Below are 552,331 nucleotides of genomic sequence, written 5' to 3' on the forward strand. Positions count from 1 at the left end.
CATAATTAAATGTTTCAATATTTAGTTACGGGCTCTCTCAGTTGATTTAACCTTCAATCAAATGAGTTTCTTGCATCCAGTAATTTAATGGAATTGTTCATGCATATTCTGGACATTTGTACATTTTGTTACCTATACATTTTAGAGAGAGAGAGAGTTTACTTGAAATCATATCGAATAGTTGTAACGTAGGGTACACATTAGTTTTAGACTGCATATTGATATGCGTTTATTATACATGCATACATACATAAATACATGTGTATATGTGTGTATTTGTTTGTTGTGTAATTATCGAAAAAATACAAAACTCGAGCAACAACTCTTGGACTTTGGGGTTATTGAGCTCCCTCTCCAATCTTTTACACACACTCTCTCTCTCTCTCTCCTTCTTACTCCTACTCCAAAAAAACTGGCGCACTGCACTGCTTCTCTCTACTGCTTCTGGTGCAGTTGATATGCGGACAACGCATTTGACCTCAATTACATGCACAGGCGAGACAGGGATGCCCTTACTCCATACCCCTTCCATAACCATGAAAGATTACTGTAAATACACATGTATGTACATGGTTGTATATGGATGTGTGGCTCCCCGGGTTGTCCTTGTTTTTCTTATTGGTCTTTTGCTTTGGTGGCCAAGAAGCAATTAATTAATTAAAATGTAATTTATGAATTTGTGTTGTTTCAACGCGACATTTATTTGTTTTCGAAAATTAAAAACAATTACGAGAGCATAAAGAAAAAAATAAAATACCAAGACCGAAATCTATGGCAATGGGAAAACCAGTTGCTGATAATTAAGAAGGAAAAATAAATGATTGAGAACATTAAGAAGAAGAAAAACGAGGGCAAACAAAACCAGCTAATGAGGAGAGGGGGCTAAAGTGACTGTAAGGAAAAGACACCCAGACTTTGTTCATTAATAATGACTGAAATCGTTCCTGTCGCCGTCTTCTAAACACAAAAAAAAAGGAAAAAACTAAATCATGAAAGAAAAAACTGAAGTGCAACAACTTTTTACACACTGACACGTCTTAAAAGGGGTACTTTAGGTAGCCGAAGTTTGAACACCTTTGCAGTTACAGAACCCTCAAGCAATTGACATTACAAGATATCGAACGAGATGTTCTCGGACTCATCTAGACAGTCCAATCAACAATAAAATAGAGAGATAAAGAGATATGTTATAATACCCGCTAAAAATGCAGAGAATCAACATGGAGGGAAGAGCAGCTCAAACAAAAAACCAGACTTGAGACTTGACCTGAGCAACTTGTTAGTGCGCTTCGCTTTTCTCTAAGTTTGTCTCAATCCATGGTTCTACTTCTACACAGCTACTACTTGTTCATCCTCTCTTCTCCGCCAGAGCAATGCCTGGGACAGAGACAAAGATGAGAAATTAACGCAAATAGTTGAGCTCAGCTCTGTTGGAGAGCCGTAGAACAAGAGCAGATGCTGGCGGAGAGAGTGGAGGAGATTGAGGAGTGAAGTGTGTTGTGGGGTGAAAGGAAAGAAAGAAACTCGAGCTGGTTGAAAATAGTTTGAATGAGCACTTGTCCCTTTTCATTTTGCTGCTCTTTGGCTCGTTGCACTTGAAATTTTCCAGTGTGGAAATGTGAGAAAATCGGTAAAACGTCTGTGTGTGTCGAGTCCTGCGTAAACGCACAGTTTAAGTTTTAACCCGGTAGGTGTCTGATTTTGAAATTCTGATAGCGTCCCAAACAAAGTTATTATTTTTATTAATCAAGATCTCCCACAAAAGTTGTCTAAATTGTCAAAATGGACTTGCCAAGAAATAAATTATAAAGATTATTGTAGGAAATTTGAGCAGATATCAGTGCCTGGCCTGTGTATGTGTATTATATGTGTTTATTAATTTAATGATATTTCTTTTGTTGTTGATGAGTAATGCACATTGTAATGATACATAAAAGTTGTGTAATCCCTCCCCCAAAAAGACATAATCATGTTGTAATGTAATACAGAACAGACTACAGACTGCATTATTCATTAATCCAAAGTCCACTGGAAGTCGACACTGCCTGAGGCTGAGGCGGAGGCTGTCACCATTAGCTCTTCCTCTTCGCTTGGTCCATCATTCAAACTAAAGTGCAAAAAGGATTTTCTGTGCGAATTCCTTTTCCGTTTTCTGTCAAACGTACATATTGAATAATACGTGATGAGTCACTGTGGATGGGTTTTAAAGGTAGCTGCTGTGATGGTGAGCGGGAGGAGCTAGATGGTGTCCAAGCTTTGTGTCAGCTGTTTGATAACTAAATCCCCATCGATTTGTTTGACAGGCTTTTTACTTGAACACGCACGCTCCCTCTCCATCCCTCTCATTTACCACCGTGTTCCTTTTCGCCTGTTCAAGCATGACTGGCATCTAATTTAATTAGATGAAAATTTCACACTTGTGGTATTCCTGTTTTCTGCCTACGTTCGCTGTACCAATGCACACACGACAATGTGCATTTCATTTTGCACTTTTGTTTGAAGAGCTGCCAGGCCTCCGTGCCCCCCCGTACCAACCAATAGTGATAGAGGTTCATTGAAAAGTGCACGAAAAGCATTTTTCAGACAAACCTACTATTGTCATGAAGCCCAATTCCACCCCCCATCCACATTTCTTAATGTAGCCCACTTATCAGCGATTAACTCTCGTTTTTGTTCAAAGTATATTTAATTTGTTTGGTAATGCCTGCCCCACCTGCAGGTGAGGTTCGATTTAATGTGTCTTCAGCAAGGTGACTTGTTCAAAAACGGATGCAGATGTATTCAATTATCTATATTTTATTTATTCCCATGCTGCGAAACATGCCTTTGCATGGCTGCTCCAGCACTTATGCTGCTAGTCGTCAGAAAACTTGGCCTTTTCTATATTGTTTCTGCGTGCACCCACACAAATACAACGAAGGAAAACACTCTCTCTTCTCTGTTTCTCTGAATAGAGAAAGAAGCCGTGGAGAAGCAAGCAACAGAACCACCGACCGATTGACAGTCGACAACAGCCTAATGACGTCATCAGCAGTCTGGCAGTGAGTGGTGTGCCAGTGGTGTTTGTGGATGTTTGGGTCGTTGGGGTCTGACGGTCGGTCGGTTAGTCTGATGGTCCCGTTAGTCGGTCTGGAAGTCATGTGCTTTGCTTTTTATTTCCTTTGTGTGTACGCTTTTACATTCACATTCTTTTTGCTTAATCCGCAATTTGTCCTTGTTTTTTTTCTTGTGCCACAGCTGCTTGCCCCTGTTACCCCTCTCCCCCCGCCACCCACCTTGCTCTTCACGTTATCCCTCCTCTCGCTTTCGTTCACTTTTCATCAGTATTTTCTTTTATTATTATTATTGAAGCCACTTTTCGCCACACGCAACTTTGGCTTTGCTTTTTGCGGTTCTTCTGGTTATGCTCCACCATTCTCCTCTCTTTTTCAATTCCTTCTCGATTGGGGGCAGGTGGCAACCCTGGCCCGTCACAGCCCGGCCCACGTTACAGTTATACATGCATACGTACATACATAAATATGTACATATGTTTCTGGTTGTTCTCGTTGCCAACTCAACTCAAAATTTAGGTTATTTCAACCGGAGAAACACCCTACAACCCCGCAACAAGAGCTGCCCCATGGAGCTGCTTCTTCTATTAAATAATAAAAAGTAATACAAAAAGTTTGTTTTACGTTACATGTGGCTGTCTCTTTCCCCTCCATATGTGTGTGTGTGTGTGTGTGTGTGTGTGTGTGTGTGTGTGCGTTGGTTGGTTGGCAACAAAGTTACGTTGGTTTAGTTTTGGTTTTGTTTTCTTTTATTATGTAGCGCAAGTGGCGTGTAAAAAAATTATTTTCAACATCATTGTTTTCCTTCGTTTTTGTTGTATAAACATGTGCAGGAGAAAATGCAATCAACCTTACAGTTACAGCTATGGCTTTCCTGCAATTTAATTTCGCTAAAAATTCTATTCTGTGGATTAACTGTTAAAACAATGTCCAGTGCGGTAAAAAAAATATGAACATACATAGGTCATTTTTTCTCCTAAAATGTTTTCGAATTGGTTTAACAGTTTCACTTTCCCCAATGCCCCAAGAGATAATCCTCCCACAAAAACAAACAGAACTGGACTGCACCCTCATTCATTCAAATGACACTGTTAAAGCAGTGCCGTTGTTAAAGCATAACGAGCCCCAACATCCAGCTGTCTTGCACTGCTTATTTACAGCATGCATGAGTCATCCACCCCGTTACTCCGTCCAACAGAAGCTGCGACTGCGCTGCAAACGAATGGTGAAGATCTTCTTGCTGGCTCAGTGCAGAGTCTCATGCATGTGTGTGTTTGACAGGTGCGTTTTGTTTGTGAAGCGAGTTTTCTATAAGTCTGACGCATGTACTCACACGCATGTACACACACTCTCGGTTACTTATATGTACATCATTATCAATTTGTCGCTCGCTCTCACACACTATTCCTTTTGAAGTATCTCCCTCTCCCACCACATTCTCTGTTGTAGTATCTCTCTCCCCAACATTTGCAGTATCTCTCTTCTATATTTGCTGTTTTAGAATCTCTCTCTCTCTCCCTTATGTAGCGGCAACAGCAGAACAGCGGCATGAACAATAATTACATACTAATACAAAATGCTCGTTTGCCGCATTTTTATTTTCACACGCTCACAAGTGTGTTTGCTTCGCTCCGCTCTCTCGCATTCGCTCTCTCCTTCTCTGTCTCTCTCTCTTTGTTGTGGCCGCATCAGACGCGACTGAACACGATGCGACTTGGCCAAGTGCTCTCTCTCTCTCCTTCACAGTTTATTTTCGATCGCTTTCCGTAGCAGTTGTCATTCCTCCTCCTTTTGAGTTTTTTTTGCAATCACTCAGAGGTCGCGCGGTGCGCTGCGGGTGTGCACTAAACATACACATATAGTTACACAAAATATACCCATATATAAGTGGAAAATTCTTGTTGTTGTACGTGTTAATCATTATATCGCTATGACGTTTTGTTAAATTTGTGTTTGCTCCAGTTCTTTTTTTTTTTGTGAATGCAGCAGCCAGCATTCGGTTTATTCGTCAGCCTGTGTGTATCTGAGCTCTTCTTGAGTTTTGTTTGCATGTGTGTAATAATAGAGTTGGAAACGCCAATTCTTCCTGCATAGAAGTTTTTGAACAGTTCCATTATCTCTCTTGGAACTGTATCTTTTTATCTCTTTTGCTCCGTCTCGAACACTCAGCTGTGTGTATGTATCTTTTGGTTTTTTCGAGTCAGCTGTCTTCTGTGCTTTATTTTTCCAACATCTTCTGTAGAGCTTTAACGAGTTTCTGTTGTTTCTTCGCGTTAAGTTCTATTCTTGGCTCGCTCGCACTTCCTCGGCTTGCACATTCTTAGTGTTATTGTTGTTTTCTGTTTGTACACCGGCAACATAAACTGGTTTTTCGAGTTATTTATGAGGTTTTTTCTACAATATATTTTGCTTGCTGCCTGCCTACCTTTTCGGTATCTGTATGCTGCTGTGCGAGACTCTCCTCGTTCTCTTTCTCTTTCGAGCTCTCTTTCTCCTACTTCCAAAGCCACTTCCAGTGCTTTGTCTTGCAGACTTTTGACCTGTAAAGACAAGAAACTGTTAAACAAAATTAAAAGAAGCATGAAAAGGGGGATGTGAGCGAAGGCTTTCGTAATGTGGCGAAAGTTTCGAGCAGTGAGAGAAAGAGAGCCTCGAATTGCAACATCATGCCCAGGGGCGCAGAACCTTAACCCTCGCTGAAACCCCTTCTCATGTACATAAAAATGCATGCATGTATGTATGTATGCAACTCCATGTCTTACTCACGCAAAAACCAACACACGAACGCACTTACAGAGACAAAGCGTAGCGGATATGACAAATTAAAATATTTTACCTTCAATAAAAAGCAGAAAAAACTGTAGCAAACACAAAAAGAAAAGAAAATTGTAATAATACATAAATACTAAAAAAAATGGTTTAATTGTGTTGTTCCACAAAATAAATAAAAGTGCTGTGAAAAGTGTTCAAACCCCCAAAAATAAATATATTTTAGAGGGACGAAAAACCAAGTGATACTAAGCAACACCCTGTATAATCGTATGCGAACGTCGTGAATACTTGAGATTGTGCAGAGGTTTTCTTGAAAGTTTCCCTTGAGAAATTCAACCGATTGTCGGAAGTCCATTATTAATACAGATCTCCAGTTCCATTTCAAACAAAATATATATAACCTAGAAAGTTTTAAAAGATTGTTTCCATGAAATCGAAGAAGATTATAAAAATTGTGTAAAATAGTGTCAAAATAAATAAATGTTTTATATCACTTCTAGCAGTTTTCCCCACTCTAAATTGCAACAAATGTACTCAAAAGTGTGCAAACAAAATTTAAAAAAAAAACCGGAATAAAGTGCAGGCCATAAAAATCAATTAAACAATTATAAAAAAAAAAGGAGAACAAAACAAGTTCTCAAGTACAACACAAATCAGTATCAAAAACAACAACGAAAGAAGCAGAAACAACAGCAGAGAGTGTAACGGCCGCCGCAGCAGACGTCAATCCAACAACAGCTGCTTACAGTTGGATCAAGCAGTGCGCTGCTGTTGGCTGCTGATCCCCCCCGCATCGCATACAGAAATCCATGCATGAGGCCAAGCAGCAGTGCTCTCTTTGAAACTCTCGCAGTGGTCTGACTAACTCCGTCGTTTGACGGAGTTTTGCCGGGTTAGTGTTTTGTTGTTCTTGTACACCATCCATTCCGTTCTCTTATGCTTAACACATGTTGTCGGTTGAAGGCTGATGGCAGAGAGGGGAATGAAGGGATGTATAATAGTGTGGGAACGAACTAAAGTATGACCAGATCAATTAGTGTGTGTGTAGCCTTCAATTTGGCAAATGCTGATTTGAGATAAATAAAGAACGGTAAAAAATGCTCACATTACATTGCATTCGCGACTTTGACCTCCACAGAGCATCAAGCTTAACAGAATGCAAAAAAAAAGTACGATATTTTTCAGTTGGCAACGCGAAACGCACGTGAGGTTTTTCAATGCCAACAGCACATGCCGCCCGCCCCTACGCTGCATATGCACATACCTCTACTCATTTACACGCCTACACGGTACAGAAGTCGGAAGGAAGGAAGGAAACGAACGTAAATTATCGTAAAAACAGGGTTGGGACCCCAGACACGGTTTGAGGAGATTTTCGATTGGGTTTTGTGTGGTGATTTTCGGGGTCGTCTGGTACTAAATGAGCCCAGTGGCAGGCAGGAAGAAAACACTAGAAAGCAAATTACAGGCAATATTTCAACACACATGCATGCATAATTATTTATGTATGTATGTATGTGCACATGTATGGGTGGGGTTTTATGCTGCATAGATAAATGATAGCATTTGACCTCTATCATACTCATTTACATAGCTTTTAGCTTTTGCACGTGGTGGTCTCCCAGCTGAGGCTAAACTAATTAAATCTCTAACCACAAATACACACAAGGGGGGTTTGGTGTGGGGGTGCTGCATATTCAATGTTAATCTAACATGCAAAGGTCAATCGGCCATTGAGGCGCCCCGGCATACACACACATATACCCATACAGACAACGCACACATACAGTTCGCCAGTTTGAGGCTGTGGTGTTGATAGACTACATCGTCAATGGAATTGTTGTTCTTTTTGGTGCTGGTGCTGGTGCTGGTGCTGTTACTGTGACGTGCAAACCAAACCCAACCCCCAAAAGCAGCATCAATCAGTCTGGTACAATGGTAATAGGCAGGGGTATTACCGCAAAAAAAAAAACACGAATATTGGAAGCAGGATTTGCATTCAATGTTATTCTTTCAATTCAATTATTCTCTTTCAAAGGACCACTTGTGCATGGTGTGCAGCCCACTGTACTCTGGTTGCACTGGCGCTTGCACCTCACTCTATCCTGCTTTCACTGCCATGCCAGACCTTTGTGCTATCTCTCTCTTCTATCTGCTGCTTCTACTACAAGTTGCTGCTGCTGTTGCTCTCTTCTCCATGCCCACTCATCACACTCACTCACTCGTTCATTTCGCCTCTCTATTGTCTGACGTCGCAGCTAATCAACGCGCGCTTATCTAGCCAACTTGTTCACACTGCTTGCGCCTTGGCCTACGAGAGAGGGAGAGCGAGAGCGAGTATATGCGATAGTGTGCGCTCTCAAGTGCTTTTTGCATGTGTGATGTTCTCTTTTGCTTATCAATGCGCTGGTTGATAGGTCATTTGGAGTGACAAGAGGGTGGTGGCGTGGTAGCGTGGAGGAGTGCGGCCGTTGAAGCGCAGTGTGTGTGTGTGTGATGCCTATTTATGTGCTATGCGAATCAAAATGATTGTAGTATTGTTTTTGTTGTCGGCAGTTCCTTTTAAAACGTCAAAATGCCATTGAAATTGGATATTGGATATTGGCACGTTATGTTTTATTTAGCAGTCCCTGTGGCAACAATTCGATTACAGAAGTAGTGAAATCGTCGCTGCGAACCGCAATAACAAAATTATTAATATGTAATAGCCCAAGCGCATTGTCAATTGAATTTGATTATAAAACCAATTCAATACCCTTTCTGATTAGAAATTAACACAAAATAATGTTGTCTAACTGGCCGAAAAATTTAACATTCCGAATAATAGCAGTTTTCATTTGTAACAGTAGTTTTCGATTGGATATAAAGCTAAAAACTATTTTAAGTAAGACCAAATTTAAAAACATTCAACAAAACAAGGGACTAGTAAACCATAAACTAGGCAGAGAGCGTATTCAAGATTCGATTCAGTTAAGTTTACTTTCCCCATATAATTTTTCCAATTGATTTGCATAATTGAAATTCAATTGCCTGTGCGCTGGCAATTATATTGAAATTGTTTGTTTCTATAAATAGTGTCGATTACAACAACAAATCAATTGTGTAATCCCCAAAGAGAAACAGTGAACAAAAGAGGGTGTAAATCGAGAGGGAAACCACAAGCAAACACAAATCTCTGCCTGATAAGAAATACCCTCTGAAGCACACACATTAACCAATACTAATGCTCGTACTTATCACACATTAATTTACTTTATCAAAAGTTTGCTGTTATTTTCTGTTTTTGTTGTTTATTTTCAAGCGCCATGTTCTTTAATGCTTATGTAATTTCCCTAAAAATACCAGCATTACCAAAGTTTTAGGCTATTTTCTAGGGCTTCTCCCACGAGCCAAGTTTATTTGCTGTGTGTTTCTAATTTAATTTTCGAATGACTAAGAGTTTTAAAAGCACTGGCAAATCAATAATTTGTCAAATTATGGTTCCATTCTCTAGGCGGTCCCTCACCTACAGAGGGAAGAAATTCTAATTGGGGTTTTCCGCTGTTTTGCGGTTGCGGTTTCCTCTCTTCTCTTCTCTCGCTCTCTCTCTCTCTCAGGCTTTGGCCTTACCTTCTTTGATTTACAGTTGATTTATTCATGAACCACATGAGAGTTCCTATATGAGAGCGGAGTGTGTGTGTGTGTGTGTGTTTGTGGAACCCACCTTGTGCATAATTTTATTTTTAGATCCTGGCTTATTTTTAATTATTGATTTTCTCTCTTCCTCTCTCCATATCTCTATCTTTGTGGCTAACAAAATACCTTAAAAACAAAATGTTGTTTTTTTCTTTCTTTTCACTTTCTTTGAAACGGGTTTCTTTGTGTGATTTGCATCGACATTGCTGCCCTGGGGTCCGAAACTTAATTTTGTTTACCTCCGAAAACAAGTGTTAATATAGAAATTCCTAAATGTTATGCAATGAAATATTATGGAAACAAGTTAGAATATAAAAAATAAGTATCCTGTATGCCAGAGAAGGGTATTCGGCGGTTTTCTATGAAACATACATGTACTCCTCCAATCCAAAACTTTATAAGGTTGGACTATGCATGAGTCTTCAGAGAATGTATGATTTATTGTATGTATATTTTTCAAAACAAAGGAAATTCACTTTCCTTAAGTTTAGTGTCCAGTCCAATCGAGTAACTAAATTTTATGGTGTTCAGTGTTGTGTTCAGAGAGTGGTGCTGTCTGTTTCTTTGCCAGGAAACCGGTCAATGCTGATCGTTTTACAACAGGACCCCAGCTGTGCTCAATTCCCCAGTCGATAGCCTTTTCTCACATGTTGATTCATACAGATATAAGGCAAAAAAAATACACTGTATTTTTGCAATTTAAGAAGTGGGAACCCGTTTAGCCAGAAGAAGAAGCAAAAGCAAAGCGAACGACCCCAAAATATAAAGAGACAGACAAACTCAATAAAAAACTGTTAAAAGTGGGGAGCCATAAGATATACACAAGAAGTAGAGCCAATCGAGCCGGCGATCGATACACCACAAATGGATACACATACATACATACATACACATCCCAACTGTGTATCCATTTGTGGTGTACACATACATACACCCATATGCATCTGTAGGCACATATACACAACCATCCATCGACAAATACTCGTACAGTACTTTTGAACCAGTTTTACCTGCAGGATATTAAGCCATTAAAACAGTCATAGCAAAAACAAGAAAATGTAGACATAAATATGAAGGCAATACCCTGCAGAAGGTAAAATAAATGAGAGGAAAATGCGGGCTTAATTGTCACGGGGTGTGATTTGAGTTTTTAATTACTTACCCAAAGCGCTTTGCAAATTCTTCGAGGTTTATTTGTAGGTTTCCTAATGGACTCATATGTCCTTTAGATTTGTGGTGTAGGGTATTCCAATTGAAATTGTCTTGCTTCTGTAAAGCAGAAAACGGAGAAGGAGAACTTGTAATCGAAGTCGAACTCGAACTTGTTTCTGCCTCATTCGTCGCCTGCTCTCTGTGATCACTCCTTCTCGCTCTGTCACACTCTTCTGTATAATTTTTTCTCTCTGTCGCTGTTAAACTCTTCTCAGAGCAATTTAGCTTTTAATTGTTATCGGCGGGTCTTACTCTGTTTTATTTTTTACAACAGTGCTTAACGGTACAATTATCGGTTGTGTGTGTGTATGTGTGTGTATTTATATCTCTATTTCGCCCTCTCACGATCTCGTTCACTCCTTCTGTGATTGAGTGCTTGTGAGTGGTGGTGTGTGTGTGGGCAGATAAGATTTTCTATCCGGACTACCGCTTGGAGCTGGCAAAATAGTAATTGACAAGCAACAAATACTGATATTAGATGAAAAGTGGAAATAGTGAGAGAGAGAGACCGAGGGAGAGAGTAAGAGATAGAGACAACGAAAAGTGAGGAGGTTGTGGAGTATAACGACTAACTAATAATTTCCTGTTAATAGTTTGGGCGGAGTCTTTTCTTACAGAGATTCAGAGAAGAGATTGGCCATATTCTCTACCAAATACAAATTGCCATACACATAATGTCCATTAAGATCGATCTATCTTGTATGTAATAATGGGGATATTTGGTTTGGATCTATGATCAAAAAAACCTTCTTAAAACCGAAATAGTTTTCTTTATAAAGGTGAAGATAGATGCAGAAGATAAAGACACACAGATGAAGGGTGTGAGCATTTCTTAGAAAGGATGGACAAATAACAGCATTTAGATTTTGATACACTAATCTGTTGTTAATGTTTGTCTTTACATTGGGGGGTTTTTTTTTACCATCGAGATTAAATTCATCTTAAATTTAATTTAACTTTGATTATATGACTCATGCTCTGACGATCAGAAAAGATAAACTAAAGCCTGAAGACTGATTTAGGTCATCCGCCACCTGACATTGAACTCAATTCTGGCACTATGAAAAAGATCTTGCATTGGGCCACACCCTAACAGCCAACAGCCACAAGCCAGCACGAAATGCAATAAAGTAAAACCTTTTGTCTTAATCAAACGTATCGAGTATTTCCCTTGTCTGGCCCTGAGTCATGACTCACTCCGTCGCACTCCGATCCGAATGGTTATGCCTGGGCGAACTCTGTCGCCTCGACATGTGGTCCGCTCTCTGGGGCCCCAGACCCCCTAGTCCATGCTATAGGCAAACAGAGAACCTACCTGGCCTAGACACAACTTCACTTAACTTCACTCGAGAGTCGACTCTCCCTCTCCACTCCTCTGCACTTCACTCACTCCACACCATTCCATACCATTCCACACTCGACTTGAATCGATTCTTTGTGCTTGGTACTTTATAATGCAAAAAGTTTCTGTGTCATTGTCCTGTCGTTTCTTATAAGCTGCACGGGGCTAACGCCCACTTGCGGCATGACAATTTTATTTTAGAAGGGTTAAGACTAAGCGACTTAAGCGAACAGGTTTCTAGGTGACTTTTTTATTTGTATAAAAAAGTAGTGAAGAACAAAGGACACACATTTGGGTATTGTACTCATGAAGCTGGGAGTGAAAGAAGGCAGCTCTTCAGACTATAAAATAAAGGCTCTCGGATCTCGATGGTTAAGATCTTGAAAATCAATGCATTTCAGCTTGATGTGTAAAGTTACAAGGCAGATAACTAATTTATCTTTCGATACGTTTGTTTTCTACATTTGTTTTTATGAAGCTAATTTCAATAGATCGAAAAAAAATCACTACAACCGAAAAGCATAGAAGTTCCCATGTTTTCATTAATCACAAATCAAACCTTTTTTCCTTTCATTAATTTTCAATTGTTAAAGTGCGCTGTGTGTTTGTGGCTGCTATTTTCTACACGATACAAAAGCAAAAATATAAAAATAGTTCGAGTAGCAATAGATTTTATGGTCGGTAATATCGACACAGAATTTATAACATTTGTATTATTTTATTTGCATTTTTTGTTTTAAATTGTGTCGATCCAGTCCGCAGAATTCAAAATTAAATGTTGCGTAAATATTTGTCGATCCACAAAGCAAAAGAGGAGGAGTACGTATGAGAAGGATGGGATATAGTTAATCTATGAAGATTAATAGTAAATACCAAGTTTCCATCAAATACTAATCGATTTATCTTCTTTTTTTTGCAGTGGCGGCGTCCCACAGACGACAACTGCCGGCCCATCTGCTGGTAATGTGGCCAATGCCACGACAGCTTTAGCCGGTGGTAAGAGCTCAAGCAATAATATGTATTCCACCCGCCAATCTGTAAGCACCACAACCGGTGTACTTATGGTCGGACCAAATTTTCGTGTCGGTAAAAAAATTGGCTGTGGTAATTTTGGCGAATTGCGTTTAGGTAAGTACCCATAGACAATTAACTATTAAAGCTAAAAACACTTAAAATTCCAAATGTTGTGTCATAATGTGTTCAACATCCAACCAGTGAAATCTTTACATCATTCTCTATAAGTAAAAGAGTAGATATGTTTGAGCCATAATATTCGTTTATCGTCTGAGTATCGATTGGGTTTAGTAGTATCGATCATAATTTCCCAAAGATTGAGTTTAAAGCTTTCAAAAGCAATCAATCTAATGCTCCCTTTGAAAGCATCCATTCGCACATTCTCTCCCTCATTCTCTCTATCTCTCCCTGTCCTTCTGTTATGTTGGTGTGCCGTACCGGCAACAATAGCTGTAAATAAATTGCAAATTAAGTTTATGATGACTCAAAATCAAGCTTCTGTCTACCTGTCACCCACGCACACACCAACACTCACTCTCTCTTAATTTGCTGCCGTCTTCCTGCTGTCCGTTCTTCACATTCTGCTGTCTTTTCCTTTCCTCATCCTGCTGTCCGCCACTCCCCTCCTGCTTTCCTATTTACCTTTTTGGAATGCAAGTAATGTCACCGTGACGTTTTTGATACCCTAACAGAGGGTATAATTCTTAGGAGCTAATGTAAAAGAGAGAAACGTTTACATACATATGTATTAACAAGAATGATCTTCAAGGGTATCAAAAGCTTCAGCTTTCCCTTCTTGTTGCTTCTCTTTATTTTTAGGCAGCCATTCTTGTTGGCTACTTCCTTTCAGGCAGTACCCAGCCCTGCCGGCATTCCTTTCCTCAGTCTGCGGCTGTTGCTGCCAAACAGTATTAACCACAATGAGAACAGTACTTTTTTCTCGCCACTTTTCTGTTGTTCCCTTTCCCGTTTTTTACGTACGAGAGTGCCCACAACACAAGCAGCAAACAAACAAGTAAAAACTGTCATTCCATTCCGCCATCTGTTTTCTTGGCGTCGTCGTCGTTGTCGTCACTTTTGCTTTGTTTGCTAAATGCGCTTTTATAAAGTTGTTGCCTTACCCCTCAGTCCTCATCTGTTGTGCCCCTCTTTTATTTTTTGGGGCCTGCCACTTCCTTTTGTGCATTTGTTGTCACAATGCCAACAGGTAGCGCCCGCCCACCCCGACCAGCAAAGCAGTTCTGAAAAAACTGTGAGCATTCCCGCCCTCAAAGTTCATAAAAAAAAGGGTAACGAATTCTTCGAGATTCGTGTATTTTGTAGAGAAAAGAGAGCGAAAGCTTTAAGCCAGCTCTACCCTCTACAAATATACCTTGATTCCACCTTACCATAAAGCAGTAGAAACACGCTTTGAGGTAGACCCATTTATTCCATCAGTGATGCCTCACCCCATAAATGCTCTCTCTCTTTCACTCATTCCCTTTTTGAATTGTGAAACACCCCCCCCCCCCCCCCCCTTTAAAGCTTAAGCCGGGCTTTTTCTTTGTTCTACCTCTCAGCCTCACATTTTATTATTTGTTTTGTTTGGCCTCTTTCTCTCTTCATATTTTTCTCTTATTTGCATTTTGCGCGGGCATCACACACACACACACATGCTCTTACAAATGTGTCGTTTTTGGATGAATCATTGCGCTGGAGAAGAGTAGACAATAAAGAATGAAAGAGATTGGAGAATGAAGATAGCATGAAAGATACACAGAATAAAAAAGCTGTTTTTAATTGGATACATTTATAGTGTTGCTAAACGATAGGGCTTTATTTCGCAATTTCGCAACTAGGAAAATCCCACACAGTTTAAATGTCACTGAACCGTTGAATGAACGTTCGCCGCTTTTTGATTGCTTTCAACTGCTTTATGTAGTTGGTGCTAGACCCAGAACCTTTAGACAGCTTGTTTTAGCTAATAAGAATTTTATTCTACTAAATTTTTTATATATAGGCCAAATAGAGACTATCCTAAAGACGAACTTGGTGTCGCATTAACCAACAAATTTCATCGCATACTATGCCAACTGTAATCGCACCTTACGTTGTGACGTTATTCAACGTCCGATTAAATTATAGACGTTTTCTGTGACGTCACAGAGAGCTTGTGATTTTTCATTTCATTTTTATTGCTTTTGATATCTTTTTTATGAATTGTGCTCTATAAATACTTCCTTCTTTAGGTTTCTTTGTTTGTTTAATTTTTTCCGTAAAAAATGAAGATACAATTAGCTATAATTTTTGGTGGGTTTTTTATTAAAAGTGACAATTTTGTTCATTCCTCCACACGCCCATTTAGTCATTTCTCTTTGGATTTCCCAATTTTGAATAAAAGAAATAATAAAAGGTAAAAACGTTTGGTTTTTGCCTCTCTTTTTTTGTGGGTCATTTTTATGGGCGCTTTGCGTGGGCGTTTCTCGTTTAATTTGGGAAAATTCCTCGGTTTATTTCTGTTCTTTAGCACGCCCTTAAAAAGAAAATTGTTGTTTTGGCTGTTGTTGTTTAGGGCCGGGTATTAGTGTGGACTATTTATGGAAAACTTTTGTTCTTGTTAGGCATCTACTTACTATTGAGGTCCGCTGTTCCTCAGGTTCATTAATAATGACTAATGTTAAATATTGAGTCAGGTTATGACATTTAAGAGTCAGTTGTGTACGAAATGTGGATTTAGGGAGAAATATTTCCTTTTCTCGAAAGGTTTAGAGAAACTTCATTGAAATAAATGGGGCATTGCAATGCTTTTATAGTTACTCGTATGAACGGCTTTCTACGGTTTTATACCAGCTGTGCACCCCTGGCTTGGATGTTTTTCATCTTATTATAAATAAAACTTGTTAGTTTCCGCGGAACATAAATTAAATACATAAAATCTTTTTAAATGACAGTCACCTAGCGCAACGTCTTGGATCAACCCCGCTTTGTCTTCCACTTACTCTTTATAATATTTTAAATGCGTTTTTTTGTTCCGTTTAAGAAATTATCGAATGAAATTCTTTGTTTTTAAATGCGTGTGGCTTGGTGGGTGGACTGAATAGGAGGGTGTGCCAGAGGACGTTGCGGGGCTGTGCTGTCTTCGTCGTCGTCTATATGTATGTATTTATGAATGTAATCAAAGTCATGCGGCCTTCTGTAAAATTGTGTGTGTGCTGAGCATGTAGTGTATGTGTGTGATGACTCTATCAACGGTTATAATGTTCTGTCTGTTGATAAGCACAGTGCCTCTGTCAAACGCCCACCCACTGCCACACCCACACCTATGAACACCTACACAGACGCACACACTCAGGCACACATTTCAGTCGCTCTCCCCACACTCTTCTACTTTACGCTCAGACTCATTCAGAGTCTCTCACTTCCATTACCTCTCTGGTCTCGCCCCCTCTCACCCACTCTCTTATGACATAATTTCGCACATGAGCGAACATGTGATACCCTTGCAGGGAGTATGATGATTATTGACAGATGTTTGCAAAGCTAAAACTGAGGTCCATCGAAATGTTATTGTTTTCATACAAATTTATAAAATTGCCTCTTTTATCAAACTCAAACATGTGATAGCTAGATACCATAGGAACCTTAAAGCCGCAAGGGTATCAAAAGCTTCGGCAGCCGTTTTCCTACTGTTCATCATTGACATCGTCTGTCTCTGTCAGTGTGTCTTCATCGTTTACCGTTGCTTGTGTTGAGTGTGTTTCGTCACATCAACGAAAACAAAAACAAAAATGCAATTCTCATATTGTATATATTTCTTTTCGTATTTCTCCCCCTTCCTTCGCCCAACATAGGTCGTCGAATGTGTTGCTTTGGTGGGCGTGGCACTTCCGAGAACAGTGGGGCAGGTAAAGAAAGTTTGTGCGAAGAATGCATGAAGAAAAATGATGTGACTCCTGTCTTTAGCATGATAATCTTGTGCGTGGGAGAGGGTATCTTATTCCTTCTCTTGGCTTTTGCTTGAATTCTTTAGGGTTTTTCAATTGATATTTTACAATTCCATCTCAAATTTGAACTAACATTTCATTCTCTTTTTATTTTCAGGAAAAAATCTTTACAACAATGAACATGTAGCAATAAAAATGGAGCCTATGAAGTCAAAGGCTCCGCAACTACACTTAGAGTATAGGTTTTATAAACTATTAGGATCACATGGTATGTAAACTATTTATTACCTTAACTTTAACGACCTAAAAAAACAAGAAGTACCCCAAACCCCGTCCCAAATGCTGTCGTCTTCTTTCGTAATACTAATTAAACAACAATTAACAATTACTAACCCCCCAGGAGAAATCCCCCTTTCCCTAGAAAGAGCAAAGCTAAAAGTGGTACAGGTTTTGCCAAAATGAATATGCAAGATAACTTCAAGTTCGCCCGCTCTATTACTTATCTCTCCTTCTATGTCTCCCTGTCTACCTCTTACTAACCTTAAACTCCAAAATAAAACAAAGTTTTGCACCGTTACCACCACTATTTGATTAGTTACATATATACTTGTATAACAACGTACTTATCATTTTCTGTGTAACACTCTTTGGTAGTATCCAGCAAGTGTTATACCGTTGAGAAGAAAGAAAATTACGACGAACAGAAAAAAACATGAATAGATTTTCTCAAGCATATTTTCGGAGGTCGGTCGCGGTGCGTGAAGTGACATTTGACAAAACAACTTATACCAATATATTTTTTAAATATTGTAGCTGTAGCTACATTTATACTGTTATACCCTCAAATGTAAAAATAGCTCGAAATTACTTTACCGCTAAATCTCTCTCTGTCTATATACATATATAACTCTATGCTATATAAACCGAATTATAAACTCTTGTTTTTTGGCCTTCTACTTTTGAATAATACTTTTTTTGCCCTTCTACTTTTGGTTAATTTTTTTTCTTTTTCTTACATTCCGTATTTGTTTGTTGTTTCTATTTACCCATATATTGCTCTCTGTTCCTCTTAAAACCATCAACAATCAACTATACTCTGCAAAAACCACCCTACTCCAAAAAAAACGAAAATATATATTCATTCACAATGAATAATTGAACAAAAACCGTTAATAAAATTGAAATTCAAAACCGAAATTGATCATCATGCGCTGCTCTCTGTCTCTATCTCTCTCTCTATATATATACATAAATATCGATCTCCCTGTGTCTGCTGCAATCAACCTCAACCACAACCCAAAACCGAAACCGAACTGATCTGAATCCAACCAACAACTGTTGCATAATACATTGTGATGGCATGTTATATACAAAACCCCCTCACACATCAACCCATTATCGGAATGGTAATCGGAACTGAAATCGGATTGGATCGTAATTTGGAAATGGATTCGAATACTATATATATATCGAAACGAAATGAAATTAAACAAAACGAATGTCCAGCCGAAACCGCCCCAGATGGCATACCACGCATTTATCACTTGGGCACTTGCGGTGGCCGTTACAATGCCATGGTTTTAGAGTTATTGGGATTGTCATTAGAAGATCTCTTCAATATTTGCGCCCGTAAATTTTCACTTAAGACTGTATTGATGATAGCAAAACAACTTGTAAGTGTGGCATTTTTCAAACCAATGAAAAACCATCAACACAACAAAAGTTAATTAACTTTTTTGTTTAATATTTGTTGATGAGAAATTGGACGGATTTTATTCGTATAAGAGTAAATATTTACGAATAACTTTGTAAGCTTGACAAGTAATATATCTAAGGAACTGGGTAGAACATTTGGAAAATATACGAAATGTTCGACAGTGTAGTATCCTGTGGTGAAATCCGTTCAAAACTCATAGAAAAAACTATTATAAATATTTTGTTTGTAATTGTAAATAAAATTTTAAACCAAAAGTGTCTCAACAGCTAAAGCAAGCTTTCTCAATTCTTTTTGTATTATTTTTATGATTTACAAAATCGGGTAAAACCCCCCTAGAACACACGCAATGAACGTTAGTCGAGTTTTTAGTTTATTGTAGATACATAGAATGAGAAGTGTACCGTAGAAGTAATTGAATTTAAAAATTGCATAGAACTCCACCCTATTTTTTTACTTTTGGTTGTAGCTACCAGTTGTAACGATCTACAAAGAAACTTATTCTAACCTCAACAACAAAAAGCATGTAAATTAAGCGTCGTATATAAAAAAAGTAAATATTTAAGGCATACCAGCAACCGAAATATTTCCTTGTTAATAAAAGAAAACAACAGCAAACCTTTCCTTCTATTGTATATTCCAAAATTAAACTATTACACTGTGCCCAAAGCATATTTAACAAAAATTTTTGGTTGTTATTCTACCCAAAACTTTTTAGTTAACGTTCGCTCTATCTCTTTCACTTTTGTTTTTGTTTTCCAAAACATATTTTTGTATGCGCCGCTCTCTCTTTCACTTTGATTATATCTATAAACAACAGTGTATATAATTTAACCAAAAACTACTAACACAGTTGCTAAAGATTGTCTATCGAAATAGTAGATTTGAATATCGATAATCGAATTCGAGAGACGGAACACGACCAAATCTGTTTTAAACACACACACACCACAAACCCACAGCAACAACCCAGGAAAGCCAGCTACCATAATATTTAAGTGTATCCTTAAGCACACTAAAATACAATTGTTGAAACAGTTGATCAAATCTCCATTTTAGTAAGGTTAGAAGTTGTGTTTATTGAGATGTTAGGTGAGTTCTTGTGCTTCAGTTGGGTCGTCGAGCAGCAGAAGGCTTCCTCGTGTATATGCTTCGAGAATCTCTATTTTTGTTGTTCTTGTTGTGTTTAGCACAGTTACTTGATTGTATATTTATTCTCTCTCTTTCTCTATCGATCAAAGGAAAGGTGGTAATATCGTAAGACGCGCTAACTAACCTCCAAACCATGAGCCGTATCTCCATCGCTCTCTCTCTATCTCTCATTCTCTCGCTTTACACACCTCTCCCTGTCTCTCTCAATCATGTTCTCTCCTTCTGGTTGTGTCCGACCACCCGCCAAATCAAAGAAGTGCAGTTCCCTTAAAAACAAAAAAAATTATATTAAAACAAACCAAAAAGAAAAGAAATAAAATGTGAAATTTTGTATCTCTCATCTTTCTTTCTTCTCTCTCCCATCTCTCTCTCTCTTTTTATCTCTCGCTCACGATTTTTTGCATAAATACAACAAAAACAACAACAACCGAACAACCAAAACTTTTGTGCGCTGTCCAACACTCAAATCACTCGAACAAAAACCAACCAACCAATCAATTATTTAATCAATCAACGATTGTTGGGCAATAGCCGAGGGTGTACCAGAAGTATATTACTTCGGCCCATGCGGCAAATATAATGCTCTTGTTATGGAATTACTTGGTCCATCACTCGAAGATTTGTTCGATATTTGCGGCAGACGTTTCACTTTGAAGAGCGTACTACTGATAGCTATACAATTAGTAAGTACAACCACAAACAAAACCAACAATCACAACAGAAAAAAAAACAACAACAATCAGCAAAGTTTTCTTTAAGCACGCGCATAAATCAGCACATAACCACATTCACAACACTGGTAGTCAGGCCAAAAATTAACCAATACTACTGCTAAGCTCAAGACCAACACTATTTTATATTTGTTTGCGTGTGTGTGCTGGGTATGGGAGTGTAAAAATACATATGTGTTATTTTTCATTAGGGCTATACTTCTTTTAAATTTGATTATTTACACTTTTTAGTTTTTAATTTGATATTTTACATCACTAACAAATTAGGTCGTTGCCTCTATTTCGCTCTCGCCCGCTCTCCCTCTCTCTCTGCGACTCGCACTCTCTTTCTCTCATTTTGGTAGACGCCTGGTTGAGGTTTAATTTTAATTATAATTTGTTTTTAAGTTGATTATTCGCCTACATTATTTAGAGGTTGACATACACTTAAAATTTTTTGTTTTTGTTTTTAGAGCCACCATAGTTTATACAATTTACCACGAAACTCAGCCAAAAAAACAAAAAAGCAAACGTTCATTGTAATACTATATCAAATTTGCATGAGTACATACGATTTTGTAGTTTAAAAAATATACTTCTTAAGTTGGTAATTTATGATTTATCAGAGAAATCAATTCATCGATTCGTAATCGAAGCGCAAACGTAATCGTTATTAAATTTAAAAATTAATCAAAACCGTTGCCATCAAACAACAAACAGAACCATTTACAAACAAAGCTAGTTGAGACACTAAAGAAAATCGAATTAAAATTTAAAATTAAATTTCATTCTGTTTAAAATAAAAGGACAATCCATAATGGTTTTAAGATATCTTTTGGATTGCTCTATGTAGAATTATCAACAACAAATACTATCTTTACTAATTGAATTTCTTTCTATTCTTTTGAAACCTTTGACCACCCACCACGAAAATCTATAGCTCCACCGGATCGAATATGTTCATAGTCGGCACTTAATATATAGGGATGTGAAACCAGAGAACTTTCTCATTGGCAGAACGTCAACAAAACGTGAAAAAATTATACACATAATTGGTGAGTATCCGCTAATCGAATCGCATATTAATTGAAATTTATAATATTAATCGAACCTTTTATTTCATTTAGATTTCGGTTTGGCCAAAGAATACATTGATTTAGATACAAATAGGCATATACCATATCGGGAGCATAAGTCCCTAACCGGCACCGCACGCTATATGTCAATCAATACGCATATGGGGCGCGAGCAGTCGCGACGCGACGATCTGGAAGCATTGGGTCATATGTTTATGTATTTCTTAAGAGGTTCACTGCCGTGGCAAGGCCTTAAGGCTGATACACTCAAGGAGAGATATCAAAAAATCGGTGATACGAAACGAGCAACGCCCATTGAGGTTAACTATTCATCTCTAAATATCTTTCTACAAGTTAATGATATACTAATGCCTGTTGTCTTGTCTAATAGGTGCTCTGCGACGGACATCCGGAAGAGTTTGCAACATATTTGCGTTACGTACGGCGGTTAGATTTCTTCGAAACGCCCGACTATGATTTTCTGCGAAGACTGTTTCAAGACTTATTCGAACGTAAGGGCTACACTGACGAGGGCGAGTTCGATTGGACAGGGAAGACAATGGTAGGTGGTCCCCAATCAACCCAATCATTACAAAAACAACATTCTAATCAAAAACTAAGATTACGTTTTCATTGAGTGCATTCACAATAGAAACCACACATACACTCACAAGAAGAAAACTCTGCCGAATTCTAAAGCATCGAAATCATAATTTAATTTATAGGAGACATAGTGAGAATGCAAACCTTTAGATCAAATCAAGATCATATCAAAACCAAAACCATCTAAATTCACCCAATTAGATCTTAAATTATTTTTTGGAATTATGGGAAAGATCGAGCATGAAGGGTCGATGTCACTAACCAACCACCACCAGAAAAACTAATTACTATTGAAACGCTATAAGCCACTCAATCTGCAGGGCTGGATGATCATAAATATATACGAATACATTAGAAAAAACCAATCACAGCTCTCTTTTTGATGCTGCAGAGTGAGAAGAAGAGGACCGATGATCAGTTTGTTTAAAAGTTCGATTCCTGTGTTTATACCTTTGAGCAAAAAACATATATTTAATATTTGAGGCCTCCCTCTCTCCCAAGTTAACTCCACAGTAAAGATGAGCAGAACAAAAAGAACTAATAGAAAAATGTGTTTTAATTGTCCTTGTACCCTTATATACCCTGAACCTGTATACCATTTTACGTTTGCCATAGAAATTCAGATATTTCTGTATTGTTTTTAAGACGAAGGAGCAGCTGGATCAAATGAAGGTCATTAAGAATGCGCCACCGTCGCATTTGGCAAAGAACAAGTCAGATAAGGTATCAGAAGAAAATAAAGAGTTATCGAAATATTAAAATCAGTGTTACATAGCCATGTATGATGCTCGACCGCTCGCTCGCTCACTCAGTGTTGGTAAATGCTTGTAATGTTTGCTATAGAATTTGGTTAGAACTTAAAAAAGAAAACTAATGATGAAACTAACTTAAGCAACAAATGTATACCATTATTTAACAGCACTTAACTTCTCTCTTGAACTCTTTTTCTCTCTTTTTTCGGTTGTCAACACCGTTTCATGTCCGTGTGCGTGTAACTCTCTGTGTGTGTTTAAACCAAAAACTCCAAACTGCATCACCTATATATAAATATATATATATATATATATATAAACATATATAATATAAATATAAAACTCAACTGCATCCCAAAAAATCATTGACACAAAAAATCAATAATAAACAGTCAACGCCCGTCGGATCTCTGCAAACTGGCCATGAAGTCATCATTTCACCAAATAAAGATCGGCATAATGTTACGGCTAAGGTAAAGTATATTTATATGCATATATAATCCATATTACTAAACATAAAACAGTTTTGTACCACTCTATAATATACATATGTGTATTTATCTAAATCTCTGATGGAAATGTAACTTAATTTTGTTTACATAATGGTTATAAGACAAACAACAGTTACATTTGTTTAAGAAAAGCTTTAGCTGACATTTTCTCTCTTTGGTTATCTTTTTTTCGATTCTAACATTTGATCTTTAACTATTCTTCTTTTTCCCGCCCACTCTCTCAAACGCTTTTGTTTTGATCCTAATCCTATTTTCTCTCCACACACAATGTCGCCATTTCCGTTTTATCTATGTATTTAATTGAAATGCCTATGTCCGTCCATAGGATGTTTCATATTTTGATTTTGATGACGATAATGAGAATGAGAATGAAGAATATATCATACTTCAGGTTAGACGTTGTAGACTTGAAAAATATCTCTGTACTGGTTAGTGTGAAATGCGAATCTAACCAATCATATTAGAATACCTGTAACCGATTGTAGAGAGTAATGAATGCTAGGATCAGAAACGTCTTATGTGCATTTTTTTGTTATTAATTTCTTCTGCCAAGGATATTGCTTAGATCTCTGTTACCTTTCAGGGGACCGCCAGCTTGAATTCTAAGAGTAAAACTAACCTTAATTTTGTGTACTAGAACTGCTTGAATCGATTGATCGGTGAACGGGTCTTGTAGTAGCGTTGCTCTCTCACACAACTAATTCCGCTCTCTTTGCCTCTCTTTGTTTGATGAACTTTGAATTTTTTGTTGGCTTTGTCTATCATATGAAATAAGTTTATGTTTTCGGTTTTTGTTTCGGTGATAACCAGCACACTCTTGACTTGCTTTAGTTTTATTTAGACTCACACACACAAAACATACACACCCTTAAAAATACTTCATATCAATTAGAGATGTCTCTTTGTTGTACAGTAAAAAAAAATGAAATGTATACAAATCGAAAATTAATTATTGACAAATTTGCATAAATCCGTTTCCAACAATTGCTCGCTCGCTCGCTCGAAAACCGATCCGAAAACTGTACCCAAACAAAAAACCAAACCACACAACTTACCTCCAATCCTCCACAATCAACCATCGAACCGAACCATACCGAATTGAATTGAATGGTATTGAATCGACAACCAGACAAATGCCAAAGGAGGTGTTGCTGCGTGGCCTGATGTGCCAAAGCCGGGGGCAACACTGGGCAATCTAACGCCGGCCGATCGGCATGGCTCAGTGCAGGTAAGTTCGCTGCGACAACCGGCCAGTGTTGTACAACCGTTTTTCTTTCTTTGTTTTTCTGTTTATTCTGTTCTGTTTTGATTTATGTTTTGTCGCTCGCTCGCTCTTCGCTCTCAGTCTTCAGTCTGTAATTGTATATAAATAATACGTACGAAAATATACCGAAATTCTGTAGCAAGGCCCAAACAAGTTCCCACATCTATAAACATAAATACATACATATTTGCATTATCGCCTCATATTATTGAAGTCTTTGAACGATTGTAATTTTGTACATATACCCGTATTGTATATCCTATAAGTATATCTATCCTAATGCTATGGTTATTACAACAAAAAATTATCTATTCATTGAATTACTCGCAGACTGTTATATTTTTGGCCTTTTCAATTCTAATGTTTTCACTTGATTTACTCTACATTAGCTCAACAAGGTACTGAACAACAATCTCTCTCTCTCTCTCTCAATCTCCTCCCAACGTGTGTTATTCCTAATCCTATCCACTCTAGTTTACTCCACTTTTGTTCGGTTCGTTTTGGTTTAACCCCACGTTTTGTTCGATCTCTTCTTGGGTACAACTTTTTCTCGGATCTTCCTCTACTTTATTTTTGAATTTAGAGTTTTTTGTCCTTGACTAGTGTAATTGATTGAGGAACCCACAATGAAAACTGCATGAGAGATTTTAAAGAAGATGAAAAGTGTTCGCACCTGCATGCCGTGTGTATTAACCAACACAGGCCTAGCCGTACCGTACTTGTCTGCATGTCTCACACCAACAAAAAAAATATACACTACTCTACTTAGAAGCTGCATGACTCACCATTCACATACTAGACACAAAAAAGACACATACACCACATACAGTCATAGACTTAAGAATTCGGCGCTAGAGGATTACCATTTGTCATAATTCAAGAACCAATATTGAATCTATCATTGGCATGCCCTAGTCTTACTGTTGGAGAGAGTCTATTTTTGATGCATCAAAACACATTCGAAACAAACCACGAAAAACTTATTACAGAGATTGCCCGAAGATTCGAGCTCCGATGATGATAGCCCATTTGATGCTTATTATGAGAAAACGAGCGACGACGAACCGACCAAGAAATAAAGACACCAATCAAAGTACCACCTCCAACACTACTAGCACTACTCTACTTCTACTACTATAACTCAAATATAAACGAATTTACCCTCCGAAATATGCCCAAAGGGTTTCCTATTGTTCCTCAGCGAGAGGTATTTGCTAAACTATGTTCATCCAGTCTGTCTACTTGTGTTCTGTCATACATCATCTATGTGTAGCAGGATCTGTGTGTGTGTTTGTTGATTTGTGCCAGTAATTGTAATCTGCAAACGAGTCGCGACGCTCAATGGCAATCTCTGTAGTAGGTCCAGCAAGGGAAATTCATGACAGATATTGATGGTTAATCGCTCGTTTGCAAAAAATAGAACCCCTCAAAAATTTACCCACACGTAGTCCAGTTTGGTTTTGTAGATCTGTATAACAGTTTTGTTCTATGTGGTGTGTGTACCACCTTTCCAAGTCTGGTTTTTTTTTGTTTAAATTGTATTTCGATTAAGGATTTCATTTTGACTAGTGCTAACAAGAAATCAAAATAAAGTGTAAATCGTCTAATTATGTATTATCACCAGTTAATGTATTTATATATATTTCTAATTAAATATAAATGAATATATATATAAATATACCATGTGTATGAACTATATGTTTAGTGCAATAGTTGATGACAAGTGGAGACTAATAATTAATATTTTGTGCATCATCTTTTTCTGTCCTTGTTTCCAGGTTGTGAGTTCGACGAATGGCGAACTAAATCCGGACGATCCCACGGCCGGACACTCAAACACGCCCATCACACAGCAGCCTGAAGTCGAAGTTGTCGATGAAACAAAGTATGTTTTATTTAAGTGATCAATTAATCGATATGTCGATAGATAGATAGTTTTCTAGATAGATGCATCGAAAAATGGGCTGAGAAACGGATTTAATTTTATATGAATTCAATTTTGATTCTCAATTCAACAATTTTGAAATATGATGGATAAACAGATACCAAATGGACCAATATTTTTCATGTATTCACATACAGATTCATCGCTTATCGACCGATATGTCACTTTCTGTCGATACATTTAGTTTAGATTCCTACGATAAATCGATTAATGGATCAACTTAATGAGTGAAATTTTTGTTGCTTTTGTCGTTTTTAATGCGCATCTTCCGTTTTTCCGTTTTCTCTTTCTCTCTCTCCCTAATTCCTATCCGTATCCAACACCAACTTCAACTCAACTCCACTCCACTCCCCCTCCGTATCCAATCTCGTTTCTCTCCCTTGGTTAACTGTCTCCAGTGGTTCCTTATATTCCAGATGTTGTTGTTTCTTTAAACGAAAGAAGAAGAAATCGACGCGCCAAAAATGACTAGACGGTGTACAATGTAGTCCGGAACGCGAGGCAGTCACCCTGCTGCGCGCCACTTCACATTCAAACTCACGGGATAGCGTATTGAATAATCCGAGTCAGGATTACATCCAGCAGGCAACGTCGCAGCACACGTTGCGTTATCCTCCATCCGCGTCGATGCTGACGCCCACACCAACTACAAACACACCGACACTTCCGTTGTAATTTATATAAATATAAAAAAAAAAACAAAAAACAAACACACTACAAACCCCTACAAACAAAACATTAAACAAGAACAGAGAATGCGCAAGCATTAAACAATACAAAAATAAAAAACCACAACAAAACCAACCATATAAACATAAAAATATACACTAAAACAAACAAACAAACAAAATGAAACAAGTTTTGATTAATTAATGTAATGATTGTATTTTATTATTATTTTTATTATTTACCAATTTTGCGTTTATTATATAAATTATTATAATTATTAATTATATTATTATTAATTAATGCTATTACAAATAAAAAAGAAAGCAAAATTCAAACGTAAAACCGAAATAGAAACAGAAACCTGTCCAAGAATCATTCACACAAGCAGCCAGGCAGCTCCCTACCCATCCTCAAGCATCGACGGAACTAGAAAGGAAACCCCAATCCTAAACCTAACCCACAAACCCTCATTACTCCTGACCGAAGGAACCTTATAACAAATATATACACAGACACACACATACATGCAACAAAAAGGAAAACCACTTAAAATATTTATATACAAAAATATATATATTTAAACGAAGAAGGAGAAACTAGTGCAGAATCATTAAATGAGAAAAAAGAGAAAGAAAGGAAAAAGGAAGGAAGGAACAGAAAGTAATTGATAAAAAAAAGAACATATTTATACGCAACCAACAACAAATTGTAAATTATAATGAAAGAAACGAAAGCGAAAATAAAATTCATTTTTGAAAAACTATTCAAAACTAATGCATATGTACGCGGATATATAGGAAACCGAAACCAACTTATATACATAATACGTATATATCAAATATATAGTATAATTGTATGCCTCTCTCTCGCTCTGACACACGCAGCAGATACACTATTCCCGAGAACCCAAGATCCCATTCGAATAGATCCAATCCTCATCTTCCCCATTAGCGTAGGCAGCTCTGGTTTAGCTCTGTTTTTGGATGCACTTTTCGAATGCTTATCTATGGACATACATATACACACGCGAGCAGATCTTTTGATATATATACACAAATCTATGTAGCGCATCTATTGGATAAATCAAAATGTAGGAGTCCCAGTCCCTCGGATATTCCTCTTGGTAGCTGAATTCGTTTTGTGCATTTATTTTTGCGAATTTTTTCTTAGGTCAATGTTTCATTTAGCGGATAATAAGTGGGCACCGAGTTTTCACAGAGAGATCAATCACTCCTCTATAGTTAAAAAAAAAAACAAAACAGACTGTAATGATCCACTTATTTTTATATTACGTGATACGAGTACTAAACTAACTGAGAAAGTTGCCTGCACTACACCCAAGCTCCCAAAGAAATGAAATTAAATTTTACCCCACAACCCTCACACATCTCCGACTCTAAACGAATTTGTTTCTCCTCTACACTTCTCCATGAAACATGAAAAAGTACAGCTAAAATCAATAGATCATACAAGTGTGGAATATAAAAATATATATATATATATATATATTTTAAACAAATTTTTTATACTTATAACAAATATACATACACCATAAATAAAAAAAAATAGTGTTAACTTTACAACAAAGCAAACTTAAAGTGTTTTTTGCAATCTTTCTAGCAATAAAAAACGAAAACCAAAAAAAAAAAAAAAAAAGAAAACTAACAGAATCAAATTTCAAATTTTACATGAATAACAAATTGCAAATAGTATATGAAATTAATCCAAATTTCTTGTATAGGTAAATGAAAATCATTTGTATTATATATGAAATATTAAAGATAAACAAATTATGCTAAAGTGAATATTTCTAAAACGTAAAATATGAAAAAGAAAGCAGTCAAGCAGAACAAGAAAATTCGCACTAGTTTATACATATACATATATACATAACTAAAGTAAATCATAACAGATTATACATAAATAATGTACTTTAAATGTTGATAAAAGAAAGGAAAGAAACATAAAACATTCATTGATTTATATATATTCAAGAAAAGAAGAAATTTACATATTTGCGACCACACATACACCAAGCCGTGAAGGCCAGAACGAAGCAGTGCTGGCGGAGCGAAGAGAACAACACACACAAAGAAACAAAAAAGCGTTTAACGGTTGGCTAGCAAGCATTGCACGCAAGCCTTTGATAATTGCAGGTAAAGCAGTTAACATTGTTAACTGCGGCTAAGCAGTTTTAAAACAAGAGTATTGAAAAGAAAATGCAGAATGCAAACGGAAATAAACAAAATGTAAAGCAAATTTTCCAAACCGAATTGTTATCTCAGCATCAACATTTCGTAAGAAAGCGAAAGAACAAAAGAAAATATTGTATAAAAAATGATTTATTACTAATTTATAAGTATGACATGAACAGCAAAAACAAAAGAAAATAACATAAAAAACTTAAGCAAATAACATGGAGAAACAAACAACAAAAAAGAAAGTAAAAAATTAAACAAAAAACAAGCGAAAAAATGAGAACAAAATAAATGAGAAATTATTGAAGAACTGCGTGTGTTTTGACTGATTTTTTTCATAAAGATACTTAAGCTAATTAATGGAAATACAACTGTATTGTATAAGATTGAACTTATAATTGATTAGCTGGGCATTTCGCACTAGAAAACAAAAGAATTAGACCAATCACGTGGATCGTTGATTATCCTAATTTATGGATCATGCGATCTCTAACAAACAGCTCACGATTTGTCCACGCTTTAATCTGATCCGTGTACTTGTCCACTTTGTTTTAGTGAGGTAGGAAAGATGCTCATATTTGTTTATTCTACACAGGTACATATGTACGAATGGGTATGAGGTTATGGGATTCCCAATGAATATATCCTAATGGATGCACCAAACACCGAAGGAACGACCCAAAATCCTAATATGACAGCTACATGGACTTCAGCTTTTGTTTCCATAAGATAAGGTTTCACCAGTCAAAAAAACCGTTGCGCAGTTAAATAGCTTAGGTACATTTTTGTTTTTACAATTTTCTACCTGACCAATAATTACAAATACAGTTACTTCCCACAACTAGTTGACACATTAATTACAAACAGCGAGACGACTACCGTCAGTTGAGCATACATAATTACCGTTAGAGTTACACGAGCGAGCGCATAGCCGGGACAGCAACCGCAGAGCTTTAATTTCCGCAGCAAAGCTGTAAACTGTAGCAGTTGTTGTTATTTCTTGACGTTGGCTTTAAGTAAAAGTCGCGTTCAGCTCAATTGATCCTAAATCTTGGCTAAGGTCAGGCGCCTTTTAATGCTATTGCTAGAAAAAGTGAACGGATGCAATTACTCAATCGGGCGCGGGCGCGAACTCAAGCTCCATCTGGCCTTTGTGCATTGTGCCAAACGGCAATGAGTCAGTGTGTGTGTGTGTGTGAGTGTGTGTATGCTGTGTATGTGTGTTTTATGCTGAGCCCAAGACAATTATTATTATTACGGAGAAACAACGGCAACATTCAACAGGTGAACGTTCGAGATGGAGCGGGTAGAGATCGGCAAAAAGAGCGCCAGCAATGAGCAGTGAGAGCTTTAAGAGTGTTATATTAACTGTTTAACCTGCATCTCACGTCTGCTGGAGAGAGAGAGGTAGAGAAAGAGAGAGAGAGAGAGGCGGCGCGCAAGAAAGCTTCAAATGAACTACCAAAACTTGACTCCCTCCCCATCCAACGACAGTCCAACAAAACAGTCGGCGAGACTGCTTAAAGCGTTAAACAACACACCTCTGCGCCTCAAAGAAAAGCAGTTCAACCAGCCAATAAACCGCCTTTCAAAGTAGTTTATTCAAATGCTGTAAAGGAAAAGTTTCCCACTAGCACGAAAAGTGAAAGAAAATTCAAGTCAGTACAGGTCGAAGCGGCATGCAACTGCAACTGCAACTGGAGAAGTTTCAATTAGAGTCGAAGTGTAAACAACTAAATGGTAAACCACAACCCAGCCCAACATTGACATTCCGAGCACAGAACCGCTACCACCGCTGCTGCTGGGCGAATTGAAGCCAAGAGAATTGAACGTCTAGAAGAGACCAGACCGGAGGAGAGCACAGAGACGAGCGCAGAGCGTAGAGTTGTGTGTTCCGGAGAGCTGAAAAGTCAAACAATACGAAATCAATACAAAAGAAGCCGCGAAAATGAATCAAACGCAAGTGAATAATTTTCTGAAATGCTTCCTGCAAATTGATGGAAGCAACAGCCCCTGGACGGCTCGTCACGACGAGGATGATCACGAGCACGACCACAACCACGACCACGACCACGATCACGATCACGACCATGACGATGACACGAGCGGAGTGCTGATAGCCAAGGTAACCTCGATGGTGGTGCTCTGCTTTGCCAGCACCATCTGCGGATCCATACCCTTCCTGCTCAATCGATGCTACCACTGGACGGAGAACCAGACAAATGCCCGATCGGCGACAGTGGTCAAGTGCCTCCTGTACTTTGGCGGAGGAGTCCTGCTGGCCACCACCTTTCTGCATTTGTTGCCAGAAGTCCAGGAGGTTGTGGAGCAGCTTCAGGAGTGCGGCGTCATTGGAGAGCTCACCTTCCCGCTGGCGGAGCTTCTCATGTGCTGCGGCTTCTTTCTGATGTACTTCATCGAGGAGGCCATGCACACGTATGTGGACAGGCACCAGCAGGATCCGGCGGGAGCGGCCTTTGAGCGTGGCCACAGCATCCGCAACAGCCATCTGCTCAAGACGAATGAGCCTAGTGCACCAACAGAAAATGGAGGTAGCACTGCGCCATCCGAGATGGGAACCCTCTCCGTGCAGAATCTCCTGCAAAACGATCTCGAGCAACAGAAGTTTGGGGCCAAGCAGCAGCAGGCTCTGCCCCACGACACCCACATGCACCATCATGGCCACAGCCACGGAAACGGACACGGACACAGCCATTTACCAGTCGTGATGGACGATGCCTCCTCGGCGGACATGCTGACCTCCTCCCTGCGCGGACTCTTCATTGTCTCGGCACTGTCCCTCCACGAACTGTTCGAGGGCATGGCCATTGGCCTGGAGAGCTCCGCCAGCTCCGTGTGGTTCATGTTCGGTGCCGTGTCCGCCCACAAGCTTGTGCTGGCCTTCTGTGTGGGCGTGGAGCTGATTGTGGCCCGCACTCGCCTCACGTTGGCCATCCTGTACGTGCTGACATTCGCCGTTGTGAGTCCCCTGGGCATCGGCATCGGTATCCTGATCAGCAATGGCCAGGACACGGGTCCCAATCTGGCGTCGGCCATTCTGCAGGGCTTTGCCTGCGGCACACTCATCTATGTGGTTTTCTTCGAGATTCTGTCCAAGAACCGATCCGGACTGCGTGCCTACCTGGCCCTCTTTGTGGGCTTCATCGTCATGTTCGGCCTCCAGCAGCTCAGTGAGTATCGTGTCCGTAGTATAACCGTATCTCCCATATAATCCCATCCGTCAGATGAGATGTCAAGTGTTATTCTTCAACCGGAATCGATTCGGGCGCTTCGGGAACAGGTTCTAGACAACTCTTGCCATACACTTTATCGGCCGCTGCGTGGTTGGCCTTGTAACAGACCTTGCTGCGGTTTATTTTGCATAACGAACACACGTCTCTCTGCTTGTCTGGCAAGCAGGGGGATCAAAAAATTCCCGCAACAGCTGTGAAGTCATCATCTGTCATCCAATCGAAGCTAGGGGGTTGCCCATGAAAAAAAGTACCCGAGGAGAGATCAAAACCACACCATCAACGACAGCACAACACAACCCTTCAACCAACCCAACAGATATATTTACACGTATAATTTTATGCCAGCAGGTTGTGAGATTAGTTCGAAGTGGAATATGTGCCCAAGTTCATTATAAGTTGGATACGTAAATATTAATACAGTAGATAAGGGCGGGGGCCATCGAAGCGCCCATAAATCATATTGCGAAAGGTAATTGTTATGGAATGGGCATGCAGTTTGCTTTTGCTTTTTACTCCTCGTCATACAGCTACTACTTCCGAAAGTGATCGCTAATCGGTTTTCTATCAGGGCAGAAATTGGGTTCCTCAGATAACAATCGACACACTTTTCAGCTTTTCCTCAAGTTTGAGATTGGTCAGTTAACCACAACACCTTCCCTTTCCTTTTCCAGGTGCCAGTGGCGGACACGGACACAGCCATAGCCACAGCAGCTGCTCGGGCAGCAAAGATGATCACCATGAGACTGAGACAGGGTCGGGTTCGGGCGGTCACTCACACGACCACGGACACGATCATGATCACGCCCACCTGCCACCACATCACAATCATGCCGAGGAGCTGGCCGCTGTCCACAATTACGAGCAGCAGCTGCAGGTCCTGCGGCAGGTGACCCAAAAACTGCTTGAAGCCAAGAAGGACACTTAGGACATAAGCTGCCTAGCAGCATGTTTGATATATTTATAATTTTTATATATATTTATCTAGAAAATAAAGAGCATGTACATTTTTTTTAATATTTACGACTATAACTTGGAATCTTCATATTACAATGGATATGGTAGAGCCACCCAAAGGATGATCTTTTGAAGGAAAACTTTCAGTGGAATTTAATTTCAATCGAAAAATTAGATTTGTTTGACTGAATTTTCGTGAACAAACAACAAAGTTTGTCACACAAAGACGACGTGTCTTTCGACCGATCTTATTATTCCTATTCAATCCACACATTTCGAATTATTAGTCCCAATTTGACAACAATTAGCACAATGGTGTAAACTTTATGACGTTCTTTGGCGGGTGACTTTTTCCTGCCTTAGGAGGATCCATTAGTGTCGAAGTAATTTATTGAAAATTAAATAGTTCAACTGATTTATGGGTGCCTAAAAAATCGCAATTAATCAATCAATTCTACATGTGTTATTTCTCTGCGAAAACGACTGAAATTTGGTTGAAAATGTAGCAAATTTCAGGTTGGCATCTTCAACGCCAACGTAGATCTGAACTGTTGGACATGATAATATTTTATCTGTGAGAAAGTCTCCAGTCCGTAATGATTTCTCCTGAGCTCGGGAATCTTTTTTAAATTCTAATTCTAATACCCCCATAAAATGTGTTATAAACTTGGTGGCTGTTTTTTCTCTGCGAGTTTGAATAGAATGCCTGGAACATAACAAAGTACGTGCTCAGACAAGGCACAAAGTTCCCCCTCATCGAGATTGAACCGAGCGAAGCCAGGCCCCGTTCGGAGCCAAACAGAATTCTAAGCATTGTGAAATTTCAGCACGATATCTCTCGATTGAAGTGTGCAAATCGTAAAGTGGCTTGGGCGGGGCGGGGCTATTGAACGAGGCCTTGTTGTCAGGTCTCTGGGTCTGCATGTGATCATGTGATCGCTTGGCAGTTTGTCGCATAGCCCACCATAAATCCGAGTACAATTTCAAGCTGATAACTTTGTTGCTTGCGTACAATTTTAACACGATATCTCCACAAAAAATTGTGGACGGGTTTCGACTTCGCTCTGTTGTTTCTCTCTCGCTGGCACTATCTCTCTTTGTGTTGGGTTTCAGCGGAGATAAGTGTGCACACTCGCCTGTTCTCTGTATATGCCCCAAAACTGGCTGTCAGCACTCAGCCTCAGTGGCAGCACCTGGCCCGTCCTATGCCCCCCGGCGCTGCCCCGATTGCAGCGGAAATTAGCGCGTCAAGTGTCAAGTGTGAATTGTCAGGCAGGCGGTAACAATATTTGACAGCGATTGAAAACATCTCCGCAACTTAATTAGCGATACGGCCCGATCTTATTTACATTTGATGATGCTCGCTCCGGTCCCCGTTCCCGTCCCCGTCCCCCACATGCGTGGCTGTTTCTAACGGCATTGGGGCTGGATACCTTAGCCTTATCAGAACAGAGGGTCTTTCCCAATTTCTCTCTCTTTCCAGCTGTTGTTATCATTAACATGATGGCTATCTTTCCGAATTGCACACACCTTACAATGTTGCAAAACCATATACTAAGAGGCCTAAAAGCTCAGCGGAACGCCTAATCTCTAATACTTACGAGTGCTTCTAGCTGATTACACCCGTGATGATCCACTTGAACCTCTCCCCCGCAGGCTCTCGAACTTAGTCTACTGGGAGCGTGTGTTCTTGGAAAAAACATATGAACAAAGAGAAAGCCGCCCACAACACAAAATCGGATCAAAGATATACGTAAACTATAATGGAAAGGTGTCTACAATCTTGATCTGTATCAATAGCTGATCAACAGCCAGGGTATGCCCATTTCTCTCCCTCTGTTTGTCTCGTTTGCGGTGAGATAATGTATGAATGCTAACGGAAAGTTTAAGGTTTAAATTAATACCAATTTTAATTTCATCCAACAGCTATAAAAGCGATCAATCATCATCCGAATCGCTTCTCTTTAGTCGGGCGATTGCAACCCGTCATTGTCCAATGCAAGTCCTGTTGCCGGTGATGCAAATCCTGATCACTGGATACTGGCTTCTTTCTGAAAACGCTAGTGGTCAAGGAGGAGGCCTCAACAACATCGAAATCCTCATCAAACACAGTTGATCATTGTGCCGGCTTTTACATTTGCCCCCGAAAGTATGCTACACAAGCGAATCGGTTGTCAGTGATCTCTGACACAGGCTGGTTGCTATGGTGGAATAAATTGATGCATCGATGAGCCAGTCTACAGTCTGAGTTAAAGGATCATAGAGCAGGAAAATAGATTAATTAATCAACAAATGTGCGAGAAGTGTTTATTATTTGCAACTCTTTATTTTGTTTTTGCTTTGTTTTGTTATCTAGTTGAATTGAAATATGTATTTATGTGTGTTTAAACTTCAAAGTTAATTTTATGACATTATTAACGTGGCAGATACAACATGCTGTATGTTTGTTCGTTGGCGAAGCGCGGCGGCTGCTACAGAAAGGCCTTTAGTGGCTCTCTGTGGGTTTGGGGGCGACTGGATTAGGGGAGGCGACTTAACACTTAGAACGTAACTAGTTGGGCATAAATGTGTATGTATATGGATTTAGTTCTCTAATACACAGTGACAACAAATTGTTAGCGCTTTTGATTGTTCATTCAGCAATGATGGATGGCCAATAAATGCAAAATTGATTTGGATTCGCTACAGTTCATCGATTTCTTTGCTAGGTTTTACTCAACTAATTTAACTTGTAACCAATTTCGCTAAATAATTTATTTAGTGTATAGTTCATAGTCGTATTCGATAGCTGTTGGTGGCTCCACGTTTAAATTTATATACAAATTAAGGGGCTCTCAGGCTTAGGGCTAATTAAAAGTCGTAAACAGTAAATATTGCAAGCCGTAGGACCGAAATGAGACTAAACATAAGTAGATGGATTATATTAAAAAAAAACACAGTCTTATTTATGTATGAAGAATTCCAATGTGAGGGCTAACCAAAGAGGGAGGAGCAGGGTGGCAGGTGGCAAGCAAGGTACGCATAGGATATGTGTGTATTCACTGGGACTGAGACTCCAATTCCAGCTGTCCATTTATCCGTCTAGGCTGCTGCCTGCGTGGGCATAGGCCGGCTGGACTGTTGCTGCTGCTGCTGCTGCTGCTGCTTCCAGGGGCGCCTCTTCAGGTGCGTCTGCTGCGAGCCAGTCCATCTGCAGAAAGAAAGTTTCGTTCCAGGCCTCCCTACACTTGATGGACACTCCAACTCACTCACTCACCTGTGGTATTTGGATAGCTTGCGACGCTTGAACGGTGGCAGCCCATCCATGTCCAGTCGACTGCCCACAAAGCCAAAGTTGCCCACACTGGCCGACAAAGGAGCTGCAGAGAACAGGAAATGGTTAAACAAAAACTTAAATCAAGAAATTGCTACTTACAGTGCTTGCGTTTGTTGTTGCGTTGCACTTGATTGATGACTGCAGGCAAGTGTGGAGCAGAGCCAGTCTCCAGGAGGTGTGCCTGATGTCTGCGTACGCTGCAGCTGCGGCCGCGACAGCCCTTCAGCTGCTCGAGGGCATCGTGCATGTGGGCCCTGTCACCTGGCGTCAGACTGGCAGCACGATTCGTGGTCTCAAAGCGATCTAGAATGAGTCAGGGAAGAGATTAGCTGCAGTAAATCTCAGTGGCTTCCCAAACGTACCTATGGTCAGGTTGTAAAAGGTAATCAAGCCCGTGGTGAACTCGCAGTAGAGATAGTTGTGGGTGGCATTGATGGTCCTCAGGCAGGAGTACGTATTGTTGTTGGCATTCATGCAAAAGCAGAAGGGACTGTCGTTCCACAGGGGAGCCGTGCGCCAGTGCTGGTTGTCGTGCGAGAAGCAGTTCATCTTCTCCGACAGACACTCCTTCTCCAGGCGGGCCTTCTTGATCCGCTTGCGCTCCTTTTTCCGCTGACGCTCCTCCTTGAGCTTGCGCCGCGCCTCCCGAGCCATTTCCTTGGAGTCTGCATAGCTGTGGGATTACGGGAAATGAATTATGTGATATCTTCTGGCCACTGCTGATCACTGCTTACTTCTCTCCCGCATCTGGTTCGCAGTAGCATTCGGCGCGTGAGGCATAGCGCGGCGTCTGCGGCTGCTGCTGCTCCGTGGAGTCAAAGACGGCGGCACTGCCAAAGCCGCGGAAGATCTCCTTTTGTCCCACACTGGTCCGTGGCGTGCTGGTAGCACCCGTAAAGTAGCTCATGTTGAACTCTGGTCCAGCTCCAGTCTCGCCCAAAAGATTTGCCTCGTTGCGCCTGCGGCTCTCGTTGCGTCTGCCTGCGGCCAATGCCTGCTTGTTGCTCTCCCGCAGCAGTTTCTTCATCTCCTTCAGCCTGCCGATCTTGTCCTTCAGCAGCTTGATCAGCATGTCGATCTGGTTGCGTGAGGTGCGCCACGTCTTCTCATCGTCGTAGATCACATCCGAGCAGTTCACTTTGCTCGTGTTCGCATCCACAAAGCAGCGATGGCCCACCCGCCCGCCAGTCTTGGGAAACTTTCCGCCACGCACAAAGGAATTGGAGCTGGAGTTTCCGCTGGGACTGTGCAGCTCGTGCTCGTTGAACTTGTGCTCCAGGGTTTCCAGTGTGGTCTGTATCTGCTGGATGACCTGAGCAATCGTTTCGTTGGAGTTGCCATTGCCATTGGCGGACACCTCTCGCTTGCTGCGATGGCTGTGCTCTGCCAGCAGATCGATTGTTTGATGCAGATCCAGCAGCTCCTCCATTTCGTAGGGCATCTCCCTGTGATAGACGACCACCTCCCGCTTGTTCCTGCGCTTCGTCGGTGGGCCATGGTGCGTGCGCTTGTTCAGGCGATGGGCACTGGCAGAGGGTGCTCGGATCTTGGTGTACACCAGGCCATCCGAGGTGAAGCAGGCACAATTCCTTTGGTATTGCTTGCGGGGCATGGCCGCCAACTGGTGCTCGAGCTGCAGCTGAAAGGGAATATAAGTTGAGCTTCATCCTTGCACATTTTCTGGCTGCTTTACTTACGTGGAACTTGCACTTGTGCTTCCGCCAACGTCCATTCTCGCTGACGCACTTCCACTTCTGGCCGGGCAGGCAGTTCTTCAGCAGCGCCGGATCGGAGCACTCCGAGTTGAGGCGCATCATTTTGGTTATGTACGGAGCCACTGGCAGATTGTTGTCCTGCTGTTGCAGCAGCTCCTGCTCCTCCAGTTCGTCGTCGTCTTCCTCGGCAGCGGCATCCTCCATATCCTCGTCGTCCAAAGCAGCCGCTGAACTGTCCATGGCACCATCCCCATCCAGTTCATCCTCTTCGAAGTCAGTGTCCGTGTCTTCATCGAATTCATCCTGCTGCTGCGTGGTGCTGGAGCTCATTAGCGTTGCAGCAGTGCTGCCGAGGGTAGTGCCTCCGCCTAGGAAGTCCTCGAGCAGCGAGCTGTTGGCCAGCTTCATGCTGCGGCGCTCGGCCTGGAGCCTTGCACGCGACTCCGCAATCTGATCGGCCGTCTCCCGGCGCCCAGAGCTCTCGATTAGGAAGCTGTCGGGCCAGTTATCCCGCACAGCGCGATTCCTGCTGAGCAGCAGGGGCAGAATGCTGCGCCCATCCATGTGCTGGGGCGTGGGTACGCCACCCATGTCCAGGAAAGTGGGAGCCAGATCCACATTCAACACGATTTCATTGACACTGCCAGGGAGTTAAAAATGACTATAATTAGGGGAAAGGCTGCCTCCATGGGCTGCAAACACTTACACCTTGGAGGCCTGTATGCCAGGGCCACGGATGAGGAACGGCACTCGCACATCGAACTCGAAGGGAAAACTCTTGCCCTTGATCAAGCCAAACTGCCCGAGATGGTAGCCATGGTCCGAGGTGTACACAATGTACGTGTTGTCCAGCTCCCCGAGATCCCGCAGCTCGTTGTACACCCGCTCCACGGCCACATCCACACTCTGGAGTGTCTGCAGGCGCTTGGTCATCAGCAGATTGGTGAAGCGCTTGTGCACGGGCTGCATGGGATCGGTGACTCTGAGGATCCATTGCTTGTCCGGATTCGGAGCGTGATCGTACGAGGGCGTGCTGTGAGCACAACAGAGTTAGGAAAGAAAGGGAAAAGGATCTGTTTACTCACTGATGTGTGGTCACATTGAAGAAGAGATGACTGTACTGCGGTGCTGAATCCTCTGGGCCGTGCGGCGCTGGAAAGCTCATTGTGAGCAGCACGGGCTTGCGTTGGTTCTGCTGCTTCGAGGAGCGCAGGAATGCAATCGAATCGTTGGCTATCAGATCCGGATAGTAGTCCTTGGCATAGTCGAAGCCATGCTTGATCTTCTGCCCGTTCAGATTGATGCTGTAGTTGTAGTACTTGGAGTTCATGATCAGCCCGCCCCACTCGCGCCACCCGGGCGGTATGTACGATCCGTTGTACTTGTTCAGATACTTGCCGAAGTAACCGGTGCGGTAGCCGGCATTCGACAGATACGTGGCATAGGAGCGTGTCTCGTGCGTGGCCTGCCACTGGGGGCTCGAGCAGTTGTCGTTGTTGGTGAACACCATGTGGTTGTGCACATACATGCCCGTCAGCAGCGACGATCGGGCCGGACAGCACATGGGCGTGGTGGTGTACGCGTGCCGGAACTCGGCCCCACCATCCCTCAGCAGTCGCAGCGTGCGCGGCATAAAGTTCAGCGATCCCAGCTCCACATCCTGGTCATCGGTGAGTATCAGTATGATGTTGGGTCGCCGCTCGCGTGGTCCATTCGAGTCGCGGGAGAAACGCTTGCCCGAACGGCTGCGATGATGCTGCTGTCGGTGTTGGCCGCTGGGCGATGGCTCGCCGGATGCTGACTGCTCCTTGCTGAGCACTTGCAGCACAAAAAGGAAGAGTATCAGGCAGCCAATTGCCAGGTGCTTGCTGCAGGGACCCATTGTTCAGTATTTGTGAGGAAGGAACGTTTCTAGGCGCTCATTCTGAGCGTCGGAAGATGCGTTCAAACCGCACAGCAGTCGCCTGCAGAGTATCTCATGGTTGTCTACTGAAAAAATTAAGATAGAGAATAAATTTAGTCACCGAGTGAAGGCATTTCTGAGATGTTTTAATTGAGATTTTGGCCAACTCAAGTGTGCGCCTCTCGACAATCGACAATCTCAGGGCATCCCGTGGCTCCCCAGGCTCCAGTTGCAGCTGCTTTGGGATTTTCTCTTTTTGCAGCTGCTGCGAAATTTCATGCACCAGTTGACCTCGACGATGCCTCGACTCGAGTGCCCTTGCCACCAAATATTTGCCAAGATTGTTTGCCCCAAAGCATGGCAGAGGCAGCGGCAGCGGCAAAGTCAACCAAAAATCAGAGCAGAGCGATGCACATTTTGTCCACTTATCAGAAAATGTCGGCAACGCGACTGTCAACGGTTGTGCACCCTGCAACCGGCACCCACTCCTCTTCTCTGTTCCCGCTCGAGTGTATTTTCGTCCTTGCTGAAATTTATGTGCCACTTGCCGTTAAGTGAAAACTGCAGCCACAGCCACAGTCATTCCCTTTTCCCTTATCCTGTGGCCAAATCCACGTACGTTTTCTTGTGCACTTTTATGCTCACTTGGCATTGAGCCGGAACCCGAACCACCTCCCACCTCCTACCTACTCGAGTAACCTGCATTTCATTGAGTGCAAGTCGGAGGCTATAAAAAGTGCTCTTTAAGTGTGATTTATGGCCCGTTTCGTTGGATTGTAATTGCCAGAAATGGTAACGTAAACCGCTGTCCTCCGCGACTTTAAGTACAAGCAAAACCCATAAAGATTCGACCTTCTACTGTAAGGGCACTCAACCATTGACATGACCTTGGTGTGGTCAATGGAGAATCATTTGAAACAACTTCTAGTGAAGTGCCAGGTGGAATATCTCTTTAAAAGACAAACAGAGCTTCCCAAAAAACATTGAGTAGGAGCGGATGCTCTCTCTTTTCGGCATGCTCTCTGACTCTTTGCCGCTCTCTCTTCTCTTTTCTTAAACCTTAGCTCATTAATTGACTCTTCAAAGTGCTCTCTGCAGTCTTCATCTAAGCGAATATCTCTTCAAATCTGAATGTGAACGAAACCCAACCCAGTTCAAACTCCGTTTCAAGTGCAGTCACAGCCTGACTGTTGCATAATCGCACCCAAAAAATACTTCCTCCAAAAGCTTTTTGGGTGTGGAGTCCAAAAGACAAACAAAATGTCGGTTTAAAAGGGGAAAAAGAAACGAGACAGGTTGCATGTTGCAAACAGAAATAGCTGATAGCTGGAGATGCCCCGAACATCCGGCGGCAATGGATGCAAAATGAATGGCAGCCACTTGAACGTGGCACAATGGATGAGGAGTTCCAGTCTCTGTTGCAAATGCAATATTTCGCCAGGCCTTTTTGTATTTCTGCTCAATTATGCTGCATTTTCCAACCATCAAAATATAAATCGAACGGAAGAGAAAGAAAGCTGAAGCTGAAGCTGAAGCTGCAGCTGAAGTGGCAGAAAGCAGCTGGAAGCACCCCACAGCCACTTGACAGACGAAACTTCCTTATTTCGCCAAGGCTGTTCTCGTTGTTCACTCGCTTATAAATGCAGTTCGGCAAATCATGGGGACTGGGAACAAGTTTGAGCCCAGCATGACCCAACCGCAGCGTCCATGGATGGCATGGCCCTAAAAAGGGAAACAAACATGTTTCTTGGCAAACAAACCAAATAAACCAAACCAGCGAAAACCGCAGCCAAAAGAGGCTCTCAAACTGGCTCTTTTCTTTATGTTTTCTGTTTTTTTTTGTTTTGGTATGTTGAGGCATCTTCCTGCCGCCTGCTGACAGACGTCACGCATGCGCAGACTGGTCACAAAGAGCAGGACAGGAGGGTGTCCCGACCTGGACCTGGACCACAGGGAACTTGTTCTCGGCCTGGCAACAAACAGAACACAAAACTTGTCCCACAGCTGAAGAAGCCGTCGAATGAGGGATCGAGCGGGAGAGAGGATCGGTTGGAGGAGTACGAACGCCAACACGATTTCCTGATTCATTCATGAATTTCATGACTTTTGTTTTGTGTCCTTCTGCTGCGATCCCCCATGCCCCCATGCCGCCATTCCTCATTCCTTATTCCTTATTCCCGCGATCTACAGACTCAAAAAAGTCGTGCCTGTTGCTAGGCGATCGTAAAATTTTATTACAGCAAAATTTACTTGAAGGATGATTCTTGCTGTCTCTCCTTTTCCCCTTTTGTAAGGGCACCAAAGCTTACATTTTTGTTTGTTTCTTTCCCTTTCGGTATTCCAGGAACACTGAGCGTCTCATCTCTGAGTCACATTTCTTTTATGCCCGAAATCAGAGATGTGTCGAGTGTGCAATTCGCTTTGCAATAAACTAAGCAAGCCACGAGTCGCTGCAATGTGAGAGAGTGACAAACAAATTGCATGTAAAATAAGGCGATTTCTCTTATCCAGCAGACAAAATGATTACACAGCAAAAGAGGGAAACCAGCAGACCAAGAGGCAGGCAGATAGATCAGATAGGGCTGGAGCATTCAGGCATTCAATTAAAAGTAAATACAGATTTCAATTAGCTTAGAGTCGAAGTCCACTTGAGGTCCAGACAGCAGCAGGCCAGGAGCATGGTCTACACTCTCCACTCTCCACTCTCCAGTTTGCAGTCTGCAGATTTATGAATATGCAAATAGACTGAAGTTGACTAATCTGACAGAGGCAGAGATGATAAATTCCACGTTATCGCATCGGATTGCCAGGAACTCGCGACTCATTAGCGTGGATGTCAACGTCTCAAGTGGGCAAATAGGAGGAACAGCAGTTGGAGCAGGCAATCTTTCAGACGTCACTTGGTCTGCAAATGTGGAGCAGTTTCTGCGTAGGCAGCAATCCCAAGCCGGGTCCAAGTCCAACTTTGCGCTTAATTATGCAATTAACAAGGCAGGCGACTGGGGATTGGGTCTGACATGTGACCAGTTGATGGCTTCGCCAAGTCAATTTAACGCTTAACTAACTATTTAAAAGCTAACTCATGCGCGGACCGCAGCAACTTGCAACTGGCAATGCAACACACACTCCCACACACGAGAAGTCTATGCAACATCTTCGTTACTTGCGGCTGGCGGCTTTTTCGGTTCGATTTATGCATTTTTAATGGTACTACGTACCCCCCCACAAGCCCAAAAACATACATACAGAAAACGCCTACAACAGCGTGGCCAGAACCCAACTCGGTCTCCGAAACATGTGGCAAATGTCACTTAAGTGGGTTGGACAGGCGATGGATCGGGAGGGCGGACAGCGGAGGAGAGTGGCAGAGCCAATTTGCGTTTTGCACACTCAACTCGCCTCAACCGAGTGAAACCTGAACATGTTGTGACAGTTCTGTAATGGACTTGAAATATTTAAGTTCCCTTTTGGGCCAACACTCGAGAAAGTTCAGTTCTCAGAGCATTTGCGAGGGCCACTGTGGCTGTGTGCATGATAGATTGTGTGGTGGAATATCGTTAAAAAAATGTTTCTACTTTTCCGGCAGTCATAAAACGTTGCCCTTCACTCCCCTTAAAAGCAACTGTCAAACCAATTAAATTCACTCAGACAAGAGACAGAAAATGATGAAAAGTTGTACAAAACAATTAAAGATTAATATGTTTTTCCTTTTTTTAAATAAAACAACTTGTGGGGTAGAGATCCAGGGAAGGCAAGAGAAATGTTGTACCCTTCGTGGATCAATTGTAGCGAACATGGAATATGTTTCACATTGTTATCCACAAACTGGAGACCAATTTGTAAATAGAAATAAAACACCAAAATGTCGGGACATAGCGGAACAGAACTCATTCAAATCGTGTTCCGCCGTCGGAGCTGACAACTCAACAATAAATTTCAATGCCAACAAATTGTTTGCGGGAATGGTTTTCAATAAATCTTGTGGTTTGTGTTTTTGTTGCTGTTGTCAGAATTATAACAAGGAGAGTGACCTGAGAGAGTGGCTGTGATTTCAGTTTAGCTGTTATTTCCCCCTAATTTATGGCCAATTCCCAGGCAGAGGCCAATGACCAGAGCTTCCATTCAGTCTGAGTTTTACGAGTATTCAACAGACTTCAATTGCATTGCCAACTGGAAATTTATTCATTCTTAATCAACCAAAAAAAAGAACCACAAACAAACTTCTTTTAATATTTGGACATGTCTTTTGGTAATTTGTTTTACAGATTTTTAGTAAATTTATTTTGCAGCTGCTGGCGGAGTTTCGCAAAGGCAACTCATAAAAAAAAACAAGAAGAATTTGTGCAATTAACTCAATTACAAGTTATGGCCAAGAAGGCCTTCTCCCATCCGCTTCAAACAAGTCGCTTTGCTGGTAAAAGGTTAAAAGTGAGGTGGCAATAGAGTGTCCCTCCCTCCTCAACGTATTCTGCCTATAATTGCCCTAATAAGGCAATTACCCCGGGGAATGAGTCTAGTTTAATCATAAACAGAGCCTCAGTCCCATTCAATTCTTTGGTTCTCGTGTTGCTGTTGTTGTGCCATAAACAAATCAAATCAAATTGTGACCCACTTAGCAATGGAAATGGTAAAAATGCAACTGCCATTGGGCAAGGCACTGCTGGCAAAAAGTGTACTTGCGGCCACAAAAAGCGCCCTCAACTGGAATGGTGTACTCCATTCTGGAAAGGACTTTCTGCTTGCCTGACATTTACATATCATTCCTAGCCATGCCAAATGTCGTACGATTGTGTGGAGAGGGTTTTATGTATTGCTTTTCTTCATGAAAATCGATTTCTGCCACAATTTGTACTTTCTTATCGTAGAAAGGCCACTTAAGCCTTTAACTTGAGAACTATTTCATTGAAAAGTGCTTCCCCCCAGAGACTCTGTTCAAGCTGAAAGTTCAACATTTCTCCCTAGTAGTCGAACCATTTCCCCACCATTTCAGTGTTTTCAAGTTCTCAAGGTCTGGCCGCTTAGCAGACAGCAGACAGGCGAGAATCCAATTGAAAGTTGTGACCTACCGAAAATAGAAATTCTAGCGAAAATGTTAAACATTCTGTTGACATATCAGAGGAATGCTGTTGTCGTCATTGTTTGGTCGCAATTCAATTTGGTTGCCGCTGAACATGCAACACAATTAATTGCTGCCTCCAGACGGTCTGAAATTTATGAAATTTGCTCGGTGATGACACACAAACAAGCATCATAATTAAATTAATATTAACAAATGCAACAAAAGAGAAAAAGAGAAGCAGAATAAAACCTGCTTGCCTTGGACTAAATGGTGGACAGTGGTCAAAAAACACTCGCAAGAAATATGAAATCTGATGTGTGGCTGCTGCTGCTGCTGCTGCTGCTGTGGGCAGGCGGCTGGCTATAAATCATAAACCGACAACTGGGCGTGGACGTGGGGGCATGGCTTGGTTTTCAAAGGAATTTCGGTCTGCCACACGATCGGTTTTCAAGAATGTGAATCATTAACAGAGCCCCAAAAAGGCAGCAGAGACCTGGGGCTGCAGACAATGACGATCCCAGCCCTAAGCTTCTCGGAGGTTTTTGGAGGCTCAGTTTTCAGCGCCGGGCGTCAAACGGAAGCCGCATTAGTTGCACAAACACACGAGCATAGCACACACGCTGCCACAGATACACTCGGCACAAAAGGTGCTCTTCCCAGAGACCTGTGAGGGATCAGGTTATAGCCAGGCAAGCACACAAGGCTACAGCTTTTGAGGTACAGGGACACGATCACGAGCACGAGCACGAGCACGAGCCCTGCTCTGACAGCTGAAAAAAAAGGCATTGGGCAAGGCACTTGGATTTCGAATGAATTTATCAGGTTACTGCGGCACTTTCCATAACAGAGGAATGCAGCAAGAGGTTTGATCTTGGCAGGGCAGCGGAACATTAATTGTATGCCCGATTATATTGTTTGTTTCCTTGTTTCCTAATGATTCACTCGATTACTCATGGAATTGTTTGTGTTGGTGCGGGCAAGGGCTTGAAATTTCTATATATTAGAAGGCAGGAGGTGTCAATCAATATACAAAATTACCGGGCACTGAGTAAGGGATTTTGATTATACAAAAAATGAATCCAATTACTGATTTTCCATGAATTTTCGATATATTTAAATACAATATTTTTATTTGCCATTTGCCAAGTTCAAAGAACGAACATTTACATTCTGACAGTTTGCCAACAAAAATCAACGAAAATTAATTGCAACCTTGCCGCCCGGCCTGCCCCTGCCCCTGCCCATCCTCAGACACGCCTCGTTGAGAATACAATTTTATTATTACATGTTCTGTGTGCCCATAAAATGTAACAAATGTTACAATTAACGTAATTATTACACTTTATCCCACAGTCGGAGGAAATCAACACTGAAATTTCCGCTATAAAGAAAACAGAGCTGCAGCTGCATTGAGATTTTCCACCCAGATTGCTGTTTTTGGGGCTATTAAGACGTCGCAAGTGTCAACGTAAATCATTCCGAATGTCAGAAATTGTGACAGCCCAAACAAAATTGGCAAAGCTCGCAGAAATGGGGATTTATAAATAGAAAACTGAAATGAAATGAACTTTACTGTGAACCTGGGTACGAGTATTTATACGCGCAGTCCAAGATTGATGCAAGATTGCGTTTCCTTCATAAGAGGCGTAGATATTTGTTGTGGGGATACCTTAGCACTCGATGCGTTGGATGTTGAAGGTGATACAACAGCCGAAATAGCTCAGTTGGGAGAGCGTTAGACTGAAGATCTAAAGGTCCCCGGTTCAATCCCGGGTTTCGGCAAGACTTTCTTTTTTTTAACTCACTTTTTATTATGTACTTATAATTGTTATATTCTTTCCTTGTATTTTTAAATAATAAATATTTGTATTTCCTCTTTTTTTTATATTTAGAAAAATGATTCACACCCAAAAGCTAATAAATCATATTTGACACACGTTTTGTTTGTATTTACTTTTGGTGGAGTTGATTGAAATGATTTTCGTGTCAGTTCTCAGTTTCGATTTTCTGTGAACTAAATTTCTGTTGAACTGCCGGAATGCCCAGACCAACCGGCAGGCCTTTGCGTCTCACGTACCTCCACCACTGGAGGAGAGTGCTGTGGGTATCCATGAAATGTGTATATTTCTTCCTGCTGGTCAAGTGCTGGGAGAAGGCTTTGCAGATGAGTGTACAGAGGCGTCTGCTGCAGGATGGATGAGGCAAAGGCTTAGGCAGCAGCAGGCAGCAGCAGCATATGGTTTATTTGACAAAGAATAAATGACAGTCCGGGAATGTGTGTTGTGTCTAATACATTTTTATTGGCCCAGAGATTCGCGTTGCGCTTGACGGCTGCTGTCTGTCGGCCAGAGTAATTAGGCTCCATTAGTTGGCACAGCAGACAGCAAACACATCGCCAGGCACAGCGTTTCTCCTGCAGGCAAAGGCAAAGTGCTCTCATGTGCCATTTGCCATGTGCCCATTGCCCCATCTCCATCTCCATCTCCATTTATATATCCATTTCTATCTTCATCTACAGCCGTATCTGGGTATCCCATATGTTGGTGGTGGCGTTCATAATTTGTGCGCCATTAGACAACTTTATGCATAAACTCATTAAAATGTACTTGAATCTCTCAGAAATGGAAATGGAAATGAAGACTGGAGGCTGCAACTGGAATTGGCGTCGCGTCGCGCTAATTTGTCGAGGAGCAGCGACAAATGACAAGAAACAGGCAACAGTCACAGTCTGCCCCATCGGCCCTGCCCTGCTGTCTGTCTGTCATTCGGCCTGTCGTCTCTTATTATCCAGCACCCAGTGCGCACTCGGCACTCTTCAGTCCCCCATAGACAGAGCGACATGTGTGCGATTTGACAGTTTGGGGCGCAACAAGATAGATTGGTCCATGAAGATGGTCTGCCTGGCTGGCTGGCTGGCTGGCTGATGATGGGTTGGAGCTGTGGATGGAAATGGCAATGTCAGTTCAGACATTACGCAATTTGAGACAACTCAAGCAAACACTTGAGTGCTGCCCCGCCTCTGTGGAATAATTACGAAGATGATTTTGCTCTTGACTGTTGCTGCAACACGCATAAAGAAGAGGCTAGAAGGCGCCATGTTGCAAAGCAGAGCTTTGGGTCAGGTCAAGAATAGTTAAAACTACGAGTAACTAAATAAATTGACAACTCACAAACTTGGCAATCAATTATTCATAATTTTCCTTCCGTACCTGGGGACTTCCTAGAAGCAAAAGATAACAAAAAAAAAGAACCCTGTAGCTGATTGACCACGAATCAGTGCCGAGGTACTTAATCGAATCGGTACCTGGAATCAAATGAAATCAGTGGAAGACACCTGTACGATATCTACAAACTGATTACAATGGTAATTATCTATCAAACTTTGTATCAATAAGGGAAGCTAGATACCAGCTAGATACATGGCAGTTCGCCATTAAATGTGAAGAAAGTGCTGAAAGCGAGTTCCAGTTTCGAACGAGCCACCGAGAAAGAAGTTTCAACTGCTCCGCTTTTTGGTTACCCTTCGAAAAGTGAGCGGTATGACGGTCACTTATGCAACAACAGCTCCCGCCGACGGCAAAACGGAAACCAACTTTGCACCACCTCCCCCATGCGGCAGCCCAGGATGTGCGCCACAGCCACAGCCACAGCCACAGCCAGCCCAGACGGTGACGGTGACGGTTACAAATACGCGTTTTATGCGGAATACAAGTCGTAGATCGCTGACGCCCTCAGTACGTGAGTTTATCCACAAACTAGCAGGGAAAGGAAAATGATTTTGGGTTACAAATCCTTTTGTTGCTTTCCAGTTTTCTGGTTTCTGGTCTACGGAGGCATGGACTTGGCCCAAAGTGTGGGCTGGAATCAGACCGTTGGCGTTTTTCTGATAACGCCGGAGTTTCAATACAGCTGGTTTATCGGTGTCATCATTGGAGCCTGTGTGGCTGCACTCACAATGACATTCCTGCCAAAGGTCGCGTATTATGTGAGTAATCGACAATCCACTGGGATCGCTCCTCTGACATGCGCATTCTCTCCAGCTCCTGGGTGGCATTATGCAGCTGACGGGTGCCATTGTCTTCACGTCTGCCCCAAACGAGTACACAGCACTGCTGGCCGCCCGCTATGTGGGCGGAGTGGGCATTGGCCTAATCACAGTGCCATTCCTCATACACATCGGCGAGATATCCACACTGCAACGCGGCTTTGAGTCAGGAATGGAACAGCTTGCCTTGGCCATGGGTCTCTTCATCCAAGTGACCTACGACACGGAATGGTCACTGGACGATTCCACGAACCTGGCCCACGGCATTCTGGGTATTGTCTTTTCGGTGATTGGCTTGCTGGTTACCCTGGTGTCCGTGGAGTCGCCCATCTTTTATATACGCCGCAACCAGGAGGAGAAGGCGCTACAGTGCCAGAAAATGCTCGTTGCAGAAAATCTGCCGGCAACCGTGAACGCGCTGTTCGAGGAGGCCAGGCTGTATGTGGTGGAGAGCGAGAGCCGGAGCCTCGGCGAGGAGCTGTCCGCTTCCGTGATGCCCTTCTGCAAGCTCTTTTTCTTCCGCTGCTTCGTGGCGTTCACCCTCTCCCTGCCCCTGACTTGGTCCATCGTGGAAAGCACGGCCACCTCTGAGGGCACAGTCGACGCCTGGCCCCTCTATTTGTATGGTGGATTGCGTGTCCTCAGCACCTTAATCGCCGCCTGCGCCGTGGACCATCTCGGGCGCAAGGGCGTCTCGCTGCTGGGTCTGCTCTGCATGGCCGGCCTAATGCTGGGCATGGGAGGGATATATGCCACTCCGGCCAACATGTATACGTACGTGTACTACATGGGGCAGGTGTGCAATCTGGGACTCGCCTTCCAGGCCTTTGCCGGACTCTTCATCTGCAGCTCCTGCCCCTATATGGGCGAGGCGTTTCCCATGAGAGTCAAACCCTTCTTGGTGGGCCTCATCGTTTCCTGCGAACAGGTGATCCACATCATTGTGATAGTCGCCTTCAAGCCCACAACGGAGTACCTGTACCAGTACTTCCTCATCGTGGGCATTATCATGCTGCTGGGCCTGATTTTCTTTGCCATTGCCATGCCGGAGACAAAGAAACTGACGTTGCGAAAGGCTGGCGAGCTCTTCCAGAGAGTGCATAATGTTAGACCCTACTAGAAACAATTGTCGTACGATCGTTTGCACGATTAATGTTAAATAAACTGTTACAAATTTAAAAGGAAAAGTGAAGTTTTGATTTGGTTTATCAGTGCCTAGGCTGGCTGTTGCAACTGTCCTTGAATATAGTATCCAGGAAGATGCATTTGCGTTTTGTCACTCAGAAAGTATTCATCAAGGGCCTATTTTTGTGTGCCGAAAACAGTGATTTATCCATATGCTTTTAATAGCTGGAAAAACAGCCATTGATTGGATATACAAAATTCTTAAAAACTCTGTTTGTGAGAGCTAAAATTGCAGGTTTTCCTTTAACATTTTTCACTATAAAGTTCTACATTTCAATTTCTTCCTAATTTTCCCATATAAACAAAAATAATAAAGAAAAAAGTATCTCTTGAAAGTTGTAATTTTATATGAGATTTAGGTCTGAGAATCTCTATTAAAAGTCGTTGATAAAGCTTGAAGTTCCACTTGAAAAGGATTAAACTGACTGAACACTGATCCTCTTTTAATGTCATACTTTCGAGCATATCAGTTACAATCTGCGGATTGCTGACCCATAGCTCATGAGGCAACTTTGTACTCATTGAAAAATTTGGCAGCCAGGCAGCCAGGCAGCCAGTCATCCTCCGGGGGCCTGTGCCTAGGCTTTCCCAGAGACACACTGCACTGGGGTACCCCCTACAGTATACGCGCTATGCATCACCTCAGTTGAAGGTGAGCTTTGACCCAACTGGAACGATCAATTTAAGCAGCCAGGCAGTGAGTGAGTCAGTCGTGTCTTGGCCCCTTTACAGCGACTTATCTAGGCTTATTTCGGCAGTGAATCACGGGCGAAGAGTAAAAAGTGGTAGCAGCAGGAGGAATGTACGATACGCGTGTATCTAGCAGCTGATAATATATTACGAACATATCAATTATCTGTTGGCCAGATATCTATTATGCTGATAGCACTGACTTACAGTTCGAGTACAAATAAAATTATAAATACTCGCAACAGTACGTCCAGAGCCACCAAATCAAACGAACCGAACGGCTCTTGAGGTTGATATTCAATTTGCGAACGCACTTTTCTTATATAACTGAGGAAAATGTCGACCACAACATATGTGACCTCGGCGCCGGTCACTGTACAGCAGACCAATTACCTCACTGGACAAGAAACGCAGACCACGTACATCACCACCGGCAGGGCTCCACCGCCACCGCCGCCCGACGTCAGTGTCAATGTGGTGATCGTTAACCCGGGTGGTCGCTGGAGCAAAACTGCAACGAAAACTGGAACAGCAGGTGAGCCAACAGCGAGAGAGCAGCTTAAGGAGGTGCCCAAAGTTGTTTAGGTATTCAGGGTTACGACCCAGAACCGAACAAATCCGGTGTCACAGTGTTTATCAGTGTAGTTTCTTATCATAATCAGTAGCTGGAATTTATAAAAGTATTTATGTATCTTCTTCGTTTGATAAAAGTTTCTTTGGAACACGAAGAGAGAGAGAGAGATAGAGAGAGAGAGAGAGAGCGTAAACAAGAATCATTTTCCCATTTAGAATGGCAATATTCAGGTGTTTCAGGTGATCAGTGGCGCCTTTCTAGTCGTTATTTGGATTCCATTTTGATCCCAATTGTAACCGAATTGCAGCACAATTGTTGATAGAGCTCTTTAGAAATGAAGTACGTTTGATGGATTCAAGAGAACATTTGGGATCTCAACCATTTTGACTGTCTCTAAAATACAAACTAACCCCCTTTTAGCCACCTTTGCATTCGTGTGTGCTGGACTGGACATGGCCCAGGGTCTGGGCTGGAATTTGAACGGAAATGTGGCGACCACCCTGGAGTTCCAGTACAGTTGGTTCATCGGATTCATCATTGGAGCTGTTGTTTCCGCTCTGGCGGTGTCTTTTCTCCCCAAAATGATCTTCTATGTGAGTAAACAAATAAGAGACGTTGTCGTGTCACTCTACTTAATAGTACCTCCCATTTTCCTACAGGGTTTGGGCAGTATTATGAACCTGATCGATGCCATTATATTTGTGAGTGCCCCGTACGAGTACGAGTCCATTTTGGCCGCCCGCTACTTGGGCGGCGTGGGCATCGGCCTGATCACGGTGCCCTTCATCATTCACAGTGCGGAAATCTCCGGCAGCAATAGTCGCGGCACCTGCGCCGCCTTGGAGCAGTACGGCCTCAGCCTGGGCATCGCCATTCAGGTGATCTACGACTCGCAGTGGGCAGGTGATCTGGGCATGGCCGTGAATCGGGTGCACGGCATCTTTGGCATTGTCTTCTCCGCCATTGCCTTGGGCAGCGTGACCATGGCCATCGAGTCTCCCATATTCTACATTCGACAGAACCAGGAGGATAAGGCGCGGGCCAGCATTCGGCGACTCTTGGACAGCTGGTGGACCGTCGAGAGGGGCAATCAGGCGTACGAGGAGGCCAAGCTGTATGTCGTGGAGGGCACCAGCCAGGGCGTGGGCGAGCAGGTGGCCGAATCCGTGATGCCCTTCATCAAGATGCTCTTCTTTCGGTGCTTTGTGGCCTTCGCCATGTCACTGCCACTCTCCTATTCCATAGAGTCGAGCAGCTATGTGTACGAGGGCACCGCCTACGCCTGGCCGAGCATTGTCTTTGGCGCACTCCGCCTGCTCGGATCCCTCCTCACGCTGGTCATTCTGGACACAGTGGGCCGCAAGTTCGTCTCGCTGCTCGGCCTCATGTGCATGGCTGGCCTGATGCTGGGCATGGCCGGAGTCTATGGGGATTACGTGAACATCCTGAGCCCCTACTACATGCGGCAGGTGAGCAATCTGGGCATTGCCCTCCAGTTCTTCGCGGGCATCTATGTCTGCAGCTCGTCGGCCTATCTGGGTGAGGCTTTCCCTCTGCGAGTGAAGCCCTTCCTGATAGGCCTGATCGTGTGCGTCGAACAGGTGATCCACATCGTTGTGATTGCCACATTCACCTCCGCCACGTCCGAGTACTTCTACAACTATTTTGTGATAGTGGGCATTATCCTCGTGGTGGGGTTGGTGGCCTTCGCCATTCTCATGCCGGAGACGCGCGGCACGACGCTGCGGAAGGCTGGCGAGCGCTTCCGACGAGTGCATGATGTCATGGCCTACTAGTTGTACCTACTAGTGCGTCTTCTATCATATGAATTCAATAAATTCGAGACACTTGACAATGTTCTTTATCTTTTTATGTGTGTGGGGGAGTGGGAAACATTACTCATACGCCCCATTGACTTCCGCATGGCCTACAAAAAATGCAAAGACCACGGCCCAGTCTCCCATTCGATCCTGCCCGCAGTAGCAGCTGCATTCAGACTTTGGACTGTTCTTTTTATGAATATTTATGCCTTCTCAAATGTTTAATGCGCTTAATTTTCCCACTCCCTGCCACTGGAGACTATTTTTATAGGCATGCCGCCGCCGGTCGCCACGCCGTAGTTTATTTTGAACTTTATTATGAGCTAATTTATGTGTGTACATATGTGTCTCCGCTGCGGCTGGATCCCACTTCCCCTCGATGCCTAAATCCCCTAAAGTTCATGGCATAGCGCACATATATCGTATAAGATATAAGCAACACATCCCTTGGCTTGGTATGCCCCATTTTTGACACTTTGATGGCGCTTTTGTGAGGCTCTGTTCACATGTTTGTTTAGCTTCTTGCCTACTAGTTATGGATCATATTGGGCCGCATGCCCAATTAAGCATAGTTTCCTGATGGCCAACAGCTGCAAGATTACTCGGTAAGTACTCGGTGTGAAGTTGCTGGCTTCTGGTGGTGCATTCAATGGTGGAGCTCAGGCAAGCGGAAACAGGGAGCTGTGTGCAAAGGAATACTTTACATAGAGATTATTTAATTTATGGGAATTCTCACAGTGAGCAACTGCTCTAAAATAATATCTGAGTTGGAACACAAATAGCGAATCTAAATCCCATCAGTATATAAAGTAAAATAGTCCTTAACCAATCAAACAGCATACATTGCGTGTGCATGATGAGAGACACATTGAAGTTTGACACGACATTCCTTGCGCTCTAATAGAGTTTCGCTGATGGGGGTTTCTTTTTGGGTTTGGTTCAAAAAGCCTGCCCTCCGCTTGCTTCAGAGACTTGCATATAGAACATTTATCCAACAACTGAAGTTTGGCAACCTTTTCCTACAATAGAAATGAAAGCCCAGCACTTTTATCTTTCGATTTCATTCGCCTACAAGTGCCCCAACCAAGGCCCATGGAGACAACAATAAAGCGAATTATATGAATTACAATTGAAATTACATCTTACATGCTCGCCAGAGTGACACATCAACATGGTCTGGCGGAGGAGGAAGCGGGGAAGGTGGGACAGAGCGCCATTACAGAGCACAAAAATGCGCATAAAAATTGCATTAAAATGCCATCCAAGATGTGGGGGCCTAATGAAGGAATGGCCATAAAGGACAATTGCCAGTGGCCACAGCAGCCCAAGCGCAACAATTCGATCCATTCGATGCGATGGCTGGGAAAAAGCTGACAAATGCCCTTAAATAGATGATGCTGGCCAAGATGGGGGCCGCGTTACAATCTGGCGGCCCAATCGCATCGACAGGCCGTCAAGTGCGTGCAAAAATGTTGCCACATTTCTCGAGTGGCTTTCCCCGACATCTCGGGAGTTCTCTGGGCGGCTCTGTCTCTGTCTCTGTGGCATGGCGCAGTTTCCCAGGCAACAAAGTGAATTAAATGCAGACGCGTGATTTTGCACATTAATTAAGAGGAGGCTCCAGCCACTGGCCTGCTCCGCTGCTGATTTCTCCGTCCATTTCTTCGAGAGGTGAGAGTTCAGTCCACAGGCATGCAGTGCATTCAATTGCCTCGGCACTGTGGATTCGGACTGTACTCAGGCAAGCGGAAGGAACTGAATGGATACAGGGAGCTGTGTGCAAAGGAAAATGCCTTTCATATACACTCGTATCCGCACTTTTCGTTAATTACTTTTGTGAAAGAAAATTCTGACATTGCTTTTAAGGGAACGCCGAAATGTATGCAGTGCATTTAAGTGCAGAAAAGAAAAGGGTTGCATTTGATTGGAATTTCTTTATAAATACAACTCTGTATCTGGGCTACATACTGAACCCTAATCCTCAGTGGGAATATTGCTAAGATACTTTGATTTTAAAGGGAAAACTCACCTTCGGTGACAAACTCTTTGACTTCCTTCTTAGCTGTAATTAATCTGCAAGTCAAGCAAAGGGAAATAACTTTTATGAACAACTTTAGATACAAATAATAGGTTCATCATAGAACAAAACAATCGTCCCCCATCAAAGTATTTCTCATTAATAATTCTCTTATTCCCAGCTCAAATCGTTGACATTTGTAAAATGCTAGAAGCTGTCTCTACTCCTTGTGAACTTTTGGCTTTCTGTTCGTTTAAAACTGACACATTTAGCACCTGCTTCAAAGCGAAATGAACACTGAATGATTGATAGTTCAACTGTTGAGCACGTGGAGTGGGAAGTCCATGACCCAAGTCCGTAGCTTTTCCCTAGCTTCCTTTGCGTTCCACACTAAATTTCCATCTGTCAGCTGTCAGTTTTCGAATGTTGGCAGCCGCTGAACTTGGCATTTTAATTGAGTGCACAGAACTCATGTAAATGACTGACTGACTGACTGACTGCAGTGTGAATGTGAATGTAAATTGTGCGATTTAATGGGATTCGTTTGTCATATAATCATAACTCGTTTCAGATCGCGGCTTAAGACTCTCTTTTCTGGTTTTGATGCAAGAAAGATTACTTGATTATTTATAAATCTGAAGTCCTAATCCTAAGAGAGCATTTACAGGTCGTTGTCTGTTCTCTACTTTAAGGCTAGCCTTGTTTGGCTTTTATTGAACAAACAGCTGCCGCCTTCCTGGATTTGTAGTTTGTATTTTGTTACGACTTTACTGCAACGCTGCGTATGCGCAATGCCCCCGTCCCATCCATTGGGGAGAGACCTTTTAACCCAGTTTTGCACCAGGCAGAGTTGTTGTTGATATTTTCTCTTATCATTAACACCTTTTGCTGAAAGTGTTCATTTGACATGCAAACGGCACGGCAGTGCAGAGAACTCCTCTGGTAGCACCGGGGTGTGGGAAAACCTTGAACGAATCCAACTCGAATCCAATCAAATGGCATCCACATGCACACTGAAAAGAAACTCACTGCACTCATTGCGTATACGCAGCGTTGGGAAGGCAAACAAAACGATTAAATTGAATGGCAGAAGTGAATGCTGGAAGGGGCAAGGTAGATTATGCAAAAGGTTATCTATTTGTCTATTGGATTACTTTGACTGCTTTACCTTGCCTAGAATTTCCCTTGGCTCTGTATACTCTTCCCTCAAGTGCTTGTTTGTATTTACATACAAGACTGACAAACAGAATAAAAAGGTAAAACATAAACTGCTTTGATTGCAGGTAAATACAACAGGCACCTGCCCTGACACTCGCACACAGACTGCCCGAATGACTGACTGACAAACTGAATGACAGAGGAAGCAGCACAGCGTGGCACAGCATAGCACTTCACTCTTTCAACTCTTCATTATTGATTGCTGTCCATTCTATTTATCGTGCCGCTCGTCACCTGCCATCGCTTCTTTATCAACAGACCAGAACTTGCTGATAAGCGCGAACTCTCCCTCCTTCCCCAGCCAACTCCCCACCAAAAGTCATTGATCTTCACGGGGGAGCTGGAACACGAAATGACTTTGGGGATGACTTGTGCCGTGGGCATACTGCGCATTTGCCTATAAATAGTAAAGCCACGGGACTGGGGGAATGGGGAATGGGGAATGGGGAACAGGTAGTTGCATGATGATTTCATGGAGAGAGAAATACCCACCCATTGAACAGTGTGCAAGCAGACAAACAATTCGTATGGCAATAATGCTTTCCGTAACGCTTCAATGGGTTTCAGAGAAGGAGGAAGTTACGCACCAATTGCTGTCGATTGAGTGGAGAGGATGGAGGGCTGCGGGAGTGAGTGCGAGAAATGTGTGAGAAATATTTCCACAGAACATTTCACAGTAGAAGATAACTCAAGCAGAGAGATCATCTCATGCATACCTCTCAATAGAGTGGAATGTTTTGCATACCCAATCCCTATAATCTGCCCATAACATAACCAATAATCACCGCAAATGGGTTTAGCCATAAATCTGTCACAAATCAAATGAAAAAATCATTTGAATGGCACAAAGAAATAGCTCAAATCACAAATACCAACATCAAGCCATCAAACAAAAAAGTCATAAACGCCTCCAGCGATATCTAAGCTTTGATGGAAGCTGCAAATTGAAAATGGTAATGCAAATGGCGCATTTAAATCACAATTAAGAATCGTTTTATTGTGCTTTATGGCTGTAATATTTTTTACATCTGTAATTCATTTGTAAAAAAAAATGTTATTAATTGATTGCTAGCCGCTGGAGAGACACGACCAACGTTGTAACCGAATTAATTATTCAACAATTGAACAATTGATTGGACATTCTGGGCAAACAAATTATTTATTTTACGCATGCAGTGAGATGTGAGTCCTTTGTCTTGTGCACACACACAATGACCAATATCAGAGCGAGAAAGAGGACGGAGGCAGCAGGGTCATTCGGCATTTGTGCGCCCCAAAAGACGTTTGCTTCGGTTTCGGTTCTTACCTTTTTCCACTCCCTCTCCATCTCTCTCTTTTTCTGCCTATGACTTTGACAGAACGAAGGCCATATTTATGTATCATTCCAGAGGAAACAAAGACTTAAAGTCCCAGAATGTGTATGAGATATTTATTTCAATTTGTCAATGCAAGAGAAATGTGTGGTTGAGGAACTTTTGGATTGACTTGAAACGGAAATGCCACAATGGGCAAGAAATGGAGTGGGAACTAGGAGTTGATTGAAAACAGCAACTAAAGCTAAAGCCATAGTTGATTTATTTATAATAATTTTGCCCGCTTCGCTTGAGTAATATTACGAATATACCTGATAAAGTGCACACAAATTTGCTGACCGCATCACAAATTGACTTTGAAAACCGCACAGAGCACTCACAGTTCTGGGAAATATTTTCAATTAGCACTTGGAGAGATTATTCAAAATTTTCGAGACGGCACGCGCTGCTCTGGGAGATGTTTAATATTTCAAAAAGTACACAAATGCAACATCATTAATCATCGTTTCGGTTTTCAGCAAGTTTCAAGATCATTCAGCCAGAGATACAAAATCTCTCAGTTTTGGCCTGTCAACATCCAGATTTGGGCGTGCAATTTGCATATATTTTAGATGATATTTTTTAGGGCACACATATGGATATATAATAATAAGGAATTACTGGCAGAGTTCGTAAAATTATACGATTTGAATGTTTGATTGGTGTGTGTGCGTGTATCGTTCGATTTTTCAGCTTGAGTTTCGTTTTTAGATTCCGCTGTGGGAAACACCACATGAGGTTTTCGTTTGTTAATTTGCTTTTGCCCCCACGATAAACATGCTTTGAATGTGATTCTGATTGCCGGTTGCTTGTTTGTTTATTTGCGATAGCGAGAAGAGACAGACAGAGAAATGTGCAGTGAAATGTGTGGGAAATTTAGCACCTATTTAGCCTTGGAAACAGGCACTAACTGCAGACTGTTATTAGACCATTAATGAGATTTAGCAAATGATGTGGTGTGGCATGCAATGTGTTATTTTAAAGACTTATCTGCATACATTCAAGCCTTCTTTTTGCAGGAAAATGAAACCTAATGAAATACTTTATAGCTTTTGCTCTCGTAATTACCCATTTGCCCGCATGCACTATAATTACTCATGGGAAACCCTTTATTACTCCCACAATCCTGCAGCCTCTCTCAGTGTCTATTTATCATTTTCATTTAGTTTTGTTTTCATTGTCATTTGTCTGGCTGTCTACATTGGTTTGCTGTATTCCTGCAAAGAGTTTAATGGACAAGACACAAATGTGGCAGTGGAGGAATATGTGTTCGAAATTTACTAATAATTAAATCAATCTTCGTTCTACAAGTTGTATTTATTTTTTAACGAGTTCTTGGTGTGCAAATATGTAAACTGAGAAGTACAGGGTATCTCCATCTGCGAATACAGCAACTATTTAGTTTCTTTTTCTAGCTTTGCATTGCCTGGCTTCATCCTGCTCTGGCTCTGTCATGGCAGGGTACTCGTAGTGTTACTCTCTTGCTGGGACTGGGACTGGGACTCCCTGGGTAGGTTTTGCTCTCATTTTGCCTTTTTCACGCTTATTATGGTGTTGTTTTTTTGTTGCTGTTGGTTTTTTCTACATATTTACTATGGGTTGCTGTATGTACTCATGCTTATGTCGGTATATATATCTTTTTTAGTTTAAATGTTGTCAGACAGGATTTTCCACTTTAATGCAGTCGCCGCAACGTTTGCCGTCGCTGCTTTTTGGCGCGTTTACTGCCACTGCCGCTCATCATGGCTGTGGCTGTGGCTGTGGCTGTGCTGCATGCCTCATGCCTCCTGCATTCTGTTTCTACTTTTTGCCTGCAATCCTGCGGCCCTGCAGCAGCTGCGACCACCATTCAGGTTAATGCCGCCTTTATTTATATTTCTAAGCGCATTATGCCCTCTGAGACTTGTGCTCAAAATATTAGCGAAAATTATGCTAATCCCTTTGGGGCGAGCACTCGTCAGGTAATCCTTTTTCCCTTTCCCTTTCCCTTTCCTTTTCCCGGTCAGGCCCTAGCTTTATGGCCGAACGGCGGCGGGTTTAAATTATTTTAATAGCCGCTTACAATTACCAGTACCAACCCCCTGTCAGACTCCGGTCCAGCCCATCATAGTCTTTTGAATGTTTCGCGCGATTTGCTCTAGCCCGGGGCTGGACATGCGTAGGGCGGTTCTGGTCCAAGATATAGCACGCTAGAGCCTTGAAGCAGGGGATAGAGAATTTGAATATCGTCTTGAGCAGTCAACGAAGTAGTAGGAAATATATTTCAAAACTGACTAAACATGCTCCGATCAGCTGTCGCTCTGTTTTGGGATCTATAACCCCCAGTTGGCGCCTCTATTTTGAATAGTTTCTAAAACATTTCAATTGCTATTCACACAATTAACCCCAGATAGCCTACATCTGCCCTCCAGGGCCCTCTCTTATCAATTGACTTCAGGAATGGGAGTGGGACTGGGGCGGCAGAAAATTGAAATTGATTTCTGAGTAATTAGCGAGTGTGGAAAGTGTCGTTGTGGCAAGCGTGTGCAATTTACACTTGTTTCCAGAACAACAAGCATAACCAGCCGCTGCAGCTGGACCACCATTAGACATGCAGTTTTCCTCATTCACAAAGTGGCAGGCAGGCCGGCAGCGTGGAGGAAAATGCAAATTGAGGCGCACAGATCGCGAGGCGCAATTAAACGGCGCTCCAAAGCGCGTGCTCCGCCTCTTGGGGCGATTTTATGACTGTATTTTATGCGTTCCATCACCATATGCATAGCTTGTGTGGCTAATGGCTCCGACTGCGAGTGGATCTGAGTAGAATGAGTGAGAGGGGCGGATGCAAATGGGAGGAGCACGGACAGCGACGGAGCCACTCATTAAGTGGTGGCGTTGGTCCACCAGTTTCGAGGACAGTTTGATGGATTGCCAAGCCCCAGCCAGCCGCCTGTCGCTCATTCAGGCATCGACTTACTCCATCCGCCACTCCATCAAGTCCATTCATTCATTCATTTTGGGTTGTTGTTGTTCGACTGTTGACGTACAAGAAAACCCGAAACCTGATTACGGTAAAAGGCCAAAACGGATCGTTCGCTTTGGTCAGTGCCTGAGGGGGGGCAACCCGCACAATCTCTTTCCCATTCTCTCGGATGGGAGGCACTGGCTGATGAGCCTTAACCCGCTGCTGACCGAATTATTCTTCTCGGATTGCGCACACAAACCAGTTTGTCCATCTCTATCCGTCCATGCCCCAAGCCGATGCTTCCCCGGCTGCAGTCGCGACTGAATCCAAAAAAGGCCAGGAGAAATTGCCACAGTCAAAACAATTAGACGGCGACAGCCTCCCGGCTCTGGCTTTGGCTGAAGCTTCAACTTGTTGCCGCCACTACACACCACACCACAGCACAGCACAGCACAGCACACACTTGGTAGATAGAAGTTTCCGTCTAGCGCTGGGAAAAGTAAAAAGTGTCTAATTAAATGCTTGGACGGGTACGTACTACGGACCCCAGGGAAAAGCGTCAAACGAAACGAAACGAAAGGAGAGGAAAGTGAACCGAAGTTGGGATGCTCTTTGTTGTCTCCATGGACCGTGCTGTATCCGATGTACCCTCAACCCTCAACGGTAAGGGTATATGCCAAGCAAACAATTAACATAAATTGCGTACTCGCTGCAGCTCATTGAGTGGGGTCAGAGTTGCCGGCTGCCACGTCAATCATTCGCACAAATGAACTCTAACACTGGCTCTGAGAGGGTTTCTCAGTTCTCTCAGAGCCAGGAAACTTAGTTTCCCAGCCAACTGCACCTGTCGTCATGACAAACAGTTTGGCCCATAGGTTCAGTAGGTGCGATAAGCATCTCATCTGAACAAAAGATTAACACGCCGGAACTCAAGAGAGAACAGATGGACAGGCCCACACACACTACTCGCAGTCAGAAACACAGAAGCCGCCTTCAAAAGAGAAAAAGAAAGAGAGAAAGAGAAAGACCTTGAATGGTAGGCCCCCAGGTAGGCCGTGTGCTTAGGTAGTATTTATTTGTTTGCCGCAAGGAAGCAACACCTTTTGGGTTGACATATTGAGTTACATTACCCAAAAGGCACCCTAGGAAGCAGCCAAGTGTCGGGCTAAAATTGTTGATCTTAAGTGGGTCACATTACCATTTCCTTACCACTGCAGTGCACCATGGCAAGCACTTTCACTTTCGAGTGGAACAGAAATACATTTCTCTCTCTAGAACGTAGATTCAGCAATACATACAAATAGTTCATGCTCAAGGGGAAGAGGTATCGTTTAGAACAGCTCATAAAAGCTGATTTCAAGTTATGATCAATAAGAAAAAACCTTTTAAATGCACTCGGACAGCAATGAATTGGTGATGGAGAGTCGTGGCAGAGTTCAAAAAGTGCAAAATTGCTGAGGCCATCGACAAATTTAACGATCTAAGCAATATAACCTATAGATATGCATGTATGCATGTTTTGTACATGTAATATGAAGCTTGTCTTACCTTTTGCTGTTCAAGTAAATTACACACAAAACACCCAACAGCACGAATGAAACACTTAAAAACTTGTATCACGAATGAGTCTAAATTGTAAGCTGTCTACGCCTTTTCAACACTTCACTTCTATTTATAGTTGCTGAAACTTTTCAAATTAAACGATAAACTTGGTAATTGACAATAAAAACGCGATCGATTAACAGCTGCTGCCGCTGCCGCTGCTGCCGGCGCGTGTGACTAACAAACAGAAACCCGAAGACCGAAATGAAATAAATCGCCCAATCAAACGGGGAGATTCAATAAAAACGAGAAAGAGAAACAGTCGCTGATAAGGCAGGGGGGAGGCCGCCTACAAAGGGAACACCAACGCAAGACCAAAGCGATCCCACGGAAATGCTTCCTCCGCGCTCTCACAGATTGGTCAATAGCAGCAGCTGTCAATGCACTTTAAGGCGGCACGAGTATATTATTTATGGACGCCGCTCAACGTGGGCCTTGCACTCACAAAATCACAATTTCTTTGTTGAATATTGTTTTTGTCTTGTTTGTTTTTGGCGCGCGAGCAGTTTAAACCGGCGAATCGATTTCCATATTCTACACTAAGTCCAACAGCTTGCAATTGTTTTTTTTAAATATATATTTACGGAAATAACAACGGTCGCTTTCAGAAGGCCCGATACGTGAAATACGAAATTATACAAGGTGGAAGTTGGTATTGTCGACTGTGAATTCAAATTGTAGCTGCGCGCGCGATTGAGGGTTCCCATTGTGAATTGTGTCAATATTGTGAATGGGCAATTTTTGTTCTTAGGGAAATTCTCTCCTGTCTAAACAGTAAGGGAAATTCTCTCCTGTGTCTAAACGGTAGGGGAAATTCTCTCCTGTCAGATGCTCTCCTGTGCTCATTTTTGAGCTTCAAATATGAGCACAAAAATACCCCAATCATAATTCCAAATATAGCAAGTATAATATTTCTGGATTTTGCTATTTAAAATCTATATATTTAATATTACCATTTTGCACCGCAAATGTAAATTAAACTTATTCATTTCCGTAAGTGGTTCCAAAAGCACAAAAAGTGGTTCAAAAAGAAACGCTCTCACCTGTTGTAGTTCGGCCATGGTTCGAAATTCGAACTTTTTGCGAATTGAAAAAGCGCCTAAATTTAAATGTCATTTAACTCGCTTTATGTTCTGTTTGATATACGTTCCTGCCCTCTGGGAACTAAAAAATCTTGCACATTGAGTTCCAGTTTTTGTATATTTATTGCAAAATTTGATTAGATTTCAAAAATACTTTAAAACTATGGGCTTTTAGGTGAAGAATAAGCGCAGAGAACTTGGAATAAAAGTGTTCTCAGGTATATTTTGTGAATATTAATACGTTGTATTTGGCTGGAAAGGCTAAAAAGGTGCATGCAAATTATGTACGTTTACAGAGACTATATTTTGGGGTATTTTCGGGTTTGGTTTTCGCTTTTCTAGTCAAAACATGGAAAACTAAAACCCTTTGGCTTGCGGCCAAAGTTATGAACCATGTGTGGGGAGGCAACGGCACCAATGAGCACGGAGGATATTGGTAAAAGTATTTGATGTACAATTAAAAAATAAATAAACTCAAAATAAAAATTGTAAAATATAGATCTTGCAATCGAACATACCACTGAAAGACGAGAGAGAGACCAGAGACCAGGCAGAGATCAAACCAGACCAAGGACCACACGGCCGGCCAGCCACTATCCAGCAACGTTCAAGTGTGGCACAGCAACTCCTGATTCGACACGGAGGGCAGGGCGCAAAGGCCACGAAATGAGTGTGTCTGTGCGTGTGTACGAGTTCGAGTTCGTATGTGTCTCTGTGAGTAATGGAATCCCTGAATCCGACAAAGGGCGACAACAACTCGGGGGGCTGGGACTTGTCCAGTTCCAGGCGAAACTCGAACCAAATCCTAATCCCAATTGTGAGACGAGTGCTGAATCCGAAATTCCTTCACACGAGTCCTGTCCAAGTGCATCATCCTCCACACATCCATTGCCCTCAACTCAAGACTATTAGTTGTCCATTAATTATCGAAAAGACAGACACAATGTAAGGGGAATCCGCACTCCGCATGACGCGTCCCGAATTGCCAGAGCAATGTACGATATGAAACAATTGCAAAGTGTCTCTTCGTCTGCTGCAATGGTTATCAGGTTATCAGGTTACGGAGCGAGTTAGCCGTGGGAACCTGCATCCCACGATGTCCTAGCGAAGGTCTTAGAACAATCCTAATATCCAAATCCTGATAATCCAAATCGAATCCTGATACACTCATTTAGAGACAGAGAGAGAGATCAATGTCCCATTGTCCTGCCTTCACTAATTTCAATCCAAATTTATCCACAATCCACTCCAAAATCCAAAATCAACATCAAAATATCCTTCCTTCCTCATCCTCATCCTCCATTAATCCTCATCCTCCTCCTCCTCCTCCTCCTCCACATTATACTCCAAACATAAACGCGCAAAATGGGGAAGAGAAGAAAATAAAAATTAAATATTAATAATTTGTTGATCAAATGCTCGCGACATTTCGTTTGTGTTCTGGTTTTTCGATTTTCTGGGTTTGGTTTCATTTTTGTTATCTCATTACAGGCATATTTATTCGGAATCGATGTTTTTGTTTTAATCTTGTTTTGTTTTTGTTGCTTTTGTTGTAATAAATTATGCTTGGTTTTTGCAGCCAAAATAATAAAATATTGGCTAAGAGAAGCCGCCAGTTAAAGACAATTAAAATCGGTAAAACAAGGAATGATGAACAAGGGAGGCTTGCCAAAAATGATTCCTTGAGTTTCAATTTTAGTTTCGCGAAAAGTTTTGGACAAATCATCCGGTTTGGTTCGGTGTTAAGTGTAGTGTTTAAAGAGTTTCTCTGCCTGAAATCGTGTGGCACTGTGGGAAAAGCAAGTTTTTTGTGGTGTTGTCTTTCTGATGTTCCGAATCTCGTTTGACTGATGTGTGCTGTGGGTTTTGACTGGGTCGATTGATTGAATGATGGAACACGGTGGCTTGATAGTCAATTTACAATGTGAATCGATTGCTTGGGTTAAGATTGAAAGGTAGTACTTAGTTTATCTTGCTTTTCCGTCTCGTAAGAATTATTATAGCTTAATGGATGATGATTGGTAGTGTTTAGTAGTTAGAGCGTGATCGAGACCTGGAATAGGATTGACGGCGCACCGGCGAGTATGTCGGGGTGCCGCGGCGACGCGGTCTCGATGAGAACGAACGTGAACGAGACCTGTCAAAAGAGAATAGATAATAGTGATTAGCTCCAGGGAACATCCAGGGCACACTTCTGCATGCAATTACCTGTCACGCACGCTGTCACGGACGCTATCGCGGGCGCCTACGCCTCCTCCACTGCCACCACTGCGGTCGTTCTCACCGCTATCCTCGCGCACCCGAATGTAGGCAACCTCACCCTGGGGAAACAATTGATTGTTCAACTCCGTCCTCATCTTGCTTCCTCGATTCCACTTACCTCATGTGAACGGAAACGCGAGTCGTCCAATTTCTTTATGGCATACTTCATGTCCTCGTGACGCAGGAACTCCACCACGCCCGAGCCGTCTTTGTAGGTGTCGGCAAAGCAGACGTCGCCAGCCTCGCGCATGTGATCCTTCAGATCCTGCCAGGAGCCAGAAGGGGGCAGGCCGGTTACCATTACACGGTATTGAGACCGCTTGGCCGGAGGACCACGGCCGCCCATGCGACCACCATCACGCCCATTGTTGCGGTCGTTGCGATTGCCACGGTAGCTTCCAGGGCCGCCGCCCCGTGGAAACTCGACGCGCAGGCGATAGCCATCGTAGTCATAGCCGTCGCGTGCCTTAACCGCATCGTCAGCATCGCTGTTTTTTTTTTGCGCCAAACAGGGGATATTGTTTATTTGGTGTTCGCTCCTGGTTTTGTGTGTATTTGGATGTAGCCAGTTTCTCATTACTCACCGCGCATCTTCGAATTCGACAAAAGCAAATGGCGGACCACGCCGATTTTTCAGGTCCACAAATGTCACTTTGCCGAATTTGTGAAAAAGATCCTGGATGTCCTTGGTGCGGATATCTGGGGGCAGATTTCCAACGTAAATGCGGCACTCGTTGCGGGAACCCATATTTATTCAATTTGTTTTACGTTCAGAACTTAGAAATATTAATTAAAATTTGACTGACTTTTTTTCAGAATAATAAGATGGCCGACAGTGTGACCGCGTTATCGGGAAATATACCCACAGACCCTCGGAAATATACCGAAATATACCCGTACATTTTCAAAATATACTGTAAATATACAGTACATCTTAAATTATTTTCGTCGATTTTGATGTTCTATTTGAAATTACGAGCTAGTTAGGAGTCTCCGTGATAAAACTATATTTTTTTTTTCTTAATTTAAGTAAGATCGGTGTTTCAAAATATATTACTCTATAAAATGATAGAATTTTTCCAAAATTTAAAAGTCGAAATTTTCTTTGCTCATGAAAATGGCCAGTTCTTTAAGGTGTAATGGCTCTTTTCGCGGAAGTATATCTCTTAGATTATTATAGTATTTAAAAATACGAAGCTTCCCCCTGAACCGTTTGTGAACCGTTGGCATTTAAAATAAAAAATTTTAAAATTAACTTTGCATAGGTCACAACTATCCGAGTCTGCCGCTTTGATCTTGAACAAAAAGGGTTTGTCGTATGTGTGTCCAGTCATTAGTCTGTTTATCATTTGAATTCTTTTGGCCTTCCATTTGCAACTGTCGGTTTTTTTGGGTATTTCTGGGAAATACTCGACTAGATTCGTGCCCTTAGTTCTACTTATAGTTCTCATTCCAAATAATGAATATTTTGTTATTTGTTTCCTTAAGAGCTTCTTTAATACTAAACTTGGTGTAAATGGTTTATCCTTCTGCAGTAGCCCTTTTTGTCGGCTTTTTCGTTAATCATTTGTGTCCAGGTACCCAAATAATGTCTAATTGTTGTACCTAAGCTCAACTTATTGTATTACGTATATCAGAAAGTATGTAAGAGTCTGTTTGCTTTTTATTGATTAACCTAATTTCTCCCAACCCATCACAAAAAAGCACAGCTTCTTTATATTTGTTGTTAGAACATAACTCACTAGCCTTCTTAATTCCTATTAACTCCGCACCTACTGATGAGAGACTAGATTGTATATTTTACTTGTACATTGTGTTGTCAGGTAATTCTACAATGCCTATACCAACCGTGTCATGCACAACTGATGCATCCGTTGACAGAATTTTCCACCCTTCCTTGAGATACTTGTTCTGTATTACAGCATAATTTCCTCTTCCGAGTAATCTTCTTTTGTTTTACTCAATACCTTTTCTACTACATTTGTTTTTGAACACAATTTAAAATTGTAACTATTTCGTGTGTGTTTCAAACAAATATTTGAATGCTCTTAAAGTTTTTGTATAGCTGGTTACTGCTCTTGACATTTTTAGTTCCTCAAACATAGTCGGATTTATGTTTTGGATTTTAAAGAGCTCTTTGGATGTAAGCCATTTTGCCCTGAACCTTCTCAAAACCATAGCCTGAGCTCTTTCCATATCTATCCTTGCTCCAACTCCCACATCTGCAATGCTGGTGATAGCATATTTATACCCGGTACTCGAAGAGTAAAAAGTATTTGTGGGGAATAACGGTTGTATGTAACGCACAGAAGGAAACGTTTCCGACCCCATAAAGTATATATATTCTTGACCAGCATCAATATGCGAGTCGATAGAGCCATGTCTGTCTGTCCGTCTGTCCGTCCGTCTTGTTTGTCGGCTAGTTCTCAGAGACTATAAGTGCTAGAGCCACCAAATTTTGTTTCCGGACTGCTGTATGCTCACACTGAAACCAGTGTATTTCAAAAACGAGCCACGCCCCCTTCCGCCCCCGCAAAAAAAGGGCGAAAACCTCCCAAATCTACAGTTTTAAAGATTAATGGAAATGGCCATATCTATCAGATCACCAAATTGGGATCCGATTGGATGATTATTATAGCCAGAATGAAGAAATTAATTAGCAATGGCTAGACCCATTGAGACCAATGGCTAGTTGTGACTCGTAAGAAGCGTCTCACACGTCCCTTCTCGTTACTCTTCCATTACCGGGTAAAAAAAAAATGTTGCACTGCTGCATTTCTTGATGTTCAACAAGCGATCGATCGAGTCTGCCACAAAGGTTTGTTGTGCAAGATAAAGAAATGGCTACCTGCTCCGTACTATTTATTAATGAAATCATATCTGGCTAAATGATGCTTTTACGTGCAGCAGAAAACCGATACTTCATCACTACTTCTCATCAACGCAGGCGTCCCACAAGGAAGCGTATTGGGACCAACTCTACACCCTATATATGGCCGACATGCCAGTTACAAACAACTGCACTGTTGCAACATATGCTGATGATACAGCCGTTTTAGCCACAAGCACATCTATAAATGAAGCTTCTGAACTCCTGCAGAGTGAGCTAAGCCTAATTGAAGATTCCATCCTTCGATGGAAAATTCGAATCAACTCCCTGAAATCCGTCCAAATAACGTTTTCATTAAGACCAGGTAACTGCCCAAATGTTACACTTAACATGGAAAAATCACATTAAAGAAAAATGTCAACAACTTAGACTTAAAACACTAAAATCAATACTAAAGCCTGTTTGGACCTACGCTATACAGCTCTGGGGGACTGCTAGCAACTCAAATATTGAGATACTTCAGCGTTACCAATAAAAAACTTTGCGACACATTGTCAATGCTCCGTTTTACGTATATAATGCAAATATCCACAAAGATCGTAATATTCCAACCATTAAAGAAGAAATAAAGAAAACTAGCAAGAAATACATCGACAGACCCCACAACCACGAAAATAATTTAGCATTAAGTCTATTGGACAATAGCTTAACAGTAAGAAGACTGAAAAGATACCACATTCTCGATCTCCCCGATAGATAAATCCAACAAACTGAAAAGATGTTATATATATAATGGCAGGGCTCATTGGAAAACTGCTATTTCTGTTAATTACTTACAATTTACGTATTGTTTAAACAAACAGATTGTAAATATAAAGAGAGAGAGAAAAAAAAATTTTTTTTTGGGTATAGGTGTGATTTTTAGATTATTTAAAAACCTCCACGCTTCTCTGCTGTTTGAATTTATGTTAATTTCTGTTATTTTACGGGCGAAGCTGTTTTTTTTGCAATCTTTAGTGCCTTTCTCCATTTTGTCTTTGCCTCAACCGCCCTGTAGTACTTTTGAAAAGATGGTTCTGCATTTGCTTGTATTTGTGCGTCACGGAATTCTCTAAAAAGCTCAGCATGAGTCTCATCCCACCATAATTTTGGTTTTTGTTGCCCTATTTGATATGTTGCAGCTTTTATTTCTCTGGCCAAATTTTTTGCTAGACTTTCTATATTTCCATTTATTTTACCTATACCTATTTACCTAAAAAGTCAATACCTCCTGGTATTGACTGTGTCTCCAAAGCCAGTGTGTCTTTCATTGAAGTCTTCTGCTATAACGCATCTTTCAAATGAATCGAGCTTCTCTATGAGCCTGTCTATTGTCTGCTTAAAATAGGGGAGTGGTATCAGGGGTTCAAAGTATGATATTTTAGCTATTACAATATCTTGATTGGTTTCAAAAACGATTCTTTTTAGATTTAAATTATTTTTATGAGCGATGGCCATGAAGATCATGAGAGAACACTTCCGCCAGAATGGCAATGCTGACGTTCTCACTGTAAAGGAAAATTTCTAGATAATTTTTATTTGCTTTTGCGACTGAATGTAATGTTGCAGAAATTTCAAATTTGATTTTAATGTTTTACAGGGGTCTGTCTACTAAAATATCATCCGATTTATCAATCAATTCAATCACTCTGATGGCTGACGCAATAAGTGTGACCGCCGACTACAAGTATATCGAAATATACCTTCTCATTTTTTTAAATATACTGTAAATATACAGAGGAACCGAACAAAACTCAACCCACTTAGGCCCCCTATATTTAAGCAATTGAGCACCTAGAGACATGTTTAGGGGAAAAATAATGTTTGTAAATCCAATGCTCCTTGTAGCCTTACAATTAGTCATAATATTTGAAGTGGCAAATGGTGGACAATGGCTAATCATTCTTTGTCCATGAAGGGGAATAAAATATTCTCTGATTTTAATATTCGGTGTAATATTTCCAGCTAACTGAGACTCTGAGCACTGAGCATACAGACTAATCATATAAACGAATCAATTCTCTACAAGACTGGAGTATATTAAGAGCTTCCTCTTATTGGATTGCTTACAAAATAAGGTTTAAGCCAAAAGGTCAAAGCATAAAAGGTAAGTGTGCTCAAATTATCGACGCACACACAGAAATATCGATTCCTTGCCATCACTAGAAACAGAGCGTCGAGTCGCGACAAAAAAAAAACAACAAATATTTGCATGTGCAATAAAATAAACATTCTGTAGCTACCTTAAAGCAAGCGCAGCCTTGTCAGTCGGCGGGAAATATGGTCAACTCGAATAGCAACGTGCGATGCATCAACTACTACGACCTGTGTCGCATCTGCACGGACAGCGGCGAGCAGAACACCAACGTTTTCTCTGCCGAGGGACGCGCCAAGAATTTGAGCTCCAAGATATACGAATGCCTGTCCTTGCAGGTGAGTGGGCCGTCGCCTTGGCATTTGCGCAGCAGTTTGCAGCTATTCAAGTCGCTTTTTTTCAGATTGACGAAAAGGATCGGCTGCCGAAGGTGGTTTGCGGTCAGTGTGTGCAGCAAGTGGAGCAGATTCATGCCCTTCGTCTAACATGCAAGAAGACCCAGACGATGCTCAACGATTGCCTCAACATTCCCCCGATGCAGAGCCACAACGACAAGCTGTACATCAAAGATGCCATCGATGGCACAGGCAAGAGCCTCACCGTGGTGGGCAGCAGCACATTGCAGTCCACTCCCGCCAGCAGCAGCAGTCAATCCAGTAATCTGCTTAACAGTATTATCCAGGCTGTGGGCATGCAACCCCAGCAGCAATTTACCATCACGGTGGACAACAGTATCCCACAGAAACAGCAGCAACCTAAGCAGCCGCCTCCGTCTCCTATCCAGCAGAAGTCAGACAAGCAAACGTGAGTAAGAGGATCTTCTGCCTGCAATCAAACTTACAACAGTTCCATGTTCATTCTCCAAAACAGCGTCCTGGAGGAGTTCATACGTTTAAAGCCGGACATCAAAATAACTCCCTTGGGAAAGCGGGATCCAAGTAGTGCTCCCGTTTCTGCAGTCCCCAGTAAGCCGCAACTTCAGCCAGGGACGCCAACTGCACAGCCGCCGCCACTGCAGGCACAAACAATAAGAACTGTGTCCGCGCCACAGATGCAATTGCAACCAATGGTGGGCGAGCAGTCCATCTGGCAGCAAATACAACATCTCCAGCTTCAGCAACAACTCCAACAGCTCACCAGTCAATTGGCGGCCACCAGCCAGTTCTCTGCTTCAGAGGATGCTTCGAGTCCGAGTGAAAGCAAGAAACCAAAGCTCAATTTTGTGCTCTCCTCGCCAACTGGACCCCAGTTTAGCACATCGCTCCCTCAGTATGCTGGAGGCCAGCCCCAGCTGCAGTTGCAACTAATGCCCGTTGGCGGTGCACCTGCAGCAGCTGGGGGTCAGACACAGTTGAATGCCACAGCTCTGCTCTCCAGCCTGTCCGGACCACAGTCGGGTTCGAGTGGAGGAGCAGGCAATATTCTATCGCCCAACAAATGTTTTCTGCCCATAACCATTCGCGACGAGAATTCTGATCAACAGATTGTGGCGCACATTGACACCAAGAATCTTGTGCTGCCCACTACATACCAGGTGCAGATGAAACTACAGCCACAGCTGGCCACCGCTGATGGTCAGCCAATCATGGAGCTGACGCCCACCTCCATTCCAGCCACCCTGCAGCTGACGCCGCAGGCCTTGGGAAATGCAAACAATTTCCAGGGAGCCACTACAGCAGTGTCATCCATGGGACAATTTCAGAACATTTTCCTTGCGCCCCAGCCTGCACAACAACAACAACAGCAGCAGCAGCAGCAGCAACAACCGCAGCAGCAGCAACAACAACAGGAGAATACCTTACAGCAGCTTAAGAGTCCGCAGCTTTCCGCAAACACAGCCACAGTGACATCACAGCAGATCATCAGACATTCGAACTTCGCAAATCCACAGCTGCTGATCAGGAATGTCCCCGCCGTATCGAGCATGGCAAAAGCCACCAAAGAAGAGCCCACCTTTAAGATTCCCTCACTCAGACAGAGGCAAATGCAGCCGCAGCAGCTACAGCAACAACCAGTAAATAACAAAGTGATTACTTCGCCAACATCAACACTTGTGTCGTCCCAGCAAACATCGCCAGTTCGCAGCCCAGAGCTTAAGCGCGTTGTTGCACAGGCTAAACCAATGCAGTCTATGGATTCGCCGCCCACAGCCACATCTTCCAATCCGGCTGCCTTGCAGCGACTGTCCTCGAGCACAACCATCACCAAGGTCGTCAAACCGCAGCCAGTGCCGGCTAACACGAATATGCCACTGCTGAACAAACAGAACATAACCATCAGTCGAATTCCCACGCAGACTTTAACCCAAACGACCCTGTCCAAACCGTCTATTCCGCCTCCGGCACCGACTTCGGCTCCAGCTCCGTCTACGGCAGCTGCAGTAACAAAACCTGCTCTTGCTCCTCCTCCAGCGCAGCCTCCTTCGATAGCGGTGCAACACAAAAAAATGATAATGGAGAGTCCAGAGAAACAAGCGCCGAAATCAAAAATACCACGCTCGCCGCAGCCCATCTGCCCAGCGCCTGGTAAGTCTCCGGAAGCTCCTCCGCCCGGTTTGATCTGCCCAAAGTGCAATCGCGAGTTCAAGAAGAGGGAACATCTCGTCCAGCATATAAAGCTGCACGCAGGCCTGCGTCCCTACAAGTGCACCGAGGATGGCTGCGGCAAGGCGTTCAGCCGCAAGGAGCATTTGTCACGGCATCTGATCTCCCACTCTGGCAAGAAGTTGTTCACTTGCGAGTCGTGCAAAAAACCCTTCTCGCGCAAGGATAATCTTAGCAAACATATGCGGTAAGTACACATATAGTAGAGTTTATGCTTATATTTTTAAATTGCTTTTCTTTTCTCCAGGATCCACACAAATCCGCCGAATGAGACGCTGTACTGCTGCGATGTTTGCAATAAGAATTTTGCCACCAAATTACACTTCGAGAAGCATCGAGAAATGCACAGAAAGCCGCGTACAGCTCCTGCCTCTACAGTAACTTCATCCCCGCCAATGCGAACCAATGGCCAAGCTCCAGCAAAGGTGAGTTCTTCCGACTCCGCAGCAAGACGACAATTTTTCATAAATATCTTAACTTCTCTCAGGATGTTACATTTGAAATCAAACAGCACGCCACGCAGCAGCAAAAACAAACCCCAACTCAACCGCAGCAGGCTCAAATTATGCATGTGGTTACCACCCAGGATCACGCTGGGAATACCATTACTATTACCCAAGCACCCGACTCGAATATGCCCTCATCGCTAGCTAACTATGTTCAGCTGGGCTTCCCCAACTTTCCCAACTCGCCCGCCAACCAATTAGTTTGTAAAAAGTAGACTGTCAACCAACCCCACCCCCCAAACTAAGCTTAGATCATCCTAGTCCTTGATTTTCAGTTTGGTTTAATCTAACTGCTGGTCATCAGTTCCTTAATATATTATTTTAAGTTGTGTTTCATAAGACTTGGGGATGCCTCCGCCCCTACCTTTTGGTGCAATATTACTTTTAAACTTTTACAAAACTATTTTATTTTATTTTTTGTGCACTTCGTTCCAGCAAACGGTGCTCTCGATATTCCACCAAGTAATTTAGTAGCCACTTCCCCTTAACTGTATGTAAATCCTCGATTTTAAGATGTACGTGTAATGAGTATTGTAAGGCTTTGTAAATATTTATCGATCGATGTACTCGTAGAAGCTGTAAACAAATGATTGTAAGATACCTTTTTTGGGTGAAATGAAGATGTGAGAGAACGGATTCCACTCATAGAATAAATACATAAAGTATATAATTTATGGATAAAAACGATATTTGTATTGTGTATGTGTATTTCATTTGGTATTGCACACTGGAGCCATCGGTTTTTGTAGGTGCGCTATAAAGCAGATGGCAGGCTGGGGCTGGCCCCAATGTTTACGTGAATATTTTTGGTAAAATTCGTTCGACTGAAAATACGAAGTTTATAATGTTAATTCCACTGGCCAAGTATCTGCAAGATGGATGGAAACTATTTCGCAAAAGCTCGTAATTATAATTCTAGCATGCGAACGAATAGCAAACGAAACGAATAACATAAGCAAGCCAGATATCCAAATCCGAATCATTAATATTAAAGAAAACCATTTCCCATGAATCTGTTGTGTGTTTACGCATTTAATCAAAGAAGATGCATTTTGGGGATGGGGATGTTTAATACTTGGTATGGTATGGTATGTGTTTCTCTGAGGGAATTACATGGAACGGGCTTACAAAAATATAAATTATATAAACTAGATGGAAGACTACAGCAAGCATAATATACATTTAAACATACAAATCTTTGGTTTAACAATTAAATTAACAAAACTATGTCTACAAACTGCTGGTGAAGAACGAAAATAACATAACTGAGCAGAACAGAACAGTTACTTGCGATGTCGGTTGCAATGACGTCACTATGGGGAAAAACAAAACATACTTTCAGGCGCCAGACAATCTAGTGCTGGCGTGTTTCGTGAGTGTAAATGGTTTGACCTGTGACTGTAATCCGTAACAAGTGTGAAATAATTTATTATGAAAATCATAATGAGTTTGCTTAGAAATCAGAGTGAAGAGCAAATTGTGAGGAAGGTGCATGAAAGCAGCAAAGGTCGCGAATCCACTTCAACTGCAAACCAAATGTTGATGGAAAACAATATAATACTAAAAACTATAGCTACTGGTAACTGGTAAATAGGTAAAGGTCGTGCAGTGCAATGTTAGGACTAAGAAGTGCCCGAAACCGAGTCCAAACCGAAGCAATCGAATGCATTGAAATAGGGTGCAAGTGCAGTAAACTAATATAAATGGCTACCTTGCTGGTCTGATCTGTCTCTGTATCAATCATAGCTGAGGGCGAACTGATTGACCTTTTGCACATCTCCCCAGACCTGAATCGCCTGGATTTCGGAGAGCGAGAAGAGCGTCTCGTATTTGCTTATGAAATTGTGACCCGTTTCCCTGACCTGGTACACGATCATTGTGGAATTATCATAATCGAATGTAAACTCTAGGCGAAAGGTTGATTCTGTGGATGAAAGTTGGAACGCCTCATCAATCTCGTTCATAATACTGGCAAAGCTTTGGGTCAGATTCTTATCACTATCACCGCCTGTACCATCGAATATATTTAGGTAGTGCTCCTGCTGCAGGCTGCTCCACTCGCCGTTCCGCTTGTAGTTCTCGATGATCGTCTGTGTGGGGATCACCACCTTGAAGTGATATGTGATGTTGTCTGTACACACTGGACTGTTCACAAAGTTCACCGAGAATCTGTAGACAGAGAGAGAGAGAGAGGGAGAGCGAAAAATTGACTTGACAAATCATTTGTTTATATCTCTCATGTATATGCTAATGACGTCGCGATCCGATATGTTCCCCCATTTGACCCCCGTCTACGAAGCTGATTAGTCACTAAATTCAAACACCCGTATCATATCTTTGTTTGTTCCTATGGCACATGGCGGTTCGGCAAGTTTTTGGACACCAGACCCGTCGTCATTCCTCAGTGGGTGCGAAAAACGTGCCAAGCCTTCAAGGTACGGAATTGGGATGTTTGAGGGATTGTCATTTGGAATTTCATTGTTAAATTTTCTTAGTCATTTTGGGTGTTTAATGATCCTGGTTTACCCGATTTCTTATCTAAGTAAAACACCTTACAAGCAAATAGTACAATATCTTATTAATATGACACATTTCTGGTGCTAATCAGCGGCATGTTATCGATTTGGAGGCTAGAGATAAGAAACTCAAGGTCCGTTGGTTTTTCCATTATCTTGTAGCCCAGAAAACCCAACCCGGATTCCATGGTGTTGTAACAGATCAAATGGTATTCCGTTTTCTGATTTATTGACATCATTTGCTTAACCCACACCATGCCGATTATTGCTACAATGATTTGTTCGTTTCTTTTTTGTCGGCTCTGTTTTCAATTTTCAGATTGTTCTTTGCTGTTGTCTTCTTTGCCGGGCCGGCATCTTCAGCCACTCAGTTGCGCGTGTCTGCTTTAATTTTGTGCTGATGATGTCATTGATTGTGGAATTGATACAGCAATATCCAGACGAGTCCACTTTACCCGCAAGTATAACTGCATAAGGTACATACATACAAACATGCACATGTATGTACGTACGTGTGTATGGACGTGTCTAACTGATTTTCTACCATCTACTTATCGATTCTTCGATCGGAAACTCATAATTTGCCTTTGTTATTTATACGAATCTTTCAATTTTGTAGCCCATTTGTATGTTTCATGTGTGCGCCATAAATCGTCCGCCAGTTCGTGAGAATTTTCCCTCTAATCGAGTCAAATACACATTCCTTAGGCTATTAAAATTCGGCACGCAAAGAACAAGTTTCCGTAACTTGGGCCAGGAAATTTGCTAATCGATTTTCTTAAAGTTCCAGGAAAATCTCTAACCTTTAAGGCTGGGATGTTGATTTTGCTTGGGCTTTTGAACTTACTGCTGAGGTTGCTGGAGCAGGGTGCCGCTGATGGTTAACTTTGTTACGCAGTCCGAAGCGTTGGCATTGTTGGGCAGCACCGCTAAAAACTTTACATCAGGCATTTTGGGTGGTTCTGTGCTCGGAATTTCTGTCTCTTGTATGGGATGAAATGCGCTTTGGCTTTGGCCAGCTGACAGGCCTTGCAGTGTTTATTTTTAGCGGCTGTAGCGGTGTGTAATTGTAAATTATGTCCGGTGAAAAGTTGACAAGTCGTTTGCTTTGGGCTTGTAAATGCAGTTGCCAACGGTAACAATTGGATTATAACTCTAAGTACTGATTGACAGAGTACTTAGCACTCGGCGGGCTCGGGCAATACTGTTCGATGGTTAACAAGAAGGCGGCTATTTTAAGGGGAAAACGATATCAGGCTAAAGATCGCACACCGACGTCACGGGTAAAGTACTTTAGGCTGGGAACGCAAGCGAAGTACATATTTGTTTGTCCGGTTACGAGATTTCTTTAAACCGTGAGGCGGCGCGGTGCTGTTCCGTCTGGCCTGCTATCGCGCTCGCTCGCTGAGTCAATACTGTGTACTCTGCTGGGGCCCCATAATATTTTGGGGAGCAGCCGATGCAGGCGGTGAGCGGCAAAACAGCAGCTGAGTGATCCCTCACACCTGTTTGGCTAATTTATTTCTCTCGAAATTCCGCTGAGAAATGAAAGAACTTTGTTTACTTTTGCTCTCAACAGTGTTGCCATGAGGACTCTCTAAGTTCATTCAAATTTCAAACGTCTGGCGCTCTCGGTTCTGATTCCCGATTTGCAGTGCTGACAGCTTAGCCCATTAATAGCTAGAAATGGCTATTAGCCAAAATTTAATGAAACGGGGCTCTAATACTGCCAATAAGCATTCAGCATAATTTTATCGCTTATAAAATCAGGGAAAAGATCCGTCCAATACCTTAAGACGGTAGGAATCAATTTCATCCCGGCCATGCCAACATCCCTCAGAACACGTCAGCCAAAAAAGCACACAGACGGGGAAAATACACAGTCGTTAAATGGCATCTTAAAGATGCCATATGTGAGATACTAAAAGAAAAATAGGAGAGAGAGTTAAACGCAGAGGATACTGCTTACTTTTTCCCTCTACCTCAACAAAACCATGGTTCCTAAATAGAAATAAGCTAAAAGCCATTGACGCTAATAGGATCTACACACTGTGTTGCTGGTTCATTAATGATACGAAATCAAAATTTTAAATTTTCAACCGTCACCACACTCCCACCCCTAATATTGTCAGCCTGCTATCGATATTTCGTAACTTTCGTGTGATATGGTCGACTGTCGCCCATCTCGTTGTTGTCGTTTTTTTGCCACATAGAGTGACAACAGACTGCTTTGATATGCACACACTTGCCAAAATGTCGCAAACATGAAGTAATTATATAAGGAGTTGCCGTCGGATGGCGTTCTGGTGTGTTTTCGGCCTCTAAATGCTAAGTGCGTGCTCGCTTGTTCATGCGAAGGGTTGTGTGCACACGATAAATTCGTTTCACTCAAACTTACTGCGCGGAACCCATTCACTCGCATTTATTGACAGCATGCTAAGAGTCTCTTATTGTGCCGACGGGCCCTCCTTATATAATTGCTTCATGGTCGCAAATAACATTTGTGATACTTGCGATACTATCGATAACTCATCGCATATAATATTTATTGTACCAAGTACACATCACTACGGCCACCTAAACTAAATAACACGAAACAAAGTCAAAAGTTTTTCTATAAAAAGAATTTAGTAAATTAAAGGCATTGATTAAATCAAAGTAACAGCAAAATGAAGACATCCCATCTGGTGCTTGTGGTCTGTTTCCTGGCCGGCGTCGCACAGACAACGCTGGCCCTGAAAGAGGAGGACTGCGAAGGTATGTACATATCTTGGCCACGTAAGTGGTAAATGTTCTGGAGCAGATTTTCAACCAAAATCTTGTAGTTTGTATCAAGACTGTCCGGCGCTTTGCGGCTTCGCTCGACGATGCCATCAAGGGTGACTACAAGCAAATTGAGACTGAATTCAAGAAGTTTTGCAAGACACAAAAGAACAAGGAACACAGATTCGTGAGTAGCCGGCAAACATTGCGTTCTTCCGCCTATTGAACACGTATGCTAACACGTGTGCTTTTTCCATGCAGTGCTATTACCTCGGTGGTCTGGAGGAATCGGCCACTGGAATCTTGAACGAGATGAGCAAACCCCTGAGCTGGTCCATGCCAGCAGAGAAAGTGTGTGAGAAGCTGAAGAAGAAGGATGCGCAAATCTGCGACCTCCGATATGGTACGTACGCCTGCGAGAAGGAAGCGTGTGTGGCAGCAAACTAACTATATGTTATTTATGTGTAAATGCAGAGAAACAAATTGATTTGAACAGTGTGGATCTGAAAAAGTTAAAAGTACGCGACCTGAAAAAGATACTCAACGACTGGGATGAGAGCTGCGATGGCTGCCTGGAGAAGTCTGACTTCATCAAGCGCATCGAGGAGCTGAAGCCGAAGTACGCTCGCAGCGAACTGTAGATCGCATAGCTCAAAAGTCTAGAGTTAGTTGTGTAGTTACATGGAACACGCCCACTCAAATAGAAGAAACCCCCCACTACACATCCATATTTTTAGTTAATTTACAATTTTGATAGACTTTGAGAGAATTGAATATAATATATACATAAAGAAACGATATTTTCAAATAAAAAAGAAACCAAGAAACACACTACAATCAGGGCCAACTCTAGGGCACTGCCAGCGTGGAGGGTGCGGGCACCTCATCTCATGTATCTCATGTATAAAACAAAACTACATAGAAATTACAACAGAAATTCACAAAATATCTGGATTAAAGTTTTATTTAAATGTTAAATAACTCGGTTGATTGCACTTTATGACGCGGGCCACATAAATTCGATCTGAACGAAAGGCTGGCTCGCCTTAATTAAATTACAATTATTAGTTAGACATATCCACTAAATACGAACATAAGCAGTTGGGATACTTATTATAAACTAGTATGATTGAATGGGTATTTCTTGCTAGAATGGATGTGATGATGAGAGCAGGGGATCGGTCTACAGATCACCTTGTGGTTGTATCCTTAGCGGCGGTACGGCTGCTTGTTGTATCTGCCACGCTCGTTCTCCTCGGAGAGATTGGCATATTCGCTATAGACGACGCACCAGCAATAGGTAAGAACCGCTGCAAGAAAAGACATTCAAATGTTTAGTGTCAGGAATCCGAGTCTGCGCCCACTGTTCAATGTATTTGACACTCTTTCTACATGGTAGCTACACTAGAATCTAGCAGATGTAGAAACGAGTCTCGCCCATTTATTATCTGCTGCAACAAATTGCATTTGCCGGCCACTTCGCGCCTCATTTGTTGGGTGCAAGCCATTGGCTGGGGGCGCCGCCTTTTCTGCTTTCAGCGCACGGGGCAATCAACGCATGATAAATGCGTCAATAAAGTAAAAACGGCTCGCATAAAACGCCATCCGGTGCTAAAAACCGCACATGGAGAAGTAGCAGTTGCCCCCTCAATTTTGCCCACTCCACTGCCCCACTCCCTTGCACACTTACCGCAACAAATTAAACCAAATATTAGCCAGAGAACACCCGTCAACACGTAGCCATCAATGAAGAAGACGACGGCAGTGTAGATGACTGAGATGAGCAGGCCAATGGCAATCATGATGCCCAGCACCACCCAGGGCACCATCAGGTAGTGATTGCGCTGTAATAAACAAAGATTAATGATGCAATCTGTATTCAACGAGCACACATTGTGCGTGTGTGTGTGTGTGTGTGTGTGGGGGGGAGGACCGATCATATCGTACCTTGAGGACGCCTGCGATCATTAGCAGCGATATCAAAATGGTCATGCACAGGTTGACCACAAGTATTATCTTGACAATGTCATTGGGTATAAAGTCGAATACGATCGTCTTGAAATGCACTCTCGTTGTGAAGATCACCACGATGGTGATGATGGATAGGACTATGGCCAGGATGCCGGAGATAATGGAGCCATTCCGCGTCGACTGACACACGCAGCAGGAGTTTAAAAGGGGTTTTGCCATTTTGGCAAATCAAAATGCGGCTAACAGATGATTTCAACTGGAAAAATAAAAGGAAATTAATAATGTTTCTTTCAAATTTAGAACAGAGCGGCATACAGTCATAGTTTCAAGAAATTTAGACTTCGTCATATAATGGATGATGTTGCTTGGGCATTTGTGGAAGTATTACCCATCTACTTTTCCTCCCATTGTTTCTATCTTATCAACAATACGCTTCTGGCTAATATATGACGATTGTTTTGTAAGGAAACAAGCAAGTATTTACGGCATTCCTGTGCACCCACCTTGACCCCCTTTGGCAATTACAAGAGGTAAAGAAAAACAAAATCCAATAATTTGGCCAATTGTGACGTCAAGCGACGCTTCAACAAACCAACAAATGTTTATAAAACAAAATTTGGTTTTAAAAATAGAAGGAAACGAGATGAAAACAATAGCCAAGGAGCGTGGAACACTTGAGAGAACGTAAGACTTATATTTAGCCAAAGATTTTAGATAAATCGACTAATCGAATGACTAATCAATGAACCAAAGCTGCTCCGCAGAGAAGTTATTCGGAAGTGGTTGTAGCCAATCTCCCAAGTGGCAGCATTTCGAAAGTTGATATCATCCACATGAGCACACGAACCAGATAGGAGAATGCATCTATGAGTTATGGCTCATCAAATGTAGCCACCGGGCATTGTCATTAAATTAATCAAACGTTTAACGTGCTCCGAACGCCGGCTGCAGCTTCAGCCACGCCACGGATTGATGTGGCGCATGTTGGCACATGCAAATGCATGCCGCTGCAGCTGGCTGGCATTCGTATCTATCGGATGAATGCCGAGGCATCCACATCCACATCCACATCGCACTCGTACAAGTGGCCCGCGGCCGGCATTAACTCTGATGAGATAATCACACGCCAAACTGTCTTGTCTTACATGGAAACACTTTGGGACTTAAGCCGAAACTGGTTGCCTGGGAAATGGTCAGCCCGCACTCGAGCTCCCACTCCCACCCGCAGCTAAAGTTCAAGCAAAAGATACACAAAGATATGTACGGATACAGGTACCATTCGTATTTAAAGCACATTTCCGCTGACTTCAGTTCACACCTCACGCAGAAAAAGAAGAGAGAGAGAAATACGAAATAGCCAAACAAACAGCACAAAGATGTGAGGAAAGAATCTCGGCAAGAATACGAAACAAATTACGTAATTATCGCAAGGGGGAGAGGTGGGGCAGAGAGGAGCACGGGCAGAGGACAGGTTAATGCCCAAAGATCACACTCTACTTGAACGGAACAGACTGAACTTTTTATAGCTACATACGTTGATAAACCGGACACATGGCGCGTTCTCCACGCGTTTCGCACGCGTTTTTTCTAGCGCCTTAAATGGAGCAGAATTTGACCGCAGACACAGAGCCCACATTTGTCTGGCTTCTGGTGCAATTTCATCTTGAATTACATACGTTTTGGCCTGGTTATGCCAACAAAGCAATGCAATACGAAACAATGGAAAAACCCGATTCAGGTCAGAGGGTACAACGCAATAAAATCTCTAGGGAAATTCCATGCTCCATTCCAGATGTTTCATGATGTTCGCATTTTAATGGCGCTAATATCACCAATGAACTCATCGTTAATCTACTGGTGACGCTGACTTCCGCTGGACGCACCAATAAAGTATAATTATAATCGTAATCCCCTCCGGATCTGCCGCTGACGGAGTCAAGTTCAAAACGCGGCGTGGGCGAACTTTTTTTTTCAGAGGAATTTCTGCCTCAACACCACTCGATGCGATGTGGGTTTTATGAGTTGGAAAGTGTTTAAGACTTGACAAGTGCAACTGGACGCGGCTGTCATTGCACTTTTGTCGGTGCTTGTAGGTTGTAGATTGTCTGTCTGACTGTATCTGCATCTATGTGTGGGAGTAAAAGTTGTCAGATGCTGAGGCTGGTAAATGTGAAAGGCAAACTTAGCCAGAAGAAGATGTACGAGAATCGAGGGAAAGCCAAACAACGTTTTTCTGTGAACTGCAACTGAGAGCTAGTTCCCTCAACAGAAAAGCCACCCATCCAAAACCTAAACATTCAGTTAAGCTGAACATTAAACTATTACAAAATGTAAAATTTACATTTATCATCATTCATTAATCAAATCGTGACCCATTTGTCTAGTCTCGAGAGCAGGCGAGCTGAAAATATTGTCCATATAAATCATGTCAACTGCTTTGGTTATACGTGTACGTGTACGAGTGTTGTGTATGGACAGGGAAAATTGTTTAAATCAACAACAGCTCGATCGGCTTTTGTAATTTTCGTGTTCAGTGAGCGCGTGTCCAGGGATTATGGTCTGGCTTTTGTATCTGCCGGATACTTGATTGTTTTTGGCATTTATCTGGTATCTGGTATTGCCGCCAGCGAAGCCGACGCCAATTATTCCCAACTCTTTTGTTCGCTTTATCGCGGCGGCCAAACTTTTGTGACCCCTTCTACGCCTCCACACACCACCCAGCCCGCTATCCAATCCACCAATTAGTTTGCGCTTCAACGCGTAATTAAGTTTGACATTCTTCCGCGCTACTCTTTGCGCCCAGACACAAAAGACACTGGAGCTCGAGCATCTGGATCTGCAATTGAGCCACGATGTGGCTGCAAATTGCTCAATCTATGGCAGGCTGAAAGCATAAGTGGGAGCTGGCTGCTCCGATGAGTGGCCAAGTCGGGTTCCAAACCGGTCAAAAATCGTTCTACCAAATTTGACAAGTCCCAAGCACGCGGCGTTTATTTGGCGTTTTATTTATTTTGCTGGAGCGGGCTTTGTCTTAGCATTTTGTCATATCGAATTTGGCCGACGGTTTCTCGCTTTCAGCTTTCAGTATTCGATCACTCGACTTCGCCATATAAATCAATTACAGCCCATTGCAGCTGCAGAACTCAATTGCATTTGCAGCAGCCTTTGAAGTGGCCTTTGCCGGCGGGGCTTTCAGTTTCAATTCATGATTTTGCAATTACGCGGCGGCGCCTTTATGGTGCGGCACGCACTGCCAGTGCCCCTGCTCCTGCACCGACACTTTGCATGCAGCCACGAGATACTTGTCTCCATTCTGTCAATGTTCTTCATGGTCAGGGAGGCAGCGGCGACATTGAACGCGTTCAAAAAAGCAATTCTAGAGGATCATTCCAAACCCAAAGCGAAAGTTTTCGCTCCCACATCAAAATGATTCATTTATGAGAGGAGAACATAGAAAATAAATACACGAAAATGCTTATAAATAGCGCCACAAGGTCGCGAGCATTCAACTGGGAGATCTAGAAAAAACAACGGACCCATAAAATGCTTTTAGTCGCCCGACAGACAGCAGCTACCTCAGAACTTTTGTAATGGAAATTCTCGTATTGCGAATACCCGATCAATGAGCACAGATGTTGTGGTCAAGTAGTAGGCCTCCTCCAGCTCCTCCATCAATCTGGCATCTGGCATTAACTATTTGCCGCCACTGTGGCAGCGTAGGTGTGCGAACGCCTTCTGCCATTCTGCCATTCTGCCATTCCTATGTATTCAGCTAGAATGTGTTTTTGTGTGTCTGTTTTTTGTTGTTGTCATATATTTTCGTCGCTGTTTTATCTGTTGCCTTGTGTATTTTGTAACCTTCACATTGTTCTTTCCTCTATCTTGTTAATTTTTCATTTATTTTTTAATTCCTAATGGTGATGCGCGTCACTGAACTTTGCTGAGCGGTGGCTTGCGCGGGGTAGATCTCACAATTTGATCATTTCCTTTAATAATTGTGTATCAATGGGAGTGCCGACTTAATATTCACCGCCTCACCGTTCATTTTCAGCTTGAATGTGCGTTTTATGGATCGCAAATGTCTGGAATACATAGCCAAACGAGATTCAATTAACATTTAGAGAGCGTAAAAAACGTATGCGCCTCCGCCTACGAATGGAAGTGAACTTCTTATTGACCTACATATCCTTTATTTCAACCTGTTCTACTGCTGACTTGTTTACCTCTCTCTCTCTCTCTCTCTGTCTGAATATCCCACCAAAAAGGTGGGATATGTCAGTACGCAAACGATTTCAATGTCATCTTGCTTTTGCTGACATCATGCATTGCATTCACATCAGCAGCAGCAGCAGCAGCAGCAGCAGCAGCAGCTCCTTATATATGTACGTTTAGCTGTGCTGTGTCTATATAGATCGCAATTTGCAAAAACAATAATCAAAGCAAACAAACGGTTTCTGCCTCTGCTCATATGGCATTGGGGTCAGACGGGATCAGAGATTTGCGATCGACGATCAGAAGTCAAGACAAACAGTGGCATTTAATAATTTTTGTTTTTATCATTTCTGTTTGGTTTTTCTATATTTTTGGGATGTAGAGTGTGTGTTTTTAGCGCATTTGTCATAATTTGTGTTTGCAGGCGCTCAGAAAAAATCATTTAGCAGCGCGCCAGACGCCAGATCAGACTCTGTCTGAAGTTCAGTGGCGATCATTTGAATATTGAAATTGCTGGCAGCGCGGCAGCTAAATGAAATTGAATATGTTTTGTATAAAAAATAAAACAACAACAACAACAATAAAGAAAACACACACAGAGCCAAGGCAGACGAGCAATCAAGTCGCCAGCTGGGACTGGGACTGGCTCTGGCTCTGGCTCTCTAGGTCTGTGGCTACTGTGGCTGGGGGTTGGGTTCCGTTCCTACTGCACATATCCACCTCCGTTGGGGAGCTGCTCGCCTGTTATTTTAATTTCGAAACGATCGTTTATCACTTGATTTGCATTCGATTGAGATCGCTCCGCCAATTGGCTGCACTTTTTCCGCTGATAATGTCAGGAATTGGCATTTGGTTTGGCAAGTGGCCCGCCAGCGATCGATCGCCAAATATAAACCAAATTCACTTACACTTTCTACTTTTGCTGAATGGGAGGGTTACAATAGGTCTTTGGAACCAATCGACTCTTTATGGCCTTGCAATTGATTAGTGCTCGTATGATATGTGTATATAAAGTGGATGTCTTGATATATTCTACAGAAAGTTTTGACGCGATTTCAATTCGATTTGCGCGCGTTTCCGTTGTGTGTGCGGCGAGTTTCACGTAGCGACTGAAAACGCGCTGCTGAACGCGAGAGTCTTCGTCGCTAGAGAGCGCCAGCGTTGGCAGCGGCAGAAACAGCGCAGCCACAGCGATTCGATCGCGATTTTTGCTCTCATCTACTGTTAGCGTTTCTGCTGTTTCTTTCTCTTAGTGGCAGCAAAGTAAAGTTCTTAAACTAAGACGTTGTTCCAAGTTTACGTACGGCAGCGACAAGCTTTCGGGAGAAAGCTTTCCCTGAGGGAGAACCAGTTTTTCAGATTGTTCCGGCATAGAGTTATCAAACACCACATGGACAAACAATGGACACGGTTCGGCTACAGCGCTTTGCACTATCCTAAGCAAACAAATCATTAAAACTTGCTCCGCTCATTCTCCGATCTCATTACTTGGGCTGGACCCCGACACCGACCCCGACTACGGCCCAACATCCGCGTACTCCATGGAGCCCCCTGTTCAAGATGCGCGCCTTAGATATGATGTGCCAGCACGCCATGTCTCCTAGTGCCATTTTTGGTTAGTTGCTTAGCCACTGCCAGTTGTTGGCCGTTAGTCGCCAAGTTTTTGGACATTTTGCCTTAAAATGGTAAATGCTGGCATTCAACTTATTTTCTGTTGGGCTCGTTCAACGATCGACAGCCGTTTGGCGAGAGTTTTGTAGGCCATTCCGCTACTTTCATATTTATCAAATCCGTCCACAACTAAGCTGGTTTCGTTCCCTTTGTTTGCTTTCGGCTGGATCTTCTATCTGTATTCTATTGTATGCAAATTTCGCGTCAGCTTTGACGGGAGTGGAGGATGCTTGTTAAGGCTTCAAATAAAATTTAATTGGGTGAATCAACTGGTAGCTGGCAGGACCTCTTTCGCAGCTTCCGCTTAACCTATTAATAGTCATAGTTGTAGGGATTTGACATTCGATTTACATTTTCAAGTATACTCGTAGTAATTGCGTTATTCCTGCAGACAGTTTGCTGCGCCTAAGCCTTTCCAGTCCCACAGGGCGCTCATTCTTTATCTCTCTCTTCCTTGTCTGCGTGTCTTTAAGTCATAATTTATACATATACATAATATATAGCTAGACATGGACACTGTTTAGTTCTACGCTTTTTGGCTGCATATTATATTTTATTTTGAAAATTTATATATACATTAGAGTAAGTAATTTTTAATCAGGTATGTTGAGAAATAAACAGTTTTGCTTAATTATGTTTCAGCCGGACACTGCGAAAAGGAAAAAGGGAACGAAAACCATGGCGGTATTGAAATCGAAATCCATTGAGACCGTTTGTGTGGTGTGACCTGTGGGTTGTGGGCTGGGCTTAAATATTGCTCGGTACAGCTACAGCTCGGTAATATCTATGCATAGTTGTAGCGTTGAAATGTATAAAATTCTCATTATATTACTCTCATGTAGAATGGCGTTGACTGTTCCAGATCCCAGGTCCCTGGAACGCAACGACTGACTATCCACTAACAAATTTGTGTGTGACCCACGCCTGCATCTGTCTACCTGATGGAGTTGTCTGTTGGCTGGCCTCTATTTACTTGTCCCAGCTGCTGCAGCATCTTCCTTTTTCTTCTGCTTCTCCCGCATCACCTCAGCATCCCTGAAATATTAATGATCATCATTATGCTCGTAGTACTTACAACTTAAACTTTACTTGATACTGACCTAGCCTTGCGCTGCTCCACGGTGAGATTATCGGTGCGTTTTCCCTTGGTCTGTTCGGAGAGTTTCTTTTGCGCCTTCTGGCGCGCCAAGTCCCTTTGGTTTCCCCCTGTGAAAGTAGGCGATCGGTTAATATTTTAAGCCGTGCCATTTGCTTAGTTGCGCGTGCTAAATGATCTAATCACGCTGGCAAAGAGGTTAGAGGCGCACACGCTGTCGCATGTCCTAAAACCATCCATCGATTTTACACTCTCTAGGTGGAAGGAACGACCAAGACCCCTACTAGTTGCTTCTGGTGTATCCAAATGCTTACAGCTGGACCTGTGGCACACCTGGATCTACATTTCATGGGTTCCGCGTCCGCATCCAGGCCAGATTTATTTTAATACTCATGTGGAATGGACAAAAATCCACAAGATGGATGGCCAATGCTGCGCACTTACGTGTCATTTTTCTCGCTCTGGTATAACGAAATGCTCCGGATCTAGCTGCAAAATCTCGCTCCGCAAAAGGCGTACACGTATCAATATTTGATCGTGTGTAATCCGAGTATATTTTAATTTCTTTGATTTATTTCCAGCGGTTTGCTTTATTTTGCGATGTTGTTGTTTTTTATTTTGAGGGGTGATGTGAGCAATGCGATAACGAGATATCGATAAAGTATACCGGCTGAGACTCAAAAATATACCCAAATATACCTTCTCGTTTTAAAAATATACCGGAGGTATACTACCGTCTACCCAATAACATTTTCCTAATCTTTGATATTCTGCTTCTTGTTACGAGCTAGTTAGGATTTTCAGCGCTAAAACTAAAATTGTATCCAATTCATTAATCAATTTTGGATAAGATTGGCTAGTTTTCATGATTTCCTTTTATTAGATTGTGTCAAAAATCAGTCAAATCCAAACCAATACTCAGAATATTCTTGCCACAGAAAGTGCCATATATTTCGCGCTGTGCCCAGTGTGACTAAAGTATACCAAATTGCATGCTCTCTGGGTACACTGTTTTGTGTTTGTTTACAAAATGAAACCCGTTAAAAATTCAACATTTTTATGAAAGCAGGAGGAGTGTGTGGAGCTTGGATGACAATAATGGATGACATTATTGGATGACAACAAACCAATAATAATTGGTGCATGGAAACCAAATCTATCGTTTGCTTAGCGAAACGATACGTTAGTGGGAGGAATGTTATGTATTTGACAATACATAACCGCAGTTCTTGAATACCCTATTTCTATAAATTTTGTATTCTGTTTATTATTACTAAGCGGCTAGGATCCTCATCATTTAACAAATATTGTTATTCGATTCCTGAATTAATTCTATGCAATATGGGATTATTGATGGGACCCCGTTCCATTGAGTTGCTTAATAAATAAGGCATAGTCTCTCGTTTTGCCTTCATATTTTTCCATAGAAAAATATCTGTTATATGTATGTAGATAAGAGAGGTGGATCAGTCTAGTGTCATACACGCATATTGGATGCAGTGCTATCGGTAGCTTTAATAAGAAGAATTATCGGCGTTTTTTTTTTAAATTAAATGTTTGAATTTTGAGTTCAAAATAGTTCAATTACAATTATGTTTCAAAATACCAGGAGGAGTAGTCTGATCGAGAAAAGAGCTATTCCATAATTTAATTTAATTTCTTTTTTAGTTGGTTAAATTCATGTTGGAAAGTTTTGGTCGAGCAACACTAAAACGCTCCTCGAGGTCTTGAAAAATTTGCTTACAACTTAAATTCTCATATTCTCGTTTAAATATCCACATTTCAAGTGTGCTCAGCAAGATGAATTTAGTTTGCGGGCCCTGCAACAAGTAAAAATATTTATTGTAACGTTCCTACAAAGGGTGGAAAAATTATCAACTTTTTACCTCCTTTGGAAAATTTCCGGCCCACAGTCCCAAGGCTTCAAGATAAGATCTTATGAGTATGCGCCAAGTCCAATAGTTATCCTCGTCGCCAAGTTTAGCTATCGACGGACTCAATAGACCAAAGACTCCGTTTTTACTCGACCTATCACCCATGTCTGGAAGAACCCGAAAAACACGGCAATAAATTTTGAAAATCCATTTAGTCAGACAGCTCATTACATTTCTTTCTGATCCATAGCCTGCTTGACTGACTTGAGTTTTGAAATAAGTAAACACAGGACTCACAATATAATTTTCGTAACTTTAATTATTAAACAATAATTCATTGTCTTTACTGCTGATGTACAATAACTTTAACATTTAAATGCGTGGAAGATGCTTCTCTCTGGCTCGCTCTGGGGCAGCAAGGGCTAATACTAGGACCTAGGAGCAGATGCAGATGCAGATGTAGATGCGGATGCGGATAATGGAATGCGGTTAATGGATAGGTGGGAACCTATGTAGAGCTGGACTATCTCCTCAGACATGGCTCGCAGGTGCCCGGCAGGACGAACGATGGATGGCACTCCGGACACTTGGGATTCTCGCCGAACCACTTGATGGAACTGCTGCCCGATCCGCTGCGATGCTCGGGGATCTTTAACTGAAAGGAATTGTACACGTCTCCGGTGCTGGAGCTGGAACTGGCACCGACACCGACACCGAGACCGGCGCCAGGACCGTAGCCCGTCCGACCGATCGTCTCCAGGGGAAAGGCGTACTCCGGAATGAGCAGCTGCTTTCGTAGCGTTGTTATATCCGTGGAACTTCCCACCACATCCGAGCGACGCTGTGCCTGTTCGTACTTCTCCGTGGTCTTGATCGACCTTGAGGTGGGCAAGCGTCTGCTGGTGCTCGATTGCTGCACCGGCACCTGGACCTGAACTGGACCTGCTGGCTTCTGCGGATGGCTGGCAATGTCGTTTAGCCTGGTGTTGAATATGTCCGTCTTGCCCTTGACGACGCCATAGTCGCCAGTGGTCTCGGGATACTCACGTCCATCTACACCGATTGGAGGATCCAGCTTTGGGGGTTCCAAGCCATTCGAGGGCACCTTCCACTCGTAGTAGATGGGCGGTCCCTGCGTGGTGGCTATGTCATGGGCCACAAACTCCACAAATGGTGGCAACAGATCATTGAACGGGAGCTGTAGCTTCTGTTGTGCTGGCGGTGCTGTGGTGGGCACGGATTTGGCAGTTGCCAGGCGGAAACTCTGTGCTGGTGCCGGCGTTCGGTTCTCGTTCCTTGGAGGAGCTGCTGGCGTGCTCGTCGTCGTGGGTGGCGAGGCAAAGGAGAAGGGCGAACCCGCCAAGGTTGTGGGCCGACTCTGGGGACGCGCAGTGGTGGTGGTCTCGCTGATGTGTATCCGACTGACACTCGGACTGAATGGTGCTGCTGTGGAGGTGCGAAGGATGCGGTCCGGTCCACTGGCAGCTGGTTGCCTTGTCTCGTCGTCCTGGTTGTAAATGGGGTAAAGGAACGGCGGCTCGTAGATCTTCGATGGCGGCTTTACGAACTTCACCAGCTTCGTGCTGGTGTTCTTTGTGGTCCTCAGTGGGCCCTCCACCGAGTTAAAGTCCGCGGAGGTGTTGTACCGTGTGCTGTGACTGGTTCCCAGATCCTCCATGTCCTGCTCCACTGCCAGGACAGCCGGCCTGCGCGTGTGCAGTGCCTCTGTGCGTTTTGTGGCCACGCTCACAATGGCAGGTCTACGAGTTGTGGTTGTTGTCCTGGTGGTGGCTCGACTGGTGGTGATGGGACGACTGGTGGTGGGGGCTCGACTGGTGGTGGTGGTGATCCTTGGCTTCGCTGTGCTGCTTGGCAGCTCGATCTGTGGCTCGTAGGCCGGGGGCTGAATGGTACGACTGGGCGGAGGAATGCGCCAGCGCGTCTGTGTCGAAATTTGTGGATCATACTTTCCAGCTCCGCCATTGGCACCCTTGAGAGATTCATCGCGGATTTGGTTTCGATTGGGAGTTAGTTGCTGTCAAGGCAAAGGATACATAATATTAGGAGCTCCTTCTTGAAGACTAACTGAACTTACCTTGTATTGACTTCTAAAGGACTCGCCCGAATAGTCAGGTGCATAGGGACGGTCCAGCAGGTCGGGTCGTGGCGTTCTCAGACTATTCTCCTCATCGTTCACAAAGGGCTTGTCGCGCTGACCTGTGAAGAGTTTTCAATGGGATTATCGGTAGAGAGGGACAGATCGTTGGAGCACTAACCAATTAGCAGATTGGCGGCATAGTTGCTCTCCGCCTTGGAGCAGTTCACCATGTACCAGTGATCGCAGATGAGCATGCGCTGCTGGAAGAGCGTCGTGTTGGGGCACGTGTAGCTGAACTGGCGGCCCAGGCCATCGCACATGTGGTACACCTGGCAGCCCGACTCCACGTCCGCGTAGTAGCCAGCCGGACGACCCGTGCACGAGAAGAAAGTTTTCTCCGTGAGTTGTGCGGCAGGATTTGAGGTCTGGAATGCATTTTGGGCCTACAGAGAAAAGGATGGATCCCCATAAATATATCTGTAGAGCTAACTACACAGAGTGTCTGTCTCATTACATCACATTAAAAGAAAAATGGCACCACAAGGGTCCCACTTAAGATAAGGGCTGCCAAGCATAATTGGACGGCTGCCTTGAGGGGGGGATGGTCCTCTCTCTCAGGCCCCACACTATTAGACTGGCCAAAAACAAATGATGGCGAGAGATCGATATCATCTGCGCGTACTCGTGCCCCGTCATGTGTGACTGCAGGCTGCAGGCTGCTGTATGCTGCATGTACATTGTACATATGTACATGGAAATGTATGTATGTTGTGCTTGTAGGTTGCCATGGCCCGAGCCCAGAAGTGATGCATTGAAGTGATGTCATAACTTGGCACATGGTGCCACGGCTGCTTGCAACAGACGACCTGCTGCCGCTGTGTGAAATGTCAACTTTATTTTTAGGTTTTTGTTTTTTTACTTTTTTGCTGCTGCACTTGCCGTTGGTTTTGTGAATGTTTCTTTATGTTTTTGCCTAATTGTATAGACAAAAATTTTACGTCGGTAGTTGGTCGCAAATTATAGCCCAATGACTTATCGAAATCTGCCACTGGATCTGTCTGCGAGTACGTGCGAAAATGTGAGAAGAAGCTTCCGCAAGGGTCCGGTGTACGGGGTACGTCCGTGAAAAGTTCATACTCGTATACGTAATAATTTCCCAGCATTCCGTGCGATGCAATCTATGAAATCTCTGACATCGTTGACACCTTAAGGGAATGCTTATGCAAGTCTGGTCAAAATGTCGAAGAGTGAGAGGCAGCCTAGGGCTTTACCAATTATCAATGATTGGCGCCAATCACCCATTAAATTCTCTCACAAAGCTACGTAAGTATTTATTTGCAGACAGATTTGGATTCAATTAGACTCGTTTAACGCTGTTCCTCTCCCCATAAGGTCTTGTGATTGCATCCGACTAGAAGCTTGTAAAATTGAATTTGAGTGTGTGGCGGCCCAAGCTTCAATTTACCTTATAAGGTCGTCGCATTTACGACACGGTGATAATCAAATTACTGGAACTGCGGATAGGAACTCGGGCTGGCAATCAAACCAAATAAGATGAAAAAAGCACCTAAGGAGGAAGAGCATGATTCGCCTTTGTAGATTGTGTAAGTCCAAGGCCCAACTTAAGTTTTCAATTTCGCGAAATTTACTGTGTGGTTGGTGTTTGTGTTTCTTGTTTCTTGTTTGGGTAATTTGCCATAATTTGAAACGCTCTTCAATTTCATTTGCCAGCAAACATATTTATGGGCCACAGCAAAGACACACACACACACACACACACACACATTCTGCGCCCAGTTATCCACTCGTCCGTTGCAAAAGAGCCCCAAAAGACTTCTTCAGTTCGGCTTGGGTTCAGACTCAGGCCATACCCCATCCCCATGGCGAGTTTGGTTTTAATTTCTTGTATGCAAATAGCGAAAACAATCAACACACTTTTCTCGGTGTGCTGCGTTGTTGGTTGTTCCATTTCTGCAAAAGTGTCAGAGACTCAGGAAAGGCAGGGGGGAAAAAAGGTCACTTGGTCATTCGAGTCTTTTGTTTTGAATATATTTGTATGTAGTTTGAGGAGACCTTTGCCAGAGTGCCCATGTGGATGTGGGTGAGTGTTTCTTGTGTGAATTGTGGATGCACTCACGGAGACACACACACACACGAGAATAAATTAACCAAATGAAACAAAGCGTAAAGAGCGCAGAATTACAACACTTTCCGCCGTTGCTCAAAATGTGTCTTGGGAAGCAGTGCTAGACGCTGGCAAAGACGATCAAGATGGAGTTCGCTCAGGCCCAGGGGCAAACTCGCTAGATGCGGTTCAGCTTGTGTTTGTTTAAGCAAAGATTGTGGAAGAATCTTTTAGAAGATTTTATGGATGCTTTTCACTCAGAGAACTTTCGCTGTCTATAGCTATAGCTCTTCCATTGTCTTCCACAGAGGTGACCCTAGAAATATGTACAGATATCAACCCTCTTTTGAGCACGCCCCTGAACTGGGGTCACGTTTCGAATTATGATTAGTAAACCCGTTAAAGCAGTGGATTTATGGTTGTGGTGTGCAAGTGAAAATGATTGTATTCAATTTGAGTTGCCATTACTATTAGCAGCTCCCTAAATGCTCACTTACAACCGTGGATGCTTAGTCCGAGCTTCATTAGCATCGGGCATACCAGTGCTTCAGCAATTAATTACTGCAATCTCTGGCGAGGCGCTAATAAGCACCTATCCAGCCAGCAAATATAGTATTTAAATATTTATACAATTCCGTAATTTGCATTTCAATGCTCTCTCACGTGCACAGCCCGCAAAAGCTATCTCTGGCATATCTTTCACATTCCCTCTCGATCGAGCATTAGGCTTTCCTCTGTGTGCCCCCTGAGGCTAAGGGTGGATGACAAAACTTACCTCATTGCCCAAAAATAACGTTGCGCAGAACAAAGCCAGGGCCAAGAGTCGCGAATACTTTGGGATCGCTTGCGTGAACATTTCGATGATTGTTCTCTCCGGAGTTTCGTTGGTGTTGAATAATGGTGATACTCGTAGGTATTTTTGGAGAGCTTACAACTGAAAAGGTATTAATAAAGCAGTTATTGAATAGACATTGTGCCGCTGATGGGAAAGTGCAGGAGGGCCCTAAGCAACCGCTAATTGCCTTATACAATGCCCCGCATCATTCCCTTCCATCCATCCCATAATAATGCCGTAGATGACTCTTTTGTTGCCAATCTTTGCGTAACCGAAACTCTGCTTACTTTAGTCATAACTTTCCCAAACAAATGTCTTTCTCTCTCTCCAATTGAAACACTTAATGCTGCTAAGTTGTTGGCTGGTTTTTGTGCAGGGGGAAACCAAATTTCTTATTGTTGTATTTGAGGTTTTGTAATGAATTGTAATTTGAAAAACATTAACTTTAGCTGTTGTTATTTCTGTAGAATTTGCAGTGCCGAGTCTGCCATCTCCCTTGTCCCCGCCCCGTGTCTCGACCTCCACCTACAATTCAATTTTACAACCTTGCCACACCACACACACAGACACCCGTTGCTGATACTCTCCCGCGGCAGTGCAATGAAACTGTCAAGCACAGTGGCCAGCAAAGCATCCGAGTTGCAATTGCATTTTATGGCTATTTATTCTAGCCAAATAAGCCCAAATTGAGCTGTCCGTCGGATGCGCTGTAAACTATGTATGTTAGCACATCGCATCTCCAGATGGGGTCAAGCGCGTCCATCTGTGCTGGGTATTACGAATATGTGTCGCAGCTACAACCGAACTAATCCAATGCGGAGTGCATATCTTTCTCTTCAGTATATATTCCTGACAGTTTGCTGAACATCAAAATGTATGACTGCAAAGCTTGCTGAGAGATAATCTTAAAGATGATGGCAGCTGACTGTCAGTTTGAGTGGTTGAACTTGAATTATGAGTTCGTAAACATGTCAATTCGAATTAGAAAATCTACACAGCGGCTTGTAGAGGTGTCAAAGTAAAGGAAAAATAATCTAAGGAGTAAGCTATCTAGCCAGAAAGATCTCTTCTTTGGTCTTTAAGGTCTCTTAGTTCAAGATTTATGAATGGATTTGCTTTCAAAGATGTTCTGCAACACAAATTACACCAGTTTAAATTAATATCCCCAGAGTGAAGCTCTGGCCAAAAGTTCAACTACTATCTCAGCCATATTATTTGCTAACGAGATCATCTATCTCAATGCTAACCACAACATTTGGGGCATGTTGCGGCCAGACCAAGTGAAGCCGCCATTTCAGTCAAGTGCGTGTGGCAACAACAACAGCAGCAGCAGCAGACGCCGCAGGGGCGGCAGCGGCAGTGGCAGTGGCAGAGACAGCCCCTTGAACAGTATTGAACTGGCATCTAGTTTTGGTGGATTTTCCTTGTCTTGACCTTTTTGACAACGACAGCGGGAAATATTTACTGCTTTATCCTCCTCGGCCTCTGGAGCTCGTGATGCTGGTTTCAGTTTCAGTTTTTTGTTTTTTATTTTTTTTTTGCTGGGTTATTTTTGGTTGCCTTGTGGCCGGCCAGTGAGGCGAAGCCTATTTGACATTTTTGCCAGCAATTTCCACTGAAAGAGCATTGCGAATCTAACTCAAAGATGCTCAAGACTCCCAGCGAATAATAGCAGAAGAGGAACAACCTCTACTGCAACAATTATGCCAATTAGCTGGCATTACAGGTTGATTATAGCAGGGCCAGGCCAAACAGCATTGGCTCAGACATCGTTGGCATTTTTCTAATTGTTTTCCGAGTCATCTTCGGCGTTTGCCCCCTTAGAACCCCCATGGATTGCTGGATTGCTGGATTGCGGGATTGCGAGGGATCGCTGGATCGCAGAGGAAGTTATTAAGATGCATCAATGCTGTTCCACAGCTTATGGCTCACCTTCGCCCGAGTCGCCGTTGCAGTCTCAGTCTCAGTCTCAGTCTCAGTCTTAAACTGAACAAACTAATTGCCGCTGTAGGTGGTAGGTGGATAAAGTATATTCCATATGGTCACACATCCGATGCAATGCAATGCGAGTTTCGAGGCGTTGTGTGCGAGCTACGAAACGATGTGATCTTTGCAAAGACAGCAGCCGAGTGCGAGTGCGAGTGCAGTTGGCAGCTTGCAGCTTGGTGCCAGTGCTCCAAACAAAGTCAAGACCACTCACACACTGGAACCAAATTGGTTCGCATAAATTATTATACAATATATATTCCGCTTCTGGCACTGGCATGCCATCAACACACACAAATTCACACAGTCCTTCCTTCAGACACAACTTCAAAATATCGCGCGTCTGCAGAGATGCTCTTCGGCATGGGATATGGGACTTTTGGAACGGAACGACACAACCGAACTCAACGAAGTCGCGCTTTGAACTGATACCTCCGAGTGCACCCAACTTGGTTTAAAATTCACATTAGGCCGCCCGCAACAGTCAGAGTCGGAGACAGAGCTACAGTCGGAGGCAGCAGCTACAACACAAAAGAAGCGCCAAGCAGAGCTTCGTCATCCGAGCACAGTGGGCGACAGTGGCTGTGGCTGTGGCTGTGGCTAGGCCGCCTACACGCAAGAGTGAAAATTCTGTTAATTTGTGAAGAAATATATTCAGAATGCTTTCGAATGTGGCCAAAAATTCTAAATCGGGTTCAGTTGTGCTAACAATTTAAAGTTAATTTGGAGTTGGATTAGATGATGCAGAATTTAAAGATCCCAAAGCTGATTTTGCGAGTTGAACGTCAGTTGAAGATCGCCAATGAGCTAGTTGTTCCGATGAAAGTCAACGTATGATTTTTCTGATGTTTTACAGGTGCTTTGTGGATGCTAAGAAATATTCGATTAGTAGAATCTTCCCTAAGAGTGAGTTAGTTTAGGGCTTAATATTAATTAAATAACAAATATTTGAAGCTTCCTTTTGTTCCACTGTGCAGCATCTTCTCTGGCAGTTAACGAAGTTAGATCGTCATCGGCTTGGGGCCGAGTGGGCAAGCCTCCGTCTCAGTCAGCAAAGCGTCAACATTGCAGCTTAATTTTCATTTTCATTTTCATTCTCATTTTCAGTTTACAGTTAACAGCTTAGCGTCTCCGTTTCGGTATTCGGTATTCAGTATTAAGTTTTCATTTTCAGTTTTCTGTTTTCATTGCACGTTATTAGCCTTTGCAATGCCACCGTTTAGGGAAACCCTTCACCCACTGATGGGTGTTTATTTGTCTAATTTATTGGAACGTTTGCCGAGTCTGGAACTGAGTCTGATACTTGATGCTGATGCTGATGCTGATGATGATGCTGGGACTGAAGCAGAAGCAGGCTAAATAGAGCAATCGAGAGTGGCGGCAGTGGCGGAGATCCAAGCCAGATTGGGCGGCAAGTTGCGAAAGCATTTTCCCCCATCTAAGATTCGTTCATTCGCTGGCTCTTTTGGCGGCATCATTCAGTCAGATTTCTGGCGGTTGCTTGGGTTGCTTGGTTAGCTTTGGTTTTGCAAGCAAAGCGAAGATTTCCATTTTCCATTTTCAATTCATGCCGTTTATTTACTCTGGAGAGCCCTTTCGTCGTGAGGTGGGTCGAAAAAGCGGGGACGGGTATCGATTTGTTGCTGTTGCAGTTGGTGTTGGGGTCTGGTGTAGTTTTCTTTGACTTGCTCGAGGTCCATTCCATTCCGCTTGTCGTGTGTTGCCTCATTGAGTTTCTAGGTTTTCATATTCGTATGGCAAGGCGTTTTTCTTTGCCATTTTCATTTTCATTTTGATTTCAGTTTTCGTGACGGACTCTGGAGGAAGTAGAGTCATTCGATGGCTCGTTTTTGTGTGTGGTTGTTTTTTTGTCTGCTTCTGCTGTCAAAACGAAAGAAAGAAAATAACTCACACATACACACAAAAATTGGTTGTGCGTATGTAACATGGAATTTTGTTTTGGTTGTTCTCTTGGTTAGAAATGTGAGGAGGCGGATGCCTTCTGCTCTCCCTCAATGTCCTTCGGGCCCAAACCCATGCATTGGTTCTGGAATTCAGTCAAAATGCGACTGGGTGGAATCTTTGTCTCCACGAGACCACCCACCACGTCGATGGTGTTATCATCAGAGTCGCAAAAGATGTCAATGATAATGCGCACACCTGTAAATGGATATTCGGGTTTGGGCAGGCTTCAGCAGGGAGCATAACTAAGGAGTACGAACCCTGTTCTGTGCGGCGAATGGTGGTGCTGCTGGAGTAGGTCTTCTCCAGAGCACCCACGGGCTTTGACCCATCCTTGCCACTGTTGCTCATCAGGCACTGACGCAGCAAGGTGTGATCCTCGGTGGTGGTCACATAAAAGCTGCCCGTTGTTATGGCATCGTTGCTGTTGAAGTTCGCTTGTGATAGGGTACTGTTGTATAGGCTGAGGACTCACCATTCCTTGTCGGTGATATTCTCACTGGACTGTTCATCCGCTGCAAGACTGCCAGCAGCACTGTGACAGCTCTCGGCATCCTCTTGAATGCGAGCAATAGCACGATAGAACGACTTGGCTTGCTTCAGTTCCTGGTTCTTCTCTGTGGCAAAGTTGTAGAGTTTAATCATCTCCTGCACACGGAGCGGCTCCGCTTCATCGTCGTCCGAGCGGCGCGTTAAATCGTTTTCCGGATCCTCGACGGGATAAACCGACTGGGCAGTTTCCTCCCCAAAATTGTTCATTGTAAAATATATATTATTTAATATTGTTTGGAGAGGAATAGAATTTTTGGCTACACAACTTTTGATGAGCCTGTTCAGACTGAACCGAATCGAATGCCGACAATGTCAAACCAAAGTTGACCTTTCCAGCAAAGCCCACTTTCATGATCATGATGCGTACAAATATTGCTCGGGGAACCTCTCTACACAATTCGTTGGCAATTACAATAACGAAATGTTAATGTAATTCATCTTTGAGTTGCGCTGAAGACGAATCGATGGGGAGCTCCGCAACGACCTTCAGTGCGGCAGCAGCCGAAAATCAAAATCGATCGATCGATTGATCCGCAAGCGGGGGGCCGTGTGCCAGAGTGGGTGAGGGATGTGAAGGTTTGGTTATTAGTGAAATTTGAGCCACACACCGAATGCCAAGATGTGGAATTGTCTTAGAGCGGATTTACTTCACAATTTATCGGTGTACGGAGTACATGTGAGTGTGCGGGTTAATATATTTTGAAATTGGGTGAGCAATGACTTGCGATGCCACACAGCAGCATCACAATCACAATCATAATCATCATCATCATCATAATAATAACCAGCATCATTAATCGGTAGCTGTGGTAGCAGCAGCCAGCCAGCTGGAGACCCATTTGACACACCATCCATCCCAATGAAAAGCCGTTTTTAAGGTCAATTTAATGGCAAGCGACACTTGAAGATCGACTCGGACCAAAGACTGAAGATTCGCAATCAGAGAAGGTGAGTCAGGAGGGTTGGTGGAGTGGTGGGAGAGGGGAGTACAGATCTGATAAGAGAAGGACACAATGGACACAGTTAATTCAGTCGGATGATTTCAGAAAGTGTTGCATGATGTTACCCACAAGCTTGAAGTTACGATAAGAAAACTCATTAGCATCAAATTATATGATTAATTCTGGGTGTTGACTTTTGGTTCTTGCATATCACGAATTTGGAATTCTGTTCCTATTAATGTTTGGGATCTGCTCTGCTCGTTTCTGCAATTAGCAGCGATGTCAAAGGGGTTCACTAGTCATGGGCAAAAGAACACCGAGAAGAAGGTGTGGGAGCCACAAAAATTCAATCCAATCCAAGCACATAGAGGCAAACATATGTACAGTATGTACATACATAGGTGTGTCATCATCATCATCTGGGGCCTGGCTGTGATTCCATTGAAGGTCGCCTCAGCCGCAAATAAGCAGAAACATTTGTAGCCTGCCATTTATGCTCACTGTGGCACTAGTGGCACTCGCTCTCTTTCAGTCTCTCCCCACGCTGCTCGGTGGCTTACTGGCCACAGTCTGGCTCTTTCGCTCTCTCACGCTACACATGTTTAATTGCCAAATTGGTGCAATTCCACATAATTCATGCTGATCCACTGGCTGTTACTTTCAGCAAGGTCCCCCCACATTCAATTTCCATGAAGATCTTTACGGCTTAGCTGAGCAAATAAACGCAGAAGCACAGCAGAAACCATTCGAAGATTCACACGTTTATTAAGAGGTATTTTCAACCAACCGCTTGAGGGGAAGTCGTGCTGTGCATGAAAAATGAAAGTGGACCGGCTAAACACCCCACACAACACAGACATAATTGATAACAGCAAGCAATATGGAAATTATTGCGCATGCGGCAAAAGGTGCTAAGAGGAAGGGCATGGCACACACACACACACACCTTTTACTGGCAGAGAGATGTCTGCCAAGTTGGTGGCTCTCCATAATTTGCCATGATACTTCGAGGCGCATCCGGTCGCAGGTTTCTGGTCCGCTTCTGTGGCCTGCTACAAATTTGTCAAACAAACAATGCTGCAAGGTCAGAGCAGTTGAGCGCTTGCGATGATCACGTTCGCGTCCGGCATGCGGTCAGCTCGGCTCTGCTCGGCAATATCATTGACCTTAAGTGACGAACATGAAGAGCAATGAATAAGCCAAGATTATCACCTTTGGCAGCGTTTATTGCACTTACACACCGTCACCCCGAAAGCCCGAAAGATCGAAAGATTTGAAGTTCAATTGTGCAGTCATTTCTGAGATGCTCCAGCTTCACTTGTGATCCAACATCTCCAGATCCAACTGTGCGGCGCGGCACGAGTGGTGTGTAGACCTACCAAGACGCCCATGGCACAATGTACAACACGACTATTAAAGGTCAAGCAACAGTAACAATGCAATGAACAAAATGAAACTTAAAACAATAAAAAAAAAGGAAAACAAAAAACAAAAAACAAAAAGAAAAAAACGTTAAGTAAATCAAAGTAAACAAACGGCGCACTTTGTTAATTGTTGTATTTATTTCCATTTCAGCTTATGTTTCTGTTTCTGTTTCTGTTGGTGGTGTGTGGTGTGTTCGCCTTCTGTTATAGCGGCAATCTATTAGAGAATGATCTCAAAGATGCGTCAAACGAAAGACCCAAGACACGAACTGCCCCGTCTGGGCCATCTCGGCTGTTTGCTGTTATTGGTACATACCCTATCGATGGAAGGCTATAAATAGTTCAATAAACAGTTGAAGCTTTGAAGACCAATTAGAGCATCAACCATTCGCTCCTCGTGCAGCTGTCTGTCAAGCCATTCACTTGATGCCACAGTTCCTTTCGGGTGGTTGTTCTGAAATGCCAAAATGGTAGCATATTCACTCGTACACACACTCGTCTATTGTTCGGCAGATAACCTTCGCTTGGCAATGGAACAGGAGGAGCAGCAGCCACACTCGCCTGAGGTACCCCGGAGGGCATAGGCATGGGCATCCATACCAAGCCTCCAAAGTGGAGTCAAGTGCGCTGTGCGGCAGTCAGTGCCTCTTCAACAATAAAGCCATCACTATCGACAATGCGAGTATTTTTTCAATGTGAATTCAGCTGAAATTTGGTTCAATGCATGATTTGTATACAGGAATTTGTGTCTGTGATTAATTGGTTTGCTCTGGTGGCGCAAATCTGTGCTTGGTCTTGGGATAATCCATGCGAGTACCACCGTAGAATACATCATTTAATATTGAGCGTAAACAACGCAGCCCACATATGATTGCTTACCATTCAAGATGGGTCTTTGGCTTTGGTTTTGGCTTTGGTTTTGGTTTTGGGTGCGCTCCCGCACCGATGGATGATTATTCTTTTGTACGCTCTAATGTTAGTCTTCAAATCTGATGAATGCTTTTCCATTATCTATAAAGACGGGGGAAAATATGATTGTAAGGTGTCAATCAAAAGGTGCCTGTGTGTGTGTTATGTGGGGAGCCAGCGTTGTCGTTGTCGTTGTCGTTGTCAATTAAAGGCAGTAAAGTCTCCAATTAAGCTGGGAGATGGTAATGGCTTGCGGTTGAATTAACACTGCTCCATGGAAATGCTGATTTACTTGATTGTTACACCTTGAGCCACGAATTGCTTACACATTGAGGAGGAGTCTGCCAGGCCACACTTTTCGGGGTGGGCATTACTAGTCTAATTACCTTGGGGAATCTACACTCTATATTGGCTAAGAGAAAGAGCCAGCTTAAAATCTAAGTACGTTTCCGCAACTAAAAGTTTATACTCTGGTCCCATAAATATGAAGATTGGCTGCTCGGTTAGTCTACAAATTTCACAGCGGACAAGACCATATATAGGGATGAAAGACTTTTGAAAGATGGCGAATTCTAAAGAACCAACGATAATAAATAAACACATATTGCATACGGATTGTGACATTACATTTGAGAACTCCCACACCAATCAACGAGTAGATAAATGTATAAATCGGTTGAGCTTAAAACTGATTAATTTTCATTTATGGAGACTTAGTTAGGTTTTCGCACAATCCACAGTCCACATTTGGAGCCATATTTCCTCGAAGATCAAGGTGCCCTTCATCTGGAAGAGTCCTACTAAATCGAACATAAATAAAGATTGCGTGGCTGCCCGACCACCGACTTCCTTCCCGGCCCAGGCCACAATTTGTTCAATTTGCCTCAAAAGTTCAGAAAATCGCCGTAGTAAGTACTGGCGGCGCCACTTCTGTGGAATTTGGGTGCCTGAAAGTCGGCAATAGTAATACATAACTAAACGTGACGTCTACAGAAACTACATATTTAAGCTGGCTGATGTGAAACCTGAAACTCTAAAGAGAACTAATAAACAAAGTTGGCAATTTTATGTATATAACCTTATGATTCGGTTACCAGAAGATTCCACCCAAACAATAATTTCCCACTTTAATTAATTCGATTATTTTCTAGATTTATTTCGCTCTGATTGTTTTGGATAGGCGCTTTACATGCACTCGGGCAGCGTAATAAATTTGTAATTGAAATTGATATGATGTTTCCCATTGATTAGCAGAGAGAGAGAGAGTATCTACATATTTTGTATGTTTTTGTTTTGTTTTTGTTTCGTTTTGGATGCGAATACTCATCGAAAACATTACGCATTCATTTTGTTAGCTTATGCCAAAGGTCCATGTCATGTTGTCATCGTAGTACAGACTACAAAGGACAGAACAGAAATTGCTTGGACACAATCGAAGTGGAGTTATAGTATGGTAGTTTGTATAATTTATAAGTAAATGTTTGTTTTATGCGGGCGACTAGAAATTTCAAGAAAACTTTAAATGTACAAATGTACAGTACGTATATCCGCTGAGGGATTAGTCGAATTACATGCTAAACCATAGGAATCATGAATGAATTACATTAACTTGCATTGCGCACTATGTCTAGGGTTAAATTAAATTAAATATGGATACAAGCATCTGGTATTATCTTAGATTCTACTTAAGCACTCTTAAACGCAACTATTTGGGCATCCATCGCCCTCCCTCCACTTTGTTCTACTTTGTAACTAATGTTGGGCGCAATCTGAATCTGGATCGTAGGGCATTATGCTAAAACAATATGTTTAAGTTAGTTAGAGAATTATCTTTGGTTACAACTACAACTGAAATTGATTGTCGAAGGGATCTAACTATCTATCGATTCGGTTCCCCTCTTAACTTTGTGCTGGCTTTGTACCCAAATCCTATTGCCCTTTTCGTGTGTCTATGGAAGTGTGGATACGGATACGGATACGGATATTAAGGATATAGTTTCAATTATACAATAAATGTATCTATAAATTATCACAGTAAAATAAATAGAATTCGTTTTTTTTCTTGCTGTTTGCTCAGATTCAACCAAGGAGTAGCCAAATGAATCGATTGCTGGGTTGCTGGGTGTCTGGGTGTCTGGGTTGCTTGGTGCTGGGGTTCAGATTATGGAAGATACGATAGTCATAGTCCACATTTTGGCAAAACTGTTGAACATGGTTGTGCTCTTCTGCTCCTACAGCTCCCTCCCTCTTGCTCACTGGTTGAGCAGCGTGTTGGTCACCTCCGAGAAGGAGAGCAGCGGACTGCCATCGGCATAGGCGCCTCCAGCCGTCGGCGGGGCATAGGCCAAGGCTGTGTGCGCCGTAATATTGGCCGGATAGAGCAGATGATGCTGCGGATGTTGCTGTGGATGTGCATGATGATGCGTATGATGCTGCTGGTAGAGCGTTTGCTGTTGCTGCTGCACGGACTGCTGCTGCTGCTGCTGCTGCTGTTGCAAGGACTGTTGCTGCACCTGCTGCTTGGCCGACTTGCGTCCCATCCGCGTTGGCTCGCTGCTGTCGCTGAGCGGCTGCAGAGCCATGCCCACCTCCTCGGCGCAGATCACCAGCGGCGTGGAGACAATGGCCAGCTGCTGATAGGGGGAGACGGCATCGGTTGTGGCTGCTCCACCATTGAGGAGACTGCTGACTGCGGGCAGGGCTGTGGGCGAGCGGGGTGGGTGAGTGGGTGGCGGCGGCGATGCGGATGCTCCTCCCACCAGCTGCAGTGGATGATGCAGTGGATAGCCGCCAAGAGATTGCTGCTGCTGCTGCTGTTGCTGCTGCTGATGGGTCGTGAGTATGATCTAGGGAGGATCGTTACGGTTAGTAGTCAGGCGAGAGAGAGAGAGAGAGAGAGAGAGAGAGAGAGCACTCTTTGTGGGTGCACGGGTGTATCAGTGTGTGTGTGTTCTTGTGATTACAGTGGGAATTACAGTGAGTACAGTGATTTGTTGTGTGCTTCAATACTGGGTGCAATCTATTCCCCTCCCCCCCAAGGGTCTAGCGGTGACCGTGACCGTGGTGCAGGTGGTGCGATTGAGCCGCCGGAACGTGTCCGCCACTGCCCGCCGTCGCCGACGTGTGGTGCGGGTGCGAATGCGTATGCGGATGCGGATGCGGATGATACGTGAAGTACTGCGAGTACTGCGAGTAGGAGGCGGGCGTCCATACCTCGCTGCTTGCGGCTGCCGCTGCTGCTGCTGCTGCTGCATGCTGATGATGCGCCGCCGCCTCATGATGGTGATGATGATGGTGATGATGATGCGAGTGCGGATGCGGGTGGCCATGATGATGCTGTTGCTGCTGATGTTGCTGCTGCTGTTGCTGCTGTTGGTGGCAGCTGGACGGGTGCACGGCCTGATGATCTGTGCCCGTGCCGGTGCCGGTGCCCGTGACGGCCTGAACTGGGTGCGTGTGGGGAATACTGGGAGCGCTAACATTGGAACCAACTCCACGTTGTGGCTGCTGCTGCTGTTGCTGCTGCTGCTGGGGCGAGGTCGTGTGCGAGGAGGCAGAGTACAGTCCGGAGTCGTCGTGCTGCATTTGATAGCTCTCCGGTGTGCTGGCGCTGGCCGATTTGCCCGGCAGCTCCTTCACCCCGTTCCACTTGGCCGCCGTCGCCGGCTCATGCTCATTGTTGTTGTTGTTGTTGTTGTTCGTGGCGTATCCCAGACCATTTGTGAGGGGCGTGGCGAGGCGTTGGGGCGAGCCAGAGCGTCCGCCCTGGAGACTGTTCAAGGGAACGCCACTCGAGTGGGTGGTGCCCCACATCAGCACCGTTTGCCGCTCGTAGGGATCCCCGCCCGCAGCTGCCGCTGCCGCTGCCGCAGCTGCTGCTGCTGCCGTCGCTGCTGTTGCGGCAAGCTCCACTTTGGGCGTCACGGGTATCGCGCCATTGGGCGTGGCACCACTCACAGGCGATGGTCCATCGGAGGAGCAGGAGATGACCTCCATAACCTGCGGCGAAGACTTGGGCGTCTTGAGGGGAATTTGCTGCAGTGGAACAGATGCAAAGATTAGCTTAAGGATTGCCCATGGATGGGAGGCTGCCACTCACCTGTGGCGTAGACGTTGGACTGCCATAGCCGCTGCTGTAGCCACTGTAGTACTTGCCCGTCTCCTGCCACTTCTCGTCCGCCTTGGAGGCGATCGCGTAGCCATCGTAGGAGAGGAAGCCATTGGCCACATACGCCGATGCCGGTGCCCCGGAGTGCGGGTAGTCCGTGTAGTAGCCCCCGACGGCGCCCTGCAGCCGGTACTGATGGAAGAGATTCTCGCTGACCGGATAGAAGGCATTGGCCGGCATGGAGCTGCCCATGTAGAGATTGTCCGCGGCGCTGGCATACGGCGAGGCCGAGTACATGGGATTGAGGTTGGAATAAGCGGCAGCCACAGCCACCGCTGGGTCGGGCAGGTACTCCACAGCCACGGCAGGCGCCGGGGAGCCCACCTGGCCGCCGAGCGGCGAAGTCTGCTGGTTCTGCTGCTGCTGCTGCTGTTGCTGCTGCTGCTGCTGCTGGAGCTTGCGCTTGCTGCGGCACGTCGAGAGGAAGTCCCGCAGCTGCGTCTTGTAGCGCCGATTGGGCCGCGTCGGAGTCACGGGCGGCGGCAGGGCGTGGGCCGTGGGCGAGGCACTGGGCGGCACGACCAGCTGGTCCGCCTCCGAGAAGTAGGTGGACGCCAGGCCCGTGTCCAGGTAGCTGACCTTGAAGTCCATGGTCCGCTTGCCCAGCAGATCGTGGCCCTCCTCGTCCATCAGCTGGCGATGCGTGCAGATCACAAAGTCCGGCTTGGAGTTCTTGTACACCAGACGGGAGCTCGTCTGCAGCCACTGCCACTCGCCGTCCTTCTTCTGGTAGCGATAGGCGATCATTCCCGAGGCGCCTGTCTTGAGAACTGAAAGGGAGAGAGAGGCAGACTGTAGCGGCAGAAGACTGCAGCGCTGCTGGTGACTGCAACTTACGCTCCTGATGGGCACTGGCCACATAGGCCAGATCGTCGTAGTGCACCAGATCGTAGCCACCCATGTGGACCAGCTCGGCGTCCGCATAGCCCAGTATGTGCTTGCCGCGCTGATCCATGGAGACCAGGGAGAAGTCCAGCTTGTGCTTCGACTTGAACATGTTCTCCTTGTGGGGAATCTCCAGGAGGCTGGGCGGGCCGAAGGGTGTGCAGTAGGCGAACAGCGCCAGCGGCGGCTCCTCCGTCTTTCGGTTCTGGCCGTGCAGAATCTTGATGCGACCCCGTATGTCCAGCCGCAGGAATCCACTCGTGTTGTCCAGCAGGCAGCGGAAGCGAACGGTGAAGCTGCGCTCCAGGTAGAGCGCCTTGTCCGGGGCCAGCGTCTCCGAGAGCTGCATGCTGGACATGTCCGCGGGCAGGAAGCTGTTCCACAGCAGCTGGCGCTGCAGTTCCTCGCGATCCTCCGAGTGGACCAGCTCGTACACTGACTGGTGGACAATGTCCGACTGTGGAGCGAGAGACAAGGGTCAGTCAACTCTTCTTTTCGAACGGAATTTCTCGTATTGATTTTTACTTTGTCTTCCCCGTTCTGGATTCCCTTTTGCCTTTGGTTTTCGGGGCGTATAAATCAAAATTCGCGCAAATTGAAAATGCGCCCCATGTTCATGTTGGCCACAAATTGAGACATAAATTCTGCACGCGCCAGGAGCAGAGAAGGGCAGTGGGCGGAGGAGGCTACCTCGGGAGGGGGGGGAGCACAATCCAGATACGCAAAAGCCATGGGATTCCCCTTGCCGGTTTGGCACACAAAACTTTCTTTAGCGCAAAAAAAGCAAACAAACTCCACTGATTTGCCCCACCAATCCCAATCCCTGTTGGAATCCCAAGAGCTACGCTTTTAATTGAGCTGCCAAACGGGGCGTGGCATGTGCCGCTTTACACATTTACAACTAAATTAAAAACAAAAAAACAACACAAGCAGCCAAGAAAGGATGTAGACTGGACACTGAAGGGGGAGAAGCTAACTGCAATTTCAATTTCCATTTTGACCATAAAGTAGGCAAAAAACTACAATAAAGGAAGAGCCACAGCATCGCAAAGGGAATGGGAATCGGAATGGGAATCGGAATCAATCTGGTAACGCCCAGCTACTGAACCTCCACTGCCAGCCTTCCTCCTGCTGCTGGAAATTCCCAACGATTGCGCAATCTGATTTTAATTTATGATCTGTCTGAGACCCCAATCGATACAGCTTCCAATACACTGACTTAAGGAACGTTGCTTCCAAACACTTGCAGAGGGCACCCTGAACCATGGGAATCTCGGGACATTGGTTTAGGGTATTTAGAATTCATGTTCGTGAGGATTATTGGTTCACTTTAGCACTTGCTTCGCTGGCTGTGCGTTTCCTTCCCTTCTTCTGTCTGTCAGACAGCTTCCGCATGCCAGAGTTTGACCCAAAAAACCAAACAAAAAGAGAGCCCTCGGCAATTAAAATCAATCAAAATGATGCGAGGAGAAAGACACATGGAGATACATAGAGATTGTAGCAACTCGGCGGCACTTACCTGATGGAAACCCAAATAGCTCTCGATGCTGTGCGTGGCAAAGAAGACTTCGCCTTCGCATGTCAGTATCATTAGAAATCCATTTAGGGCCTGCAAAACAAAAAGAAAACCAAGAGAATGTGAATCTGAATGAATGGCATCAAAATTAAATCAAAACTATGAATTAAATCTATTCTTGGGGTCATCCATGTTGCTCCAGAGCCAAGTAGCAAGTGGCAAAGGTGCAGGAATCAATAGATGGACAGATGAATGAATGACTCGCCACAGAAAGGGGTAATTACAGTAGCTGCTGTGGGGCTCATCATGCTGTATTTGTGAATGAAATGTTATCCATCTTGAAAGCCGACGGCGTTTTGACTACACTTGGAGAAATGATTGATGATTGGAGGAGTCAGACTTGAACCATTAATCGGAGCCAACTCCAGGATACACTTAGCTGTGGCTCTATGATTTCTCTCAGTGCCTGTCCCATGACTGGTTGAATCTTTAGTATGAATGAACCTTGCCACAACAGAAACGAGAGATGATGGCGGCGCTTGCCGCAACCAAAGCGTAATCAGCGCTTAAGCGGCTCATTTCATCCAAGCCACAGGTCGCCCGATCCCTCTCTCTGTGTGTTTGTGTGTGGAGTTCCACATCAAACACAACCAGGAAATGGCTGGCAATTAAATCAATGCGTTTCAACCGAACACAGGCAGAGGGAGGCAAAGTTTTTTTGGCTGTAATTGCAGGTTTCCATTCCACACACAGAGAGTCCACACTCCTACCCCAGCAGAGATGATCCATTGTAATTATCTATTCGGATATGCGTTGACGTCGCCAAAGACGACTCGAGACTTGGCTAACAAGAAATAAATGTACGATAAATATGACCATGCAAAAGTTTGTAATCATTTTCATTGTTGTGTTCTGCTGCTGTTGTTGTGTTTTTCTTGTTGTATTATTGGGGGCCGCATTATTGTTTTAGATTGCATTTAAAGTCGGGTTTTATGGACTGCTAATGGACGCCACGCATGCGATTCTCCTCTGCAGATCTCAAGTGGAACACAACGGAACACAGTCGGCTAACGGTAAGCGGTAAGCGTCGTGTTGCTGCTGGCAACGCGCAACGTGCAGCGTGCAACGTGTGAAATGAAATGAAAATGAAAATTGAGACCCGGCCTCGCAGCGAAAGACAAATTTGCCAATGCTCCATTAGTGCCTCTGTTGCGGTGCGGCGGTAATTAATAAAAAACAAAAGCCAGCCCAGAAGGACGCAGCAACAGAAACAAAAAACAGAACTCGGCACACAAATACGGGACGTAATTAATACGGGCGTATTTAAATATCAATTTGCAGCCACCACATTGGTCACAGCCACAGCCACAGCCTCATCCCAAAGGAAGTTCTCCCTGCTCGTTGTGAGCCGGAGAAAAATGTGCGCGATTGCTGCTAATTACAGAGCAGGAGGTCCAGGGCAGAGCCAGAGACGGCCTGAAACTGAGACGACATCAGAGGAGAGCCTGATCTGGAGAGCCTCAAACAGCGGGAAACAATCCAATGGGGCTGGCTTGTGGCTCCTCAGCAGAGGGGCATTGGCATTAGCCGACATAAATGCTAAGTGGCGTCATCATTTAAAACGCATCAACAGCCCCCAAAGGATATGGCATATGGATTGTCATCAGTCCGAGCTGAGTTAAGATGCAAAGAGACGAGGAGTCAGGCATCAATAAACGTCATAAAGATCCTCCTCAACCAGTAGCCAACGGAGGCAGAGAGAGGATGTTTTAGATACTTCTCAGGAAGAGGTTCAATCGCTGAAGTTTAATAACTATTTCGAAGCTCTTTGATGGCTACTGGCATCAATACATTGACTAGATTCATACGTTTTTGTTGTTAAAAATCCTAAATGTATGTCCACACATTTTCGGATCTATTTTCTGTAGAGTATATTTTCCGCGCTGTGTTCCATTCCAAATCCTGCTTACATATTTTCTTTATTATCATTTTCTCATTCATTGGTTACTCTGTTGCTTCGCCTCTCTCCTTTCGTTTAATTTCTTGCGGCATTTTATGTTTTTATACGGACATGAAAGATTTCTCCCCACAGTCTAATTGTTTCTCTGGCCATCTCTCTCACACTCCATAGGATCTCTCTCTTTCCCTCCAGCAGCTACAATTTAGACAAGCTCTCGTCTGCGTCTGCGTCTGCGTCTGCTTCTGCGGCGTCTTCTAATGCGATTTTAATAATACACGCCCGTCTTTTGAGTGGGGTACGTGGACAGTGGAGAGTGGAGAGTGGAGAGGAAACTACATCCAAGAGATACTTTTACAAGGCGCCTTTGTGTGAGTTGAAAAGTATCCGTGTGTTTATGGGTTTAGCCGTGTGTGGTTTTATGGGTAAACATCTCTGTGTGGGTCTCGTTTGTGTCTCTGGGTAAATCTTGCATTTCACTTTGTAGATTTGATAAGTTGGCAGCGATTATTTTATCATTTCCTAGCCAAAGATGCAGGAAAGGCAGACAGACGGACAAACAGACGGACAAACAGACGGACATGAGGAGGAGGCGGCATAGTCGTCTGCCTAGTTTGGCCAATTTGTCCATATTCTCCTAGATAATTGCTCAATAAAGCCCACCCCAATCGCGAAAGAGAGAGAGAGAGGAGATCCAGCTCTCTAGTTAGTATATGCCCGCCTGCCTGCCAAAACTAAAAACAAAAACGTGTTGCATGCAGCCAACTCTAGTTCAGTTGAAAATGGGTGTTGAAAGTGTTTTACTTTCAGTGAAAACGGAAGACAATTAAACGGTGTATACTCCATATATGAATGGGGTGGGAACGGGCACGGGCACGGGCACGAGCTGCGTGACAAAATGCCATTTTCTAATGATAATATGTGAGCCATACAGCTGCTGCAAAAAGTAAAACTTCAGCAAGGGGCAACAGGTAACAAATACCTGAGGTATTAAAACTAAATATGCACACCCTACTCTCTACCTTAGCCCTTTTCCCCCACCAGAACATTTCCAAGCGCTTTCCTCCTCTGCGAGACAGACTCAAAATATGCACGGAAATGCACAATTGTGCAGTTTTTGAGCTCGACAATTAGCTGGAGTCAGGAAGAGGGCCTGAACTGCCCGTAGTGGGCTTTTTTAGGCTTGCATTCAAATTTGTTTCGGGGCGGCGGACACCCTGCGTATACGTAATGCAGCCAAACACGAAACTGCAATGTGCAACATTCTACAACTGGTGTGTGTATGGTGTGTGGAGTATCAGCTGTGGCTGGGGGTTTTGTGGCTTTAGTTGAAGAGACTTTGACATTGAATTGTGTGTGGAGTGCAGCGCCAAAAAAACACAAAGGGAAGGCGGCAGGCCAGGCCAGGCCGCGTTGTTGCAATGCGCGTTGTTGCACAATTGCGTGTGTGTCTGTCCCCAGGTCGTGGCTGTTGTGGCTGTTGCGGCAATGGCAGTGTCAGACGTGTGTGGCAGCACTTGCCTGGTGGCCCGACTGCTCGCTGCTCGCTGCTCCAATGCCCGGTGAGCTATGTGGGCATTAAATTAAACTGTCATGACTGTGACAAGTGCATATGTTGGCGCCTCGGACAGTGCAACACACACACACACACACATGCAGGAAGAGAGACACATGCACTTTTAATTCAACAAAAACATGCAACTGCCCCAAGGGGAGAGGCGGCACGGGGGCGCTGTTGAGGGAGTGCTTTGCGACAATTTAATTGAAGCTTTACTCTTTTTTTTTATTGCTGTTTATTTGGTGGCACATAAACTTGAAATGCATAACTTTTTATGTGTTGTTCCACTTTGGTGCAGCTGTTGCTGTTGCCTCGTTTTGTGGCTTGATGGCCGCTTATTAATTACACAGAAATCAGCAATCGTTTGTAAATCAAGTGATTGGGAAATTGTTTACCAACATTTGGACCTTCAAGTGTGTGAGAGACGGATCTGGCAAGCCTGAAGATGTCAGTTTTCCCCTCAATCTCCACCATCCCCTAGATATATAATCTTCAATTGGGATAATCAATTACAGGACTTATTAATTGCAGACCATTCGGCATGATGGAATCGAAGCTCTGCAGCGCCATTTGCCTGACCCTCACTCAACCTTCGATTGCGTGTCTCGCATTTATCAATGGAAGCTCTCTGTCTCTCTGTTTCCCTCTTGGATAACAAGACGCTGATTGATTATGGGTGGGTGGCATATCCTGTGTGCCCCAATGAAGCCATCAAACAAAAGCTGATGAAGACAAATGTGGGTGATTGGTGGGGAGACAGCTGTAGCTGTAGCTGGAGCTGTAACTGGAAACTGTTACTGCTACTGGATACTACTCACCTGAAGGAACATATCACCATCCAGCAGGCCGTGCTCGAAGGCGCCCAGCTCCCGTGTCCTGTAGCCATCGTGTGCGTGTATGTGGGGCAGGACGCCGTTCTCCTCCTTATCCTTATGCATAACAACTGCAAAGAGTGCCGGAGCAGGAGAGAGAAACTTTAATATTTATGAAGGAATTTTTTGGGATATTTTATTAACCATAAATATTTTATGTGCCCCTCAGAAGGAGGGGACCCCGAGCAAATTGCTTGCCCATAAATATTCCACACAATTGTTTTATAAACTGGCCGAGAGAGGGACGGGGACAAAGAGAGGTGGCATAACCATAGTAACTTCATAAAAATCCAATATATCATATGTATATATAAATGTATATCTGTGGTAGGTGCCCCGAAATTCCACCAAATATTCGTACAATAAATATTTACAGCTTTTGCAAAAGTACTAAAAATTGTTTATGGTGTCATTGTAATATTTTATGAGAACTTTCGCCCCGCCGAACCACTGCCACCCCTCTGATGGTACCCACCCTTGGGCAGCCATTTTCCCATTCGACTCTCACTCTCTGGAGTTTTTTGTTTATTTATTTCTTGGCTCTGGCCTCGCTGGCGGCAGAGTTTTTATAATAAATTTGTCACAAAAATTGATTTATGCGCGATAAACGATAAAAGAAATGGAACTTCATATATTTTCACAATATTAGTAAAAGGTTTTCGGGCCTACAAGAGGATAGGGTAGGCCCTGCCGAAGGGAGGTTTGTGGAGTGCCTGCCGTTCGTTGGCCAAAAATTATGCCCACTGCCGGCTGATGTCTGATGCCATAAATTATGATTTTTATCAACGCAAATGAGTGAAATAAAAAATGTATAAAAGTGAAATAAAACAGCAACTAAAATAAAAACAGAGAAAAATGCTTAATATTCGCATGGAAAACGCCTGTAGCCCTTCCCTTTCCCTAAGTGCAACCCCTAAGAACACATAAAACGTGAGAGAAGCGCCAGAATTTAGGGTCGTTTGTGTAGATACCCTTTGCGTGTCCTTCGTTCCTGGCTTAAATTCCTGGGAAATGGTAATGTATTCCACATAAAATCATTTAAAACGATTTAGACAGTATCCAAATATATTTTCTCTGATTTTAGTTCAACAGAAAATAGTCACCAAGAAAGACAAAAAGAAGTTCAGACAAAAGTATATAGAAAAGGTATAGATACCTCTTATAGGGGTATGTGGATATATACCTATCAATGAAGTGGTTTGTGGGCATTCGTGAATTTAGTTTCCTACAGAAACTGATTTTTTCCTAGGCTGTATCATGAATATAATAAATAAATACACTTTAAGGCATCTGTCTGAGCGCGTAATACCCTCTGAAAAGGGTATACAAACATAACTCTCAGCGTTTGGCTTCAATTTCAATTAGCGGTGCCCTGAAGCACTCCTTCAACCACACTGACCCTTCCACTGCCCAACCACAATGACCCTTTACCCTACCACGACACCCGCCCCCTCTGCCTCTCTGTGGCCCTACCTTTTGGGGTAACCGCGAAACTGGAGCTCCTTGTCGCCTCGGTTTAATCTCGGCCTTTTTGGTGGCCTTTTTATCAAATTAACAAAAGTGACTCCGCTCTGTTTCTCCCCTCCCACACTCTTTCTCTCGAGAAAGATTGTTCATTTTAGCGAAAGTGCGATAAAACAAATAGTTGCCACAGTCCCCACTCTCACTCCCACTCCCACTCCCGCACCAGGAGCAGCCTAATGTGGGCCCAAACAAATTGCATCATGTGCGTGTAATCCTGGCGTGATCCTTTTACAGCCACTTGGCCTAGGAGCTGGCCGTAATTATTCATAATTTAATTAGGCTCAGTTTACATTCATTTCGAGGTTCTTTTTTTTTATGAATATTTCTGGTTGGTTTACATATTTGAATTCTTTTGGTACGTGCATAAACTCATTTAATTAATTTTCTAGCTGGACTAGATTTTGGGGTTGGGTTTGGGGCTTAGCTTTAGTTTTGGGTTACAAAATCTGCGCAGGGGGAAAAGGTACGTCCGCTTTTATTGCACTTACTCTTACATTGTATTATTACATGGGGGAAAATAAAGCAAATTTACGACACATTTTCCGTAGCTGCTGCTGCTCTCTCTTACTCTCTCTCTCTCTCTGCCATCTTGGCGGGGATGACCAACCCTTGGAGAGCCGTTAAATGGGGCCCATCCACCCTGTACTGTGGTCATGCGGTGGATGAAAATCTTTGTCCGGGATAGACCGGAAAAGCGCAAAATCTCAGCTGCAAAACAAGGGGCGGGGCGACTCTAGATGATGTACATAAAAACGGCGATGGCGATGGCGATGCCGATGTTCGAGAGCGAGACCAAAACCCCACCCAAATGGTGAGCCCCGAGCGAACAGACACTGAGCATGGAGCAGGGGAAAAGGGAAAAGGGAAAAGCGAAAGAGCGGAAAAGCGTGCGCAGCAAACAGCAAAGAAGAAGACCCAAAAGATACTCGCCCTAATGACGTTGCACTCTGACGGCACCTCAACTCCAGTCGCTCTCCAACTCCACTCCACTCCACTATTTTTCCACCCATTTCCACATTTTCCATTTTCCTCTGTGTTGTTCCCCCTCTTACCCCACCCAAATGGCGTCAATTATGCTGGCTCTGGGCGTGGCCCGTAGTCGGTGGCACGGCTTGGCGCAAAATAATAAATAAAGTTTAAACTTTCTGACATTTTGGCAAATATTTTCCGTGCCGACAGAAGCAAATATGTCATGGAAATGTCAAACCCATCAGCGAATTTGATTGGAAAACTGACAGCGCCAGCGCCAGTGGCCTGCAAAAACAGAAGCAGAAGCCTCAGGCAGGAGGCATCAACCACCCATCCACCAGCCGCTCAGCCATTCACCCATTGGCAGCTGTCATAATTGACAGCGCTGTTCGGATGGATATCCCCAATCCCCAATCGCGAGGTGTGGGCATTACAAAAAAAAATGGTTAATGGTGGTAAATGGAAAGGAAGGCTGACTAAGGGCTGGGGATACTTCGAGGTGCTACGAAGGAAAAGGAATGAGACATTTGGCTTGGAAAAATAAAGGTTTTTACTGAGGAAGATGGAGAAAGAAAGGGCAATTATAGTTAGAGTTAATGCATGGATATACAAATATTCAGTGAGTCAATGGATTCAGAGGTTCGGCGATTAAATTAATGATAAATGCATGAGTAATTCTCCCATATTGCCAGTCACTATTCTGCTGTCTTCTACCCTTTAAACTGGAAAAAGGTTTTCCTAAACAAGAGTTAAGGACATTCCCCACTTATCTGAACACATTTGTGGATGGCAAACGTATACAAAATTCGATATTAGTTGCAGCTAACTTTGTGAGCGCCAAGCCTTGATTTTCGCTGTGTTTCAAGCAACAATAAACTCCACTTAAGTGGATTTCTTTGCCAGCAAAAACTTCCTTGAGACGGATTAAGCGGTTTCCCACCATGAAGTCAGACATTCCTTGAAGGACTTTTTGATGGTTATTGGGAGGCTCGTTAGAGGTTCCTTCCTTTTCGCTAAGCAACTGGCATTCCAAGGCATTCCGCAAAGAGATGGTGAGAGAGAGGGAGGGCTAAGGGTTTTCCACGCTTTAAAGTTGCCGAATCGTTTAATGGACTTTAAATTGAACTAGCCCTTAGACATGGAAGTATCTGTAGAACTCCAGCCTATGGCCCACACAGAGAGAGAAGAGGAGTGTCGACCTACGTAAAGTCACGCAATGTTGTCTGGGCTACACGTATGTACATGGTACACATAAACGAGTACTTATGTGCAAGGAACAGCTGTGAATTGGACGGCGTGACAATGCGACGCCTTGTGGCGCACCGAAACACCAGCAACAACACCAAGACTAGAGGCAAAAGCTGGTAGGCAAGTGCATCGGCATCGGCATCGCCATCGCTGTAGCCATCGCCATCGCCATCGCCTGCCTGGCTGACTGATTGCATGTCCGCCTGCGACCCATTCATTGTCTGGCTATAATACTACCGGGGGGGAGCAAGGGTGAGGGTGTCGAGGGGAATGCCTTAACTGGAGCAACGCACGAAAGTCATGTTACAATGTACGAAAAATTGGCCAAACGCCGGCAAACGGCAAAGGCAGAGGCACCAGCAGCGGTAGATTGGAGTTGGCTTTTAGTATGTTTTTAGGTTAAGAACTAAGCCTTGGCCTCCACACACCTTCTGCCCCACCCCCTCCCTAGCCAAGCCTATTGGGAGCACTTGCCTGTAGGCCAATTTTGATAATAACATAAATACCTGAACTCAACAACAGCAAAGGAAAGGGGGAAGGAGAAAGGGATACGATGCGAGAGGACAGACAGTGGCCAAGTGACCTTGTCGTGGTGCCCGATAATCGGTGGGTGACTTCCATCAGGTGCATCTGCATGCCCCCATCCACTGCCACAGATCCATTCATTCATAATATGCTTAGAGCTGGCTGCCACAACATTGCGACTTCCCACGAGCAGCAGCAGCAGCGAGAGAACCAGTTGCAAGGCACCAGTCAAAAGTAATGGCGACATGATTTGCCAGCAAATCTATTAACGAATATGAAATGCACAAAAGACAACATTACACTGAGGTAAAATGGGCATGGAAATGCAATAAAATTTGAAAGTTAAACAGGGAAATTCGTTAATTGAAATTGCAGATCTAAAGTTGAGGAAATGTTTGATTACTATTGTTTAAATTATGATTATATGGTGGTACTTCGATGCACTACATTTCCTGACTGAAATTATATAAGCTGCCAAGTCAAATAGTTAAACGAAGGCCACAAAGCACGAATGGCTCTTGGCAGGCATTATTTCAGGTTGTTGATCGTATAATTGGGATGTTTTAATTATTCAAATTTCAATCATTGGCAGAATGTAAACAGTAAACTATCATTGTGGTGCCTGAAAGGGTTTTCATGCGGTTTCTCTTAGGTAGAAACGAATTTCAACCATCTGGAGGCACACTTTAAACTGGTTTCGGTTCTCTGTGAAAATATATTATAAGAAGTGTGAACAGCTGGCATTTAGGCATCTACTCCAAATTGTATGCAATAAGAGTTCGCTTCTCTCAGTGTACCCTTTAATCATGTGTGGGAACTCTGGTTGGGGCTTTCAACCAACGCAATGCGACCAGGGGACAGAGCCGGCAATGAATATGCAAATTTGTTGCCATCTCACATTACCGAATCTTCGCAGTGGAAGCTTCTTGGGAACACAATTTGCCTATGAACTGGTTTTTATGGCACATTTTAATGGCATTAATTCTTCAGGCAGCTTTGCGTGTGCCCCAAAAGAACGGCCGCAGAATAATCGTAAAAGTGGAGGCAAGAACTATCAATATCTAAAGGGCCATAACAACTAATGTTTTTAGCAATTGTTTCTCGACTTTCCCTTGCCACTTAATTACGCAACTCATCAATTAGGCAGACGTCGAAGCACGGGGAGACAGTGGCAGCGAGACAGGAGCACCTTCTTCCACTCCACGGGCATTAAAAATGTATAAATTGCGCGTCTTAACAATTATGGCCCTTTCAGAATAGCCATAAGTTGGTGGTCCTTGGCACTTTGGCAATTATAGACAGTTAGCCCCATGCCAATCCCCCTACACTCCTGCCCCTCACCTCTCGCCGTCTTCTATTACATGGCCAAGACAATGGCCCATTAGCAGGCCGCTTTAATTATTTAGTTTGGCAGCACAAAACTCTCCGACTCGTACTCGTACACAAAAATACAAGAGAAAGCATTAGTAAATCATCAAGCGGTCCTAGACGAATGGAGAGGAGCATGGTGGGCGTTGGGCGTGGTCCTGAAACTGAAACTAACACAAAATGCAAAGCAAAACTTTCAGAGAACAATTCGGAGTTCGGTTTTCGGTTTTCGGTTTTTGCGCAAGTCAGGGTCAAGCAACTACAAAAAAGTAAATCAAATAGATACACAGATACACAGTAATGATTGGATACGAGTTTAAGGGTTTTTAGTCGCTTCACATGCACATCTAGTAGCTACATCCATGTGGCTTATAATGAGAAAGAAAAACATTTAATTTCTCAGTTCAATATCCTTCCCATTCCGTTGCTCGAATCAATTTTAATCGTCTGGAGTGCTTCCGCCTGGTAATCCCATGAACGGCACACGTTCCGAATTAAACCCATTGCCTGGCTGGTCCCTCGATCGCAGAGAGTCCCAAAATGTGTGTGTGCGGAAGGCAAAACAAACACTAATTGTAAATTAAATGATCCCGATAATATCCGAAAAACATCTCGTATCTGGGGGGGTCAAGCAATGGAAGCCAAAAGGAAAACAAACTTTGACCTCACAACCCAGGGACCCAGGGGGTGGACAGATACAGAGGCCACTCACCGGGGCACACGCCGCAACGGTTCTGGTCCATTAACCCGTCGTCGGTAGTAGTCCTTGTCATTCTCCTTTGAGGTTCCCACTGGGCCTGTGCATTGGGCATTGGGCACTGGGTATAGGGCTCGGCAGCAGGGATGCCATGAGGCAAGAGGAAACTAATGTTTATATTGACTTTTCACAATGCACAATGCGGCACGTGGCACGTGGCAAGCGGATGTCCAAATGCTGCTCCTTTTCTGTTGCCATTGCAATTAACGCTGAACTACGGCTTGACCGCTAATTGTCAAAATATTTACTCAAGTTTTGTTACCTTTGTTCTGGGTAGAGACTTTTTCTGGGCCTGGTGCTGTGGGAAGGGGCACCACCCAGGCTCCCGCTTTAATTCTGCACTTAAACTTAATTAAAGCTGTCACACTACACACTCTTTCGCGGGAGCCGCTTCTGGTCTTTCGCCAATTTTTGATGGCAAATGAAGCAATTAAATATTGCTCTCTCTCTCTCTTTGTTATTTTTTTGTTGTCATTAAAACAAAGCTTAATGTGAATAACCTCGAAAGAGAGAGTGAGTGAGGGAGGGAGCCATTCGAATCGTTAATCAAGCCATCAAGCCGGCCCGAGAGTCGAGCGTTTATTGCATTTGTTTTAATTAATTTAAATTATACGAAATATGTTCGAGATCCCCTTCCACAGAACTCTCCATCCATACATCCATTCATCTATCCCTAAAGCATGGTCTAAAGCACCCCTGAGAGAACTAGTAGATACATTTGTATGTTAGTGGAGGTCCTGTCCCTCTATGAACCGCTCCTGTTCCTTCCTTCCTTCCTTCCTTTCGTTCTGTCTGCCTTAATCCGTCAACAGCACGTGCGTGTGTCCTTCTATATGACTGTCCTGTTTGTATGTCCTGCCTGTATGTATGTATGTGCGTTTCTCTTTTGTTGTTTCAGGAGAGCAGACTAGAGGACCGCCTGGCGCGTCGTTGAAATTAGTTTTGAATCATTTATGAGTCATGTTCTAAGCCAAACCCAAACCCATATCCCCCCCCCCCAGCCACAACGGGAGAAGGTCTCTCCTCAGGAGAGACCAAGCATAATCGATTTAATAGGCCAAAAACTGTTACGCGCCGTATGGCAAATGGAATCGAAGCACAATCCGAAGTAGGACGGGGAGAAACGGGGAGAAACCCACCTTTTTGGGGGTGATATTTGCTGCTCCCACACTCACCTTGAAAATAACTTTTGGTTCTTAAATAACTAACGGACAGCCTTAGTATGCTCAGTCGATCCAGCTTGCTCAAGATGTTCTGCTCGAAGGGCAGCAGGGAGGCCAACAGATCCAGCTCCGCGTTGAGGCGCTCCCGATGCCGCTTTGATGGATTGCTCTTTGTGACGCCATCCTTGGGCGGCGGCTTCAGGCTGCAAGCAGAGGGAAACAAATACATCAGAGGACATACATAAATATAGAAATACATGCATGCATGGTAGGGTAAAAATAAAAGGGAAATTAAAAACAATTTTCATGCATAAATGGAAAGTTGGCTCCCCATAAAATGTAGAACGCGAGCCAAGGGCCGCTCGCGTCAGCTGTGGCCGCGTTGGCGGCGGCGCGAACTTGAAAAGGTCAAAATTATTAATTGCACTTATCAGTTACCCTAGAACTATATACAATAGACAGACAGAGAGACAGAGAGACAGAGAGACCCTCGGAATCCTCCCCTGATGATGGCCAGGATTGCCAAGCAGAAACGGACTCTCGGTCGAGGGTTGGTTTCCATCCAGAGGTTCGATTAGCTATGCCCACTTGATCTCTGGTTGATTGGGCGATCTAACACTAGAAGTGGGTGCGGGTTACACAATTCTGTGCCCTCTATTGTTGTCAAGATTGTGTGAGAAACTACTAGTCATTATTACACAATTTACGAATGTTAATCGTAAGAGCTAAACGTTGTTCAATCGATTAGATATTGTTGTTTTTAACAACACAACAAAAAAAACAACTACAAAATGAACTTTTAAATGATTTTAAGGACGCTGTTCAACATTCATTAAATTAACATTTATACCTACAAAAAGCTACCATAGAGAGAGCCTTTCATGTCTGACAGCCATAAGAACTAACACATAAGTCGATCATTAACCAAATAAAGTTCGAATCAGCTAATAATAGTAAGCGCAACAAAACTCTAAACTTGAATAAATTCATATTCAGACATTTAAATTATCAGGTTCCGCGATTCTCCATAGCCACAGAGAGACTACCTCTAATAATTTCCATGAATCAAATCATAAACAGGAATATTCACAAGTGTACACAGATACAAAACAAGAACAAAACTAAGAAGTCGGCCGCAATCAGAAAGCACTCCAATTAAATGTCATAAAAGTTCGAGGAACGAGCCCAACCCAGCACCAGACACACAGACGATACACCATTGTAAATCCAAATACTAAAAGTGATACGGATACAATCCGTCCGTCAAGGAGAAGCCAGCGGGGAACGAACGCTCATAAATGCAAAATCCGTTTATGATGGGACTCCAGGAATGGTAAATGGGGAATCAGCAATGGGTTGTTGCTGTTGCAGCAATCTGGATGAGTTTGGATTAGCTTGTGTGTGGACTGATGGACTGATGGACTGATGGACTGACGGATGGCTGGAGGGATGGTTCGTTCTGGTTTACAAAAGCTTTGCCGCTAATTCATCATTATCTCCGGTCATAAGCGGATAAACCGAGCAGCAGTTCTCGAGAGTTCTTTTACGAGTACATACATTTCCCTCTCTTTCTGTAGCTGTATCTTTGTAACTTTAACTAACTTTTTGTAGCTGAATCTGTGTATATTTAGCTCTCTTTTCCTCTCTATCCATTTGCGGCTTGTGAGTGTGTTTGTGTTATTTTTTAATCATATTTTGTCTCATCATTTTCATTGACATTATTACAAAGTTAATTGCGGTAATTAAATATAATTATATTTGTAATTTATGAGGCGACCCCTTCCATGGTCAACCCTCTCCATTCTCCCCATCCGTACAACATTTCTTGCGTTGCTTTTTTGTCACTGTTCTGAACATTTTTTAGCTGAACATTTTCCATTGTTTGCTGTTTTTTTGAAAACCTTTTTGCTTGGCTGCACACACACACACACACACAAACACAAACACACGAAACGGTACGTGGATGTGGACTCCGACTAGGACCTGGGCTCCAGGACTGTTGCAGGATATTGTCGCGTTAAGTTAATTGGTTCCTAAGGTTCCTCTGCCACTTCCAACACACCTTTCCTCCATCCTTCCATATGACGGGCGCTCAGTTGCTTTTTGCTCCGCTCTGAGTTCTCGGGTAATTGTCAGTGGCATGTCCGTTTGATGTCACAAAACTGGACGACATGTTGCCTCAAATTGTTTCTGTCGGCTAATCCCCGAGTTCCTCTATCGCTATCGCCAATACCTTGCCCCAATCGCAATCCCCAATCCCAATCCCAGTGCCATTATCATGCCACTAAGGTGTTGTCTCCCGGTTAAAGGAATGCCAATGTCTCGCCCATGCATGAAAAAAGAGTTCCAAGATTAGTATCTAGAATACGTATCTGAGGATAGGTAGAGGGCGTTCCCTCCTGGGGGATACATACTCGTAAGTATATAGTTTTTTGCACAAATTGATGGTAAATGTGGCAAAATCTTCTGCTCCTATCCTACAGAGACCTGAATGCAGCTTAGGATGAGCTAAAAATTAGCTCAAGATGAGCTAAAATCAATGATAAATAATGATTGATTGATTGATGCTCTTCTGCGATCATTTAATCCATTTGTTACTGTTATCCTTAAGTATTCCGTTAAAGGATGAACAGTTGTGCCCACAAATCGTTGCTAAACGTGGGATCCCTCTCTATCTCCCTCAATCTCTTTTGTCTTTTCTGCAACACTCAAATAAAGGCCGAAAATTCATTTAATTAAATGTCCAATTACGAAGAAATTTGTGAAAATGATCAGTGTCTGGTGCGCTCCGAAAAGGTCTTTAAACGACTCGCAAGTTCTCTCCAGTTATTGTGGCATATCTCTCCTTGGATCTGATGATTATATTGATGATGGAACGAAACCGTTAGACGCATTGGAATGCACTGCGAAATTAGGCAAAAGGAATCGACATAGAAATATAATATCCAGTTCAGCAAAATTGACGGCCACATAAAAAACACAAATTGGGGGCAATGCGGTGTATTATTTTTTGTATTTTTTGAATTTGTTGTTCTCAGCGGCTCAGGCGTTGTCTGTCTCGCTCTAAGTTTGCGGCATAAAATGTATAATTTTCGTATTATCTATAGGAAAAAGAAGGCAACAACTGGAATGGGAGTAGTCGGGGCGCAAGGAAAAGAAAGAAACTAAATGGCAAGGGCATACTCTACACAAGGAGCAGAAGCAGGAGCAGGAGTGAACAGCGAGCGACGGAGGAGGATTACGGAATGGGAATAAAATGAATTCCATAAACAACTTTCCAAAAAGTAAAGAACTTTTTGGGGCTGGGCAGGAGGAGGTGAAGGGTCGGTCGCAAGGAGGCGTGAGGCTTTGTGTGAGACTTCTGGGGGGGCAAAGAGAAAGGTGAAAGGTGGCTTCAACCTTTTGTCTGGGGGCCATAAAAACGTCAAGGCAGAGACAGAGAAAGAAAGAAGGAAGGAAAGATATATATAGAGAAAGGTATAGAGAGGAATCCCAGCGAACAAAGGATAACTGCAGTGTGTGTGTGTGTTTGTGTGTGTCTGTGTGTACGCTCCTTGCGAAAACTTAAGCCCCAAAAAGCCATTTTTATTCTCCTTCAGCGTCGAATCGTCCGTCGTCGTTCTGTCTGAACATTTTGCCTCATGTATTATTTTTCGCCATTTTCATAGCTCTCCCTGCACCAGCTCTCTCGCTCTCTCTCTATCTCTCTCTCTCTCCTGCTCTCCTCCATCCTGGCATTCTTCTTCACATTTCTTCTTTCCTTTTCCCATTATGAAATGAATTGCTTTTAAAGAAATTACAATGCGGACGACTTTTGGGATTGGGATTGTGGGTTTTTTCCATGGTCTGCCCCTAAGCGTTGAGCTTGGGGTGGTGCTAGACAGGTGTGTGTGTGTGTGTGTGTGTTGGGTTGACACAAATTGCAAGGTCCAAGGCTGCACACACGCCTCCGCTTACTACACAACAGAAATACGCGGCAAAGCAAAGTCCAAAGAGATCCAACACAGAAGATAGAATCTCGAAATCCCGCAGAACGCAGAACGCAGCCACGCCCCAGACATGACATTTGTATACACATAGGGATAGATTTAGCATACAGTGAAGTTTCGCTTGAACGTACTTTCAGTTGGTAAATTTGCGTTGAATTGTATGGAGTATTTTAGGTTCTTTTAAGTTCCTTCGTACTAACACAAAGCTGCACCAAAACTCTGATGCAGTGGGTATCTCGTTTGCCTTTCAATTTGGTGTAAGCATTTCCATAAAGCACAAACTTGTCCCTTTAAATATTTCACCATTTTAAAAGTGTCGATGGGCTACTAATCGCCTGCCCAACACCCCTAGACCTTCCTTCCACCTTCCATCAACTGCTTTGCATACGCCGCTGTTAAGCTCCGTTCCCTCTTCTCCGCTGAGTGTTCCACAGTTGATTTTTGTTATTGTTGTTTCTGGATGTGTTTATAAAGAAATGACACGCAATCCTTTGGGGGCACGTGAGTTCATGGCATCCATGTGACTCTTCCGTCTACGCCTTCGCTGGCATGCCTCTCTGTTCTGTGTTGCATGCCCGGCATTACGCATACGCAGCGTGTACCATGTTGATCGCATGGCATGCTCGATTTGGCGCCAAAATCCCAGCAATCACACACACACAAACACACTCAGGGACAGACACTCATTCAGACACACTCGTTTCATTCATTCATTCATTCATTCATTCATCAGCTTTCTCTCTTTCTATCTTTGTGGCTGTCTCTCTCCCTCTTCTGACTTTGGCCTATGCGTGCTGGTCGAGAGCTGCGTGCCGCCATTGCAGCTGATAGATGCCCCACTACCGCAGTGCCCCCCCTGCTCATACACTCAACCCTTTTGGCCCACAAACAAAACGCCATGTAGCGTGTCCAAAAACAAATACATTGGCCAAAACAACAACAAAGCATGGGTCATCAGCGTTCGCTGTTGTTGCAACTAAATTTTTGATTTTGCATACCCCAAAACCAATTGTTGATTCAAACCATCAGCAAATCATTGTAAAGAACGATCGAATATTCGCTTTTTTATGGACAATTTGAAACAGGGCCTATAATGCCATTAAGCTCTCAAAATAAACACGAAAAACGGGGATAAAAATCCCTTTTCATAGATCAAAACGATTGTGGCTTGGCGGCTACTCTCCTGTGAAGTAATCGGAATAACATTTATCACTTCATTAAGCGAAACGAAGAGGCCTCCAACCTCTGTTTACACAATTAATATGCAAATGAGTCAGGCACTGAGGAGACACATGTGGCATCTTAATGCGGCATCCACACACTGCATTCGGAAATATGCAAATAATGCGTTTAACAACTTAATTCGGTTCGGTTGGGTTGGGTTGGCCATTCAAGAATTGTTTTTTCTTCCTTTTGCTGACGATTAGCGCGGGCCGTGAACCTGCGAGCGAGTGAGTCTGTTTGGTGGAATCTGGATAATCCCATTCTCAGACAACAGTTGGTAGTACTCTTGTTGCTGCTCCTCCAGATGCACCTTCTGTGGATGCACCTCCTCCTCGTGTATATACTCCTCCATCCATGCTGTTCATTCCCTGGCTTTATCTTGACAAAGTTGCGCGATCGTTTTGTAGTCGCTTTTGGTTTCAGCTACTGCGATTCATTCTCCTCCTTTTTTTCGCTCCCTTTTCGGTTGACAAAATTAATGAGTTGACTCTGAAGCTGTGAAGAAGCTGTCTCCCCCTGTTTCTCTCTCTCTCTCTCTGTTCTCCTCGTTAATTTTAACAGCTTTTTTCGGGATGCTGCAGGCCTGAACTAAAATTTATGCGTGAATTTGGCGCAGATCCATTAAGTGGTCCATAGATTAGGAGGCCCCTTTCCTGTGTTTGTGTAAGGCACTGACTCTGAGTCGGACTCTCTTTCGGGATCTGTGCCTTAAGTGGTTCCCGCCGCATTGGGTGCATCGCTGCCACACGGTAGCATGTTGACAGCTTCTTTAAATGGCGCTTAACTTTGTTTGTCTTTGCCTTTGTTTTGACATTTTCGAATATGCCAAAATGTAAATTCAATTAATTGTGACATTTTCAAGGCATACCAAAGTGACAGATGAAGATGTTCTTTGTTTGTTATAAACGTGGAGAGGGCAGAGGGTATAATGGCTTAGCGCAGAGGTTGGTTACGCACAGATGCAAGGAACTTTCGATAAGAATATCCTAAAAAAATCCAATAGAAAGTTAGCTGAAGCTTGAAGGGATTCCATGGAATATTGATTCTCAATTTCTTTTGCAAATATTTTATAATCTTAGTGGCAAAAACAATTCTTATTCGTCACACACATTCCTTTGGTGACTCGTTTGTTGAGTGCATTAAATATTACAGTTATAGCCGGCTATAAATGTGTATGTTTGTGTCTGTGTGCTGGCAGTTTTATGAACTTTTGGGTTCAGCAGAGAGTTCTATACAAGAATAAACGTCAACCATGGGCGCCAGGCTTTACTAATAACAATATGTGTACTAAATAACTAAAACAACAACTAGATGAACTACAATAACAACAAAAGCTAAGGGCAACAACAACTAAACAAAAACAACAACCCAGGAAAACTGTGGCAAAAGGCAACTCATTTATTTTATCGATTAAACATTTTTGCGATTCGCGCAGCGGAATCTCTTTTGGAGCTACCCCCTCTTCCCCCACTTCCAGCTAAAAGCACTGTGTGTGGAAAAAATGTATCTACTACTGACACACACACACACACACACACACACACTCGAATACAGAGAGAGTGAGTTAGAGAGAGACAGTCGGGGGCGACATCAAAGCGCCGGGCAAAGGCAACTTTGAAAACCTTTTGACAGCTGCGAACGAACGCCAAAACCAAAAGGAGAATGATAGTGGAGGGGGGAGGGGGGGGGGAGGAATGCAAAAGAAGAAGAAGAAAGAGGAGAAGCAAATTCGGAAGAAGGAGAAGCAGAAGCAGAAGGCAAAAGGCAAAAGAAAAAGTTGAGGCAAAAAGGTAGCAAAAGCAGCCGCCAGCCCGGGGTTCCACCCTGCTTTCTATGGTGGGCGCGGCCTTTATATTTAGTGGGGCGCTGGATTGAAGGCAGAAGAAGGGTGTGAAGGGGAGAAGGGAGCAAAGCACGGGGTAGATAGAGGGGTACGGCCTACAGCTACTGTGCGCTAATGATGCGCATTTGGCATTTTGGCATTAATCATTTATCATTCCCCCACCGCTGTGTGCCCCGACAAGCGCATAATTATTAAAAATTATTTCTGATTTCGATTTGTACACACTGGCAAGGGTATCATGCTGGTAGGGGGAATGAGGGAGAAGCTTAAGAACAAAGAGTAGGAGTTATAACTATGTTATATGAATATTTTGGGAAAGCTTAGAAAGGATAAGACTTGAAAAGAACTCTGGAATATGCATAGATGTCTGGATATGTATTGTATCATTCCACTATTTAGTATCAAAGTAAGAACCGATTGTGATTGAGATAAACAGCAGTGCATCCAACATTTTTCGGCTCTTAAATGAAAGATTTTTCTGTACGCTTTCCCACAAACCATAGTTTTGGGTATCGTTTTACCTTGCACTCAAGTCATTTTGTAAGCTCACTGACAAAGTTAAACGATCCTTAATGGCCAGGAGGGTATCATGTACAACAAAGGGAATTGAAAGTATCACCTGCTCGGGGCGGACACCCACCTCCTCACTCGCCTTGGACTCGGGCAGTGGCTCTCCTTCTGCCCCCGACCCACTCGCGACCCCTGAGCGCTCCACTTCAGCGCACACTAAAAACAGAAAGGAAAAACACACACTGGAACAGGCGGCAACAGTGCGTCCTGGTTTTTGGTCCTGCCACACTCCAGCTCGTGGAACTGGGAACTGGAACTGTAGCTGTAGCTGTAGCTGTAGAGCTGCACCTTCGGTCGGTGGTGGATTTTAATGGAACGCTTTGGGTTAATTCAAAATTCTTTTGTTTTGCTTTCGCGCTGAGTAACCAGGGCTAGGCCTGGCTGGTCCTCAGGACTCTAGAGGTGCTCGGGGTTGGCCAAAAGCAGGTGGTCAAAGGCAGCATAGTTTTCGTTGGCTTATGGATTAGTGGCTGGCCTGGAGAACGAAAGAAGAGGGGGTCGGAGTTGCCCCTTTTTTATGGGCTCGTCTGGGCCTGGCGACGGTTCACTGACACCAAACCGTATCCCAGATCCCGACTCTGTGCCTGATCCGACTTCGGATCCTGATCCCCTGACCAGACGGACAGGATAGTCTGACAATCGATTGGACTAAACCGCTGTAAGCAGGCCGTAAGCTTCTCAACACCTCCACAACATGACTGATGCGCGAGGCCACAGACAGAGAGCCCCTTTAATGGCAACAAAGTTGCTGCCACATGAGATACAAACACAGATGGAGAGAAAGAAAGCGAGACAGAGCGAGAGAAAGGGATGGGTTGCTACATTTAATGGCTGATATCAGTGCCGCCCCTCATCCTAAATCTCAATCCCATTCCACATACGAGTATATATGTACGAACACCCCACTGGCATATGGAGCAGCACTATTTAGGCTTCGATACGCTGCATTACGCAATGGTGTTAATTACCAACACACAGATACACACACACACACACACACACATACTCATAGGGAGAGAAATACTTAGATACACACTCGAATAGATAACGGAGGGGGGATGGATAATCGCCAGCAACTGAAGCGGCGGACAGGCGGCAGTGGAAAAAACTATTAACCAAAGACGGTAGCAAAAACATTTAAAGCCCACGGCCGCAATGGAAAATCGTCCATTGTAAATCAAGAATTTAATGAAGAAAAAAAGTGGAAAGGGCAAAGCGAAACTTTGTGATTTGTCGGGCATTTATAGAGAAAAAAGTCTTATAAAATATGTACTGGTAATGCATGAGGAAAACTCAGTTTCAGCTACTTCTTTGCAGCATCTTCATCCACATGCATCTACATTCATACATATATTCTCTCAATTGTCTTTCCAGTTTTAAGATCCAAAATAAGATCTCTTCACTCTCTTCTAAATCCAAAGACATCCCCATAGATGGCAATATCTTCAGTTCAAATATGAAACATCTCGGATGGGAAATAAAGGGCAAGAATTTACATTACAAATTCAGTACAAACTTTACAAATTCTTTAGCCCTTAAAAATAGAATACCCCTTCGCCAAATGTCATTCAACTTTTTATATCTGCCGATCTGCGGCAGCGGCACTCCCCCCTAGAGACAAGCCGACTATAATTAACTAAATAGAATAACCCGCTAGTAGCTCTCAAGGCGAGAGATACTTTTAACCCCATGCGGAGGGCGCAGGCGCAACTAATGAGCAACCCACCACCGCAGAGCACCAGGACACCACCATGTGCCACCATGTGTTGTCTCCCCCACCCACCCAACGCCGTGTCCTGGCAGCCTGCCTGCTGGTCAGTTCTTTTGACCAACATTAAATTGAGCTCCGACTCGAAATTTACGATTAGGCAAAGGTCCTGGCTGCTGGCCATATGGTCATCGACGGCTCCTGCTTTCCTGCTCTCCAAACGCAGCTCCGACCCAATGCCGGCGGCATATGTCAGAGGCAGTGGGCTGTGGTTTTCCATTGAGAGGATCTCCCACTCCCTACTCTCCTCCCCTTGTGGGAATACCAAAAAATGTATAGACTCCGAAAGGTAATTCATCAAAAATTATAAAAATTCGTTTGTTGCCGAATGGTGATAGCAGGGAGAAGTGATATATATATGAATGTTTGGGGGGATGATCTTAGATACGAATTGGTTGAGAATAGATCTTTGGAAGTGAAATGCAAAGAATGCAAAGAACTCTGTGCACCTTTTTCTGGGGGAACACAAGTCCTTCTCAAAAAAGTGTTTAGCATTAAAAACAGATCAGGAAAAGGTTCCTATAACTTGAGTTCAATTTGAAAGGAGATGGAAGAGTTGGTTAATACCAGTGCGTGGACTAAAATGAGAATTAAGGAGGAGTCATTCCATCTGTAGACTTTATCTTAGAAGGATAAAGCTATAATCGTAATAGAATTTAATTAAAAGGAAGCAAAAGACATAAATAAATGTAAAAATGTAAAAAGTCGAAAAAGTAGCGAAAATACATTTCACATGAATGTATGATTAAGATTCATTCAAATCACTTGCCTCCCATAGTAATATAGCCCTCATATTCTGCATTAATTCGATCTCTAAAATGTCTCTACTTTGCCACGATATAAGTACACTTCAAGCCCCCTCCAGCACGCATTCATCCAACAAGTTTTGTAACTCAATCAAAGTGCATAAAATACGAGTGCTTGAACTTTAAACCCTATTTCAAAGGCTTCGACAGGAGCGGCAGCAACAACAACTGCAACAATAGATACAACTGCAACAGCAACCATTGCAAATGCAACCTGCAACATGGCTAATTACAATTTCACCCAGCAACAAACAGAACTTTGCAACAAGAACTGCAGCAAGAAGGAAGCATTGCTGCCGCAATCAATAATATGAACACACGTTGCTACATATATGTACATACATATACATATGTACATCTACATATATATGTGCAACATTAACAAGAGAGAAAGACAGAGTGAGACAGAGATAGGAGAGCATAAACAACAAGCTGATAATCAATAACGCAAAAGCAGGACCTCATATATCCATAACAACCAACAAGTGGAACCCTACAGCGCGAAAGTCCCCACCCTTCTAAATAGGGTTAGGGGAATGGGTGGTAGGGCTATTTGGCAAGAAGAACTTTGACTACTTGTGGCAAGGGCCAAAAACTGTCAGCAAATGGTTTGATGCATTGGCCTCCAATTAAAAGTGCACCTCAGATGACTGGCAAGACAGAAGAAAAACTCCTAGATTGCTCAGATGGGGTTTCAGATGGTATTTATAATATTATTATTATTAATATAATATAGAACATATCAGAAAGGAATTTTTAAAAGCTGAAAATATTCATGAAGCTCAAAGAAGTGATACAGAAAACATAAACCTCCACTTAATTCATTGCACCATCGACAGGCAGCCGCATAATTCGCAGTTTCTTGATAAAGAACAAACTCAAAAACAATTACACTTTACTGCAGTTACTGCAAAAAAAAAAGAAAATGAAAATGAAAAAAAAAACAGAAGGTCCCCACTCTGCGGACTGCTGCGGACTCTGACACCGCGACTCTGACTCGCTCGACTGACGCAAAATTGTCACCTTGCCTCTCCCTGCTGCAATGCACACCTGCAATTATACGTACGAGTGGCAGGTCCGAAAGGGACTCCGCGATCTCTCTCTATGGAGTTCTGGGTTCTGTGGTGGCACCCCTACATCATAGGAGTTTTTATTTTTGTATATATTTTTTAATGCTTTTAATGAACTGATCAGAGAATGTGAGTTCCTCTGAGCTTGTGCTTGTGCTCTCTGTTTTACAACATTTTAATTGAAGTCATAAGTGCCACAGCAGAGAACAGCTGCCCTCGGGTATTTGCTACCCCTAAACACACTTGCAACACATGCAAATATTACGCATACGATGCATTTGGCTGGCCAACAATTTCAATAAATAAAGGACACATTGGATGAAGTTTGCGGCTCACGTGCAAATATATTATGCGAAATTTATGTATTCAATTGAATTGTTTGAAAAGGTTTTTATTGGCTTTTGAAAGGTATGTCAAGTGATTTGTGTAGAAATTATATTCAACAGCAGAATAAGAGCCTCAATAAACCAGATATTTGGTGACTTTATGTACCAAAAATACAAAAGGTTTGCTGTTTATTTGATTGAATCTTAATGAAATGTGGATGGCCATTACATTGTATTAACGAAAGATAAATTCTTTAGGTCAAGTAAATCTTTTCGTATGCTAATTCATTCGTTCATTAATTCAATTTGGATGCTACAGCTACTCCTTTTTGTGGCTCCACTCCATTCCTGTACTCCATTCCAAGGCCAGGGCGGTGCCATATAGCTGATCAGTGGCGCATGATTATGGGTGTCGTACATCTAGTACTTCGTATCGAAGTGGCATGCAGAGATGGAGACCCGCAAAGCGTGTGGGCGTGTCTGCAGTGGCAATTCTCCTGCAACAATTTTTGCATAATGCGTGTGTTCTCGTATATTTATATATTATGGAAAACACCATTCTTTCAATCTTGGGTGCTGCTGCTGGGAGTTAAGTACACAAAATTATCAGAAATTAAATGTGCACCTTTTGGAGATTCCGATCTCATCCAGCGAACAGCCAGCCCTGAGAGCCTTGAGAGCCCTGAGAGCCCTGAGGGGGGTCTCGACATAATGATCATCATGATCATCATCATCATGCGCAACTGTTTGTGGCTACTGCAATTTCACGCTACCCTGCCCCCGACATGCATAATGCAAATCAATTTGAAGAAATACTGAAGGAATGCCTTGGCTGTGGTATGTGGATGGGAGATGATGGCCCAAGGGCCAAAGTCAACAGTAAAAAGTGATTTGTCAACGATTGCCCCAGAGATCATTAATAATCTCTGGATTGTAGCAAAAACCAGTAGCTGAAAGGTGGCCTGGGAATACAGGCGAGAGATTGATAGGGCCAGCCATTGAGCTCGTCAGCGGGTGGCGCCTCAAAAGGTGGCAAGTGGGTAAGTGGCAAGTGCAGCCACTCATTCGTATTGATTGAAATCTTTCACACACACACACACACACACTCAGTTGCACAGATACACAGCAATCCCATGAAATAACGCCTCCCGCTGGGCGCTGGTCTTCAATCTGTTGTACAAATATCTGTATCTCTGTACGAGTGTGTATCTTTCGGTTGGGGAATCGGTATCGGGTATCTCTCGTGGGGACTCACCTTTTGCCGTTCCGTCGCCTCCGCTTGGTGGCGTAGACGGTGCCCAGCTGGCTCATCGCTAGGGCGGAGTTCGTTATGGTCGCCGTTGTGAATGATTTTTACTCTTCTGATTATTATTTTTCTTATATCAATTCTTCGCTCGCTCGCTCGCTCGCTCGCTGTTCTTGTGGGTTTCGTTTGCTCTTTTCTTTTCCTTTTTGTTGTAATTGGTTTTTATTTATTGATGCGGCTTACTCTGGCCACACGGTTGATCCACCAGACAGCCACCAGAAGCTTCTTCTGGCAGCGTTTGGACCCGGGGAGATCCTGCTGCTGCTTCTGCTGTTGCTGCTGCTTCGATGTCGTTTTTGGTTTCGGTGCTGTAGCCACGCGTAAATTTTGTTTCTTTCTTGCTGGTATTTTATTTTTAATTATCATCACGCTTACATTTTGCTTGCTTTTTCATCGCGCTGTCTTCTTTCCTCTTATTGCACTGGAGTTTCAATACTGTACGAAGAGGGAGTGAATGTGAATCTCGGATTTAGCCATTGAGAAAACACTATTGGGCTGCGAGGCATTGTGTTGGGGAAAGCCTTGAGATTGGCACTACGCCTAGGCTTATGCTTTGTCTTGGGGATTAGCGTTGGAACAACTGCAATAAGATTTGTCCGTAAGCTCAATAATCTCAGTGAGTGAATGTTCTACAAATGTAATGAACGTATTGAATGTTAAACTACATTTAAGCTTTTTTATTCCGCTTAATATTGCCTCTATAAAAGTACACATCTAATTTAATTATACAACAAAAAGGTTTCATTTGGGTCTACAACTTTATTGAAACTATAATAAAATGCACTTTGTGAGGCTATAAACTTTAATTTCATAAAACTATAGCAGTTTGCGTCCGCTTACTTTTTGAAAACTTCACTTATGCATTTGTACTTTTAGTCTATTCAGTGAGAGTTGGAAAATTCTATAAATATAATTAATCTCTCAGTACTGATAAGTTAGGACATAAGATGTGTGTATTTGAGGATGGAGAGAAGGGAAATATAGCATTTTTCACAATTTCTAGTTTTAGTTTAATAAGGAAAATGTATAAAGAATGGACAAAGGCAGTTGCCACTCTGAAGTAACTCATGAAGGTTAAGTTCTTCAAGTTTAGGACACATTTTTATCGAACTTAGTTATTTTCTTCGGCATGAATCATTCAATCAAAGTATAAAAAAAAAGAGATTTCTATAATTTCCTGTAACAATGAGAAACCTAAAAGATTAGTAAGCTCAAAGCTTGCAACGTGTCCCCATTTATGGTCTTCTCTATGGAGAAGGACTCTCTCCCAGTACTTTCTCAATGGCTTTTTAAATTTAAAATTTCCCCTCTGATTTGTTTTGGTTATTGGTGTTGCTTTTCGTGTGTGTTTTTGGGGTTCTGTTTTGGTTATTTTTGAAGACACACTTTTGCTTTTTTCACTTGCACTTGCAACACTCTCATATGTTTACTGTTGTTGCTGTTGTAATTGTGGTTTGGGCTTTGGGTTTATCAATGACGATGACGACGACGCATGCAACAAACAGCAAAAAAATCAAAATCGACACGGAACCAAAACGCTAACGCAAGAACGGCACGCAAATCATTTGAGGCACGATCGACGATGCTTGCCGGTAGCCGAAGCTACAGCTGCTGTTTCTTTTGCCACTGGGGGGCGCCACGGGCAGAGGCTAGTTGTCAAAGTGACATTTGTCTGGCCTTGCCCCAACACGCACACACCCACCCACCCACACACACACACACACACACACACACGTGTATGGCGTGCGCGGAGTGGAATGACCGCCGGCAGTCTGCACTTGCACTTTGTCTCTGTTTTGAGTAACTTCTTGTTTATTATTCTTCTAGTTCTTGTTCTCAGTATCCTCTTGTTAATTTTCCTCTTCCTTTTCTATTCTTTCTGGAGGATTTGCTGCTTGTCTAGTTTTGGTGTAAGGTTCGGGGTTCTCCTCTCTTTCTGTGTTACAGGGTATCTATCGCGTGACAGGGTATTGTATGCTTCGATTTAGGTCTAGATTTCACTTTCACACTTGCACACACAGACACACACTCGGATCTCGGATGCACGCACCTTTTGCGACGGCGACACGGCTTTGAAGAACCGTTAGTTTTGAGAAGCAGCTGACTGCACGCGAGCGCCAGAAACGAATGAATGAGCCCGAAACGCGATGAGACAGAGACGAAACGCAGACGTTTGAAATGAAATTGACTGGCAGCAGCAAGGAGAGGGAAGCAGAGGAAGCAGCACCAGCAGCAGAAGCAGAAGCGCCGACGGCTTTGTTTGACCATCCGTTGTGGGGTGCGACCCCTCCACCGTCTGTTGTTTGCCGAAAAACTATTGAGCGCTCTCTCTCTCTCTCTCTCTTTCTTGCTGGCTCCCACTCACTGTATGTCTCTCTCTCGCGCTTTTCTTCTTGGGCGCGACTGACTGCGGCCACGTTAACGCTTTGAAGTTCTGGTTGGAACTGAAATACGAAATTGGAAACGTGTGGAAAAAACCAGGCGAGATTGGAACACATGTTGTGGAGGGCCGGTCGTCCTGGCAACGTGATCGTTAAATTGCGAAAGACAGACTGAGAGAGAGAGAGAGACCAGTGTTCCATTGTTCCAGCGTTCCTTGTGCAACGTCATGCTTGCGCGAGTGTTAGTGACTGGAAAGTCAGAGACAAAGAGGGAGAGAGAAAACAAGAAACCAACGAGCCAACCAGCGACAAATATGGAGTGGCTATCTATCTCGCTTCCACTGTGAACAGCTCTCGGTGAGAATTTGTAGTGCCTGCTCGCTCTTTCGTGCATACAGCAAGACAAGATTTCTGTGCTCTCATCGTGCATCTGTTAATTAATTAGGCGGTAATTAAGAGTTATCATTGAAAAGGCTATCATTCAATGGCATCACTTGTTCTCCCTTTCTGCTTCCGAGATATCACTCAATTTGGTTTGAAGACTTCTTTGTTTTTCCATTTGGAAAATGCAAATTTTATTTGGTGTGACCAAAGCCATTAAAGCCATAAACATGAGCACTCAGTTTGGGGCCTTATCGCGAATGATTTATTCATTTGTGCCACATGACAGGAGCACCAGCACCACCAACAGCAACAACAACAGCTACAGCATGAAGTATGAAATGTACACCACAAAATTCTGTGGCAGCAAAAGAAAAAAACATATATGAAAGATCTAGGCAGTCAAAATGTCGGCACTCAAGAACGTACTTAGTCTTAGCCATATGTTCTGGGCCCAACCACATGTCACAGATGGTCTGCCATTTTGCCGGGGGAAGCAGGAGGGCCTCGTCTAGTGCTCTCCTTCTGTTCTTTGTGACGTCAGAGGTGGAGGATGTCGGCTGGAGAGTGGAGAATGGAGAATGGAGTTGCACTGTCAATTACATTGCGTGCAGGAATTCAATGCAAAGTCAGAGAGAAACCAAATGTTTATCTAGCCACTGGATGGAGCAGCCTGATGCCTGTCCACCTCTCACAGAGCCCAATGAGCAAAAAGGAAGGACAGGAAAAACAAAAAGAACAGAAGCAGCAATAAGACAAGAACAATGACCAAAAAAAAAGAGACGAGGACGTAATATAAAATCTAGTTGCATGCGTCGAAGTTTTTGATACCAATTGTTTCAGCTTCAGCTACTTTTTCAAGTTATATTTTTTTGATAACAAAATAGAGCCTAGAAATGTAGACAATGAATGTGCTTAAATATTTAGAAAGGGTTTCAGTAAGTTCCAGCCTATTTTTCGCAAGCCATCACTTTCATTGTAAAACAATAAATATGAAATAAAATATTTTCATTTTTAAACTCGATGTTTTGCTCATCTAAAGGTTATATTTTACATATTTGATAGATTTAAAATGTTTTTGCATACATACTATGTACAAAAATATGTATTTTTGTATTATGTTATATTTGAATCATAGTGAATTCTCTGTAAGTTTACTAATTTTATTTAAGAATAACATTTTAAATCTAAACTCTATTTTTCTCTGAGCAAGTTAAGTATTTAGCCTACAACAAATAAGAGCAGGTAAAAACAGAAGGCAGCGTAGTATGTCAATCCCTGGCACTAATAAGTATGTGGAGTGCTCAACCAGTTCTCTCTTGAAGTCGATTCCCTCCCCCCTCTTTTAGATCATCGAGCAGCTTATCAATTTACGCTTCAACTTCGGAGACAGCAGCAACGAAGCAGAGGAGCCGCATGAACAAAGCAGCGCCGTAGCAGTGTACACAATGCAGGTGCTTTTCCGTCCTCTCTCCACTTATTTTTGCACTTGTTCTCCTCTCTTTGTCGTCGCTTGCTTGCAGCTACTCTTAAGTACTGGCGAAACGATGGACCAGCGGATGGTCTCTCTCACTCTCAGTTACTCTTCTTCAGTGGAGGGTGCTGCCTCGTTTAGCCAGTACGTGCTCGATTCGCGGCTGATACTCGCTCTTGTTGTTGCTGTTGGCGCTCGAACTCGCATATCAATTTCGCGATGAAGTCCGCCCCTCTCGCCCGATGAGGAATTATGTGTGTTGTGTAAGTTTTTGCCGCGATCCCTTAATGCGACTGCCCCCTCTTTCTCTTCATCTTTCATTTTATCCACCAGTGCCTAATTTCGTAACAAGTTTCTTATTAACTCGTTTTTTTTCCTTGTTGACTTTTGGCCAGCAGCTGCCTGGTCACATCAATGTCATTGCTGATCACATCTAGACAAGCACTCTATATGGGATCTATATAATTTGCCAATTAAGCAGGGTCCCTTTTGACCCTTCCCGATGGACAGTCAAAGACTGACAACATTAGCAGGGCTACAAAAACGCCACAAAAACACAGACAAATAAGGCTGAAATTCCACAAAAAAAGCATGAATATAGATAGCGAAACCTATAATGCATTTTCCCCCCATAATGTTTACTCCGATCCATTGACGGCGCCAATTAAATATAATTATTCTATGTACACTGAACAACAAAAACTGAGAGCTCGAACAAGGCACAACCATAAAGGATAAAAGTAAACAAAGTGCAATCTGAAAATATTCTGCTAATAGAATGGGTATTTGAGGCTGATGGAAAGGCTTGAGACATGCAGAGCTTAGTGGAAAAAACTTAATGAATGCAATGATCAAAGAATGTGCAATGAGACTCTATTAGATAAGGTTATGATTATAAGGTATCGATTTTTCCAAAGGTAAATTTCAACTTGCAAAATGTTGAATCATTTGAATAAATAGTATTTACAGATCCTAAACTTATAATGTAATTTTAATCAAACCTTTTGGTACGAAAACTCTGAAGCATTACAACCCTTACATTAATTAGGTATATTTCGTTGCAATTACAGGGCATTCATCGACTCCAGTTGCATACGCGCTCATCGCCAAAACAATCACCGCAGACTGGCTATAAAACGATGTTTACTTTTTAGAAAAATGCAATTCAAAGCTCTCAAACTGCTCTACCCAACCACCTCTCAGGCACCGCACTGCTTCGCCCGTTGCCCGTTAAGTAGCCGCAATTATAATTGCCATTTGTGGAAGGCCCAAAATGGCTGCCTTTGTCAAAGGCATAAAATAAAATGCACACTCTCAGATACACACACAGACACATATGAGTACTAGCACAGAACAATGGACATGACAAACACACACAAAAAAGAAACAACGACTCAAACTAAAATGTCATTTTAGACAGAACACAACACATGAAAAACACAACAAAAAAAAGTACTGGAAAAGGTTGAAAAAAATGCAAACAATGGCCGCCAGCAAAGGCTATAACAACCCGCGATCAATTGCGCGAGATAAGTGGACACTGCCACCACCACAACCAGTGCCCCAGACCACTCTACCAACACCAGAAAACAGCAGTAGGAACAACAGCAGCACCGCATTGGGAATGGGCGACCAACCCAAACGCCCCAGCTGGCCCCCTTCCCTATGCCACCTTAATACCCTTGCATTGCTGACATATTTCAGATTGAATTTTGTCCCCTCACTCTCCATAGAGAGAGAGAGAGAGAGAACAGGAGTTGGCTGACTATATACAGTTGTTTGTTTTAGGAGAGGAGAAATCAAGGAATTTGTTTGGATATCTAAAGTGGACTACAGTCTTAAACATATTCTGTGTTCCAATAATTAGAATCCAAAGATGTGAATAGTATCCAAGTTCCCTCGTGACTTGTAATTTACTTACAACTCTCATTGTGAAAGTGGAAATGATTGTGGGAAAGTTTTGAATTGAATCGCTTACATATTTTCAGTTTCCCAATTTCATAATTATATATTTATATATATTTTCTTATACATACTCCAATATAACTCACATTTTCTTAGGGTATCCCTGAACACCGGTGTGACCAATTCACACATTGGCTGATGTTTGTTCTGAGCTCTGTGTTTGGGGCCGTATCTGACAGATACACACGTGTAGCCCGTGTTTTAGTTAATGTTATGGCTGCATGTCGTGGCTTTATGGCTATTGTCATGTCATGTATTTGACACTGTCATTAGAGCTGATGCCAAAGCTCAACCCCCAGCGACTTACTCCTTTCGCATCCGAAGGTTCAGTCTCCTCATAACATTTTGCTGTCCTATCCCGGACTGTCTAATTATGCGAATGTCAATCTTTGTCGGCGTTTAAAAGCTTTCTTTATGCGATGGCCCGACTCCGATTTCAAAATATGATTTATGAAGCGATGCAGCTAACGGATATGATGCGACTGAGGACCCGGTTCAGTTCAGGAATGGTCAAGCGGTATCTGAAACAGTTAATCGGCAGCAAAATTAATAAATCCGTTGAGTTTAATAGAGTTCAAAAAGCAAACTCCCAGGTGGAGGATGGTGGAGGGGGGCAAGGGAACGGTAAGGAATGAACGAACGCACGGCACAAAGCGAAAGGCACACAGGCAGACAGCAGGGCAATGGCAAACTGGTCGGTCAGACGGTTGGTCGGTCAGTCACAGATATCGTACGCAGTCAAAGTCCCAGTCCCAGTCCCAGTCCCAGTCCAGTCGAAGTTGGAGCTGCAGTTTGCCTTTGGGGTCAACGCCGCCAAGATGTTCCCAGAAAGATCAGCAAATGAAGATCTCAATGGGCTGGCAAGCTGGCTGCCAGCCTCACTGGCTGCTCCTCGTCTAGGCCATGCGCTCAAATAAATTCAATCTAAATTGTAAGTTTGTTTAGCTGGAGGAGCAGGCTCTCGAACAACAACGGTACGCGCAGGGTGCACCGTGGAGGGGGCTATCCTATAACAATAATAATAATAATGCAGCGAGTGCTGGCTACAGCGAAAAAAAAGCCCCAAAAGAAAGAGAGATGTTCAAAGACCGAAACAAACCAAAGCAAATTAATCGAACAGACTTCGACTCCAGCTCGGAGTCCGGTATGGAGTTGGGGAGAGGAGGGGACTGGGCAAACGTAGCGCCTCTTCGAGCAACAAACTTTGGCTATTTTCGGGGCGCAAATAAGATTGATCTTTTGTAACTTCCATGCTTTTTTTTCGTTAGGGATCCAGGTATCCCAATGCCTTTCCTCTTTGGAGTCTGCATCCATCCAGCAGCGGTAATTTGTTATCGCGATGATTTATGAACCATTGGAGACTCTGAATCCGACATGACTCCGTTTAGTGGGTGTTTACTTAGAGGCACGGGAGAGGGCTGGGGTGCCGGTCCGAACAATTCTAATGCCCAAGACCGCCCCAAGGCTAGTCCAAACACTAGATGGCGCTGCTGCCCAGGCCTGCTCCTTGATGGATTTGTTGCACACCAAACAAAAATAAGAAACTGAGCAAAACAAAACCCCCTTTTCAATTCTTAGCAAACACCACCAGGCCCAGAGTCCAGGGGTCCCACTCCACACAGACGGTGTGATGTGAATCGCTTGGCACGTTTCCGCATTTTCCAGGCTCCAAACACCCATCTTGGTTCCCTTTGCTGCACTCCTCGATCGATTGCAGCAGCCGCAGGGCCACCAAATGATATTGTAGCTCTATATTATGGAAGTATTTAAGGCTCTAAACGATTCAATCTGCAAACAGTTGCCTCTTGCAACCGAACACACTGAGCAAACACACTGGAAGAAGAGTCCCACACATTCATAACTAAAATTTATCTGGGCGAAAGACCCATTTTTCTCAGTGAGGCTGAGGCTGAGGCTGAGGCTGTGATGTCCAAATAGCCAAGAAGTCTAAACATTTTTATTTATGCTCCAATAAAACCACAGAAAATTGCCCAAGTCCCGAGACCAAAGACAACTAGCTGGCACAGGCGTGGGCGATAATTGAGAATTTATACGATGCGTTTTGGGGCGACGTTTATTTGGTCTAAACGGTTTCTGTATTCTGCTTCCTGTTTGATGACATCAGGGCGTTGCTCCGCCCCAACCACCTGTCCCAGAGGCGCACAAACCATTAATCAGGCCTAAAATGTTATATTCAATAAACTGCTCTTAATGATAACCCCAGCACTGGGGATGGACCCATTCCGGCTGTAATCTGTTTTGGGGTCGTCCGAATTGTCAACATAATTGCCATCGAACCAAAACACCAGCAGCCAAAGCGTTGAGGCTAATGGCTCCAAATAACAATGATTAAGATGCCAAAGCCCAGTCTCAGGCCCAGTCCCAGCCCCAGTCCCAGCCCCAGTCCCAGTCCCAGGGCTCAGTACCCATTGACCAGTCATTCAGGCAGAGAGAAGGAGGCATGGAATGGAGGAGTGTGAGGGATCTGAGCTCCGCCGGCGGCAGATCGTCGCGGCTGAGTCGCGCGAAACTCGAGATCGTATCAGCAGAGAGATCCTCAGAAGAGTCGCTGCTGAGTAAGCCAGAAACCTGTTGACATTGATATTGGTATTGGTATTGGTAATGGTATTGATATTACTATGGCTATTGATTCTCCCCTCTACGACATATATCTTCTTTACTGTGCCTGTTTTCTGGTCCTGCTTTTGTTGTGCGCCAAGCAGGTGCGTAGTCCGATCGGGGGAGCTATCGATCAGATCAGAAGCTCAAGGGAAGTTGCTCTATCGAGACCCTTCCAGTAAGGTGATTATGTGAGTGATGATTAATCATGGATAAGTAGGGATAAATAGCGATAAGTGGAGGTAAGAATCGATAAGCTTTTGATGATGATAAGTCGAGTGAGGCGAATGAGTTATGGAATGGAATGAGTCAACTTTGAGTCAACACAAAATCCATACATTTCTTCCCTCTTAAACTATCCCCAATTCCAGCTACGCCACTGCTTTCTGGGTATCCCGATCTGACACCAATGGCACACGTCTATCATAAGTCAGAGCACTCGCCTCGGTTCGGCTCGTTCCCTTCTCGGCTGCTCCTTACCTGACAGAGGCCGAAGTTCTCACGTTGCGAGGGAGTATCACTCGCAGCGCCAGCGCCAGCGCCAGCGCCCCCGATCCATGTGTAACCCGATGACTTGTGCATTCTTTTACGGCTAATTTAACCGATTAGCAAGTGGTGTCCCCCCTTTTGGAGTGACTCGAATTGAATTTTGAGTTGGAGTTTTGCGGTTTTGCTTGTCAGCTACTGCCACTGCCGCTGCATGGTTTCGGTTCGTTTGGGTTTTGGCTTGGTGCGAAAGTAACCGATATACTTGACGCCCACACACGTTGTCAACCTGGGGCGGGAGACTTTGTCCGTACACCTAGAGATGGGGGAGAGTCTTATACGAGCCATGTATTCATGATTCCATTTGGTAGTGGGGTGGCTTTAATGCAAAATAGCTGACAAATGGCAAATAGTGCAAGCAAATCCAAAATGGTTGAAGGGTGGAAAATGGCATCAGCGAGTGGGTGGTTGGTTGGGCTTGATGAGGGCCATTAGCCGGCGATACGATTGCCGCTAATCATGGGGTATCCCACTGGAAAATAGCCAGGGCCTGTAACGCCTTTTTGGCGCCCACAAGAAGTGGGTAAAAACTCGAGCAAAAAACTTGAATACATATGCTAGGAAATGTGTGGTAGAAAATATGGCTAAATAAGGCACACACAAAAAATCGGCAAACAAGAGAGAAATATATACAAATGACTGCAATTTTTCAACGCTTAAAAATCACATTAATTAGCGTTCATGTTTTGTGCACTTCGAATCGCGAGCAAAGGCAAACAGAGGCAAAAAAAAAATATACGAATTATAAATTATAAATTTATTCTCACTCCAATTATCAACAAAGTTAAGCATACGCCTAGTTGCACTTTCAGCAATAAATAATTGTGCAAAGAAAACGGCGGAGAAAAATTATATTTAAACACAACTTAAAATGCAAATTTGCGCATGCAAGGTGGGACGTGGATCTAGCCAACATCCCCATCTACCTTTCGTTTCTTCCCTCCGCCGCCTCATCTCATTTCTGTTGAAAGCCAAAAGAAAAGAAGTATTTTCCTTAGTGGCTTAATTGCCACTTGTGCAGCTGAGGGGAGGATAGAGCAGTAGGGGTATAGGAGGACTGGTGTCGGCGGTCAGTCAGCTAAGGAAAATATTTTGCATTCGTAATTGCCAAAGCAGGAAAATTACAGAAAGATAAGCCGCCTAGCAAGAGCGGGTCTTTGAAGGCGATTTTTCTTGTAGATTTTACATAAATATATCGCAACATGTGGAGGATGCATGTTCCTTGAAACGAATATTAATAATTACTTTGACAGGATGTTGATGAGTTCACAATTGCCAAGGGTACGCATGCGACTATTAAGAAGAGGGTTTATGAGTATTCAAACACATATTCTAGTCTGCCCAAAGGGCACCCCCCACTGTCCACAATTAGCCAAGAACCTCTTGAAGACTGTTTAATTGTTGCAGCACCCTTCCAGCACTCCACACTATCTGTAGTCTCACTTGTCCTTACTTCCACCACTATTCAAATGATAGTGCAGTCGGCGCTAAGTTCACGGATCTTATCACAATGCAAATTTTAAAAGCATAATTCAGCTAATCATAAGAGGCCATGTCGAAAAGTAACAAGTACCCAGCCAAAGGCGGTCAAAAGGAGGCAAACCCTCGCTCTTGTACGACTCTTGCGGCCCTATCCGGAGGCAGACACCAGACGGCATGCGTGTCGGGCTATGCTAATATACAGGGTACCACTCTCCCCGCTCTCCCCACTCTTCGCACTCTCTATTCCACTCTTTTCAAAATAAAACTTGAGCCGAGCAACTCAAGCCGGAGCCAGAAAATGCAATTCACCGAAGAAATTAATTTAAAAAGCGTTGCATTAACAGCAAAACAACAAAAAGAAATTAAATAAAATGTGTAATAATCGCAAAGGGAACGACAGAGAGAAAGAGAGACCCCGCTGAGCGATCACCCCTCTCCACCTGTCTGGCTGGCGCTGGCTACCTCTTCTCCCATCCCTCTCCACAATTCATAAATCATTTCGAAAATTATGACTTTATTTTTAAGATGGTGCTGCATTTTTATACAAAAATTATTTGGATTATTTATGGCTGGTCTGACAGAGGAGCAGTTATGTTGGAGGGCAGAGTGGGGAATTTAAAGGTGTTCCCAAACTTCAGGTGGGTCTCCTCTCGGCAATTTTTCTTTATTTATAATATACTATAATATATTATCACATTTGAATTGTCTTATGGTTAGATGAATACAAAGTAGAAACGGAGTTACTGAGTCTTAGAAGCATAACAAGAAATACTGTTTGAGGGCAGGCAATGAAATTTATTCGTAAAGCAATATGAAAGATATTTTTCATTGCAACTTGGGAAGAGGGTGAAAAAAGTACCACAGTACCTCACCCCATCCCCCAGTTTGGAACACTCCCCAACTCCGCTCTCAGATCAATAAAGCCATTAACTAAAATATTACCAAAAATGTAACACGCAAATTTCCACTTCCAGAAGAAAATGAAACACTCTAATTTTTGTTTACCCATAATCGTAAACAAATTATATTAATTAAAATGAAATATTAATTGTCGCCACTCGACTGCCAAAAGAAGTTTTACGAGTGCAGTTTCAGGGGTTACATTTACCAGACAAATGTTTGCGATTACGAGCTCCAGGAAGTCTATTTGGACAATGCTAATGGCGCGTGTTCCTTGCTCCAAGCGCACTACTCGCTGTCTTAGGCTGTTCAATGTTTCAAAGCTCGATCTTCTGAATAAAATACATCGTTCGACCATTAGCCTTTGACGCTGTCTGGTGGCAAAAGAGTCTCTCTCTCTCTCTCTCTCTCTCTGTATGTAAATTGCAGGCGCAGATCGCATATCAAGATACAGTCTAAAGCTCCTCTTCATGCCCCTTTTACCGTAGTTAAATGTGTTTACACTCAAATTGCATTTGCTGGCCAAAGACCAAAGGGAGGGAGTGCAAGTGCAATTGTGTAAACTAGAATAATTAATAACCAGTGAGCAGCACTGGTTTCTGCTCGCACCCGACAGTATGAATCGTTGATGTGTAATTCCAATTGTTACCTTTGTTTTCAGTCTCGGAGGTTGTCTGCACTTTAGCGAGGCGTTGAAACTCAATCGTATTTCCATTTCTCTCTCTCTCTCTTTCGCTCTTTCCCTCTGTCGCTCTTGATTCACTCAAAGATTCACTCAAATTTCCAGTGCAACGAAATGGGAAATGGAACCACGCCATGTTGTTGCCAGTTGCCAGTTGCCAGTTGCCAGAGAGTCACTAACTCTCGCTCTCTCTTTCTCGCTCATAGGCACACAACGAACGATTCGATGGGCGTGGCCTAAAATATACTCCCCAAGTATTCCCCTTTTTATTCCCATGTAACCAAAAAAAGTTTGTAACCGAAAAAAACATAGAAAAAGTGAAAAGTCAAGCCAACAATTTGTTGGTTTTTGTAACAATTGTTGTTGTTGTTTAATTGCCCGACAATTAAGCGTCCGCCGCCGCCAGAGTTCTTCATAATTCAGTCACAATTAGTAAATAATTAAAGTTGACAATTGTCGCACACAATTGTTAATCTTCATTCAGGGCCCCGTTCAGTGCGCTCCTTGGAACGGGTAGACCTAAGTACACGTCACAACATTAAATAATATTTCATTTCAATTTACAAGAAAACTTTCAATCGAAAGCGAAATGCTTGGAGAAGTCTTAGTGGACTAGGAAAATAAACAGCTAGAAGAAAATTGATATTACGCGTGTGGTTGGGTCTACAGACACTTAAAGAAAGAGTTCCAATTGGGGCTCGTGGGAAAATATTATATTGATTTGTCAGGGTTCTATTTTGGGATGACGAATATTAAAGGAAGTATGTACAAGGACAGCTGCGCAGTAACTGCGAGAAGTAGCTAAAGGACTGCCCCGAAAACACAAAAATGAGAAAGTTCTGAAAGAGCCATCAAGCTCAAGCTTTTTTCCGATTACTTCAAACGTAAAATGTCGCTTACATTAATAATAAAATAAATGTATTTAATATATAAAAATAAATAAATAAATAATTTAACAATCGATTCAACGAATAAATGAGCAACAATTATCCAAAGTCCCGACTGAATAAAGTGTTTGAAACTTTCTACTCAGTTAGGATTCAAAGCCAAAGTAAAACTCTCCCCATTCTTTGCCCTGTTAGTCCCTCTCCCTTTGTGCCAAATTTCCCTTGGCACATTCCTTATCTTTACCTTTAACCAACCTTTTTATGATGCAATCCCTAATCCATTCTGACTTTGAGCGAATTTTTATGACGTTTCTTCGCTTGGCCACTCGTTTGGGCTGCACTAATTTGCATTTTGCATTATATGTAGTTAGCCGAACACAAAAAAGCATAAAGAAAATAATTTACAGAAAGAAAAGGAATTGCTTATACGACATTCGCGTGTTTTCCACATCAATTTCTGTTTGTACTTTTGCCCAAAAAGGAAGCCGCCGTCGCCATGGCAGATGACGATGCCCGAAGCCGGAGCCCAAAACTCACTGGCAGCCCAGGTCGGTCTCTGACTAGCTATGATGGATTACTGCAATAATTAATTGCAATTAGCCGACGCCCGAGAGACTTGGCAAATCTTTGGCAACATCAACCGCAGGGAAACATACTTTTAATTGGCTGATGTTGGTGCTCTAGATCTGGGCGTAGATTCAGGGAGGGCTGTGTGGCCGAAAAGGATGAAGCAAGCCTTTTCGAAATCGATTTTACCTTAAGAGAAAATTATTTTGTTATAATTTTTGGTAAAACTTTGCACGTTGGGAGTTTATTTAAACCAAAATAGACACGGAATAAAATTATTTTGAAATGTTATGTTTCATTTTACTTTTGAAATTACAAATTTGTATTTATGCCAGAGAACAAAACGAATGAAAGGAAGCTCTGAGGACTAGAAAATAAGAAGAAACCATGAAAAAAATACTAGGGAACACCTAAAATGTATCCTTAGCTAATAAAGAGTTTAGAAAGTGCAAAAATAAAACAATTAAAACGGAATACTAGTTATATAGAATACACAGCCCAATACTTTGCTTCCATTTCTTCATTCAATCACATTAAATTCCCAGACTTTTACAATCCCAGGGTACTCGCCAATTCGTCTCAGTCCCACAGATGGCAGCCGTGCATTCAAAATTGGCTTACATTATCCGGTTTTCTGGTTTAGTTACATCGTGGCTTAGTCAAAAAAAAAAATAGAGCTGGCTAATGAAATCTGTCTGGCGCCCCAGACAGGCCAACGGCAGGTGGTGGGGCGGAGAGCGAGATGGGAGGCAATAACACTAATGAAAACTGGGCATGAACATGTTGCCACCAACTCATTTAAATTAGTTATGTAAATAGCATAATTATTAATTAAACGGCAGCCAGCAGCGCCACGTTGCACCGTCCTGTACATTAATGTTTATTAATTAGTCTCTGATTAGGTTTACGTTTGAGATAGGCGCCGCCAGATAGGCCAGATTTAGCAAAGGGAGAGCCCCTATTTGATTGACAGGAGGCAGCTGGACTCTTGTGTTGCCGCCCGGAAACCGCAAAAATATGTGGTAGAACGCAGATCCAATCCCCCCAGAGGGACCTCAATTTTCGTCTAAATAATTACCGAACAAAATTTCACTCTAAACCAATCATAATTTTTGAAATTCCCTGTTTCCTTTTCTGTGGTTCTGTGGTTCTGTGGTGCACATAATCCCCTACCTAATGTTGCCCCCTCCTAATGCCAGGCAATCAACTTTGTGCCTCTCTGCGTCGCGTCTGTAATTTTCTTGTTGAGAGATTTTCTATGTGAAGGTTGCGGCTCTATCAAAGTCAACAGCAAAGGCAAGCCACACTCGTATGTACAATGGCAGCAAATAATTTGCAGTTATATGTTTATATATCTCTGACATTGAGGCAACGAATGCGAGGTGATATCGGGGTATTACTTGCACTTAACTTTTGACAGACGCTGACAGCGAAACTGACAGCCGAACAGGACTGGCAGGACAGGAGCTGCAGCAGGAGCCGCCGCACTGCTATCGAAAGGAACTTTCGAGTGGGATGTCTTTGGGGTTGGGTAGCGCTATTTTGCACACTAAAAGGTGCTAATTGAACTGAAATCGATTGATTATTCATTCAGTATGCGAGTACGAGTGTGATACCCATACATACATCCATCCATACTCGCACGTATCTATCTGTGTTGAGGGGGCACGCCTTCGCTGACCGACTCTGTGCCATTAAATCGCGACTGTCACTTTAGACCAACTTGATGACACGCACATGGAACCAGAGTCGAGCCAGTGCCGCCTCAGTCGCGCTCTTGGAGCTACGCGGAGCTACGCGGAGCTCGTACATGCAGAGAGACATATCGATAACTGACTGCCCGGCAGAGGTAAGGTGGAGTAAGGCAAAAGGTAAGCCAAAGGCAGCCCGCAGAGGCAGAGGCGCATAAATTGTCTGCTGCTGTCGCCGTCGTCGTTGCCGCCATCAAGTGACGTCAGGTCAGTCAGCCAGCAGTTGTTGCAGTAGGTGCAAGGATTGCGTGCAAAAATGCACTTCTGTCTCCCATCTCTCTCTCTCTCTCTCTCTCTCTCTTTTTCTCACTGCATGTTTGCTCTGTCACTCCTCCATGCATGGAGGATACCCCATACCCTATAGCTGTCCCTGCGGTTCCGAAAACTTTTCGTCGCATCAAAATGCAAATAAAGCATTTCAAATGCCAACAGATAGGCAGAGTGCCCACAGGGTTCCAATGGAGTACCCACAGGGAGCCCGGGAGGGAGCGCAGAGTGTCCACACGGAGAAATTCGAGGAAGGAAAGAGTGCGGCCTCAGCGATCCCATGGTGGAAAGCGGTGTACCCACAGACAGATCTTTATAACGGCCTCTGGATCCCATGAAATCATTTCACACACAAATTGTTTCTGCAAAAACATCAATTTGGTATCAATTTGTGTTGTTCTTGCAATTCTTGCTTTTACTTTTTACAGCAAGCAAGCGCTTCAGTCCCGACTGATCCTTCAGGGTTATTTCTGGGCAAATTATAGCGAACTGGGCCTGGGGTCCCTCCAGTCGTGGATCAAACCTGAAGAACAGCCACAACAAAAAACAAAACTAAAGTTTACCATTAAATTCTCATTTAGGCTGTCAATCATTTGCGCTAATTTTTCTTGGCGGCTTCAATCCAAGCGAAGTTCGTTCCTCTCCAGCATCAGGGTAAAGATCTCTCTTCCCCACCATCCTGTCGATTGCTTCCAATGAAGATTAATTTCGTTTTGAAAGGCATATAGGCCCCGGACTTAAGTGGAATTTCAGCGACGGGTCAGCTTGCTTTTGTTTTGTTTCCCTGTTTTGTGTGAAAACTAAACCAACGATTTCGATGCCCGATAGCAGTGCCCCTTCACACTGCGCCACTCGATGTTGTTCCGGCGATCTGCTCAATTTGCCTGCAAAACATTTTACACTTGTTTTCCTTAGATCTCCCCCAAAACACGGTCTTGAGGTCAGCTGGCGGACAGCGCACAGCGGACATCGGACAACGGACAGGAATGTCGATCGTAATCTGAGCTGGCGTCCTCGTGATGAGCATGCAAATTCCCCCTAAGGCGATCCTCGAATTTCTGTTCCGAGTTAATTTGTTAACAAGCATTGGCAGTGGAAGAGGTCAGCCGCATGGATGTTAGGGCTAGAAGCCAGGTCTTAAGTTTTAGAAGGAGATAATCTAGTGGTTGGCAAATTAATGCTAAAGGTCTACAAATTTTGTAATGTTTATGCTAAAGGATGAGAACGGTTCTTTAAATTTGAATGGGAATCAAAATAAGACAACACAGCGTGAGTTCAAATGAGTTCTCCGCCTTTATGAACATTCATCTCCAACTCCCATCTAAAATTTGCCTATACCCTTCCATATTTCTTACAAAAACAGATGAATGTCTTTCCAATCATCGATTAGCAGTATATCGGTCTGGAAGACCGCCATTTTCCTTGCTCTCTCTATCAAAGATCAAAATCAAGCCCCACGTAATTGCTCCCTAAACAAAAAGAAGGGAATCTGTGGGGACCAATCAACAATGGAAAGAGCCGCAACCACAGCAACAAAAGCAACAGCAACGGCAACAGAGGAAGTGGCAGGGCAGGGGCAGAGCAACAGCGTCAGCAGCCGTCGAAGCATCAATCAAATCAATTATTATCGACAATGGAGAGTTCGTGGAAATTATATGAAGCTACGGCTGTGGCTGTGGCTGTGGCTGAGACTTAAAGCTGTGTTTGGTAGGAGATGAATCTGGAAATGGGAATCGGAGTGGAGTTGGAGTTGGGAGAGTTTTGACGGTGCCGCGTTTCAACCGTTGGCCGCCATTAATAAGCAGCTTTGGCGGCGCATTTGTTATTTGATTGGTAAATTGAGATGCCAGCAACGATAATGTCTCGGGCGTCTCAGACGAATGTAAATGGCTCCAGTAGGTAGCCAAGATGGCGACCAAAAACTACCGACTGACTCCAGCACGAACAGAGGAACGGAACGGAACAGATCGAAGCAGACGGCTAACAATGCCAAATTACAGGGGAAACATCTGCCAGGCAACGAGTACGAAAGGCCCCCCCAGGCAGAAGATGCTATCAAAAGGGCAGGGCTGCAATGCTAAAATTATGATTCTACAAACGTTTCCCCAGAGAAATAGACAGTTGTTGTGTCTGAGAAACTGATGGTAAAAGCTGTTTGCACATAGGTTTTGATTTTGGGAGTTGTGCAACCCTGCGGCGAAGATAACCTCACTTTTTTCAATGACTTGTGCTTGTTGCAAGAAACTTCTGTAAGTTCTGTAATTCAGGAGAATTTCATTCAATATTTGAGGGCTATGTACCCTAGGGAAATATTGTCCATCTCAGGGAATACAAGTGCCAATCGGTCATCAATCGATTGTTTATCGTCGGCTTCCCTGCAATAAGCTTTGATTTCCACGGCCACCTGCAACCCTGGTGCAAACTTTAACCTCCCACCTCGCGATGACATGTACACACATAAAACATATGGTAAAGAAGGAGGTGTGGGGCCTTGGCGGAACCATAGAAATGTCGCGGCAAATCCAAACAAACAATTCATCAAAAGCGGCGACAATTAAGCAATGAAATGAAATGAAATTCAAATGAAAAATAAGTCTCATAAGCGCCAGTTCCATGGCTGGGGGCGACCATATAACACTCCCTCCCACCCTCTCTGACGAGTGATGGAGGAGGAGAAACGGAGGAGGAGAGCTGTGGCTGGGGATGGGGATGGGGATGGGGAGGTGAGCGATTATGGAAGAAAGAGGCCGCCGTCGCCTGATGAGTTCTGCTGCTGCTGCTGCAACTGCGGAAAGATAAATTGCCTCGCTGCTATGTAGGCAAATGCACACTCAGTGAGGAGTGAAGAGATATCTTTGCCCGATCTGTCAGATCTGCTCTCTCTCGCACACACACACACATACACACACACTAGGCGGCGACATAAATCATTGTGATTGACAGCCGCTGACCATGATAGTGGACGAGGAGGTGGAGTGCTGGTGTGCTTGTGTGCTGGTGGAAAGTGCCCGCAACTAAACTCATTTAAATTCCATTTCAATTGGCCGAAAAAAAGGCAATAATAAATAAAGCGAAAACATTTCACGCGCTAATTACAGGGTGCCATCGGAGTGAGAGAGAGAGAGAGAGAGAGAGACTGGAGCACTCTGGACACAGATCAATCATATGGGTAGACCATGGATCACGTCTTCCCAACTGCCCGATGGCTGTGTAATTGAAACAAATGCGCAGCTGTGTACAGAAATTATTTCATCAACTGAAAGTTTCGATTAAAGTAAGTGAGAAAGGGCTTGATGAACTAGACGATGGCCTAACTACAGGATTGGGTGAGACAATAAGACAATTAGAACCGAGTGAGGGGTACAGTAACTTTAACTTAATAATCCTGTCTACATCCCTTACCGCTCTGCATGACCAATATCCCCTGCAACAACAAAGGGCTGGGTATAATTATAAAGATCAGGAGCAGCCCAAAAGTAGCGGGAGGCAATCCCAGAGGGACACACGCTCACAAGTCGAGTGAGTAAATTGAGAATAATTTCGTGTTGTCTCATCAATATAAATAAAATATTTATTAACAATTTGTTAAGAGCTATAAATCGCACTCAGCAGCAGCTTTCGACTGATCCAAAACAAAATAAAAGGAAATGCAACCAAGAGCCAAAAACAAAGAAAGCTAAAAAAAAAAGATTGAAACCGTGGAACAACAGCGCTCCCCCAGAGTTCGAGTCGAAGCTGAAAAGTTTTCGAAAAGTCTCTCACCAGGATCGCGGGCACGGTGGACCTGTGTGTGTGTGTGGAGGGACCGCCTGTGGTGCGGGCGGCGACGGCGGCAGGCATGGGGCATATTAATTGTACGCTTGTTCAGCAAGCTGCGACTGCGTCCGGCTCGGGCCCCAGTGTCCAGTACAGTCCAGGGATCTCTCTCTCTCTCTCTCCCTCTCTCTATCTCCCTTGCCCGCTCGCTGAGGTTTGGGGCTGTTGGGTGTCTGGCCAAATTGCTGCTATTTATGTTGGTAACTACCGTATAAACTTTGCAACAACAACGTGCGGCTCGAGCCCAGGCCAGGCAGGCTCTGGGCGCACACATGGGACAACGTTGGAACACGGCAAACGCTGAAATCAATATGTTCACTAATAAATTGTCCCAGAATATTCATTAAATTAAAAAAGTTGCAGCAAATGTTGTGCAAGCCTTTGGCAGACAGGAGCGGCGTCGAAGGTTGGAAATGCAGCGAGCACGAAAGCCAGAGGAACAGGTGGGAAAAGAGTTCTTAAGGGTTTCTTAGGTATTAGATTTAAGCAAAGCAAAGAAAAAAGAAAGACAGTATGGATCAACGTATAAAGAACCCATTTAATCATTATTTACTTAAGAAATAAATTAGATATCAGGAAATATGACGTGTAAAGGTTGTTAGTTTGTCATTTTAGAGTCTAAAATATTCCAAATTCTTATCATAAGTCTTCAACCCAATTAATTAATCTAATTATCATTTCATTCCAAGCAATTGTTTCTCCCTTCAAAACTTCCTAAAACTCCACCTCGACTCCGCTCCTGTTCGCTTAGAGCGCGAAAATTTATTTTTAATTACGCAGCCCCAAACATGGCACAAACAGCGACCGCAACATTCTGATGCCAATACCGATGCCGATTCCCGATTCGAGACTCAAACCAAAGCCTGGCGGAGCTTCAGGCGCAGACGCGGCTGGAGATGAGACTGGGATTGAGGCTGGCGCTTGGAATGCTGCTGCTGCTGCTGCTGTCTCTGACTCCGATGCTGACTCTATAGCCAGAGAGCAATGCAAAATTATGACATGAACATGAACGAAGTCCACATAATGATGTTATACAATACGCCATCTTAGCGTAAACAAGGCGAAAAGCCGCGCCAGAGTCAGAGATGGAGGTGGACTCCACTGGTGACTGGCGCTTGTTGAGGTCTGCCTGTTGCTGCTGGTGTCTCCTGGCCCCCGGTATCCAGGTCTCATTCCAATCTCTACACTGAGGACACAGGACATGTGTTGAATATTTGTTGTTGCCATTGCCCTTACAGCACGCACGGGGGAGTATCAGTATTTGGATTGTATTTGATTGCTCAAAGAATGTAAATGGCAAGTACATATGTATTGGCTGATTAAAATAAGTTATTCAGTCCCCAAGATACACAGTTCCGACGGCTTAAGGTTTGAAGAACTCTCGATAGTGGTTACCGTAGATAAAATGGCAAAAGTCTCTTTGTAAACTTAGCACATCCTAAGTCCAGATAGCTCCCTTTTGTGTGTATATTTTGTAAGCCCCATACTCTGTAGTGTATTCATATTTCGATATGTTTACTATACATCTCAGTTCTGTTGTTCCTGCCCAGAAGCTGTTGGCACGGCCAATGCAAAACATCGAAGAGCTTTGACATGGGGCGACAAGTCCCGGTCCGTGCACCCAACGGATTCACATTTTTCGATGCTGTGAAAATTTGTATGCCATACAAAACCCGAAAACAGATTTATGTATTTTGTGCACAAATATTTGTCGATGATTTTGTGATTTATTAACCATAAGCCATAAGTTCAATGGCTCAAAAAGTTGGAGTTTACTTCTAGCTGAGGGCGGAGCTTCCTTTGCGTTGGAATGTAACCCAGTTTCAGTGGTTTCCGCTTCAATGACATAGAAATTGAAAGTCCCAAGTCGTAGGAGCCCTGTGTGTGGTGTGCCTCAGTGTGTATTGGTGTGTGTATGTGCGTAGGTGGGTGGTGGGTTGTAACGACTACATGCATCCGCATACGTTCTCCGTAATGCTTACATAATGCGAGGTTCTTGACTGCCATTACGCTAAATATAGCAATTACAAGCCAATTGCAATTCACAAATGCCATTGAAAATGCATTCAACAAAAGTAGGGGGACGAGCAGGGCAAAGGTGGGGGCAGGCCTTTGGGTATGTAAGGGGCACACACGCACATTTCTGGCACACACATCTGTACACGTGTGTCAGCGTGCAATTGGCAACAAACGATTACCAGCATTAAGGGTATTCCTGCTAAATATTTGTGTTTTCTTTAGATGTTTGCAACTTTTGATAGACATATTGTTAAGGCTTTAGAGTTTTGTGAAGAAAATATATTTCCATGAAATCTTTCATAAATAAAAGTCTCTAGCAGGCGTACCCTTAATATTCTGTCAGACGCACTGAACTAACGTTAAAAGTCTCTGTCAAGGCACGGGGGCAACTGACTTTTGTCCTCATTTCGCATTCCGCCACAATGACAATGGCAACCTTCACATAGAAAATCGTTCATTGAGAAAATTACGGAGATGCAATGTGAAAATAAAAGGGGGAACTCCTCGATCTCTGCCTATTTAATGTGTGTGCGTTGGGGCAAGGAACTGGCGACATTTAAAAAGCGATCAAAAGTAAATACAAGAAATACAAACAAAATGTGAGAAGTTTACAGAAATTCTTCAAGAATAGGGGTTGAGTGGCATTAAAAGCGTAACCTACTATGTAGAACAATTTGGTAGGAAGAGTAAATAGACGGATAGCTAATGATTTAACGAGCTAACACTTCGTTAAACTAAACTTATGTCCAAAAACGAATTCTAGTCCCCAAATTAACCACATTTTATGGCATTTTATAGTACAGCCAAACGGATGTGATAAGATTACTGGAATTAATAAAAAACGTAATTCCAGTCAATTGGCAGTCTTTAGAGAAAGCAAGTATTGAACGAAATTGTATGTGTTTATAGCTGCATAAATGTATATGTAACCACAATAGATTCCACATAATTTGCTGTGTCAAAAATCGTTTTAAAATCACAACCATTTTGCGTACGATCTGCTAAAAGCATTTATTACCATGATATCTGTGTAAAATCATACTGCCACAGCGAACACAAAACCTCAAGCTGCCGGCAGTCAAAGTCTCACTCAAAATGCCACTCAAAATCACGGAAAGAGTCTCTCGCAGTGGAAATGAGCCACTGGAATATGGGTGGAGACAGTGCGTCCATCCACACCAGTGCGCTCCCTCTCTCACTCTGAATGCATCTATCTCGCTCTGGCAACAACAACAAAGGCAATGGGAAAAAATCAACCACGAAAATTTATGAAACACAAAAGTGGAGGGAACCATAAAAAAAAAGAAAGAACGAACTTAAATGGCGACGGACGACGACGACGACTTGGCGGCAGTGATTTCAGGGGAGGAAGGTGGGGCTGCGGATGAAGAGGTTGGCTGTGCCCCTTCCCATGGAGGAAGAACCAGAGTGGCAATGGCTGCGGGCACACACAGGATAATAAATAATTGCAGGAGACTGTAGCAGCCCCGCCGCTCGGCTCATTGGCAACATAATTTCTGCGGCCCAGAGAACCTGTCAATGTATCGAAAAGATGCACATGTTAAGCCCCTCGAGGGTCCTATGGATTGCACTTGGCCATCCCATACCATGCCCGATGCCCGATCCGGTCAGTCATGTGTTGCAAAGTTAATCCCGGATAAGCAACGGATGATGAGGCAACGCCCTTCGACTTTGACACTGACAAGGAGAATAGGGCGAGGATACACATAGGGACGTCTGGTAAGAACAGCTGGCCAAATCCCTCATCCTTTTCGAGTTGAGTGGAGTGGAAAATGCGGTTGCAAGGTCAAAGCGAAAGTGCGCCACCCCGACTGGGCAGTGGCAGTGGCAGTGGCAGTGCAGTGTTAGGCCTAGGGAAACGTCTATACGAGTAGAGCATTGGCATACCCGTACCATTCCAGTTGCGTGTTTCGTGTAATTATACTCCCTGTCTCCGAGCACTCCGTCGCACGATCCATCGATTGCAGCCGATCGATTGATCTGCACAGTCAGATCGTGACATTTGATGGACATTTGCCGCCGCTGCCGTTTTTCTAGACTCCATTCCGCTGTGGGGACCACTAATCAAATAGCCTGGGAGACCGAGAGAGAGGAACTAATAGCAGAGTGAGTATCCATCCAGCCAGCCTTCAATCAACTCATTAGATTCTCAATTCCACAAACTGACAACACTACAAATTACCATTGACGTTGCAATTGTGAAATCAGAAGCGTTTCAATGTTTAAATGAGACAATTTGTATGCCATTTAAATGCTCACAAAAAATAACCATACTCGAACAAAATGAAAAATAATAACCAGCTCTCCATCTCCACCACACACATTTGATATGGAGGCGGGATAGGGATAGGCCCCGGCGAGATTCGAACTCACGATCTCCTGTTTACTAGACAGGCGCTTTAACCAACTAAGCCACGGCGCCCACATATCTCCACAAAGAGAGAGCTTCTTCAAGAGGTCTCCCGTCTCTGAAGAGCACGGCACTTTTCCAATCATTTTCAGTTCAAAAACTTAATTTAGCTAATGGAAAATCATAATCAATGATCGACAGATAATGATAAGAAAGAGTGCGGCGGCAGCGGCGGTTGGCTGATAACTCAATTAAAATCCATGCAATGCAGTGCAATCAACTTATGAAACTAGTTTTGCATTTTAGTATGATAATGATAATGGTAGCTACATTTATTAGTTATTTTTAGAATATAAACCATACAATTGTGTCTGATTTAGATATTGATGAGATAGCAGTTCCTGCGGCTGGGATATGCTTAAAATATGTTTATAAAAATGTTAAATAGGGAAGACTCTGGTCGTATTAGAAGCTAGCCTTCCCTTCTATTAAGTGTTGATATTCTCGGGAATTATCTTTTGTCCAGCATCAATTCTCTGCGTTTCATGTGGGAGAAATGGAAGTAGGTTACAAAGTTTCTGCTTCGAATTATCTGACTTTGTTGAAACCTTCTTCTGGATTAACATATTCTTTTCTATACGTGAGCTCTCGACATCCGTCATAGGGCGAGTTATAACTTTAGTTGGTTGTGTTGATTGCACCTGAATTATTTATTACTTTTGTTTCATTTTCTGCAAGGCTATTAAAATGTCATAAAGTGGAAGAAAATCAAAAAATGCACGTGAACAAATACAAATACAACTGTGAACTGCTAATGGTTATGGTTATATGGAGCAAGTACAGGGAAAACTGGCTAAGAAGGCAATTAACCAACAGCTGCAACTCTCCAAAACTCTTTAGCCAAAAATCGTTACGAATTTCCTAATAATTTCTTATCCAGGCTCCACTGCCATTGGGCACATGCTCGTGTTGATTTGTCCAAGGGTAATAATTTTGATATTTGGCTAAGGCTGCAATTTCTTGACGTGTTTTGCATATTATCGGCTAATTTCGCCTCCGAGATAAGCGCATTTCTACCTGCCCCAACCTCGTTGCCTTGCCATGAGTGTAATTTATGCCTTCGGCTCGACTCACCTTGCCACACACACACACACACACACACACACACACACACCACACACACCAATCCAAGCCAAAACCACTCTTCAGTGGCAACAATGAAATTGTTAGCTAGTTCGCTTTGTGCAACAGCAAATATTTATGCAAATTGAGCTGCGCTTTGTTGCCGCTTTGGCCATATTTTATTGCATTTTCAAATATAATTGCGACCCGAGTTGGGCATGAGCAGCGCCTGTTCTGTTCGCTTTTCTGTTCTGGTATTCCATTTTGAGCAGCTTTGCGCAGGCGATTTAATCTCTTTTAATTGCTGCGACTAAGTACGGCTTTGGGAGAGGAGTTGGTGGTGCCGCAGTGAGGGGTTGATTACAGTCAGCTGCCAGGCAAATGAAATTGCATCAATGTCAAGACTGTACAGCGCCTCTCAGGGCTCACACACAAAAAAGGAGCAAGCGAAGTGGCACCAATTGATGGCCCGGTGCACACCTTGCTTCTGCTGCTCAAGCTCCCTCCCCAAAGATTTTCCGCATTAATATTGCAATTTAATGAAAACAAGAACAACATCAGCGATCATCAGTGGAAGAATTGCACCTGCTGCAGCGACAAGTCATTATAAATATCCTGGGTAGCAGGACACTGCCAAGGGATATTCCTTACAGGACTAACTAAATAAGGTGACTTGCTTATACGCTTATACGCTTTAAACTTGGTAAGCCCCATGGGTTGTTAGGCATCGTAGAGTAAGAAAACTCCAGAAAGATGATGAAAAAATCCAAACTTTAATTATGAATATCGATGCTAAAGGAGAGATTTCACATAGTTTCGATTTCCTGAGTCTATTAATGCTGAACGACAGCTCAATGCAGATATCGATGTTAAATAGAGCTTTACCCACTTCTTACACTCTGAAAGATACAAACCTATTTGTAGCTTGTAGTTTTCATCCCCAAACTCTGCCTTTCAACTCGGTTAAGTGGCCTAGATCATATTGAATAGAGCGCTCTGTTTTCGCTGCTTGGCCCAAAATTAATGACGTTATTTTCGCATTAGGAAGCAGCCATGACACGAGCAGTCATGAGCATTTTGCGTAATTGCCGCAATTATTATATTAATGCAGGCTGTATTGTGTTTGTTTTTGTTTTTGCAGGCCCCCAGACTACAAATTTATATGAAAAGGTACATATATCGAGAACTGTAGGATCTTGACAACCCTCGAGTGTCCCGATGGCAGCGATGGCAGCGATGGCAGAGGGAGCGATTAAGAACGTCAAGATACGCGTCAGTTGCAGCGCCTCAAGGTACTTGACTTCAACGTTGGCTTGCAATTTCCAAAGCGATTATGCTAATTGACCTACTGAGGAGTCCACTCTCTCTCTCTCTCTCTCTCTCTCTGTGTGTGCTGGGGGGATATTCATACCCGTAATATCCAGCGACAGTCTACAATTTTATGCAATTAATACTGGAAATTTTGTGTACTTTTTTGCCAGCGAAAATGGATAGCCCTCTACATACATTTTGGACCCTAGCTAAATTAGCATGGCAACAAAATATAGAGTACAATAAATATTTAAATTTTATAAGGCCTCTCTCCCTTTAGCCATCCATCAAGAGCGAGAGCGAAAAAGAGAGCAAAAACTAAAAGAAATAAAACTGAAAAGCGTTAAATTTACGAGGTCTGGGCAAAGTGCTCGACATTTATGGCCCAAACATGGCCGGACCGGGTCCGGGTCCGGGACCGGGGCTGGTGCCTACGATTGGTCTTGGATGCCCTGAATAGAGATGGAGGCACTCAGTGGAGTGCCACAGTGGCTTAGCTCAGGGTAGCGATGAGGAGGAGCAGAGGCTTCCATTTCGCATGCGCGCGCATTTAAATTCCACTTCCGTTTTTCCCGCAAATTATTGTTTATGTATGTGAGCGCCGTGCAGTGGCAAAGGCAGTGCGGTGCATTGAGTGGTTTGTGTGCTCCTCATAAATTCATAACTTTGTGGAAAATCATAAAAACAGAATTTATGGCTTAATTATATATGTACAGACGCACACACACACACACACACAAACACAGTGAAGTACAAGTGTGTGGAGAGTGGAAGCCAAATGCACAATTGGCCTCGTCTCGGGCATTTCTTTCTCTTCATTTCACGCTGATGATTAAGTGTCCCACACAATCGCATTGGCTCCCACACACACACATACACACCGGCTCATACTAACGAGAGTCACTACGAAAGATGTGTTGCATATATCGACCAGAGGATACCTCCTAGTCCATGGGAGATTTAAGATCTGTCAAACAGCAAAGTCGAGCATCGATGTGCAAAGCTCTTTTGCAGCATTCGCTTGTGCGTCCGAGTCGAGCAGTTACGGTTACACATTTTATACAATGAATGCTACAGCAGCTCTAGGACATAGTAAATAGACAGTCTCGGATATCTATAATAAAGCCAGCGTGACGGACTGCTGTAGTGAAAAAGGTTTATTCCCTCTCATCGTCAACGAGTGCCAGGTATAAAAAAACCATTCACCGCGAGACGCGAACTTTTCGCCTGCATTTATGCTTAAATGCCCAGCAATTGTTCTTAAAACGCTGCACGCGATGATGGAAAACTTCAACGATTTTCATTTTATTCTGGCCACCAGACTACTGCTCATAACTTGCAATTACGTGCTGAATTTTCTTTTGTTTCTTTTTATTGATTTATTTGTTGTTGTTGTTGTTGTTGTTGTTGTTGTTGTGGCTTCTGTGATGTGATGAAGAAACAACCAAAAATTGGGTTAAGCTGTTTTGCATTTGCATCAGGCACACACCACAAGCAGCTAGCTGATGATGATTCCCACGTTCTGCTGTAGACGGAATGAGTTCGGACGACAGCAGCACAGGAGCAGTAGCAGGATTTTGGACTTAGACTTGGAGCTGGACATGAAGGTACACGGCAAACAGTTTGTCTATAAAAATCGAAGCCAGGCTAAGAAAGAGCGAGAGAAGAATTTCTTGCATAAAGCCAATTAAATTAAGAAATCTGATTCAGTGCCAACGACAACAGCAACAGCAACAGCAACAAGAAAATCCAGCGACTGCAACGGATGGAGGAGAAACGTGAATCCCCAAAAGAATCTTTCTCTCCCACTCGCACACCTCTCTATCTATCTCTTTTTATATATTTATTGTCGCTCTCCCTCTCTCTGTCTCTCTCGTCTCCGGCAATTGGTATTTTACAACAAACAGAGCTTGCGTTCCAGCTTATTTAACATAAATCGAATGGCTACTGAAATACACCCGACTCAATGCGGGGCCTTATCTCTGGCTTGGACTTTAGTTTTTTTGCTGGGATGTGCCATGCACGCAGAGAAAAAGTATGGTAACAAAGGAAGTTGTGATCTTTTCAGAGATAAATGTAAAGAATAGAATGAGATGGTGGCGATGCTCACAGATGTAGATCTACCATCTACAGAAAGATGGAAAATTATTTTGTGAAACTTGTTGAAATTTCTACCTAATAAAAGTTTATTCAACAACCTTTTCGCACCGTGTCCGTGTTGGTGGATCTGAGCCAATTTCATTGAGTAAAGGCAAATGTAAAGACAGAGCAAACGACCTTTGGAAAAATGGCTAAGGCCCCAAGAAGTTGTTTGTGTCTTGTGCAGACAAATCACGACCCGAAGACGAAAACAGCCCAAGAGTTTGCTGCGCTTGGACGTTCGGCCAGAGGACAGTCGAACGGAGAGTACAACAGATTTCACACCTCCTCCAACTTGGAGGAGGAAAAAAAGCGAAAAAATGAGGAGACAGACTGACCCAACTAATAAGAGTCAGCTAAAACGACAACATCAAGAGACAACAGCAGGAGAAACAACAGCAACAGTACTAGCAACAAAAACCACATGGCATAATAAATAAAAGCCAAGTAGCTGGTGCTGCCTAAGAGTCTGGGTCTGCATCTGGGTCTGGGTCTGAGTCTGGTAGTGTCTGGTCTTTGCTGGGACCTGGAACCTGGGCCGGAGCCGGAGTCTGTTGGCTGGCCCTGTGATTTTCACAAGTTGATATCGCAAACACAAAATGTTAATGAGCAATTTCGAGATGGTGCGAAGTGATTTCATTATTTAAACTTTTTTGCTTAGTTTTCGCCTTTTATTTCGTTGTCGTTGTCTCTGGGATTGGATGTGCTGCTGCTCCGACTGCTCCGACTGCTGCTGGGCTGTGGTCTGCCTCTCACTCTCTGGTTTTTTCGGTTAAGACTTTTATTAAGGCTGCTTCATTGGGTAGTAATGAAAGCGAAATAATTTTAATTGGCGACTGCTGCCTGGCAGCACTTTTATTTTTTGGCATTTTTTCGAACCCAAATTAATTATTTCCTGTCAAATTAGTTTTGAGTTTTGGAATAAATTATTGTACGACTGGCTCAATCCTATGAATATGCAACATACATTCATACGTACACATGTATGGGTATTCACCGATCTCTTCGAGTGCTGCTTTGCTCTGCTTCTGCTGGGAAATGTCACCTGTCGTGTGATGTCGAGTCGGGTTACTTCAAAACATTGTTCCGCCGCATAAATTAAGCCCAGCAACGTTGATTAATTGGGTCGCATTTGATGATTAAAACATAAATTGCAATGGATGCAGAAAACTTGGCCCATGTACGCAGCCAGCACCAGGACGAGGACCAAGCCATTACCAAGGCTCGTCTTAGGGGTTGCGCTGGCACTAAAATTACACTTAATTAAACATCAAGCAGCCACTGGGGATCCTCTGCAAAACCCTTTCGAACGGAGCAAACTGTTCGCTGAATGTGGTATGGGGTTGTAATATTCAAGGAATTCTTTTATAGGGCGGTAAATATTCTCTAGAACTTCATTATCGATTGGAATTAACAAGATACTAGCCACTGATCCAAGCAGAAAGTAAGGCTGAAGCCTCAAGTAAACTTTAGAAATTTATTTATTCATCAAATGTTAAACTATTTTGAAATTTGTTTAGTACGTTTATACCCTACTCACAATAGCCGAGCGTAATCAGTCACAACATGTGGAAATATCTTATGGTTCTTTTCATTCTACTCAACAGTCGTAGCATCTGTGGAAATTTATGCATTACCAAGATGATAGTGCGTGTGCCCCGAGAGAACGACATTGGTTTGATCTTTGGTAAGGCCTCCCTCGAATTCTTGACTCACTGAACAGCTCCAAATGCCCTGCAGACATGACGGTTACCAATCGCCACAACGGTGAGAGGAAGCTAGCATTGGAATTGATTGTGTCCTCGGATGGGCCATGTATGGTAAACACCACTAAAGGCGAAAGGGTCCAAGTGGGTCCCATCTATGGTGGTAACTTTGGAAGCGTGGAGCCGGGCAAAAGGGAAACCGTGTCCCTTGTGTGGCCCACTGTGGTAAGTACTTCAAATCACAAACATGAAATACGCCCTCAACCTCAACCCCACCCCACCAATAACAATAACAGTCGCTGTACAATCGTGTGGGCTACTGTCCTATCACGATCAGTGCTCTGAATCCCTCTATCGAGCCGGCCAGAACCAAGCAGCTGCTGCACTTTGACACACGCTTCGAAACCCTGGATCCCGAGAATCGTACACTGCGCAAGCGAAAGGACTTCACTCCTTGCAACAACTGGGACAAGGAATACTTTATGAACTGCCTGCCCGTCGTCTGTGAGGAGCGCTACTTTGGGCAGCGCAGCTTCTACAACTACACCACGGAGCAGTGCGAGCCGGTGCCAGCGTGCTCCAAACCCGGCGAGTACTATGACTACTATGGAAATGAATGTGTGGATCCCAACAATTTCATAACGGAGGAAGAGCTTGAGCAGATCAGGCAGGGACAATTTGATGACAATATTCTTGAATTGCGACCGCCTCCTGGGGTGAGTAAATAATAATTATTGCTGCCATCTGTTGGTAGATTTTCCAAAGCCAAATAACACCACCGCCACCTAGCGTGGCTCAGTGTAACTAACTAAAATTGTAGCGCTGTCTGCCGCCTACATACATGTTTCTATAAATCTGACACAGAAAACCATATTTTACTAACTGTCACTCGACAGAAGCTGAAATGTATAAAACTGCAGTTAAACCAGCATAGTTCCCTTACTCGACCTATAGGTGGCACTATTTAAAAGTTTGTTGGATGTTACGTTGTCTATAGAAATTGCATAATTCTCCCAACACGGCCACATGGCGCCGTGGCTTAGTTGGTTAAAGCGCCTGTCTAGTAAACAGGAGATCGTGAGTTCGAATCTCGCCGGGGCCTTTGAAGAGAGGGTTGAGTGTTACAGCCTTTTTTTGGTTGTACTTACTTATACTTTATTTATTTTTATCTTTTCTCCAGTGCAAGACCGACCAGCCGAAGGCCAAGTACAAAAAACCTACTCCTATGACATCCCCGCCACCCAGAACCTGCCCTACCAGACGATCTTTGGCTGATTTCAACAATTGTTTCCAGAGTCTGCACGAGAGAGTTTCTCCGGACAAGAAGATCGGGAAGAAGTCAACATCTCAGATTTCGCTGCTACAGCAGTTGTACTACGATTGGTACTTGCCTTTGCGAGCAGACACCTGGGGCGAAAATAAAGCCGTTGAATCCACCCCGCACCATGACGGCGTCATCTCATCCGGATCGCAGCCCCTTTCGGCATGGCTCGCCGAGGTGGACTCCAGCGGATTGCTGTTGGTGACTCTAAAAAGTATTGGTATTGTGAGTTTGCGCTTCCAAAATGTACTTTTTAATTTACAATTGTCTCAGATCTTATTGGCTGTTGCTTTTCAGGTAGCCATCACGATATTAGCGTATCTTCTTGTGTGCATTGTGTGCGCTTTCCTCGACATGGTGGCAAAGATCAAAAATTCCGAGAAGACAACCGACCAATTGGCAGAAAAGCTGCGGCCCAAAGAGGACGAGACTCGTGTTGAAGTCTTTACCTCTGAGAGTTTGATGTCGTACCGTTTATAGTAGAGCTTGTGTTTTTTTGTTTGCAGTTTATAGAAACGATTTTCTCACATTTTTTTTAATTATAGTTCAACCATTAACTGTTTAACTAGTCAGGTCATCAAAATATTATTGGAATTGATGTACTTACTGCCCAAAAATTATATACCTAGAAATTCTTTGAATTTAACTTTGAACTTACTCATTGAACTTACCTTCTCCAGTGTTCAAGAAGAAAACAGAGCGGGGCTAAGTGTGCGTCAGTTTTACGACAACCTTGTTTAGGCCTCACACCTTGTAAAATTTCAGTATTTTCAGTATTTTTAGAAAACAACGTAAAGAAATGTAATTAAGAGCCATGTCCCAGGCTAGATCGAATATTAATTCGTGATAAGCATTCAAGTCCTGATTGCTTGCCATCAAAATCTCTATTTTGGATAATGGATAATGGAGGCCATTTACATTGCCGCTTTCACTAGCGTTGTATGACAAAATTACGGCGAAACTTGTCAACAAGCGTCAGGTGTCTCTGTCGCTAATTACATAAATATGTAGTTAATATGTAGCAAATGCGTGGTTGCCGTGTCGTTACCTTGTACAACATAAATTATGAGTAAACCGATGTTGATTAGACCTTGTTTTTTTATTAATCAAATCAAAATGAGTACATAAAACTAGCAAATCTTTTAGGAAATCAATAAATTTATCGTAAAAAATTATATACTGAGAGCGGAGGGAGCTGGCTAGCTGGTAATCGTATGACGAATATCAAAAACGAAGAAAATTCAATCACTTCTTTGCAGATTCTCAGGCGCAGACCAGCCAGCTGGCTGGCTTTTTTTAGTTATTTCATTTAATTTACAAAAGTTTAGAAAAGCACCAACGGAAGCCATGTATTCCGAGGACGAATTACTCTTTCGCAATTTTCAGCAGTTGAAGAGCTACAAACTGGACGACGAAAAGTCCTCCACCACCACGTCCAGGGAGCAGGTGAGTAATCGCAATCGCGTCCAAGGCGGTTGGAAAGAAAAACCCAGATAAGAACTGACCTGTGCGTGTTTACAGCAAAAAACAGAGACTTCGGTAGAGAAATGCTTCGACCGGTTCGAGGAATTGCAGTCCTCTCATCCACGACTCACCCAATTTTTCCGGCTAGAGCATCAGTATTATCTGGACGCAATGCTGCGCCGGCTTCCCTCGAACTACGAGTGCCTAGACAGTAGTCGGCCCTGGTGCGTCTACTGGATACTGCAGGCAGCCCAGTTGCTTAGCTTCAACTTTGAGGACGAAACCCTCGACAGGGTCGTACAGTTTCTCAGCAAGTAGGCTGATTTAACTCAAGCCTGACCATATGAATAACTTATCGTCCCTCCTTACAGATGCCAAGCTCCAACGGGCGGTTTTGGCGGCGGACCAGGACAGTTCGCCCATCTGGCACCCACATATGCGGCGGTAAATAGCCTCTGCATTATTGGCACCAAGAACGCTTATCGCGCCATCAATCGTCCGACCCTTGTGCAGTTTCTGTTCAGTGTTCGCCAGCCGGACGGCTCTTTCCGGCTCCATGTGGATGGGGAGACGGATGTGCGCGGAGCGTACTGTGCCATCTCTTGCGCCAAGCTGCTGAATCTTCCGGGTCTGGTGATGAAGGAACTCTTCACCGGCACAGGTGATTGGATTGCCAAGTGCCAGACGTACGAGGGAGGTTTTGGCGGCGCCCCCGAACTGGAGGCCCATGGAGGCTACACATTCTGTGGCATCGCAGGCCTGGCGCTGCTGAACGAGGCGCATAAGTGCAACCTGAAGGCGCTGCTCCATTGGACACTGCTGCGTCAGATGAGCTACGAGGGAGGATTCCAGGGTCGAACCAATAAACTGGTTGATGGCTGCTACTCCTTTTGGGTAGGCGCCTCCATACCCATAACACAGGCGACGCTCTCTGGCGTCGATAAGGAGATGGAACACACACTTTTTGACGTTGAGGCCCTACAGGAATACATTCTAATCTGCTGCCAGAAGCAAAACGGAGGTCTGATCGATAAGCCCGGCAAGTAAGTCATCCCCCTGAGACATTGCAAGATTTGTCACCCAATTAAACGTTTTCTCGGTTGCAGACCACAAGATCTCTATCATACATGCTATACCCTAAGCGGCGTCTCCATTGCCCAGCACTCGGAGTCCGCCAGTTGTCCACAAGTCCTGGGCGACACCATCAACGAACTGCTACCCACCCATCCACTGTTCAACATCCCACCTAAGTCTGTGGCGGCGGCTATCAGCCACTTCAACAATTCCAATGACACAGATTTTGCCAGCACCTCCGATAGTACCCGTCGAGGAGAGTCAGAACAGGATAGTTAGAGTGTCGGAGTACATATATTACAACTTTCTACCGCCTATAGATGATTCAAAATTATACATTTTACAATAACTAAATTTTCTTTAATAAAATCTATTTCAGATAGTATCGGCTCGTGTGCTTCTTCTTCTCGATAACAGCTATCGAGGTGTGCAGGCGAATGGCAAGATGTCGTCACAGCTTGTGAATGGATAAATATCAAATTTTAAATTGAAAACAAAAAAGGATTGCTGCCTTTTCATGTTCTCCAGCCATCGCAATTTGAAAAGAAAGACCCCCGACCAGGGTATTGATCGTAGGCAGTATATTGGACACCTGGTTGATGAATACTACACGACCACAAACGTTGGTAGGGGAGTCAATATTCACATTTTGTTTCAACTCTTATCTGATCTCCTGCGTATTCTTTGCAGAAGCACTAGAGCAGGTCACTGCGAATTTGACCAATTTTGCCTACGATCCGATCAACTGGCCGCATCTGCATGAAGCAGAGGCCTTCGATGTGTTTATAGCATCGTTAAAAACACAAAATCAGAATCTCCAATTGCATGGCATTGCGGCAATCTGCAACATCTGCTTAGGTAGGGGCAACGAACATCAGCCCAAAACAGTTTCCATTACATAAGCTGCATTTTTTCTTTATATTGCAGATAAAACTGCAGGCGAATTGATTAGGGAAGAGTTGGGCATCATCAGCGGTTTGTTTGTGCGCACAGACCATCCGGAAATAGTGCTCCATAGTCTGGCACTGTTCTTCCAACTTCTGAACGCCAGTGTAGTCGACAAGGAGCTGCTTCTGACCCCATCAGTGCTCAAGGGCGTACAAGAGTGGCGGCAAAAGTGCCACGACCAACGCATTGTTAAGCTCTGCCAACTGTTGCTGGAAGATTTTGCTAGGCGCACTGAGATTATCGAGCTACAAAATGTTCCGCCAATTTTACCGGCACCTGAGCAGCCGTGCACCAGTAGCCAAGCTGCAGCAGGTCCAAGTGGTTAAACGCTTCACCCAGCAGGATCTGGAGCAGTTTGCCCAGTTTACGGGTGACCACAACTACATACACACCTTGGAGCTGCCCGTTGAGGAGCGAAGAGTGCACGGAGCTCTGCTCAACGCCGTTGTGGCGGGCATTCTCGGAACAACACTTCCTGGGCCTGGCACTGTGGTGTTGGAACAGAGCTTCAAATTCCTGAAACCCTGTCGCATAGAAACCGACACTGTGGTGACGGTGCGCCTTCTACAGTCACGTAAAATCTCCACAGCTGAATACGATTGCCGGCAAAACGATGAAATTGTCTTTGCGGGCAATGCCAAATTGTTGACCCGCAACCGCACAGATTAGGTTTTGATTTTGATTATTAAAAAGGTTTTTATGTGTACCTTATTTATATCTACTTCTTGGAGGCACGTTTGCCCTCACCCTTCTTGGGCGCCGCCTTGCCACGCAGCTTGCGTAAACGTTTCATTTCCTCCTTGAAGTCCTGATGCTCGTCCCGGAACAGTCCGTAGTCTCGCAGGTTTTTCATTAGCAGATGCGTCTCCACGTGCCGAGGATACCAGTTCACCACATAGTCCCTCTTATGGATGGGCTCCTCGGAGAACATGCGAACCACCTAGGAGCCACATTAAAAGGTTAGTAAAAGCGATGGTTCGCTACTTTAAAAGAAAAAGCGGCAAACCTTCATGGACTTGTCGTTGGTGGTGCGTGCCACTTCCCCGAAAATGCGATTTGAGAGGTAATTCATGCGTCGGGCATACTGCGTGCCGAGCTTAATGAGCTCCGTGTACTTGTGGGACATCTTTAAACAATATCCCCTTTGATTCAAACACAATTTTTATAAATAAATGTTTTCCTGTTTTTGTGGGCAACGAAAAACGAAATTGCGGTTATGTCACGAAATAAAAACAAGCCACAGCTGTTCGGTATGTGAAACCGTTGTGAATGGCAAGTGGGTTGTTTGTTGGGCGGGGGACGACGACAGCGTCTTGACTGGAAACGAGATGAAGGCGCTCAGCACCTCCCATATGCAGTTGTGGACTTCTTCATACTGGAGGAAAAGGAGCAACCAAAGCTGACTTTATAGCTCCGGCGGTAACTCCTGTGGGAGTCAATAAGCTGTTCAAAGCCCGAATTGGCTCCGAATTGCATGAAGTGTGTCCTCATCTTCGGCTGTCCACTAGCTTTTCTAATTTAATGGACTTAGAGGACTTTCAGAAGCCGACCTCTCTGCCATGATTACTAAATGAGCCCTTCAATTCAATGGCAATGCAAGACAATGGGCGAGAAGCCGTTTCTTTTGTAAGGTCACTTCGTACTGTTCAACAGAACTTCCAGACTTCCTCGAGCACAACAAATGAAATGGAATAATGAGAACACTTTTTTGTAACTTTAACTATTAAATTGTTTAACCATTGTTTAACGAAATCAAAAAATAATTATAGCATGTGCACCCTATCAATCAATTAGAATAATAAAATGTTAGCAACAATCTAAATGTTAATACTAAAATGTACAACTAATTTAAACCGTTTCTATGGCGCCCTTTCGCCTGCTGCTGTCCGAACCGCGGCCACCATCCGTCGCATCAGTGCCTATAAATGAGGTCTCCTCGGAGCTTTGGACTGGCAGGACTTCCCTGGCCAGTGACACACTGTTTAATTGGCTCAACAAGGCATTCGAAGCCACCAGGGACGGCTCACGGGGTGATCCACTGTGCACAGATATCTCATACTGGAGTACACGGCTGGGTGTATGCGAACGGGAGGCGGGCGAACCATTTCCACGCGAGTGCGGGCTGTTGTTTCGCGAGTGCTGGAAATCTTCCATGGGTATTTCTTCAGAACTGTAAGGGAAAACAAAAACCATTGTGAGTAATTTTTGATTGAATCATTGGGTATTTATTATGTACCGCGGCCTGGGCAACCTTGGGCTGCTCTCACGGGATCGGTTTCCAGAGCTGCGTGGTTGGGAGTTCTCGCGCGACTGCGACGAACTGTGGCTGCCTACACTCACACTGGGCGATCGGTCACGATCTAAGTGGTCCGATCGCAGAGTCGTCCCAGAGCTGGTGTTGGGACTGCGACGGCGTGAGCGCCCAGCGCTTTCATTTCGAATGCTGCGGAGGATACATCAAATAAGTTAAATTCCTGCTTCCTGCTTCCTGCTTCGCTGAAGACTTACCCCTCGATGGAGCGATTCTGGGCCATCTGGGTGCGACTGACACCAGCACTGTTGTTACTCCTCAAGACAGCAGCGAATCCTGGCACACGATTCGCCGTGGAGAAGATGGGACGATGGTGACCGCTACGTGAGCTGCTTCCGCTGCTGCTGCTGCCGCTGGGCACCGCCGTTGTACCACCCACAGCATACACGGGGGAGTCCATCTGCCCGGGAATCTCTATAAGCTGCGCGATCTGATACATCTTCTTCTGACGCGCCTTGCTACGGCCCTTGGTCAGGCGCTGCTTGGCCGCCATGCAGCGGATGTGATCGTCAAACAGGAACTTAGCGGAGAGCAGCGGAGTGCGGTTATGGGTCACCCCTCCGCGATGCACGGTGATGTGCAGGCAGCGCGAGTCATCCTTGTCGCCCTGAACTTCCACATCCTGCAGGAAACCCACAAACTTGGCCACTCCCCATCCCAAGAGCTTAGCATCGGGCTCCACGAGTATCAACTGCAGGGCATCGATGACGAGGAAGCGCCTCTGTTTACTATTATCCTTGGCCACCACAGTGCAAGCTATCAGATCGCTGTTGTCTGTGGAGAATGAAGAGTTTGTCAGTCAGTCAATCCAATAAAATGAATCCCTGGAATACTTACTCAGATCGAGGGTATTGTCCACCTGCACGAGCGTAACAACATTCGTCAGCGGCAGCAGGGATTCCCTCTCGTTGAGGAACTTTTGGCATGTGCGACGGAGCAGAAAGTAGACACGAATGGCTCGACGGGCCTTCTCCACCTCACCGCAGGGCAGGCGTCGGGTGAAATTGATACCCGTTAGGGGCGTGCCCGTGGGCGGCAGTAGAATAGTGGAGTCCATGCATAAAAACTCTACGTTCAGCTGGGCCTTCTTCATCTCATTGTACTCGTCCTCGAAAAGGTCCAGAAATATATCCTCAGACTTGTAGAAGTTGCGCAGGACTAGCATCGACTGGTTGCGGGCACTAAACAGCAGATCCTGCTGACCCGTGGTTATGCAACGCGCTTCATCCGAACTGGGCTTGGTGAACGTCACCAGCAGCTCCAGGGCAATCTCCACAGTGATCAAGCGTATGCGGCAGGCTAAACAAAAGGTTACAGCAGCAATCAAAATGGAGAAAAGATGGAGAAGGGGAGATATAAACTTACAAGGCTGACTGGACTGTGTGATTATATTTAACAAGTGCTCAATTATGGCTGTCTTATAGCTGAAAGAGCCGCGCGTGGACTTGGACAGAACCTGCTCGAACCACTCGTTCTTGATGCCTGAAAACAGAATCAAGCATTAGTGAATCCACAGAGCGGTGCGTTAGGTAATGGATTAGTAAAGCAAATGGACAAGTTACATACCATCTGAAGGATTAGGACATGGTACCACAATGTGAAAGTTCAAGACACACAAAGAAAATAATTAAAATGGAGCATGAATTGGATGATCAGAGCAATGAATTGTTAGTCCACAGATAACATTAAAAGACAGAGAGATACAGAGAGAGCTAAAGGAGGAGACCTTACCTCGATTGTGGGACATGGCGTAGATCAGGCAGAGGGACAGCAGAGCCAGATAATCGTTCTCGGTGCACTCCAAGGCATGCAGAACTGTGTCCAGAAACGGTTTAGCTAGCTCCCCAAAGTCGGCCTTGCCTGAGCCTGAGGTCTTTTGCAGCAGCTCCTTCTCCTCATCGGTGATGTTGCGCAGTTTTTTTGCAGCATCCACTTCCGCTTGCGTCTCCACTTCTGTCGTGGCTGGAGAAGACGACTCCACGCCACTGTCCTCGCTCAAGGCATAGCTGGAGGCGCTGCACTGTCCCGTGACCGTGTCCAGTGCTTGTTCGAGGCTCTCGTTGGGCTCGCCAAAGCCTGGCACCACCACCTCACGATGCTCCACATACGAGTTGAGAATCTCGGCAGCTCCGTCCTTGAACACACCGTGATCGCCATTGAGTATGACCCAGGCCAGGGCGTGCACCAGTGGGGCATGCGATACCACCAGGAAGACCAGCGACAGCAGATAGAGGGCAACAATGGAACTAACGCGCGGATTGTGCATCTCCTGGATATCAATGTCGACATTGCGGTTCAGCACAGCCGCCAGATTCTGGGTGACCAGCGCCAGGGATGGCGGCGGGGGCGTTGGCGTCAGTGAGAATATGTACAAAGGCACAAAGAGTTTGTGTAGCAGATGCTCGGTGAGCACGGCATTCAGATCCTTGATGTCCAGCAGCAAAATATCGCTCAGATAGTGTAAATGATCCAGATGCTCGGCCACGAGGTTAGACAGCTTCTGGTTGGACTGGTGGCTGAAAAGAAGGACATTAATGGAAAGGACATTAATGGCCGGATAATCCTTACTCTATATCTGTGCGCACGCAGGTGTCCAGTTCGAGGATGTGCTTGCCAATAAACCACACCAAATTACTAAAATAAGGAGCTGCCGTTCTAAAAGATAAATAATGCATTAGTCCTTAAATCTAAAAGAGCTCGGCGAAGCCTTACTTGTCTCGGATAAAACGCAACATGCTGGAGTTTTGCACCTTGTAGACGTTCAGGGAAATGGTGCGCACAGCAATCCTCACCATAGACTCGGGATGATTGAAGAACTTGATAGCCTCCGTATACAGGGGGAAGTCATTTGTGTGCTGCCAACAGAAATCACCATTGAAATGGAGTCTAACAAAGCAAAAAGAAAGCGTCGAACAAACCTCATTATAAAAGAAGTGAATGGTGTGGGTGTTTAGCTTCAGGCTGAGCGTCTTCAGGAAGAGGATATAGTAGCCCATAACATCCTCATCGGAGAAGTCAAACTTGTGCACCATTATGGAATTTACGTGATTATTGCTCAGCAAATAATCTAGGGATAAAAGAAACAACTTAGTCCTGGATCTGGCAAAGACCTTTGGGGTGCATGACTTACACAGGGACGTCTCGTTGCGTATGTTCTCGAAGAGAATGTTGAGCGTTTGCAGCAGCTGCACACAGACAAAGCTCGAGCCGCCACTCTTTTGGCGCATAATGTGCAGGAAATACGAAAGCATATTCTTCTCCAGAAAGAAGCTGCAAGTGATCAAGTATTAAAAAAGGTTACAACCGACAGTGTGGCGACATACTCAAACACCAGAGAGTCATGCTGATCCCCCCAGATCAGTATCTCGGCAATGCAGCGCAGCGACTCCACCAGCAGGCCACGATTGCTCTCCGACACGGTTGTGTTTTTCTCCAAAATGCTGTACAGGTACTTTAGATGATCCAGAGACAGACGATTCTTGGGTCGTCCGCCCCAGGGGCCGCCAAACCAGCTTCGACTGCGGAACATCACCTTTGGCTAGCTGGTGGGCGTGGGCGGGCGTTCTGTTCAATAATACTCAGCTAATAACAGTCGACGTTGCTGGTATCATATCAAATTCCCAGCATCGAAGTTGTCCGTTTAGCCTTTCGATTGGAATTTTTCATGCAGCAGTGGTAACAGTCGCTCCACAGAGTCTGTCCATACAATTGGGCTATCAAATGGTTTTGATTACACGATTCAAATTTTGTAATTTGCAAATTGCGATTTTTCCAACAAATTGCTCTTCTTCTTCCCCGAAAAAACACAAGTGTCAGAGAGACAGGTCAGCTGTTGCTTCATCGGCTATCGTTATCGTTATTGCAAGTGGTCCAAATATTATTGAATTTCATTAAAAAAATTCTAACAACTTGAGGTGTTTTGAAGTTTCTTGGAAACAGTTTTATTTCCTCAATAAGTTAAAAACACACACTTTTGAACTAGCTTGGATTTTGATTAAAATTAAAGGAATATGAACCCGTGTTGGGATCCTGGTTCATTTGGAAATTCTGTGTGGACAGGCCGAAAGGTTTTAGTATCATATTGCCCAGATCCTTTAGGTTGGCCATCATCTCGGTTTTGAGCTTCTCGTTCCGTTCATTGATTATGGGCGGCAAGCGTATCTGAGCCTCACGCGCTTCTGGCTGTCCAGGATCCAGCTCGCAGACTTTCTTATAGTCCTCCAGAGCCTCATCTGGCCTGTCATCCTGTTCGTACAGCTTGGCTCGTCTGTAAGGGCCATGTTCAGCATCTTCGAATAGAGTTTGGACTTTAGATCTGACAGACTCACCTCAATAGCACTCGAACGTACTCCGGCCACAGCTCAATGGCCTTTGTGCAGTCATCTATGGCCGATTTGTTGGCCTCCAGCTTAATTTTGGCAGCTGCTCTGTTGCCATACAGCACGGCCCGCTCCTTGCTGCTGTCCGAGGGACACACGTTCAGGCCCTCTGTGTAGATTTCGATGGCTCGCTGGGCATTGTCGTTCTTGAACAGCTCGTTTCCCTCCAATTTGAGTTTATCGGCCTTCTCTTTGTTTGCCGCCAGATCATCGACACTCAGAAGCTTTTCAAGGTCGCGTAGCTCCTCAAGGCTTAGTTCACCATCGGGTTGTTTCGCCTCCTGGTCGCCATCACCACCGGAAGCACCAGTGACTGCAGTGGCCGCACCCTCCTCGTCATCGTCCAGCTGGAGCGTGCTCTGCTTTTCGACAATCTCGTCAATGTCTTTCTCATTCATCTGGGATTTGGTGGCCTCCTTCTCGCAAGTTGTCTCTCCGGTGAGAGCATCGTGGAACTCGTCGTCGCTGTTGGCGTTGCCTGCCATGCTGTTGGGGGCGTGCTTAATAAAAATTACTTGAAATTTCGTTCCCAGCAATGAATTGTGTTTTGCATGCTTTCGATAGATCTAGTAGTCGATTCTCAAACACATTGTTATCGAGTGCTGCCAGTTCAGCCAACGGAGGTTTTTCACAGTGCCGCTTCCACTAGCGTTTTATGGAAAAATTACGGCGAAACTTGGAAACTTTGTGTTTCTATTTCTAATAACACAAGAATGTAGAATGTAGTTAGGATGTAACAAGTGGCTAAGTTGCCTTGTAAGTTTAATTTTGATTAAACCGATTTCGATTAAACCTTATTGTCAGAATAATCAAATCAAATGTCGCACCATGTGGAGGGCGTAGAAATCGCCGACATTGAGGCCTTTATTTTGAATGAATATATCCCAGCCAAGCCGCTGGACAGTAACCTGCAGGTTGACTTCACCATAAGAAAACAGGTAAGGGTGTCCAATGAGCACGAGTCGCTCAAACTCACGTGTCCTTTGCAGGCAAAGTCGGAGAAATGCGGACAGCGAAGATGCGGCGATATTCTAAAGTTTCCATTCGCACAGACAACGAGAACGCTAACAGCGGCTAGTATAAAACAGAGCAAAGTTCTGGTGGATGCCGATAAGGCGACAGAAACTAAACGCGTGGTGGAAATCACATTGGAGTCAGACGACTTTGACTACGAGCCAGGGGACACAATCGGCGTGCTGCCCAGCAATGCACCCGCAGTGGTGGAGCAATTGTTGGATCGCCTCGGACTGATCGATCAGGCAGACACCATTTGCCAAATAAAACTTTCCTTAAAGTGTGCAAAGAAGAACGCCAAGCTTCCTGCTCACATACCGGACTCGACATGCCCACGCGAGATTTTCACCAACTGCCTGGCTCTCAATGGTGTTCTGCAGAAGCAATTTCTCAGCGCCCTGGCGGGCTACACCAGCGTCGCCAAGGAGCGCAGTTTCCTGGCCTGCCTCTCTTCCAAACAGGCGACTGAACACTACAACTCGTTAATCCTAGAGCGTGGCCTACGCTTTATGGACATTCTCGAACTGTGTGGCAGCTGTCAGCCACCATTGGCGTTTCTGGTGGAGCACCTGCCACGACTACTGCCGCGTCCCTACTCAATAGCCAATAGTCCTCTGGAAACTGGCACACAGGAGCTTCGCATCATCTATTCCGTACAGAGTCCGAAGGCTGGGGTGACGACCAGTATGCTGGAGGCAAAGTGCCAGCAGCAAGAGCAACCGGCTAAAGTGTTTATCTATCCACGTCTAACCAATACATTCCGCTACACGGAGGAGGATCTATGCAAAAACCAAATACTCATTGCGGTGGGTACTGGACTGGCCCCCTTCCTCGGTTTTCTGGCCCACAAGGAGCATCATCAGAAGCAGCAGAAGCAGCCGGTCAAAGGAGAAACTTGGCTATATGTGGGTGCCAAGACCCCGCAAGCTGTTCTCAAGCGAAACAAACTGCTAGCCTGGGAACAGGCGTCAGTGCTACAGCGTCTGCGTATGTGCCACTCCCGTGTGGAATCTCCCACCTACGTGCAACAGCTGCTGCAGGATGACGCAGAGGAGCTGGTGAAGCTGCTACTCAAACCGGATACAGTTCTCTACGTGTGTGCCGATGGCGCCAAGATATCCACGTCCATAGCCAGCGGTGTCGGCCTCTGCCTGCAGAAAGTCCTCCATCTGGACGAGACGGAGGCCACACAGCAGCTGAAGGAGCTGCGCCAACAGGCCAAATACCGCGAGGATCTCTGGTTGTAGGACGATCACAAAAAGAATGCTATTGATTTGGTCGAATAAGTAAATAACGATATATTTAACAACACAAAATAAACATTACAGTGCAGCGGACTAAACTAAATACATACAATGGTGTGAGGGGGAGGGACACATCTCGGCATTATCATCCTCAATGATCAAAGTGGGGGAGTGGGACGACAAGAACTAAATGTTTTTCTGTGAGTGTGTGTGTAAATTACATTTAAATGCTAAATTGCAAAATAATTATAAATAAGAGTACAGAATATACGATTACGACTTAGGTTTTTTTTGTAAGCAAAATAAAATACATTTTGTGCATTTTGTAGAAAATCATAAAAAATTATTGTGGAATTTTCTTTTGTTTTTTTGTGCGTAACGTAACCGAACGATGAAGCTACCATTAAAGCGCTTTCGTTATCGCCCAAATATCGATATCTTCGTAGTTGTTATCATACTGTTTATTTACCGGCAAGCCATGTCTAGGCCTTGCTCTTTTTCTTTAATATGCTTTCTGTGTCTCGAACTACATTTAGTTTTAATTGAAATAGCGCCAATTCTTCTTGTATAATTACGAATCGATCAAAATTGATTTCAGCTTCTACATTCACTTCCCTTCGCTCTTCTTCCTCGTCGTCTCTTTACAATTGCAATAAAAGTTGCGTATAAAAAATTTATGCTACCATTTTTTTTGTTTCGGTTTGTGTAAGACTTAAGTTTCATTTGTTACGTTTACGTTATTAATTGCAATCTTTGCTTTCGTCTTAAATGCGTTTTTTGCGAATATGTAAGGTCGGGTATGTCTCGTGTTTTGTTTCCAATGAAGCCCATCCCTCTCCATCCTTCTACCAAATACTTCTACTTTCCGTTCGTTGCCTTGCCTAATCATAATACTCATATTTAAGCTAAACTAAGAAAATCAAGTAAATTTTCGTTAAATCTGTTAAGCTCTTTCAAAATCATGAATGGGATTTCGTTTCGTATATAAATTTTATCTATGAACCGATCTGCAGCAGCAGCAGCAGATTTTAGCCACTAATATCAGAATAGCAAGTAAAAGAAAAATCCCTACTAAGATTTCTACACACAACTAAGAAAAGCTAACCAAAGATCCTCAAATATACCCTTTTCATTCTTGCAGAGAGAGCATACGTTTTCGGATAAATCTAGTGGTTTGGAAAAGAGCTTCTACTTCAAGTAAATTTAACTAAGCAAAAAAACGGATGCCAAACAGAACTATATATGTATGCATTTCGGTGCTTAGGTGCTGATCGATTACTTTCTTTCGTTACTCTTTTGGCATTGCTCGTAATTTCCCGCTGGGACTAGGTTTTCGTGTATGGATACCACATCTACATATGGATGTATACTCTCTTTAAGGATATTCTTTTTAATATGTTTGTTTTTGTTTTATAGCTTTGACACACACATTACTGATATCAAAACAGCTCCTCCCATCATCTATATGGTTCAGTTTAGAATAGTATTACAATTCCTGCTCTATTAAGTATGGAACTACATTATCCTTTTTGTGCGTATGGCAAATTTTATCGAGAAGAGGAACAGGTGTTGTCTAATTTAAATTGTTTTGTCGTTAGTCTTATGTTTGTACTAATTTAAATGGAATATCGAACAAACTTTACACTCAATCGAACATTTTGCGAATATCAGCTAGTACAAATAGTACACACAGATTTGTGTTGGTATGCATGCTTTTAACTATAGCTATATCTGATATCTGTGTTTTCTATGGGAAAGACATGAATTGTATAGATAATTTTGTTGTTTGTTTGTTTTCTGGTGTTGGTGTGGTTGTCGCTTTGCTGCTGCGCTAGCTCTAGTCCTAATGGCACTTGTTACACTCACTTCTCCACTTGCTCTATCTCAAGCTTCTTTACTTGATATTTTTTATATATTTTTGCTTTCTAATTTACAACAAGTATTGCAATAGGGTTTTACTGTATGTGTATGGTTTTGGAGTTTTGTTTTCACTTAGAGACTACGACGAATTTTATGTAGAATTGCATAATGCAGATTTGATAAAATCGCTTAAATCACAATTATGTAAATATACGGGTATATCAATATTAATCCAACTTATGTCCAAAACATTTAATAATACAATATCTATATCATATGTGTGTGTGCTCCTTTGTGTGACTGTGTGTAGTCACATACATTTTTACAATGTACGAAATAAGCTAATTTTTTTGCCATATGACAATCTAATCTAAGCGATAACTGCTCCCCCGCATTCCGCCTTCCTGCATGCGAGAGAGTGAGCGACGACGAAGACTTCCCAGGGCGCGTTCACGGCGATGGTTTCCTCTTGCCTGTCACACGTGCTGCTGCTGCAAGAGAGACAACGAGAGAAGAGAGATAGTATCAATATTTGTGGGCTGCCAAATTGTTAAAGTAACAGCAGAGTACAGTTAAAGTCAACAATTGGGGCATAATTAACATTTCGACCTCTAATAATTGCGATCACCCTGAACATACCGTCGTGTAGGATGTATGCATATCGTGTACACATTCCTATGTATTGGTAACCAGCCACGTAAAATGTATTAATCATACAACTTGTTCTTGTTATCAGCGAAAGACCCTGCTTATCAGTTCTTAAGAGGGGAACAGTGATATTAACAGCTGATTAGGTGTACTGGGGCAAAAAGAATTTGTTAAATATAGACCGCTCTTCACTCATTGGGGGAGGCCATTTGTAAGTGGCGTTTGGTTGGAGGTCAGGTGCGACTGCATAATATTTAATAATAATTCATTATCTGTGAGGTTTTATGGCCCTCAAGCCCCCATGCCCCACCATTCTAGCTTGCGATATCTGCATCATTTTTTGGTACCGTTTCACCAGTTTTGTATGTCTGCTGTGTTTTATGTTCGTAGTGCGCCGCATATAAATCGGAAAGATAGTAGAAATAGACAGACAGAGAGAGAGAGAGAGAGAGAGAGAGAACTGTGTGGGGTATTGTTATGCCATGGGAGAGCAATGGGGAGTCAATTATCAGCGCAATAATTATTTATATTTATCAGCATGTGAAGCGCAACAGCGCACCCGCTCAAAAAGTCACGCTTAAATTTCAATGAAACAACGTCCGACATATGTTTGTATGTATCTGACTGGGGCCTGTGGCATTGTTCCGTCAGTTTTCCACACAATTTTCCATCGACAAATCACAAACAAAACAAAAAAGAAAGGCAACAAGAGGGGCGCCCGAAATTCTTGATACTCTTACAACTCGATCAATCCGATTTTGATTTGAATGGAATACAAATAAGGTAAATAACAACAAAGCCTGATATTTTCTAAGAAACTATGAATAATAATATGACATAAATGAGATCGTAATTAAAGGTAATTAGAAAAGTAAAAATAAAGAATTTTGTGATGATGCATCCATCTTGGATGCATTGTGTTCATCAATATCATAATAGACCCTCTCCACTCTCTCTCTTGCAAGGGTATTTAAAACAATAGTTAACTGATAGCTGGCTTTGAATTCAAATGAGAGCATGCTCCAGATTTGATTAAAGCTACCAAAAGAAGTTCCATCCTATCATCATCGCCAGTGTCATGTGGAGTGCATGTGTGAAGCCCATGTGGATCATACTACAAAACATAGCATCCAATGAATCCACAATAAAAATATGTACATACATATCTATGTATATGTATGAATGTGCATCGTAACTGTAATTGTGAATGCAACGAATGCATGCATGCGAGAGCTCTCTGAGAATGTGTGCGAGTGTGGATGAGTATGCCGTTGCCAGACATTGGAAATCCTGACAAAATACCAGTTTATAATGTCGCTGCAAATCATTACAATAAAACACAAGTTTTGCATTGTTTTCTTGCGTGATTAAGAGTGGAGTGGGGGTATGACAAGCACCCCTGCCAGTAATGAAAAAAGAGCCCTCTGAGTCCACACGCGTTGCGAAGCCCCGAAAAAATAATGAATGAATCATCTAAAATTCCGCATAGCTACACCAAAAACAACAAACAATGTGGTTCAATAAACGAAACACACACAAACACACTGGAGAAAACACAGAAACCTTTGCGCAAGGTGAAAAATTATCGTTTAGAAGCGCCATTCGAAATCGAACTAAATGTGAATGGGGTTTAGTCATTGCTGGCTGTCTGTTTGGGGCGTTTTGCTGGGAAAAATACATATGTACATACATATACAAGACGTTTTGGCAGTGAGGAAGGGGTTTCAGAGACAAATGTATTCATACTAGAGCGGCTCTGCCTTTCGCTTACTAATGCACACTACACACATTTGGCACGAGTGGAAGTGTACTTTAACCCCTTAAGCATCATGGAGCGGGGAGCGTGACCTGCGGCGCCACTAGCAGGAGCAGGAGCCACAGGCACCACTCCCAAAGAACTGCAATATTTGCAATATTCTTATTCAACTCGTTCTTTCTTTGCTTTTTTCTTGGCATTCAAAAAACGCAATATCCGCATCTAAAATGAGCAAAAAGTCGACAGATAATCGGCTACTGTGTGCATCTCCCTCCCACTCCACTGGGTAAGGCAGAACGGAAAGCAAAAGTAAACTAAACAAATAAAGAGCCTAGAGGAGATCCGGTAGAAAAAGAAGAGGAGGCATGAGCATGCAGACAACAGAGGAGCAGGAAAATAACTCTGGATAGGAGGGGGAAGAACTCTGTCTAAAGTGGGAGTGGGAGAGAGTATAAATAGCGCAGCAAAGTCGCGACGGTCGCCTTCTTTCCCCTCAGACAGCTACTGCTGCACAAGCAATTAAATTGAATAAGTGGGAGGGTGAGATCCGAAGACATGGGGAAAGACAGAAGACGGAGAAGGAGCAACGCAAACAGAATCACACTCTCATTCTTTGTGCTGCTCGCACACACACCCACACGATCACACGCACGGACTCTACTTCGACTCCACTTTTGCTTTCTTTAGTCTTGCTCGCTGTCTTCCTCTCTCATATTCTGCTCTATGATTTATTTATTCTTATCATATGAATGTACATACATATTGAAATGCCACGAAAAATTGTACTGAAAATTTGATAAATTCCGCACAAATTTGGAGCCAGGGGGACTTACAATAGCACTTATAGAGTGGTGTGATAAGAAAAAGAAAGAAACTTTCAGCTGAAACTGCGGAAGAGTGTGGGTGTTTTGTCTGTCTCTCTGCTGCATGTGTGTGTCAGTGTGTGAATTTAAGTTTTTTGTATTATTATTATGTATGAATATTATTTTGGCCAGACAAAGCGATATTCCAAACAGGAAATGCGAACGAGCGTGTTAAATTGCGTACTTTGCCTTGTTTTTTGTTGTTGCAGTTGCCTCTGCTATGCTGTCGCTGCTCTTCTTTGATTGTATTGTATTGTTTGTCATTTTTCAATGGGATTTCTTGCTCTTTCAGCAACAACCAAACTTCATACGTAATACGGTAGGCACACGAAAGAGATGACACTACACATGAGTGTACTCGTAAACTAACGGCTCATGCTTTCCTCTCCGGGATGAAGTAAATGCAAAAGCAATTTCGGAGAGTGTGCAACAGAGTGAGAGGGAGATGGCTGTTGGACTATGAAAAAAGAGAATACCTTTGGTGGTCGACCCTTTAAATACCCTTGATTCTTCGTTTCTATTTTCCAGAAGGTCTGTCGGCTAATCCGAACCGGCTTAATCAACTGTTACACATGATCTTTGGATGTGTTCATCATTTAATCCAGAAATCTGTCTTAAAAATAACTTTTCTGCCGTGAAAGCATGTCCGCTTCGTTTCTTTGTTACAGACGTCTGGTAAACGTTTAGTACCCTCTGCATTTAGACCTCGTGCAAACTGTTCAACCTTGATCGAAGTTACCTTCGGTAATCTCCAGCTACTGATTAAACTTATCAAGATAGTCAACAATCGCTCTTTTGGCCTGCCCGTGCTCTTTTGACAACTTTCGAACAACGCACTTAAAACTAACCCAACAACCAATAAACCGAAATGAAATGTTTCCTCATTTGTGGTATTGCGAAAAAGGTTTCCATTGAAATGGAGATGGGCTCGCGCATGAATAATCCGAAAAACTAGGGTAAACATGTGTGGGAACCCAAGCTACCTGGGACAGGGGATTGTGATTGGGATTTGGCACTGCGACTTACCTGTTTTCAACGGGGGAGTTCGCCAAGTCCTAGGTGCTGCTGCAGTTCCTGTTTTTCTATTTTACGGGGTTGCTTTACCACACTAAAAAGACTACGATCAGCATTCTGTTCCAGTTTCTTCCACACAAAATAAAATTTACATTGAAAACTCATTATACACAGGGGGGGGCTGGTCCGGTGGCGCTTGGTGTCGGGATCAAGATTTGGTAGTGGGGTTTCGATCACGCATAAAGCAGCCTGGCCGCCCGATGGTTGCACATTAACTATACGTTGCGTCGAAGCACCTTCTTGGCCGCCTTAATGTTGGGCACCAGGGCCTTAACCTCGCTGCAGTCGTTGAGGAAGGGATGGCTGAGCAGCTCGTCGGCGGTGGCCCGTCGATCGACCTCCACCTGAAGACAGCGATCGAGGAAGTCCTGCAGATTGGGGCTCAGCTTGTCCCAGCTCTTGACATCGGGCCGTCCGTTGGCAGCGATCAGGTAGAGGGCTCGCAGCGGTGTCTCGTATAGGTAGGGCGGCTGTCCCTCAATCATCTCGATGGCCATGATGCCAATTGACCAGATGTCCACCTTCTTGCCGTACTTCTTCCGCGTAACGACCTCGGGCGCCATCCAGTAGGGGGTGCCAACCATCGTCTGGCGCTTCTCATCTCCCTCGATATTGGCACAGAAGCCAAAGTCTGTCACTTTGACGCACCCGTCCATGCCAAGGAGCACGTTGTCCGACTTGATGTCGCGGTGGATGATGCCCTTCGCATGCAGGAAGCTAATGGCGTAGAGTACCTCGCGGCAGACGCAGGCGATCTGGCGCTCCTTCATCACAGTCTCGGTGACGACGTCGGTAAGTGGGCCGCCGTCCATGTACTCCATTACCACCCAGAGCTGGTCTTCCGGCTCCAGCAGATAGGCGTCGAGGAAGTTCACCAGGTTTTTGTGATTGAAGTCCTTGAGCACCCGGATTTCGGTGAGTATGAGATCCTTCGAGGACTGGTTCTTCATGTCGATCGTCTTGACGGCCACCTGAGCCTCGTTTGTCAGATCGCCGGCTATGAACACGATGCCGGAGGCACCCTTGCCCACCTCCAGGGTGGTCTTGTAGCGTTCCCGCGGATCCTCGGGATTGCAGATGGCTCTAAGTTCATCGTAGATCTCGGCATCGGTCTTCTGAGCCCGCTTCTCCTTGGACCGTCGCAGTATCGTCTCGTCGGGATTGTCGTCAGAGGCATCGACATGCTGGCCCTGCGCCGCCGGCTTGATGATGATGGTGTCTGTGTTGACCTTGTGGTGATCGTCATCCTCCCGCCGTAGGTCGGAGGAGCGCGAGAACTTCTGGGTGACTCGGGGCTTTGGCTTGATCTGTGGCTTGGGCGGCATCGTGTGCGTGGACTTTTTGGGCGGCACTGGCGGTGGCTCCTGTTGGCTGGTCATGGCTGGCGTTGCCCTCAGCGTTTCGCGGTGCTCCAGGTTGGATTTGAGCTCCTTAAACATCTCGTCGAGATGAGGGGCATGGGCATCCAGGGGACCATGGGACTGCTGGCTGCTGTCGTTGATACTGCTGCTGTTGCTGTTCCCCGTGGACGAGCCACAGCCGCTGCTGGTCTCCGTTTCGGTGGTCGTGGAGCTGCCATCGTCATCCGACTTCTCCGGATCCTGGGACTTGTGCTTGTTCTTGTAGTTGACATAGTTCTCGATCTCCTTGGACTCCTCGTGGATGACGTCCTCAGTGATGAAGGGTTTAAACACCTCGGTTTCCTTCTTTTTGATCGAGTAGTTGTAGTACTTGACGGCATGGTAGGCGGCATCCGGATTCTTGTCCTGCTCGTCCCGTGTGATCTGTGAATTCATCAGCCGCACCCAGGGCGCTGGCAGACCCTCCAGATCGCCCGTTTCCTGGTTTCGCGAGACATGAAAGTGCCGCTGGAAATTTGTGGGTGCACCGATCTCGGAGATTTGCTCCTTCTTCTTGAACCACTTGGCGAAACTCATGTTCGTGATGTTTTTCGGTTTGGGTTTTCTCTGTTCTGTCGGTTTTTCACTCTCTTTCGGATCTCGTTCTTCCTTTGTCTCTGGCGGAGACTTTGGAATTTTCTTCCAAACGCGATTAGTTGCGCTCAGCTCGGGAAATTACTGTATTTTGCTGCCGTATCGTAGGTAGTCAAGCAGCTCAGCTACTATCGCTCTCTTACTTGCTCCACCACTCACTGGCCCAGCCGTGAGTCATAAAAACAGGCACACGCACGCACACACTCGTTCTGTTCTGCTCGCGTGTAAATGAAAGCGTGTGTTTGTGTGGGTGAGTGAGAGCTCTTCTTATCTCTAACTGTAGTTGTAGTTGAGTTGCCTTCACCGTAGCTGTTTTTGTTGTTATTTCTTTTCTTGCAGACACACATAAAAAACGCAGCAAATTTTCACTTTTTATTGCCTGGCCACTTTCTTAATTATTACGATATTGCAGCCTTAATTCATACAGTAATCACAATTTTTCAATTACAATACACAAACACGGACGCGGACACGAACACGCACACACACATCACGGGGAGTCGAGTCGGACACAAAAGGAGTGGCCGCCGTCTTGTTCTTTCAGTTGTTGTTCTTATAAATTGGCAGTGCCGAGAAATCCTTTTGCTATATTCAACCATTCGTGTAGGCCATGGTTAAGCAGAACAAACCAATTTCGGAGGGCAATCAATTAAAATTTTTTGAGAGCCGATTTGAGCTCTGCTTTGTATGTAATTAAAAAAACTTTTTTGATTGAAAAAATCGGCGCTGCAACTCGGCTAGGGTTGTCAAATATATATCAAAATATCAATATATCGATAGTTTTTTAAAATAAAAATATATTTATATAGTGATTTTTTTTCCCAAAATATCAATATATTGATATGTTTTTGAGCTATTTAAAGTTCGGTAACTAACCACAGGATCTCAATAAATGTATAGAGTATGTTTCCGATATATATATTATTTTATTTTGATATTTTTTCCTAGCAATATATTTCACCGATATATTTAAGATATTTAAAGCGTGGAAGCAGTGAATCTTTAAATATTTTCCTCGATTTTTATGTTCTATTTGATATTACTAGCTAGTTAGGAGTCTCCGCGGTAAAACTATAGTTTCATCCGATTGATGAATTATTTCTGCACAAAATTAGTTAGTTTTCATGACTTATTTCTATTGGATTGTTTGCAAAATCAAGGAATGGAATGTTCCTTTATTTCACAACTAGTAGTATGGTATGTTATTAATAAATATCGATGTATCGGTAGTTTGCAAAAGACAGTGTTAAATTCCACTACACTTCAAGACTGCGAGACTAGTTTACAGCATGAAGTGTTAGCGAGAAAAATATATGCCTTAGTTTCTATTTTTAGCAGATCTGTTGGGAGCACAACAGTATCATACACGACAAGACGTCTACATAGAAATGAGCACTCCGAGCGGTCTTCGATTATAATGGATTCGATGTTTAAACATATTGTATTTCGTTTTTGTTTAGAGGCTTCAGCGTATTCATACGCATAATATTTTATTGTCTTATCTCATGCCATCTCCATGCTTTAGACTAGACTGTTCTTGCAGTGCAGTTGAGTATTACTTTAAGAATGCAATGAAAGTGTGCAGCCTATCCAATACATGAATATATTTATATTTGAAGAATCTTTTTCAGCCATAAAGTGTAGCTCAAAATAGGTGTGCAACCAAACAAGTATTTAGATCATCGCTTCGATGGACTTTTAGACCACTTGCCGCGATACCTATCGGTAACGCTTCTTAGGAGGAGGAACTTATCGGTAACGATCAAAAAGGCAATCAAAATGATGATAAATTCTATTTAAATTTTAAAAGTGCTCGAGGATTACTCGTCGTAAGTGTCCTCCGCGGTGGCCGGAGCAAAGCGTACGGGTCGTATCATCATGCGGGCCGTCTTCAAGGTATAATTACCGCTGCGCCAGTCTGCCCAGATGATACCAGAACCGCCCGATCCTGGATAGATCCCATTGAGGTTGCACTCCTGGCATCGATCGAACCACCAGCCGCTGCCAAAGCGCACGGCACAGGGCACATTCTCGCGCGGGCTCTGGTCGTTCCTGCGGTCGCAAGTGCTGAAATCCATCTTGTTGTGGTACTCCAGGGCATCGGGCATGGAACCCTGGTAGCCGTCGATAACCAACTGGTAGTTGTAGCTCTCACTGTCCAGCCGGAACACCGCGTACTCGCCCCAATCTCGCGCCCCATCCTGATCCTCCAGCTCGATGCGCAGCATGTGATCGTCGCGGTAGACAATCTTGTGTATAAATTCGTTGCCAAACCAGAAGTCCCGCTCCAAGCTACCGAACCCCGTACGGTACTCGTCCCAAGTGCGATTAAAGTTCTCCTGCTGCTGGTAGGGTCCGCGACTCTGTATCACTGTCCAGGCCGGACCATCCAAGGTGAAGGCGCAAAAGCGCTCATTGAAATCGCGGCCGACTTCGTTTAGTTCTGGCACTAGGAATTTATAGACGCCATCCCGTCGTGTGGCGTCCTCCAGCTCGTAGCAGTCCGCCTTGGCTGGTTGCATTGGATCTGCAGTGCATCGATTGTCAGGTGAGTGTCGGGGTATTCCTTTATATATCAAATTACCGCTTACCCAATTTCGGTAGTTCCTTTTCTTCGTGTTGCTCTGTTACATTTGCCAATGCCTTTGCTTTGTGGTCGACTAAAGTCTCATTTGAAGTAGTTTCCTCACATTCTGATGCATTAATTTTCGCTTCTATTCTACTGAGAATGTCTGCGGCCCTCTCCTCACTCTCCAGCCGCTGAAGCAGCTGATTCATGCGCTGTGATAGCTCCAACACGGGATCCGGTGGCAACCTTCTTGGGGCATGCACATCGGCATCAGTGAGAAACAAAACCTTGATTAGGACATGCCTCAGTGTAAACTCTAGATGAGTTAGCTTCAGCTGCTGTTTTTCCAGCAACTGCCTGATGCTTGGCTCCGATTTGGCAGTCAGCATTGTGGATCCACTATAGAAAGTACAGCTGAGGCCCAGCAGGAATACCAATGACATCTACCTCGAAAAAGTAAGCGCTTTAGAGGCTTTTTCGTCGAAGATCGATGATGTTCTTACCATCATCTCGTGGCGTTGTTCGATCGTCAACTGAGGGACCACATAGAGTGGCGTACCCTCTGACACAGACACATGGTGACAATAATTACCACATCTGTTACCCCCCATAAATAATAATAATTAATGGAATGAAGCATATGAGAACACAATCTCTGGCTCGTAATTTTTACGAATATAGAGTTCTGTATTTCTGCTATCCTTAGTAAATCTTTCACATATTTTTCTTTGCTTTCTTCAAGTATTTAACGAGAGGAAAAATAATTAGAATAAACATTTCAACGGCGCATTTAACCGTTCTTGTTTATGTTTTTTTTTGTGTTTTGTTGTTTTTGTTTAATAACTACTAACGTTTAAAGTAGAAATGAAAACGACTAAGCGACTAAATACATTACATATACATTTTCGTGCTGCACTCAACTGCACCCCCACACTTCTCTTCTCTATCTCTTCACTTTCGATTCTTCTCTTCCGAATATTTCTTTTTTACATAAGTTTGTTTCCTAACCAAATATGACGTAAAAGCAAGCTTGAGGGGGGTTGGATTGGGTTTGGTTGGTGTTGGTTGTTGTGCCGGTGCGCGCGATTACATTTCATATCTTCTACTAAATATAAACCGCACTAACGGCATCTATTATATATATATATGTATGTGTGTGTGTGTGGGTTCTTTGTATATTATATATATATTTATAAGTTTATTTGTTTAAATGTAGATTAGCTTAAATCTTTTCTTCTTGAACGCACTGTGGGGCTTTTAGCCCAAGTGCCTGCTGCCTTGCTGTCTTCTCGCCGATAAACCGAACGCACTCACCACCCACACAGTTACACAAGAAAGTGTTGCATTTCGATTGACAGAGTGGTGGGTGTGTTCGATCCTTAATCGCAAAGCTAGTCGAAATCGCCTCAGCATTATTATTGTTTATATTATAGTTTACACTTGGTTTTTTCTCTTTTAGTTTTTCTTTAGAATTATTCAGCTTATTCGCTATATTTTTTCTGCTTTTTATTTACAAGGTACACAACACCTTCTCTCTTAACTAGTTTTCTTTTCGCATTTCTTTCTTTCTCCTTTCTCCTCGCGGCGCATGTGTGTGTGTGTGTCGTAGAACTAAATAACTTAGAAGATTGTTAAAGAGTACGCCGTGCCATGCTGTCGGTCATCAGCCCAGCGGGTGCGACAACAAAACGACGGCAAAACAAACAAATAGAAATCTTTTAAAACAAGTTAAAATACTCGATCGCTCCATACCATCTCCTTTTTGTGTGTTTTTTGTGTGTAAAATTGATAAAACATCGTTTTCTATGTTGTTGTTAAAATTATGAATTGGTAACGAGAGAGAGAAAGAATGAAAAGTTGTTTGCTTTGGATATTGGGTTGGCTTTTTAGAGACGTTTGCGGGGTCCATCGCTGCGGGTCTTCCATTCAGGATCATTGGGATCATCGTCTCCAAACGGATCATCGGCCATGTCCTCCTCCAGGGCCTCTTGGTCACCCAAATAGGCATCGATCGCAGAGTTGTAAAGATCATCATCACCATGCATTTCGTCGTCATCGAGCGGTGCCAAATGATGCTTGGGGTAGTCCTCCTCCAGCTCCTCCATCAGCATATCGTCAGGATCTGGGTCAAAGTCCACGCCGTCGTCCATGTCATCTTCCACCTCCTCATCCATGCCACCATTGATCTTTGCTGGAGTCGCTGCGGCAGCATCAGCAGCATCAGCCGTTTGGTGACCATTTAGCTGACCATTGAATTGCCCATTGACTAGCTTGGTCTTCGTCTTGCTGCTGCGGCGTTTGCTCTTTCCGGCGCTCGCTGATCCCCCATCGCCATTGGAGGATGTGGACTTGCTCTTGGTGCGCTTCACCTCAGGCTTCAGTACCTCTTGCTTGGGCGGGGCATAGCGCTCGGACAGCATCTTCTGGTAGACGTCCTCGGCCAGGGGAAAGATCAGCGGCTCGAAGGGCGATGGCTCAATAAAAGTCTGTGTTTGGAAAATGTAAATGGTAAGAGCTTTCCGCTCTTCTCTCTGAACTCTCGTACTTACATCTTTTATGTCCGGCGTGGCACTGCGGCGTTCCATCTGATCCTTAAGCTTGCTGGACGTAGTCCTTCGGCGTGCCTGAGGTCGTACCGTTGTCGCCACCATCTCCCCGTTATCGTTGAAACCCTCCAGTGGATGGGCCAACGGCGAGGGTATGCTCTCGTTGTCCCCCAATCCACCGGCACCACCACCACCAGCCAGATGTGGCGCTGGTGAGGCCGAATCCGGTGTATTGGCGCCACTCGATTCGGCGCGACTGTCCACCCGGCGATTGGCACGCGGTCGCGTGCTCCACGGAAACTTCAGATAAGTCTCGAAGCGTTGCCGCTCTTCGATCTGGGCAAGGTGATGTCGCCCAGCGTACGCCTCATCGGAAGTGTCCTCATCTTCGTCGTCCTCCTCCGGGTCCAACTGTACGATTGGCGCAATCGATTGGCCGCCATTCGTCTTGGGTTTGTCGCCCTCTCCGCCCTTGGCCAGCTGTAATTTGGGCCGCTTGGCCATTGGTTCCACCGTGGCTATTCGGACACCTTCAATCAAATGAGGTTTGCTCTTTTCTTCGACTCTTGTTGCACCAGCAGCAGCGGCAGTTTCAGTCGCGGCTTCTTCTTTTGTTACTGTAGCCGTTGCCTTTGCAATTTTCCCATTGGGCCTGTGCTTCTTTTTCTTGAGACACTTTCTCTTAGCTCTGGCAGACTTTTTTCTGCTGGCTTTTGACTGAAGTAACTCCCTATGGTTGCTGGTGGAGGGCTGGTTGTCCTTTTCATCGCTGGTGGAAGACTGGATGTCCTTCTTGTCGCTGGAGGAGGACTGCATGTCTTTTTGGTCACTGAGTGTTGACGGAATGTCCTTTAGGTCGCTGGCTGTTGGCTGAATATCTTTTTTATCAGTCATCAATGATGACTGAATATCGTTCTCCAAGCCAACTGCTGACAGGATATCCTCATTCCTGACATTAGCCTTCGCCTGCCCAGCCAGCACCTGGAGGACAGCCTTTTCTTTCTCTTTATCCTGCAACTGGGGGGGAACATTCTTCTGCTCACAAGCCTCCGCCTTCTCCTTTCTTATATTACCATTTACCAGTCCATTGTTATTGTTATTATTATTGTTAATATTGTGCTTGGTGTTCTGCTGTAACTTCTTCAAGCCATTCACCTTCGAAGGCTGCCCAGGCACCGACTGTGCCTGTGGCTTCTGTTCATTTAACGTTATACCAGCTGCTGCTGCTACCGCTGGCACAATGCCATTCCCGCCGGACTTAATCTCTGTTTGTGTTGGTAGTGGTGGCGCTGGTGGTGCTGCTGGTGCTGGTGCTGCTGTTGAATCATCAGTTGATGATGCTGCTGGTTCTGCGGGTGTTGTGTTATCAGTCTCGCTATCGACAACGCGCCATCTACACAAAAACAAGAGTACAGATTTTATACAAATGATTGAGTACCGAAAGAGAGAGAGAACATACTTGGGTGTGGGTATCTCTTTGTAGGGCAGTATCTCCACCTTCGTTTGAGCAGCAATACTATAGGGTATAACAATGTTATCAATATCATAAACGGGACGATGACGACGCTCTGTTGTTCTGAAAGTAAAGGTTTTATCGAACCTTTGCTGTAGATTATATTGTTTATTCCTTACCTCTCCGTGCGTTGATTGTGCGTGGGTGAGGCGTGACGACTACGGCTACTACTTCTCAGATCTCCTCCTACTCCTACTCCGCTTTGATCGCTATACCCATTTAGATGACTGTTGTTTGGTGCGTTGGAATTGCTGTTGCTACTGCTGTTTTTTGTGGATGTGCGACGCCGCTTAGCGTCGCTGTTCGAGATCTGAGGTGCTGTTGCTGCTGAGGAGGGACTGAGGTGGCGCTGTCGTTGGCGTTGGCGAGAGTCTGGCCACGATATGCTCGAAGCGTTCATTCCAATCGGTGGCTGCGTCTGCTGCCTCCTGCTCGCTGCATCCCCATATGATACGAGAGAAACGAAGGGCAATAATAAACAATTTGATGATGTTGCATATGGTGATTGGTGGTTGGTTGGTTGGTGTTTTGGAGGAAGGATCGGTGGTTTCGGTTCAGTTCGGATCGGTTCAATTTGTTGTGGATTCGTGTTGATAGTTTTGTTGTTGGTTTGGATGGAAAGAAACAAAAGAAGAGATGCAAAAGATTGTTGTTGTTGTATGTTAATAACAAATATCGAATGTTTGTCATGTTTACAATAATTTACTGTTGGCCACAAGTGGCGTTGTAGAAGGCGTAGAAGAAGTAGAAGTTGCTGTACCATTTCCGCTGTCCCCAAGACCCGTCGCCGCTGCTGCCGTTGTAGTGGCATCTTTATTTGAGTTTGAATTATTATTATTATTGTTATTGTTGTTACGCTCTTTGCGTCTTATATAGCGACGCTTGATCAAATCGCCGGGACGACGAGCAGCACTATTGCTAGCAGCAATGGCCTCGCGTTCCGCCCTATGAACACCCTTGACAACGGTCTTGGCCTGACAACGTGATACGCGTTGCTGCCAGTCCCCTTGCCGGCTAACGGCCTCAAAATGCACAGATTGAGTTACATCTAAGGAAGGTAAAAGCAAAGGATTATTTATGATTTTGTAACTAATTGAAAATGTACTACTGCATACCCGTGTCAAAGCTGAGCACTGGATGATAGCCGGGATCGAGGAGCGCCACTCGATTTGCGGGCATCATCATTTCGGCCAACTCTCGCGGTGCTGTCGGATCTGGTCGTCCCGTGCACAGGGCACACGGTATCTGGGGCCACTGGCAGCCGCATTTGATGTTGCTGGGGCGTGCTGCCTTCTTGGAAATCGTGTGTATGCCCGTGGTCTGGAATAGGCTGCGTTTACGAAACTTGCTCAGCATCAGGGGACGGGCGCGGCTGCATTGCCATTCGCTGGATGGTTCCTCCTTGTAACCATTAGCCGGCTGCTGCACCTGCATCGGCTCCAGCTCCACGGCGCCCTTTGCTTGAGTCAAATCTATATACATCTCACGATACTGGCGCTTCCTGCCCTCCAAATCTGCCATTTGTGAGCAGAGCCAGGACCAGCGCAGTGCAATATTTGCTCGATCCTTAGAGTATGTCCACACGGCACGACGGGCGCTAAAACAAGCAAAATATGCAAATTAGTCGTGGAGGTTCAAAGTTCATTTTCTAGCTCTACCTAATCAAAGTAGTCTGTTTTTTTTGCCATTGCAAGATCGTTTTTTTGTTGTTGTACATATATTTAATATTTCTAAATTATTTTCTTAGCGCGCGCGTCTTTAATTCGTTCTGGCAGGACATTGATGAGTGGGTGAGCCGTACACCCATTTAAATTAATGCAAAATATGAGGAATACGTAAAGACATTAAAGTGGTAAGTTTTTTTATGCCATTGTTGATCTTTAAGAAGTCGTAATCGAAACTAAGCTTTCAAAGAGAATGAGAATAAGAATAGAGAATTCATAGATATTGAATGGAAATGATTCTCTTCAACGATAAGACCACATTAAAGGATGATAAATTCTTCCCATTTCATATTGGATCGAATACCTCCAAGTAGCCTCTAAGCCTACTGTATCCTAGAACTAATTTTCAACGTCTAATAGAACGTGTGACACGAACAAATTGAAACATTTACAATGGAGAAACTCGCACAGAAGCAATACCCAAAGGCAAGAGGATTACTTACATCGTCAGCGACTTCTGTTCGTTATTATTGTAGGTGACCATCTCGTCGGCAGACTCGCCGCCAGAGCTCGACTCTGTCGCATCCGAATCAATGGCATTCTGTATCTCCCGCATCTCATTGTGCAGCAGCCCAGAGACGTGGGTCAGCTCGTTGGTTACGTGTGTATCAAAGCAGGGTATAATCTCATGCAAACCGGGCGTTTTCTGTTCAATGACTGCTGCTGCTGCCATTGATGTGGATGCCGCTCCTGCTGATGTTTCCAGCTGATTCTTGCCACGACGTGCCTTTGCAGGCACGGCCGCTGCACAGCTGGCACTGTTGTACCATGTAGAAGATGGGGCCAAGGTAGCAGAACCACCGCTGGGCGTATGACAGATCTGCTGGTGCCGCGCAGCCGTTGCAATGCTGCGAAGGATGCTGGCCATTTGGTTGGCTGGCACTGGATGCTTCGTTTGATGTACCCAAAAGTCCGGCCTCGGTCGCCCGGATACGATCGACTGCACGGTGGTCTCCTGCTCACTGAGCGTGTCACTTCTCACGGGATTGGGTGTCTTGTGGGAGGTGCGAGCGGCCCATTCCATAATCCCGGCCACCTCATCGCTGGTGTGGCTGCACATTTGGCGCGCCTGGATCTTCCGCATGCGCCGGAACAGATGCTCCATCTTTCGCGTGAGCATTTGTTGCTGGTGCTCCATTGATTTCTGACACTCCGCCATCGAGTCTGCTGTTGGGACATGGGAAGTGATGATGCCGCTGTGACCGCCAATGGGATTCTGGGTATACTGTGGCGTGAAGGATCGTTGCGTGACCGCTGTCGCTTGTGGTGGCTCCTCCCACACCTCGCTAAAGAAGTTGAAATCACACATGTCCGGATTGATGACATGATTTCCCTCAAACGTTTTCAGTGCCTTGAGGACCTCTTCGATGTCGGGATCCTCCAGAACAACGCCGGCTGTGGCATCTTTGAGGAAATTTGTGGAACTGGAAGTACTCTGAGGCGTCAACTGTGACGCATTCAATGCTGACGCAGCTGTGGAGTGCCTCTGGCCCGGCAGCGGCGAAGCCAGAATACCAGGCAATTGCTCGGATCTTGGATCCTGTTGCACCTGTTGCCGGCTGGGCGTTGTGGGTGTGGCTGGAATAACAACCTCCACCTGCACCTGACCCTGCTCATGATCCAGCTGCACCGAAGGCAGCTCCACCAAAATTGTACTGGCATTGCCATCCAGCTGGCTGAGGCGCTCTGTAAAAACAGGAAAAAGAGAAGGAGTATTAGAGAGAAGGACTATGAAGGGAAAGGGCTCTCTAGATTATCTTTTGGTTGCTCTTCTGGCTTACCCTCTATATTATCTGTATCGATCTTTGGCAGCTCCTCTACTGACGCAGTCGTCGTCGCTGGTTGCTCCAATTCCATCGACTGAATCAAATCGATTTGTGTCTCTGGCTCTGGCACATCCGTTGTGGATTCTCCTGTGACTGCTTCTGTTTCAACTTCTACTTCAGCCACAGTTTCGGCTACTTCCACGGCTGTCTCTGCTCCTGTGAGTGCCACAGCGGATGGTGCTGGCTCCTTGCTGAGACTTACTTCGGGTAGGGTCTTGCGCAGACAGATCTCCGCCGAGATGGTCTCTACAAAATCGCTGTTCAGATGTGCCAGCAGCTGTGCCGTGGAGTTGTCCTTGCTGGCGCGGCTACCACTACTATTGTTGTTGTTGTGCTCGATGGTAGCCGTTGCAGGAGGCACGTCGGTGCTTGGAGGGGAATCGCTTTCTTGTGGAGCAGGTGATTCGCTTTCTTGTGGAGCAGGTGATTCGCTTTCTTGTGGAGCAGGCGATTCGCTTTCAAGGAGCACCGTAGCACTGGTTGATGCCACATCGGCGTCGCTAATGGGTGGCACGCTTGCTCCTGTGGCGGCTTCTGCTTCTGCCTCTGCTTCTGCAAAAACTGAACCTGTGCTCGTGGTGGTGGTGGTTGTTGTTGTTGTTGTGTGTGGGGTGGGAGCTGTGCTTAGGCCCATTGTATCATTATTTTGTTGCTTGTTGCTGCTATTGTTGCCGCCGCTTAGTTTACGCTTATTGTTACTGATTCTGCTCGATGGAACACGTTGCGGGACGACTGCAGCCGCAGCTTTGGTAGCTGCTGATGCTGCGGCGGCCGCCTCCTTGGAGGAACGCGTCACACGCGTTGTGGCCGTTGCCGGAGTGGGCGTCGCTGGTTTCTTCACCACCACCGATGGCGATGCGGCGCTGGTTAGCTTCTCCTTGGTACTTAATGGCTCGGCGGTGAGCGCTGGTGCCATAGTAGATTCGATGCCGTTGGCCAGTTCAGCTGCTTCTCCTGCTGATTATGCTCCTGTTGATGATGATGCATTCGCATCGGCTCCACACGTCCCGAACGTTGCTGTAGGAGCAGCCAATGGCCTCGCAAGCCGTTTCCTGATTCGCTTTTGCTTTGATTTTGTTACCGGATCTTGCGTTGCAGGTACGTTCCGATTCGACGAAAACTCGCTTTGGAAACAATTCAAATATTTTTTTATCAAAATGGTTTTCAAAATTAAATATTTGTAAGGAAAATGCAGAGCACACTTTTTGTTCTCTCCGTTTTGATACGCTTACAAATAAATTTAAAATCACACACACGCGCATACACTGGCAGAGCTTACTGCGTTAACTGTAAAATCATATTAAAACCTAATTAACTGTTAAACAAAAAGCCGCTTACATTTTTTAATATAACCCATACATTTTATTATCTCAATAGCCGCCTCTTCCTCCTCCAAAATGTGTCTTTTTCCGGCGTGTTATGTACAAAATACCCACACCACCCTAGGGACACTCACATACGCTAATAGTGAGAGAACAAATACTTGCAAGAGAGACAGAGAGAGATACTGGCGCGCGAGCGTGCGGACAGCAAGGCAGAATGCGCGCTATTGCTATTGCTCATTCACAATGATGCGCAATACAAAAAAACTGTATGGAAGAACTACAGACGCACACACATCTTTGCATACTGACGAAATCAGATTGCTTTCCAGATGAAAATCACAATTTTCCCTCAACTTTTCATCATGCTTGATAAACGAATTAACATATGTATTTAGTTCCTGCGCATGGTGCTGGCGATGCTGTTCTGGCTTCCACATTTTTATATAATTTCTTTTATTGAATTTTTTTGAGCCACAATTAGTGGACAAACAGCACAGCACCTCGCGCCTTTACAACACGCACACACACACACACGCAGACTCAAAAATATGCATGCACACGCAAACAAATACAAAGACGTGCTCGCGCTTATGAGTGTGTGTGTTTGAGAGTCTAGAAATGTTCCACTATTTTCAGTTATTTACACAATCCAATTTTTTTTTATACAACTCACAATCACAAATTGCCTTACAAATGCTTATTTGGTTGTAATCTGTTTCGTTTGTTGCTGTTTGAAACGATTAGAATCCAGCGGAAAAAAGGGAGTAGAAAAACGTTTTCAGCGCGAAAGTATTGTCCAAGTACTCACACACACACAGCCACACACACATTCACCGACGGAAGCAGAAGCACGCAAGAATTGGTAAATTGCTTAAAATTTAGGTAGTATTTTTTTGTTGTACGCACAATTAAACCGTTTTGCAAGATGTACACACAATTTTTGGATTTTTTTCTTACACAATGGCGTGGTTCGCGCTTGGGGTTTTCCAATGTTCTCGCTTCACACAATTTTTTCATTTATTTTTTTTTCATCGCTGCCTGCTACGCTTTTGGCACGACGTGTATCGAAGCTGTACTCGTTTGCGCCCTGGCAGAGCAAAGTACGCATGCCAAAACACCGGTCGTCCCGCTCTCACCTATACCGCTGCAATAGCAAATGCGTACGAGTAGTTTCGTGCGTGCGAGCGAGATGTCGTTTGAATCGAGTACCTATCGGCACTTTTTGGGATATGGCAACGCTAACTATTTAACTACTTTAAAGGCAACCCTGTGGCGGTGTCTCTCGTTTGTATTTGGTTTGTTTTTGTTACAACCAAATTGTTATTAATACATTGTTTGTGCATTTATTTTATGCGTCTTTTAGCTGTCTGACTGAAATTGCTGATTTGGGCTGAATCACTTATAGATGACCTTTATATGCTGTACGTTTTGAAATCGAGTCTACTGGAGGATAGGATATTTAGGTGCATGCACTCACATCACATTACATAGTTTAAGGAACTCTAAATAAACCGAAAATAAGTTATGTATTGAGCTTGCAACGTGTTTTGGGATCTAGCGCTTAATGGAAAAGCCACTGAAAGTATAGTCGGGAATTTCCTTGGCCGCCGAAAACGTTGCCTTTTCGATAATGGACGATGGACTCCCTTTGGTCTCTAGCCAATGTTTCCTGCAAACAATTGGTGTCAGGACACTAAAGTTAGCCTCAGATAGGTAATACAAATCCAAAAAACCTGCATTACATTTCGTTTAGCTGGGGAAGCGGTGCCTCCAATTGTCCCTTAACCGTGTCATCTCTGGTGTTCATGCACCAACCTCTAACGCCCAGGCTGTTTGCCTGGCTCTCCGTGTACTAGATTCGGTGACATTCATCACGCTGATCAGTCAAGTGGCCAGATTAACTATTCATCACTTACCTTGCGGAAGAAAACACCTGAAATGGTAAAATAAATTAATTAGATCATGCCAGGCGGATATCTGGTGAAACCAGGTCGCGAGAAATACCTTGTACACGTCCAAACACCTCGAAATCGCAGGCAAACAGAGGTTTGGCCACAGCAGATGCTGCCATTGTTGTTTCGTTTGAACTTATTTGGATATCGGATAAACAAATGCTGACTTGAAATGCCAGCAACGACAAAAATATAAAACTTACTACGGCAGAATTATAGTGCGGTGCCATAGTGACAGGCGTTGGCAGCTCTGTTCATTTTAACCCTTAGAGGGTCAGCAGTGCTCTACTTATTCACTGTGACCTTTTGATTCTCTTTGCTAGTAGAGATGATATACCAGAAATGTGAGTTAAATGAATTATAATATGCATGTTAATAATTTACATTAATTACGCAAAGAGAAGAGCTCTCGTTTAAATACAGCTTACTTGTTTGCAGGTCTAACAATAATACTTCTTAAAACCATCACATCGTATGGGTTAATAACAGAGTTACCACACCACGCTTAAATGACGAAATCGGTGTTTCAAATCCAACGACAATTATTTTTAGATTTTCTTTTATTCTCGTTTTAATATTTATTTAAGCATTCATTATGTGTGCTTTTTGAGTAGGGAAATATTCTGTCGGGAGAAACTCTATTTTTCCTACTATAACACATTTAATTCATAAAAGAAAACTCTTCCGAACTGGATTTTTCTTGGAGTGTGCCATCACAATAATCGCTGTAGATTCAACATTTGTGTAAATTTATAGTATTTTATGGAAAACAATTACGACTTACAGAGAGATTAACGAAACAATCATATAAATAATCGTATCAATTACAACAAATATAAAATTCATAGATCAGATTAATCAGAATCTCCCTCCCCTAGACCGCACCCATTTGCAAAATGGGCGTAAACAGCTTGTACGCCTGCTCGATGTATTGCACAGCGGCAAACATTTCGGCAAAGAATGTGTTGACCAGCTCCTTGGACGCCTCTGCAGTGTCGGGGGAAGAAACACCCTTGCTGCTCAGTAAAGCCGCAAAGCGATGACTCAGACCCTGCAGATGGCCATTGCATTGCTTGCAGAGATTGACAATGCCGTCGACCTCATTGGCGGTGCTGTGATGCTGCTTCACCAGCAGCAGTTCGGCAATCTTGTGCAGCTTACACATTTCCAAAGCACAGGCTTCGCTCAGGGCGTGTATGCTCTTGGCATACGCCTGTTCCAGATCGGATTCGGTGGCCTCTTCCGACTTGAGCCACGCAAGTGACTGCTTCCAGTGGCTAGAGAAAAGAAGAGTTCAGTGAACGTTTTCCCTTGTGCTTGGATTACTCACTTTGCCACCTCTTCGAACTGAATTCCCAGTTCGGCATCTGATATGGTGGCCAACAGACGCTCGCCGAGCTCCTCGGGCTCATAGTCGCCGTCGCTCTCGCACTCCAGATCCTCCAGCTCCAGCAGTTCCTTCACCTCGTTAATGGTCTCCTGCAGATCGGCCAGAGCATTGCCACTGACTGCATCCAGGAGCGTGTCCAGCTTCAGACGCGACTCTTTGGATAGAATTTCCAATGCTTCGTAGTGCACCAGACCGCAGTAGTTCTCGAAGAGTATCTCGAAGCGTAGTTGCGCCTTTTTCTTCTCCAACTGAAGCTGCATCAGCGATTCCTCCATTTGATCGGCATCCTTTTTGGCCTCCAGCAGTAATGCGCTCAAATTTGGTTTGTTGGCCTCCAGACCCAGGAGCTTCCTCTTGTTCATTAACTTGGGATCGTTGTCCTGCAGTATGGTCATGGTTTTCTTGCCAATGCCCTCGAGGGTATCCAGTCCCGTGTTAAGGACTTTGGAACCAAGATTCGTGACGAAACCCAGGCCAAATGCATTCTCCTGATTGGGATCAACTGGTGTCGCTTCTGGTGTTTCCTTGGGACTGACGACCGCCGTCTCCTCCTTGGCATTTTCTGCGGCATTGATGCGTGCCAGCTCCTCGGGATCGGGTACCCCTATAATCTGATTAAGGCCCTGATTCACTTGTGTCGTTATATTCCCCAATCCCTCGGTGGCTGTGCTGAGAACAGAGCTCAGTTTACCACCCCACAGGCCCCACGAGGAAGACGAGGAGGGCTCTGGAGCTGAAGATGTGATTCCGCCCGGCGGTGTTCGCAGCTCCAAGTCCAGTGGTTTCTCCTTCTTTGCTATTGCGTTGTTGTTGTTGTTTCTGCCATCAGTGTTTTCCTGCTCTTGCTCCTTCTCCACGTGCACAAACTTATCGTCGTCATCACCCCAATCATCCCAATTGTCGTCTTCATCACTCTGATCCCAATCGTTGCTTCCCTCTTCTTGCTTTTCTAGTTTATTTGCCATAATTTCAGATAAATTTTGCTTGGATCCACGTAGATTTTGCTATTCAATAGAGATGGCATGGCTCTTAAGAATATATTGAAATAACAATCTATCGATATATGTTATTTGTTGATACTTGCAGTCACAAATATCCCATACACACTGAGCCCATTCATTGGCGGATTTTTAACATATGGTAAACACCGATTCACACCATCTCCCATCCATGAAAAATAATCTAAAGACCATAAAATAACAAATTTTTAGTTTGAAAAGTGACTTTCCGATTTCATTGGTTTTAATAAAACTATACATGCATGTACAAAATAACTGCTTCTTTACAAAGCGCGCGTTTCCTATCGATATTAGATCGACGCAATTGGACCTGATCACCTGGACAGCTTGACCAGCGCATTAAACTGGAAGGCCGTTTTGGCTATATTAATACTTTAATTAATTGAATGAATAGGTAAAACATGTAAATTTTAGAAAATGTAAGTTCAACTATTTCTCACCAGATCGAATTTTATATTATATATATATTTTATAAATGAGAAGTAAATTTCGGGTTATCTTTGGGAGCTTTGCGGTATATTTGATCATTAAGTCCGTGGTCACACTGGAGCCCAATGAGGCTAGAGGTGGAGAACTATCGATAGTGGGCACCATCGAAAGTGGACGATAGTAGATTTTAAACCATCGATATTTCATCATTTTCGAAACATTTTCAGAGTCCGTGCTGCTGCAATCACAAACAGGCGTGGAACTCTGACGCTTACCTCTAATCAGACACAAATATTGCTATAATATTATAGTATTTGAAGAATACTATATTACCCTTTTGAAGGAAGCGATCCATTTTCTATTTTGATTGATTTTTTCACTGCTGTTTATTAATTTTCTGTTTGTTTGCCAATCGATTCGATTGAATTGACGCCACAACCTTAAAACGCTCATCACGCTACCATCATGATATTATCGACCACTATCGAGACTTTAAACCATCGATAGTGAGCTATGTCGATAGTGTCCAACTATAGATTGTACCGATAGTGCCATCGATAGTTCTCCATCTCTCCGGCTCCCAATTTTCCTCACCGCCTCCCGCGGCCAACAAGCTCACAAAAATCTCTTCGCTAAAAGAGCAGAACAAAACTTTAACAATTAACATTCAGAATAAGTGACTAATTTGTTGTATTTATCGTGCAGTGAACGAAACCATAAATAATTGTTGCATGGGCGAAGCCAACTGTGCCGCCGGCCGTGCTGGCGGCGTTATCTCGGTAAAAATGTAAGTAAAAATAGCGCGCTGCACTGCCGAATTGTATGAAATATGAACATGAGTTTTTATATTTAATATGGATATATTTAGTTTTGTGTGTGTGTGTGTGTGTGTGCCTGTGTAAAGTATGCTGTGTGACAAACAATTTCTTCGCGAAAGTTCCATTGAAGCCCTTTTCGGGTCTACGCCTTAGACTTTACGGATATAAATCTAAAGCAACAGAGCCAAAACATAGCGAAGCGCAAAACCAAAGCATAGTGGAAACAATAACAGAGAATGCCAGGCCGCCTGGCTTTATCATTTAATTTCAGAGGCTCCAGAGCAACGCAAATGAATTGCAAATTCAATTGTTAATGAATGTTACCAGTTATTAACCGCTGTTTTCCCCTCTCTCTTCCCCTCTCCCTTTCCCCTTTTATTTCGTCATTGCCGTTATTTTGCCTGCTATGGAACAGCTGATTCCATGGTATTAGAAATCATAGGGTAAGGTTGACGGCCAAATTTTCTAAAACTATGTATATAGTTTGTAGAAGTTAATCTTCAAAACGTAATTTGCTCGGTTATACGCAACAATTACAATCTTTCTGTTCCCTTTGATGAAAAAAGAAGAGAGAACTTACCTTTTACTTTGTTGCTGGCAACATTTTTAGGCCACCCAGCAACATTTAAGCACATCATGGTATGTTGCGAATTGGGGTGGATTAAACTTTACTGGTCCGTTTCTGAGCAACACGTTTCTTGCCGAGCAACATTTTTAGGCCCCTGCAACATTTGAAGGCGGGCGTATTTGAAATCGGCCTTGCCGCCCCCCAAAATTGAATGAACCGCGGCCAAGTAAACAACACAATCGTGTGAATTTTCTGAACTCAGAAAAGCGTACGGCGGTAAAGTTGATAATCCAAAGAAAATATCCGTTTTGTTTTTCCGCAAAGAAATCCACCACAAATATATACTATCTAGAAAAATGTATAAAAATAAATTCCAATAATGTGAACTTGTGTGTGAATTAGAATCCAACTATTCATTCATTTAACTGAGCGTGTATGTGTCTGTTTGTGTGTGCCCGTGAGTGTTCCTCTCTGATTGGGGAGCCACGCAAATGCCGCAGCCAAAAATAATTTCTGATCAAAGAAAATACAGAGAGAGAGAGAGAGAAGGAGCTACTTTTGGCCTCTTTTCTTTCTAGTTGTTTGGTTTTTTTAACGCGCTGCATGCCGGCGGCCCTGGCCATATAAAAAAGGCTAGAAAATACCTTTCGAGTGGGAGACGGAGGGATGTCTGTTTATAGTTGATATCCGCACAAGGGTATCATCGTTTTCCGTGGATTCCTCATTCATGTTTGGTATTCCGCGTCCGATTCTTGCTGGCCTACTAATTGAAACTGGCTCACACACACACACACACACACACACATGTACACACACGCACACATAGGCGAGCGAGGCGCGCGAAAGGTCTCTTACCAAATCTGCTCTCTTACATGTTTCTTTCTGGCCTGTTCTGGTTTTTTTTTTTAGGTCTCCGACTCGTGGTCAAAACGAAAGCGCCAAAAGCAAATAAAACAGATAAGAAATAGCCAGAAAAAGGCATTTTATAGTGTGTGAAGTGAAAAAAAAATATATTAAGATTCGGGCAAGTGTAAGAGCGCCGAGCCACCCCAAATCCACTGCAATTCTGCGGTCGATAAAAAGTTAATTAATTCTACAAAATAAAATACAAAACAAAACAAAACCCGAATTAGTGCCGGGATGAGTGCCAACAGCAGCAGAATGAGGAGACGCAGCAATAGCTGGTCGTCGGAAAAACAGCCGGCGGCGCAACTTTCTCTGCCTGCAGACGATGACGTTGCAGGGGGAAATGGTGGAAATTTGCTGGATATGCCCCGCATATGCCGCTGCTGTTGCAAACGGGATTTGGAGTTGCTTAGCCTCTTTGGGGCCGACAAACCAACCATATCCTCCACAGCAGCCTCCACAGACGTGGAGATGGAGACAGACACAGACACATCTACGATGCGACGCCGCAGCACCACCACATCCACGCCTCTGGGGGATCGCACCAACGGTAATCCCGTAGACTACGCCCTGAGCGGCGCCCACAGCAGCATGGACATTGTCCTCGAGGAGATGATCATCTGGATGCTCAATGTAAGTAGTTGCTACCGTTATCTCTCGCTCTTGAACTCCCCTCACGCACTCGAACGTTGTTGTTCTTTGCGTGTAATTTTTAATGTTATTTATTGCCCACACACAACCAAACACACACGTGTCGGACTCATTTAGTTTGAAGTACCGTTGACCGTCTCTCTCTCTCTCTCTCTTGCTGTGTCTCTCTCATCTTTTATTTGTCCTTAATGCAGGGAAATAAATTAAATTGTCTGGACATTTGCACAAAACAAAGCGAAGGAAAGAGCAATACATATAAATAATAAATAATACATACTATGTACATACACACGTTGCACCCCGATAAACCTTCTCAGAACTTGACTACACCGGCGGCTATCACGAAATGGTAAATGTCCGTCGGTGAAAAAAGTTTCGTGCAGCAGAAGCCTAAATCAAGAGTCAATGGAAAAGCTTTTGTTCCGTTGGTAGCAGTGCAGCCAAAAAAGTAATATAAAATATACATTGTATAAATAGAAACATCCGCATATCAGGACTTAGATAATCTCCTATCTTATCGTAATCAAGGTCCGGGAATATCATTTCATTTATTTGCTTTAGGATTTTGTGACTACCCTCCATTTAGATTAGACGAGCACTCCGCTCGTTGCTGGTTCGTATCTGATTCGGATGTGGTCTATATATTAAATAGGCTTATTTTTATGATCATTTGGCTGACCTTTTAAACCAACCAAAGCCATAAATTTTAATGATCGTAAATAAGGGTTCCCCCCAATTGAATACTAATTTGTTAATTTATCTCCAAGGAAAAAGAGGTGTGGAAGGCAATTAATAAATTTCATAAAAGAGAGAAAGTACTGCGCTGCATTCCCGAACATACGCAGTGGCACCCCACACCTACCTCGACTTTGCAGCACAATAATTGGCTCAAAAAATGAACACTCGACACTGCACTTTTAGGATTGAATTTCACTGCTCTCAGGTTCAAGCTGAATTTCTGATTGTGCATTTCTGAATATACAACTGACTGAAGGAATATATCCGATTAGCTGAGCGCTCTGTCTCTCTCTGTATGTAACTGTACAGGCCCCGATGATAACCTTGTTTTTTCTTTCCGTGATTGTGTTGTTTCTTGGTTTCTTATCAACGCACATCATCATGTTTTGTTTCCATTTGTTTTCATTTCAAAAAGACATGGACTTTTTTTCCCCTCATTTTCCTAGCAAATATTGCCGGTTTTCTTTATCAGAATGAACACCTGAAGAGGAAACTCTTATGTCTGCTTTCGCCCCATTTCCTGTAGCTAAATTTCCCGCAAAGTGTATCCAAAAATGGGCTTGCCACACAATTGCTTGAAGTGCTTTTCCTTTTCCTGATTTTTCCATTGTAAATATTGTTGTGTGTGCGAGCTATTTGCTATTCTTAACATTCTGGCACATTGCGTGCCACAAGAAAACATTATAGGTGCCTCCACGTGTGGTTCTTGGTAAGAGGTCGCCGAAGCACCCAGTCCCAGAACTGTTTTTTGGCTTGCGAATCGAGTTTATATCCAAGCCATAATTGCCAAGAGTCGCCAACGTCAACGTTACTTTCCGGCCAATTATACGGCACCCGCTACTGGCTATCGGGCTACTGCTTTGGCCCATTGCCGGCGGACCTCGAACGACCATCATCAGCAGCACTAGCACACCTCTCAGCCATTCATTCCACTAGCTACCATTACCCATTAACAATAAAAGCCACAGGCGTACGCCTTAAACTCAGAAACTGGTTTCTTCAGAGCCGCCGGCCCGTGGCTTTTGGGAGGGTGTTGTAGGTGCCCCTCGCTGATTCTCAAGGTGTTGCATGAAAAATTGTTTGACCTTAAGAAACTCTCTGCGGAGTCGTGGGGGTCGTTTTGTCCATTATTTAGCAGAGTAGAGTAGTCCGATCTGAAAGCGAAATGAAAAATGAGTTCAACTACAGCGTGGCTTTCCGCTGCTCGATTGAATAAATGCCATTAGCATTTTTGGAGCAAAAGCGCGCCCTTATCTAATGATGATTATGTGTTCAAAGAAGGCGTTTCTCTGTAGGCAAGGGGAAGCTTTGGATAATAATTAGGCTACAAAACGAAACCCCCAAAAATCACCCAGAAAATGGGAACAAATGTCGAAACTTTGAAGATATCGCCACAGAACCGAACAGAACTGAACAACAGAAATGTTTACATTTGTCCTTAACTTGATGAATGATAATTATAGTGATGATCTGGTCAGTTCTCACACTCAATTATTTGGGATTCCCTCTTGATTCGATTTTAATTGAGGCTTAAAGACTCTCCACAAAAGACTTCAAAGAAATTTGATTAAGGGTTTAACCTCAAGCACACTTTAACCCCTTGAACTTGTGTTGTTCATTGTCTTTCATTTGACAAAAGAGAAAAAATCGTAATTATGATTTATTTCCTTCTCACTTTCGATTTATCGAGGGGAACATTATTTGAAACTGTAGATTTTCCAAGAAGTTCTCTTATTATCTCTCGAATAACCCTTACCACTTTGTCCCCCTACCAAACATTTATTGTAATCATTGAGGGAACTACAAAATGTAATTACAATTTACTTTTCATTGGAATTCCCCTCTTCATTTCACGATCCCTCTTACATTATGTATAGTAGAGTGTTTGATAGAATTTTGCATTGGGTTTTTTGTATACTTTTCTGCTAGAAAACGGACTTTCACGGACTTTGTTTGTTGATTAAATAAAGCAGAATTATAAAAACCAAGACCTCCAAGAAATGTGCCCAGCAATCTTTTAAAGTGTTTTTTTGTTTTGTTTTTCGAAAAAGACAGATGGGCTGTTTCTACCAACGGACGGGTTGTGATTAAATCCAAAAGTACTTCCGTGACACCCCTTTGATATGATGATTATCTTCACCTATATTATAATCTACGACAGCTACGACTCTTTTCCATTGTCAAATGAATTGTCGAGCGAGAAACACAATTAGGCCGAATGGCAATTAGCCCACGTTTACGCTTACGACACCCCAAATTACACTCCACGCATAACAATTGGGGTTAATTCTAGCATTCTTAATAAAGTGAGCTGTAATCAAATCAGAGCAAGTGCTTGAGTAACTACAGATTGCAGATAGGTAGGCATTGGATATTTCAATTAAATGTACTAAACAGTTTCTTAGTTTATTTGTTACACTTTTCTTTCTTTTCTTACTACTGTATTAAACCACGTTTTATCGATGAGGAAATCCAAGAAATCCAAATAATCGAAATTTAGTTTAGGCTCTTATCAATACAAAATAAAAAGCACTTCATTTGGGTTATTTTTTCGCTCATTAAAATTAACTCTATTTGATTCTTTTCTTATCACATACTTGAGATGATTGCTTTTGGCATATTTTTGGATAAGTCCTTGCATTGCTCATATTCTCATATCCAGAGAGCTTGAAGAGCGTACTTTTCTTCATCCACTTGAAATTGACTCAAGCTGTATTACTATTCTTATCATATTACTTGGCACGTGTTCGTTGATTAGACAATAACAAAGCTCGTCAAAAGTGTTTATGCTAGAGCTACGAGTAGATGTATACAGTGAAGAAAATTCCACAAACCAAAGAGAGTGCACGTATACAAAAAACAGAGAGCAGAGAAAAAGAGAGCGTGTAGTCAGAAGGTGTGAATTTATTTGATGCTATAGTTAGCCTAAGCCAAACAGATCTCACAGATCTCAGTAAAGAAATGATTGAATTTCTATCTGCATATCTGTCTGAGCATCTACTTTTCTTTCGAACTTTTTAGCTCTCTGTTGGTTGATTTTTGTATGACCAAAAGCTAGGAATGTTGAGCAAATATTTACAAGAGGTTTTATTACTTATGTGAATATTAATGACACTTGTATGCTGTTTTCTCCTCGGATTTCTGGAAATATAACATTTGAGACTTTACTGACTCTTTAAAGGGAAACTTCTTCCTCAAATCGGTCTTTTATGAGGCTATCAATCCCTGCAGTAAATATGGTTTCCCATTATTCCCATTATTATTATTATTCCTATGCTTGATTGTTTTTGATTTGGGTTTATCACCCAGTATTTGGTTCACAATTCAGTTCAAGTTTAAATGGTAGCACGAGAACCCAATGATTAGCAGGGCTCCTTATCGGCTCCTCCAAAAAGATTGTTGACTTGGCAACGCCAAGGTGGGGGCCGCCACCACATATCGGCACTTTTTTTTTGTCTCTGACTGCAAAATAAAACAAACAATTGTTCAATGTTCAGCGAATATCGGGATGGCCTCACACAAATTATGAAAGTTATTTATGTTGGGGTTGGCGCTCTAGTTTAAAGTCGGCGGCATTTGGCAATTTTTGCTGGCATCTCTTGCATTTCTGCGCTGAGCAAAGGTTGTGTTTCTTTTTTATCTCAAGTCGCAAAAAACCCAATCAGCAGCAGACTTATTAATTACGAAAATAGATGCTGCCGTCCGTGTGATTTGGTGGGTCGTAACATGTCGCATAAATTAATAAGTCGTGAAAATAAATAATACAAACAGTCAGATGAATTCAAAACAGTATTTGCGTTGCGTCATTAATTGAATGTGTCGTTGCGGGTGACCTCCTTTGAGGAATTACGGGGAGATAATTTTCACGTTTTTGCCTGCCCTGTCGTTTGCCTTTTGGCGATAGAGGCTCCTGATAGCAGATGGGAGAGCGGAGCTCTAATACGATAATACAATGTCAAATTCATGCTAAGATCATGTGTCCAATAATGATTCGATTTTCGCATTCAGCTTTGCGACTGGCTTATCAAAACGCATAAGTATGAGTGTTTCTCCCGCTAATCAGCCAGCAACTAGAAATATTTTTGTCAATGAACCTATTTTCGTGAACCTCAAACAACAACGAAATGTTTTGTTTGTATTAATTAGGCAACAACAAATATACAGAGCGGATACTCCTATTTTGTAGATTCCATTATTATATTATACTCGTATGATATACATTCGTTTTTAATGGATTCAAGTGAAAATTGTTGTCATTTAGTACTTCGAAACTTAATCTAATTTATGGATATGCAAAACACAAACACGACTTTTACATTCTCAATAAAACATGCAATCAAATATGATACCATCTCATATGCATTGGTTTGCATTGGTTCCAAGTTCCATTGTAATGCCTAACTACCATGTTCGTGATCTGATCGGTCTGATCGATTCCTGGAATAAAAGGTCTAAATTGAATTACGAACCGTTGCGAATCATTCAAGCAATCTTGAGCCTGAATTGGAGCGTTCAAAGTGCGTTTTAATAATTTGCTGTTCAAATTGAACCAAAACGTTTAATTAAAATATTAGAATAATCATCCTAATTGTAGTGTGTGTGTTTTCCATTCCATAATAGTGAAGTTATGAAAGGAGAATTTATTATTTATTTTTACAGCAGAAAGAAATTTTGATAATAACGCCTTAGTCGTGGCATTCAAAACGAATTTATCCGTTCTCTTATGGAACATTTAATTCATTCGACATGTACCGACAGCCATGGCTGAATCGCATTTAATATTGATCACAAGAAATCTGGAAAATACATACACAGGGGATCAAAAACCCTTTTTTGTAGCTTTCGTTGTACTTTTTGTACTCGAATCTAGACTCTAGAGTACCAGGTAAAGTCACAAGTACCTTGGGAACAATAAAATGTTGCAAAATATAAAAGCAAACGCAATCGGTGAGAAGGGCAACACAAGAGGGGGAGGACTACTTTTCATAGGGTTGTTGTTGTTGTTGTTGTTTAACCTGATAGTGCAATTTGAACGGTTCAATTAGGCGGCAGAAAGGCAAACATAAGGCGGGACATGCAAACGAATTGGAATCCCGCACGCCCAATCCACAATTCCCACACACACTTACACACACAAACATTCAGACAGAGATATACGCACGGACACGCACAAAAGGAATTGTACTTTTTTCTCCATAAATATTGCAATCGAAATGGGAATTGGTCGAGTGAAAGAGAAGGGAGTGGGGGTGGGCAAATGACGGATGACGGTCGAGGGGTGGATGGATGAGGTGAGATGGTCTCGTGGCAGGGGAACTTCTGAATGCGGAGGGTTACGAAGTACGTGCTGTCGGCAGGGTTTGATTCGGGGATTTTTCAATGTCCTTGTCTTTCCATCTCGCTCTCTCCTGTCAAAACCACAAAACACTTAACAAACTGAAACGAAACGAAAGGGAACGGAACGGATAGCATGCAGCCGTGCATTTTATTTGTTTTTCCTATTTAACGGCACATCTTTTGTTATCCTCTTTCCGATCGGGATTCGATTTTCTGCATTATTATGTTTGCCGTTTGACCCACGCTTCTGTCTGCCAACAATGGCCAATGGCTGAGGCTTAACCCTAGGCTTAGGCAGCTGGGAAAACAGACCAAAGCTAATAATCCAAGTTTTTCGCACAATATTATTTTGCAATTTCGTATTCTCCGCTGTTGTTGTTGTTTGTGTTTTGTTTTTACCTTACGCGTAAAGAAGCGAATTATTTATTTTTAACCCAATTTCCACGCTATTATTATTGCCAACATCTCCATCCCAATACCCCACTTTAAGGCATTCTCGAAGAGTTTTGTCATTGGAGATGGTATTTTTGTTGTAAATACCCTTTCCTAGGGTACTTATATTTTACTTGGAATTTTTCTGAGTTATAAAAAATATTGTTCATAAATCAACAGAGATAATTCATTCAAACTTTACAACTTTTTGCATTATTATCTATATAATCGGATTACTTTCTCATGCATTTGTTATACAAATTTCCGACTCTACAAAAGTGTATATATTCAAAGCTTTGTTTCTGCAAATCTTTGTCTCACTTTTCGTTTTCTTCTTTTCCTCTCGTTTTTTGTCGTATTTGTTGCCAGGTCATAAAATGCAGTCCGTTTGTTGATTTGTTCGTTTTCTTTGCTGTTTGTTGCTGAATGAATTTGTTTCCCACGTGGTTGTTTTGTTTGCTGCTGCTGCTGCTGCTGCAGGCCGTTGTCCGTTCACTTACTTTCTGGCATTTTCCGTGGTCCACGTTTTGGCTTGGGTTTGCTTTTAGTTTTCGTTTTACTGAGATTTGTCGTTTCGTTTGTTATGTCCCTATTATTTTTATTGCTGAGCTGGTTTAGTCGCTTGGTTAGTCAGCCCGTGTACCGTTTTTCCGGTTCTTTAGAAAATGTTGGGCTTTTCAATTGAATTTTCCCATTGATTTAGAGGGGGTTAATGAAAAGAGAGGAAATTGAAAAGAGAAGGCGGTTGAACTCGTGTGTCGTGACTTCACACAGCATGAACGGCAGGGGAAGAAAAATCCACTAGAGGGATCAGTTTTGCCAATTTTACTGTAACCAGGGACTTTTGTGTGTGTTCCTACTGCCACTGCACTGCATTGCACTTGGGGATGCATTTATGGGACATTTCAATAATATGCAGAACACACACAAGCAAAACACAAACTAAAATTCTCGGATGCGGTGCATGTAAATTGCTCCAAGGCTACTGGGTAGGGGACATTAAGGAACATTTGCAAGCCCTGATATGTTCTCGTATGCGTGTATGTAAATTACCCCCTGCTGGGGCACTTCTACTGCTGTTCCCTTTTGCCACTCTCAAAAACAATGCATATGACACTTACTTAAGTTTCATCAAAGTAAGGTTCGGGAATGCTATGGACTTTCTTGATCAAAATGACTATAATTTATTCAAGATACCATATTATATATTTTAACGTACTCCCCCAGTCAGTCACTCCATAAAATGTCCAGTAAGTGTCATACGCAATAGTAATGAACTTTGGGAAATTTGTGTGACTTGATTTATTTCCCCTTCCCAAAAATAAAAAAATGGGAACATTAGTTCCACTCAACTGATTCTCTGCTCTAATTGAGTTTGTGTTGAAGGTTACTCCCCACAACATGCTTCAAAATTGATTGAAGATTTACCCGATTAGTTAACATGCCTACTCGTATGTTGTTTTTGTTTACATTTTATATATATTTCCCCTCAATTTCGGAGAGTTTTGTATGCCCCAAACATCTCAATCAATCTTTTGGTTGCTTCGACACACCCTGAAATTTTTGTTATGGCTGCTCTACAATTTTCAAGCGGCTGTCAGTTGAAGCGCAAAGATGCTTATGAATCTGTAAACAAATAAATAAAGAAATATTAACACAAAATTACCGAAACACCAAACTATGTTATAGATTTATGTGCTCGTTATTAAGCTATCGCTAAACACTTAATACGATTGTTATCGAAATTACCAATAGAGAAATGTGGAAACCAGGAGGAACCATGACCATCTGATCAGTAAAATAGAAATCATTTTGTGGATCTTCCATTCATTAATAATGCATAAGTAGCAGAGTACTTCCAGAGTATATTCTCCCGCCCCAATATCTCAATTAATCTATTGTTGCCAGGGCATTTGAGCTTCGGACACACCTTTCGATTCAATTCCTTCTCAAATGTTGTTTCCTCTACATGACGATGATGACGTTGGATGTTGTAGTCAGCCGAAAGCCGGTTTACAGAGAGCCCTGTCGCACGTTTACTTTATATCTGAAGTGTGTACGTAACTTTGAAATTGTTTTTGTTGTTGTTGTTGCTTTTGTCTATTGGTTGTCTGGCGGCTTTTTGCATTTGTTGCGCTCTATTTGACTTTTACTTTTCATTTGCCACTGGAGAAGCATTAAGTTTTTGTTGCTTTTGTTGTTGGAGTCTCTTTCTCTCTCCCGCTGTCTCTCTTTCCATAATATTGACGCTCACATTTCCGCCGCCATATCATGATGTTGTATGATTTTCTGTGTACATTTTTGTGTGATTCATGGCTTTTGACGGTGGAAAGTAAAAAGAAATGACAGTCAAAGTACGATGGATCGAACGAAAAGCATTCAAAACTTACAACAATTTTGAGCCTATGAACCTAATAGACTTTTTGAAGTTAAGAAGAAGCACGAGACTTGTCTTTAATAGTTGCAGGGAACCTTATTTTCGTTGACTAGCAGCGGCAAGAGATGGCCTATGTCAATGCATGCATACATTTACATCCATGTAAGCCACTCGACCGGATGGTCGGGAGGTGTTCTGCATTTCGCTCGTAACAAGCTCTGGCTTGGTGTCGCTTGGCCCACTTGATGGTGCAGCAACCGTGCGCCCTAGTGCAAAGGAAAGGGGAAACAATAATAAAGCACTGGCACTGGCACTACCCCACCATAACGGATTAAAAGTGTGTCAGGATAATGAAGTGTGCCTGGGGCAGTCATCTAGAAAGCTCGAGGTGCCGTTTTAAGAGGTACGTCTGTGTTTGCTTGAAGTCTCTTTGTAATTTTAATTATTTCTGGGACAGCACGTGTGTGGGCTGCTGCGAATATGGAAAGATTTTTCGTTTTCGTGTTTACTTTTTCCGGAATATGCTCTCAATACTCGTACAATTGGTGTGGGGATGAAATGAGGCTCTGAGCTCACCAAATATGGAAAGGGGGAGAAATTGGGGCTTACCCCGTAACAGATCTCACTCTCTCTCTCTGGCTGCCTGCAATCTATTGGACTAGATCTTCATGTGCCCGTAAATCGTAAAGTTCATTTTATCTTAATTAATTTGTTATGGCCACACATAAAAGCCAAAGCAGCTGGGGATTCTACTCGTACGAACAGAAGCCGAGAAGAACAAGAGGATGGGGGAAGTAGAAGAGAAGTAGAAATTACATAATCTTCCAACCCCTCCCTGATCTCTGATAGGCAACCAAAAATTTTAAGCTCCATTTATGATGCGGTGCGGTGGAGGGGCAGCAGGAACGAACGGAGGGAGCGGCAAACGATAAGGAAAGTGAGTGGAAATTGAATTCACTTTTTCGGTGGTGGCCTTTATATTGTATGTTAATCTGATTTAAGTTGCGTGTCTGTTAATGTAAGCCACATTATACGTTTGTCTCTCGCCTGGGTCTTGGGTCTTGGATCTCTGTAGGTCTCCGCTCTACAGTCTCGACAATCTCCTGTCTCGCGGTTCGGCCTCTCTTTTTTGTTGAATTTTTTGTTTGGACGCCCCCCACAAAGACACTCAATTGTGCGCTGTCCGGAAGCGTTGTCCCCCGCAGCCACCGCATCCACCCCATATTTTGTTGATCAAATGGGCGTATCGCGCGGCATCGTGTAAGTTTTAGAGAGGTTTTTTTTATGTTCCATCTATTCAATGTTTCCCCTTTCCAACACACACTTGGGATTTGGCCTCTTCAAATTGATTCTGAAGTACTTTCCGGGTACTTGAGGCTATAAATTATCTCTTTCATGTTGTTCACATGTCAATGGCTAATAAGACAAAAGCATAATATGATTTATGCCAAGAGGAAACAAATGGCAACAAATATGCCGTACTAATAGTAGATGTAAGCATTCTGAAGTGCGAACGAAGTTGAGTGGCATGGCAATCTGATGTAATGGAATAAGAATCGTAGTTTAGTTAGTTTAAGTGGCAGTCTATTTACACGACTGGACACACACATTACATCCACATCCACTTAGACAAAGCATTTAATGTCACAGCCAATAATGGGGGGTCTCTTAGTACAATTTAATGTCCATGGTGTAGTGTTTAAATCATGACAGTTGTACATTTTTGATGATCAATTTGTTGAACCACCCGACTCATACATTCAATAATTGTTAAATGAGTGGTTAGTGATTTACAGCCACAATTAACTAAGTGAGAAAGTCAGGGTCTTGGAGTGGAGACCATGCAAGTCCTTGCCTCATAAATAATGAAAGAGATACTAGATCAGATTAGTGTTGAGTGTAGAAATTTATATTTTTTATCGCTTATAGCGAATGATGTCTTTATATTTAATTCCAATCGAATGTGTTTTTTCCACATGTAACATTTGTACTGCAAATTAACGCCAATTCGTATGGCCAAAAAGAACCATAAGATGCATCCAATGGAACTCTGCAAAAAAATGCCATGACATTTACAAGCTAGTAAAAATAAGTGGATCACACGCTAAAGAAATCCACGACAGTTGGGTTTCTGACTGTGACAGCTGAAAGAGAATGTTTGCACCAATTCTTTTAATTTTCTTCTTTTAATGATATTTTCTACTGAAGTGATGGAACGATTATCAGGTTAGGCTTCGGTGCCTTTGAAGGCTACATATGTAGGTGGATCTTGGCTGGTTTCCCTCTGGCTTTGATTTAATAAACCAAAATAAAAAAGTTCCGCTTTGTTTAGCGCTTGAAGAAGACATTTTCTTCACGAAGAGCCAATCTATTTCTATGAATAATGTACAATTGTCAGAGCAGTTTTTTGGCCCAAAACAACAGCCTGATTAAAATCTTTGTTTCCGCCTCTTTGCATACGTCTTTCACACACAACAGCCACTTTATACGATTGAAGTCGAACTCACTGCGGACAAAGATGGGAAATAATACGCGAAAGAAAAAGGCTGCAAAGCTTAATGCCCGACTCAGTGCAAATATAACTACTGATCCCACGATTGTTCTAGTGGATCACTGAGTTATTCCTTTCCAAAAGTTGAGCAGAATATTTCAGGCATCATCATTACTAATTTTCATTTTTTTGTGGGTAAATCAATTAGCAATTGTCCCATAGGACACCTTGTTGCTGTAGAGCTCGAAAATGCATTCCTCTTGAGGTTGAGAGATTGCATGGATTGATCATTCTTTTGGTCCAAGAATTTGTTTAAGTTTTAATGCCGCGTCGTTGGTGGCAAACCTTTGACATTCGAAATGAATGTGTAACCGTTCGCTTATGGTTACTCCATAAAGGAGTGTTGAAAGCCTGTCGTCTCTGGAGAGAGAAAGTGTAGCCGTGAGGCAGAGAACTGCTGTTAATGATTTTACGAAAACAAAAGCCACAAGAAGGTTTCTTTCTTAACAGGCAACGGACTTCAGATATCTGGCTGGACAAATGCCCAACTAAACGCCATAGTTTATTGAACTCAGAAGCTGGTCAGACCACATGAAAGCCAACTCTGGGCACTGGCACATACCCTCACACGTGCAGATGTCTCTCTTTTTACCGGTCAAAAAACAAACTTGTGAATCAATGAAGACGATTCACGAATCATCGTGATGATCATCATCAAGCTCTGATCCATGCAGATGATGATGAAGAACCCACTTGGACAAGTTCCAAAAACAACAGCCAAACGTTTTTGTACTCATTTCCATTATGCTAATGACACTATCATCGCTGTCGTCGTCGTTGTTGCTGATTCCACTGCGTCATCGTTTCCATACCACCTCGGAGCCGTTGCTTTTTTTTTTTGGATCCCCAGACCCAGAGCCCGTGCTAAGGTCAATGGCGACAGCTTTCAGTCACCAAAAAAACGAAATAAAAAATTAAATAAATAAAAATGCAGAGTTCTGCTGTGTCTTCATGTACATATTTCTTGAGAAAACATTTCAGTGAAAAGAGATCTGTTATTGACTTGATGGGAAGTCCATTTTGGAATTTCGTACATCTCGTTCTGTTTTTTGCGGCTTGCCAGCTGATAAAAATATTAATCTTGGCATGTAGGACTTACACCCAACCCAACACAGACACTTTCACTCAGAGAATGCTCTCAGAGATATCTTTTTATGACAGACATTGTATAAACATTTTTGGAAATCTCAGAATACGATGGCCAATTCAGACACAATTAGAAATGTACTCAGAATGTAGAACTTGAAGAACCATTAAGCAATTGAAATCTATCCAAGAGTTTTCTGTGTGAAATTTGTGACCCCCAATCCAATCCCGTTCGTACTTCCTTCACAATCTCTTTTATTTTTGGATATTCTGTTTGTCCGTTTGGTTTAGGTACAAATATTGTCTACGCTGGTTGTTGTAGTGTATGTGGGCCAAGCCACAGTCTGTTTAATTACGTTACTTTTAGCACATTTTAGCAGCTTCTACAGCAGACTAAAACAAATGGTGCCTATGGTGAATAGTGGACTGTAGGTGTCAAACGCCTTTTGTCACATTTGGTTCATGTCAATGTTGATTTTTGTCACATTTCATCAGCTTTTAGCACCCGGCTTAATGAGGAGAATGTGAAAATTCTTTAAAACTGCGAAAAATCACAGTCTGTTCAGGCTTAAAGGAGAGATTTGTTAATGTATTTAAACGCTAAAATGTACTGTAATTTATTCCATGTAAATTATGGACAAAGATGTTATTCTAGACAACTAGACAGCTACATTTGTTGATCAATTTTTGAAATTTTTGAACATGCTGTGGTGTCTTTTTGTTGAGTCAAACACACCAGCTGGCTTACAATTTGTTTGAATAAATTACTGTCAAAGATTTCGCCAGAACGACTCCTTTGTTAACAGGTATTAAGAAATGCATAAATCATTAAGATTGATCACCAAATGAAAATTACTTTCCCGCCTGACAAATTCTGCTGTTAATTTCCCATGTTCTAGGCTATCCTCTGACTTTTAGTTCATATTCAGCCTAATGGAATCCGACTATTAACCATTTTTAGAGTAAAAGTCATGCTGTAAAAGTAAATATGCTTTTAATTATAATTGAATTATTTTAAGTAAAGAAATAAAATCTATTTAAATAACTTTGTTGATATGCCTAGCTAAGAGGATCTATCGTATGCCATTGCCCCAATATCCATTCGTATGCTAATTTGGCTGGTCAAAATGATCCCATTAGGCCATCTGCTGCTGCTGGACACAAAACTATTTTCGTAATCAAATCAAATGGCTAAAAAGCGTCCAAAGCAGAGAATTCCTTCATGGTGCTAGGATTGTGTTTAATTTGGTATATAAATTCCATAATATCTTTAGAGCAAAACTTGCTCCTACAGCCATGAAAATAAATCCAATTTTCGTTTTCCTGCAGCCTTTATCAAATTTCTCTCTGTGCGAACTTTGGATTAGAGACCCCGCAAATCCCCAAATGTCAGCTGGAGAGTCGAGTTTGTTTTGCAAAGTGTTAAGCCTCTAGAGAGAGAGAGAGAGAGAGAGAGAGAGAGAGACCGACACAAATTGCAGGTGGCAGCCACAAAATTGTGGGGGCCCCTGCACCATTTCACAGACCATTTTCACTGTATGATTTTGCTGAGAAAAGCCAGATAATATACGGAGTACAGACATCTACTCTCGTGCTCTGTCTGTTTTGTTTCTTTGTTTAATTAATTTGGGCGCCTGGCCAATTGCAAATTCAATTTAGAAGCATTTTCGCAAAAAAGAGACCACAAAATGTGATGTTGATCTTCCTTAAAAAAGCAACAACACAAATAAACAATCAAATTTAGCTCTACCCCGTTTTGTGGTCGTGGTCTCCTTCTGTGTAGATCTGGCCTTATAATTGAAATGTGATTAATGTCAACAATGTGGCGAACAGAAGCGGAACGAACCAAACAAATATTCAAAGAATGTAAAATGAGTCTTGGGAAAGGCGTCGGTCTTTTGCATGCTTTTTATTTGAGGAAGTTTAGAACGAATCATTCAATAGATACTCGTATTTCTCTGTTCGCCAGACGAATGTTTAATTAATGAACATTCTTTATTGTAAACAATTTGAATAAACATGCCTTAGTTGTATCCTAAATAAACCTTCCATCGGTCTTGGAATATTTTGGTATAGCTCTAGTGTATCTTTGGTGTGTTTGAGTACGATTCTAATTCTTTTCAGAATTGAATGAAGATTTCTTTGCGTTTTCGAGTATTTTTGATTGATTTTAGTATATTTCCTGTATGTTGCAGTCTATTTTTCGATTCGTTTCAGTATATTTATGGAATATTTCTGTATTTTACCACTTGAAGTACAGATTGTAAACTGGATTTCCTTTATTTTTCGAATGTTTCTTTCAGAATGTTTTTATGTCCGTTAGCACAATGTTCCTATTACTTTTCACTATGTTAGCTCTCTTCTGTACTGTTTTATTAATTTTCAACTACCATAAAATCATTACAGTTATTTTTATTTGATTGGGTTTTTATTGCCTCTTTTTAGAGTACTCACACTATGTACATAGTACCTTCATGTTTTATGCATTTTTAATACAATTATAGTACTTGTGGGAGTACCTTTTAAACCATCGTTTCAACCCCACCTCGTTCCGCTCAATCCACTTTCCGTTTCGGGTCACGCGTCTAAATTTTATTAACACATAAATCTGAATAGCAGAGTAGTGTCTGAAAGTTTGCCACATTTCTTGATTTTTTATTATCATTAATCGTTTCCCCTTAGCATTGCCATCTGTCATTCGGCATGCCCAAAAAGGGTGCGCGAAATGCCCTTAAATAGTGTGCACCTTTTACCCTCCGTTTATCATGTTACTTCAGAAGATTCCGCCTAACTCAATCAGAGACAAATGTAATCAAATAATTCTGCAATTTCTGCGAAGTGGAGTTACAAGTTGTACATGCCATTTGGAGCGGAGGGGGGCATCAGGCTCAGCCCGAATCCGGGTCAGTCAAGTGTATCATAAAATCTAATAAAATGCGGAAAAGTAAACTGCTTCACACCCCTCCTACTTCTACTCCCACTCCCACTCCCACTCCCCTACTCCAGCGAAGAGTGATGAGATGCCCAAGTGGTGGCTAGAAGTAGAAATGTCTGTCGTCTTGGCTGAGCCCTGGAGCATATAAAAATATAAACATAAACCGCTACGATGTGTGACAAGCCAAATGCTTTTTGCTGATGCTGCTCTCGCAGCTGTCTATTAAGGCAGTTGTTGAGTCGACTTGACTACCCATCAGTACTCTCTCTATCTCTCTCTCTCTCTCTCTCTCTGTCTCTCTTCATCCAGTTGTCCCCCGGCCGCCCCTCCTTAGTCGGGTTAATCAACTAAGCAAACAAGGCCATTACCAGCAGCTGGGTCACAATAACACAGCCACAGACACGACGCTACAACGGTAATCAACAGCAGCAACAACCAGAAAATCCCGAACCCAACCCAACCCAACCGAACCAAACCGAACCGAACAACCGAGAACAACCCCTCAGGAAAAGTCAGCAACACTTAACGCCTTTTGATTGTTTAATTTCTCAAATTGTTTTATGGATTTATCCCATGCCGTCTGTCGGTTTTTCGCCTGCCTGCCGTCTGCCTCCGTCCGGACACACGCCAATGAAAAATTAATGCAGAGGGTGCCAGCCACATTGTCTGATCAAGGGGGGGGAAAGAGAGCAGAGAGAGAGAGAGAGAGAGAGAGAGAGAGAAAAAGCCACACCACACACCAGGAGAACATCAAAAGCCGAGGTCTTCATTTTTCACCGCTTTTGACATTTTGCAGCCACCGAAGCAGGAAGAGAGAGTGGGCAAAAGGTAGAGGAAGTAAAAGAGAGCAAGAGAGCACGAGGACGGGAGCCAGAGAAGCAATCAGCCAACCAAAGCGCAGCACAAGCCAGACCTGACAGCAGCAGCAGAAGGACAGAACACCGTAGACCGAAGGGGTGGTGGGGGCCGAGTGGGAGTGTGCGGGAGAGCAGAGCAAATTGTGTGTGGATGCTGCGTGATAATCCCCCACTGACATCATGCCCACCGTCCGACAGGCGGCCCCGTCCCGGCTCTGCCCGGCCCTCCTGTGCGCATATTCCAATCAAATTAAGTAAAAAGGTTTGCTGTGGCGTCGGCAAAGCAGAGAGTTGAGTTCCGTTTCGGTTTCCGTTAACGTTCCAGTTCCAGCTCTAAGGCATTCAAATACCCTGCAAACAGAAATAATTACAACTGACCTTTGCCTAGGAAACACAAAGCAGAGCAGAGAATTGTAGTGCTGCTGCTCATATGAATTGCTGATCTCTCTTGCTGGTCTCTAGGAAGTGTCGCAACGCCGCATCAGGCAGCCTAGCATAGGCAGCCCCAGCAGCAACAGATTAGATAAGCAAGCAGTTCGAAAAGGGGGGGATAGAGAAATGCTTAGAGGGAGATGTAAAAGTGGCTTACGAAGGGGGAAAGGGTAAGGCGACCCGACTCATCTCAACGGTGGGAAAACGGTGTGGAGTTCATTGGGTTCACTGATAACAGTTTTAAATTTAAGTTGCTAATCTAAACAAATTTTTTGTTGTCTCTCGCAATGGAATTCTGAGATCGGTTTGTTTTTAGGAACGGACCAAAATTTACGTTTGGATTTTCTGAGCAGAAACTCAAGCACAATGATTCGATTGAACCTTGTCTTTATTTGTTGTTTTAAAGATCCCAAAATACTCTTGTTTACAGGTTCAAGCAATTGCCAGAGTACTCTTTGGATATCATTTGGTTCAGTTTGGTCTTTCGAAATGTAGTTCGTTCTAGTCGTTATGTTATTAAGATTAGGCATTCAGCAAGAATTTTGTGTTGAAAGAATTTCAACAATAAAATTCAGTTTTCAAATTCTGATTTTGCTCTGAATTGGTTCAGGGTCGATTTTATACATACAAACATTTTAGATTGATGAATGTTAACTATTTCACAGAGCTCTAATAAAAACAAAGCAGAATTGCATATATTTTGCAATATTTTCTGTATCAACTAGATCAGAGCATGATTACTTTAGTTCCCTATAAGATGTCTTCTAGAATAGTATCGTTTGAAAATGACTAGTGTAGTGTGTGCTTACTATTTTTAATATGTTAGGGTACTTTGGAACGTAACTCCTTTGGTTGCAAAGATAGTTCCATCTATGGAATAGTGCATCTAAAAACATTAGGGTTTATTTCTGGTTAAATGGTTGTACTTGAGGCCGCTGCATATCACTTGAGATTTTCCATTGAGTTACTACTTCCAGAGGCAAGGCACAGGCGTTCGTTCTTCAAATCAATATGCCCCAAGCCACTTTTACTTCATTTCATTATACAGCGCACACACAATTATCCCCCACCCAGATGCGTCCGTCCCTGGCCCGAATCCCGTTGGTGGCCTGGTTTGTGTCTTTCCGTCTGGCCGGCCGGCTTCCCTCCTTGTCCACTTGTCGTCCACTCTTCCGTTTCGTTGTGGCTTTTATTGCTCCGCCTATTAGCGCACACATACAGCTAAACACGAACACGCACAAAAATGGCAGTACACGCAGCAGAATCTGGGTGTGCGAAAGAGACAATTTCGCACTCGGCATCCTTTTTCTGTTTCCTTTTCTCTTTTGTTCCGGCGTCTGTCCGCTGCAATTAAGCCAAAATTGTCAAAGCCAACAAGTTCCACAAGTGGGTTGCTTTGTTGTTGGATTATGTGCGAAAAGGCAACATATCCCGCACCAGCAGCACCCCCCACAGACTCCCTCCAGCCCATGTCTGTGGGTTGGCTGACAAAAAGCTAACCATTTACCGCTCTCTCCTGCTCATCCACACTGTGCTCTCTGTCTCTTTCTCTCTCTGCGCTTTCCGGGGCCTGTCTAATTTGCAGTTGCGCCGGGGGTATGATTTATTAAGTGCCCGTTTTGGGTCTCGTCCTCCCACACTTACTCCTCACTGGTACCCTGGCTCTCTCCTTGGGGGGTACAATGTTCGGTACAATTTGATTACAAATTTTCGTTGTTCCTGCAGCTGTCCGTTGTGGTTTTTTTTATGGCTCCATTAGAGTCGAAAACTGTTCCAGATGAAGTCCTCTGGCTGTGCTCTCATCTCATCTCTTAATTAGTTAAACATTGCCATTGTCAAACACTCTTAAACCTTTTCCATTGAGTGGCTGCAGCTGGCTACTGCAAGCTGAATGGACCATGGAGTGGCCAACTCTCTCTCTCTCTCGCTCATCTGTTGACTTTTCTTTTGATTTTAATTTGCGAAGCTCTGGACGGGGAGGCGTTGTGGACTATCCCCTGACTCCACGGGTGGGAAGAATTATCATCAAAAATGTAAATTTATGTTTGCATACAAGCGATTTATTATCTCTCTCACTCTTGCTCCTTTTCCCGGCTCTGTGCTCTGTCTATGGTCATTCCACTCGCTCCGTCTTTATTTATGGCTTTGGCTCTCTTTGCAACAGCTTACAGTTATTATTAATTTTATTTCTTCTTCCCCCTGTACCGTCATCAATTTGAAGTGCAATCTAGCCGCTGCAAACACACAAAATACAAAAAAAAAAAGAAACATTTTTACAGCTTTTGAATTTGCTTTTGTTTCAATTTCCATTTCTTTTGCCATTCAGTTTTTATAACCCCTCTAGAGACGATATACGGCTATAGGCTAAACATACGCTTGTTGTAGCACAGACAAGGGAAAGTGTACATATTCGTGTCGGCACGCAGATGGAAAAGCTTTCGGAACATATCGGTAGAATGTAATACATTTTGTTGGCAGAAATCCATGGATTGTGAGAATTTCATTGCCTTTAATTGTAAAGTAATGTGACACAAACACAAAAAACAATCCAAAAAGGTAAATTTGCAAAAAAGGTCCAAAAAGTACCAAAATCATCTTAATAGTTTTATACCATAACATTGGAAAGAATTCTATAAGCGGTATCAAAAGTTTCGCTCCTTTCTGGCTGGCTTTCTTTCTAGTGTTGGTTTTAATTTCCTTTTCTGTTGAGTTGGTGTTGAGTTTTTCGAGTGCTGTAATTTGTTGCACATTGAGTGCAAATTAACACAATTTGTATGGCGTGTTTGAAGTTTTCCCTCCCATTTGCCGCCTCCGACTCCGACTCCGACTTTGACTTTTACTCCTTCCTCTTTTGCAGCTTGCTTTCTATCGTTTGTGAGAAACTAGGAAGCGAGCGAAAGGGCAAACAACTTGTTCAATTGTCTTCCCCAGAAAAGTGAGTGGAGAGGGAAACTAATGGAGACCCCAACACCATCGACAGCGCCAGCACAATCCAAATCCAATCCATTCCAAATCCAAGACAAATTGAGTCTGAGGGCATGCTGCCAATGGATCGGAATGATTATTGCTTGTGTGGTGCGGGATGCCCGGGCGAGAGGCAGGCATTCATTGCATTTATCTTGAACTAATCATTCAATTGTGGCTCTGTTTTTTCTAGGTTATTTATCCGCTTTAGATTTCTGCAATTTCGCAAGACAAAAACAGAATCGGCGATTGTGTCATTTACTTTGCGGCGCTCCGTATCCGTCTGAAAATAGATTATGACAGCAGAATGTATCCGTCTGTCTGTCTGCATTTATCTCAGCGTTTGAGACTCAGTGCCTTTGCCTTTGCCTTTGCCTTTGCCAACAATTTTCAAACAATTTAAGAACCATTTAGGAACAGCACAGCCCAATAGTCCCGACTAGGGCAAAAGTGTGCTTCAAAGAATGTACATTAAAAGCACATCTAAGCAAAGACCGAATAATAATAATGAATCTATAAATATATAGAACTATCTAGTATATTTTCATTAATAACAGTTATCTGGTATTGATTTTACGATAATATTATTAATGTTTAAAGATAAGAGAGCTTCGACGAACTAAATTTACTTCTCGTGTTGCATAAACTGGGAAAAACCGTTGTGCCATATTACGTTTAAGCACTTTGCAGCCCCAAAATATGCTTAGTAATGGCACTGATTGATTTCGTATATTTCTTTTTGTTAAGGGTAGAACAAATAAACGTTTCACATGTACATATGTACATATCCGGATCGTACGATTATTCAATTTTGTATTTTGATCAGTAACTCGAGTAAGGAATTATTCTCATTGATTGATGAATTACTTTTCTGCGCGATAAATCTGACATGGAAATTGCTTATTTCCTATTTGTCTCGTTTTATTATATATTAATTTGTATAAAATTCATATTTATCTGTATTTATTATAGTTTGCAATCGCAAAAACGTGTACAAATATCCGACGGCTATTGGGTATTTTGGCCATTTTTTTCCATCGAGGTATTTACAATAAATATTTGTGTATATTTTTCTGGGTATTTTTGTATGACTAATTGAGAAATGTATTACGTTTCGGGATGAGATCGCATCCACGTAAAAAGGCCGCTAATTAAGATGTTTTATTGGTGATAATCAATCAACTTGTGTGATTTGTGCACGGCGTACTCGTTCGTTGTTGACACTAAAAATCAGTTGTATCTTTCTATCGGGGATTCTAGTTCTCGGTCTTTCTTATTATTGGGTGCAGATTCTCGTTGGATCGATTGTGGGCTTTTCCGCCACCGCCCCGCTTTCCCTTGCTTTTCTTCCGTTACTTGGTGTGTGGCCGGCCTTTGGGTGCGTCTCTGGGTGCGCGCTAGGTGGCTCGCTCGCTCGCTCGATTGTTATTTTTATTAGATACGACAACTCGATGCAAGTTTATTTATTTATTTATTTATTTCAGTGTATTCAGCGCATTTGCGTCTATTTTTATTCGCCTGGTCCTCTCGAACACAGTTACACACATGCACCCCACACCCCACCAGACACCACACACCCCGCGAGTCTCACAACTCGCGGACAGATGAACGGACAAGACGAACGAGATGGACGCAACGCAACCGGACGGCATTTACTTCAATTGTCATTTACACTTGACAACGTCTCTGACGGCAGTCGGCTGTGGTCCGTTTCGCCGATCCGGTGGGTTCGGTGTTGGGTTGGGGGTAGCGGGATGGGGTCTCCACCTCTCCTCTCTCATTGCCAGACCGAGGCTCGAGGCTCCGATCTTTTTTTGATATTGGTTTTTTTTTTGTCATCAGTTATGCATTGTCGGCAGCTTGTGCATTCGAAATCGTTCAAATTTCCGTCCCGCTCCATGTCGATCTTTCGCCGAGCTATGCATAAATTTCTGGGGGTCTGGTCTCTTACGCTGGCAGAGGTGGGGGCGGTGCTGGTGGAAGACTTTATGTCATTTTCGGAACTGTTTTTGCATTACCATAGCCTAAGTATATCCACCCATGATCACCAACCACATCACGTTGCCAGTTTTGTCTTGCTCCTCTTTTATTTCTTTATTTTCATTTTGTGTTATTTGTTGCGTCTCGAAAATTGTATCAGCATTCTGCACCTTTTCTTTTTGGTTTGCTTTTCTTTTCTTATTGTCATTCGTTTTGTTTGCTTCCCTTTCACCTTACCTAAGCAATTTGTTTGTCTATTTACGAAATAGATCTTGAACTTGGTATTTGACTTATTTAATTTCCACTAAAAATAAATAAATACAATAAGTAGTTTTACTCTCACTTATGAGTATCAGGATTACTTGTCATGCTTCTACAGCTGATCGTTTATTGTAAACATTTTTTAAACTGCTTATTTGAATAGGCAGAGATACAGCTACTGCTTGCTAGTGCAATGAACTGCTTGGCCCTTGTACCAAAACTGTTTATTGCGTTGGATCGCGTGTGGATTGTGTGTGGATTCAGTGTTGACCAGCACATTCCAGAGGCATAGCCAGCACATCCGTTGCGGGCTTTACTGATCTCCCACAATCCAAAATTCAAATACAATCTGAAACAATTGATAGCTGTAGACTTGTTTATACCAACGCCCTCAAGACCAAACAAAACAAAAAGACACGAGAAGGCCATATAAATATTCAACAAAATATCAATCAGGATCCTCAGGCATTTGAAATTTTAATTGAAATCATTCGACCACGTCAGGTATTCAGTGTTTTTCTTCAAAAAATACAACACAACCCGTATGTACGAGTAGGTTAGGTTGCTGTTTCTGTATCTGTATCTTGTTCGTGTCTGGTTTATCTGTTTTTGTGGCATGCCTCCCTCTCTTTAATGAAGTCGCTCATTTGGAAAACAAAGCAAATTATTTGCTCCAAATCACAACACAACGGAAAACGAAGGTGCCGACGGCTCCGCCAGCACGGCCAAAGTTTGTTGCCATTCCAAGGGGGCAGCAGCCTACGCTGTGCCACCTGCCACTAGACACCAGCAGTCGTCCTTCATTGGGGGTTTTTGTTTTTTTTTTTGTTTTTGACTGACCAACTGACCATAACCCATTCGCATTCGCTCGTTAACTTGTTACTTACTACTGTTATTAATAGGAAAAATGTTCAACATTTTTAGTGCCAGTTAATTAATTTCAACGAAAGGGAAGCAAAAGCTATAGAAAGGAAATTGCTAACGGCAGAGGGCAGCCCTGATTGTGGGTTAAAGCCTAAGCATTTGATTGCCTCCATTCACCTTATTAGTCATTAACTACTTGTGTCTATCTTTATGTGCACTAAGTAGTGGGTTTAGCGCACATGAAAACTGATAAAACTGATACTCCACGTGTGCCAAGGGGTTACTGGAAGTTTTTTGGAGCTGTAAGAAATAAAAAACAAACAAAACGATCTCTATCTCAGTTTTGATTCGAGTATTAATGTTTATAGTCATGCACACGACATGTATTTATTTCTATGTTTGCTCTCAAGGGGATGATTCTCTTTTGAAAAATACTTGAAAATGAAGGGAGTCTCTTTTTTGCAGTCTTTGCGTAAAATAATTGAAACATCTAAAAGCTATAATATTTAATGAATTATTTACTCATTTCGCACACAGGTCAGCCGCGACGATGGGCTTCCGCAGGAGATTTGCCGCCAGTGCATGGCCCAGTTCCTGATGGTGGCCAAATTTCGAAGGAAATGCGTGCGGATGCAGCAGCGCTTGCAGGACTATGCCCAGGAAATATCCGACCGACAGGCAGCCAGACAGGCCAAGCGAAAACAGAAGCAGCAACAAAGACAGGAACTGCAGAGCAGACCACAAGCAGACAAGGACACGGATATCGTTAAGAATGCGAATGCATCGGACTACATGAATTTGCCAGAATCACAGATGGACCGAAAACGTCGCATTATCTCTGAATCTGAGGGCAAAGCTCCGTCCCCTTTGTCTTCCCTGCCAAAAATTGTGAAGACGGAGGAGTCCGTCACGGAGGAGGTTCTGCCACTGCCCGAGGGGCGTCGCCTGCAGATGAGATTGCGCAGAATGCGAACAAAGTCCGCGGGAACCACAGCATCGGCTGAGAATGCAGAGGAAGAACCGCCTGTCCCCGCTGATCGCAGCAGCATGCCCTGGAAGACAAAGGCGGCCAGGAAACAGCTGTCCGAGTCGTGGTCCAGCTACTCGCCGGCCCCCTCCTCGGAGGTGGAGGGCCAATGGAGTAACAGCAGTGAGGCGGCCACAGAAAATCTGAGCGACCTGTCGGTGGATCCACTCTGCGGATTCGAGAGCGACAGCAATCCCTCCTCCACCTCAGCGCCATCGGAGCTCAAGTTCCCTAGACGAGCGCCCAAAGCGAACCCAGCACAGCGACGTGGCCGTCGTCCGCGCAGTTCGCCTGTTTACATGGCAATCAAGCGGCAGCGGCGATCACTGAGCAAGAAACCCACCATAAAGGAGCTTCTGCAGCAGATTGGAGCCAGCGTGGAGGAGAATACAAAGTCTGAAGAGAAAATCTGCTGCCAAAATACAAAGGAAGAGCAGTACGAAAACGATTCGCTGTGTCCAGCGGCAAAGTCTGTCTCCAGTGATGAGGAAAGCAACATCAGTACTTCAGATGCAGGAGAATCAACCGTAGAGATCGAAGAAGTAAACGAAACAAATGGCAAGGAAGAAGCGGCCAAGGAGCTGCCATCAAGGACAGATAAAATATCAAGTGATTCTTCCGGTGAGAGCGGTGAGAGCATGGCGTCGCCGTTCAAGCTAAGCATGGAAGAAGAACAAAAATTGAATGGAGCAACCTCTTTTGATCTGTCTACGATGGAGCTACAGTCGAAGGAACTGACCTCGTCCACGGAGGCCACAGACACAACTACAACCAGCAAGGCGGAGCAGCTGTCGCTGGAAGGCGAAGCAGAGTCAGATCAGACAGAGATCATTGTGAGCATACCGCTCGAGGCACTCAATGACGATTTGCAGCGCAGATTGTGCGTGGACAATGCTGAGGAGCAGGAGCAGGAGCAGGAGGAGGAGGAGGATCAGCAGAAGAAGCAGCAGCTTCCGGGCAATCCCGACGATGTCAACAACAATGCAAACGATGAGCATTTTTGCCAGAGTGCTACAGCAGATAGCTTCAATTCTGCTGTGGCACTCCAAACAATCGAAATTGAAGCAAAAGCAACTGGGCCACCCGATGGGGGCACAGCTGCAGAGCCACTAATACGCGTGGCAGAGTCCCCACCGACACCACCAGATGGGGACGAAGAAGACAACGACACCTCGGCATCCACGGATGAGATTCAAGTGGTCAGGACTGGACCCACGCCCATGGACTTTCTGGCCGAATTCGAGAAACATTGCGAGAAGGGTCTCGAGCAGCTTGGGGCCACCACACCCGCCTCATCGCCGCCGGCCACACCCAGAGCCGAGCCACTGCCGCTGGCCCTCAACGATCTGGAGGCCAAGCAGCAGCTCGAGGTGGAGATGAACGATGTGGAGACGACACTGAATGGCATCCTCAACGAGATGCAGGACCAGCACATATACACACCGACCTGTCCGCACATCGATGAGTTCCTCACACCCGCCGACTATGCCTCCCTCAGCGAGCCCGAACAGGAGCAGGACCAGGAGCCATGCGGCGACATCAAGCCAGAACTCACAGAGTCACAGGAGAAACCCAACCCAAATCTCTTTGACAACAGCAACTTTAGCAACGAACTGATTGGCTTCCAGAATGATATTCCCTGCTTTGAGAACATCGAGACCACGCCAGAGCCCGAGCAGAGTTTGCACTTGGAGCTGACGCAGTTTCTCAACGAGCTGCAGCCGCAGCCGCAGCCTCAACAGGCAGTGCAGACAGTGCAGGGACCGCAGGTTGAGGTAATCCCAACTGAGATAAAGCCTGTTGTTGAGCTGCCCCAGCAGCAGTCTCCGGTGCAAATACAGGTTCAGTTGCAGCCACAACCTCTGGAGCATCTTCAGGTGCGTCAGCCAATAGTATCGAAAGCTTTAGAGCAGGTGCCGCAGGTGCATCACCAGGAGACGACCACCACCGTGTCCTACGAGCAAATCTATCATCATCATCAGCAGCATTCTGTCCAGCAGCAGCAGTCGGCCAGCAAGCTGCAACTTGCAGCTCCTATCGATCCGCAGCAGCAGCAGCAATGGCAGCAGTATCAGCCCCAGGAGCAACAGCAACAGCAGACGACACATTTGCAATGGTCAGCAGTGGGTGGACTGGAGGCCATCAAGAGCGGCATTGGACCATTGGATGGCACCACAACAACTTATTACATCAGTGCTGGGGATCTGTACCAGCACCAGCAGCAGGGCGCACCACTGGAGACCACCTACACGATGCTAGATCCCAATGAGAACTACATACTGGAGCAGGCCAACCATCACCAACAGCAGCAGCAGCAGCAGCAGCAACAACAGTTGCAGCAACAGCAGCAGCATCAGCAACCCATCATGATATTGATCCAACAGCCGGAGGTACAGCAGCCAGTGGCCTCGTCCAGTAATCCCCAGCAGGCGCCGATGCATTTTTACGGTGCGCCCATCAGCAACGAGCTGCACCATCTGCAGCAGCAACAGCAACATCAGCAGCAGCAGCATCAGCAGCATCAAGTACAAAATCATTCAGTATTAGGAATGCAGAGAGTGGCGGCAGCAGCAGCGGCTGCCTCTCCAATGCCCGCCACCACGCCAAAGGCTCGAGCGGTGTCGCTCAAGTGCCGTTTCTGCCAGAACGGACCGAGATTCTCCAACAGTCTCGAGTACAGTCGCCACATCATCGAGCTGCATCCGGCAGTTGCGCCATTCAACTGTCCGCACTGTCCGCTGGCCTTTGCGGCGCGCAGCAAGCGATCGCAGCACATCCTCAACCATCATGTGGTGCAGCAGTATCAGTGCGGGCAGTGCTCGCAGGTGTTTCCCGCCCAGCGAGCCCTCGACCTGCACATTCAGCGCTTCCACATGCAGGTGACCAGCAACACGGGAGGCAGCGAAAAGGGAGGAGGAGGTGTGCGAGTGGAGGAGGTACAATTGCAGATCAGCAACGAGCAGCAGCAGCAGCAGCAAACACATCCGTCAGGTGAGTTCCAAGCCATTCCCACGAAGACTCCCCGCTAATTATCCTTCATTTACCCACTAATAGCAAAGCAACCTGGACCACGCAGGCAACGCATTCTCTGCTGTCCGGACTGCGAGGACTGTAAGTGGAAAACGCAATTTGTAAAGGATCCAAAATTAAATTACCCTTTCTTTCAGGCACTTCTGGCCATAGTCATGGCAGTGGGCAGTACGAGGAGCTGCAGACTAATCTACAGGCACCACCAACGGTGCTAACGCCGCCCTCGACGATCATGTCGGTGCCGTCTCCGCAGCCCATGATGAGCACACATCAGCACATAACCCTGCCCTCGCCAGAGCAATCCGAGCCGGACTCCACTACGACGCTGCGGCAGTTCCGGAAGCGAGGCGTCATCGTGAGCCCGCAATCGGGGATCTTTAATCAGACGCTGCAGCTGGCCACGCCCGTGGCATCGCCCTCACCCTCGCCATCGTCGTCGCCGTCCTCTTCCACGATAGACTCGGTGCCAAACACACTCGGATCCGCCTCCGCGTCTGTGCAGGTCAGCGAATTGCGGGCCAGCCACCAGTGTCTGTACTGCGAGGAGCGATTCACCAACGACATTGCCCTGCGTAAGCACCACCAACTGGCCCATGGAGCCCAGACCTCGATGCCCTTCGTGTGCACCATTTGCAAGAGGGGCTATCGGATGCGCACGGCCCTGCATCGGCACATGGAATCGCACGATGTGGAGGGCAGGCCGTATGAGTGCAATCTGTGCCACGTGCGTTTCCCGCGACCCTCACAGCTAACGCTGCACAAGATCACCGTCCACCTGCTGTCCAAGCCACACACCTGCGACGAGTGTGGCAAGCAATTTGGTACGGAGAGCGCCCTAAAGACGCACGTTAAGTTTCACGGTGGTAAGTTTTTGGGTGCTCGCACGCATGCGGATGCGGTGGCCTACTAAGGGAGTGGGAATTCAATTTGGGAGCGGCAGCTAGTAGCTTGTAGTTGTAGTCCTAGTCCTAGTTTTAACTAATCTTATGTTCTGTGTGTAACCCGTAACGTAACCCTTACTAATAACAACCAAAACGTTATCGTTGCAACAGTTTTTCCACCGTGGTCCACGCATGCTCCAAAGGTAAAGCAAATCCCGACCCGAAATCTCTATTTTTATTGCTTGCCGTGAACTAACCCACAACCTAGCAGCAGCTTTCCAGCAATTTAATGCACCTAAACTGCGTACAAAATCCGATCTCTAGTGGGTTTCCAAGTGTTCTGAGTTTGTTATGAAACCAACACAAGCACAGCCCATATTGATATAAAAACCAAAATGTCAATAGATGTTTAAGTCTCTCAGTGTGAGTTTTTCGCACACCAAAACGCACTTTAAATAACAAATTTCACACCACAAATGTGTCCGTTGTTCGTGTTTCTCATCCTTTGCAGTGATGAAATGTAATCATCCATAGAGTGTTCCCACTTGATGTCCATAAACTAGATACACAAAGGCGACCAATAAATTGTCTATTCCAGAACTTGCTTACCAGTGCGACGAGTGCGATTTGTCATTTGAGTATATCAGAGATTTGCGCAAGCACCGACGCACCCACAAAGGCGAATTGTTTTACAAATGCGAGTTCTGTCCACGCTCCTTCTTGCATTTTATGGGTTTTCGCGGTAAAGTCTCAACACCCCACACTGCCTTATTGGTAGTTCTAGTTGTAGAAATTATTAGAAGTAGCACCCATAATGCTTTACTGCCTTCCTGCATGGCCTAGACCTAAGACGCAACTTTATTAATATAAGAGAATTTTCTACGAATTAGACAGAGAACTAATTGAGCTTTGCTATGCTTCCAATCACTAGCTCACATGAACTCTCATCTGCCGCTGGGCGTGTTTCTGAACGAGGAGACCCAACTGAAGTCATCGTCCAACTGCAGCACCACCAGCAACGGCAGCATCCACAATGACAAGTCCGGCGAGAATCCAGCCACACCCAGCATGGAGGAGACACCGCTTACCCCGAGCAATATCAATAGTAATCCAGATGAATGCTGTCAAATCTCCAATTCGGCGGAGAGCAGCGCTTTGGTTGGGCGTAGCCTGCCTAGCCTAGACTCGATTGCCGCAACGCCATAACCCACGTGGACGAATTATTATTTAGTTTACAACAATTGCGTTTATTACAATTACCAAGCACCATGCCAAGTTGCAGCGGCGCCTTCCTACTACTATTGCCACTTTTAGTGGCTCTAGCGAATATCTTCCACTTCACTTATCGGAAAGAACCAAAAGCAACCAAGCAGCAGACTGCATCGAATGCAATCGATAATTGCACCTAAACAAATTAGAGACTAGACCATGAATGCACTTCCACATACAAACAAAAACACAACACTCCCTAAAACAAATTCGACAGGTCACACATGCATATAGAGATAACTGATAAGATAAGTTAGTTAGTAATTAGACATCTTAGACGTTCATGCAATGAATATCAGTCCAGTCGAGGTGCGAGTTTATGTTTCCAAGAAGTAGAAACACGTATTCAATGATTTAGACGAGCCACTAATTAAACGAACAAATTACAATAAGGATCCTAGGCATAAATTAACATACAAGAAACAACCCCCGCCACCTACCCCACTTAAGCGTGGGTACCCTTAGCCTAAGAGTTCGAATACAGCTCAAATTTATGTTTATTTCCAATTTGTTTCTTTGAAGAAACCAAACAGTTGAAACACCCTCTCGTTTCTCATATTATTTATAAACTAAATTTAAAATAAACAAATGATAAACAAAATGATGTCGATTAGTACGTATTTTATTGCTTTGCTAGTCGTAGTACCAGTCCAGGAACAGCAAGGAGAACGACATGACAATCAAAAAGAACAAGAAATAGACACGAACGGAAGCATTTCGTTGGGTTGCCTGGCGGATCTGCTCGTTGGCATCTTTAACGTTCTCCGTACTGCCCACAACGGCACTGGCAATCCGTTCGATGTTGTGCTGCTGCATTGCGACCTGTAATGGAATCAAGCATAAGTCAAGTAACGAATAAACATGGTAAAGTGGATGGGATTGGCTTACTTTTTCGGTGAAAATATCCTGCAGCTGGGCAATGTCCACAACATTCTTGCCAATCTGCTCTACCTCCTCGGAGAGGCCTTGTAGGAAATTATACATATGAACATTCTCCGCCTCAAACAGCTGTACATCCTCTGCGCTCAGAGGATCCTCATCATCGACCAGCTCCTGTGCAGACTTGTTAATATCCTCATCAACTGCCACCTTGGCCGAGGAGTCATTTGGGGCAGCCGGCTTGCCTTTGCTGCGCTTACGTGTTCGCGCCTTGTGCCGCTCCGACTGAGGAGCACTGCTCTCCAGCTGTGCATCAGTCTCAGTCACATCCTCGTCTTCATCGTCATCCCATTCGGCCCAGCCATCGTTGCTCCAATCGTTGTCGGCGGAGTCCTGAAGAGCGCCATCGTCTGACGGTGACGCCTTCCCGCTTTGGGGGCTGCTGCCATTGCTCAGCAGGCGTTTTCCGATCTTAGCACTTTGACCACCACCCGGACGTACGGGTATTTTCTTTTTATCTGCCGCCAGCTTGAGCAGTCTGTATGTCTCTAGTTCATGTTGGACACGGTACTTCTTTTGATCCAAATAAATCTGCTCCACGCTGTGAAGATAGCTGACCAACAAGTCAAGCACCGCCTCGATATGCTGTCGCTCCTGTGGCTTCCGTTTGACACTCTTCCATTCGCTACGCATCTTCGCCAGCAGCTGCGTGTAGACGGCAACGAATTTTTCCGATTCGCGATCAATTAAGTTTCGTTGGGCATCTGTCATGTGCGCCGCACTCTTCAGGTGCTGCCCAATCTTCATATAGGCTGTGCGATTCTCTATGAGTAGATTGCGCAGATCTGTGATCTTGTTGCACACCTTCTTGGCCTCAATCGCAAAGTCATCTCGGGGTCCTGTAGCTTTCGATGGCCCTGCCACTGCAGCTCGTGCTGTGGCCTTGCCTCGTCCGGACGAAGCCAGCTCAGTCTTTCGCTGCAGGCGCACCGTCATGACACTCGCCTTAAAGTGCTGGGTTATGTCCATTTCATTTGCTTACATTTAAAATTTAAAATTATTTATTCCACATCATCTGGATTTTAGTAGTGTGACCGTTTTAGGGTTGTCAAATATATATCAAAATATCAATAAACCGATATTTTTAAAATAAAAAAATCAAATATATATCAAAATATTAATATATCGATATTTTTAAAATAAAAATATATTTATATCGTGATTTTTTTTCCCAAAATATCAATATGTTATGTTTTTGATATTTCAAATTTGGTAACTAACCACAGGATCTAAATAAATATACAGGGTATATTGTATTTTTTCACAAAAGTGGATGTATGTAACGCACAGAAGGAAATGTTTCCGACCCCATAAAGAATATATAATCTGTTGTTAGAAGTATTGATCAGCATCAATAGCCGAGTGGATATGTCCATGTCTGGCAGTCTGGCTCAGAGACTATAAGAGCTAGAGTCACCGAATTTGGCTCCAAGATTGCTGTGATATCACACTGAAACAAGAGTATATAAATCTCACACGTCCCTACTCGTTTAGCTCACGAAACTGGGGTTTTCTCGACTTTTCTCGATACGGACACCGCATGTGTGTGTTAGTGTGTTGACTGTATGACTGTATGTATTTTTTTCTCAGAGTTTTGTAGAAAAATAGGAAAGTGAAATTTATGCAGCAGTGGTGGTTTTTATGAGGTGTGGATGTGCGAAATATAAATATGATCTGGAGGGTTTTCGTCCATAAACACGGACTCAAAATAATTATGTATGTAAAGCGAAGAATAGTTGAATAAGTCATATTAAAAACACAGAAAAGTGGAATAAGGATTAAAGATGTTAAAAACATACGAGCGGGCTCCGTTTTCTTCATGTCAGCTATTTATTTCCGATTTTTATGGAATTGAATTGATATTTTTTCCAAGCAAAATATATCACTGATATGATATTTTTTAAAAGTTTGACAACCCTACCTTTAAAGCAGTGAATCTTAAAATATTTTCCTCGGTTGTTATGTGATATTTGATATTACCTTGGAATAAGCTTGGAATGGTTTGCGGTGCAGTTCTTTTATCTTCTACCACATAATTGGGGCTAAACTCCGATATATCCGCCCGATATTGGAGTATTGATCTTGGGGGTGAAGTCCTCCATACAAGGAGCAACACATTCTTGTTGAATCCGTTCAAAAACAATGTTTAATATTTGTCCTGAGACACCCGAACTGGGACTCTGACAGATTCTTCCCACCATTTCATCTTTCCTTCCTCTCCAGTATTGGTATTTAATTTATATTCAATACTCTTCCATACTCCATACAAAGAAGTTAATTCTTAATTAAAAAATAAATGAAAAAGTTAATACTAAAAAATATACATTTTCTATGGTCATAAATGAATATATTTTATTATATATATTTAGTTGTTCTCATTAGTTGTTAAAACTCCCTTCGCAAAGGAAAAGAGCTTTCAAATTCCCTTAACATAGCTTTCATGGTGCTAAATTTTTACCAAAAACTAAGGTTTTCATCCACCGTGATGGAAATTTTCCAGCGAAATCCTCTCCTGTGTCTAAACGGTCAGGGTAATTCTCTCCTGCCATGCACTATTAGGGATCTTTCAACAGGTGCGAAAAAGGTGGGAGCTTTGAAAAGTTCATCCTTTTTTACCTGCTTGCCATACCTTGCGGCCACATGCCAAAGAGAGGATTAGGTCAGCGGAGAGAGGATTAGGTCAGCAGAGAGAGTAAGATACTCTCTCCTCTCTCTTTGTCCAGAGAACTAGTGGCAACGCTGCTCGTTCAGAAAATTATCGAATTCGATAAATGTAGTTGCTGATACAGCGGGATTTTTAAAAAACTTCAACTCAATAGCTGGATTTAATGACTAGGTTTTTATTGAATATGTACAATAACACGATTTGGTCCGCAACTCATATGCATTTAAATTCAATTATTTATATTATATAGTATATATATTTTTGTTGGTTCGATTTTATATTTTTTCTTACACAGAAATGCACTTTGGTCGCACGGAAAATTGATTGTTTAGACACAAACAGCACTTAAATAATATGAAGAACTTAACGGTACATTTTCTACACACAGTTTGGAAAACAAAGCACAAGGAGTCAGACAAATGAGTTACATAATACATTACGTATAATAACAATATTAAACATTAGGCATACACTTATGTACATATACGTATATGTATGTAGTTCACAGTAATGTGCAGGATGGCTTGGGTGAAGATTTTGGCTTCTTGTCGACGGCGCGGACAGCCTCCTCGAACACCTGCTGCAAGTTCTGTTTCTTTTTGGCAGAGCACTCGACCAGATTGGATGCGTGAATCTCCTTGCGCAATCTCTTACCCTCCTGTGTGGTGACAAACTTCTCGGAGTTGGGTATGCGCAAGTCCAGCTTAGTGCCCACCAGCACCACTGGCACGTTGTTTGAGAAGTGACGAATCTCTGGCCACCACTTGCTCTTGATGTTCTCGAAAGAGGTGCGACTGCTGATCGAATAGCACAACAGGAAGCAGTTCGTCTGTGTAACGAAATTGATTAGTTCCCGCTTAATTGCATAACATCGATGAACACTCACATTTGGATAGCTCAATGGTCGAAGTCTTTCGTAGTCCTCCTGCCCAGCCGTGTCCCAGAGCGTTAGGTTGTACTCCCGATCATCCACAGCGATGTTGCAGGCATGATTGTCGAACACTGTCGGTATGTACTCTTCGGGAAATTCGTTTTGTGTGTAGGTTATCAGCATGCAGGTTTTACCAACCATGCCATCGCCCACGATTGTGATTTTCAGAGGGCGCGGACTCTTCGACATCGTCGACGTCATTCCGGATTAAGTCTCTGTTGAGAAACTGCAAGGAAAGCAAAAAAAAAGGCGTCAGACGGATTTCTGGTTGCTGGTTTGCTTGCTTGACAGTTCTGTCTGCGATATTGCACCATTTGGTGGCAGATGTTGATTCTGCTTGTTTATCTTGACACACCCACACCCGCGTGCTACTCTCATCCTGCGGCTGTGGCAACCGGAAATCTCCAGCCCCAGCCCTTCAACTCTTTTCATTACTAAAACCGATGGTAGCAGAGTTCTCGGTACGTTACGTCCCTCAGCCATTCATAGACACTTGAACTTCAAAAGTATTCTAATCTAATCGACAGCACAGCTAAAAAAAAGGCCACACAACGACAACACACACACAAAAACTGTGGCGAAGGCCAGGGCGGTGGGTACGGGACAGCAATTTGAGCTTTTACGACGCCAATCGGGGTCTGGTCTAGATTCCATCAGCAGCAATTGATTCTGCGAATGGTGATATACCATACTCATGGAAATAAATTCATTTGTATGGTGGTTCGGGCTTATATAACAATTAAATAAAAGCTCAGCTAATACTAATAGACTTTCACCATCTGTCCAGCCACACAAAAACCAGCAACAAGCAAACCCCTCCAACATTCGTTTCATACATTTTTCTTTTTAATTAAAACTGGTTTTTTCCGTTTCCAGTTGACCCAAAACATAAACTAGATTTCCCTACCAGCTTCCAAAACAAAACACAGACAGATATTCAGTGTCTAAAATAAAACCGAAATCAAAAGACTTTTGGCCCAGCCAATTTACAGGCTGCCAGGGGCTGGGCTTGGGGAATCTTGAACTCTTTGGTACGCAGAAAACTCATCGCAATTCCGGGAATTATTTATCTTGTGGGCATATGACTCATGTCTCAGTGACACTCGATGGCATCTCGGACAATGCAAACCGCGTTTAATTACACACATTCAATGTGGAGCTTCTAATAGAAGGCCTAGACCACACGGGCCGTTCCTCAGATTGCAGTGACTCATCATCCCACGAAAAGGTTGGATGCCCAGCCAGCCCACACATGAAAAAAGCAGCAGGTCTGCTGCAGCCCAGCTGATACATCGAAAGGAAAACAACAGAACCGGTTGAGTTGTGACATTCATCAACATATTACCGTTCGACCCGAATGATTTCATTTGAACTTTCGTCCATTCGAACCAATAACTTGGAGAAGAGGCAGCTAAAATACACAAACCTCATAATATAGGGTGAAAGTAAAAAGGGAGTGCACCTGATTAGTGCCAGGCAAAAGATAGGCCAACTAAGTTACACATTTTTTTATATGAACCCATTTTGTGAACCCATCACAAACTTGGGGTTAAATGGGATGTACACTCTAGCTCAGAAAAATAAAGTGCTTTATTGGCACGCGATCTACACAGTCTGAACTTTGACTGGGAGCACTTTGATGCTCGGGGTCCACACAATTGAGTCTAATCATTGATGGAGAGGAGGGTCTTCATTTGTTGCAAAGATCAGTCTTAGATATATTTTGGATTTGATGAAACATGCACATAGTTCTTAGCTTTGATTGAATGACGTTACCAAGCGTAAATCGGATGAGTTCGTGCCTGAAAAATGGCAACAGAGATCCACAAATAGAAGCAAATTCTAAACAAACTGCGACTGAACAATTGGCCATTAGGTAGCAGCAACACCGAAAATAACAAAAATAACAAAACCAAACTTGTGGCTGAGAGCAGGAGCGAAACTAAATAAACAGCAAACTGGCCATTGGTTTTGGTCTTTGTGTGTTTTGGACGCGTTTTAAATTATTATAAACAAACAGCACAGCATTGGGAAGCTGTTTTAGTGACTACAAGAGAGTGCAAATAATTAAGTCCACACACACTCGTAGATACTTTTTTTGTTTGCTATTTATACAACCAGCTGATTAAGCAATACACCTGGAAGAAAACTTCTGAATGAGTGGAACATTTCCAATGTTTTTTTGGAAACAGGTGCGAGTTAAACCAAGGGAAAGTGAAAATGATTCAATAATACAAAGTCGAGCACAATATTTCCCATACTTAGTATGGAGCCGAAAATAAACGGAAACTGTTTATCAAGCTGAGAGGCAGAGGCTCTGCTTTCGTCGTTTCACCAGAGCAACTTGCATTGTAATTAATACTCATAATAAATTATTTAAACATAATTGAGCTCTTTTTGTAATACACTTGTATACATTATGAAGTGGATGTCACTTGTATAGCACATACATACTCGTACATTATATTCTTCATCGCTTTGTTATCTGTTCTGTTCTGTTCTGTTCTGGCTTGTTGTTGCAGCCGGGGTTGGCCTCTTGTAAACTTTACATATCAAGTTACGTATTTGTTGTTCATGGAGTGTTCTGGGAACACTTGCCACATTTCACACTCCGGCTGCAGTCTTGCTCTGCCCACTGACATTGCACAAGATCTTGAAGCTTTTATTTGACTTAAACGACACTTAATGTCCACTATAGAACGGACTCATGTGCAAGTTCAGCTCGGTTCACTTCAGTCCTTTGTGGACTGCGACTTATCAGCGCCATATGAGTATGAAGTACATAAATGGGCGCAGTGCATCATTCAGCTGCTAGACTTTCGTTACACTTTCCCATATACTTATGTGTGTATAAAATCATCCATAAATAAACACATTTCCAGCTGCTGGTTTGTCGCTTAGTCAATATATTACACACAAGTCCACATTCCATTCCTCTTTGGATTATGAATTGTTGAGTTATTTTACTGCACTGAACCGGGATTACTCACTCAAGCTTTTCCTAATTTTAGCTTATCTATCTTGGTTGAATGAAGAACAAAAGCAGTCATCATTTTGAAGAGCTTTTCTGTTTAGAACCATTACCAGCCAGAAGCCAATGCAATCCAGGAGAAAGCCTGAAGTGCTCTTACTAAGCGAAACATAATCTTAATTTCCAAACTAGATTTTATTGGTGCTCTAAAAGCTATCCAGCCAATCTCTACCTCTACCTCTACCTCTACATGTGCATACAATTTGTGGCTCTTCCTCTGTGTTCGCAAAAATAAATGAAGAATTGTGTGTGTGTGTGCCTGCCTGTATGCGTGTGGGTGGGTTCTTTTATGGTTTCTCGCTTGGGTTTGCGTATTTAATAAACTGATTAGATAAGATACTAGATGTTCATATACTATATACAATCCATATGATGTGCACATGTATGTATGGGGAATGGGACTTGAAAGAGCAACGGCGATAACTAGCAATACGGCTATGGTTACCGTTAGCACCGTTGGCACCCGTTACCTGGTCAAAAGCGAGCACCATAGACGACGCGAACAGAATCAAATGGCAGATTGCGAGGGCACGCGCTCTCAATTAGCTAAATTAATTGAGGTTAATACGAAGTATTTATTGTGCCATAGGTCGGAATAAATTGATTACTGATTTGATGTGTCTGCGGGGCCTGTGGATGGGCGTTGGGTGGGTGTTGTGTTGAGCCTTTAGCTGTAGGGGGTGTGGAGGCACGTATTTTGTTTCCTGCGATGGCCTTTAAATGGCTGTGTAACCATATATTTGTTTGTTAACTAAAAATGGTAACGGACCCATAAAAGCCAAACAGAGCACACAGGCCGTGGAGAGCGGAGATGAGAGAGAGAGAGAGAGAGAGAGGCAGCAGCAGCAGAGAGCTACATGGCTCTGGAATGCTCCAGGCCAGACAGAGACGGGGATGTGGGGGGGCTGGCTGTGACGTGATCGCCATACAAAGTGACTCAGGTGATAAAGAAACGATCACGAAGCCCTCGCGGGCGCTGGCAGTGTATTTTGGAGGAGTTTGTCTTCCTAAGCTGCTTTCCACGTAAAAACATCCACTAATTAGATTCCACTGATCCATGCTAACAATGTTTACACAAAATCCAATTGTGGTTATTATAGCCACAAAAAAGTAGAGAGCACAGCACAGAACAGCACACACAAGCACGCAAGGTCGAAGGCTGTTAATTTCGAATATACATTATGCACAATATGTACATAATATCGTATGATGTAAACTTTGTTTTTTGGACAAGCTGCATCATGAAGTGAACTTGATTTCACATGCGTATAACTTTTCACAGACACGTACTTATAGATACAACGTACTCGAAGCTTTTCTTTTTGCAATAATCAATCGAGCGACACGTCTGGCGATGACGTCCGCACTGATCGCAGTCAACGGGCGGAGGAGGTGCAGATTAGGCGTAAAAACAGCGGCGCGAACGAGGGCGAAACAACAAATGTACAGCGAAAAACCAAAAACCACAACACAACCGATCACTAGTGCAGTCGTTAGGCATCTGAGCAGCAGTTTTTGTATCTGACGGATACGACGCCACGAGTAGAGAACCAGTTGCTACACTGGCACGGCTCTCTCTCGGGGCTTTTGAGTTTTTATCAGCTGGCCGGAGCGGGAGCGAGCAACAGAATGCGATAAGAGTCGTTCCTCCAAGAAGTGCTGAGAGAAAAGTGGTACTCGCAAAAAGAGTTTATCATCCGATTACACTTATCAATTAGTCATTGTTTACACCCAGAACGGAGTTGAGTTAATTTGCAATAATGCTGTTTAGCCTCAATAAGGATCGGCAGTAAGCAAAGGAGATTAAAACTGGAATTTGCAAAGCATAATACGGGGGTTCAACTGCTTTTTTCATACGAGTAATGCATATTTACATTCCAAATCCGCTTGCGTAATACTCTGTCCAGGCCCAAACTCAAATATCTGTCATAAGCCATTAATCAACGACATTTTTCGGCCAGTGCGTGTGTGCCGACGGGGTGGTGCGGGTGGTTGTAGCTGTAATTAAAGCAAAGAACCCCATACTTGGCTTGGCTTGTCCAAAATAGTGGCGTTTATTATGTGGAACAGCGGCAAATGAGTTCAATTAGGAAACACGGTGACGGGGAGCATTACATTAATTAAAACTACCAATGCACTGACCGTGCCACTCTTTAGAGGCGACACAGGGTTAAGTGACAAAGGCTGCGACCTCCAAGCCTGGCGGTCAGAGCAAAGAGAAGTTCTGGAAAATTATTAATAAACATGGAATGTGCAGCAGTGCCAATTAGGGACAGCCACTCGAACTTATGTACTTACGCCAGCATCTGAGCACCATGTGTGCACTCGCAATGAAGAAACACAGTGAGAGTGGGGATGGAGAGAGCAAGAGACCGGTGTTACTAGGGGAGACAGCAGGTGCAGGCAGCCACTGGCAGGCAGCCCTTGGAGAACAATTCAACATAATCGAGAAATCGAGAAATCGAGAAAACTGCACTGCTCTTCAAGGCCATGAGGCAGAGTCTGCAGCGCCAGACACAACGAATCCGATTCGCTGAAGGGACAGGGATTAAGAATAGCGGCAGAATCAGGCGACAAAAGATAATATTGCATTGCGTTTCCATTTCCCGTTTCCGGTCGGGGTATGCCATGGGTGGGGTGTAGGGTGCACGGGTGCTATTTCTGAACGGCGCTCGTATATTATATCTTATCTACGGGGTCCGTCTGCGTCCGCATCGGCGAATTCATGAGGGTGAGGGCGACCGAGGCTGAAGTGACAAAAACAAATATTATGAGATCCAATAACAATCCACAATCCAAACTTATACGAATGTTTTAAAATAAAGCCTTTCAGTTCTGGGTGGCTGATGCGAGCATCTAAGAACATTGTTGATACTTTTGTTTATTTATTATCAAACTGGTGTCTAAACTATGCAACTAGTACAGCTGGCTGCTATGGCACTATTTAAACTGACTGCTATGGCATACATGAAAAAATGCATACATGCATATCTGCATACAATCGCATGTTTATGTGTGCATGAAACTATTCGAAATGAATACTTATATCAATCTGAGAAAAGTCAACATAAATTAGTCTTCGAAGCATTATTTAAAACATCAAGCACGAAATGTAATAGGCTGTAAAGGGTCCATACCCAAAGCTGAAACCACTTAACCAAACAATTAGCCACACACTTACTGCTCGTATTCAGAGTTGGTCTTTTTTTATAAGCAATTCAATGAAAATAAGTTATTAAAAGTAACTAATCCTCTAGAAAATTGATTAATCAAAGGCATAAAAGTATATGTTTAGTGTTAAGGGTCTTAGCTAGTCAGTTTTATAAAACCGAACATCAAAATCGAGTAATATGCTTTGGTGAAAAAAGGTATTTGTTATTACGGTGTAACTACACGGGAACTACACATTTGCTACATATGAACTACATCCACTGGCGAGTGGAAGCGTCAGTCTAAAAAACCGACTTTATCTACTTCTTTACGACAAAGTTGAGATTTTGCAATCAAACGATCCGGAATTAGATGCTGGTCTCGAATTAGTAGTCGGAAAATTGTTGGCCCTAACAGCACGATTGGTTATGCAATTCTCTTATGTTGAAACCCTATGTTTTGAAACTCAGAAAATATATTTTGGTATTAGCCGTGCGGTATATTTTCTTGATACTTCACGGCCACACTGCTGTATACTATTTGTCAATAGCACATTCTTGTAAAAAATTAAAACAAAACAAAAAACCAGGAAAAAATGCCGGAAAGTGACGTTACCAAAATGAAGGTAAGTTAATCAACTCAAGAATGCAAAATTAAACTATTTACTTGCGTCCCAAAGGTGGCTGATTTAAAGCGCGAGCTAAAGCTGCGTGGGCTGGCAGTGAATGGAAACAAAAATGAATTGCAGGACCGCTTGCAGGCGGCCCTTCTGGAGGGTGATATATCGCTTGACGACAGCGCCATAGCAGACGCCATAGACGATGATGATGTTTCCCTGGCCGACGAAGATGAAGACAAATTGCTGGGCGAGCACGATGACGATGAACTACTCAAGAGCCCGGTGAGCACGCCCATAGCTGCAATAGTTCCCGATTTGCTGTTGGATGAGCACAGCGACATCAAAGACGGAACGAGTGCAGCTGCAGCCTTGCCTGCCAAGAAAATTGTGCTGAAAAGAAATAACTCTCAGCTGACCTCGACAACGGGAGGCAGTACAGCGACGTCCACCATTGCATCGAAAGAGAACGGGGCTCCGACAGCTAGTAAGGATACGCAAGAGGACACACCAGCCAAAACCAAACGCATACCTATTGTAATTGGAGGAAGCAAGGAAGGCGAAAAGTCCGCTGACAAGAAACTAACCGAACTAACTGCAGAAGAACGTTTGAACCTGAGGGCCAAGAAATTCGGCATCACCCCCACCCTTGCAACAGCGTCTATTGCTACTGCAATTAACAAGTCCTCGAGCGCATCCATTGTGGCTAATAAAGGGAACAAGGAGACGGATGAAAAGCAAAAGGAAGCCCTTAAGCGTCGTGCCGAACGCTTTGGCTGTGTGGTTCCCGAGAAGACCACAAAAACTCTGACCGATGAACGTCTGCTAAAGCGGAAGGAGCGCTTTGGCGTAGCAGCAGAAGCTTCTTCGACACCAGCTACCGCTCCAGCTACGCCAGAGTCGAAAGCCATTTACTCTGAGAAGGCCCGCGCACGCTTGGAACGGTTTAAGACTGCGCCGGCAGCCGCTGCCACGAAGTAGGGATATCCGATGTAAATGCACGAACGTCGTCCACCTTTCCCATTGCACAACCAAGCGCCGCAATCCTCATGGACATGGCCCCCATAGACAGTTCTATAGTTTCAACGTTTACTTCACCCATGCTTGTAGACATTAAGCAACCATTATAAATAAAAGAAAAACATTTCAACATTACTATTCCACAACATTGTACCTCTTTCGCATGCTTAAAATTCTTGTTGTTACCACATTTATTTGACCATCAGAGTTTAAGACGTATGCAGAGGCCATGATCAAGAATGCCATAGTCGTTGAGCAAATCACCTCCTGTTTCTGAGTATCTATAAACGGTAGGGTAGAAGGACTTTGTCGATTTCGGGGTTGGCAGTGGCATGTAAACGAGTAAACTTCCCTTAAAGGTTCATTGAGAGAGACCGAGCCATGTCTGGAAATGTATTCTTTGATTCACGAGCAGTTGGTAGACACGGGATCGTTAGTCCTAAACATATTCTCGAATTGCAGACGGAAGGTGTCACAAGAATCTTTGATTTAAATTCCTGTTCTATTGATTTTAGTCCTTAAAGACGGAGGGACATGCATACATACATATGTGCGCATGATTATTGTGATGTTGATTAAGGTGATGGTACTTGTGCATACAAATTATTTATCCTCGAGTTTAAATAAAACATTTCAACTAACATTTTGTACTCCACAAATAGCTAACGTAAATTGTGAGCAATGTTTAACAATGGGACTTTGCATTGTTTTATTGGCTGTAATTAAATCGCTTAGACATAACAATAGAATTGCGTCCTCGGATTTGTGGTTTGTGGTTTTGGAACGTCAGTTATTTTAATATTAGAGTACATAATAATGTGAATTTATATATATATAAAAGTTATACGAGTAAAAAAATGTATGGGATAAACTTTTCTGTCTGCTGTGTCTGTGCCTCAGATACATCTCAGATCTCCTCCCAGATCCAGTGGTCTATGCCGTTCCGTTTCGTTTCGTGGCTGTATGGCTGTATTGCTTGTGGAATAAAAGAAAATCCGTTCATTGGTCATCAAACAATGCGGTGGCCGTCGGATGGGTTCATTGTCGAGTTATTTTCGCTTAACCACTACAGAGTAAATACGATTTAAACTTAAAAGGCTAACTTAAAAGTATGTTACTTTAATGTTGCGACCATCCAGACGAGAGCCGTCCATGAGCGCTGCAAGAATCCACAATTAGTTCATTTGCCGATTTCGATCGATAATCCTTGTGAGTGAGAGGAGACTTACCTATGGCCAGCTCGGCATCGCGCTCTTTGAAGAATCGCACCACACCCACATCATTGCCGCGGATCTCGGCAAACTTGACATCTCCAATCTCACGGAACTTGTCGCGCAGCGTCTGCCAGGTACAGCTCATGGGCACATTCTTGATGATGATCGTGTCCGATTTGCGAGAGCCAGCACCGGCGTTGCCTGCGCCAGAATTGGCATTTCCCACATTGCTACCGCCCCCGAAAATGTCTAGATTGTTGCCAGTATTGTAGTCGTTGCCGTCCTGCTGGTTGCCCAGGCCGCCTCCTCCATTGCCACCCCCAACACCCACAGAGCTGCTGTAGGCATTATATCCAACGTTGCCGCCGGACACTCCGCCGCCACTGTAGTTATTGTTGCCGCCGGAGCTGTAGTTATTGCCTCCTCCACTGCCACCGCTGCTGTAGTTATTGGACAAACCCACATTGCCGGAAGAAATGGGATCATCATTGCCGCCCGAGTTGCCCAGGCTGAGCCCCAAATTGTTGAGAGATGAAGTGAGCAGAGGATTGGATAGGCTGCCTCCTTGGTTTCCCAGATTGCCGACCACAGCTGCCAGAAGGCTGGGGTTCAGATTGTTCAAGTTCAGTCCGCCAGAGCCCGAATTGTTGCCCAGATTGGGCTTTTGCACTGGAGCGACCGGAGATGGTTGGATGGATGAAGCATTGTTCCCGAACATCACGCCAGTCAGGCTACCCAGAAGATTGCTGGCATTGCTTACGCCGCCGCCTCCCTGGCCTGCAGCCACTGAACCCAGCTGTCCACCTTGCTGAACATTACCCAGCAGCTGGCCCTGACCTAGGTTTCCGCCATTTGGCAGGTTGTGGGCAACGTCCTTCAATGGCTCACCGTTGGGTCCTAGGCCAATACCGACACCGCCAAGTCCCTCGGGCAGTTTAACGCCCTCACCCTTGTCCGGAATACGATCAAGGCGCACGGTCATGCGCCTGTCGAAGAGCATCTGTCGATCCAGCATGGAAATGGCCTGCACTGCCTCCACGGGATGATCGTATTCAATCACAGCAAAGCCGCGACTGTTACCCTCCTTGTCCAGTGATAGATCCACGGCCTGCACTTTGCCGGCCAGCTTGAACACCTGCTTGAGCTTCTTGTTATCCACCTTGTAGTCCAGCTGAAGAGAGTGTGTTTAAAATTAATTAGTCAAGTGCAATCTCCATGTAAATGTACGTTCTGTGCGCCCCTGAAATTATATCAAAAGCAGACCTTGCAGACCAGAAGCCTTGCTGTGAAAAGATAACAATATCAGGAGCATGAGCAGGAGCAGGCCCACATGGAATCATTCCAGCCTTTGTTTCAGTTGACTAGAAACAACTTAGTTGATAGCCCAAGACGAAGAAGTCGACGTTTGCACTGCCCTACGAACCGCAACTGCTTCATATTTATAACCCATTTGAGGAACAACATGACGGAATAGGAAACGCGAGGGAAACACCTTTACCTCTCGGTGTATACAACATGGACAGAGGACAGAGGTTGTGCCAAAGAGCCCAGTAATTATAAAAAATATCTTTAAATGTGGATTTGGAAAGAAGGAAATTTTGAAGGGTAAAGAGAATCACAAATTACTCTCTTTTTTTTAAATACACCAAAATACGAATGAAGATCCTTATATTATTAGACATCGTTCACAGTTGTATCCAATAATCTATTCACAAACATGACCAAGAACGACGGCTGTTTGGCGGGTAAACCAATTCCAAATCTCCATCAGTGGATGCTCGTGATCAAGATTAAATGAATCTAATGGTTGCAGGTCTACAGCTTTTCTTGATTGTTTTTAAGCAGCAGTACGAGGAGCACGAAAAATAAACAAAGCCCCACAAAATTAGGCCTACAAATGGGTGGGTTATAAATACGAAACAGACGAGAAAGAAAGTTCCATATGCACAGCACAGCACAGCCAAGCACATTCCTCACATGTTTTGTGTTTCGGGTTCGGTTAGCGTACAGTCGATTACAGAATACATATTGGAATTATTGGAAATTAAAATTACTATATACTCACATTAGCAACAAAAACCTTATTATGCAAAGGTCCACTTATGCCCAGACTCTCCAAAAACGAAGCAGAAAGCCCATACAAATTGTAATTCGACGAATTATTATAATCATTTGACATCATGTTAAAATTATTACGCCCAGATCTAGAAAAAGAAGCCAAAGATCCAGAGAGAAAAATAACAAAAGGATAGCAAGAATAAGCTTCAGCTACGACAGAATGAGAGAGAGATGCCAAGAAAGCTGGCACGATTGCAGACGTCTAAAAATTGTTTGTTACCTTCCTTCCTTCCTTCCCATATTATTTAATCTAACATCGCACCGCATCACACACAATTCTTAAGCACCGTTGGAAACTATGACAAATAATTATGGACTGTTGTTGTAAGCAGAAGAATCCGACGACTCCGTAAATGTGTATTTATTTTTAAAGTCCTTTCTCCTTCATGCCACACTACCTAACAAAATATTTACATGTCGAACAGCCTACTGACAATACGAACAAACGAGACTTTTCATGTAAGTATGTAACTTTCTTTGTATCTTAAACACCGATCAAAAAGCTATACTACATCACAGCCCATACAATAAATAACAAATACAAAATCAACTAGAGATCTCAACTGATTATTTCGCTGGTCGTAAGAGCTCTTCTATTGGAAACTTAACTTCCCTTTGCGCAAGAACGCAAGACTATCTTTACTCTCTACTCAATCAAAGTCTCAAGTAACCGTCATCCGACTCCTAATTCGAATAGAAATTGAAAAATAAATCCTCTCTTCGAATAACAAATACGACTTGATCCACAATGCGGTTGAACTGCTGCAATCATGAAAGATAAAAGATCTACCAGCCTACTCTCGACAGATATGAAAGTCCTTTAAAGCAAAACTGTTAATGGAATCCTATGGCATACGTTTTCCAGTTTAGAATCCTTTCAATGGTATATAGCCTAAGCTGAACATGGGAAATGGAAATACTTGCAGTGAGTGTTTCAGTAAAATATCCTACAACCTACGCTCGACAAATAAATCCGCATAATCCTTTTAATGAACAGTTTTTCAATTCGTTGCAGATATTTTAAGAGTAATTGGTATTTTAAAGATCCTAGTGTACAGGTTATCAATTGTATGGCAGATAAATAAATGATAAGAGTTCTTCCTACGCTCGACAAGTATGGGAAGTATCCTTTAAGTACTCGTACTCGTACACGTAGGTGGATAGAAAAATCGCTTCTGCAGATTGGTACGATTCGATTCGATTGATTTGCCTTCATAGAAACGACTGCCGATTGAGAAGTGTGTAAGGATTCAATACTTTTTGCGTGCTACGAACCTTGCTTTCCTGCTTAGAACATCGAGAAAAACAATAGAGATAGACGAACACATAAAGTACTCACAATCTGTCATCGTCGCGTCTGGAGAAGCCGCCGCGGTCCCGGTCGTCCATGTGGTCACGACCACTGCCGCCTCCTCCACCGCCACCGCCGTTGTTGCCATTGCCTCCACCCCCGCCACCGACATTTCCGCCACCGCCGGCACCATCACGGACAATCCTTCCGTATTGATCACGCTGCTCGCCGTGATCCTCCTTGACGACTAACTCACGGCCGTTGACCTCATATCGATTCATCTTTTCCATGGCTTTTTGCACATTCTCGGGGTCTTTGAACTCGACAATTCCGCAGCCGCGTGCCTTGCCGCTCTCGTCGTGGAACAGCTGCACATACTCAATTGAGCCGACAATTCGTCGGAACAGATCTTTCAGGTCCTGCCACCGATAGTCGTAGGGAATGTTGGAGATGTATACTCGGCAATTGCGTCGTTCCCGGCTTCTGTCTCGGACACCGCCACCGCCGCCACCCCCTCCGCCAATATTACCGCCTCCACCGGCATTTCCATTTCCATCGGCATCAGAGAAGCGAGATCCTCGTGCGCCACGCCCGCGACGATCACGTTCCTTTTCCCGATTCTCCACTGCATTGCTCGCATCCATGTTCATGGCTGTGGGACTGGAAATTTAACAAACCATTTATATCTTCGTCATGTACAGAACCATTTTTCGGCAGCAGCGTCGGGAAAAACAAAATGGCGACCGACTCCAGGGGATTTTTTATGGAAAATATTGTTTATATAATTTACCTATCTGATTATTTTGTTGGAGGAACTCGGACGAAACGTTTCTCTTCGATTGCTCTAGTAATTAAAGCAAGTATTTGGCTATATCGAGGCCAAAAAATAATCAATAAAACGCACACTTCTATTTTTGCACGGCTTGTTTGTTCAGTGTGACCATGGGTTTTATCGATAGAATATACCGCGTGACCCTCCGGAACTGATTTAAATGTGCCTTATAATTTTCCAAATATACCGTAAATATACCAATGAACCTCCTATACTGCGGTTTTAACGTTCTGTTTGATATTACGAGCTAGCTGGGACTCTTAACACTTAAGATATATTTTTCTTCTCTCCACAATGCTAAGTCTTACTTTAATTGAATTGTTTATTAAATAAGGTATACCGTAAATATACCGAGAAAAAATATATACATACATCTGTATGTATATGTATGTTATTGTATTTGAGTACCCCAATTTGCTGATCGGGAACCATATTACCGCGATTTGGATTAATCAATTGTTTATTATAGCATCTATAGGATCCATTCGATGTACATGTGTATGTACTATTCATTTTCGATCTTTTCAATTTCCCATTTCTACACTATTTTCTCGATATATGCCGGATACCAGTATTTCATATAAATTTATTTCAATGTTTACGAGACACTAGCAAAAACGGGGTTTCAGTTTAAATAGTACACACAATCGTTTTATTTAGTTCCTTTTTGTATGGCAAAAATTAATACAAAAAAATTAAATATTAAATGTATGTATAAAAAGCTTAAAGCAAACTATATAATGTAAATTTAATTGGCTGCTTGTTTTTTTCTTCTATTGATCTGTCAATAAGGTAGGTAGAAAGAAAGGCTTTCCAAGAACAACTCATACCATACAAATAAAATGTTTGCGACATAGCACCACAACAATTGATTGTGTTTAATGAACATACATTTATTTAGTTTGGGCAAAGACAAGCAAACCTGCTCGTTTGTGCGAAAATCGCTGTACCGTTTGTTTTTCATGTTTTTTTCTTTACTAGTGAAAAATACTAATGGAATTCTGCTCGTGCGTATGTGTGAGAAAACTTGAATTAGAAGACGGGCTACGCTAAAATCATTAAAACAAAACCATTGACAACAGAGCTCAAGGAATTACGAGTAATTAGAACTAGTCTTGCATACATGCATTGTGGTACATATACCGGGATTTAGAACAGATCAGATTCTCCGTCTCTGGTAAAATTCAAACGACACTGAGGACTCCAGTTTAGTGGTTGATGGTGGTGGTGGTTTTGATTGAAAACAAATGGTTAAAGCAGCTGAACCAAGGCAGTTACAACAGTATTCATAGTTATATGTAGAGAGGTACATATTCATTTCATTTCGTTTTGCTTTCCTTCGTTTTCATTTTCGTTATTGTTAATACTCTTAAAAGGGCGCCACGCAACCTTTCAAACGACACAAAACACACACATTCACAAAATCATTTTGACGTACATAAAACTCTAGTTACTTAAATTAATTACAATTCTTCTCTTCATCTCTTCAATTGCACCGACTAACGCGCTCCCATACAGATGTGTGTGTTTTCGCTCTTCATGTGTGTGTGTGTTTGGATGTGTGTTCTTTCATTCAGGGTGCATTCACGGGGGATCCACAATCCTGCCATCCACTATCCGCCATCCATTGACACGATTGCCCCACAAAGACAACAATGAATACATACAGACAGACAGACAGACAGACAACAGGCGACATTGAACAAAATAAAAAGTTAATAAAACCACTGCGAGCTCGTTTAGAGCATTTTACATTTAAATCTACGATTCGGCTTATTAAGTTTACGTCCCCTTCTCCCCTTGTTGTCCTTGTCCTTTCGGATCTCGCGCACCAGTGTGTAAAATGCATCATCAACGCCCATGCGCGTCTTGGCCGATGTCTCAATGTATGGAATGCCGTATTGTTTGGCCACCTTCAAAGTCAAAAAGTAAAGAGGATTATTAAAAAATGAACTAATAAGTTAAAAACTACTCCGGCTGACTACGACTTACCTCTCTTGCCTGCTCGTTTTTAACGTTCCACGTGGTCAAGTCGCACTTATTGCCTACCAGCACCATTGGCACCTCCTCGGCATCCTTAACCCGTTTGATCTGCTCTCGGTATGTGCCAATGTCCTCAAAGGATTTTGCACTATTTACCGCAAAGACCAAAAGGAAACCCTCGCCCGTGCGCATATACTGATCCCGCATGGCCGAGTACTCCTCCTGTCCAGCGGTATCCAAGATGTCCAAAAGGCAGGTTTCTCCATCTGCAAGAACAGAGTTCTCAATCAGAGAGTTTATCACATGTGCAATGCCCCTGAAATACTCACCAATGACCACTTGCTTTCGGTACGAGTCCTCGATTGTGGGATCGTATTCGTCAACAAAATGATTCTGAATAAGTTGGATGGTCAACGCCGATTTCCCAACGCCTCCCGCACCAACAACAACCAATTTGTATTCCGTCATTGGTATTCCGCTTTTGATTAGCCGTTGTGTCTAGCGATCAACGTGGTGCACTGGTACAAGAACCCGCAGCTGCAGTCTTTGGGGGTGCGTGTCTTAGGATGCGTGTGGCTGTGTGGATGTCTCTCCTGGGCTGCAAGTAAAGTAAATTAATAATTAAAAATGATTAAAATAAATTAAACGCATAATTAGGCACAAATTAATGTAAGATGGAATCCGCCGCTTGGCTTCCATATTATTCTACCACAGATGCATACAGTGACGGACAAATGTTTGGCACGACCCCATTTTGGAAAAATTAGCTTCCAGATGCCGATTAAAATTGTTTCTCAGATAACATAAAAGCGAAAATAGGCTGTAATTGACTTTGGAAATTAAAAACGTTTCAATTAAAGTAAACGAGCAGCTTGCACCAACAAAAAAGCGGAGATTTTTAGTTTTGACCTATCACACCTATATTTATACATGCATATGTACATACATACATATGTATACACAAACACTGTCCAACATATAATTATAATTAAAATAATCCGTTCAAGCCCGCTCCAGGTGGAATACAATTAAACAGGAAATTTAAAACCGGGGGTCGCACGCAGACTGCTGTCCGCCACTGTAGGTAGTATGCACACACAGACACAATAAAAGAGATCAATGACTCAAGCGCGTTGCAGCCCTCAGGTTCTTTATGAATATTAATTTTCATGCGTCTGAGCATCGGAATCGTCACGATTTGGATATTGATGGGAATTGCACAATTTTATTAATTAAATAGCAGTTTATAAATGCAGAGCAGTGCTTTGATCGTTGCTGTTCTGATTTTTTCCTGCCGGGGCTGCACAAATGCAGACCTTCTTTGTTGCTGCCTTCTCTATTAGCTCCTCCTTGTTTTTCTTCTTTGCGTCTGTCGAGTTTGGGGTCGCGGGACCGTGCAACGCATTCACTTGGCACGTTTCGGGGTCACAATTTACGGTTTAACGCAACTTCGGGCGATTAAACGACTTTTAATAACTGGGTTTAGTTGCAATTACATTAAAAGAAAACAATAAATTCGTAACTTATTTCTGCAGCCCTTCTTCTTCTTCAGCACTATGCGACCGCGGATTTCTCGATAAAATATACCGCCTGACCGTCACAAATATACCGTAGTATACCTCTCCATGTTCCAAATACATGGTAAATATACCAATGAAAAACAATTTGTTATACCCGGTACCAACGATACGAAAAAAACTGAAAACGCAGGATCATTGAGGCTGGCTACAGCTGCCAGATTTCCAAATCTGGATCAAATCGGATACTCCTTAGAGCCGGAATGGCTTTTACTGTGGCATCTTTTCAACCGCTTAATGTGTACGCAGTACGCGCTGACAGCACTGCCTTTCGTGATATTCTTAGATTCAGCTGTTCGGCTTAGGATTACTATCTAGGGAAAGCATTAAGAACTGATTCTACAATTCTATCCGATAAATTAAGCAATTTTGTACAATCTATCTTTCTTTAAAGACTACTCTTGTTTGGGATTCCAATAAAATATGGGCTCATAGAAAAAAGGTAAATTTGTGTACATTGTTACTACACCATATTATCTACATTTTTTTTGTATTATCGACACCGTAAAATACTAAAAATGGATCTAGTACTCCATTAGGGTTGCCGCCTACGGTCTATTTTGAGGGTCAGTCACACTGAGCACCATGCTTGATAAACTGAAATTCAATAATTTGGTAAATACATGAAAAAATACGTATTGTTTTATAATTATTATTCCGTACGTATACGCAGGTAATTACCAACAAGAAAGTCATCCAGCAAGCACGTGCACAAACGGTTTCCAAGCTTGTGCAGAAGCTAAGGAAGGTAAAAGATGTCCTGGCAAAACATCCGGACAATGAGAAACACAAGGAACGCTTGCGCAAAAGCAGCGAATGCGTGGCCCAGCTGAAGGCTTTAAAGAGTCTGGACATTATGCGCCAGCTGCTCCTACAGGATGGCAAAAATCCCAACGCTGTACTCACAAATGGCCGGTCAACACCAGACGAGGTGGTTCTGGCCATGCTGGCGCTCAACAAACTGATGAAAGCGCTGGTTGACACCTTTCGCCAGACTTTGGCCCTGGACAGTGATAAGGATTCCAAGTGGCGTGAAGAGATTCTGGAAACGAGCAAGAGACGCGTGAAGCTGGAACGCACTGAGACGAAGAAGAAGCAACGCAAGGAAATCAAAGAGCAGAAGGCCCAGACGCGCAATCGACTAGAATGGCTGGAAAAGAACAAAGTGGGCACCGTAGGTGGAACTGATGAAACAGAAGCAGATGTATTGCCTGCGACAGAGTCAGCGATTGAGGAGGTAGAAACAGCCGAAGAGCAGAAACAGAAACCCAAACAAGAAAAACCTCTGCGTAATCCTAAAGTGGCCTCGGTGAAGAAAGAGGAGAAGTCAAAGCTTCGGGAAGAACGAAAACAGAAACCCAAACAAGAAAAACCTCTGCGTAATGCTAAAGTGGCGTCGGTGACGAAAGAGGAGAAGCCAAAGCTGCGGGAAAAGAAGCAACCGCAAAAGGAGAAGAAGCTCGAAATTAAACCCAAACCCATTGACATCAAAGAAAAGCCACGCAAGCGAGAACATGAGAAGGAGGCGAGCATTGAAAAGGAGATCAACGATGAGAAGGATCGTCCAACACATGTCATAGATCCATTTTTCATCACAGAATCCGGTCAACCGTATTTATCCAGCGCTGTAGTTCATTCAGAAGACAACGAGAGCGAAAATGAGGAGCCAATCCCTCATCCTGCCAAGCGAACGCGCAACGAAAACCGACCAAGTTACAGCCGAGAGAAGCGGAGGCCAGAGATTAATAACAAGAAACCCACTGAAGACCTTCATCCATCCTGGATAGCCAAGCAGCAACAGAAACCAGTCATAGGGCACTTTAAGGGCAAAAAGATCAAGTTTGGCGATGACGGACAAGCAGCAGAGATTAAACTTCCAGCTGTCGAGCATCATTCTGCTCCGGCTTTCGCTCATACTCCTACTGCCACCTCCATGGAAGGCATGCATCCCTCTTGGATTGCAAAACAAAAGTGGAAACCAAAAATTGCCGCCTTCCAGGGAACTAAAATTAAGTTTGACGAAGATTAAAGTAACTAATTGACGTATTTTTCCGATTTAATGACTAAATAACTGAAAATGCTGCAAAGTTAGACGCCAATCTTCGGCACATAGTGCCCTCGGGCCTTATCCGCACTGCGTAGTTTGTCGATATCCACATCTGGGAATTTGCGACGCAGCACTCCCAAATCAAAGTTGGGATTGCGGCGAAGAATCATCATTACCTCATTGCGAGAGCGGCTAAAACAGAGACAATTATTAAATAATTAAGTATAATTTTATGTTAGTTGTGCAGAACATACTTCTTGGCCTTGCGCTTGGCATTGTAAAGCTGCTCGCGGTACTTGAGCAAAAATCTATTCACAGCCCGGCCGCCGAAGCCAATGTTGCGGGATTTGATCCATTTGAGGTTCATGAAGGGTGGCAAGACATGCTCGCAGGATTTGTAGTTAAACTGCAAGCCAAAGGAGTTGTTTACCCTCTTCTGGGGTCGTTCTCCTGTTTCACCCGTTTCCAGCAAATGATAGGCCGTGTTGCGTTCCCTCACCACTTTCTCTAGATTGTCCATGGAAATTTTCACCTACAAATAAATGGCTCAGTATCTTGTGCATGTTTACCATTTAGATGTTACCTTATCCACTCGCTCTGGGCTGGGAAAGATCTCCATTTTGTCATTGCACTCGTGCTCCATGGTAAGAAGCATATTCCGTTCCTTCAGCAATACAAACCAGAGCTGATGCAGCTCCTTGTTGGATTTGATGCGCAGTTCCTCCGTCCTCCAGGCCCGTCCAACCTTTACATCGTTCTCGCTCCAATGCTTGGGGTCATCGAAGAACTCCATCAGACCATGCCGCATCGGACTGGTGTGCACCATTTGAGCATGCGGCGTTTGAAGAGCTGCAGCACTACGTATTATATAAAAACAAAGATGAGCGCATGCCAATAATGCTTTAATAAAACCACTTGTCCTGCTGAAACCCACCACAAGGACTGCCATTGCTGCTTTGGAGCAGTTAGAAGGCTTTTTATCGTCGATGTTCTCACAGTTTTAGCCAAATTTAAAACTTTTATTAAAGTTGCAGACATTTTTCGGTACTATGGCCAGTGTGACCGCGGAATCGAAGGTATATTGCAGAGTGACCATGCAGCTCCAGGTGGAAATCCATGGATATGTATATTTCGGTATAAACTGGGGGTCAGACTGTATAGCTTATCGATAAATCCGCGGTCGCACTGGTTCCGTGCGTGTTTTGGTCTTTTGCGAAAAGATAAATTGAAAATTGTCAAGTAGAGTTTAAATAAAAGTAAGGCCCGAGTGTTTTCCCATCATGCAATAAGTAAATGTAAGTTATTACTTTCAAAATTGTAAAAATTAGCTGGTCAAAAGTAGCTTGTAGTTCTATCCACTTGGAATGCAGGAACGCCAACTTTTCTATGTGGGTGTGTGCGTGTGTCAGTGAGTGTGATATGATGGTGTTTGTAATGTTCAGTACACAAATTTAAATTGATAAAAATGCAACAATGGCAGCGATTCTAAATTGCAGCGAGTGTGTTTCCTGGTGACCAAAGTGCTTATTATTTGTTCTTTAAAAAACCTAGTTGGCACCTTCTGAAGGCTGGGCAAAATCAAATTCATTGAAGAAAAAAAAAAACAAATCTAGAGCGATGTAGTAATCCGCCAGTGTTGCCGAGCAGTCGCACAGTGCTCAGAATAGTAGCAGAGCCCTCCTCCCTCACCGTACACAAATATTTATCTGGAGTCGGCGTTATCAGACGGTTTGGGTGAACTCCCCAGTAAAATTTAAAGTTCGATGCTCGTCGTGCGTGTTTTCCATTGTTTTCTACGGTCTATTGATTGCAGTGCTGGTGTTATATAAAGTGCAGGCTTTCATTGAATTAAAAGGTCAGGCATAAATAAAGCGCCCAGAAAGTGAATTGATTGATCAATTTGCCAGAGTGGAAAGAGGTGGTGAGGAGCGAGTCGCTTGTAGGGTTTTCTGTCGTCGCTTCTCATGTTTTTCCCCATTTCTCTTTCGCCGTGTTTCGTAAGACTTCTGTTCTGTGCTGGCTATGCGGTGAACGCCCAAAAACACAAACAAGCCCGCTCGCCCGGCCGTACATACCATTTGTATGTATTTATGTATGTTCGTGTTTTGCTTCGCTTCTGTGTGTACATATGGACGGGACGGCTGCTCTTTTGTCATGCAGGGTCAATTTCCCCGATGCCCCTTACTACTTTGGCCATACATATAATTGGAAGACACTTACTTGCCTTTCATATCCGTAGGCTCGGAATTTCTGTCTGGCGACACTTGTTGCTTCTGTTAATTTTCATGTTAGGGTTAACGTTAACAGAGCTGTTAAGATCCAGAGACCATGTTTCGCCTTCAATTTGATTATCACGTTCATCCTAAAAATAACAAAAAATATAGGAAACCAACTTATAACATGTCGCTGTACAGTGAACTCGCAAAAGAGTGAAATGTTTGGTCAAAGAGTGAAATTGTGATTGATTACAGTGAACAGTTGTTATTATTTTAGATTCAATTTACAAAAAAGACTAGCGTTGGGCACGTTCTCGTACAGTGATACTTGTGATCCGCTGGGTACTCTTTTGTTTTTGTGGCTCCAAATTAAAAGAATGTTCCGCTGCATTACTGTATAGAGCGTGCACTGTATGTACAAATAATCGCATCGAAAGGGGTGTATAATAATAAGCACTACTAGCATACATAATGTGACGCCCACATTCCCAATTTGTGGCGTAGTTTATTATTATAGTGTGCTATTATTGCCGAGGTTTATTACTTCATCCTATCGAAATATCATAATTACTTTGATAAATGTGTATGTACATACTATGGTATGCCTTTTGTTTAATTATTGTTTAAGTAAGGCTCTCCTCTGCGGCAGGTAATGTGGAGGCAGTGAGTAGTTGTGCTGTATTCTCTTGAAGCTCTCTGCTCGATTCATTCACGAAATATGTGCTTGTGCATCAAAGAAGAAAAGCCAACGAAAGTTGTCCGCCACATTACCGGAAATGCAGTTGCAGCCTGCAACCGCAGCAACCACAACGGCGACAAAGTGTTAAACAAATGAAAAATAACCAAGAAGAGATGGCAAGCAAAATAAAGATAAAGATCAAGAAAAGAAAAGAAGATCGGGAGCACGGAGCATGGAGGAGCACGCAGCATCAGCCACTTCACACGAGAAGCATTACCAGTGCAGAGGGGAAAAAGAAGGGCAATAAAGAAACCGAAAAGCTCAACCCCCCCTCTTTTTCTTCCTTCCTTTTCTTCCTTTTCGAAGGCCAGAGAGACACACAGAATGTCAGAGAACGAACTGGCAGCAGCTGCTCCTGCAGAACAAAACGCTGTCACTGCAACCCGTAAGCGAACGATATCCCCATCAAGTTCTCTGTCCCTACGATCGGATCCCAAATCGATTATTGAGATACACATTTCGAATGAGAACAACACAAAGAAAGCTTGCTTAGAAACTGAGAGCGAAAACGGAAATGGAAGCCCAGAGGCGAAGCAGAAGCAGGACAAAGAACAAGAACAAGAACTATCCAGCAGTAGTCAAGCAGCAGCACTGCTGACGGATGAGGAGGAGTTGCGTCATAAGGAGTTCCGAGATAGTTGCTCCATCTTCTTACAGGACCTGCCCTGTTTTAAGTTGCAGCAGGAGCAGCATCCACCCACTGAGGAAACAAAGAAAGTGGTATCGGAAGCGGAAGCGGAGATTCCCAAGTGTCGCGAATGCCGCAAACGACATGTGACGCCCTCCGCCAGTGAGAGTGATGCCATCAGCAACGATGTCTATTGCAGGTTCTACGAATTCCGACGCCTACAATACAACGACAAGGGAGAATTGAGTGTGGCCGGGTTCCCGAACCCCTACATCGAGCCCACAAAGGAGGACTACAGCATTTGGCAGCCGGACGGAACAACCGCTCCGACCAGTGGCTTCATGGACATACAAGTGTGCCGATACATACTCCTCCATGCGGGCGATCAGTTCTGCTATCTGTGGCGGCAGGAGGCGGAGGCTCTGAAGCTGCACGAGAATCCCGATGGAACCATCGCCTGGAAAAAGGCTGTGAAGGGCATACGAGAAATATGCGATGTGTGCGACACCACGCTGTTCAACTATCACTGGACCTGTCGCAAGTGCGGCTTTGGTGTGTGCCTGGACTGCTTTAAGGACAGAAAGGAGGGGCAACGATTGCGGCGCGTAGAGACGGCCCTGCAGAAGGGTTGTGACGAGTATCACTGGGGGCTCTGCACCGATCCCAATGGTCCGCAGCAGCATGCCATGACCGAACTGATGCTGACACAGATCATTGCCGGCGATGCCCTGAACGTTTTGGGCAGATTGCTGCACGAAGTACGCACTTTATGGCAGGTGCCTCAGGTATGCGGCTGCCTGCTGAGCAAGCAGGAGGTGAAAGATCCTCAGTTGAACGCCTTCATACAGGACATGATCAAAGAGTCGCAACTGAAGCAGCACACGAGCTTCTCCTCGCTGGCCTCCGAGCAGAAGCTGCACCAGCAGCAGAGGCTGGAGCAGCTGCACTCCAAGAAGCTGGAATTCGCACGGGAACGGGGCATAGACTATGTCCCAGGTCGGGTCTGGACAAAAGAGACCCTGGGAAAGGATCCAATAACGAGTGCATTCGATAACTTCAAGCACATCAACTTTCTGCGGAAGGGTTTGGCCGGTTTGAGGAGATTTCTGCCACCGAGAGCCATGACCCTGGCCCACTCCACGCAGCTGGCTCCGGGCGTGCCCCACGAATGGCTGTGCGATGGCAAGCTCTTGAGACTCACGGATGCCATGCATCCGGACAACCGTGTGCTCTACCAGGAGGTGTGGAAGTGTGGCCAGCCCGTCATGATCTCAGAGGTGGCTCGCTCTTTGAACCTTGATCTGTGGCATCCGGAGGCCTTCTGCCGGGACTTTGGCGACAAGCCAAACGATTTGATCAACTGCCTCAACGGCAATCTGGTGCCCAATCAGCCCATGCGGCACTTCTGGGAGGGATTCCAGTGCATGAACAAGCGTCTGCTTGACGCCAATGGCAAGCCCATGCTGCTCAAGCTGAAGGACTGGCCACCGGGCGATGATTTCGCCGAGATACTACCCACTCGGTTTGCAGACCTCATGCAGGGACTGCCGATGCCGGAGTATACGTTGCGGACGGGAAATCTGAACATTGCCAGCTGCTTGCCCAAGATGTTTGTGCCGCCCGATCTGGGACCCAAGATGTACAACGCTTATGGTTCGGCCCTGCACCCCGACAAGGGAACGACCAACCTCCATCTGGACATTTCGGATGCCGTTAACATAATGGTCTACGTGGGAATACCCCAGGACGAGGACAGCAAGCCCCAGCTGGCGGCCACTCAGCGAGCCATTGCTCTGGGCGGATGCGATTATATTACGCGCGCTCGCTGCCAGTCGCCCGATGTGCTGCCCGGAGCGCTGTGGCACATATTCCCGGCTCGCGATGCGGATAAAATTCGCGATCTGCTCAATCGCGTGACGCTGGAGAAGGGCTTCCGTCTGGAGCCCGATCACGATCCGATACACGATCAGAACTGGTATCTGGACGACAAGTTGCGGGCCCGTCTATTCAAGGAATACGGTGTGGAGGGTCATCCCATTGTGCAGTGCCTGGGCGATGCTGTTTTCATACCCGCCGGGGCACCGCATCAGGTTCAGAATCTGCACAACTGCATCAAGGTGGCCGAGGACTTTGTCTCGCCGGAGAACATCACGCACTGCTATCATCTAACGCATGAGTTCCGACGCCTCTCGCACTCGCACACCAACCACGAGGACAAGTTGCAGATCAAGAATATCATTTACCATGCCATCAAGGACTGCTGCACCATCTTGACGAGGGCGCTTGACGAACGCCTTGATGTGGAAATGGCCAAGCTAAAGGGAGATTAGATTGCACCATGATCATTTGTCTTCACTTGTTCTTAGACTTAAGATTAACATTTTAATACCGTCAAGTAATCCATTCAATCAAGAGAATTCAACTTTATTCAATCAAATACATTTTTCTCTAATATGAGCAGTAGTTGTAGTAAATATATCAAAACGATTGTGTACTAGTCTTTTAAGTTAAAATTTGCATTCAATAAATAATCAAATAAGCATAATCAAACCTTGTCATTTATTATCATTGATTTAGTGTTTATTTATGGAAGAAAATCAGAGACAAAGGAGCACTAAGATTACAAATTTTAAGTATACTTGAGTACACCATGGGCAATGTTTTTTTTAAATTTATTCTAAATTTAAAGCTAACATTAAAGTTAAATTTATTATTTATTTATTTATTATTTTATAAATGTATATATTTATGAATTTTAGTTTGGGATTGTTTTTTGAATTACCGTTTATTTTTATTTAGCTGATTTTTGTAGGGTTACATTTAAATTTTAATTGATTCAGACTTCTGAGTCTGTACAACAAATGATTAATTTGGTAATTTATTTTATTTTAGAGTGACTGCAGAAACCAAGAGTGGGAACGTCCGTGAAGAGAGCATTACCATCGCCTAACGACCAGTGCCCATGCATGTTGAATTCAAAAAGGAAACGAAAACAGAAACTGATGATGAGGTGTCCAGCGCATGCCCAGGACCAGACAAACACTACCGGCAACATCCGTTCATGGTGCTGCGCATGAGCCAGAGCTGCTAGAGAGCTGCTACTGAGAAGTCAGGTTCAGCGTCAATTAGGAAGCAATCAAGCAAAGCCTTTACGAAGACTGAGAGGGAGAAGGAAAATAATAATAATAAATTAAAGTTTAAGAACCACGAGGGACGGAACACATTCCGATAGACAAGATGACGGTGGATTTCAATGATTACTTTTGGGTAAGGCTCAGAAATTAGCACAATGAAGAATCCTTAATCACTTTATCAACGTTTTGCAGGGCGAGAAGAACAATGGGTTCGATGTGTTGTACCACAACATGAAATTTGGACTGGTGGCCAGCAAGGAGCTGTCCGAGTTCCTGCGCGAGAAGTCCAACATTGAGGAGCAGAACTCGAAGATGATGTCCAAGCTGGCGCACAAGGCCAGCACAGGGACATTGAACAGCACCTTCGCGCCGGTGTGGACCATACTGCGCACCTCGGCAGAGAAGCTCTCCACCCTGCACATGCAAATGGTGCAGAAGCTGACGGAGCTGGTCAAGGACGTGGCCAAGTATGCCGATGAGTTGCACAAGAAGCACAAAACCGTCAAGGAGGAGGAGTCACAGACCCTGGAGTGTGTTCAGGCCATCCAAACGTCGACGGTGGCGGTGCAGAAGTTGCGAGATCTGTATGCCAGCAAGGTGCTGGAGCTGGAGAAGCTGCGCAAGGACAATGGCTCGCACAAGGATGCGGAGAAGCTGGAGAGCAAGCTGAAGAAACTGCACGAGGACTACAAGGCGCTGTTGGATAAGCACAACCCTATTAAAAACGAATTTGAGCGGCGCATGACTCAGACCTGCAAGGTAAATGACCTTCCTTTTTGTCTCCCGGTTCCTGGCTAACAGTTGCTTTTATTTTTGCAGCGTTTTCAAGAGATCGAGGAAGTCCATCTGCGGCAAATGAAAGAGTTTTTGTCCACCTATTTGGAAATGCTGCAGAACAATCATGACATGGTGGGGCAGGTGCATTCCGACTTCAAGCGTCAGTTTGTGGACATGTCTGTGGATAAACTGTTGGAACAGTTTGTGCTCAACAAGTATACTGGCCTTGAGAAGCCGGGTAAGACATCCAATATCGCTTATAAGCAAATATCTAACGTCCTTTCCCCACGACAGAAATGCCCGAACTAGAATGTATTGCTCTGTCGAGTGGTTTGAGGCTCCAGCAGCCGCAGGCCTCTGCCACGGCATCCAACTCGAATTCAGCCACAAGTATTCAAGCAGCTCTTCGGTCTGGCAGTGCAGCAGCCGCTTCTGGCAGCATTGTGTCCATGGATCAGCGAGGTGATGCCGTGGCCGCAATTTCTTTGGGCAGTGGCAGTGCGGCTAGCGGCAGTATTCCATATGCCGAGGACGCCATACTTGGGGCTGGAGCCGGGTCACTGGCGTCACCGCGTCCCACATCGCCAGACATTTCTGTGGTTGGTCAGCCACAGCCAGCCACCTCTACGGTGAAGAGCTTGCGTTCGTGGTTCATGCCCACAGCCAAGCAGCAGCCTCAGCCACAGACAGGTGCTGGAAATTTCGGTATGAGTGGCAGCACCACCAACAACAACAATACCACCACCAACAACACCACCACCACCACAACTACAGCAACGAACAGTAGCAACACAGCAACAACTGGCACGAATAATCTCACCACCAATATCACCACCAAAAACTCTTCTATATATGAGGACAATAGCAATGAAGGTTCATTCTCTTTGATTTTGTTTTTATTTTTATTTTTTGTGTTGCTTTTCGACTCGTATGTTGTATCTTATGGTTATAGTATTTCCGACTAAATTCAATGTTGTCTGATCAGTTTGATCTATTTGTAATATAAATCAAATCTGTGCCTAGAACTATTTACGTGATATCGGGAGTAGCCCTGGACTAACCTTAATTTAATTTATTCACATTTTCCAATACTTTTTCATTTGCTATTGGTTTTATTTCTTGGTCTAAATGTTGTAAATTAATCATTGCATATTTTCCCCGTTCATCCACCACTGTCCTTTATGTCTAAAGTATATGGATTCCTTTACATTTAGTTACTTTCTTTCTACCAATCGGTCTATTCAAATGTACACTCAAGCACCAGCCAATTAAACTAAGGGATTACTTATACATACACATGCACACAAAAACACACTCAAGCACACACCACACATCACATGAATGCCCAAGAAGCCGCCTAACTAACTATCGCCATCTCTTCTCTGTGCTTTTCTTCTGTCTCTTTGCCTAATATACATACGTTCCATGCTTTGCCACCTCTAACATCATTGATCATCTCTCAATCATCGTTCATCCCAAATCAAAAACGCATTATCCATGACACGCACTGATCGACTAATCAAAATCAAACAAACTTTAGATCAGCAACAACAGCCGGCCGAGGCCTTAACACCAACTGCCAGTGCAGGTGGCGGCAAAAAGCAAATAATGAATGCAACGACAAGCGAGCAGCAATTATCGAAATCATTAAATGAGCAAGAACACCTCCAACAGACAGCGGCAGCAAATACCACCACAGTAGGAGTAGCAGCAGCCCCGACAGCAGCCGCCACAACGACAACGTCCAGACGTGCAACGTCACTTTTAAATATATTTACATCAAACTCTCAGGGTAAATGAATCTCAATGAAAGTGATTGAATCCACCCCGCTCCTGCCCTGTCCTGTACCCTGTACCCACCTGTACCTGTACGAACCATCCGAAACGCATGCTTTAAGTTTAGGTTAAATATGTGAATATTTAAAGGCTTTTCTGTGTGCACCAGCTAATTGCGTATTCTAACCTCATACCCTGATTAACATCCAAACCATTTGGAGCACTCTATGGCGGTGTTTGAGTCACGAGTTCGCAGCAAATAATTACATTTAAGTTTCCAATGTAAACTATAAACTATTCCATAGGAACTAACCATTTGCCCGAAAGTTTCGAGTGTCTCGAATGTGTTGTACAGTGTCTCGAAGGGTGGCATATCGTTTATCCACTATGCTCCCCTCAAATATGTATTGTATATGTGTTCTATTAGGCTATAGCTTGCATAATCTTAAGCCATCTCAAAGCTAACAAATTTTATAATCAATGTTTCGCTGGCAGTGTCGGGCATCTTAAGGAGTCGCCGTGACAAGACGAAAACTAAGAAATCCAAAAAGAAGAAAGACAATGAGGCCGCCGAGCACATACAGGAAGAGCGTCTGACCAGGTGGGTACTGGGGACAGTATAATCATCCGCAATCCTTTGCTAACACTCTCCCAACTCTCTCTCTTTCAGCACGGATAGGGCCAACAACACCCTGCTCGATTACGATGATCATGGACGCAGCATGAAGACACAGAACTCGAGTGGCAGCAGCGCTGGCGGCGGACTGGCAGCCTTGTCTGTGACCTCCGCTCAGGGCAGCGTGGACTCGGCTGGGGCCAGCAGCATGGGCGGCAGTGGGGGAGCTGCCGGGGCCAGTGGCGGCAGCCTACCTAATGCGGGAGGGGCTCTTACCACGTCGGCTTCGACCACGGCTCCTGCTGGTGGCTCCAGCGGTACTGGAACTGGGACTGGCTACGAGGTGGATGAGGAGGGCTTCAGCATACAGCCGGCCAAAGAGATCGCCTGGGAGGAGGGTCAAGATAAGTGTAAGATTTGCCTGCAATGTTCCCTTGCAACTGAAGAAATACTAACGATTGGGACCCTTTTAGCTGGCAGTTTCTATTCCGACTCGGATACGGACTCTGATAATGATAAGCAGGAGCGGCGCATTCATGTGAAGATCAAGCCGCTGAACAATGGCCAGGCGCCGATGTCGGCAAGCGTTGATGAGCTGCGTGCGACCGTCGAGAACATTTCCCTGTCTCCAACTGGAGTTTTTTCAGTATGTTATGCTGCGCTGTCTCCATTCCAGATGGCTCTCTAATCTATCTATCTTTATTATCACAGCATCACAGCCAACAGCTGCAGCAGGGAGCACGAGGGGCACCGGCCTCGAGGCAGCAATCGCCCGAGATTTCGAACGCCTCAACGCCCACGGCCAGCGTGCATCCGTACGCACCTCTGCAGAGTCCCACGTTGTCCAACAACAACGCAAACAATGTCAGCAACAATCGGTATGCGGATCTGGGAGATATCTTCTCGGAGCTGGGCGAGATGAGCATGTCAGCCCCGGCATCGGCCACACTGGGCAAGCCAGGGGGACGCCAGATACCGACACCAACGTCCGCGTCTGCAGGTGGAAGCATAGCCATACCACGGCCTCCATCGCGTCGCTCGGACATGATTGCAATTGGACCAGCCGCAACGAACACGGCCCCTGGGCGCGGGAGAATGTCTCCGGCTCCCGTGACGGGAGCTCCCATGAATCGAGCTGAGAGCATTGGCAGTCTGGAGTTCCGTACGGCTATTGGGGGAGTGGGCTCCTCGCGGGGACCATCCCCGCTGACAATTGGTATTTCGGACACAATACCGCTGGCGGTGGCCTTCCACGAGATAATACACGCCTACTTCAGGGGCAGCGATGAGTCGCGGTGCCAGGTGAAGGTTTCCGGTGATATGATGCTATCATTCCCCGCCGGCATTGCCGGCCTGTTAGCCAATAATCCCAATCCAGCCAAGCTGGGTTTTCGCATTAAGCATGTACAGAATCTTGAGAATCTTGTTCCCAATGGGAAACTGGTGCAAATGTGAGTATTGGTTGGATATATTTGTTGGTTTAATGCTAAAGGACTGTCTCCTCCACACAGAGATCGCCAGCAGTCGAGCGCATTGAGCACTATGCTAGAGTTCAATATGGGAGCATTGACGGCCCTTCTGCGAAGGCAGGCGGAGAACAACCCGACGGCCTCCTATTTCAATGTGGACATACTCAAGTACCAAGTGCGAACCAAACCAGGTGCCAGCTCGTGTCCCTTCCAGCTGGTTAGCTACTGGAAGTGCGAGTCCAGCTATACAGCCCTGAAGGTGGACTACAAGTACAATAACCATGCCATGGCCAGTGCTTCGCCGCTCCTCAACGTGACGCTGTCCGTGCCCGTCAATGGCTCTGTGCGTAATGTGCAGTCAAAGCCCCATTCTGCGTGGTAAGAGTGAGAGGAGAGCCTTCGCATTCAGATACCCAAAAACTCATTTTCTTCTTGATTGTTCTGTTAGGTTGGGTGAATCGAATCGTTTGGTATGGAACTTTACGGACATATCGCAGAATTCCCAGGATGGTGGTGTCGGCACCTTGAGGGCTCGCCTCGAGCTCAACGATGGTCCCTCAACACCAGCCCTGTTGGCCACTCAGTTCAACTGCGAGGGGACTACTCTATCGGGCATCGAGTTCGAGCTCCAGGGCAGTGGATATCGCCTGTCGTTGGTCAAGCGGCGCTTTGTGTCCGGTAAGTTTGAGCGGTGGGTGATACATTTTTGGGACCTTCTAATATTTGTTACTCTTGCAGGAAAATATGTGTGCGAGGGCGATGGTATACGTAGCGCGGCGACACCCACACCCCCATCGGTGGGCTCTACCAGTCCGTATTCGGCAAAATCAAATTAGTTTTTCGCTAAATTCAACATGACAACGTGCGGGAATGGAAAATGGCAATATGGCAATAGGCTCGTGAAAACCTAGAGAAATTTTGTAACTAAGCTAAAAAATCACATACACCCACACCACATACACAAACACACATGTATCACAGTAGTGTCGCGTCTCTTTGAATTTTCTTGTGAGCTTTTCTTTATGTATTTTTGTATACACGGAATTTTGTTTCACGCGTAATGTTGACTCTACCTGGAAATGGAAATGGCAATGGCAATGGCTCCGATCTGGATGGTATTATTTGTTATATATACACACACGTTCGAGTATATATTAAATTGAAATGTATGTATTTATTATGTTTAACTGAATACGATGTAAACGTAGATGTAATGTATGTAGATATCTAATCACACAGAACGTTGATTTTATGCTCACTTTTGTACACACACAACACAACCAAATCCAAATGTATTAAATATAAGATACAAAACCTGCATTTCTTCTCATTCGGAGAGTTCGCTCTGCGGACTTTGTTTTTGTCGAAGCGAACGATTGGATTGCTGGTTTTTTGTCGATCAATTATCAAATTTAGGCAATGAAAATTACGAAACAGGTTTTCGGCTTCTACAGCTCGTGACAAATGGTATATGCATATGTACATATGTGCTTATGTATATGAAATTAGCAATCAGTTTCGAACAGAATAAAATTCATAGAGAATGTTGAGAAAAGCGTCGAACAAATGGCTGCTTGGAAGGAATCCAATCAATTAATTGTGGGTGCAAACCAAACAAAAATCTGCGAGGCATTAGCCTCAAATTTAATGTGTAAACTTTTGTAAGAATTTCGGAAAGCATAAAAACAACAGCAGCTGCTGTCGCTCGTCGCGTCGCGTTGCTGTTCTGAAATACGATGGCGATGACGTCACTCTTTAACAAATTGATCTCAAGGTCGCGACGTCAGACGCCTTTTCATTTCACTTGGCACACTTGACTGCTGTATGGGTTGTTCTGTTGTTGTGGCTGCTTCTGTGGATGCCTGAATAAATTGCATTTAATCATAGAACGAGGCGCTTCGGGATGGCATGATGCTCTCTTTGTGGAAGGGAAGAGTGCTCCACAATTTGCTATTGTTGCTCCCAGCCAAATAACAATTGTCGTGTGTGTATATAAATGATTACTATACATTAACATCTCTTGTCACACGATAAGATTAAATTACAAAACAATTGTTGTGAGCAAAAGTTGCTGCAGACGGTATATATGTACACATGAATGTATATACCGCTGTATGAATATAAAACAAATAATTGTTTAACAAAAGCAGCAGACAACTCAGCAGTTCTCGCATTTGTTTGTTTGATGTATGACATTTACAGCCTTACGCGCTTAATAATGCAAACTGTAACGCAGATGCTGGAGGAAAGAAGAGTATGCCATTTATTTTGTTTAACAACATTGCACTTTATTTAGATTGACTTGCATTAGTAGAGCTTAATACACACATACACATACGTATGTACATGTACTAGAATTAAATTTATTTTTAGATATTACTGGTATAAATTAATTGGGTGATTCCTATAGCTTGCACTTTGATTTGTTTTTAAGGAGTTGTTTAGCCTTAAACTGAGTAAACTGTAATCAACAAGTTGCTTAATTAACGTTAATCATTTTAAAATTATTAGAGGGATAAGTTGAATTCGGTTCGTTTGACAAGCACACACCCTGTAGCTGTAGCTATAGCGATAAAGAAACACCACCAGAAACACCAACTTAAGGTACATATACGTTTTGCATTAATAAATGGGCAATTTAATATCACTATCTGCACAGTGGAAGAGAGCTGTTTTTTTGTATCATCTTAAAGCTCAAAAAAGGTTCCATTAATAGGTCTATACCGTGGATATATAAACCAATATGAAGGGGAAGATAATTATTATTTCCGAAAATAACGCATCGCTAGTGTTCCACTGTGCATTTAGTCAATTCACGATGATAATACACATGTGTACATTCCGTACATTCGTGTGTACATACGAGTATGTTTTAGCTTTGCCATAAATATGGTCGATTGCCGGTGTGTGGTGCGGTCTGTGTGCTTCTCTAAATAAACTATAGCTGACATCATTTCTGTTAACATATTCGCAGTTAAACCTCCATATCGCAAGGCGACATATTTCGTAAGCAGATTTAGTTAGTAGATCTTACATCTTACAGCACACTGGCCATTACACTGCATTTGCTGGCGCAAATTCCATTCGTTTCGCCTGCAAGAGAGATGAAAGAGGAAATAGATTTTAAATTGCAAAACAACAAGGTCATAAATTTCAATGTACTCTGTAAGCATTATTGTGCATGTTTAATTGCTTAATTGCAGATCAAATAGATCACTTGATCGATAGAACAACCAATGGGGCCCCAGGCCTCAATTCAGATCGGTTTGGCAAGCAAACATTTTTCCCATTTATTCATATTCAAGGTAAACTGTTTTCAACAGTTGTTGGCAACGCAGAGGATAAAGACATATCTAAGGGACTATTTTTAGATTTTTATTTACAGTTACTTTTACCTGAACCTGGTCAAGAAAGGTAGAGAGGAGCAGCAAATGCTAGAAAAATAAACTCAAACGCGCCTGGAATAAGTTTTTGTGTGTTGAGGTTTTGTTAGAAGTGCGCAATTGACGCCCGCCGGTTCGTATGAATTAATTTAAACTTTTGTGCTACACACGTAAAATCGATTTCTATGTACGGCTGGCTGGGCTGTTTATTTGCATATTTTCTCTTTATAGTTCGAGCGCAAAAATTCCACACAAAATTCAAGGTGGAAAACTGGTGAGCCCACAAGTAAATCGAATTTTCTTATAAACAATGTTTATTCTCTCTCTTTTTATTACACTCGTATTCTTTATATTCTCATAGACAAAAGATCGGGTATCGTACCCACCTCCATCGTTATTCCCAGACGATTAGTCGATCGATCGTCAAGCCTAGTGATAAACCAGTCAGCAAAAATAAGTAGCACAAAAATGTCTCCCTATAAGTAGTAGCTTGGCATGGCAATGCACTGTTAAGCGTTATGGCCTTATCAGACGACCTCAGCACTAGGCCTTGAAATGGGGAAATTAATCAAATCAAATGGAATAAAATATTGAGAGTGTAGGTGCGGCCGGCACTCCAGAATTTTTGGAAAAATTCGTCGATACGAATTCTTAATCATTTATAGACAACTGACTCAGCTCATGACAGAAGCTTCCGTTGCGAAAAATTGTGTAGGGAGAAACGTTAGCCAAATGCTTCTTTCTATATACAGCAATGTACATACCTACCTACACATATGTACATATATATGAACGTAGGTTTATCTATATGAGAATGTGTGCACAGCAGTATATGGAAACCGTTAAACAAACAAACAAAGTCCGAGGCATTATGTAAAGTAAACAAATGAACGAAGACGACCGAACGGAAGGGCCCAAGAAACTGAAACGCTTTTAATAGTTTTCCGTTTTGAGCGGAGAATGATTGAATGGGTGGGTTACAGTGGGAGCATGGTAAGATACATAAATACGAAAATTTAGGAATACTTCTCGATAAAAGCTCCCCTCCCACTACAATTTGAACGTAACAATCCATACATATGCCCGTATCCAATCCAAACCAATCCCCAAACATGGATTGAGCATGACTTATTCAATTGGGAAAAGGTTTCAAACACCTTCCTGCTAATAAATCTAAAATCTCGTAACTATATTTGCGGATGCCAAATGTTGGATGGAAGGTTTTTCTGAAGAAATGGATCTGCGTTGCTGACTTTACGAACGAACTCCAACGATTTGCATAGACTTGCACTGAACTGATTCTAAAACATTAAATTGGTTCACTGAGTCGAGGGATTACTGTTCTCTGCAGTCACGTCTCCCAAGGTCAGCACACACCCATCATAAAATGCTCTTTTTGTGGGGTGGGCAAAAGCAAAACTGCGCCCCCAGCAATCATCTTACCTGTGTGGCTATGCGTGTGTTGGGGTCCTCTGTAGAATGTTCCTGCTGACTGCCACGCCCCACTTTATAGGACATAGTTGCGCAGCTTTTCGGTGGGAAGCGTGCGATTGGCGAAGGACACAATCGCCGCCGCCGGCTGGCTGACTGATAGATCACAAAACACATGGCACTGGTTATCCTTGGAGCTGTGCGAGCGACGCGCGACGAAGGCGAAGATGGTCTTCTTCTCCGTCTGCCCCTCGCCGGTCCACATCCGGCTCTCGGGGTCGATGGCGCAGTGGGAGATTACGTCCGCCGTGTAGTGCTTGCGGAAGAACTTCTTGCGGGTGTTGTCTGTCAGGGTGATGCCCTGCGACGTGACTTTGAAATGGACTTCAGTGGGCTCGGGCAGCTTCTGCTGGGCGTACATCAGCCGTATGGCCTTTCGGATGGCCTCGTTGCCGGTCAGCGACTCTGTGTCGCAGGAGTACAGCCACAGAACATTGGTGGCTGCCCCATGGGTCAGCAGATGCTGCTGGGCCGGCGTCGCCACCAATCCCGGCACTATATCCTCTTCCGGCAGGCGCAGCAGGCAGGGTAGAGCCAACCGGTTGATGGAATGCTCGAACACCAGGGCCGAGAGTGAGGTGAAAACGGGCTCATTCTCGCAGCCCTTCAAGCGCACACCCTCCCGAGTGGGCTCGATGAGAAAGTGACGCACCAACTCCTGGGAACCTGCCGGCGGCTGCGCCACTCTCACCACGAGGCCATAGGCGTTCTTGTACGTGGTCGAGTCGCGCACCAAGAAGGTGCCGGGCTGTGCCGAGGCCAGCAGAGCAATGGCATCCTCCCGTGACAGGTTGGGCTTGTACCAAAACTTGGCGGAGCTGCGGGCAAATCGAACAGAGTCGGCGGCCACCTCCATGGGCGAAAGTGGCAGCTCTTGTGGCGAGCTAAGGCGCTGCTGTTGTTGCTGCTGCTGCTGTTGCCTGGGAGCCATCTGGTAGATGGACTCGGCTCCCAACTGGGTTAGCGTCGTACCAACCGTACCCCCAAATGGAGTTCGAGGAGTGACCGGAAAGGCTGGCGTTTCTGGCCTGCTTGTGGGACTAGGCGTAGTCTGGCCATAGCCAAAGCCATTGGTATTTGGGTTGTTCACTCTCTTTGTGCTGGTGGCATAGATGGGCGATGATGGCGATGTCGATGTCGATGGCAATGGCGATGTGGACCTGACTGTGGCTGTGGACACCTCGCGACGTGTGCGCGTGAGTGTCTCCAGGTTGCTCTGACCATAAACAGCACCCAGTTGCAGTTGCGGCTCCAACTGTCGTTTGTATGTCGCCTCCAATGGAGGTCGTTCCATGCTGTTAATTGTGTGATAATTGCGTTCCACAGCTGTGGATGCCAAGCGGCGGTTCACCACGCCATCTGGCACATCCTGATCGCTTAGGCCTCCACCCAGCTCGTGTCTGTGCTCGTGCCGCTGATCCTCGAACTGAATAGTGCGCGTATGATAGGGCGCCGGAGCTGGCAGGGAGCTACGCTCGGTGTTCATGTCATCCAGATGGAGGTTGAACTCGAAATCGTAGTTGTACTTGCTGGCCTGCCCGTTGGAATGACTGCTCCGATATCCGTTTCCATTGTAGCCATTTCCCTGCCCATTGGGGCTGGGGTAATAGTGGCGTTGCGGCGGTGTGGGCGGCACCCTCTCCCTGCCGTCCCTTTCACGATACTCGCTGAACACCTTATCGCGCCTCTCCCGCAGCAGCTGCTCGAAGTCATCCCTCAATGGTGTTGGCGTCGTGCTCCCCGACCTGTAGTGGTACGTATTGGCAATGGTGTTGGTGCTCGACGCCGTACCATTCGTTCCGTTTCCAAGTGTTTTGCGAACCAGCAAAGGGCTCGTCAGACGAGGTTGGGGCTTTATCATATCATTGGTATTATTGTTATTCGTATTACTGCTATTTTTATGGCTGCCGAAATCAAAGTCTAGGAAACTATCCGCTCGCGTCGGTGTCGGAGTTTTGCGCAAAGGTGTCGATGTTTTGGCCATTCCATAGCTGAAAGGCAGAGAGTTCTCGCGCGCGTGATAAGGTATGCCATTTCCATTTCCATTCAAAGTTCCATTCCCATTGCCATTGCCGTTCACATTATAGTTTTTATAGTAATTATTATTATTATGATTGGCGCTGCTGTATTGGTATTTGTGGTCCGTCGACACGGCAGCACTATCTTCGTACGGCGACCGCATTGTTTCGCGAATTCGAACTGACTGAAAAAGTGAGCTTCGCCAGAGACACAGATACAGATACTACATGCAAACATATATACATAGCGGCGGCAGCAGCGCACACCAGCAGAAGATACTCGTACAACAAAATGTGAAGTCCATGATGCAACTATCTAAGGAGGTCTCGTTGGCTGCCTTCACTTTGTTTTTGCACCATTAGAGTTCAGTGCGTGTTTGCTTGTCGACGCACAATATGATATTTTAGATTTTGCAGCCAGAAAGTTGCTATTTATTTTAGAATTAAGAGCGTAAGAAAACAAATATTTATTAAAAACAAAATTAATGCCATTCCATTGTCGTTTCACTCCCACTTACTTCGCAGAGCCCTTTCCCTCGCACTTATTGACACCATTGTTAGGGGCGCCGTTCCGCTGACGAGACCACCTTATATAATTTAATCATGGTCGGCGTTGGCGTTCGCTCTTGGGGCATTTTACGTTCTCTCTCTCTCTCGGTCCGTTCTCTCAATGTGTGCTTTGTTGGCCAACAAACAAATCAAACTCTTCAAGTCCAAGTCGCTTGCGTCTGTACTAGCCGTGCACTGTGGGCCTATTCGGTATTAGTATCAAACAGTGGGGGCTGATGTATTATTTCCATACGTTTCCTAAGATATGGACCACTGTTCTTGTACCGCAGGTACACTCACACACACACTTGAGGCTGGCTGCTTTGGTGTTGGATGATGCCAAGAGAGATCGATCCGCAAGCGAGAGTGGAAGAGCACGTCAGACAGAGAGAGGGAGAGAGAGGCGGCGGTGATGTCATCCAAACCAATCTACGAATACACACAGAAGAGGCGAAACGAACTAATCAAAACAGGCAATCGACGCACATACCGATTAGAGTCCCTCCGCAGATCCCGATCCCCCGCACATTTCGATTTATAATCCGAATTAATGCTGCATTTCGAATATTATTTGGAATGCGCAGCAGTCTCGCTTCAACTGCATAGCGCAACATATCGAATCGGTATTCAAATGATAACAGCTGTGCTTTGGATCTTTGTACATGCTCTCTCCAATCGCCGCCTCTCTTTAGGGTGCTCTGACAAGGAAAATATACCCCAAAGGCACCGTCCGACGCGCCCCCTCAGTATGCAGGCCAAGCACGTTCCTCGTTGCATCTTCGTGATTTTCCACAAATAAAACTGAATGAGATGAATTTGGTTTGCATCTTAATGGGGTTTCTTATCAGTGAATTGCGGTCCATTTTCCCAGCAGGTTCAGGTTGCACTTTCCCAATGAACTTTTGTGGCTACTAGAAATACACATACACACAGACACTCGAACGAAATAGACAGACACACACACGTGCGGAGATGTGGAGATACACAGAAGAAACAGTCGCATCTTTTTGATTTCTCAACATTTTCATGTAGAAAGTGCTGTGGTGTATTGGCGGTGGGCACAAGCCCAACCGCAAACGGCGTGACGTCAGTGAGGGAAAAAACAAACGATTTGAAATAAAATATTCGCTTAAAAAAGCTGCAAAAATGCTCTGCCAATGTCAGCGTCGCGACGCTGCCCGCAGAGGTGATCTTCTCCAGCATTCAGCTGTGGGTGGGTGGCTGGCACACAAACAAGTTGCTCTCTCCGTTGACCTGGCTGCATGCCTATCTCTCTCTCTCTCTTTCTTTTATTGAGCGGCCTTAGTCAGTCCCTAGTTGGCAACTCGTTTACCTTTTTTTTTCGCTTTACTTCGACCATCTGTTCCAGTTGTTGGTTGTTGTTGCAAAATCTGGCCGCTGAAACAGAGTCTAGGCATGTGGAATTTGGGACTAAAGAGATTAAAGCGACGCCGCTCGTCAGTCCCAAGGAAACATCAGCAGAGACAGCAGTCAATCCCAATCAGGCCTGAGATTCACCATGAATCTTGGTTCCAAAGTCCTCAACACGGGACTGGACACAGTCGAGCGCCCTGGTAGGTAAACCATAAACTGCTGTAAGGCAGCGATTACAAGTTAATGAACACGGGGAAACTCTACGCTTCGAGACACTTTTGCAGATGGGTGCAGTCTACGCTGATTTCTCTGATCTATGAATTGTATATTTATTGTAATTGAAAAGATTATTCTTATGATTGTTTGGTTAAACTCTCAACAAGTCTTAATTGTTGTCCATAAACTACTGTAATCTACACAGAAATAGTACAAGTTAGGTACAGCTTTTATTAATTTTCCTCCTCAAAAATTACACTTTTTCAGCATCATGAATGCTCTGATAATTTTCAAACAAACAACAGACAACCGGACACCATACAATTCGGTACAATTCAAACAAATCAATTCCGTTTCCAAATATAATACAAAACTTAACATTTATTTAAACCTCTAAAAATTATATTCCAACAATGGCCGATCGAAAAAAGCGAGCAGTTCCAGTTATCCTATTGAAGGGACGTACCGCGGACTATGAATTTAGTCAAGCATTGCGTCAGAATAATTTGAATCCCATTTACATAGCGCCATCGCAAGTTTTTATGAAGAACTTGGGCTTGTTGAAGGCCAAGCTTGAGGCGCCGCACAGATATGCCGGAATCATCTTCGCCGGACCGCGCAGTGTCCAGGCCGTGTACGAGGCATTGGGCAATAATGGTATGATGCCAAGTTGCTGGCGTGCCCTGCATAACTATGCCTTGGGCGGGAATACCCATAGCAGTGCATACATGACTCTACGCAACTTGCCCACGCTTGGGGATCGTGCGGTGAGTGCCCACAATCTGTGTGATCTGATTGTGGAGACCATTGGACCGAAGAGAGACTTGCCACTGCTCCTGCCCTGCGGAAATGAGGCTAGTAATACGCTGCGTGTCCGATTGGTCGCCCAAGGATTTCGCGTGGATGCCTGTGAAGTGTACCAAAATCAAACCCATCCGAATTTTAAAAACGAAATGAAAAAGGCCCTCAAGTCAAAAAACCTGGAGACTATTGTCTTTTACAGTCTCGCCAGTGTGAAGAGTGCCTCGGAGTTTTTCAAAAAATATATGATTTCTGTCAGCGACCGCAAACTGATTGCTGTTGGTGCCGCTGTTCAAAAGGCCATGATGGAGGCTAAGCTTCCTGTGAGCGCTGTAGTGGATTTCAATAGCGTGGATCAGTTCATAGACGCCATCAAACACTAATTTAGATTTGTTTTTGTAACTGTTTGTATTTCTGGTATTTGGCCGAGTAAAGTCGAAATTTAGTTGTAAGTTGTACTCCAAGCTAAGATCTCGCCAAAAGGGCGTGAATGAATATTAAAAAGAGAATTTAAGCTCATTGGAAAATAATTGTCGATATATATGAATTACCGATTTTAGCGAGTTTGGCGTGATGTGGCAGCTCTGTTATTAGCCCTTACGTTGTGCTGTTTTAAGTATTAATATTATTAGAGCTGCAGACAAGGAAATTGTATTGTGCTCTACACTTTACGTATTTTATTTTAGTTATTAACTTGCAGTATACACATTACAATTCATTAAACGCACATTTCCGGTATATTGTCTCCCCCATCAAGAAGAAGCAAAAGGTATTAGTGAATAGAGGACTGCTGCCCCTCTAAGGGTTACAATTAATAGAGCTGCCAACGCCTGTCACTATGGCACCGGACTAAAATTTTCCCCTAGTAAGTTTTATATTTTTGTCAGCATTTGTTTATTCGATATCCAAATAAGTTCAAACGAAACAACAATGGCATCATCGGCAGTGGTCAAATCTCTGTTTTCCTGCGATTTCGAGGTGTTTGGACGTGTACAAGGTATTTCTCGTGACCCTCTCTGGTTACACCAGATGTCCGCTAGGCATGCTCTAATTAATTTATCACACCATTTAAGGTGTTTTCTTCCGCAAGGTAAGTGATGAATGGTTCAACTGGCCAATTGACTAATCAGCGGAATGAATGTCTTCTCATCCAGCATACTGAGCGCCAGGCAAACAGACTGGGCGTTAGAGGTTGGTGCATGAACACCAGAAAGGGCACTGTTAAGGGACAATTGGAGGCACCACTTCCCCAGCTAAACGAAATGTAGGAGAGGTTTTTTTGGATTGGTATTACCTGTCTGATGCTAGCTTAATTGTTTGCAGGAAAAATTGGCTGGAGACAAAAGGGAGTCCATCGTCCATTATCGAAAAGGCAACATTTACGGAATCCAAGGAAATTCCCAACTATGCTTTCAGTGGCTTTTCCATCAAGCGCTAGATACCAGTACACATTGCAAGCTCAACACTTATTTTCGGTATATCCAAAGTTCCTTAAGCTATTTAATGTGATGTGTGCGCATGGATCCTAAATACCCTATCCTCTAGTAAAATAGATTTCAAGATATGCAGCATAAAAAGACCGCTCTAGTCAAACAGAAGTGATTCAGCAATTGCAGTCAAACGGCCATAATCAGCGCCTACAAAAATTGCATAAACAATTACTATAAACAACAATTACACAGAGGGCGAAAATGTGAGCAGTTCCAATATTTTCCACATTTGAAGTACAAGATGGGCGCGAAGTGACTCGAAGCGCTGCCAACTCTTTTCTCAACGCACAGTCTGGCAACTCTTTTGTAAAATACTTACATTTCAGCATTATTTTTACATGTCTTTTACATGGCAATTTAAACACTTAAAGCGACTTGAGTGAATAAAAATAAACTGACGCAGATCTTATTGAACAATTATTAATTTCTGAATTTTGAGTTCAAACATTTAAAATGTACATATGGCCTTTAAAACCTTAATACAAGCTGTGAAAATTTCCGCTGTAACTTAATAATAATTCCTGCTTGATTGAAAAATGCTAAAACTGAATACGCTGTTGGGAACTCTACACTTATTGAAATGCAAACACTTGTATGTTTTTTGGGATGCTTTATTAGAAAAATATTGCTCTTTTTGCCATGCATAACATTTCCTTTCATATAGTAACCATTATCATATAACATTCAACGAGTGTCTAAGCGCATTCACTAGATAAATGTTTAAATTGTTGAAAATATTTGTATTTATGTTTCATATGCAGTAATTAAGTACGTAAGACCTGAAACACTACTAAGTTATAATTGATTAAAAGTAAATTAGCTCGATAATTGGTAATACATAATACATAGTGGTAATAAAGTATTTTATGCGTACACTAAAATTATTGTTTTCTTTCTATTAATCTTTCTTTTTATAATAATTAATTAATTAATTAATTGTTTTTGTTTACCGAGTGATAATTAATTAAAATTTGCAATAATTATTGTGTAACTAGATTTTATATGTCTTTTCATGTAATTCTCTCCAGGTGTTTACAACACAATCACTTAAATGTGGAACAGCTTTTGGGTTCGGGGTCTTACGAAACAGGCCTTTAAAAGGATCATCATCATCATCATCATCATCATCATTATCATCAGTTGGTTTTGTGTTTCTACGCGTAAATATTGTTTATGGTATTGGTACTACATCCATAGGGGATCAAGTGCGGTATGTGAGGTTCTTTTCGGTACGGTTCGGTTCATAAGTGACGACTGAGTAATACTGGGCTTGTCGCGGGTGCGTGTTCCACATTCGACCTACTTACGAGACTACTGTATGGCTGCGATGAAGCTGAACCCAGGACTCGAGTGCTTCCTATGCCCCTTCCGAGGGTTAACTAAGGCTCTACTTAATTATGCTCTAAAATTATATTAAGTTTAAAAATATTATTTCCTCTTTTTGTGTATATGGATTTGTTGTGCGAGCGTCTTTTTCCTTTTAATTGAAACTGGTTAAGGATTCATTCGTAAGCTCTAAGCTTTAAAGTTTTCCTACTTAAAAATCCTAGCATTTGTCATAATTTTTCCTCATTGGTTGAGCATTTAGTTTGCGTTCTTGGGATTAAGTTGAGCTCCTACGTAGAGTGTGCGCGAAGATCGAATATTTGACTTAACTTTCAGTAAAGTTTGGCCGTGGCCTTATAGGTAGACTACTTATAGGTACAGGCTATATAAGTATAGTTTATCAAATTTTGTAGACTGTAGTTTGCAAGGTCACAGCACAGCCCCACCAAAGTGAACAAAACCATTCTGACATTCTAACCAACCTTCCTTCCACTCACTTCCGCGCTGCATCATTTAACCTGTGCGGGGGCATATCACATTGGTGGGCCATCCTCGTTGATTTTGGTCGTCCATATCCCGGGCATTAGTTGAGGAGGTAGATTCGATTGTGGTGTGGTCAGTTTCCTTATTTTATTACTAGAAATAATGGGCTTGGAGCTTGGCGTATAGCCCTTGTTGTCCATGCCGTCGATGATGGTGAACTGGGAAGCTGAGGCCATGTTCTGGGCACCCTGGGCGGTCGGCGAAGCCGGCCTGGAGATGGGATGCGTGCGTGGGCTGCTGATCAGCGAGGTGCAGATGCCACCGCAAATGGCCAGGGACGCGAAGGCCGTCTGGGGCACAAGTTGGCCCAAGAAAATGGTCGATCCAATAAAGGGTGCACCGAGCAGCCAGAAGCGGGCCCAACAGATGGTCGAGAACGAGGTGATCTTCTTCTTGTCATCCGACACGAGCTCCACGGTGCAGGTCGTCAGTATGGAGAGTGTGGTGGAGATGGCCATCTTGGAGACCATGGCGGAGCACATGAGCAGCGCCACATTGGCATCGAATGGAATGACGCCCGGCTTGGGCACTAGCCAACCGCAGTAGGCAATGCATCCGGCAACCATGTTGAACAGACCCGTCCAGAGCCACTTCCTGGTGGTCTTCATGATCAGGAAGAGCCCGATAAAGGTGCCAATCATCTCGCTCAAGCCCGCAAAGAAAGTGTTGATGTAGAGATGCTCTCGACTGAAGGAGCGGATATTCAGCAGCATTCCATAGTAGACGACGATGTAGAGGGACCAGGCCAGATGCACGCAGATAATGTGACGCACGGCGCGCTCGCCCTTCCACATGGACCACCAGCCACTGGGCGGTGGGGCATCCATGGCCGTCTGGGCCTGCAGCTCCAGCTGCTGATCAATGTCATGGGGCAGACTGTAGCGAGTGCCATTGACATCGGCGCACTGCAGCAAGATCTTCTTGGCATCCTGCACACGACCGCGAGCGATGAGCCAGCGTGGGGAGTCGGGTATCCATCTGGAAAAGGAACTCAAGTTAGAGCAGGACACTCTCACGTGGAGGCTTTGTGGTACTCACTGCCACAGGTAGATCAGTATCACTGTGGGCCAGGAGATGGCCATGTAGAGATGCGACCAGCTGGACCAGAAACTTGCCACGCCCGGCAGCATCATCACACCAATGGACCAGAACTGCTCGAAGAGAGTGGAGACACACGTGCGATACTTGCCACCCGTTATGTCGGCCATGATCATGCCTCCAGCGGTGTACATCTGCGCACAGCAGACAGCGGAGAGGCAGCGGAAGAACACATGGAGCTCATAGGAAGCCACATGACCCGTCAGATTGCCACAAAAGATCTGTGTGATCATGCCGAAGAGCATCACATTGCGGGGACTAAAGCTGCCAAGTCAAAGAGATTACAGTGAGCTGCCCCGTACACAGATAATGCTCTAGAACTTACTATTTCAAGAGCTGATTCGCCAGGATACCGCCGGTGAGAACACCAAACAGATGGAAGAACTGCGTGACCGAGACGAGAATGTCCCGGGAACAGACTAGGTCGTATTGAGTAACCACCGAGTGGTAGCTGGACTGGTGCTGGAACTCTGTGCAGGGTATGACATTGGAGTTGCGATTGAGAGGCTTCTCCCAGATGCGCGGCTCCTGCTCGCTGTGCTCGTAGTTGTAGTAGTGATGGGCATGCTCCTGCGCATCCTGATAGACGTTGCAGAAGTCAATGTTGAACTCCTGATCCTCGGTCTCCTCCTTCTGCGGATGCGAAACCTTAATCCACTGCGTCTGATTCTGGGCACCCACTGTGTTCGGTGGCTTGCAGAAGAACTCCCCGTGCCTGGGTGCGGGAGCCGTGAAGATAATGCAGGCCATGAACCACGAGGATGGTATCTTACACAGGAAGATCAGAAGCACTGTGCGCAGCTGCCACTTGCCCCACTGGCCCGTGATGCGACCCACTGCGTCCACTTTGGTCTGCATTTTGTTGCTTGTCTTTGGTGCCTTCCCCTCCAATTGGGCGAACGTGTCGTTGGGGTAGAGCTTGTACTCGTGCGTGTGCTGGTGCTTGTGGCTGGGTGTGCTGCTGCCCAAAGTCGTGTAAAATTCTTCCTTTGTGTTGTGGTTGCTGCTGCTGGTGTTGTTGTTGTTGGCCTCTCCTGGTGGATGGCCCTCGGTGGAAGCGGGTGTGGGTGCTGGACAGTTGGTCAATGAGCTGCGACGTCGACACTCATTTGGCCTGGACGTGGCAGTAGTGGGTGTGGGCGTGAGGGCGGGCTCGGAATCGCTGGCCAAGGCGGTGTACTCGTGCGGTGACCTAGTGGCTGATATGTGCGAGGAATTATGGACTCGGGCTACTGACGCGTCGTTCTCCTTTAGGGGCAGTAAAGGCGATTCTGCCTGTAAAATAGAGATGGAATTTGTGAGGGATTAGAACATAATTCAATTAAACATTTCATTAAAATATATATATAAAGGATATACCGAAATGTTTTACCTCATCCTTTAATCTTTCGTTGAATTTCCACCACTTCAATTTGAAAACAAAGTTTCTTTGAAATCGATTCCAACTCATTTCATTCTCGATATCCACTCGAGAGGAATGGCTCTGACCCAGCTTGAACCAGAGACCATCAATACCCCAGACAAAAGGCAATAATTCAGTGGCATTCCCCAGATTATCCCAGAGTGGCCTTGAGGCGCAGGCACTCGAGCTCGAGCTCGAGTGGAGCAATTGCTGAGAGCCCTGCAGTGTCTGGAGCTCGCAATGTGTCGCCCACTTACATGGCACACATGCCAATCCAATGCTATCCATTCATGGAGCTCCCCGGATGCAGTTGGCTGCATAATGAACATAAATTGCACTGCAAAGTGGCTCGGACTTCCTTGCTTTTCCCATTTGCTATTCCCTTTTGCAACTATTCCTTTTTTCCTGCCATTAAACTTATTTCAATCCCCCCAAGCCAGAGCAAACACAGCAGCGGTAATTGAACAAAATATCTATCTATATGTAGAGGAATATATCCGATTCATGGCTATGCTCGAGCTTCTGTAGCCTTGGGCTGAACATCGGGTTGCTTAAATGAAAGCTTCTGCACATTATTTCTGACATCTGCCTTTGCACTCATTAGGTACACGACACGGGGGACCTCGCATATGTCTGCGTATACTAATTTCACTTTTCCAGTTTGTTTTATGTAAATTTTGTTTCTCATATGCACCTGACCAAAATGTCACCCCACAGAATGACCACAAAAAATTAATTACCTTTTTACACGAAATTTTTACCACACACACAGGGCTTTTGACCACAAAAAATGTAAACCATTTTTGCTGGCTTATACGAGAGATGTGAAAAAGAAGTAGAGGTCTGAAGTATTTCAGCTTTGATTCTTACACTCAGTGTATGTTTACTGCATTCATAGATACATATGAAAAGGGAAGTATCTAAATCTCTAAGGGAAAACTAAATTAATATTTCAACAAAATTAAAATCATAATTCAGTCTAATCACCAGCTCTAATTACCAACACTAAAATAACATTTTTAGCTTCACCACCCTCAAAAAAATAACATCAAAATGAGCATAGAAGCCGCAAAGCCGTTTACGACTTCTGGTTTTAGCATTTTTGGGTTGACAAATGTCCCTGAAGCAGGGAAAAAAACAACAGCAGAGGGCTCCTTCTTTCTCAACTAACATACATACATAGATACATATGTACATACTTTTCTTTGCTACTGTATCTCCCTAGACACCATCCTCCGAATATCATAACCAGCAATTGCGCACAGTTGTGTTTCGCTTATTTTCTGTTGTTTTCAGCTGTCGCGTCTCCTCAGTTTTACTGGGGCATTTGTTCTCATTAAAGTATTGTCCTTCGTGTTCTGTTTGTCGCTTAATGTGACCATATATGCGTGTCATTGCCAAGCGTGTTCATGCATGAGGGAAGGTCCTTTGACGGAATATTAAATATTGACAGCGTTAAGAGCTCCCAAAGCCAGCATTAAGAATGGATTTTCCTTACAGAAATCCACACAAAGCTGTAAACTGATGATGGTAACAGGAGAAGGGTTATGCATAATGCATTAGTCCATCGACTTTGCGCTCTCCGATTGTTGTCGTTGCATAAAAAACACCACTTTGCAAAGCAGAAACAAAAATATAAAAAAAAAATCACTTTGATTCTAAAGCTGAAGGTCGTTCCATTGTCAGGACCAGCAAGAGCTGAAGGATCTGCACAAGGAGAGGTATAAACTTTGGTGACGCCCCTAAATATGCAATAATATTATTAGTCAGCATATTCGGGTTTGGGATTCGTTGACTTCAACAGAGACAACAGAGCCGTGTCTCTTGTCTAGTTTTATGCGTCAATTAAATGAGTTCGTTTCTGTTTCTGTTTCTTTATTTATTTATTTCGGTTTGTATTTTTGTTTTGGCGACTGTCAGCAGTTGTGCAAATACTTTTGGCCAAGGTTAATGCCGATTGCCTGCGTCTGTTATTCGCTTCTTTTGTTCAGGCTTGGTTTTGTTTTCGGTGATGGGTAAAGGCTTACTTACGTCTACACTCCCATTCAATTTGATGGTCACGTGACGGATGGTTCAATAGACTAGCCGTAGAGGTGAATCACTTATGTAACACAAGTATGTTCAGCTTGGAGATTGTTTGCCCGTACTCGGACGTCATTTTATTTTGGCATGGGATAGGGGTTCAATAACTCTAAGGGAACAGAAGTGTTTTATTTATAGGGTCATGACTTGAAAGGCTGTCCAAAAAGATTCCCCAATAACCTTGAAATTGATTAATCAATTTATCTTCTGAGGAGTTTATAATTTAAGGAGTTTTGATTGCACATCAAAATTTGTAATTGAATTTTGTTAAATTAAAAATATTAAAAGAATGAAGGGCATTGTGTGAAAAATAAGAAATAAAAATGACTAAACGAGGAAACAGAAGGGAATCGCTAATGGCATAACGAAGTTTATTTACCCTATATTTCGACAGTAAAAGGAAGCCAACAACCTCTTACCAAAGAATACCATACGCAACGACGCGTTGAGTTATGAGCCATGACAGACCAATCTGCAATCAATTGATTATGCCTCACCATCTACCAGCATCTACCAGTTACAACAAATTATTTAATAAAGCACAAAGCCCAGAAAATCCAGCCATAAATTATTCATAAGTCCCTGTCGCATGAATGACTGACTGAAGGAGACTGATTCTGAGACTGATTCTAAAGATTCAACCGAAATTGAGGTTAAGGTTCGCTCCCTGTTCAGTGGGTCGATGACTGATGAAGGGCCTTACAGCCAACCCATGTCCATAATTAAAGCAATTTCTTTAAGTCCGTTTGAGGCAGAACCTCTTATCTACTTTTATTAGCTGTCAAGTTGGAAAATTTGTTGCCCACAACCTATTACAACTATTTCCCTGATGAGAAGCATTTAGTTGGGGAGACAGGAAAATGTTTTTGTTTAAGCTCTTCTTTTTGCCCCTTTATTCCCTGGGGAAGTGCTCCCCTCCCTGTTCTTTATATTTCATTAACTTATTTATTGCTCTTCATAATTCAATGGAAAATGTTGGGACATGGAAATTGATTGTTTATCAGGAAACAGGGCTCCTCTCATTTGGTGGCATATGTTCCATCTGGGTTCCATTGTGTGCCATAAAAGAAATTTGTAATTGAGACCGAAGGGAGGAGGAAAAGCTCTGTTGACTTGAAGGCTGGTAATACGAGTTCACTTCAAGGGGGCTTCGATGGTGGCAAAACCCATAACAGAAGGCATATTCAAAGGAATTGTTGTTTGGAAATTAATGTGGCCTTACAGGGAAGGAAAGAAAGAAGAAACAACTTCACATAAATTTAATTTAACGAGTGTTTAATTTCATCTAAAAGGTGCTAAGAAAGTATTGATATATGATATATCAATTATGATTTAGGAAAAATACTACTTACTACTTTCTTAACTGTTCTTAACTCTATGGAGAAACCAAAATCAAAACACTACAAAGATTTAAATTTATTTTGCAAGCATTCACCATACTCACGTGTTGCACACATTTTCTCTAAAAATTAACACACTTTTCTGTATTTATCAATCAGTTCATTTTCCGACAGAAAATTGTTCACACACAAACAGGCATACGTGTTCATTCTATAACAATAATCCCTGATGAAAATGTGTTTTATTCTAATTAGAATAGGTATTCCAGACGGCAAAATTGTTTATGGAAACACAGAGTGCTCTAATTCTAAAACGATTTTCAAATATTTATGTTTATTTATCAGAGAAAATTCTCTCAGTCAAAATCATTGTTAATATATTATAAATCAAGAAAGCAAGCCGCTCGCCAAGAAACCCTTATCAGCATCTCCCGAGACAATAACATTTGGTTGGACTAAAACCGAAAGAAAAACATTTTCCTCTTGGTCGAGCGAGTGTATTATTTACCCATTAGCGTGGCCTAATGATTAATTAATTGTTTTCGGTCTAAAAGTCTTCAGGTAACGATGGCAACAGCTTGGCTCTACCAAGAGGTTCCTTACTTCCAACAACACATATAGTCGCATGCTTGGAAACTTGCAACAGAAGCAGATGTTGCAGGGAGTGTGAGGAAAGGAGTGCGAGCCTGATGTTGCAGGATATGCCGAGGCAAGGTGAAAGAGGCCGCCATCAAATATGAAGCGTTGACAACAATAGGCGTCAAAGTTAATTGGGGCAAAGCCAGAAAAAGGAATTGTTGTTTGTGCCCCCTGGCTAACAGGTGAATGAATAGCAGGTGGCTCGACAGTGCCAGAGGGAGGGAAATTATGTATTATTCTTTTCAACAAAATCCAAGTACAATTCCAAGCTGTTTTCTGAATGTTGTTTGAGCATCAATGAATTTCCAGCTGGGCCAAGGTTAGGATTATCCTCTAGAGGGGAATAAAAGTACAGTTGTGCCAACTATTTGTGGAAATAATGATGGGATGTCATAATTAGGATGTGGAAAAATATAACGCAAATAAAACAAATATGTACAGTGAATTCTTAGAAATTTGTTTTACAGCTTATAATATTTTTTCGGTCTTTGAACCAAGTATTGGAAACTCTCTCCACTCTCAATATGTTTAAAAAATGAAGAGCAAAAACTGAAATAAACACTTTTGGCACTATTTTCGTTAATTTACTGTTTACGAAAATAGTAACCCATTTAATGGCCGCCACTAAATCCAATTATATTCAGGTTTAAGACATGCGAAGTGTCCATGAAGTCCCCAGACCGCCATAACTTGTTGCCAACACTTTGGTATGCCAAAGACACTTCTGACTGTAGGAGCTATTTGAGTAAGTGTCGTCACCAGACTTTGGCCCAGACTAAGGCGAGCATAAATATTTGATTAGTTCGACGGACAGTTTGGCCCTCGAGTGGGCTCTGACTCTGACACTGGACAAAATGTGTGAATCCCCGAAATTGTTAAGGAGTTGAATGTCTGACACGTAGGCAATATATATCCTATATACTGATGGATTAATATTCCAGTGCACGTGTAGGCAAATCTTTTCTATGGCGTAGAGTCAAAAACATTCGTTCAGAACTGTCGAAACCATTTGGCACAGCATGGCGTATGCGTAATGTATTGCAGATTGTTTTTATGCGGCCCTAGAAGGGGTGGGGATGGGTAGTCTTATGTGCGTGGGTTTAGTGGTGCGTTGATGCTGCTTCGAATGGTTGTGCTAAGTGTTTGGTTATGGCATATTGAAGGATTCGAGCTGGAGTCCTTATAAGCGAGAAGCCGCAGGAGTTAATATTTGCCGTCAGACCCGAAAAAGTGTAAAGCCAAGCAACTTTTGTCAACGCCATAAAAGTCGTCTATATCTTGGGTATATTTAACTTTAATTATCTTCTTAATTGCCTCTTTAATGGTCTCGACTATAAAGTGTTTTAATATTGTTGCCGCCGTCTGTTTAACCAAGTGTTTTACCAACTTCATTCATGGCCAAAGAAGAGCATCGAAAGAAACTAAATAATCTAAAATACCCACCAAACAAATTAATTAAAGTTGCAGAACTCCAAGGTGACAAATTAAAGTTGTAGAAAAAGAATAAGCGATGACATCAAATATTATTTCTCAGTGTTAAACAATTTAATTTGACACCTGCGACGATAAGTAAATGAGGGAAAAGCACAATCGGGATTAAAAGAAGAGACGTTTTGCAGAAGCACTTTTGAATGGGTGATACAATTTCGAGAAACACCTCCACAAAGGTCTATTCCCCTTTTCTTCTTGGCAATTAACTTGAAAGTGAAAAGAAATCTCCTTTCCCTCGCTCATGATCCCACAGCAAATTCATGCCAAAATTTATGACTGGCTTCCCTCTTCACTTTAGTCTCTGATTTATGTGCCCCAACAATTGAATCTGACAACTGTCGCCCACGACAAACCCATGTGGGGCAGGTCGTTGTCATTCCACTTGGGGTTGTCTTCTAAGGCATTTCAATGGCTCTACATAAGATGCCTGAAAATACGGACTTTGCCTTTGATTCACGCGGAATGGGTCGCATTTTTTTCCTTCTTAGATGAGGGATACGCGTTTGAATACATTACATTTTCGCGTACGAATTTTTCTCTGCTTGCCAATCTCACTCTATCTCAACGAATACATTTCAATTGATGGAAAAGCTTTTCCCCTCTTCTTTTATCTCGCTTTATCTGTGGTTGTTTATTTTCTTTTTTAGGGGATTTTCTGTGTTTTTTCTGTGATTTAAGCTAGGATATTCGTTGACAGGGAAAATCCGATTTTGACACACGAATAAACAATCCATTCGTTTCCGTATAAATTGAAAGACTTTTTTAATTAATATTTGATTATATCTTATAGAGGTATAAAGAATAATATAAAAGGGAGAAGGATGCACAGTAGGCTATATCAAATATGCAGGTATGTTCTTTTGTTGAGTATTTCCTCTGAAATGATATTCGCCTGATTGCTTTCTGATTACCTTTATACCTACCATCTGCCGTCTTGTGCTCATTTGGCTGGCAATTGTACTAAATTCTGGTCCAGTCATAGCTCATAAACTGCCAGATGAGTGCGCCTGGGGCTGACCTTTGCCCTTACGCGAGAACAGTGGGACGACATTTATTTGAATGGTGGAAAAGCGGAACATGTTAAGAACAGAATCAATGGAATCAGCATAAAGCGAAAGTCTTTCCGTTTTAGTTTCTCCATCAGTTTTAACACGCCTAATATTTTTGAATCTATCTAAGAGTGTTCTGGTCATACGTGATGTTCTCTATTTATCAGCTGTCCACCACTGTGCCTGTCCCTAGACAATTGTGAGCTTTCGCCGGTCTCGTCCAATGCCTAAGCAGATAAATGAAAATTGTGTTTCCATTTCAGGACTTCGACTAAGCGGCTTATCAAACAAACAAATACACATACATATGTGTAAGAGGGAAGGAAAACGATAAAAAGTTGCTAAAAGAGTGAGGAATATTGGCTGAAAGAGACACGAATTTCAGGGTAAATGAGACAGCCAGAACGACACAAACATAAATAGGCCTGGTCCTGGGGCACTAAATTTAGTTGGCCTTCGCCCTCGCAGGCCTACGACTTGGGTTTGGCTTTGGTTTTGTCCACCCACAGTCAATCGCCTTAATCGGAATCTGTCACAGAAAATATACACCCATTCATAATTGTTGTTATCCTCGGTAAAGAGGGTTCCAGTGGGTCTTGCGCGTGGGTGCCAAAAGAAAATATGAAAACCAAATTAAATGGAAAGTGCTCCGTGCCTATCCGCAATTATGGGGTTCGTTTTTTTTGGCAGGGCGGAAAAATATTAAAAATGAATTTTCATTTTAACGCTTAAAGATTCCAGGAAAGAGAATGTGTCACACTTGAGTGCTCGACATGAATTATTAATAACAAAAAAATACCAGGAGCCTAACAAAGGCTGGACTGTGGGATACCCTCGAGTAATCTACAGAAAAACCAAAGAATCTCATTATTAATGAATATGTGTTTAAAATACAAGAGTTTCACTTCCACAGCCTAGAGACCTCCTTAGAAAAATGGGAAATTACACATAAAACAAAAATATCTAAAAAAAACCATAATTAAATCATTAATGTGGGAAATATTCCTGGAAGTTCCTGTACCCTTAGATACATTCCAGGAGCATCCCTCTAGCTCCTAAAAATGTTCTGGGAATCATTATTCCTCCATTTATTAGATCTCACCATAGAAATATTGCTCATCGCAGCAGAAATGTATGCTACATCAAATTTTTATGACACATAATTTCAATTAGACGAAAGGCACAAAAACAAAACGTTGTTGTCAGCAGCAGCCCTAGAAGTAGCATAATCTCCAGTACGGCTCTTGTCACCCATCCAATTGAATTTTAATGATATTTTAACACCCAAACACCGCCCAATTGCATTTGCCTTATGGCTGGGAGAGGCACTTCCGGTGTCGGACACGCTGACAAGCTTAATTGCTGTATTTCCCTCACCCCGAAAGCCAGACCAACCCACCCAATAATCCCCATTTTTCTCCATACTGTCATTACGTTTTTATTTCCTCACATTTATTTACACAATTGTCTTTTGTTTGGGTTGGTGTTTCTGGTCTTTTATACGACTACCCTGGAAGAGGGCATGATAATTATCACAAGATGTTTGCACCCTAGAGAAGGAAGTCAAATTTAACCCATAAAGTGTCTATGCCTTTAACCGTATCTTTTCTGAGAGGGATAGCTAAAGCCCAAGTTCCCTTTCGTGGAATCTCTCTCACTTTTAAAGGGTATCCCATGCATCGACTTACCCTTATTTTCTGCTTCTGTTTTCTGTAATTACTTTGTGTACTGACTGCACTTAATAAGAGTACTTGAGAGGCAAGCGAGGCGTGTGCTATGCTTTTGTGTTTACTTCCCAAAATACCAAAAAAACGCCCGGAAAAAAAAAGAAAACTTAAGTCTAAGGGGTTCTGAACCTTAAAGAGGTCTTTGCGCTATGACTAAACTTTAGCAAAGGTCAGGGGTAATTAGACTTTAGTTTTCGTTTCTAGGGGAGTTTTTCCCCAAGTTTCTCATCATCTTTTGACTAATTAATCAGCTGGGGCAACAATGTGCCGTTTACTCCTTCAAATAGTTGGAAAATTGCTTAAAAAGTGATTAAAGTTGGCAAAAATTGTTGCTGATTAATGAGAAAATTTTGTAGCAATCAAATCTAGGAACCAGGAAGGGGGAAAGCTGCCAAACGAAGGAGTAAATCTTATAGAACTCCGTGGGTACTAAACTTTCTCAAATCAAAAGAAGAAACTTTTGACTTGAAACGAAATTGAAAAGCGATTATCGCTGACGCTGGCACTTGAAAACTTTGTGAGTCGGTTTTATGACACTTTTTGAGTCCACATCGTAGCCTGTAAAGTCCTTGGCCCAAGCACTTACCTTCCTTAACTTCTACTCAAGTCGAGCCATTTCTGCCTCAAGTTCGCTGGCACTTTACAAATGCAAATAAGGCAGATTCGAGAGGTCCTCGACTCTAGCCAGAAAACCAATTAAAATCCGCTGAAAGTGGAAAAGGTTCTCCGACCCTGCTCTCCCTTGTAGCCCCCTCCATCTGCTTATCAATTTTAATAAATAATAAACGATTTTGTGGAATTAAAAGCCGCCCTAACTTTTTCTGGTCTGTCCTTTAACCTTAGTCAAGTCCGAGCAACTTTTGTTGTGCATTTTTGGTGAGCTTAGGCTTTAAAGTGGTCAATCCTTAACTGGAATCAGAGCCACGAATGTGGATCGGACAGGACCGGACCTGAAAGAGGACAAGAAAAAAAATGAACCAAACCCTTTGGAAGGGTTGCCCAATAAAAGTTTCATTTTGTAGGCTGTGAAAAAAGTGACCAGCGGAAAGCAGCAAATACAGTGGAATGGAAAATTAGAGAACATTTTACAGCGGAAATTGAATTAAGAATATTGAATTTAGTGTCTTGCAAGTAACCTCAAACCATGAAAATCTTGAGAAATATTTAATATCCTAGAAAAAGATATGCAGCAGAATTTCCTAATAATCTTTTCACTTCTGCTTGAAGCACTACAATTTATTCCACCATTGGCGCTTGTCCACGTCCACTGTGCCTTGTTATCTGAGATTTGTGGCCCGTAACTTTACGACCATGTGGCATACTTATTGTCTTTTATAACATACTTTGCTTTACGTTTATTTGGGTAACATTTGCCCAACGTCGCATCGAACCGAATAAACTTTATCATTTTTTGTGCACAAAACCTTACTGGCATAATACATGAACGGAGATCTCCAGCTCAAAGCCATATACCCAGGAGTATGTACAATCCATCCTTAGCCAAAAAATATTTCTAATTGATACGAGGAAGGTTCATTAACACACAGAAACATAGATTGAGGTCCATGGCTTTCACGCAAAGCAAATTCATTCGTTGACAGCCTCATGCAAATTGCTTTGTTTATAGTCAGCTATCTGAGAGATTGTTCAGTTGACTGACTGGACGATTAGGGCTAGTTTCGGCCAGACATCCATAGATGGGTTTGTGTGTGTATGGTGGGGAGGGGGCGAGTGTGGCCAACTGAGACACGCGACTGTTGTACGGGCCCTGAAGTCGTACAAATTGAATTGGAAATTTTTCGTTGATTGCTTGTTTTTTTTGGAGAGAGAGTTATTTGCGTGTCTGTCTGGAGGAAATTGCTCGGTGACAAATGGGAGTCTGGTTTGGGTTCAAAGGTTGTAGTGGGTTTTAATTCTTTCAGTGATGGAACGGAGGGAATATTCTGTAGGATTTAAATATTTTTGTAAATGGTAGATAAAAGGTAAAGCTTTCGTAAAAAAAAGGGATAAGTTTTGATGAGATGATTTTCAATCTTCAAAAACCTTATGAAAAATAATTTTGACTTAAAGTCAAAAGGAACAAAAGGGTTCCCATTAGTAGTTCCAATCAGTAGCAAAGCTATTCTGATATCCAAATCATCAACAGGTTCTCCTACATCTTCCACAGAGGGAAGCCTTCGAGTTTCCTTAAGAAATTTTATTTGTTTTTAGTTTAGTTAGAGATCGAACTCTAAAGCTCAACAAATTGATCAATGTTATCTCTTCGGCATAAATATTTATGGATATATATTTATAAAAGTGTATGTGGGTATGTTTTTGTTGGTTATTTTCACACGACCGAAGAGCGTGTCCTGTATTGACTAATTTGCATAAGTCTCCCTGGGAAAATGAAAATGAAAATAAAAAGGAGACACAAATTTGCATAATCTGAGGAGTGTATGGTATGGCATACATGCTTCCAACTCTGACGTTTATCGCATTCGCATGTTAAACTAATTTTGTCAGTCACCTTTTTACGTTCGTTTTTTGGTTTCTTAAGTCAATACGCACGACTTGAAATGCACGTGTGACGGGACTGCTGCCTTAATGAGTCGTGTTTTCAGGGGCTGGTGATTGGGATAAGTTCCCCAAAGTACAGTACCCCGATAGGGTACACACCCCAGCTTTGAACCCCAGATCAGATACACATGTTTAGTTTTAAACTTGAACTTAATTAGTCAGCACCCGAAACAGATTTTACTTGGGGACTGCCTGACGTCACCAATGACTAAATTTAATTAAAAAATTCCACAAAGCAAAAACAGTAGGAGAAACGTGCAAAATAAATGCGAAATATCTTTCGATGTCGGGTAAGAGATAGAGATGAGATATTTGTACGTGCCGTAGTCAAAGCAAGCAGCAGACAACTCTTGGGGGAAATTTATACATCACAGAGGACAACGAGGGCAGGCCTAAATGGTCATTTGCCTCATTTAGCTTTTGCTTTTGGCCACATTTTCATTTCTCTTCTCTTCTGGCTTCCCCTCTTGATGTCTGATTTCACACACCCCAGTAATCCCAGGAAAATCTTTCTCTAACCAAAGCCTAAACCCTACAGAAAATGCTCCCCAATGGGTACTCATTCGCATCTGTGAATGATTGTCTGAATAATTGAATGGATTTGATGAATTCTTTGGACAGGGAAGGCAGGAAAATTAGCCAACCCAATGGGTTGAGAGCAATCTTATCCTCTGGGATAACGTTGAGATAGGTTTGAGGGAATAAATTAGTAGAGGTTACACTAACATAACATCTGACATTCTAGTACTCCTTTGAGAGATGAAGAACGTTTCCTTCTCTTCTCGTTTTTGGGTAGAAATTGAAAAATGTTGGAGTGGCTAAATATCTGTCTGAATGCTTTAAAACCCATTCAAGAGTGGTAGGTAATCTGCTTTCATTTGAAAGTACTTTTTGACTCCTTCTTCGAGCTTATCTTTCTTACACACACCATTTGGTCTGCGGCAAAGACTTTCTAATTATCTTTCGGCATAAAATTGCGTATGCCCATAAGTACAGCTAATTTTCACGACAGAATATAGACAGACATATAAAATATGTGTGTGTGTAGGTTTGTACCGTAGTTTCATCTTCATCCTCATCATCATCGTCATCGTCATCATCTTCATCCTCATCGGCGTCTCCTTCATCGTTTCCCTTATCGAGACTCGCCTCATCTGTGCGCGTTGCCAACTTTTCACTGCTCGCACTGCCGCTTGCGATGCCACTGGAGGAGTCGCTCGAGTGGATGCCACTGACTAGGCCATGACCATTGCCAACATGATGGCTACCATTACCGTTAACGCCGCAACTGCTGCCAATGTCCGGGAGCATAATGCGCTCTAAGGCCGGTTCGAAATATGAACTCGATTGCGAGAGAATATTCAGCTCGCTGAGGGTTCGAAATTCACACTTTTACACAATTTGTAATTGCATTTTGTTTGGTTGATTGTTTAATTAATTAATCATTTGTGCCACTACATTTATTTGAATTCTCTATTCCAGTAGTTTATTTTAGTTTGAGAAACATTTAAAACTTTTGAAACGCTGCAAACACAGACAACGATGCTTATACTTGATCTGGAGCTAAAATCACGCATGCGACGCGTGATTCAGCCAAAACTATTATGGAGATAGCTCAACAAAATATATGTACGGCTCTCCGGACAATTCAGCTACTCCAATTTTGAGTAAACAATTTAATTGTTAACATTTCAAAGAACTTTATTTTTGGGATTATTTTCCGATTAGTTTCCACTAAAACGTATAGTTCATTTTTGAACCAAAAAACACAATCAAAATATGCATAAAAAGATATAAAAGAAAGCAACAAACAAGTGAAACGCGTTTTGGGCCAACAAAATAAACTGGAGAAATAAATCTAGTTGAACTACGGAAAAGGCTGCGTGGTCCGCGTTGTGAAACGTTTTGTCTGGTGCTGGCGTTCGCCAAACGCGCAACTGATTTCCCGAAAAGCAGGGAAAAGCTTCCACAGCTGAAGCTAAATGACACAGAACTTCGTTGTTCCTTGCAGTTTTTCGCGCCGAAGTGAAAGCGAGAACGAAACCGAAAGCTTTTCCGCACTCGCCGAGCGCCCACTGCTCCGGCAAACTTCAGACACCCAGAGTTCATTCACGAGCAAAGTTTCAATGAGGCCAGTCACGTGTTGGCCGCAATTTCACTTTCACTCCCCGCCCATCCTGTTGCCGCACTAAATCCGGGGCTAAAACTAAAGCCCGAGCTTTGCCGAGCAGCTGTTGCTCAACTTGTTTCTGGATGCCCCAGTCCCTTTTCCGATGCCCCATACCCATGCCTCTTGTGAAGTTTAATCCTGCTGAGGACCCTCCTCTAGACGTTTATTAATGCTCTTATTCTAGCCGCAATTATTTGGGAATATCAATTGTTTGACAAATTAAATATACATTTTCCACCAATTGAATCAATTAATTGGCAATTTTGTGGTTCTGTCAATGGGCGAAAAATACCCCAAAACTGCTTACGCAAGTGCCATTGCGTGCCTTGCACTGTCTCTGTTTCTGTGCCATCTCCCAGAGGCTCTTCATTAACCCATAAAAATGGTAATAGAAGTTAGGAAATATATACACTGGTCTAAAGAAGGCTAAGTGGGATTTTGCTGAACAGGTGAAACACGTGCTTAATATAATTAACCTTGAAATAACTTTTTCAGTGATAGTAGAGTAGATCAAAATAACAATAGGATTGTTAAATGTTGTCACCTCCAAAAGTGGAAGTGAAAGTCACACCCGTAAATCAATTGCAGGGCTCGAAAACCAAAGATCTCAAACAAAACTTGTTGCCACCTCCCTTACAATTATTGTCAGAAGCTGCTCTATATGGCTATTGTTTTGCTATTGTTTCAATTAGCAAACAGCGTGGAAGCGTTAGTGTCATGCACTTGTGCGCCTTCGTATTGTTGCTTTATTTACAAATCTAATTCGACAGCCGCAGCCCCTATCGCCAGCTGTCATATATTCATTGTTCGAACGAGAGTGCTAATAAATTTTACATCAACAATAGCTTGGAAAGGTTCGAGATGGGGGCAGGGCAACGCGTGTATCTTTACTTTAACGGAGAGCCGCGATTGGCACGCGCAACATGGCAATTAGCTGGAAAGTTCTGGCTAAGGGCTGATACCCTTACAGGAGGGTAAAGTCTGTTTATTTCCATTTAATCTATAAAACAAAATATCTGACTGAAATATTCCACGGATGAAACTTTTTGCAGTAGGGCATGTGAATCTTCGTTATCTTTAGACAGCCTTTCCGCCTTGTTATTCTGAATGTGGATGTTACGTTGATTACGCATACGCCGCGTGTTACGGCAAAGAGAAACAATGAGAAAAGTTTTCTTTGCCTTTATCCATGTAAACAATTTAGAGGGAAAATAAAATGAGTTTTGAAGTTGGCGGCAGACAAAAAGTTGAAATAAAATTAACAACTTGCGTGTTGTTTCTGGTTTTAGCCCCTGTCGTACATGGCGTATACCTGATATTATGATAGACCAATTAGGAGAGCTTTTGATGTATGGAACGAACACGGAATGAAGCATGAACACAAAATCTTCATAAATCACCTGCACTTTCAGCATCACAATTTTGATCTCCACTCGATCGCTTGTCGCCTCCGAAGGCGACTCCTCCAGCGATTGGGGCACATTGCCAGCACCTCCCATTAAACTAACGTCGGGGTGGATGAAACTCATTTTTGGTTAATTATTTGATTGATTATTGCGGAACCTTTCGGTTCTCATTCTCATACTGCTGCTGCTGCTGCTGCTGCGCTGTGTTAGTTGTGCAATTTGAATTTATATAATCACGACACCCACGAATGCCAGTCCACAAATCAAATCAAATCAAATCAAATCAACCGAATGCTCGATTTTCCTTTTTGGCGGGGTAAAGCAATCACAAGTTGGAAATATCTCAAGTGCTGAATATTTATGATTTCTTTGGAATATCGCTACGAAACGCAAACTGATTTATCCGAAAGAGCACTCGCTGCTGCTGTTCTGTAGTATGTGTGTAGGAGGCAAGGGCCGTTCTCGAACTACAAAAGAAATTTCTTTGGTTTTGGCTTTTTGGCGTTTGGCTTGTTGGTGGGTTGACTCGATTTCCGCTTGACGCCTGAAGAGTAGCACTGCCGCACTACGAGGGTTTCTATTAATAGGCCGTAGTGTGGCAGTGTAGTGTCCAAATCAGTATTCGATTCGATTAGATGCTCTGACAACTGCACTTGTCCCCAGACTTTTCCCCATCGCATTCGCATTCGCATTCGCTCACCGAAAGTCAAGTTCAAGTTTAACAAGACTGAGAGCCACCACCACCGACCGAAAGAGAGTTCCCCTGTGCTCATTGATATTGTAGCATCGAGCGAGCATCCCATATAGTATCACTCTCAGGTCTGCCAACAAAATCTATGTACTCTTGCCAAAACGAAATAAAGAAACAGACAAAAAAAAGCACTCATACGCCATGTCGTACCCGCAATTCATTTCGATTTTCTCTGTCTCTGTTTGCTTAAGTGTTTCATTATTTTATTTCCTACGATCCCTCCTCCATTCTGCTTTCATTTCGTTTCATTTCACTTCACCCAAATTGTATTTATTTGACACTTTATTTGTGTTTTCTTTCGGATTGTTCTTCCTTTTGTTTATTCGTATGTTTTAACAGACTCCTCAGGTGGCCTAAAGCGGGGTCTATTGTAAAAATGAACCTAATATTTAGACATATATCAGGCAAAAATATTGCTTCATCTGAATAAAGGTAAACAAGGCATAAGGAAAACTCAAGAAATTATTTATAATTAACCGCAAGCAAGAGCAGTACTTTGCCTGTTTTTGTGTGTATACAATATTATTATAACATTTAGACTCGAGACTCGAGACTGAAGACAGCCACATAAATCTCCCACAACAGAAATTTCCTTAGCCATTCGCCAATTTCCATATAGAATATAATTCTGCATTAATTCCACATTTGCATCCAACACATGCTATTACAACCTCATAATCTGTCTCAAATTAAATTTAGTTTGCCATTAATTAAATGGGAATAAATCAGAGTGAGTCCGAGGCTGTGAGACTACTGCAAAAGCAGCAATGGAATGGAAGCAGCTACTGGCTGACTCAGAGCCAAGAAAAAATCATAATTCTAGTGACGTTGTGGGTTATTGCCACTTATGTATGAGCGTTCCCCTGACACCTGTTGACAGATGTCTTTATATACAGTGCGTTTCACAGCTGTAGGAATGGGTGAATATTCAGTTTCTTTCCTCTAACCGTTTGGCTAAATTAAGCTAGCAAATTTGAACCTATCTTTAAATATCCTAAGTATTCCTCGAGTAGTAAGTATTCTTTTGAAACACACTGTACGCGTATTAATACTTTCTATTCAGTCACTTGTTCAATTCCCTTTTGAGACTTTAATTTGTGTTTTCCAATGGTTGGACGGACAATTTTCCTGGTAAAGGGCAGCCAAGCGACAAATGTACATACATATATAATCGACTAAACTAACTAACGCATTACAGCATACAGATTTCCCCCATAACGGACAGTCCACTGACCCCATAACGAACTCAAACACGTTTTGTCCGGCCGTTCTCGGGTTGAAACAATAACTGAACCAGAGATTCTCAGTTTACTTTCCAGTATGCATTATTCAGGAGAATTTCCAGGTCGGCTGTTCAACCGTTTCGACAGAACTCCGTAATTTCCCACAGTTACTTATTAATTTTTTATGCATAATTAATTACACTTGTGCCGCAACTATATATAAGAAGCCATAAATCATCGATTTATTGTGTGTGCTAAAGTAGAGTGTAGATCTGTGATTTTATATTGTGCCTCAGTTACCGGCCTAAGTAGTGTCGTTAAAGTGATGTAACAACGTATAAGCTAACATTTAGAACAAGCTTTTGATATTTTAGATATCGCTGACTGCTCAAAGGATAGCACAAGGTGTTTGTTACTTGCTTTCCTTCTTTGAGTAGTGCCCCAAAAACCTACTGAAACCTACCAACCAATCATTCCTTGGATCATAATTAATTTCTAATTAAATAATTCTTCTTTAGCCACTTCTTAAAATTATAGAAAACTTTCCTCCGCTAATAGTAATGTTTTAGGAGGATAATAAATTATTTATCAGTCCCAGAAACACTTCATAAATTTATAATAAATTTACTGCTCACACACGCGTGTTTCATTAATAAATAATTGTGTTAATTTTGGTCAAATTTTGTATGGAATAACCGAATGAATTCGAGCACATTGCGAGAATTTGAAGACACTGCACTTACCTATTAGAGATCACTGATAGCCGAAGTCAGAAGGATTTTCCTATTCTGGTAATCATTATTTTGTTAGGACATGCGACACTGCTGATAAATGATTTGGGGGTTTTGGGGGGACACACTCCTGCTACCATTCGCTGTGAACTTTAAACGGATACTGAACTCATGGCAGATCCGTTGCCTCTCTTCACACTTCACTTAGAGTGCCAAAAACTCTAGTAGTTTCCACTCACACACTGACAGGGGCATGTCACCCAACTGGCTTGTGTATTTAGTATATATATTAAGCAAATATGTATGTTAATAAACGGCGGATCGAAAAGAACGGCGCTCGGGGTGAACCTGCGAATACGGCGTAAAGCCCGTTGATGTTTGCGCAGCCAATTTAGCGCTTGTTGCAAAATGTAAACCGTTTTTGAAACTGAAGCCGAGCGCGCGCCACTCGATCGGGATCCAGATACGAGACTGAGAACGGCAGAACGTCGGTAACGTTGGTAACGTGAATGTATGGAAATTTTCTTATATGTCAGATTGGCAGCACGTTGCGCATGCTCCATTGATTTGCAACTTTTTTGGATCTGTTTTGTTTAGTTGCTTTGATTAATTTGATTGATTGGTTGATCTTCGAAAAAACTCAGCCCTAACTGGTTCGAATTTTGCCATTTTGGCTTTCTGACCATCTTGACCATCATGTGACATATTGATTAAACAATAATTACTAATTGACAGTAATTATTAGTTACGCAGAAAAGCAAAACACAGCAGATAAAACGTGTCACGTTTCCACGAGCTTAAAGAATAATAAAAACACTTTGATCGTGCGGGCAATAAGACTAAAAAAAACTATAAATAATCAAGTCCCATTGTTCTATCTTGACTTCACTCTCTCTTTCTGTTCTGAAAGTGAGCTGAATCTAATTGCTTGGAATAATAATTGTACTGATCAATGAAAAATTATAAACATTTCTAGCGAACTAGGGAAAATTCGTACGTTGAGTATTAAGGGGGATGCACTACAATTTTATAATGTAGCTTAGAGGATGAGCTGTATAATATCATAAAAACAGACAAGAATTAAAACCTGGCAGGTTTAATTCACAATATGAAGAGTTTCATTCTAGTAACAACTTTCAAGTAAATACATTAAAAATCTCTGTTTATCTTTCTGTTCTGGCAATCCCTACACAAACAATACTTTACCTTCACCTCTCATATCTATGCTCATCGATGACAAATGATGAGTTGTTGATTTCTTAATTTTCCTTCAGATATGCTATCAATCAACAAGCAAATGCTAATTCCTTGAGACGATTATTTTCGCGGCGCTAATATTCGATGTAAATAAATGATTGAAAATCGCACAGATACAGTATTTCTCTTCGCTCTCCTTCAGATGGGCTTCACCTTGTTATTGAACTCGACAGGAGGGAACTTTTTCGCAGCACGCACACACATTGATGCCCAAAGAAACAGGTGACAATCATATTTTTTCCACAAAAAATAAATAAATATTATTTGTCGCTAATTTAATTATTTTGCGATCTTTTGTGTTTATTTGCTTTGGGACTCTGTCGGGTTGGCACTGTTTACTCTTGCCATTTCACAGATCATTATGATATATGGGCCATAATGTAAATGGCTAACAGGGAAATGTGTTACAACTTCGTCGAAGGACCGATCATCAGCGTTTTAATAAGCATGCACTCCTGGATGCGGAGGTGGCAGTGGCTCCTTTTGCCAGAGTGTTGCCATCTCTTTGAAAACTTTTCTCTTACTTATGTAGTTGGGATTTTTTAGGAAGGTACTATGGCGCGAATAGAAGTCCATGGACCTGGCTCCAGCAGGAAGAAGTACTGCCATACAAAGTACGAACAAAGATAAAGCCTTTATTAAGTAACGAGTCATTTTTATTACTGAGATATATAGGGCCGTCACGGCACTGTGGAAAGAATAAGCAATTTTACGGTTTATTGCGCGTGTATTATTGATTTAGACTTGTGAAAAAGCAAAACCGACAAGTAACACGTGCCCAAATGTAAAATATATTCCATAAGTACTTTCATCTTAGACAGGTCTGGTAAAATATATTCCTCTGTAGAATTTCAAACAAATTTTATAAAATTAAAAGTTATATCTAATGGATTTCCATTGATTGACATTTTGCATCATTAAAATAAGCAAATCTAATTGATTTGTACCGTCTATACGATTCAGAATTTACAGTAATTAAACCCACTTAATCCCTTCATATATTAACATGGGAACAACTTGTTCAAATATATATTTATAATATTAGTATTATTAAAATTATTATGAATTTAAATTATAAACATTATTTATTGTAATAATGCAGGTCCTATATTTTCGATATATATATCGATAGATTAGCCCAGCATGCTCGATGCAGCAACTATCGCATTTTGCTCGAAACTGTTTCGGAGGACGGGCACACTGTATGGCAGCTCTATTTATTTATTTGGTGTAGGGAAATATTAAGTGTTTTTATGCTCGGTATATATTTACGGTATATTTGGAAAATAAAAGGTATATTTTGGTATATTCATAAGGGTCAAACGAGTTTACTTCGATATATACGCTGTCACTCTGGCTTGTTTTTCTTTTGAAATTAAATGCATTTTATAAAGTTTTAGCTTTAAATAAAAGAGTTTAAAGCAATATGCCGCCAACTATCAACAATTCAGTGGCAAATAGCAGCGCCGACAAACGTCCGCAGCGGCAAACGGAACGAAAGTAAGTGAAAAAACACACTGCAGAAGCACCCAGACACCAACTTAAGATGTTGTTTCTTTTTGCAGATCGGAAATCATTTGCCGTGTGAAATATGGCAACAATCTGCCAGACATACCCTTCGACCTAAAGTTTCTGCAATACCCCTTCGATAGCAATCGCTTCGTGCAGTACAATCCCACGTCCCTGGAGAGGAATTTCAAGTACGATGTCTTGACGGAGCACGATCTGGGCGTTACGGTGGACCTCATCAATCGCGAGCTGTACCAGGCGGATTCCATGACACTGCTGGATCCCGCTGATGAGAAACTGTTGGAGGAAGAGACCCTGGCGCCCACTGATTCGGTGCGATCGCGCCAACATTCCCGTACAGTGTCCTGGTTGCGCAAATCCGAGTACATTTCCACGGAACAAACGCGCTTCCAGCCGCAAAATCTCGAGAACATCGAAGCCAAGGTGGGCTACAATGTCAAGAAATCGCTCCGTGAGGAGACGCTCTATTTGGATCGCGATGCGCAGATTAAGGCCATCGAGAAGACCTTCCTGGACACAAAGACCGACATCACCAAGCACTACTCCAAGCCGAATGTGGTGCCCGTGGAGGTGCTGCCCGTCTTTCCCGATTTCACCAACTGGAAGTATCCCTGCGCTCAGGTCATTTTCGACAGCGATCCTGCTCCTGTGGGCAAGAACGTACCCTCTCAGCTGGAGGAGATGTCCCAGGCGATGATTCGTGGTGTGATGGACGAGAGTGGCGAACAGTTTGTCGCCTACTTCCTGCCCACGGAGCAAACGCTCGAGAAGCGGCGCGCCGACTTCATTGCCGGTGAACTCTACAACGAGGAGGCGGAGTACGAGTACAAGATTGCCCGCGAGTACAACTGGAATGTCAAGACGAAAGCCTCCAAAGGCTACGAGGAGAACTACTTCTTTGTCATGCGGCAAGACGGCATCTACTACAATGAGCTGGAGACGCGCGTCCGTCTCAATAAGCGACGCGTCAAAGTCGGCCAGCAGCCCAACAATACGAAGCTGGTAAGTGCCAGCTGTGGGCGGTTCGTAGAGTACAAAATAATCCCAATTACAACTCTTTATTCATCCTCCCACAGGTTGTTCACCATCGCCCGTTGGAGGCCGTGGAGCATCGCATGCAACGCTATCGCGAGCGCCAGCTCGAGGTTCCCGGCGAGGAAGAAGAGGGGGAGGTGCAGGTGGACGAGGAAATGGATGTTGACGAGGAGCCCACCCCAGCGCCAGCTGTAGAGAAAGAGAAGGCTGCCGAGGCAGCACCTGGAACCCCCAAGCCAGCCGTTGGCAGCGATTCTCCTGCCCAGGTGGCACGTGACCGGCAGTCTCGATCCAGGTCCAAAACCCGCAGCCGCAGCGCCTCCAGCTCTGGCTCAGGCTCTGCCTCTGGGTCTGGCTCACGGGCCAGCAGCCGGTCTAAGTCTGGCACACGCTCACCCAGTGGCTCCCGATCGCGCACCAATTCACCAGCTGGATCCCAGAAGTCTGGCGCCGGGTCGGCCAGATCGAGATCGAGATCGCATTCAAGATCACGCTCCAAGTCCGGTTCCCGCTCTCGCACACCCTCCAAGGCGGGCTCACGCTCTCGCTCACCCTCGAAGGCACGATCTCGCTCCAAGTCCGCCTCCAGATCCCGTTCTGGCTCCCGTTCCGGCTCTGGCTCGCGCACGCCTAGCCGTTCGAGAAGTGGATCGCCCAGTGGCTCCGGCTCCAGCTCAGGCAGCGGCGCCTCAGACGAGGAGTAAATAAATAAAAGTCCCCATTGTAAGAGTAAAAATTTTCAATATATAAATATATTCAAGGAACTGAAGCCCAGCCAAGTCGGGTCTGTTCCGATTTATCGCTGGGCATTCAAGAATCATAACGAAATGTAAACCAATGTAAGACGGACAGGGCACAAAAGTGTAACATTAACATTCAAACGAAGAGCTACGTGGCGTCCATCAGGAAGCGCTTGAAGATGTCCCCATCCGAGCTCGGCATCTCCACCTGCTGCGGGGAATACAGCCGCAGATTCTGCAGCTGCTGCAACGGCGAACTGCTGCCATTGAAGTGTATGTCGGCCACATCGAGGGGCACTGGCTGCGCCTGCTGCGGCTCGACGCCACAGATGCCCAGCTTCTGGCACTGTTCCACAACGATGTCGTCGATGGTCTGGGAGAGCAACGCCTCCTGGTCCGTGTCCGCCACGCCGCAGCCATTGATGTCAGCAATCTCGGCACTGGCCGGCGAGGGCTGCGTTGGCGATTCGCTGCCCTCGAGAAATGCCTTGATGAGCTGCTCCGGCGTCTGGCTGTCATCGCTGAGGCATCTGTGCGTGCGCTGTGACACCTTGTAGCGGAAAGTCTTCTGGCAGACCTCACACTTGTAGGGCATGACGCCCGTATGGATGCGGGTGTGGACCAGAAATGACACGCGCTGACGGAAACATTTTCCTGTAATTAAAATCAGAGATTTAATTTCATTTGGTTCCCAAAGGATCGTAAAGGTTGCACTCACCGCACACCTCACACTTGAAGGGCTTTTCGCCGCTGTGGATGCGTTGGTGATTGTGCAGCGTGGAGAGCTCCTTGAAGGCCCGCCCGCACACCGCACACACATGCGGCTTCACCTCGCTGTGGTAGAGCAAATGCTTGTGGTACGACTGCTGGAAGGTGAAGGTCCGCGCGCAGATCTCGCAGGTGTATGGCATCTCTCCGGTGTGCAGGCGCTTGTGCTTCTTCAGGAAATACTTGGTGGTGAAGGACTTGGTGCACACATCGCACTCCCACAGCTTGGTCGTGCTGCTGGCTGCAGCCTCCGGCGAGGCTGGTGAGGCTGGCGACTGCTGCAGCATGCTCAACGCCCCACTAAGTGCATATGGCTGGGAGCTGGTGCTGCTGGAGACGGGACCGCTGCCACTGGCCGACGCCTCCTTGTGCCGGATGCGGTCACAAATGTTTAGCTTCGGCGAGGGAGCATTGCAGCGGTTAGTGGTGGTCCCGCTCTGGCTGGAGCACGGCACTCCCATCATGTGCACCACTTTGAGGTGCACTCGGAGCGAGCCCTTCATGCGGAACGTCTTCGAGCAGAGGTGGCACTTGTAGGGCTCCTGTTGGGGCTCCTTCTGCGGCTGGGGACCCTCCGCCTCCCCATTCTCGTGCACCAGCCGGATGTGCATGTCTCGCAGCTCTTTATTCCGGAAACTGAACTCACAGATGTCGCAGCTGGCCGGCGGCTCGGGCACTGGTGGCGTTGGAGGTGGAGCGGTTGCGGGTGCGGGGGATGGCTCCACAGCCTTTGCCTTTGATCGCTTACCCCTTCGCTTGGGTGCAGGAATCGCAACCGTTGGTGGGGCAGCTGGTGGCGTAACGGCAGCAGGCGTTGTGGCAGCAGGACTGTCGGTCATCAGACTGGTGTGCGTGAACAGATGAATCGTCAGCTTGTCCAGGCCGAGGAACAGCTCCTTGCAGTTGGAGAACGGACAGGCCAAGGGGCCATTGGCCGCCTTGATCAGCCGCTGCTGCAGTGCATCGATGCTCCCAAAACTGGGCACAGCGCACAGGGGACACAGCACCGATGTGGAACACATACCCAACCGAACACTCAATCACTCACTCGCCTCTGTCTTATGCAAATCTTTGAATATTTGTTTTGGTTTTTTCTGTGGGGATTTTCACGGTTCGTCAGGAGTCCATGCCACCACGAGAACACTGAATGCTCAAACGGGTTTTCTTTCAGAATTGTTCTATAAATACTTGCAGTGAAAATTTTTAAAAATTTTCAGGCCCATCCGATCCCCAGCGAGCGAGCGAGATCTGCGTCCGATTCACGGTCCCGATGATGCCAGCGAGGCGAAATAATGAAAAATAATGAAATGCCCCAGAAAGCATTTCGAAAACACACTGAAAACTCATCCTCACATCTCTCCAACATTCCCGTTTCGTTTCGTTCCGATTCGATTCGAGCTCTCTCTCTCTCTCTCTCTCTCTCTGCTCGCTCTCTGAAAGACTGTATATATAGATATAGCATTTGTCCGATATATTTTGTGTTGTTGCAACGGCCTCGTTGCCTTTGTGGCTGTCTTTGTAACTCATCTAAGGGAAGGGGCCAGTCGAATGTGTATATGATATGTTTATGCCATTTGCCAGATTACTTAAAAGCCAGCAGCAATTTATTATTTTAGACACATGGCACTGCCATGGGGTTCAAGTAAATCTAGAGGATAACCACTCGTACTTGATTACTCTAGTTGTAAGTGGAAAATGGATGTAGCCTTCTGCCGCCAGAAGGGTATTCATGGGCTGTTTGCTTATAAGAAATGTGCATACCCTAGGCTACACTCACGTACCGATATAGTATCTATTAGCACAATTTCTTGGGATTTGTTGGGTTGCTATTTTTATGGTTGGCGCTCTCTCCTCTTGTTTTTTGGGGCCTGCTTTGGCAACGCATTTTCCCTGCTGTTCCGATTTGTAAACAGTTCGATGGCCAAGCAACTGAAGACCGGGCCTGGGACCGGAGAAAATAAAATAAATTCGTAATTATGATATCATAGTACCAAAAGAAACAAAACAAATGGGTTAAAATACAAATGAAATCATTTTAGCTTGGGAAACTCGAGGGATATAATGCTGACACCCGAGACAGAGGCGCTGGAGCTATCATCCTTGAGGGAGCTTAAGTCGGAGGCCGAGGAACGGGCACTGATGCCCGCCAGGAAGCCCTTGCCCGCGGCACTGATGTAGGAGCCAGCATCCTGAGACGACGACGAGGGAGTCTTCCAGGACACACAGCTGCGAGTGCGCTTCAAGTGCTGGGGCAGCTTGAGGCCCTTCTGCAGTAATTGGTCAATGATTTCGGGACCATTCTCATCGCTGTTGGCCATGTCCACCAGCATGTTCAGCGCCTTGGAGTTGCGCGCCTCCAGCTCCTGCAGGTTGAGATCTCGCTCAAAATGTTCCAGGAAATCCTCACTGATCGGACGCTGCTTGATCTCTCGCAGCTGCATGCGAATCTCACGGTTCGCCCGTTCCAGTTTCGTCCGCTGATCGTCCAGATCCCGTTGCAGCTTCTCCAGCTCCTCGGTGTGCTCTCCCCGCTGTCTCTTGGCCCCTTCGAGGCGTGTGATCAGGTCATCCTCCTCGCCCTTCAAGGCCGTGAGCTTCTGGTCATATCGATTTTTCTTGCAGCGCAATTGCTTCAATGTCGCCACATCCCTGGCGTAGGCTTCCTCCAATTGCTTCAACTCTGCTTCGGCACGTTCCCGATCTTCCCAAAAGGAGATAATGAAAATGATTAGCAAGACAATCGTTAGATATGATTACTCACCCTTTGAGTTCTCGTCCGCTGGCTCGAAGGTCTTGCGAAAGTTATTGTTGGAGCGATCGAATTGTCGCAGAGTATTCTCCAATGCAATCACTTCTTGCTCGGCCTTGAGCACCTTCTTGTTCAGGGCATCCCCCTCGTCCGCCATCAGCTGTCGGCTCTGGGCGCTCTCCACCTTGAGCTGGGTGCTGGTCACAAGAGAGCCATCATCGTTCTTGCCCAGCAGGCGAGAGGTGAGCTCGAAGCGCGAGCGCATGGCCTCGATTTGCTTCCTGCGTTCGCCCAGATCGGCCTTCAGGGTGCTCAGCTCCTCGTTGAGATGTTTGCGCTTCAGCTGGAGGACATCCTCCTGGCTGCGCAGCTCCACAGTCCGATCCTTGATGGCCCGCTGGAAGATGATGCGATGCTGTTCCAAGTCAAACGAGCCCTGGTCGCAGCCGCCGATGCCAATCTCCAGGTCGCTGCAGCGCATCTTCACCATATTCAGCTCGACAATCCGCTCGGAGTTCTCGAAGCGATTCATGCGCAGTCGCTTCACGGTGCCCTCGCAGTAGACCTGCGCCTCCTTGATCTTGAACCTCACCATGTCCAGCTCCTTCTCGTCTGCGTTGTACTGGATGACCATGTTGTTCATGTTGTAGTTGAGCTTCTTGTTCTGCGCCTCTGTGGTGGCGATCAGACGCTGCAGCTTCTCGTATTCATGCTCCAAATTGGACAATATCTTCAGGTTGCGCTCCTCCACCTCTGGATCGTCCTGGCTGCCACTCATCAGGGCGTAGCGACGCTCAACTTTCAGGAACTTGAAGCACAGATTGTAGTGGATCTCGGTCTGTCGCTGCAGCTCGTGGTTCACCTGGCGCTGGTTTCGCTTCAGCGCGGCCAGTGTGCAGGCAAGGGAATCGTTTTGCACTTGGAGGGTCTTCTCCTCGTCCTTCAGCTCTGTCACCTGTCGCTGGGTGCGGAAGAGCAGATCATTGACCTTTTGCTGCTCCTTCTCGAGATTCTTAAGCATCTCCTCCTCGCTCTCCATCATATCCTCGAGTATCTTCAGTCGCTGATCGGCATTCAGGGCCTTGTTTTCGAGCGACTTCAGTCGCCCCGTCACCTGCTCCATCGCAGCCGTAAAGCCCTCGATCTCCTGCTTCTTGGCCTCACGTTGCTTGACCAAATTCCGATTCTCCATGCGCTGCACGTGCACCCGGTTGGAGAGATTCTCCAGCTCCTTGCGCAGCGAGTCGATTTCGCGATCCTTGAGTATGGCCGCATCAATCACTTGCTGGATGAGGTTCTTCATGTCCGATGTTTCGGTATTCAGAGCTTCGATGCCGTACTCCACCTGGCGATTGTTCTCGATGACCTCGTCCAACTGCTGGTCCTGCTGCTTGTACTGCTGGGCGATGGTGCCCGCCTCCTCCATCAGCATGGCACACTCGGACTCGCTGCGCTGGATGTCATTCTCGCGCTGGGTCATCTGATTGACGGCGTTCTTCCACGTTTCCACCATCTGGCGGCGCTCCACATGGGCCGCCCGGTACAGACATGCCGTTCGCTCCAGGTTCTTTTCGAGGGTGTTCTGCTCGTCGTAGAGTTGGACGACCAACTTGCGACGCTTGTCAATGTCCGCCTGGAGCTGCTGGCGGCGCGTGTTCAACTCTCGGGCCTTCTGCTGATCGTCCAGATAGTATTTCTCTATCAACTGGTACCCCTTGTTGCCATCCTCCATGGCCTCCGTCCACTCCATCAGCGTGGTCTTGGCGCTCTTGATGCGCGATGTCAGATCATCGATCTCCCGTCTGTTCAGGCAGATCTTGCGCTGTGTGAACTCTGCATATTCGGTGTACTCTTCCAGCTCCTTCTGGGTCTTGCGCAGATCCTCCTTGATCTTGTGGCGCTCCAGTATTACCAATTGCACCCTGTGGGCCTCCTTCACCACATCCTTCTGCAGTGAATTGTACAGGGTCTGCAGGGGGGTTACAAATCCTTGGTTATCCTTGCAGCTCTATTTTCTATTTCTACTTACCTCATTCTGCTGGATGGTTCCCTCAATGTTCTTGGCATGCCTAACCACCGCCTGATCCCGCTCATCCAGCATATTCATGTAATGCATCAGTTCCAACTTCATGAGCCTCATGCCCTCCAGCTCCTTGAGAATGGCCAGATTCTCGGCATTAGCCATGGGTATATCAGCATCCACTGTCCAACCCATGGAGGCCATTGCCTCCATCTTAAAGTCATCCAGCGATGCCGCCTTTATGTCGTCCGTTTCATTCATTTTAATTGGGAATTGCTGCCTCTAGAGAGGGTCAAATAATATTCTAAAACTTATTGGATTTCCGATTTTTGTGTGTGTTTGCTTGGAGCTATTCTGGAGACTATTCTGATTTGTATTTTTGATTTATATTTCGGTTTCCATGTTCGCTTCATTGGCAACCAGGTGTTACCCAGGGAAACGTTTTGTTGGGAAATCAACCAATCGATCAATCAATTGGCTCCTTTCTTGGTAGAACTTAGGAACTTTTAGTAGTATCAAATGCTATCCTCAGTTCGGATTTCAACAACTAGCTGCTGGTCAGCTTTTAAATCTTTTGAAAGAGATTGACACGAGCAAAGACAGACTCCTATCCTAATTATTTGTCTAATGAGCTAAATCATAATGAGAAAAGTATGCTCAGAAATCCCATAAGAACCTCTCCCCTTCAAAGGAGTATGCTCAAACGTCGGCACCTAGAAAATTCATTAAAAGAACTACGCACCACTGCGCTCATAATTTAATACATTTTTTTGTTGTATTTTTATTTATTTTGCATCTTGTTTGTTTGATTTTTCTTGTTGTTGTTCTTTTGTTGTTATTATTTATATAGCAATTGTTGTTGTATTTGTTGTTGGTGTGTATTGGTGTAACTACTACATAATGTTATATGTAATATTAATGTTATTTGATATTTTAATGCTAGCATTCTGTATTTTATATATGTATATGTAACTTGACCAGCATCCCAGGTGAGATGCCATTGATTTCATTTGTTAATAATAATTATTATTATATATTATATTATTCATATATTATTATTCGTATGGGGTTTCGTGGTATCCGTACCCTCCAAATCAGTATAATCAGTACTGCAAAAAGTTGTTTATGTTTCTAGATTGTAATGTAAGTTCGGTTTCGCATTTGATAGATTTTTGTTTTGTTTTTCTTTATTTTATTACCATTAAACTGTATTATTTATTAGCTTTCCTGCTGATTCATTTTCTTCTGCTGTTTCTGGAGCACTCCAAATGTGCGTCTCTCTCTATGCTTGGGGTTCTTTCTGTTCTTCCAGTACAATAAATTTATGTAATGTTACAATTTACGATATAATATATTGATTTCTATATATATATAATTGTAATTTATATGCATAGTTGATGTAAGAGGATGCTGGATGTAGTTACTAAACACTAAACTCCATTTGATGCGTTTTATTTTCGCTTTATCTTTTTGCCTTTTGTTTTTCATAGAATTTTCGCAAGTGAAACACCCTTCTCCCATCACACTGCCCATCCACTAATCCATTATCCATTCTCTGGCCTTCACTCTTCACTCTCCTTTTGTAACACAGAATTTTCTTTTAATAGATTAGAAGATAATATTAGATTATATTATTTATTCTTTAAGTGTAACTTCTCAAGGGTGGATCTCGTTTTCCTCTAAATGTCTATGCTTCTCTTCACTGAATCCTCATATTCCTTGGCGCTCGGAGATCTATAAAGTCCACGGCCAGCAGTCTGGTACTGCATCTAATTCGTTCTACCTTCCTTCTATTCCGTTTATCACCCTTCTTCTACGATCCTTCGGTTCTAATAAGCGTTTATGCACATGGTAGGTATGCTTAGAAATTAATTAAACTCATATTTAAACGCCAGAGCACATTGTTTGACATAACAAATAAAAATAAACTTAATGAAATGATTACGCATAAAGAAAATCCCCAAACAAATTTCAACTACAACGCGAGCTTCTCACGCTCAGCTCACATCACAAGAACAAATTGCCCTGAATCGTAATTGGAGTGGGGTGGCGGGGGGAAAAATTAGATATCGGTTACCGAACAACCGCTTTTCTTTAACTATTTAATTTATTTAAGAACATTTTCGTGTGATTTTGTAACTGTTACAGTGTCCATGTAATTCTGTCCCTCTGTCTCCAATTTCCTGTATTTTTGTATGTGCGTGTTCCATCGAAATGTTGAATTAACCAAAATATATCCATATATTAATATTGAATTTTAGCAAAGTGCCGGAAGCTGGGCCGTGTGTATGTGTGTATGGAGATGTCTCGGAAGGAAATCGAAAGAGTAGAGGGAGTCGACACAATCAGAAATTAGATTTGAGAAACGGCAACGAAACGAATTCAAGATTGATGCTGCCGTTTTTTACCGCCCTTGGTGGACGTTGTATGACTGCTGACTAGGCTACTATTTAGTATGCCTTTATCGACTTGTTTCCATGTTGTTTTAGTGGTTAATTCTTATCTGGTCTTGGGTGTCTTAGTTGGTAGTGTTTTGCTGCTCTGCTTAAGAGAGATGGAAGGACATGCTGCCCTCGTTGGCGGCCACTTTCAGTTTCTGCCGCATCACATCACGGGTGGAGTAGTCGGGCAACTTCAGATAGTTGACACAGGTCATCACAGATGGTAGATAATCATTGGGATTCTGATTGCCATCCAGGGTCTTGCGCACAATGGTCAGCGGAGGTGTGAGCGCCTTGAAGCCACCGGTGGGCAGACGCGGCGATCCCGTCACGAACTGCAGGAATGCGCGCTGCTCGTCGCGGTTGTACGATGAGAGTATCTCGTACAAGTGCTGTATGGCCTGAGATTCCTGGTGGAAGCCGTGATCCGTACGGCAGCTGTCCTGCAGCATTTTGGCATCCCAGCGCTGGTGCTGCTGCTCACTGGCAGAACCACAGAACACGCACTCCAGCTCCTCCGGATAGAACATGCGCAAACGTTGTATGGGAAAGACGGAATCGAAACCTAAAACAAACAAAGGAATTAGAACTGCAGTCAGAGAGAGAATTTTGTTCGTTAATTCTTACCCTCACGCAGTGCCTCAAACTGCTTCTGTACGCCCTCGATGAGGAACCAGTAGGTGACCAGCGAGATATACTGACGCAAATTGTGTACAGTCACGGGCGTGTCGCGTCCACCGCGACACAGCTCAATGTTGGCATGACCAGGCAGGACAAAGTCCAGCCCCAAATCAGCAATGGGACAGCCATCGAGATCAAGGTTCTCAATCTACAAATTAAACCGTAATTAGAGCTTTGAGTTCCAGATTCGTTGTGGTTTCCTTTTGCTTACCTTCTCCGTCTTCTCCATGGCATCCAGATTGGGATCGGCCAGCAGATACTCACGCTGGCGCACCACATCCTGCAGGCGCACCAATGTATTCTGCACCTCCGGTGCCACACGCATCAGATCGGCCAGGCCAATAGAATGCTCCTCGCTGACCAGCCAGCGATAGAAGGGCAATGAGAAGGGCAAATCCAGCTATGAAGAAACCGCAAAATGAATTAATATTTCGTCAAGGGTTGGTGTTAAAGTGAAACCTTACCATGCGGCTATCCATCACAGCCTTGGCCATGAATTTGCCCAAGAACTTAAACTTGGTCTTGGCTTTGGTCATTTGTGGCAGCTTCGACGATTTGCCCAGCGGCAGTGGGAACAGACCATGCACCGCATTCACATAGCTCATCGTCGTGGTGGTTGTGGTTGTCTGCATCTGCGCTTGCTCCGCTGCTACGGCAGCAGTGGTGCTGTTGGTGTTTGTTGTGCTGCCAGCCGTTTCTGTCGTCGTTGTTGTGGCTGGATCATTCTGATTCTGAGCAGCCATATCACTTATTTGCTGTGCGATTATCATATTTAAAGCGTTCTCATTGGAGCCAGCACTGGAGGAGCTGTGCTCCGCCTGCTGCTGCTGCTGTCCAGCTCCACTGCGCAGGGCGTGCGAGCGACCGCTGGAGCGGGTGGGATGTGGATGATGTGGCGGCTGATGGGTTGTTGTGGTCGTCGTGGTGGTTGTGCTGCTGCTGCTGACTAATGTGGCAGCTGCGGGCGGTGACTGATCCATGGTGGACGCATCGAGGGCATCCTCAATGTGTAGCACAGCACTGCTGGACTTTACCACATCCACAATGGTCACTGAATTCTGGCGATAGCTGTCGCTGCCGTTCCAGAGCCCCAGATCCGTGCGCTGAAGCTCAGAAGAGACCAGAGCATAGAACTCTAGGGTGGGGCCAAGGCCAGTGCCCACTTCGTTCTCGTATTGGATCTCCAGCAGGGCCTTCGAGTGGCCAAAGTCCTGGAGGATGTGCTCGGCCTGTTTGAGGATCTCGGCACGGGAAATGGCCCGCTTGCGGCGGTCGAGACGCGGGGCCACACGCTCCGATGATTCGGCGGCATTCAGGTCTGGTGTGGTGTCCAGCAGGCGCTGCAGAGCGCGATCCCGATCGAAGCTGGTGGCATAGAACAGCAAATGGCGCGTCTCGAATGGGAAGAGGAAGGGGCAGGCCATGCCGATCTGTGGCAGCCACTGTGGCAGATTGCCGGTCATGATCACGAGTGGATCCTGCAGCTGACGATTGGCCTTGGCCGTGATCTTAGGGTGCACAAACTCCGACTGAGGAATGATGTTCTGGCGCACCACACATCCATACAGATGCTCCCAGTGGCGGTTGAGGGCGTGGATGACTCGAAGCATGCACAGGGCGTCCAGGGAGGCGTCCTGCACCGTCACGACATCGGCGGGCAGCACGCTGTTGAGGAAAGGCTTCAGAGCAGACACCACACAGGGTGCGATGCCCTCATGCCAGAGCTCCGTCTTCTTGCGCATGAACTTGCTGCTCGACTTGTGTGATTTCTTCGAGGAGGAGCCGCTTGCCGCTCCCGACGAGGAGCACGACGACGAGGCATTGGCATAGCTCTGGGCAGAGGAGCTGGAGCTGGTCGCCTGCTGGTGCTGATGATGCTTCTGGGCACTGCTGCTGCAAGAGCTGCTGCTGGAGGTGGCGGGTGCTGTAGCTGCTGCTGCCGCCTCCTCCTCCACAGGACGATAGTAGATTGTGTGCTGCTGCACCCAGATGCTCGCGTTGCCCAGCAGCGTCTCCGACTCATTGTCGGTCTCTGGCTGTTCGTTGACCAGCGGCGAGAACTGCTTCACGGCCTGGTACACTGTCATGTTATACGGCAGCACATGCTCCCCGATCATAAACTGCAATTTGTGCTTGAAGCCTGCCTGGGTCATCACCACAGCGGCCACATTATCATCCATATCCTCCTCACTATCATCGTCAGAGTCGGCACGAATGCCTCCATAACCACGAACCACCAGATAGCGTTCAATGGCCTGGACCATGGCCAGGGGATCGATCTTGACGGTGCCGCCCTTCCATTGCCGCAGATTGCTGCACTGTGGATGGCGCTGCAAGTTGCACTACAAAGACAGAGAAATTGAGGATTGAAGAGAGGATTTATCGAGGGGATTGCTGGACACTCACCTTCAATTGATGCGTGTTGAAGAAACGCAACGCGCTCTGATTGGATCTGCCACCAGGACCCGCTGGGAAGTCGTGCACCTTAACGGGGAACTGTTCCAGCTGTGTTACGCAGCCATTTAACTTGGCCACAAACGCCCCAAAGGCCACGGGTTCAATCGCGGGCAGGTGTCCCACATTCTGGGTCAAGGGTTCCAGGGGAAGTCCTGCAAAGACGTGCATGAAGCTGCGCAGACGCGCATCGCGCTCCACCAGACCCGACTCGCTGGTCATGTAGTTGAGCATGGCCTTGATCAGGCCCGAGTGGTTCACCTCGAAGGGCGAGATGTCGCTCTCCAGCAGAATCGTCTTCAGCTCGAGCAGGGCGTCGAGGCAGTCGTGGTAGCTGCCGTTCAGCTTCAGCAGAATGCTCGACAGACGCTCCAGAACATTGGTGCTGCCTGCCGTCGATAGCTGCGTGTTCGAGGCTGTTGCGGAGCTGCTCTCCGAGGTTCCGCCTCCTCCGCTGGAGGCCTTGCTGCGTCGCGCCTCTTGCTCTGTGTAGCGCTTGACAAAGTCAATGGCCTGCTCGCGCACCCATTGGCGGGCCCGCTCGCGATTAGCCGCAGCCAGGAGATTGGCATGGGAGATGCTCTTGCTGATGCTGGCCGCCACGGCGGCGGCATTCATTCCGCCAGCAGCCCCGCTGCCATGCTGGCTCACCGAGTAGGCCAGGGCCGATGCAGAAGAGGATCCACCGCTGGCATTGGCATTGCCCGAGTCTTTGGTCAGTCCATGATGCTGCAGAGCCGACTGCTGCTGCTGGTGATGGTGGTGATGGTGGGCCGTCTGGCGGCCCCAACGAGCCGGATTGAGTGAGGCCAGGAACGAGGATTTCGTAGAACCGGCGCTGGTATTGTTTCCAGCATTGAAGCGACTCTTGGAGCTGCCCGAACCGCTGCCCGAGCTACCCGTACCGCGTCCCCCAGAGCTGCTGCCAAGACCTAAACCGGAAAGTAAAATCATTAAGGATTCTTGAAGGAATGGGAAATTATGCTCGAGACTTACTTGTGGCCCGACTGAGCAGATCGTGCATGGCCGAACTAGTGGGTGGTCCCCCTCCTGAGCTCGATGATGCGGCTGCTGCTGCAGCGGCGGCCGCAGCTGCTGCCACAACAGCATCCTCCTGACGGGACTTGGCGCGTCCGCTGCTCTGCGACTTCCGCTTGGGCGGAGCCTTGCGCTTCAGCATGTCCGTCATCTTGTGCTGCAGTGCCGTGGCCGATAACGAAGAGGATGATGTTGACGAATTGTTGCCAGCTGCTGCAGTGGAGCCGGAGGCAGCGGCACTGCTGGTGGAGGCCACAACCATTTGATTGGATGCATAATTGTTCTGTGCTCCCATGGCCGCTGCTGCTGGGGTGTACATCACCTGAGACATCTGCTGGATGCCACTGGGCACCAGTTCCAGCTGTGGCGGCGGTGGGCCTGGGGCTGCCGGCTGCTGGAAGTGCACATATTGGCGCGGATCGCCCTGCGGCGAGGACACAAAGTACGCCGTCTGTGGTCCAGCGGCAGTCGAAGAGGATGATGATGGCGCCGAGCTGCTGTAGTTGTATCCAGAGGTGGAAGAAGCTGCTGTTGCATCCAGAGATCCAGTGGGCACGGGTACGGGAACGGGTGCCGGTGCGGACTTGGCACTGGCCGTGAGCGCGTTCATGGCATGCGAGAAGCTCTTCACGCTGTACGACTGATGTTTGCTGCTGCTCGGCGTGGCCGAGGCACTCGACGAGCCGCCCGGAGCACTGCTGTCCATGAAGAAGGGATTCACCTGCAGACTGTTGGCCGAGGCGGGGGCCGATTGCGAGCCTCCCGCACTGGCGTTGGCGGTGGGTGTAGCTGTGGCACTCAGTGGCTTGGGCGATGGATTCGAGCAGATCGGATTGTTGGGATCCGTCAGCTGGCTGAACTGATAGATGACGCCCTCGCGTCGGAAGTGCGTGCCAAAGACATCAGGCAGCCGGCGCATCAATATCTCGGCCATCTGCAGAGCTCCAACCACAATGCGCAAATCGTTGCTGCCCAGCATTCCGGCAATGTGGCTCGACACTAGCTGATACTTGAGCACCTGCCGCAGCAGCTCCGGAGTGGCATAGTATACCATGCGGAGCAGTGCCCGCAGGCACTTGTAGCGCACATTGGGGCCAGCGGAGGAGCTGTACACCTCGTAGAGCACATTGAATATGTGCTTGATGAATTCGGCGGCCAGGCCGCGCTCTTCCTTCAGACAGGCAATCCTTGCGTCCAGCGAGGGGCGACGCTTCGTTTGGCTTCGTGGTGGATTGTTATTGTTGTTGTTATTATTATTATTGTTGTTGGCATTGCTCGTGGATGCGGCGGCTGCTGTTGCGGTTGCCGTCGCTGTGACTGTGGATGCAGAAGAGGCTGCTGCTGCCGCTGCTTGGGCCGAAGTTGAGGCTCCATTTGCAGCTGGTGCTACGGCTGCAGCTGTCGCTGTTGAATTTGTTGTCAGATCCTGTCCGGCGGCCATGGGTGCCACATAGTTGTGATTCATGCGACGCTGCACGGGTCGTGTGGTGCCAGTGTCCTCGTTTATCTGTTGCATGGCATGAAAATCAACGGTGTAGGTGCGTCCTAGTGTGCTGAGGCTGATCTCATCCTCGCTGCTCTGATTGGCGGCCTCGATGAGTCGCGAATCGATGGTCGAGTAGTTGTGCCAGGCGCCGCGATCATCGCGCCACTGCCAGTGCACCTGGTCCTGGGTGTTGAGCGTGGGTCTGTCCAGCAGGGCATCCACCGAGAAGATACCGTCCAGGGGCAGGCGCGGCATCAGCTCGCCAATGAGGCACGTCAGCTCGTACAGCTCCGAGGGGGAACGTGCGATAAGTTCCACATGGGTGGCACTAGCAGCGGCCGGCTCTGCGTTTCCCGTGAGCAGATATAGCAGTGTGGCGGCAATGTCGTTGCGCAGCAGCGAGATGGCCAGGTCTGGGCAGCTGCCGCACATGAGGCTCAGCATGCGGACGACGGCCGTGAAGGTGCCCGTGTTGAGGATGGCTGGGGTGACCAGCAGCAGCTGCTGGCAGTTCTTGAGCAGATCCGCGCTGGCGATCTGCTGCAGACGCTTGCTGTCGTGCTGGAAGCTCTCCACCAGGCGGCAGAAGGCCGAGCAGACGCTCTCCACGCACTTCTTGTCCTGCTGCGAGAGGAGGCGCGCGAGATTGGGCAGGCTCTCGGACACAAAGTGGAACTCCTCCGAGTGCATGTTGAGGCAGCAGTTGGCGGTGATGGACAGGGCCGCGCGCTGTGCCACGATCGAGAAGAAATCCAGGTAGGTGAGGCAGGCCGAGATGCCGTTCGCCTGCAGGATGGCCTTGTTGTGGCGACGCGAGAGTATCTCGAGGGCCGTCAGACTCTGCTCGGCTACGTCCATGCACTGTATGACCTGCAGCTTCTCCAGGAACACGGGCACAGCCTCCACGACCGTTCCCGAGGAGCGGGGCAAAGCCTCCAGCATGTAGGCCAGAGCCCGACAGGCATTGTTCATGATATCAAAGTTATGCTCCATGCGCAGCAGATTGATGAGGGCCGGCACAACCTGCTTGATGGGGAATCCCGCCAGGGTGTCCTCGTTGCCCATCACCAGCATCTGGCACATCTCGATGGCGGCCTGCAACTGCTGGGACTCGTCGTGCGACTGCAGTCCCTGGAGCAGCTGGTTGGCTTTGGAGCTGCTGTTGTTTCCGATCGTTCGATGGAGGATGTGCGTCATGCGTGGCCCGAGGGCTCCGAACAGATGCGGCGGCAGGCCGCGGGCCTCGAGCAGGGCCTGGAGACGACCCACCTCGCTGTCGTCGCTCTCCGAGTCGGCGGCTCCATGTTGGGTGGTGGTGGTGGTGCTGCTGCTGTTCGTGGTCGAGGTGGTTGCTGAGCCAGAGCCACCACCTGCCACTGATCCGCCGCCAGATGTTACATTGTTGCTTTGGCTGGCTGAGCCGGCACCGCCGCTGCCGCTGCTGCTGCTGGTGGCGCCCACCGCGCTGGTTCCACCTGCTAACGATCCACTTCCTGTTGCAGACCCTGCTGCTGCCGCACCACCACCGCTGCTTCCTCCTCCGCCGGCAATGGATTCACGAACGTCACGGGCGGCACTCAGGGCAGCCGCAACAATACTGAGGTTTGTCGAGTTGGAACCTACGATGGCATTGAGTAAAAATAGAGAAAATTCATCATTAGCAAAGTCCGGCATGACGATTGGTTTCTCTATTAATATTTATATTCGTAGCGTAGTACGTGACGTGTGTGTGTGTTTCGGGTTTTTGGGGTTAGAAAAACATTAAACAGAAATTTCGAAAGTGAAGGATGGCAACAGGGGAGTTTTAGACAGTCATGTTTTCCAATTTTTCTCTTTTTAAATTTCAATTTTTCTGTTAATTGAATATTAATTATACAATTTACTTATTGTTTAAAAACAGATTGTAAATATAAAGAGAGAGAAAAAAAAAAAAAAAAAAAAAAAAAATTTTCACAGGTTATCTTGACAGTGTTGGAAAGCGTGGCAAGCTAGGAGATGTACGAAATTCGATAGGCAAGGCAAATCGTTACACAGTTCATAGATTAGAGGATACATAAGCGAAAAAGAAACAAACAAAAAATCGTACAACAAAAATAGCTAAATAAAGTGATAAGAAATAAGGAAAATTAAGCATAGTTTAGTAGTAATTTTTGTTCAAAATTCAATAATAATAAAGTTTATGCTGCCACCTGTGGGGAGGGTTGTGTCACCCTGTAAATGCATTGAGTGTTTGTGATGGTTATGTGTTATGGATGGGATGTGTGAGTGTGTGTTTGCAGGGTGAACAAATCAAAATCAAAGCAAAAAGTGTAATGTGTGTGTGTGTGTGTGTGTGTGTGCTATAACTGTTCGGATATATGGTGGTTTACCTGTCGTTACTTGCTGTCCGCCTGCATGCGGCGGTCCACTTGGCGGTTGTTGTGCCATCAAACTATAGGTTAAAGCATCCGAAGCTGCTAATAAGAATGGTTGTTTATGCCACACACGACACGACACAGGTGGAGGCGAAGGTGGTTGTGGAGTGGCAGTGGAGGAGGAGGAGGCGCAACAGCCACAGATAGAGTAAAAACATGGAGAAAGAGAGAGATAAATGCAAAACGATATTTAGTTGTTCTTCTTATTTATGAGAAGATTTGGGGTTTGGCTTTGGAGGAGTCGCAGGGCAGACACCACGAGCAAAGCATCGCTGGAATGAGATACAGAGAGATACAGAGAGAGAGAGAGAGAGGGCCAGCCATCGAGCGACAGTGAAAGAGTAAGACAACGGATTGGGAGTGCAGTTTGGTTCGGTGTGGAGCGGGGGTGGGGGGGAATTGGGCTTTTTCCTAGAACATAACCAGCACCACAAATAGGAGAGACTAGATACCTATACACCTACAATTTGTACATATGTATATATACATATATTTACAGCGGACGACGACTGTATTCTGGAATTATAATATCCTAAGGCAGAGTACATGTGTGTGTGTGTTTTTGTGTGAGTGAGTGCTGGGATGGGGGCTGTGGCCAAGGAAGAGGGAGAGAGAGTCAAGAGCGCGTGCATGAGTGTGTGTTTAGCTTATTCTTTTTCCTCACAAATGGAAATTCCCCCACTCCCTGACATAATCCTAATCCCAATCCTAAACAACGATTTGGGGTCATGGTATCCCGCTTTCATTTGCTTGCGGTTTCTCATCCTTTCATCCATTCTCCTCCTCTTTCAACTTCGTTCTCATCATCATCATCTTCTTACCACTGCTATGCGTCGCTTTGGGCCCCTGATGGATCTGTTGTTGAGTTGTCTGCGTCTGTTGTTGAGTTTGTGTCTGCTGCTGTGCAGGATGCGGCGGATGCTGTTGGGGATGATTACTCCGATAGCTGAACAGGAATCCCGGTTGCACTATTGTGGCACGCTGCTGCTGCTGTTGCTGTTGAAGAGCCAAATGCTGCTGCTGCTGCTGCTGTTGTTGTTGCTGCAACTGTTGCTGTCGTCGGAAGGCCACCACCACGGTGTTGCCACCTACTTGCTGGTACTGATAGGTGCCCGATGGTGGCAGCAACTGCGCCTGTTGGTGTGCCTGTTGCTGTTGTTGTTGAACAGAAGCAGCAGCAGCGTTGCCGTGTGATTGATGGTGTTGCTGCTGCTGTGCCGCTGCCGCCGAACTCACACAGGAACCCGTCTTGCCTCGTGAACTGCGTCGCAGGGACGAGTGCTGTTGCTGCTGCTGCTGTTGCTGCTGATTGTAGCTCTGTTGCTGTGGCGGTGGCACAAATGTGGCTGCTGTCGCTGTTGCTGTGGCTCCTCCACCACCCGTGTACCGAGTCAACTGTGGTGGCTGCTGCTGCTGCTGCTGTTGGTACAGTGCCGGCGGTGGTCCTGCCCCTGTGGAGGTATAATGATGTTGTGGCGGTTGGTGTAATACTGCCACAGAACTGTGGTAGTAGTGCGGTTGTTGTTGTTGCTGGTGCTGTTGGGGATGATGATGATGATGTTGCTGGGGCGGCGGCGGCGGTGGCGGCTGCTGTGCAAAGTACGGAGGATAATGCCCTGCCGCAGTGGGTGTCACAAAGGAAGACAAATGTGCAAACTGATGTGTGGGCAACAGTTGTGGCGGTGGTTGGGTGGGTGCTCCAGGTGCCCCAGGGGCCCCAGGTACCCCAGGTGGCTGTTGCTGCACTGTCAAGGCATATGGCGTGGCTGTCATGTGTGGCACTATTGTTGGGGGTGTGCCCATAATACTATAATCAACAATTGCATTGTTTATGTTGCTATGGCTGTTGTGGCTATTATGGCTGTTGTGGCTGCTGTTGCTGCGTGCTGCACGAGGCAGCATTCCACCACTAGCTGATGCAGCACCTGGAGCTGGCCCCGCCCCCTGTCCATGGGGGGCGGAACGTTGATGATAGCCTGACGACGTTGTTGCTGTTGCTATTGACTTTGTTGTAGTGGTTGTTTCTGTTGTTGTTGAATGCTTGATTGCAGTTGTTGTTGAAAGCTTTGTTGCACTTGTTTTTATTGAAGTTGTTGTAAACTTTGCCTCCGTTGTTGAAGAAGTCTTTGCCACTGTTGTTGAGAACTTTGTTGCTGTTGTTGAAAGCTGTTCTTCACTTATCCCTGAATGATGCTTTGCTGTGGTCGTTGTGGTTGAAGCAAGTTTTGTTTTTGTTGTTATTGTTGGTGTTGTCGTCGTCGTATTCTTGTCTTGAGGTTTATTGTTGTTGTTGTTAGATCCTTTTACGATTCACGTTCAGACAGAGAGAGATTAAGATTGAGAGAGTGGGCAGAGGGAGTAGAGAGAGAGAGAGAGAGAGAGAGAAGAGAGAGTAGTGGGAGACAACAGGTTAACAGCTTTATTCATTCATGTTTGTCATTCTTTTTGGATGTTTTTTTCTGTTTTGTATTGTATTGTTGTTTTTTTTTTTTTTGTTATTTCTTGCATCTACACTACTGGAGTTAGTTTTTATTCTTTTGTTTTTTTTTGGTAATGTAATGCAAAATAAAAGATTTTATTTTTGAGCGCAGTGTGTGGATAATAGAGTAAGAGGCAAAGGGGTAGAAGAGACACAAGTGGGACGGGGACACTGAGCACGACTTTCTGTCGCTGACAATGATGATGTTGCTGCTGCTGTCGCTGTCTGTCGCCTTCTTTAGCTAGTCATAGCTAGAGGTACAGCTGCTGTTGTTGTTGTCTCTCTCACATACTAACCTAACCACGCACACGCACACACACACACACACACACACACACACACACACACACACACACACACACACACACACACACACACAAGCATAAGCTCCAGCTGCCATTCCATTCCATTCGTTCCTTTCCTTCATTTTATGGTGCTGCAAACACCTTTGCTTTGTCGCTGTTGTTGTTATTGTTACAATGTTGTTGTTCTATTTGCTTCTCTCTCTGTCTGAATCTTCGACTCCCGTTTATAGCTGGCTCTCGTCAGTGCCTTCTGTGCCACTGTTTCCATCATCCATCTCCTTCCTTTGTAGACACCGAGTTTTGTTGTATTGTGTTGTTTTTTTTTGCATTGTTTCACGCACAAAAACAACAACATCATCATCATCATCAACAACACAAGAGAAGCACCAGCATTAAATATTTTTGATACAACTCAAATCACGTTAGAAAAAATGTTGTTTTGTTGTTAAAAACCATATGACATTTTCTTTTAATCAATGAGAAATTATTGTAAATGTAAAGTTTGAATTTTAAATTTGATTTAGAAAATAAAACAACTACATTTGCAACAACAACAACAACGACATCGAACGTGCAAAATGAAACAATATCTTTCGTTTTTGGCAAATGTAAAGGGGGGGTTGGGTTGGGGGTTTTCCAGGGTTTGTTTTGAAGCAAAATGTATTCGAAATGCAAAAATGTTCGTTGTTGCACATGTTTTCGTTTTACAACACGTCCCGTACTGCACAGGTCAGGTCCAGTGTGACCAGCAATAGAAACAAATAAAATAACACATCCTATGGTATGGGAGGGGACACACTGGGCACGTACTACGCAGACCACTGATTTGATCGAGCTGATGTCGAGTGCACAGCATAATTAAAAATAATCAACAAATGATATATCATAGTACAAATAGGATGTGTTGTGTGGGTGTAATCTTTGTGGGGTTAAGTAAGAAAGAATGTGGGGCGTATAATTGCAGCAGTTCGATGAATAAGCGTAAAGTAAATAGTGTATAAATGGAAAGCGTGTGTGGAGGGGCGTGTGAGGTTGAGGTGGCGGTCCAGTCCCAGAGGTGGTGGCAGCACAGCCCAAAGTTTAGATTGCCCCCGGTTATTTATTGCGCGCAAATCAAAACTAGAACATCATTTAATATTAGTTACATACATGCAATATTCGTTTGGAAAGGAATTCCGACTATTTTTACCACAATTCGATTAGACTTTAAGCACACGGAGCAGCCGTATTTAATCAGCAGAGTTTATATACATGAGCGTATCTATCTATATATATTGTATTAATGTTCTAGACAGCGCAATGTACGATTCAAGACTGAGGGTACAATTTTTTTTCGCTTCTGACATTTGGAGTGCGTTGGCATTGTGAAAAAAAACCAATTGGTTGGTTGCCTTTTTGTTTTATCAAAATTACAAAAACAATTAATATACTAGACATTGGGGAATAGCGCGACAAGTCGAGTCAGCGGCGGACTCAAATTCGTTCTCGCAGAAGTTTCTTTTTTTTTTTTGCTATTGTCGTTACTGATAAGAAATGTGCAAACTGATACACAATAAAGAAATTGAAAATAAAAAAATCAAAAAAACACTACGAGAAAGTGGAATTCATTTTGCCTTTCGAAAGGCGTGTGGCAACACTGTTATACGATGGATTAGCCTTTGAAAGTAAAGTGTTGGAAAACGTCAAAACCCAATAGGAAATATGTGAAACATGCAGGAGAGGAACGCAGGATGGGGGAACACATACAATAGAAAAATCAATTTTTTCTATAAATAAAAGAAAACTATTTCGAAAAGTTTCTAAGGCTACCACAGAAGAAAAGCAATTTCTTATGTACTATATACATATGTACATACATATACATATATAAACATACAATTACAATCATATATGTACGTGGGGAAGGTCTTAAGGCTTAGAACTAAAGCAGATGGATGCAAGATGCTGTGTATGTGCAGTCTTTAATATGTAGTCAAGAACGACTCACCACCAAGTTCTCCAATTAGTTGCTGGGCAAATTCACTCTCAGAAATGTCTTCCTCCTCAAGATCCTCGTCCTCTTCAATATCGTCGTCCTCCTCGTCGTCGTCGACGTCCTCGTCCTCAGTTATCTCGTCCTCCTCGGCAACGATCTGGGCGTCCTCTTCGTACGAAGAGTCGGCAGAGTTTGCAAACTCGTAGAAACCCACCTCCTCCTCCTCTTCTTCGTCCTCCTCCTCCTCGTCGTCCTGATCCTCCGAAGTGTCCTCCGAATTGGACGCCTCAAAGCTGTTTACTCCCTCGGCGCCAGTCGTTGACGACGTTGGCTTGACCTCGGCGCTGTCCGCCGCGGACGTGCTCGGGAGCGGCAGGCTATCAACGTCCAGATTTCCGTCCTTCTTATCCAACTCCTGATCAATTCCCCCGGCCTCCACCAGGTTCTGCTGCTGCGAGTGGCGCAAGGTCTTGCGATTCTTCCCGTGCTTGGTAATGTTGTACGAAGACGACGACGGCAATTTCTTCGACGTTTCGGTGCTGCTCGACGTGGCTTCAATGGACGCTGCAGTCACCGCTACAGCTGACGCAATCCCCACTGAAACGCTTGCCTGCAGACGTTTCTCGCTGCTGCCGGCTTTCTGCTGGTCCTCCTGCTGCTGCTGCTGCTTGGAGCGGCTATGACTGACCTTGCGCGTCTTGCGGTAGTAGTTGAGCAGATTGCCGGTGCGTCCGGTGCGTGTGGCTGCTGCTCCGGTTGTATGTGCCCGGCGCAATGGAGTAGTGGTATTCTCCAATGGTCCGTTGGACTTGCGCTTGATTGTTGCTGGCAAAGAGGTGCTGCTGTGGCTACTCGTGATCTGTCGCTGACGTTCTGCGGCCGCTGCGCTGCTGGTGCTTGGCCGTTCCTCCGGTGAGACGGTCTTGGAGCGTGTGCGTTGGGCAACACAATCGCCGCCGGAAGCCTGGCGTGGTGTTCGCTCACCCTCCCCTACGGCTGGGGTTGGGGTTGCAACAGCTGCTACTGCTACTGCTCCACCTCCACCACCACCTCCCTCAGATACGGGCTCGTTGTTGTTTTTATTGTTCGTTGTCGGATGGAGACGTCGCTTCTTGGGCGGCGTTGGAATCTCCACCAACAGATCACCACCGGGTGCCGCTGAAATAGGCATTGGGGCGAAAAGCCCAAAATGTGATTAGTATTTGCTCAAAGAAAATACAACTGCAGCTGGGGGTTCTTAGTTAGTGTTGTAGGTGGGCGGGCTGGCGGCAAAATTTGGAATACATATTTTTATAATTAAACGTCTAAAATAAATAATGCTCAGCTATTTTTATATATATTTTAGTCGATTGGCTAGTGTCGTCAGTGTTTGTAGATTTGTGAATGAATGTTTGAACTTATTGAAAATGTATATGACAGCTAACAGAGAGGTAGGTAGGTAGGGTGGCAAACCTAGTTGAAATGGGGTCACACTGAGAGAGCCACACTCACGAGAGAGAGAGACAGGAAGTGTGTGTTTATATCCCCATTAGTTATGGTCTACTCACATTGATGGCTGCTACGTTTGGGTTTATCCTTCTTGTTATTTCTGTTCTTGCTGCTGCTTTTCTGCTGCTTCTGCTGCTGGTGAGGGTGATGCTGACGCTTGCGATTGCCCGGCGATATCGATTGATCGCTTTTGGCGTTCCCTGGCGATGAGGGTGAACGCGAGCTGGTCACTCGAAAAGCGGACGACCGCTTAGCAAGCTGAGTCGTCTCCTGATTCTGCTTGCTGCTGCTGCTGACGCGACCTTGACTGCGCGAACGGCGTGAGGAGACGGCTTCGCAGACTGGTACTGATGCGGCTGCAGCGACTCCGACTGCGACAGAGGCGTTGACAGCACTGGTATTTTTATAATTATTGTTGGTTGTTGCTGTTACGGCGGTGGAGCTCTTTTTGTTTCGATTATGGCTTCTATTGTTGTTGTTGCGGCGCTGTTTATGCGATCCGTGGTTTAAATTGGTATTAACTGTGGCAGAAGCACTGCTATTGGCGGCTGTTGCTGCTGTTGCTTTTGTCGCTGCTGTCGTGCTACCGTCGTGCTGCCCCTCCGTCAATGCAGAGAGCGATTGACTTTTAACGGATTCGGCCATAGACGACACTTAACCGCACCGGCATCGAACACACTGAACATGCCAACACACAACCAATGGTTTTAATTGATTTGCAAAATTTTTTCGTTTCACTTACAAAAATGTTTGTCTAATGTTTAATTTTCAGTGTTTATTTGATTTTGTTTGTTTACGTATTGCGTTATTGGTGGATTTTTCACTTCACTTTTACAGTTGAGTTGCATCCGTTATTTTGCGTTCGTGCAGTGCTCCAAAGAAGAGTCTTTTGCTGCAATGAAACAAAGGGAGGGACAAAAATGGTTAGAAAGAATAAAGTCATGTTGCATTGGTGAGTGCCAGAGTGAGAGTGGGAGAGAGATAAAGCTTTAGAACGTGTCAAAAGTTGCTCTCTGCTCTCCCTCCTCTTTGACTCAGCACCCTACCCAATTAAAAATAGTCACAAAGAATACATAGGGGAGACGGGCCGAGTCACATTCGAGGAATACAAATGGAGAAACAGCTAGACATCAGCAGATAGCAGCAGCAGTAGGCAGCGAAGCGCGATCAGCGGGCAGAGACAGGAAATACTGACATGACAGCAATGTACAATGTAGGTAAAAGAGACAGGGAGAGCGAGATAAGAGTGGAAACACTCGCAGTTCAATGAATTTAAAGAAAACCGGCTCAGCACAAATCAAGGGTTTACACGACACGGAGCGGGACACAAAGGAAAAGGAACTTGGCGAAAAGAAACGCACAAGCAGGCAGATTACAGATTTACAGGTACCAAGCGCACCCAGCTCTGCGGAAAATGAAAACTGCCCAAGCACAATGGAGAACACCACCAAGAAGGGAAATATACACGACGCACCATCACACTCAAATAATCACAAAAGAGAAATGGAGGGGGGACAGCAAATGAAAACTGTAAATAAGTTAACAGCTGTTTGCCAGCAGCCAACGACACGTGCAGAGCGAGAGAGAGTGAGTGAGAGAAGCGTGAGAGAGCAACGTGAGAGTGTCACGTTGAGTGGAACATTGCAGACATACTCACTCACTCACAGCTGAGCCAAGTCAGCTGTTTTCCACCGTTTTGTTTATATTTTGCTTTTCGTAATCCTACGCTACGCTGCTGCTGCTGCAGTGTTTGTGACCCCCCCTTCCTATTTATGTGCGAGCGAGAAACAAGTTTTGTCTGCCTCTGTGTTCGCGTGTGTTTATGTGAGTTGCCATGCTTGTTTCGCTGCCAGAATAGAAGATGAAATGAAAAGGCAGCAAAGCAAAAGTGTGTGTTCGTGTGGTCATGTGCGTGTGTGTGTATGTGTAGGCTGGAGAGGCAGCGAATAAGACCTAAACGTGTGCTGCGGCTGCTGTGTATGCCCTTTGGAACGTCGACGTCAACGCAGAGCAGCGTTACATTATATATAGGGGAAGGGAACACGTTATATACACACCTATATGAATCAGGCTTACCATATACCCCAAAAAAGAAAAATGCGTAGTTTCAACTCGTCTGCCCTTTTTCGATTAAATCGGCTGACACGACACTGTTTCGTTCTGATCTGACTACTGATTTTTGTGGTTGCACATTGACAGACAGACATCCACTCAAATTTGACATAAAACAAAAATCACAAAACAAACGTCAAACAAAACTAGCAAAAAAAAAAACGAAATCGAGTTCAAGGCCGTCAAAATGGGACCAGCAAACCCCAAACCAAACGACGACGTCAGCTTTTGAGGAAAATTAGTTGTATTTGGTTTTTCAATTATATGTCGACATTTTTCTGTTTTTATCAAGCGAGACGTGGGAGCGTGACACGAAATAGAGATGGAAGTGGAAACTAAACTTAAGCAAGAGTAGGGCAGCAATCGGGTTTTTCCACGCCATTTTCTAACCATTATACACTTGTAATATTCAGTTCTGCTGATCGTTTTTTGAGTGACAACGACGTGGTGGAGTATGAATATCGAACAACTCGGTTCGTGACCCACCACTAATCTCGGCTATAGTCTATAATGCCACAAGTTTTTCACACCAAAAAAGCACAGACAAAACGAGCGAATACAAAATTACTGTGGTATATGCGAGGCCACAAATATGGCAGCGCCTTTATTTTTTGTTGTATTTGTATTCGTGCCTTTGAGGACGGGTGTGTGCCAGACATTTCTGCTGTGCGTGTGGCAACTCCAACATATGGCGACGGGTTCAATTGTTGTTGCTGCTTTTTATCAAAAATCGAAAATGGGGAAAGTAAAGGGCCTCAAAGAAAAAATTAATAAATGTGAAGCGCGTATACATTGTACGTAATTACCACTAGCATGGGGGTTACTTGGACTAGACAACCCTCACAAGGAAAGATGACAACCCTAAAGAGCATAATTGATAACAGTTTTGAGAGTGTGTATGTGTGCGCTATGCTCTCCCTCCTTTTTTTCGTTATGCCTTCTGCGTGTTGTTGGCTTTGTTTGTAACTTATTTGAATATCGTTGTTGTAAAGACTCAGTCGAGCATATTGTGAATAGTGTTCCCCTGTCCAGTTTTCTTTTTTCCCCCACCTTCTCCCCGTTTTCCATTGTTACGAAACCTGCCTACGCACAGCTGAGTGTGAGAGCGGGATGCCAAGCACTTACTCACTCTTCTGGCAACTGTAAATGGGGGCATTTCAGCTTTCCTCTTGTCCGTTACCCTACTGATACATTCCCTCCCCCAGAAAAGGAATTACACAGGATGAGAAAGCCTTAAGAAAGAACGCAATAGAAATGGTTGACTTGACAACCCTACCTCTGGCCTGCGGGGGGTGGCCTGGCCCGTGGCCCCGTGGCAAGGCAGCGGCAACATGCAACAATTAAAGCGAAAAACCCTGGCTATTGTTGTAGTTTCTAACTCTTGAAGGTTGGGAAATGTATTTCATACAAGGTCAATTCTTGAGAGGGGAAAATAGGGAGAAAAGGGAGGAATTAAAGGTTCCCTAAAAAACTTGTTGCAAAGAGCAATAGAAGAAATTAAAAAATAAGAAAAAGTATTAAAAAAGAGATGGACTACAGTCTTTTACACAACACAACTGGTTATGTACACCCAAACACACACAGCCATACGTGTGGGCAGCGGCACTGCTTATATACAGTTATACACACACGAAGATGAGATGGTTTCGAAATGTACTTTAGCTTTGCTGCATTTTCCAGGGAGCATTTTAATTTCATTTCAATAAATTGCATATGTATATGAATGTGTATATAAACCATTTAAAATATATTTAAAAAAAATCTTTTTTGTGGGGCTGGTGGCTGGCTGCTAGCCTTCCTTTGCTACGGAATTAAACGCAGAAAAGGCAGCCCACAGCAGCGACAGAGCGCTGGCAGAGCTGCATGTTCGAACATGTGCACGAAAGAGAACGCACGAGGGCAAGCGCATGACGACGTTACACACCAACACATTCGCACTGACACACACACACACAGAGCCAAAGACTCGATTATAAAAGCGTAGAGAAGGAAAAAATACACAACGAAATCAAAGTGAGGAGGAAAAACGTAATGCATACACAATTTCAACAATTTGCATGCTATCGCAGCGTAATAATTTAATAATAATTATATAAACACCAGGAGCACCTTTTTTCAGTATGTACCCAAGTATATAAAGAAAAAATGTACAATCGTTTGCATTTCATTTCCTTCCTTCTCTCCTTTTTTGACTTTTTAAAAGAGCACCACAAGACACAATATCAAGGCGAGGTGCGTTCTCGGAAGTTGGAAAGAACAAAAGAACATAATTTTTAACTTATTAATTAATTACTTTATGTTCAGTATCTCAAATATTTTTTACTTGTTTGCTTAAATGCTGAAAATGTTTTCCAAAGCGCAACGTAACGAACCGAACCCGAATGAAGAAATTTTTCGAGTGGAAAAAAACGATGGAACTTGAGTGTCATTTGGATGTTTTGAGACTCGTAAGCAGAGAGTCGTATAGAGAGGGAGAGCTCATTTTTGCGTTCGCGAGAGGAGCAAGATAAAAGATGGAAGACATATGAGAGGAAGTCGAGTGAAATATTAAATATGAACTTGGGGATTATATTCGATAGTTATATTGAAATAACTGGTACATTGAAGAAAGTCTATGTGCTGGTTAGCATTGCCGACCATAACAGGCCCTCAGAACCCTCGAATACTATTCGAGTTACGATAGGATCTACTTCTTACAAGTTTATTTATTGGAAAACATTTGTTAAACATAAAGTTTCATTTTAAAATTACGGAACCCCGAGCATAACAGCATTGTGATATTACAAGTGTGGTGTAAAATACAGAAACAGCAGAAGAGCGATTTTCACGCTGTCTCTTTGAGAGAGTACAGGAAAGAGCATTTAAGCGATAAATGAGAGTTGTTCTGAGTGGGCTTCGTACATATGTATGTACATGCATATATATATATGTGATTAATCTGTTACCAATTTCTACATAAAACTTGTTTTAGTAAAGATAAAGATATAGGATATGTCGGGCAATACATTCCTCTTGAGTGAGTGTTAGTACGAGTGGACGTGAAAACAGGTCACTCAACCCCTGGAAATGAGGTCAACCAACTCTCATCCAGTGGACTGGTCTCAATCTACACGCTAGCCAAAGGCTCTTTAGCATCAAATGTGTCACCTTAAGTTAAGCTAATTATTTGAAAACAATATATAGCATGTAAAAAAATAAGCTGAAATTCCTGATCTGATGCATTTCCACTCAAAATGGCTGCATGGCTGAGAAGAAATTGACAACAAATGAGATACAGAGAGAGAGAGAGAGAGAATGAGTGGCTCTCAATAATATACTTGGGGGTTGGTTGGCTCTTTCACTCTTGCCTGTTTCATTCCCTCTCTTCTGTTTCTTTTACCTGTGGGTGCCACCACCCCATCCAATATTACTGCTTACATTTGATCAGCTGATCGAGCGCGAGTGAAACAGCAACTTTCGACAAATCTAATAGGGTCGTGAAACCATATGTACTCAGCTGACCTCTCCCTCTCAGTTGGAGCGCGTGTGTGTTTGTGTTATAAGGGAAAAATAAGCCACGTATCCAGCACAGCACGCCACGACGATACATACAAACTTAGGAGCGAACCACCACACTATCAAGGGCTGCCATTTGGCTGATAAAAATGGTCGGCCATTTGTTTAGACAACGATAGCACTCTGTCCAACAAAGCAGGGGCAGAAACCAACTTTTGACCGCAATCAGAAATGTGAGGGAAATGTGTTCATACATACGCAGATAAGGAAACATCTTATTATAAACATTCTAAATTAAATGTGCATTATGCTGGTCTTAAAACTCAAACAGCTGTTGGCCTGTGTACATTTTCAATCATGTTGCGATAGAGAATGATTGGCAGGGGGGAGAATTTGAGCGGCCCACGCAGAGAGCTGCTCAACAACGTCGACGTCGCTGCTGACGTCTTAGCTGGCCTAGTTGACACAAGGCAGCGCGAGCTCACTCGCTCGCTCACCTGCGCTGGCGTCGTCGTCGTCTTCCCAGAAGCAGCAGCAACAACAAAGTCAATTGCAAGTGTGAGCAAGAGCAAACATGTGCACGATGTTTTAACAACAAAAACCAGTAACAACAATGCCAAATAATGAATATGCATACTGGATGTATCACTCACACACACACAGTGTCGTCTGCATACACGCGCGTGTAAGTGCACTGGAAATGCAGCTCTCAATGAGAGAGAAAGAGAGGAGCGCTAAATGGGGCCACGGTTGCTGGTAAATTTGGGGCGAGCAGACGAGTGCTAGAGAAGAGACTTTCGCTTATCGATAACATAAGAACAGACAGGGAGGAACATATTTATTCGGCAATTATCGACTTACTAATTTAAACGATTATTTTTATAAACAGCTAATAAACTGGAAGTTATGAAAGCTGACTGGCTCACTGGAAATTTAATTCTAAGCACAAACAGCTGGCAAAATTGAGTGCAGCATCACATCCTTACGCACATCGATCTGCAGGTGGATTGAGTGCTCCCGATCGATGGCGATGGTCAGCTCCTCGTTGGCCAACTGCAGGGCGGTAAAGAAGGCCGAAGCCTTGCGCGAATCCACCAAGCACGAAGCCCGGTCACTATCTGCTGACAGGAAGCGTGGTAGGAGGCGCTTGAAGCGACTGGTGACCGTGGACATCTCGGAGGTGGCCACCACATTCAGCTCCCCGTCACTGTTGGCCTGGAACTCCAGGCTGGGCGACATATTCTTTAGCTTGTCAATCAGGCTTCGCAACAGGCGGAGCGAAGGCAGGGCCAGGGCCAGCTGGGAGGGCGGCACCTGGGGCACCACATAGGTGGGCCAGTCGCTTGCGGGGATTATGGTGACGGGCACGTCGTAGAGTACGTCTCGGGCCTCCGTAGAGGAAGTGGACAGCAACGAGCATGCCACAGATATGCAGGGAAACTGAATTCTCTGCAGCTTCAGTTTGCAGCTATTGGCGCCTCCGCCACGAAGGAAAGACAGAGCCCGGCCCAAATTCGCCGCAGACATGATCAGCACAATATAATCCTGATCCGGGTGAGCGGCCTCCATAACGTACTCGGGAAAGTACTCGGTGGCTGCAATGCTCACCCACACTAGCGGTGACGACGTGGAGCTCTGGTCCTCGTTCACAATGAGGTGCATCTGCTGTGCTCCCAGTATCATGAGGCAGTCCTTGGACAACTTCGACAGGGTTGCGATTATATTCTGGAATTCTCGCATGTACAGCGGATCCTTCATCTGGGCGCGAAACTTCATCTGCACAGCGGGAAGCGGGTATCGGTATCAGGAGGCAACACACAAAAAAAAAAACGAAAAAGGAAAAAGAGAACAAAACAAAAAAAAAGGAGTCAAACACGGCTGCCAACAACAACTACGCTGCGCTGTCCGCCGATCTCTTTTGCACTCGTTTCCTTTACACAAAACGAGTGAGAAGGAAGATAAAAGGCGGTTTAGGCATACTCTACTACAGTTCATATTTAACAGCTAAAGCCAAACACATGCTCCACGCGTGAGGAAACTGTTATACCCGAAACAGAGTTAGAGCATTGCCAGCAAAATCAAGACCCTTTGATGATAGAGATGAGAGAGGGTAGTGGAGTGGAGGCAGCAGCTCCGTCGACGGCTAAAAACTCATGGAGTTCAATGTACACACACACACACTCACTCATCAACCGCACACACTCATACACATAACCATACGTACACCACTCAAAGAGAGTCAGCCAGGCGATGGGCAAACAAAGCGGAGAGCAAGTTCCGACTTGTGTTTTGGCTTTTTGTTGTTTCTGTTCTGTTCTTTTCTCTTCTTCGTTTTTGTTTTGGTGGGGCAAAGAGCAAACGAAACGCAACTCGAAGTGAAACACACATACACATACAGATGCAAAGTGCCAGGTTCTCCCCTCCTTGCATACAAAGTCATCATCAAGAGCGGCAGGCAAGGCAGACAGACACAACAGGATTTTTTTATTCACCGCACTGACTAGCAAATTAGAGGAGAAAGGGAGAGAGGAGGATGGGTCTGGCAGAGGAACTGTGTGGTTTAAGGATAGGGGCTGGCTGCGGCGAGACAGGCGGCAGGCAGGCCTCCAGGCAGAACTCTCTCGCTCACTCACACAGTGCCAGAGCGGGATGGCAAGGCAAATCAAATTATGTGGCCCGGCCGTAGGCGTTGAGTATTGAATAAGGAGAGGGAGAGCCTCTGCTCCGGCTTGGGGGTCAAAATATTTTCCTTTCTGCAGTTCAATCAACTTTCAAGGTTGACTTTGGTCTTTGAGACGTTATCAGGCGGCCATTGGGAATGATAATACTTGGTATAGATGCGCACTGGCATGATGACAGGTAGCACACATTTTAGAAGATGGAAGAAGCTTCTAAATCCAGCAATTGCGTCACATGGACTTTTCCAGAAAAGATGAATGTGACACGGGAATTTTACATGCGCAAACAGCTATGTAGTACTTGAAGAGGGGGTAACAGTATTATACAGTGTTGTCCACTTCCTACAGCTGTTATACACAGCCATGACGTCACACGGTCCATAGCTTATTTCATCAAGCCACGAAAGAAAAGCATAGACATTCCTAGAAATGCTCATTGGGCGAGCGATGTTCTCACAGATTTTCCTTTTGTTGCTGCATTACTTGCAAAAAATGTTCTGGTCTGAGCACGAGGCTGTCAATTGAGCAAGAAAACCTCGCCAGGCCCCAAAAACGAAACTCAATGCAATTCCGAATATATTAAATAGCCAAACAAATACATGCACATATACAGAGAATAAAGAGAAGAGAACAATGCCAAAATGCTGACAAGAGGCCAAAGAATTAAATAAATGCTGTGCTTGGAAGAACCATCTATCCCCAACACACACATATGCACGCTCTCTTCCCCACGGCATCTTCAGTCGATTGAAGTTTACAGCATAAATAAAAGAGAAAGTAAAAACTTAACAAGATGCGTATAGGCCTTGCCACCCGTACCACAATCTCCGCCCCACAACAAGAGGAAATATCAATTCGAAATAGAACAAAAAAAAAAAGAACGCATACATGCCTGGATACCCTACACCGCTGCTGCTGAGGTGTGTTGCCAGGCAGGATTGGATAGATTTGATAGAGAAATGTGACTACGCGTCTACACATTATTCCCCAGACGGAATTTTTGTTACCCGATGCCTAATGTATACAATGACCAAAAGGTTTTCCTCGGGCAATTTCCACAGGGAACTGTCCGAAAGGCAGCCATTGTAAAAATCAATATCAAAATATTACCCACACTGAAATCGCACTTTATTCGGTTGAAACTTCACCAAAGTCTTGATGATATACTAGAGAGTTCTTGAGCCAGGCTTTTAGCAACAATAAATGACAACGAACTGTTCAAAAATTGCTTGGAAAAAGTAATACAAGAAAAATGCAAATGGTCGACATTTTGTTTTCTGTCTCGCTGCTGCTGCTTATTTGACGAAATATGTATGCCCGTATGTGAATGTATGTGTATCTCGTTTCCTGAGCCTCTGCCCAGCGGAGCCCCCACAATCAGACCAACCGCAGCACCCCTTTCATATCTTATAATGTGGCAATTTACATAACACATTTGTTTTTTTTTCACTTTTCCCTGACATTCGACTTACCTTTGAGCTAGTTTTTAATTATTATTTGCACAATTTTCACAGATTGGGTTTATGCCCGTAACAAAATCTCCCCGACCTCCGACGAACAGCACCGCACAATTCAGTGTTTTCCAGCACTGCCAATTGTAGACTTATCGATAAAGTATACCGCACGAACCTCAAAAAATGTATCTCCCTTTAAAAATATACCGTAAATATATCGTACATCTTAAATAATTTTCATAGATTTTGATCTTCTGCTTAATATTACCAGCTAGTTAGGAATCTCAACACTAAAACCACACTTTTATCCGATTTATAAAACAGTTTTAAAGTGGATTGGCTACTTTTCATAGGTGTATTTTATTGAATTGCTTAGAAAATATAGATCAAATTAAAAACGTCAACCAAAAAGGTGGGCATGGAACTTTACGCTCTTTGACAACTTGTTGCTTGTCAGCCGGTAGAATGGTATGTAAAGTGTCTTTGGATACCCTCTTTTCATTAGACATGGACTGACATGTTCTTAACCTTTTCCATATGATTTCTATGATACATAGATACATTATCGTTATCTGTAATAAAAATTCGTTGAGATGGATTTCCAAAACATATTGACATTTTTTTTACATTGATTTTAGGCTGAGATTTCCAACAATACCACAATTATATGCAATCCTTTTTCCCAAGGGTAGAAGGGATTTTCCTAATGGGGAACAGTGCTGGTCACTTTTCGCAGAATATTCCTGGCCCAGCTGGTTTTCATATACATATTCAGATATTTATTTTCATGTTACTGGCAAGCTTACACTCTTAGCCCTGAAACTATTGTTTTATTCGATACAATAATCAATTCACTTATTTTCATTACATTTTATATTGGATTGTTTACAAAATACGATGAATACTCAAGAATACCAAATATAATAGTACATTAGCATAAAACCACCAACCATAAGTGTACATGTATGTAGATGTGCCAGTTCATACAAGCAAATGGCAACAAAATAAATAAGGGACCTTTTTGTGTATTCTTTGTTTAAAGTTTAAAGCACTAAAAATATACAATCAAATAAGGATTAGTAATAATAATATGCTTAATTGTAGAGAATTGATTCATCAATCGGATAAAATCATATGTTCAGTGGTGAAATCCTGACTGGCTCAAAACATTCGATCGGATATCAAAATAGAAAATAAGAAAATTGGATGGAATATTTTGGTATTGCTTTGAGGGTCAGTAGGTATATTTTATCGATACCTAAGCGGTCTCACTGATTTGGTTGTTTTCAGCCAAAATTAACCGAAATTTCAGCAACTTTATTTTTAATTGAGCAAAGTGCCATTGCTTTTGATAAAGGTTTATGCTGATTACAGGAGTTCACATACTCACAACGACCAGTCCCAATAGGAAAGCGCCAACAAATGCAATAGGTCATAAAAACTACGAAACTTCATAAAAACGAATCAACTTCTTATCAGAAGAAACAACAACAAAAGACTGTAAGTGACATTAATTAAAGTCAAACAGAAATACGTTCGCCTAGCTCACGTTCATTTGCTCGTCAACCCCAATCCATCCCCCCGAAGAGAGCGGAGAAAAACAATTGCTGGCGGAATCTCTGACGTGTCACAAGTGCTCAAAAGAACATAACGGAAATGTGCGGCGCACCCAGCACAGCTGTCGGCAATGGCACTCGTGCCCTCATCTTGGTCGGTGGCTATGGTACCCGCCTGCGCCCGCTCACCCTCAGCACACCCAAGCCCCTGGTGGAGTTTGCCAATAAGCCGATTCTGTTGCACCAGCTAGAGGCACTTGTCGATGCCGGGTGCCGTCAGGTGAGTGTTTGAGTTCGCCCCAGCTATGCGTAATATTTATATAAGCCAACATGTTGCTCATCCAGGTCATACTCGCCGTCAGCTATAGGGCTGAGCAAATGGAGAAGGAGCTGAAGGTGGAGGCTGACAAACTGGGCGTGGAACTGATATTCTCACATGAAACGGAGCCCCTAGGTACTGCTGGACCCCTGGCCCTGGCCAAATCGATACTGACTGCCAGTCCGGAGCCCTTTTTTGTGCTCAACTCGGATGTGATCTGTGACTTCCCCTTCAAGCAGCTGGTGCAGTTCCATCGAAATCACGGCAAAGAGGGGACCATTGTCGTGACCAAGGTGGAGGAGCCCTCCAAGTATGGTGTGGTGCTGTACGACGAGGACGGCTGCATCAAGAACTTTATCGAGAAGCCGCAGGAGTTTGTTAGCAACAAAATCAATGCCGGCATTTACATCTTCAATCCATCGGTGCTCGAGAGGATTGAGGTGAGGCCCACATCCATCGAAAAGGAGGTCTTTCCGGCCATGGCCGAGCAACAGCAGCTATACGCCATGGATCTGACCGGCTTCTGGATGGACATTGGACAGCCCAAAGACTTTCTTACAGGTAGGATGACTCACTGACTGGAGAGCAGAGCACTCGCCGCCTATCTTCAATTGCCTCATTAGTCTTTATCGTCTGCCGTTGTGTCGTGCATTTTTTAATCATGTTTTGTTTTCGTTCGAATTTGTTTTATCTTTTTCGTGTGTGCTTTCTCGGAAGAGCTAAGGCCACGGAGAATGTTTGATAGAGCGATTTCTGCTTGAGTGTGGTGGAGGCTCGTTGGGCAGATAGCGTGAGCGGGAAGAACCCTGTCCCAGATAGGAGAATCCCCTGGCAGGAGACATTTATTGATATGCCTCTTCCTGTATATCTCTTCTAGGCATGTGCCTCTACCTGAGCTCGCTGCGTCAGAAGCAATCAACGAAGCTGTACACCGGACCAGGAGTCGTGGGCAACGTACTGGTGGATCCCACAGCCACAATAGGCGAAGGCTGCCGCATTGGGCCAAATGTAACCATCGGGCCGGACGTAATAATCGAGGATGGAGTGTGCATCAAGCGTGCCACCATACTTAAAGGCGCCATTGTACGCTCCCACTCCTGGCTGGACTCCTGCATCGTTGGCTGGCGCTCGACGGTTGGTCGTTGGGTGCGCATCGAGGGCATCACTGTGCTCGGCGAGGATGTAATTGTCAAGGACGAGCTCTACGTAAACGGGGGCCAAGTGCTGCCACACAAAAGCATTGCGGCCAGCGTGCCCGAGCCACAGATCATCATGTAAGCGGGAGGAACGGTGCCCCGCTGTTAGCTGTAGTCTAACTATGATTTAGTTTCGTTTCGGTATTCGACATTTGTCCACAACAATTGCCTTCTGTTGCCACCGTCTGTCTATTAATTGGATTCTGTCAATGAAAGTACTAATATTTAAGTCAAACCTTTGCAATATTCTAAACAAAGAGCGAAAAACAATGAGAAACATTTCCAATATTTAGCTTGGCTATTCTATATAAATTAAGGCTACATTTCCCCTTGGGGAATCTTGACTCGTAGTCGTCCGAGTATAAGTGTATAATCAGCCAAACCTTTTTCTACTTTGATACCAGTAAGCAGAGCGTAAGTTTTGTACTTATAATTCTACAAATTAGACAAATATACATAAATATATATTATGAAAATAACTGGAAACAACAATTAGTAGGATGTAGGCAAGTCCTGGAGACTGGAGACGGAGACTGGGACCAAGGATCGTGCTTCGAGGCTTAGAAATGAAAAGAAAGTGAAGAGCTGAACAGGACTCCTTTAGTTTATATAAAAACTTAAATTCATTCTCCATAAAAGCTATCCTTTCGGTAACCTTACCTTACCCTTAGCCGTGTACCTTTGAAAGTGCATAAAACGTTACCTAGCAACGGCTTCTTGGAGGAGGGTCTGGAACCACAACAGAAGTTGGAAATTTCTTTATTAAAATGTTGAAATCTCTGGGGCAAAGCGATGGCCAACAGCCACAGCTGCAACTCCTTTGGGAGGACAAGGATGTCAAGTTTGATACGCCACATCTGTAAGTTATTCAACGAGAGAGATGGAGGGGAATAGGGTCAGTCAACACATAAATTCCAGGCACACTCGTCTACGCACTGGAGAGAAGGTGCTGGATTACATCTACCATATCGAGGACAGCAAGGGTAATCCTGGGGACACGGGCCGCCTAATGGTCACCAATCTTCGGGTGATTTGGCATTCTTTGGTGCACAAAAAGTACAATTTATGTGAGTAACTACGATGGGGATTCATCAGACATCAGACTGACTCTCTTTGCCTTTTTCAGCCATTGGTTTTGCGAGGTTTGGAAACACCAATACCAGAATCGTGCACATGCACTCCAAGGGCAGGATGCCCAGTCAGGCATTGTACATTCTGGCCATCAGCAATGAGACGCGTTTCGAGTTCCTCTTCACGGATGTGTCCGGCGAAACGGCGCGGCGTGATCAGCCCATCTTTGCCAGCGTCTTTGATGTGTATCAGTGAGTGGAATATGGAAAATCTCTTGTAGAACCACACAAAATGTCAGATTCCTCGCACTATCCTATAGATTATATCAACGGACGTATCTCTATCGCGACTTGAAGCTGCGTGGAGCCATCGTGCTCTCTGGACAACTGATTATCCTGCCCGATGAGCAGGTCTACAGCCAGGTACAGGGCGTCTGGAATCTATCCAGCGATCAGGGAAATCTGGGCAGCTTTGTCGTCTCTAACATACGTCTTGTGTGGTTCGCTGATGCCAATGAGACCTTCAACATCAGCCTGCCATATCTGCAAATTGAGAGCGTGAGCTTAATCATCCTTCTGGCTAGAATCTTCCACCAATATCTGACTTTTCCTTCTAGCTACGTGTGCGAGAGTCCAAGTACGGGCCTGCATTGGTCATCCAAACAGCCGAGACTGGCGGCGGCTATGTACTCGGCTTCCGCATCGATCCCGCCGAGCGGCTGAACGATCTATTCAAGGAGCTCTGTTCGCTGCACACGGTCTACATAGAGCAGCCCAACTTTGGCATCCACTACGATGCTCAGGATGCGCGCCAGCGACTGGCGGATGCCGCTGAGGAGGCGGCACAAGCTACGCAATTCAAGATCGAGAATTTCGAGGAGCTGGACGAGCGGCAGGAGCGCGAAATCAATACCAAACTGAATAGCTATCTGGCGGAGGGTTGTGTGTCGCACAGCAATCCACAATCGGAAAGAGACCCAGTGTATTGCAAGGAGTTGGGTTTTGCCATGGAGCGGATACGGGAGGGCTACAAGCTGCAGGATTTGTGGAATGTTATGCCCACAAAAATGGAGATATTCGAGGAATAATCTGAAGGAATCAAAGATATAACTAATGAGAGTGTAGAGGATATGGTAATGGGTACCGGAATTCAGTACGAAATCAAACAAAGTTCTGTCGAAGCCAAAGACAATATTGATACAGAAAATAAAGAACGATTTCATGAATGAAAATGAAAGTGTAACTAAAGATTAAACACGATTTACGAGAAGATATCTAAAAGTTTAAGGACTGTCAAGAAAAGATCGAATAAGGCTCAAAGATTCGCTTTTTGGGGAATAGAAAAGGAAAAACAAAATAAATTCATAATCTTGTAGTTATTTTTTAGGGATTTTTATTGACGCATACAACTCGCTGTGTGTTTAAGTAATTTTGCATTTGTTTGGAATCTCTTGAAATTGTTCTTAGCTTAGGGCTAATGCTTGATAATTTGTCTTGATTTTATGCTTTTTTTTTGTTGCAAATTTTAATTATGGAATTTTGTTTGTGGCACTACTTCTTAATGATATCATAGTGTTTTGCATCTGTTCTGAATGGGGTGTCTGAGAGTGGGGCATCTACATATCTGTGTTGTCTGGGATCAAGCAAATTGATTGAACTATCATTGGGGGGGCTTCGGGTTGGGTTGGGTTGGGTTGTTGGTTGTCTTTTGCTTGGTATTATAAATTAGTTCATATCACAACACACAGTTGATTTGACCTCTAAATATATTCATATGCTGCTCTTACAGATAGATTTAGGTAGTATTATGTTATTATTATATATTTATGTATTTATGTTCATATAATATAGATTTATGAATGAATTAGTTTTGTTTCGTTTCTAAGCTATAAATTCTAACAAACTTAATTAAAGTAGGAAAATTAATTGTAGTTGTGGCGTTTACATGATCTTCTCCTCTTCTCCTACCTGTTCTTAATTTTCTCATAATTCTCTCTTTCTCGATATCTTTTTTTGTGCCTCAAAGGCCCAACGTATGTAGAGCATAATCGAATCGAAAGCATTGCAATTTTTCTGTTTGTACATGGGACAAATACAAAATAAGCATATTCATGGTTACAACAAAATAAAATACACAAAAGAACACGCAATCATTTTGAAATATGAATATCAGGAATGGCTTACATTTTACATGGTTTTGTTTCTTTATACATTTAATACTTTTTCTGCTGAAACTTCTTCGTTTTGCTAAGGACTGAGGCTAAACATAAATTCTTGAATCTTCAGTTTTTTGTTTGTTTGTTTGTTTTTTGCATACATGTCAGTATCAGTTTCAGTATCAGTATCATATATTCGTTAGTGGATTCTTTGTTATATCAGTCTTAAAGACCAAGTCAAAATTTTGTGTCTACCCAAAGTAAGTGAAAATGGGGGAAAGTAAAGCCTGGATCTCTCTCTTGAATGTGGGCAAAGTAAAGCCGGGATGTCTCCACTTTCTATGGCATAGCTTGATATTTTCCAAGAAAATCGGTTTAATGGATAAAACCCTCTTGGAAAATATATTAATTTCATAATGGTTATGCCTTACCCATGGGTTTGCATTACACTCCCACTTTCCCAGAACAATGCCACACGAATAGGCGCTTTGGAACGCGAGTCAAACATAAACAGTAACTAGAACCGAAAGACTTCGAACTTGGAAAGTTTTCTAGACCCTTTCCCATTGTCACTGCTGCTGCCGCATCGGATTACGTTCCACTGAACGAACATCCGAGATGATTGTATATGAAATTTAAGTGCTGCCACTGTGGCAGCTGCTGGCGGAGATCTGTTGACGGGCGCGTTGACGCGTCATGGGTGGCGAGGGGCGTGCTGGAGACAAGCCACCACAGCTGCGTTTCGCTGGGCCCTTTGATGAGGCTGATTTGCGCTTGGCGGGTGCACGGGGAGCCCTTCCCGTAGAGGTGGATGTGCTGACTGGTGTGGGAGTGGCAGCTGCAGCAGCCGCGGCACGGCTGCGTTTCGCTGGTTCCCTCTTCGTTGACGATTTGCGTTTGGTAGGCGCTCTGGCTGCTTCTTCCGGCGAGGTTGATGTGGCGGCGACTGGTGTGGGATTGGCAGCTGCTGCAGCACGACTGCGCTTGGCAGATCCACTCTTGGTGGTTGCCTTGCGTTTGACAGGTGCTGCAGGTTTGGGCGCCACTTCTTCTGGCGAGACTGATGTGTTGACTGGTGAGGGCGCACCTGAAGCAGCAGCGGCGGCTGCAGCTGCTGACGTTCTTGTGCGACGTCGCCTGGCCGTGAGCAGCGGACCGCGACGACGACGCTTTGGCTTGGGCTCGTCTGTGGCGCCAGTGGCTGAGGTGTGAGTGTTGTGTGAGCGAGATCTGCTCCTGGTGGCGATTGCGGTGATGGCGGCGGTGGTGTTGGGGCTCTCTATATAGGGCATCGGCACGAATGCCGACCCCTTATGCGGCAACAATGTCACGGAGCTGAGGAACCAAACGAAAGGCTTACTTTAAACGATGCTCCCAACGATTATGCTGAATACTTACCTAGGCTTTGGTTTCTGGATTGACTCTGGATCATCCTCGTCGTCCTCCTCGTCCTCGTCTTCGCTGTCATTCACGGCGGGCACAAATTTGGGTCGCTTCAGTTCAAAGCCGCGGAATTTGTTACTGCCAGAGCAAAGATCGACACGGAATTGGAATAGATTGATTGATGCAAGGATCTGCAGGACTTACATTTTAATTGGCGTTATGGGCATGGGCCGGATGGGCTTAAACTGGCACAGATCCATGAGTAAGCTATCAGTGCTGGGATTACGTACGCGGGCCGCTGCCGAGCGATGCAGTTCAGTGGGTGCCACCGTGTATACCTTGAGGAACACCTCCGTCGGCACCTGGCTAGCGGGCTTCCTGTTGGCATGCGCCAGTATGAAGCGTCCACTGCTCGAGCTGGTGGTGATCGATGTAATCCGACTCGGTCCGCATCCCATCAACCCTCCCGCACCGGCCAGTTTCCGCTTGAGCGTCTGGCTGGTTAGCGTTAAGGGCTTCGCCGGTGGCACTGCGGATTCAACTGGTGGTGGCGGTGGGGCTGAGGCTGGGGCTGGGGCCACGGGTGCGGGTGCAGGTGCTGGTGCTGACATGACCAGGGCCTTCTGCACGGTATCCTTGATAAATTCGGTGCCGCGATGCAGGCGCACGGATAGGGTCTTCATCAGTGCACTGGCAGCACTGGGACGCGAGGCACCCACGGCCGAGGGAGTGCCCACCGTGCCACCGCCTGTCCCATTGCTCGGGTTGCTGTTGATCTTGCCGGCATCGTAGGCCGGCATACCGGCTGCGGCTAGCATCATTACTGCTGTTCGGGCTTGAGCTGTGGCAGGGGCAGGAGGACTGTGGCTATGGGTGGGTGCTGCTCTGCCTCTGCTCCTCGGACCAGTAGCACTAACATGCCCGGCTCTAGCGGTGGGGCTGCAATCGCTTATCTCATTTACCACGCATTTTCCATCTTCACTTTACACTTGACTCTTTTTCCCCCCAACCCAACACAATTTTAGGCACTCTTTTTGTTTTCTTTTTCACAATTTGGGACTTCTTTTGCGTGTTTGCTGCCTCCCTGGTTCGCTTCACCGTTTTGCGTTTACCTCACACACGCTCGTTCGTACTACTACACGCACTACCACCTCACACGCGTACGCACACGAACACACACCACTCTCCTGCTACTACTGCTCGTTTGCTGCCTTTATTTTACCCATCCATTTCCATTGTGTGTCGCCGGTCCAAGAAGCCCTTTTAATCGTCCCTAAAGGCAGCTGTCACCAACACGATTTAGTCTTTTGTACTGGAAGCCATTAATTGTTTGTAAAATTAGCCTGGCCTTGTATGCGGGGCCAACAAGAAAATGGCTTTGCGAATTCCGCTTTTTGCTATGTTTTACGCTTTTACTACCGCACACGTTCATTCATCAGAAGCAGCTGTGGGCGAACGATATATCGATATACTTTTTTTGTTGATATTTTATTTGCCTCTGACGTCTAATTGGACTTTTTTTGGGGATATATCATCTAACCAACTTGTTTTTTTTTAATTTTGAGTCAACATTATTTGTTCTTGCTTTTACGCCGCTTGACCAACCACAGAATTTCAAACCCGCCACTTTTGATTCTACATATCGATGTACACATATCTCACTTTTGTGAGATAAATTGACCTTTTCCGCGTAACGATCTTTATCCTCTCCTGTTTCTTTCTTTAAGTTCATCAAAATCATATGAGTTTTCTATCAATTTCTTTGAGTAAATTCGAATTGAAATTTGCGATATATCGTTTAGGAATTCAGGCGATTATTTTGTAGACAAAATATTATAGTGCTGCCAGACTGATGTCACTATAATGGACTGACCTTTTTTTCTTGGTCTGGCAGGGATAAATTATGGGATAAATTATGCCATAAATCTGAATGTGAAATAGTTTTACCATAAAACAATTATAAAATTTTTTCGAAAGTAATTTTCGGATATGCAGGAGAATGCAATTCGGCAACATATAACAATCTCTATTAGGAGCTGAGCTTCCCAAATGAATGCCAGGTAGTTTTACTGCCACTTTGACTGTTGCCGCTCAATCGATAAAAATAAACTTAAATTTGAAATTAAATAAGCTAAAAAGCTACTGTTCGGCCACTGCTGCGATAATCTGAAATCATAGATAAGAGCGTCGCTCCGTATCAAGTTTATTATGGCAAAATAATTGCCCTGACGCATGCGGCGCTCAATTTACGAACCCAATCCGGTCGCGGCGCTTGCGCAGTTTCCTGTCCCAATGGCGGGCAAGAGGCGGGCAGAGATCGGGTGGGATCGGGTATGGCACGCTTTTGTGGTCTTGGCCACCCCCTAGGGACACTGGATACAACTGCTGCGACTGCTGCTGTTGCTGCTGCTGCTGCTGCTTCTCCTGCTGCTGTGACAGAAGTGTTTTTTGGCATGTCAAATGGCCGTTGGTTGCCGCTGCCGCTGCCGCTGCCACAGCCGCTCTACCTCTTGCTCCGTTTAATAACATTATGAAAACGCGTGTTTTACAGCTCATCATGAGGCCAGAAAGAGGAGTGGGAGCATTGCATTGCTTGCATATTTTCGTGCACTCGATTCTCACTGCGCCTGGCTGCCAGACTGCCAGTTAAGAGTCAAGTCCTCGCCATTGGGACGCGGCTGGAGGTCACTTCGTCGTCGACAGCGACCGCCCCCCCATTGCGCCTCACCAGGCCACCACGCGCTGCGACTCTGGCTGCTCTGGCCCTAGCTCTGGCTCTGGCTCAGCATCGAGTTTGGCCCTCTGCGCAACCGCACCGCTAACAAAAGCCAGAAGCAGAAGCCAGCGTCGGAGCAGGCGTCAGCCTTTGGGCAGAGGGCTATAATTTTCCAATATGCAAATGTGTTTGTGCCACAAAATGGCGCTGCGGTCGCCTCATTAGAAGAGTTCAGCAATCGAGAACGGGTGTGCGAGAGAGAGAGAGCTCCGCCGAGTGGCCGAAACCATTGACAATTATGCAATTTTGCAGCACGACTAAGCAAATTATTTTCACTAAATTAAATTTTAACTCGTGCTGGGCGCACTTCTCAAAAAGTATTCACGAGCATAACCACAGCCACAGGCCACATCCGCTGACTCCGTTGCGCTCCACGCCAAGTGTGTGCCGAGTGGAGAGGATTTGTGGGGAGAGAGAGAGAGAGAGACATGTGGCATAGCGTTGAAAAGCTTTGGGATGTGCCAGATTTGGGTTCTGGGGAGGCACGCAGCCGCAGCTGCCGCTGGGTGGAGGCACACAATGAAAGTGCAAACAAAGAAATCCCTCCAAATTTTCTTTCAAAAATAATTGCTCGTTCGTTGGCTTATCGATGTGACAGCAAACTGGGGCTTTGTCTTGGAGTTGAACATTAGAAATGGATCGAGAGTAAAGTTCTCTTCCAATTTTTATAGTTTATCCATCCAAATTGTTCTGAATTGTTCAATGGTTTGCTTTGGAGACTGTTTAACACTGTTACTGTTTCACTAGTTATTCAACACTTGGCAAATCGATAAACGCCCCCATAAAGCCCGCTGGAAATCTTCGTCTGAGAATAAATTTGATAATTTTGAAACCCACCAAGCAAATCGGTTCTATCCGTAATGAAGCTCATTTTGGAAATTTATGAACTCTGCGTGTTTATAATCAACGCGAGATGCCACAATACAAATGATTATTGAAATGCGCAACGCAAATGAAGCGAAATGAACACACAACAATAACAGATTTGTACGCAACAAATTCCGCACATTGTTTTCAACAAATGGTTTCTCTCTCTCTGGGAAATCGATTTAGTTGATTTTCAATTACATTTCATTGCGGCCTCAACATTTTTTTTTTCCACAGGTGTGAAGAGGTGCGTTTCTTTTCTTTTTTGTTTCCTTTTTTTTTTGGTAATGAAAAAGCCATAAATCATGACACAAATGAAGTTGAACTCTGGGGTTCTTGCGGCCCTTCGTTTTTTGTTCCTGTTTTATTGTTGCAAAGTGTAACATTGATTAAGCATTATTAGCGTTTATTGTTGTTGCGGCTCACTCTCAGTCTTCGAACAGCCTCCTCCATACCGAACCACTCCATTTTCTGTGGCATTCTAGACAGTCCATTGTGGCGCTCTTCACTTCTCTGCTCTTTCTATTTTCTTTCCTATTTTGGTTGTTGCTTTTTGTGCACGCACAGTGGGACACTTTCCATCATCAGCACTCCTCCGAATGATGGAACGCTTCGCTGGCCAGCTCTGGCACCACTATCAGGCCCCCCCTGCCCACAAAACATGCCCCATTTCGAGGGCTGACCGCTATGGGGGCAAACATATTGATATATGTTCTCTGTCTGTCGGTCGGTCCGCCTGTTCGACTGCTGGAAGTAAATCAAAATTGATTTGCTGTGTGTGTGCAGCCTCCTCGGGTAATGGACTTTTTAATGAACTCTGTGCCATGGACAATGGGCAATGCTTGAATTTTGGAAGGTATTTCCTAGCTGGTACTTCCCCTCACAACTCTACAAATAACATGTAAAAACCGCTTTTGCAAAATATATAAAAGAAATTGTTGAACCGAACAGAAGTTGCAGTAAAAACGAGTCAGAACAGTGACCAGAACCAAATTGGCCGAAAGCAACGTCGAGTGTGACGGGAGCCGAGCCACAGAGAGGCGGCGGCCATTACTCAGGCGCATTGGCTTGGCCAATAAAACGGAGCGGAGAAATGGCCATAAACACAGCCGAGGGGATTGGCCAGAGGCAAGACGAGTTCTGGGGGCGCCTGCAAGCCTCCACGAAAATCGGAAACAAAGCGCCCAAATTGATTTTGCGGTAGCCCAGGCAATAAATGTTGTTCAAGCCAAATGCTAAATACAACTTGACTAAAAGCGAGAGGGGTACACACGGGCATGGAAGGAGTCGAAGGGGCTGTGGGGGCCATCCAATCTCACAGAGCAGAAGGTTTGACAAAGTGAGAAATATGCATGGCAGAAACCACAAGCAGAAGATGGAACCTACCTCTTTGCTGTACCCACCATCGGGAAGGGGACCTTCCCTTCAACTGCAACGAGAAAATATGATGACATATCGCGTCATAGTTCAAACGGCAGGGAATCCACTGATCAATTTTGTACACAGCAAGGCGCCATCTTTTTGGCCCTTGCATGGCTCTTGCTCTGGCTCTGGCTCTGGCTCTTACTTTTATTTTCGAGGATTTAGTATGCAGGATAAAGTGTATATAAATATATATGTATAAACGGGGGCACCGGAGGAGCTTGGCCTGGTCAGTGGCTCACAGTGCTGGTTTTTTTTTTAGTTTATTTGTTTTTTTTTTTTTTCGTTTCGTTTCGTTTCGAGTGAGCCAAATCGTTGGCCATAATTTTTTATTATCCCCGAGCTCAGTGCAAAAAGACGAGGCAGACGCAGACGGACTCTTGGCTTCCGTTGGCGGACTCCAAGTTGGAGTTTGGCTCTGGGGGCTCTGCTCTGAGAGTAGCCATAAAAATAATTAATTGGCTTTTATGTGGCAGGAGCCGTTGAAATTTCGCTTGTTTTTCTGCATTTCCCTGTCCCCTGGCTCTCGGCTTTGTGTGCTGCCTGGCAAATGCAATTTCTGCATCGCATTCGCCAGTTTAATTAGCCATATTAATTATCTTCATAATCAGCATCTGTTCTGTGGTCGCACTCGCACTCGCCCTCTCACACAAATGCACACAAAGCTCATTTCCGCTTCTGCTGGCGGCCATTTTGTTTTTTGTTGTTTTGTTGTTTTGGCAAAATAATTAGTTTTTGCGGTTCCCCCCATTGGCCACTCGACCACAGAATCAAATACATTTGTGTTTGATTTTTCCATAAATTGTGCACAGAGAAATTTATGTGGGACTTCGGGGCATCGCAACCGATTTCTAAATTGTCATTAAGTGTGGGAAGCTTTCCCATTGGGAAATAATCTCAATAATATGTAAAGAACTACTGCTTTGAATGGCCACATTCTGTAGCGCCTGTCTGTATTTTCTGAGAGAGCTTTGAACACATAAAACCATCCACATGTAATCTAGTTAATAATGCTGAACTCCATGAAATATTCGCTGAAATGTTTCTGTCATTCTTCTGTCTGCACCTCTGACCTAAGCTAAGGCCCCACCTGATTACGTTGCTTTTCTCCCACAATGCCGTGGAGCACCTTGCAGAACTTTAGCAGCGGTTTTTTCTGCCCATTTTTATGCCACTTGTTTAATGTTTAATCATACATTTCCCAGCCCTTTCTTGCCGTCAGAACGACTTCACTTTGCACCGCCGCTTCCTTTCGCAGACCCCATGATGATCATCGTCGTTCGTTGCCATTAATTTATGCGCGGAAAACTGCAGCACAGTGTGAAGCATTTTCCCCATTGCTTTTTGTTCTTGCTGGAAAATGTTCTTCGTGGCATAAATCGTGAGGAAAAATGAAACGAGAATGTTGTTGATAATAAACAGAGAGAGAGAGAGAGAGAGAGAGAATGTCAGGGGAGCGTTGGAAAATGAAGGGGAAATGAGCGCAAAATTAATGGATTTTAATAAGTGAAGAAAATACCTATATGATTATTAATGAAAATCGCTGTGTAGTTGCCATAAATAATGGAATCATTGGTGGGGCAATGCACGTTAATTGGAGGAGAAAGTCTCCAAAGTTGATATGCAAGAAAAAGGTAATCAAAGTTGAATGGAAAACCACTAATTACTAATGATTGGAATAATGTAAGACGGGCTGATGTCTGGCAAATAAATTATTTAACAATAAAACCAAGGAATTTACAAATAAAATGTGCACTGATAGAAATTAAGCGAAAAGTTAGGAAGGAAAGTCTCTTTCCAAACACTTTTCGAATGCCATAAATTATCCATGAAAAAAGGGTCTGAAAAACAAATCAACACTAATGAGTTTTTGTGGTGTAAGTAAGTGAGTAAAAGTTTGTTAGGCAAACAAAAAGAAACCCCTAAATATAAAAACCAAAAATATTGTATAATAAAACAAAACGGAAAAACAAAAGGATGTAAAAAGACGAGCTTCGAGGAACTGAGCAATTGTGAAAGGGCTTAAATGTGTAACGCCCCTTAAATATTAAAATCTGTGTGTTTTACGCGCCAAAAGTACAATATAATAGAATGCAATGAAAAAGCCAACCATATAATGCATATTATAGCTGGATCTATATAGTCCGATGTGTGCCCAAGTTTAATGAAGCGGAAATGCAAATCAACAAGAGCGTAAAAACTATGTATGGAATGTACGACGTACATCCAGCCACAGGCCTTGGGTCGGGGCCAGGCCAGGCCAGGCCAATTGTTCACTTACCGGGTCTCTGCATACGATTCAGAAAAAACGTCAACGATGCTGCTGATGATGATGGTGATTGCATATACATATAGTTCTTATATAGTATGACCTGGCTGTGGATCCATTGTTCCATTCGCCTGACATTTCAACGCGGGAATCAACAATCAAACAAACAAATGCGTAAACGCCGTCAGAGGTCCGAGTCGAAGGTTTTCTCGGCTGCTGCGCTTTTGTTTGTTTTGAGAACGGGCCTCCTCCTTCTCGACCTTTAGCCACGGAGAGTTTCGCAAAACCAACAATAAAAGAAAAGTTATATGCCTGAAAATTGAGATGAGAGAACGAGCTGAGCTAGTTGTTGTTTTTCCATTAGTTTCAGTTCATTGGGTTCCAATTGCGTTTCTGGTTTTATTGATAGCCGCAAAAGTTTTGATAGGTATTTAATCGCTGAAATGGTTTTTAGAAAGCGAATTGATTTTATTATGGCTTAACATTCTGCAGAAGTGCTTAAAAGATTCGAGTTCAACGTGTAAAGGCATTGGGGGGATATCAAATAAAAGTTTCTATTCCACACACACAATACAAAATGTGCAAATTTATGGTTGACTTTTGTCACTAGTGTGGTTTTAGTCGCTTCTGTGCTATGGTTTTAGTGTGCTTTGTCCCTCTAGGGCCCTTTGATGTTGGAGTTATCGCGGTACTCCTGTATATGCCGTTCCTGCGCCTCACGCCGCTGCTTGCCCTCTGCAAAGGCGCTCATCGGTTGCCAGTGTCCGGCCTTCGGCTTGGGCTTGGCACGGAAGCGCTGCTTGCGCACGTACAAAGGACGGCGCTGATTCACCCACCAGGCAAAGTCGGGCAGTATAATGCGCATGGACTTGACCACAGCCTGGTGTCGCTTGATTTGGTCCCGCCGCTCCAGCCACTTGCGGCCGTACTCCCAACCGAGGATGTAGCTCATGCAGGGTGGCTCGTCGTCGCGCTGCTCGGGAATGGGATCCGGACGCACATTCTCTGGGAGAATCACTCCGTTGTGATCCCTGGCGACAACGGGCTTCGAACGCTTCCAAATGCCTTCTTTAAGCATTTTTAGTGGACGAAATTTGTTGTTGACTGTAAGTTTTCTGGTTGTTGAATGAGTTTTGGATGGGCTTTGAATTACTCAATAAAAGCTAGATCGAAGTCAACTTGGTTGCTTAGTTTTAGGATATATTTAGCGAGTAATGCTAAAATTAATTCAATAACTCTTGGAAACCTCTCACCATCTCCAAGGCAAAGTTCAAAGACAAACCCTTTTTCCCAAGCTCCAGCCCGACTCCCACCTGAGCTCCAGACAATACTCGTAATAATTTTAATTAAATGCATCAAGACCCATTGACCATAACAAAGGCAGCAAAACACGAATGGCGCACAGATATGGAAAGGGCATGGAAATGAATCCCGAAATGAGTTGCAAACAAATTACGCCGCAGAAATGGGCTCCCAGCGGTGACAAATTACAAGGAAACAACACAACGGTAGAGCGCGATGCCAGCGATGAGAAATGATGACAGCGCACAACGGTAACCGTCAGACAGAGATGGAGAGACAGGGACAGAGAGCGCAACGAGAGAACGGAGTGTGAGTGGAGAGCGTGCGAGAGCGGGACAGACATCACATTAGCGGCGCGGCGCACAAAGGGCTGCAGAGGAAAAAGGAAAGCTGCGAAAAATTTGCACAGCATTAGATCATGCTGGGACCACGTGGTCATTGTGACCCTTGTGCACATACACTATGGTTACATTCAGAAAACTTTGATTGCCTAATTGTGAATGGTAAGAGTAAAATCTGGAAAACCAGATGGTGCGGGTGCCGGTGCCATGGCCACTTCCGCTGTGATGTATTCTTGCACCTTTTTGTGCCACGCGTTGTGCCACTTTATGGGAGCCCCCCACATCCAACCGTTCCACTTCCGCTATCTTCCTCGTGGCACACAACAGCCTCAGCTCAGACCTTCCCTGCATACTTGACCTATGACCAGGAACGCCCCCGCTGACTGGACTTTGCCCTCATGCCGCGCTTTTCACATCCCTGGCATCTTCTTTTGGCTGAGACTTTGTTGGTTTATTTGGGTTTTACGCTCGGATTTACATCTGTTTGCATTTTGTTCAGTTTCTTTGTATCCGATGGAACAAATGGGCGATTTGTTTTCCATTCCATTTGGGCTCTCAGAGAGCCTTTATGGCCATTAGCAAAATGTTTTTAGGGTTTCAATTTGGGCATTTTGCACGCCATAGTTTGGGTTTGTTTAATGCCTGCTAACTCAATTATCAGTTTGGAATTACAGTAGGAATTAATATTCACTCCAGCTCTGATATTTCACTCAAGTTGGAGTTAGATTCCATTAAGCGGAAGAAAAGAAAAAGATATTTATTTTGTACCATGACAATCCACAAAATATATAGTCGCGCTAAGCCCTATCGACCGATTGAATCGAATAGAAACCTTCCCGAGCATCAGTCCTTCACGCCCTCCTACGAAAAGGACGCCACATCGATGAGTCTCCTGATGTCCTGGCACTACGGTCACCAATGGCTGGAGGAGTCCAAGCTGTTTCGTCAGAAGAACATGCCAGTTAAAGAGCGCCGTTTTATAGATCCCGGCACCAAGGGTTGGCTGCAGAAACGCATGACAGCCACGACGCGCCGTGCCAATAATTTAGATTCTAATCAGAAGCCTAGATGGGCATAGCAACAATGACATAATTGTAGAATCAAAATTGAAACCGAAACCTTTGAATGGTTGATCTTGTTATTCAGTTACCTAATTGATTCGTTTTCGTTTCTTGGTTTGTAGTAAAATAAATATATTTGCTCGATGAAACGAGTTCATATTTTCTTGGTGCGTTGCATTTTCTTTCCGCACTTTCAGTTTGGATTCCCCTAGCCGTTAGGCCCCCCACAAAGTAAACTCTTTCAAAATATCTTTCCACTCACTTCATTACCAAGTGAGGCATATCCATTGGGTCCACAATAAAAACCACTTCAGAAAACTAATTTTTGAGCATTAGAAAGGGCTGGGCCGTCTTATGTGTACACTGCACATGGTAGGTAGTTTCCCCTGCCCCAGGCCTATTGTGATGCGGCATGACTTTGCTTTCAAAACATATTTGTAACGGCAAAAAGCCGACACAACAAAAGCGTAAGACCAAAAGATGGCAGAAATGCTCAAGTACACGCACTTCTAAACGCAATTACGTTTAGCTTTTGCCAAGGGCTTAGGGCAGGGGCATGCACAATTATATATGTACGTACGGATAACTGTATGTACTCGATCTTACAGAAGCAACAATCTCTATTGCCAGCGGGCGAAGCTTGAAACAGATTTTGTGCTCTCTTGACTTTACCCCTTCTCGTGCTTCATTCTCTCTCCCTTTGAAACATTTCAGCACTTTGTCCCAGGTGAAAAATACGCATGCCTAGCGCAGCGAGCACCAGAGAATGCATCATAATCATCATCCTCACCACACACACACACTATTGCCATCTCGCTTGGTCAACGCCATTGGGGGTTTGGCATTGAGCCTATGTACATATTGCCATCGCACTCACTCCCTCTACTGACCTTTTGTATGGAGGGATTTTCGCCTTTATTAGTTTGTCTAATTGCTTTTCGCAACTATTATTATGGCATGTTCTGTTGTTGCTGTTGGTTTTTGTCCACACACACAAAAAAGTATCACAGATGTGTGAGACCCGCTCTGACCCCCCATGGGTACCCTTCGCTCTTTGATTTGACTCTACCCCTACTCCTCATGCCACATTCCTTTTTCGTTTTTCGCTTTTCGCTTTTTGCTTTTGGGTGTGCTTTGGTTACGGTACCATGTTCCCATCTACGACGTTCGACTACTACTTTTGTATTACTGTTTTTTAATCAATTCTGTTAAAGAAGGCGTGAAATATTTTTCTGCTGTTCCAGCATTTCCGTTTTGTGCGTGGCCCCCTGTCGTTCTGTGGGTGAGGCGCAGGGGTAAGGGGTCAAGGTGGACTGGGAAGGGGGAACGTTTTTTTATTACATTTTAAATATAACATTATTTAATTTGGTTTGTCGGTTGACGGATGAGCAGCTGTCCTTGATGACAATTTTGCTTGCAAATTTTCAGGGGTATTTGCAAGGAGTTTCCTTGGTGACACAGATAGGGTGCAGATTTCTGGATTAAATCTTAATTCTTTCATAAGCTTTCATTACCCAGTACACTCCAGACCTATACCAACGAGATATAAATATTTATTATTCTCTCTCCTGATGCATGGCCTGCTCCTGGGACTGGAGCGACAGCGGTTATGGCTCCCACAACTCCTTGAAGAGAGAAACACTTTGGCTTGCCATACATATCCCTCGTTTTTTTATGCTCTTTTGAGTTATGTTATTTATCATTCGACTGTGTAATTTTTCATTCGGCAAAACTTTCAGTGCCACACGCACCTTCGTACAGCTGCCAAGGAGGAGACTCGGAGACGACCCATCTGCTCTGGGGCAAACGAAATATTTTGCTTTGCCTCTTGACATTTATTTCTCCCATACAAAGCGAAACAAACAGAGAGAGAGAGAGAGAGAGAGAGAGAGAGCGGAACGAGTGGTAAGAGAGAAGAGAAATATGCGAAGAAAAACAATAAAAAGTGTAGCAGCAACAACAATCAACGTGCGATATTATTAATTTTACTTTATTTGTGGCGCATTCCTTGCGGGCGCCCAGGAACAGCAAAAGGACCCAGAGAAGCAAAAAAAAAAAAACGAAGTAAAGTAGAGTAAGAAGAAACAAAGTCACGCTCATCCCATACCAAACATAAACGACATGTGGATGTGAAGGAGGTGGACGAGCTGGAGAAGTTTTGGCCACCTTTGCGTGTCCATTGGTTATAATTCAAACTGCATTGGGAGAACCTCAGAGCTCAGACCGCTGAACGTGGAAATAAATATAAATGTCAAAACTGAGTGGAGTATTTCAGGGCGAGCTTAAACACACACACACACACACACACACACACACACACACACACACACACACGTGCGAAGCAATGCTTTGCGGCAGTACCGCGCGCGACGGGCGCCCACTCCCACCAGAAAATACGGCCCTCAGTATGAGTATACCCACTAGTGTAAGAAGTATTATTATTATTATTATATTTAAAGTATTATTAAAGCTAGATAATTAATTAGAAGGATTAAACAAATGAACACACACACACACACACACATAAATATGATGTATATTGTACATATGTGCATATGGTATAGATGTATCATCAATCGTTGCACTCTGGTTGCGAGTTCGAGTTACAAATGAATCATCGAGAGGTTTGAGATGCGTGAGAAATCGGGGCTTTCATTTGGCAAATTGTTGTTGAAATTTAAAGGGAGAAATGAATGGAAGATTGTAGAAAAAACTAGATAATTATAATTATCTTTAAGATCTTTCTAATAGATCTTTTCTAATATGTAAATTTGATGCCATTTTTGATCCGACAAAACCCATTTAGGTTATTAATGCACATCTTCGACTTACCTCTTGAAACAATCAATCTTTGGGCATTACATGAGATCATTTATTGTCTTCTTTACTTATTATTTGGTTTATCAATGTTTGGTTCTGGCAAACAACAAAATCAATTCCCCTCAACCCAATGAAAATAACTCATTTGGCGGAGTCAAACGGCGCTATGTGGCGCCGACAATCATAAATAATAAAAACACCCAGCCAGCAAGCAGAAAAAAACCCAACTCAAACATTGATTTTTATTAATGACAAAAAAAGCAGCGTTTTTTTTATAGTTGCATTAAAAATGTATTACCAAAAATAATGTGAAAAAGAAATGCATTAATTCATTCATAAGACGAGAAGTTGAGCAGAGGAGCACTTGACCAGTTTTTGGGTTCAGTACGAGAATCTGTCGCTCGTTTTTTTTTTCGGGAGGTTGGCTCCTACTTCAAACGGCGATTTTGATCGTTTTGTCTCCATGGAGATGTTGAAAATGTTAAGCGCCATCATTTATTATGTAGGGCTCGTTATTGTTGTTGCATTTATGCACAAATTTATGTGATTTTTATGCGTAGACATAATTATAAAAGTCGCTTATACTCGAGGATCCCAACCAACCAAAACCAAAAAAAAAGTAAAGAAAAATACAAACCAAAAACCAACCCATGTCCAGCTATCTTCAAGCTTCATTTGTTGGCCACTCTCTGGTCTCGACTCCCAGTGGTTCGAGATGGAGTCAGAGTTGGAGTTGGAGTTGGAGTTGGAGTTGGAGCCGGCGCTCCAGCTACACCTCACATTGTCATAAATTATAAAATTTTATGCGTAAATTAATGACAACGTTTTTTTTTCTTCGTTTTGTTCGTTGGTCTGCTTGGTATATTTTCTCATTCGTTGGAGCTAAGCGAGGAATTCCCTAAGTGGGGAATGGGTATACATGACTGGGACTCGATTTTCAGTGGGGATTAGGCAGAGTTCCAGAAGGCAAAAGGATTATAAATGGATTAGATTAGCTTGTTTCTGAATGTTTCAATATAACTATTTTAAATTACTCTATTATGTATTAATATTTGAGCGAGATCTGAAGAGATCATCAGGATAAGAAGTGTACAAAAATAAAAGTCCATGTGTAATGATGTTTTTTATACTATTTTATGGTTTGTACTAACTTAGTTATAGATTCTTGCTCTACAAAACGACTATCTTTGGCCCATTAAATCTTTTGCTCAAATAAATTTCAAACTTATCCCCATCAGAGCATCTAGAATTCGTATTCATCCACAACCATAAATCACCGTATCATTTTTTAATCACTTTTTTGTGTGGTGTTTCCAATTTTTGTCATGTCTTTAGTCAGATTAAGTGTTATGGTCGACTGAATTAGTTGCATGAGGTTTAAGTCATACAAAAGAATTTGAAATTCTTGGGCTCGGAATCAGCATGGTTTCAATATTAATAGACCATGGCCATAGGAATATTAATGATGTGAGAAATGGGAAAATTTATGCAGAAATCATTGAAGAATATGTTGCTATAATTAACTATAAGTGGCCACATTCTAATCAAATATTTTCCAACTCACAATTTGCTCATTTCCCTGGCAACAGCAAGCACCGTCGCCAGAGCAACCTCAAAAAAAAAAGAGCAAAAATAATCGGGGCCAGGGCACAGCAAAGGCAATCAACTTTAAATGAACAATTGCTTTTGATTAAACAAAAGTAGCAGTGAGACAATTCCCTCACTGGAGCTCCCTTTCTCCATCACATGGTGTATCAACAAAATAAAATCAAATAAATTAGTCAAAATGAGGGTGGCCCCTGATTGTGTTCAACCGCAAAAGTGCGCAAAAAAGTTCATTGAGTTACTGTCTCTCTGGGACATAGAAAGATATGCAGCCGCGGTCTGGAATACCCTACAGTATCAGGCTTTTTTTGATGGTATGATAATACAATTCTGCACCACTTTTCATACCATCCCGTATAAGGAACCAAAACAACCCACATAAATCCAAATTCCCCACAATTTTCATATTCATAATTCCCTTTATTGCTCTGAGTACTCCATCTCCCTGCAAAGGGGGTGGGAGGGCTGTGTCAAGTGGTCTACGATACCAATTTAGAGTTATACCGAGGACTGTGAGAGAGAAAGAGTGAAAATAAAAACAAACTTTGAGCCGCGGACTCTCCACGAGTCACAATTTGTCATCAGCTTTGGCCACTTAATCATCAGAGCTACCCGAAACAAAATAATCATACAAAATTTGCCATGCTCTATAAGTCTTCCCCCCCAAAGCCCATCCGCAGCATTTACATAAGCCTGAGAGAGAGAGAGAGAGAGCAAAGCTACAAGGAGGAGGCAGCGTACCATTATCCCTGGCAAAGGCACGAGGCAAAGGCTTCGACTTTGCCTTGGGTTGGGAGGGAGGCTTGCATGACGTCTTGTAATACGTCAATGACGACGGGTTGTCTAATAGATTGTTTATTTCTTATTTCTTCTTTTTGTGCTCTGTGTTGGGTGTACTTTTTTGATGAATTAAAGCAATTTGCCATATAACATAGTGTTCATAGTCCATATCTATATATAGGTTCTGCTGCAACTTCACTGCGAAGAAACGGTGACTGCGGGCCATAAATTTTCACACGAAGGTGTCGCATTACAGCGAGCCTCACGCGTTGCCCGAAAAAACAGAAAGAGAAGCGGGGGGGGGGGGGGGGAATGGAGAGAGAGAAGTGGAACCGGAACCTCCACCCTGTCACAGCTACCTATGCTCCTCGCACATATTTCTGTTACTCTTACTCAGTCACACTCAGGTAATTTGTCGCCTTATCTTGTCAACATTTTATTTTTAATGGGCCCTCAAATGGTTGTTTGAGTGTGTGAGGGAGAGGGCGTGTGCTGGGTTATGTGGGCAGCAATTATCCGATAACAAGGTTGTAATTAGATAAAGTGGGAGAGGCAGTAGCGACGAAAGAGAGCAGCAATTATGTAGATAAGAAAAGGCAGGAACGCGCATGTCTGATCATGCTTAATAAAGCTACTAAATGCCTGAAGAACTGTCCGCCTCCGTTTAGCGCTTTCAGTTTGCTGACCGCAGCCTACGCGCACATCAATCATGGACCATGGACCATGGACCCAGGCCCTGTGTCTGGCCCTTTAACTGATTAATTAAGTTTAAAAAATTGCCTACCATTTAAAAAAACCAAACAAGCAAACCCTCTACGATCCTGGGGCCTCTGCTCCTTTCGGGCAAATTAATTAGCAGCCATCAGAAGTAGAAGGTCTGCCCTACCGTATACCGACTGACTGACGACTGCCACTATATGAAAAATTTGTGTGTTTTTGTTGAGGTTCAGGGGATACCATTTATCTGGAAATGTGTAAAACAAACACCTGTTCATCGTTGCATTTTTATTGTGTGCAAGAGTGTTTCGGAGGCGTAACGTCATTTGGTTTTGTTTGTTTGTTATAATTGTTTTTGGCATTTCGAGGGATGCATTTGTTGAGGTTTTGGATTAGCTTCATATTTGTAATCGTTAGAAATAACATAATTCATTGGAATTGTTTCAGAAATGAATCATTAGTCGAGTAGCAGAGAAGAAGGTCTTCCTCCCGTTGCAGTTTTATAAGAATTAAAACGCTTGCTTGCCACAATAAACTTTGCTGAAATCATTTGACTTTTATTATTTGACGTAATCATTGGTTTTAATGTTTAACTTGCGATAAATGTACACTCATCCAGGGATCCCATCAATCAGCAATTAACGATATCGATATATCGCATTACACCTACCCCCGGACTTCACTCCCCTCTCCTCTGCACCTCATAAATTAATAATAAAATCGTATAATCATATTGTGTCATATGTCTAATCATTATATTATCGGGACACACAATGTAATTGCCCCAGCCGCAAGTGGCACAAAGCCATTAGCAGGGGAGGTTGTGTGCGGGTGGGTGAGAGCATATGGCACTTGAATGATTTTTATTGTTTCAAACAACATAAACAGCACTGAAGGAAACACTGAACAAACCCCAAAGATTGCCCTTTTTTGAGAGGGCAGGGCAGCACATCCCACCTCCCCCATTCACCCACTTAAGTGCCCAAAAGAACAACAATTTATTTATGTATTGTATGTATGAAAATATGTACGAGAATGTACAGGGTGCAAATCCACCCTCAATGGGGGCCCCACAGCAGCTAGAGCAAAATGGCAATGAATCGAAATTGATACACCCCCAAAATTTGAACGCAGCATTGAGAGAATCCACGGGGGATCCCACGACACGACGAACGACAGGAACCACGAAGGCAGCGCATATCCTGTCGTGTGGCTGCCGAGCATCAGGACGAAGCAAACACGAGAAGCTCCTTGCAGCCAGGCAATTGGTTGATTCAGTTCCAAAAGAGTTCAGGGGTTGGGGCTGAGTGTTTCAGGATGGACTCCCCGCCTGGCTCCAGGCGTCAGCATCATCACTGGCGACATTTAAGCAGGCCCATAGCCGGCTCCCAGAGCTTAATTCAATCAATTCTATTAGGGACTGAGACTGGGCCAGTGCGTCATCATCGCCCTGATCCAATTTGGCTCCACGGGAAATTTAATTACCCTCGGCCATGGCTGCAGTCGTTGTAGTTGTCGTTGTCGTTGGCGTGACGACAAAGTCCTTTTTAAAATCCAATAAAGTGTCGTACAATTAAGTGACACGGATATCCTGCCGAGCCTGTCCTACGGCTTGTCTCTCTGTTTGAGTTTGTGCTTTGTCTCTGGCACTCCCTTTGAGCCTTTCGCCTTTTTTTCTGCGGCTGTGGCAGTGTTTTTGATCTGTTTGTTTTTCAGCTTCTGTCGCATTATTGGAACTCAATTAGTTGGAATTTCGTTTCAGTCAGGGAGAGTTGAGAATGTATTTGGGAGCTGTCAACGCTTGTATGGGGGTGTTGTTGCTTAGTTTATTGAATTTCTATAACTTTTGGGGATACCTAGCTATACGTTGACTCAGCTGTACAGCTGTTCTGTTGTCCTTCAACTTGCGAGGACAATCTTCAAGCCTCATTAGCCTTGCTCCTCGACTAAACCTTTTTCCACATTCAGAGGCCACTTCAGACCGCTCTCAAGGAGTCAACAACTTGAGGAACTGTAACTCCTTTTCTTTTCGCTTGGCAAAGAGCAAACACTTGAGCGGAAAGTGTTAAAGGCAGCCACTTGGGCGAATGTCCAATGCAAGTAGAAAAGCCTAACGACTTCCACTTGAACACTTTTCAATGAAAATCCACTACAAGAAATGTGCAACCGAATGCGCATTTGCAACTAACCAACAACAACAAAAAAGCTGCCAAAAAAAAAAAAGCCAGGACCCTTCCATATAATTACCGACTAAGGCAAAGGAGCATAATGGCAAGAAGTCCTGTATGTACCTCCCCAGAGGCAGGAAGTTGTCAAATGGAGCGTGAGAAAGTTTCTGGCGCGCTTTTTTCTTTTGGTTCATAAGAAGGGATCTTGATTTGGATTCTGGAAGTCGAAAGTCAAAACGGCAACGAAAGTAATTGCACACCTTCCTCCTTCTTTGCGAAGAAGTAGGAGTTTCTAGACCCCCATTATAGAGCCCGGCCAATTGTCCAACATCCGGGAATATCAGATTTCCATTTCGCGCATTTAAAGTCAAGTAAATGTCAGCATCTTGTTGACTCGCTGAATGTCCCTTGTTGGTCTTGTTGGTCGTTGCACCAGCGATAATTGTACCCTACGGTATGGGAGCTACAACGACCCTCCCAAGCCATTTGCCTCGTCTTTCCCCTCGTAATTGTTCACTCAGTCGACACGCCCCTGGACAAGGCGTGGAGTGGGGAGTGGAGTGCTCGACTCTATTGTTCCGGGCATCGTCTTCGAGAGAACTTCATCGCTTTGGTCCTTGTTCTTTTGCTCAGCCCCTTACACTAATGAGGGTCCTTGGCAGCTTCTACTCCTGCCATTGACACATTTCCATTCGCCTTGTTCGCCTTTGTATTTTATCAAATATTGCCCCGAATTGCAGGCAAGCCAAGATGTTGAGCATTTTCAAAAGCGCATAAATATTTATGCAATGAAGCAAAAACTACTCAAAGTCTCCTGAATTACGCCACAAAGGGTTGAGTCCAGTTATGAATTTGTTAAACTTTGGGAGGGTTGAAATGATTTTACTAGAAGTATTTGCTTGAATACCTTAATATAGTTAAGAAACACACAAAAACGGCAGGGAAATTTCTCTATCCAAGTGATTTTTCTTACACTGACAGCTGAGGTATCCTTGTCAAGTGCTTCCGCTGTTTTCTCCTGGCCAATTTCATGGAACATTTCAATCTTTGGCTGGCATCCGACATTGATACCCGAACCAATCATCATTCATGGCCCAGAGAGAAAACTGCTGACCTCATCACACCTACTCAGGTAGTTAGGGCCAAATGTTTTGTCGAGTAGCGAGAAATCAATTTAATCCTATTTTAAAATCAAACAAAAACAGGACTCTGTAAGCCCGTGTGCACACGCCCATCCAGAAACAGAAAGAGCGGCAGAGGGCGAGCAAATTGAGAGGGCGGACAGCGGGCCAAAACAGGTCGAATGTTTAGCAAGTGCCGTTAAAACTTAATTAGTTGGATTTTCGAGAGGACAGCAAACAGGGACTGGGTCCAGGTCCAGGTCCAGGTCCAGGTCAAGGCACATTCAGTTTGAGCCTCCTACTGCGTGTGCCGCAGGATAAACGCCCGGGAGAGACCTTCGCTCGCTCCTTTCTGGGTTCTTCAACTCAGAAGGCTGCTTGTCAACAATTCCACGTGTTTACACTTGCCGCTGTTTGTGGTTGATCTTCTCTTGGGCTCTTGGGCTCTTGGGCTGCCGCTATCTCAAAGGGTTCATCTTCGGGCGTCGCCTAGAGACGAATTCAATTTGATTTTATCGATTACAAATTATGCCTCGAGACAAGACAACAGCAATAGTAGAACGACAGCAACACAAAAACGGAAAAAAATATCAATATCAGTTAATCTGTCTAACAATTTTATTAGCCAGGAACATTCGGATGGCTCCATGGCTTTGTGGTTCCTTTGGTATACTCTGAAAATGTGGAGGGTGATTTTCTAATATAGATTTTGTGTATTAAATATGTTAAGAATTGGAGAATTGTTTGTGAAACTTAAAGTGTTGTCCTCTATTTGTTTTCTTTAATGTTTCCACTTATCAAAAAGTATATTCAACGTTGTAGAACAGATTTTAAACACAATGAAAGATGTGCCCTGCCGTAAGGGCATTCGAGTTTCACCCTAGACCCACAAGAAAATTCCTACGGCTGTCAGGCCTGCAGCCCTTCGATTAACTCTCCATTTTGTGGCTCAATGGTTTGTTGCCTGCCTCGAGACGCTTCGACTCGGGATCCGTGGATCCGTGTCGTTTTGGCTTAGTTAACATTTATTAATTGATCGTAACATTTATCGTAAGCCCTTTTGGGCCATCGGGCATATGTAAATATGCCTTTGGACATTTAGTTTGAAGAACTTTTTCTGCCCTTCATTTGATATACGGAAAGAGATAACTTTTGGTCTTTGGCCGACAGAACCAGATCTTCTGGTAGATAAGCTGATATGGAAGATGGGAAATCTGAGATAACTTCCAGGGAAAAACTAAAGTTGAAGCGGCGGAAATGAAAGCTGGAAAATGCTGGAAAAATAAACATTCAATATTCGAAGAGACAACTTTTGGATCTGTCAGCATGGCACCGCGGCCCACTCCACTCAAAGCCCTGTCAAAAGTTGAAATGAGCTGGACAATTTGTGAAGAATTTCATTTGTTGATTGTCCTTTGGGTCGGTCCGTGTCAAAGGTTGGTCCTTTTATTTCCTTTCCTGGGATTCCTGGGCAACATCCCGCAGGGCGAGCCTGCAATTTGCCTTTGGCCAAATCAGCTGGTGGTCTCTCGATTTTTGAGGAGAGTATTTCAAGCCCGTTTTGTGCCCGCGTGTGTCCTTGTAGGTGTTCAAACCCAAATTAGTGGCTTGTGCCCCTGTCCTTAGCGTAAATCAAATAGTTTTGGCTTGTCATTGAGGTTTCTGCAGGGCAGCTGCATTCCTCGCTCCTGAGCCTGAGTCCGAGTTCGAGTTTTAGTTCCCTCAATCCCAGTCCCCATAGCGATCTCATTTACCATCTCCATCTCCTGGCTGCTGGCACTCTCTGTGGCTCTTCGGGGCCGCTCATTAGTTATGATTTAGTGTGCGCATAAACAAAGTTATTAAATTTCCATCCACGCTCCGCCAAACTACTAAATTGTCTGCCCCGAAGTTGTGTAGTCATAAAAATTAAAACCATAAATTAAATGAATATTTATTTACTACGCCATTGCCGAGCATCTCTCTCCTCTCCTCTCCTCCACTCCACTCCACTGCAGTCCGCTCCGCTCCATTCCACGACACACTCCTCTCCCACTCTTTGGGCCAGGAAAAGGAGATGTTGGCCAGGAAAGCCAAAGGCAAACAGAAATTTAATTAACGCTTCTGTGTACATGTAACTACACACAGCGGGGGTGGGTGGTGCTGCTGACGCTACAGATGATGGCAAAGGCGATGGGCTCTTAGAGCTGGAGCTGGAGCTGGAGCTGGAACTGCAGCTGGGGCGTGGCCCTCCGTAGAGCTTCTCCCATGAGCCATAATTAACGATTAATTAAAAGTGCCGACCGAGCACAGCCAAAGAAGGAGTTTGTTGCAATTACAATTGCGAACATAAATTTTAATTTTTGAAATTACGAAAAAAAATAGGAGACAGCTCTGCAGCTCTTGTAGGAAATATTGGGCAACAATGTGCAATGAAAATGGAGTTAAAAATGTTCCAAAAATTTATATTGTAATGTCAAAATGTAGCCAGTTAAAGGCAAGAAAGATTTTGATCGTCCAAGCCACTGAAGAATGATTTTATGATGCTTAAAAACTCAACAGAAAAATGCCATATTTGCCATATTCCTGATCATCGCGATTCCTTTGTTTAGAAGATCCCTTACGAACTTCAGTCTTTTAGCTATAATTTTTTGTATGTTCCACCCAATTTCCTGGATATTCATGGCATAAAAATTGTAGCTCAAACCGAAAAAGAGTTTCCAAACTGTGCGGAAGAAAACCCTTTTTATGCGAACAAAAGTCAGAGCATGAGGGCCGTAATGAAAACTAAACTATTTAACCAGAAGTGGTCGACATAATTGGCTCAAAAGAGTTAAGGCTGGAGAAACTGTAACGCCTCTACCTAGAGGACACAAAACTAAAAGCCGAAGCCAAGACCATTCGCTCTTCACAGGTAGTTGAGGTGTTAGGGCTGCTCTGGGACCAACGCCCACAATAACAACTTGACTCGGTCGAACGTCAGCGGAGGAGGCATCTGCATAATTTATGCTGGGCATGCGAAAAATGCCCAATGGCCGAGGAAACCTCGAAGCAAATAGAGAGACAGTCACAGACACGACACAGTCAGAGCTGCAGTCACAATTCGAATGAAAATCCTGCCCGAAGTCCGGCTAACAGATCATAAATCACAAAGGGTCTTCGTCTCGGAGAGAGTTAGAGGCCGGAAAGTTGACTGACTGCTTGACTCGGGACCAGGACTGGTATCGGTACGGGACAGGGGACAGGGACCGAGGTTTACTTGCTAAACTGCCAATTCGGGCCATAAAATTTGCTTCAAGGTTTCCGTTTCTGTCTTTGTCTGTTTCGACTGTTCAATGGAAAACGCCTTGCGGAAAAAGGATGTGATCCTGGGCCTCCCTCACTCACCTCACCTTGATGTTTATGACATGTAAATATTTATGGTTGACACGACCTTGTCAGTTGCCTCGCTCCATCCTTCTCGTTCCCTCCTTGTCACGCACTTTTTTATGATTCTTTTGAAGCCAAATTGTTCTCTTTCCTTCTCCGGCTAAATCTTTATGATGCATATAATTTTTCCCAAATTTTATTTTTCCGATTTCTCGCTTGGATTTCAATTGTCCCGCGTGTGTGTGTGTGTGTGTGTGTCTGCGGCGTTGTTCCGGTATCTTCATGGCATGGCCATAAAGAAATTGACTTTCGTAAGCTATTTTGCCAAACTGTAATCCCTAACCTAAGGATTCCTTCCTCCTCTGGAGGCTATCACGCCTGCGGATTAACAATTCAAATTTTCTTAATATTTTTTGCGGGTTTGCGTAATTTTATTTTTTTTCCTGCTCTTACCTGCCGGCTGGGTTGTGCCATGGGAAGTGGTCTCTGAGGTTGAAGGGGGCCATTAGAGATGATTTGAAGGCTCGCAGGGAAATTAGCAAACGGAAATTACACATTATGGATCTTTAGGAATCTTTGAAATCATTTTAGAACATTGAAAATGTAATCCAAAGCTAAAAGTTGTTGTGACTTTTCTCCTTTCCACCAATTCACTTCAATCAAATCCACAAAAGGAATGGAAATAAAATACCTATGAAAACCAGTTGGTAAAATACTCCCACGCTTTTCCACATGCACTCCAATTCTCAACCTCGCTCTCTCTCTGTGAGACTTCTCACTCTCTTTGCATTCACTTTGGATATGGAGGAACACTCGAGCGAACCCCAGGCAGAGACCTGCACACCGCTGTGATCGCGGCATGTGCCAAAGGCGTCCGCACGGTTACGGCTTTGATTTTGACTCGGGCTCTGACTGCGGCTCTTTCACAGTCCATGACACGAGTCCATTTGCCGCAAGTCAACGCCCACTGTTTTTCCCACTTTTTTTTTGTGGCCAAAACTGATTAAGAAGAGCTTTAATTTGGATTGCGATGAGGCCAAGGCTATCAAATTATTGTGGAAAATGTGAATATGGCACTCTTACAGATAACTACACAAATATTACAAGTTTTTCATGGGTAATGCAGATGTTTTGGCTTAGTAGAGGTCGCTCTTTGGGCCTTTCTATGCGCTACTCATGGAGTTCACGTAGCTGTCCACTTGAGTGGAGAATGCAACCTGCTGTGTCCACTTCTATGCCATGGCGGTGTTTGTTTTAGGATTCCACATGCATATCGGAATGTGTTGTTGCTTTTGGATTCTACGTTTCTAATTTGTTGTTTTGCCATAGCTTCTGGTTTATTTTTCTGTTTTGTTGTTGTTATTCCAAAAGTTTATTGCATTTTTCGCTTCCATTTTCAAGTGGCTGGAAATGCATTATTTATGGCAATGGCTCGTTCTATGGCAGTGCGCTAGAAATCCACTTCAGCCGGGCACAAGCCCAACCGACAACATCTCCATCTTCATCAGGCACTATCTATCCTCTCTCTCTCTCTCTCAGATTCGCTCTGTATAATTCTGCCCCTTTCTCCAACTCTATCTGGAGCAATGGCTTCATTTCGAATGACATTTGTCGTTGATGCTCTGCGGGATGGGGCCTGGCTCGGCCAGTTTGGTGCAATTCTTTCATGTTTTATGGCCTCGCCTGGATCCCAAATATGGCATTGGGGTCGGGCCTGGCGCTCGATTGCCGCTGAGTTGTTTTGACATTTTAATAGTCGTCGAATCGTTTGGCCAGCATCGTTTGACGGCCATTGCCCAAAGGCTGCGGCGACAGTTAATGTCACAATTGACTGCAAAATTGTAACTGCTGCTCTACGAGCTCTTGAAGAGCATCGACAGAGAATAGAGAAAGGCTTAAAGAAGGATTACTACATTCCCAGCAAATTCACCAGAACAGCACTTCACAATTTACCCACCCAGAAACAGCAATTAGTTGAACCACCTAGCAATCGGCAGAATCAAATCGAAACCAATTGAATCGTATCAGTTTTGTACTTATTTAAAATTCCATAAATTAGGAAATGAAAACGGCGCGGGCTAATGAAAATTTATGTCTTCATTACGCAATCGCAATCCAAAAATGTTTTCCCAAACGAAGCCGAAATCGGCAATGAGTGTCCGTGGATAGAATGTGCTTAATATCATTAAAATCAATAAAATAAACAACTAATTTGATAAACTGACAGTTCAACAGGCGGGGTGGGGTGGGGCGGGTCGAAGCCAACGGAAAATAATGAAAAGCGTTTCAGCCCCGCCAGCGACAATGAAAAATAAACCTTGTGAAATTAGTGCGAAAAACTTGGATGAAAAATGCATGTAGTGCTAATGCTGGTACGGTAGCTTTCAATTGGTCACGTGGCGGTCCAATCAGCATCGGGAGCGCAAGCGCATATGAAAGTGTGGAGGAACAAAGCCAGAGATGAGGCAAACCACCCACAGGCCAACCACAGTGGGTGTTAATTTCTGACAAGAAACCAGTTTACCCAGAAAAGAAAGGGATGGCTATGTGCACAGCAGAATATTTCAATTGGATTTGCTCTGGAATAACTGGCCTGTGGTGCTGCACTGTTCCTACTTGTGGCTGGAGTGGTGGCAGCGTCAGCCATTTTCTACTAGCCATTGCACTCGCACCTATGGCTCTCGTGGCGGGTTGAGTGAAACACACCACAGTGTGGCCAAAACTCACCACTGAGCGGAGTATGACCTGCTCGCTCTGGCGCAGGGGATCGAGTGCGTCTCTCGCCTCCGTCGTGTGGTGTGCTCGCTCGCACGCAAGCGACGATCGACAGGGGCATATAGCTAGAATTTGAGGAACATATTTCTGCATTTCATTCCTGCTGCGCGTCTTGAAACGTCAAGTTCGTTTCGAGTTCGAGTTCGAACGCTGAGAAAAACGGTAGAAAAACGCGCGCGAGTGTGTTTCTTGAGATAATATTCAAAAGCAAAGCAAATACAAATCTAACGATACAAAAGATATCAAAATAGTTACACAGAGAGAAAATACAAGCTCAGTGAGGTGTCAAGTGTGGTGATGGGCTTTGGCCTAGGAACGAGCCCGAACAACTAAACCAAACTTCATTGAAAATAACTTAAAATAAAAAACAATTAAAACTTTGCAAGATGATGATGAACGCGTTTATTGAGCCGGCCCAGCATCATCTGGCCAGCTACGGACTCCGCATGTCCCCCAATACCACAACAACGGCCAGCGGCAGTGGCAACAACCAACAGCAGCAGCAACAACACGACATGACCAGCCAGCAGCAGCAGCAACAACAGCAGCAGCAGCAGCAACAGCAGCAGCATCAACTGGAGGGCAGCACGGACTCCTCCGCGGTGACGGCGGCATCCTATCAGAACTCCGGCTACGGGCACTTCAACAGCTATGCCTCGCGGGACTTTCTGCTCGGGCGCCGTGACACGGACTATGGAGTGTCCGGCAGTGCCGGACAGGCCGCCAGCACGGCCGCTGCTGATTCAATGATCTTCTCCAGCTTTCCCGCCCAGGCGGCGGCCGCCGAGCTGAGCTCCGGCTTTGGCCAGCATCCGTTCCACAGCCATCACCATGCCGCCGCGGCGGCCCACCATCATCAGCACCAGATGCGGATGGGCATGGCGGATGCTTATGCCACCCACCCGTACCAGCATCATGGGAACTTTCCGTCGGCGGCCGTGCATGCGGCAGCCCACCATCATGCTGCCGCTGCGGCAGTGCATCATCCGGCACACCATGCCATGAGCGCCATGCACCCGGCGGGGGCAGGAGCCTTTCTCCGCTACATGCGCCACCAGCCAGCCTCGTCGGCATCCAGCATCAAGCAGGAGATGCAGTGCCTGTGGATAGATCCGGATCAGCCGGGGCTGGTGCAGGCTGGCGGGCGGAAGACCTGCAACAAGATCTTCCACTCGATGCACGAGATCGTCACCCACCTGACGGTGGAGCATGTGGGGGGGCCGGAATGCACCACCCATGCCTGCTTCTGGATCGGCTGCTCGCGCAACGGGCGCCCCTTCAAGGCCAAGTACAAGCTGGTCAACCACATACGCGTCCACACCGGCGAGAAGCCATTCGCCTGCCCGCATCCCGGCTGTGGCAAGGTCTTCGCCCGCAGCGAGAACCTCAAGATCCACAAGCGAACGCACACGGGTAAGTCCCATCTCGAACCTCCTCTTTCCAGCACTTCCAGCACATCCTTCACATCGGTTCACCTTGCCGTGGGTTTAACCCTTTCCGGGGCAAGTAAATCCCTTCGGCTTGAGGTGGGCGTGTGTTCCGACGGCAAAAGTCGGTGCAACGCCCACACCTGGCTTAGCCCGCCAGCATCCCACGCGCGGTATGTCCTTTTATGACCACCTGTAAAACTGTAAAATGTTTGCCTCCTAAGCCCCTGTCCGTTCCTCCGCTGCAAATCCCCGTCAAAGTTGTCCTAACAAGGATAATTCCTTCGACTTCAACAGCTCTTGACTTTCGCATCGATTCTGATCTCTGAGACAACACCAGACCAGTTGTGGATAAACTGCATGGAAAATCCTCAACACAAATGTTTGAAAGAAAGGCTTGAGGTTGTCTGGGAAAAGGAATAACTTTGTTGGTATTTGTAGCCCAGAAAACTAACAAATAAATATATGAAATAAGTGCCACATTGAACTAAACATATTCAATAATTTATACATTCATTCAACTAGAATATTTTGCATTGTTTAACTTAGTTTTTTGACCCCTCCCATCAGTTCTCACTGTTTTAATGGCCCCTATCTAAGAGCAGATCATATCGCATAGAGATCCATAAACACGTACTTGACTGCTCTGCTACGTTTTTACACACCCACTTATCATTTTTCAACTGGCTGGCATCTAGCTTCAGGCCAAGAACCAGAGTGGCAACCAGCCCATAAATAACCTTTGCATAATCTAAATCAAGAATTTAATGTACCATAGAGTAGCCCGAGCAGAAAGCACACAAAAGTGTATAAAACAAAGCTGGAAGCGCGGTGAAATGTTTGCAAAACAGGCAGTAATCCACTGGAAATGTTACCCCAATTTCGATATTTCGATGGGTTTTTACTATGGGAGAGGGGCGGCGAGCGACTGAGGCACAAAGTGCCAAAGAAGTACGAGTATTTCCGTGCGATTACAAACGGAAGTTTTGACACGTGTCAACACATGTGTGTGCGCGGGTATGAGTGTGTTTGCAGTGGGGTTTGTGTGTTTGTGTGTTTGTGTTGGTGTTGGTGTTGGTGTCAGGGCAATAAAAACAAACACCAGCAGCATCCAAGGGACATTTAACACAAGCAACGATGCTGATTGAATTTTTGATTTATATTGCGAGATGGAGAGCACCAGGAAAGCAGAAAGAGATGTACGCCTGTACATGCATAGTTCAAGTGGCCCGAAAAAAACAAAGGTTAAAGGCCTCGGAATCGATCTAATGAAGTTGTGCGTCGTCGGCCACTTGAAAGCCCGTCAATATGTACAATATCTTCAGCAATTTGTAGCCCTAACCAACCAATCGTAGAGACCCTTAAAGAAATAGCTACATTTCTGCAACATCATGGGAGGGAAAAGAAAGAAACAAAAATGAAATTAGTCAAAAATATCATCATATCGTACATACAGCAACCGATTCACAATGACTGCCCCAAGAGATCATTATGATGCCACATGATTGTTCCAAATCGACAACAATATGGCGGCGTCTTGAAAATCAAAACGAAACATTTTAATTACCTTTGGATGAGTGTGCAAATAGGAGAAGACTACAAACCAAAAATTACCTCTCCTGTTGTCTAAATCGGAGGCTAATTTCGAATCTCCTCGAGAAACATTTCTAATCGAAAGATTTATTTATGTTTGGGTGCCGAAAACATCTTGTGGGCTGTATACAATATGTTCCCAGACTTTAAATGAAGCATCCCATGCCGAGAGAGAGAGAAGCGAGCCATAAAAAATCATATTTTAATTCAATTTATAAAAATATAAAGCCACATAATCCCCTCGAAACCAAAAAATAAAAAAGAAAGAAAAACTTGATAAAGCCCACGCACAAAACAAAGAGGGAGATGAAAAAATGTGGAAAGCCAAAATTAAAGCAAAACAAAATGAGTAAAATACGAGTATGCCAAGCGATACTCGTATATAAAACGCCATTTTCTGGATACACCAGATATTGTTGTGGTAATGGTTGCTGTCTAGCTTTGCCCTACTCCGCCGAACGCTCTTTGTCCTCTGGGTGCTGGTCCCTCCCCGATGTATAAAACGAAGGATGTTGAATAATGCTTGCACCCGGCCTACAGGGCAGGCCGACAGGACCTGTTATGGCCTGTGGCCATTGTCGCTTTTAGCATTTTCATTACGCCTTCGATGATTGTTTGCTTGTGTCCTATGGAATTGTTGTTAAATCGAGTGGCGCCATTTTAAAGCAATTATACATATTTGTTTGTTGGTTTGCTGCAACATTGTTCTCGTGTGTTTTTGCATTTTATGTTTGTTCTTTCTGTTTTCGCCTTTTGTTAATTGATTTTAATGGGTGTTTTTTAGGTGGTTCTAATGAGGTGGGGTGGTCTACTTGGCCAGTCATAAACCGCTGCGAAACAGCTCGACAGCTGCAGAACTTCAAGTCATTAAGCTTGTGGTTTTGGATCATAAAGCGCAGATCCTTATAGACCTAGAATAGGTCTATAATGCTAATTATGAATAAACTTAACGAAAAGATTAAAGCACATCAAAGCTGAACATATTTTTAAACATTTTATCTCCAAGTTTCTCATACATATTACCAACTTGTGTTACATAGAAGAATGTTTTCTGTGACATTCCATGTCAAATACAATTTCTCTAACCTCAAAATGTCGGACTCTTGCTCAACGAGTTGGCAGGGACAGACCCTTTTTCCTCCATTTTCCATTCCATGCACTGACTTTTGCACTTGTCACCATCGTCGCTGTCGTTGTCGCCGTCTGGAATGGCCCATGTCCAGCCTCCAGCCTCCAGGCTCCACTCCCTGCTTCCTCTTGCAACAGACTCTTCTCTGCAGCCACTCTTCTTTCTCTCCTGCTCGCCATGCAACAAACACAATAAACGTTTGTGTGTGTTTTGTTGACACCTTGCTGGGGGCCAAAGCTTTGTGTGTGTGTGTGTGGATAGACGTAAATGGCGTTTATCATGGTGTGCGGCTTATACCTAGATGTGTACACATATTTTTTTCATGCTTTTATTTTTTGTTTCGCTCTTGTGGCTGGACCACAAACAACTTTATTCATTAACACCAACAACGTGGCACAGGATACCGGGTCCAGCTTCAGATCCACTGCAGCATGAGCATTCAACAACTTTGTGGTTAGTTTTTGCCCCTCTCCCATGGCTCTGCCCCTCGTTCTACGTCGCCTGCAGCCTGGGAAGCTCATTAAGCTTATGCTCGAGGTCTTCCTCGCAGCTCTACAATGCCTCACGTCTCCTCCATGAAGTGCAGGCACTCGTTGTGCAATTATGTTGTGGCGGGGGCAAAGTTTAGCATTCAACATTGTCCCGGTGGCAGCGACCCTTGTTTGATTAGCTTGCTCTCCGCTGTACCGCGTATTTATCCTTTCCTTGGCTCCGGCACGGCTCCATTTAATTGAGTGCAAGTGTTTTTTTAATGAGCCTTTTATGGACTTGTTTGGTCTTTGAATGATGAAGTGAATTATGCAATTATTTTACACTTTTATGAAGCTTAACAGAGGTGCTTCTCAGAGTTAACAGAGCCAATGTTAAGCATGGGAGGGTGTACACTGTTAGGAGTTTCATTATTTGTTCTTTACACCAAATGTTAGCTCTAGAATATTCCCCTAATCTGGATATTCCTACACTGTTTGACGCCTTGTGTTCTGTTAATTTTTTTTTGCTCATTCGGCGCCAATGGAATAATTTCTCAAAATACCGAAATTCAAGCAAAGCGAAATGCTGGCAAATGTCAATGATTGATGACTTTATTGCGGGTTCAACGATTTTCACAAAAACACACAAACACACACACACACACACACACACACCATATCCAAAGCGAGAGACAAAAATCACTTTTTATTTTTGCGCATAAACTGTGTGTTTTGGCTTCTCAGAATTTTTGAACAATGGTTCGAAAGGGAAGGAGAAAAAAACCTGCGATGTGCTCAAGCGATTACCTATACTACCTGGTGCGAGTAGGTCCCTCTCTCTGCCCAGGATCTCTCAACCATCCTACAGAACACTCCCTCCCTCCCGCTGTCTAACAAACTGAAAATCAATTAGTTACGCTCTCGGTATGCCTTGGCCATGGCACTCTCTAGGAGATGCACGGGCTCTAATGACAAATGCAGCAGAGCAGCAGAGAGACGGAAATTCGTCATTTAATTAGCGTTCCTACCCCTCCACTCCCCGCGGGCTTGTTTGTCAAGATCCGTTCGAGTGCGGGTGTACACCTAACCGTATCCATATGGGTGGACATGATGTTTGAATTCGTTTCGCTCAATTTAAAGTGTCAAATACCAGACATGACACACGATTGCAATCTGTTAAAAACTCAAAAACTCAGACAATTCGCAAAGTTTCCTCTTCACTGTTTTTTTTTTCGGAGATTTATGTGCCGAAAGTAAAAAGTATATAAATTTCTGGTGTGGTCTAAGCATTTGACAGTTGAATGTAAGCTAAGTTTTTGAGAATTTATTGACTGGACACGAAGTTAAGACTTCATTATTCTTTTGGGCTAAGAGAAATTTAAGAACTGAATTTTTATTAAATACTTATAAGTATTTATAGGAATATAATGAGATATGAGCTTAAGCTATACATTTGGAACAATGGAAATGAACCAACAGTGATGGACGCTTCTTTAATCGATATTTTGTAACATAATGCACTCTTGAAACTATGAGGAACCATCTTTATTAGGAGCCATAATCTCCTGCGATCTCCTTGAAAGCCTACTTATCCTCGCTCCATGTCTGGTCCCACACCCAATTCCCGTTTATCAACGCATATATAGAAGCATATACATATGCACATATTCCTGCATAATAAACTAGCAAATGCACCCATTCTAATTAGTGACAACCCTCAATGCCGAACCCCTAACACACCCAACAAAGACCGTCCGTCCGTTCGTCCGTCCGTCGTTCCACCCGTTACGCTCCTCAACACAGAGAGAGGGGGTTGGTTGCTTTGCATTCTCTCTATTCAGGAGTCTCCATGCTATGCATTTTACCAAATGTCAAAACAGTTTTATATATGGATATATATGTATCTACCTTAACCCCTGTAGGAATTATAATTTCATTTACCCGACAAAAAACCTAGATACAGAGAGAGAGAGAGCGAGAGAGAGTGAGAGAGCTCGCGTTGTATACGCGGCAGGGGTTAGTTCTCTCAACCCTTTTGTGCCAGCAATGTCATTGTTTTGGTCTCCCATTTGAATCTATTAGCTAAGTAGCCATTTTGTTGAGGCTGTTGCATAATATTTGAATGGGAGTGGATGTGGAAGTGGAAGTGTGGAAGGTAACCCTTGGATGGCTCTGTTCCATGGCTGGATGGACATAAGCTGCTTACCCCGAGCTAGTTAATAAATGAGGCTTATTTTTGATAAATTTCCCCTTCTTCACTGGGCCGTGTGCATACGAAAATATATCTTTTCGTTTTATTTTACATTCTTTTTTGGCAAGTTTCGCGTTCCAATTCCTAAGCCTTGGTCACGCCCACTTTGTCATTAGAAGTCGCGCTCAAATTAATTAAATTCCTCACCGAAAGGAGCCAAAAGTAGCCACGTACCAGACTCCATTTCGCATTCCATCGGATCCCCGAAAGAGGCAGCACAAGATTTCAGATAGAGACAGACTGAGATCAGAGAGGACCAGAAATAAGAATAAAGTTTCAGCGCATAAAGAACTGATCAGCAGCAGACAAGCCATAAAATTAAACTGTCATCTTGCATATTTTTTATATCTGCACACGGACGCAACCTCGAGTCAGGGCACAGGTAGAGGCAACCGCTTGGACTGGGACTCTACTCTGACTCCAACTCCGACTCGGACTCGGACTCGGACTCGGAGCTGGGGTCTCTGCTTTTCGAGAATTATGGAAAAGTAAGGCCTGACTAATCCTCTAAATCGCACCAAGGGCCCCTCGCACGTTTGCCCCACTTGTATAAATTAGCTGATGGGAAAAATGAAATCATTATTCATATGGGCAAAAATGTTAAACAGCCAAAAAAGAGCAGCGGAGAGCAGAGACAGTCGGGCAGCAGAACCAGAAATGTGTTTTATATAAAATAAAAGTATGATGACTACGAAATGCTCTGCCCCCCCCAATGATGGTTATTGGAATGCTAGGAATGTTGCTAAGAACACGTTTTGGCCAATCTAATTAAATACGTATTATGAAACTAAGATTCAAACTCCATCCCATAGTCCACCTAGGCTGTTCTTCAGTTTGTATAAAAGCAAAGTTATTCCAAAATTCTTCGGCATAAAACAAAAAAAAAAAACAAATAAATATACAAAAATATGAAAAGCCATAAGCGTGCTTGTCAAATCAGCTTAGGTTCTGATGTGTTTTGTATGTGTTTGCCTTTTGCGGGATACATTTTCGGATTGTTTGTCGCTTTCGTTTAGACAAATTTGTAACACACGAACGCCTCCAAGTTGATTTAAGCATAAAATTGTGATTGTTTAACCCAAATAGCCAGAGTCACAGTGCCAGAGCCACACAAAGAGGTGGAGACAGGCCGCAAACTGGCACGCAATTTATTGTAAAAACATTGTCAATTGTAATTAGAGGCACAATTTACACAGATTTTGTGTGACAACCGGCTGTCAAATGGCGCTCTGACAGTCGGCTAACAGCCAACTAAGTTTTTGGCTAAAATTACAACGCACACAGGGAGAGAGGGTGAGTGAAATAGAGCAAAGAATGGAGAGATATATTTATGCATTCATTCGCTCTATGACGCATTGCCGACGGCTACTGTGAAAAATATCTGGCGGATACACGCGGTCTACTGTGGTTCTCTCCCTGCTTCGTTCTCAGCATGATCAAATTTCTGACCAGGACTCAGCCGAGTGTAAGCCACTGGGATGTGGGCCACTGAGATGTGATACTTTTTTCCCCCTCGATTTTCGATATTCAGATCAATTTGTTTGCCACGAAATATGGGTGTGTTTTTTAGTCGGAGTGTTAGGAACAGAAATGCAATTTTAGTTGATGTTTTGATGTGTTCATTAGGCAGTGTCGATGCGGTATAGAAAGGTGTTGAAGCGTAAAAATATGTTAAAGGTTGGGCGCATGGGAAACTGTATATCTTTATTCCAAGCAGAAGTCAAACAACAATATGGAAGACTTAGAACTCTTTGTAGTCTAAGTGAGCGACTTGTGCACATCCATTTAAGATCGTTAAATAATTCCATTCCAATCCAATTTACCCACAAATTCTTACCAAACATATTTGTCGCCTGATGTCATTGATTGGTTTTTATCAGCGAGGGTAATCTTGTTAGAATTGACAACATTTAAACTTTAACAAGCCATTTGAGATAAGCAAACCAACCGAAATCGAAACCCGGAGACCCAGGGACCCGGCGATGCGGAGAACCCCATCCCATGCCTCCTTCAGTTGCCGGAGATGTCACATCGCATAACCAAATGATGACAATCTTGATGACATTTTAATTTCTGACAAACAACCGAAGAGATTTTCTACTTGACGGAACCCGAAGAAAAAACAAGCAACAAACAGAAACCAGGATAAGAGAGAGAGAGGGGATGGAGACGAGTGGGCTGAGAAGATTAAGATCTTAAAGAGCGCTAAAGAGCAAAAAATCAGACTGAAGAGATACCAAACAGATATAGATACAGATCCCTGACCAAGCCCATACAAAGCAACACCTCTTTGAGAGTGTCGAGCGCGCCGCCGTGCCACCAATGTCAATGTCGGTCTCCGGCTTTGGCTTCGGCTTCAGCTTCTGCTTTTGTTGTGGATTTTGGACAGAGCAGAGCCCTTACTTCCAGCTCTGTAACCCTCGAAAGGGAAGTGAAACATTTCTTTCTGCTTTCTTTCTTTTTTGCAAACATTTACCTCACGTAAGCAGCTCGTTCATTCATGAGGGGTAAACAGAGTGAGAGAGAACGAGAGAGGAGCATCAGCTGCTTCTTGGGCTAATCCTGGCCTAGCACTTCTTTGTCAACTGGAGCCGACTTCAGTTACCATTCCGTCGTCTTACTCTGCCACTCATTCCGTCTCGTCTCTCCCCTTGTGTTGGCCCTGTTTGTATGCGTTTTGGGTTCAGACAATAGGCTTAGTGTTACTTTTACTTATTGTCTACGCTCCGTTTGTCATTCGAGTGCATTTTGTTGCTGTCGGATCAGAAGAGTATCTCTCTTACGCTCTGCTCTGCAGATACTCCAGTAGTAGCTCGCACGCAACTAATCAATTTGCCTGGCCTAAACTGCTAACCATAACATGCACATCTTCATTAAGCTTGAACTTAATATTTATTATAGCTATATAATATATAGCATTAGGAGTTTAATGCTAAAATCGTAAAAAATTAACATTCACTTGCCCATTTTCGCTAATGGTATCTTTTTGCATAAACTCTTTTTATGGTTTATACAAATTGCACTAAAAGTTTATGAGAAAGTCAAAAAAATAATTTAATCCATATTTCTATGGTATTACACATGTAAGAGAGTTTTAAAATTAGTCTAAAAATGTCTATAAAATTAGAAAATCTAAGTTAAGAAGCCATAAGTGGTTTAATGGTTTTTAGACGTACTTCACAAACTTCTGGAGGATTGCCAACATATTTCCTCTTGCTGAGTATCTGCATTTTGCCCTCTCCATAATTTACATTTAACCAGCTTAAAAATTTCACAAAATCTTTCAACCATAAACTTCTTGAGAAACTTTTTGCCTTTACACCAAATTTAATGTTTAATGCTCGACTCGACTCGAAAATGGTTTTTTGGGTACAAATTTTGTTATTACACAAGGTTGCCAGATGCAGATGCCAGACGCTTACATATTTCCATATATCGTATACATACATGTCTAGTTCTTAGTCAGCCAAGAGTTTGGCTGTCAGTCCCCACTCTGTCCCAGTCTGGAAAAGTTTTTCCTGCTGCTGGTGCCCCAACCAAATGCAATTTGAATGCATTAAATGCAAGCCGCACTCTCATGTAGGTAGTACTCTCATATATACGTACATATATCTGAGTATTTACATATATCCGTGTGGTACACACACCTCGAATATGTTAGAGGCGTTAGTTGCATGGCAAACTTGTCGAAAATTTGTACAAATGTTTGGGGGGCCTCGCAAAAAGCCAGAAAAAATAGAGAAAAAGGAGAGAAACCAAAGTCAGAGACAGACCCAGTGCCAGTGCCAGTGCCAGAGTCAGAGTCCGGGACAGAGACCGAGCCAGACAAGCTGGCCCATGTTTGGTCTTGTATTCATGTACAGCAAGGCTGTTGCTGTCATTGTTTTACTAATAGCTCTGCCAGTTGTCTATCTGCCCATGTGTATGGGTTTTTGTGTGCCTGCTGCAGTTGTTGTATGAGTTGTGGTTAAGGCTGCAACACCCAAAAGTTTGTGTTAAAAGTGGTTAAAGAAAATAAATCCAGAGACTCTTCATATATATGTCACATGTTCCATTTGTTTCCATGATGCAAACTCAGGCACTTCCAACTAGGAACAGTGGAATAGAACAAGGGCTATTGCTCTTCCTTTTCTTGCTTTTCCTGCCTTCTTTTTCCTTTCTTCCCAATGCCATTTCCTCATTAGCCCACAAGCCGTCATTCAAGTGTAAAATTTGGTGTGTTTTTGTTTTGAAACAATTTCCCAAATGTGTCTATGGATTTGACTACAATAAACCGCAGACGAAGGCAGGGCTGAGCGGGAAAAATCAGACGCAGATTCGGTCTCGGACCCGGACTTGGACTGGGTACTGACCCCAGTGTCAATTATTAACGTATCACTTGACAGCAAACGGCAAAGCTGCAAACAAATAGCGAAAATTATGTGAGGATTGTCTCTCATCCCAGTGTAACCATGAGGGGTTGGGGGTCATCGTCATCGGCCTCATCATCGGGGAGGGATGCAAAAATCATAAATCATCAACGAAATTCACTCAACGATGGTTTTTGTCAAACAAACAAACAATGGAACGACTGTGTGGCAGACCCATAGGTAACTTCTTACTACTTTAGGGGTGCAACATCCTCTATGAAGATGATGATGATGATGATGATATTCATACTCTCCCCGATGATGATGCTGATGAGAGAGAGAGGATTTTGTATTTGTCCGTTGACAAGCGGCATTCATTGCATTTAAATTATGATTTTATTATTATGATTATTAGGGAATGGAAAGGAATGGAGTGGGATGTCTGCCATTAATTTGGTCATCAACTGCAGGCGAATGTTATAAATATTCAAGGCAAGCGTCGTGTGGGAAAATCTGTGAAATGGAATGTAATGATTGCAGAGATGTATCTCAAGAATCTGTTTATTCTGAGACTGACGGCTATAAATATTTCGAACAGAACAAACTGCCACGTGAGATATGTACATATGTACACATCACCTGCTTATCGAATACCTATAAGTGTCATCTCTCTGGTACCCTAACAATATTCGTATCATCAACAGTCACTGCCCCCTAACAATCCGTAGCAAAAAATCTAAAGTGAGCTATTCGCAACAGAGACAGAACGAGGGGCAACGGGGGGAGCGAGAGCGAGAGCGAGGGATAGGGAAAATTGCCCATTGAAATGTAAACCGCCAGGAAATCGGGGTTTGGCTTTTTCCGGCTTTAACCATAGGAACAAAAGGAGCAAAAAAGGAGCAGGCAAACGGAGCAAAAGAAGAGACAGCGGCGGAAAAAAATGTATTGCAAACAAACAAACAGATACAGATATACAATGAGCTAAGCATTCTCAAATCCGAAGAGTGTCAACAACCCAGACAGACACCAAGAGAGAGATAGAAAGAGGCAAATATAGTGAAAGAGAGAGAGATATTTAGGGATGGATACGAAGAGGGCAGGCAAAAAGTAGCATCCAAGGGAGCTGCTGTTTTGTTATTGTATTGTTAGATAATAATAATCATATCGCATTGCATGTTGTTGACACATGAGCGATGATGCTGCTCATCCATCCCCTCTTGCCATCTTTCATCCGCTCCTACCTTTCTCTCTTTCTTTCATATTTTTGGAGGGTAGAGAGAGATTCGTTCTTTGTTTCGGCTTGAGGGCGAGTGAGCGCGCTGAGCGGGAGCGGTCCTTAAGCAGGCAATAAATATTTACCAGGCCAATTATTTAGCAGCAATTAAAGCAGTCAAGCGTACGCTCCCTTAACATAGATACGCTGTTATCGCTCTATAAGTTTTGCTATCGATCTTCATGGGCAGTGGCTATCGCTCTGTTAACTGTATGTTATCGCTCTGTTAAGGCGCAGTGTACCTGCTGACTCGTTGCTGCTTCTTTTTTGTTGTTCATTTTTTCTCACTTTTAATTAATTCCACTTTGAAATGCTTTTAATAAGCAAACGTCACTCTGACGGCAAAAAAATGTTTTATTTCTCATTCATTTTTTATTGTTTTTGTTTGTTGTTGCTGTCGCGGTGTTGTTGTTGCTGAAAATTAAAAACCTGATTCAGTTCAATTAATCAGCGACTGTCAATGATGTTTAATTTGCATCGCTCGGTTAGCAGCTATCACAGGCAGAGCCAGGATGCGGGAATGCTGCAAGATGCTCTCTCCTCTTGAATTGTTTCCTCATGCCTCGGACAGTCCCAGTTATTTTTGGATAAATACAGTGGAGCTTCAAATGTGTTTTTTTTTTTTTAATAAATCTTCAATCATTTGTTTGTTCCTTTTACATAAATCTTGATAATTTATTTATTTTTTTCCATAACGTATTCTATAATTTTCGTGCAGCTTTAAGCCTATTTATAGCTATGTTTTCAATCAAATTTGATTTGAAAACAGAAACACTCTTCTATCATTTTCTTTAATGTCAACTAAAAGTTTCTTTGGATATCGAATGTTCATCTCCCATTTATCAGCGAACCAAAACCTTCTGCTTTCTGTCTCGCCCGCCCCCAGCTCTTCTCCAGTCTGTTAACCCATAAGAAAAACATATTGTATTCCTTGCCACCCACATGTAAGCCCAAAACCTTATATGTAAGGAAGCTCAAAAGAAAAAAAAAAGCACTTACGAGACGTTTAGCAAAACAATTTCTATATTTTTTTTGGGCATGACTACGCCCGAGAGAGAGAGAGAGAGAAAAACAGCAGAAAATCCTGCAGCACCCACCAAACACCCCCAAAAAAAAAAAAAAACAAACAACGCCCCATAATAGCAAAACCAGCCGCAACAAAAACAATTTCAGGCGAGAGGAATAGAGGAGGAGTAGGAGGCAGGTTGCAGATATATGTACGATGGAGATGGAACTGGAGCTGGAGGAAAGGCCGTCGGCTCGGCACTCGAACGACTCGACTCTGTGTCGTCTGCAAATGACAGGCGAGCTTTGCGCTTAACAGAACCCGGCAGAAGCAGTTACATAAAAGCCAAAACATGTGCTATATACACACGATGAGCAAACAAAGCCACACTGTATATTATATAAGTACAGAATATGTACAAATATATGTACATGTACTTATATAGTAGAGAGCCATGTACGACTTTCTTGGGTGAACGTGAACCCACGCACACACATCCGTACACCCGTACACCCGTACACCCGTGCACCCGTTAAGGGAAGAGATTACAAAGCAACCCCAAAAATAAGAGCCACCCTAAAAAAGCAGCAACCAAAACAAGTTTGCAGCTGTACCACACCGCACCGTAGAACGGAACGAGCGTACGCCATGACAGGCGGTAGCAAAAGCCGGGTCCGTGCCAATTCCAATCGTTCCGCGCTTTGAGCGAATGTGTTTTTTTTTCCCTTAGGAAATTAACCATTTCGGGGGCTTTGCCCAGAGAACGAAAGTAGGCAACTCATGATAATATGCAAATCACAAAAAGCAGGCGGCCTATTTCACAGTTACGGCCACCCAACCTGCACAACCCCAGCCCGCGGGACCCACTCCTACAACATAACACCATTATATACACAGAGACTTTGCCATTGGATTTACTTTATTGAAATATTTAAATAAGTTTGTCGATTCGCACAGCCTAAATGGGATTTGGTAAGGAAGAACTGGGCGAGCGGGAGTGACAGGCAGGGAGTTGGCGACTTGCCAGGCCAAAGGGTGTGTGCCAGGCCGTCTTTCTTGCCGCGCTTCCTCATTCCGCAGTTCCCTTCCTTTATTTTTTTGTGGGTAAAAATGTCGACTGAAATTGACATTTTATAAATGGGCGGCAGTTTTGGTTACTTTTTTTGTTGTTGTCGGTTGAACTGTAACTTGAAGCAATAAAACATATTTAAATTTAAATTTTAATGCTCTGTGGCGCCGTGTTTGTGTGGAATGTGAAAATTATGCGTATCCTTGCTGCACTTAGCCGGTACACAAACCCTTTAATGGTATGCCATCAGCGCCGTACGCCGTCGTCTGAGCCACAGCGCGTGCCGTCTGCCTCATGCCTCATGCCTCATGCCGCATCGCATTCTGTTTTTGCCCCCGCTGAGTTTAGACCGCAACGCGCCAGGAGATGGATATGTGTGTGGATACGGCAAGGGATACGGCTTGGCTAGCGAGAGTGTGCTGCTGGGTTTCCAGAAAACTAAAAATTGTGATAAGAATGATACCACGGATACCCAAAGACAGCTGCCTGTCCAATTTATGACTAATTAGCGTGGAGAGATACCATTTTAGCAGCTGATAACAGCTGAAATTTTGAACTAACCAAAAATTACCAAAAAAAATGGAACTTTCAGTTGCAAGCTTGGAGCGACTCTTCTGGCGCCACGCTCCCCCTTCAACTCCATCCATAAGGTGTACAATACATCTGATAAAGGTACCCAAAGCCGACACTTGACATTGTCTCCTTGCACTGGAAAACATGATGAGATTTCGAAGCGCATCGAAGTGCATTCGTGCCGCTTGTTCTGCGCTCAACTCTCCATCTCGAGGCCTGTCAAAATATGTAATTGGGCTCCAGTCACACGCCGCCGATGGTAACCATTGTAATGCATATTTATGAGTTTTAAATTTTGACAAATTAATAGAAACTACAACAACAACCACAATGCGACACGCCATTCAAATCGAACAGCATTTTGTCCGATTTCTGTTCATTTATTTATATATCTCTCTCTCGCTTGAGTTATTACGCATCACGGAATAAAAGCGAGAAAGAAAACTTTATTCAAATGCGGATAATAAAGCACATAAATTAGTATTAAATTACATAAAGCAAAAAAAAACCAAACGAAACGACTGGAACTTGTTGAGCGTGTGGAGTCGGAGCGGGACACAGACTCACCGCTGGATGTCTTTTTACACAAAGCCCTGGGCACTGGCCACTGGCACTGGCATCGGCACCGACCCGACCCTGCCCTGCCCTGCCCCCAGCTGGACAGCTTTTCTTAGCCACAGCACACCCTCCTCCAATCTGGAGGCCCACTTTAAGCTCGAGGTGTGAAAATGTTCGATTATTGTCATCGTCATCGTTGACAAAAGGGAGGAGAGTGGGGCTCCGAGATCTCTGAGCCGCTTAGCTGCAATTGTCATAAAGCTTGTGGTGCAGATAATGGCCGCTTATCTGCGACATAAATGCCATATGCTAAATGGAACTAACTGAGCGAACCACCACATACACTCACACACCCGTCTAGGGCTTTTTATTGGGGTTTTCGCGGTGCACTTTGAAAACGCTTAATGTGGCAGCTGATGCAAACTGATGATGAAAAACTAAATGATTCACTAAGCAATCGAGATTGTCAGCCATTTCTTTATCAATATTTATAACATTTATTTTAGAAATTAAATTTCTCACCATAAATTTGAAGACGAATCTTTGGCAAATTATAGGGTTTTCCCTTGGGATAAATATTATTTATGTTTAATCCTGATTTTATCTCTGTGCATCTGTGTCGGGATCTACCGACTCTGCTCCTCCCCAGCCTCTCTATAAATAATTTTCTAATAAGCTATAAAATATCACTTCGGACTAAATGGGTACGACTGTTTCTTATTTTTGATAGTTTGATAGGAAAAGGTGTTTGTTACGCACACGAATCAAATAATAAACGCTAACCTTTTGACCTGTTCCCTTTACCCTTGCCGCTATTGTTCGTGTTCATGTCCATCCTTACGAACAAAAAAAAGTAAAAGGACCATCGACATCGGCACAGGTGAAAATCGTGTTCAGGGTCGAAGGGTCCCGCTCTCTCGGGCTCTCGGACTCCCGAACAATGGGCGCCTTGATCCCGCATAATTTATATGATTTTTGTTCTTGTTGTATATCTTGTTGTTCTGTTATTGTTTTCCCTATAAATATGTTGGACACATGAGTTTTTCCCACCTTTATTAAATTGTGTGTCGGAGGGGAGTTCATAAAAATTGTGAGGCCATAAATGGTCATCGTCTATTATATGTTTTATGCGCTTCACATAAATAATGATATTTATAGCCACGCACACACATTGTTCTATGTAAGATCTGTCTTTTTGTTGCATCTATTGAAACTCATGGATATCTTTTTTGGCCTACTTTTAGGAGAGAAACCATTCAAGTGCGAACACGAGGGCTGCGATCGTCGCTTTGCCAATTCCTCGGACCGGAAGAAGCACTCGCACGTGCACACCTCGGACAAGCCCTACAATTGTCGCATTAATGGCTGTGATAAGTCCTACACGCATCCCTCCTCGCTGCGAAAGCACATGAAGGTGAGTCTCAACTATCCTTTTTCCAGCTGTACAAATGATGTGTCTATTTCGCGGATTCCTGTAACAAGTTCCTTTCGCTTGAAGTCAACTAAATATTCTCTCCTTTTGTTTGTGCTTATTCTTGTGCAGGTGCATGGCAACATTGATGAAAAGTCTCCATCGCATGGCTATGACAGTGAGGGTGAGGAGAGCTCCAGCTCCAGCATCATAACTGGCGGGGCACAGACACCGCCCTCGACCCGCCTGGATGGCAGTGCCGGCAGCAGCAGCGGCGTGAGCAGCCTGAGTGGAGGCAGTGGCATCAAGTCCTCGCCCCACTCCATCAAATCTGAGCCCAATCCCATGCACAGCGTCCATCTGGGGGCCTCGAGCAGCGGCAGCAGCAGTACGGCCAGCAGCAGTGCCTCCCATCTGTTGCAGCAACAACAGCAGCAGCAGCAGCAACAGCAGCAACATCAGCAGCAGCAGCAGCAACAGCAGCAGCAGCAGCAGCAACATCAACTTGCCTCCCATCAAAGCGACTCGAAATCCTCGCCTGCGCTGCAACTGATGGCCGCCTCAGCATCCGCGTATCTGCCGCCCCCGCTGGGACCACCGCCCTCGCACCCGCACCACCACGCGCACCATCACCATCATCACCACCAGGCGGCGGCTGCAGCGGCAGCGGCCTCCTCTCCGGGAGCAGCGGCTGCCTCGGCCTCGATGCTGCACCACAATCATCATTTGCTGTACCATCCGGCGGCGCAGGTTCATCCGCCCAGCGACTGGTACCACACGGCGGCGCCGAGCGGCTCTGCGGATGCGATGAATCCACTTGGACACTTTGGACACCATCACCATCACCATCTGATGCATCCCGGTGCGGCGACGGCGTATTGAGAGTGGGAGAACTGGTGGCCATCGGAGGAGCAACCGATGCCGATGCCGCCGCCACCCCAGCCGGGGCCACCAGTACCACATTCAGGGGCTGCCGCCGCCCAGGGCCCAGGGCTCCTGGAGGAGTCCTCCTCCCTGGACTGGATCTGCTGCCAGCGGCTGCAGAACCTGGCCCTCGTGGCGCAATGTGAAAACCAAATATTTCTTAAAGTTGAAGAAAATACTTTAAACTTTTTACCTGATAATTGAAAAATTGCTGTTGAATCGAAAACAAAAAAAATCTAAACAAAACCTACACAAGAAACTATATTTAAACACTTTGAATCGTCTTTGAACAGGATTTATTATTATGTATTTTAAAAATTATTATACAAAAAACACAAAACAACAACAAAAACCAAGAACAAGAACAAGAACAACAAATTTGCTATTTAAATGTTATGTAAACTTAAACGTAGTTTTCTAGTTGCAAAACACTCACCACAAACAAAAAATAAAATCTGCGTAATGTAGAGACGTATTGTAAATGTATAAAATATGAATTAATTATCGTATAAATGTATAAAACGTACTCTTAACTCTAATAATAAATACCTTACTTAAGCATATTGACTATTTAACTGGTAAGATTTAGCTAATTTTTTGTCGAAGCTGCTCTCTCTCATGCCCCCCATGCCCACACCAAACGTCCTGCCCCCAAGCTTTCTAGTACAAAAATTGCTAACGATTATACATTGTAAAAAGAGTCGAGCATCGAAGTGAATGGAAACGGAGCTATAGACACACATGCTATATACGTACATACGATACATTTTCGGCCTTAGATTTTCTCCCCAGCTTAAGTACGCAAAAACGTAAATTTAAAAAGTTACCACACAAAATCAACAACAAAAAACAAACAGGAAAAATAAATGGAAAAAAAAACTATACAAATATGAAGTTTAATGCTTATTGGGAGTACTTTTCTAACACAGGGAAATAAGTGATGCTAAAGACTCTGAGCCCAAATGCAACACAAACTGAGTCATAATTGAAATACACAAACTGTTAAATGCTTACAGGCCAGGGTACTTCAAATCACCTCAAACACCATATATTCTTTAAACCACCTGGTTTTATCAATCACTCTAAATCGATTGGCACTCTGTCTCACTATTTGCCCAACAAATACCAGCCTTGAGCTAATTTCCATGACAATCGATGCGGTTCCCACACACGCTCTCATCTCTATTCCATTCCGCTCGTTCCGTTCCGTTTTGAATTGAAATGCAAATGAAATTTGCAAATTTCTGATCTTTTAATTAAACGAATTTTATTGGAAGACCCAGCTGCTGTGTCGATTCGAGTTTTTTCACCATTTTATTTGACGGAATTCCGTCATGAATATTTATTGAAAAAGCGCCACTGTTAATTTGTTTTGATTGGTTCAGCGGAGGCTCGCGAAAACAAAATTCATTTGTGATCGTATCAAATGTCCAGGGGCTAAAAGCCATCAAAATACCTTAATGGCCAACTATTTACGGAGCTAAAGCGATGTCCATTAACATTACCATGACAGAGGAGGGCCAAGTATAAATTTTAAGCCAAAAACTAACCTCAGGCGAAAAATATATAAAGTGAAATTGTTTTCGGGGCGAATATTTGTTGTTGTGTTTTTTGTTTCCACCAAACATTTCTTTGTTGAAGAATTTCAGTTGATTTGAAATGATGATGAAAGGGCCGTCAAAAGACCTGCCACGGTTTGTTAGCAGTTGAGAGAGAGGTTACGGGTACGGGTACGGGTACGGGTTCCATGTACTCCATGGAAGGTAGGATACAAAATCAAACGATTTATGTTTTTTTAATTAACCCAACAATTTGTTACGTGCCTCAAACGCGCACACTCTCACAGACAGGCGGACGGAGAGGATGTCTAGGCTAGTCGAGAGGGGTCGCGCCATAACGAATTCATATTTTGATTTATTGAATAGAAATCGATTGGATTAATCGAAAGAAATTATATTGCGCCGGCCCGGCCGGCTGTCGATGAGATTTGCTGTGCCTGTTGGATCCCCCCGAAGCCCCTACCCTTTGCGGTGTGTGTGTGTCTCTGTGGAATTGAAATTAAAGGAAATCAGCCAGAAAAATGTTGTGGCGTGCAATTAAATTTTGTATCTGGATGCCACTCGTTTTTGCTGTCTTCTTTCCCCCTCTCGTTACAACCAAAGCTGGCCATAAAACGAGTTTGGTTTGTATTTGATTTGGTTTAGAGTTTGCTTCGAGAACGTGGAGCTTATGTGGCTTGGTTTTCTGCGTGGAATGTGTGCAAAAATACAAAAGTTATATGGAAATATTTTATATTATTTTATTTAGATGAAAAGGGAACAAAATATGGAATAAAACATTCATTGTACTTAGCTCAAATCTCGTATATCCCATAAGCAAAAAATAACCGCAAATCGTAAGCCGATCCATCTACAATCGTACTTTGCATAAGTACAAGAACATCGCTCAAAGATCAGTCTCCCTCAGGCGTACCTTTATCCAAACAACACATCAAAACATCGTACAAAACTTCTTTCCCATGGAAAGAGGCCCAGCAGCAGTACCAGTACCAGAACCAGAAACCTTTAAACAAATCAAGCCACGACCACACAACAAACCCGACAACGTCAACGACTGACAAAGAACAAAAACAAAACCCCAATGGAAAAATGGCCAAAAGCGAGAGAGAGAGAAAAACTTGTTGACACAAAACCCAAACCGAAACCCATACAAAACCCAGGTGGGTGTCTCTTTCTGGTCCGCTATGGCCCTCTCTGTCGCTCTGTGAACAGTTCGGTTCGAGACTGCTGGCTGGTGGTTCGTTCACTTTCTGTGTCGGCACAATTTAAGTTTCAATAAGCGACTATTTGTTGCAATTTAAGCTGAACGCGTTTATAAATTGACGACGGAAACAGCCGACGACTGCGGCATAGACAAGGTAGGAGAATGGCACAGAGAGAGAGGGAGAGTGATGCAGAGGTGTGGCAAGGGGAGGTGCAACATGGCCAACTGGGGAATTGCCTAGCTAGGCACAGACCCGACCCGGGAGAGTGACAGGGCCCCCGGACGTTTAAATAGAGCGAAAACATACTGGCATGCCCGCTGTAACGTCTAATTTTCGGTTTTTGTTACAAAGTTAAATATGGTCTGACATTTAAATTACATAAATTAATTTATACTAGTTATGGTTTCTCTGCAGCTATATATTTTATTGGTGGTTTGCTTTTATTATTGTGATTTTTTTCGCTTGCTGTTTTTGTGGTTTCATTTCGGCGGCTTTTGTGGTCAACTAATTTTCGCGGTTGTCATTTTTTAATTTCATTATTTTTATAGTTGAATGTCGGGTAAACAGTTAGTGGTTACTAATGGGAGTTAGAGTCTGTTCTTTTGGGAAATAATTAAAACAGTTTTTAGTTTCCACAGGGGACATATTTCCTTTCGGGTCCACCTAAGAAATGCCATTAGGGCGGCCATCAAAGCATTTTAGGAACACAAAAGATTTCAATAATTTAATTCAAAAAGCCACGGAACGTAACACTTCATTTGCTAGACAATAAATAATAAAATAAAATTGTATTCGAACAGCTTGGACCAGACGCATTGGCACCATAACAATACATTAATGATCATTTTAACACTTGGCTAATAGTTTTTTGATCAAAAATTTAACGCCACACTCGAGTTACAATGGTGCTCTTTGGGTACACACCCAGCCCCATCATAAAGCATCACCAGCCTAGCCAACCTGACCACACGCATGTTGGGAGAAACCTTAATTGCTTTTCAAAGTGCAGCCAAAGATGATAAATTGTTGGATGGGAAAGCCGAAGATCGGCGAAGCGAGCTGATCCCAGACTGACTGTCTGGAACGATCGCTGGGGCTTATTGAGTTACGATGTCAGTGGAAGATCATTAAAATTACAGGCAGACCAGCCAGACACAGGGTTCCCAAGAAATCTCAAGGGACAGAGGGCCAGCTGGCCCCCACCATTCCCCATCAAAAGTTTTGTAATTTTTCAATATTCGCACACACAAAACGAAATTAGCTCGTTGGACGATCGGGATCGGGATCGGGATCGGACTAGGGATTGGGATAGGGTTGGATCGGAATACCAACGCATGCAAATTTCACAGGAATCAAAAAGCAGCACAACAACGGCAAAAAGATGAACAAAATAAATACAAATAATAATAAAAAGGCTTATCCCCCAGCCTCAAGAGTCGTTGCGGCGTTGTGACTTATGGCTGAGCCCGGGCCAGACCTCGGACACAGTTGCTTTCGTCTCGCTAATGCACTGAGAGAAATTATATTAAAATTATATTGAAAGAATTGAGAAGAAATGGGAGCACTTTTCTCCAGTATTGATCAGATGAGGAATCCGATGTCTTTCTGGCAGTATTTTCTTTCAGTGCAGCTTCGGCTTTGGTATATGGTGTGTCTCGTTTCGTTTGGACCATGTGCAGACAGTTGTGAAATTATATTTGCGCACCGTCATGGCCATTGTGTAGCGGAGCTGCAACAGGACTGCGGCCAACACTGCAACAGAGATGGAGACTCTGCCTGGACTGGACTGGACTGGACGCGACTCAGCTTTCGATTTGTCAGGGCAGACGAATAGCTTAACAGTTGGGCCAGCATCGTCTGTGGCAGGTTGTTGCAGGGGTCGATCGAGCCGCTATGGGAGAGCTATGGGAGCTAGCCGCGCATCATCGTCATCGTGCTATTCAAACAAATGATTTACAAAATGTTAAATGAATTATGCATTTTGCATATGCGCTCTGGCCGTATCGTGCAATTTTTCATATCCAATAGCCAGCAGACCCAGGATACCCAGAGAGCAGAACGAGAACCTGTGCCAGGGCACATTTTCTTGGTGTTGGCTTTAATAAATTGGCGTGGGGTGCGCCTCGAGCAAATGTGCCTCAGCCACAACTTCTTGATGCTGTTGTCGCAGCCTTGTTTAGGCCATGTCCCGGCCGAATGTCCATGGCCATGTCATGGCATTGGGCGGCATGCGGTGACTTAAGCAAATACAGCCAATGGACAACGCGAAATGGAAGGCTCCTATAATCAAGTCATATAAATTGAGTGCATTTTTCATAATAAATGAAGGGAATTGTCTAAATTATGCCGTGTGCGCTCACCTGGTGACCACGAGAGTCAAGTGGGCCCTCGTCGTGTGGGCAGTGCGTGTGGGAAATAGCTTAGATGGAAAATTGCGAAGCAGTTGGACAACAGGTGGCAGAGCGAGTGCATTGATTGGGCAAGAAATTTAACTGAATAAGTGATGCCTCAGGCAAGTGACTCAAATCAAATTAGGAGCCAAAGTTCTATTCGTAGCCATTTCATCACCAAAAACAGAACTTAAAGGTATCCAACAAGAAAGAAACCCAATGAATTGTATCGTAAATTATAAACATATCCCAACGCACTTCATTATAAGAGAAAACTAGGGAACGAACACAAGCAAGCCACTCACTCAGTGGAAAATACAGTTGTATGTGGATCACATTAGGCAGGTGAGATATGTTGATGTGCCTTAAAACAATATTTGCGTGAATCCCCTCCCATGCCATCAGCGATTGCAGCCCAGAGATCTGTGTTTGGTTAGCAATTAAGTGCATCCCGAGTATGCAAGGCAGCATAACCCTCAGGGAATGGTAGGTATTGGGTGTGCCCGGTGCCGCCCGATTCCTGATCGATCATGTAAACAACTCCAGCATATTTAGTATGTGTAAAGAAAATAAATGGTCTACCGTCCGCGGGGAAAACGAGAGAATGGAGAGTGCACGACTAGACTAACAGTAGCCATGGGCTAATTATGCTCAAAGTCAGCTACCCAGCCCATGCCCATGCCCATTCTCCACACAGGTCTGGTGTTGTCTTGTCTCCCACTTGAGAGCTGCGCCCTTCAGCAAGATACTTGGCCTGCACTAAAGTTGATTTATGCACCTCTGCATAGGAACCGCAGAAACGAACCAAGCAGACTGCCAGGCGGCTGTTCTGCCGCTGAAAGTTTCAAGTAGTTTCCCCAACCAGATGCAGACCCAGTCCCAGTCCCAGACCCAGGCACCTTGCAGCCTCATTTCGCAGCCAACATTTGGAGCATTTAAATCACTCTGCCCGGAATTGTTTTGGCCATTGTTTGAGCCGAAATCGTGTGCAGTGAACAAATTATGAGTTCCAGCCTTATTCGATGTCACGTAATTGTTCAAAATATATTTAATCCATAACGATTCAATGAAAAATCTCCTCGAGAGCCCGCAGCTGCTGCTGGAACCTTTTGTTGAACTCCAATCCCCGAATCTCGCGATCAACATGCAATCGATCAGCATCGTATCCCCTGGATATCGGGTATTCCATTGGGATATCTTGATATCTTTGCTCAGAGGCCCTCAGAATGCTCTCGGCTATCCAATACAAGCGATCTTTATTGAATATATCCTTCACCGGCTCAGTGCGTCGTTTGAATATTACACTGGGCATGCAGTTCTTTATCGACCGATGGCAGGTGTCATCGTTGGGAGTTATTCTCTCTCTTCTGCGCTTATTCCCACTCCTGGTGCTGGTCAGAGCTGCTGCCAAGAGCTTAGCTCGGATTTGGTCTTCATTGGCGGAGGCCGATAGGTCCAAGAAGCATGAATTCTCATCCATGACTACATAACCCTTGGTATCTGGCAATTCCATCAACGCCTCGTCTGCATTGTAGATCCTTAGACCCAAGGGACTTCGCGCTGTCTTCGGCCCATTCCCCTCACAATCGCTTTGACATTGTGTTCCAATGGAGGCCATCGATCTGGTAATTAAGCAATCCTGATTTCCCTCAGTCTTACTGTCAACTTTCTCCGAGTTGCTGCTGCATCGTGCCATCTTAATGTTAATGGGACTATTTCCACGATCTTGATATTTCTTGGGCACACTTTTAGGGCGACGCGGACGCCGACGATGACGCTGATGATGATGGCGTGTGCCGCAGCAGAGATTATCTCTCGGTAGAGAAGATCGGTGTATTGTTGATCTGGTGGAACTCTCGCTGCTGGCTGGATAGCTGGTGTCATCTGTCATCTCTCGGTCACTGCGTTCCGCTTGAGAAATCTCCTTCTGATCCTTTTGAGAGCTGATTTGACAATGACTGGGTCCTGCATGGAAATCTTTCAGGCTTCTTGGTGAAGGTTGAGGCGTTTGCCCTTCACTTTCTCCAATCTGCTCTGAATCAAACTCTAGCTCATCGCTGTCTATCGATCTGCCAAAGGAGCTTCTCACGCTATCTAAGGCATCCTTGTTCTCATACTCGCTTATGATCCTCAGTGGCTCCTGATCATTGCAATCTTCAGGTGCATCAGCAGAATCGACAGAGCTATTTGTGGCTGTCTTCTCTTCCTGTTCCTTTTGCTGCTCCCCGCAATCGGGACTGTGAAACGTTTCCATAAAACCACTGACCTTTGGTTTGATGCTCACATTTGTCGCTCTGCGATAGTGTGCAACATCGCTCCAGGTCTCGGAGCTCCAACTTCTGTCTGTGTATGGCTCTGAATCTTCTTCAGTTCGATGTGCCCATTCTGCGGGATAGCCCGATGAATATTCCTCTCTGAATTTATTCAGATTGAACACACGACAGAGTCTGTCTGCCCTCTGTTGACGCCTTGTTGACTCTTCGTAGATCTCGCTGTAAACTTGACTGTAGCTCAGGGAGGTGTCAGTGGATTTTTGGCTTGAACAAGAAGTTGTTTCCGGATCACTCTCAGAGCGTATTTCTTCCTTGGGGTTGCTGTCAGAGTAATCATTTGTCTCTTCGGACGGCTGTTCTTCGGAGGTGTAGCAAATATCCGGTCTTACTTCTGCCTCTGCCTTGTGGTAGAAGTTCCTTTTGGAGACCTTTTCCTTGCACTCAATGTCCGATTCCTTGATATTGTGATCTATGTCAGCATCCTGAGCTTTTATGATCTGATTCACATACTCATCTGCTGTCTCCCAGCAGACCTTAACGAATTCCGTCGTACACTTTGTGCTGTCAGAGTGTTTTTCTGGGTCTTCTTCGGATGACACATTGCATATGTCCTCTTCGCAATGTTTTTCAGTTTTACTCGCCTCCTGTGGGAGCTTTGTTTCAGTATTTTCATCAGCATCACTATGGTTAAATACCTTCCCGAATTGCAGATTACTATGCCTGTTCTCGTTACCCTCCTTACCAGCAAGGGGCTGGTGGTGTAAAGATATTCATGAAGCATGGTGTATAATAATCCTCTCTTAACTCACCATTTCATCTGTTCGTGTAGCTGTATGTGAAATGTGTTTAGCTTCCTGACTTTACTTGACAATAAATGCAAGATTTGCTGAGGTTCTCCCTTGTTTTCATCACAATAATGACCTTTGCTTTCAACGGGCACATCAATTAGGGCCAACCGAAAACCTGGCAGCCACAAGGGAGCCGAGAGCCGAGAGCCGAGAGCCGAGAGCCGTCTGGACCACGAAACACCAAACTCAATTAGCCCCCAAAAACGTGGGGGAACATTTGAAGTAAAGTTGCCCCTCAATCAGCACGCGGTGAACTCAAACTTGCCCACACACCACGAACCAAAGAACAACCAAAAAAGTGCAGCCAGGGTGGGGCATGGGCGGTGTTTTGGGGCGTTTTTGGGGGCACTGCAACTGTGCTTCAACTGGGTGCCCCATTAGTGTCATTTAGCAGCTAATTATGCTGCGCCTGTGAATTACTTTTTAATTTGTTGCTCTGCTTCCCGCACCAAAAACAAAAATAAACGCCAGCCAAGAACCTCAAGTGGCCAAGAGCAAGCGAATGGCCAGAAGAGTGCCGAGTGCCGAGTGCCGGCAGCCAAGAAACTCAAGTGGCAAATATTTCCATTGGAGTTTTGGCAGCCAGCTTGGCTGCTCCCTCTATTCTCCGTTTCCATCTGCAGCTCCATTTCTGGTCGGTTCTGGACTCCCTTTTGGGTCTGTGGTCCGTCCGTGTCTGCTTGGCGCGTGCTGTGGGCGTTCTCTTTCATTTGTGTGCTGCCCAAGGGCCCAAGACCTTAGAGTCTGGCTCCCAATCTGTGGTAGCCTGGTGGCAAAATGGGCGTGTGTAGATGTAGAAATTATGTTGTTGGTAGAGACTCAAAAGGAAGACGAAACAAAGCTTTAGGAGAAGTGTCTGCTGCCGAGATTTTGGGATCGCTTGGTATGTTCAGATCGCTGGAACTTGAGGGCCTAAGAGAACGTTCTAAATACTTGCTTTAATTGATTTGTCAGGAAGTGTTACACGGAGGAAGTGGATAGAAAGTACTGGATACTGATGTGCAAAAAGTCTTTCGCTATTTCGTATTTCCTAGAGTACTTCTCTGGCATGTAAGTCCGTTCCCTGCCACCACTGGTACGCTGGCTGTTTACCTTTTGATGTTCACGCCTCTGGTGGCACACTTCAAGTCGCTATGGCCATGTTCCAAGTGTTAATTAGACAAAACTAATTAAACATTTTACGCACACACACACGCGCTCCGTTTAGGGACAGGGAACGGAGCAGGCGAAGACAACGGCGCCATATCATCAGTGGCAAAGTCGCCTCAATCAGCGATGGCTTGACGGAATGAAAGAGGGACTGCGACTGGAGCAGGGCCTAAGGATGGTTGCAGGCCAAAAGCGGCAGAGACACATTCACTGAAGTCGCTCAGAGGGCATAAATCGTTGAATGACATGCGACAAACGTCCGAGTTACATTCTGTGCGGTGCGATTGATACGACAATCGGAGGACGGATCGCCGAACGCCGATCGCCGATCGCCGATCGCCGTTCGATGGTTGCCTGGATGGACGGATGGATGGATGATGATGATGGGTAATTAAAAATTGATCACGTTTAACAAACTGCTACCGAAACAATATATCACAAATGATAAGTTGGAGCAGGAGGAGCAGAAGGAAGACTTGACAAAGTCACAAAAGTTGAGCAGCTCGATCGATTCGGTTATATGGACATATCGATCTGGTTGAACTGCCACATTAAGTCAAAGCTCTGGTTACATTTCATCTCGAAGAGTTCCCTCACCTCTCCTTACAGTTCTTCTTTGCTTTCAGTGTTTGTTTTTTTATGTGTGGTTATTGTTGATCAGTCCATCAATAATTCATTATGGCTGAGTGATCTATTCAGCAAAGGAGCCCATCGATCGTTCGTTTCTTCCATCGATCGCGAGAAAAAAGATATTCCGCCTGTCAGCCAGGGCACAACCCGTCCTGGCACAAGTGTTTCTTTTTGTTGGCCAGCATTTTGAAAGCAAAATTGTGCCATAAATATAATAAATACATATTGGAAGAGCCTGAGGAGGAGGCTGAGGGGAGCCAGAACAATGGAACCGCTCGAACAAGAGGTTCCGCTCATTATTAGCTAAGAATTGAAGGACCCTTCAGCATGGGTGTTGGTTTTTTCATCCAATAACCGTATGGAACTCCAATGGAACTTCTGATTGAACACCGCCGCCGTCGGGCCGGACAAGACATACTCCAGAATGTTATTGATGAATGCCAGCAATGCGGTAGGGCGATGGATCACATCACATCAGTATCAGTATCAGTATCAGCATCCCCGTGGAAAACTGCCTGCAGACTTCCTCCGGTCGTTTCGCAGCCCCCTCTGGAGACAACTTGGGCAAACTTTAACCCTTGAGAGATCTGCGACGAGGTGTTGGATAAAACATAAAGTTCGTGTGAATGCCGACACGTTGTGACAATTGTTTGACAACAGCAACAATAAGGGAACAAGCGACAACCGCAGACATGGAGAACTATGAAAAGGTCGTCAAGAGACAACCGCATGACTCGCCCACAATCATCGATGGCATTTTTGTTGTTTAAACGTGCCACGAGTCGCCCGCGAGCATTCAAAATATGCAAATGCCACAATGCCAGACAGGGGGACGGGGCTACAAGCAGGCAGCAGGAGGGCATGAGTCCCAGGCACAGTCACTGGCACAGGCACTAGGACAGAAACCAAACGAAACCAATCCAATCCAATCGTCGGATGGCATCATCTGGCTTGACTTTGTCGCTAGTTTCGCTGTGTGTTCTGCGAATGTTTGCGAGCAACAAAAATGAAATGAATACCCAACGAAATGCGTCCAATCATATTGACAGGCGGGACAAATCTTGGCAGACTGACGGGCAGACAGCGCTGTTCAGCGATTATTCTTCAGGATCTTTTAACGTTTCGAAGCAGGGAATATTTTCTGGCTAATCTTAATTCACTTTCCGTTTTATTGAACAATCATTTACTGCCCCCAAAAGGGACTATACCCCTATCCCACTTTGACTTACAACACTGTCTGCCCCTGCCCCACTTTGTCTGCTTTTGGAGCTTGTTCGTCCAGCGTTGTGGTTCTTGTTGTTCGGGGCTGGAACAACACCCAGAGAGCATATTGATATCGTGCATATTGATCTTGTTGGGCGATAAGTCTGCGCTCGAATACCTACAATATTTATATATATAAATATTTTCATCGCTGGGCTTAGGCTTCCACTTCCCTGGAAGTTGATCGCATAAAATCCGCAGGGGCAGAGGGGCATAAGGAAACAAAAACAAAGACTCCAGCTCCAGCTCCAGCTCTGTATTGGCATTAGAGCTTCGGTCTTCGGAGTTGGCCAGTAGTTGGATTGGATTCTTTTTTGCTTTTGGTTTTCTTTGGGCTTTTTCAGTTGAACCCAGGGCCAGAGCAAGACCAGGACGAGGACAGAGTATAGAGGATGGAGGACAGAGAACTAAGGCACATGTGCCCCAGACATTCTCACACGACCAGCTGTGGAATGGTGATTGGGGGGGGGGGGATACGGTGCGGGAGAACCTGGAACTGGGACTGACTCGATTGCGGTCTCTCTTCCTAGACCGCCACTATAAATTTCATAAACAGTTTGGCTTTTGCTCTGCCATTGGGACTTGCCTTTGCCTTTGCCTTTGCCTTTGCCTTTGGCACTGGAGTTGCCTTTTTGGCTGAAGGTCTTTGCATTTCTGCGAATAAATATTCGTGTGATTTTTTATCGTTATTTGATTTCGGCCAAATGTATTGGCCATATGAGTCAAAGATCTTGCCATAATTATTGCCATTGCAGTGCCAGTGAAAGGTACCAAAGGCCTTTCTAAAGTAACAAAATAATCTCATCATAAATATCAGGTAATGGAAGATGGAGATGATTCCCATGTCCAAGCAATTCCCTCCTCGTTTAACCCCAGTACTTCCTATAAACTCTTCGACCCATTAACCCCCATAAAGATTGCCACAAACATGTGTCAAGCCATAGCCATAAATGTCCGGGAAATTAACAAGAGCTCAAAAGTGTAAGCCCAATACCCCGAGTGGCCCCAAAAATAGTCATTAAGTGGCTGAGCCTCAACTTTAACCTTTTTAATGGCAGGCCTTACCCCCGCCCTCGCACACACACACACACACACACACACTCCTTGGTAAATTAGGCAAAGTCATAAATGGGGCAACATAAAATGCAGGGAGACTGGCGAAGATCTCCCCGTAATTATGCAAAACATTTCAATATACGTACGAGTATGTGCAGCTGGATTGGACATGGAGGGGCGTTTGCAGAAATTAACTTATTAATTCAGCAAGTTGGGAATTTCAATTTGGCCGATTGGAGGCCCTTTTAATGGTTCTGCAACGTTTTGGTTATTAATTTCACTCGCAAAAACACACACGGCGTATGTGGAATGTCCCTCTTGGCCTCTCTTGTTCTCTAATGAGGGAGAGGGAGAGGCAGGCCAGGGAGAGGCAGGCCAGGGGTGACCACAAACAGCAGCTCGTAATTTAATATTTCATGGCGCCAGCAGCACTATAAAAAAGGCAGCAGCAACCTCAGGACCAGCTCCAAAATGAAATGACTTAAGCTGCACCATTCATTATGACAACACGACGTGGCTGGAGGACCCCAGACCAGGACCCAGTCCCAGTCCCAGTCCCAGTTCCAGTCCCTGTTGCAGACAGGCCGTAGAGCAGTGCGCAGTGCGGGGGGGTCACACACATTCCCTGGCTTTTTGCAGATTTGCTGCTGCTTCATCTTCATCATCTTTCGGTTATCTTCGCAGGTCCTCCTCCAGCACCTTCTCCTCCACCTTCTCCAGTGCTCGCTCACACAGTAAAAAAATGTCTGCGCCAAACACAAATTTTGTGTTGAGATTGCGATCATTTCACTGATATGGCAGCCCCCGCCTGGACCCCGCTTGGACTCACTCCTACAGTATTTCGCATTCAGGCGTGTGCGCAGGCGCAATCCACGAATCGATTCACTCTCTGCCAGAGACCCGCTCCCCGCTTCCCGCTCCTTCTCCATCGACAAGGTGGAACAACGCGTGACGCAAAAATACCAAACATACAACATTTGACTGTTTTCTGTATGGTTGTTGCTGCCGTTGTTCTGGTTAACCCTTTCATGTCACTGGCATGCACTGCGAGAAATTATATACTTTAATCGATCCGTAAACGATAGTTTTATACTTAAATATTATTCCTAGTCATACAGATACAGATAATGTATCTATTGCTTCCCACCTTGACTCATTTCAATCCACTCTCAGTGCCAGCAATTAGCAAACAAAACACAGAAGATGAGCATTCGACTCGTCCTGAGAGCCCAGCAGCAGCAGCCCATCGCATTATGTTGAATGAATGATATTTTATGCTTTACGCTCAGATCTGTGGGTTTTTCGTTGATTGTTTTTGCATTGAAACTCCTTCGGAGCGCTTCGCCCGCTGCCCATAAACGTACTCGTAATGTGTACAAAATTGTGAACATGTGGGAACTTTTTTCGCGTTTCGCGTTTCGCGTTTCGGTTTCAGTTGTGAGTTTTGAGTTTGGTTTGGTTTGAGTTTGAGTTTAAGTTTGGGTGCTTTTATTTTGATTTTATTTCATATGCTGGTTGGTTGTTTGCCTGGATGGTGGTGGCTGGTCTCGGCTGCATCGGACAACATCGATAACTGCGATTGCGCCTCCGACTCGGCCTCTCCTCCGTCACCGAACGAACCCTATCCCCATAGCCACCTTCATCTGGGTTTGACTCGGACTCGGACTCGGACTCGGAGTCTGAGTCGCAGCTTTTTGGTGTTGTTATGTCGTACTCATTTCGTTTTTGATTTATGCAGCGTACCCTTTCTAAATAATAAATAAAATATGAAATATGTCGTATTTCTCTTCGTTTTTCTCCTCTTTATTTGTTTGCAACTCGAAGAAGAACAGATCTTGGGTTCCACTTGGCTTTATTCCTCACCTGAATTGACTCTGGAGCAGGAGCAGGAGCAGGCACAGGAGGACAGTTCAGGGTACCAGGTTTCGTTTGAACCGAATCTCTGGTGTCGTTTTGTTAAGTGTCCATCAAAATCATTTTTGTGTCTCCACAAAGCTCAAAATGTATACATCAAATGCTGTGAGTTCTGCTTCTCTTTTTTTCTCTTTCGGTTAGCTCATAAATTATATTTTTGCCAGTCTGTTTGTGGGATACTTTTTTTTGGGTGCGTTTTTGTGTGTTTGATTTTGAAGAAATTGAAAGTTTTACTCGGACAGCGACTCGGCGGTAGACTGACAAGTGGGCTTGGGGGCATCAGGATTCCAATTTTTTCTTTGTATTCATGTCCATCTTTGGCCATACTCGTATGGTGGGTCCGGCGCTAGTTGGCTGTCAAATTAGTTTGCTTTCACGGTGACCGATGGGAATGGGGCTGAGTCACGCTGAGTGTGTCTGTAGGATGTAGGTCCTGTTATTAAAGCAAACGAAGGGTAGAAATGGCAGTAATATGTTGAAACATGTGTGGAGTGAGATATGCTGAGAGGACTGTAAAGAATTGTAGCGAGATATGGAGGGGGCATACAAATTTTTAGATATAAAGTAAAAGGAATCAAATATGGCAAAAGATAGCTCAAATATGTTTCCCATTCGTAACCCAGTACCTCCATTAAAATCCCATAACCTTTTGATGACTGTACTCTTGTTTCACTTCCACTGTTTCAACCAGCAATTACCGTTGCATAAATCAACAGATTTTGCTTTTTTATTTGATATTATCCTTTATTTATGCTGTTAAAAGGTGAACGGCAGCCGGATGAGCATAAAAGTAGGCCTCTAAATAAATAGACTCAACCGGATTTGCAACAAAAGCCAGTCCCATGCGCACACGTACACCTCCGCATCCGCATCCGCATCCTCATCTGTATCCGTATCCTTTCATATGACGCATTTGCTACAAGGAACATCAACAGCACCAGGAACAACGGCTACAACAACAGACTGCAAGTGAAGTTTCCGTATTTGAAGACCCACCATTATCCTTTCACACGCAGTCCTTACCCAGCATCCGAGGGGAGGACGATGCGCACACTCTCTCTCTCTCTCTCTCTCTTTCTCGGAAAAAGTCAATTAAAAAAGTTAAATAAATCATAAACTTGGCAGATGATTTGATTGCGGCACAGGATCCCCTGCCTTGCCCTGCCTTGCCCGGCCAATGTGCCACAATGTGTCTATGCGTCTATACTCGGCTCGTCCCTTTATGGTTCGAAGGGTAGCCGGAATGTGCCCTCTGTTTGTTTGTGTGTTAGAGGCTTTTATCCTTCGGAAGGGAAGTGCGAGTGCTAGTGCGATTCCTCCTTCGGGTGTTTACTTTGCTGCGGTTTTCTTTTTGCGAGGCTTAGCTTCCGGATGATGATGATGGGTGGATGGGTGGATGGGCGGACATCCGACGTCGCCTCGCCTCCCCCTCAGTTGACTTTCGGGCAATCATAACTGTAACTGTAAATGTTCCATCGCTTTGGATTTCCCTCCTCGCTGAAGGAAAATTTATGAAGTGTGGCGTGTGCAAGGACAACTCCGGACACGTGTACGGTAGTCCTGCATTTGAGTTCTGGGCGTGCTTTGGGGATTTCCATTATTAAACATTTTTCGTCCCGTTTTTGGGCAACTGCAAGTGATTTGCTTTGATTTCCTTGTCTGGCATTTATCATTCTCTCTCATTCTCATTCGCAGTCGCTCTCTTTGGCAGTAAATGAATTTTAATCAAAAATACAAACACAAGTATTTTGCATAATTTATTATTTTCATGGATACGTGTCGCATTTTTCAAATTTCGTTGTTCCTTTTGCCCTCGTAATATATGTATTATTCTTGGCAGACTTCTTAAAGTTGTCCGCACCCGCATCCGTTTCCGCAGTATCCATAGAATGGAAGCCAAAAAAAATAAAATACTTGAATGAAATTTATGATACACATGGAAAGTGTTCGAATGGAAAGCATCCTGTAGACGAGGACCAGGGAACGACATCTTTTATATTCCATTTATGACTGTATCATCAAGTCCAAAGACTCTCAGAACTAACAGTAACGCGTTCCGATTTAGTTTCCCCCGATAGTTCGTCCATTAAACCCCGGATTGTCTTCAAGTGAAACAAAACTTAACCACTTTTCTCTCAGATTATCTTCTCGGCTTCGCCTGCTACTGTTTCTGCTGCTGCTTTTCCTCCTTTCCTTCTGGCATCCACTGCGAACTCCACTGCGCCAATACGTTTCCGTTTTCCTGTCTGCCCTGACATTTGCAGCATGTTGCTTGTCATTATCCTTGGCTCCTTTCGGCTTCCTCAATTTCTTGTCCTTCTTCGCCTTTTTTTGCGTCTTGGGGTCTGTACACTTTTCGGGGACCTTACGAAATGATTTAATGACAACGAATGAAAAATTTATTGTGCGTGAAGTTTCTTCTCGCTCAAGGGTCGCCGGAGAGAGATTGGCAACGACATCTCAACATGATTAGCTGGCGGAGATTTTCTTTTTGCAACCCTCGTTTAAATAAATATATATACGAGTATGTACAATGCTTTGGATGAAGAGTGGGCGAAGGAGGGTGAGTGCGCCGTGGACAGATAGGTTGGCCTGTCAATGTCATAACTGTGTGGGCGTTCCCCATTTTCCTTTGTCTGGCGGGTCCATAATTATGTTGTCACTGCCAACATGTCCTCGATTAACCCTCCAGCTTTAGCACTGATGCGGGTTGCAGGTTAGGAAACTTGGATCAAATTACCAAACTTGCGTTTGCGGTTTTGCATTAAAGTAGGAATAATGAGAAGCGCGTGCAAGGGTCAAGGTTTGAAGGAAATTTCAGCAGTTCAGAAGCTAGACAGAGAGAGGGTTTAATTTCCTTAAATATCATTACATACCACAAGCTGATTGGTCTTAAGTCTCCCTAGAGGACTCCTCTTAAAGTTTTCTCATCCACATTTTATTTTCCTTTCATTTCCCAACCATTGGAGACGTCACCGCCACTGGCAAGGGGAAAAGCAGAGGCAGAGGCAGAGGCAGAGGCCATTAAAATTTCAATAGGTCCCCCGTCCTTATGGCTATAGAGTTTATTCTTCTGCTGGGATACGGACCAATCGTTTGGCATCTTGTCTCTTGTCAATATTGGACAATTCATGCGCATTGCGTAAACATCCGTTAAAACTTTACTTTATGCCCGCCATTTTACGAACGTTTTGGTGTAAATACATTTCCGCCAGCAGTTCAAAAGCGGACAAGCGACAACGGTCCGAGGAGGACCAGAGACCAGAGACCAGGGACACCGGCACCGGCACCGGACAGGGGACACTGCAGCTCCAGTAGCCAGAACCGAACGAAAGGGGGGAACGGTGGCAGAATCTGGCTCAGGAAGCGCAAAAAAATGGCGACGCCAGAACAGAAAAGGCAAGAGAGATAAACGGAGGGGGAGAGAGAGCGAGTAAGGCATAAATTATGCACTGCAAAATAAACGACGAGGCACATAATAAAAATCGGCAAAAAATTGTGTACGCAATCAAAAGCATGAAATGGCAAAGAAAATATGACTGAAGCAAGAGCACGTCGAATGCGGAATGCTCTTTGGGGGATTCCATATCGGGAATTGGGTAAATGGTGTTTTCCATTCCGAAAGAGCATCAGCAAAGGGCCAAAAAGGCAAAAAAAAAAACCATTACAAAAAGTCCTTTTTTGCTGGCACACAAGAAAGCAATTTAAGGAAAACCCTGACAGAGATTGGCAGAGATGTGAGAACAGAGAGGGGGGCCAAACAAAAATAAAGAAAAAGCTGACAATTTTAATGAAAAATCTTTTACATTACAGCGACAAGATGTGAGTGTGGTGCGGTATGCATGGTACTCGTGTATTTTTGTGACAAGCATGTGACCCAATTATGTGCAATCATGGCGACAAGTTAGAGGAATCATAACATTCAGTGGGGATCTGGATCACAAAAGGCGAAATGTCAGCGGCACAAGGAATGAGGAATGAGAGGTTATTCCTTCCAGCAACAATTTCAATTTCAATGCGGTTGACAGCGCCAGTCCGTTGGGGGGGACCCATTCACCGTTTTGTGTGGAACAAATCAGCAAACGAAGACAACGCAGATGCTGATGATGATAAGGATGATGACGACAATCAGGGGCAAACAAACAAGTTAATGTCCGCTCAAAGGAGAGTCGCAGCCAGGAGTGCGAGTGCGAGTGGGAGTGGGAGTGGGAGTGGGAGATTGAGGGAAATTTGCTCGGCATTGTGTGTGTCCTAGAAAGGCTTTTGTCCTAACAAGTGGCCACAATTGAATAAATGAATGCACAAACGAGTGGGCCGATGACAATGCCCCGAATGAATGGCATTGGAACAGAGGCAGGCAGTGGAACGGAACGGAACGGAACGGAACAGTGGGCATGGGTCAGGTGAATGCTCATTATGCTCCGCTCCTCAACTCTCCGTCGCACATTGTTTTGCGCTGCTGCAATTTGCGCTCTTTGTCTGCACTTTGGGGGCTATGCAAATAATTGCTTTATGCTCTTGTTCTTGTTCCTGTGCCTGGTTTCTGGCCTGCTCTGTCCTGTCCGGCGGACAACATCGAGGACTCTCGACATGACTTAATGAGCTTTCATTGCAGTGGCCAGAGATTTGGCCGCAAACTAAGTTAAGTGGATTGCTGTGGTTGCCCAAAAACATAATTGAACATCAATTGCGCCATTTGTTTAATCCTCGTGTTGTGGTGTGTTCGAGTGCTGTCAACTTGTGCCATCATGTCTGATATTCAATTTTATTAATTTGTTGCATTCGAAAGTACACTCATTTCTATACCATTTCATCGCAGATAATGACGACACCATTTAATAGTCCTCCCCCTAATATAAACTGCCCCTGAATGCAGTGTTCGATAAGCGGGGAAATCTCCCACGTTCCACTAAAGAACCCAACGAAACCAAATCAACAATTACACAGCGAATTAAGCTACGGCCCTAGACAGGTCACCCAGAAAACTCTGAATACTCGAACAACTCCCAACTCTCTCATTAGGCATTCACGGCGCGTCGGAGAAAAGTCATTGATAAAGCCCTTACCTTACCCCGAAACCGAATTGCCTTGGCCGCGGAGCGGGAGAGTTTCTAAACAAAACAATTTACGTATAAATTAATTTACTTTCATTAATTAGTTGGGGCATTAGACGCTCTGCTCTGGGGTGACAGTGTGGAAAATTGTAATGTAAAAGTTGGCGCTGTTTCGTTTGTTCATTTCGGGGCAAAGAGAAATTTGCATAGCAATTCGGCCCAACTCAACCCAGAGTTACGGCAGAGAAAGAAAGATTGTTTTCTATTTCCATTTTGCATGGCAAATTGAAAGGTTCAGCAGAAAATGAAACTCTTTTGCTGTAGAAAGTTTGTCGAGGGAAGAAATTAATTGAAAATACTTTACGAGAAGCAAGAACAGAATCTAAAGGTAACAGAAAGAAATCAACTAATAATAATCATTTTTCCTTATCATTCCAACGAGTTTTATGCGTTTCATCAACCTTAGATTCCGCCTTTGATGATATGTACGAGAAATCAAACCCAAGTTTACAATCAAACAAGATCTGTCACGCCTTCTCCGAGACCCTCTGGGGACCAACGTCAACTAACCCATTAAGAATTTTGATGTGTGTAAGCAATAAAAATCATGTTTGCTTATATTCAAAACGGATAGGGACTATTGTTCGATCCAGAACCGAAGCGCATGCGCCATGGAGACAGAAAACAAAAACGTTTAAGATGCACATAAATTAAATGGGAATGGAGAAGAAAATGTAGAAAAGGCATGGCCAGGAAAACTCATAAGGGAGATGCACTAAAAAATCCGTAGGTGTTGCCATTGTCACAGTCTGCCTTTGGAGGCAGACAAACCCATACCCGAACCCAGCGCAATACTGGAGATCCAATAAAAGTCAGTCAAACATTCGATCGAATTTATAATTTCATTAAAGTTTCGTTAAAATGGCGCCAGTCGACGTGATACGAGCAGATAAAAAAAAGAGAATTATTATAATAATTGCACTAAAACCGAATCCGGGTTCCCTCAATTGGAGGCAATTTCTGGGCTATAAAATGTGATATGAATTATAGAAAATTACCGACAAAATTTAGCTAATTTCCGCTGTCGTTAAGTGTTCCCGTTTAATGTTCGCGATGAAAGTAATTGATTTTTTTGTGGTTCAATTTATGGGTGTGTTTAATGGTTAGACATCAAAATATTTGCACAGCCGTTAAAAGCGGGGAAGCGGTTTTAATGGATGAAATTCACATATATCTATATACTAGAACATTTAAATCTTTGTGGAGTTTTTATCGTATATGATCACATATCCCTCCATTTTATACTCCCTTTCTTGGCTCTTTATCCAAAAACCAATGCGCCAAAATCCACACAAAGTTTATCTTTCATTAATGCTACTATTTCATAATTTTAAATTGATCGCGAGTGGAGTGGAGTGGAGTGGAGTGGTTCGGCCAGAGAGAACTGAGGGTCCGAATGCTACAAAGAAAACAAATTTATAACCCAACAACAACTGCAACGGAGGCTGAGACAGAGAGACTGGGAGACTGGGAGACACAGAAAATCGTGTAAGAGAAATGAAAAGTCGAAAACCTATAAAATTTAAAATTGATTGTTCAATTAATCTTCACAAAACTTGACAACAAGGAACGATGTGTTCTGGATATGGGTTTGTTTTTTGTTTTGTTTTCAAGGCAGAACAGAACCAAAGTTAGTCCCAGGAATTCCAAAGATTTGCTTGGTTAGCCAAATGAAGATATTTAGGTTTCCTTACGATCAAAATCTAATTGCAAATAAGGGATTTGATCAATGCTAAGCATGCCATCACTCCCCCACGAAAGCTCTTAAGCCTCGACCAAAAGGCATAGTTATAAACACCATAATCAATATATGCGACACAATGGCTGCACAGACTGAGAGTCCCCTCCAATGACAAAGGGTCTAGGAAGACAAGTTACATGAAACCAGTTACATAAAAGAACCCAAAAAGGGGAAGAGCGAGAGAAGCCCATAAAGACAGACCCCTTTGCACCTCGCTAGCTCAGACAATGCAATAATATTTTTCATAATTTTCTGTTCAGTCGTTCTCTTTTTTTGTTGTTGGCTGGTTGTTTGCTTGGTTGTTAACCTACAGTCAATTAATGTCCCATAATTTCCAACTTCATATATGGACAGAGGCGACCCGCGAAGGACGGATCGAACGGTCTTCGAGACCTGCAACGGTACCTAGACTCGACTTTCTCAACTTGTCATAAGATTTCTGGATATTTTTTTGTCTGTCTTTTAATTGCTAATAGGTATTTTGATCGTTCAGGGATCGTGGGTCTGGCTCAGTCTGGTTAATCAATATGAAAATGCCGCCGGAGCGGAGCGCGTCAAATGAAAACCGATCCCGATATCGATCCCGAATGGCGATGGGGATCCTTGGCGTTCATTTAACGATCGATATGGAAGCAGTCTTCTGCCCCTTCTCCTCTGTGCCCTGAACCTACTCCAATCGTCAGCTAATTTCCATGTCTGAGTTTTGGTTCCATCTGTCGATTGGAGCCCCTTCCTTCTTGTGGGCTTCTTTTACGGCTGCCTCTTTCGGCATCATTAACATTTTCGAGATTTAATCATCAAACATGGCGCAGCGTCGAATCTTCAGCTCAGCTCAGCTCAGCTCGGCTAAGCTCCGCTCTGTTCGTTGCGTTTCGTTTGGCTGGCTGGTGGTAATGATGGCATGTTCTGTCTCTTGTTTAGTTGCTTGTCGTACATGCGCTTTTATCGGCATTTAAAATATATCCATAAACAGTTCGAGGAGCAGCAATCATGGCAGATGTGGAGGCAGCTACCAGCTACCAGCTACCAGCTAACAGCTAGCTGCGCATGTTACTCGCCTTCCATCAGTTTGAGGCGCCACAGTGGAGGGTTACTTCCCACCGAATCCCACCGCTTCAATCAGTTCGGTGGCTGGCCAAATTGGAAGGTAATCGGATATACCTATCCCAGTCATAAATGTCCGCGAGATTAGAGTATTGCATAAAGCTGGTAGATGTCGTAATTATTAAAGATGAGTTTGCTTTCGGTTACAAGAATGGATACTTTAATGGGTAAATAGATAGAGCCTGAATAGGAGGTCCATAGTGTTTCGAAATGCTGTATGGATTCCCTTTAAGAAAGCTGCATTTTCCTTTCCATTTCCCGCCCAACAACCCGCATCTGAGACCCATTCCTTCAGTCAGAGGAATACAGCATTTTCATTGATTTCAATTTGCCTGCGTTGCGACGCCATATTTCAATTTCTGACCGACGCACAATTTACAAGCCTTAGCATGTGTCTCCAACGACCGTGCCCCAAGCTCACTCGTACTCGTATCCCATATATCTGTGTCCCTTTCGTGTGTGTGCAGACAGCGAAGAAGATAGCAGGAGCGGCAGCAGGAGCAGGACAGTGGACAGACAGCTTAATTGATGAACAAAGGCGTTTGGGCCAAAAGTTGTGCGTTTGTTTAAGAGATAGCAGAGAGCCATGTCTGTGTCTGGGCCCTGGACAGAGAGAGAGTCTTTTTGCAGAGTCGAACCAAAGTTGAGGACTTGCAGAAGTCGTACAAAATATTTAACACCCGCTGAGCGTATTTATGGGAGAATGAACCTGTGTGTCCTACTCCTTCTCATCATCAGCGTCCTCCCCGTAGTCGACGTCGTGGTCTTAGTCGTCGTCGTCGTAGTCATCTTCATTCCCCATCCACATTCACATCGTCATCCTCCATGACTCCACCATTTTGTCTTAGACGGGGCCAATGCATGTACAAGTGAGTATGTTGGCTGACAGGAGCGCTATAAAGGACGTTGATGTGTTTCTTGCATTTGATTTAAAGGGAATTACTTTGGCTTACTATGCAGGCACATCAAAATTATCCATAAAAGTTCCTTAATCCATTTATCCTAATTATGTAGGGAAAGCTTTTCTTGCGTTAAGCAACTGAAACCGCTCCTGTTCTTCCACTCTCTTTCTCTCTCGCTCTCTCTTTTTACAACAATCTTTTTCTCTTTCTCATACACATGGAAGATTTGCAATTCCAATTGGCGCGACGTCTTCGCTTCGCTTCGCCTAGGTCTTGCTCCTGCTGCTGATGATTAGTTGTCGTCTCTCTGTCTGTCCCACTCTCCCCTGCTCACTCCCTCCCTCTCTATCTATCTCTCTCTCTCTCTCTCTCTCTCTCTCTCTCTCTGGCGCTCACTCACATCTCCCTTTCTCTTTCCGTGGCGCTGTGGAGCTTTCTATGGCTTCGGCCTGGGCCACGTTTAACCTTCTTTTTATTGCACACACGATGCAATTATTTGTTTTATTAACTGTTGAACATGTTTTCTGCGCACATCGCGCCATGTTTTCCCCACTGATATATAAGTCGCTTCCAAATTGTAAATTGCAAATTTTATTAATTTCTGTCCATGGGAAACTTGTTCCCTCCTCGATCGTGGCGCTCCGTGTGGCCTTTATTTTGTTTGGCTTTTTCGTTTGATTTGGGCTGGGTTCTGGCCGATGCGGTGCGGTGCTGTGGGTTTCCATTTGGTAAAAATTAAATGATATCTATGGCCATTATTAAATGTACAATTAGCCTTTTAAGGTATCTTTGATGGGCTGGGCAATGGAGTACGAATAGGGAAATGGCTAACCCTAATTGCACAGAACAATTTACTTCTCAAACTACATTGAAGCTCAAATGTTTCATTAGTTAATAGCCAACCAAAATACAGAATGTGTTGGTTTTTCATCAAGGGTTTTGGGTTTTGGGATCCATAAAAGTCAACTACATGAAACCCATTCCCCCCCTTAAAAGAGTAATCAGTTAAGCAAACATAATAAAAGGCTAAGCGGCCTTTTGCGACATTTTGATAAATATCGAATCAAAATAATGCGTCAAAATAATTAATCACGATTAAGCAGTCAGCCAGTCAGCCAGTCAGCCAGTCATCCAGTCAGTGGCTTGGAACGGGGGGCTTAGGCTTAGCCACGCCACTGCTAATGATCGATAAATGAGGTACGGGAGTGAGGGAGCAAAGTGGGAGCAGAACAAGTGATTTTCATCACACGCCATTCCCAAATTAGTGGAAAACAAAGAGAAAAACTAACCCCTAGAGGAATAGCTCGCACCCCTCTTACCGCGCCTGCATCATGAGTCCAACACTTTGCAGAGGCAAAATGTCACATAATCGGGAAAATCAAATGCAAATGTAATAAATCCGTGTGAAATGCGCTCAGTGGGCGGGTCCGTGTCCAACCCCGGATTTGTATTTATTTACTTACCGACTTTCGGGCGCATAATTTAAGGCCTGTCCAAAGGGAATAATCCACCCGAAGCGAAGTCAATTTATATTCATAGTTGTTTTCCAAGTGTGGGAACTCTGGCATGTGGTTTCGCATCAGTCAGTCTGTCAGGACTATGGAAACCCTTTTTGCTTGTTTTCCCCCAAAAATCTATGCATTTCTTTTTTGTTTTTTCTGCATGAGTGCATTCCGTTTTTTAATGAGTGAATGGATTCCACTTGTTGAATGTTAACCAATGGGGTTGCCCCTCCAAAAAGTTTCCTGTGTTGTAAATAAGTTAAATGTGAACGAAATTTGATTCAATTATGCACCACAAAGGGTTATAAATCAACTGTGTAGCCTAGCTCTTCCTTTTTCGATACTGTCACCGTTCGTTTGTGTTGATTTTAATCAAAATCGGTGTTGGGCAAACGATCATTCAAAAGCGGCCCCAAGGGTAACATTTGATGGCTTTTAGCACGTGCAACAGGCCACAAGCCGCACCAGAGTGCCACGACTGTGGGTGGTGCTGGGGGGGGGTGTCGTGTCGGCTGTCCGCAACCCTTAATTGCGCGTGTAATCTGGGTGCCCAGGGGCTGTGTCAGGCGGGGGGTTGGAGAGGCTCTAATGCCCTGTAAATGCAACAAAACAGCTTGTGTGCACAGGGGATTGACTTTGCTGTGAAGTAAAGTGCCGTTGATGATGTGATTCCGTCTCTGATGTGATTTGATTTGATTAGTTTGCATTGCATTAGCGGAAGATTGATGAAGCATACGTCAAATAACATGTAAAATGCACAAGAACGTAAGCCGACTTGATTGTTTGACAATAAGTAATTTGTAATTTGCAATGACTTTTAAAGTTTTGATGTCTAATTTTAAATTTAATTTTTAAAATCAATCAATTTACCCATCATTGGGAGTTTAAGAAAATAAACTAGGCCGCAGAGCATATGGTCTTCCTCTACAAGGGGAGAAGCAAGTCCAAATATAACTTGAAATTTCAAATTGCTGCTGCACAAAAGCTGTTTGGTACGAGCTATGTTAAGACAGTGCTGTTAAACTCAGTTTTTACATGCTGAAACCAGTGACTCTGCTGATGGTATAGGGTATGAAGGCAGGCATAAGAGTTTTATTCCAATTTCGGTGGGATTCTGGGGTATTTTCTCCTTATCCGTAGGGAATTTTGTCTGTCCCTTCTCTTTCGCAACGTGGGTGTTTTCTTCGCTAAAATGTGCTTGCATTCGATTCTCAACTACATTTGTACGGTAAAATACATTTGAATCGGCTGTTTTCCCCAACATGGGTATGGAACGAGCAACATTCTGCTACCTTTGCGAAAGAAAATATATAGATCTGTTGTAAGACTAATTTAAGAAAAGTTTCTCGATGTACATACCGAGAACAGGTTAAACATTATTCAGAATATCAAAATCTGCGAAAATGATTTAGGAAACGGAATGTTCCCGGTATATTTGGAAAATGATAAGGTATTTAAAGGTATATTTTAGAGGGTCATGCGGTATATTTGCTGTATCTCCAAATCCGCGGTCACACTGACGGCCGGTCCACATTCTACTCAAAATTGAAATTTAACAAAATATATGTTATAATGCAAAGGGTATGTGGAAACGAAAATTATGTGATTAAGAAGCTCATTGAATACCTAATATAATTTGTGTATCTTTTTGTGAAGATTGACCAATTCTTCAAGCCAGTGCCAGGCAGCACAAAAAAATCCAATGGGGACGATGAGACGCCATCGAAGGCGCCAAAACGCCGCAAGCCCTTGATAATATCCAGCGATGAGGAGGAAATAGCAGCCAGCCCGCAGGAATCAAAGAAACGGAAGACAAATCGCAAAGTCATATCCAGCGATGAGGACCAGGTGGTCGCCAGTCCAGATGGGTCGCGGGCACAGAAGCGTGCCACAAATGGCGCTGGAGGCAAGAAGCCAGCGCTGTCCAAGCTGAAGCCCATGCAAAAGGTGGATCCCTCGCAGCTGTTTGGCGGCGAGACCAATCGCGTGGAGAAGCCCAAGCAGAAGACGAAGGCTGTCATCGAGTTTGAGAATGAGGATATCGACAAGAGTCTCATGGAGGTAGATCTGGATGAGAGCTTAAAGACGGTGGAACCCAAAGAGAGAGTGGCTGTGGCTCCCAAGTCGCCCTCCCGCAAACGTGCCAAGCCCAGCAGCCCGGAGCCGACAAAGAGGAACAGTCCAGAGGCTTCAAAACCGAAAAAGCGTATCAGCCCAGAGGCAGCAAAGCCAAAGACTCCGGAGCCCCCAAAGCGCAGCAGTCCGGACACGCCAAAGGCCAAAGCAAAGCCCAAGACCACGACGCCACGTGTGAAGAAGGAGAAGCCGCCCGCGGATCTCGAGACGAGCGTGCTGACCGACGAGGAGCGCCACGAGCGGAAGCGCATGTCGGCAGTGCTCTACCAGAAGTTTAAGAACCGCAGCGCCTGCCTCAATCCAGGCAGCAAGGAGATACCCACGGGAAAGCCCGACTGCCTGAAGGGACTCACGTTTGTGGTCACCGGCGTGCTGGAGTCCATGGAGCGGGAGGAGGCCGAGTCGGTAATCAAGGGGTACGGCGGCCGTGTCATGACGGTGGTGGGCAAGAAGCTCATGTATCTGGTGGTGGGTGAGGAGGCGGGGCCCAAGAAGTTGGCCACCGCGGAGGACCTCAACATACCCATCCTGAGCGAGGATGGACTCTTCGATTTGATCAGGGAGAAGTCGGGCCAGGGCAAGAGGAAGCAGGTGAAGGAGGAGGTCAAGAGTCCACAGAAGGAGCAGAAGAGTGAGTCCAGGCCAAAGAAGGAGGAGCCGAAGGTAAAGAAGGAGGTGAAGCAGGAATCTCTGGTCAAAGTAGAGAAGAAAGACTCCCAGGTGAAGAAGGAGAAGGAAGAGGATTCCCTGCCAGCAGTTACCCTCAAGGTGAAGAAAGAGCCCACATCCGTGGACACGTCCCAAGTGCAACAGAGGCCCGTGGAGAAGCCCCTGGATCTGGGCAGCATGGCCTGGGTGGACAAACACAAGCCCACGAACATCAAGGAGATCGTAGGCCAGGCCGGAGCAGCCAGCAACGTAACCAAGTAAGTAGAGCCTTCCCCATGCCGACTTTCTATTGAAACATCTCCTGCGCAGGCTGATGAACTGGCTGTCCAAGTGGTATGTGAGCCACGATGGCAAGAAGAAGGCGCAGCGTCCCAATCCCTGGGCCAAGAACGACGATGGCAGCTTCTACAAGGCGGCCCTGCTGTCGGGACCGCCAGGCATAGGAAAGACAACGACAGCGACGCTGGTGGTCAAGGAACTGGGCTTCGATGCGGTTGAGTTCAATGCCTCCGACACTCGGAGCAAGCGTCTGCTCCAGGATGAGGTCTCCACGCTGCTGGGAAACAAGTCTCTCTATGGCTACGTGAACGGACAGTCGCAGGCGGTGTCCAAGAAGCATGTGCTGATCATGGACGAGGTGGACGGCATGGCGGGCAACGAGGATCGTGGCGGCATGCAGGAGCTGATTGCGCTCATCAAGGACAGCTCCGTGCCCATCATTTGCATGTGCAACGATCGCAATCACCCGAAGATCCGTTCCCTCGTCAATTACTGCTTTGATCTGCGCTTCCAGCGGCCGCGTCTCGAGCAGATCAAGGGCAAGATCATGAGCATCTGCTTCAAGGAGAAGGTCAAGATATCCCCGGCCAAAGTGGAGGAGATTATAGCAGCCACAAACAACGATATTCGCCAGTCCATCAACCACATCTCCCTGATGAGTGCCGGAGAGCAGATTCCCACCCAATCGCAGGCCAAGGCCGAGCCAAAGGTGGCCTGCAAAGACCTAAAGCTGGGTCCCTGGGAGGTGGTGCGCAAGGTTTTCACCGCCGAGGAGCACAAGCGAATGTCTTTTGCCGACAAATGTGATTTATTCTTCCACGACTACAGCCTAGCGCCACTGTTTGTCCAGCAGAACTATCTCCAGGTCACGCCTCAAGGCAACAAGTGAGTCTCGAACATTCCCCAGGAGGAGATCGCTCCAATAACTTACATTATATGTTCTTTCAGAAATGATATTCTTGGTAAAGTGGCAGCCACAGCGGATGCCCTCAGCATTGGCGATATGATAGATAAACGGATCCGTGCCAACTCCGCCTGGAGTCTGCTGCCCACGCAGGCATTCTTCAGCTCTGTTCTGCCGGGCGAGCACATGGCAGGCCATTTCACGGGGCAGATCAACTTTCCCGGCTGGCTTGGCAAGAACTCGAGGACTACGAAGCGGGCAAGACTCGCCCAGGAGCTGCACGATCACACCAGGTCTTGCACCTCCGGCTCCAGGCTCTCCATCCGCCTGGACTATGCACCCTTCCTGCTGGACAACATAGCTCGTCCGCTGGCCAGAGACGGCCAGGATGGGGTGCCCGCTGCACTGGATGTGATGAAGGACTACCACCTGCTGCGGGAGGATCTCGACTCACTGGTCGAGCTGACCGCCTGGCCAGGCAAGAAGTCCCCGCTGGATGCCGTGGATGGCCGTGTGAAGGCGGCCCTGACTCGTTCCTACAACAAGGAGGTGATGGCCTATTCCTACTCCGCCCAGGCGAACATCAAGAAGAAAAAGTCAGAGGCTGGTGCCGGCGATGAGGAGCTGCTGGGCCTAGAAGAGGAGCTCGAAGAGGGCGAAACGAAGCTCGCAGACTCGGATGAGGACGAGGATAAAGATAACCTAGAACTAGATGGCCTGATCAAGGCCAAAAAGAAGTCGACAGCTGCCAGCACGTCGAAGGCAGCGGGCGGTTCCAAGAAGTCGACTGCCGGTGCAACGGCCGCCAAACCCAAGTCCAGGGCTAAAAAGTAAAACAATTTAGTTTATCCACTAATTATTTCATTGGTTGTTATTCCATTTTCGAATCCCTCATCCAATAAAAATTCATGTTGAAATATATCCGCGTCAGTGTTGTAAACCAATTAAGAAAAAATGTCACTCCAGAAATTTGTAAAGTAAGTTAGTTTTCTTCACTTTACTTCCATAGCTATACGCTCCACATCTCATCGGCAGATTCATGAGCACTATAACGCTCCCCATACACTGGGCGAGCATCCACATAAATGATGTCTGGAGAACAGGCAGACCATGCGGTCGCCCATACAGAGCTCCTCCATGCGTTGGCTGTGGCTGCTGAGAAAATGTGACATTACGAGACTCGGGCTGAGAGGTTTTGCACAGCCTTAAATGGGGCAAGGAAATCCCTCGGAATTCGGTGTCTCTGCAGGTGTTTTGCTAATATAATGGCGAAGACCGACTCTGGCGTGGTTGATGGCTAGGAAATCGGGCCGCGGGAACTGTTGGTTGACATAAAACTCGCTGTAGGATTCCCTGTTCGAGGTGCGAATGCACAGCCCCAGGGTCTCGGCCTGAGTGGCCCGCTTCTCGCCGTTTCTCAAGGGTTCGTTCAGGACTAATTGTACAACTCAAATGCATCGATCGTGCCCCCGATCGGACGTCTATGCTGCTCCAGCATGAACACCTCCACAACGTTCACGACGAAGCGGCAACGGAGCAGAGTGCGCCGCCGAATGTCCATGTCCGTTCCAATGGCGTAGTGAAAGAGGACACGGAAGTAGGCGCAGATCATATACTTGGCCATAGCCTCATTCACTGTTCATCGTCTGTGAGCTGCAGTAACGACTTCTAAGTTCACGGATACTCTTGTCCAACTGCTCATCGGAGGACTGTAGTAGCTCCTCCACAGGTCGCCCCAGAAGAAAAAATAAGGGGTAAAAGCCTTCCAACAGGAACCACTGGAATATCATCTCGTCATGTGAGGGACATCGGAGGTGGTAGAATTTCTCCATGTAGTCCAGAATGCGATCGTGCAGCCCATCCACATTGGGCCGGTGATAGGCCATGGTCCACAGGATCTTTTTCGATGGCTCGTCAAGCTCAAAATAGCTCCGAAAGTCCCCTTGCCTTCTTAGAGATTTTCTTAGCCGCGTTGGTCGCTGACCAATTCACCCTTGGACCTAGGCGCACAGACATACCCATTGGGCGCGATGATTTTCCCAATTTTTGGTCGCCAAAGCCAGTCAGAGAAGTAACTTTGAAAGAAAGAGAGACGCAATTTTGGAAACTAATGGCAGACTAACTAGCAGGGAACTCAGCCATTAGCCGAGTCGCCATTAGAAGTAGGGATATCTGAACTGCTCTCTCAATAATGATTGCGATGATTTTGATTACATGTTTAACAAAAATTATTAATTTAATATTTAGTTTTAATATTACCGGAATACATCATACAGAGTCATATATTCCGGAGTCATATATAAAACCTTGAACATGATCGAACCGGATGACTCGAACCAAGCTTCATCCAATCTTGAGCCTGATTCCAACTCGTCCTCCGCCCCTGGACTGGAAGATGCCAACCCAGTCTTTTGGGTGAGTGTAAGTTCCCTGATAGTTAGTCGGAATACATTATTTTACAAAAATACTAATACAAATCAATATAAACCCCTTTCATCAGATGATTAGTTAGACATTGAGAATGATTTTTTTCATAATTTCTGGTGTTCCTTTGGCAAAGATTAATCCAATCCCCAAAACTAAAAACATAAAAAAACGTCCCCCAATCCACTTGGAACATTAGACTTACAATCGAACATTTAATTTCCTCAATTTTATACAGTAGTACCGATGTATCCGATGTTTAAAATATAAATATGGTTAAATTTAAATATAGTCGTATCAAATATATTATTTTTTTTTTGAGGTTTTAAGTTACCGCTCTACCCTTAGGTAGAGGGGAATTATTTGGCCACCCGCCTTTCAAGGGGGAAATCGCCACGTCGTAATATGTAACTTGTTACAGGTTTGCTCCAATACTTACCTCTCCATTTTTATTTTTATCAAATATATTAAATATGTTTTTTTTGTAATTGCTAGAGCGAAATTGGTTGGTCGCAGACAATGAGTCCGCATTGATTAGGTACTTCAGTTTATGTTGAATATTAGAAAAAAGTCACTGAAAATGTTGAACTAAAAATAAGTTGTTTGATTATATTAAATGAATGAATATATTAAATTTAAAATATCAATATATCAACGTTAAAAATTAGAAAATGTCATCGACTCTGTATATCGATATAATACCAACAATCCAAAAATCTACAAGCGGCTCGACGCAGCCAATACCAGGTTGACAATTGACGGTATAGTATATACTTTTCGAGATATTTTAGCCACGAAAATGAGGCTAATGTAAATTTACTCTCGAGTATAGTGGTATATTTAATGAACTTCATCCGCGCTATTTTTAAATAATTTTCAATGGAATTGATGTGTCTATTTTAATAATTACCTGCATTTACATACTGAAGAAAAAGCTCCCTTGCTCCAGAAGCGGTGATTTGTAATAAAGAATACAATCCAATAAAAATTAGTATTTATAAAAAGCCAAATTGATTCTTTAATCAGATTAAATTATTATTTTTTTTAAATTTATTTCGCTACAGCAAAATTGGTTGGTCCCAGACGATGAGTCCGCATTGACCAGGTACTTTATGTTGAAATTGAGAATACAGAAAATTGTGAACTCAAAAAAGAGTTGCTTGCCGAAAGAACACTCTTGTGTTTTCTTCCTTAAACCACCAAGTTTGGTTTTGCACGGACTTGCTGCAAACGAGCTTGACTGGTTATGTATAGATCGATCATAAAAAAAAGTCGAAAGTTGCTTTGCTCGTGAAAATGGCCAGTTCTTCAAGGTGTAAAGGGTGTGACGCGTAAGAAGCGTCTCACACGTCCCTTCTCGTTTAATATGCATACGATCTGTAAGGTCCTTGCTTTTATTTATGTGAATTTCTAGTTTGTTTTTAATGCTTCCAAAAATTTCTCTCAAAAACTCTCCCGCTTTTTCTTGATCACATTTTTCTAATACTTATACTTATACTTATACTTATACTTATACTTATACTTATACTTATACTTATACTTATACTTATACTTATACTTATACTTATACTTATACTTATACTTATACTTATACTTATACTTATACTTATACTTATACTTATACTTATACTTATACTTATACTTATACTTATACTTATACTTATACTTACTATACTTTTACTTTTACTTTTACATATATTTTTACTAATATTTTTACCTTTACTTTTACTTTTACTTTTACTTTTACTTTTATTTTTACTCTTAGTAAAAGAGTTGATTCTTCAAATAGATTATAAAAATCGAGAAACAAGATTGAAGATTATGGTATATTTAAAAAAAAAGACGGTATATTTTTGAGGGTAAGACNTACTTATACTTATACTTATACTTATACTTATACTTATACTTATACTTATACTTATACTTATACTTATACTTATACTTATACTTATACTTATACTTATACTTATACTTATACTTATACTTATACTTATACTTATACTTATACTTATACTTATACTTATACTTATACTTATACTTATACTTATACTTATACTTATACTTATACTTATACTTATGCTTTATGAATATGAATATGAATATGAATATGAATATGAATATGAATATGAATATGAATATGAATATGAATATGAATATGAATATGAATATGAATATGAATATGAATATGAATATGAATATGAATATGAATATGAATATGAATATGAATATGAATATGAATATGAATATGAATATGAATATGAATATGAATATGAATATGTTACTATACTTTTACTTTTACTTTTACATATATTTTTACTAATATTTTTACCTTTACTTTTACTTTTACTTTTACTTTTACTTTTATTTTTACTCTTAGTAAAAGAGTTGATTCTTCAAATAGATTATAAAAATCGAGAAACAAGATTGAAGATTATGGTATATTTAAAAAAAAAGACGGTATATTTTTGAGGGTAAGACCGTATATTTCCGCGGTCACACTATTCGGTTGTTTTCAGCCAACACTTTTTTTAATGGAACATTGAACAAAGTGCCATTTTCAGTTGTCGCGAGCGGGGCGAGAAATTTCTACACGGGTCGCCGCAGCCAATACTCCAGCAAGCTGTGAAAAATGCAATGAAATTGCATTTATTGCGCGATCCAAGCCTTCGAACAGTGGACAAAATTTGAGTGCAAGTGGAATACAGCGACAGACAAGAGAAAACAGTGTGTGCCGATGGTTTTTCGCCGTTCATTTGCTCAAGGGCGCGTTTTTTTCAGTTTGTCACTTGATACAATTTTTATGCGTACAAAATTCCCTAAGTTCTCGCTGTATTGTGTGTATATATGTTTTTGTGTAAAGGGCGCAGCATCGCAAAAGAAGAAACCCGGAGCAACAGCCAAAAATCTATGAGAAAATTCTAGCCCCGGATCTTAATTTAATTGCAATTAATTGCCGTTCAAAGCGACAGTCCCAGCTCTCGGTTCTTTTTTGCGCAACTCGTTTTTGGGCTGAAAATTCAATAAGCACGTAAATTCCGGAACACACCCCAAGCCACCGCACACCCCGCTCTGCTTTCCCCGCGCTTACGCACAAGCACAATACTCCACTTCCCCCACTCGCCCTAAGGAATGCTGGATTGGCAAAGAGAGACAGAGAGAGAGGAAGGCGAATCAAAGGCAAGTGTAGACTTTGACAACAGCAAAATGTGTGGGTGGCCCTTTGCAAGGTACATTTGTGTAGGGCGAGGGACTCGCAGATCAAACTAAAGGGCATATTGTGTAAAGTTCGGATTTATTATAAAAGAGAGTGCATTTTAAATGAAAAAAAGCAGCTGAAATGACTCACATTGCAGGGCATACATATTAAATATGTGCATACATTAGCATAAGCTGCCGATAAGAGACCGCTCTCTGGGACTTCCTTACCTTCTCAGAAATATACCGTGCCCTGGGCCCCCTCAACACTTTACTGAGTCTCTCTTTCGCTTTCTTTCTCCTTCGCACTCCTGCTGATTTTGCTGTTGTGTTAGGCACAAGGACACGCCGTGGCTCACGCATACATTCATGCGCAGCAGGGGACTTGGAGTGTGGCAGGGGCAACAAGAATTACAGTTACAGTTTTCGGCCCCGAAATTTTTTGTAAACACTTGTCGCCTGCGCTGTTGTCGTCGACGCAGACGCTGGCTTCGCAGTTGCCGCACCTTTTCTTCAATTTTCGTATGTTTTTGGCAACTCATGTTTACTTTTTTTTGGCGATATTTGAATTGGAATAACTTGTGAATGGAGACTCAAATGGCGAGGAATGAGGGAAAATTGTTGAGGAAATTTAGTTGACAATTATGTTTCCGTTTACTTATTTCGTTAATTCTGCAGTTTCTTGTGTATTTTAAGAAAACTTGTGTGTTTTGCCTTGTCCCGTTGCTTGTCCTTCTCTTGCCTTTTCTTCTTCCATTCCTCTCTTTGCCACAATTTCTTGCACAAAATGCTCCAAATTCAGGTCATTGCATTTGTTTGAGAGGCGCCCACCCACCCATTATACATGCTCTCCCACTCTATTCTTGTATCTCCCTCTCCTTCACTTGTACACCCTCTCCCTCTATCTCTTTCTCGTTCTATCTGGTCTTTTGCTGCGTGTTAATGCTGTTGGATGCCATGGATTTTCGCTTTCGTTTCAAACTTTCCTGGATTCTGGATTTAAGGAAATTGTTTTAGACTTTCACCGTAAACTAAGATATATGATTGTATTAAACTTTTTTCTTGAGAGAGTGCGCTGGATGGGATTTAATTCTTATTTAATCTTAGCAGTTTGCTTGACAATTGACACATTGGTACATTTAGCAGGACCAACTTTAGATCTCTATTTATTATTATTCATTATTTTCGGTATGATGTCAGCATGTTCCTATTCTGTATTTGCATAATGACGGAACATGTCAGCATTTCCTTCGATACTTGTAGTGCAAAAAAAAAGGGAGAACGATAATGAAAATACAAACTTGTAGATAACGGTTCAAAGATTGATGATAACACACAACACACACACACACACACCAGAATATAGTTACAGCACCAGAGAGCCTTTGCCTATAACGGGGTGCCGAAACAGACAACAAGTAAATAGATAAACGATGGGTAAAAGAGGGCAGGCAGTCAGTCCCTGGAATTGTGATTGTTGATGGGGATGGGGATGTGGGGTAAAGTGTATTGCTGCTGTCTATTTACACACGGCCGCTTACATGCTTCAAGCGCACTTCGTTATCAGTTTTTGTATGCCAGCGAGCTTGTGGTGTGTGTGTGTGTGTGTAGGGTTGCCAGGGGGTAGGGCAGGGCAGAACGGGACGGACAGAGATAAGCGAGCGACGACAACACTTGACTGAGCCCGACGCGCTCTTGTCCGCTTTGTAGCTGTTAAAAATACCCGTTTGTTGGCATAGCTGCTACGCTCTTTTTATACCTTTTTTGTTGTGAATTGTATTTATTCGTTTTTCGTTATTTTGGCAACTCTACCTATCCCCCCACTCCCTTCCGCTGACATCATCATTCACAGATTTTCATGCTTAATTTGAAAACTAGAGAGGGGACATTTTTGTATCGTGTTTTGATCACGAGTCGGCAAGGAAATGAATAAAATATGGATAGAATGGGGGGAAACTTTACTTTGATTACTATTTGCAGTGCAAATAGAGGAGGAATAGAGGAATTTCGGAGGCTAAATCGAATAAATTGTATTCCCATGTATTTGGTTTTTCAGTTGACAATCAAACAGTGCTCCCAGATATGGAGAGGTCGCACCATATGAGCCCCACTACAATTATTATTTATTATATAGATTACTGAAAAGTGGATTAAATTAAATTACTGGTTCTTAACTATTACAGTTTCTGATCAAGGGTCTTAGAGATCAAATATTGGCATCCAACTTTTTTTAAAAACTAGCTTTGAAATCAATTGAAATCAGCTTTAGCCACCAAAGTGGTCCAAATGGAAACTTATACGTTGTCCATATGAATTCCTAACCCAATAAGAGCGTTTCCATCGCGTGCGATACTATGCCACAAGTATCCAATGGATAGGTCGGACCATGTATGGCACAAGTCTAGGCAAACACAACACGGATGCAGAGTTCAAACATAGAAATGCTCACACGTAGTAGTAGCAGCAGGCGAATAAAACTTGGGCCAGTCGGTGTCGGCGTTTCCGTCGCCAGGCTTGTTGGCCGAAAGAGAACGAGTTAATCGTGCAGATGAAATGGGTCAACAGTGAGTCTGTCTGTGCGAGTATCTCAAAAACACACAGACACAAAAGCCTGCTGACAGTCCCCAGGCCCCAATGGGCCCAAGCAAATTAAGTTGCGAGCCAACTTCTGAGTCCGTCTCTCTTTGACTATACATATCTCTCAGGCCATACATTATTTATTTGCGATCTCAATACGCTTTGTTGGATTTCTGTGCTGGCTCTTCCTTCACCACCATACCCCCGCGCTTTCATGAGCCCAAAATAATAGACTCGGCCTCCCATTGAGGGTGGCCCAATGCACTGGGGAGGGGCACTTGCATTCATTGAATTTGTTTTGCCTTTGTTCTCTCTTCTGTTTTATTTTTTTCAGAGGTCTAATTGAAATTTGTTGTCTTTTGGTTGGGTTTCGGTTGTGATTTACACTCGTTAACAGGTTCTTTTTTTTGGCGTTGGCTTTGGTCAAAAGCATAAAACGATTTTCATTTCCGTTTCGGGGCACCATACTCATAAATTCAAAATGTATCTTGTGTCGGCTGTGACGGCGGTCTCTTCACTTGTGCTGCATACAAATTGAGGACAATTCCAAGTGCTGCTTAGCCATGGCTACGGTGGGATACACACACACACAAAGTGGATGGATATGCGATGGTTACAGTGGGTATGTGATAGTAGGTGTAACCAAAATATGAAAGAGCTTGTCAGTTTGGGTTTGCCGGTGACAATCGAAATTCTTTCGTAACAAAGTAAACCGGGCTAACATCAAAATACTTATAAGAACCCGGTACAAATGTTTGTAATCGGATGGAAGTCCATTTATAGATAAAAGTTAACTTAGAGAGATGAAAGACTGGCTACAAATAGTTTTCCTTTAAAATGTCGATGTATTTCATGTCAAAATTGCATTTCTGTATCTTCATAAATCAATGCTTTTCTATCCTTTTGCTAGCTTTTGTCCTACTGTAGTTGGGCTTTATCCTTAACCCGTTTTTTGTACTCGTTGAAAATGTCAGTCAAGTGTTCTGCGACAAGGCTGTCACCTCATCTCAAGAACTTTGTTGCACTGCCTCCTCCCTCATTCTTCTTTTTGCTTGCAAATGTCGCATTCTGTATGGTGTGGTGTGCGTTTTATCTTGACTTTGTTCAACAAATTGCTATAATTTGTTGTAGATTCTATGAAAAAAGAGGCTCGAACGGGAGAGGTCTATGGGGTCTACGGGGTCTATGGTCTATGGGTGGAACTGCTAGCCGTCTAATCAATAACCAGAGCCACTTGTTTGTTCAGTCAGAGTGTTGTCCGCCTGTCAACGACTTTTATTTTCCCCTTTTCATACAGTATTTTTATCTGTATCTGTATCTGTGCCTGCGTCTCTGTCTCTGTCTCTGTCTCTATATCTGAGCTTGAGCTGTGTCTGCGGTGTATCTGTGGAACTACCTAACGACAATACTAATTGATTTCGTTCGGCATTTTCAATTGCGTTTTGTTGTGTTTATGAGTGGTTTCCCCTCCTCTGCTTCTTGAGTTCGTGGTTTGTTTTGCATATTAGCAAATCTTTTTGTTTATAGTCTTTGAGGTTCCTCAATCATGTGAAAATATCTTTAAAGCGGTCGCATGGCCATAGATGACTGGAAAATATGTTGGAGTGGGCAAAAAAGTACCCTCCAGTCAGTTGCCATTTCTCTTGGTTCCATTAAAACTGAAATTCAAGTATGTGCTTCTTACAGCGAAGAAAGGTTTCCATAGGACGATGCCAGATAGCAATTAAGAGATGCAGATTCTGTGGAATATTATATCTGCTGACTAGTACAAAAAAAAAGGAAGACGCTGAAGGAACACACATGTGCAGCCCTCTCTCTGGATATGTGGCAGTGTCTGTGTATCTGCATCTGTGTGCATGCCGTAAAGTAAGGCTGCAATGTATATATAATCCAATGATAAACAAAGAGTCGTCGAGTCATATAAAAAGAGCAACTGGCAATGGAGTTCTGCCATGGATGGGTGTCATGATGATGCTGTTCCTGGGTTCTCTTGGGGTTCTGTTGCGGGAGAAACTTTAAATAAATATTTTAATGAACTGCACTAAAGACAGTGCAGTGCAGTGCAGTGCTGTGCCGCTGACGCCTAAAAAGATTCGACTTTGAAATGCACTCGCCGCCAGCAACCAGTAGCACATCTGAGGAACGTCTGACGGATAGGCGGACAGCCGGTCAGCCGGCGGAGTGCATCCTTTTACATACAGGCACACTCATAAAATACATTCTCTGTTCAGTGCATTTTATTTATAAACACAACCCGAAAGACAGGCGGACAGATGGAGTTGCAGCCACCATGTGGGTTGTAAAAAGAATATCTACATCTTTCTCTCTGGCTTTTGGCCCTATACAAACACAGGGACAACAATTGTTGATCTTTCGGCAGGGGCTTTGGCCTGCTGTGCACTTTTCTCGGAAAGAATTGGCCCCGAGTGATTCATCTTCTCGTTTGGCAGCATAATTATGAAAGATGCTCGAGATACATTTTAATTGAGATGCATTTGCCATCACAGACACATCAATGAAGTGAGAGGGGGCTTTAAAATTGAGATTGTTTAAATTAAAAAAATGACAAAAGATTGCTAGAGCAACTCTTCTATAAATTGAAATAAAAATTGTTATTGACAGTTCGAATTGATATTGTCAATTATTTGTGATCCAATATCCAATATGATGGATTTTTGTATGGCAGAAATGAATGGGGGTGATTTATTATAGTATGGGAGGAAAGGCCTCTAGGCAATTAGGAAATTCCTAAGAGAAATCTTGAGAAATTGTTAATTAATTTTCAAAATGAATTATTTTATTTTTGATATGCAGATGCAACTGAAATCTGAAATCTTTAAATAAGAACCGTAGTGGAATTTACCAAGGAAAGAATTCCTTGAGGTTTAACTAAAGAAAATTTAATGAAAACCACGCCCTTTTCCCGACCTCATCCAACAGAGACACCTAAAGTGTCAGAATGGCAAATTGGCAAGCAAAAACTTAATTAAAGAAACATAAATTTATGTCACTCTTCTGCCATATAAAACTCATAAAACATTGATGGGGACACACAAAACATTTTTTGGGTCACATATATGTATACATAAAGAGCCATAGACGGAGAGAAAGAGGGAGAGAGAGAGAGAGAGAGAGAGAGAGATGGGGATACACTTGTGAAAACTGGTTAAAAACTTCTTCATGCCTCCACTTTTGGAGGAGTCGCCAGTCACAGGGGACAGATGGATGTACAGAGCACATCATTCGCCAATGTGAAGTTTATGGAATGCTGAAGAGTGTGCCAGGCAGGCCAATAAGGCCAACATATACGATTAGAAATAGCCTTGCCGTGGCCCAAGTTGGTAGCTCATCAAGCGGTACTGTAACCCCATTCTGGCACTGCTTTTGCTCCCAGAGAGACCAGAGACCGCTTCTAGCGACATGTTTGGGAGACCAGCTTGTCCATAAATTGCAGAGCATCATTAATATTACGGCAACGTCTTGATACTGCTGCCGTTTAAGGCGTTCTCTGTGTGTGTGAGTCTCTTATGATTAAGGATCAACAGAGAAGAGAAGTGGCCAAAGATTGAGAGCAAATCGTTTGCGGAACAATCGATGGTGAGCGCTTAGAAAGCTAAAAAAATCAATGAAAATAACAGAAACTAAGCAAAAAAAAAAAAGGTATTTTAATTGTAATTCTACTTTAAATCTTCTCTTCTTTTTACTCAACCAATTTCTGGTGAAATCCCCCATAGTCTTCTAGTTGTTCTTCCGTTTCCAAGGACTTTGAGCGGTCTACTCCACATTAATCATCTCAAAATTAGACGGAGAGCGCTGCCGGCTTTTCATATGTTGAAATATTTTTTACGAGTCCACATGCTAATCATTTGTGTGTTATTTATGACTAAACGTGACTTATGCGAACAGAAAAGTCGCAGCTTAAACAGAGATAAATAGAGAGAGAGAGAGAGAGAGAAATACTTTTACACCCTCTCTATCGATATGAAAGAGAGTTCTCGGTCTCTGGATTATATTCTGTTATCGGAACTTGCTCAATGTATGAAGATCTTTTTTGTGGGTCATTGAACGATGTCAACTCAACGCTTGTCTCTGCGGTTATCATCTTCCCATACCCAAGAAAAATCTGCCACGACTCTTGCGGCATACACGATATTCTCATATCGCATCGTAAATTCACACATTTCACGACCCATTCAACTTGTGGATGTGACTGGGGACTGGGGGCATCCTGTGCGTATTTTTTTCTCTGTCTCTATCTTTTGCAAATTGACAGCCAGCCGTTTGGCCACGTTCGCATTTAAATTTACGAGACACAAAACCATAAATAAATGGACAGAGAGCGGACAGGGAAGACGACATCTTGTTCATAATTTTTCCATATTTTTTATTATTATATTTCTCTTGCTCTTTCTCTTGCTCTCTCTCTATGCCTCTCGTCTCGCATCCCACATCATAATTGGGCGCCAAACTCCAATCCTCAATCTATCTGTATCTCTAAGTCTCTTTTTGTCTGTAGGCGAGAAGTTTCTTTTCTCGGTTGCGATCCAAAGCGTGGGCCAGCAGCCACGTGGGTAGGTGGAGCTGGAGCCCCATCAAACTTGATTCGGCGGCAAACCAGAAGTTATACTCGTACTTCCACTTCCATTTGATTTTGTGCCGCTATGTGACTGCCTCCTCGTGATAAGCCCATTTATTTTCACAGGTGTTTTCCCTAATTTCTTCTTTCCATATTTCCCAATTTCCCATTTTATGGCCTTTTAATGGTTTAAATAATTCCCCTGACAACCATTTATTTGGGTCATTGTTTTGGGTGCTTTTATGTGCTTTTAATTTCTCAATAGTCCAAGAGGTTTCGGGTTTGTGTGCATCTCAGAGGAACAGCCCAAACGAGAGATTGTCGCCCACTGTTGCCGGCTGTCATTTATTGTTTGAGGCCTGAGGAATGGTTTTCGATCCCAGCCTCTGTCTTATGGTATCTGTCTCTGTGTGTGTCCACGCCCACTTTTTGCAAGGGTTTTGATTAATTTCTAAGACGATTATTTCGATTTCTTTGAAAATAAATGATCCTGAGATATGAGGCTTTGGAAAGATGAAAAAAATACAATGCAAACATTTAGATTTATTTTATTTTGAATGATATTTGTTTGTGAAAGATCATAAGACATGGGGTATTGATACTTTTAAGGGCCAATATTGTATTTGTATTTGGCCCTACGCGGACACTCCATTGCTCCCATTTCTATCAGATTTTTCTTCGACAATTGAATGCAAACAAAAATGTATATTTCCAGTCGCACAATAATTCAGCAAGAACTTATAGATAATCCTACAAAAAACAGCTCATGAAATACCATCAAGAGATTTCGTTTTTTACATCTGACAATAATTTCCACTCCACTTAAAATGTTGACTAACATATTTTTGTGTTGCAATCTTTATAGGAAAATTACGGAAAATCCGGCGAAGAATTAAGATGAGGAAATCCACGAATGACCCAACCACATGCCAAATGCTGTAAAACCAATTTCAAAACAAACCGAATATATATCTGCAGCTCTCGGAGCGAATAATGCCAGAGGGAAGAAGTCAAGAGGAGTCATCGAATCCGAATCCGAATCCGCATCCGAAGCCGTGGCAAATGTGAAACACATGTGAGAACGTGTGTGTGTGTGATGTGTGGCGTTATAGCTTTCAATTTGTTCTGTTATTGTTCTTTTCTGGATACGAAATGAAATCGAATTAAAGCACACAAACACAGCTACAAATACAAAAACAGACGCAGATAAAAACAGAAGGGAAGATACAGCCGAAAAAAAAGAATTCAATTAACGAAACGAAATACAAACATAAGAAGAAACGAAGAAACGAAAAAACGAAAACCCCCAAGTAGCATTCCATGTTTAAAGCATTTAAAAGAAACTCCTAAAGAAGACAAGACAGACACAGCCACAGAAGACAGACCCTCGATCTATGCCAAAGATCGGAGTCATCGGAGTCTTATTCCAGCGGTAGCTCCCACAAAATTCTCGTCTACAAAATGTCCCTCGCCGACATGGGCACGGCCTCAAGATCCAGCGGAGGCGGTGCCGGTGGCGGTGGCCGTCACTATGATCTGGCCTCTGGCGGTGGTCCGGGTCCAGGAGGTCTACCCGGTGCTCGGATGACCCACTCGCTGAGCACACCCTCTGGTGTGGATGGTACACCCTCAACGCCCAGACATCGCGGCGGCAAAAAGCTTACCGTTCGCATACAAATGCTGGATGATTCGGTTACCATGTTTCAAGTGCAGGTGAGTGCCAGAATTTGATTTTAGGTCTTTATTCGTGCCAGTCCTTGAATTCATTTAAACGTAAAGTTCATCAAGATAATGCAATATGAAAAAGCAATGAAAATTTAATGAAAATTCCATCCAGTGATGCCGGCATACATATAAGTATTTCTCTTTTGCGTTGGAGTTATCTTACACTTCACACAGGAAGCACCTGCCAAAGCGGAAGTCATCCGTTAAATGGAAATTGCACAAATGCATCTCCCTCCATATGCTACGTTCTTCAGTATACATTTTCATGTGTGCATCTCCCTTTTGGAACAAACAATTTCACCTGCAAATGGGAAAATATGTGAAAAGCTACTTTTAATTAAATGTAAACTCGAAAAAAATGAAACTGTGTGGAGTCGAGTCGGGGAGTAAAAAGAAAGATGTAGGGAGAATATGGGAGGAATATATCAGTGTGGAATCTCTAGGGACTTATGCGACAAGGGGCTCAGCGTTTGTATCGGGAAGAGAAGGCGTGGCTGGCAGTTTGTTTGGCATTCGGCCAGAGAATGAGGCACATTTTTTCGGTGTTTCCTCTGGCAAACAAGCGGCACAGAAATCAACAGAGGCGGCAGCAGCCGTTGGAACAGGAGCAACATCAGCAGCAGTTGCAGTTGCAGTAGCAAGCGGAAAGTGGATGGTGGATGGTGCAGATGCTGCACATCCGTTCTCTTTCCCCAGCTCACTGCTCACTGCTTCTGTTCGCTTTGTGGACCACCAAAATAATCACCATGATACTTGAGTATGGCCAGGCAGTGGTGCATTCTTTGGGGTCTACGAACTGTGTTGTCTGTGGCCCAAGACCGGGCAACTGCACATGTCTGATTTGTTGACCGCAAATCACATTAACGTAAGCCAGCAATGGGCAGCCTTTTTGAATTTGGGAGCAGTCCAACAACACCAACCACAATTTCATAATCATCACTATTTTCCTGCTTTTGAATCCTTTCTACATTGATTTACCAACATATATGCTTGCCGATCTGAAACCAACTCTGGTTCGGACACAACGGAATAAAATACGTGGAATAAATGTCATTGTTTTGATGTCTTTATGTATATATTTTCCTATGTATTGTGACCCATCTTACTCTTCTTTATACTCGTATCCATGCTTACCCGTACTCCTGCTTGCTCCTTTGTTTCTGGCTTGCTGTCCGTCACTTTCTGTGTTGGTTAATGGATTTTGTCGTAGTTTGTTGTTTGTTCTTATTGTTGGCGCTGTGGTTGCGCCACTTCCTGGCTCCATTAGCCCGGCCTCGTGGAAAGGCTTTGGCATTTTTCTGCCTACCATTGAAGTGGACACGCCCAAAGCCTCACCTCTGCCCCAGCCTCTGCCTCTGCCTCTGCGCTAGTGCAGACACATTTGAAAGGCTTCAACAAGCGAGGAGTGGAAATGTTTCAAGCCAACAACTACAACACAACGGTGGCCATTGTTGGGGGGTTGCAGCACACCGATGGGGTTTGCTTGTGTGTTGCGCTTGGGTTAGGGGTTTGTGGTTTCTCTCTGGACTAACCTTTTTGTGAACCAGTTGCACTTGAGGCGCTGCCTGCCCGTCGTCGCTTCGCTCTCGGTAAATGTTTTGCTGCAAAGTGCTGCTCCACACAAAACTATTTTTTTTTTTACTTATGTGCCATGCCATTCGCCGTCTGCATGCCACTCTAGTGGTATTTCTCTGCTTTTGCACAGGCCCCCAGGCTTTTGGCTCAACATTTTATCCGAAAACAGGCAAGGCAGCTGGTGTAGGCCGAACTCTATTGCTAGTGGAACTGCAGGAAGGACTCTGCCGCAGGATTGGGCTTAAGAGGATTCAGAAAGGATGAAAGTTAGTTGGTGAAATGAAGTTTAGGAAGTTGCTTGTATTCGAGTAAAACAATTAAAGAGTAAGACACAGCACAGCAGACAGGAGGATAAATATCAATCATTGGGTTTTATATTTTAGCTTTTCCTTGGATATCCCAAATCAAAGCCGTTTCATTATCAACCGCTTAAAGTGCTTCAACGCTCTCACAAAGTACTTATATCATCGTACCATACACGACATGAAAAGCTCTCCTTGAGCTCCGACTGGTATTAAAAATTCAATCACGTTACAATTTCTGCTGTGCCATGCAGTTCTTCTGCTGTGCACTGCGTATACGTAATGTATATTGACATGGTTACATTTTAAAAATAGAAACCCAACCCCCCCAAGGCACCCGGCACCTTCCTTTTGGTGCCGTGTGGTGTAACCATAATATCAACTGCAGAACTGTTTTCCCCATTGCATGTTGGCCCTTAAACAGAAATGAATATGTGGCTGGGTCTTGGTCAACAACTGCATTATTAATCAAGGCTCCTAATGGATTTTGTGGCTTGTAAACGATAATGTAGCTCTGACTGTGGCAGACCTTGTGGATCATGTGGTCCATAAAAAATGGCACTCAAACTTTACAAATGTGAGCGGCCCGAGAAGAATGTGTCCAAAAATGTTTGCCGTTGAAATGTTTCCGTGGATTTTGCTTTTGCATCTGCCGAGAGTTGAATGTTTGCTACTCACCTCTCAGTGCTTCCTTCTGACGCCATTTCATTTCTTTAGCCAACAAAATAACTCTGCCAGTCTGCCCCTCCTAGTGCCTTGCTGTCTCTCTGTCTGCCTGTTTGGCTGTGTTGTGTGTGCAAACATTCTTAAAAGCTTATCTACCAAAGGGGAGAATATTTTGCTGATAATGCAGGCTCGAACACTGGAAAGAATTCTCCGAGAATTTTATTAAATTATGACGCAAATAATTGAGGCATTTACGATTTGTGGCGTACTTGCGGTTACTTTGGCGGAAAATGTATGCAGATGTTGAAGAGGTTTCAGTTGCAGACATTTGAATCATTTGGAGTTTTGCTAATTCCGTTCTGTCTAGCAAGAACTCTTAGAAACCATTCATTTAAAACTTAAGTCTAGTTCTAAGCTACTTATTACGAGTTCGTTATCTTTTTAGACCCAACCCTAGAGCAGGGGCCACAACAGTAAAGCTTTTTTCCATTCAACAAGCATTACCTACTTGCCAAAAAGTTATTTCCAACCCAAACATATTTTCCCATAAAGTGCAGAACTCTTTGAAAAGACATTCTCAACTTTTCTGGTTACCGTGAAAAGTTTTCCATTCGAGAACTAAGAGCCCGCAGCTCAGAAATTTGGCAGCAATAGCAACGGGGTTAGGGCTAGGGCGCTCCACTCAATAGGATAGCCAAGGACAATGCATGTGGAACACAACAACAATGACACGGAGCAAGGGAAACGCCCGCATGTGGACCTCCCTCGTAGAATTTTTCACCATTCTCCATCCAATAGAGGACCACACCTGCCTCTTGCAGTTTCTGCTGGCTGCCACTGCCCCGGCCACTGGCACTGGCACGGCTGCTGCAGCTGCTGTTTGCTTCCTTCTCTCGACACACCGACAAATTGAACAACCGACAAGTGTGGGCCAACTTTTAGCATATGTGGGTGGCGGGTTGTTTGCATTGAAAAGCTTCCTGTCGTTTTGCCATTTCCGCTTTGCATGGCCTCCAGAAGTCGCCAAAGTTAATTGGTTTGTTTTGTAGCCGGCAAAGAGGCGTGTAGTCGACTAGAATTGGCCTAAAAAGATAAATGCTTCTGCGGAGTAGCCCTATAAAAGGGTTATGGGCGTGGCTGTGTCCCAATTGGGGTCCCAAACAGCAGACAAAGAGCCACTGCATCTCCAGAGAATATGCTGCAGTCGACCCCCTTCTGTCATTATTTTTCTCTTGTTTGTCGAATTAATTAAAAATGCCCCAGAATTGGCACAACAATTGTCGAAAATTCTGCAAATAACATTTTAGTTTTTCGAGCCTGTAAATTGCATTTGTGGCAAGCGCCAAGTGGCAAGTGCCATAAATTACATTAACAGGGTTAAAACAAAGTTTTTCGCCGGGGATTCTGTGAGGCCATTGGGGAGTTCGGTTCGGGTGTGCTTCGTCGACAGCTGAATGGGGAAAACTAAAATGAAAATTTAATTGTGGCTTCCATGACATGCCTTTTGCTGTCGGTTTTTGGGGTTTTCATTTTGTTGTTGGTTTTCGGCTTTAGAGTTTTGTGTCATAAAAGGGGAAGCTTAATGAACGTAATGCAATACAATATTTGCTTGATATTTGAGGTCTTTGCTGGAAAATAATATTTCGAATTGGTTGTGAATTGAGTTTATAATTGAATGTTATTAAACTATTGCTGATAAAGCTAAAAATGTACTAAAAATAAACTGATCCCAGTTGTTGTGAGGGATCTCTTCGCAATACTCAATCGAATATGAAATTATTTTAAATATTAAATAATAATAAATAATATTTGGGAACTTAGTAAAGAAGCAAATAGTAATAAAGACCGCACATTTCTCTCAATTTTTCATTTGTCATGAGGGGGGAAGCACGACCAATAACTTTATCTCTTCACAGCCACATATTTGCATTCAAATGAAGCAATTTATTAGCAATATTCATGATATTTATATTGGTGCAAATCCTACGAATGATATTTCTACTTCTCTACTCGAAACTCGAGGTCGCTTAAAATATTATTATCTATAATCCGAATTCCACTCACAACGAATGCATCAGTAATTTCTTTTGTTTTCCATCAGAGATTTTATTTTATTTGTACCTTTTTTTAAGCCGGTTTTTTGCATAACGCATAACGACAACGGAAACAGCCACATGTAAGCGTTCGCTTTATCTTTTTAGAGCTTTTACGAGTATCTTTATCTAATATGATGTCCTGCCATGCTATGCAGTGTCCTGCCCTGACCACGCCCAATTCCGTTTGGGTTCTATTCGTTCGATTTATGCGCATGAAAGCCGCAAAAGCATTTTGGTCCTTTGCCAACAAATTTGTTGTCCTTAATATCTGAGTTTACATTTCCATGTATATGTATGAGAGTCATAAAATATTCAAATAGAGCGAAAAAAGAGAGAGAGAGAGATGGTTTAATAACATTTTGGCACGCCTTGCAGAATATTTCACACTCTGATAGATTGTGTGTCCTGTGGTCTGAGGAGTGTGTGTGTGGAATGGGATTCAAACTGACAAAGCACTTTCCTTGATTGGCCAGGCCAACGCTAGACGGATTCCGTCTTTATTTGCCAAGTGTGGAAACATCTGTAGAGGAGATTGTTTCCCGATCCCAAATTAATATATTCCACGAGTCACGAAGCACACACATGGCTTGCCGTAAGAGGATTAGCAAATTGAAATTGGATTCCTAATAGGTGTTAAGCACAAGCTCCGAGGATTTGATGGCCCATTAGCTGGCTGTTTGACTTTATTAGAGGAAAGGTTTCAAGGAATATTTCTACAGAGGGTTTCGGCTGGGAGTGGTTCCAGAAAACGAATAAAGGGTGTGTTGTGACACTAGGGAGTGGCTCAACATGATGAACATCTCTTTTTGATATGCCATAATATCAATGTGTGCTTTTCTTATCGCTTTCTTCACTGCTCTCTTGGCAGCAATTGCAATTTTAGAAACACATAAATCATTCGCTAGAGTTTTCTTTAGTCTAGAAGCTGCATTATATGGCACATATTTTTATAAAATATGCAAAGTGCTCGCTCTCTCACTCATTATTTTACCCATTCACTCCTCGAACTTTGGCGAAAAGCGACGACCCAAATAATTTTTATATAACTTAATTGCGGCCCGAGACAAGCTGGCCCAGTTTATTTCTACTTGCTCGCAGAAGTGGCAAAGTGTGGCCGAAGCCTAGGCGTCAAACTCAATTGAAATTTATTCAAATGCAATCAGACGTTGCAACGCCCCCACAAAAAGCATTTGTCGTGTGGCATGTGGCGTCGTTGTGGTCGTCTGAGATGATCTGAAAACTGCATGCAAGATTAGATTTTAACGAGCTCAATGAGTGTGCACGAGAGTGAATTGTCCAAGAAGCTAGCTGGGAGCAACCACCCCGAACCCCCATGGCTTTTTTAAATTGGACATGCAATTTATTCTGTTGGCCTGGCACTTAATTGCAGACCTGACATTGAAAAGCGGTGTGGAAAGGACTTTGGAGATTAAATTGAAGGGGTTCCTTGGGACGGTTCCCAGGTGTTCCTTAAATGAAATGATCTCTTAGATAATATTCTAAACAGTTTCAGGTTAATTCAGACTATCCGTTTGCCTTGATTACAATAACTAAATCAAATTTCATCTCTTATTTTTTAGGCCAAAGCATTGGGTCGTGTGCTCTTCGAACAGGTTTGCCGTCAATTGAACCTACTCGAGGCGGACTATTTCGGATTGGAGTACCAGGAAATGTCCACACATACCAAATACTGGCTGGATCTGGAGAAGCCCATGAATCGCCAGGTGGGCCTCTCGCTCGTCGATCCCGTGCTGCGCTTCTGCATCAAGTTCTATACACCAGATCCGGCGCAACTAGAAGAGGAGTACACCAGGTATGTCCCACTGAAATCTCTAGAGAGAATGGAAGGCTAAATGTACTTCTTGCAGGTATCTCTTCTGCTTGCAAATCAAACGAGACTTGGCCACAGGAAGTCTGCAGTGCAACGATAATACGGCTGCCCTGATGGCCAGCTACATTGTTCAGGCCTCGTGCGGGGACTTTGTGCCCGAGGACTATCCCGATCATACGTATCTATCGTCGTATCGCTTTGTGCCCCATCAGGATGCCACCATGCAACGGAAGATAATGGAGAATCACAAGAAGCATGTGTAAGTGACTATCTATGCTAGAGCTGTCTAAACGATTCTAAAATATTTATTCTTTATGTATCCATAGCGGACAATCCCCAGCAGAAGCAGATCTTAATCTCCTAGAGACCGCACGACGCTGTGAGCTTTATGGCATGAAAATGCATCCGGGCAAGGATGTGGAGGGCGTGCCGCTCAATCTTGCGGTCGCCCATATGGGCATCACCGTCTTTCAGAACATAACGCGCATCAATACCTTCTCGTGGGCCAAGATACGCAAGATATCGTTCAAGCGAAAACGTTTTCTGGTTAAACTACATCCAGAGGGATATGTAAATACGAGTTTTGAAGATAGTTTAAGGCATCATATTGATTGTTGTCTATATTGCAGGGCTATTACAAAGACACTGTGGAATTCTTCTTCGAGGGTCGCAATGAGTGCAAAAACTTTTGGAAGAAATGCGTCGAGAATCATGGATTCTTTCGTTGTACCGCTGTGCAAAATACCCCCAGGCGAAAGACTCGTGTGCTCTCACGTGGCAGCTCTTTTCGGTAGGATTATCTATGGGAATACTTGTATTTATCACAACTAATCGCTTGACTATTGCCCTTACAGCTATAGCGGCAAGACGCAGAAACAGATTATCGAGTTTGTACGCGAAAATTATGTAAAGCGACAGAATTTCCAAAGGTAAGGAAAGCTTTTCGCATTTCCCTCTTTTCTTGTGAATCAAAACATATTCTGGCAAACAAGTATTTGTTTTTCTTTGACAAGTTTCCCTCCCTCATTTTTTAACTCTATCTATTTTGTTCGGTTGAGAAGGAATTTATGAAATTGTTGGCTTCTGCAGCTTTTACTCGTATATTCCTTAACAAAAAACCAATTCCAAATCATGGTCTAATAAAATATCAAATATTCTATCTATATCTATATATATTTATATATATTCTATAAGCAAATACAATATTCATCAGCCTACATTTGCCAATTCATCCAGACTTCGTTCTCATCCAAAAACTCGACTCGTTCGCTCGTTCGTTTGCATTGTTCGTTCGATCGCTCGCTCGATCATTCGATCGATGGCTCGCTCGTTCGTTCATTCGTTCGTTCGTTTGTTTGTTGTTTCTTTACACTTGTTTACAACATTTGTATATTCTTTTTTTCGTTTGTTGTTAATTCCAAAATCAATATATTATGTTTTCCGTAAAACCTACAAAAGAAAAACCCACCCCCACAATAAAAAAATACACCACAAGAAACTCTATAACCTGGTCGAAATGTTGGTGGCGCGCTTTAGAAAAGAGAAGAGGATCTAAAAAACCAATTGGTACAATAGCACAAAAACAAACTAAACACAAAACCTTTGCATAAAACCAGTAAAGAAAAAACAAACCCCTAAGAAAACCCCCCCAAAAAAAATATACCAAAATTTAGTCGATATGTACAGCAGAGCAATGACGAGCATTTCAATTACAATCATCCTTGATTTCCAATTTAATTTTCCAATGTATTTTCCATTTATAATTTATCTCACTAACAGATTTGTGTGTTTATGGGTGTGTGTGCATTTGTTTGAACAAAATTAACTAGAGACAATCATTATAAACTATACTAAATTGGCCCTAATATATATGTACATATGTGTATTATGTAAAGTACTAGTTTGTATATCATTCATCTCTGACAATTTCATGGAATAAGCCTAACAAATCATCGCTAATCATTGTGGTTCTCATCTTTGGTTTGCCCTGCACTCAAAAACACTTAATATGAAGCCGCTTTTATCGTTTTGTTTAGACTGTACCTACAAGCATAAAGTAGTTCATAAGATTCCTTCTACCCCACCCAACCATCTCTCCCACTAAATGTGTAGTTTATTAGTCGTGTGCGATCCCTTAGAGCTTAGAACCTTTTAAATCGGATAATGTTTGGTATACTCGATAACTATAATATTAAATAGGAGTAATCCTAGCCTTTGAGTCCTGCGACTTTCTTCAAGGAACCCCACCCTAGTAGTTGCCTATGATAATGGATATTTGTGTTGTGTTTTTTATTCCAAATTCTGTTTTCTAGTTGTTTACTCTAACCCCCTTAACATTTGAAACTCTCCTCAGTTTTGTTGTGTCTTGAGTTTGTTATACTTTTAACTGACGCCCCTCAAAGCTCTCAAACTGAAAAACTTTCTAACTAAAAACTTACAACTAAAAACTGTGCTAAACAAACTAAATATCTCCAAGAACTAAATCCCCTAAATGAAAAACTTTAACTAAAGCTAAACCCTAAAAAACCCTAAAGAAAAACAAAAATAAACACAAAGAAAAAACAAAAACAAAAACTGAGCATGTGAAAATATATAAAGCGTGGTATCCTCTTGTCTTTTCTTTTGCTGCAGGTCTCAGTCATTCCGGCAAGGGCCACTGAATGCTAGTAGCCGAAGTCAATCGCATACGTATGTGAATTCCAGCATTTCAGCCAATCCCCTACTCCCAATTGACACTGGTTTGTATTTATTTCGTTACAACATGCGTTCTCAACTATTCAAGTATTCAATGTATTCGATTTTCTTTATTTTGATTTCTGATTTGATTATTTCGATATTTAAGTTCCATTTTGAGTTACATATGTATGTATATGCCTTTCGGTTATTGCGCCTTAGCTGATGAAAGAATGTGCGGGCACACACATGCCTGTGCCTTCTAGTCTTGTGTGCGTTTGTGCAGTCGAGTCGAGTTCTACTTCTTCTAGTCTTCTATATGCCATATCCTGTATGATTTGTAATGATTTTCGATTTTCATTTGGGATCTGTACAGCGACATGGGACTATCGCAATCAATGCAGCGACTCGATGACCCCTTCTCTGACGAAGAAGGCAGCGGATACCTTGGATCGCCGACGCGACAATCCTATCGACCACATGCGTTCTCAAGTTAGTCTTCCAACACACATGTATTTAGTTCTGTATCTAAAGATTGGTTTTTCCAGGTCACAGCAGCCCAGGTGGAGATCTATCAGACGAAGAACTATGCAGCGGAATCGCCAACCTCGCAGGAGGAAACGGCGGCATGCTCAGCGGCGGAACGTCAACACCACTCGGCAGTGGCTATGGACCAAATGAATTCGAACCGCTCGCTTTCGCCACAGGGTCCGCAATCGTGGACTTCGCCCAGTCACAGCAGCAGCCACCACCAGCCGCAGCCACCGCCACGCAACGCTCCCGATCAGGCTCGTGCGCATCCAGGCGATCACAATTTAGGTGAGTGTTGTCATAGCACAAGAGTGCCTCCACCTCAACCACCATTTGAGTTTGTTAATTATATTTTCATATGATTTAAGCTATTCCTAGTGATAATTTTGTTAATGTTCAATGATTTGTAAGCCATTTAAGCCTCTGTACCTATCGTCGACAATATGATTTATTTCCCAACAAAGGATAGTGGGATCATATTTAGTTTAGCTATTTAAATGATATTTATGATTTAAGAAATTCTTAGATTTAATTTAGTTATAGTTGTATAATTTAAATCCCACAACAAAGTGGAAGGGTACCCACTGGTACTTCCTAGTCTTTAGTTACAGACCTTGCATGATGTTTTCCTTTCAAAGGGGGCTTCCAACTAGAGATCTGCGTGGTTACACTACCAACATAAGTCGAATAGAATGCCATCAATAAGAAGAGAGTGAGTGGGAGGCACACAATCAAAACAGTTTATAATACAGCGTCAATTCAATCCTAACCTCTTCGTTTAAATGTTGTGCACCCGAGCCTAAAGGCATGCACTCATTTACTCCAACTCTTTGGACGTAGCATTCTATTTCACAATTGTTGATGGCCATTCATGCAGACATAAAATTCCAACCTCAATTAAATTCTGTATGTGTTAAGCCCAAGTTATTTTTAGCTTCAATTTTATTACGTGTATTATTTCTCTTCAATTCCAAGGGAATGTGAAGTGTGAATCCGTTAACCCAGTTTTGTTTTCAGTGTTTTGATTTGTGATTCCTTGGGATAGCTTGTGTTCGATATGATTTCGGTTTGGCTTTCGTTTGTCCCAGTCCCACATTTGATCGTGATTGATTGATTGCTAATGCTCTGTCTCTGCGCGCCTATGCAGGTCTGAGCCACTTGTCCCACTTGTACAGCAGCAGCACCCCTCGTCGAGTCTCAGTGGGATCCCAGGCGTTTGTCCCTGCGTCGCCGCAGCTCATCAGCATCAGCACCCACAGCACGCACAATGCCAATCCCAATGCCAATCCCAGCATCAGCATCAACAACAACAGCAGCAACACTATGCCGCACAGCACATTGGCGGGGGGTCATTCGGTGGATCTCAGCAGCTCCATGGAATTGGAGGAGGAGGAGGAGGAGGAGGAATTCCTGGGGCCTGCGGACACGGAGGAGGAGGCGGAGGAGGAGCCTATGGGGGAGGAGGAGGAGGAGGAATTAGTCGAGGAGGAAGCGGATTCGGACTTGACAGCATCTACCATCAATCGGGAGACTATAACGGGAGTATCAGCGGCGGCAGCATCGGCCTTGGCATCGGGAACATCGGCCTCGGTCTCGGCATCGGCCTTGGCCAGTGCCCATCGTCAGCCGCTTCGGTCACAGGAGTCCCAGTCGCAAACTGTCACCCCAGTCCATTATAGCAGTACCAATTATTCGATGTCTAAGCAGTGCATGCTGAACAACGCCAACGCCAATGCCAACTCAACCGAAACGGAGACCGACAACATCATCTACACCGACATCAACGACATGGGCCACTACAAGTACCCGGACTTCCACAGCACCCTGCCGCATGCCCAGGAGCACAAGATCTCCAACAGCGAGCACCTCAATCTGAACGAGCGCAACGACATCTACGCGACAGTGAATCGCAAGGCCAAGTCCAAGACTCGCGAGAAGCACTTTAGCGATGAGTTCATCGATCAGTCCATCATCCAGTATGCCAGGGCCAAGCAGATGGGTGGACCGCCACTCCTGCAGCAGCCCAGTACGTCTGCCTATGCGGCGGCAGTGCTCCAGGAGCGCAACTACAACAGCATGAACTACAACCAGTACCACAACGATCTCAATCATCCCTCGGAGTCGTCCTCTTCCTCCTACTTTGGCACCGGCTTCGGCACCAAACGCTACGGGGCCCAGAGCGAGAGGGCGAAGCTCGCGCAGTCGGAGAACTACCTGACGCCCTCGATGGACTCGCAGAGCTCGAGGCACACGCACTCGCTGCCCCGCAACTCGGAGCTCTCGGGCGTGGATTCGGTGGACTCGTACGACAGTCACTACATCACCCATCATTCGGTGGGCAATCTGCCGCCGCCGGCACGCCAGTCCTCCTCTTCGGAGAAGCTCGAGTATCAGCTGTCTTCGGGCAATCTCTATTCGACGGCACAGTTTGTGAAGCCCGAGGAGGCGGCCGCTCACTACATGGACGACGAGGAGGAGGATGAGGACGAGGAGGATGGCGATGGCGAGAATATCTACGATCAGGTGGAGCGTGAGTCCTGGCTGAAGAGCAGCTCGTGCAAGGATCTATTTGAGCGCTACAGCAGCACATACTACGACCACGAGCATCCCAAGCCCATGACGGTTCTCGACAAAGAGTTTCTCTCCTCGAACCGCATCGATTCGCCAGTCACGCGATACGACGACTCGCGGCACTCACTGTACATCCCCAAGAACCATTCGATCGATGCCCACCAGGACTTCTCCCCGCTGCCGCAGAGCAAGGTCTACTCCTCGAGCTATCCGGGCAGCACCTACAACGCCCAGGACAAGCGGCACGGCCATGGCCAGCACCTGGACTACTCGGGCTCCCAGGACGACATCTCGCAGGACAGCTACGAGCTGCTGGAGAAGTACGACATTGACTTCTTCAGCGGTCGCGGTCGCACCGAGGACCACATGCGCTCCTGCTCCCTGGACTCTGGCAACTACATACCCAGCGACGACGAGTCCGTCTCGGAGCAGCCCAAGTACCGATCGGCGATCGACGTAAAGTCCAAGTCCGCTGCGGACATAATGAACGAGATCTGGGACGCTGAAGATCCGCGCTATCTGCCGCGAGAGAAGCTCTCCGTGAAGTCGGACGGGAACTTCTACAAGAAGATCCAGGAGGCTCTGACACGCACCTCCAGTCAGGAGAGCCAGAGCGAGATGTTCGAGACGAAGATCTCGCGCAGCTCCGACTCCAGCAAGAAGTCACGCGACAGCCTCTACCACACGGACAGCAAGAAGTCGCGGGAGACCACCAAGAGCAAGACCTCGGTGGCCTCCAGCCAGGACTCGAAGGAGTCTTTGGTCGGTGACTGCTTTGGGCGCAACTACGAGATGCCCACGACCACCTGCAAGAAGGTGAAGCAGTTCAACAAGAAGGATCTCTACGACAAGTTTGCCCAGTCCTCGCAGGACTCCAAGAGCGACTACTATGACGCTGTGGAGACTGGCAGTGTCGCTGTCGGTGGTGTGGCTGAGGCTCCCGAGGGTCTCTACTCCCGGCCGAAGGTCAAGAGTCACGACTGCCTGCTCTCGGACACCCACAGCTCGACGGCCAACAGCTCGTTCTACGACAGCCGGGACACGTACTCGACTTTCCCCAGCAACAAGACCCACAAGACCTCGAAGGTGCATTCGATTAGCCTCCAGAATGTGGAAATTGAGCGGAATGCCAAGTCATTTGGTGCCAAGTCTCCCGAATCTGTGTCCACACCTGCCTCGGGCATGCGCTGCAAGGAGAAGGACATCCAGACGGGTGAATCGCTCGAGCAGTCGGCGCCCTTCCGCAAGAGCAACTCGCAGTCGTGCAAGATCTCCGCCTTCCGACGGCGCTCCGACAGCGAGAACATCTTCAGCTTCGACCAGGATCGTATCGAGTGCATCCAGAAGTACACCAAGCAGTGGGAGGGCCAGCCCAAGGACAAAGAGTCCAAGCAGAGCCCCGAATATCCGCTAACGCCCGAGCTAATATCAGAGTTTGAGAAGCAGCAGGCACGGATCATGGCCCACCAGAAGATCACGCGCAAGGAGGAGCTGATGGCCAAGACGCACTTCGAGGAGTACAATCCCATAATGGTGCCGCTCAACTACAGCCACGCTACCGTAGAGCGCACCAAGAGCGACCCCAACTCGCTGGCCAATCGTGCGCGACTCGGTAGCAACTCTCGTCGCCATGTCCTCATGCACCAGAAGTCCATCGACCTAACGCCGGCCGACTCCAACTCCAGCGACGAGGATTACATCTACAAGCAGATACCCAGTGCCCCGCCGCTGTGCAAGGCGCATGGAAACTTTGAGATACCCAAATGCTACGATGGAGGCGGCACACCCACCCAGCAAGAGCTGCCAAAGACTGGGTTTGAGCTGCCGAAGAGCTTCTTCCGCGACTACGAGCGACGCTTCACCAAGGTGCTCAAGGAGGACATACCCTATGTCCTGCACAAGCGGCACATCATGAACGGTACCGCACCCTCGCCCAGCGAGAAGAAGCACACGAAGCCCAAGTCCCCCAAGTCGCCAAAGTCTCCCAAGTCGCCCAAGTCTCCGAAATCCCCGAAGTCACCAAAGGCCAGTTCAGCAGTGCTGCCCGTAATGGGAGCAGACTTCTTGCCGGACATCCTGGACAGCCTGTTGCCGGCAGAGACCAAGGAGTTCCTGTTCACGCAGAACATTGATCTGTCCAAGGTGGATCCCATCACGTTGGAGATCGACAAGACCATACCGACCATACAGCTGTCCTCACCTAAGCGGGACATTACCAAACAGATGGATGCCTCCACGCTGGAGAAGCTCAACAAGAAGCTGAGTCAGATCGAGAGCGACTCGGCCACCAGTTCGCGGACCGAGAGCATGCAGCAGCAGCAGAAGCTCGAGCAGAAGCAGATGGAGCTCATCCAGAGCCTGCGCAAGGAGCTGCAGGCGAATGCACGCAAGGCCAACAAGCCGCGCGTCATCCCAAAGACCAAGTCGGGTGTCAAGTCCAAGAAGCATGGCAAGACCCGCATCACCTCGTTCTCGTCCGACGACGAGAGTCTCGACTCTGATGATGTCTTTGGTTCGGCCGAGGCCATACCCGACCGGCTGGAGTTCTCGCCTCCGCAGTCGCGCAAGGAGATCGAATCGATTCTGCGCATCGAACAGAGTCGACTCATCTCGGCCGCCTGGGGCAGGGGCCAGACCATGAGCTCCACGGAGATCGAGGGTTCACCGCCGCAGTGCCGTCGCCTGGCCGATCTGGAGAGTCGCTATCACACCCAGAAGCTGGATCCACAGTACGCCAATGCCACAGAGCTGAGGCGCATCTCGGAGCGTTCCATTTCGATACCCTCCTCGGAGGACGAGCCCCACGTGCCGATGCGGGGACGCATGGACGAGTGCACCAATGACTACCAGCGGAACGAGAACATTCCCTCGCCCATATTGGAGCACGCGGAGTTCTTCCGCAGCAACGACGACATCTACGAGACGTGCCACGAGGAGAAGATCACCGGGTCCGACATTGACTACACGCTGAAGAAGCAGACGGCCAGCGGATCGCAGGCGACCAAGTCCAAGGTGAAGCTGATCGAAGAGATCATCGACTCTTCGATTGTGCTGCGGTCCAAGGGCCATGCCCCCATCCTCTTTGCCCATGCGCGACTCAATCTGTCCGAGGGATCGGTGTCGCTGCAGCGCCAGAAGGCCACACAGGTGCAGTCGCCGACGGCAGAACGTCGCGCCAAGAGCCTGGACACGCCAGTCATCTCGCTGCATCGTCTGCCACCCATGAATGCCTTCTCCTCGAAGGACGACACTGTGGGCTTCGAGGAGGAGGCCGAGATACTGGAGGAAAAATCCCTGGAGCGTGCCAATCAAACGGCCGCACAGGACGACGACAACGCGGACAGTGTGCACTCCTGCGCTGGTTCCATTCCCACGCAGAGCAGCTACAACAATGCCAATGGCAAGGACTCGCTCCTCAGTGCCGTGACCATCGACAGCGAGGAGGTGCAGCTGCTGAACCAGCTGAAGTACATCGAGAAGATAGCCCTGCAGGGTGTCAAGATCAAGGACAAGAAGAAGTCCAAGACGCGTCTCAAGAGCGGGGACCATCTCATTCTGAACATTCCCAAGTATCGCTTCACCGACTGGTCGCCCTACAGCTCTGCCAACAGCTCGCGCAAGACCTCTCCTGGAGTGTCCCGAGCCAGCAGCATCGAGAGCACGGGCAAGGGCAAGCTCAAGACCTCGGAGCCCTACAAAGGAAAGCCCATGTCGCGCAGTCGTCCCGAGTCCAGGCGCACCAGTGCGGACGATATTAAGGCCAGGGATGGGCGCGGTGGCAGCAAGAAGTCCAGTCCCAAGGAGAGACCACGCTCCATTGATATGCGCCGCTTGAGCAAGGATAAGAGCAAGTCGCAGGAGGAGACGGAAGCGGACATTGCCAAACGCAAGGAGCGACAGCAGAAGCTCTACGAATCGGCCATGAAGCAGACCATTACCATGCTGAGTCCCGTCAAGGACACGCTGCCCGCATTCCCCGCGCCAGAGGACAAGATTCTGGTGAAGACGGAAGGCGACAAGATTATCATCGAGACGGAGTTTAAGTCGAAAGCCGAGGACCACGTGCTGATTGCCAAGGCACCACGAAAGCTGGACACATCGCTGGTGAAGTTCAGTCGTAGCTTCGACGAGGGACGCAGCCCCGACAAACTGGACAAGGCCAATCGCAGCTTTGAGGATCGCAACAAGTCCTTCGAGGACTCGGAGAAGTCGGATGTTCCCGAAGATATGCTCATCAAGTCGCCCAAGAAGATAGCCAAGGCGCAGGAGATGAAGCAGAAGATTGAGGGCAGCGTCGTCCACAAGAAGATCGATGGGAAGTCCAACAGCCTGGAGCGACCCGCCGAGCACCACTACCTCGGCACGGACATCAAGGCGCGCAGCCTGGACGACAAGCGGCAACAGACGGGAGCAGCTGCCGCCGAAGCGGCATCCAAGAAGAGCGAGGAGAAGCCCGCTCCTGTGACTCGCAGCGCCATCGGCGACCGCCGCATGTTCGCCCACCAGTACAATGTCCAGGAGGATATTGACATGCAGGCCGTGATCTCGGAGCGTCGCTCGCTGGAGATCCTGAAACGTTCGCTGCCCTCCGAGGATGCCCGCGACAGCGAGTGCACACACAGCCGCAAGGCCTCCACGGCCGAGAGCCTGGACTCGTTCGTATCGGCCGATGACAGTCACTCCCCAGCCAGCAAGTCGCCGGTGCCCGGTAGAGAAGGCTACCCGCATCGCGTGCCCACCATCGAGTGCGAGGAGCCCTCCATCGAGGAGGATGACAACTCCTCGGAGCGACGACACTTGAAGGTCGGGAGGCAGGACACAAATCGCCTGAGCCTCGACCGCAGTCGCAGCGATGAGACCGGCTCCTGGATAACCGTGGAGTGCGACGAGTTCATTGGATCGGACACCTCTGAGAATGAGCCGCGTACTCTGGAGCCCGATCGGAATATTCTCGAGACGCAGGCCACTCTGGAGGATGCCAACCCTCTGGAGTACTCGAACTGTGCCACACCCACGTCGGACCTGAACATACTAGTGACGCCCCCAAATGCCAGTCCCATGATCGAAAAGTCCGTGCTGGAAACCTTCGAGAAGTACACCTCCTCGGATGGCAAGAAGAAGTACAGCCTGGAGAAGCAGAGCGACAGATCGAAGAGCTCCGATTCGTGGACCAGTGGGGAGAAGGACACCAGCCCGCAGCGGCAGCAGGACTGGAGCCTGTCGGTGGGCAAGGAGAAGAGCTCCGTGGAGGAGGAGTCAAGTGTCAGCTGCTCCATAGCCCGGCCGCTGGGCATTTCACAGGATTTTGGCAACGAGGAAGCAAAAAAGTGCCACGAGCTCAAGCAACGAATGCTTCAGCTGGATGTGGCCGCCGGCCAGGATGTTCAGGAGGATCCCGCCGGTGGATCCAATGAGCAGACGCCCACCAATGAGCCGCCACCCAAAGTACTGACTCCAGGCAAGAAGCCAACGACTCCAACGCTGGAGAAGCAAAGCCCCATCGATCTGGGCAACAGCACCGAGTCCTACCTGGATCCCATTGAGGAACGCATAGCCAAGATCCTGCAGCGCACCACAGAGGACAGTGAATCGAGTTCCGGGGGATCGCGAAAGCCGCCGCGGATCGAGAAGCCGGCCCGTGCGAATGCCGGAAAGAAGTTGTCGGTGACGCAGGCGGAGCCGGGAAAATCGGGCAGTGATCGCAGCTCCCAGGAGTCAAAGTCGAGCTTCGACTCGAAGGGTTCCCTCAGCGTTGAGTCGCGAGGCTCCTTCGAGACGGAGAGCAGCTCCGGCTCGCTGGGAGCCGCCCAGAGGCGGGGTGATCTGGCCGCGAAGGAACAGCAGAGCACCTGGAAGCCATTCCCGATCGAGAGCTCGAACAGCTCCAGCACCGACGATCCCTGGCATCACGTGGAGACGGACGGGGGATACGAGCGCTACGATGCACAGCATCCCCTGCGTGACTCCTCGGACAGCGACGTGAAAGAGGTGTCGCCCGACGAGCAAAAGCGGGATGAGAGTGACACTAGCTACCAGGACGACCTCAATGACTTTCCCACAACATTCGGCTATCCCGCGATGACCAGCAATCTGGGCGGGATCGGTGTCAACCCCACGGACATTATTGGCTACAGCACAGGCTTCACCCTGGGCCGTACTCTGTCGCGCATTTCGGAGCGAAGCACCGCCTCGGAGAAGTCCAGCATGGAGGATGATGTGAGCAAGGCGTCCACGCATTCGGTGAGCATGCGGGACGAGTCGGTGGGCTCCACCGACCACCAGCCCAGTCTCAGCTCCGACTCGCGGAGCAACACCAATCTGGCCTACATCTCCGATGCCGATCGTCGGACCTCCGCCGAAATGCCGGAGATACCTTGCGACTCGGCCACTGGGGATCGTCTGTCCAGTTTGGGGAGCATAAACGATCCAAAGTCGCCGACCCTCGTCACGGGACGCTTCTCGGTGACGCACGTGGATGAGCAGCACGAGGATGGGGACGACGGGGAGCGGCACACGCTGATGTGTCTGTCGAATGCGGGTAGCCAGGACTCGGAGGACTGGCCCCTGCCCGAGATACCCTTCGATCATGTGCCCGTGAAGCCACCCGATAGCCTCTATGCCATGCCGGATCTGGACAAACCCGTGCCCAAGTCGTTCTGCTGGAAGGCCAGCATGTCCTTCCAACAGAGCCAGGACTCGGTGGACTGGCCCTCGCCGCCCTCCAGCACTGTCGGAGCTCCCATCATCGTGGAGAACATTGAGACGTACTACGCCAGCGAGGCCCAGAGCGCCGACCAGGTGGTGCTGCTCGAAGAGGAACATGGACATGGAGCGCCCGATGTAGCCAAAGTGCTGCCCTACGAGGACACTGCCTACCTCATGTCCTCTGCCTTCGAGGACAAGGACTTTGGCAGCGAGCAGATCCAGCCGGACACAGTCAGCTGTCTCAGCTCCACCCTGAGTGCTGCCTCCTGTCTGTCGTCTTCGCTCAACGTCAGCTGCAGCACCTCGTCCACCCAGCCCACTGCCAGGGCGGGACCCCGCAAGAACTCCAGCCCCGAGGTGATTGTGGCTCAGCCCACACGCTCGCCAGCTCCAAGGAGTCCCCTGTCCGAGGACGAGCTCTTCTCCAACGACGACGTCTTTATGCCGGGCACCATCAAGGTGCAACTCTCGCCCGATCCCCTTTTGCGGAAACTTTCGCGAGGCTCAAACAATTCGGACACCTCCATTGATGACATTCTGTCGGCGAGCACCACCTACCTGGACGACCAGACGACGGTGCGGCGGAACTACGAGAAGAGGCTAAGCAGCGGCGGGAGCTGCAAGAAGTGCAGCCACTCGAGCCACTCCGAGGAGGAGACCAGCTCCATTGGCACGGACCTGGATGGCACCGTGCGCATGGGACTGCAGCACAAGAAGTGCACCCACAGCTCCCACTCCGAGGACACCTCCATAGGGCTGAGCATCTCGGAGTGGTCCACGGGCACGAACACGGTGCGGCAGTATGCCAATCTATCGGGCTCCGACAGCTTGTCGGCCGTGTCCACGCAGTCGTGCGCCAAGAGCGAGAAATCCAACCAGACCAAGTCCAGCATGAGCTCCATCAACAAGTCGGCGGAGAGCCTGAACGAGCAGAGCGGCGGCAGCTTCTCGCACAAGTTCAGCGGGGACAATGGCTCCTCCGACGGCCTGCGCTACGACATGCTCTCCAACTCGGAGACGGACAAGATGAGCGAACCCACATCGGCCACACGCAGCGATGACACCACCCTGACGCTCACCGAGATGGCCCAAACAATCAGCGAATGGTCCACCTCTAGCAGCCGCACGCTTGTGGCAGCGCCTCTCAAGCAACAGCAGCAGCGGGTGGGTGCCAAGGGTTCGCTGGGTTCACCCAGCGAGGAGAAGCGCTGCTCCCTGCCTCAAGTGCACCGTCGCAGTGGCAGCAATGGCAATCAGGGTCGCTCCAGTCAGGAGCACACTGATAACTCCCCACTGACCGCCAGTGGACAGCCCGAGACCAGTGCGGCGGCCCGCAAGCGACGCTCCCTGGAAATGATGTCGAAACTCTACCAAAGTCAGGAGATTTGCTCAGAGTCGGAGTCGCCTTTCGTGGAGCGTTTGTATGCGCACACGGAGAAGCTAACGGAGCGATATCAGAGCCAGGAATTTGTTCCACTGCATGGAGCGGCAGCTCAGACTACGACTGCTGCGGCAGCGGCAGCGGCAGCAGCACTGAACACCACACAGATCCAGACACAACAGTCGCAGCAGCAGGTGCGCCCCAAGCCGCGTGCACCACAGCCACCCACAAAGCCAAAGCCAGCAGTGACACGACCCATAATGCAGGCACTCCTCAATAAGATGAAGCAGCCTGGATTGGCAGAGCAGGCAGCCGCCGCCGCCGAGGCAGAGGAGGAGGCGGCGAAGAAGGTGCCTCCTGTGGTGGTTAAGGCAGCTCCACCGCCGGTGCCCACTGTGCCGCCGATTGTGGAGCCCAGCGATCTGCCCGGGGATGTGGGAGCGCCGCCACCCAAGCCGCTGGCCAAGCATCACAGCTACGATGACAAGACGCTGTCCAAAACCCAGATAAGGGACTTCAAGACCAGCAGCAAGCAGCTTCGGCAGTCGAGCTCCTTCCATGAACACATGCTGAGCAAGTCGCAGCAGTCCTCGCAGGAGCAGCCCATGCGGATCGACGAGGAGCGCGACGCGCACTCCACCTCGTCGGCCACCAACACCACGACGACCACCAACACCCTGAACAGCGAGAGCACCGACCCTTACTCTCCCCACATGCCCCAGCGGGCGGACAAGCTGATCCGCTGCTCCCCCTACTACTCGAGCAGCCTCAGCTCGGAGTCGCCCCCGAATCAGCTGGTGCAGAAGCCACCCAGGAAGGGAGCCAGCGCTCAGCTGACAGCCGCAGCTGTGGCCACCTCCATGAAGAGTCCTCCCAGTGGCAACGACACGGACAGCTCGCTGGATGTCCGCGGACAGGACCCGAAGCTGCGAAGTCGCGGCTATCGCAAGAAGCGACAGCTGCCGGCCAAGAGGATCAGAGCCAACATGACGGCCGCTGCCCTGCTGGAGCAGGCCGAGAGCTCCGAGTGCTCGGAGGGGTATGTGCCCGAGATGGACTCTGGCAGCTCCGAGTACTCTTCCCAGTACCAGCGCGACGATCAGTATCTGGAGTTCGACGAGGAGCTGGAGCGAGGGGAGACGGACGAGTACGATGACTACCCGCAGTACAGCGGAAAGTTCGAGAGCCTCGACATGAGCGACAACGTGGACGAGATGGGCTTCCCGCGCTACGATCGACTCGGTCACATTACGAAGCCGATGTACCAGGCCCTGGTGGATCGTCCGGCTCCGGCGAATCACCCGATGCCACCCGCCACGGGGCAGCCCGTGAAGCCGGCACGCACCAAGAAGCGGACCTTGAAGCGGGAGGATTCCATGGCAGCTAGCACCTCGAGTGCGGCGGCCGCTGCAGCAGCTGGGCCTCAAGCGCAGCCCTACCACGGACGGAGCTACTGCAATCCCGAGGAGAGCGAGTACGAGACGCGAGGAGGAGGTCTCTCTGATGAGTTGGCCAACTCCAGTGAGGACAGCTGCAGTGGCTTTGGTGCAGTGGCAGCAGGCTCGGGATCGGCAGGATCCATGGGAACCATACGAAGGGGAGCCCCCAGAGGAGGAGCAGCCATGGAGCAGCAGCAGGAGGGACAACAGCCCCGACAGCAGCTGCCATATCCCGACTTTCTGTCCGACTACGAAAGCGAACCGATTGAGTACGAGCGCTATGCCTGTGGCCTGGACATACGCGTCGATCCTCCGCCCAAGTTCCATGACTCGGATAACCTGAGTGATCAGTAGAGGATCAGTGGATAATAAAGGGATAAAAGAGATCTCTAGGATACCTGCATAGCATGTTGGGTATGCCCCCTCTCCCTTTTTGAGTGCAGCATTTTGATTTCTTCCGTTGCCTTGGAACAACATTTTTTAGATAAACTCTACGACTTTTACACACAATCCAAGTACTTATATGTATAACCAACTTATTTGTAATTGAGACTGATTTACGACAAACCAAGAAAAGAAAACTCCCAAGAATCTCCCCAACCAGCTGCGAAACTGAAACCCAATGAAAAAGGAATAAGCCATGAAATTATTATTGAAGCGTTTGAAAATCAAATCAAATTCCAAATTAAAGGACATTTTAATCAAATTAAACATTATACAAATCAAATAACATACTTACAAAATACCTTAAATAATCGAAATGATGTGACGATCGTTGATGTCGGATGGAAAGAATCGAAAGATGGAAGCAGATGGATGGTTGGATGGTAGATCGTTGGTAGATTGAGTTGCCCATTAGCGGTATCTAATACATATATATTATGATATATATATATATATATGATAATGTTATAGATCAATTTAACATTCAAATATACATATATACACGAGTATATGAGATATATCGAGAGCGTAAACGTTAAACGAGTTGAACAAATTTTAATGCACTGTTTAATCATCGAATAATGGAATAAAACCAACAAATGTTTAATTGTTATTTAGCTAATACACACAAACACAATACAAATCGAGAAGACACGATATTTAAGATTAAAGTTATCTCTATATATTCTTCATTCGAGTTGCCAATGATTCAGTCAGAATTGGTTTACCACAACTATACTCGTATAGCTACCAAACTGAGTTCCAGTGAAAAGTGTCAATCCATATATGTACACACCTATTGTATTGTATATGGAATCAAACCTCTTAACTACGATAGTTGCCATATACATATACAAATGCCTAAGCTATAAGTCTAGTAATCTCTCTGTTAAAGATACGACAAATCAGCCAAATGCTTTGAAGTACTCAACTGAAATCGAAAGAAGAAAGGAGGCTAATGTCTTTGGGAGTTCCTCTTGATAGATCCTCCAGATCAATGCTGATCAGTTCAGATACCCCGTCAAATGTTCAGTATTATCACTGTTTGAAATGAAAGCATTTACTTCATGCCTCCAAATTTTTTTAACCATATATTTTATATAGTTCTTGTGCTATATACGTTTTTAATTTACACGCCAAATGTTTATAGAAGCAATTAACAATTGAAGTATTAATTACAATTATCACAAAATCGAGGAAATGTTGTATTAGCTATTAGCCATAGTTTCTAGTATATAAATGTGCCAAACAAAAACACTCCCACTCCCCATTCCAAATTGATACTATTGAAAATGGGAGAAACAAAAGGAATTAAGCAACAGACCCTGTTAAGTTTTAAACCGATTGGGAAACTCCATCAAGATATATTTAAGTTTAAAATGATAGTAGTTGGAAGAGATATTTAAGCGTTGTTAGTGGGAACAGGAGCCGGCCCTAGAAGAGAGCTGCAGAGAAGATCGTACTACGTACAATAATTTCACAAAAACTAATCCAGATCAAAAGTATTCGAATCAAAACAAAACAAAAAAAAAACATCCATTTGTGTTTAGCCCTCAGTCGGGAATGATGATATTTAAACGAAAATTGGTTGTTGATTTCTTAAACCAATTATTTAGTTAGGACACTTTTTATAAACCGCATTGTTCGGTTGCCAAATGAAATATCTACTAGATGTAATTTTATCCTTTTCCTCCGAGTGCAAATTGAGTATTTATTTTCCTTTGAAACTTTGTATTTATCTCGAGAACACACACACATACAACATTTAGCTGAATTTTAGAAAGTAAGTTTGAGAAAATACAACCCAAGACAGAAAACTAATAATACTCAAAGACATTTTCAGTTCAATTGAATTCTTTTAAACCGAAGAATAAGAATCTCCCATATTAACTCGAGCAACACAACCCAATGATGGAAAAGGTCTTAAAACAATATGAATACAAAATGACATGTACACGAGCAATCGATTTAACAAGCATGAAATTATAATTATATAGAAACAAAAAACTAAATAAATAAAACTTCATTAATCAAACAAAAGATCGGGAAAGTATTTAATTTTAAGAAAGAGAAGGGGAGATCTATTTTAGGGTACTTTAATTTTAGTTTAGTTATTCTTACGTTAAATATTTCATCTTAAGATATTTATTTACCTATTACAAGTTTGTTTTAAGCTTGATTTGATTATTTAAGTTTATGATTTCATTATTTTTATGTTCCTCTTTTAATTGATTTTCAGATGTCTATCACGGAATCAATGGCAACATGTCGCTGGATAGGCGGGGAGAAATCACCACTCCTCCGACCCGCTACGACCTCACTTTGGGATCGGACAAGTCCTCTTCGCTCTCCCGCTCAGAGGCCGGCACCTATGACGTGATTCAGGCCGAGATCCAACATGCCAAGAGGCAGGAACTGGCCACCGGCGTGGCCACGGCAACGGCACCCCACCAGAATGGCCACAATGGCAATGGCCATCCGATGAGCACTCAGCATGACATCGAGGCGGAGGTCAAGAAGAGGAAGTGGCCCACTGAGCCAAGCTACTTCTTGGCCAAGGAGCTGCTGATGACCGAGCGTACGTACAAGAAGGATCTGGATGTGCTGAACACCACGTTCCGCCAGGTGCTGAGCATCGAGGATGTGGAGCAGCTGCAGCCGCTGTTCGATCTGCTCGACTCGCTGGCCCAGCACCACAATCTCTTTCTGCGGGACATTGAACACCGCATGGTGCTGTGGGAGGGCCGTGGCACTCACGACTCCCACCGAATCGGAGACGTGATGATGAAGCACATGGCGGCGCTGCCCATCTACGATGAGTACGTGCAGACCCACCTGGAAATCCTGCACTGCCTGAACGACATGTACGAGACGGACAATCGCTTCCAGCAGTTGTACAAGGACTTTGAGCAGCAGAAGGTCTGCTATCTGCCCATCGGGGAGTTGCTGCTGAAGCCCCTGAATCGCCTGCTGCACTACCAGCTGCTCCTGGAGCGGCTCTGCGACTACTACGCCGAGGAGCATATCGATTATGCAGACTGCCAGGCCGTCTACCATCTGCTCATACGCAGCACCAAGGAGATTCGTGCCCAGCTTCCCGATTCGGCGAATTTCGTGGAGCTGTGCGAGCTGCAGCGCGACATCAGCTTCGAGCAGCTGGTGCAGCCCCATCGACGTCTCATCCGCCAGGGCTGCCTTCTGAAGCACTCCAAGCGCGGCCTGCAACAGCGCATGTTCTTCCTGTTCTCGGACATCCTTCTGTACGGGTCCAAGTCGCCGCTGGATCAAAGCTTTCGCATACTCGGCCACGTTCCGGTGCGTTCCCTGCTCACCGAGAACGCCGAGCACAACACGTTCTCTATCTTTGGGGGCCAGTGCGCCATCACGGTGAGTGCGGGCACCACCGCCGAGAAGACCCTCTGGCTGGCCGAGCTCTCCAAGGCAGCGGCGGACGTCAAGAATCGTCCGCCAAACATGCAGCTCCAGTTGACGACGCTCAAGAACTGCAGTGAGTATCTCTCGAGGGGATTCAGTGGGAAGCGTGACGAGAAAAGTATTTTTTGTAGTCTTCTTGTATTTGTTAAACTTTCCACTTTCTCTGTTTATGGCTGGCAAGAAAAGCACGCTGCAAGGCCTTGTAAGCAAGCACCCAGAACCCCAGTCTCCACTTTATACGGAACCATAACTAATCTAGGATCCTCTCTGCATCGCTCTCTATTCTTAGGCTCCTCGGAGGAAGGTCTCGATCTGTTCGGACTGACGAACGGGAACAACAGCAGCCTGAACAGCAGCATCAATGGAGGCGGACCACTGACCCCCCAGCAGCTGCAGCTCCAGCAGCAGCAGCAAAGCAAGACCCAGCCGTCCCGAAGCAATACCGCTCTGCACGTCTGCTGGCATCGTGGCGCCACCGTCGGACTGGGCGATCATCTAATCGCGGCCGAGCACCAGCTGTCCGGCTATCTGCTGCGTAAATTCAAGAACAGCTCCGGCTGGCAGAAGCTCTGGGTGGTGTTCACCTCGTTCTGCTTGTACTTCTATAAGAGCTACCAGGATGAGTTCGCCCTCGCCAGTCTCCCGCTTCTGGGATATACAGTGGGGCCGCCCGGTCACCAGGATGCCGTGCAGAAGGAGTTTGTGTTCAAGCTCTCCTTCAAGAACCATGTGTACTTCTTCAGGGCAGAGAGTGCGCATACATATAACAGGTGAGTGGAGCTAACAATGAGTTAAAGAAGTAACTAACTTTGGTTTCCCTCTCTTCATAGATGGCTGGAGGTATTGCGGAGCACCACCCAGACCCAGGACTTTAAAAACATTCACAGCCATGCAGTGCTCGGCAATTAGGAAGGGGACAACTAAACCCAGCCTGGACGTACTTTGACGTAACCCTCCCCCAACTTATGTATAATCACTGTGCAATTCCATGGAGGAGTCACTCAAGCAATCGTATAGAACCACATACGCATAGAAATGCCCTCTAGTATTCTATTTTTTATACAACGTATACACCACAACAAATATTCCCATTTTATATATATTGTATTGTATTCTACTGCACTACCCACCCCTCCCTACACATTCTACACATTCGCTGTGTATTCTATTTGTATCTTAAGTAACCCTGTAAATAACGTCGTCTTTTATCGTTTCGTTTCGTTTCGTTTCGTCTTGTCTTTGTTTCGGTATCTAGTGCATCATTTTATCCTGTGTCTTTTATCTGTACTTTGCTTTAAGTGGAAGGTTTTATGCATTTTAGTATTCAAAGTTTTTATTCGCTTGTGTCAAATGTTTATTCGGTATGCAATAAAATAAATTATAGAAAAAGTTAAAGAGTTAAAAACTGTATGCAAAAATTAAATAAATCCAATGAAATTCGACTTTCATATACGTATAAATTATGCAATTGTTTAATCATAAGCTTAAGTCATTAACTTTAATAGACTTTAACAAATTAATAAAAACAATTTTAACAAAATGAAGAGAAAAGTTTTCGAATGAAATTGGAAACGGTCTGGGGGATAAGTTTTGTCATATTCTCATTTATTGATATTTGAAATCTTATACTTTATTAATAATAATAATAATAATATTAATTACAATAAGGTATTTTGAAATTCCACATAATTTGAATTGTTGCATCAATCGTCTGTTAGTTTTTACTGTGATTTTATTTTAATCTTTTGGGATTCTGTTGCTTTTTCATATTTTATCGTAAGTTACTCTTTTTGTCTATCTTTTCTGCATTATTAGGTGTTTCATAATAGGTTTTAAATAATAAATCAATGGGTTGCTATGTGGTAGATTATTCATACATATATAATATTAACATGATGCTCAGAGCATCATCACCGTCAACGAGTGCTCGTTCTCGTTGCCATCTTTTTCATTTATATTCCAATTCAATTCAGGATCTCTGTTATCTTTCATCTCATATCGTTTCGTTTCGCGTCCAACACAAAGTGCCAAAAAGTGGAGGGAGGTTGGTTTCATAGCAAAAGGAACAGCAATTTGCATTCAACACAGAAAACCAGATCAAAACTCGATTGTAAACGCTTAAGACTAACTAAATGAATTGCCGCAGCCAAGACACAGTTGAACCTAGAGATTATTTAGCGTGGCAAATGGCAGTTTATGAGGTGTTTCCATCCAACTATACACTAAAGAGGATACACTCTTGTCTCCATTGCATTTGGGATAATTTGTGTGTCTCTGCGTGGTCGCTAGACCAAACCCGAAGTTCGGGTCAGGCCGATGAGGACCAAGATCTTATAGTTAGTCTAGGAAAATGGTGCTGTGCTGGGTTAGCAAAAAAAGAATATACAAAATACATTTCGGATTGGTCTCACTGGATGCTACTACTATAGGATGCTCAATACTCGCTCGTTCGATCATGCACTTTCTTAGCTCATTCCAAGCATTTCCTCCAACAGGATTGGTTAGCATTTCCCAAGTGGGTTGCTTTCTGATTGCTAATAACTAACATTTAATTTCAATTTCTAGTAAATTTCACATTTTATAGCCAATAAACTTATGATTCAATCTAGGTAGCATGTGTTCGAGTGTGTACGTATGTATGTGTTGGTGTGTTTGTGCGCGTGGAAGTGGGCATGGTTGGAGAGTTATCATTGACATTCCATATTCAACATTCAATTACAATTACAATTTAAATTTCGGGTTCTTGGGCAGCTTGAAAGTTGCGCTAATCAATTAACTTTCAACTTTTGCTGTCCTGTTGCTTGCTACGATACAACTACTACAGATACACATATAACATACATATATCTGGTTTTATCTTTGTTTCGTTATGCTTTTTAATTATTTTTGGTTTAGCTTCGGATTGAGTTTTAGTGTGGGTTTAGTTAGATGTTCTTAGTAGAGTTGCTTTGCACACATCTAAAATGAAACTATATTTGTTTTTGCAATTATTTGACAGTTTTTATAATATGTGTTTTATTATAATTATTAATCATTTTCCGCCGCTGATATCTATGCTACTAATATAACTTTTGAATCGCTGTTAGCTTACGAGAGAGATTTTCAGCTGCAGCGGCCGCTGACGATGCTGCTGCTGCTGACTTTTGGGGGAAGTATTTCGCATTTCTTTCTGGGAGTGTGTCTCTGGTTTTGGGATGAAACGAAGAAACGGGCCAAACAAATCTAACTAGGATCGAACTTTCGTGAATGACTTTGTGAGGGATAGTAAATGTGTGTGTTTCTGTGACACTGTTACAATTTTATAGCATTGTTTTTGTTATAAATATGCATGCTGTTATTTAATTTAAACGTGTGTATGTTATTGTATATTTTGTTTGCTGTAGTTTGCTGATTTCTCAATCTGAAGCTGGGTTCCTTTCTGCTGCTGCCCTGGCTGTAGCTCCTGATTTTGTTGTTGTTGCTGTTCCTGTTCCTGGTGTGGGCGCATGGCTAATCGATGAAACTCTGCTCCACGCAGGCTTTCACACGCTTCTCATACTCGCGACGATTCTCTTTATACAGCTGGGCGGCAGTGGAGTTGGCCGGTGAGTTGGGATTGGGATCGCTCAGCAATGACTACCAGAACACACAAAAAATCAATTAACATACACAAAGTCATTCAGTATGTCACGGTTGAATTGAAGAAGACCTCACCTGTATAGATGTTAGTATGGCCGACACGTCGTATGTGGGACTCCACCGATTCTGCAATATGTCCAAGCATATGCCACCATCTGCATACACGTTTGGGTGAAATACTTTCGAAACGAATCGAACTGTTGGCGGTTTATTTGGATATTCTTCCGTAAATTCTATGGTTAACTTAAAGGTTCCATCCTCGAATGGTGTATCGTGTGGACCAAAAATCACAGCATTCCATATCATAATATTATTATCTGTTGGCGCACCCGAAACACCCGTTGGTGGGTCTTCCTGAAGTCTGTAAAAGAGATTACAAATTGGTTTGAATATTAGGAATATGAATACTTTTGTATCTATATTTTTGTTTGTTTGTTTACTAATCCACACAACAGCACTGCCATCTCTTAGTCATAAACTGTTTATTAATCATTTTCCTTTGTGACTAAGAGAACGCTTTTATGTCTTGTAAATATCTGTATACATTTATTTATAAATATGCATAAACACACGATTTTGGTACCATTTTAAGTGCCGTTTGGATTTTCTTTTGTATGAGATATGGTAACTTAGAGCAGTGTATGATGTAATCAATATAAAGATATGAAAAGCTCAGATGCAACTACAGGGGTCATCATCTAACCGCGAAATGGTTGTTTAAGTAACTTTCATTTGTTTGTATTATGTGAACAGAACACAGACTAAAAGTCAAACCAAAAAGGAATCCAATTTGCGATATGGCAACTGCCAATTTTCACGTTATCTGTTCGGGGATCTGCTAGGAATGTAGGTCAATGCTGGCGCGGTCTGCAACAAGCGGGTGGTCTGAACCGTACCGAAACCGCAACAACAACAACTAAAACCAACCATCCAACCGCGCCCTTCAATCGGCTTAAATCAATACCAAAATGATAAATGCTGCTCTGCCCAGCGAATGAAATCATCGATTAAACAAGAACTAGGGAGTAGGGACTACACTAGGGATGGATGGATGAGTATCAAAAGATAAATTAGTTAATGGAGGAGGGTCACGTGCCACCCACTTTTCGCTCCAGTGCAGCCTTGACATTATGACAGGGCCATGACGATACAAAGTGCAATCTCTGGGGTGAAATCTAATTGACAAAAACAGAATGAACTGACGAAATCACATGAAATTCCATTTGGGAACACACTCGAGTCTCTATCTCTGTCGCGTGAGTCAACAAGGTTACGCGAGAGTGGTGGCCGGAGCGGGAGAGCAGCTACCAGGATGCGAATGACTTTTGGGCAGCTGCTGCTGCTTTCTGCTCTCTCCTCTGACTCAATTCCCAACATTTTCGGATCTGCTTTTCCGCTCTCTCTCTCTCTCTCTGGGGCACACATTCATGGCTCGTTCCTATTGTTAATGATTTTTGTCTGCGACGCAATTGGCGAAAACGGAAGACGAATTTTCGTTGTTACAATTTTCACATATTCATTCTGTATTTTCCTCTTGCATTTGTTTTTCGCGCTCTTCCTCTTCTTCTGCAGCAGCGCCAAAGCACATCAAAGTCAAGTGTCAAAGGCGTACGTATGTATGCACATATATGTATGTGTGTGTATATTTTGGCTGCGCAAACTTTTCCACGCCATACAGACATAATGGGGGGTCTGGTCTGCGTTCACATGTATTGGGGCAGCAGGCAGGCAGCAGAGCAGCCCCCAGGTTTCTCCATTTCATACCACGAAACACGATTTGGGTAGGGGGACGAGCGACGAACGAAGACGACGACGACGAGGCCTCTCAAAGTGTGTGTACTTTGCGTTTTTTTTTCATTTTTTTCGATGCGTTTTCTTACCTTTTAAAATCTCTCATAAGACGTCTGCGTGCGGGTGTTGACATGTTTTACAACGATACTAACACTTTGTGTGTATTGTGAATTGTAATCCTAAGCAAATATGCGCCTTTTTTATAAACAGAAACAGTGAAATTTTGGAATTTAATTGAGGACACGAGTGTGACCGCAGATTTGTTCAAAAATATACCGCCCGACCCTCAAAAAATACCAGAAAATATACTTTCTCAGTTTAAAAATATACCGCTGCTATACCGAAACGTAAATCATTTTCCTCTATTTCGATGTTCTATTAAACATTACAAGCTATTTAGGCCTCTCAGCACTAAGACCATAGTTTCTGCTGTTGGCAGAAAGCAATATTTGCTAGTAATATTAAAAAGAAAATGAAACATCGGGCAATTAGATATCCAATCATGCGGCTAAGGGTTTTCCGTCGACATTGTTTAGGTCACACACTTTGCATTTTTTTTTAGTATATTCTTGTTTTTCAGTACTTTTTAAAAAACTTCTTGAAACTTCTTAGAAGTCGAATTTCTTAGTCTTTCTAATCAATCCAGATTAATGGAAACATATATTTAAAACTATAAGCATATCCCTATGGGGTTGGAAAATGTTCCTTTCGCACCTTTAATACTTCGACAACAAAACAATTTTATACCTAAGTCTGTCAATGATTAAAATTATAGTACACTTTTCGCAATATTTCGAATAATGAACTTTACGAATTCTACAGAGAACAAGGACCACAAAGCCGGTAATTGGAAACACCTACAGAAGATGCTGAACGAAGAACGCGATATTGATCAGCGGCTGGAGGATCATCTAAGTAAGATGTAGGACTTATTCTAAGACTAAAACCTGATAATAATTCTAATCCATAGTTTGGCTTTTGCAGAACCTAATAATCGTAATTAAATTAAATACATGTATGGGCCTTGTGTTTCTGTTGAATTTCGTTTAATTTATTGAATATTTTAATATTTTAGGACTAATTAAAACAAATAAAGTGTATCACAAGCTTAATTCTAAATCTCGACAGCTGCATCCAATCCTAGCATGATGTGGTGTTCGTCTTAGACGGGGAAGAGCTCGTTGTAAGTGAAATTCTCGAGGATTTTGGTGGTGATGGCCAGGAAATTGGTCTCCAGAGCACGCGCAATGGGAGCAATTATCTCGTTGGTGAAGACCTCAAAGTTCTGGTTGATCGTATCGTTGATGACATCGCCCAGCACCTTGTCGCCGTTGAAGAGGTTCTCCAGCTTCAGGTTTCCCTTTCCGGTGCGAATCTTCAGGGCGAACTCCTTCACGTGCAGGTAGTCCAAGTCATTCGATTTCTTGATGTCGTACTGGACGCGCACATAGGCCAAAAAGTTGGTGAAGTTGCCGGTGAAGGGTCCGTTGCCCTTGATGGGCAGCGCCAGAATGTTGCCGTTAATTTCGTACATGCCCTCGCCCTGCAGGTGCGGAAGGATCAGCTCAAAGTCGAAGCGCCTGTTCTGGGTGGAGGCGCGCAGCTTGGTGATCTCAAAGTTGGAGGCTCCCAGGATGTTCAGCTTCTTGGCCCTCACTGTGATGCCAGCGGATCCGTCGAGAATGCTCAGCTCGCCAATGTAGAGGGGCTCTAGCGGTGGCACATTCAGCTCCTTGATGCCCTTGGCCAGATACGGGCGCAGATTGTGGACGCTGCTCTTCAGGCACTTCGACAGCTCGGGATCGTTGCGATGGCACACCTGAATGTACTCAGCTACAGATAGAGGGAGAGCTATTGTGAGCATGGGATACATGGCATGGAATCAGTCCTCCACTTACGCATACTGCCAGCCAGGGAGACTCCCAGGAAGCACATCATCAGAGAGGCTACAATGAGTGTGGACTGCATTTTGATTGATTGTGTAGTTTCCTGTGGGAAGATATCAAAGAGGTATTGTATTATAATAATGGTTACTATCAAACTATTGTTTGATTCCCCATGCCCGAACATCCCACCATTAGCGGGCCCATTGACGTCACAGTCTGTGTTCCATAATGAATATCTATTCAAAAATCATTAACCTCTTGCCCGGCCCACTCAGCCCCCTTTAAACCGCTCCTCCTCCCACTGCCATTATCATCTCAAGTCCCAGTCCCGATTATAGGCATTATGGTCACTGCGTCGTATTCAAATAAGTATCTATAGACCGAACCGATCCGCAATGATTACTATCATCAGATGTCTGTTTTGTTCACTGCAATTTAACTGTTTCTCATCGGGGGCTTTGCACTATATGATTATCAATATTTTACGGTTTTTATGAATGGCCACTGATTGGCGGGGGGTTGCCAGCAAGAGCGAACTTTGGTTCAACTTTTACCAGAGTGACAGGGAGAGAGCTTTTGCATGGAGAATGGTTTGAGGGAGGTTAAAGATCTCCTGGGAGCTTTAAGAAAAAATGTTGTGGATTTTCAAAGGATTGGTCCCCTGGCAACAGGGAAAACCCATTCAGATACGAGAAAGAATGTAATCGCTCCCCATGGGATCTGCTGCTGAATGAATATTCCTTTAGTATGAAAGTTTTCACTGGTTCACGTCCGTATTGTTCTCCTGGGAGTTCTCAAGGATGTGTGTTCAAAATATTTCCAGGCTTGGAACTTACACTTGGAAATGATTTAGTTTTTTAATTGATTTTTGGTGTGGGTTCTGGCACTTTATTTGATTAACTTCTTGATGTGGGAAGGCCGCTCAACGTTCTCGCTGCTGCTTGAGGTTTGTTCTGTGTGTTTGTTTCAGAGTCTCGGATTCGAGTGTTGCTTTAGTAACCGTCTACAGATCGTACTGAATGCAAAATTGTTGAGACCGGCACGTTTTATAGCAAAAATTTCGCTACGATTTACATGAGAGCTCGGGCAAGTTGTGTGTTGTGGAGCTGGCCAGAACAGCAGCACGACGTAGAACTCAGAAATACCCCGGCCCCGGTCCCTGCTCCAAGCATTGCTGGCAAAACGTTTAGACAACTAGTGGGAGAGAGAGAGAGCGATAAAGAAAGACGCTAAACAGCTACTGTTTAATACTAATAATAATGTTTATACTGATTGCATCCACACAAATGTATCTGCCAGCTAGGGGGAAAATTGCCAGTTTGCGGCTCGGAAAATGCAGACAGGGAGCCAGCAGGAAGCTGTGGGCTGTTTCCCACCTCAGCAGGCTTGCCACCCAAAAAACTCAGTCGGGGATCAGGGAGCGGTTCAACACTGTCTGGGGGCCTGAAGCGAAAGGGCAGGAAGGTCGCTGTCGTGCCAATCGCAATTACGTGTCGAGAACACATCTTCCCTGTGTGCTCTGTTCTGTGGAGACGGTTTTGATCGCATCGCATCGGTTCTAGTGTAGTGTTGTGTAGTGCAGCTGAGGTCGTGTGTTGGTTGACAGTCTGTTCACTCTGGATATTATGTAATGTCCCTGATGTGACGAGGAGCTCAGCTTTCGCGCTGGGCACTCGCTTGGCTTGGGCTGCCGCCTCTGACATGGTTCGGTGCTGCGACTGATTGTCCCATGGGGCAAATTGTTGAACTGCACGCAATTCGGGGGTCAACCCAAAGATCAGTTTGGCCAGGCTTCCGTTTAGCGGCTACTACTACGTGTTAGATAACATGGAACGCCTTCGATTGCTGTTCATTCATCGTTTATTATTCAATCGGATGTGATAATCCTCCCGCAGGGAAGCTCCCTTTGGTCAGGCAGCTTTGGATTGGTTGTGCTTGTGGAGGCACAAAGTTCAGCTCATAGGAGCATAGAGGAATGGATTCTTTCTTCAATACTTGGGGCTTGCATCCAGTTGTTTACAAACATTTTGCCATTCATTGAGACGGAGACAGAGGCGTTGGATGGCCTTGAATTAACATGCCAAACCTGAACGAGAGTGGGTAACTTTTCTAACATTTCAAACTAATGATAACCTCGATCCCGGTTGCCTAATGCCCTCTCTGATGAGCTGTGGAACCTCTGATAATATGGCAACCAGCAACCAGTTAGTTTTTGGTAACACAGGAGGTATGATCTCCCTCTTCAGCCCCTCATCACTGGGCTTTTAGTTGTAGCTTTTGTTTTGTTTATTTAGCTTGAAATCTGTGCAATAAATTAGGACTTAGAAGTAGAACAGTGTCTGGGGGGAGTACTAGTTAAGGTTGATCCATTCATCCAGGGGGATCTTGGCGAATATGCGATCCATAAAGTTCCTGATGACCAGAGTGAGCTTCGTCCGCAGCGCCGGCTTCATTTCCTTGAGCAGCTCCTGAGAGTTCGAGTTGATGAACAGATTGAGAGCAGCCTCTGTAAGTGGGGGTTTGGATGATGTATGATTCACAGCGACTAAGTGTAGAACTAATCTTACGTATGACCGAATTGCCATTGGCAATGTTGTCCACACCCATCTGTATATCCTTCACATTGAAGTCCATCTTCACGGAATCGGTGGTCAGGTAGGTGCGTCCGTCGGCTCCCTCGTTGGCCACCGCCTTGAAGTAGATCTTGGCCTTGACGCCCTCTGGCAAGTAAGCGAATTGTTAGCACCCAGAAGCACCCATAGTTTGCATCAACTATCTGATGAAGTTACTTACCATACTCGCCCCAGTAGTCGCCGGCACCGGAGGCCTTCACCAAGATCAGAACACCTGTGGATCGGTACTGAGCCTTGACGCGAATACGGGGTATCTCGCACGTCAGTTGGAACTGCAGCGAGTCCAAGTCGGAGCTGTACAGATATAGAAATGTTTATACTGCTATATGAATATAAATATCTAATGGCAATGACAGTGACAATCTGCGTAATGACTCTTAAAGCTCCTTACAAAACAGCCATTTCATCGGTGAACGATGAGCGGCAGATTATTGCCACAACCTTGACTGCTGCTGGATGGTAAAACCGAAAACCGAAACACGAAACGAAACTCTCTTAACACGCCCCAACACCAAAGAGAACCCCAAGTGACCTTCGCTGGACAAATCAATACCGAAACCGGCCCCAAACATTGCACTCCACATGGCACATGTTGGCACACATTTTCATGCCTCGTTTCTTGGTCAACGATCTGTCGTTGTCACTTTTTGGCCAATTGAGTGGCAAGTGTCGATGGCCAAACGGTAGTCCGTGAGTCGTTGTTTCTGTTGTTCTCTTGTTCCAAATACCGGAAAGTTGAGCCAAAAGTGCTCTTGGCTTTGGGGAGGGGCGTTGCATAATCCAAGAGCCCCACATAAACGGAGGCCAATCAGGAGAGTGGGTCAGCCTTTCATTTGAAAGAGGATTAGTTTCAGTTGAAGACGAAATAGAGGCTGAGCAAGGGGAGAACATGATGCATACGAATGAAATGTTTCCCCTGCTTTCCCAAGAATCTTTTGTTAACCGCGAAACGCGTCGTCAAGTCTCCCATTAAATGATAATCAGGTAATGGTTTTTTCGTTCGACTAATTGGTTATAGCCCAACACACAGCCTCAAACAAATTTCCAGCGAACACAGTCGAGAATGTCTCTGGCTGATTCCAGCTAAGACATGGCTTACATTTCCCTGGAGCTGCTCGCCTACACACACCCCCCAAACCAGAATGGGCACGAGCCGATATCGGAGGGCAATTACGTGATTGAAAACGAGTTCATTTAAATGTACCTACTTACAGGGCAATGGAAAACCCGTGCGCATGCAAATCGATCGGGGCAAACATAAAACCTTTGAGTTAGAGTTGAAGAACCACTCAGATGTAAATCAATTGCGGCTCGATCGATACGAGTGCGAATGCGAATGCGAATGCGAGTGCTAATCGCTTCGTGTGGGTATAAATTAAGATCTTGAGTGCCCATAACTGGCGTCACATACATAATACTATCGGAAACTGCGCTCATTCAAATGAGCTCCCCACAACACAATGTTGACAACGTGAGCGATGATCTTGGCGAAGATCGCGTGCTCAGAGGCATTGATCGAATGCGTGGGTGAACGATTGACTCACTGACCGATTGACTTGGATGCTGGACAAATGGGTTGATACTAGAGTTGGGCCATGATCCATAGAATCTACTTTGATTTTAACCTTAGCCGAAGTTCTATTAAGCCACACAGAGCTGAACGCATTGACTCATTGCCTTGGAGTTTAAGTAGAACAAATAAGAACAGAGAAGTTGGAATGCTCTTTTATCTAACTTCTATGACACAATGACTGATGATGTACAACGACACTTTAAGTGTCGGTGAAGTATGCGGGTTCGCAGCTAAGCTTGACCCTCTCCACAATGGGGTCTAAGGTACAGTGTAGCTGCTCTTGAGTGCCACCGAACTTACCGGATATTTGTGACAGTTATGTTGCTCACGCCGTAGGCCTGGATGTTGCGGAAGAGAGCGCGATAGCCATCCGGGCCGCTGCCCAGAACAATGCCAATCTCATCGATCATCACGGGCTCAATCTGGAATGGATATGCTCATAGATTAGAGATTACAATGGAGTATGACAACCACTCACCTCGTAGATGTCCAGCTCGGGCACTCCCTTCTGCAGATAGTGGACCAGCTTGTTGCCACTGTCCCGCAGACAGTCGTTGATCTGAGCCTCATCCCGCGGACACTGCTGCAGATAGTAGGCTGAAAGTGATCGGTAATGGGTGAGAATGCTGCAACTTTTGCCTGTTCACAGATCACATTGTTTCGTCGAAATCTGTGCACAATGGAGCAGTCGCTGAGGATTCGCTCTCGAGCTTTCGTCCCATTAGCTGCGCTTCCCCGTTGCACGGGGCATGCGTGAGTTGTCGTTGGGTTCAAGTTCGCCATTATCTCGGGGGATCTCTCACAGCCACAGCGGATAATCGCTGTGAACATGTTCAGACTGCACTGAGAAATGAGGCTGGTGACAGGTTTATTGCCGGGTTAAGAAAGGTGTGCTCCCAGCGACACAATTGAGGATGTACTCGAATGTAGAAGGCAGACATGATAAATGGAAGTCATACTCGGAAATTGCGGCAGGGTCTAGGCTTTGCCGGAAGATGCAGAACCCTGTATTCTGTGTGTCTCTCTTTTAATAGACTTGAACTTTGCTTCCAGAAATTTGCTTTATATCTCAGCCAGATCCAGACACGTTCCATCCCAAAAAACATTTATAGGCCTCAAAGTTCTCAAAATAGCGAAATGGCACAAGTAATTCCGCTCGATTTTTGATCGCAGTTATGGGGTACCCGGTAAAGTACCGAAAGAGAACCAGAAGTCAGAGATCAGACATCAGAGATAGTTCTGGTACTGCCATCAAATGCTATTCCGGGAACTTCATTGCCATTCGCCGTAGAGACGGGTATTAGCCAACTTTCGTTGTTGCTAGGGCACGTCTGGGGGTGGCTAATTAAAGCCCAATCCATGGGCCACTTAAGCCAATTTTGGGGCCGCGAACGTGTCTAAGGAGGTCTTTGAAAAGAAAGCTCTTCAGCACAATCGTTACGGCTGATATCAATTAATCATAGTTGCAGTTGGTTATGGTTATGAGCGAGTACTTACGTTGCTCTTGGGCCCAAATGGCGCCCACGATGGACGCGAGCAAAATGAATCCAAGTTTGCGGCACATTTTTGTATGGTTCGTCTGAATGAAAGTACAAGTAACAGAGGCAATTATTGATAGTGTTTCCCTTTTCTTTTTCTTTTTCGCTAGTTTCGTAATTGATTAGCACGTTTTTTGCTGCCACAGTCCACTGTCTCTAATGTCTCATCGGAAATGTGTGGATTTATATGCTAATTTTTGGTCAAATGACGTCGTTGGCTGCTGGTCTGCTGGTCTGCTGGTCTGCTGGCTGCTTGGTCTACGACTTGGTCCCGGTTTACGAGCGAAAGCGAAAACAGTTGGTAAAGAATTTTGAACACACACTCGCACTCGGCTCATCTGTGGGTTTCACTTTGACGGAAATTCTTTCGGGCTCGCAAAGTGGGTCACCGAAGACACAGTCCAAGTGCCAGTGCCAGTCCCTGACCCAGGCCCAAACTCAAAGCCAGCCACAACCAGTCCACACCAGTCCGTCGTTGTTTGTTCTTGAATAAAGAATCGAATTGTTGTCCGCTGCTTTCTTCGGCGTGACTTGCCCTGCGCTTACTTTGCGTCCAACTTTCACGCGACTCGGTCGAGGAATGAATGAGCTCGCAGTGCGTTGGTCCAAGCCATTTTAACCAACAAGAAGTCGGCTCGAAAGCGTCGACGAAATGCAGCGAAAGAGTCAAAGAAAGAGAGACGAACAAAAGGAGAGGCCTCCTACTCTGCCACTGCCACTGCCTCTGACTCTGACTCTGACACACCCCAGCAGGCAGGCAGGCGTAGACAGGTCGTCGTCGTTTGGGTGCCTTGAAGTTGAAGGTTAACCCTGCCCCAAAGGGACTCTGACTTGGGTGCCGCACTGTAACATCACACCATCTAAAACTGCAGTCTGGTAATGAGTCTGACATGCATGATGAATCCATCATTAGCGATTCCACACGCTGGGATTAGCATCCACCTCATTTTACTTCCCAGCTTGTTTTTTTTTGTTTGCAGCCTTTGCTCTAAAGAGTGTCAAGAGATGGCGATGGCCAAGCGGCAGACACCTCATTATCTCACCCATCTATCCAGCCATTCATTGAACCCTTTCCTTTATAAATCAGTAATGTTTATTGGGCCCACCATCCATTCATCCATCCATCCATCCATTCCTCCCATTGACAGCGAGTGACAAGCCCTCCAAAAGAAATGCACATGCCTCGGAGAACTTTGTCACTGAACTTTGTTCGCTGTCGAGAATAATTCCGACTGTTTATGATTGTGCGTTTTGCATTTAAATTTCATTTACATCTAGAGATGGCAAAGGGGTCGTGTTGAATGGAACTAAGATCACGAGTGTCCATTCGGACAGTCCATATTTCCCAGCAACTCACTTTCGTGCACGACTTGTAAGCAGAGCATGGCTCAATATTGTGCACCGCCACTGTAGCTGCAACGCCTGAAAGTATGCCAAGGAAACGCTACAAAGGCTGAAGAGTGGAAGTGAATGAGAGTGTGTGGGGTGTGGGGCAGGCATTAGGGCATTAGGGCATTTGCATTTGTGCTTGCTAAATTAATCACTTCTGAAGGAATTAAGATGCCCTTAAAAAAGCACGTGGGAATGGTGTACAATATTACTACAACTTGGAACTTGAATTTTGTTGTATTTGTGAAATTTGCAATGAGGAAATGCTGCCATGTTCAATGTTCTTTTCAATTCAATTAAACTAAAATCATTTGAAATTTCTTTTGTGTACAAAAAACAATGGCAGCGACCGATAAGATACGTTCGAGGGAACCCAACTGTTGCTTATTTATCCTCAAATAACTAAAAAGAAAGACCAAACAAAAGGATCACATAATGCATTAGTTTTCCTTTATTCAACCTGAAAGAACGTGAAGACTTTTATCATCTTATTTCAACGAAGGCACCCACTGTGCGGCTCTTGTGGCACTGCCACTGCTCCTGCTCTGACTGGTCTCAAGGTCAAGGTGGCTCGGTTATTGGGTCAACCACCGACTGTGAATGCAATTGTGGATCTGTGGCTCAATTCCTTGCTGACCAACTGCTTTGTGTGGCGAAAACCATACACTTCTGGGTCATCTTCCTTCCTGTTTAATGGCCGAAACTTGATAATTGATTGCTAATTAAATGGGGGAAAAGCAGGAAGCTTAAATATATGGAATTATACCGCAGCTTGAAAGTGGAATTAAATGCAAATGTGGAGACGCTTCGACATGTTATAGAACTTGTTTCTTGGAAGTTCAACTCTTTCTGCTCTTTAGGCACGATTAACAACAAAATTATGGCTATTTTGTCAGTCGCGTTCTCCACTTGCGCAGAAAAAACATTTGTCTAGTCACTTTGCTAATTAGCTAGAGAGTCTCACTAAAAAATGATGGGTTCGTGAGCAGGCAAACAGCGGCAATTGCCACCTTCTGGGAACACGTGGGGGATGCGAACCTATGTACCCATAGAAGATACTTAGTGGCATAACAATGATGCGAATGAAACAATACGATTTGAGTAATGTTTTCCTTCCTCGCATTTATCCATTCCATGCCGCTCGCACTGCCACTTCCCAGCCAATTCTCTTTATTCTCGGAGGCCTTTGTACAGCCACAGCCACAGATACAGCCACAGATACAGATACAGATACACATGGAGATATATTTATAACTTACTCGCATTGTGCGCTGCTGTCAACAAGCTTTAGAATCGGCGAAGAGGCCTTTTGTATGGCAAATAAGTATTTGGCCCTCGTTCCACGCTCCCAGATACGAGTCAGTACTGTGCTGTACTACTTCCCCATAGCTCTGTTTGTTTGCTCTCAGGGCCATTGTAAACAGTTTAAGAGTTCAGCTTCATTCGCCTAGCTTCGCTCCAGTCGAAAGTCTCGAGGCTGTAGTGCAAAGTTTTGGGGGCAGAGTATTTACGCTTTCTGCGGCTCTTCTGTGGGGGATAGCCAGCTTCCCTTCCCTTCCCTTCCCTTTCCACATAGAAGAGCGTGACTTCCGTTGTATGAATTCCGCAGTATTGGCACATTGTTATACGGGTTTAGTCACTCCCTGACAACTATTAATTAAATGCTTCTCGGGCGACTGGTCTGGCTGGCAACTAGAACTAAACGGATAAGATCTATGCTGGAAACCAGTCCAACCTCCGCGATTATTCAGGCGATGCACTGCGTGAGGAAAGCACGGATTGCGCTGTGCAGCAAGTAAAAGTGCCCGATTAACTAGTTATAATGAAGTGGCAATAAGCAAACATGTAAATATTGTAGTAAATAGTAAGTGCTTAGGGGTGAGCAGTAGTCAATGTTACTAACATTAAACTTAATGTTAATGAATTGTTTTTCCAACTTAAAGTGCCAATAACTTGTATTGTCTAGCAAAAGTATTTTTACGACCATTCCATACATGAAATAAAGTCTTAAACGAGTACTTAAGAGTATTTCATAGTCAGCAGACACAGACACGGACACATAATATTTTAATTAGATTTGAGTTACCAGAATACGCATAACTTTTAGCACTCTCTAACCCACCATTCTGAGCCCAATTCTTTGTAGCATCCCAGGGTTTTTATTGGTTCCAATGTTTGGTTTCTCAAGAGATATTTCTTCTGGTAATGCAAGTGATTATTTCTCTAAATAATGGCCACAATTATTGACTGCCTTCGGGGTTATTTTGCGGTCAACTGGAGGAAGGTCGCAGAAGCAGGTGTCAAGTTCATCGGGTAATGCAGTCACATTCCCTCTAGCTATAGGTTCTTACTGCATCCGAAATTGACAAATAAAATCGGCAGTCCATTGCGTAAGTGGAATTGCTTAATTAGTTTTTATGGCACTCGCCAAAGTGGGCAAACAAAAAATGTGCAAGAAGCCAAAGAAGTCAGACAGAAGGAGAGACGAACACCGAAGAGCAGTTAAAGAGTCGGTCAGTCAGTCAGCTAGTCAGTTGGCCAATTGCTGCTCAGCTCCAGCTCAGATCTGCTCGGCAATATTGAAGTTCTCTGCCGGCGTCGACTTAAACAGCGGGACTTGGCTTGAGCTCTGCCTTAACTTGTCCGGGCTCTGCATTATGTACTACGAGTATGTGCGAGTGGTGCACCACTCCACCACTCCACCCTCCCCAGTCTCCACTTCCCGCTCCACCACTGGAGGGGCCTTTAAAATCCGCGATCGACTGGCGGCTGTCTCGCAGTTCACGTTCTCAGCTTCGCGGTGACAGACGTTCGACCACGACTACGACCCATCATATAAAGATTTAAATAAATTATAATTCCCATTCCGTGTCGCGTGTCGCGTGTTGCTCGTTGTTGTCTTTTGTCCAACTATAATTGATAAACTCAAGTGATCAAGTGATACTTTTATTCGCAGCCGAGATGTTGAAGTACGTGTGCCTGGTGATAGTGCTGCAGACGCTCTGGATGGTTCAGGCTGAAGCTCGTAAGTTGAAGCAAGGACGTGCTTGGGGAATATTCCTCTAAAATATGTAGAGGAAAGGCGCAGGGAAATATGTTATTTTATTAGAAATAGAAAGATAAATGTTTGATGTTCATTTTACTTGTTAAAGGGTATTCCCTCTTCGATTCGCGTTCAATTATTGAACCTTTGGTGAACCCCCAAACAAACCAATTAACACTTTCGACTCTTTTCACACTTTCGCAGGGAGAACAAATGCATTTTGCATCTTACCGAATACGTCAAATGTCAAGTTTAATGGGAAAACTTATTCAAATGTTCATTTATTTACCTGTGCAGCACATTCCTAATCGATCTGGCGATACTATATTCAAAGTGTTAATTGCTTCAGCCGACACAGTTTTATTTGACAAATGAGCTAAACAAAAAAAAGAAACAAATAAAGGGGGACAAAGCCCCCCGTGTCAACAAAGACTTTGCTTCCGCATTATAAATGTTTGCAGTTCCATGGCACAGCATGTGGCATTATGTGGCATCTCAGCTGCGCACTCAAAATGCAGACTATGAACCAAATACATATTTAATTAGCTCCTCGAAGCTGTGTGGCCGTTGGGCAGCCTTCAACTTGAAATTTCGAACGCTCTCGCTGCAGTTTGCCTTGCCAGGCGAATGGCGAATGTCGCTAATGAAACCGGAGTGGAGTGGGAACCGAGCCGCATTGTTGTAGTCGTATTGTGTAATGGTAATACCGATAAGCCCCCGCCGGCCCGCCCATCAGCGCCAGGCAGCCGAAATGTGTGTCATGTGCGTCAGAATCGAGGCGACAACAGGTTCTAGCGCTGCACTTCTCGGGCACAGCCTCAACCTTGGCCACAGAGACTCAAATCATTATCATTATCCCATTATCAAGATCGAGATCGAGTTCGAGTTCGAGATCTCAATCTGGCCGGCTGAAGGCCGCCCGAAGCCGCGACTGGTTTGCGCTCGACTTGTCTGCAGAGTCGTTGAACTTTACAGGAATTGAAAAGCAGAGATTTTAGTTGTTGTTGATCTCCATTTTTGACGTGTTTGCTGTTGACTCTGCTAAGTGATTTTTCCGTTTTCTTTCCATTCTGCAGCTGCCTATATCAAGCAGTGCCAGCGCGATGATCCCAAGCTGGTGGAGTGCTTCATGAGTGCCATCGAGCACCTGAAGCCCTATCTGGCCGATGGAATTCCCGAGATTCAGGTGAGTTACTTGTCTCTCCCTCATTTGCATTTGTTTTTCCTCCATTTTCACTTTCTTTTCTGCTGATTTTCCACTGCAAAGTCGAAGTTGCAGTTGCAGTTGCAGTTGCAGTTGCATAAGTTGCAAAGTCAAATGGATGTCAGTGGGCTAGAGATTGACTTGCGCAACACCTATTAACTTTTTGTGTGAAAAGTGCGGAAATCAGTTCGAACTCTTCGAACAGTGGTGCAAAATCCAGCAAATCTCTGACTAATCTCTGACTAATTTCTCCCCACCAGCTGCCCTCGGTGGAGCCGTTTAAGATGGACTCCCTGGCCCTGCAGCTGACAGAGGGCCCACAGGGCTACAAGATCACCCTCAAGAACATGGAGGCCTTTGGGGCCAGCAACTTCCAGGTCAAGTCGCTGAAGCTGTCTGAGAACAACGAGCCCTTCAAGGCGAAGATCGTGATGCCCAAGCTGAAGATCGAGGCCAAGTACACCAGCTCCGGTGTCCTGCTGATCCTGCCCGCCTCGGGCGGCGGCGATTTCCATGCCAACTTCGAGGGCGTCAGTGCGGATCTCACCGGCAAGACTTCGGTGCGTACGTCCAAGGGAGAGAACCATCTGCACATCGACTCCCTCAGCCTGGTGCTGGACGTGAAGGATGTGAAGATGAGCATCTCCGGAGCGTTCAACAACAATCGTATTCTGCGTAAGTTCTCTGTGGCCCTTTCTTGGCAAACGAGTGACTAACTCAATTGCTTATTGTACCCACAGTGGAGGCCACAAATCTCTTCCTGCGCGACAACAGTCAGATTGTCCTCGAGGCGATGCAAGCCCAGCTGCAGAAGAAACTGGCCAGCGAATTCGGAAAACTCGCCAACCAGCTCCTGAAGAACGTTCCTATCGAGCAGTTCTACGTGAACTAGTCGAAACCCCGAACCCACACATCCTAGTCTAAGCTCCTACTCTAAGCTTTATTTAATTGTTAACTTACCCGCTAAGCCGCTATGAGCCAAGTATTAAAGTGTATGTGGTGTGAACATCGTAGCCAGAACCTTCCTTACTTATTATCCAAGGAGTGGGGCAGCAAATGGAAAAGTTTATGCATGAAACACCTAAAGGAACCTTACAAATTCCAGCAGCTGAGACATTGAAGGGCATTGCATTGCATTGAAGAAGCGCGAGTGCCAACTCGTGCTTATAGCCCAGAACATTATTGGATTTGCCGAGTAAAAAACGTAAAGGAAGACATGACCACAAGCCCAGGTCGGTCGCTGTGTAGCCGAGATAATCACCTAAAAACCTCAGTTTCTCAGTTCTGAAATGATAATGTGCATTTTTTGAAAAGATTTCTTTGTACAATTTTGTACAGGACGAACATCTCTGATATCCGCAAATACGCAGTTCCGTACAGAGAATGTGAATCAGATTGGATCATTAATTTAGCCAGAATGAAGATGCTGCGGTACACCTGCAGGGCGTGTTAATGTGAGAAAAGATGTAGATGAAGATGACAGATGTAGAAAATATGTAAAATTAAATTTCGCTTAGGAATTTACGTTTGAATGCAAAAACGTTTTGGAAAAAGTCCCAATGTGGGAATTTATATCAAAAATGCGGTGCACTCTGATGAAAGCTGGTTGACATGACACTTAAGTGGCTCTGAACGCCGGAAAGTATTCTAGCCTATGCAATGGTTTCAAACATGACTAAAATTTCCCTTGTGACATAGCAGTGACCTTACGCATGGCTGCGCATTGCAACACTCTTGGCGCAAAATTCAAGTTGCGCATTTAGGTAGGATTTCAACTGTAGTTTCCATTACCTAGTGCTTTAATTATTTTATTCGAACTTCTTATAGGACCAATCGGCATCATTAAGGTCAACCTCATCGTCCACGACCTGCACATATAGCCTGAAGTCGTGACAACTTTCGGGCGCTGTCGGACCTTCGCTGTCAGGGTGAATCTCGGCTGGGTGTGCGGAGTTCTGCCCATGGCCAGCCTGACCAGCCTGCGGGACCTCCGGCGCATTAAGAAGAATCTGCACCTCCTCGTAGAGCCACGCAATGACGTCCACGACCATGTCGTTGTCCAACTTGTTGTGCATTGTCTCCCGCCACACCTCCAGCTCGGAGAGCTCCTCCTCATAGCCGCACTTCGCTAGCAGCTTCTTGCTCATTTGTCCCATGATGGCAGACTTGACCAGGGGCACTAGGGGCCCGCGCTCCACGGCCATGCAAGTGGGCCACATGGGTGCGGGTTTGGATTTCATGAATTTTGGTATCCGATGTCGGTGTCTGTGGCGCACCCGAATCCGGTGCCTGCGCGCTTCGCTGGTGCTCCAGGACAGGGCCAGAAAGACGAGCATGAGGACTCTGAAGAAGTGTTGCACTTTCTACAAAGTTGGAATACAAATTTGGATATATTTGGATTTGCTTATCCTCTTACCATGATCTCGTTTAAAGCAGCTTTGCCTGGCGTCTGAAATGATTTAGTTTTGAGGCATTCCAAATGATTTAATAGCGTGGCTTCACGCATTGGTTACGGTATAACAAGAAACTTGTCGAAACAATGCACCCGCAGATAATATGTTTGCCAGTTACAAGTTTTAGCTGCAGCCCAACGGCTATCTTTTGGGTGTTCCCTCCCATTGCACAGACACCAACGATGCGGACCCACTTTGTGTGTCTGTCTGCAGGCGCCAGGATGGGCGTGGATGCCACCCGATGACATTACAAATGCTGCAACGGCTGCATCTGCCTGTCTGCCTGTCTGCATGGCGGCAACTATGGGGCACAGAGATCTAAGTGAATTGTCGTGTTGACAATACTGAGAGCTGGGTAAAAGTTAATATGCATTCGGCACTCAAGTATTTAAACATTTGCCAGCTTGTAATTTGAGCTGCATGCAAGTGGAGAGCAGAGGCCTCTAACTAAGTGAATGGTGCGAGTATCAGTATGAGTATGAGTACGCGTAGAGAGATGCATTTGGACGGCGGCAGCAGCAACATCCTGAGACATGGCATGCTCGGCGTGGTATGCGTGCGCCAATGCTCAGATCTTGTTTGTATCTTTAAGATACTTTTGCTGTTCGGGCTGCAGACGCTGCTGCGCTCCACACTTTTATTTATTGTATAAACAATTTCGTGACTTTGTTGTTTATTTTCTTTCACATTTTGTTGCACCGCCACTGCTGCCGCCGCCGTCGTTGTATCTTCCCCGTTCGACATATATAATGGATGTTTGGGATTGGGAATGGGATTCGGAATGGGAACGAGGATCTTGCCAAGGGACAGGGACCAGCTATCGACTATCTCCTTTTGTTGTTGCTGCTTTTGTTTGAATGCATCTCGTGCTTTGCTTTGGTAAAATTGCCAAGCAAATATGCAGGAAACTTCACTTTTCTTGAGACTCTTTTTTCGCCTCTGCTCACTGCTTGCCTACTAATTTGTGTTTAACACTTGGCTGTATCGGTTTTTCAAGTCGTTTGGCTGTATGGTTGGTCTGTCTGTCCGTCGGTGATGTCCGTGATGTCCGTGATGGAACCAGCCTAAAATAACACAGCACGCATCTTCAGTTTGTGTAAATACTCGTCGCACAGAGCTGAATAAGCCGAACAAGTGAGCGACTGGATGACTGGAGGAGAAAAGTTGAAAGAAAGAAGAGCTCGCAAACGATGTTCGAGTGTTTTCTTTATAAACAGAAAACTTAATGATGTTGATTTAGTAGAACAGCCCAGCCGGGCGGCCATCCCAAAACCCAATCGCAGTTCCAGCCAGAGAGCCAGAGAGCCAGAGAGCCAACCAACCGGGCAGACAACGGCCACCCCTGCACCGCGCCGTCCATGATGCTCCTCCTTGTGCTCCTCGTAAATTCATAATATGTATGGCATGGCATGCCTGGGCATCGCACAATACGCGTATGTTTGAATGTTTGTATTCTGTTAGTCTGCGCTCTCAACACTTTACAAATTTCTGCCCGTCCAAAGTAAACTCCAAGCGGTTCTGTGCTCTGTGCTCCCCTCCGTAGGCACAATCCCGCTCGTCAGTCAACATGATTTGCAAGTTATACAAATTCATTCAGCGACGAAGAGGACGACGCCGAAGACGACGACGACCAGCGTCAAAGCCCACGACTTGGTTCGGAGTTCTGCTTGGCCCGCATGTCTGCTTCATTAACACGTCTTTAGTGCCGGGCTACGCTTCGTATGGCCTCTTGGTACCCTGTACAAGCACGCAGGAGTTTCTAAGGCAATGACACTTGAACAGACAAGAGAGTTAGTTCCAAGTCCCACAACACTTTAATTTCCATTCAACTGTTTGCAGCTGTTTTATAGGGTATACCCCTTGTCGATTACCCATCCTCTGTGGACCGCAACGGCTTTACAATGCTTTGTGAATTTTACAGATCTCAGGTGTAAATTGCTCTTCCCTTCCTCTCTCTCTCTCTCTCTCTCCGCTCTTCGCTCTTCTCCTCTTTCGCATCTGCGTATTTACCCGCACCCCTGCCCCTCTGGCTCTGTGTGCATGCTCGTGCGTGTATGCGTGTGTGCGAGCGCTTTGTTTGCTTGTGTGCATTGCGTCTGTCAACAGGTCGGGGATCGGGGCTGCTAAAACCGAGTCCGCAATTAGTTGGACCGCACTAAAATATGATTAGTGCCCATCTCCCAGTCTTCCCATCCCCCCACCACCCACGGTCCCCTCTGTGACTCTAATGCCAACAAAGACTTCAAATTGATGGATGGAGGGGGGGCTGCCACTCGGAAACATTCTTTGGAGCTATGTGAAAAGACAAACTGCGTTAATTATACTCCTTTTGCTGACAGGCAATAAAAGATATCGGAAAAAATAGGGCGCTGGCTGTGAAAAATGACTGAAACGCGTGAGATTATGCAGCGCCCATCCCACTCCTAAATCCGCATCAGCATCAGCATTGGGATCTGGATCTGGATCTGCAGCTGTAGCGGCAATCCATTGTAATGCAAAAATTCCTTCTTCCCCTTCTTTTTGTTTAGGAGGAAAAAACCTGTCCAATGAATGAACTCATTGAGCGAGCCCGAAGACTGGGAAAACTTCTCAGCTCAGCTCAGCTCAGCTCGGGCATTGTCCTGCGTCCTTCACCCTGGCAGCCTGGAAATAATTTGGACCCCACTGCCACACCGCTGGGGGAGCAACGTAGAAAATATTCCCGCACTTGCAGTCGGCTTGCAGTATCTGTGGGCCAGGAAGTGGCCACCTTTTAGTCGACTGCCCCAGGAGCACTCGCAGTATGCTGGCATTGCAACTGACATTAGTCGTGCAATAAGCAGACAGGCCCCAGTGACACATGTTTCCATGTGCCATCCCAAGAGCCATGGCCCAGGTCCGTGACTGCTTTTGCTGAAGCTGATGCTCAAGGCACGGCTTCCTCTCCATATCCACCTCTGGCTGCTTCTTGCTGGCAAAGTTTTGCAGCTTGGCATGCCAGACACGTTGACAAAAGACGACAACGTTGCCAGGAACGACATAGACGAATTTATGCTAATCAGCTTGGATGCCTGCCCCAGACTCTGCCAGCTCCTGTCTGTCTCACTGTCTCTGCTGGCAGCGAGGGTTGTTCGGGTGTTTCATGCAACATTTGGGGCATACCAAATTAATTTGATTGCCAAAACGTAATGGGATTACCCAGAAATGAGTTTACTTATGCCAAAAATGGGTTCTGTTCGCCTTCTCTCGCCTGTCGGACTATTAAAATGTAGTCCACCCACCGGAAAAGTTGCAGCAACTTCTTTATGCCACATTTATTTAACCTACACTTGGAATCCTACCTATCTTTTCTTTAAAAGGCCAACCACCATTCCTCTCTGATATCTTTTCTTTCCTATTTCCCATTTCTTTGCTCATTTCCTTCTGTTCTAACTCCCCTCGTATGAGAAGATGCCTCTCCAGGTTGATTGCTGCCTCTGCCTGTTGAGTGGCAAATTATAATGAGGCCAGGTGGATGAGTTTTGGGGGAACTTAGTAGGGCTGTGGCTGTGGCAGTGCCAGTTGAGAAACAGAGCCCATCAGGCAGCAGACAAATTTGCAGCTCTACTACAATAGTTGCCAGGCAGCCATCAAATCCACTCAGTGCACACTTCACGCACCAATTAAGTTCAATTTTCGATGGAATAACAAAAACGCGCTCGGCATCCAAAGACCCCGAAACTGCCGTTCCGGATATTCTCGGGGGGAGGCGCGCGTTCCGTCCTGCCATTCGAAATTGACATCATTTGCTGTTAAAAAATGGGTAGAGGGGTGCACCCAATATCCTCCTCGTACTCCGATCCGAATTGGAAGCGGTATTGGGATTGTGATTGGGATTGGGTCTGGCTCTGGGAATGCGTGTCTGCATCTGTTTTACGGTGAAGATCCAGCAGGCGGCATTATAAGCACATTAAATTCTAAAGGCGCAGCCGGAGCATGTCTGAAATGTTCAGTTCAGTTCGGTTCGGGGTCGCAAGTGGTTTTTATGCTTTGCGTATTATTATTGAATATCATTAGGGGTACGGGCCACCCTGTCACCCAAACAATGTTCAGTCAGGAACGTGCGGGCGGCACTGCTTCAGCTTCAGCTTCAGCTTCTCCTTCAGCTTCTGCCCTGGGGGTCGCTTTATGAACTCTCGACTCTCTCGTCTGACTTCGTGTCTTCAGAGTCGAACTTGCGATCAAAAGGGTCCAGGGTGCCGGGTCTAAAACTGCGTTTAGTGGTTTAATTTTTATTTTTATGTTGCAATTTTTATGGCCCTTTGCCCCCAGACCAGACTCGTCATTGTCCCCATATGGCAGTGGGCTGTGGCAGCATCCCCAGGAGAAGGAGAAGGGGCAGATGGAGGTATCTACATGGAGAAGTTGCCTTTTAAGTGCGGCCCTGGCACAATGTGTTTTTTATGGGCTTCTGGGGCTTCGTTTAATGTTTCATCTTTTGAGTGCCCCTCGTTTGTAGCAAGTCTTAAGCAGCAGCAGCATCTACACACCACAGCCCTTCCTCTCTCAGAGTACTTTCAGTACTCACTCTTTCTGCCTTTGTCATTAATGTGCATTTTTTCCATTTGGTCGTTCCATAATTGCTACATTCTGCGAGGCACTTCTACTTAGGGCTCATTAAACTTAAACCCAACTCAATGCGGCGGCGTCTCACAGGCTCACCGTCTCGCAGTCTCAAGGATATGTCTGATCGGGGGCTGAATAGATTTCATATTTCATATTTCATATTCATAAGGCATATTCATTCCTCTGCACTAATTAAACTTTTGCCGCAGTTTTCTGGGAAGAAGCCAACTGTTTAAATATTCCCCGAGCTTGCCAGTCGCCCTGCAACACACCATGAATGGCTAATTAGCAAACCAGACACCAGACTCTGGCCCAACCTCTCCCATCCATAGTCAGAGCGTTCCAGCATCGGGGAAATTGCCTAATCATGATTTTTGCATAATTTTTTAAAAGCTTCCCAGCCTGCTTTCCGAGCTCGTAGCAACCACAATCGAGGGGCTTTCAACCCTTATGTAAGGAGTGCTCGAACGAAAGTGGTTTGGCTTTCATCTAACCATTGTCATGGCGAATCCTTTGTCAGGCGAAGAGTCCTGCCTGCCAGTCCGCCTGTCTGTCTGTCTGCCTGTCTGTCCATCAAAGCCGTGTCGTGTGGCATTATTATTAATAATAGTCGTACCAACGCCAATCCCAAACCCAATTCCAATTCCAATCCCAGCTCTGATGCTGATAGCGTAACGTAACGTTGCCCATCCGCAGCCAAATCAGACAGGCTGCAGAATTTATGAAAATTAATTTATGACACGCCGCGGCACATTTTCTATTTTTTCATTTTCCCATTTTCCCATTTTCCGCTTACCGAGAGAACCCAAAACGTGCTACGATTCTTATCTGTGTTTCCTTCACCCCCAGGCAGAGTTTTGCAGCATTATTTTTAATCCATTAAACAAATGCCACGTTATGAGGCCTGTCCGCTGGCTCGTCCGTGTCCGTTATCAGGGATATGGCCAAAAGGGTCTGCGATTTCATTTGCAGCTCCACAGGGGCTTCCCCCGGTGCCTGTGCCTGTGCCTGTGCCCGTGCGGGGTAGCTGTAGCTGATGGCAACGCCTCCGCTCCGCGATCTCTTCACGCTGCGAAAGGCACAGACCAACTTAATGGCATTCTGCTGCAAATCATTAATATCAATCCCAATAGACTGACACTCTCATAGATATCCGAGAGCTCAGTATCGATCGAGCTGTACTCACATGTGGGATGCTCCAGATGCATTCAATTGTGACACTCGTCTAGGGTTTCCCTTTCACAGCACACTCGATGATAAGTATACACATCTTGACATCATCAGTGAACTGTGTACAGACTTGTAGGATGTGCTTCGTGTAGGGTTTCACATTCTCAGAACATCACAGACCTGTTCGGAATATTTTCGTTGAAATGTTAGCCATAGAAATTATGCGGGTTTCACTTGACTTGATTTTTGTTGATTTTATCATTCAGTTATCATTCATTGAAAAGTTGCCAGTTCTTATGGAAAGAGTTTTCTGAACATCTTCAAAGAGTTGAGAAGTGAAACCAATTTTCCCTTTCCTTTCCCGCAACATCACAAAGAAGGCCCCGTTGCCAGTGCCATTTTCATTCCCATCCAGCTCTAACCTTGTTATCAATGCATTTTGGTTGCCTTTAAAGCTCATAACCATTCACAGCTCAGTGACCAAAGAGAACTTCTAAAGAACGAACACAAAAGCCACTCTGTGGCACTTCCTTCCCTGCCCCTGCCCCTGCCCCTGCCCATTCATCCATCTCGTCTCTCGCCCTAAACGAGAAAAAATCGCAGCGAACAAAGCAATTTTCTGGAATTACAAGAGCGTCTCTAATTGTTAAGTAAGCATAATGTGTGCAACATATGGCCAAGACTTGGCTGGACTTTGACAGAGTTCCCCGCTCCAGTGCCTCCCTTCAGCTCTCCAGCTCTCCAGCTCTTGTGCCTGGGAAATTATGGCAGCGACAGCCTGCAGGGCACCGAAGCAAACACAGCCATGGGGATGAGAACGAGGCTGGGGGCAGGAATAAATTGGCAAAAAATATCTCTCTCTGTGTGTATATATATTAAGAGATATGTCAGCCATAAAAAGAGCTTACAAAAATATTTTATTGTGCTTGTGGCAAGTCAACAAACTGCACAGAACCCAACTATGTATATCTTTGGCTGGGGTTGGGAATGGTAGTGTCTGGGCTGTAAGCTGAAGCTGTGCCCACAATGGGGAGCATTCAGAGGAAGTTTGTTTGCAGTTGTCGCAAAACTGGGGCTCATTAAAGCTTAATGAAAGCATTGAACTGTGCAAACTTGGTCCAGACATCGCGAGATACTTACACATTGCAGCACAGCTTGCAGCTACGATGTATCCGGACACACAAAGTGTCAGACTGAGAAGAATACACTTTGGAAGTGATTCAATTCTGCCCCCAAAACAAAGTGGGAGTTTCCCTCTCTCGGACATTCGAATCTACTCTGTTTCGACTGTTTGTTTTACAAATTTTTTCAAAGTTTGCGTTTTTGTTTTCGTTTTAAGATGGATGTAAATAGGTCTTCCAGTTTCTCCCACTCATTGAGCTGAATCTCACTGGTAATCGTCTGCCTCCCAGCCACGAGAGGAGTGTCCGCAACGAATGGCCGCGCCTGCGCATCCTCAACGACGTTCAACTGTCCCCAAGGCCACACCAGCGGATCTTTTCCTCACTGAAAAGCAGCCGAGGCTATCTTGTGCCCAGGCTGTGCCAGGACACGGGCAATGCCTCCCAGTGGAGCCGTGGGGCCCTCGAAGTCAGCGACTGGAACTACTCAAGGACTTTGCGGGCCTTCTGGGAATGTCACAGAGATGGTCAACTACCCCAGAAGGCGCTTGACTCTGACTAAATTAAGTATTTCCATTGATTAGTTTTTGTTTAGTTAGTGTTTCTAGTTTATGTTTATGTTTTGGTTCCGTTTCGTTTTGTTTTGTTTGTGAAAATATCTTTTATTGAGCTTTTATTCGTGTGGAATGCCTCGAATACTTGGCTCTGATTACTCCCGATTTTTATTGGGGCCAGCGACACTCTGCCTATTTATTGCTGGCTATTGGCCTATCGCTGATTGTGCCTGATCGATAATGGGCTTTACGCATTATCAATCAGCAAACAATTACTCACAGCAATAACTAAATAGAAAGAGGAAATAGAGGCAGCTCCTCGTACAACTCAAGGCTCTCGTAGATGTAGTTCCTCTTGGCGGCTGCCTCGCTGGACGGTGGCACGGACGGAGCCCGCTCCCGGGGTGGGCAAATGTACTTATTCGATTCCGTTTGATAGAGATTCGAATTCGCTTGCTCCAAGTGGCGGTGATAGGCGACGTAGTCGTAGCTGTCATTCTTGGCGGTGGGATTTCTTTGAACAATAACGATCACATGTAGATGGGACTAAGTGAAATGGAAACATCTTACCCCTGGTAGCCGTATTCCTCTTGCTCACATCCGCGCGGCATCAGAAACATCGTGTTCGAGTCTTTCTTAGGACGCACCAGCCTCCGGCTGCCCTTTAGCCACTTTGGCTGCAGTCGCAGTGTCACGTAGACGATCAGCATGCCCAGGGCCACACCGATGAGAATGCCAGCTATGCCCAGACCAATGACCAGGCCGCTGTTTGCCGCGAACCAGGACGCCCCGGGGTATGCCAGACACTTGAGGGTCCTGTGCGCACGGCAGTTCAGTGGCGAGGTGACATTCTGCCCCGCCATCATCACGCAGAAAACGAACGGTGTGCCGCAGTCCAAGTGGCTGACCACCACCACCAGATCTCCCTCATGGCCCGCGCTCTCCTCGGCGCTCTCCTGCTCCACATAGCCGCTCCACGAGGCTGTGGCGAAGTACACCAACCGCCACTGCGACGACCCCAAATGGGAGAGTCTCACCTGCACCTCTGCGTTACTCAGATCCCTAAACTGAAGCGATGCATTGTAGGGCACAGGCGTCTCGTTGGTTCGTCCCTCGTGATCTGTGCAGCTGAGAATTTCGCATAATTCCTCCCAACAGTCAAGTGGTGCCGCAGGCGTAGTAGATGTGATCAACAAAGTTGATGTTTCGGGGGTCGTGGTTGTGGTTGCGTCTGTGGTTGTTCTGTAAACAGGGGCAAAGGCTTGTATCGCTTGGACTGTGGTCTCGACTGGCGTTGAGCCCATGTCTGGCTCGTCCTGCCACCCAATCATGGGCGTGGTGCCAGTCTGTTCCAACTCAATGCCGGTCGGAAGATTGCCACTGATTGTGTCCAGCGGATTGCCACTCAGGTCCAAGTTTCGCAACGATCGGGGGGGACTATTCCACACCACTTGCCCAAAGCCACAATCCACCAAAATGAGTCGCTCCAGGGCGGGCAGACGGGCGAAAGAGTCCCAGGAGAGCAGCCGCCCGAGGTTGGTGCCGCTCAGGTCGAGCGACTTCAGCAGCGTGTAGTTCTCGACCCCAAAGAAGTCTTGGACAGAGTAGGAGACGCTGTCGGAGTACCTCTGCTGGATCCTGGCACTGAGCAGGGTGCTGGCGAGTGGCGCCAAAAAGCCCTCCGCCATAAAGGACTCCTCCTCGTTAATCAGCGTAAAGTTCTGCAGCTTCTGCAGTCCCCGAAAGGCGGCAGCGGTCAGAGACTGGAGCTGGGTGCCCCTCAGCTGCAGTGTCACCAGGCCATGCTGCTGGCTCCGGTCGAAGGTGCCGTCTTCTATGCGTCTCAGGACACTGTCAACGATCTCCATGCTCTGCAGCCGGAAGCTGCCAACCAGGAAGTCCCCATCCAGGCTGCCGTTCGGAAACTTGTAGCCCGATACATAGAGCACGCTCTCGCTTGGACACTCGTTCTCGCTGTATAGCTGTTCCAGTTCGTTGATCACAGTCAAACCTTCCTCCTCGATGAACCTCCACCACGGACGTCCCGCCGCTGAGGGTAAGGCTGAGCCAGAGTCTGCACCTAAGACTTTATCAGCATCTTCATCGTAGGAGAAGTCCACGTTGCAGAGGATCAGCAGCAGCACAAACCCAAAGACGGCGGGCAGAACGATGTACTTGAGCCAGCGCAGCCGGCGCGGCTGGTAGAGCCGCTCCGCCCTCCGCGTCTTCTCCTCACTGACCAGATCGAAGGACTTGGACTTGAACATACGGCCGTGTGCTCGCTCCTGTCCCGCTATAACCGAACTGACTCACCGCGCCTGCCACTTGCCTAATTTCATTTAGCAAATTAGTTCAGCCTATTATCAGCTAATGATTTACCCACCCACGCGATAAGATTACGCCTAATGCACACGAATCCAATGCAAATCATTGATATTGTCTGCATATTTACTGCGAGTCGAGTGTGAAATCTGCAAGCAAGAAACAGAACTCGCTGCATCGGATGGTAGTTGGTCTCGTCTAAGACTAAGTCTCTGAAACTTATTTGAGTGGAAGTGGGAATGGGAATGGGAAGGGGTTCCCTTCCTTGGCTGCATCATTTTGTACTCAACATTTAACTTGTCGTTAGGGTAAATTTATAAGCAGCAGCAGCGGCGGCAACATCAACTTTAGCGGCTGCCGGGCGGGTGTCAGGCAGTCGTCTCCGGCCCCGTCCCCCTTCCTTACCCACAGCTCACCCCTCTCTCAACCACTCACCCATCACCCGATTCGCTGTTCCGGCATCGACATCGGCTCGGCCCGTGGTTCGGGATGCCCGGTCGCTGGTCCCTCGTCCCGGCCACGCTTTATTATCTTCTCCCCCTTTTCGTTTGCCGCCGTCTGCGTCGACGTCGACTGCATTTCATTGAGCGTAATTCCGTTGCTAATGATTTTTGGCACACGTAGCGCTACTTTCGAAATTAATGCGCTATAAAGCAGCTATAACGATGGCATGCCGGCACGGCAGGGCAGGGCAGGGCAGGGCGCAGGCGACTCCAGAAGGCAGATCCGATCCGAGAGCAAGACACTGAGAAATGGGCGCTGGGCGGATAGGAAATTGGCCTGCCAGCCGAGGGCTGTGCAAAATTTAATGAAACTTTTGTTCCAATTGTTTTTTCACAGCTTGGCGATGTACAAGAGAGTCATGGAGAGCGACAGAGACAGCGAGAGAGGCCCGTCCATCGACCAGGAAGTGCGCCACGTTTTCCTGCTCTGATAACAGAACCCACATGCGTTTGGTTTTTGGTTTTGGTTGGCTCCGGGGTATGGGGTTTGCGTTGTGCGTTCTGCGTTCTGCGTTTACTTTTGCGGTTTCGGCTTTTCTCTCAGCATAAATTTCCATATTAATTTGGCTGATTATGGCCTCGTCATCACCAGCGCAACGCCACCACAGCTCTGCTCTGCCGCATTTTTATCCAGATCCAAATGCAGACCAGAGAACGGAGACCAGGCCGCTGCCAGATGATGTTTCTGTTTCAGAATAATCTAAATCGGCATTATTTATGCATTCAGCTCTTCTCGCATTCAGCACGACCACTTAGGTACTCGCAGTCGTCCCCCATCAACCATCCCAGGCGCCCCATGCCACAGTTCCACTTCAATGGACCCACAACTCCACGCATTTGTATATATTTACTATGTATATAATATGCATGGATGTTACGTATGCATTCGAATGGAACCCAGATCCCCGGCAACAACAAATAAATATTAATTTTGATAAATGCTGATGCGGGTCAATGGGAGTCCAATTTATGCAAACATTTTCGCTACTCGCATTTCGATAAAACGTTGCCAACGATTTCAAGAATATCCCCCAGATATCCTGCCATCTGTTATACACAATAAACGCATTTGTTATAAAGTTTTTAGACGATACCAATGAGAGTTTTCCGCCCATTACTAATTTCATTGCCCATGAGACCGCAACATGTTCCTGTAATACAGAGCACAAACCGTCGTTAATTATCAACTTTAATGCCGTGATGGTAAATCAACTAAAATAAAACACAAACTGCAATCAGTTCGGTGCGTTGGAACAATTCAATTCTGCGCAGAGACAACAAAAAAGCCACAAACTTATCACAACTCATTTATCGGGCGCAGTTAATGGATGTTTTATACATATATTTATACATTTTTTTTATGGCCCACAACAAAATAAATGTAAAAGAAAAAAACAAAACAAAAAAAGAGAAGAGAAGAGAAGAGAAATGACATGTCATTAACTTATACTATGGGGTGGGGATGGGGGCGTGTCTGATCACATTATCGCTGGGAACAGCTTGGAGACTTGAAAGTGTGTTTTTGTGTTTCTACTGCGGTTGGCTCCTCACATCTCCAGGAAGTGTATGTCCATGGCATGGTGGTCAACATCGACGGTGGGATGCAGCTGCAGGAACTTGACGTAGGCCAGGAACGTGGTCCAGCACATGCTGAAGAACGAGGTGAACACGACCTGGTTGCGGGCCGGGACAAAGGCAAAGTTCACCGTCTGCACGCAGGGCCAATAAATAACGCCCACCTTATAGGCGTCCAGGAATTTATCGCTAACCTGGGGGGAAGAACAGAAACGAGTAGAAGTAGTTCACGGGGCCAGAGCAATGACATAATATGTGTGTGAAGTGGTCGGTGCTGGAAAATGCCAGCGCGGAAAATTGTAATTAAGTGTCGGGCGAGCATTTGCAGGAGACCTTTAAAATGTTATTTATTGCGGCTTCCGCTCTGTGAAAATGCTTTCTGGTTTTATTCCACGCCGAGACCAGGGCGCCCAGGGGCAGAGGCCCTAGACCAGGGCGTGGCGTTTTTGTTAATGCTGTTAATTAAAAGGCATTGACGGCACGGAAAATTTCCCCTTTTTGCCAACATTTTCCTCTCTGCCACCGCAGGCCCGTAATTGTGTGTAAATTTGTAAATGATATCCACGGGACACAGCGGAACAGGGGCAAAGCGGGAGTGGAGTTAAAAGTCAGCATAGCGGCAGTTGTCGGGGTCTACTAATTAATTATAAAACATCCAACCTTTGTGTCTGTGTCTGCACAATTTTCCATTCAAACGCAATATTTCGCAGGGAAAATGATTTATTTTAAATTTAGGAAGGCAGGGAGGGAGTGGGCTAAATGTAACCTGATTTTTAGCATTTGAAATGATTGAATTGGCCCCCTGGCTATCGATTGGTTATCCACTCAGAAAGCATTTGAATTCGAGCTCCAATGGGTTTCAATTGTATTCCATTTAGCATTTTCTACAAATGATTTTTATTGTGATTATTACAAGTTCCTCTGGACAACTTTCAGTGCAAGATCAAGCTGGGACTGGGACCCGCAGACATCTTCATTGGCCTCACACATAACTCTTTCCAGACGGACCCAGACCAGAGCCAATCACCACAGGAAAGTAAACCCGGGCCGTAGATCTTTGGGGGCAACGCATGCAAAGCAAATGAGACAACGCAAGTTTGACATAAATATATGGTAAAACATTTACATTTATCAAGATAAATGGTTTCTAATGATATAGAAGTCAGACAGACAGACAGACAGAGGGGCAGGAGAGTGCGAGTATCTCAAAGTATGGCCGCAAAGCCAACAAATCAATGTTGACAACTCGGAACGGAGACAGAGACAAAGGCAGAGGCAGAGACAGGGCCAGACTCGAGATCGAGACACACGCTGGAGAATGAGAGAGCCCAGCGACAGACAGGTGATATTTATGCATGCTTACATTACAGCCGCAGATGCTGGGCCGCAGATACAGATACGGCGGCTGCGACTGACTCTGAAACTGAGACTGAGACTGCGACTGCGACTGTCTGTATCTGTCGTGAGAAAATGGATTTCCGAAATCAAAACCCACACACCGAATTGCGGTAAGTGAGTGGTGGAGAGCGGGAAACCCGAGACCCAATTTCAAAATAAATAATCTTGAGAACGAGACCACAGCACAGCCGAGACCGAGGCGATAACTAATTGGAAGCTGGACAAAGCCACAAAGTAATAGCAAAGAGCAAAAACAGACTCAAAGATAGATCGCTGAATGTAGTAGGAGGATGGATGGATGGATGGATGGATGGATGATCATTGTTTGGTTGGAGGCCTACCTCCTGCCTGGCCTGGGCATACGAGTTGCCCTCCATCAGCGTCATGAAGAAGAGGAACGAGCTGATGGCCATCGGATCGTAGGCGGTCTGCTCGGTGATCGCCTTGCACAGCGATGACTTAATGTCCGTCCGTGGCCACATAACGCCGGCCAGTCGTATCCACACATATATTGTGGGGCCCATAAAGAAGAAGCCGAATAAACTGAACCTGCAACGGGGCAAGAGAAGAGCCAATTAGCGGCGGCTTTGGAGCAATCCATAAGACCACTGACCCACCTGAGGCACTTCATCCAGTCGTACGTTCGGAATGTCTTTTTCTCGATCATCGTCTGCTCGATAAGACAGCCGCAGGGCCAGAGGGTCCCATAGGATATCATGCCCCTGAGGATTTTATATTTGTTTGTAAAGTTGATTATGTGTCGAAACATTTTCACAGCTGCTCTTCTCTTCTCCTCCTTCTCGTACGCTGAAAGAGAAATTGTTTTCAGTTGAATGTGAAGCTTAGCGCTATATTTGGGTAAACTCTCTGCTTAGGCTTTACCCGATTTGACCGCTTGACCCACAAAATGCTCAACGAATCCACCACCTCCCGCTCTTTTCTGAGACTGTTGCTGGACTGAACTGACACTTGCCCCAATCTGTTCCGCACATTCTCAATCCAATTGCAGTGAAGTTACCCTCGACAAAAATTAACCCATTGACGAAGGGCTTCCCATGTGGCCCACTTGAATGGGACTCTCAGTCCCACTTTCGGCCTCAGTCCCAAGTCCAAACCTCAAGCCAATTGCAAATAAATGCCTGGCACTTGCACATCTGACACTTTTTGGCCTCTCATTAAGCATCTGAAGTGGGGGATGATGGCTGGATGACTGAGCGGATGCCCTGATGGATGTAGTTGGAGGAGTGTCTGGCTGTGGCTGTGGCTGTGGCTGTGCCATCAGGCAACACATGTCAAGTATTATTTGGTGCGAAGGAAGCGGGCGAAAGACAAACATAAATTTAATTGCCAAGAATGTTGCTAGCCAAACAAATGTCGAAATAATGTCGGGGCCGGGCGAAAGATTTATCATATTCACTCGACTGTCATAAAAAGCAATTAGGCCTGGCAAACGGCAGCCAGTCCCAAAATGTAATAAAAAATATACAAAAAAGAACAAAAGTTGTGTGGACGACGTGTGATTTGAAGTTGTTTTGCTGTTCTGTTCTGTTCTGGTTTGGGTTTTGTTTTTGTTTTTTTTCTCCGTGCGGCTGCCTTCGCTTAATGAGCGACGCCACCAAAAGGTTGGGTTCTTTGGGAAGGGAAGCGATTAAAGATCCACAACTACATCCTCATCCACATCCACACAGCAGTATGGCACGTCGGGCTCGGGTTCGGGGCTGCTGTAATTAGTATGCCCGCACATCCACAAGCAGGGCCAACCCGACCCGTAGCCAAAATAGAAACGGAAGCAAGCCGGGAGAGACCAGAGAGAGAGAGAGAGGCACCAGAGGCACCTCCTCCCTGCCTTTAGAAACTGCCCATTCAGGCAGCCCATCCGTCCGTCAGCCCAGGCAGTTTACTTTGAAGGGCACATGGGAAGCAACAAAAGGCCAGGCCAGTGCATGCCATGCCCGGTTCCTGGTGCTCGGGTTGTAGCTGTTTGGGTTGGTGTGAAAAAAGTCTACCTCATGGCAACTGCTCTTGCCGCTTGTTGTTGCCGCTGCCGTCTGTTGCATATTTTCACAAGTAATTAACATGTACATGCTGTTGTCCTTGTCCCAGGCCCAGGCCCACGTCCACATGCACATACCGCACGTACCGCTTTCCCTTCCACCATAGGATCACCATGAGGCGAGGTGTATCCGTATATGGCGGAAGGTGTGTCCGTCCGTCCGATGACGATGCCTCTTTCATCCAGCAACTGTCCAAACAGGCTGCTGCTGTCGTTGTTTATCGGCGATGCCATAACAAAATGTTGCCTCAACATTAATTTGCATTATTTTTACATTTCAATTTTAAATGAGTCCGGACTTCGGGAGCTCCTGCACCTCCACACACACACACACCACCGAAACCACTCGAAACTTGCCTGCAGGTGGCATTGGGTGTGTCCTACGAGGGTTTAGATTTTGCTGATTAGCCATTAGAAATTTTGCAGGGGTCAATGACATGAAGCTCAATGTAATTTTTGAGTGGTTTACTCTTATGAAAATGTTAACAGAATTTGCAACATAAAGCAGCATCCATCGAAACATTTATTGATCTTTTGTAAAAACTTCTCGATGCATGAGAACAATATTATTATATACAGAAAGAAGCAATTTTGTGGCATCAAACCACAACACCACCAACAACAATTCGGCCATTCCCAAATAAAAATCTGTACAAAAGAGTTTTCATAAGCAAATATTTTACATAGTTTTAGAGCGGAAAAGTTATTCGGCCGCTGCTCCACAATCCCCCTGGTGCCGCTTCTGATGCTGATGGAAATGGTGGCCCCATTTTGCCCATTTAGTGTATAGTTGATGATAAATTTTGCAATGTGGGCCCCGAGCAAATGTGCAATAAAATGCTCCCCATGCTCCACAGTGCCACACTGCCACACGGCCAAACAGCCGCACAGCCACAAACATTGCAACATAAATTAAAACGCAAAATGTTTATTTGCGCTGCGGCCTGACTGTGTGATGGAGATGGGGATGCGGATGGGGTTAAGGGACCGGACCGGACCGGAGCGGAGCGGAGTGGAATAGAGCAGAGCAGAGCCGGCAGTTTCCTGCGCAACATTTGCATTTTGACGCCGTTTTACGCATGATGTGAAGAGCCCGGTCCGCCTCGGCTTATCAGGCAAACGGGATCAAAGAGTCCAAGACGAAGTCAGAGGAGGAGTCGGAGTCGGAGGCAGTGGCAGAGCCCGCAGCATCTTGCAACATTTTGTTTTAATTTCGCACTTTTGAAAAGTGGCAGCCGCCACTTGAACGGGCTTTTGATGTTGCCCAGGCTCCCTCNGCAGCGATTGAGAAAGAGACAGCGACAGTCAGTGCCAGCTGTTGTCTGATCTCACCTAGGGAAGGGCAACGGAACCATCCATCCAATCCACCACAACAGGCCCCACCGACGCTTTGAGAGTTCTCCGAAAATGGGAAATAAATAAAGCGCAGTCTACCCGAAATGCAGTCAGCACATGATGGATAGAATTAATTACAACATTGTATACGAGGGCGGACTAAAAAGTAATCGGCCCTACAAATATAATATAATATAATAATAACACTGATTGCTCCCAATAGTCTAGGGTGTAGGCCGTTTGCAGATGGAAATTGTTGGACATTCTGAAAAGACAATTTTTCTATGGTTCAATGGTTTCAAATTTGAAGCCTCACTTGGGTATGAAAAACCAATGGGTATTAAAGTGAATTAATTAAAAATGCAATTAGAGCTCAAAGAGGATTATGTTGATAAATAAAAAGAGATAACAAATATTAAGTATTCTTTGGAAGGCGGACTATGTATCAGACCGCCCTCGAATGCATCCGAATTGTTTTATGAATATTCAGCATACAAATAAAGCGCATTTTAATAATTAAATACAACATTCAATTCCTACTCCAGCGCTCTGTGTTTTTAAGCATAAAAGAGTGTGCTTGTTAGAGATTAATTGGATTTAAATGCAATTGATTTGCATGCATGTAAAATATACAGACCATTTTCTGGTCCTAATGCTATTATATTTTTTTATATCCACTGCCATTAGGCACACTATCTATCTATCTATGGGCAAAGCAATCAAGTGCATATGGCTGATGGCTGCCGCTGATGTTGCTCATACGAGGGACGGTTTTTATTTCTTTAGTGTCTTCGGTGCACGCCTCCCGTTGCTGGCATTGTCAATTCATGGTCCGTCATAATTAATAAGCCTCACCCTCGTTGGCTGGCTGGCTGGTTGGCAGTAAAGTAAAGGAGAGGCAGGCAAAGGAAACCCCGAATGAACACGCAAGACGGCAATCAGTTGGCATTGTGTATGGAGCTCCTGGCTATGACTCTGGCTCTGGCTTTGGCTTTGGGTGCGACCTTATCAGCCAACAGCTGCTGTTGTTCCAATTGCTGTTTCTCCCTTGTCTGGGCTTGGGTCTGCCATTGGCTTTGGCTTTGGCTTTGGCGCTGTTTACTTAAGCGCTCCTGGGCCAATTACAGCTTCCTGTTGTGCAAATTTCTTTTTCTCCCTTTTTGTATTCCCTGTTTTTTTGTCCCCCTGGAGGCATGGCATATCTCCCACAAACTCGACTACAGGCGACCCACCCTTTCCCTGCCACGAAATAAAAATATCTCACAAGCGCTCAATTTAAAGTGTCGAAATGTCTGACAGCTGAAATAATAGAATGGAAATGGGTGCCTCTCCAGCTAGTACATCGTCCCCGGGGCACAACGGCAACTACATTTTGTTTTTGAAAAATAAATATCGCCGGCGAACAATTTTAGAAATCATTTTCGCATTAAAAATGCTGGGACCAAATAAAAATAAGGAAAACAATACAAAAATATCTGGCAGCACACATGCTGCTGGACAGCGAGGAAAATCAATTGAAATTGCAGGCAATTTACTTGATTTTTTGTTGTTCATTTTCCATTTGCCATTTTTTAATATTTTACCAGGGTATGAGGATGAGGGTAAGGGTGATGAGGTCAGGACCTGACAGAGCGTGCCCAAGAACAAGGGAATCCAATTTCGTTAGAATTTGATTGTCAACCAAAATAACGAGGAAGCACATAAAAGAGACAGGACCCAGAACCATAGCTAGTCCCAGAAAGAAGACAGACAGTGTCAGGGACAGGGACAGGGACAGGAAGAAACTCGGGCAGAAAGTCAGGGCAGACAGATAGACGGACAGGGAGGTCGACAGATTGCCAGGGACACCACACCACACCATTCATTCTATCCATTGAAATTAGAAACAAAGAAATCGCCGGGAATCGCTAGAAATCGGTCGAGTCGAGTTCCCGGGGCATATCGTAAATACTTGTGTACCCCACGACAGGCCATGCCACGCACAAGTGTCAAATGCAGCTGACGCGGCGGCGGTCCGCAGATATTAGTCTGACACTTTAGTTAGTTAGTTTCTACCTCAACCCCTCGTCCAGCCCGCTCACTCTTGCTATATTGCATCTGTCCCTCGACCCCTCAGCGGCTGCGACAGGTTGCTCTGACAGAAACGGCAAATTGACATTTGGTGTCCGCTCTTGTACCCAAGAGAGAGCGTGTCAGCGAGATGCGAAAGTGTACAGTGAGAGTGAGAGAAGTAGAGTGAAGAACGGTGTCATCAGGCAATGGGTTGAGAATCTATTAAGTAGATGGAGAATACTTCTAATTTTAGCACTCTGAATCTGACTGTAGTGTTGGAGTGTGTACGATTAAGTTCTCCTTGTGCGCCAATCCCCTGTCAAGGGTTCAACTCAGCTCTTCTTTGAAGAGTCTCCAATGCGCAATGCATTGCCACTGACACAACATTTGTGGCTGTATCTGTATTTGCATCTGGGCTCCCAACTATTCAGGTTCAATCCTTGATAATGCCTCGAACCCTGTAGAGTTCCCCCTGCCCAACAGTCGCTGCATCTGGCAGACTAGAGGGGAGCGGCCACGTTAGGTGGAAACCCCGTGGGGTTACATTGAACCCAGTAAAAAGCTGGGCCCGAATTTAGCGACCGACCGACCGACCGGTTCAGTGCACTGCCAGGTTCAATATTTATGTGTGTGTGTGTGTGTTGCTGTTTGTATTTTGTCTAGAAAATAAATAAATAAAAATAAATAAAAGCCGACACAACTGTCAATTATGGTGGTAGTGCACCGTGCAACAACAAAATCCACCAAAGATACATGTATCTGGGAGTACGTGTATTTAGATACGAAATTTTGTAGGCACAAACAGCGGCAGTTCAATTTGTTGTTGGCTCGGTTTGGATTGATGGCTACGTAGGACGCTGTGGAGGCCCAAGCATAGCCCAAGTCAGATCTAGAGACGCACACTCGGTGCAACTTGTGTTCGTACACCAGGCATACATAGAGTATGGAAAGTATGTTCATGTAGGGTGTGCGCATACGTGTGTGTGCCAGTGTATCAACGATAATGTGCGAATGCAACGTCAAAGTCATTTGTCACGCGCCGGGAACGCCAACGAACCACGACCGCGCGACCACGATCGAACAATGAACCAGGCGGGCAAACATACCGCCAACGGGCTACTCCAACACCACACCCGCACCCGCACCCACACCCGCACCCACACCCCTCTGGCCCATCGGCCCTCGTGTTCCATCGCACGAAAAATAAAAATTGAGCAGCAGCACACACACTAAATCAACAATTACACGATAAGCAAACGACCAACATTGAACCCCCGCCCCCCAGGTAGGCGGGCAGGCAGGCAGGGCAGGGCAGGGCAGGCAGGTAGGCAGACAGCAACCCAATCAAGCACACACATCTGTGCACACATTCTGCAAATTTCAAATGTCAGCCTCAAACGAACGAACTTCCGCAATTATTTAAATGCAACCTTTCTATGTCCGTTTCATTTCACATTGCCCTCTCCCCTACCCACCCCTCGCGGACACCCTTTAATTCACGAAAATAACTAACTAACACGAAGTACAAAATTAGTTGTCAGTAGCCGCAGAGGAGCAGCAGCAGCAGCAGGAGCAGGAGGAGGAGGAAGGAGGAAGCAGGAAGGAAAAGGGGTGCAAGCCAGCGGCAAACAGGGCACCAGGCCAGATCCAGACACAGGCGCAGACCCAGTTCCAGTCACAGAACCAGTCCTCCCCCTTCCGACTCTCGAGGAACCCTTCCAAAAACTCCAGCCAGTTTCTGTAATTTCATGCACTTAAACTCGCATTATGTTCCTCTTCCTCTCCCCGCTCCCTTGCTCGCTTTGGTGGTTATATTTTTTTTTGCGTTCCGTTAATTCGGTTGTTTGTCTGATTTTCATTTTCTTTCTTCTTTCTTTTACATTCGGGGCTATTGTTTTTTCTGTACGTCATCGTTTCCTTGTTTCGTTTTGATCTCTCGCCTGGAAACCTAAGGCGCTCTGCGAGTGTATCTTTTTTCCACTGTGCAATTTGAGGTGTAGTCATTATCGTTGGAGCAATGGGCAGGGGCACGGACAGGGACAGTGGGAATACCAGTATGACCGCGCTGACTGCGTGCCGTGTCCGTAATTACATTGATGGCTTGCAGAGTTTTTGAACTTTGTCTGGGCCCTACCTTGCGTGCCATGTGCCCGCTCCGCTTGTGTGTGCCTCAAATTATATGTATGGCCAGTCAGTGCATTTATGGGCCCAGTTACACCCTTCCTGCCTTTGGGCCTCTTCCGTTCTTTGGCCGGGGCTCACTTATTATTATTAACTGCTTATCAATCAGGCAGCAGCTTAAGAGTTTTCGGGATGCGCTCCTAATGAGTGGAGTGGAGCGGAGTGCTGACTGCAGATGGGCGGAACTTGCTTACTGCAGAGGAAGTCTAATGGTAATGAGTCTTTGCTTATGACAAATGATGATTAAAAGATGATTGAATGCCATTAGGGAAGCCCTCAAGAGGGAGACACAGATGTGAGTTTTCTGTAGATTATTATACTGATTGCATCTGGATTGTTGTCTTATATTTTTATTCGCCGAAAAATGCTTGGCGCGAGGTGACCCATTTCGGTGGCTATGCCTCATGGCCTCGTACAGTGCCTGCCATTTAGCATTTACCATCAACCATCTACCATTTGCCAGTTGCCAGTTGCCATTCAGCGCTCAGGCAGCCTAACCCCATTTCACAGGCATTTCGAGCGGACACACAGAGCGAAGGCAAAGGCAAATGCTTAAGAATTACATTAAACCCCGAGTGGCAGGCCAAAATGCAAACGCAAAATCAAAGAAAAGAGAATTAACATGAAGTGAATTTCGAAAGGGGGAAAAGGCAGTCCAACCGACTGCCTGACTGACTGACTGCTCGACTCTCTGGCTGGCTCTGGCTGACGGAAAAGACTGAATTTTTGGCAAAGCATTCGATGCAATAGTCGGGCACGAGCAGGCACGTGCTTATAGCGCAGAAATTTGGAAACTTTTGTATTTCCTCAGAGACCCAAAGAGACAGCCAGACGACATGGACGTGACGGACCAAGACCGACAGGCGGACAGGCGGACAGGCGGACATGCGGGCGGACACAACGGACAGTCGACGTAATCATGAGGCAATTTCTTCTTGGTTCGGTCCGGCTGGCAACTGCAATTTGTAGTCAGCATTTCCTTGGCCCGATTTTCAACAGAACCCATCCTCCAATCTCTGTGTTTTACTCCCGGCTTTAGTATAATATTTGGAACAGTTGACTGTGACCCACTCGAGAATCCGCTCTGCCCCGCACACTGCTACATTTTCCGCTCATGGAGGGGACTCTTCTACTCGCCAATACTCGTAAATCATGTCGCACATTGGTTCCGTTCCGAATCGTTTCTTTGGCATACGCAATTTAAATAAAAAATTAGCGCATATTTTGCATTTTCTTTCCTCGCCAATGCAGATCTCTTTATATATTTTTATATATATCACCCCTATACTAGCGCGTTGTGTGGATTTCATTCAATTTATTACTTGGCATATTCTTTTTTGCTGCTTTGTTTCTGCTGCTGCCTCAAATAAATAATGCTTTGAGCTGTACAAGCGGGTCGATTAATATAAATCAACGCCTTGGCGGTGTCATCCAGTGGGGTGGAAAGTCGGATGGGGAGACGCAGGGAAGGGGAAGTGGGTGCCGTGCCGTGCCGTGCCCTGCCCTTTGCTGCCGACTGGTTCGACTTTTCCTTTGTGGCTTTAATGAAAGTAATTTATTAAGTAATTTCTAAGCTTCCAGTCGTGACGCTTGTTGTTGAGAGTTTAATTAATTGTTTTCCATATTAAACGTTAGACCCACCCAGCGCCATGAATTATGTATGAGCAGGTAAATGCCAATCGATATTGAGATTTAGATTGTGATTGTGAGCATCCAGGCACAGGGCGGATAAACACAATTACTCGAACAACATTTGTGCCCTTGGCAGGGGCTGGCAAACCCGATCCCGATACCAAACGGAAGCTGTAATCGTCCGCGAAATGGATCTGATGGATTAATAAAAATTCCCCTGTAATTAATTCCCTGTATCATAAGAGCCGCTACTTATTTGTAATGCAGATGAGTGCATTCATTCAATGGTTAATCACTGAATGGGCGAGCTGATTCACAGGAAATGCGGCCAACGCATGAGAAACCATCTTCGAGTGGAAGAGCTTTAAATCTTTTCAATGAAGCAAAGAACTACTAGTCAGGCGGAACTGGTTGACAGTACGTTGCAAAAGTATGCGGCATGTTATAGCTGAGCAAATACTTCAAAGGAAAAGATAAGCAACGAATTGATATTGATTGCAGTATCTACAGAATTTTGTCTGAGACGGATAATGGGTGTCCAATTGTTAAAGACTTGTATCTTTCCTCAAGTTCTTCAAGCCACCTCGAGTCTATTTGGACAACTCTGAAGCGAGTGGTGCTGTATGTGACAATCTTGCTGGGGTCCGAGTGAGGGTGAGTTGGTGGGTTGTGTGTGAAATACATTTTTGTCCACATATCTGCTGGAAGTGCAACTAGTGCTGCAGCACGGCGGATATGCGAGCACGAAACGTGCTTTCCCAGTGGCCCCCCCACAGACCCTCAGACCCCGCCAGACAATGAAAACTAAAGCCAAGAAACGTTGTTCGTCCACGAAGCGAAATTGAAAAGAAACGGAACGGAACGGAACGCAAATGCAACTGCAACTGCAACTGCAACCGAAATAAATAAAAATGTTTTAAAGAAAACTGTCAAGATTTGCATTTATCGTCGTCTTTGGCGTCGTGGGCTAAGAAAATGCACATGCGATAAAAGTAGAGTGTAGCTGCTGCCGCTGTCTGGTTTCTGGTATCTTATGGCTACGGCTATCTGTGCTCGTACTTGGCCAGAGATATACATAGATACGAGTACGTATGCGACTGGCATTGCGCTTAGCTGGCATTTGCTTCATTTGCATATCGCATGGACGTCTGGCATATCAGCAGAAAAAATATTTGAGAATTTGCACTTTAATTGCACTTAAATCAGCATCCAATTGGACAACATTAATTGACTCCCCGCTGATGTATGCAACTACAGATACAGATACACATTTGTATTTGTATTTGTATTTGTATTTGTATTTGAATGGAGAGTGATTGGGTATGGGGCTGCAATCCTGGTCACGCATTTGTTTCCCATTAATTAAATTAGTTGCCATTTTGCGGTGTGGCAATCCGTTGCGTCCATTTCTACGGGCATAACCCAGCTCCATGTGTTTACCCAACCTCTTGTGCATGGAGGATATAATCTATCTGGCAGATTAAATAGAATTGTTTCACTTAACCTCTTTGCCATCCCATCCCATATAAATGCGGGTTTTAATTGTGTTTGTGTGTGCTTTGGGTTTTTCTGTCGGCTTTGTGGCAATATTTCCATATGCTAAATAAATGAAAATTTTCATTTTATTCCGCAGACACTTTTGCATTTGCTTTTAGCATTTGATACAACTTAAAGCTGCCACGTTTTTCCAATCGAAATCAGACTAAATGAATCATGGCAGAAGATACCACAGGAAATTGATAAAGTTCTCTTAGCATTTTGCTAATTGACTCTATCACTCATCAATGCCCTCTCCTTTTATCCCTGGCTCACTCTTTCGGCAATTTCCACTTTGGGGAAAAGCCCTCATGGTGACTGATAACTTTCAAATGCTAAATTATTCAGAAGAGCACCCGCAGAAATACTCGAATGTAATTCCACAGTTCAATCGTAAATTTACAGAGCACATCCCCCCCCCACAGACCTCTGCAACATCCACACAATTTATTCGGTTTACAATTCAATTTAAATGTAATTTCCCTTTTTGCTAAATTGCAAAATGCCAACCCATTGAAGCAGTGGGGGTGCAGGGACGACAGACAGAGATGGCTTCAGTCAGTCAACTGTCGCATTCCTAAACGCAATGCCACGCCCACACACAACGACAAGTGGGAGGCTGTGAAGCACATGTACATATGTAAATGATAGTGCACGTCATAATATTTCATTTGGCACGGCAGAAAATCGTTTTACACTTTTGGCATAAATTGACGAAATAAATCATGTTGGCGACACGTGATTGGCGACCCCCAGACAGGAGGGGAGTGTGGCAGGCAGCCGGAAAAGAGAGCACGAGAAATTACATTCACACTCTGGGTTTCTATCCTTTGGGTTTCTATCGCTGTTACATGGGATGTGGGATTATACTTGGCAGCGGAAATGCCTCTCCTTAGTGCATTCCCCATTCGTTGTGTGCCCATAAACCGAACTTATTTGTTCACTTTCAATGCAATTTCGCTTGGCTTTCAATGCGATTTCATTTGGCCATGCAACGTGGCGAATGCGCAATGGCGACTTGTGCTCAAAATACTTAAATGAACTGTTTGTTTGTTGCGCAAAGAAAGCAGCAAATTGTTGTAATATTTATAATTTAATTATGGCGGAATACGTTTGACATTTGCGCTGTCTTGGGCTGCCTGAAATCTGAAAACGGACAGCTGGCCGCAACGGTGAGCCGGGGATTTGTTGGCCATTTAAGTGCATGGCCAATAAGACTGACGAAAAAGGCCACGACAACGTTGACTGATTGAATTGCGGTCTGCGTCAATGGGTTTGTTTTTTGCTGTTGCTGTCTGTCTGATATATTGTGATATGCGACTGCCGGTTTTTAATTTGCCACATCACAAAATCAGAAAATTGCATTTCAATTGTGATTCGGGTTTGATGAATTGCCAGAAATGAGTGTCGACTCGTCTCGACTCGCCTCGACTCGAATTCAATTGAAATCGAATGCGTTGCGTTCTTTGTTCTGATCACACGCAGGGGGAGGCGGGAGCGGGTAGGCAATATTTGCGAGCGACTCGATTGAATTTCAAATGACTCAAAGGGGTATTAAATGCGCATTAAGCGCCTGCTTGGGGCACACTCACTTATCGATGTACGACTAACCACATTAGCCTAATGATATCGTCAAGATTTCCACTGTCCAAACACCCAGACCCCAGAATCGGAGTCGAAGACCCCTCATCATCATCATCATTGTCAGCACTTAAATGCAGGCTTCATTTGCTTAATTGCATGGCAAATGTTGCCATGATTAATGTGACAGAGAATGCGAATGGGATTGGGTTTGGGTTTGGGAATGGGACTACGTCTCTTTGGGGGCCTAATCACAAACACTGCAAAGGCGGCAAAAGAAAAGCATAAAAGAAAACAGCCGAGTGCCTCGACTGAAAGGTACTTCGACACTTTGAAGCATCTGTAATTGAAATGCATGTAAAATACTGAGAATGTTCAAGTTTACGGCTGTCTTTGAATGAAAACACGCCCCGGAGTGTGCCAAAATTGAGGTCAGAGTTACGCTCGCGTCAGAAGAGATCTATAAGCTGGCAGTACACGTATTCCATAGATGCTTCTTGGATACTCATTACAGCCCATTTCCCATTCCCAGCTAGAGGTTAGCGGAAGCCAGAACAAAGCTGAAAATTCAATGATTCAATGAGGTGGAGGCGAGAGAGGAACGGGGCACAACCCATGGGATAAATGTGGAGCAAGGCTCCTACATGCAAAGAGAATGACAAACACACAACATAGTCGTCACTCCTCGCCTTGGGGGCTCATATCATGCCATTACGTATACGCCACCTTGCCCCCGTGAGTGCTGACGCGAAAGCTTTGGCGGCCCAACGATTGTCGTCGCTATCAGAGGATGAATGGGAGAGGGAGGGGTGGCTATTTATAGACGCGTTAAACGAGCAAATTACTTCCGAGCAAACGCACATTTGAACTTTGCAAATGCACGGTTATAAATAATCGGCTGGCAATTAGCGATTTGCAATTGCAATTCACGTTTTCAGGGTCGACTCCCGAGCACGATGAGAAATTGAAAATGCGCGAAAGATAATTAACATTTCTCAAATGCGAACAAACCGTTCTCGTTATGCAAGCCCAAGCTTTCGTTTCTGTTTATAAATTACCCAATAATTTCGCGCACAAATTCCTTTCCTCGACTCCTGGGCAATAATTTGTATGGGACAACTTCTGGCCAGGCGGATAGCGACGCGACGCGTTGTGGTCCGACAGGGAATAAAAACTAATTGCAATGATTGCAAATTGCCAGATTTTCAATGTCAATGGCAGCCAAAAACGTTCACAGAGAGCCACAGCCACAGCCACTAGCCATCATCATCATCATCATTAGTGAGAGAGCCTCAGTCACTGTGTGAACTGCATCTGCATCTGCATCAGCATCAGCATCTCGTGGGCTCTGGTCGAGTGTATCTCTGCGGTCGCCAATCAATAATATGCCTGCCGAATGCCTCTCTGCGGTAATTGTGTTCTTCTCTGTGTCTTTCTCTTTCTCTTACTCGTTTTGCTTATTTTGTTGTTGTTTCGCTTCTGTTGTTTGTGTTTTTGTGTGCAATTTTCATTCATTGCATTTGGCAAGCGACTGCCAATAAGTTGGCTTCGACCATGTAGCCTTAGTTGTGGCCACTGCTGCGGGCATCGGCGATAGCTTATGGCTGCGGCAGCTTCTATACAGCATTTAATTGCACGTTTTGGCCAGCAACAACAGCCGTGACAGCAGCAACAGAAACAGCAGAAACAACCACAATGACAATGCCAGACACAAAATAAGCAAGAGGCAAGTTTTTGTGGTTACTGCCAGGTCGCTGTTGCCATTCAGCTGCTGGCTTACCGCTCACTGCTGCCGGTTTTGTCTCCTCTTCAGCGCCTGGCCATGTCGGGGCCATAGAAAATGTCTATATTATACACAATATTCGCCCGTCATTAAAGCTCTGCCACAGAGCGCGGCAAAAGTGGAAGTGGCAGGAGAATGGGCCCCCAAAGAGAGGGAGAGTTGAAGGAGAATGGGCCATAATGAGTTTGCGGTTGGACCGAATCTGCCCACAGACTATGATATATAAGTACCCATATTTATATTTGTTCCCTCTGCAATTTGTATCCATACAATGTTATGTGCTTTCCACTCTGTAAGTACTTTATTTTAGCGACTGTACATAATCATCATTAACATTACCCATCCCCTGCCAACCCATGCCATGCCATGGCACAGCAAAAAGGAACATCATAAATATAATAAGGCAGAACTCTGTGGGAGAGATGAAGACTTACAAGAGCGTGTACTCGAGTGAGTTTTATTTTTAGTTGGCAGTGATCGATTAAAGCCACAAAGTGCCCAGCAGTTCTGGGCAATACAATTAGCTGCTTGGGTAACTTATCGATAGAATTTCATCATTTTTGAGGCACAGATTTGTATTCTATCTGTATTCTAGACATTCCTGTCTATCTCTGACCTCTTGCCTTAATGTTAGTTGCCCTTTTGGCTGCAACTTATGTGTTTCTCTGCCACTGCCAGTGCCGTTGGCCCACTCCCATTTTCATTTCCCACATGCTTAATGCTCGTTTCGCTTGGACCTCGCTCTGACCTCTGAGTGGTGTCTGCCACAAGCAGCAGTAACACACAGCAACACTAACACTAAACACATTTCAACATGCTAATTAGTTTGGGGGGAGGGGGTTTGCAGAGCCGCTGCCACTGGACAGGGATGCCCATGCCTGAACGCAGAGCTTTTTGCGTTTATTTCCCATGCGTTGTTCATTATTATAATTTTTGGTGCTCTTGTGTCTGGTTCCCTTTTTCGGCCAGGTTTAATTAATGATTTGCTAAGCTGGTATGCAGTGTGTGGTGCCCTGCCCAGACCTGCCCAGAAGGTCCCTGTATTCCCTGTACGACAGGGTTAATTGGGTGTCGGGGCTTTGGCCACCATCATCCCTGGGCCATGTCCAATTGTTGCAATATAAATGAACATGTGTCTGCGATGTGCACCAGTCGGAGTGTGCTGGCAACACGTGGCAGCCACAAATCTCGAAACGGTGCGATTGGGGGGCCAATCAGCTTTCATATTGTTGCTGCACAGTCCACGGCAACGGTGGCACTGTAACTCGCCTTGTTGCAACTGCTCTTTTCCGGTGCCACGTTTCTGTTACACAAAAAGCACATACACACCTGCATATCTATACATATGTACACATATTTGTACATTTATTTATGTAAGCGCATCTGTGTGCACATGTTTTTTGCTGCCATGCCACGCATTTGCAATATTTATTACATATTCACATTGTGAAATATAATTTTAGCATGCTAACTCAAAGGTATCTAAGCTTTGTGGGACATTACGACACGGAACTTAGGAAGGGAAAGAGCAGATACTTTTCAAATCTCTTGCCATTTGATGTATTTTTTAATGGTTTTTAATTTCCTTTCGCAGCTCTCTCTTTTAATAATATTCCCAAATTTAATTGCTCTTTGAAACGTGACCTTTTCCCGTTGTGGTTTATGCTAAAACATCGATTTATAGCTGCGAAAATGAAGCTGGCACTCAGCGAGGTCATAAAAGTAGTTGACTTTAGTAGTTCGTAAAGTGTTTCATGGCGTAGGCAGAGGAACCCATTAAATGAAATACTAAAACGGCACCCACAGTCCATCCCTAGATTGAATATTTCGATTTGTTCAGGCTGTACCCATCGCGATGGGTAGAGTATCTCTATTCTCTATTTTGTATTTTCTATTTGCCACAACTCACACTTGAATGAAATTATATCTCATTCAATTTTGTATTTATTGTTGTGCCGCGCTCTGCTTTTTCCGCGCACTCTCCCAGCGGGCAATCATATGTGCATTTGCATGTGACCGATTGGGGTTTATGAATATAAATTGTTTGTTAATTAAATGCACAGCAACAATGGCTCACAACGAGCGGCCAGCGGCAAGCACTGTGGTGGGATGATTGGATGGTTGGACGGGCGGATACCTGAGTGGATGGTTGGTTGGTTGGTTGGTTGGTTGGTTGGTTGGCTTGGCTGGGCTTTAATACCGGAAATTGATTAAAAGCTCATTTCATTTGCCTGCTGTACGCTCATGTTGCAGTTGCAATTGTTCGCTTTGCTGTTGCAATTGTTGTTATGGGCCCCTCCTCGCTGTCATAATTTGCCCACACACGGACAGACGGACAGGCGGACCGACGGACGGTAATTGCAATTGCTGTTGTTGTTGTTGTTATACCCTTTCCAGCGGGGTACTTCGATCACGCATCCCAGAGGCAAGTCAACGAGTTGCAAGGGTATCTCAAAGTTGTAACTAAAGTGTGGCTGCCTCCTGCTGTTGCTGTTGCAGCTGATGTTTCTACTGTTGCAGAGGAAATATTAATGCACAACATGCAGAGTTATGGCTATGATTTCCACTGCAGTTGTGGCCCCTGTCTCTTACGATTTATGTGCATTTCATTGCTAAATTGCCCCCACCACTGGAATCCCTTGAAGTAACCGATTCGAGGGCGATCGCTTGTCCAGTGGCCCATCAATGTTGCACACTTTACAGCGGCTTGGATGGCCAGCAGCATGATTATTACAATTGACTTGAGACATGGGTGAAAGTCTAATTGGAAGCCTAATTGCAGGATTAACGCTGCGACTTGGAAGATTATTTCTTTGTCCTTTTTTGGCTTAATTTCCTTCCATTTCAAGTTTGAAATAATTGTTGCAGAAACTTATCTCATTTGTTTTTATCGGCGTGGCACAACCGCCCCAAAACGGAGAGTCCTCCGCAAAAACACATTTATGGCAACTGGGAATTATTTATTTTTCAAAACATTTGCCCAGAATATGGCCATGTAATGGCCAACTTGAACCTTCGAGTCCCACCCCACATATTGTTACTGCTTTTCCTCGCACTCTCTCGCTCTCGCTCTCACTCTCTCTCTTTCTTTTGGTCATATTTTAGTGCCAATTTCAGCAAGTCGGGAAAGTTGGCCGACTCTCGCACTTACACGTATTTACGTTGCGATTTTTATTTCCTGTAATTTTTACGATATTACTTATTTTTATGCAGCTCACAGCTACAAGAGCGGCCATGGAGGGGGTGTTTCACGGGGGGGTTGCCCGAGTATATGTACGAGCGTTTATATGACCGACCCAGCAGCATTTAGCTTTCATTTTGAATTTTATGCCATTTTTATTGCTTGTTGTGCGCCATGTTGCTGTCGTCAGGCGTTGTCCGTGCCGTTGTTGCTGATGATGGCAGCCGCATTATTGGTTTTTGAAACTCGAGCTCAGGCCCATAACAGAAATTAAAATATAAACTCGGGGGAGTGCCAGACACAGGCCATCTTCATAAAGAGAAAGAACAAAGCAGTCCCATTCTGTTGACAGCCACCCATTTCGAAAATTCCCCAATCACCAGCAGCAAAAACATTTTTCAATTGGAATTTAATGCTGGTTAATATTTGCCCTGCGCCGTGAGTATTACGTATTGTTTTTACAGTTGTCTGGCTTATTTATTTTCTAGCATTTGTTATTATTTAATTTTAATATTTATGCAGCGTGTCTGGCGTGACTATGGCGCATTATAATTACCCCCGACAGCAGCCACAACGATAAGCTCGAGTACGAGCTGTTCCCCTCGCTGACTGAATAGACCCGTATACTTGATATTTCGCTATGGTCTCGTTTTGGCTGTGGAGGCTTCGTTGTAATGTCTGACTGACTGCCTGACTACACTGCGAGTGTGTACATGGGTAATGGCTACGTGCTGCTATGGGGCCCGACCTCGTTAAGTGGGTTGGCAGCCGGCACTCTCTCAACTCACTCCCTGCCCAAAAACACACGTTGATGTGATCAGAGGAGGCTGTTGCAAGGTCTGCCTGCTCCCAACTTATTGTTCAAGCCAAAGTCGAATCTGTCCCAATACAATTGGCCAATTATCGGCTATTTCATGCTGCAGCTCATCCCACTGCTCTACAGTTTGCGATTTAAATTAGGGGAAATTTGAGAGATCACCACAGATAATGGAGAATATTTCTCAATTTACATACAGATATATAAGTAGGTTTTAGAATGGAATTATAGTATCAGAGACTACTCGTATTTGTTTCCATAATTTATTCTTCGAGTCTGGGACTCCCAAAGAACGCTCCCAATAGTTTCGCCTAGTGTATTGATTGTGAAATGTAGAATAACACAGCTCTACCATGCTGCGGGCATTTACGAACAGATTTCCACAACACAGCAATTACGAATTGTTTCAACCTATTAAATATATGATTTTACACACCCCATTGGAAAAGAGTTTTCTAGAAATAATCCACCAACGAGAAGCATTCCCTGCCCGTCTTCCGGTGCCCCCTAGTGGTGCACATTTATGTGTCTGCAATTAAATACACATTGAAACCTTTGTAAGACCCGATAATCATCTCGATGTCTGCCCCCCTCTGGACACAGTCGTTTGTTGTTTGTTAATGTCTGCGCCATTATTTGATTTATATTTTCCATATAAACACTCCAGCGCTGACGCTTACGAGCATTGATGTTTGTCCAGCTCGCAATCGCTCAGAGACGAAACCAGTTGGTCACTCGACCATTTCGGAGGAGTACTGCAGATTGGGAGACGGAGAGACAGGCAGGCAAGGCATAATGTCAGACGCTCGTCAGCGGCCATCGATCAGGCGATGGTAAATGTTTTTCCAATTTATTTTCATGCTTTACTTGCGCCAACGAGAGAGATAGAGAGAGATACTCGTTTCAGGTTTAGTTTTCGGTTTAGTTTTAGTTTTTCGTGCAATTAAATTGAGTTATTTGCGTTTTGTCTGCTCCAAGTTCTGGGCCTCCATCGTCTCTGGCACTGAGTGACTCTCTGCATGTGTCCATTGGGTGTCTGTCCGTTGTGTCCGCCCTGTCCGTCTGCTGCTGCTTTAAATTGAATTGGCCTTTGTGCGGACACTCGTACTGGTTGGTACTCGTGTATGGCATACATGTTCCCATTCCCGATTTGTCCACACAATAAAATCCAAACAGAGCGACGCTTATTGAATAAATAATCGAATAAAATATGCTGCTGCTGCTGGTGCTTCTACTCTGTGACTGCTTCTGCTTCAGCTTCTGCTCTTTTTCCACTCGTGTTTTTTTGTTGCAAAAATATCCAATATCCAATTTCAAATTCCAATTATATTGCTCTACGCTTTTTATATTATTATTGTGGCTGCTGCTGCTGCTGCTGCTGCTGCTGTCGCCTGCATGAGCAATGAAAAATCAATATTGACTTGAATGTTGACTGAAGGAAGGAGAATCTGAATGTCTGGCAGACGGACTCTCACACACACACACACACATGAACAGCTCAATAAGGGTCCCGGGATCCGAGGAAGTTTGGCTCCATGACAAAGTTACTTGCTCTCGGCCAAGCCAAGTCAAGGCAAACAAACCCAAGCATCCCATTCTCCAGAATCTTCACCATCATCATCATGGAAATGCCCATACGAAGATGCTGGCAAGCATTTCTTTTGTGCAACCATGTGGCATGTGTGTGTGTGTGTGTGTTTGCGGCATGAAAATGTAACTGCCAAGTGCAGCATCTTATAAAGGAAAAGTTTCTAAGTTCAGATAGTTGCTGCATGCCATGCCAAATCCTTCGGATTGCACATCGGGGTACTCCCGAAAGTATGCAACAAAGTATTATATTTATTGTGAATTAACTAATTAAATTCTTTTGCCAATTAAAATGCTCTTGTAATGGCAATAATTATTTGGAATATAATTGAGATTAAAATTCTCAGTTTAAACACAAACTAAATGTGTAAATTCCTTTCGCTTGGGCCCAATTAAAGTTAAAGTTGCATCGAATCCATCAGTCGATGCAACAGTCTACCCCTTGCTACCCTAACTCTCGCTGCTTTTTAGAATCAATGCGCATACGCCCCATGAGCCCGCCCATGACAAGAATCTGCCTGCCAGTGAATTGCTTTCTGGGCCCGCAGCTCGAGGGCATCTCTTTTCAGTGAAGATTTCCTCACTAATTGCTGGCATGTTGCAAAGCCAAATGGTCACATCCGCTGCGCTCCCTTCCGCTCTGCTCGTGTCGGGTCCACTCTCGACTCCGTTCACATTCAGGGCCCTTCAATCAATTGAAAATCGTTTTTATTTTAGCTTAGTCAAAGCGGAAATGTTGCTCAGTAGCAGCAGGCAGTAGGCAGCAAATAAATTGCTTGATTACAAATATTTTAGGAGCCGGCTGGCAGGGTCCTAGGAAGTGTTATTCCCGAGAACTTCCCAGACCAAAGGCAGCGCAGTGCTGGCTGCTGCTCGTACGCCTCGTACTGCTGACTGTCATGCAAATTAGCAAGAAAAATTGCATGCCAAATCTTGTTTGTGTAGTCGCAGCCAAGTCAAATGTCTATAATTTAAGCAGAAAACAAGCGACAGATACATGCAGCAGCAGCACCAGCACCAGCAGTACTGTGCAGCACCAGAAGTGGCAGTAGCTGCAGCACCACCAGTACCACCACCAGCACCACCAACAGCAACAGCAGCAGGCAAATCTCTGGCAGTATTTCTGACTTTTTTTCTGCTGTTGCAAAATTTATACACGAGGCTGTGATGTGAAAAAAGGCAAAAAGAAAAACCAAATTTGCTGGCTGTTGCTGGCTAATTTGCCACAGCAGGCAGTGGAAATTGTTGATGTGCAAAAATGTTGGTTGTTGCTGCTTTTGTTGTCTTGTAAATGCCATAAATTAGTTTGTGTCAACAGACGCAGAAAAGCGGAATTAAAAATTGTATTTTTAATTTTATTTCTTCTCTTATCCGGCAAAGTTTTATTTGGTTTTTGTTTTTTGGCTCTTTTCCGCAACCAGAAATTCAATTGAATTTATTATGTGGCCCACGGCTTCGGACTTGCCTTTGGCTGTGGCTTGGGCTGATAACTTTTTTCTTTCCTCTTGGCCATAGTTTGCATATTTTCGGCATTGGCATGCACACAAAATTATTGGCCATATATTTGGGGGCGCTTGTGGCACACAAGCTGTGAAGGTCGTGTGGGTGAGCGGGTTGTTCGGCCTGGGCTGGCCTGCCATTGCCACAAGAGCCAAAATCAATGAGACACAGCCACACACACACACGCGAGTGAAGAGATTGGAAAATTTGATAAATGCCATTGGGAAAATGTTTTGTAATGTCCATGGGACAATAAAAGCAAATTGAATTATATAAATGGGAAATGCTTGCGTAAATTGTTGGCATTCGTATTCGTATTTGTGTTTGCCGATGTGGAAGGAGGAGTTGGCAGTGAACGAGTGCCGAATGCCGAGTACTGAAATGCACTTTCAGGGTGATTTTCCATGCGTCATAAGCATGGAAGACTTTGTTATTAAAACCTTAACGGGTTGTCTTCATCTGTGCCCCACTGATCACTTACACATTTCTTTTTCTGTCATAGATTGAGTTGTCTTGAGAGCTCATTACACTTCCTCAGGGTCTTCATTGTCCGATGTCGTCCTCTGTCATCCATGGCGCCCTCATGCAGCCCGACAATTTGTCAAGATTTCCGCTGAGCGCCATTTCTAGTCAGGCCAACCGAGCGAAACGCATTCACTTCAAGGTCCACTTAAGCAATATCTTTACCCTGTCCCCAGAACCTCTGTCGCTGTCGCTGTCGCTGTCTCTGTGTCTCCCTCCCTCTCGCATTCTGTGAGTTGGAGCAATCCAACAAATTGCCATGCCTAGCCTCAGCACATAAATAAAATGCCAAAAATCCTAATTGTAAAAGTTTTCATTTTATGACAAAATTATAACAATTTATTACGGACGCAGATCCACCGCCCACAACCACATGGGGGCAGAGCTCTTCTTTGGTGGCTCGTTAGGGCAATAAAAAAGACGCAAAGAAAAATGAAATCAATGGCAGGGCAATTCCCGAACAGCTTGCGGGGGCGAAGGGCGCTCGTGAGGAATTTTGCGAGCAACAATGAAAAGCTATAGAAAACCTAGAAAAGCAAAAGGAAATCCCACAATTCACCAACAACAATGGCAAATAAATTAAATTAGTCACAAGCATATTTCAAAATTGTACGAGTGTGTATGGATGGTCTCAGACCCCAGAAACGATCTATATAAATCGTTCTCTCTCTCTCTCTCTTTTTCTCTGTGTGCTCTGTGTGCTCTGTGTGGTGGTGGGGGCTGAGGGCCAAGGATGCAGGCCAGCAAATAAAACATAGGAAAAACAGAGGAGAGCCAGGTCCGAAGCGAGAGACATTTTTATACGTACTTATTTCATTTTATGTATGCCGTGGGCGAATGTTACATAAAACTCGTTTATGGCCCAAAAGGGTTGGGTTCCGGGTTCCGGGTTGCGGGTTGGGGGTCTACGGAAATTTGACGACAGCCTGCGCTCGTGCTGCTGCTGCTGCCGTTGCAACTATCTATTCTGCAACCCCAAAATGTGCTGCCATAAAAAGATATTTTTCTTATTCCTGAACATGCTTTTTTTTGGCAACTTTTTTCTTTGGCAGCGACTTTAAAGGAGTCTTCGCCATGCTAGAAGCAGGCAGGACATGCCCAAGACCACCCACAACTCGCCTCGGATACAAAAACACACCCACACAGACACTCACTCGCACACAGAGCCCGACACACCGACACAAACACAGACACTCAACGGCACCTAACGACATAATAAAACCGGCATTTTTATGCATGTCTGAGTAACTTCATGAGCCAGACCAGACCGGTGCCGCCACCCTCCGTCTCCACTCTGCATGGTACCACGCCTTGCAGGAGTTTTCCCACACGAGCAGCCCCCCTTCAGCCGACCCTTCTCTGCCATAGCACAGACAGGCGGCCGTCTATTTCAGGTTCATTGGAAAAAGCCTTCCTCTGCGGAAGGTTTCCCGTGGGTTCCACTCGAGAGAGCGAGAGCGAGAGCGAGAGAGAGATTCTGCGCAACTCTCCGTCTGCAACTCTCTTTCTCTGTTTCTCATTCAGCTGAATGTGTGAGAGAGCCTGCGCAGTGGACGGGCGTGTCGCAGGAGCAGCAACAATGCCATCTCAAAGCTACAACAATAAGCCGCATTTTGGGAAGGTCGTTTGCGAACAGTTGTAAAATGGCCCAAACGGCACAGCTGGACCACACACACACACACACACACTCACACTTGCACAAAGCGAGAGCAGGAGAGAGTGCATAAAAGAGAGAGAGAGAGTGAGAGAGAGATACATATAGAAGAGGGTCACACATTTATGCAACGAGGCGTCGACCGGCATGTAATTAACTTAAGCCGAGCCCGGCCCCGGACCCGACGATGTCGATGTCGATGGGTGGTTTGGGCTGGGCTTGGGCTTCAGCTGTGCCATGGATGGGAATATGGTCTGGTCTGGCATGGTATGGGCTGTCGATGGGTGAATGCCGAGACATAAGCCGATCCAGACGGGAGAGACAGACAGAGACAGAGACAGAGACAGACGGCAGAGACGCAAGTGTGCGCCACATACACAGATACACGTGAACCCACACAGATGTTCATATGCCACGTTAGATGCGAGAAATGCTAGTACGAATAAGTATCTATAGATGTGTGTGTGTGTGTGTGTGTGTTTAGGTATGTTTTGGCCAAAGCACGGGCGGGCTATATGCCATGTGCATAAATGTACATAACTCGAGGTCGTTTGCCGGCACTTGCTCAAGCAAATGAGGCTCAGTACATACTCGTACACACGTACATATGTATGTACATATAAACCATTACAAAGTGCTGAATGCTGGGGCACACAGGTCAGGTCAAAATTATAGTCAGGCAGCTTCCAAGTAATTGAAGGGCTCCAAACTCTTGGTGCGAATCGAATGAAAGTTTTAAATACATTTGAATACATTAAAGTATAATTTGCACAATCTCAAATGTTTCTGTTATGGTAGACTTTTAATGTGTCATAAGTCCTTGCTCTGGAACTACTATTATTTTGACCCCAGCTGTAAAGGTTGCTGCTAAGGAACTTACATACATTCTTATGTACATATGTGTCCATTGGCACATTGTTCTTATAACATATGCTGCAGATACATACAAATGTACATATATACATATTTACATACATATATACATATGTACATGCCGCATGAACGATTTTGCTTGCACAACTTCAAAAAAGAAAAGTATTAAAATGAGAAGAACGAAACACTTGCGACAACAATGCTGAGATGCCCCACATGGGCTGAGAGCTTGACTCGGGAAGTCGCTTCAGTTGCCCATTCCAGATGTGTGTGCATAACTCAGAGAACTTTGGTAAGCCTTTCTTGGCGGAGCCCCAGCGCTGCTGTATGAATATTTCAGGGCAACAATGAAGAAACTAAGAAAGAATTTAGCCATTAGCCTTCGCTTGGGCGAGGGTAAATGTGTTGACATATTTGATTGGAATGTGTCTAAATGAACAAAAATATTTGCATTGGAAATGAAATAGATTATAAAGTAAAACGAATTAGTTCATGGCAGGAATTGGATTAAAGTAAAGCATCAGAAGTGTAAATATGTAAATCGCATAAATTTTACATTTATTTGCTAGCTATGGCCCCTCCATTCTTTGGAATATTCTAACCCCACCTTCAATCAATTATCAAAAGTTCTCTTTTGTCCAAAAATACTGTAAATTTGCAATCAATAGAAAGTTCCATTCAATTCTAGTTCGTAGCTCAATCAACCCAGCAGAGAGCCAGCCACACCTCTTGATCGTGTATCCGCCTCCCCTTGCCCAGCAAAACTTTAATTGAAAATTGCTGTCATGAAATATTCACATCAACTACGATTCTAAGAAGTAGCTCAGACAATCGAATGAGTTGTGTGTGTGTGGTGTGGTGTGGTGTACAATACAAATTTCACATAACAATTGTACCTACAATATGCATAACAATGACGAGTTCCAGTTTCAGTACACCCCGAACGAACCTGATCAAAGTCCCCCAGTCCAGGTCCCGCTCCCAGTGCCAACAAAGAACACAAGTGTTCCGGTGGGGCCCCCCTCAAACCCAAACACAGGCCGCAGAGAGTCGAATTGAAGCTTTACTTTGGACTCTGTCAAAAGTGTCTTGGGAGAGAATGGAGTGGAAAAACTATTGTCTGAATAGTTGGGCATAAATCAAAATTGATGAATTTTGTATTTCAATGCGAGAGATGAGTTTGAATATAGCTCGGAGTTTTGAGTGTGTGCGTTTGAAAGTGCTTAAGTGGGAGAATTTTCGAGTGCCGGCTGGCACTTCACTTCAACCCGCTCTCTGGGTCGAGACCTCGGACTCTGACTCTGACTCGTACTCGTACCCGTACCCGTACCCCTACTCGTTTTCGGACGTATTCAAGTAAGACAAACAATATAAACTTCAAAAACGCTTCGTTGCATATCAAATTAATTACAGAGAGCCCCCCCCCCCCCCCCCANCAAAAGAGAGGCAGAGAACAGAGCAGAACCTACCGAACAGTGTCTGCCTGGCTGTCGGGCAGACTCACTGACAGAGACAACCCTTGAAGATTGTTTTCTTATGCCGAGGGGCTGCAGCCGTCCAACGAGCCCGAAAACTTTTTGCACAAAAGGCGAGTTAAGCTTTTGTGACTGCAATGAAGGAAGGGCCAGGATGAGATGGCAGGGACACAGAATCTGGGAAGAAGCTAAGGCGGTGGCCAGAGCCAGAGGCAGAGGCAGAGGCAGGGGCCCGGCTTGGCGACAGCTGACAGCCAACAACTCATGCACACACAGTGAAAACTGAAGGCATAATTTATGCCTTCAAAGTGGATTGTTCAAAGAAAACTTGGAACATTTTTCCCCTGAACAACAGCAGCGCAGCAGCAGCCAGAGCACGTCCTGTCCTCTGTCTCATGCTCTGCCTCATTCTCTGCCTCATCCTCTGCCGGTTCATTCTTGTCAACATTGAGAACAATAAAGTCGAAAAACAAGATGAATAGCTCGAGCCCTGTGCCTGACGACGAATTGGATATGCCCTGCTGAAGCCCACTGAAGGGTTTTCTCAGGCTGTTCCCCGGACAATGACAGGAAATCAGGATTCTTGACTGAATAGAAATCACATGAGAAGAAAATAAGTGTAAGACACAATTAAATATTTTCTTTACATTTCCGCAATTACTGGATCATTTTGATAGCACCCTAAAATTAAGTTCCATTGACTACACAAGAAATTTCAGTCTTGAAATAAATGTATCAGCGAAAAGTGGTAAATATTCGACGAAAAGAATGACACAAGATGACTTTAAAAAGGATTCTAAAGTCACTGGGAGGCGGCGGTAGATTCTGCGGCCTCACAAAAGGGCATACAAAATCTGGTGAAAACTTTTTCTAGAGCCAGGCGGTTTTTGTGTGTTTTTCGGTCATGACAAAGCAAAATACCAGAAAAAGAATAAAAACTCAACTGAAACTGAAAATGTGAAACACAACAACCCAAAACCAGGACAGACCCAGGGCCAGTGGCAGAACGAGAAGGAGAAGGAGAAGCAAAACCAGAACCTAAAACCAGAACAGAGACTCATTCATTCCCCCAATTCGGTGTTCGTTCGGTGTTCAAACAGAATCGCACGAGACCACAGAAGATTCCCTGGAAATGGGGCAGAGTCGTTAGGATGGGAATGGGAATGGAGCCCGGCATGAATGGGCAAAACTCACGCACAGCCGGAGCTGGGGTTGGAGCTGGGGCTGGGGCACGCCCTCTCCGACCCCAGAAATGTTATTTTAACTACATTTTGGCTTTTTATGGGCCACCCCAACCCACAGAACTCTCTATCTTGGGCCGTCCTTATGGCGAAATATTGTACATTTATTAATACATAATCATTTTGGGCAACATGAGAACTGGCCACGGACATGCCCATGGAGGCCACATGGAGATGAGAGCAGAGCTCGGGCGGACCCTCAAAGGTCCCCATGGACAACATTCGTTTTGTGTTCGCCCATTCAAAATGAAGCAGTAAAATACTCGTAGTAATAGATACGAGAGCCGAGCTCCTGCGGGTATCCATCTCTCCTCCTCCCCAAGGAAGGGTCTATTGTAGTTGGTTTAGCTGCCGGAGTGTACAAATGTACGGATCGGATGGGATCGGATCGGTTTGGGTTCTAGGAAATCCAACCTAGTTAGTGAATTCTGAGCCCACTGCCCGAAAAATGTGTGTGTGTTTTTCTGGTTCTATTTGTTCTGTTTTTTGTTTCTGTGTTTAATTCCCAGTTTCCACTTATTTGCTTTTGTTTCCAACTGGTTGCTTAGTTGTGCAGAAAGGCCGATTACTCGACTGAGTATAAGTTGCTCTTCACGTTTTTCGCTGCTGCTAGAAAATGTCTGCCGGTTCTGCGAAAGACGAGCATAACCCACTGGGTATTGCATGAACAACTTGCCTGATAAATATTTTCATTTGAATACATTAATCTGGGAATTAGTTATGGCAGCTGTGGACAGGATAAGCAGTTGTGTGAAATGTTCTTGTCTTGCAATTTGATACAACATCACGCTCGAATGGAGTCAGAAGACAGATGACCAGGGATTTGATAAGCTGGTTATGCCACGGATAAGCAATGGGAGAAGGCAAAGCCTAGGGAGATTAGAAAACCTGTAGAAGATTTGAACCACCAATCCAATGGCTGATCAAAGAAAAGCGTATGTGGTTCCATTATTTATAACGATGGCATGGCATACCCCAATTATGTTAATTGAACATCGCCTCTATTCCTGGGCATTCGCAAATCACTTCCGGCCATCTGCAAACCGTTCGCAATTAGACAAAGATTCCGAATACGGATTCAGATTGGGCCTATAATCACGGCAACGGGCTGGTATGCCATTAGAGCGAAGCTCTGACTGCGCCAGTTCCTGTCGAAATTGGCCAGAAAAGCAACAATCGAGAAAGAAATGCTAATGAGAGGTGGACAATGGAAACGGTTGCCCCCCCCCCCAGTCCATGTGCAGGCCATTGTTGCAAGGCCGCCTCTGGATGACTGCTTGACTGAATGACTGAATGACCGAATGAATGAGTGCGAGAGCGAACGACACTCTCCACGGAGTGCGACGCACATTTCAATTGAAGCCGTTTCTGGCCTGGACAGCTCAAGGAAGTGCCAGTCGGGTTGCGGGGCTTGGCTCTGCTCTGACTTACCTTTCAAATTGATGAACAGCAACAAAAGGCTGGACCCAGACAAAGGAAAATCCCGAGCATAGAAAAAGACTTTCAAAGTTTTCAGCTCAGGCAACAATGTAGCCGTATATGTGTGTGTAAGTGTGTAAGTGTGTGTGTGTGTGTGTGTGTGTGCGAGTGTGTTTTATAGCATATATATTTTCCTTTCTTTTGCGAAATTAATGAACTATTCAAATGTCAAAGGATCTGGTGAAAGAAACGACGAACAGTTGGTGACAACAAAACGGGCCAACAATAAAAATGAGTCCAGCTCTGGCTCTGGCTCTGGCTATGGCAATGGCTATGGGTTCAGCTCGGGCCCAGACTCGGAGAGAAATCCATAAAAAGATTTCTTCCTCGCGACGTTTTATGAGGTTCCCGCTGCCGTTTCCCCCCACCGCTACCAACACTCACTGTGTCTCTATAGGGGCATGGGCCTGGGTATGCGCTTTTACAAAATTCAAAAAGCAATTTACAAAAGGCATCGTGAAAGGCGATACGCTCAGGCAGCGTCTCTCCGACCCGGGGCTCGGAACTCTCGAGCTCTAAGTGCCACTAAAGGACGAGGGCGGTGAAGCGCAACGAGATGCCTGCCTGCCTCTGAGAGGCAGGTCCCAGGCTCCTCATCAGCATCAGCATCAGCCTCAGCCTCAGCCTCAGAGCCTGCGCTGCACTGCACTGAACTAAACTGAGATCTGAGGTCTGAGGTCTGAGGCCTTGGCCTCGCTGGAAACATGTACGTAAATGAGTCGTCCCGTCCCACTGTTGTTTGTCCGCTGGCCTGGCCGACTCAGTTTTTATTATCATTGCGTTTTATAGACAGTTTTACGAGCTAACGAAAGTGGTTCTGCCTGCCAGAGACGCGGGACCCAGGGAGAGAGAGAGAGAGATATGCCGACATATTTTGGCTTTTTACGATCGAGCGAGTGAGTACGAGTATCCATCCGTATTGGGCAAATTGTAAATCACACTTGCCTATGGGGGTATAGTCTCCCCCGTCCCACGTCCCACGTCCCAGGCGGACAGCGGACAGTCAGTCGGACAGCCAAAGTATTGCCCCACATTGGGGTCCGGGCCCCACACACACACACAGTCGATAAAACATCGCACATAAGATGTATATTAGCGTGTCTGTTAAATTGTTTTTAGTTGCCGACGCGTCTGCAAATGAGCCATTGTTCAGCAGTACTTAAGACTTGGCATTAAAGCGCTTTAATTGTTGCTACTTCCACATGTTTGCACTCGTATTTGTGTGTGAACTCGTTCTCGTCTGTTGCTGAGGTTGCATTGCGAAATGGTTTCATGCATCTGCAACAAACAAACAACAGGCCGAGGGGTGTCTGCCATTGTGTGGCACGGGGCACAGAGGATGGTGTGAACGCGCAGCTCGTAACTCGATCACTTACAGGGCGCAAAAGTTCTCAATTTGTGGATCACACAGGTGAGAGGTGATTTCAAATCCCTTTCAATTTCCCCCTACATTTTCGTGTATTTATAATCATAGTTTATCCCTTTCCAGTCCTGCCAATAAATCTGTTTTAATAGCATCAAGCTCCCAAAGAGTTTGCTCTATAAATCAAACTCCTCACTTGCTAGACTTCCATCGAACCGCTTTGATGTTTCTCCTCTTTTGGCAGACATAAATCCCTCGCATCCCAATCCCAGAGGCATTCATTCATTCGTTGGTTGACAATCCGAGAGGGCAAAGTGCGAGTGGGAAATGTTTTGTAAGTATCTGCTAATTGTGCTGCATGCATTTTTAATGTCATTTACCTTTTGGAAGCGCTTGTTGCCCTCGGTTGATTTCTAATTAAAATGCACACCAACGGGCGACAGCATCTTCTGCTTCATTATCAACAACTTTCAACCTCATCAAAGCGACTGGCACTTGGGAAATTAATTGCTGACTCTGACTCATGCCACTTGCACTCTCATCGGGCTCCCAGCACCCAACTGCCCATCTTCCCATCTTCCCATCGTCCATCTAGGGCTCTTGAAGATACTCGACACGTTGGCGCAATAAAAATAAAACTCATTACGATAAATTGCATAAAGAAAAAGAAAAAGAAAACGAAAACGAAAACGAGGGAATTACAGTAAAAGAAAACCGAGAAAAGGTCGCTGCAATGATTCAAAGGAAATTCTCAAAAGTCGTTTCAATTAATATTTGACTCGTTGGCCATTCGACTCATCATTCACTCCAAAGGCGAATTATGTACACTTTCGTTTGAATTTTGAATTCGTGGATATGTATGTATCCATGTATCTGTAATTAAGCAAAAAGGAATCCGAAATCAGAAGCTAGTTTGTGCAATCGCTGCTTTGGCTTCAATGGAATCAGGTTTGCAAATTTTCTTTCACATCAATGACACAATCCAATGAGCATAAATTCTCCCAGTCCAATTCACAGGGCGACCTTCCGTTGATTATTGGAAAACTTTTGCATAGCTTACAATTTATGATTTGATTTTGCGTAATTTATTGTACGTGCCTCAATTTATACATAAAATGTTGAACAAAACGCTTCATTAATCAGGGGGTCCGAGCGTTCCCACAGACCCTGCCTTGCCTTGCCTTGCCTTGCCGTGCCTGGCGGAGGAAGTGGCAGTGGAGTGCAGTGCCGCTCTCTGAAATACTAATTAAGCCTAATGTAATGCACATATGCGATAAGTCGTTGGGGTTACTCTATCCGAGATTATAACGACTCTGGCCTCACACACAATATACAATGGCCCCATACACCCATACACCCATGCAACGCAACACAATATATTTATATTGTATTTAGGTGGCTTGTCAGGCCCGTGATTGATGTGGCGGCTTTGCGTGCAGGCAAGAGCTCAGCTCCCTGCCATATTTGGTGAAGTCAGAGTTGCTCCGTTCCAGTCCCGATGTCATATCTGAGCCTGAGTCTGCGTCTGCGTCTGTGATAAATTGTTGCTCAAACAATGCGTATGACTTTTCAAAATAAAATCATAAACTTGTAGTTTAAGAACTGAGCAAGTCTCTATACTGTGTACTTTGTGTGGGTCTGCGTATGAGCTAATTTATGGAGGAGATTGCCTACGGTGCATGGGCCTATGTGAGTCAGTCTAGAGTCTAGCCATTGCGTCAGTGCCAACGGATTGCTGATATTTTATTTACTTTTTACGGCAATGAGTTTACTTATTTGTCTACCGAATTACGAGGATTTTGGGATTAGTCAATAGTTCACAGAATCTAAACAGAGTTCTGGGAATATGGGAATGAGTTTTTCACACTCACCAATTATGGTTCTGATGATGCAAACATTCTCTACAATTTCACATGATTTGGATGACTTTAACTAAATAATAAGTTGTTATCTTTCATTCATTTTCTTCAGTTTTCATCCACTTACAACTGATTATGGATCACATTTGTATCTGGCATTTCCATCTTACTTATGGTTGATGCCTCAGCACTGCCTGCTGCCTGTTTCTTTGCATCATCACAGAATGGATCGCATAATTTAAATGACTTTTGCATACTTGAAATCTTGACAAGCCATAAATATTTATTGTATATTTTCTTATTTCAGTTTTACGACTTTGCACTCGTTTCCACTTGGCACACACAAATTGTGTGCTGTGCCCCATTTATAAATAATCTAGAAAGATGATAGGTTTTAAATGAATGCACAATGGTGGCGGCTCATCTGGCGATTCCGTTTTGGGCCCCCCTCAAGTATCTCATAGATGTGTGCCTGCTGCTGCTGCCGCCGCCAGTATCTTATGCTGATTTAATGCCATTCCCATCCCCATCCCCCATACCCATCGATGTCTTTCACGACCCTCATCATAACTCTGAGTCGTAGTTTATTGTGTTCGATTCGTTTCGTTTCGTGTTGGCAGTTCGTTTTGTTTGTTTCCACAAAATTAAATGCAAACAGACTACATACAACTTTGTGTGGCAGGCAGGCGGGGCGGGGCGCCACATATGCGTGATGCGATCGAATGTCAAGAAGTTCGGACCGAATCGGTTCTTTTCCGTTCTGCTGGGAACTAAAAGCCAAATAAACAAAACGGACCAAGTGCTGCGCTGTGCTGCAGCAAACGATTTTTGTGCTAAAATATTCGAACCCGATTGGGGCAGAGGAACCACAAGCGAACCAAGAACCAAGAACCAAACCAAGACGAGTAATTCAATTAAATTGAAAACATTTTAAGAGCTTTTCGGGACAGAGGAGTGGAATGATTTCCGTTGGTCGCCTGCCAGACCCGTCCACCATCCACCCTCAAAGGCCCACCGACTTTCATCTATTAAAATATACAAATTGCTTTAGTGTGGTGCTCTCTGCTCTGTGGTGGGGCTGTGCCCCACTGTTGGTGCTTTGTGGGCAAAAGGATGGCGGAGGGCGTCACCCGTCTTGTCACCCTTGTCACTTCACACGGTCGGCTGAACATTATAAAGGGGGAGAGTTGCAAGGTGGAGCACGAGTATCTACCTACCATGCGTCGTCGTAGTCTTTGACATTTTTAAATTGATTTTTTCACCGTCCAACGACAAAAGCCACATCAGCTCAGGTGTATCCGTTCACACGCCATCTAATTCGTTTTTCTGTGCCGATATTCCATCCGTACAGCCAGTCCGTCGTTGGGGGAGGGAGATTGAGGGAATGAACCCCACAAATTGGCTTAATCAGCGCGCATTTTTCATTTACAAAATAATTGCTTCTAATTCGAGGCGCGTGTAATTAAAAGTTGCTTCAGCCTTAAATGACTTTTTCATTGATCGATTCGCATTCGCAGTCTGACTGGGTGAGTGGGTGTGACCGGAGCCTGTCTACAAATTGCAAATTGATTTTTATCGATTTCTCATAATCAGTATCAGAATTATTATTGCCCCATGGCTCCGGGGGTACGTACTCGTACTCGTGCTCGTACTCGTTCCATGTACAGAACACAAAATATCACTCGCATCGTTATTGCTCACGTCTCGGAGTGGAGTGCGGCGGCCGCCAGTTTCTTGTCTCGAATTGAAAGTTGATTTTACAATTTGATAAGCGTGCGCAAATTACATGAGAGACCTGCCCCGGGGACCGTAGTACCCCCACAGACATTGATGTGTTGGCATACGCCTATAAATTTCATGATTATCAGTCGCTTTTTTAATGAATTTGGAGAGGCCACTGCCGCAGCAGCGGCAACTGCCACAACGGCCGCGCCCCATTCAAGTTGTTGAATACGAGTATCGCTCCTTTTTTTTGTCTCTACGTACAGTGCAACATTGTTTGTTAATGCCATATCTCTCCTGATGGGCTCCGACACGCACAGGCAGCAGATAGACAACTTGGGATGGGCCACTGCCGTTGCCGTTGCCGTTGAAGTTGCCTCTTCCGCCCATCTTTATGTGCAGTTTGCATGTGAAGTCAGGGCCTCGCTCCGCCTTGGCTCCAAGGAAGATATAGTCATAGCCAAGAATTAAGAGTTATTTAAAGGTCTTGGCATTAGAGCTCAAAGCAATTAAACGTTGAAAGATAATTGGAAAGTTGCCTGTAAAGTGGCTCCATGGCCGAAAATGTTGAGTATAATTTGTAGCTGCGGGAATATTGATTAGCAATCTCTCTGGGAGTCTCAAAAGAGATTCGTTCCATTCCTTATCGTAAGATGGCATACATTAAAATCTTCTCAAGTTTTCCCCTGACTGCTTAGCAGCTTTCCTTCTAATTCTTTGTATTCCTTTGTGTGCCATGCATTTATCATTAACCCACTCAATTTTTTGTTGTGCAGCTCTGAGCTTGAAATCTGCTTTGAAAGCGGGTTATGTATCCCTTATAGGGTCGTTAGCCCCCATTTGAAGCTCTTACCTTTCGCTTTGTTGCTGTCGCTGTCGCCATAGGCCTTCCTTGTGCTTTGTTCCATCGATGGCATTGATATTGATAGCATCCACTCCACTCCGATCCTAAGTAGTCCAGGCTTACTTCCTCTTCAGTGCACAGCCCTGCGAGCATGGTTGCCCTTTTCGTGAGTGACAACCCTCTCTCCTTGGGCATAAGTCCCTTCTAATTGCTTGCGTAACCCGAGGCGACCATGGTTCCCTGGTTCCGTTCCATTCCTGTTCATATTTCAAAATCGTGCTCAATAAAAAATACAAAAATATTTTCTGTGTTGGTCTCGAGCAAATATTCGCATTAATACAAAGAAAAATGTAAAAAATGAAAAATAAAAAACGTGCCCTGGGTCCCCAGACATTTGGCAAGGAGATTTCTACAGAAACAACTCACAATGCATGTGCGAATCGTTTCGGGGTTTGGGGTACAGCTATAGGGACTGGCACTGGAACTTGAGCTGCGATTGGAAATGGTATTGGGATTGGGATTGGGATAGTAGTAGTAGGTAGACCCTCGCTCGTCGCTTCGTGTTCAGCAATGAATGCATGCCACTTATGGTACGAGTTTGTCGCCATTCATTTCATTTGAGTTTTTGAGCTTTGAGTGGAGTTCAAGCGAGGGTGAGGGTGAGGTTGAGGGCGAGACAGGAAACGCGACATCAACTTCAAACTTGGCCCGAAAGAGGCGCCATGATGCATGATTGAGCATGATTGAGGACTCTGTCTTGCTGCGACATGGAAATTGCACAACACATACTCAGAAATGTATACAAGTACAAGTCTGTGTGTATCTGTGTCTGTGCCAGTCTCATGAATGGCTTCGTTTATTTTCAACACGTTACTCAAACAATGTTTTTGGTTTATTTAAATTTCTTTCTTATGGCAACAAGGAAAGCCATGCAAATGCCGTCTGCTTGTATAAGTCGGAATCCCCCACACAGCACCCCTACTATATATACAGGCCAGACCATTGCCAGTGGAGGAAGCCCTCGCGCGTTGAGTAAACATTTGAATTTTACATTAAAGTCCGGGGCATAACATTCGCATTTTTTTTCTGCTCTTTCTGCCAGGCTGTTTTTTACATTTTTTTCCCTCTCATTATTTAAACAAAACGGCGGCACTGTGCAGAGCAAACAATTCGCTGCGCCAACCCCCGCCATATCAACAGGGTTCCCTGCCCCCACGCCGTGCCATGTGGCATGTGGCCAATCCCTCCTCCTGTTTACTCTTTAAAGCGCCAATGCCACTGGGACTGCGACGGCGACTGGAAAAGCGGATGCACAATGCAGCAGGAGGGAGGGAGGCCAGCCCAAAAGATAAAGATACAAAAAGGCAATGAAGTTGGCGGTTTTTCGGATGCGGATTCGGCTTTGGGGTCTGGGGTCTGGGGATATCTGGCCCTGGCCTGCATCGAGTTCAAATTGTATGCCAAATGCAAACAGAAATTCGAAATTTAAAACATTTTTTCCCCTCCATCCAGCAACAAAAACAACGCCGCAATTGTTGTAGGAGTGAAGTGTCTGTGCGTGTGTGTGTGTGTGTGCGTGAGGTTTTGGCAAACACAGAAACTTTGGCTTTACAGTTATAGCAGAATGGAATTTTATTTGCGCACGGTATCGGCAAACAAAAGCTGCAAAAATGGATGGAGGGAGAGTGCAAAGAGAGAGTGAGAGAGAGAGAGGGGAGTAACAAACCGAACAAGATTTCACGGAGCCAGCGCTCGGCCCTTTTCTTGTCTTTTGTCAGAGGCACTTTTGACAAACGATAAGCGTTCGGGATTGGGCTTGAGTTCGAGTGGGGAGTGGAACTCCCCCCCCTCGTAACGGGGCCTGGCCTGGGCCCTGGGCCCTGGGCGTCGCCAGTGCGAGCAGCAGCTGATTCCGATTTGTATCTAATTGTATGCAAACATTGGACTGACTGACAGACAGCCGCAGAGCGGTTGAAGAGAAGGGGAGGGAGAAAGAGAGAGAGAGAGAAAGAGAGAGAGAGGGAGTCACATATGCGGGCGATTTGTATGATTTTTGCGCGTATTCAATTTTATGCATGAAGTTGATGGATTACTTATAAGTAAGTATGAATGCCTATCGGGGTTGATTGCTAGCCGATGCGGAAGAATAACAGATTGAATGGGATAATCATAATGACCCTTGCGACCACAGGGAGTTTCTTTTCCTTCTTTTATTTTGTGTAACGTGAAGTCATCAACTCTTGCAGGGATTATGTGTACAATCATAGATGACTGAACATTTTGTTGCCACTATATGGAAAAGCATTAGCTCCTCGACAGGGGAACTATCCCTGGCATGGATATCTCAGAATCTCTTGCAGTGCAACGAACCACTAATCGATGGAAGATCAGTCAAGTGTGACAGTTTTTGATAATTTCCCAGCGATATTTAAAAAAGATTTATGTTCACACAAACATATATCAAAGTGTAATAAGATCATTCGAATACTGTCCGTGGCCTTGCTACCCTTAAAAGTCTTGCCTACTCCATGAACTAAATAGTTTTTGTACTACAAAGTGAATTTCCCATTCATTTCTTCTACTCTGATTCCTCAAACCCCAACCTAAACTTATTGTAAGTACACGTCAGATCTTTTCCAATCGCATTTCAATGGTGGTGGGCCTTCTGTCTCTCTAATTGGCCATTTGAAAATAGATAATATTATGTCATCCCACCCAACCCGATACCCCAACCTCCCACACGACATACAATGTAATAACTACATAGGTTGAATATTCTGTGGCTTAGTCACAGGTAATCAGGCCATTCATTATCCAAGCAACCGACGTCAGGGTATATAATTACAAAACCCAACAAAAGCCACAATGCCTTTCAATTATAGAACCTCCCTCCACAGCCCCCACACCAGTCCACTCTTCCACGTTAGACACCCTAAGCCAACCCACCCATCAAAGTTGCCTGCCATTTTTGCATTATTTATCAGATCGACCTGCCTGACTTTTATTTTTGCTATAATTTGCACAATCATCTACCTACTCCTCCTCCTCTTCCTTGCCTTTCCAGATGGAACTTTCGGAACATGGAGGAGTGTGTACACAAGTTAAATGAGTTTCTATTTTAGCGGGGCATGAAAATTACAGAGGCCCCAGCTATGGGCTTGTAATTAAGCGCCTGTCCAGGACACGTCAATCAGTCCTAGAGTCGCACAGCCCTAGAGGGCAGTTCATGGGTGAATCGGTGACCGGCAGCCGGTCCTTTTCCCAGGCCGGTGACCCATCGGCCCTCTGCTGGGGGTTGGATTAGCGCTTACGTGTCCATTTGGCCAGGGGCATAAATAAATACTGAAACGAGGTCATTAAGCAATTTAATATTTTAAGAAACTCAACTGATAATAATCGAACCACATCGATGTCGCTGCCAGAGGGGAGAAGCAGAAAAACAGAAAAACAGAAAAACAGAAACGCAAAACCCAAACTCAAAGCGAAAACCAAAACTCTGTCCCATGTCTCGGGTAGGCTCGTTGTCAGCTTTTGGCCTTACCTTACCATATCTGTTGAGCGTTTCAGCATTTGCTTTTGCTTTTGGTTTTGGTTTTGGTTTTGGGGACTTTTGCGGTTGCCACTCTCTGTGGGATTGGGTTACGCTTTCAGTGGCACGGAGCGCTCAACTTAAAGTGAATTTTTTATGACATTTGCACGAAATATTAAGGTGTAATGGGTATTAAGCTGCAAACACGGAGTGGAAAGCTGACAACGCTCCCCAACCGCAGCCAGACGGACAAACGTACTACAAGTGCGGCTTAGTGACACGTACTCGGATCTGCCTCTGCCTCTGCCGCTGCCACGATGGGAGGCACGGGGAAGAGTCAGAGCAAAGTACTGGGGGCAGCACCAGCAGCAGAGTCAGGCGTAATCTTACACGCACCAAATAGCAAAGTCATATATGTATATGCTCCAGACCAGACCCACCTCCGGCAGCCGCTTCCTCTCCAGCTCCACAGCTCCACAGCTCTAGAGCACGGACGCCCAGAGCTAGGCCATGTTGTGGATGTGCTGTGGTGTGGGTTTCTGTGGCACAGTGGTTGAAGAGATGTTTCAACAGCAGCGCATCTGGCCTGCTGATTCGCTTGTCTCTTTGCAACCCAATCTCTCAATAGACATCATTTACGTATCTTTCCATCAATCAACCACTAGCAAAATCTTACACAACAAGAAAGATATCAAGCAGTTCCATCAGCAAATTTAAATGATTCTCTGTTGCGGAGTCCTCTTTCAAGGTGATTATCAAATCTCAAATATCTGTGCATGTTCTTCTATTGTCTGGAGGGGTCCTCTTTGCACAGGGACAATCAGATGAAACCCTAAGCAGCTCATTAGGCACAGATCTGCGACTTGCACTTTCTGCCAATCTGCATGGATCGATCTGTGCCCAAAGCCCTGGGAGAGTTTCAAAGAGCCGCGCTGCTACCTAGATTTCCACGAGTTTTCCTTGGTTTATTTTACTGGACATTTGCCTGTTTTCCATTTCCATGACAATGCCACACAGTGACCTCAAAATGTTTGTCAGTCGCAAGACCCAGACCCCGGGACACGCCGCACAGACGGAAAGAACAAACAACAAATAGTAATGTCTTGTGTGTGTGTGTGTGTGTGTGTGTGTTTTTGTGGCATATGCAAGTGTCAGTATCTCTTGCCCTGCCCCCTGGAGTGGCATGTGTGTGGTGGTAATTAAAAACAACAACTGTCGAGGCGGAGAGGCACAGTCAACCTGTATTTTTATTTTTATATGCCACTGCGGGTGCAAGGCGGCACACACATGCACAATTGCTGTGTTCTCTCTTGGATGTACGTGTTCTTTTCTCTCCTTGGACTTAATTACACGGATTAAGTATTATACGGCTTTAATGCCCCTTGGCAGTAGGTAACCATAGCCAAGCCCAAGGCAGTAAAAAACCAACGTCTGTCTGGAAGTCTATCTTTGTCTTTCTTTCCGCAACAGATACTACCTACATATATGGTATTTGCTTCTCTCTCCCTCTGAATCAGCCTTATCTACTGAGCCATAGGCGCAAATTGCAGTTTTATAATGGATACGCCCCCGTCCAAAAATTCAGCCAAAGTAAACCTCCTTTTTGGCTTTCGGGTGGCTTTTTGTTAGCTCTCTTAATTGCTGAGACTGGCTGCAATTTGGTTTTATTATACGATATATGTTCATATACGTGTACATCCAGCCATCCATCTTTAGTTTGGGTTATTTGGCCATTACAAGTGGATTGTAAGACACACAAAACGATGGTTGAAAATGTTTGCCATGCCAAAAATGTCTTTGGATAATTGTCTCTCGATATGGTCGTGCAGTTGAAGTGAAAATTGTCTGGTCTGTGTCCGTCCGTTTGGGTCTATAAGGCATGCTGCTCATGGCACTACCACGGCGTACCATTGCCGCCCATTTGTCGTGTTTGCTTTCAGATAAGCGCCAAATTCGTATAATTAGAGGCGTCATATGTTGCCACAAATTGCATTAGCAATGCTTGAAGAAACTGCCATGTGGGGGCTGGCAAGTAGACGACTTGGAAACTACTCTACCATCGCCAAAAATCATTAGAAGAAACATTATGCAAATGTAATCCAATTGGCATTTTCTTGGGTATTAAATTTCAATTAAATATGAAAATTGCATTCAACCTCCAAGGTCAGTGTATCGAAATGAATTACCCAACTGACATTTATAGCAAAACTACAAATTTGAATAGTTTAATCATCCACTTCCCAGCTGGCAGTATTTTTGTGCAGCTCCCAAACTTAGACACCTCTCAAAAACTCGAACAACGCCCATTTCCGGACCATAACCCCCATAACGAATACTCGCACATAAATATTCATTCATTCGGCGATTCCCAACACATTTTAATGACTTGCACTCTACACGAAAAATGCGGATTATTATGAGTGTAGCCGTATGGGAGGAGACACAGAGGCACAGAGGCACAGAGGCACAGAGACATGTAGACACAGGGACACAGTCAGTTCCAATTAATGCCCGTGCACATGCTCGGGCGTGATTATTTATGGGCATAATTAAACAAACATTTACGAAGCGGCTGGCACCACTCCCCTCATATCGGAGACCCACTCGACCAGTCGCCCACTCCTATCGGCGGGAGTAATGTGTAGATATAGAGACCGAAGGGCCTCCATGGGCAGGCATCATCAGCGTATTTTTGGCATTTAATTGAAGTTCATTAATCAAAACTGCGGCAGCAGTAAGGGGTCGGTGCTGAAACCCTGCCAAATGATTGGACTACAGAATTGTTTGCCATTTCCAATGATTATGAGGGGGGAGGCGGCACGGATCGGTGGAGTCATGACATTTCGTTCCATCCACTGGCAATCAAAGTTTTTCCATACCATTGTATGCTTTTTTCTTTTGCTGTGTATTTGCCGGGGTTTTGCTCCTTGGCTTTTCCACGTTTTTGGCCTTATCGCTTCATAACAATCATCAGCTTCGAGCCTTATTTATATCATTATGTTTTCTTTGCTTTGGTTTTATTTTTACAGCCGTAAATATCAAGTCATTTGCTGCTCCGTCGAGCCTCATTTACTTCGTATCTCTCCACGTGAACAAAACATAATTTGGTTTACCCATCAGCCCCATTCCGCTACGCCTTCTTTTGGTTGAAGGTTTTTATGTCTCTGTTTTTGAGGGACCAGAATAGAACATGTATTCGCTTTATGTCCCTAGGTCTGTTAATTGCTCAGCTTGTAATTTCAAGAACAAAAACATGCCCAGAAACGAATACAATAAAATTGTATATTAGATGGGTTATCATTATTTTTATTTAGCTGGCTCTCCCTCTCTCTCAGTCTGAGTTCTCATTGGCTTTGGATATGCAGATTCGGTCGTCAAGATAACTTTTTGAAAGCAGTTTGGTTTAGAATTTGATATCAAGCTGTTTGGGTTGGGTTCAGTTGGTTATTTATGAAATGGTTGGGGGCTTGTAAGATGAGACAGTAGTTTGACATTTCTTGAGCTATAAAAATCCATTTGAATTGGTTGACATTTTTGCCTGTGCTTTTGTGTTACATGAACCAACTAATGGAAGTTCTTGGCACAGGGTTTCCTCTTCCATTTATAAATATTCTATAATTTTCCTTTGTTCCACACACACACACACACACTCTGTACCCGTCCATCTTCATCCCCACCAAAACTTTATCAATTTAAAACTTCCCCACTGCAGAGCCAGCCCCCAGCTCCGGCTCTAGGACTGCCTCCCATTAAGTGCAGTGCCCAGTCCCCAGTCCCCAGTCCCCGTTGGGCGTTTACCCGTCTGACGTCCATTAATGTTTGGGAAGTGGAAAGGCTGTGGATGTGGCTGTGGCTGTGGCTGTTGCTGTTGCTGTTGCTGTTCTGCTGCTGTGGGGGCACCACTTTTGGGGTTGGCCGACGACCTCCAACTGTGACGGCAAAGTCCATTCAATGCATTCGCTTGATTATCGGCCTGGTACGACGAGTATAATCAGAGCCACGAAACGACATCATCGCCGTTCCTGCTACCCTCCAACCACCCGAGGACTGTAACTGAACGTTTGAAGTTCTTGGAAACATGTTTCTGCACTTATGCGAGTGTACGAGTACCCAGAGATGCCATCTCCTCTCATCTCCCATCTGTAACTACGAAAGTGAGCGATTGTCAAATGAAATTAGCTGCATCCATGATGCATATATACAAGGCCATCACATCAGCTCATTGCCTCCCCATCTTGTTCACTTCGTTTCGTTTCGTTTCGTTTCGTTTCGATTCGATTCATTCTTCCTGCGTATCCGTATCCGTATCCATGGCTCTGGCTGTGCATGGATGCTACATGTGTCTGTGGCTTATGTTATGGGATGATGTCTTGTCTCTGGCTTGCTTTTATGGCTCTGCTGATGCTGCGAGTGTGTGTTGTGTGTGCCGCAAATGTCAATTGGCCACCGGTCTGGTCGGGTCTGGTCTGCCCGCCTCCTTCAAACTATCTATGGGTTGCTCTCTACTGGCTGGTCTGCTGGTATTCACCATTTTCCCATCATCACCATCATCATCATCATCATCCACAGCACGTGTCAATGTGGAGGCGTTCCTGTCTGGGGATGGATACTTTTTGTCGACGTTCAGATAAAATTAATTGCAAATAAATGCGAGAATCCTCCTGCCGTGCCGTGTCAGCCCCATTTCGCAACGATACGCGCAGATACTCTTTCTTGGCCATCTATCCACGTATCCGTCGCAAGATGCCAGCGACTAGATAAAGTTGGCTAGCATCGGGCAGCGTCGTACCATAAATAGAGATGGATCCATGAGCATGAGCATGAGCATGAGCATGAGCACTCTGTGCCCCACAAAGGCCATAGAGGTGGATGTGGATGCGGCAGTTTCTGGGTGGCAGAGAGTGCGGGTGCGGTGGCGCAGAGTAGTGCTGGCAAACATTTATGTGAAGCGTCAAACTCGTTTGTCTTATCAGATTATTTATACATATGCGGATCTTTTATTTCCACGAGATACTCTTACCCGAGAATAGTTTCAGATAGCTATAAATATAAAGTGGCACAACTTCCAAACCATCTAAATCCCCGGTGAAAAAAAATTGTTAACTGGTGGAAAAATATTTAAACTTCAACAAAACCCACTTCATTTATTTTTAAAGATTTTCAAAAACACTTTCAACTGCCTGTAGAGAATTGTCTTAATTCGATTTTATTTAAATTGTTTTGCAAATTTCTTTAGCTTAACATTAACTGAAGCAATTTTAAATGCATTTCATTTAACATTTACTTAAAGATGCCATAACATATTGAGATTTGTTTATCCTAAAAGATGAAAAGAATTATAAAGAGTTATCCAATAATATAAACAAGCAAGAAGCGTGTGTCTGGGCACACTGCAAGCACGTGGGGAACATAACCTCTACGCCAGGTAAGTATTGGAGCAAAGCTGTAACAAGTTACATATTACGACGTGGCGATTTCCCCCTTGTAAAGGCGGGTGGCCAAATAATTCCCCTCTACCTAAGGGTAGAGCGGTAACTTAAAACCTCAAAAAAAAAAAAAATAGAGTTATCCAAGTTCCTTCCGATCTTTCATCTTTCGTCTTTCATCTTTCATCCTTCCTTTTGCGTCACCGAAAGTGTAACTCAATGTCGGCTTAATCATTTTCGCTTTGTTTTTGCTCTTCGCTTTGTTGTTGTTCTTGCTTACAGTTGCACGACAACGACGTCGACGATGACACGACAAGCTGCTGCGCTGACGCTGACGCTGACGTTGTCGTAGTTTCTGTTGTTGTTGTTGTTGTTGTTGTTGTTGTTGTGGTTTGAGCTTTGCTATATTTGTTGTACCTTTTATTGTTGTTGCGCGCCAACGCTGTTAGTCATGCGCCGGGGCCAGCCGCAGTCGCCTAACTTGGTTTTTTTTTCAACGGTTAATGGGGAGAAGGGGCAGTCGGCCAGCCAGCCAGCCAGCTAGCCAGCCATTCATTGCATGCTCTCGCAGTGGCAATCGCCGCGATATACCCGTATGTACCCCAGGGCGCGCTCGACTCATTCATACAGGTAGCCCCATCCGCAGCAGCACCATTTGTGCCCCCGCCTCCAAGCCACCGCCCCTTCCCCCATTGCCCGCTGGTGCTGTTGTAGTCATTATCATTTTGTCGTCATCAGCGACGTCGGCGCAAATGAAACATAAAATGAAACGCCCCTTAATAGCCGACGTCTCCGTCCGTCGCCGGGACAGAGTCAGATACAGGGGATGGGGACGGGCACTAGCCGGCCGGCCTTATGCGTATCTCAGAGCTGTATGGGAGGGGAGGGAATAGTTACCGTAACCGTATCTGTATCTGAGAGTGGCCGCTGTTTGCTTTTTAGCACAAGTCTGTTTCTTTTTCTTTTTTCTTCTTTTGCTTTTTGCTTTTTTTCCTCTTCGTGTTGGATTTTATTTCTGTTTGCACTGCGCCAAAACCGCAACTGTGGCAACTGTGCTAACGTAATCTTCTCTAGAGACAGATACGGGCACAGATACAGAGACAGAGGCCCATAAGTGCGGTGCGCTGCGCTGCGCTGCGTATCTGTATCTACTGTGCTGCGTATCCGTATCTGGCTGCGGCGTGACATTTGTGCCACATTTTGTCTCTGTGTTTCTTTGTGTTTCTTGCACAACTTTGTATATGCATCCGTCAAATGCAGCTGACGGCGACTAATCCGCAGATACGAGTCTACGAGGCTACCTCCTCGCTGTTTGAGTCTTTTAATTAAAACAAATTTCATATTATTTACGCCTGGCGTTATAATTTAATTAATCAGCCTTAATTAAAACCCAATTAGCTTTTAATTGTATTGTGTGTGTGTGTGTGTGTGTGTGTGTGGAGCATGCACAGGGAAAATTCCTTATCATCCTCCCACTCCGCGGCCTCTCTTTAATATGAAAATATGTTGCGTCAGAGGCAGTCGATCCTGGCAGCCTTCAACGTCGCTTCCACCACTTTGTGGCGTTATTTATGACTCCTCATCCTTGCAGCCAGGGATACCCAGGATACATTCCCACTCTCGCCCTTACTCCACATTTGGCCCTTCCTTTGACGCTTTCAGGGTGGTTCCGAGCTCTCTGCCATTGATAATAAATTGTATTATTGGATTTGCTTGTTGCCTTTTGTGCCACGACAACAAAAACCAGGACGAGTGACAGGGTGGGGATGGGACAGAGACAGCGACGGGCGACGATGAAGGACAACATTTGGTCAGGACTCATTGGCCCCGGGACCCTTTAGTGGGCGTTGAAGCCCATCATTATATGAGGGTTGTCCAGGGCTTTCGTTTCCCCAACCCCATCCTAGGCGTACAAATCCTGCCAATCAGACCGACCATAAGTGCTGTTTGCTGTCCACACACTAATTGATTAATATTGGCGGCATAAATTAAATATTGATGCTGCATGGAATGGGCACACAGACACGGCTATTGTTGCATATTAATTTGTAATAATGTTTTGGGGCTTTTTTCCCCCATCGCGACAGACAGGGTGAGGGGGAAACTTTGCTGGCAAACCAAAATGTTGTCAAACATTATTAAATATTAATTATAATTGATTAAAGCTAAATTAAAGCGACAAAGGAAACACGAATTAATCTCTCCCGCATCATCAATCATCAATCATCAATTATCTGCAGCTAAAAATAAAATCTCGCCCACAAATCATTCTTCATTAAATATTCTTCCAGCTAAAGGAACATTTTCTCGAGCTGCTTTAACTTTACTTCGAATTTTGAATTGAATTCTTTATTAAGCACGGTCCGATGGCTTTTGCATCTTTAAAATAATCAGCCTACATATATTTTCTCCAGTTCTTTTCTTACACCTAAATCAATCGAGCTTCGCTCAAATATTTACCGCTCGTTGGCTCTGCCCTTGCGAGGGGAAAGGCCTATATTTGTGCGCGTATCAATGGGATGACTCTCAGCTAACGGCAGCCCCCTCTTCGTCTCTGATTTGCTCTAGTTTCCATTTATCTTTTCTTTTATGGAGCACACAAAATGGAGCAAGTAACTGGAGACACCACATGATGGAGCAGTTGTGACTAAGCGGCTCAGCTGTGTTACAATAATTAGCTGCAGCCCACCCCCAGGGAGCCAATTTTAGGTGAAATTTCAACTTGCATCTGTATCTGTATCTGTATCTGCTCTGAGGTTTTCCTTCTATCCTTTCTGGTGTGACGACCTCAAACAATGTAATTCCATCATTTATACCAATTTCGCCCATTTATCCGCAAACAGTTTGCAGCAAAAAAGAAAAGGAAGGCAGGCAGGCACCCAACACAATGGGTTGGACGCCGGGCAGGACTGGGCTTGGTTCGAAAATCGTCTCTTTATTGCCTCTGGTTGTGGCTGTGGCTGTGGCAGTGGCAGGGGGAATGGGGTAAATGGTGGATGTGGATGCATTGTGTGCAGCTTGTTTCCGTTGCCTGGCCCCGCAATTGCCGTTGTCTGAGTTGTTGCACTTTATGCGAACGTGCGTTACGTTCTGCTTACAAAACGGATTAAAAGGTTACACAAGAGCGTGCAGCAGCCGTCAATTCAGTCGTCAGAGAGGAGGAGGAGGCTAGAGGAGGGGACAACACGAATGCCATACCCATATAGCCATAGCCATATAGACTCGTACTCGTATGTATGTCCATGCACTCGGATAGACACAAATGCAGTCACTTTATTTGCAACCAGTCTCGAGTTTCTGCCTCTGCCTATGGCTGTGTCTCTGCGCCTGTGGCAGCACGCACATGTTGGTCACGTTATGCACATGGATGGCAGTGGATGTGCCCCACTCGTAGAGACGACACTTCAGTTTGCGGCTCTTGCGGTTTCTTATCTCTCACGACATTTGCTCCAGTTGCCAGTTGCCAGTTGCCGGCAACGTTAGCAATTTCTTTATGACATTTTCCTGTCATTTCTCTGCACAACTTTTGCCGCCGCATCAGACGCGGACGCCGACGTTGAAATAATAATCATAAAAAAAAGGAAGGCAGCATTAAAAACACGCAATGACCAAGGGAAATCCATTAAGCCAGGGCCCCCCACTGGGGCCTCTCCGTCTGCATAATTGATTTATTATGCAGCCTCTGAAGCGCAGCTCCATCTCCATCTCCATCTCTGTTTTAGGGCTGGGGCCAAAGGTCAATTAAGTGTTTTGTCCCGCAATTAGTCGACACCCGAGTCTGTGACAGCATTTTCTTTTAGTTGCACTCCATCTCCCGCTCTCTCGTTATATTTATTTTCATTTTCATTTCCCAGAGATTACTCGTGTTGACATTGCACTCGGCCGTGCCGCCCGCCGCATTTAATTGATAATTCTTGTTCTGTCGATAAGGAAAACTGTAGGCGAGCCCCCACCCGTCCAACTATTTTTTATTTATAGTTTATGGACAGGGCAGGGCAGGACTGTGGCTTGGGGCTGCTCTCCCCAAACCACTCAAATTGTTTCCCGTTCTTATCGCTCACGTCATATATTTTCACGTGAAGAGGATTATGGGTTCGGAACATGCAATCTGCGGACTCTGCCATAGATCTTTCATTCAACATTCTTTTGACTGTTTCTGCAGAGTTACTTTCGAGACTGGTCCTTCCTCTTACAAGTCCATCAACGCCAAGTTTTGTGTCTTTTATGTGCCTCCTAAAGATTCACATTGTATTTTACAGCTTAGATGCATTTTGCTTTGAAATACATTTCCATTTTTAATATCCCCCAGAATTTCAAAGTGAATTCGCATGCTCAAAGATTGTATTTTACACTTGAACCTCTTGAAGACTCTCTTTTATCTTTTCGAGTCTTGAAATACTCAGCTCGACTAGGCGCAGATACATTTCGAAACAGGCAGATACATACATAGATACATGCATGTCAAGTCATATCTTTCTTGTCTCTCGTGGGGGAACTTTCGAGGTGTAAATGTCTTTCACGTTTTGTGGCTCCGGCTCTGGGCCATCTTGAGGCTATCAATTACCGTGGTCTGGGCCCAGCACGAACACGTGACTAGTTTTTCTCTGGCTTGCCACCCCTGCCCCACTTTGACCTTGACACCACACACACACACACACACACACACACACACACACACAGTCCTGTACTCGTCTTCGATAGAAGGAAGAAGCGCGCCTAAGCAGCGCCATGCACAAGTAATTTATGTGCTACTTAATTTTGATGAAATAATTCCCATAGATATAACAACACTTAATTTCGCACATTAAATACGCCATAATATCGGGCCATGGGGCCTAGGGGTAGCCAAGGGGTGCCTAGAGGGAGACGGAAACGTAGACCCCTCGGATGGCTTGTCATTCATCAGCGCAGACCGAAATGAAAATGAAAATGAGGCGAAAAAGAAAAACAGAGCAAGAAGACCCCCATAACACACTCACACACACACACACACACACACACACAAATACACACAGAACTTAATGGTTCATGCGAAAAGCTTAACGCACATTTGGGGCGTTGGCAAAATATCCATATAAAAAGAGTAGAAACAATCGGGGATACAAAAATAGGTACGAGTGGAGAGCAGAAACTTGAAGTATGCATAAAATGGTGGTTCGTGCCAGTTAAAAGTTTACATTTTGCTTCGCATTTTCTAGAGTTTTATCCACTTTGCCCCTTGGCGTAGCTATTCAACTGGACGCAAGTGTTTTGCCCACAAATAAGACGACGCGTCGTCGGATATGCGGCTATTATAATAAATGTGAATTTAACAAAATTATGCGTGTAACTAAAATGTGCCATGCTGGCAGCAACAGACTGAGAGACCCAAGCCCCTGCCGGTGCCCAAGGCAGAGATACAGATACAGATACGGCAAACAGCAACAGCAACAGCAACAGCTACAGCTGGAGGTTGGGTATGGTATATCAGCTGCTTTATGTTTTAAATATCTTCATTGTGTGTGCATAACGAATGTGCTGCTGGCTGGGCCTGATTTTGAGCTGGGAGCTTATGGACATCCGACAAGGGCAGACGCAGACTCGGGCAGACTCATGCCTGGGAATGGAGTGGAGTGGAGTGGAGTGGAATGAGGCGGGAAAGAGTGTATGCCAAGTGGAAATAAAGTAATTTAAATATGATGGCAGCATAAAAAAGGCCGCCAGCTTTGAATTACTGCAGTGGGCAGGCCACACAGCAGAGAGCAGTGCGGACAAGGACTCTTGCACAATGGCAGCAATTGTTGAGGAAGCACTAGAGACCCGGTCCGATCCAGATTGAATGCCATTGCTGCTTCTGCTGTTGGCCTGCCAAATCAGGTAGTTTTCACACGAAATATTTATGTGTGTTTCTTGGTAGTGGAGATCCGAGAGAAATTGTGGCTTAGGTAGAGCAAAGCGAATGTGTCGCGCGCACTCGTACTCTGGCAGATACGCAGTTGCGATAAGGTCATCATTGTTGCATTGTCTCGAGCTTAGGCGGCGGCTCTCCTAAGCATTATCAATCACCTGTGTGTGCCATGCCCATGCCCAAGCCCCTGGCTGTGGCTCTGGCAATGTATCCATCCGATCCGCCAGGTAGCCGCAGCTGAAACTGAAACTGAAACAGAGCCACAGCAGCAGCAGCAGCAGTCAGGCGGCAGGAATGATGCATGGCATTTTATTTCTTTTTCCTTTGTATTAAATCTGCCGCTACTGTGTTGTTTTTCTTTTTCTTCTGTGTGTGTGTTTCGGTTTGGTCTCGTTCCGCTTCCCTGTCGTATCTTGAAAATGACTTTGTCTGCGGCATTTTTATGGCTTTTGAAAATTACTCATGAAAAACTTTTGACCAAAATACACACAAAAACAGAGAGACAGCGAGACAGCCAGACAGATAGACTGTCGAAAATGTTTGAAATTGTTTTTCATGGCATACTCGCAGCAGAAACATCGGGGCGATTAAAGTATCTTGAAGATACTGCGCTGTGCGCTGTGCGCTGTGAGAATGCAGACGTGTGATAAATACATCCGCATTACAAGTAAGTATCTGCCAGATACAGGCACAGAGCCACAGAGCCACAGAGCCAAGAATTAAGAAGATGGAAAGCTGCAAATAGACAAGGACTAAGACTCCATTTGGGGGCCGCGACGGGCAGGAATCCACAGGCGAAATGGACCTAGAACTTTTTCCCAGCGAAATCATTCACTTGGCGTGACTAATTGCCCAAGCGAAATCGAACAAAGCCAAAGGGAATAGATGGCGAAAACAAAAGAAAACCAAAAGAAAACCAAACTGAACGCAGCTGGATAAAATACGAGTATCTGCCAGATACATAAATGACAAAAGATGAATGACTTTCAGTTCGGTTTATCCCTTGCTGTGTCTTAGAGCTGGTCTCAAGTCCAAGAGCCCCAGCCAAAGGCTAATGACAAATTAAGCGCACTGCAATTAAGAAAAAACCGAAGCCAAAGCCCCCAAGAAAGAACCGTCTGGCTCTGAGTGCTTTCCATCTGTATCTGTATCTGTATCTGCGACTCTGTGCAGCTTCCATTTGTGTCTCCCTATCTCAGGCTCTGCGTAACTCCATCCTATCTGCATCTTCAGCTGTGACTGTGACTGTGACTCTCTGGCTGGGTGGTGTGTGTCTCATTGCTTATACAAAGCAATTCTTTAGCAGAATTTATTTTCGCACGCATTTGTCACAAATACCCCAGGCCAGGCCAAGACATGGCACAGACGACTACGACGACGACGACGACGACAGCCCACGTTCCTGTCTCGTCGAATGCTTGGCGGCTGCTTAGTTATCAGCGGCAGCAAAGATGAAATGAAATTGTGCTAAACTACAAACAAGATTCGCCTCGAAAGCTTATGTGTGGGCTGCTGCTGCCAGAGGCACTCGCACTCGCACTCGCAGTGGCAGTGGCAGTGGCATCCTCAGCAGTAGGAGGAGGAGGAGGAGGTGGTGGTGGCCTGGCTGGTCACAGCGGATGCCCGTCGCTGCCGTCGCACGCCCACACATGGCTTTCTTTCGGACAGGCAACAACATTTGCCGCCGCCACAACTCATTTTCAAGTGCCAAACACACACAAAAACAAAGAACAAAAACACTGAAAAATAATGAAAAACAGCAAACGGAAAACGGAAAACAGAAAGCCAAACCGTTTCGATCCGATCCGATCCGATCCAAGCCCCCCAGCGAGAGGAGAGCTTGGCATTAGAGCGGCCTCCCGCACCAGGCAGGCACACGCAACATTCTGCCAGATAAAGATACAAACTCATGCAGCCCGTATACAATTTTGTGCAGTTGTAAAAATATAAATTCTTGACTTCTTGCTGGTAGAGCTTGGACAGAAGCAGATCCCACAAAATGATAAATTGGAGTACAAATAAAAATGCTGTTCAAAACGATGAGCAACCTGGAAACTGTTCAGCTTTTAAGCTACGCTAAAGATTCCCTTTAATGTCTAAACATATGAGAAACGAGCCAACTAGGATCCTAATAAAATAAATGTGTACCAGACCATACCGAAATCAATTACGTTACCACCACATGTGAGTCATTGACAGAGCTGTCGGATATTCTGGCAAACAGCAATTGAAACTTGCCCAGAAACTGGGTCAAGGAAATAAGTTCAAAAGGCTCTCCACCATTGAAGGCAGTACGAAACTAATTGACAATCGACTTATTTGCTGTCCCAAAAACATTTCTTTAATTGAACTTTTAGCAAACGAAAAAAACAAAAACAAAAAACAATTTCAGAAGGCAGAAATTAAATCATTTTGCAGAGCAAACTGAAACCAATCAAAGCTGAATTCATTATCTATTTTGTATGTACCTAAAAGTAATTGTTTGCTGAATCTGTGATTGATGTGAATTTACAATAAATGTTTTTAGTTACAAAGGAAGCTTTAATTTGCGATGATGTATGCCTTCATAAATTACTCATCATTGTTGGATTGCATTAGCATAAATCGTTTAGCCTCAAACAAAAATGATTATTCCACCGAAATAAAATGTTAATTTTTCAATCAAAAGACTTCAAATGCCTCCATCAATTAGGTACTCAATGTCATGTGCAAAAAATTGCTCGTACATGAGAATTAAATAAAACGCATTTAATAAGTGTTGAAAGGCCGAAAACAACTCCCTCCCTATACAGCTTTGGTCGTGTGTATTTACAAAATACTTTCAAAATATTTGCATATATGCAAGCATATCATGAAGCGAAAATTGTATAATTTTACATTTAAATGCGCTTAAGCCAGCTTTTAATGAAATGTAAGCCACACACACAGACGGAGACGGACAGCAAATCCGGGGAGTTCGCTTTCGTTTTGGAGCTTTGGCTTTGGGTTTGGGCTTGGGTTCGGTATTGGAGTTGGAATTGGGTTTCACCTTCGGCATGCGTGTCACAGACGGACGCAGGCAAACAAAAATCGAACGCAAATGATTTATTATTAAATATTTTATGATTATCAAGAAAGAAACCGCAAATGGGGTCTACAAAAATCCAAGCAATTAACACGAAATGGACAGAAACGAAAATCATTTTAGGCGACGTTGCAGCAAATTTATGCTCAGCATAAAATTAAATAATTTTGTGCTTTTTCAGCCATATTTTGTTTTCCGTTTTCGGCATTCAAGAAGGTCTTTGCGCCGCTGTCGGCTAATATAAATTATCAACAAATTGCAGCCAAGTTGTTAATTTCATTTAGCACACATTAAAAATACAAATTCACATTAACTAAAATATAATTGAAAATGGAAATAAAAACAATAAATGCATGCGCCACAAATTATGGCCCTCCTCAAAATGTCGCGAAAGCCTGAAAATTAATGAAACACCGAATAGAGGGGGAACAAAAACACACACCAAAATATATTTTATATATAAATTCCAGTTGAGGCGAGTTCGTTTCATTAGTTTTCCTCAGCAATTACCTTCGTCATGCTCGAACAATTTACAAAGATACGAAACGGAAAAAAAAAACACACACAAAAAAAAAATTATGAACGGTACAGGGGAGGATTTCGACTAGGGGATACCTTGGATTCATAGGAAACCTCAGGGGGAAACTGTTAGGTAACATTTTACTTAGCTAATTTTGAATATTCTTATAATCGAATTCACGGCTATCCGATTGTAATGATTTTTAGTGCATTTCTTGAAGTTTCTGAAAGATTACCCAAAACGAGCCTGTCCCTCTTTGCTCTCCCATTACCAGGTATTCCCATAATGATATTTAACGCAAAGCGGCACAAATATTTGCGGTCGGATACGAATAAAGAAAACTCGGACTTCGGCTGGGTCTGGGTCTGGGGCTATTGGCATAGGGAATGGGATTGGAATCGGAATTGGAAGTTGACTCTCCCTGTGCGAGTATGTCTCTGGGTCTCTGTATCTGGCCTACCTGGCAAAAGTAACTCGTATTTGTGTGTTGATTTTGAAATTTGTATTCAAGCGTTAATTGGCTTTGCTCATTAGCGCGTTTTCTTTAATGCTATTAACTTTATTTGCTGTTTATTTTATTAGTAATGCGGCGTTGTGTTTCCTGCCTAAGGTCGCTCTCAGATCGATTGTTATGCCCTCCATGTCTATCGCATGATTGATAAGCGCAGCTGTCCAGCTGTCCAGCTGTCCCCAAAAGCTGACTCTGCCGCTGACTCCCCAATGTCCAAAGTGTCCAGAATTTCAAGTGGCGCGGACACTGCCTTACTCACAGGCCAAAAATGGAACTGAAATCAATGTGGGGGCACTTTCCATTTCTCTGTGCCTCGCCGTGTCCCATGCAAAAAGGCCTTTTTCGGATCGAGGGCAACCTTCATTGGCTTTCAATTGCCGCCTTCAATTAGAATCAATCAACTGTCGAATGAATACATTGTGCGTGCACACATTGAACAACATTTTAAGTGCTTTCTATGTGAATCTTTAAATGGATGTCAGAGAACTGCAATTGATTTTCGCCTTGGCCACTGAACTGAGGCTGTAAGAGCAGCAAAAACAGTCATAAATATGGCAATTATGCCACTGAAGTGTACCATTTGCCATGGCTAATTTATTGAATGTCTTCTAGCGTCACACAGGATGATGAAACTCACAGACTGTTCATTCAAAGCGTAACTCCAGGATAGAACACAGGGGGGAAAAAAAGAGACAAATGTTGCTGCTGTTGCAGTTGCATGTCGAAAGTAATAATTTTATATATGGCACGACAAACACACTTATCGGCGACATGCGTGTCTCTCGCGTCCCCCTTCCTGTGGGTTCCTTTTGAAGTGCACAGCATGTTAAATTCGTAAAATTCATTAAGATTCCGTTGCCGATGCCAACCAACGACGACAACCACGATGTCGAAAAGTGCCAAGAGCAGAGCCAACAAGCAGCCGAACGACGACGACCCACAAGACCAGAGATGCCAACGGAGCTCTCTCGCTCTCGAAGTGTTTGCCTTGGCTGTTGGTCGTGCTACGTAAAAAGCATTTGAAACAAACTCAATTATGCCCGGTGCATTGCACACAAGCAACATTCAGCATTCAGCATTCAGCATCAGCATCAGCACCATCCAACTATGGCAGAGCAGAGTCTACCCTTCCCATCCCTCTGACTCAGCTTCCACTTCATGTGCACGCGGCTCTGAAATCTCTGAATTAAATGTAACGACAACAACGACGTCTGCCTGTGGCTGGAGAGACTGTGACTAAAATGCGGTCACATTGTTTGGCCTCAACCCCTGGAAACTTTGGCCGAGCGCCCGCATATGTCACACTATTTTGCATTTAACGAAACCTTAAACCAACTCGAGACCCCGCTCTCAGGCTCAGTCGCCAGTCGCCAGTCTCCAGTCTCATTCTCAGGCTCGAAGCAACCCTAATGAGCAGCGGCCCACACACTCCAGCAGAGATTTCATTGCAACTTCAACTGCCTGCCTTCGCTTCCCTTCCCTGTAACACCATTTGACAGTCAATTTTACCTGCTAACAAGATGGGAAAAGACTTGGAGCAAGGGGTCGAACTTGTGATACCTTTTGGTATGAAAGAAACTATGATGAGAGCCAGCAGGATTGTTGGCTACTGCTACAGCCTATGGATGATGGCTGAGTGAGACTTTCATGGCTCCCAAGCAATCCCAGAACACCCTCTGCCATGGGTACAAGACTCCTCTTTTGCCTCTACGGGGAGAGGCCATCCCCAAGTGATTTCTAGCGTATCTCGTAAATTCCAATTCGTTTGATTTATAAAAATGAACAACGCCCCGAAAAATAAGGCGAGGAAACCTAATAAATATTCATGTTCAGCCCAGTCCCAGTCTCAGTCCCAGTCGACTGCCAACTATTGATTAAAAATTGAATTAAAAAGGCAACTGCCGGCAGCTACAAAAGTTGTATGTACTTGCCAGAGATTCGATTCCAATTTGCAGACCCAGAACCAGACGCAGGGCCATAGCCAGAGCCTTAATGGCTTTTTATGCCCCCCGAAAGGAAGGGAAACAAGGGGGGAAAATTAGTATAGAAAATATCCAGGCAAAGAGCCAGACGTGCACTTGACTGCTGACTCAGGGAAAGGGGCCAGCACTTGGCCATAAATTAAGAGTAATTAAAATATTTAAAGGTTTTGCATTGTCAGTGTGAGGAGCGGGAGGGCTTTACGTTTATGACTTTAAATAAACATTGCCAAATATCTCGCACAGCCCAAAAGGGGTGTACTGAAACTATAAGCCCCTTATCAGCCCCTTGGGAAAATGTGTCATAAAAATGAAAAATAAAAGTTGCGACTTAACTTGCCCCAGGCACACACTTTTTCCGCTGCTCGTGATAAGCCGCACCGACGAGGCTGTTCAAATGAAATTTTAATGCAAATAGCTCAAGTGGTCAGACCCTCTGGGAGCTGTGTTCCTGCATAAATCATTGAGACTCCACGGATAGGATGTAGGCCTACCACCTACCTCCCACAGGCCTGCTGCTTCGTGACCCCAAAGCTGAGGCACGAAAACTTTTATTTATGGAAAGCAACCTTCAAAGGGAGTGGCGCAGAGAGGGAGCGCGAGCGAGAGGATAGAGAGGACACAGTCCAGAGAAACTAAGCCGCATTAATTTTCATTAAAAGGGCTTAAGTGTCGCGCTTGTTTTATTTAATATTTTTTATAATTAGCCACCAGACGGTGACGGGAATCATGATTTATGAAAGGCCTCAGCCTCAGTTACAGTCACAAAACTAAAGCTAGAGCAAAGTTAAGCACTTTAATTAATAAAACACTCAACACAAAACAAATTGACTACTTGACTGCCAGCACAAAACACGAACAAAAATACAAACAAAAAACCCAACAAAAAAATAGTGAAAAAAAAGCCGCATGATGAGGAGGGCCCACAATGGCTCTCCATAGTCTGAAGTGGGCTTTTGCAATCTTTACGATGCCCACTAAATGATATTGACAAAAGTGTTCGAGTGTTCAAAACATCGAAGCAACAATTATAAGGCCTCAAGTGTCTGGTACAATCATCAGCACCGGTCATGACAGACACAAAAAAAAATTGAAAACATTTATAGATTTCCCTCACAATGCGATGCGTAATCAACGCTTCGCTCTTTCCCTCGAATTCGATTCAGTGTTTATGTGTTCCCAGAATTTATTGCACTTGGCAAATAATCAGGTCCTGTCCGTCGGGCATCTGGCGGGCACTAAACATTACGATTATGGCCATGAGGCGGCGAGAAACATCGCCAAAAGAGCGCCCGAATAATTTTTGTACTTTATAGAGGTCCCATATTTAACCCCCGCGACATAGACATATATGGTCTTGTTTTGTGGCGGGATTTTTCAGTTGTCGGGCAGCTCTAAAGATTGCTAGACTTCCAAAGAGAAAGACACTTTCAAGTGGCACTCAACTCATGATAATTAATCTCAAAGTGGTCTCTAGCCTCAAGGATCTGCAGCAGGTGTTAATCATATAAATTTATTTGTAGATCCCAGCAGGTCGAAGGTTGCCCGTAGATGTGGAATCTTCTCTTCATATTTCTGCAAGAAAATCTTTCTTTTGTTGCATTCAAAAATCTGTTCGAAATATTTTACAATTTAAAAATGAGCATTTCTGGGGCTGGGGCTGAGTTATTTCGTTGGTTTTTGTTCTCGGAAATGTGTGTGGGGGAACGCTTGGCTCTGAAACAATCGACTCAGCGTTACCTTGTGGATTCCCCACTCCAGAGGCCAGTCGCTGGCTGGGCGATTACTGCCCACGCCTTTGCAGCTATCAATCGAAACGGTGACGTGCCCCAGTCCCAGTCCCAGTTCCACTTCGGGGCCCCACCGCGGCACAGGGAGGTAGTGAGAGAGAGGTAACACTTGACCAGTTATCAGCGTCATAAATCCCTAAACAATCCACTTGAAGTTGAAATGCCCCAAACCGAGCCCCACGATATCGAAATGTTGCCACCGCCATCGCCGCTGGCTTTCCTAAGTAAAATAAATGAGTTAAAAAGCCCCAAAAAAAAACACACACACACACCAGCGATAAGCGACTGGAAATACTCGCTCGTACTAGGCACTATAATAAACGAGCCCCAGCCAGCCAGCCAGGAGGTGGCGGCGGCAAGGGAAGTCCCTCTGCTTAATCACACTTAAGCGCAATTGCGGCTTTTGACCGATATTACGAGCCACTCAACTAAGTTGCCGCCACTCACCTAGACGACAGCCCCGACGACGATTACGAGCTGCGACAACAGCAGCATTAGCTTCAGATAGCTTCACCCAACGTGAGGGGAATTATAAGTGTAAATAAGTCAAGATCTGTAACTATTTGTATCATCATTTTACAGTAAAAGAAACAGCAAACAAAGTGGAGTATTTTCCCTTCTAAATACTCCCTAAAATAAGAGTATTTAAAGCCTCGACTCTGACTCCCTTTCTGCTGCGCTCTGTTTCTATTTTCATATATTTTGTGTTGCTGTATTTGTTGTGGCTGTGTAATCAGTAATTAATTAAGATACTTTTCCATTGATAAGTTTGGACAGGCGGGTGAGCCAATTTTGAACATTTTGTTGCTTATACTTGGCTGTCCGAGGGCGTCGTATCGGACTTAGGAGCCGACTTAATTGCATTTGCTTGTCCGACGTCAGATGGATTTGGGTTTTTGGGCAATTTACTTTGGCTTTAACCTCGATCGCTCGTAAGTAATGCCTAGATGCATGGGCCAGCCTCTGGGACTGCTGCCAGCTCATGATCTGATTATAAATTCCCATTCCCCCGGCCGAGTATCGATATCTAATCGGACGGGTTGACATCGTTGCTGGGGCAGCCCGCATCGGTTAAGTCAGCGCTGCGTCGCTTAATTTATGGACTCTATATTTCTTCATTGCCTTTAATTAGTCAGAAATAGTATATATAATCGCTTATAAAACGAGATCCTAATCGGCCTAGCCCAACGTTCGCTCGATCGTTCGTTTGTTCAGCTGCAACAAAGTCGTTTCGAGTCCACTCCACTCCAGACGCTGCTGGGGATCGGATCATAATCATGATGATGCGATCGTGACTGCAATCGCCCCTTACT

General features: G+C 44.4%; 63 protein-coding genes, 4 long non-coding RNA genes and 3 other non-coding genes across 113 annotated transcripts; 32 read left to right on the top strand and 38 right to left on the bottom strand.

The window, feature by feature from the left end:
- The first annotated feature begins 4,107 nt into the window (after window positions 1-4,107).
- LOC117586739 lies at window positions 4,108-6,339 on the top strand. Its single transcript, XR_004574015.1, has 2 exons — window positions 4,108-4,965; window positions 6,326-6,339. It is a non-coding gene; the product is annotated as an uncharacterized LOC117586739 (long non-coding RNA).
- A 6,368-nt stretch (window positions 6,340-12,707) lies between these two features.
- LOC117586736 (casein kinase I) lies at window positions 12,708-27,458 on the top strand. Of its 8 annotated transcripts, XM_034277030.1 has the most exons (13): window positions 12,708-12,873; window positions 12,974-13,182; window positions 17,149-17,259; window positions 20,389-20,540; window positions 21,508-21,622; window positions 21,695-21,963; window positions 22,035-22,205; window positions 22,892-22,969; window positions 23,391-23,471; window positions 23,836-23,901; window positions 24,640-24,738; window positions 26,553-26,659; window positions 27,118-27,458. In XM_034277030.1, exons 1-13 carry the CDS (start codon window positions 12,830-12,832, stop codon window positions 27,185-27,187), a joined length of 1,572 nt encoding a protein of 523 aa, XP_034132921.1. In that variant the 5' UTR covers window positions 12,708-12,829; the 3' UTR covers window positions 27,188-27,458. The 8 variants fall into 8 exon arrangements, 7 of the variants coding, with proteins under 7 accessions (XP_034132921.1, XP_034132923.1, XP_034132925.1 ...); XM_034277032.1 differs by lacking the exon at window positions 23,836-23,901 and having other exon boundaries at window positions 12,711-12,873; window positions 27,136-27,458; XM_034277031.1 differs by lacking the exons at window positions 20,389-20,540; window positions 22,892-22,969 and adding an exon at window positions 18,498-18,664 and having other exon boundaries at window positions 12,716-12,873.
- A 3,152-nt stretch (window positions 27,459-30,610) lies between these two features.
- Window positions 30,611-33,849, top strand: LOC117586758 (zinc transporter ZIP3). The gene is made up of 2 exons (XM_034277067.1): window positions 30,611-32,777; window positions 33,512-33,849. Exons 1-2 carry the CDS (start codon window positions 31,535-31,537, stop codon window positions 33,763-33,765), a joined length of 1,497 nt encoding a protein of 498 aa, XP_034132958.1. The 5' UTR covers window positions 30,611-31,534; the 3' UTR covers window positions 33,766-33,849.
- Window positions 33,850-36,533: 2,684 nt separating this feature from the next.
- LOC117586754 (extracellular sulfatase SULF-1 homolog) lies at window positions 36,534-63,892 on the bottom strand. Of its 3 annotated transcripts, XM_034277063.1 has the most exons (11): window positions 63,680-63,892; window positions 63,181-63,319; window positions 56,131-56,174; window positions 39,911-40,814; window positions 39,532-39,858; window positions 38,808-39,465; window positions 37,845-38,749; window positions 37,473-37,783; window positions 37,210-37,413; window positions 37,051-37,153; window positions 36,534-36,984 (listed from the first exon to the last, which is right to left on the bottom strand). In XM_034277063.1, exons 4-11 carry the CDS (start codon window positions 40,705-40,707, stop codon window positions 36,876-36,878), a joined length of 3,414 nt encoding a protein of 1,137 aa, XP_034132954.1. In that variant the 5' UTR covers window positions 40,708-40,814; window positions 56,131-56,174; window positions 63,181-63,319; window positions 63,680-63,892; the 3' UTR covers window positions 36,534-36,875. The 3 variants fall into 3 exon arrangements, with proteins under 3 accessions (XP_034132954.1, XP_034132955.1, XP_034132953.1); XM_034277064.1 differs by having other exon boundaries at window positions 39,911-40,811; window positions 63,181-63,892; XM_034277062.1 differs by having other exon boundaries at window positions 63,181-63,892.
- On the top strand, window positions 47,497-47,569 carry Trnaf-gaa. Its single transcript has one exon. It is a non-coding gene; the product is annotated as a tRNA-Phe (tRNA).
- On the top strand, window positions 49,244-50,972 carry LOC117586757. The gene is made up of 3 exons (XM_034277066.1): window positions 49,244-49,525; window positions 49,597-49,772; window positions 49,828-50,972. The coding sequence occupies exons 1-3, from the start codon at window positions 49,327-49,329 to the stop codon at window positions 50,950-50,952; spliced, it is 1,500 nt and encodes a 499-aa protein (XP_034132957.1). The 5' UTR covers window positions 49,244-49,326; the 3' UTR covers window positions 50,953-50,972.
- On the top strand, window positions 51,964-54,140 carry LOC117586756. Its single transcript, XM_034277065.1, has 3 exons — window positions 51,964-52,242; window positions 52,702-52,874; window positions 52,941-54,140. The coding sequence occupies exons 1-3, from the start codon at window positions 52,044-52,046 to the stop codon at window positions 54,075-54,077; spliced, it is 1,509 nt and encodes a 502-aa protein (XP_034132956.1). The 5' UTR covers window positions 51,964-52,043; the 3' UTR covers window positions 54,078-54,140.
- A 671-nt stretch (window positions 63,893-64,563) lies between the features above and the next one.
- On the bottom strand, window positions 64,564-67,414 carry LOC117586245 (serine/arginine-rich splicing factor 1B). The gene is made up of 4 exons (XM_034276183.1): window positions 67,163-67,414; window positions 66,697-67,066; window positions 66,525-66,637; window positions 64,564-66,453 (listed from the first exon to the last, which is right to left on the bottom strand). The coding sequence occupies exons 1-4, from the start codon at window positions 67,324-67,326 to the stop codon at window positions 66,345-66,347; spliced, it is 756 nt and encodes a 251-aa protein (XP_034132074.1). The 5' UTR covers window positions 67,327-67,414; the 3' UTR covers window positions 64,564-66,344.
- Window positions 67,415-71,613: 4,199 nt separating this feature from the next.
- LOC117586171 (zinc finger protein 853) lies at window positions 71,614-75,264 on the top strand. 2 transcript variants are annotated; one of them, XM_034276081.1, is made up of 5 exons: window positions 71,614-71,880; window positions 71,946-72,346; window positions 72,410-74,332; window positions 74,393-74,570; window positions 74,633-75,264. In XM_034276081.1, exons 1-5 carry the CDS (start codon window positions 71,728-71,730, stop codon window positions 74,864-74,866), a joined length of 2,889 nt encoding a protein of 962 aa, XP_034131972.1. In that variant the 5' UTR covers window positions 71,614-71,727; the 3' UTR covers window positions 74,867-75,264. The 2 variants fall into 2 exon arrangements, with proteins under 2 accessions (XP_034131972.1, XP_034131973.1); XM_034276082.1 differs by having other exon boundaries at window positions 72,413-74,332.
- Window positions 75,265-75,321: 57 nt separating this feature from the next.
- Window positions 75,322-78,583, bottom strand: LOC117586173. 2 transcript variants are annotated; one of them, XM_034276083.1, is made up of 3 exons: window positions 78,015-78,583; window positions 76,363-76,820; window positions 75,322-75,475 (listed from the first exon to the last, which is right to left on the bottom strand). In XM_034276083.1, the coding sequence occupies exons 1-2, from the start codon at window positions 78,116-78,118 to the stop codon at window positions 76,388-76,390; spliced, it is 537 nt and encodes a 178-aa protein (XP_034131974.1). In that variant the 5' UTR covers window positions 78,119-78,583; the 3' UTR covers window positions 75,322-75,475; window positions 76,363-76,387. The 2 variants fall into 2 exon arrangements, with proteins under 2 accessions (XP_034131974.1, XP_034131975.1); XM_034276084.1 differs by lacking the exon at window positions 75,322-75,475 and having other exon boundaries at window positions 75,666-76,575; window positions 76,666-76,820; window positions 78,015-78,581.
- Window positions 78,584-79,739: 1,156 nt separating this feature from the next.
- LOC117586255 (mesencephalic astrocyte-derived neurotrophic factor homolog) lies at window positions 79,740-80,728 on the top strand. Its single transcript, XM_034276196.1, has 4 exons — window positions 79,740-79,924; window positions 79,993-80,117; window positions 80,192-80,333; window positions 80,405-80,728. Exons 1-4 carry the CDS (start codon window positions 79,837-79,839, stop codon window positions 80,569-80,571), a joined length of 522 nt encoding a protein of 173 aa, XP_034132087.1. The 5' UTR covers window positions 79,740-79,836; the 3' UTR covers window positions 80,572-80,728.
- Window positions 80,729-80,878: 150 nt separating this feature from the next.
- LOC117586256 lies at window positions 80,879-87,229 on the bottom strand. The gene is made up of 4 exons (XM_034276197.1): window positions 87,022-87,229; window positions 81,878-82,157; window positions 81,621-81,774; window positions 80,879-81,240 (listed from the first exon to the last, which is right to left on the bottom strand). Exons 2-4 carry the CDS (start codon window positions 82,118-82,120, stop codon window positions 81,140-81,142), a joined length of 498 nt encoding a protein of 165 aa, XP_034132088.1. The 5' UTR covers window positions 82,121-82,157; window positions 87,022-87,229; the 3' UTR covers window positions 80,879-81,139.
- A 1,128-nt stretch (window positions 87,230-88,357) lies between these two features.
- Window positions 88,358-89,481, bottom strand: LOC117586431 (putative SERF-like protein). Its single transcript, XM_034276468.1, has 3 exons — window positions 89,325-89,481; window positions 88,885-88,990; window positions 88,358-88,819 (listed from the first exon to the last, which is right to left on the bottom strand). Exons 1-3 carry the CDS (start codon window positions 89,329-89,331, stop codon window positions 88,750-88,752), a joined length of 183 nt encoding a protein of 60 aa, XP_034132359.1. The 5' UTR covers window positions 89,332-89,481; the 3' UTR covers window positions 88,358-88,749.
- Window positions 89,482-90,498: 1,017 nt separating this feature from the next.
- On the bottom strand, window positions 90,499-91,026 carry LOC117586254. Its single transcript, XM_034276195.1, has 2 exons — window positions 90,767-91,026; window positions 90,499-90,700 (listed from the first exon to the last, which is right to left on the bottom strand). The coding sequence occupies exons 1-2, from the start codon at window positions 90,980-90,982 to the stop codon at window positions 90,545-90,547; spliced, it is 372 nt and encodes a 123-aa protein (XP_034132086.1). The 5' UTR covers window positions 90,983-91,026; the 3' UTR covers window positions 90,499-90,544.
- Window positions 91,027-91,047: 21 nt separating this feature from the next.
- Window positions 91,048-98,256, bottom strand: LOC117586252. The gene is made up of 5 exons (XM_034276193.1): window positions 97,745-98,256; window positions 95,753-95,911; window positions 93,031-93,295; window positions 92,850-92,971; window positions 91,048-92,789 (listed from the first exon to the last, which is right to left on the bottom strand). Exons 2-5 carry the CDS (start codon window positions 95,831-95,833, stop codon window positions 91,278-91,280), a joined length of 1,980 nt encoding a protein of 659 aa, XP_034132084.1. The 5' UTR covers window positions 95,834-95,911; window positions 97,745-98,256; the 3' UTR covers window positions 91,048-91,277.
- A 175-nt stretch (window positions 98,257-98,431) lies between these two features.
- LOC117586253 lies at window positions 98,432-100,606 on the bottom strand. Its single transcript, XM_034276194.1, has 3 exons — window positions 100,236-100,606; window positions 100,021-100,184; window positions 98,432-99,958 (listed from the first exon to the last, which is right to left on the bottom strand). Exons 1-3 carry the CDS (start codon window positions 100,517-100,519, stop codon window positions 99,774-99,776), a joined length of 633 nt encoding a protein of 210 aa, XP_034132085.1. The 5' UTR covers window positions 100,520-100,606; the 3' UTR covers window positions 98,432-99,773.
- Window positions 100,607-104,721: 4,115 nt separating this feature from the next.
- Window positions 104,722-137,430, bottom strand: LOC117586336 (protein single-minded). Of its 3 annotated transcripts, XM_034276331.1 has the most exons (9): window positions 137,049-137,424; window positions 134,948-135,433; window positions 122,109-122,299; window positions 114,489-114,613; window positions 110,159-110,248; window positions 108,592-109,096; window positions 107,686-108,524; window positions 106,830-107,621; window positions 104,722-106,432 (listed from the first exon to the last, which is right to left on the bottom strand). In XM_034276331.1, the coding sequence occupies exons 2-9, from the start codon at window positions 135,001-135,003 to the stop codon at window positions 105,839-105,841; spliced, it is 3,192 nt and encodes a 1,063-aa protein (XP_034132222.1). In that variant the 5' UTR covers window positions 135,004-135,433; window positions 137,049-137,424; the 3' UTR covers window positions 104,722-105,838. The 3 variants fall into 3 exon arrangements, with proteins under 3 accessions (XP_034132222.1, XP_034132220.1, XP_034132221.1); XM_034276329.1 differs by having other exon boundaries at window positions 106,328-107,621; window positions 137,364-137,430; XM_034276330.1 differs by lacking the exons at window positions 122,109-122,299; window positions 134,948-135,433; window positions 137,049-137,424 and adding an exon at window positions 114,687-114,774 and having other exon boundaries at window positions 106,328-107,621.
- Window positions 137,431-159,104: 21,674 nt separating this feature from the next.
- On the bottom strand, window positions 159,105-159,178 carry Trnat-agu. Its single transcript has one exon. It is a non-coding gene; the product is annotated as a tRNA-Thr (tRNA).
- Window positions 159,179-165,215: 6,037 nt separating this feature from the next.
- Window positions 165,216-167,205, top strand: LOC117586725. 2 transcript variants are annotated; one of them, XM_034277020.1, is made up of 5 exons: window positions 165,216-165,365; window positions 165,419-165,609; window positions 165,681-166,100; window positions 166,565-166,930; window positions 166,979-167,205. In XM_034277020.1, exons 1-5 carry the CDS (start codon window positions 165,245-165,247, stop codon window positions 167,183-167,185), a joined length of 1,305 nt encoding a protein of 434 aa, XP_034132911.1. In that variant the 5' UTR covers window positions 165,216-165,244; the 3' UTR covers window positions 167,186-167,205. The 2 variants fall into 2 exon arrangements, with proteins under 2 accessions (XP_034132911.1, XP_034132912.1); XM_034277021.1 differs by having other exon boundaries at window positions 167,003-167,205.
- On the top strand, window positions 166,413-166,486 carry Trnat-agu. The gene has a single exon. It is a non-coding gene; the product is annotated as a tRNA-Thr (tRNA).
- Window positions 167,206-167,980: 775 nt separating the features above from the next.
- Window positions 167,981-169,589, top strand: LOC117586726 (protein farnesyltransferase subunit beta). Its single transcript, XM_034277022.1, has 4 exons — window positions 167,981-168,151; window positions 168,227-168,483; window positions 168,541-169,212; window positions 169,276-169,589. Exons 1-4 carry the CDS (start codon window positions 168,053-168,055, stop codon window positions 169,520-169,522), a joined length of 1,275 nt encoding a protein of 424 aa, XP_034132913.1. The 5' UTR covers window positions 167,981-168,052; the 3' UTR covers window positions 169,523-169,589.
- Window positions 169,590-169,658: 69 nt separating this feature from the next.
- LOC117586733 lies at window positions 169,659-170,902 on the top strand. Its single transcript, XM_034277029.1, has 4 exons — window positions 169,659-169,869; window positions 169,934-170,101; window positions 170,171-170,384; window positions 170,473-170,902. The coding sequence occupies exons 1-4, from the start codon at window positions 169,761-169,763 to the stop codon at window positions 170,858-170,860; spliced, it is 879 nt and encodes a 292-aa protein (XP_034132920.1). The 5' UTR covers window positions 169,659-169,760; the 3' UTR covers window positions 170,861-170,902.
- Window positions 170,857-171,385, bottom strand: LOC117586732 (28S ribosomal protein S33, mitochondrial). Its single transcript, XM_034277027.1, has 2 exons — window positions 171,198-171,385; window positions 170,857-171,131 (listed from the first exon to the last, which is right to left on the bottom strand). The coding sequence occupies exons 1-2, from the start codon at window positions 171,315-171,317 to the stop codon at window positions 170,910-170,912; spliced, it is 342 nt and encodes a 113-aa protein (XP_034132918.1). The 5' UTR covers window positions 171,318-171,385; the 3' UTR covers window positions 170,857-170,909.
- Window positions 171,386-171,933: 548 nt separating this feature from the next.
- LOC117586720 (protein CLEC16A homolog) lies at window positions 171,934-176,313 on the bottom strand. 3 transcript variants are annotated; one of them, XM_034277013.1, is made up of 12 exons: window positions 175,826-176,313; window positions 175,633-175,772; window positions 175,421-175,569; window positions 175,215-175,357; window positions 175,071-175,157; window positions 174,234-175,018; window positions 174,069-174,071; window positions 173,868-173,984; window positions 173,340-173,801; window positions 172,700-173,276; window positions 172,428-172,634; window positions 171,934-172,361 (listed from the first exon to the last, which is right to left on the bottom strand). In XM_034277013.1, the coding sequence occupies exons 1-12, from the start codon at window positions 176,029-176,031 to the stop codon at window positions 172,040-172,042; spliced, it is 3,198 nt and encodes a 1,065-aa protein (XP_034132904.1). In that variant the 5' UTR covers window positions 176,032-176,313; the 3' UTR covers window positions 171,934-172,039. The 3 variants fall into 3 exon arrangements, 2 of the variants coding, with proteins under 2 accessions (XP_034132904.1, XP_034132905.1); XM_034277014.1 differs by lacking the exon at window positions 174,069-174,071 and having other exon boundaries at window positions 175,826-176,031; XR_004574010.1 differs by lacking the exon at window positions 171,934-172,361 and having other exon boundaries at window positions 172,493-172,634; window positions 172,700-172,886; window positions 173,503-173,801; window positions 175,826-176,031.
- Window positions 176,314-176,411: 98 nt separating this feature from the next.
- LOC117586730 (tetratricopeptide repeat protein 1) lies at window positions 176,412-177,456 on the bottom strand. The gene is made up of 2 exons (XM_034277025.1): window positions 176,831-177,456; window positions 176,412-176,769 (listed from the first exon to the last, which is right to left on the bottom strand). The coding sequence occupies exons 1-2, from the start codon at window positions 177,364-177,366 to the stop codon at window positions 176,481-176,483; spliced, it is 825 nt and encodes a 274-aa protein (XP_034132916.1). The 5' UTR covers window positions 177,367-177,456; the 3' UTR covers window positions 176,412-176,480.
- Window positions 177,457-177,662: 206 nt separating this feature from the next.
- Window positions 177,663-179,237, top strand: LOC117586724 (methionine synthase reductase). Its single transcript, XM_034277019.1, has 2 exons — window positions 177,663-177,819; window positions 177,871-179,237. Exons 1-2 carry the CDS (start codon window positions 177,700-177,702, stop codon window positions 179,140-179,142), a joined length of 1,392 nt encoding a protein of 463 aa, XP_034132910.1. The 5' UTR covers window positions 177,663-177,699; the 3' UTR covers window positions 179,143-179,237.
- Window positions 179,238-179,640: 403 nt separating this feature from the next.
- Window positions 179,641-201,220, bottom strand: LOC117586722 (serine/threonine-protein kinase PAK 2). Of its 2 annotated transcripts, XM_034277016.1 has the most exons (3): window positions 201,211-201,220; window positions 185,293-187,406; window positions 179,641-181,490 (listed from the first exon to the last, which is right to left on the bottom strand). In XM_034277016.1, exon 2 carries the CDS (start codon window positions 187,275-187,277, stop codon window positions 185,556-185,558), a length of 1,722 nt encoding a protein of 573 aa, XP_034132907.1. In that variant the 5' UTR covers window positions 187,278-187,406; window positions 201,211-201,220; the 3' UTR covers window positions 179,641-181,490; window positions 185,293-185,555. The 2 variants fall into 2 exon arrangements, with proteins under 2 accessions (XP_034132907.1, XP_034132906.1); XM_034277015.1 differs by lacking the exon at window positions 201,211-201,220 and having other exon boundaries at window positions 185,293-188,059.
- LOC117586728 (techylectin-5A) lies at window positions 188,936-190,447 on the bottom strand. The gene is made up of 3 exons (XM_034277024.1): window positions 190,407-190,447; window positions 189,926-190,346; window positions 188,936-189,861 (listed from the first exon to the last, which is right to left on the bottom strand). The coding sequence occupies exons 1-3, from the start codon at window positions 190,410-190,412 to the stop codon at window positions 189,155-189,157; spliced, it is 1,134 nt and encodes a 377-aa protein (XP_034132915.1). The 5' UTR covers window positions 190,413-190,447; the 3' UTR covers window positions 188,936-189,154.
- LOC117586735 lies at window positions 189,723-196,224 on the top strand. Its single transcript, XR_004574012.1, has 3 exons — window positions 189,723-189,882; window positions 195,710-195,814; window positions 195,877-196,224. It is a non-coding gene; the product is annotated as an uncharacterized LOC117586735 (long non-coding RNA).
- Window positions 190,567-199,932, bottom strand: LOC117586718 (platelet binding protein GspB). 6 transcript variants are annotated; one of them, XM_034277004.1, is made up of 10 exons: window positions 199,744-199,914; window positions 197,940-198,636; window positions 197,468-197,891; window positions 196,130-197,372; window positions 195,078-195,559; window positions 194,669-195,010; window positions 194,082-194,397; window positions 193,909-194,025; window positions 192,453-193,842; window positions 190,567-192,389 (listed from the first exon to the last, which is right to left on the bottom strand). In XM_034277004.1, exons 2-10 carry the CDS (start codon window positions 198,426-198,428, stop codon window positions 191,790-191,792), a joined length of 5,403 nt encoding a protein of 1,800 aa, XP_034132895.1. In that variant the 5' UTR covers window positions 198,429-198,636; window positions 199,744-199,914; the 3' UTR covers window positions 190,567-191,789. The 6 variants fall into 6 exon arrangements, with proteins under 6 accessions (XP_034132895.1, XP_034132893.1, XP_034132896.1 ...); XM_034277002.1 differs by having other exon boundaries at window positions 197,468-198,636; window positions 199,795-199,932; XM_034277005.1 differs by having other exon boundaries at window positions 194,723-195,010; window positions 197,468-198,636.
- Window positions 198,703-200,378, top strand: LOC117586734. Its single transcript, XR_004574011.1, has 2 exons — window positions 198,703-199,699; window positions 199,908-200,378. It is a non-coding gene; the product is annotated as an uncharacterized LOC117586734 (long non-coding RNA).
- Window positions 200,222-201,030, bottom strand: LOC117586731 (acylphosphatase-2-like). Its single transcript, XM_034277026.1, has 4 exons — window positions 200,842-201,030; window positions 200,754-200,770; window positions 200,580-200,689; window positions 200,222-200,506 (listed from the first exon to the last, which is right to left on the bottom strand). Exons 1-4 carry the CDS (start codon window positions 201,017-201,019, stop codon window positions 200,392-200,394), a joined length of 420 nt encoding a protein of 139 aa, XP_034132917.1. The 5' UTR covers window positions 201,020-201,030; the 3' UTR covers window positions 200,222-200,391.
- A 308-nt stretch (window positions 201,221-201,528) lies between the features above and the next one.
- LOC117586723 (protein FAM114A2) lies at window positions 201,529-203,212 on the bottom strand. Its single transcript, XM_034277018.1, has 2 exons — window positions 202,120-203,212; window positions 201,529-202,066 (listed from the first exon to the last, which is right to left on the bottom strand). Exons 1-2 carry the CDS (start codon window positions 203,142-203,144, stop codon window positions 201,664-201,666), a joined length of 1,428 nt encoding a protein of 475 aa, XP_034132909.1. The 5' UTR covers window positions 203,145-203,212; the 3' UTR covers window positions 201,529-201,663.
- Window positions 203,213-204,201: 989 nt separating this feature from the next.
- On the top strand, window positions 204,202-236,159 carry LOC117586719 (AF4/FMR2 family member lilli). 5 transcript variants are annotated; one of them, XM_034277008.1, is made up of 7 exons: window positions 204,204-204,414; window positions 205,923-206,552; window positions 229,922-233,402; window positions 233,466-233,522; window positions 233,579-234,304; window positions 234,921-235,064; window positions 235,254-236,159. In XM_034277008.1, exons 2-7 carry the CDS (start codon window positions 206,154-206,156, stop codon window positions 235,526-235,528), a joined length of 5,082 nt encoding a protein of 1,693 aa, XP_034132899.1. In that variant the 5' UTR covers window positions 204,204-204,414; window positions 205,923-206,153; the 3' UTR covers window positions 235,529-236,159. The 5 variants fall into 5 exon arrangements, with proteins under 5 accessions (XP_034132903.1, XP_034132899.1, XP_034132902.1 ...); XM_034277009.1 differs by lacking the exon at window positions 204,204-204,414 and adding an exon at window positions 205,206-205,289; XM_034277011.1 differs by lacking the exon at window positions 234,921-235,064 and having other exon boundaries at window positions 233,579-234,262.
- Window positions 236,160-236,196: 37 nt separating this feature from the next.
- LOC117586727 (syntaxin-18) lies at window positions 236,197-237,567 on the bottom strand. The gene is made up of 2 exons (XM_034277023.1): window positions 236,480-237,567; window positions 236,197-236,413 (listed from the first exon to the last, which is right to left on the bottom strand). The coding sequence occupies exons 1-2, from the start codon at window positions 237,497-237,499 to the stop codon at window positions 236,225-236,227; spliced, it is 1,209 nt and encodes a 402-aa protein (XP_034132914.1). The 5' UTR covers window positions 237,500-237,567; the 3' UTR covers window positions 236,197-236,224.
- A 1,896-nt stretch (window positions 237,568-239,463) lies between these two features.
- LOC117586633 (ras-like GTP-binding protein RhoL) lies at window positions 239,464-244,666 on the bottom strand. Of its 2 annotated transcripts, none has more exons than XM_034276854.1 (3): window positions 244,465-244,666; window positions 240,082-240,352; window positions 239,464-240,024 (listed from the first exon to the last, which is right to left on the bottom strand). In XM_034276854.1, exons 2-3 carry the CDS (start codon window positions 240,325-240,327, stop codon window positions 239,698-239,700), a joined length of 573 nt encoding a protein of 190 aa, XP_034132745.1. In that variant the 5' UTR covers window positions 240,328-240,352; window positions 244,465-244,666; the 3' UTR covers window positions 239,464-239,697. The 2 variants fall into 2 exon arrangements, with proteins under 2 accessions (XP_034132745.1, XP_034132744.1); XM_034276853.1 differs by having other exon boundaries at window positions 244,448-244,666.
- Window positions 244,667-246,789: 2,123 nt separating this feature from the next.
- LOC117586630 lies at window positions 246,790-248,089 on the top strand. Its single transcript, XM_034276851.1, has 2 exons — window positions 246,790-246,932; window positions 246,987-248,089. Exons 1-2 carry the CDS (start codon window positions 246,903-246,905, stop codon window positions 247,902-247,904), a joined length of 948 nt encoding a protein of 315 aa, XP_034132742.1. The 5' UTR covers window positions 246,790-246,902; the 3' UTR covers window positions 247,905-248,089.
- Window positions 248,090-248,705: 616 nt separating this feature from the next.
- On the bottom strand, window positions 248,706-253,525 carry LOC117586627 (RNA-binding protein FUS). Of its 2 annotated transcripts, XM_034276846.1 has the most exons (5): window positions 253,357-253,522; window positions 252,615-253,226; window positions 251,223-251,361; window positions 249,173-250,328; window positions 248,706-249,102 (listed from the first exon to the last, which is right to left on the bottom strand). In XM_034276846.1, the coding sequence occupies exons 2-5, from the start codon at window positions 253,214-253,216 to the stop codon at window positions 249,047-249,049; spliced, it is 1,953 nt and encodes a 650-aa protein (XP_034132737.1). In that variant the 5' UTR covers window positions 253,217-253,226; window positions 253,357-253,522; the 3' UTR covers window positions 248,706-249,046. The 2 variants fall into 2 exon arrangements, with proteins under 2 accessions (XP_034132737.1, XP_034132738.1); XM_034276847.1 differs by lacking the exons at window positions 248,706-249,102; window positions 251,223-251,361 and having other exon boundaries at window positions 250,071-250,328; window positions 253,357-253,525.
- Window positions 253,526-254,270: 745 nt separating this feature from the next.
- On the bottom strand, window positions 254,271-256,944 carry LOC117586634 (ras-like protein 1). Its single transcript, XM_034276855.1, has 4 exons — window positions 256,698-256,944; window positions 255,711-255,979; window positions 255,391-255,647; window positions 254,271-255,311 (listed from the first exon to the last, which is right to left on the bottom strand). Exons 2-4 carry the CDS (start codon window positions 255,847-255,849, stop codon window positions 255,138-255,140), a joined length of 570 nt encoding a protein of 189 aa, XP_034132746.1. The 5' UTR covers window positions 255,850-255,979; window positions 256,698-256,944; the 3' UTR covers window positions 254,271-255,137.
- A 539-nt stretch (window positions 256,945-257,483) lies between these two features.
- LOC117586629 (serum response factor-binding protein 1) lies at window positions 257,484-259,004 on the top strand. 2 transcript variants are annotated; one of them, XM_034276849.1, is made up of 3 exons: window positions 257,487-257,573; window positions 257,632-258,276; window positions 258,370-259,004. In XM_034276849.1, exons 1-3 carry the CDS (start codon window positions 257,544-257,546, stop codon window positions 258,985-258,987), a joined length of 1,293 nt encoding a protein of 430 aa, XP_034132740.1. In that variant the 5' UTR covers window positions 257,487-257,543; the 3' UTR covers window positions 258,988-259,004. The 2 variants fall into 2 exon arrangements, with proteins under 2 accessions (XP_034132739.1, XP_034132740.1); XM_034276848.1 differs by having other exon boundaries at window positions 257,484-257,573; window positions 257,632-259,004.
- LOC117586632 (39S ribosomal protein L47, mitochondrial) lies at window positions 259,001-260,096 on the bottom strand. Its single transcript, XM_034276852.1, has 4 exons — window positions 259,940-260,096; window positions 259,589-259,862; window positions 259,260-259,537; window positions 259,001-259,197 (listed from the first exon to the last, which is right to left on the bottom strand). Exons 1-4 carry the CDS (start codon window positions 260,041-260,043, stop codon window positions 259,047-259,049), a joined length of 807 nt encoding a protein of 268 aa, XP_034132743.1. The 5' UTR covers window positions 260,044-260,096; the 3' UTR covers window positions 259,001-259,046.
- Window positions 260,097-260,162: 66 nt separating this feature from the next.
- On the top strand, window positions 260,163-271,674 carry LOC117586685 (F-BAR domain only protein 2). Of its 4 annotated transcripts, none has more exons than XM_034276939.1 (13): window positions 260,163-260,300; window positions 265,481-265,855; window positions 265,915-266,481; window positions 266,542-266,737; window positions 266,794-267,372; window positions 268,040-268,291; window positions 268,771-268,876; window positions 268,946-269,301; window positions 269,365-269,537; window positions 269,603-270,342; window positions 270,403-270,738; window positions 270,809-271,038; window positions 271,099-271,674. In XM_034276939.1, exons 2-13 carry the CDS (start codon window positions 265,826-265,828, stop codon window positions 271,194-271,196), a joined length of 3,663 nt encoding a protein of 1,220 aa, XP_034132830.1. In that variant the 5' UTR covers window positions 260,163-260,300; window positions 265,481-265,825; the 3' UTR covers window positions 271,197-271,674. The 4 variants fall into 4 exon arrangements, with proteins under 4 accessions (XP_034132830.1, XP_034132832.1, XP_034132833.1 ...); XM_034276941.1 differs by having other exon boundaries at window positions 266,794-267,204; XM_034276940.1 differs by lacking the exon at window positions 260,163-260,300 and adding an exon at window positions 260,741-260,860.
- Window positions 260,173-265,059, top strand: LOC117586686 (lysine-specific demethylase 3B). The gene is made up of 2 exons (XM_034276943.1): window positions 260,173-260,300; window positions 262,267-265,059. The coding sequence occupies exon 2, from the start codon at window positions 262,285-262,287 to the stop codon at window positions 264,916-264,918; it is 2,634 nt and encodes an 877-aa protein (XP_034132834.1). The 5' UTR covers window positions 260,173-260,300; window positions 262,267-262,284; the 3' UTR covers window positions 264,919-265,059.
- A 948-nt stretch (window positions 271,675-272,622) lies between the features above and the next one.
- Window positions 272,623-277,442, bottom strand: LOC117586687 (tensin). Its single transcript, XM_034276944.1, has 2 exons — window positions 275,187-277,442; window positions 272,623-273,453 (listed from the first exon to the last, which is right to left on the bottom strand). Exon 1 carries the CDS (start codon window positions 277,414-277,416, stop codon window positions 275,251-275,253), a length of 2,166 nt encoding a protein of 721 aa, XP_034132835.1. The 5' UTR covers window positions 277,417-277,442; the 3' UTR covers window positions 272,623-273,453; window positions 275,187-275,250.
- LOC117586688 lies at window positions 273,466-274,023 on the top strand. Its single transcript, XR_004574008.1, has 3 exons — window positions 273,466-273,503; window positions 273,564-273,876; window positions 273,975-274,023. It is a non-coding gene; the product is annotated as an uncharacterized LOC117586688 (long non-coding RNA).
- Window positions 277,443-279,771: 2,329 nt separating the features above from the next.
- Window positions 279,772-280,644, top strand: LOC117586113 (uroporphyrinogen-III synthase). The gene has a single exon (XM_034275975.1). It carries the CDS (start codon window positions 279,805-279,807, stop codon window positions 280,573-280,575), a length of 771 nt encoding a protein of 256 aa, XP_034131866.1. The 5' UTR covers window positions 279,772-279,804; the 3' UTR covers window positions 280,576-280,644.
- Window positions 280,645-281,050: 406 nt separating this feature from the next.
- On the top strand, window positions 281,051-281,645 carry LOC117586163 (acylphosphatase-2-like). Its single transcript, XM_034276063.1, has 4 exons — window positions 281,051-281,189; window positions 281,266-281,282; window positions 281,347-281,456; window positions 281,516-281,645. Exons 1-4 carry the CDS (start codon window positions 281,123-281,125, stop codon window positions 281,628-281,630), a joined length of 309 nt encoding a protein of 102 aa, XP_034131954.1. The 5' UTR covers window positions 281,051-281,122; the 3' UTR covers window positions 281,631-281,645.
- Window positions 281,646-282,276: 631 nt separating this feature from the next.
- LOC117586235 (solute carrier family 22 member 3) lies at window positions 282,277-300,983 on the bottom strand. 2 transcript variants are annotated; one of them, XM_034276172.1, is made up of 4 exons: window positions 300,509-300,983; window positions 284,975-285,924; window positions 284,590-284,913; window positions 282,277-284,529 (listed from the first exon to the last, which is right to left on the bottom strand). In XM_034276172.1, the coding sequence occupies exons 1-4, from the start codon at window positions 300,635-300,637 to the stop codon at window positions 283,542-283,544; spliced, it is 2,391 nt and encodes a 796-aa protein (XP_034132063.1). In that variant the 5' UTR covers window positions 300,638-300,983; the 3' UTR covers window positions 282,277-283,541. The 2 variants fall into 2 exon arrangements, with proteins under 2 accessions (XP_034132063.1, XP_034132062.1); XM_034276171.1 differs by lacking the exon at window positions 300,509-300,983 and adding an exon at window positions 297,995-298,273.
- Window positions 300,984-305,813: 4,830 nt separating this feature from the next.
- Window positions 305,814-307,805, top strand: LOC117586233 (RNA polymerase II-associated factor 1 homolog). Its single transcript, XM_034276169.1, has 3 exons — window positions 305,814-305,976; window positions 306,042-307,008; window positions 307,083-307,805. Exons 1-3 carry the CDS (start codon window positions 305,903-305,905, stop codon window positions 307,743-307,745), a joined length of 1,704 nt encoding a protein of 567 aa, XP_034132060.1. The 5' UTR covers window positions 305,814-305,902; the 3' UTR covers window positions 307,746-307,805.
- LOC117586234 (zinc finger protein 99) lies at window positions 307,795-309,848 on the bottom strand. The gene is made up of 2 exons (XM_034276170.1): window positions 308,500-309,848; window positions 307,795-308,435 (listed from the first exon to the last, which is right to left on the bottom strand). The coding sequence occupies exons 1-2, from the start codon at window positions 309,569-309,571 to the stop codon at window positions 307,930-307,932; spliced, it is 1,578 nt and encodes a 525-aa protein (XP_034132061.1). The 5' UTR covers window positions 309,572-309,848; the 3' UTR covers window positions 307,795-307,929.
- Window positions 309,849-310,562: 714 nt separating this feature from the next.
- Window positions 310,563-313,739, bottom strand: LOC117586376 (coiled-coil domain-containing protein 39). The gene is made up of 3 exons (XM_034276404.1): window positions 313,328-313,739; window positions 311,311-313,267; window positions 310,563-311,250 (listed from the first exon to the last, which is right to left on the bottom strand). Exons 1-3 carry the CDS (start codon window positions 313,577-313,579, stop codon window positions 310,580-310,582), a joined length of 2,880 nt encoding a protein of 959 aa, XP_034132295.1. The 5' UTR covers window positions 313,580-313,739; the 3' UTR covers window positions 310,563-310,579.
- A 460-nt stretch (window positions 313,740-314,199) lies between these two features.
- Window positions 314,200-339,935, bottom strand: LOC117586497 (E3 ubiquitin-protein ligase TRIP12). Of its 6 annotated transcripts, none has more exons than XM_034276594.1 (11): window positions 339,837-339,935; window positions 330,139-330,971; window positions 328,604-329,749; window positions 324,654-325,283; window positions 323,788-323,871; window positions 319,891-323,037; window positions 318,847-319,826; window positions 316,905-318,782; window positions 316,652-316,840; window positions 316,387-316,588; window positions 314,200-316,324 (listed from the first exon to the last, which is right to left on the bottom strand). In XM_034276594.1, exons 2-11 carry the CDS (start codon window positions 330,722-330,724, stop codon window positions 315,864-315,866), a joined length of 9,303 nt encoding a protein of 3,100 aa, XP_034132485.1. In that variant the 5' UTR covers window positions 330,725-330,971; window positions 339,837-339,935; the 3' UTR covers window positions 314,200-315,863. The 6 variants fall into 6 exon arrangements, with proteins under 6 accessions (XP_034132485.1, XP_034132483.1, XP_034132488.1 ...); XM_034276592.1 differs by having other exon boundaries at window positions 323,788-323,874; XM_034276597.1 differs by lacking the exon at window positions 324,654-325,283.
- On the bottom strand, window positions 336,508-339,932 carry LOC117586498 (checkpoint protein HUS1). The gene is made up of 2 exons (XM_034276599.1): window positions 339,837-339,932; window positions 336,508-337,462 (listed from the first exon to the last, which is right to left on the bottom strand). The coding sequence occupies exon 2, from the start codon at window positions 337,460-337,462 to the stop codon at window positions 336,626-336,628; it is 837 nt and encodes a 278-aa protein (XP_034132490.1). The 5' UTR covers window positions 339,837-339,932; the 3' UTR covers window positions 336,508-336,625.
- Window positions 339,936-341,099: 1,164 nt separating the features above from the next.
- LOC117585999 (mannose-1-phosphate guanyltransferase beta) lies at window positions 341,100-343,365 on the top strand. The gene is made up of 4 exons (XM_034275826.1): window positions 341,100-341,318; window positions 341,406-341,654; window positions 341,720-342,254; window positions 342,571-343,365. The coding sequence occupies exons 2-4, from the start codon at window positions 341,475-341,477 to the stop codon at window positions 342,969-342,971; spliced, it is 1,116 nt and encodes a 371-aa protein (XP_034131717.1). The 5' UTR covers window positions 341,100-341,318; window positions 341,406-341,474; the 3' UTR covers window positions 342,972-343,365.
- A 45-nt stretch (window positions 343,366-343,410) lies between these two features.
- Window positions 343,411-345,467, top strand: LOC117585998 (Bardet-Biedl syndrome 5 protein homolog). Its single transcript, XM_034275825.1, has 5 exons — window positions 343,411-343,748; window positions 343,808-343,956; window positions 344,016-344,211; window positions 344,280-344,517; window positions 344,577-345,467. The coding sequence occupies exons 1-5, from the start codon at window positions 343,657-343,659 to the stop codon at window positions 345,045-345,047; spliced, it is 1,146 nt and encodes a 381-aa protein (XP_034131716.1). The 5' UTR covers window positions 343,411-343,656; the 3' UTR covers window positions 345,048-345,467.
- A 12-nt stretch (window positions 345,468-345,479) lies between these two features.
- Window positions 345,480-348,933, bottom strand: LOC117585997 (flocculation protein FLO11). The gene is made up of 3 exons (XM_034275824.1): window positions 347,703-348,933; window positions 347,514-347,636; window positions 345,480-347,450 (listed from the first exon to the last, which is right to left on the bottom strand). The coding sequence occupies exons 1-3, from the start codon at window positions 348,317-348,319 to the stop codon at window positions 346,751-346,753; spliced, it is 1,440 nt and encodes a 479-aa protein (XP_034131715.1). The 5' UTR covers window positions 348,320-348,933; the 3' UTR covers window positions 345,480-346,750.
- Window positions 348,934-355,363: 6,430 nt separating this feature from the next.
- Window positions 355,364-355,952, bottom strand: LOC117586164. The gene has a single exon (XM_034276065.1). It carries the CDS (start codon window positions 355,908-355,910, stop codon window positions 355,491-355,493), a length of 420 nt encoding a protein of 139 aa, XP_034131956.1. The 5' UTR covers window positions 355,911-355,952; the 3' UTR covers window positions 355,364-355,490.
- A 1,254-nt stretch (window positions 355,953-357,206) lies between these two features.
- Window positions 357,207-357,553, top strand: LOC117586280. Its single transcript, XM_034276234.1, has one exon. It carries the CDS (start codon window positions 357,245-357,247, stop codon window positions 357,551-357,553), a length of 309 nt encoding a protein of 102 aa, XP_034132125.1. The 5' UTR covers window positions 357,207-357,244.
- A 15,405-nt stretch (window positions 357,554-372,958) lies between these two features.
- Window positions 372,959-391,774, top strand: LOC117586295 (pair-rule protein odd-paired). The gene is made up of 3 exons (XM_034276250.1): window positions 372,959-374,283; window positions 389,813-389,982; window positions 390,112-391,774. The coding sequence occupies exons 1-3, from the start codon at window positions 373,257-373,259 to the stop codon at window positions 390,859-390,861; spliced, it is 1,947 nt and encodes a 648-aa protein (XP_034132141.1). The 5' UTR covers window positions 372,959-373,256; the 3' UTR covers window positions 390,862-391,774.
- Window positions 391,775-397,075: 5,301 nt separating this feature from the next.
- On the bottom strand, window positions 397,076-399,188 carry LOC117586296. Its single transcript, XM_034276252.1, has 3 exons — window positions 399,140-399,188; window positions 399,026-399,082; window positions 397,076-398,974 (listed from the first exon to the last, which is right to left on the bottom strand). The coding sequence occupies exons 1-3, from the start codon at window positions 399,140-399,142 to the stop codon at window positions 397,121-397,123; spliced, it is 1,914 nt and encodes a 637-aa protein (XP_034132143.1). The 5' UTR covers window positions 399,143-399,188; the 3' UTR covers window positions 397,076-397,120.
- A 17,829-nt stretch (window positions 399,189-417,017) lies between these two features.
- LOC117586243 (replication factor C subunit 1) lies at window positions 417,018-420,428 on the top strand. The gene is made up of 4 exons (XM_034276181.1): window positions 417,018-417,134; window positions 417,210-418,615; window positions 418,668-419,522; window positions 419,586-420,428. The coding sequence occupies exons 1-4, from the start codon at window positions 417,126-417,128 to the stop codon at window positions 420,373-420,375; spliced, it is 3,060 nt and encodes a 1,019-aa protein (XP_034132072.1). The 5' UTR covers window positions 417,018-417,125; the 3' UTR covers window positions 420,376-420,428.
- A 4,058-nt stretch (window positions 420,429-424,486) lies between these two features.
- Window positions 424,487-461,082, top strand: LOC117586505 (FERM, ARHGEF and pleckstrin domain-containing protein 2). 5 transcript variants are annotated; one of them, XM_034276630.1, is made up of 13 exons: window positions 424,509-424,689; window positions 433,179-434,026; window positions 440,258-440,490; window positions 440,546-440,767; window positions 440,835-441,078; window positions 441,138-441,298; window positions 441,363-441,437; window positions 443,140-443,246; window positions 443,558-443,673; window positions 443,730-444,000; window positions 458,492-459,760; window positions 459,977-460,457; window positions 460,518-461,082. In XM_034276630.1, exons 2-13 carry the CDS (start codon window positions 433,775-433,777, stop codon window positions 460,594-460,596), a joined length of 3,510 nt encoding a protein of 1,169 aa, XP_034132521.1. In that variant the 5' UTR covers window positions 424,509-424,689; window positions 433,179-433,774; the 3' UTR covers window positions 460,597-461,082. The 5 variants fall into 5 exon arrangements, with proteins under 5 accessions (XP_034132519.1, XP_034132522.1, XP_034132523.1 ...); XM_034276628.1 differs by lacking the exons at window positions 458,492-459,760; window positions 459,977-460,457; window positions 460,518-461,082 and adding an exon at window positions 444,860-457,506 and having other exon boundaries at window positions 424,487-424,689; XM_034276631.1 differs by lacking the exons at window positions 443,140-443,246; window positions 458,492-459,760; window positions 459,977-460,457; window positions 460,518-461,082 and adding an exon at window positions 444,860-445,406 and having other exon boundaries at window positions 424,504-424,689.
- Window positions 461,083-461,295: 213 nt separating this feature from the next.
- Window positions 461,296-465,349, bottom strand: LOC117586506 (ubiquitin-conjugating enzyme E2-17 kDa). Its single transcript, XM_034276633.1, has 3 exons — window positions 465,186-465,349; window positions 463,381-463,666; window positions 461,296-463,302 (listed from the first exon to the last, which is right to left on the bottom strand). Exons 1-3 carry the CDS (start codon window positions 465,227-465,229, stop codon window positions 463,177-463,179), a joined length of 456 nt encoding a protein of 151 aa, XP_034132524.1. The 5' UTR covers window positions 465,230-465,349; the 3' UTR covers window positions 461,296-463,176.
- Window positions 465,350-466,125: 776 nt separating this feature from the next.
- On the bottom strand, window positions 466,126-468,006 carry LOC117586352 (protein takeout). Of its 2 annotated transcripts, none has more exons than XM_034276369.1 (3): window positions 467,819-468,006; window positions 466,995-467,085; window positions 466,126-466,929 (listed from the first exon to the last, which is right to left on the bottom strand). In XM_034276369.1, the coding sequence occupies exons 2-3, from the start codon at window positions 467,062-467,064 to the stop codon at window positions 466,259-466,261; spliced, it is 741 nt and encodes a 246-aa protein (XP_034132260.1). In that variant the 5' UTR covers window positions 467,065-467,085; window positions 467,819-468,006; the 3' UTR covers window positions 466,126-466,258. The 2 variants fall into 2 exon arrangements, with proteins under 2 accessions (XP_034132260.1, XP_034132259.1); XM_034276368.1 differs by having other exon boundaries at window positions 466,995-467,091; window positions 467,815-468,006.
- Window positions 468,007-469,262: 1,256 nt separating this feature from the next.
- LOC117586428 (protein takeout) lies at window positions 469,263-473,349 on the bottom strand. The gene is made up of 7 exons (XM_034276465.1): window positions 473,273-473,349; window positions 472,686-472,767; window positions 471,667-471,785; window positions 471,489-471,610; window positions 469,776-469,909; window positions 469,550-469,702; window positions 469,263-469,488 (listed from the first exon to the last, which is right to left on the bottom strand). Exons 2-7 carry the CDS (start codon window positions 472,750-472,752, stop codon window positions 469,334-469,336), a joined length of 750 nt encoding a protein of 249 aa, XP_034132356.1. The 5' UTR covers window positions 472,753-472,767; window positions 473,273-473,349; the 3' UTR covers window positions 469,263-469,333.
- A 3,532-nt stretch (window positions 473,350-476,881) lies between these two features.
- On the top strand, window positions 476,882-479,375 carry LOC117586377. The gene is made up of 4 exons (XM_034276405.1): window positions 476,882-477,140; window positions 478,235-478,344; window positions 478,623-479,037; window positions 479,103-479,375. The coding sequence occupies exons 1-4, from the start codon at window positions 477,077-477,079 to the stop codon at window positions 479,252-479,254; spliced, it is 741 nt and encodes a 246-aa protein (XP_034132296.1). The 5' UTR covers window positions 476,882-477,076; the 3' UTR covers window positions 479,255-479,375.
- Window positions 479,376-480,143: 768 nt separating this feature from the next.
- On the bottom strand, window positions 480,144-480,831 carry LOC117586361. Its single transcript, XM_034276380.1, has 2 exons — window positions 480,779-480,831; window positions 480,144-480,725 (listed from the first exon to the last, which is right to left on the bottom strand). Exons 1-2 carry the CDS (start codon window positions 480,779-480,781, stop codon window positions 480,171-480,173), a joined length of 558 nt encoding a protein of 185 aa, XP_034132271.1. The 5' UTR covers window positions 480,782-480,831; the 3' UTR covers window positions 480,144-480,170.
- Window positions 480,832-481,287: 456 nt separating this feature from the next.
- Window positions 481,288-488,252, top strand: LOC117586425. Its single transcript, XM_034276463.1, has 2 exons — window positions 481,288-481,365; window positions 487,923-488,252. Exons 1-2 carry the CDS (start codon window positions 481,288-481,290, stop codon window positions 488,250-488,252), a joined length of 408 nt encoding a protein of 135 aa, XP_034132354.1.
- Window positions 488,253-488,375: 123 nt separating this feature from the next.
- Window positions 488,376-490,531, bottom strand: LOC117586362. The gene is made up of 2 exons (XM_034276381.1): window positions 488,815-490,531; window positions 488,376-488,758 (listed from the first exon to the last, which is right to left on the bottom strand). The coding sequence occupies exons 1-2, from the start codon at window positions 490,509-490,511 to the stop codon at window positions 488,533-488,535; spliced, it is 1,923 nt and encodes a 640-aa protein (XP_034132272.1). The 5' UTR covers window positions 490,512-490,531; the 3' UTR covers window positions 488,376-488,532.
- A 1,865-nt stretch (window positions 490,532-492,396) lies between these two features.
- On the bottom strand, window positions 492,397-507,589 carry LOC117586359 (mpv17-like protein). The gene is made up of 4 exons (XM_034276379.1): window positions 507,471-507,589; window positions 494,660-494,849; window positions 494,384-494,591; window positions 492,397-492,838 (listed from the first exon to the last, which is right to left on the bottom strand). Exons 2-4 carry the CDS (start codon window positions 494,809-494,811, stop codon window positions 492,617-492,619), a joined length of 582 nt encoding a protein of 193 aa, XP_034132270.1. The 5' UTR covers window positions 494,812-494,849; window positions 507,471-507,589; the 3' UTR covers window positions 492,397-492,616.
- Between the last annotated feature and the right edge of the window lie 44,742 nt (window positions 507,590-552,331).

Source organism: Drosophila guanche, unplaced genomic scaffold, assembly GCF_900245975.1.
Source record: "Drosophila guanche unplaced genomic scaffold, DGUA_6, whole genome shotgun sequence".
NCBI classification, from domain to species: Eukaryota; Metazoa; Arthropoda; class Insecta; order Diptera; family Drosophilidae; genus Drosophila; species Drosophila guanche.

What these genes read in the sequence shown, in the direction of transcription:
- LOC117586113 (XM_034275975.1), top strand. Translation starts at nt 279,805, where the DNA reads ATGGCCGATCGAAAAAAGCGAGCAGTTCCAGTTATCCTATTGAAGGGA.
- LOC117586719 (XM_034277008.1), top strand. Translation starts at nt 206,154, where the DNA reads ATGAGTGCCAACAGCAGCAGAATGAGGAGACGCAGCAATAGCTGGTCG. An exon ending in GCACGTTAAGTTTCACGGTG is followed by an intron (nt 234,305 to 234,920) that starts GTAAGTTTTTGG and finishes TGTCTATTCCAG; the next exon opens with AACTTGCTTACCAGTGCGAC. An exon ending in GCATTTTATGGGTTTTCGCG is followed by an intron (nt 235,065 to 235,253) that starts GTAAAGTCTCAA and finishes TCCAATCACTAG; the next exon opens with CTCACATGAACTCTCATCTG.
- LOC117585999 (XM_034275826.1), top strand. Translation starts at nt 341,475, where the DNA reads ATGTGCGGCGCACCCAGCACAGCTGTCGGCAATGGCACTCGTGCCCTC. An exon ending in TCGATGCCGGGTGCCGTCAG is followed by an intron (nt 341,655 to 341,719) that starts GTGAGTGTTTGA and finishes TTGCTCATCCAG; the next exon opens with GTCATACTCGCCGTCAGCTA. An exon ending in GCCCAAAGACTTTCTTACAG is followed by an intron (nt 342,255 to 342,570) that starts GTAGGATGACTC and finishes TATCTCTTCTAG; the next exon opens with GCATGTGCCTCTACCTGAGC.
- LOC117586732 (XM_034277027.1), bottom strand. Translation starts at nt 171,317, where the DNA reads ATGTCCCACAAGTACACGGAGCTCATTAAGCTCGGCACGCAGTATGCC. An exon ending in CCAACGACAAGTCCATGAAG is followed by an intron (nt 171,132 to 171,197) that starts GTTTGCCGCTTT and finishes TGTGGCTCCTAG; the next exon opens with GTGGTTCGCATGTTCTCCGA.
- LOC117586630 (XM_034276851.1), top strand. Translation starts at nt 246,903, where the DNA reads ATGCCGGAAAGTGACGTTACCAAAATGAAG. An exon ending in GTGACGTTACCAAAATGAAG is followed by an intron (nt 246,933 to 246,986) that starts GTAAGTTAATCA and finishes TGCGTCCCAAAG; the next exon opens with GTGGCTGATTTAAAGCGCGA.
- LOC117586727 (XM_034277023.1), bottom strand. Translation starts at nt 237,499, where the DNA reads ATGGACATAACCCAGCACTTTAAGGCGAGTGTCATGACGGTGCGCCTG. An exon ending in AGGATATTTTCACCGAAAAA is followed by an intron (nt 236,414 to 236,479) that starts GTAAGCCAATCC and finishes ATTCCATTACAG; the next exon opens with GTCGCAATGCAGCAGCACAA.
- LOC117586634 (XM_034276855.1), bottom strand. Translation starts at nt 255,849, where the DNA reads ATGACGGAATACAAATTGGTTGTTGTTGGTGCGGGAGGCGTTGGGAAA. An exon ending in CCGAAAGCAAGTGGTCATTG is followed by an intron (nt 255,648 to 255,710) that starts GTGAGTATTTCA and finishes CTGTTCTTGCAG; the next exon opens with ATGGAGAAACCTGCCTTTTG. An exon ending in AAAACGAGCAGGCAAGAGAG is followed by an intron (nt 255,312 to 255,390) that starts GTAAGTCGTAGT and finishes TTGACTTTGAAG; the next exon opens with GTGGCCAAACAATACGGCAT.
- LOC117586726 (XM_034277022.1), top strand. Translation starts at nt 168,053, where the DNA reads ATGTATTCCGAGGACGAATTACTCTTTCGCAATTTTCAGCAGTTGAAG. An exon ending in CCACCACGTCCAGGGAGCAG is followed by an intron (nt 168,152 to 168,226) that starts GTGAGTAATCGC and finishes GCGTGTTTACAG; the next exon opens with CAAAAAACAGAGACTTCGGT. An exon ending in CTGATCGATAAGCCCGGCAA is followed by an intron (nt 169,213 to 169,275) that starts GTAAGTCATCCC and finishes TCTCGGTTGCAG; the next exon opens with ACCACAAGATCTCTATCATA.
- LOC117586498 (XM_034276599.1), bottom strand. Translation starts at nt 337,462, where the DNA reads ATGAAGTTTCGCGCCCAGATGAAGGATCCGCTGTACATGCGAGAATTC.
- LOC117586245 (XM_034276183.1), bottom strand. Translation starts at nt 67,326, where the DNA reads ATGGGTTCCCGCAACGAGTGCCGCATTTACGTTGGAAATCTGCCCCCA. An exon ending in GTCGAATTCGAAGATGCGCG is followed by an intron (nt 67,067 to 67,162) that starts GTGAGTAATGAG and finishes AAAAAAAAACAG; the next exon opens with CGATGCTGACGATGCGGTTA. An exon ending in CGCGTTTCCGTTCACATGAG is followed by an intron (nt 66,638 to 66,696) that starts GTAAGTGGAATC and finishes TTGTTTCCCCAG; the next exon opens with GGTGAGGTTGCCTACATTCG.
- LOC117586718 (XM_034277002.1), bottom strand. Translation starts at nt 198,428, where the DNA reads ATGGCACCAGCGCTCACCGCCGAGCCATTAAGTACCAAGGAGAAGCTA. An exon ending in AACGCCACTTGTGGCCAACA is followed by an intron (nt 194,398 to 194,668) that starts GTAAATTATTGT and finishes ATGGGGATGCAG; the next exon opens with CGAGCAGGAGGCAGCAGACG. An exon ending in AAAGAGATACCCACACCCAA is followed by an intron (nt 193,843 to 193,908) that starts GTATGTTCTCTC and finishes GTTTTTGTGTAG; the next exon opens with ATGGCGCGTTGTCGATAGCG.
- LOC117586686 (XM_034276943.1), top strand. Translation starts at nt 262,285, where the DNA reads ATGTCAGAGAACGAACTGGCAGCAGCTGCTCCTGCAGAACAAAACGCT.
- LOC117586256 (XM_034276197.1), bottom strand. Translation starts at nt 82,120, where the DNA reads ATGGCAAAACCCCTTTTAAACTCCTGCTGCGTGTGTCAGTCGACGCGG. An exon ending in TGATCGCAGGCGTCCTCAAG is followed by an intron (nt 81,775 to 81,877) that starts GTACGATATGAT and finishes TGTTTATTACAG; the next exon opens with CGCAATCACTACCTGATGGT. An exon ending in ATTTGGTTTAATTTGTTGCG is followed by an intron (nt 81,241 to 81,620) that starts GTAAGTGTGCAA and finishes CTTTTCTTGCAG; the next exon opens with CGGTTCTTACCTATTGCTGG.
- LOC117586633 (XM_034276854.1), bottom strand. Translation starts at nt 240,327, where the DNA reads ATGACGTCGACGATGTCGAAGAGTCCGCGCCCTCTGAAAATCACAATC. An exon ending in GACCATTGAGCTATCCAAAT is followed by an intron (nt 240,025 to 240,081) that starts GTGAGTGTTCAT and finishes TTCGTTACACAG; the next exon opens with ACGAACTGCTTCCTGTTGTG.
- LOC117586431 (XM_034276468.1), bottom strand. An exon ending in GTGGAGCAGCGCAAGGCTAG is followed by an intron (nt 88,820 to 88,884) that starts GTCAGTATCAAG and finishes TTAATATTTCAG; the next exon opens with GGATGCTGAGGTGATGCGGG.
- LOC117586234 (XM_034276170.1), bottom strand. Translation starts at nt 309,571, where the DNA reads ATGTGTTCCACATCGGTGCTGTGTCCCCTGTGCGCTGTGCCCAGTTTT. An exon ending in CTTCAAGTGTGAGGTGTGCG is followed by an intron (nt 308,436 to 308,499) that starts GTGAGTGCAACC and finishes TTTTAATTACAG; the next exon opens with GAAAATGTTTCCGTCAGCGC.
- LOC117586736 (XM_034277030.1), top strand. Translation starts at nt 12,830, where the DNA reads ATGTTGCGTAAATATTTGTCGATCCACAAAGCAAAAGAGGAGGA. An exon ending in CACAAAGCAAAAGAGGAGGA is followed by an intron (nt 12,874 to 12,973) that starts GTACGTATGAGA and finishes TTTTTTTTGCAG; the next exon opens with TGGCGGCGTCCCACAGACGA. An exon ending in AACGAGCAACGCCCATTGAG is followed by an intron (nt 21,964 to 22,034) that starts GTTAACTATTCA and finishes CTTGTCTAATAG; the next exon opens with GTGCTCTGCGACGGACATCC.
- LOC117586252 (XM_034276193.1), bottom strand. Translation starts at nt 95,833, where the DNA reads ATGTTCACGCAAGCGATCCCAAAGTATTCGCGACTCTTGGCCCTGGCT. An exon ending in TGCCGCCAATCTGCTAATTG is followed by an intron (nt 92,972 to 93,030) that starts GTTAGTGCTCCA and finishes AACTCTTCACAG; the next exon opens with GTCAGCGCGACAAGCCCTTT. An exon ending in CCTTTAGAAGTCAATACAAG is followed by an intron (nt 92,790 to 92,849) that starts GTAAGTTCAGTT and finishes TTGCCTTGACAG; the next exon opens with CAACTAACTCCCAATCGAAA.
- LOC117586254 (XM_034276195.1), bottom strand. Translation starts at nt 90,982, where the DNA reads ATGAGCTGTCTGACTAAATGGATTTTCAAAATTTATTGCCGTGTTTTT. An exon ending in CCGGAAATTTTCCAAAGGAG is followed by an intron (nt 90,701 to 90,766) that starts GTAAAAAGTTGA and finishes TACTTGTTGCAG; the next exon opens with GGCCCGCAAACTAAATTCAT.
- LOC117586425 (XM_034276463.1), top strand. Translation starts at nt 481,288, where the DNA reads ATGAGTATGAGTACGCGTAGAGAGATGCATTTGGACGGCGGCAGCAGC. An exon ending in GACATGGCATGCTCGGCGTG is followed by an intron (nt 481,366 to 487,922) that starts GTATGCGTGCGC and finishes GGATGTAAATAG; the next exon opens with GTCTTCCAGTTTCTCCCACT.
- LOC117586362 (XM_034276381.1), bottom strand. Translation starts at nt 490,511, where the DNA reads ATGTTCAAGTCCAAGTCCTTCGATCTGGTCAGTGAGGAGAAGACGCGG. An exon ending in GAGGAATACGGCTACCAGGG is followed by an intron (nt 488,759 to 488,814) that starts GTAAGATGTTTC and finishes TATTGTTCAAAG; the next exon opens with AAATCCCACCGCCAAGAATG.
- LOC117586255 (XM_034276196.1), top strand. Translation starts at nt 79,837, where the DNA reads ATGAAGACATCCCATCTGGTGCTTGTGGTCTGTTTCCTGGCCGGCGTC. An exon ending in GAAAGAGGAGGACTGCGAAG is followed by an intron (nt 79,925 to 79,992) that starts GTATGTACATAT and finishes AAAATCTTGTAG; the next exon opens with TTTGTATCAAGACTGTCCGG. An exon ending in AGAACAAGGAACACAGATTC is followed by an intron (nt 80,118 to 80,191) that starts GTGAGTAGCCGG and finishes TTTTCCATGCAG; the next exon opens with TGCTATTACCTCGGTGGTCT.
- LOC117586724 (XM_034277019.1), top strand. Translation starts at nt 177,700, where the DNA reads ATGTCGCACCATGTGGAGGGCGTAGAAATCGCCGACATTGAGGCCTTT. An exon ending in ACTTCACCATAAGAAAACAG is followed by an intron (nt 177,820 to 177,870) that starts GTAAGGGTGTCC and finishes TGTCCTTTGCAG; the next exon opens with GCAAAGTCGGAGAAATGCGG.
- LOC117586506 (XM_034276633.1), bottom strand. Translation starts at nt 465,229, where the DNA reads ATGTCAACACCCGCACGCAGACGTCTTATGAGAGATTTTAAAAG. An exon ending in CTTATGAGAGATTTTAAAAG is followed by an intron (nt 463,667 to 465,185) that starts GTAAGAAAACGC and finishes TCTCTTTTACAG; the next exon opens with ACTTCAGGAAGACCCACCAA. An exon ending in CCATACTAACATCTATACAG is followed by an intron (nt 463,303 to 463,380) that starts GTGAGGTCTTCT and finishes GTGTTCTGGTAG; the next exon opens with TCATTGCTGAGCGATCCCAA.
- LOC117586376 (XM_034276404.1), bottom strand. Translation starts at nt 313,579, where the DNA reads ATGAATGAAACGGACGACATAAAGGCGGCATCGCTGGATGACTTTAAG. An exon ending in GAACCATCCAGCAGAATGAG is followed by an intron (nt 313,268 to 313,327) that starts GTAAGTAGAAAT and finishes ACCCCCCTGCAG; the next exon opens with ACCCTGTACAATTCACTGCA. An exon ending in AGCGGACGAGAACTCAAAGG is followed by an intron (nt 311,251 to 311,310) that starts GTGAGTAATCAT and finishes CCTTTTGGGAAG; the next exon opens with ATCGGGAACGTGCCGAAGCA.
- LOC117586171 (XM_034276081.1), top strand. Translation starts at nt 71,728, where the DNA reads ATGGTCAACTCGAATAGCAACGTGCGATGCATCAACTACTACGACCTG. An exon ending in ACGAATGCCTGTCCTTGCAG is followed by an intron (nt 71,881 to 71,945) that starts GTGAGTGGGCCG and finishes GCTTTTTTTCAG; the next exon opens with ATTGACGAAAAGGATCGGCT. An exon ending in ATGGCCAAGCTCCAGCAAAG is followed by an intron (nt 74,571 to 74,632) that starts GTGAGTTCTTCC and finishes AACTTCTCTCAG; the next exon opens with GATGTTACATTTGAAATCAA.
- LOC117586756 (XM_034277065.1), top strand. Translation starts at nt 52,044, where the DNA reads ATGTCGACCACAACATATGTGACCTCGGCGCCGGTCACTGTACAGCAG. An exon ending in AACGAAAACTGGAACAGCAG is followed by an intron (nt 52,243 to 52,701) that starts GTGAGCCAACAG and finishes ACCCCCTTTTAG; the next exon opens with CCACCTTTGCATTCGTGTGT. An exon ending in TCCCCAAAATGATCTTCTAT is followed by an intron (nt 52,875 to 52,940) that starts GTGAGTAAACAA and finishes ATTTTCCTACAG; the next exon opens with GGTTTGGGCAGTATTATGAA.
- LOC117586728 (XM_034277024.1), bottom strand. An exon ending in AAAGGAACTACCGAAATTGG is followed by an intron (nt 189,862 to 189,925) that starts GTAAGCGGTAAT and finishes GATGCACTGCAG; the next exon opens with ATCCAATGCAACCAGCCAAG.
- LOC117586235 (XM_034276171.1), bottom strand. Translation starts at nt 298,249, where the DNA reads ATGCTCCCGGACATTGGCAGCAGTTGCGGCGTTAACGGTAATGGTAGC. An exon ending in GCGAATCAGCTCTTGAAATA is followed by an intron (nt 284,914 to 284,974) that starts GTAAGTTCTAGA and finishes TTGACTTGGCAG; the next exon opens with CTTTAGTCCCCGCAATGTGA. An exon ending in ATACTGATCTACCTGTGGCA is followed by an intron (nt 284,530 to 284,589) that starts GTGAGTACCACA and finishes TTCCTTTTCCAG; the next exon opens with ATGGATACCCGACTCCCCAC.
- LOC117586336 (XM_034276331.1), bottom strand. Translation starts at nt 135,003, where the DNA reads ATGAGCCAGCTGGGCACCGTCTACGCCACCAAGCGGAGGCGACGGAAC. An exon ending in GTCCAACGTCTACGCCACAG is followed by an intron (nt 107,622 to 107,685) that starts GTGAGTGGCAGC and finishes GTTCCACTGCAG; the next exon opens with CAAATTCCCCTCAAGACGCC. An exon ending in ATCATCAGCATGCAGCAGCA is followed by an intron (nt 106,433 to 106,829) that starts GCAGCAGCAGCG and finishes GATCCTCCCTAG; the next exon opens with ATCATACTCACGACCCATCA.
- LOC117586731 (XM_034277026.1), bottom strand. Translation starts at nt 201,019, where the DNA reads ATGGCACCGCACTATAATTCTGCCGTAGTAAGTTTTATATTTTTGTCG. An exon ending in CTTCCCCAGCTAAACGAAAT is followed by an intron (nt 200,507 to 200,579) that starts GTAATGCAGGTT and finishes AATTGTTTGCAG; the next exon opens with GAAACATTGGCTAGAGACCA.
- LOC117586233 (XM_034276169.1), top strand. Translation starts at nt 305,903, where the DNA reads ATGCCGCCAACTATCAACAATTCAGTGGCAAATAGCAGCGCCGACAAA. An exon ending in CAGCGGCAAACGGAACGAAA is followed by an intron (nt 305,977 to 306,041) that starts GTAAGTGAAAAA and finishes TTCTTTTTGCAG; the next exon opens with ATCGGAAATCATTTGCCGTG. An exon ending in AGCCCAACAATACGAAGCTG is followed by an intron (nt 307,009 to 307,082) that starts GTAAGTGCCAGC and finishes ATCCTCCCACAG; the next exon opens with GTTGTTCACCATCGCCCGTT.
- LOC117586296 (XM_034276252.1), bottom strand. An exon ending in GTAATCTGCAATTCGGGAAG is followed by an intron (nt 398,975 to 399,025) that starts GTATTTAACCAT and finishes AAGCTCCCACAG; the next exon opens with GAGGCGAGTAAAACTGAAAA.
- LOC117586359 (XM_034276379.1), bottom strand. Translation starts at nt 494,811, where the DNA reads ATGTTTCGACACATAATCAACTTTACAAACAAATATAAAATCCTCAGG. An exon ending in GACTGGATGAAGTGCCTCAG is followed by an intron (nt 494,592 to 494,659) that starts GTGGGTCAGTGG and finishes GCCCCGTTGCAG; the next exon opens with GTTCAGTTTATTCGGCTTCT. An exon ending in ATGCCCAGGCCAGGCAGGAG is followed by an intron (nt 492,839 to 494,383) that starts GTAGGCCTCCAA and finishes TCTTCCCCCCAG; the next exon opens with GTTAGCGATAAATTCCTGGA.
- LOC117586627 (XM_034276846.1), bottom strand. Translation starts at nt 253,216, where the DNA reads ATGAACATGGATGCGAGCAATGCAGTGGAGAATCGGGAAAAGGAACGT. An exon ending in AGACGCGACGATGACAGATT is followed by an intron (nt 251,362 to 252,614) that starts GTGAGTACTTTA and finishes TTCTTTTTCTAG; the next exon opens with ATCTGGGCGTAATAATTTTA. An exon ending in CGATGCCGAGCTGGCCATAG is followed by an intron (nt 249,103 to 249,172) that starts GTAAGTCTCCTC and finishes GGATTCTTGCAG; the next exon opens with CGCTCATGGACGGCTCTCGT.
- LOC117586164 (XM_034276065.1), bottom strand. Translation starts at nt 355,910, where the DNA reads ATGCTTAAAGAAGGCATTTGGAAGCGTTCGAAGCCCGTTGTCGCCAGG.
- LOC117585997 (XM_034275824.1), bottom strand. Translation starts at nt 348,319, where the DNA reads ATGATGCTAGCCGCAGCCGGTATGCCGGCCTACGATGCCGGCAAGATC. An exon ending in CCCATAACGCCAATTAAAAT is followed by an intron (nt 347,637 to 347,702) that starts GTAAGTCCTGCA and finishes TTGCTCTGGCAG; the next exon opens with TAACAAATTCCGCGGCTTTG. An exon ending in ATCCAGAAACCAAAGCCTAG is followed by an intron (nt 347,451 to 347,513) that starts GTAAGTATTCAG and finishes TTGGTTCCTCAG; the next exon opens with CTCCGTGACATTGTTGCCGC.
- LOC117586725 (XM_034277020.1), top strand. Translation starts at nt 165,245, where the DNA reads ATGTGGAAATATCTTATGGTTCTTTTCATTCTACTCAACAGTCGTAGC. An exon ending in CCCTTGTGTGGCCCACTGTG is followed by an intron (nt 165,610 to 165,680) that starts GTAAGTACTTCA and finishes TAACAATAACAG; the next exon opens with TCGCTGTACAATCGTGTGGG. An exon ending in CTCTAAAAAGTATTGGTATT is followed by an intron (nt 166,931 to 166,978) that starts GTGAGTTTGCGC and finishes CAATTGTCTCAG; the next exon opens with ATCTTATTGGCTGTTGCTTT.
- LOC117586428 (XM_034276465.1), bottom strand. Translation starts at nt 472,752, where the DNA reads ATGTGCCGCAAACTTGGATTCATTTTGCTCGCGTCCATCGTGGGCGCC. An exon ending in CCGAGCTGGACATCTACGAG is followed by an intron (nt 471,611 to 471,666) that starts GTGAGTGGTTGT and finishes TATCCATTCCAG; the next exon opens with ATTGAGCCCGTGATGATCGA. An exon ending in CGACTACTGGGGCGAGTATG is followed by an intron (nt 469,703 to 469,775) that starts GTAAGTAACTTC and finishes CTTACTTGCCAG; the next exon opens with AGGGCGTCAAGGCCAAGATC.
- LOC117586505 (XM_034276628.1), top strand. Translation starts at nt 433,775, where the DNA reads ATGTCCCTCGCCGACATGGGCACGGCCTCAAGATCCAGCGGAGGCGGT. An exon ending in TTACCATGTTTCAAGTGCAG is followed by an intron (nt 434,027 to 440,257) that starts GTGAGTGCCAGA and finishes CTTATTTTTTAG; the next exon opens with GCCAAAGCATTGGGTCGTGT. An exon ending in TCGACCACATGCGTTCTCAA is followed by an intron (nt 443,674 to 443,729) that starts GTTAGTCTTCCA and finishes TGGTTTTTCCAG; the next exon opens with GTCACAGCAGCCCAGGTGGA.
- LOC117586352 (XM_034276369.1), bottom strand. Translation starts at nt 467,064, where the DNA reads ATGCAGTCCACACTCATTGTAGCCTCTCTGATGATGTGCTTCCTGGGA. An exon ending in CTCCCTGGCTGGCAGTATGC is followed by an intron (nt 466,930 to 466,994) that starts GTAAGTGGAGGA and finishes CTCTATCTGTAG; the next exon opens with CTGAGTACATTCAGGTGTGC.
- LOC117586497 (XM_034276592.1), bottom strand. Translation starts at nt 330,724, where the DNA reads ATGGCCGAATCCGTTAAAAGTCAATCGCTCTCTGCATTGACGGAGGGG. An exon ending in CTGTGATGGATAGCCGCATG is followed by an intron (nt 316,841 to 316,904) that starts GTAAGGTTTCAC and finishes GTTTCTTCATAG; the next exon opens with CTGGATTTGCCCTTCTCATT. An exon ending in GTTTGAGGCACTGCGTGAGG is followed by an intron (nt 316,325 to 316,386) that starts GTAAGAATTAAC and finishes TGTTTGTTTTAG; the next exon opens with GTTTCGATTCCGTCTTTCCC.
- LOC117586629 (XM_034276848.1), top strand. Translation starts at nt 257,544, where the DNA reads ATGCTTGATAAACTGAAATTCAATAATTTG. An exon ending in AACTGAAATTCAATAATTTG is followed by an intron (nt 257,574 to 257,631) that starts GTAAATACATGA and finishes ACGTATACGCAG; the next exon opens with GTAATTACCAACAAGAAAGT.
- LOC117586758 (XM_034277067.1), top strand. Translation starts at nt 31,535, where the DNA reads ATGAATCAAACGCAAGTGAATAATTTTCTGAAATGCTTCCTGCAAATT. An exon ending in GTTCGGCCTCCAGCAGCTCA is followed by an intron (nt 32,778 to 33,511) that starts GTGAGTATCGTG and finishes TTCCTTTTCCAG; the next exon opens with GTGCCAGTGGCGGACACGGA.
- LOC117586173 (XM_034276083.1), bottom strand. Translation starts at nt 78,118, where the DNA reads ATGCCTGATGTAAAGTTTTTAGCGGTGCTGCCCAACAATGCCAACGCT. An exon ending in CTGCTCCAGCAACCTCAGCA is followed by an intron (nt 76,821 to 78,014) that starts GTAAGTTCAAAA and finishes CTCTGTCTACAG; the next exon opens with ATTCTCGGTGAACTTTGTGA.
- LOC117586723 (XM_034277018.1), bottom strand. Translation starts at nt 203,144, where the DNA reads ATGGCAAATAAACTAGAAAAGCAAGAAGAGGGAAGCAACGATTGGGAT. An exon ending in CAGTTCGAAGAGGTGGCAAA is followed by an intron (nt 202,067 to 202,119) that starts GTGAGTAATCCA and finishes TCTTTTCTCTAG; the next exon opens with CCACTGGAAGCAGTCACTTG.
- LOC117586280 (XM_034276234.1), top strand. Translation starts at nt 357,245, where the DNA reads ATGACAATCCACAAAATATATAGTCGCGCTAAGCCCTATCGACCGATT.
- LOC117586720 (XM_034277013.1), bottom strand. Translation starts at nt 176,031, where the DNA reads ATGTTCCGCAGTCGAAGCTGGTTTGGCGGCCCCTGGGGCGGACGACCC. An exon ending in CACACAGTCCAGTCAGCCTT is followed by an intron (nt 173,802 to 173,867) that starts GTAAGTTTATAT and finishes CCTTTTGTTTAG; the next exon opens with CCTGCCGCATACGCTTGATC. An exon ending in CCAAGGTTGCCCAGGCCGCG is followed by an intron (nt 172,362 to 172,427) that starts GTACATAATAAA and finishes TTTCCCTTACAG; the next exon opens with TTCTGAAGAAATACCCATGG.
- LOC117586253 (XM_034276194.1), bottom strand. Translation starts at nt 100,519, where the DNA reads ATGAACAATTTTGGGGAGGAAACTGCCCAGTCGGTTTATCCCGTCGAG. An exon ending in AATATCACCGACAAGGAATG is followed by an intron (nt 100,185 to 100,235) that starts GTGAGTCCTCAG and finishes GAACTTCAACAG; the next exon opens with CAACGATGCCATAACAACGG. An exon ending in CATTCGCCGCACAGAACAGG is followed by an intron (nt 99,959 to 100,020) that starts GTTCGTACTCCT and finishes ATCCATTTACAG; the next exon opens with GTGTGCGCATTATCATTGAC.
- LOC117586730 (XM_034277025.1), bottom strand. Translation starts at nt 177,366, where the DNA reads ATGGCAGGCAACGCCAACAGCGACGACGAGTTCCACGATGCTCTCACC. An exon ending in TACGTTCGAGTGCTATTGAG is followed by an intron (nt 176,770 to 176,830) that starts GTGAGTCTGTCA and finishes TGGCCCTTACAG; the next exon opens with ACGAGCCAAGCTGTACGAAC.
- LOC117586722 (XM_034277016.1), bottom strand. Translation starts at nt 187,277, where the DNA reads ATGAGTTTCGCCAAGTGGTTCAAGAAGAAGGAGCAAATCTCCGAGATC.
- LOC117586687 (XM_034276944.1), bottom strand. Translation starts at nt 277,416, where the DNA reads ATGCGGTCGCCGTACGAAGATAGTGCTGCCGTGTCGACGGACCACAAA.
- LOC117586243 (XM_034276181.1), top strand. An exon ending in GCAGCCAGCAACGTAACCAA is followed by an intron (nt 418,616 to 418,667) that starts GTAAGTAGAGCC and finishes TCTCCTGCGCAG; the next exon opens with GCTGATGAACTGGCTGTCCA. An exon ending in GTCACGCCTCAAGGCAACAA is followed by an intron (nt 419,523 to 419,585) that starts GTGAGTCTCGAA and finishes ATGTTCTTTCAG; the next exon opens with AAATGATATTCTTGGTAAAG.
- LOC117586733 (XM_034277029.1), top strand. Translation starts at nt 169,761, where the DNA reads ATGTTCTCCAGCCATCGCAATTTGAAAAGAAAGACCCCCGACCAGGGT. An exon ending in CTACACGACCACAAACGTTG is followed by an intron (nt 169,870 to 169,933) that starts GTAGGGGAGTCA and finishes TATTCTTTGCAG; the next exon opens with AAGCACTAGAGCAGGTCACT. An exon ending in CACGACCAACGCATTGTTAA is followed by an intron (nt 170,385 to 170,472) that starts GCTCTGCCAACT and finishes CCGGCACCTGAG; the next exon opens with CAGCCGTGCACCAGTAGCCA.
- LOC117586295 (XM_034276250.1), top strand. Translation starts at nt 373,257, where the DNA reads ATGATGATGAACGCGTTTATTGAGCCGGCCCAGCATCATCTGGCCAGC. An exon ending in CCACAAGCGAACGCACACGG is followed by an intron (nt 374,284 to 389,812) that starts GTAAGTCCCATC and finishes GCCTACTTTTAG; the next exon opens with GAGAGAAACCATTCAAGTGC. An exon ending in CGCTGCGAAAGCACATGAAG is followed by an intron (nt 389,983 to 390,111) that starts GTGAGTCTCAAC and finishes ATTCTTGTGCAG; the next exon opens with GTGCATGGCAACATTGATGA.
- LOC117586163 (XM_034276063.1), top strand. Translation starts at nt 281,123, where the DNA reads ATGGCATCATCGGCAGTGGTCAAATCTCTGTTTTCCTGCGATTTCGAG. An exon ending in CTTCCCCAGCTAAACGAAAT is followed by an intron (nt 281,457 to 281,515) that starts GTAGGAGAGGTT and finishes AATTGTTTGCAG; the next exon opens with GAAAAATTGGCTGGAGACAA.
- LOC117586757 (XM_034277066.1), top strand. Translation starts at nt 49,327, where the DNA reads ATGACGGTCACTTATGCAACAACAGCTCCCGCCGACGGCAAAACGGAA. An exon ending in ATCGCTGACGCCCTCAGTAC is followed by an intron (nt 49,526 to 49,596) that starts GTGAGTTTATCC and finishes GTTGCTTTCCAG; the next exon opens with TTTTCTGGTTTCTGGTCTAC. An exon ending in TGCCAAAGGTCGCGTATTAT is followed by an intron (nt 49,773 to 49,827) that starts GTGAGTAATCGA and finishes CATTCTCTCCAG; the next exon opens with CTCCTGGGTGGCATTATGCA.
- LOC117586685 (XM_034276939.1), top strand. Translation starts at nt 265,826, where the DNA reads ATGACGGTGGATTTCAATGATTACTTTTGG. An exon ending in ATTTCAATGATTACTTTTGG is followed by an intron (nt 265,856 to 265,914) that starts GTAAGGCTCAGA and finishes AACGTTTTGCAG; the next exon opens with GGCGAGAAGAACAATGGGTT. An exon ending in GGAGGAGGGTCAAGATAAGT is followed by an intron (nt 269,302 to 269,364) that starts GTAAGATTTGCC and finishes GGACCCTTTTAG; the next exon opens with CTGGCAGTTTCTATTCCGAC.
- LOC117585998 (XM_034275825.1), top strand. Translation starts at nt 343,657, where the DNA reads ATGTTGAAATCTCTGGGGCAAAGCGATGGCCAACAGCCACAGCTGCAA. An exon ending in AAGTTTGATACGCCACATCT is followed by an intron (nt 343,749 to 343,807) that starts GTAAGTTATTCA and finishes CATAAATTCCAG; the next exon opens with GCACACTCGTCTACGCACTG. An exon ending in CATATCTGCAAATTGAGAGC is followed by an intron (nt 344,518 to 344,576) that starts GTGAGCTTAATC and finishes TTTTCCTTCTAG; the next exon opens with CTACGTGTGCGAGAGTCCAA.
- LOC117586377 (XM_034276405.1), top strand. Translation starts at nt 477,077, where the DNA reads ATGTTGAAGTACGTGTGCCTGGTGATAGTGCTGCAGACGCTCTGGATG. An exon ending in GATGGTTCAGGCTGAAGCTC is followed by an intron (nt 477,141 to 478,234) that starts GTAAGTTGAAGC and finishes TCCATTCTGCAG; the next exon opens with CTGCCTATATCAAGCAGTGC. An exon ending in ATGGAATTCCCGAGATTCAG is followed by an intron (nt 478,345 to 478,622) that starts GTGAGTTACTTG and finishes TCTCCCCACCAG; the next exon opens with CTGCCCTCGGTGGAGCCGTT.
- LOC117586632 (XM_034276852.1), bottom strand. Translation starts at nt 260,043, where the DNA reads ATGTCTGCAACTTTAATAAAAGTTTTAAATTTGGCTAAAACTGTGAGA. An exon ending in GCCCAGAGCGAGTGGATAAG is followed by an intron (nt 259,538 to 259,588) that starts GTAACATCTAAA and finishes ATTTATTTGTAG; the next exon opens with GTGAAAATTTCCATGGACAA. An exon ending in GCCAAGCGCAAGGCCAAGAA is followed by an intron (nt 259,198 to 259,259) that starts GTATGTTCTGCA and finishes TCTCTGTTTTAG; the next exon opens with CCGCTCTCGCAATGAGGTAA.
- LOC117586754 (XM_034277063.1), bottom strand. Translation starts at nt 40,707, where the DNA reads ATGGGTCCCTGCAGCAAGCACCTGGCAATTGGCTGCCTGATACTCTTC. An exon ending in CTTTTACAACCTGACCATAG is followed by an intron (nt 37,414 to 37,472) that starts GTACGTTTGGGA and finishes GACTCATTCTAG; the next exon opens with ATCGCTTTGAGACCACGAAT. An exon ending in AAGCTATCCAAATACCACAG is followed by an intron (nt 36,985 to 37,050) that starts GTGAGTGAGTGA and finishes TTCTTTCTGCAG; the next exon opens with ATGGACTGGCTCGCAGCAGA.